The sequence below is a fragment of the Siniperca chuatsi genome, linkage group LG3 (genome assembly GCF_020085105.1).
Source record: "Siniperca chuatsi isolate FFG_IHB_CAS linkage group LG3, ASM2008510v1, whole genome shotgun sequence".
NCBI lineage: Eukaryota > Metazoa > Chordata > Actinopteri > Centrarchiformes > Sinipercidae > Siniperca > Siniperca chuatsi.
In genome coordinates this window covers 33,164,468-33,653,546 of record NC_058044.1, presented here as the reverse complement: position 1 = coordinate 33,653,546, position 489,079 = coordinate 33,164,468, and the positions used below count along the sequence as shown (strand labels likewise).

The following is a 489,079-nucleotide window of genomic DNA, read 5'->3' as shown; positions in this document are numbered from 1 at the left end:
TGTAACTTCTTTAATCATCCATCTATAAATGTGGTTTAAAGGATACACTGTAGCTGATTTAGTCCAAGAAGCGGTGCAAGGTTTAGCGTAAGTGCATAAACTACATGGGTTGTATCCAACAGGTGACTTAATGGGATTATTGGGGCCTCGGGGATCCTCTATTGTGCGTATCACCTAGTTGAGTTGTTCACCATTAGACAGTAGTGTGATAATAGAAATCTAAAATAGAAGTTTGATCTATGGAAAACCCTTAGCTATTGGTAAATTAATAGGGAGTCAAGGGGGATGCAGTTGCATGACCTATTTAGTAATCACAATAAGTGTGGTATCTATACTTAATTTATTACATTTAGTAATTAGATTCAATGGTTCCGATTTATTTTGGTTTAAGAAATTAAAGGGTTTGTAATCTTTTGAATGTAAATCACATGAAGGTTGATTATAAGTCATGAATAGTAATCAGGATTTGATATTGTTTTCAAATTTGTGTTTGATTTAGACTTTGTTATTAAGAGTTAGTGTTTTGACTACTGTAATCAAGAAGAATTAATCACTGAGAATGTTAATACTGTGAAGTTGAACTGGAATGATTCTGTCTTGTCTGTGGTGGCCAGTGCTATCCTGTATGCTGTTGCATGCTGGGGCAGCAGGTTGAGAGTAGCAGACGCTAACAGACTCAACAAACTGATCCGAAAGGCCAGTGACATTGTGGGGGTGGAGCTGGACTCTCTGGCAGTGGTGTCAGAGAGGAGGATGCTGGCCAAACTACATGCCATCTTGGACAGTGTCTCCCACTGTCCAAGATGACTTGATAAATTACAAAAGAAGTATGATGATCTGGAGGACACCGTCGATGAACAAGAGCAGTACTCTAGACGGAACTGTCTTCTTGTTTTTGGTGTATCATAAAACGATCGTGAAAACACTAATAAGGTTATTAGTGACATTTTTTAAAAATAATTTCAACATAGAGATGCAGTCCCCTGGAATTGACTGGAGCAAGTGCCTTTGACCAAAAGCCAACAGTAAGAAACCCAAACCAAGGGGAATTGTTGTCAAATTTGCTCAATACAACATCAGGGACAAGGTTTTCAAAGCAACGACAAGGCTCAAGGGATCCACACCAAAGATGCACATTCTGGAGAATCTAATGGCTAAGCAAGTAAAACTGCTTGATGACTTGAGTAAAAAACACAAGGATAAGCTTGCGGCCATTTGGATCTCTACCTGCTTACAAATGCAAACCAACGACATGTTATCAGTAAACTGTCTGACGCCAGTAAGTTGTGCTACTCCTAAAGTTTGGATCACTTGATTACATTTCTTTATATTTACTGCTTGTTGGCTTTGATTTTGATGTTATTTTTTTGGCCTTCTTTGTTTGCATTGGACATTGAATTTTTAATCTTTTTTCTTTCCATTTCTAAGCTTTCAGATGGTCGAGTCTTTAGATATGAGGTTTCTTAGGTCTTAAATCATTTTTACATCAGTTACTTGACACTATTCACATCACCATCACACTTTGTATGGGCTTTGATGATATAAGCTGTAATGGATATTCTTAACCTTGATGGTTACAAGTTATACAACAAAAATAGACTTGGCAGACCAGGTGGTGGACTGTGTCTATATGTAGATTCAGGACACTCCGGAAATATTTGCGATTACCTCATTATCGAAGATGGTCATTCAGATTCTCTATTCATTGCGATAAATGTAAACAATAGTAAAAAAAATAACCTAATTGTTGGAGCGAGTTATCGATCTCCAGACTCTGACATTGACACTCTCAAGATTAAACTGGATGAACTTTGATATTGCATTAATAAAAAATAATTGAAAAAAAATTGTAGGCTTAAGACTTTCCTCTTTGATAAAGCTCATAGTTAGGCCTGGCTTGTACTTTTCATTTATCATGCTAAAAAGATTGATCCATGTCCTAAAACAAAAGTTAGTTCTGAATGGAAAAACCTTGAAACAACTACGGTTATAGACTCAATCACAGGTTTTGGCTGACAGATTTTCGCATAAAGGTGCAGACACTGCATATAATGTTCTAATTGATGAATTAACTGATACCATTGATCGCACCATACCTGAAAAGATTATTAAATGTAGTGCTGCAGATCAGAAATTATAGCTTACTAGGGGTATTCTAAAATCCATAATCAAAAAGAACAAACTTTATAAGCACTATATCAACAATCCAAATGATGCAAATAAAAAATCATATACAAAATACAGAAATAAGCTCATACATGTAAGACGATGTAATCCCTCATTCGTCCAGGAGTGTTCTATAGTAGAAAAGGTTTCAGTCGTAGTCATCTGGACACTGTTTTCAGAATCAAGATGATTCCATCCGGAAGTCATTCTCAATTGTGAAAAAATGGGACGGGAACTAGAAATTTACTGATTACTGGGCCATCATCGAAACAATTAGGTCAGTTTCAGGTGAAACTAGCTAATCAACAGATACTCAGGTAGATTCCTTCCTGAGGGCAGGGCTTATGTAACATAGAGTAGCTTAAATTTCTAGTTCCCGTCCCATTTTTTCACAATTGAGAATGACTTCCAGATGGGAGCCGAAACGTCTTAATTCTGAAAACAGTGTCCAGATGACTACGACTGAAACCTCATACATGTAATACGAATGAGTATGTGAAGACACTACACCAAGCTTATTAAAGCTTCTCAGGTGAGAGAAGACATTATTTACACAAATTCTTTTTGACGCCAACTAAAAGAAATGAAGTCTCTAAAATCATTATGAATATAAAAAGCTTCCCTACAGCTGGCACAGATGAAAGCTGTAACAAAATTCTGGAAACTTTTATGAAAGAAATTGTGGAGACTCTTGTTTACTCTATCAATCTCTCTCTGCTTTGTCGGGTTGTGCCTAAAATGACAAAATTTGATAGAATTGTTCAAGTCTTTAAGTCTGGTGATAAAAATGACTACCGACCTATTTCTATATTGCCTACTCTACTCTCAAGTACTGGAGGAAATTGTGTTTATTGACTTTGAAATTCTTCTAAGCAAACTATAAAGTTATGGTGTCAGACGCACAATTTTATTTATATAGCGCCAATTCATAACAGAAGTTCTCATTGCACTTTTCCTATAGGGCAGGTCTAGACTGTACTCTTCATATTATTTACAGAGACCCAACAAATCCCACCACGAGCAAGCATTTGGTGACAGTGGCAAGAAAAAACTTCCTTTTAACAGGCAGAAACCTTGGACAGAACCAGACTCAATGGTGTCGTGTTATCAGTTATCAGGGCTGTCTCGTTCCAACCGCTAGAGGCTGCTAGAGTTCAGAACTGCAGTGTGTAGTCACTCGACGAAGAACTGCCTTGCCGATGGCGGAAGAGCTGGTCGGACACGGCCAGTTCTCCGGTAGCGAGACCGAACGCTTCCTGGAAGTGAGAAGAAAAGTTATCAAAGGAGTTAACAAGGGCAGATTGAGAGCTCCAGATGGCTTGAGCCCAGAGCAACGCTCTTCCAGAGAGGAGGGAGATGAGGAATGCAACTTTAGCTCGTGAATTTATGCGAGTGCATTTCGATGTACAGGGATACCTGGAGTAGAAAATCGCTACATTCAACCACCTCATCCAAACAGTTGGAGGGAAGGGCCATGGGACTGGCAGAGGCAGATTGTTGGTGTGGATCTGGAGATAGAGCTGCTCGAAGGGCGCTGACCAGCCCTTTGAAGGGATTTTCTGCCGAGCACTCCATCTCAGAGGTAAGTGCAGATACGATGGTTGATTTATTTGCAAAAACAGGCAATGGACACAGATGAAGCAAACAGCTGGTAAGTAAAAGAGATATTGGAATGTCTTTGTTAAAGTCTTATCTGATGAAGGAAGTCCATTTCTTTTCTGGAGTATGACGTGGAGCTGTAGAACCAGGAGACGGGGTTACACACAGGCTGAGGGGAATCCAGAGGACAGGTAGATATTCCGCGGGGAAGTGAGTCAGGATAAATCACTTGGTAGAGTCGAGACCAGACAGTGAGTGAACGGGAGGAGTGCTGCTTTATAGTGTTATCAGTAGTCTGGTGATTGGGATCTAATGATTGTGGGGGTGGAGACGGTGGTGTCTGTGTAGGCTCCCTGACAATACATTAATAATAATAATAATAATAATAATAATAATAATAATGACAGCTATATGAATAATAATGACAGTAATAGTAACAAAGCCAATAACAATTGTAGTAGCAGTTGCCGAGCAGGAACACAGGGGCAGCAAGTGGCCCACAACCACAGATCCAGTCTCTGCAGCTCCGGAGGTAGAAATACCTGTTGAAAGCGACAGAAGGAGAGAGGAGAGAAATGACAAAGCACAGAACTAGGGGAGAGAGAAGATGTCGAGTTAGTAACGTGTAGTAATGGGTTAAAAATGCATACAGATGGAGAGGGAGAGAAGGAGAGACGAAAGAGGTACATCATGGGAAGTCTTCCGGCAGTCTAGGCCTATAGCAGCATAACTAAGGGATGGTTCAGGGCTCACCTAAGCAAGCCCTTACTATAAGCTTTATCAAAGAGGAAAGTCTTAAGCCTACTCTTAAATGTGGAGACGGTGTCTGCCTCCCGAACCCAAATTGGGATGTGATTCCACAGGAAAGGAGCTTGATAACTGAAGGCTCTAGCTCCCATTCTACTTTTGGAGACTCTAGGAGCAACAAGTAACCCTGCATTCTGGGAGTGCAGTGTTCTAGTCGGGTAATATGCTATCATGAGCTTTTTAAGATATGATGGTGCCTGACCATTAAGAGCTTTGTAGGTGAGAAGAAGGATTTTAAATTCTATTCTGGATTTTACAGGGAGCCAGTGGAGAGAAGCTAATATTCGAGAAATATAATCTCTTTTCCTAGTTCTTGTCAGTACACGTGCCACAGCATTCTGGATCAACTGGAGAGTCTTAAGGGACTTATTTGGGCAGCCTGATAATAAGGAATTGCAATAGTTCAACCTAGAAGTAACAAATGCATGCACTAGTTTTTCAGCGTCATTTTGAGACAGGATGTGCCTGATTTTTCCAATGTTGTGTAGGTGATAGATAGATAGATAGATAGATAGATAGATAGATAGATTGATAGATTGATAGATTGATAGATTGATAGATAGATTGATTATTGGCAGATTATTTATTATTTTGCAGTGCCACTGTGGCTTACCAGCTAGTAGAAACTGTATATGTTTTATGCTGGTGGGCTGCTGTGCCATATTCTGTGTTGATATATTGCTGTTGTCAGATTATTTTTTATTTGTTATAAAGCCTTTCCAAATGGGATAAAAAAAATATCTGGCTCTTTAGCTGCTAAATGCTCCACTATATTCACCATCTGCTGTGCTCCAGTGGGTTTTAGAGCTTTTTCACTGAAAACAGCTGTTGGCTTTGGCTGAAAGCGACACTGATGAGAGAGGTGAGAGTCAACCAAAACAGTAAAGTTGTGAGCTGTTGATTCAAAACAATAAGCTACAAGATGCTAAAACACTCCACAGAGGTGAGGGGACGTTGATAATGGGTTATAATTCTCTATGGGTTTGCCACTACAATTCACACAGTCACTTAATCCATAGTTAATGGAAAAAATACTGATTAGCGCAGCTTTAGGAGTGGGCTAATGATTCTGCTTGTGCTGCTCTCTGATGGTTGCACTACAGCACTTCACTGTTTTTTTTTTTCTTTTCTTCTTTTGGTTGGCTGGGGCCTGGATTTGTATATGTGTGTTTTGGGATTTGCTGAAAAAGTATATACATGCCCACTAATAATCTGCTCAGGGACACCTGGTCACAGAGAGAGAAGCTTTTACATATTGTAAAAAATACAATTAAGCTGTTAAAGTTTTCATTAAACTCACTTAAGCAGGCTGTAAAAGCAAGGGTTTTTGGGACTTTTATCCCTCTTGGTCTTGCTCCCTCTCTCTCATACACTAACTTCTTTCTGTTTACAACTTGCCCAGACCTTGTGAAAATGTATCTGGGGTGGGGGACAGATGAAAGTATGACCTGAAAAGGTCATCCATGTTTTTATTTGGTGTTTTCCAAGTGTGTCCTCATACTTAAGCGTCCCGGACTTATGTGTATGTTGTTGCTTTTTTCCTCCATGTGTTTTGACAGTTCAAGCCCAAGAGGACTGAGATTGTCATTGATTTTAATTCCATTAACCACCCTGGAATGCTGAACAGCGCGACCAAGTGAAAATGCAAATGCTGAATGAGGTGGGGAAGCAAAGGAAGACTGACAAGATTTAAAGGGACTTTGATGCCTCTTTTCTGTATGTCTTCTTGCCCCCTGCTTTCTCCAAAGGAAAACTCAAGGATACCTCAACTTTGGTGTCTTTTGATATTTTGATTAACCGGATATTCAAGATAGTTTAATTTGACACTTTGCCCTTTGTGGCTGACAATGGCAGAAGGTTTTCAATGCTGCTTTCACAATTTTTTGTCTTTTAAAACTCCCTTTGGATTAAGGAATACACAAGGACTCTGAACACACTTTCTTGAGTGTTTGATTTTAAAATCTTTTGTGTTGTGAATCAGATCAGATGGCAGTCTGCACAGGGGAAAACCTGAAATCAGTTTTTTCCTCCTTCAAACAAGGTTCCAGACTAATATAGAGACACCTTGACATTGAGTTTATTTGACCTCACACATTCACAGTGGAAGCTGCCCAGTAAATCAGTCTTGTTATGTTGAATACTGGGAGCTGCTCTATGTTACTGTTGGGGTTGAGGTTTCAGGTACAAGCTGTGTGAACATTAATATTTTAGTACACTGTAAAGAATGGCTGGACTTTCTAATCAACCAACCCCTTTACAAATTTCACTTTTACTGAACATAATTTTTTTTTTAAATGTTGATCAGGGTTGCTCTGTATGTCACTCCCGTTCTTAATGTTTAATTTGCATTAAGTTGGCACAATATTTTTGTAATTAGGTTAATCCATCCTGTTTGCAAAAATAAGCCACTGTTAAAATGTAGCCTTATCTTTACACACTATGTATATGTTATTGTTTGCATATAAGGTTTTTAATATATTCCCTGCAGGGACATAGACATTACTTTTAATGACCATTTCACTATTGTGTTCTGAAAGGTGTTTCTGTCTTCAGTTGGTGAGACAAAGTTTCTGTAATTGGAAAGTGTTACTGTAAAATTGTTGCGTGTCAAGCAGGAAACACAAGGGTTTGGACCCAATTGCAGACACTGGAGGTAGGCTGGTACTGTTCAGTGATTTAATGAAGAATAAAAAGGCTTACAAGGATTACCAGGCAGGCAGTGGTCAGAACCAGGGAAGCAGTCCAAACGAGGCAAACAAGTCCAATGGGGTGCAGGCAAAATCCAAAAAAACAGGCAAGGTTCAAGAAAAGAAAGTAAAAGTCCATACAACACAGAGAAAACACTAGGAAACTGCCTGGAACGCTTGACATACAGACAAGGACAATCTGACAAAAAACAAAGGAAGCACACAGACTAAATACACTCAGGTGAGATGAGAAATCGAGACACAGTTTAAACTAATCAGGGCAGGGCAGATAATCAAAAAGCAAACAAAGACAGGAAGTAAAACTACCAACCACATGAGGGAAAAAAAGCATTTCAAAACAAAACAGGAAATAACCATACACAAACCCTAAAACCATGACAAAAATGTCTTTCAATTTTCAATTGTAGTCACACCTGCAAGTAGATTCTCTACTAGTTATCACTCAAAGCTGTTTTTATTTTAGATTTTTTTCATGGTACCAAAAGGCTTTTAAAATCATGTTCACCAACTTGTCTTCTAAGACTATCTGCCATTAAAGCTAAGGTAGGTAATGTATTTCAGAAGCATTTCTTATTATATTTGTTGAAATTCTCTTTACATTCCGACAGCAATCGATAACTCAAATGCTCTGGAGGGGGGGAATGGCAGGCAGGTAGACTTATTACATGCCTGTGACAGCCACAGACCAGATTTCTGTCTACCTACCTACCTGCCTACCTGTATACACTCTGCCCATACAGTCATTGGGCATGAAAATGTGTTTTGGGGGACGGGCTTTGAGGACAAGCCTGAAGGGAGGGGGTGGGATTTTTTCGGTTGGATACTTTCAAAATCCAGCTGTCTCTTGCTAATTTCTCCAACATTACCGTTAGGTAAAAATCCTTTTGCTGTCTAACAAGCTGTTATGACAAGCGTATGAAAGTTAATCATTTGTTCATGACATTTCTGTGTTTTGCCTATGTGTGTGCTTTCACATGGTGAGCAGGAAACACTTTTCAATTCTGTGTCTTCCTTTAACCATGTCAGCTGTCAGTGCAGTTGGAGTCAATAAACTTTAGGACAACATGAGCTAGTGTCCACTGTGTTCATTATTCTTGAAAAGGTGTTTTAGGATGTAATCAATCTAAGGGTCGCTACAATTCAAATGACCAATACATACAGTTTGTCATTTATACCAGACAGTGTAATAGGGCAGTAGGTCCTTTTTGTTTATTGATTGGTTAGTTACGTAGCTCTTAGAAACTGCTAAATTGATTTTAATGAAATTTGGTGGAAAGTTCAGCCACAGGCTAAAGAATATAAGAATATATATATATATATATATATATATATAGACTAAGACTAAGGTCTGCGTCAGGTGTTGGGGAACCAGGGCATCGAGACGACAAATGGGCTACTGGAACAAGACGGAAATGGGCGAGATGCGATAATAAGGCTCTGTTGGAATGCTACTACTCCAGTAACCCTAGTCAGAGGGGTTACATGCACAGGATGTGGGATGAATGGTTACTTCGAAACCCACAATCAAGGCTTACAGCGAAGCAACTAGTAGCTCAGTGTTCCAACATCCACAAGCGGCAACTGCTATCACAACTTGAGATTGACGAGGTACAACACAAATGCTACGGCAAGGGGGAGCCAGGACTACAGGTCAGAGGGGAGCAACCAGCAACTCCCCAACCAGAGATTGGGTACGGAGCCCCAAGAGAAATCACGCTGAACGAGGCAGCGACTGACCTGAAAGATAAGATCATGGCGAGAATGAAGGCAAGGCAACCCCGACGCCAACTACAACGGCTAAGTGAAGTACCATCCGAAAGTCTCCTAGAAGATGTGAATGCAGCATTGAGAGCGATCCCTACCACAACCATCACTGAAACCAATGAGCTGATATACGCCTCAGCAGCAGTGATCCTAGAGATGCTTGGCTACAAGAGCAACCATGGGAGCCATGAGAGACAATACCCACCATGGAAACGAAGGTTGGAGGCAAAAATCAAGAAGGCCCGGAGAGAAGTGAGCCAACTGACAGAGGCTGAGAGAGGTGCAATGAGAAAGCAAGTACCCAAGAAGTACAACCAGATGCCCATACCTGAAGCACTCGAAACTGCCAAACAAAGGCTCCAAGCCTTGGCCAGCCGCCTAAAGAGATACACGAGAGATAATGAAGCCAGAAGAATAAACCGGCTGTTCGCAACTCAACCTGCGAAAGTGTACGCTCAATGGCAGGGTAATAACAGCAGAGCAGACCCACCAAGGCTGGAAACGGAACAGTACTGGAAAAGTATATGGGAAAGGAGGCATCACACAACAGCGATGCACAGTGGCTGGCAGCCCTGAGAAAGGACCACAGCAACCTCCTGAACAGAATCCAGTCACCATCACAGCAGCAGACATCCAAGAAAGAGTCTCAGGTATGAAGAACTGGATAGCACCGGGCCCTGACAGGATCCACACCTACTGGCTAAAGAAGCTCACTGCACTCCATGAGCGCCTAGCAGCACAAATGAACCAGCTGCTAAGAGATGGGGCGCACCCTGAATGGCTTACCGAAGGCGCACAATCCTGATCCTGAAGGATCCCGCAAAGGGTACAGTCCCATCCAACTATCGGCCAATAACCTGTCTCTCCACAACATGGAAGCTCATGTCAGGCATCATCGCGGCTAAGATAAGTGGACACATGGATCAATACATGAGCAAAGCACAGAAGGGCATTGGCAGAGGAACCAGAGGAGCCAAACACCAACTCCTGGTTGACAGAACAGTCACCCAAGACTGCAGGGCCCGACACACCAACCTGTGCACTGCCTGGATTGATTACAAGAAAGCATATGACTCAATGCCGCACACATGGATCACTGAATGCTTAGAGATGTACAACATCAACAGGACTCTAAGGGACTTCATTGCGAACTCGATGAGGCTGTGGAAAACCACCCTTGAGGCCAATGGTAAGCCACTTGCACAAGTATCCATCAAATGTGGCATATACCAAGGAGATGCTCTGTCCCCACTGCTGTTCTGCATAGGTCTGAACCCCCTCAGCCAAATAATCAACAAGACTGGCTATGGATACCGACTCAGGAACGGGGCCACCATCAGTCACCTCCTCTACATGGATGACATCAAGCTATACGCTAAGAGCGAGCGGGACATCGACTCACTGATCCACACCACCAGGATCTACAGCTCTGACATTGGGATGTCATTCGGGCTTGAGAAGTGCAGTCGAATGGTGACAAAGAGAGGGAAGGTAGTCCACACAGAAGGGGTCTCACTCCCAGAAGGAACAATAGCAGACATTGAGGATGGTTACAAGTACCTTGGAATACCACAGGCAAATGGCAACCTCGAAGAGGCAACAAGGAAGACGGCAACGGCCAAATACCTCCAACGAGTAAGGCAAGTCCTAAGAAGTCAGCTCAATGGCAAGAACAAAGCCCAGGCAATAAACAGCTACGCCCTGCCAGTGATCAGATACCCTGCGGGAATAATAGGATGGCCAAAGGAGGAGATACAGACCACAGACATTAAGACGCGAAAGCTCCTCACCATGCATGGAGGGTTCCATCCCAAATCCAGCACCCTGAGACTGTACGCTAGCCGTAAGGAAGGCGGCCGTGGACTAGTAAGTGTGAGAGCCACTATCCAGGATGAAACATCCAAGATCCACAAGTACATCCAAGATAAGGCCCCAACAGATGACGTGCTCAGGGAATGTCTCAGGCAATGGGGAACAGAGGAAGACGTGCTGGAGGAAGGACCATCATGGGAGGACAAACCCCTACATGGGATGTACCACCAGAACATAACTGAAGTGGCTGATATCAAGAAGTCCTACCAATGGCTGGAGCGGGCTGGATTGAAGGACAGCACAGAGGCACTCATCATGGCTGCACAGGAGCAGGCCCTGAGCACCAGAGCAATAGAGGCCCAGATCTACCGCACCAGACAAGACCCAAGGTCTAGGCTGTGCAAAGAGGCCCCTGAGACAATCCAGCACATAACTGCAGGGTGTAAGATGCTGGCAGGAAAAGCATACATGGAGCGCCATAACCAAGTAGCTGGCATAGTGTACAGGAACATCTGCACTGAGTATGGACTGGAAACCCCGAGGTCAAAGTGGGAAACACCTCCAAAGGTGGTAGAGAATGACCGAGCCAAGATCCTGTGGGACTTCCAGATCCAGACTGACAGAATGGTAATGGCGAACCAGCCTGACATCGTGGTGGTTGACAAACAACAGAGGAAAGCCGTTGTGGTTGATGTGGCGATACCAAGCGATGGCAACATCAGGAAAAAGGAACATGAGAAACTAGAGAAGTACCAAGGGCTAAGAGAAGAGCTGGAGAAGGCCTGGAAGGTGAAGGCAACAGTGGTGCCCGTGGTCATTGGAGCACTCGGGGCAGTGACCCCCAAACTGGAGGAGTGGCTACAGCAGATCCCTGGAAGAACACCAGACATCTCGGTCCAGAAGAGCGCAGTACTGGGAACAGCAAAGATACTGCGCAGAACCCTCAAGCTCCCAGGCCTCTGGTAGAGGACCCGAGCTCGAAGGACGAGACCACCCGCGGAGAGTGAAAAGTTTTTTTTTATATGAGCAGAGTAATTGAGAAACTGGTTTACCTTTAACTATTAAACTTGATCCATTTCTCTCAAAGAAATTTCAACCTGGTTTCTGTGCTAAACATGGCACTAAAGGTGTGTTCAGTGAGTGCTAAGTGAATTTTAGAGATTGATATTGTATGTAAAGTCAATGCAAAGACACAAGTGGACACAAACAGATTTTGTCCTGGGTGACACGAATTCAGGTAAAGACATGTCAGTAACGAACTGGAGTTCCTACAAAGTTCTGAGATCAGTGAAAATCTGAGCTGTCACACAAACACACACACATAGTCAGTGCGTAAGTTGCCCCAAACAGCCAATGTACAGTAGAAGTAATCATCAAAGAACTACTTCAGTTAGAGTACTGAAAAAACAACTTGAGTAGCAAGTAAACAAGTAAAATTGGATTTCATTCACACAATTGGATTTCACATGGTTGTTTGCATTCATCTTCATCCTATATACACATTGAAGCAATTGAGTGGTCGGAAGACTAGAAAAGTGCTATACAAGTACTGTCCATTTACCATTACACCCTAAATGCATTCCCACCACCTCTAAATTTCTTTTCATGTTCAGTCTGAGCATACTTTAACACAGATACTTTAAAACAGGCCAGTACTGTTTTCTCCTACTTTCACAGTGCGAATGCAAATAGTTCAGCAAGTTTCCATAAAGGGTTAAACTCTGGATATTGACCTTTGTTGTAGGTTATTCACTCACTCCCCTGTTGTTCTCCATGCTGTATTTTTTAATAAAACACAAATTTCAGGTTTGTGTTTTTTCTATTCCATTTGTTCAACTATTCCATCTGGAAGCTGTTATTTGACATTCTGCTAGCAAGATATTCATAGGAACATTATGGGCCTATGGGCACAGATATTTCATTGTTTCTCCTATTGACTACCATGCATAGAGGAAAATCTCTCTCTCACACACACACACACACACACACACACACACACACACACACACACACATTCAACCGATGCACATGGGCTGAACACAAACACACAATGTCACACGTTGTATCCTATTTGCTATTTGACATTTTTGCCGACATGCCTACACATGCAGTAAATGCCTCCAGTAGCCCATTTCACTGTCAGATTATTTTCTGCTAATTTCTGTAGCTCCACCATTGGTCTGCACCAATATATTGGAATCATTATTCTGCACCCCAGAATAGAGACCCTGACATCACTTCCTTGCATGCTTGCTCAGGAGGTGTTTTTTAGTTGGATGTCTTCTACTTGATCTTAAAAAGATGTACTTTAATTTTGTTTTTATAAATATGTACAGTAGAGAACAACATGAGAGAAATATGATATTTGATAAATATATTTTAGAGCAGCCTTGGAAATGGCCTGTTTGACTTTAGGACCAGGCATTTTAGACTTTGTTGCAGAGGTGTGATGACAAACTTTGTTTTCAATTCAATTCAATTTTATTTATATAGCGCCAATTCATAACAGAAGTTATCGCATTGTACTTTTGCTATAAAGCAGCTCTAGACCGTACTCTTTACAATATTATTTATAGAGACAGAACGAGAGAGAGAATTTCTTTTTAGAATAATATTAATAAATGATAAACACACTAGTTTAGAACCAAATTAGTTGTAAAAAAGCTGGTGGTTTGAGATAACATCACCAACAATGTAATCTCTGCTTAACAGAAGTGAAATATAAAGGGCCAGGTGTGTTTTGGCTATTTTAAAAAGGTTGTTTTGAAATGACAAGGGATAGGAAGACAACATATAAAATTGATAATTGTTTTGATATTTGTTCCCTGGCAAGAACATTCCAGGGAACATTTTTTCCCAGAGACAAACATTTTGGTCCAACACCTGGTTTGGTGGCTGTTTATTCCTCCATGCTTGCACGGATCACTGAACAAAAGTTCACAGTGGGGGTAGTTGAGAGTTTGGTCATGTATGCCTTGGGGTGTGGAGTGTGCAGAAAGCCTGAAATCTGGCGTTGACACTTGCAAACCCCCACTGACACAATATGTTAATTTGTTGCAACGAGGCAGTAAAATATTACTATTGAACTAAGCTGCCACAAGCTTAGATTCCAGTTTCCTGCTGAAAACCACAGTCTGCTGAGACACATTAAGCACTTTCTGCATCGCTGGACTGGGCTGCACTTTGTGTAGTATCTGCCTCTCGCTCTTTGTTTAGTGGCCAAAATCAAACACAGGGAGTGGGTACAATCAAATCACATGCTATATTAGCCAAGGCACTGCAGAGAGAAGAACAGAACAGGAGTGACAAAGCACTCCTGTGGGGAAGAAGCAGTGGCAGACTGAGGGAAAGAAGGACGCACAGTGGACATGTGCAGTGTTCACATGTTGGTAATTTCTTTAAGACCAAAGTTGGTCAGATTCTCTTGCTTCCCTATAAAGGCTGATCTTGTAGAGTTTGTCAGTTTCATTTATCCATATTGTTCTCTTCCAAATAATTAATTTAGCTACTTAGCTAAAACTGAGGACTTGCTTAAAACCTTTCTGATTACTCTTGTTTGAGAAGTCCTCTGGTAAGCTACTCTGTGTTGAACACAGAGTAGCTTAAATTTCTGAGTTCTCAGACCATTTTCACAATTGAGAATGACTTCAGGATGGGAGCCAAAACGTCTTGATTCTGAAAACAGTGTCCAGATGACTACGACTGAAACCTTTTCTACAATGGCCAAGGTAGAAAAGTGCTATATAAGTGCAGTCCATTTACATTTTGTATGGTTGTATGTCATTATTATCTGAATACAGACTTGTCGTTGCTGGGTAGCAGTCAGATGACTGATGTACAAGGAGAAGTTAACTTGTTGGTTTGTAGACCTGAGATAGATCAAAATGTTGTCTGTTTGAGAAAAATGTTCTAGTTCATCAGACAGTGTGACAGGATTTTTGCTTCATAATTCGTCATGGGTTCAAGATAAAAAAATTTGGATATTTATGTTTGTTTTTTTTCAGACTGTAGTTAATTTTTTTTGACATCCTGTTAGGGGCCATTCAGATGTCGCGTCTAAAAAGGTGTGGAAAACGCCAGAAGTGCCGCTTTCATCCTTTTATCCAAGGAGCAACCGGTCACAAGCAGTCTGATGTTTTGACCATTTCACACAGAACAGTTGCGGTAATTTAGCAGTAAGTCTCACTAACTAAACTAATTTAACGAAGGAAAAAGTCAAAACGATAAACAAAAGAGATAGATATACAAAAAGATAAATGGATGCCCAACACCATAAATCACTCACAGTACCTTTACTGCTGGATTTGTCTGAATTTAAAAATGAAAAAAAACCTTGCCGTGCTTGGGTGCATCCCATCCTTCAAGTCCGAAAAAAATTCGGAGAATATCATCAACTGAACCAGGTTTCTCCACGCGTTGTTCCTTCTGTTTGTGTCAAAATAATACTAGCTTTACAGGTTGTACAGCTCCAGGTATCCCTGAATGAGTATAATCAGTCGCTCTTCCATCTTCAGTTGCTTGTTTGGCTGACCTTTCAACCGGATGTTGTGATGTATTTTTCCCATCTCGGTGCGTCGACGGCGTTACTTTCGCTTTTTTAACACCGTTGTTGTGCGTCTCCATTGAAAATAATACATTTCTCAAAAAATGCAACATCTGAATGGCCCCTTAAGCAGGAAAATATTACCAGTTCCTGTGATACATTGGGAAGCTACAGTAGAATGACTTTATATTCTGCTTACAATGGTTTTGCTTTTGATAGTCTGTACCACATGTGCGGACTATCATCTTGATGGTCCGTACTTTTGTTTTACTCATTCAGGGATTCAAACCAGCAACCATCTTGTTACAAGCACCCTGCTCTTACCCCAGGTTACTGTTGTTCTCAATGCAGTCGGAGAAACTATGAAAGAGAGGGTGAGATAGAACAAAGTTCTGCATAATGATCTAACATGAATCAGAGCCTGAATGAAAGAAAATCCTTGTTGACATAACCTAAATGAATAGTCAGTGTCATGTAGCTGAGATAAGGCTACTGCTGCCAGAGAGAAAGAGAGAGCACAAAAGTCTTAACCCGCTCTGTCAGTTTCATCCTGAATAAGTGTGTTGTAACAAAGTTTGTGCAAGAACGAGTGGAGGAAAAAGTAAAGTAAAAAGTGGAGTGAAAAGTACATTATTTCCCTCTGGAATATAAGTATAAAGTAGCATAAAATGGAAATATTAAAGTCAAGTACAAGCTGTACTGTTGTGCAGTACTTGAGTAAATGTATTTACTTCCCACCAGTAATGTGGGGGCATGTTCAGTGGAATCTGTTTTATCCAGTATCTAAGATGAAAAACTTAGCCCAGGAGTGGCAGGACTCCTGATCATAGACTATATGATAGACAGTAATGCTCATGGCACATGTTGAAAGATTTTATGAAAATAAAGACGTTTGAATTTAATTTGGTTTGATAACTCTTAATGTGTTAACAATATCACAAAGCTGCATGGAGTTATTGGGGCATTGTGGGACATTATGTTGTTCATCACACTATGACACCATGTTCATTTCTGCTAGCAGGTTTTCATACTGTTTGCCCTTGAGAGTGGAGAGAAATAGAATCACAGATGTACAACACAGTAAAAACAACTAAAGTTTCAAGGATTTTTATTCTTTACTGTAGAAACACTGTACATAAATTACTTTCTCTGAGACTAATATTGATGTTCGGATAAGTGGAATTTCTCAACCTTCAAAATAAAAAAGATAAACCAATAAAACATTGTCAACTCGTCTCAATTGTCTCTGAAAAAAAGATTGGTAGCATATGATGTTAACTCTCTGTATAAAGTTCCTGTTCTTTCCTTGAAAATGATTAAAGTTGCCTAACACCTTTGTAAACACACATACACACAAAGAAAACGCCTCTAAAAGAGTACAGAGACCCACAATCAATGAGAAAACATCCACATCGATTTTTGATCTATTACTGTTACTCATTAAAGTCACTGATGGCGATGCACTGTCCCTTTAAGGAGAAACGAGCAAAAATGAGGAGAGAAGCAACGATTAGTTACTACTCACAGCAACCCTGCCCCCCCAAGCCATGACATGTTTCTATTGCAAGCAATACTACTACCTTTGACCGATAAAAGCACAAGGTCTATGCATTATGAGTCACATTTTGCAGAAGTGAAGGACTCCTGGGCTGACAGGGGACCAGTGTTTTACAGGACTGGTGAGCCCACACGGTCCACAAAGAGTACATCCACATAGAATCAGAAACAGCTGTGGTCGCCCTGCTTCCTCACACACTGCTGTTGACTGTGGTCTGAAACTGTAAATTTTTATAGGAGGAGAGGTTTTACAACCAACCAAACAGATCATAGATATCAGTAAGAAAGAAACAAAAACAAAACTCAAAGTTTCCGGTTTTGTTTAGTTCAGATCATGGTCCATTTCGATGGTGGTGGTGTAGTAATAGTAGTAATAGTGGTATAGGTAATATAATGTAAACACTTTTTTGTTAATTTTTTAGATCCCCTTTTTGTCTGAAGCAAATACAAGTTTATATATAAAAACAAAACAAAAAATCAAAACAGAAAAATCTGTCTCTTTTTTTTCCTTCGTACAAATTGTAGTTCTTTTTTTGTGTCCTTCTCTCTTAGAGAGAGTCCACAACAGTTCCATTCAATGGCTTCAGCCATGGAAACAATAGATCCTATAGACGTGGCTCAGAGAGGTCTATAACCCAGACCACATCTGGACCCACACACAGGTATACCTGCAACATCTGTTAGGAATCCACAGACATTTGTTATATTGACAGCTCTGACAGTTTACAACTGTCTAAATGCTTGCAGGCTCATCTAGTTGTGATGGCTGTTGAAATGCTCAGTTGGCTATTTGAAGTCTCTACATCCCCCAGTTTCACAGCTACATGATTATAGCACTCGGTGGGGGGGGGTTGGGGCATGCATGAAGCCTGTTTGAAGGCAGACGACAGGGCAAAAAAAAGAAACAATAGAAAAAGAAAGAAAGAAAAGGCATAGGTCAAAAGACTGAACCTTTTTGCAGGCTCATGAAGACTTTTAAACCATCACAACTGTAGTTTCATAATTTATTGGGTCAGTTGCGTTGGTTACGTGATGGTTACATCATCAATTAGTCCATAAATCCTATTTTACCATCCTCAGAATAAAACTAATTTGCAAACATGGGGTCTCTTCAGTGGCTAGTTTTGAGTCTCAAGACAGTTCAGTCTGTGACATCCATTTTGTGTTAAAACTGAACTTTTTGTTAGTCTTTGACAGTCTCGGGGTAGAAATCAGACATTTGTTGATGCGTGTTACCTTCTCCCTATCTCACTCTGGCGTAGGAACTGGATGTTGTTAGCGCTGTCGGCTAGCTCAGGGTACTGCTCTATGGACAAGACGTAGTAGCCATCGTAACCCAAAACCTTCCCGCTGCTCAGCAGCTGCCTTTTCTCTCCCTCTGTCCACAGCCGAACTCCTTCCTCCCCGTCTCTCACCCGCTGCTGTTCGCGGGCCCAGGCGCTTGAGAGTGCCCTCTGCCTTGCGTTCTCCAGGATTCGCGCTTTCTCTTCGTCCAGCGTCGTCCCGTAACGCACGTGGAGTGCCAGAGCGCCGTACTGCAGCTCCACGTCAGCGAAGCGCCGCGTTCTCCCATTCATCACCGTTGTAGACTGGGATACTGTGACATTTACACCGTTTTCCAGTGATTTCCTGCCTGAGGTGAGCCGCAGTGCACTGAGGTCGTTCTCAGGCAAGCTGGTCTTGATGAAGTAATGCGTGTCTCGTCCTTCCACTGTATAATGTAGGTCTTCAAGGTAAAAGGCATTGTTTAAGACTGCAGCCACCTTGATGCAGTCCTCATTGGCAATGTTGAGAGCGTTGGTCACCACACGGCCTTGGATCACAGCGAGCATCACTCCCTTGCCAATCAAAGACTTGACAGTGGCGAACCACAGGCAGGGTTTGGCATGGTCTGAATGCTGCTGGCTGAGCTGGATTTCTGGCATGCGCTCAAAGGACAGGAAGGCCAAAGACTGACGAGTCACCGCCTGCTGGACACCTGAGATAGACTGTGGACAAGAGAAAGAGGAAGTAATGTTTGACTCTATGTACTGCTTGTAAGACATCATTAACATGTAATTAGTACATTACAAAAACACTGCATTAAAAGAACATTGCATGATAATACAGACAACATGGAAAAATGTATGGGTTGGTTACTTTGTCTGTCGTTTGGCATTAAGACTGAATCTGCAGATATTTTCAGAAAAAATTGTGACGCAGCCTTTGTGTTATTCTTCAATAAATTGCAACAGGGCAGGAAAAAATTTGCCAACAATCTGTGAGCTGCAGTTGCAGACCAGCAGCAGATATAGAGCTGCAGTTCTGACGACACATGAGTGAGCGGAAAGCAAGTGTGTACTATGTCTATGGGACACTTTCAGACTTTTTACGTTTCAGAGGTTGGTTTATGGTAAGTGGGCTAATCCATCTAATTTATATCAGTTTGATCACATTGTTTGTTTTGAGAAATTGAATACACTAATGTTGATAGATCAGTTTTTTTTCAAATATTATTAAGTTACTTTTTGTCAAGGGAGCTACTGTAGCTACAGTATATCACCTACTGTAGGGTAACCAACATTTTTTTACACCATGGACTATTTTTAAGGTAATTTTTGCAAAAATAGCCCAAAGAATTATCATTATATATAATTATTATACATTTCTTTTTGCCAAATCATATTGTTTCCTTGTGCCCTGATAACAAATGTTCTGTGGTCTGGTACTGGTCTGTGGCCTAGGGATTGAAAAGCACAGCCCTAACAAAACAGTAGCTAGGAAAAAGACTTATTCTTGAGTAGACACACTGAAGCACTTTACCATGTTGGCATGTAATCACTGGTCTTCTTATGTACTGTTGCTATATAACTATAAACTAACTGTAATGAAGTTTAAGGACTGGTTAGAATCATATTCAAAACGTAACATCTGAGTATGTTATTGTTATGTTATATATGTGTATTACATTTTGGTTGTCCTTCCCAGGGACTCGGGGAGAAAATTTGAAGTCTTGCTGTATCTTTGTATGATGTATCAGTTTACCATATGTCTAGAACAGCACTGCACTAGAGCACTGCACTAGAGCACTAACGAGATATTTATAAAAACAAACACAAAAAACAAAAATTACACATATATATGATCACAAGTGAACTATTTTTCATCTCAAGCAAAAGAGGAACTCAACTGCAACTTTTTTTGTGCCAATGCAGAGCGTATGAAGTGACTTTTTTCTCTCTCTGTATATGTTTGTGTGTGTGTGTGTATGTACTGTACATACACCCTTGTAGCTTCTAAATTTCCTGGTGAGAAAGGCCATTACCGCACTCAAACTGCACAAGTAAGTCCAGTACATTCACACTTCAAACAACACTGTCAGTCAGTCCAAGACTCTCTCGTTTCCTTCCTCATTTTGTCTGGTTTTCTCCCAATTCCTCTCTGAATCTGCCGCATCTATTTTTGTCTTTGCCCTCATGGTGATGTCTTTATTTCACTGAATTTCAGCCTCTCACTCTTTGTGCGCAAGTGTGAATTCCTGATAACTTGTCCACCAAACAAGTTTATAAATAGCCACAATAACTGAGTGAGTGTAAGAAAAGAGGAAAGAGCAGATAATGCAGCTTTAAGCCAAGAAATGCATGAATGATTGGTCTCACTGGATGACTCTTTTTTGTCTTCTCTCCTCATTTCCTTGCTCATTATTCTCACTCCATTTCATTCTAGAGTTTCCTCTTTCTCATCCATTTCCTGATTTTCTTTTCTCTATGAATGTCAGGTTATTTCTTGATTTCCTCGCCATTTCACTCTCTTTCGTGTTCTCACTGCTTCATGTTTGTAGTTTTCATCTTGATTTTCTGAATATATTGGTCCATGAATTTCTTCTCCATTTCATCTCTTTTTCTTCTTTACTGTGTTTTTATTTTGCATGTATAAAATCATCTTTTCTGTCCTAATGGTCATTTTATCATCTGTGTGTCTTGTTTTTCTCTTTCTGTTACAACACTCTGTATTATCATCAGTGTGTATTTATCGCATGTCTGTATTTTAAGTATCACCAAATATAAAAATGATAAATCAACTTTTAGCTATCACTGATGGATGTAGTTTTATTTTAATATAAAATTATACAAATGAATGAAATATCTGTAAAATATATGTGTAGCACTTTTTTTTACTAACAATTCATTATGTCCTACCCATTGTTGTGACTCAACTGACATTAAAATAGTTCAAATGTAATTCAAATAAGTAGTTTTATTACAGTCATGACCATTGATGTCACATCAGGTAACAACAAAGTACCTGCTGTCACATCACTGATTGGGGTGTGGCCAGAAGCACAACAATGCTTGAAGGCTTGTGCAGTGCAGCAGCATTTTCTGCTCCATGTGGTTAAATGTGGATTTGCCCATTAGTTATGATGACAGAGTACAGTCTACTGCTAATACAACAGGGTTGCTCTTAAGTTATCTATGATTCATTCAACCTTTCTATCTAAGAGTACTTAGGATACATACAGGCAGGTCATCCCACAGCTGGCTCTTTTTCATCTCCAGTGACGGCTGCGTCAGGTCAAACTTGGGAATAGGGAATCCTGGGATTGCGTTGTGGAGATGGAAGCCAAATGTGACCAACCAGATATTGACATCTACAGAAAAAGAGAGCAGTGGGTGTGGAAAAGGGATAGAGAAATATTTGCATCAGGAAATTTCAATATGGCAATAAATGCACTCAAAGAAAAAGCATGCAGGGCAATGTATGCATTAAAAACCAAGTTATTCAACAATAACCCCAATTAATCCCAATTACAATCTGGACAAAAATATTTGATAATGTCATTTTAAGAATAGCTTTATATGGAAGTGAGATCTGGGCCCCGCTCAGTAGATTGGAGCATGACTCATGGGACAAACACCCAATAGAGGCCCTCTACAATGAATTCTGTCAAAGAACTCTAAACGTTCAAAGGAAAACACCAAATAATGCCTGCCGAGCAGAACTGGGATGTTTCCCATTACTGTTAAACATACAAAAGACACACTTCCATTCAAAGCACCAAAACCCCAACAGCTGAACCCTGAAAACAGTCCCTCAGTCAGCTGATGATGAACTAACCAACCAGTCTCCCATCAGCACTGATTCAAAACAACACAACAGAATAAAACTTTTATTTTAAATTATGAATCAGTCAAAATATCTATATTTAGAACATTGGAGACATGAAACAAAAAGCCAAAGTAGACTAAGTTGTTATTAGACTCTAAACAGAGAATATAAATTGGCTAAGTATCGCCACTCTGTCAGAGATATGAAACAGAGACTGATCCTGACCAAATACAGGCTCAGTGACCACCAACTGGCAATAGAAACAGGAAGATACAGACAGACATGGCTGCCCAGAGAGGAGCGTGTATGTGGTCACTGCTCGACAGGGGAGGTAGAGACAGAGATGCGCTTCCTCCTCCACTGTGAGAAGTTCTCTTCAATAAGAGATTTCCACTATGGGGAAAAAGCCAGGAAAATGACACATTTCCTAATGTTAACCCCAGAAGAGAAACTCCTAGGTGAAAGGACAGCAGCTCCTCTGGTAGTTAAATATGTATCTGCCTGCCACAGCCTGAGGGATTCACAATCACTGTACGAACCCAAAAATTAGGGATTTGCATAGTATTCAGTAATTGTATTAAATTGTAGTATTGTACTGTAATGTACTGTATTTTATAGCAATCAAAGAATGGACTGCATCAGTATAATATAGAACCTGCATATGTCACACCTGTGTATTTAATATTTATATTTAATATATATGAATCTTCTGTAAACTACTTTGGCAACAACATGTTTTTGCTCATGCCAATAAAGCTATTTGTATTGAATTAAAAAATAAAATAAGTTAAAGAGTGAGTTCAAGCATGTTGCTCTGATGATTTGCACTCTATAGCCAGCTGAAGAAACTGTAATAATAAAGACAGTGGTTTTGAATATTTCTTATGCCTTCTTATAAATAATTCCACACAAATCACTTTTGTTCCCTTAATAAACATCAAATGCCTTACATTGTTGCAGCGCATTACTATTAAAAGTAATGTTGCAATTTCCACAGAAATTACATTTATTGTATTTATGTAAAATAAAAGTATTAACCACAACCATACTGCACATGTAATTATGCATTTTACGCCAACCAGCAATGATTGGTTTGGTTTTGATTTGATTTGGTTTGCCAGTGCGGAAGCGGGGAGCAACCCAGAGCCATGTAGATAGCTCCGTGAGCCGCCGTTGCTGTAAAAAAAAAAAGGTCCACTGGAGAGAATGTATATTATTGAACATTGTTAATATGCTTTGGCAACGTTGTATTGTATAAAGTCACGCCAATTAAGACACTTGACTTGAAATTGAACGGAGTTGACGCAATGCTCTCTTTACGTCTCTGGAACAACCGCAGCAATGGAGTAGGCTACAACAACTAGGAGTAAAACCTAAGAAGCATCCAAGAAAAGCCTCTGATGCTCCAGATAAACAAGAAAGCGATCAACGGTGAGGACACAGATAACCACTGGTGTAGCTTTAGCTTTTCTTTTTGGAGAGCACTGAGAGAAGGGACTGAAGGCAGACACAGATGTCACATTACTGCCCTTGGACAGGTTGGTAAAATATCTGGAGTAGGCTATGTAGCTTTTACATTTACTCTACCTAAATAATGGATTATTGTCTTGGAACTGTGGACATTTCTCTGTATTTTTGTAACTATTTCTGAACATGAGCCTGGGGCAAGCTCACTGTAGGCATACATCATAAGCATGCGTCAACAGTGTTTGTGTAATTACTCTCACTGCCAGAAGGGACAGACAAAAGTTCCGCACTCCAGCTTTAAGGGTATACTGTAAGGGCATTTGGTTTGGAACCCTTTAAAATTCATGCTTCAGGTTCTTCTGATGGACCACCAAGACCGAAAAGTACTATATACCTCCTCAGTTCTTTTGTTACTGCTATTGCTTTTTTACTGTAAATATTTTCTTGTTACCTGTGACATATTCTTTGACCTGATGAATCTTGCTGATGGGGTTGTTGCCTCGGAACATGTAGAGGTTGAAGGGCTGGGGATCTTTACCAACACGTGTCCATGTGCTGATGTCAGGAGTGGTCCACCTTCATAACAAACACACTCTGGTCAGATGTGACACTGACAAAGCTTGGACTGGCAAAGAGTGAGTAAGTGACAGACTGCCTACCTCCCAGCAGGGATGTCATAGTCTCTGTCTCCAAAATGCAGCAGTCGTGTCAGAGGATCATACAGGCCTCCATGGAAACCAATTACCAGCACAAAGTCTGGGTTGGAATCAAAGTAAATCTCGCCATATGCTGTGTACTGCACCTACACATGCAAACAGAGATTTAATTAATAGAATTGGAATAGATACACGAAACACACTCAAACGCTTTCTTCCTTTGCCCCACAAGAAAACACACACACACACACACACACACACATTCACACATATACCTGTTTAAGCAATAGTCCATTGTTGCTGAAGACAGCCAGTGGGGTCCCAGTGTTATCACATGCAATATAAAACTCCTCTCCACTGCTGATCTCCATAGCAAACACATGGCCCTGTGCAACAATAAACACTTCAATTATACACATTATGAATATAATAATACTAATGATTTTTATTATTGCTGTTGTATTCTATAACTCCACAACTGATAACAGGAGGGCTATAAATAATGATGTCACTATTATTATTAATTATTGGGAGACTTGCTGCTGCTGAATTACTAACCATGTTCATCACAATAAAAAAGTTCATGTCCGGCTGTCACCGTGTTACAGGTTCCCTAATTTGTGAAGCATTTAAAGTAGCAAAAGATTTTTGTAACAATATTTTTATGTGATAAAGTGGGGCTGCTACGGAGAAAACCATCCCCCTCCTCTCTAATTGAGATGCTGTACAATCACCATGTTTTCCCTATGGTCACTGGAGGAAAACCTGCTCCACACAGAAATCAAAAGTTGAGAGTGAAAACCAAAAGTGACTCATAAATAGCAGTCAGTGAGAGTTCTGTCTGAAAGCTAGACTCCTCCATGTTCAATGTTTTGCCTATCTCTAACTGGAGATACTGGAGAACATCTGAGTTTGGAAAACAAATCACATAATTTTACCTACTTTCCTTCTCAAATTTGACCAAATACAGTATGTTAGCAATGATATCACCATATTTAGAATTACTTTTCCATTGTACGTAGCTACCTGCAGATCATAGTAAAAGGACGTGATCTCAGAGCTGGAATGGTTATAGACGTGGGTGATCCTGGTGGGGTAGTTCAGGTCAGCGTAGAAGAACTGCAGGTGTTGGCCCAGACTGTTTCTGGATGCCACACGCCGACCCAAACCGTCGTAACGGTACTGGATGGTCCAGCTGGCCGCTTTACTGTAGACACGAACTAGAAGACCTGAATTACAGATTATAAAAAGGAATAATAAGGATGTGAAGAATGACAAGACAATAAATTAGATGTTAAAGCTACTATGGAATTATAGAATTGAAAAATTGCAGACTTTGGTGGCCCCCAGTAGTATAAAGTCAGTTTCATTGGGATTGTTGCCACCAAAATACTGAGTACAAAATACTAATTCCCACCTTTGGAGTTGTATTCAAATATCTCGGCTCCTCTCTGTCTCAGGAAACCGTCTTCATCCAGCCGGTACTGAACATCTCCCAGACGAGTAATTCTGTCTCTCAGATCGTAGCGTAGAGGGGTCAACCGACCACTGTTCCCAGGGTTCAGCAAATGCAGGTTCCCATTCAGGTCATAATTATACCTGGAGAAACCAGGAAATTATACTATTAATATTTGTCATCATCAAATGCTTTTTTTCAGTTTAATGTTATAATCCTACCTCCACATCATCTTCTCATTGAGGGAGACTGTTTGCAGCTGTCCATCAACGTCATACTCGTAAGCATATTTGGTTGTGTTGGCGAACGGACCAATCTTGATCTCACGCTTTGTGACTCGGCCCATGTTGTCGTACTGAATGGTGATCCAGTACATCAGGGACCTGAAGATTTCATACTGGATCTCCTTGATGCGGCCGTGCTGGTCGAAGTGTTTTGTGTAGGTCATCACTGCTGTGGAGATGATCTGAGACAGGGGGAGGACAAGGTCAGAAAATCAACAGTTTACTTCATACATTAACAAAAAGCCCTGCTGATCAGACTTCTACAGAGAGACTGGAGAGACTATACATGACTGACCAGACAAGACAGGGCATTAACACTAAACAATTGCCAATCAGGGAGATATTTTTGTCATGCTTTGTAGACACAAACACATTGACAACCAGGTGTATTCTAGTCACACAAAAAAGGTCAGGGCCTGTGTTTATCAAGCATCTCTCACTCCTAAGAATCAAACTGAAAGTTAAACTTGAACTAAAAACAGTTATTTGAGAAGCTTTCTATGCTCACTCTCAGTGAAGAGTAGAAGTTCTCATTTGAGAAATTTGAGGTAGACACTGTGGCAGTAAACCTGGTTATTTATCTATTACCTGAGTGCTGCAGAGGGAGATTACCTGCTGCTACTTCCAATTTGGTAAGTGCAATAAAATACAGTTTTGAATTTTAGTTTTCTTGCTTGTTTGTTATGGATAATACAGAAATCCCCTGGTTTTACCTAGTTACTTTTTTCCCTCCTTTTTTATTTTCTCATGGTTTGTGAAAATCAAGAAACAAGACTTGGAAGCGTTCTCAGAGCATATTAATACTGTGGACCCCAACATCAAGTTCACGCGTGAGGACGCTAAAGAGAACCGCTTGGCCTTTCTTGATTGTTCTACTCTCAGAGGAGAGGACGGAAAGCTCCAGATAGAAGTGTACAGGAAACCAACACATACGGATCAATACTTGCTCTTTGACTCACACCATCCACTACAGCACAAGCTGGGTGTAATCCGGACATTACAACACAGAGCCCAAGAAGTGCCCACCGGCTCAGAGGGTAAGAAGAAAGAGGAAAGGCATGTCCAGAATGCACTCTCAGCCTGTGGTTATCCTACTTGGGCTATCAACAAAGTTAAAAGAGCCAAAAAACAGGACAAAAATGTAACTGAACCAAGAAGGAACGGTGTCTCCATTCCTTATGTGTCTGGACTGTCTGAAAAACTACAAAGGATCTTTAGACAGCACGATGTTCCTGTCTTCTTTAAACCAGGCAACACTTTAAGACAGAAACTCGTTCACCCTAAGGACAAGTTACCCACACAGAAACAGAGCAATGTTGTCTACTCCATTCAGTGCAGTGAGGAAAACTGCAAAGAATGGTACATAGGTGAGACCAAACAGCCACTTCACAAAAGACTTTATCAGCACAGACGACACGCTAACTCAGGATTATAGAGCGCCGAGCATTTGCATTTAAAAGCTACAAACCACACATTTGAAGACAGCGAGGTGAAGATGCTAAGTAGAGAGAAGAGTTGGTTTGAACGGGGCGTCAAGGAAGCCATTTTTGTGAAAAAAGAAAACCCCTCTTTGAACAGAAATGGTGGTCTGAGATTGAATCTGCCCAAAGTCTATCAGAGTGTATTATCACCTTGGTCACGCCAATCACATGCTAATCAGGCACTTAACAGTGATGAAGTAGATGCAGCCAGAAAACAATAGGCCTGATTACTGATTACTGGGCCATCTTGGAAACTGTTAGGTCAGTTTCAGGTGAAACTAGCTATTAACAGATACTCAGGCAGACTCCTTCCTGAGGGCAGGGCTTATGCAACTCAGAGTAGCTTAAATTTCCAGTTCCCGTCCAATTTTTTCACAATTGAAAGATTGACTACGACTGAAACCTTTTCTACGATGGTTCAGTGTTCACATTCCATAACAAAAATTCACTCTTGCATTTGATTTATTGAGGTCTTTAACATATTTTGTTTGCAGAGTAACAATCTGAATGAAAACAATATATTTATTGGTTGCTGCTACAAGTAAAATTACTTGTAATTTGCAAAACATAATGCTATCAAATACTAGTGATGTTAGGTATCACTGTCTGTCCCTGTTGCTATGGCAACAGCTGCACATGTGGATTCAGCGGCTGGTTGCTCCTTCAAATTTGGTACATTTTTGTTTTAAGTTGTTAAATTATTTTGGGCTTTATTGCTGTAACATCACTGAATGATGTCTGATTGGATTTGTTTTAAAGGGCTAAGCCAAAATTGTTCAAATCGACTGGATCAGGAGATTGACTATGGCAACGGCTGCGCATGTAAGTTAGATATTGAGGCAAAATTAGCTCTGCTACATTTTTGTTTTTTATCTGTTATCTTATTTTTTGCTTAGAATTGCAGCTTATACGCATGACCTTTTTGGGTTTGGATTAAAGAGCAGCAGACCTTGAGACAATTCAACCAGACCAGACACCACGGCGGGTGCTGTGTGATCACCCTAGGAGGAGAGGAAGAGCCAGGATAGGAGCCAAGCTGGCCCAGTTTGGACTCAAGGCTGCTCCTGTAATGTCCGGTCTGGACAAAATGGGACTCAGGCTGGCCAAGCAATGGGAAATCTGAGACTGTTGTGCCCACATCTTTACAGAGAGCTGCTCCACCAACATCCCGGATCAAGCAACGTGCGGACTGTGTTCCGAGCTGAAGGAGCGCAAGACTCAGGATGGCAGGATGAGGAGAGGCTGTGTTTACATCGATTGTGCTTAGTGCTCAAGCGCAGTCAAAGTGGATGGCCTGATTAATATCAAATTATTACCTCTAACTTCTACGACTGATCCACCTTATCAAGATGTATGAAGTATTTTTTCTTCTTTATCCATCATTTAAGGACAATTCAAATCAATGCAGCCAATTGTGTCTCACCTGATTGATATCATAATAGATGACTCCAAACTTCCCAAACTGCTCCACCTTCCCAGATATATCATCAAATTGATAGAGATCGATTGGCAGTGGCGTCTCATTGATTACAGCCTGCATGCTGGTGACTCTGAAGCTGTTGTCGTAGGTGTAGTCAAAGCGTGCATTCACCATCCCGTCCTCGCTAAAGCGGAATATTTGCCGGTCAACCAGTGGGCCAATCTGGCGGTACCGGATGGAGCAGATGAAGCCTTCACTCTGCAGGTTGACGGTCTTAAGCACGCCAGCAGTCTCATCGTACGTGAAACTAACTCGTGTTGAGTCATAGAGGATCTCTGCCAGCTTGTTCTGATGAGACAAATATAACAGTGCAGGACGTTATTACAATAATGGACTTTGTAGAACGTCAAAGTCCCTTCATTCTCTACTCAATTACACAAAATATAATACATTTTTTAAAATTAATTATGTTAACTGCGTAAAAACATAAAATCATATACCTGTCTGCGATATTTGTACAGTATACGGCGGCCAGTGCCTAGATGGGCAACTCTGAGGAGCTGGAGAGAAAGAGAAAAAGCAGTGTAGATGAGCAGTTTAGTTTTATTATAATTAAAATGATGATCAGACTAATAGGTCGCTGATTAGACTTGAACAATATTCATTACACAAAAGATTCCCCATGGCTGTCCACAGTGTAAGCCAGCCTGTCAGAATTGACCATGGCTGGACTTGAGACGCAAAAAAAATATAGGGTTGCCTTACAGTCTTAAAACAATATACTGTAGATTAGAGGTGACAGAGAGACCTACATTGTCTGCTAAAAATGGGTAACACTTACATCAAGTATTTAGCAGTGTTTCTTGTGTGGTGTGAAAGCCGTTGTGTAAGAAAAAAGGAAATGATTGATGGAAGATATGAATTGCAGTCTTATTACACACACACACACACACCCACACACCTGTCCATCTTCAGAGTAGTCCACAGTAACAGAGGCGTTGCTCTCTGGGGGGGTGTAGATGTTCCTGTAGTATCCTATGGACCTGATGGTCTGCATGGTATGTCGAGCCACGCTGGGCATGGTGACCGCTGACAGACGGTCACCTGAGTCATAGTCAAAGATGTACTGGTGCTGGCTGTGCAGCAGCAAGACCATGGACTGGAAAATATGAAACATGCCATCAGAGCAGTAAAAGACCCAGAGTAGAGGCACAATGAGACACATTTACACAATGTTGTGGAACATCCTTTTTCACACCATTTTGGTTTTGCCAGATGGAGATAGAAATAAAAAAAATTTAAATAATATACATATTGACTAGTTGGGGGCAGGGAGGAGCCTCTCTCATATCAGGGAATCACTGTAGTGAGATGCAAATATATATATATTTATTTATATCATATGAGTTGTTAACTGAATGTTTGTATTAAACATGTACTTTTTTTGTGTGTAAGGACAAAATAAACATGGTGTTTATGTCATGAACCTTATGCTACATGTAATGACACTGTAGGACATGTTAAACCCACATTATAACACTGGCTCAATCATCAGCTGGCTTGGCTACCAGCTGACTGGAATCATCCAGTCAGCTGGTAGCCAATCATAAATACAATTAATAAGGTGTACACAGCAGCCTTTATTAACCTGACACGTCTCACTGACTAATCTGCTGATTTGCTTATGCCCTTCATGCAGCAAGGCGGAAAGAAAGGGTGTGGAGTTTGGGGTGGTGGATGGATGTGTAAGCTTATCAGATTTTAATGCAGATCTTAGTTTGCGTCCTGTTATAGACCTGCAATTAATGTTCGCCTTTTTATTGACTATAACCACAATCCTTCCCCAAGCGTTTTATTTGCCTAACCCTAACCATAAATTATTTGCCATAACCACGACCTTTCCCTAACATTAACCATAGTTGTTAGTTGCCATGTGCTCATATTGTAGAAAGCAAGAACTTGAAAAACATTGCCATTGGATTTTTAAAAAAATAATTGTTTTGCGAAACAATCCAATATTGATATTCTTCTCTGGCGATACAGTTGGTTTATTAAGGGGGTTGCTGCTCGAATTCTTTAAGAGCCCCTTCAAAAAGCAGAGCCTTTTCAACCAAATGTTATTGTATAAGCAATGCAATACATTTGACCTCCAACTAAACAGGTCAGAGAAGTGCTTAATACGTGATTCGATTTACCTGCTAAACTGGCTCATAGTGTGCTTTTTTGCATTTCTTTGCACATATGCTTTAAACTCTTTCACTGAATTAAACTGATCTGATTTTATGTATTACTGTGCATTAGTGTTTTTACCTTTGTGTTTATTTGACTATATAAGACCTTTTCTCCTTTGGGACAACAAAGATATTGAACTGTAGTTGATTACACTACTTACAGTAGTATCGGGGAAATACATGAACTTACCACCCACTCAACTGTGCTCACAGTGGAGCACTTTGGTAGCCAAATGGCTACAGCGCATGTCATATAACTACAACGTCACCGGTTCAACTCCATCTGGTGACCTTTGTTGCATGTCATGCCCCTCTCTCCTCCCCCATTTCCTGTGTGCCTCTTCACCACGCTCTGTCCAAAATGCCCAAATATATATATATATATATATATACATATATATATAAACTGTGCTCATGGTGTTCATCATAAATTATAGTATGTTATATCCATATAGATGCAGTCACAATGTTGTATGTGTGCCACTGTGCATGATGAATTCTGCTTTTTGACACTGTTTATACTGAAAATACTTAATGGAAGAGACTTCCAGTAAATATTTTCAGCAAGGAGAGAAAGTGACAGACAGAGAAAGGAAGTTAAGGGAAAGTTCAACTTTATGGACAAATTTTGAATAGGGATTTCCTGCCGGTGGGCACAAAGTCATCTCAATAGCTCCAATACCATATCGGATGTCCAATGGCAATGCAAAAGGATTGACATTGGATGGGGAGGTGTGTCCACTGGACACGACTAATAGGTGGCAATGTCGTTCCATGGGCGTGTCCACTTGACACCATTTGAACAGCACAGAACCCTTGTACTGTCCACTTGGCAGACTTTTTGTTCACTTCCCCCACTTCACCTGAAACGTCTAAAAATAGCCAAAGGTATTGTCAGCGTACAATGGCATCCATTAGCAATTACCCAGTCTGCCCAAAACTGCCAAATGTACAGTCCCCCCTCTGCTAAGGGCCTCATGCTAGCCCACTGACATTTTAGCCCTGCCACCCTCTCACCCAAACGATTCAGCCTTGTGAAAATAAAGCCAGTCGGAGACGCTTGGATTTTGGCAAAGTTTCTATTTATGGCTCTTGGAGGCTCGGAGGCCAAAAAAATCATGTTTCTCCAATTTACCTCAAACTTGGCACACTATGAGCTCTGCCCCCAGGGATGAAGACCATCAAAACTCAATGGTTTTGGAAATATGACCTCTCAAATGTTAATGTTAAGGCGGCCAGCAGCCAGATGACTGTTTTGTGAACTTTAGCCAATTAAGGCCAATTAAGGCCACATTTTCAGTTCTGCATTGAATTTTCACTCCAAAATTGCACAAACTGATCTCTGCAAGCTCCTGAATTGAGTGGTGTTGGTTACATGTTGCTACAGTGCCCCTGAAAGGAAATAGCTGTGGAGAGGAGATAGAAGACCGAGACTCAGGATTCTGGATTATATGGTTGATTTTTAGGATTTTAGCCTGTGTAAATTTCACATAATTTAAAGCTATTTTCACTGAGATATGATGCTGTCAATTTCAAATACTTTATAATGAGATTAACCCTTACTTTCAACCCTCATTCTTTCCCGCGGAGTGTACAAAATGTTGACCATGGGGGCCCCGGGTCGATAGGAGGAGTTTTTGATTTCACATTCTGCGATTGGGCTCATATTCTGACCATTTAGTCAGCCCAACAGAGGCCTTCTCTACCTGTAAAATATGGATCCAGTCAGATGACTTGAAAAAATACCTTGATGCGTATGACATATTTAATAAGAAACTAATAAGTCATATTTGGGCTCATTTGGCCAGGTTTTGCATGTTTTTAGGCATTGTCATACCGACTTACCCTAGCATGCCCTAAGCCCTTCAGTGAGGTATTTGAATTGGACAATTAAGGCCTACTTTTTGTTTTTTTGGAGAGAAGTTTATTTTTGCACTTTTTAAAATTCCAATCTGCCTGAACCTTTAGTCACTGAAAGCACATAGTTGAGGGATGAATATATCAGATTTTGGTGTTTTTAGACACCCGGGCCAAAGGGCCAAAATATTTGTTAAAATTGTAATTGCCATTGGAGGCCCGGGCCTGGAACTAAACTGTCACCCCCCCTCGTTTTACCCAAACGAAGGTCACTGGAGCTAAAACTCAGTACATTTTGAAAGAGCAGAAGATATGAGCATGTCCACTTGGCATTCCCTGGGCCCTGCAGTAAGGTATTTGATTTAGACAAACTTTGTCCACTTCAAATACCTTATGCAGGATTCAGGGTATTTCAAGTAGACAAGGGCTATATCTCCCATGTGCTACAGGTAAGGAGTCTGAAATGTAAGTATGTTGGTCCCTGGGGCTCCAGGAACCTGCTCTGTACTCAATACAGTTTTTCTTTTTCTTGGAATGCTTACTTATAGATTCCTCGGTCTGTTTTCCTTTTTTGGCCTTGATAACACACTTCACAATATGGACTTTTTAGAAAAACACTACCACTAAATTTCTCAACTCTTTTAAAGCATAACATACAACATATTTACGTATATAGATCATCAAAATGTCTAATATGACAAAATATGTGATTTATTTATAATTATCTACTTTTTCTACATCTCAATCAAACTTGTTAAACTTTGATATAAAATCACTCACTGAACCTTGGGAGAATTGTGTACAAAGGGGGATTAAGTAACTGAAAGACAAAAATGTCAGCAGCTGTCCAAGAAATATGAGTCATTTGTATTGATCATGTAGTAACCACCAACCAGCTGGGTGGTGAAGCTGATTCTTAAGATGCTAAGATGCAGTTTCTCTAATGTCCACTAGATGTTTGCTCCAAGAAAACTGCATACAAATTTGGAGACTGTCCTCAACAAAAAAAACAAAAACAAAACAAAAAAACCCCCAACAGCATGGTCATTTTTTCCCAACACTTAAATTGACCTATGTATATATTTTCCTGATACGCCACCTCTTTTGGTCATGCATATAATGACTGTTGTCTGTCAGAAACAAAGGCAGAAGTAGCATAACATTATTAAAGCACCACGAAAACTCTAAGGGAGGTGAATAGTAAGCATTTAAAGTGTCTCCTACCTATCGTCAGTGTTGGTTTCTTTCAACTATATCCACGATCTTTCCCCAATCTTAACAAAGTAGCTTTAGTTGCCCAAACCATAAACATAGCCGTGGCGTGGCATTTTTGTAAAGATAAATTGCTATGGCTTCAGAAGGCACTAACAAACAATGTTGTCTTGACAAATGACCTGTTTTGTTTATTTTGCCAATCATTATCACAGGACCAACGTTCCACACTTCAGTAAGCTTGATTCACTGAACGGTTGAAAGCTAGTAGACCTGTGAGCTGACACTACTTTGTCACAAATACTGATCCCAAGGTCAAGAACGAACTTCGATGCTCAAACCAAGTTTGACGTTTAGGTCATTGTTTCATTCAAGAGATATTATGGAGATATTAAGAGAACTAATATCTGAACGGTTGAAAGCTAGTGGACCTGTGAGCTGACACTACTTTGTCACAAATACTCATCCCAAGGTCAAGAACGAACTTTGATGCTCAAACCAAGTTTGACGTTTAGGTCATTGTTTCATTCAAGAGATATTATGGAGATATTAAGAGAACTGTGTTAAGAGGCATTTGCTTGATTGACAGTCTATTGAGGTGGTTTGTGCTTTGTTTGTCACTCCTCACTCCTCACAGACTTGTAACATTTCCTTCCCTTCTGCCTTTCTACAGATATACTGTATGAGCTGAGATCGTCTTCTATATACATACAGTATCTCTTACATTCTCTCCCTTTCTCTGCTGATGACACCCAAATCTGCATTCTCTTAACCTCCATTCAAGCTCATCAATTGTTAAAAATTGGCCATGTAAAAGGATGGGCAGCACTGACTGCAGCATTAGATGGCTGTAAAATTGTTACAATTTTAAATAAATATGTTAATGACATCACTATACTACCTTTCCCCAATCTTCTCCCTTTTTCTAGAGTTTGCCCATTTTTACACTACCAAACGAATTTGTATCACTGAGATTAGATTACTGTAAATTATTGTTCTCCTATCTAACACCCAGTGGCTGCAACTCTCTTAGACATTTTAGCCTCTTCACCTTTACAGACAGATCTGATTTGCAGTTGTTTATGAAGAAAATGCACTGTAGTTCCATGTTAGTACACCTCACACTCTTTTACTTTCCAAGGTGTCTGGAAGTGATAGAACATTTTCCTGTAGAACTTAATGTAACACTTTATTAGAGAAGCTAATCCAAATTGAAAACCCATTTATTCTCAGTAGTTGTTTTACTGAGAATATGACCAAAGCGCTGTACAAATTAAAGTCAATGACACAACACAACAATAGTGAGTAGAATGACATCAGCAGCAAAAAGACACATGAGTACTTTCACTGAAAGCAATAAGGCACGATAATGATAATAAATAGCAATGATAGAATACCAGGCAATATAAAAATGTGCACAAATGTAAAACAGAAACAGAATAAAACCTGTAAGATCAATTTATAAAAACAGTATTATAAAATACCTAAACCATGTAATGTAAAAAATCCGGGGAGAATCTGAAAATCAAAGAAGGTGCCTTTTTTGCCTTCCTCGAGAGTGAGAGCTAACCAGTGCTCTCCTGTTTTGTGTGCAGCGTGTTTGTTGACGATAAAAATGGCTGGAAATCTTAAGGATTGATGCACTAAAGGTAACTGATCCGCGGCCCACACTCCACAAAAGGCATCTCCTAGTAAATGACGTAGTAATCTGTCCAAATGATGATTGTTCATACTGTCTCAGTACTAGTCCACAAGCACCTGTCGTTTGGAATTGATCTCCAAAATAGACTCGTAACAAGCATAAACGTTGGAAACGCATGACAATGCGTTGGCATCTTCGCAGGCGTTGAGATTAAAAACGAACAAAGAGTAGCCCTGCTGAAATTCCTCCTGGTCAATGCTTAGAGATAAATCTTTCAGGTGTCTCCCTGTAGCGGTAAACATATTGTAAAACTCTCTGACTGATAACCCTTGATTAAATTGAGGTTGGAAAGCTTTGGCGGGCACCTGTCTCCCGTCCTGACACAGAGCCATGTATTCAACATTGTTGTGAATAAAATTGAAGGGTGACAGATCTCTTTTTCCTCTCTTTATTTTTAAATGGAAAGTGCTGGCAGCAGTGCCATGAGACAGAAGGCGTCATTAGCTCTAGTCAGCTAGATTCTCAAATCAGTTCAAGAGAAGCCTCTCGCAGAAAAAGCTCTTTAGATTCTGAGGTGAACCGAGCTCTGTGATTTAACCCCGTGTTTTGGCCATTATTTGGTACTATCAGAATCAGAAATACTTTATTGATCCCCGAAGGGAAACTGTTTGTTACAGCAGCTCACCTTTACATCAGTGCACACAGGAGAAAGTACTAGCAAAAAATATAATACAGTACACTATAAAAACACTATAAAAACAGGTCAGAAAATAAATTAAGTACCAGGTGGGTATAAGTATAAGATAAAATAAGTGTGAAGTACCAAGTGGGTTTACTGGTTGATGATGATAATACGGTATAATAATACAATGTAATAATGTAATAATATAAGTAATAAGTAGTGGTGCATGTACTGTCGAGTTAAGTGTGGCTTATTGAGATTATTAAGATATTGCACAGCAGTAATGGAGGTATATAATATCAATAACAATAAATAGGAAAAACTAACATAGGAAAACTAAATATTGCATGGGAGTAATACACAGAATATTGCGCAATTATTCAAGTATGGCAGAGATGTTAATGATCAATGTCCAGTTTAGCGACCTAGGGTCAAACAGACTAACACTTAGAGGGAGGAGTTAAAGAGTTTGATGGCCACAGGCAGGAAGGACTTCCTGTGGCGCTCTGTGGTGCTTTTTGGTGGGATGAGTCTTCCGCTGAAGGTGCTCCTTTGCTTGACCAGCACGTCATGGAGTGGGTGGGAGACACTGTCCAAGATGGCATGTAGTTTGGCCAGCATCCTCCTCTCTGACACCACCGCCAGAGAGTCCAGCTCCACCCCCACAATGTCACTGGCCTTACGGATCAGTTTGTTGAGTCTGTTGGCGTCCGCTACCTTCAACCTGCTGCCCCAGCATGCAACAGCATACAGAATAGCACTATAGAGTCCATATCACCGGCCGTGTCTTTGTAAAATAACCTGGCAGTGAACTGACTTTTTAACGTCTGAATAGTTGAGGAGGGTCTCTATCATTGCTCTGTAAGGGTGAGTTGCACTGGATTGTGAAATCAGCCTATCCCCCAGAAGAACATAGTGGTTAAAAAATGTAACCATAATTATTGATGAGACCCACTGCTGCGTCGGTGGCTAGGTTTGATCAGTCTGCGTTGGTAATTTTCACACCGAGATGTATCAAAGTATCGTTCAGATCCAAGTATTTTTCCCCATCTCCAGGGATAAAAAATTCGATAGGACCTCCGTCAGTAATGGCTGACAAAGGCAGGACTTTTGTGAAGAGCTTTTCATTGACAGTTGCGTCATGGGTGCTGAAAATAAATCCAACTCGCCCATAGTGCATTCGGCCGATTTGTGATGTAAGAGCCATATACCGTCGGATCCTTCTTGAGCCCCGTTGTCCGACTGACCACCTATTCTACTAACCGCGTGGCTTATCACCTCCGAGGCAATGTTTTTTACTACAGGCTTAGCAATGGCAAATCCTTTTTTCACCAAAGGCAATACAAAATGAAATATTTTAGAAAAAAATCAAACAGATTCCTCTCCTGTACCTAACAGGTGCCTCATAAAAACTAGGGAGAGAACCCCCTACTTGATTTTCATAATAACTCACAAAATGGTGAGGATCGAGCCTTTTTAGTCAAGGCCTGCATATCACAAAGGTCTGCGTGGAACTGATTTAGAGGTCGTGGTACAAACACTCTACGAGTCAATTTTCCCCCCATTTCATCCTGCATGGCTCTGCGTAGTGTCCAGTGTCCAGTGTTGGCTCAGGAGGCAGAGAAAATAACTGTAAAGATGAACACCTTGACAATGATGACATGGTCTGCTTACCATCACATACTACACCAAAGGAAAGGTCATGGTCCAAGGGAATGAAGAGAGTGAAGAAGAGTATGGCCCTGTTGGAGGTGGACTTCAAAGAGCTGACCCCCCCAGACAACACTGCAGCAGCTTAAAGAGGAGCTACAGCAGCTAAAGAGAGACATCCAGGCCTTGGCATCTGACCTCAGAGGAAGTCTAGAGGCACTCAAACAGGAGAACAGTGTGCTCTGTGCTCAGTTAGCCAAAGTGAAGGAGGATGCTGAGAATAGAGAAAGGAGTTACACCAGGTCCAAGTCCAACACCTGACAGACCAACTCTCATCAGTCCCCACAATGACAAGTACAGAGACACAGACTCTCCCTGCCAGTATCCCAAACCCCTGCTTTGTCTCTGTCCCACCCTCTCTGCTCTGCACCCAGCCCAACAGCACCCTGGCACCTGCTGATACATCCACACAGTAAGCTCTGCCCATCCCAGCTTCCCTCCACTCAGCCTGAAGAGCAAGTCCCACAAGTGTACACAAATAAGCTTTTTCCTGGTAAGAAAGTGCTATCTAAACACTGCAGTACCACAGGTCAGGCAATAAAGCTTTTGAAAAAGGAGACCCTCAAGGACCCTCAATGCCTGTTGATCCATACAGGAACAAATAACCTACACAGCCTCCATAAAGACACTGTTAAGGCAGTGAGGAAGATGGCGGAGCAGGCCAGTAGGGAGTTCCCTGACACCCGCATTGTGGTCTCCGCCCTGCTGCCTGGGACAGACATCCCTCCTCATGTCATACATGACATTAATATGGAGGTCAGAAGAGGATGTGCCACTTTACCTAACATCCACCTGGCCCTCCACCCAACCATTGGCACCTGGGACCTCTATGAAGGACTCCATCTACACAGAGAGCAGGTGAAGATATTTGCAAAGACCCTCAAAGACATAGCCCTGGGATGCAATGCCCCCACCTCCTCCTCTACTAGGAACTTTAGAGACCATCCCAGACCTCCTCCTCCCCATCACCACCCCAGGATCATCCCCCCCTCACTGTGAGGAGACAACAGTTCAGTCTGGACCTCCCACTCACCACGTGCCCACCACCTCACCACTTTGAAGCACAACCAGAGGAGGTTACCTTCCCCCTCCTTAGCCCCTGCTCACCAACAACCTTTACAGCATCATCAGCAGAGATATGCAGCAGCACCTGCCCCTTGTCCCCCACCCACTGCAGCAGAGCTACACTGCAGAAGCTGCCCCTGGTTCCTCTCCGCACCCACAGCAGCGGAGCTATGCTGCAGTTGTAGCCCCTGATACCTTGAGCTGGGAGTCATCAGGGAGATGCTGCACAGCCTGTGCACCGGCTTCTGTTCAGCTAAGACACATACTCAGAACACCTTCTCAATTGAGAAACAGCATGATAGTAATAGTAGTAGTCAGTACAATGGTAATATTAGTGAAAATAGTAAATGCTTCCATGTAATTCATATAAAATTATTATTCCGTGTTGTAAATGTATAGTTGTATTGTTGTAGATGTTTTCATATTTGTCTCACTACACAGGTTCATTTAGATCGTTTTGAATGTGTTCAGTTCATATAAGCTGCTGGAATATTCAGGGTCTCCACTCCTCAACTTTTGAGCTGAAGAGTGGAAACCCTTAATTCATGAAATCTATCAAAGATGTTGATGTAATTGTGTTAACAGAACCATGGTGTCATAATGATCTGCTCACTCACTGTCCTCCGGGATATAATCAAGTCATGGTGCCCTCTATAAAATTAAAAAACATACACAAGGGCAGAACATGGGGGGGTGGGGGAGGGTGTAAATCACAACATTTGGTTAAGATTAGATCAAATTAAACCTGATGTCATCGACCTACAGGGCAAAAACCATGTGTCTGGTCAGTCTCCCCTGTTTACCACACCAACCATCACCAACTGGAACAACATTTACTCTGAAATAAACCAAAGTGGCAGGGAGGTAGTGTATCTCTGTCAGGCCTTAGGCCTGTACATAGTTAAGGGTAGGTTCAGAGGGGAACCTTCATATACCCCTCAGCTCTTGGGTCTAGTGTAGTAGACGATCGTAGAAAAGGTTTCAGTCGTAGTCATCTGGACACTGTTTTCAGAATTAAGACGTTTCGGCTCCCATCCGGAAGTCATTCTCAATTGTGAAAAAATTGGACGGGAACTGGAAATTTAAGCTAATCTGAGTTACATAAGCCCTGCCCTCAGAAGGGAATCTGCCTGAGTATCTGTTAATAGCTAGTTTCACCTGAAACTGACCTAATAGTTTCAAGATGGCCCAGTGATCAGTAATCAGGCCTATTGTTCTCTGGCTGCATCTACTTCATCACGGTTAAGTGCCTGATTAGCATGTGATTGGCGTGACCAAGGTGATAATACACTCTGATAGACTTTGGGCAGATCTGATGAATGCCATATCAGTATATAACCAAAATCAATACCGACCTGAGATGGTGTAAAAAAAGCCATTGATAATATCAATATGATATTTCATAATATTCAAGGCAGCTATTTAAGCTAACCTTCAAAAACAAAAATGGAAGCCTGTTAAAAAGCAAAACGGCAAAAAATAGTTTGATCAAGAATGCAAGCGCATAATGAGGGTACATTTGTGTCTTTATTATGCAATCAAAAAATAATAGAAAATGTATTAATGAAAAACTAAAAGCTTTGCATTTGAAATGAAAAGCTTTGCATTTTGAAACAAAAAGCTTTGCTTGCTGTTAGCTGACTCTCGTGGGCGGGACCTACGCTGAAAGATGTTAGACACGTCCCTATTGGCCACCCTCGAACGGAGTGACAACTTGGCAACATCCACTGTTAGCAGACAACAGACGGAGTTCCAGGGAGATAACAGAGCGGGAGCAGACAGAAGACAGAAAATCAGTGCACATGTATGTTTACACATAATTTCCGTCTTAGTGATAGCAAGAATGTTATGTTTGAACTGGTGCACGTCGATTGCTTTTGTTTAACGATCTGTGATATTGTAATGGGTTAAAAAAATACATATTTTGTCAGCCTGTAGCTGCTAGCTTAGCTCAATAAGCTAGTTACTACCATCATGTGCCAAGGCTGCCTATTAGCCTGCATGATGTTGTGCATGTAGCTACTAGTTAACAGGACTATTTAGGTTCAACAATCTAACGTAAGTTAATTCTATATTTGTGGTGTGCAGTATTATTTTATCAGCCTGTAGCCAGCTTAACGTTAGTTAATGTTAGTCACTTACTCGTCTTAAGTGTCACGCTAGCTGAGCTGTCCGGGTTCCATCCACCTGTTTTTATGCGCATTTTGGATTTTAATAATAACGGCAGACTTGTGACCTGTCAGATCTGTGTGGAGCGATGAGGAGACTGTAACCTTCCTCACATTAATACATGAAACAAACAGAAATGTCACATTTCCATTGTGTTTTCCACATTGTTTTTTTCACCGTTTGAGGTTTGATTGGCGCTCACTCAATTATGTCATCTTGTTGCGTCATCTTATTCTGCAATGGTATCATGGCACCTGACTGGAGAATTGGCACCGTTTACTGCTTATCATGATGAATCAACTCCTAATAATCGCATTACTGTAATGGATGGAAACAAGCATTCATTCGCATTTTCTTTTGCCACTTTTTGGGCCACCAACCAAAATTAACTTTGGGGATATGCATTTATGGTTACTTAGCTTTCTAAGTATGAGAATGTGTAGTGACACGGTATTATTGATTTTACTGGTGAGAGATAAAATATTATTACTAGTATTGTCATGCAGTATTGTAGAGCTTGAGCATGACCAGAATCAATTTACATTTATTCTTTGCACTGTATGATCACATTACAATGTTATGCACCTTAATTTAAGCACATTATTATTATAAAAAAAGATCGATTACATTTCTTGCAGTCACATCAAGTTTTATGTCTTTACTGTAGATTGTTTTCCAAGCTGGCACACAGCCTATTCAGTTGAATGGATCGCCATTCACCTGTGCAGCAGGCAAAGTTCTATACATCCATCTTGTGGCCGTGCTGTTGCAGAGTGCCCATTACAGCATGATGCAGGTAAAAGCGGTACCACCAACTATGGCCTGCACAAGCACTGTGTCTGTGGTATCAGCCACAGACACAGGTAATGTTGTGCAACATTGTGTAAAACCCTATGACGATAGCTGATGATTTATTACAGCAAGACATTACTACTATCATGGCTAGCATTCTTGCTATCACTAAGATGGAAGTTATGTGTAAACATACCTGTGCACTGATTTTCTGTCTTCTCTCTGCTCCCGCTCCATCTTCTCCATGGAACTCCGTCTGTTGTCTGCTAACAGTGGATGTTGCCAAGCTGTCACGCTGTTTGAGGCTGGCCAATAGGGACGTGTCTAACATCTTTCAGCGCAGGTCCTGTCCACAAGAGTCAGCTAACAGCAAGCAAAGCTTTTCATTTCAAATGCAAAGCTTTCGGTCGGTTTCAAAAGCAAAACTTTTGTTTTTTTCATTAATATATTTTAAATCACAAGTTAATTTTACTTGCAATAAAACATTTTTTTGATTGCAGCGTCGATAGTGTTGCCATCAAATCTCTTTTTTGATTGCATAACAAAGACACAAACGTACCCTCAAAGACCTGAGAAAAATAGCAAATGAAAAACATCACCAACCAAACAACCCATCCTTACGCATTAGGTACAATGACATTTTAAACAAATATAAAACGTACAATTAGGAACAAAACACAAAATTATACCCACATGAAACTTGAAGATATTGAGAATGCCATTAATCAAAATCAATTCTGGGATATGTGGAACAACTTCAACACAAAGCAACCATAAGCACTACCCATCCAAAAATGGTGACATCTGGAGAGCACATTTTGAAAATATGTACAAAGACATACCAATAAATCAAATGAATTCAAATAAAATGTTTATAAAACAAAAACTCTGAACATTAGAAGAAACAAAGACAACCAAAGAAAGAATTGACCACACAGACAGTCTCTCCAGCCAAGGAAAGCTTGTGGTCCGGACAGCATAAACAATGAAATGCTCAAATGCAGCACCCCAGAGATACAGGGTGCAGTTTTGAAGTTGTTCAATATTGTATTACAGTCAGGATATTTTCTGGACATCTGGTACAAAGGGCTCATTTTCCCCATTCATAAGAGTGGGGATAAATCAGTCCCTGGTAACTACTATGGCATCTGTGTCAGCAGTTGTCTAGGTAAACTATGCTGTAGTATTCTAAATAAAAGAATACTAGATTTCCTCCATCTTGAGTAAAAATCAAATTGGCTTCCTCCCAAAACACAGCACCACAGACAATGTATATACCCTTCACACTTTCATTCTATTGTGGTATAGGGGGCAAAATGTATGATCTGGTTAAATCAATGTATTTGGTAAATACTGTAGGTGTGCTGTTGAAATTGAAGACAAACAAACCGAATTCTTCACCCAGAGAAGAGGTATTCGTCAGGGCTGCAATTTAAGCCTGACTTTATTTAATGTATATATAACTGAATTTGCTGTACAGTTGGATCAATGTGCTTCTCCTGGCCTTTCCCTCCTAGATAGAGAGGTGAAGTCTCTGTTTTACGTGGATGACCTTATTCTACTGTCTCCTACTGAACAAGGACTACAGCAACAGCTGGACATAGTAGAAAAATACTGTCAGAACTGGGCCCTGGCAGTAAATATGAAGAAAGCTAATGTCATGAGTTTTCAAAAACGTCCCAGATGCCAGGAGAACAAATACCAGTTTACCATAAATAAATAAAATGAGTTATACCTACCTTGGTATAACCATAACAGCATCAGGGAGTTTCTACATGGCTGTGAATGCACTAAAAGAAAAAGCTTGAAGAGCTCTAAATGCAATTCAGAGAACATTTTACAATTTCCAAATTCCAATTTGGCTTAAAATATTTGTTAGTGTCATCCAGCCCATTGCACTGTATGGTAGTGAAGTATGGGGTCCACTTAGTCATCATAGTTATACCCATTGGGACAAACATCCAACAGAATCTTTACGTGCAGAATTCTGCAGATACATTTTACACGTACACAGAAAAACACAAATAAATGCATGTAGAGCAGAATTAGGCAGATACCCACTCATAATTAACATTCAAAAGAGAGCGCTCACATTTTTTAATCACCTTAAATCCAACTGAAATCTCAGATTTCAAAGAGCTAAATGACCTCTCAAAACTAAAAATACTCTTAGGAGAAGGAGACAAGCCATATCTTGCTCCCCAATATGTATCAACATGCCACAACCCGAGGGACAATGAATGACCTAGACACACACACACACACACACACACACACACACACACATATTCATTAACAAAATGTTGCAGAGTTTATATATTTTCACTTATTTGTATTTTATTATTATTATTATTATTACTATCTTATCTTACTGATCTGTATATATTTCTTCTGTTTATGTGTATGTTTTTATTTCACACTTGCTTTGGCAATGTTAACGTACATCTGCTTCCCATGCCAATAAAGTCCCACTGAATTGAATTGACTACTGTAACTATGTACTTTAAACCTGCTTACTTACTCTCTTTTTCTTTCTTTTAATAGTCTGATCCTGTTATTTATTTATTTCTCTCTCCTTATGTCTCTCATACTCTATCACTCCTGTTCCCTTACTATCATGCTTGTCTCTCTTTATCCACAGTTGCTGTTATTTCTCTCTCTGTCTCTCCCTCTCTCTGTCTAACATGCTTTAACTAAGCTCCCGCCATCCCTTGGGTCTTGCTTCCACAGTAGTCCCTCTGTTTTTGCAGACTCCCTTAGATATCCCTCTCTGTCTCTCTGTATCATTCCTTTCTTTCACCATGCACAAACAAGGCCTGTTGCTGTTTAGTGTTGGGCTCTGTCTGTCTGCCCCTCTGTCTTCCCAAGCTAACAAACACAAAAAGTGTCTGATTTATCCCTCCTGTCTCCTCCTCCTTGTACTATTTGTTTGTTTTTTACACCCCAGCTCTTGTACTACAGGAACTCTCCTCTCTTGTACTCCTCAAGAGACAATGTGGGTTGTCTATTAAAGTCACTCGTTTTTTAGTATCTTTTTCTCTCTTTCCTCCTTCAGTCATCTCTCCTTTCCTCACATGTCTCCACTTCTCAATCACAGACAATGATAGCTGTCTTTCTGAGTGCATTTCTTTTTAGAGAGTTTTTACTGCTCTGCCCTCCTTTGGTTTAGTCCTTGTCTCCTCTCTTCTCCATAAGAAACCAAGTCAGTTATCTATTTTAAAGCCATCTCAGTGAAATATGTCTCTCTTTACCTCTTGGGAGCACTATGATCATTGGGAAAAAGTTTGACTCTGTTATAAATCCTGAATTGCCAGGTTTAAGTTAACAGGTGCTACTTTGCCTGTCCACATTTTCACTACCATTCAATGTCACTGTAAACCTGTAAATTAGAAAGTGCACTGAGATCTTATGGAATCTTCTTATAATCCACACAATCCACAACCTGTAAGTCCCAATCACATTGAAAAGAGTGAAAAGAGTCAAATTAGCATCAAAGCTACATAAACTATGACCTGACCCCCTGGAACTCAAAGTCTGATGTTTTTGACAATCATCACAGTACTCTTGGAAGGGAAGAAAAACACGTAATTTACTGCTTAAAATGAGAGGTATTCCTTTGCATGTCTATATCTTTTAACTGTTCTATGTCTCTTCTATCCTTTACCCCTCTTGTTTCCTCCTTAAGAGACAAGGGGGCTGTGTTTTCATTCCTTTTTAACTATTACAAGCCATTTTGCCTCCTCTCCTCTCTTCTCTCTAGGGGAAGTGGGCTGTCTGTTTGTAAGTACGATCTTTGTGGCTGGTTGTTTCCCTTGCTAACTTTGTGACAGTACATTTTACACTTGGGAAAAAGCTTCAATTAGTGTTGCTTATTTAGCTTGAGGAGAATTTATGGCAAACACAGTTACCTTGCTTTGTGTGCGGTAAAAACAGAGAACTGTGTGTGTGTGTGTGTGTGCTTTAGCATGTCATATATCTTTTTTTTCATCATGTTTCTTCAGAGTTGAGCAACATTTCTCACACAGTATTTCTCACAGTACTCCTTGTTAGAGTGTGTGTTTGTGAGTGTGTGAGCATGCATGTGTGCTATTTGGTTCTATTTGAGTATACTGATTACGGATTATTTTTTAAATAATATTGACAACTTTTTAGTCTCATCCTTCATAAAATACACAGTATATACATAAAAAATGACACTAACAATGTGATGATACAATGATGATACGTGCACACATTATCTCCTAATTAAAGCCTTTAATGTCTGTCAAACACAACCTTTTCAGATGTATATTGTTGATACTGTAGCTAGTGATGTGTGTATATATGGCTTTCATTGTGTCATCCTGTACCTTACAGGGCCAGATTTAGCCTGCTATATTAGAGTGGGCTGGTAGAAATAATAGGTGGGCAACTTGGGTGGTAGGTAGCTCAGAGGTTAGAGAAGCGGAGTAGTCCGAAAGTTGCCGGTTCGAATCCCTGGTGAGATGGCACAAAAATCTCGCAAAATGACAGTTGGCAACCAGAGAGTTGTCAGAGTCAAGATCAGATGCAAACTCCTGCCATTGTGTCCTAAGGCCTCTCCATCCTGTGGCTGTGTGTTTGGATGGGTTAAATGCAGAAGATTAATTTCTCACGGGGATTAATATATCCCGTATTCTATTCTAATCTATTCTATTCTAATCTATAGAGAGATGGTAGATAGGTAGAGAAGCAGCATTTCTGAGTTTGCTGCTACCCTATGCTTTAAGTGAGTGGAGGGCAGATTGATTAACCCTGTGTGTGTGCTTTTACTTGTTTTGCCTTGTGTGTGCATTCTGAGCCATCAGAGTTCATAGTTGTCATAGCAACACCCCTCCCCCTCTGCATGCTCCAAGATTCACTCTGTGCAGCTGACAGGTCTTCTTCAGAGCTCTGTATGTGTGCCTGAACCCGACGAGACAAAGGGGTGGGCAGTGGGTGACTTTGGAGGTGGGCTGTAGGCTGCCCACCCAATCAGAAGTTAGAAACAGTACTGGTACTTTCTGTGCTATCTTTCCATTGGCTGAACAAAAAATTTTTTTCCCCTTAACTTTTGATTGGGTGTCGCTGGTACCTTATCCAGGTAAGTGTAGCTCCATGTCTTTCCATCAGCGAAGACTCTGGAAATGATTCTTCCCTGACTGTCGTACTCCCACCTCTCTGTGGTTGGACCCCTCTGGAGGCCTGTCAACTGCCCCGTACTGGAAACACACACATACACACACACACAAATATAAGACTCTGTAGAAGGCTGATATCTGGTCCACATCAGGTTGTCATGTTCAAGCCATGTGTTTCCAGCTAAAATTTTGTTAAAGTGTCAGTGCCATTAACAACACTGTATGTCAGTGTATTAGTGCTACAGCCCAGTAGTTCCTTTTATAATGTTAAGGCAGTCTCACAGGCTGTTTTAAAGTCACATATTCCATACAGTCCCATAATATGTACAACCTTGACCTTGCATCGGGTGAACACCCATTGCAGTTTCAGGGCATTTTCAAACATATAGACTAGGGGTGTCCAAACTATGGACTGCGGCCCATGAGTTACTTTAAAATAAAATAAAAATATTTTGCCTGCTTGGTATAACACCAGGTGTCACTGTCATACACATTGTTTGCACGTTTTTTCTTTACCAAAGAGGGTTTGCCATTCCACAATGTTTCTAATATTTTGCCCCCTCAGGGTGGGCAAATTATTGGAAATACTTTTCAGTATAATGCACTCCAGTACAACACCACCACCCACTATGACATCAATAATAATCTTGAAGTAGAATTATCACTTTTCTGACAGTGTCATCACAGTGTGACAGTGTAAACGTAGAATTCATGGCAAGGCTTTTTGTATTGGATTGCATTAAATTGTGCAGATCTACCTAATAAAGTACCCATTGGGTATATCTCCAGTTTCCCCAAACGCCAACATTTCTGTGAAAATAGGGAAATATGTGACTTTGCTCACATCACTGATCACAGAATTTAACCAGCACTTTTAAGATTTCGCTCCCACTGAGAAGGACATTAACCTGTTTTCTAAGCCTTTCGATGTTGTGGAAGGAGTACAGGAGGACCTGCAGTTGGAGTTGAAGTCCTCACCAGTAGCTCCCACTGTCAGAGTTTTACAGTGGTTTGGAAAAGTCCAGATTTCCTCAGATGAGGCGCCATGCCAAAAGGTGCTCAGTTTATTTGGCTCTACAAAATGTGAGCAAACACTGAACACTGAAGAGAGGACTGTGGTCAAAGATGACTGACAGTCACCTCTGTGATGTACTTTGAGTCTCCACTACAAGATTTACACTTGATCTGACATCAATTCTTATACAAAATGTAATGTTAATCACATTTTTTAATTTGTTTTTTTAATTGGTCAGAAATTTGGTGCTGGACAAAACTTTCCTCCCCTCAAGTAATAACTAATGCAACCTACAAGTCAGGGTGTGGTTAAGTGTCTCCAAGTGTAGATTTTCAAAGTCATGCATACAGTAGAAAAACTGAGACGACCCCTTTTTTACTGAGACCTTGTTCGACTTTCCTTCAGTGCCCAATGCCAGTGGCCTAGTCTTTAATCTATACGTTACAGCTTCCTGTAGTTAAGTGAAGTAGATGGGGGACACCCTAAAATAATAAATACCCCAGAACAGAAGGGTTTACCTGGAGTATGTCAAGTTAACTGACAATAACTTGCTGCTGGGAACCCAGAGTGTCGGATGGCCTTGGGTGTCATAGATGATCTTCAGCAGGAACTTCCTGTGGTCATCATATATTTTCTCTGTTCGCAGCGTACGATCGTAATCCACAGACAGTAAGTTCCTACCATTCACCTGCAGGGGTGGAGATACACAAATAACCAATGAATAAAGAAACTCTTGTGATCATATAAATCTTTGACCAGCTGAAAGATGTTGCTTACAACAACTGCTTAGTAGCTGAAACTGATTGTATAACATGCAGCTATGCTGAATCCCTGCTATGATCCCTTCAAAGTCTGAACATGACTAAAAGTCTAAAGCCTGTTAAAGGCCCCATTATGCTGAAATGTTGATTTCACCCCACAATACAACAGCATTAGACAGATCAAACAACACTGTTTTATTCTTAGAGCGATGGCAGTAGAGGAAATAAAATTGTTAAGTTTGTCCTGAAGGTGGCACTAGGGCAAAGGTTATGAGATCATTAAAACCAAAGGGTTTATTTTCCTGGGAGCATGAATATGCTGTGCAAAATGGCAATCTGCCCATTATGTTACAAGATATTTTGTGTACATTTTGTCCTGAGTGTGGTGTTAGAGAAAAGAATTCAAAGAGTTGATCCTCAGTTCTTGCCCATTAGATTTTGATATTGTTTGTGTACAAGTGGAAATTAGTGCTGGAGCACAGTTCAAGAGATTACCAAAAACCAAAGGAATCATCCAGCAAATTTCATGACTATCTGCACAGACCCAATAATTTACTGCTCAACCTCGGCCACACTGCTTCGTTTTGAACTTGAGGACATATTTTGTCATCTTTGACCAAATTACTCAAATAGTTTGACATTAAAACACAGAATGACTTCTTATTATAAAGGCTCAAATCTTGCTCAGTCTGTTTTTTTCTGTTCTTTTGAATTATTGGTCCACAAACAAAAATGCAATAAGAATGCTTCATGATGAAGGATTAGCCACCTGGCTAAATAAACAGACAAACAATAAATAAGCCCAAGTGTTAAATTCTTGGCTGTTCAATTCAACATCTGCGCCTCAGCCAGTGAATTAAAACTTCTGATCCAATACCCATAAAACACTGTAGCATCACAGAGCCAGCAAGCCACTCTTTATTGCTATCTAAATGACATGCTGTTTGTTCAAACTCCAATTTACGAAGATAGATAACCCAACTTTAGTGCTAAACTCACCTTATGGATCCTTTAAGCAAGGGGAAATACTAAGAATTAGCTAATCAATTGTTTTACAGACCTGTTTCATTAAAGTGAGAGTCTTGCTGGAAAATGTTCAAGAGTCATTTTTTCTCATCTTTTAATTCAGCCAATCATTCATTTGTAAATTAACACCAGTTGAATGCAGAAAGGTGAATAAAGGGGGGCAGAGTAGAAGGATATTGCGACAGTGGCTAGTAGCCAGCTGGATGAAAAACAAGACCATCGGGATAACAGCCAAAAGCCATGCAGAGTGTGTGCCACACCATATCAGGGGAAACAAATCATTTTTGCAGATTGGCATGGCCTGTCATGTTCATGTGGATCCAAGCAAACCGTGACACCAAACAGGACTCTCTGATAGTCCTGCCTTCCTTTTGCATAGAATCACTCAACATGAACTGTAAGTACATGTACATACTACCTAGTATAGAGAGGCACTACTGTGAAAATTCCTGGTGTATATTTACAATTTCAGGTGTGGACATCAACCAAGTCTTAAGCCAATTTCAGCACATTCTGGGTTTTTCTCACTGTAGTCTGTTACTGGGTCCTTGTAGTTTGTATGTAAGAGCTGAGCCCCTGAATTATCTGTTGATTTTGTGCCATAGTTTGATTGACTATCTTTAATTGTTATAACAACACCTGTCTTTCACCCATTTCCTTTTTCTTTGCCCAAGTCGCATACTTTATGTCCTTCAGTTTCTGGCCCATTTTCAGCTTTGATTGTTTTTCTTATACTGTCCCCTTTCTACTATATCATGTGTGTGTGTACCTGCACTTCTATCTTTGTGAGAAGCAATTTAAGTAATTGACCATCAGAGTTATAACATTTTTGAAAAACAAGGTCACGTTGGCCAGCTTTCACAGTGTCTAATTTAGGGTTTAGGTCTATGGTTAAGGTTGGAAGTGAAATTATAAGGTACATGGATATTTGTGTGTATGGAGAGACAGTGATTTTTTTATTCAATAATTGAAATATTATTCAAAATATTTTATAATAATATCATTTTGACTGATTGCCTTGATCTGGTACACATAATCTACTGACCAGATAAGAAAAACACCTGTGTATCATGGTGTAGCATGGAATGGCCTCCCAAGAATGTTGAGTTGACCAAGATTCCACTGAATCCACTGTATGTCTATACATTATATTGACAAAAATACATCACACATACATGATAAACAAATATATCTAGAAATTAAAAATCCGATGACTAACTGTCCTACATGATTTATTTATCATCACTTAAAACTTGCCAGCATTGACATTCTATGTCTGACCGTAGATGTTTTCATTACTTCATCCAGCATGCTGCTTAAACATGCAGTTTCCCCATTAACTGGCATCTTGTGCACAATGCACATTCTTCAGTAGGATTAGCACACCATATAAACACAGTATGAAGATTTGGCATATAGTAGAAAGGCTGGAATAAAGTTCACTGCTGTTCATCCAGCCCCACAATCACCCTATTATCATTAACATCTTAAATTAGTATATTGTTGCTGCTGCAGGACAGCTGGACTGTTATTGTGTTAGTGAAGACAAATTCTCATACACGATTCACAAACGTGTAGCTGACATATACAGGATACATATTGTATTAATGCTCACCTTTGCACACCCATTTACAAAAACACATCTACCTGTAACTCATTATTGCTAGCTCACAATACAACACTCCCCATTAGCACTAGTGGACCACACATGCTGTTACATTCATTAGGGTTTACTGGACCATGCTGAGGATGGCACCACTGTGTGGATCAAACTCTCCAGAGGCCACATGACTGCAAAGTTTTCTCCTATTAGGCTGGGCTAGTTAGAGAGCACTTAATGTAATATTCAAGCACTACAGACAAATCCATGTCCCTTCCTTCTCTCGTAAGAGCTTGTAAGAACAACAGACACAAAGCCATAATAGACAGAAACAGAAAACCCTCTGTAACCCGCATTACAGTGCTCACAGAGGTGTGCAATGTGAGGAAACTCAGTACTCACAAACCACTGAGTTTATGAATGCTCACAAACTGGTTTGTGAGCATTGTTGCCTTATAGCAAGAATGTGCTGAATTTACATCTAATGGCCAGCTGGGGCCACTCTGTGTGCAGTGCACTTGTATGTTCTCCCATCTGTATGGGTTTCTTTTCCAACAGTCCAAAAGCATGCAGGTGAATTTAAAACTCTGAATAGCCATAAGTGTGAAAGTCTATACAGAATGTGCTAGTCCTGTGGTAGACTGGTCATTTGTCAAAAGTGTACCCCACCTTTTGCCCAACGTGTGTTGGGATAGGCTCTAGCCCCCTGTGACCCTGTGGGTATAGATCATGGATAATGGATAGATGGTATAAGAAGAAGAAGAAGAAGAATGTTTTCACATATTCAGATAATAATGTGTTATTAAATAATGTATGAATGTGAATAAAATAAACACTTAAAAATGTCCTTATATCATGTCCATTTATGAAATGTTTATATAGTGCTTATAAATGTGATGGGGGTGGGGGAAAGTAAAGTGTGTACAATCAATTTTACAATAAATGATTATTTAAACTGGTCTCTATCCATTGAAGTACATGGACTGAGCCAAACCCCAGGTCACTAGTCAGTGATGAGGCTTTGTATAGTTCTGTTTATGGAAAGCTTCAGCTGGAGAGCACTCACCCTGAGCTTTCTCCCAAAGACGATGACTTTTCCACGTGTCTGTTCCTTCCTGAACCTCCACTCCACCAAGTTTTGGCCATTCTCTCCCGGCAGTGTCATGTTGCGTCGGGCTACAGTTGGGTTAGCAGCACCTATAAATGGATATGAAAAAGACGTGAATACCAACAATATTTTATAGTGAAAAAGTCTAAACCAGAATATGCAAATCAAAAAAAAGCAGTGAATCAATATGTGCTGTTCACAAGCATGACATCTGCTGTGTGGGGAAATGTTAGTGGGGCCTGCTGAGTGCTTAGTTTATTTGACAATTTTATACTTTTGAGGCTGTCCCTGTAAATTAATTGAACTGTTGCATTTTTCAGATTGCATTGCAATATCCTGGGTGCCTTCCACACTACCTGTGGTGCTGCACACCTTTTTAGTGGATGGCACATCATCCTAATCATGCTAGTACTGTAATATGAGTGCCTCTCTTTTCTTTAAAGAGACAGTTCAAAAATACATATTTTTCCTGTTACCTGTAGTGTTATTTATCCATCTAGATTGTTTTGGTGTGAGTTGCCAAGTTTTGGAGATATCGGCCATAGAGATGTCTGCCTTTTTGGTATATAATGGAACTAGATGGGCCTCGGCTTATGGTGCTCAAAGTGCCAAAAATACATTTGAAAAACTCAACAGTAGTCTCTCTTTCCAGAAATCATGACCTGGTTACTCAAGATAATCCATAGACCTTGTTGTGAGCAGTTTCATGTAGGATCTATTTTCTTTCTACCAATAAAACTACATAAAACTGCTCACAACAAGGCCTGCACTATAGTACAATGCAATGATAATAAAATGTTGACATAAATAAAAGCAGGCATGTTTATTATGACAGATCACCAAGAGAATATATCAATTTCAAGTCTCTATAAGCTGATTTTTACACTGTACTGTGGTGAATGCAAAGAGAAAATAAAAAGAACATGACATATTTGCATCTTAAACACTACTGTGGTGCTTTGGAAAATGGTCAGCAACAAAGTACAGTATAAATGATTTGTAGTAGGGCTGCACAATTAATCGTAATATTATTATATTCTCCAGATGTAAGAAAACATGTTTGTTTGATACAGACCCCAACAAATGACACATCATGATTTTTGATCATGGAAAATTGTGATGCAAAAATGATCTGTCGTAATCACAATGTGGCTTTTTTACCATATCGTGCAGCCCTAATTTGCAGTAAATGCACTAAAATGTGAAAACACTGGTATAGCTTGCGAGATGATCAGATCAAAGGCATTAAAATGTGATATTTTGTGTTATTATTGTGATATTTTCTGATACAGTGAAAATCAGTTCCTAATGTGTCAAACTGTGATAAACACGGTATCGTTACAGCTGGACAAGCAGTGGCTTGTAGCGAGTGACTGAGTAGAACAACTGAAAACATGACATTGACACTGATACCCCACTATGATCCTTTTGACAAACAGGCCCATCAGATGGTGTTTACCTGCAGAAATTTGTGTTGGCATCTCAGAGAACAAGGCCTCTGACACAGCATGCGATATAAAAACTCTTTTACATGGAAATCTGGTACGCAGCATACTGAGCAATATATAACACTTAAGCACTCACCATGTAGATAGCTTACAGCTAATGCTTTACACATACTGCAGAGTGTAAATCAAGTAATTTAACAATAATAGATTCTACTATTCTGTAACAGAATCATTTGGACTTGAAACCTCTGATTAGTCCATATTATACATTCAGGGTAATTTGCTCAAAACTGCATACCTGCCAGTATATGGGGTTCTGTCTGGTAGTGTGTGTCCATCCCATTGGCATAGATGACCCTCAGTGAATGGTCATTACCCACCTGGTAGCTGTTACGAAGCTGGTCTATATGAGAGAAAGAGACAGACAATTGTCGAACCAACAATATTTCACATTGATTTTGTGTTTTCAATTTAAAGGCATACATTCAGAAACACTGTATTAATACTTAACTGAACTGAGGGTGAAGGACAGAAAAAAAGACAAAGAGAGGAGAGCATGAAAGTGCAAGAGAGGGAGGGAGATAAAGGGATAAATGTAAGGAGAGAAAACAGTACAATTAATTTCCGTGGGCAGTGTTTGAACCTGCTAATGGAGCACAGAGCAGGTATTAACATTCCCCAGCCTCTTTTAATTAGGTTCCCCTTGACCTCTTGCAGGACTAATGGCCGTGTGTCTGAGTGTGTGTGCGGGCGCGTGTGTGTGTGTGTGTAAGAGAGAGATAAAGGCTCTCCCGGCTATAGACATTTTTACTTCTTCCTCCTACCATCAGGTAAATGATCCCTCTATGACTGATTGTCTTTTTTAACAACTAATCAAAGTATTTCCTAACAAAACTTTTTCTGTCAACTTTTTTGCCAGAATTTGGGCACATTAAAAAGCTGATCCTTCACTCCCACGCACATCAATTTTCCAGCATAAAAAAAAGTTTTGTACAATATGTAATGAATAGGGGTCGACAGCACACACAGCTTATTAGAGCCAGTCCATGATAATGCATTGGCATTAACATTTACTGTATGTGTCCTTGTAGAGCATCATTGTCAAGCCCTGAATTACCAACATGTTCCCCACAAGAAATCAACAACAACATCAAAATGACATAATACAACAGCTATATTAGCTTTACCATTTCTTGTCTGCACCTACACCTAATATGATTTCACATTACCTAGACCACTCCACAGTGGCACACTGTGCAGTTTAGATGATAGTGAGGAGGCAAAACAATAAATAATGTACATGAATTGATGGAGAGGAATGCTACACTTGTCGATGGCTTTGAATAACTTATTCCATTCCAATCAATACTGCTCTGCTCTGAGGGAGAATCTACTCTGTTTTCCCTCACACTGGGCACATGTAGCTCGCTCTGAAACAAATCACTGCCGGCCACTCGAGGCCTCGCTTCAACTGGCTTATTAGTTCAGATTTAACAAGGTCATCAGTGCTAAGTTATTGTTTTCCCTCGCCGTTTAGGCTGAATGTTTGATATGAAGGATGACGGGGATGGTGGAACTAGCTTTTGTTTTTTCCTTTTGCAGTTGAACTCAATTCTAGAATTATCAGAAGGGGTGCAACTGTAACACAATGTGCTGGTGTGATTTACTTGTATGTCTGCCACAATCCACAGGATAACAAATCAGATGAAAGGAAATGCTTTTCAAAGTAAAAGTGAAGAGAATTGCATATGGCTTTTATTGTGAAGTAACCTCAGGATGTTTTAGGTGATAGTTACTGGCAGTAGCTTATGTTAGTTGGTGGTCTACATCTACATTTATGCATTTTAACCACATTTTAAACATTCATTCATTTTTCCAGTTGCACTTGTCAGGAAAGAGCTGCAGGCACTTATTGCAGTTTCGGCATATATCAAACCTTCAGTACACCGAAACAATGAAAACAAGGCCTTTTTGAATGCTGTTACAAGGATTATAAGAAAAGGATGGGTCAGTGTCATCACACACACCTATGAGAATGAGGCTGTAACACTGAGAAACAACAAGAGATAAGCTAATAGACAGCCCATTATATGCTCAAATGTCTTAGAAAAATAGAGGGGTAAGAATAACCAAAACAACAAAGTTGAAAACTATGACAAACCAAAAATATATTAAAATCCCTTTGAGTTCATTTTTTAATATACCGACCAGCTGTGTTGTCATGAAGGAAGCAAACAAGACCATCACTCAGAAAATGTGCATCAGACCATCTTGTATTTTACATTGTGTGTCACTGGGTTTTCTGCATGTTTGCTTTACAGCACAAAAAATGCCGAACTACGAGAAATTACAGCTTCACAAACACTACTTTTTTAGTCTCAAAATACAAACATTACAAGTTTCAGAAAGGTAGTATTTGTTGTAGGGCTATTACATTGTACAGATGTTCATGATACTGTGTCCGCAAGCAGCAATTCTGTGCTGCACACATCTTTCACAAAAGATATACATCTGTATATTACCAACAAGTCCTTAAGAGCACTCAGGTTTGGAAACTGAAAAGGACATGAATCAAAACTTCAGTTTTTTTTTAAATGTTGCAAAAATGTATCTTTTATTTTATTTTTTTCTGTTAGTAAGTAGTTAGTGGTTATGGATTAGAACAAAGGCACGTATTGCGAATGGAATTCACTTAAACCTTAACATACTCTATCAATACTCTTAACTGTGTGTCAGTACATACAGTGGTCCCATGGTGTATTCACCTGAGCCAGAGGCTTATATTGTGGTAAGCAATCTGAATAAAATATTTCACAATTTGGCTGTTGGTCAGAGAAATATAGATTTAATGATATGGAGTGTTTGCCCTGGTTAAGTGCAAGGACTGATGGTGGTACTGAAGATCATGGGCTACAAAGCTAAGAAATTTCTGGATTGCTAGGGTGAAGCTATTTTTATAATGGTGTTCTGGGAAGATTTTCCCCCAGAGTGCTTTGTTCAAGAGATTGGTCTCATTTTTTCAGCCATTGTCTCCTGACCCCACCAAACACACAGAAATGAAGTTGAAGTTTGTGACAATACAACTGCATGTCTGAATGTTCCATCAAATTTGTACTTTGTTTTCAAGACTAGTGTGTAACATTTACTAGCCTCAGCACTGTAACAACTGCTACTTTCTATCAGCTGTTTTCTCTGCTTTCTTTGTAGACTGTACGTTGTGTGAAACCTTGCATCTTCTTCAATGCTCCTCTAAAACAAGCTGGCAATGTTTTCCATTGAAAAAATGTTTGTGAAAAATGTTGAAAAGAGAACACACAGCCAGGGACAACATTGTTCAGTATGATACATATTACAAAAGCACTCGCAAAATAAATGGTGTCACAACACACACTCTCTTGCAAACTTTCTTCCTTACTCTGTCACACACACACACATTTGTGTAAGCACCTTACCCTGCACCAGAGTGTAGAAAGAGTCTATTGATGACAGGTTGGTTGTTATGGAAACATCCTCATCCCTCCCCGACGTCTCAATGTCCACAGCAACAGCCCCTGACGACATGTCGCTGTGGAGATTGGTCACCACGCCAGTGGGGAAGGTCACATTAGTCAGACGACCCTCGCTGTCATAGCTACAAGGAAATGCAGGGAGGAAGGAATAAAGGGACATTAGATGCCATTATTGTAATGTGCTTTATGGATACCTGTAAAAAATACCTGCATCTACATTGCGCACACACACACACACACACACACACACACACACACACACACACACACACACAGTCGTATTTCCATCACTTCAGAGGACATTACACTGACTTACATTCATTTCCTGGAGACTTACCCTAACCCTAACCACTACTTCCCTAACCCTGACCCTAACCCTGACCTTAACATAGACTTAACCTTACCCTAACCCTAAACTAAGTCTTCACCCTAATATTTACATTATCAAAAGACTAATCATTCAGTGTTCACTGATCCCACAAAAGGTTATGTCTTGACATAAACTTGTAAAAACAGTCAGTTCAGCTTGACACCTGTCAGATGTTGACCACTTTGAGCAGGTGCAGATCATATTAGGTGGTGCTTAGGTGATTAAGTGTTGGAAATGATCTACAATATACTTGTAGATGGCTTTTGAAATAAAAAAAATCTGTCTGTTCTCCATCCAGCAGCACATAGCAGACATGTAGATGTACTCAAATATATACACAGTAATGCAGCTCACTCATAGAAGGTAGTCCAGCCTATTTGGATGCTCTTGGTAGCCAGCAAGCCGCTGTTGCCATGGTAACTAAACAAGACAAGTTCCTGACCCTGAGCCGTGAGAGTCTTCAGACCTCCGTTAGTCCCGATGGTCAGCCAGATGACCTATACACATGCAAAAACCACAGGCAAACAGAGTTACATACATTCTGCCAGTACAGTCTTAATTCATGTCAGCCGTCACCTCAGACAGTAAACATCAGTATATGTTTGCTTTATTTTGATAAATATTCTGGGTGTTTTAGGGTCTTTCTTGAAACTTTTGTGAGAAGCAACACTGTATTCAAAATTATAATAAAAAAGAATTACTGGTATATTAGCTGGCTGAATGAAGTTTTTTTTTTTAATGTAGTTTGATAACCTGCATGTTTCCTTTCACACTCTGCCATGTACCATTAATTCACAATCCTTTAAGTCCTAGTCTCTCAATCAAAATCTTAATATGGCTAAAAATTTGATGAAAACACATGTTTTGGCGTTTAAAAATCAAAATTGGTGGAACTTCTTGTTAAAAAAAATGCCTGCATATGAAAGTTCATTTTGTCAAGTTAAGTTCAGGCAACTTGGCAAAAGACTTGCTCATCTCACCTGATTGTCAGGGGCGACCACACGTACAGGCATCCTGTTGGTATCTCTACGGATACGGAGGGTGTTCCCGCTGCTGTCTGTCACTGCAGTTACATCCTCCTCATTGCTGAGAGTGAAGGAATGGAGGGAGAAAAAAGACAAAGTGAAAATTAAAAAAAGTACAAAGTTTGAAAAGAAGGAGAAAAACAAAGTGTAGAAATAAAACGTTATAAATATTTGTTCATTCCCACACACCAACCTGTAGCTGAAGTTGTATTTATAGTCACCAGTGACCAGAGACATGGTGAACTGGTGAGTCCCATTCGCATCAAACACATAGAGCTCTTGAGAGGCTGGAGAAGCCACTTCATAAGAGCTGGGACCTGAAGCCAGAGAGCCTGAAGACACATGGACAAACAGATAGTCAGTCAGAAAGACTTGTGATTTCTTTATTACTTACTTTATTTTTTATTATTATTTACTTTCTTTTCATGATGACATGAACTCTGCCATCATGTGACAATTGCAACAGAAAGGATGACATACAATCATGGTAAAGTGGGCCTAAAAATACTTCTCTTTTTTTTTTAAACTATATTTTTAATTTCTAATATTTTGGCCTTCCCAAATACAGAATGAGGTGGGGAACAACATTAGTATGCACACTGTGTATGTGTGTGTACTGCATATACATACCAGTAGGGGGTTGGTTGTGGCGTATAGCTCGAATCCGGATATTTCCCAGATCAGCCATGTACAGTGTCCCATCCGGAGACACCACCAAAGAGGAAGGACAATTAAGCCTTGCGTCTTTAGCATAGCCGTCTCCTGTTTGATAGCAGTCACAGTTGGCATCGTTCTGAAAGACAGGGGGAGGTAGGGAGTGGGAGAGCAAGAAGTAGCAAACAAAGAAAAGAAGTGAGAGATAACAACAACGTTAAATGAATAATTCAACTTGGCATGTGTTATGGAGAGTACAGAACAGAGATGGACACAACCAAAAATTCATCAGGAAAAAAAACTTGTGTTGAGCATATACTACCTGTAGTCACTATAACATTATATTGTATTGGCTGTTTGACTGCTATACATTCTTTGCTGATGAACAAAACAGTTGTACAAGGGAATCAAGATATGAAATTGACATAGAAAATAAGGACATGGAGGACTGAAAATGGCACTCTTCAGTGTTAACTGTATATATGAAGTAGCTGTGGTGTAGTACCTTGCAGTCACAGTCAGATGGCGCTCCAGCTAGATGGGTAATTTCTCCATCAGTGGACACCTAGTGTGGTCATAGCCAGAAATAGACATTTTAAAACTAGGGAAACAGAAGTGAAAAACAAAAATCAAACTGCTCTTACACAGAAAAGAAAACGACACACTAAAGCATTCAGGTAATTATTTTGACTAATGTGCCTGCATCTGGGCTTCAAATCAGACCTGCGTCCTTTGTTACATGTCATTCACTTTTCTCTCCAAGCCTTAAAAACTGAAGGCAGCACTCTAAAAAATAAAACAAGATGAAATAAATAATACAGTGACACAAGCTGATGGCTTAAATCTGAGGGTGGGACAGGTACATCTCAACTCTGCCAATTAATGTATTGTCAACTAGAATCCTGATTTTTACATCACTATTACTGCTGACTTGGACAGACGTTCAAAGTTGTGCTGCCTTGTTGGGAAAATTGTTCATCTGATAATCAAGAAATTACTGTACATGAATGTGTCCTGAAGATTACCTGTCGAATACGGTGGATTTTCTTCTCATCCGTCTCTGCAATGTAGAGGACGCCGCTGTAGGACAAGGCAATGGCTGTAGCTCCCTCTAGCATGGTCTGGACCGCTCTCTTTCCCATAGTATATTCTATACCAGGCACCTGGCAGTGCATGGGACGACCTGATACAATACGAACCTGAATGCGCACACACACACACACATACATGGATGTTAAGAATTAAGAATGATTAAGTAACACTGTATTTTATATTTTGGCAAAGTGGGATGAAGATGAAATGCTTCATCTAATTTATTGCTATGGTTTTCTTATGTTACTCAAAAAAAAAGCCAATTTATTAAACAAATAAATCCAAAACACAGCACACATGTAGCAGGACATTTGTAAAACATGCACTGCTGTTAATGTGGGTATAGACAATACCTGTCTATTTTCAGTGATCTGCAGCACAACGTTGTTGTCCAGGACGTAGATGGAGTTATCCATGGGATTGATAGCTAGATCTGTGGGCCATTCTAAACGAACCTGGATATAGAAATGACAGAGGGGGATAGGAGAGAGAGTTTCACTTTACCTGCTGCTCTGACTCTGTAAAGTTTCATTAAACTATACTGTATTTTGCTGATAGTATTGATTCTAATACTGCTATACAGTGTCCTGGTTGAATCCTGTCAGGTGTTGGGGAACCAGAGCACCGAGATGAAAAATGGGCTACTGGAACAAGACGGAGATGGGCGAGATGCGATAACAAGGCTATGTTGGAATGCTACTACTCCAGTAACCCTAGTCAGAGGGGTTACATGCAAAGGATGTGGGATGAATGGTTACTTCGAAACCCCCAAAGGCGGCTCCCCAACCGGAGATTGGGTACAAAGCCCCAACAAGTGCAATCACTCTGAACGAGGCAGCAACTGACCTGAAAGATAAGATCATGGCGAGAATGAATGCAAGGCAACCCCGACGGCAATTACAACGCCTAAGTGAAGTACCATCAGAAAGTCTCTTAGAAGATGTGAATGCAGCATTGAGTGCGATCCCTACCACAACCATCACTGAAACCAATGAGCTGATATACACTTCAGCAGCAGTGATCCTCGAGATGCTTGGCTATAAGAGCAACCATGAGAAACAGTACCCACCATGGAAACAAAGGCTGGAGGCTAAAATCAAGGAGGCACGGAGAGAAGTGAGCCAACTGACAGAGGCTGAGAGAGGTGCAATGAAAAAACAAGTACCCAAGAGGTACGACTAGATGCCCATACCTGAAGCACTCAAAACTGCCAAACAAAGGCTCCAAGCCTTGGCCAGCCTCCTAAAGAGGTACACGAGAGAGAATTAAGCCAGAAGAATAAACTGGCTATTTGCAACTCAACCTGCGAAAGTGTACGCTCAATGGCAGGCTAATAATAGCAGAGCAGACCCACCAAGGCTGGAAACTGAACAGTACTGGAAAAGTATATGGGAGAGGGAGGCATCACACAACAGCAATGCACAGTGGCTGGTGGCTCTAAGAGAGGACCATAGCAACCTCCCTGAACAGAATCCAATTACCATCACAGTGGCAGTCATCCAAGAAAGAGTCTCAGGTATGAAAAACTGGATAGCACCGGGCCCTGACAGGATCCACACCTACTGGCTAAAGAAGCTCACTGCACTCCATGAGCGCCTAGCAGCACAAATGAACCAGCTGCTAAGGGATGGGACGCACCCTGAATGGCTTACCAAGGGGCGTACAATCCTGATCCTGAAGGATCATCCAACTATCGGCCAATAACCTGTCTCTCCACAACATGGAAGCTCATGTCAGGCATCATCGCGGCTAAGATAAGTGGGCACATGGATGAATACATGAACAAAGCACAGAAGGGCATCGGCAAAGAAACCAGAGGAGCCAAACACCAACTCCTGGTTGACAGAACAGTTGCCCAAGACTGCAGAACCCGACACACCAACCTGTGCACTGCCTGGATTGACTACAAGAAAGCATATGACTCAATGCCACACACATGGATCACTGAATGCCTGAAGATGTACAACATCAACAGGACTCTAATAGACTTCATTGCAAACTCGATGAGGCTGTGGAAAGCTACCCTTGAGGCCAATGGCTCTGTCCCCACTGCTGTTCTGCATAGGTCTGGACCCCCTCAGCCAAATATTCAACTAGACTGGCTATGGATACCGACTCAGGAATGGGGCCACCATCAGTCACCTCCTCTGACTGATGACATCAAGCTATATGCTAAGAGCGAGCGGGACATCGACTCACTGATCCACACCACCAGGATCTACAGCTCTGACATTGGGATGTCATTCGGGCTTGAGAAGTGTAGTCGAATGGTGACAAAAAGAGGGAAAGTAGTCCACACAGAAGGGGTCTCACTCCCAGAAGGAACAATAGCAGACACTGAGGATGGTTACAAGTACCTTGGAATACCACAGGCAAATGGCAACCTCGAAGAGGTAACAAGGAAAACAGCAACTGCCAAATACCTCCAACAAGTAAGGCAAGTCCTAAGAAGTCAGCTCAATGGCAAGAACAAGGCCCAGGCAATAAACAGCTATGCCCTGCCAGGGATCAGATACCCTGCGGGAATAATAAGGTGGCCAAAGGAAGAGATACAGACCACAGATGTTAAGACACTAAAGCTCCTCACCATGCATGGGGAGTTCCATCCTAAATCCAGCACCCTTAGACTGTACGTTAGCCATAAGGAAGGGGGCCGTGGACTAGTGAGTGTGAGAGCCACTATCCAGGATGAAACATCCAAGATCCACAAGTACATCCAAGATAAGGCCCCAACAGATGACGTGCTCAGTGAATGTCTCAGGCAATGGGTAACAGAGGAAGAGGTGCTGGAGGAGGGACCGTCATTGGAGGACAAACCCCTACATGGGATGTACCACCGGAACATAACTGAAGTGGCTGATATCAAGAAATCCTACCAATGGCTAGAGCGGGCCGGACTGAAGGACAATGCAGAGGCACTCATCATGGCTGCACAGGAGCAGGCCTAGAGCACCAGAGCAATAGAGGCCCAGATCTACCACACCAGACAAGACCCAAGGTGTAGGCTGTGCAAAGAGGCCCCTGAGACAATCCAGCACATAACTACAGGGTGTAAGATGCTGGCAGGGAAAGCATACATGGAGCGCCATAACCAAGTGGCTGGCATAGTGTACAGGAACATCTGCACAGAGTATGGATTGGAAACCACAAGTGGGAAACACCTCCAAAGGTGGTAGAGAAAGACCGAGCCAAGATCCTGTGGGACTTCCACATACAGACTGACAGAATGGTAATGGCGAAACAGCCAGACATCGTGGTGGTGGATAAACAGCAGAGGAAAGCCGTTGTGGTGGACGTGGCAATACCAAGTGATGGCAACATCAGGAAAAAGGAGCATGAGAAACTAGAGAAATACCAAGGGCTCAGAGAAGAGCTGGAGAAGGCTTGGAAGGTGAAGGCGACAGTGGTGCCCGTGGTCATTGGAGCAGTGACCCCCAAACTGGAGGAGTGGCTACAGTAGATCCCTGGAAGAACACCAGACATCTCAGTCCAGAAAAGTGCAGTACTAGGAACAGCAAAGATACTGCGCAGAACCCTCAAGCTCCCAGGCCTCTGGTAGAGAACCCGAGCTCGAAGGATGAGACCACCCGCGGAGGGTGAAGGACGAAGTTTTTATATATATATACAGTGGGTACGGAAAGTATTCAGACCCCTTTAAACTTTTCACTCTTTGTTTCATTGCAGCCATTTGCTAAAATCAAAAGTTAATTTTATTTCTCATTAATGTGCACTCAGCACCCCATCTTGACAGAAAAAAACAGAAATTTAGAAATTTATGCAAATCTATTAAAAAAGAAAAACTGAAATATCACATGGTCACAACTATTCAGACCCTTTGCTCAGTATTGAGTAGAAGCACCCTTTTGAGCTAGAACAGCCATGAGTCTTCTTGGGAATGATGCAACAAGTTTTTCACACTTGGATTTGGGGATCCTCTGCCATTCTTCCTTGCAGATCCTTTCCAGTTCCGTCAGGTTGGATAGTGAACGTTGGTGGACAGCCATTTTCAGGTCTCTCCAGAGATGCTCAATTGGGTTTAGGTCAGGGCTCTGGCTGGGCCAGTCAAGAATGATCACAGAGTTGTTCCGAAGCCACTCCTTTGTTATTTTAGCTGTGTGCTTAGGGTCACTGTCTTGTTGGAAGGTGAACCTTCGGCCCAATCTGAGGTCCTGAGCACTCTGGAAGAGGTTTTCTTCCGGGATATCTCTGTACTTGGCCGCATTCATCTTTCCTACAATTGCAACCAGTCATCCTGTCCCTGCAGCTGAAAAACACTCCCATAGCATGATGCTGTCACCACCATGTTTCACTGTTGTGATTATATTGGGCAGGTGATGAGCAGTGCCTGGTTTTCTCCACACATACCGCTTAGAATTAACGCCAAAAAGTTCAATCTTGGTCTCATCAGACCAGAGGATCTTATTTCTCATAGTCTGGGAGTCCTTCATGTGTTTTTTGGCAAACTCTATGCAGGCTTTCATATGTTTCGCACTGAGGAGAGGCTTCCGTCGGGCCACTCTGCCATAAAGCCCCGACGGGTGGAGGCCTGCAGTGATAGTTGACTTTCTGGAACTTTCTCCCATCTCCCTACTGCATCTCTGGAGCTTAGCCACAGTGATCTTTGGGTTCTTCTTTACCTCTCTCACCAAGGCTCTTCTCCCACGATTGCTCAGTTTGGCTGGACGGCCAGGTCTAGGAAGAGTTCTGGTCGTCCCAAACTTCTTCCATTTAAGGATTATGGAGGCCTCTGTGCTCTTAGGAACCTTGAGTGTTGCAGAAATTCTTTTGTAACCTTGGCCAGGTCCATGCCACAATTCTGTCTCTGAGCTCCTTGGGCAGTTCCTTCTATCTCATGATTCTCATTTGCATGCACTGTGAGCTGTAAGGTCTTATATAGACAGGTGTGTGCCTTTCCTAATCAAGTCCAATCAGTTTAATTAAACACAGCTGGACTCCAATGAAGGAGTAGAACCATCTCAAGGAGGATCAGAAGAAATGGACAGCATGTGAGTTAAATATGAGTGTCACAGCAAAGGGTCTGAATACTTATGACCATGTGATATTTCAGTTTTTCTTTTTGCAAAAATTTCAACGTTTTTTTCTGTCAAGATGGGGTGCTGAGTGTACATTAATGAGAAATAAAATGAACTTTTTTGATTTTAGCAAATGGCTACAATGAAACAAAGAGTGAAAAATTTAAAAGGGTCTGAATACTTTCCGTACCCACTGTATATACACTTCAGATGCAAAAGCCTCTAAGTGCTGTCTTAAAGTGAAATTACTGAACCTAAAGATATGAGCTTGAAAAAATGGTAATTTTAGAAGAAAATTTCAGATGGCACTTAGAGGCTTTTGCATCTGAAGTCTTCATATTAAATAAATAAATAAATATTACATTATAACACAACATGTAGTATTGTATAACATTACATATAGTATTTCCACTGTTGATTGCAATAATTTGTTTCAATGTGGATACTTTTGTCTTCCCAAAGGTAAACTAGCATATGAGATGGACGAGTCTCATCCAGACTGGGCTCCAACCCTGCACCTGGGTCACACTGAAGTCACAGCCACAGTGTCAGATCGGCATGGCCGCAGACAACATAGACACTGTTTGAGAGAATCTGAGGGAGGAGGCCAAAGTGAACAAAACAACATGAATGAAGATGAGAGAGATGGAATCCAAGAACAGAAGCTGCAGAAGAAGAGGAAGAGCATGGGGAAACTCTTGCATTCACTAAAAGCAGATGTCAATGGATACACGTAGAAAGGGTAATAGGTAGCTTGCGCAATAAGTACACACTATTACATAACACAGTACCAATTAGTTTGTTGCTTCCCTGTAAGGATGAAGAATTTACCCTTCTTGATAAGATTGTTAATGTTTGCTGTATAATAGTTAACATGTGTCCAAGTGTTGTTTTAAGGGCAGATGAAACCAAAAAATGTGCATGCTGAATGGTAAAAAGACCCCAGGAGAAATGTTTGTTTTCTATTTGGTGTGTGTGAATGTGCGGTACCCTCCTGAGATTGAACATGTTTGTATTTGTTGTGGGGGTGTGTGTACCTTCCTTAGAATGAACATGATATGCTATTTGTACATTAAATACTTCAGATGACAATTTGATAATTAAAAACATATATTTTAATAAAAAAATCTCCTGCAAAGTGCAATGTTTAGTTTCTTGTGCTTCTTGTGTTGAACTACTTTGAAACACTGAAACTAATACTCTGAGTCAAGTATAACACTTTAAAACACTTTAAAAACACTTAAAAAAAACCCCTTGTAACTGAGTAGGCCTAAGTGCAATTCTTTCATAAACAACAGCCACTTCTTTACCACTGGTCTTTTTCATTTAGAGGTCAGAGGAGGTAAATCGTCGGGGTCTTGACTACACTGTCTTGCAGGCACCTCATACGGATCTACATTTCCGATCTTTTCCAGGTACAGTTTTCTTGCGTCCGGTAGAAGTTTGTCTCTGTATAGTACATTTCGTTCTTTTAATTGACTTTTCAACATATTTTTACAGATATTTTCATGTTTTAAGTCTCGCCCGATGTGTTTACGATCTTGTTTACGTCCCACAACACACTGCGCAGTGATGTCGGTTGCCAAGCTCTATATTATACTGACTATAAAAATAGAACAACATGAATCTACGGAGAGAACTGTGAAACCTGAAAATGTGTGGGCTGCCAGTTCATTTGTTTCCACAAGTGAACTCAAGAGGTCACCTAGATAACTGCTAGAAGTCTAACTGAGCTAAATTCCACAGAGGAGGACACAGTCAGAGTTCATATAACTTCAACTCTGCAAGAAATTTGCTGTCCAAAGAACACAGACCACAACTCTCAACGCAGAGCAGGTGTCAAGTATTAGATCTTCAGGAAAAGGTCCATTTTCATTCTGAAGTCCATCTCGTTTATGTACATCACTCTGAAAACAAGGTGTAAAAACAAAAAGAGAATACTCTCCCTCTCTTTCTTACTCCTGCTTTTTTTGCCTCTGTATGATGAGTTTCTGAAATAAATTGAGGAAAAGTCAGTAAATGTCACCAGATCTAAATCCATTCCTTGTTAAGATTTAAAGGGCTCTATTTTTCTGAGCTCTATTTTTGTGAGGGTCAGAGGGTCAGAGCTACGGTGGCCCTGAGGGTCAAAACACAACGACAATTCACAAAATACAATAACATTTCACAAGACACAACAAAATTTCACAAAACATTTCACAAAACATAACGACATTTCACAAAACACAACATTTCACAAAACACTAACATTTCACAAGACACGACATTTCAGAAAACACAACTAAATTTCAGAAAACATTTCCCAAATAAAACATTTCACAAAACACGACATTTCACAAAACAAAACATTTCACAAACCCCAACAACATTTCACAGAACACGACGACATTTCACAAAACTCAACAACATTTCAGATTATGAAAAAGGAAGGACAACACTTCTTGTTTGTGATTGGACAGAACCCAAGTCCCTGGCAATAAGTTCAATGTCATTTCCTGTTTGTGTAGCCTAGCCTAGCCTACTACTCTCAGCAGCGTCCTGGCACAAATCTTAAACTGAGTTTGAAAGGATGGAAGAGGAGACTGAAATCATAAGAGAATATTTTAACAAAGGACATGATGTAGCCTAATTCTTGATATGCTTTCAACATATCATGACATTAAAATGTCTCATGGGACCGGGAAGCATGCTTGAAAGAATTAGGACAGAGGAGATGGGGCAGCTAGCCTACTCTTAAACATCAGAGCGTGGACCTGGCACAGACATATGTTTGGATACAGAATTGGCTGACTTTATAGCAGAAATATGGCCTCTGTGTTAAAAGGGAGACGGTAATGTGAATGTTTCGTCAACTGAACCCACGCAGAACTTTGTCGCGGACACGTTGTAGGGAGTAGACAGGTAAATGACAAATTAAAACCTGTGGCTCAAATGTGGACCAACAAACAACAACCCCGAAATAATAAAAAACAACTTCTATATCCAAACATCCCTGTTTCAGAAAGTGGGTTTAGTGAAAACTCTGAGTTTGTTAACCCTGAGATGAGGGAAACTCCTTTCCATTCCAGAAAGAGAGCTAACTTAACTGACTCTGTGAACCTGCACACTGGCAGGTTTACTTCAACAACATGACTGCTTTCATAATCAATCTGTCATCAATGTAACAACAGAGACAGTGATCTCTGGACATCATGGATTCATCCTCAGCTCTGAATAAAATCTATACATTGTCCTTTATAACACTGTGACTGTGTGGACATTTCAGTAAGGCAGCTGTCAGGTTGTTATCAGTTCCCCTGCACCGAAACATTTACATTACTGTAGTAATCACAGTAATCAAATCTGTATGAAGACACATAAGACACTGATCAATGAACAATCATTTGTCATGTTGTGATTGCTCGCACTGATGGAACATTCCTATCATAGTTAGCATATGATGTTGGAGATTATGTGAATGATTGTGGTGCAGCTGAAACAACTTTAAAAATTCTAAAACTGGACTAAAAGTTTAAATGGTGAGTTTTATAATATAGACTATAGGCTGCATGTAATCTTAATATGTATTGGCAGCATTTCAGTGATGTTGAAATATTTACACACATTAAAATATAGCCTGGTCATTAAATGCTGTTGAGCAAGATTTTGTTTTGTGAAATGTTGTGTTTTGTGAAACATCGTGTCTTCTGAAATGTTGTTGTGTTTTCAGAAATGTTGTTTTGTTTTGTGAAATGTTTTGTTTTGTGAAATGTCATTGTGTTTTTTGAAATGTCGTGTTTTGTAAAATGTTGTTGTTTTCTGAAATATCGTTGTGTTTTGTGAAATGGTAAATGGATTGTACCACCACTTAAAGCATTTCAGACTACATATCACATTCATCCCATTCATACACTGATGGCAGATGCCAACTGCTCATCAGAACAAAGAAACTAACTCACTTCACACTGATGGCAAATCGGGAGCAATTTGGGGTTCAGTGTCTTGCCCAAGGACACTTCAACATGTGGGTTGAGGGAAGCCAGGATCAAACCGCTGACCATCTGATTGGTAGACGACCCACTCTACCACCAAGCCACAGCTGCCCCTTGAAATGTCGTTGTATTTTGTGAAATGTTGTTGTGTTTTGACCCTCAGGGTCATCGTACAGAGCCACCTATCAAATGAATTGAATCTCAGCCACAAAGCATTATTTGTTTTAACTTTATTCTGTGTATTTTATAACCCTGTCTCCTATGAATCACATACGAGTGCAGCTAATTTGCAATAGCGATTTACGTTTACTAGAAACATTTAGTTCCAATGCAAGTGTGACATTGCTTTCCTAAACCTTTTCACTACGCTATAACAGTCACGGTGGATAGGTGGATGTAGAATATTTAGGTACCCTTGCATGTTACCTGTCTTATGTGCATGCTGGTATCACAGGTCAAAGGTCGTGCAGAGGTCAGGTCATTGCTGCCCAGAAGTGTGGAGATGATTCCATTACGATCCACTTTCCTGATCATAGTCCCGTCCACAAAGTAGATCAAACCGTTTCTATCAACTGCAATCCCTACATGGAACAGAAACAAAGAACACACACACAAATCAATATATTGTCATCCAGCTGATTATACATCAACTCCAGGATTCAAAGGAGAAAATGAAAGTAAACAAGCTAAAGTGTCCCTGTGGTTCACTGTCAGATTCTGCTCCCTATTGTTCCCTTCACAGGAGCAACACCGTAACCAAATGTGTCATCGCCTCCCAAGCTTATTTAATTTAAGGTGCTGTATGTTGGCTTGTGGGGATTCTGTGCCTCATGCACCAGTTTCTTTTTAGGGACACTGATTCTTCTCATTGTCAGAGTACTGCAGAGAGTGCATGGCTTTTAAAGGGCAGGGAAAGAGGTGATCTGACTGTTCATGACTAGACCTACTGATAATATATCACTAACCATCTTTCCAACTGCCAACACTGTTGTACTGTGTACCTCTAGCCACAAAACTAAACATCACATCGCTATGCATATGCATTGTGTGCCTTTACATTGTGAACCATTAATTTATGGTAACAATTTTTTTTTATTTGAAAAGACTAAATACTGAGTGGTAACCCTTACTATGGGATGGTAAAAGTAGGACCATGTCCTGTATAAACAGCTTTGAAAAATACACACTATACACTCAGGAAAAATGTGAACTAATACAGGTCATGTGAGCTCCTTCAAAGTTGAAGTAGGGAGTGACGTACTGATAATATGATGACATAAATTTAAATGAAATAGCATCACTTCTTCTTTAATACAGAACTTAATGTAAAGGCTAAAGACATTAAACAAAAATAAAAAAATTACCCACATGCCAATTAAATTCCATCTATGCTTTTCAGGAGTTGAGTTAAATGCATGCTGTATGCTGTGCTGTTTAGCCAATACCCCTACCGTACATGGCTCAGGAGGCATATAGATTAGATTAGATATCCTTAAAAATGTAAAATAAACTACAACATTGTGGCTACAACATCAAGGTTCATGCTTGTATAACCAATTATTCAGTATGTTTTGATACTGGGATATTGGCTTACTTAGAATATGTCAGACTTGAAGCAATGATGTTTATACTATACTATTTATGACACTGATAAATGCAAGGTAGCCTCTAATTTGCATACAATCTTTATTTAACCATGTTTATTGTCAGGGACATTATTATACTGTGTTGATCTCTGAGGTGCAATAACAACAGTCACAGTTGTGAGGGACCCAAATCATCACTGTGATAGCTGTCTTCGCTTGTTGCCAATTAGGCAGAAAATGCAAGAATCTGTGTGAATGGATGTGTGGAGCCGGTACAGTTTGGTGGATGGAGCAATTACAACACAGACAAAATCAGTCATAAGAAGTTAAATCCAATGTCTTTCAGCTAGCTCCTAGATCCTATACACCCCACCTCCCTATGCTTGTATCATTTGCCCAGTGTCGGGGACTTAAGCTCTACAAAATTCTTACAGGCCAAGATTTGAATTGGGAGTGAGTGTCAAACTTTGTGCCCTTGTGTGTGTGTGTGTCTGAACTATGTCTTGAGAATCCTCCTAAATGACTATGGTTATGAAATAGGTGTATGTGTGTGTTTGCGTATGCACCTTTAGGTCCCAGTAGCTGTGCCTCTGTAGCTTTTCTTCCATCTCCACATCGTGCTTCATCAAATGGAGGACATTGTTCACCTGTACCAGCCACTACTTCTCCATTACCTGAACACACACACACACACACACACACACACACACACACACACACACACACACACACACATCATGCTTTTATTGCAACAGTCCCTATCCTTTATCTGTGAGAACATTGCATTAAAGTTAACAATTGAAAAAATTGATTGCTTTCATTTCTACCAACATGGTGTTTAACTGGAAATAAAGTGCATGCTTACTGATGAGGTCACGTGCACCGCTGAGCATCTTGGGTCGGTAGATTCGTCGCGAGTTAGTGTCTGACACATACAGCTGCCCTGTTACTGGGTCGGTGGCTAGATAGTAACGGTGAGCAGGATTGTTGCTATGGAGGGTAGTGGCGCCAAAAGGGGTGGTAGGTAACAAACAAGACAGAAACAAAAAATAATTGGTTTAGTCATGGAAACACGAGGAGGCATATTAACTAACATTTAAGGAGACAAGTTGCGTCTTTAAAAATAAAGTGTATGGTTTTAACAATTTTACAAATGGGTTAAAAGCTTACAATGAAATCATCAACAACAGAGCAGATTTACAATTTGGTTCCAGTGTCATTATGATGGGGAAATGAAGGAGACATTCTAGAGCTGGTGATAACGAAGAAGTAATAAGTAAAAGGAAGGTTGATGAAGAGAAGCCAAGCAACCGGTGTTCATTTACTGCCACTACAGTACTGGGTGGTTGGTGTGAGTGTGTGTGTAGGACAGAGGGGGGATGAGAGGCAGACACAGTGTGAGAGTGTGTGTTGCTATTTCTATGTACATGTTTTCAATTATTTTCTCTAGAATGTGTAGGCGTGATATATGTAAGTGAAAATATAAGCAAGTGCCTTCATGTTGTGTGTGAGTACTGACTGTATGTTTGACTGTCTGTCAGTCTGAACAGAGCTACGTGGGTGCGATGGGCCATCATTTGTCTGTGACACACTCTTAATGATGCCAGCCACACTGTCATATAAAATCCATCACACACACACACGCACACACAGAGAGCAAGTGTCATATATTAGACCTCAACAGGTTTCTGGCCGTAAGTCTCAGTGGTTGGTGATCAGCAGATGATCACAGGCTGTTAAATTAAGACAGCTAAAAATAGACAGACTGTGTGTATGAGACAGAGACAGCATGCCCTTTTGTTTTCATTGAACTTTTATATAGGCAGAAAAATCCCATTAAGATTTAAACATTTTCAAGACTCAGGATAGGCAGCACCACAGACAAAATCCATGATATCAGATAGACTACACAACAGTGTACTGTAGAGTCTGGATATATGATTGCAGGCCTCCTACCGCTCTCATGTTCCTGCTCAACAACCACACTACAATTGTTATTATTAGTCTTATTACTATTACTATTATTACTATCATTATTATTACTATTATCGTTTAATTACTATTAATATTACCACTACTATTACATTATTATTATTTTAAAATCTTATGTGGAATTTGCATTGTGCTACTGTATGCTCTCTCTCTCTCTAAATCCAACACGGCTGTGGCAGATGGCCACCCACCCTGAGTCTGGTTCATGGTTATCCCACTTAAAAAGTTTTAAAAAACTCTGAAAAGGGACTGGAAGCACATCTACTCTTTGCCCCGTCCACCACCGCTGCTTGTTAGGTTGACCGGTGCCAGTGAGAGCATGGATGTTGATGAGAGAGCGCATCAAGATGGCTAGAGTTAGACGAAACATCAGAGAGATTCAACCATACATGTTTGAGCCTCAGTCAGACCCAGATGAGGAGTCTATTGTGCACCAAAATCAGCGAATAGCAGATGTACCAGAATGGTAAGTGTAGTGTGTCTTTTATTTGTTTATGTTGTTTGTTGTTAGAAGACAAACAACAAGAAAGACATTATGATGTCACAGAGAAGTTGACCTTTGACCTTTTAGGAAAAGAATTGCTGTATTCCATTAAACATTTGTGTGAAATTTTGTCATAATTACCACATCAAGTGTGGGAGAGCAACTTAAGAGTTATGGTCAAAAATGTGTTTGTCAAGGTCATTTTGAGGTCACAGTGACCTTGACCTTTGAGTCAAAAGTGTCACCAATTAATTTTCCAGTCAACTGTAAAATATGGTCATCAATTCTTGGGTTATTGCCAAAAACGTGTTTTGTGAGGTCACAGTGACCTTGACCTTTGACTACCAAATTCTACATGTTCTACAAATTCTACATGATGTTCTACATTTGGCACAAACGTCCACTTGAGTCCAAGTGGACGTTTGTGCCAAATTTGAAGAAATTCCCTCAAGGTGTTCCTGAGATATCGCATTCACGAGGATGGGACGGACATACATATGTACGTACGGACATACATATGTACGTACATACTGATGGACAGATGAACAACCTGAAAACATAATGCTTCGTCTACTGATGACTGGGTTGGTGGTTCGCTCCCCACCTACTCCTGTCCACATGTTGAAGTGTCCTTGGCCAAGACACTGAACCCCGGGTTGTTCCCCAGCCACATGGGATGCACAAGCCAGTGCATTCCTAATTGCTGGTCCCAAGCCCAGATAAATGGGGAGGGTTGTGTCAGGAAGGGCATCCGGTGCAAAAAAAAAAAAGCCTATGCCAGATCAAATATGCAGATCATCAAATCTCCATGCCGGGTTGGGCAGGCCCCAGTTTACCAGCGAGATGGAAACAGATGATCCGCTGTGGAGACCCCTACGGGGAGCAGGCGAAAGAAAAAGTAGATGTAGTGACAAACCCAGAAGATTATCACTGAACTGCTCTACACAGCCCCATATTTTAGCCTCTTTTAGCTCATTGTTTTTGTTTTCTGGCCAGAAACTCTCATCAACCTCATTTCCAGCCACAACCGGAAGCTTTTCAGGGAAAAATCTCTCATTAACCCACTGTACACTACCCACTCAGCACAAAACAGCAGACAGAGCTGGTGAAAACAGTACACCATTTAGTAACTAAAGAGTCAGCTATTTTTCTCAGGAGTTGGTGGAGATCAAAATAAAGCTAAAGAACAGTAGATATTTGACTTACATTCATTAGATGGCCAAAAACACAACACCAAATTATAATGTCGCTCTGTGTCTGCTGGATGTATAAATAGGCAAACTGTTTGCTAACATGTTCGCCACAAAAATGGCAGTGAGTGCGATAACAGGCACCAACGTGCATGCTGCCTGTTGCCGTAGCTCCATCTCATCGTCTTAAAGAGTTTCCCCTCAGGGATCAATAAAGTATTTCTGATTCTGATTTCTCATGTCAGTGTTGCCCAAAAAGAAAAAAAGAATCAATGTAACTTAATAAATGTAAAATTTTTTAATAAATGTAAAATTTTTATTAACTATAAGTATTAACTATGCAGAAAAGACCCTTCACTCCCTTACACTTGTATGTACTGTATTTTATATTATTGTTTTATTATTACTGATGCCTTAAGAAAGCCTTTAAATGTTGCTTTAAAAGTTGAACTACTTTGTATACTGGCAGGTATTGTATCTATAACAATGTACAACTCAGTATTTTTAAACTAACGATATCTTGTGTACAGTACAGTAGTGGAGTAGCAGTATAAAGTACAAATTGTACTTAAGCACAATACTTGTAAATGTATTTAGCTGACAACAGAAGAGTAGGTTTGATTCCGTATGAACACTTGTCAAGATTAGAGAGAGAAAGTAAATGGAGACAGTAGCAAACATTAGCAATTATTAGAGATACTTTTTCCCCAACCTTTTTCCACATTTCCAGATTTCATAAATGAGTAAAATGTGATTATGGAAGATCGATCATTTCTAGCCAAAACAACAAAAATAAGACCCAAATTATAATTAACCAGAATTATCCTTTAAGCTAATTTACTAACTGGTGTGAAGGCTGTCTGGTTGCACATCATCTGTTTGTCTGACCTATTTGATACTTTCCTCATCATGTAGGAAACATGATGCAATCTGCAGCTTTAAAGCTTTACTGGACTTCAGGAAGAAATTACATGCACAAAATTAGCTTGCTAACAGCCTCATCCAGCTCACTTTCATCCTGATGCGCTGTGACCTTGGGCTAAGGACTAAGTATACGCAGGTCTGAGAACAGCCCGAAATGAGTATCAGTGATTTTCTTTATTGAAAAGGAGAGGGGTGGAAGAAATGTGCAGACTAGAGTCTGGTGCGTATGCAGCATACATTTACAGTGGAATGAAAATAAGGTTAAAGGTTGAAAAGGATTAGTCACTCTTACCTATGTCTGAAATCTTTGTTTCTTTAATACAGTGCAAGCAAAGGAAAGAAAACAAGAGAAGAAACGAGTTAGTAGACAGATTGGTCTCTGATAGGTATTACGACAAAAATCACAAGAAGAAAAATTTAATGGAAAACGAAAAAGGAACCGTTAGAAGTTGCAGTGAAAATTCAGAATTTGAATCATGCTTCACAGAAGTCAATTGGAAAAAGATTTCAGATGGCTAGGAGTTTTTGAGAAATAACCACTCAAGAGTGTGCCAGAAGCATGTTTCTAAATTCAGATCAATAATCCAGATTTTTCTTGAAGTGTTCTTGTATCTTTAAGCACTTTGGCTAAAGAGTAAATACTTGACTGTTAAGCACTGTCGAGCACTGCTTCAAAGTCCTCCAAGACCAATGATGTAGAGTTTAACAGTTGAGTGCAGGAAGGAAAAATGCCTAGAAAAGCTGAAAGATGAATTCGGAGGCTAGGTTTTAATTAAAAACCAAGGACATTTTCTGATTTACTCAAATCCACCAACATTCATGCATTTACAATGACCCTGAGAAACCTGGATGAAATGGTTTTGGCAAAGCTTTACTGTAAAATGGAGTTCTCTGAGTGAGACCTTTATCTATGTGACACTAGTAGATGTATTCTCTGGATTAGATTCAAATCCCTGATTCAGCCAAAGCAGCAGCAGCAGCAGCAGCAGAGGCCACCCTCCCTCCCTTCCCCCCTCCCCTCTTACCTCAGCTCCATGACACTGGTAACATTCCCAGAGGGGAAGATCCTCCTGATGTAGTTGAAGTCTCCAACGAAGATGCTGCCATCTGCTCCACAGGCCAGAGCCAGGGGCGCCAGCAGCTTGTTGCCCTCCGCCTGCCCATTACAGCTGGGGCAGGAGATGCTGCGGCGACGTCCATTTCCTAGAAGAGGATGTTGAAATCCCTTTTAATCTGACTGCAACAGTTGATTTCTGCTCTTTCCACAAAACAGACTCACCAGTTGGGAGCTCATTCTATATATAATTTTTTCAGGCCAAGTTGTTGAACACTGTTTTGGGCCAAGCATTTAGTTGACAAAGTCAAGTCAAAGAAAGACTTAAAAATGTAGGACAGATGCACAGTCCACCATTGCAATGACCTAGAGTTCAATTCCCTATAGAGGCACTTATGGATGCCGTGAACCTCCAAAGGCATTACACCCAAAAAGGGAAGTTCAACACTGGCATGTAAAAAGACGTGGGCACTGACCAAATGTGTCAGACCAAAAGTAGGGTTAGTGCTGTCAAGGACTGCGGTGCATAGAGAAATGGACATTCCAAATATGTGTGTGTGTTTCTATCCAAAAAGTCTTAAATTCTGTCAAAATATGAAGTGAATAATTTCTTCTACAGATTGAGATTGCAGTCTTGGTGAGTACATGAAGAAACTACATCAAGGAACTACATTTAATGTGTGAGTTGCAAATATCAGATGTTTTTATTAGTAAACCAGAAACAAGAAAAACAGAACAATTGAACCAAACAAGAAAAAACCTGAAGGTTCATTCAAATGTACACAGTCTTATCTGTTTTTCACAAATGTTTCCTATAATTCATATAGTTTTGTGTGTGGGCAGCTGTGGCTTGGTGGTGGAGCGGGTCGTCAAACCCCAAATTGTTCCCGAGGGCTGTGCCATCAGTGTGTGAGTGTGTGTGTGACTGAGTTAGTTTCTTTGTTCTGATGAGCAGTTGGCACCTGCCATCAGTGTGTGAATGGGGTGAATGTGATATGTAGTGTGAAGTGCTTTGAGTGGTCAGAAGACTAGAAAGGCGCTATACAAATACAGTCCATTTAACATTTACCATTTTGTAGTTGCTAGAAAGCTACTAGCACATAGCTAGCATAATAGAAGGTATTATTTTCCTGGTCCCGTGAGATTCCTGTGGCTCTCAAACTTAAATCATTGGAGCAAGTCAAACAAAATTACTAACCATCCTGCAATGCAACACTGATCACAAATGTGCAGGTCTTAAAAGCTCAATCAAGTTGATAATATTTGAATATGTACTTACCCATAATGCTGCTGATGACAGGGGGCTGCTGGGAAATGAAAAGGTTCTCACCGTTGCCCTTGTACAGTATACCTGGTGGAGAAAAGATGTAAAGATGAAAGAAAGGAATATATATATATATATATATTATAAAGAGTACAGAGAGGCAGCAGAGAGAAAATACAGCCAGACTAATTGTACTTTGGATTAATGTCTGTGCAGTGATTGAGAGCATTGGTACGGTAGAGGTGAGACTTTACTAACACAGCCGTCATTCCAAAATGCACCAAAATACGGCATTTATATTGTCCTTTTATTAAAAATCAGATCTGGCCTTGTCATTGGGGTTCACAATGATGTGATATTATCTGCGCTTGTTGATTGGACTATAATTGCACATTTGAAAGTGAGGGTGTTGTGATGAGGGTGGTGGACGGTGGACGTGTGTCCATATCTGCCTTCATCTAAAGCATTTCTACAGTGAGTTCAGTTTATTGAAAAACATAAATGCTTAATGCTAAAAGTCTTACCTGACTCAACTTAGCTATAAGATTAATTTTTCACATGACAAATAAAAATGGAATGTCTAATATCATCTAATATCCAATTAATTGTGGATGGACATCAGCATTTGTGCAATTTCATGAAATGTTATGACACTGTGTTGCTCTTTTCACCATTAACAGTCTTTTTACTGCATAAATGAACTAAAAACAATGTTTAAAACAGCACCACATCTCCACCACCCAACCCTCATCCCCCAAGACTATGGAGGAGACTGTCACATGAAACCAAAAACTTGAAATGGCGGAATTCCCTCACTGCTTAATGGTGCTGATGACAAAAGTTATGTTTGTGTGTGCATGTGTATGTGTCCGTCCCTCTGGTGTTTTAGGCACCCTGGCACCAAGTAAGCCCAGCCAGTCCCTTTCAACACTAGACAGACTGTATGTATGTGTGAGCGCTGCATATACAGTATAAAGCATGCACATTTGTGGGTATGTCTGTGTTAAAAAATGATGGTTTCTCTCTCTTTCACCATGGGGGTCCCAGAGGATCATACAGCATGTAAGATTAAAAGGATGCTGCTACTGTTCCTGTGTGTGTGTTTCACTTTTGAGAAAGTAGTTTAATGACCATAAAACTATTACTATATTTAGATGAACATCACATAAAAGCTAAATGTGTATGTATTTATTTAATTTATCTTCTGTTGTACACAACTTCTGTTGTTAACAACTTAAACTAAGACTACTGTCAGCGCTATGCTGAGTGTTTTGGTGACATCTTTTGGTGATACCTGAAGTGACTGTTGTTCCCATCAGGTGTATTTTCCAGATTTAGTTAAAAATACAATATGTAATGTTGACTGGAGGACTTTTCACAGCATCTGGTCTGTCAGACCTTTATAAGAAGAGATATTCAGCTGCACAAATACAAACCCAAACAAGCCAACAGTGTGGTTATACATAGTATATCAATTGTACAGAAGATGTCCAGCAGTAGGGTATTCTGGTGAAATGTGCCTGCCTAGCTGGTCAATAGTGTCATCTGACATGACAGTCATAGTGAACATATAAATTCTAAAGACAACTCATCACCAGATATAGTTACACTCAAACAATTACATGGCTAAGAGACCTCAACCAGCTACAGCTAATGATGTAACAAGCTAACAAGCCAACAACACGGCACTTTTATTTGCCCAGTATATATATGTACTGCTACTACTACATATTGCTACACTGAATAATTAACTAATACATAATGATGCAAATAATTCATAAATTATAATTATTAAATAATTTAATTAATTTGTCAGTGTGTGTGTCTGAGATGAAAGCGAGAGAGAGAGAGAACCAAGAGAGAAGAGGCAACAAAACATGAGCTCCTACTTCAGCAATAATTTAATTGCTCTTAGATCATGTTTAGAGGAAAGATTTATATTAAATTAAACTTAAAGAATTTGGGAACTAAGTCTGCAAGTTTCAAGTAAATGTGGGAAACCAGTAAACTAAAATCAGTAAACAAAACTGCGGGAGAAGCTAGTTAGCTAGCAAGCTAACTGTTAACAGCACCAACTGTCAACTGTCAGCTACCAACTGCCATGGATTCTCAGACCTAGACCAGGACAAAACTACTCAAAAGGACAGCAAAAGGAGGAGGAAATCAACAACTAATATAAGAAAAGGAAAGAAACAAGAATAAGGATTACCTACAGAACACTTCTGAGGGGTAGGCACATTATAATTTAAAGAAAAACTGTACTTCTAGAAAAAACATAGCTAAACAGCTTAGCTCTGTATATAAAGAAAGTGGAGAACACAGCAAGATTTTCAGTTGGAAAAATGGACCAAAAACAACTATAACCAGATGGATGGAGTTTAGATAGTCTGGTGATCCACTACCCAGAGGACATGACCAGTGACGCAGGGAGAAAAAAATACAGAAACAAGCTGAGACACTCAGAGACACTCAGAGCAGACTTTAAAAAGGAAAGGTGACAGAGTAGTAATAACAGATCTGCTGTTCTTCACGTAGCACCCAAAAGCTTAGCATTCAACTCTCAACAAATCCATCCGACAGCTATATACAGATACTGTACCAAAATTCAACATCAATTTATACAACACAGGCACAATGATGGTTTAAGGGTCAGAGACAAAACTGGAAGAGTTTGAAAGAGACTTCAGCAGACTGAAAACTCTCACTGATTGGAAAAAGGCATCTGTGCCTTTAGCAACAGCACATACAGCTCCTTCAGACTCAAACACCCAACCTTCAGCTACCAATTACAATTCCATCAGATTCAGCCACCCAGGCTTCAGCTCCCAGCACTACTGCTCCAACTTCACAGCCTCCAGCACTCCTCCACTAGCCCGCTTCAATAGCCCTGGCCCCTCACAGTTCCAGGACACCAGTGTCAGTGCAGCACATTCAGGAGTGTCTGTCCCTCCTAGAAGTGGAGATAATAGAATTCAAAGAGAACAAGCTGTCGGAGTCTGACACAATTCAGCAGCTAAAAGATTAAATTAAACTAAAGAAACCAATACTGCTGTTGGCCAGTTGAAAGAAAATATTAATGTGCTTCATAGGACAAATGAAACTCTCTGACATGAACTATGTCAAATGAGAAAGGAGATGGAGCAGAGAGACACACTTCCTGTCAATCTGGAGGAGAAGCTGCTTAGGATGGAAGCAACAGAGCAGCACCTTCAAAGTCAGAATAGAGACGCAGGCTCACTGCCCCCAGCAGCCAGGCAGAATCACAGCCCAATCTCCCCAGTCCTCCACAGACTGGCCCCAGCAGCCAGGAAGCTCCACAGCCCTGTCTCCCCAGCTCCACAGCCCTGGCCCCAGCAGCCTGGAAGCTCCACAGCCCAGTCTCCCCAGCTCCACAGCCCTGGCCCCAGCAGCCAGGAAGCTCCACAGCCCTGTCTCCCCAGCTCCACAGCCCTGGCCCCAGCAGCCTGGAAGCTCCACAGCCCAGTCTCCCCAGTCCTCCACAGACTGCTATACATATACTGTGACCCTGACAACATCATCATCCACACTGGAACAAATGACCTGCACAAGGGAGAGATGGTGGCAGAGGCCATCATTAAGGTGGCTCAGACAGCACACAGGGGGTTTCCTAGGGCTAACATCACCATCTCCACACAGCTGCCACTGACTGACTTCCTTCCTTACACAGTGATCACCTCAGAGTGTGCAGCACTAAACAAGGTCAACATTGCCCATCACCCCACTCTCACATATGAGCACCTGTATGACCACGTCCACCTGGATCAGGACAATGTCTGGATGTATGCAGAGGACCTGAGATGGACAACAGCCGACAGAGAGCCTCCAGTCCCACACCCCACCACAGGACCACCACAGCCTAGCCATGGACAGCAACACACAACACACTGGCCAAGGGAGACGAGACTGCCATTTGCCAGCGGAGCCCAGCTTAGGAGAGCCAAGTCTACCAGAATCCAGCCTGCCAGAGCCCATCTGACCAAAGCCCAGCCAACAGGAGGGCTGCCGACCAGAGTTCAGCCAACCGGAGAACCAACTGACAGAGCAGGCCACCCCCTGAGATTCAGCCTACCTATGCACAGGTAGTGGCCAACCACTCAGACATCGGAGAGGTGAAGCAACTGCTACAACTCATCTTTAAGATTCTTGGATAGAAACAAAAACACAGGCTGTTGCCTGCTCCTTAGTTCCTGAGTGTATTCTGTACTTTCTGTATTTAATCATTTGAACATACTGTTTTACTTGCCATTATGTATGATCTACATTTGTAATTAATTATTAATGAAATCTCTGTCTATAAGTTCATGGAACATTCAGGGTCTGTGCTCTTCGGCTTTTGGACTGAAGAGCACAGACCCAGAATTCATCTCTAGCATTAAAAGTCAAGATATTGTTATATTATTAGAAACATGGTGTTGAGACGACACAGACACCCATTGTACCTCAAACTATAGAGAGATAATACTACCGTCACTCAAACAGAAATACATACGTCACAGAAGAGATTCAGGTGGGGTTATTGTGTGGTATAAGGAGGACTTATCTAAAAATAATTTAAAAAGCAACAACACACATCTGGCTTAACTTAAACAAAAATATTGCCAAATGTGATAATGATCTGTACATATGTGCGGCATACACACTCCCTCCCCCAAATTTTAGTGATGCAGAAACTGTTGTACATCTTCAGGCAGGGGTCTTCTGTCTGTTCCTGAGTCCAGGATGAAAACTAAGGGGGGACAGAGCTTTTGCCACCAGGGCCCCGAGGCTCTGGAACAACCTGCCCAAAGAAATTAGGTTTTCTGAGTCTGAGTCTTCTTTTAAGTCTCTTCTCAAAACGCATTTTTATCGGAAAGCATATCCTGAACTTACCTGAGCTATCTGTTTATTATTTTTATGTATTTTATTTATTTTATATTTTATCATTCACTGTGGTATTTTATTTCTATTTGTGAAGCACATTGTACTTTGTTTTGATAAGTGCTCTATAAACGACATCTGCAATTACAGCTGGATGCGTTTGGTTTTATTCTGTGTCAAGGCACAAATGTTTGACTTTTCCATTTAATACAGTAGGTTGCCTGATCTAAACCGGATTGCACCTGGTTGGCATTCCCTGAAGGACTTTGTACGGTGTGAAGCCATGAAGCGCCACACAGCACGGCTACAATCAATATGTTTTGGACCACCAAACTCCCCAGACAGGCCTGCAACAAACAAAGCCCCGTTGTAATGGAGGGCTAACATGAAATGATAAAATTTAAGCTCCAGTATCAGATTGTCAAACCAGTAGACATTAGTTCATTCATCAGTTCATTAAATCTGCAGCATCTGAAGGTAACAGGACTGATATTGTAAAGGAGTGACTGTGGTCAGGGAGGGGAGCTGGGCAGACACTGATTAGAATAAGCAGCTGCACCTGTGCCTGATTAGGACCGGGGAAGACGGACTACAAAGTGTTGAAAGGGAGAAAGTTGAGTGTGGACACGTTGTTCTGAGGAGAGGCCTCTTGGTGCGGACAGTAGTGATGCGCGGATTGGCTCTGATGTGATCCATAGCCGCATAAATCATTTACATGGATGGCTTTTTGCCTTATAAATTATGTTGAGCAGCACCAACTTTCCAAGTGATTTCTTTATTGTGTGTTCTATTGATGTATGAGTGTTTTCTTTAATGATTTACTTTGATTTACTACTAATGATTAGAGAGGCTGCTTTCAGTAATTTTAAATGTTTCCATGCGTGCAGCAAACATCGTGGGACATTTAAGCAGCAAAACTAAAAACTGTAGCTCTAAACTTGACAGAGGAAACAGAATTAAACTGTTAGCTTCTGAAATACATTTTTTAGACAGATTTGATGGAGCTCAGGATTTATTAGGAGGACGGCTGCTTTACTCCAAACATTTTCACTGTATGAACCTGGACTGTGTGTGTGACCTTTTGGATGTGTAGAAGAACACAGAACATTAATTAACTTATTAATTTACTTATACCAAACATACTTATCATCAACTGGTAAATCCACGTTGTACTTTACACTTATTTGAATTTTATACTTATACCCGCTTGGTACTTAATTTATCTGACCTGTATTATAGTGTATTATATTTTTTGCTTAGTACTTCTATTCCTGTGTGCACTGATGTGATAGTGAGCTGCTGTAACAAAAGAGTTTCCCCTCTGGGATCAATAAAGTATTTCTGATTCTGAACATTAGATCCTGAGCGAGCCTGTCAGCGTGTCGGGAGATTTAAATAATCAAAGACGTTATGCTGCTGTGCCTCATGCGTAAATGCACACAGCATCTCTCTTAATCGGGAAATGTATCACCCTATTTCACCCACCCACTATTAATCAGAATGTGCATTTTTATGACCCAGCCCACCAGATCCGCTGATTATCTGTGCATCACTAGCGGACAGCCAAGCTTAGGGCTGCTGGTGGTGAAGGTAGTTGGGCTGTAGGGCGAGGTTCCTGAGTTAGGCAAGGTTAGATTTGTTACTCAGGCTATTATTACTTCTGACTTTTTGTTTGCCATGTCTGTCTTTTGCTTCAACATCATCAAGCGATATAAGCGAATAAGTGTCTTGAATCTATCTATCATTTCTATTGTCTGCCTTGATTAGTTGTGTGAATAACATTCAGTTATCTTTAAACATGCTATATAATGTTTATCAAACATGACAAACAATGACCAAAGTTCGAATGATGTAAGTAATGACACTTCAAATCAAAGTTTGATAGAAATCAAATTGTTTTATCAGCACATACTTTATTTGATTGACTTTGAGTGAATTTGACACCTCACAAATTTTTACGTATTTAATAACTTTTTTTAGTAGCCTAAGACTGAAAAACCTATGCTTAAAAACACATTGAAAAAGAACACAGAAGAGTTCACCCTGGTAAGTAATATTGAGAGATTAATCAAGGAAACCTTAAAAATTGCTACTACTACTGAATCTAATAAAACATTGATGACTAAACGTTCAAAAACTATAGACTTCAGATCATTTATCATCAATAATGAACCTAACAAAGATTATTATTATTGATTTTTAGTGATGTCTGATAGATAAGTCTAAACTGTGTTGACAGGGTTAAAATATCATACCAGAAATGTCCATTATGAAATCAAGACTGTGTAACATGTTAGTAATTATTTCACCCCTCTTTCACTGCAGAGACAACGGGTATCACAACTGCATCTGAAACTTTAAACTTGATACAGCAAATTTAAACATTACATTTAGGTCTGACACTGTCCCATAGTGAAGGAGATGTGGAAATCACTTAATCACAAGTTTGCATATATAACGTATTCACTCAGCTGAGAATCTATATCGCTCAGAGAGAATATCGTCAGCAAAATAATTAACTTAATAAGAACTTTATGGCACAATTAAGTCAATGTATGTCAGTAATGTGGAATAAAAATTGGCAACAGAACTACAGAGCTCTTCACTCAAGGGAGAGGCGTCTTTCAGGACAGCTTGTCTCTGACTCTATTTTACATCTACATTTATGACCTAGCAGTACGGTTGGAGCAATCTGGAACCCCTAGCCTAACACTTAATAAGTTAAATTTCTGCTCTATGTGGATGACCTGGTGCTGCTGTCACCCACAGAACTGGGCAACAAATTCAAAATAATGATCTTCCAAAAGAAGCCTAGATCTCAGGAAACCAAATATCAATTCAAATTAGAGTGGGTCCACAATTTCGTCTGGTAGACGAGGTTGCTGGGAGTAGGCATAGGTGGCCGAAGGCCATGCCTGGCTTCAGTGATGTTGCTATAGGCCTACACCCTATATTATGATTACCTGGGGCTCAAAATCAGTGCTTCAGGTAACTCTGGTCTTTGGTCAGTGAATGCACAGAAACGAAAAGCATGTAGAGCATTTTATGCAATTAGAAGAAAATTTTACAAAATAGACATACCAATTAGAATTTGGACTAAAATATTTGACAGTGTAATCCAACCAATCGCCCTCTATGGTAGTGAAGTTTGGGGTCCACTTAGTCATCAGGACTATACTAGATGGGAAAAGCATCCCATAGAGACCCTGTGCACCAATGCATGCAGGGTAGAATTAGGCCGTAACCCATTGATTATTAACATTAAAAAAACACATTTTGGTTACATCTCAAATTGAACCCCAAAGACACACTGAGATTTTAGGCACTACAAACCCAAGAACTGAACCCCAAAAAGAGTCCCTTCTGTCATTTTTTTTCAATTACTGGTGTGATTATTGTCCAAATATTTGATCAATTTGCCAATAAAACCATTGAATTTAACTGAATTGCATTGAGCTCTCTCTCAATGCAATTTGGAGAGAGAGAGAGAGAGAGAGAGAGAGAGAGAGAGAGAGAGAGAGAGAGAGAGAGTGGTAAGCTCAGAGGAATTTCTTTGATCTGATAATGTTAGTGGAGATGAATAGATTATGACACACACCCATGTCTTTGCTGACACACGCATTCATTCACACATATCCACACAGTACCTATATGTGAGTTAAGTTATAAATGCACCTGAGATTGAAATGAAAAAGAGATGTATAAGCAGAAATATGGAAAGAACAGAGGATGAAAGAGGAGAGACAATGTGAGGTGAGAGGAGGAGGAAGATGAGTGATGATGAGATGAAAAGAGGAAGAGAGGGATGTACTCGTTCTTCAAAGTGAGACATCAAAAAGGAACCTCCTGTGGTGAGCTGAATTATTAATACTCTGCTCATCTTGGAAACCAACCAGCATTACTAGCTAACTAACTAGCTAACTAACTAACTAACTATCAATCTATAGTCTACTTTTTATATGGATGCATAGCAAACTAGGGATACACCCTACAGTGCAGTATAGAGAGGAATACCAGTAAAAGAGAATCTCAACCAAAAACAGTGCTTTCATTAAGATGCTACAAATACACTGAGAACTGAGTTGGGTTACACTTTACTTGGACAGATAGTTTATAGAGTATTTGTAACATTTCAACAGCTTATTAGTTGAGATTCAACAATTCAGCTGTTTCACAAATAAAAGGTAGACAATTGACATGTTATACTCTATAACCTGTAGGCGGACTATCCAAGTAAGGTATTATGATGAGTTGACACCTTCTGTGCTTCAATTTAGTATTCAGAAACCAATTGTGTAGTCCAGTACCCAGGGGGTATAATGGTTAATGTTTTAAAATGTTTTAAAATTCATAATAAAATCCAAAATTAACATAACCAACAACACACTACAACCTCCCAAGCTAAGTGATCATGAAAACTCTCTCAAAATTTTATAAACTTACAGTGGGTACGGAAAGTATTCAGACCCCAATTTTTCACTCTTTGTTTTATTGCAGCCATTTGCTAAAATCAAAAAAGTTCATTTTATTTCTCATTAATGTACACTCAGCACCCCATCTTGACAGAAAAAAACAGAAATGTAGAAATTTTTCCAAATTTATTAAAAAAGAAAAACTGAAATATCATATGGTCATAAGTATTAGGACCCTTTGCTCAGTATTGAGTAGAAGCACCCTTTTGAGCTAGTGCAGCCATGAGTCTTCTTGGGAATGATGCAACAAGTTTTTCCACATCTGGATTTGGGGATCCTCTGCCATTCTTCCTTGCAGATCCTTTCCAGTTCCGTCAGATTGGATGGTGAATGTTGGTGAACAGCCATTTTCAGGTCTCTCCAGAGATGCTCAATTGGGTTTAGGTCAGGGCTCTGGCTGGGCCAGTCAAGAATGGTCACAGAGTTGTTCCGAAGCCACTCCTTGTTATTTTAGCTGTGTGCTTAGGGTCACTGTCTTGTTGGAAGGTGAACCTTCAGCCCAATCTGAGGTCCTGAGCACTCTGGAAGAGGCTTTCTTCTCTGTACTTGGCCGCATTCATCTTTCCTTCAATTGCTACCAGTCTTCCTGTCCCTGCAGCTGAAAAACACCCCCATAGCATGATGCTGTCACCACCATGTGTCACTGTTGTGATTGTATTGGGCAGGTGATGAGCAGTGCCTGGTTTTCTCCACACATACCGCTTAGAATTAACGCCAAAAAGTTTAATCTTGGTCTCATCAGACCAGAGGATCTTATTTCTCATAGTCTGGGAGTCCTTCATGTGTTTTTTGGCAGACTCTATACAGGCTTTCATATGTCTCGCACTGAGGAGAGGCTTCCGTCGGGCCACTCTGCCATAAAGCCCCGACTGGTGGAGGACTGCAGTGATAGTTGACTTTCTGGAACTTTCTCCCATCTCCCTACTGCATCTCTGGAGCTCAGCCACAGTGATCTGTGGGGGTTTCTTCACAGGTTCTTCTTTACCTCTCTCACCAAGGCTCTTCTCCCACGATTGCTCAGTTTGGCTGGACGGCCAGGTCTAGGAAGAGTTCTGGTCGTCCCAAACTTCTTCCATTTAAGGATTATGGAGGCCTCTGTGCTCTTAGGAACCTTGTGCTGCAGAAATTCTGTTGTAATCTTGGCCAGGTCCGTGCCTTGCCACAATTCTGTCTCTGAGCTCCTTGGGCAGTTCCTTCGACCTCATGATTCTCATTTACTCTGACATGCACTGTGAGCTGTAAGGTCTGATATAGACAGGTGTGTGCCTTTCCTAATCAAGTCCAATCAGTTTAATTAAACACAGCTGGACTCCAATGAAGGAGAACCATCTCAAGGAGGATCAGAAGAAATGGACAGTATGTGAGTTAAATATGAGTGTCACAGCAAAGGGTCTGAATACTTATGACCATGTGATATTTCAGTTTTTCTTTTTTAATAACTTTGCAAAAATTTCTACATTTCAGTGGCTGCAATGAAACAAAGAGTGAACAATTTAAAGGGGTCTGAATACTTTCCATATCCACTGTATATCCATCTCAGAACACATTTCTGTAGAGAGATTAACAGCTCACAGAAAAAATACATCAGTCTTTAATGACACCTGGAATACATTTTTAATCTAAACTCAAAATATAATTCATCCAAAAAACAATGACTACATGACCACAGGTCCCAGCCATGATAACCACCTTCTAAATATCACAATACACCCAACCATGTGTACAGGCATATTTATTTTTTATTTTATTTTCTCCTTGTAGGCACGATACATCAATATTTATTTATTAGTATTATCACATTTGCTTGACTGCTTGTCTTGAAATTTTCTCCTGTCTGTCTTTCTATTCTATTTTTATTCAATTAACATAACTCATAAGCAATACATGTACCCATATATCCATTATTTTCATTATTATTATCATTAATGCCGTTGTTGTTGATGACACTTTTATTATTGTTGTTATTATTGATGGATTTATTTATTTTCATCAATATAAGTTTCTTTTTTAAAGGTCCACTATGTAACATTTAGGAGGAGCTATTGGCTGAAATGGAATATAATATTCATAAGTGTATTTTAATTATTGTATATTTGCCTGAAAAAAAGAATCATTGTGCTTTCATTACCTTAGAATAAGCCGTTTTTATTTAAAGAGGGAGCAGGTCCCCTTCCATGGAGGTCGCTGTGTTGTACCACCATGTTTCTACAGTAGCCCAAAATGGACAAACAATCACTGGCTCTCGATAGGGCCTTTCAGTTTTCCACAAGTTTCATGGCCACCGTAGTTTCTCCTACACGCTTGGAACTGGAGGATGATCCGAACGGTATTCAAATGGTTGCAAACTGCAATTTCAACAATAGATCCCACTAAATCCTTATGTGGAGATATAACATCACTTCCAGTTTCACTGCAACCTACAGGAAGTTGCACCTTTATAACTATATTCTATTATATTATTTTAATAACTTTAGATCATGAGGGTCAATAGATTCTGTGCAAAATTTTGTGCAGATCGGACTCATGGCGTAGAAGGATTTTGAAAAAGTAGGTTTTGCATATCTAAAAAAAATTATAGGCTCAAATGGGCATGGCCTATATCACGAGATGCAGCTCAATTCAGGGAACGCGGGCATGTAAGGTTTCGAATGTATGTACTATGTGGGAGTTACTGGCCAAAACGCATTTACCTTGATTATAGCGCCACCTGCTGGTGGATGTGTCATTTTTGGTGTCTGAGGTGAGTGCACCAGTCTATACCTCCCATGTACCACTTTTACCAATGGCAATTTCAATAGGGTTCCCATCACTACTTACTGGTCACCACAATGTGTTGCATTCGTGGTCCTAATAAACCAGGAAAAACTAAATAGGGTTCTACCCTATTGAACCCTTATAATAATACACTGACAAACTCAATAGTGGGTTTATTATTGATATTAATAAACTAATAATAATAACAATAATAATAATAATAAACTTTATTTCTATAGCACCTTTCAAAACCAGAGTTACAAGGTGCTTCACAAAGTACAATACCATACAACCAAATCATAGAGAAATAAACAAAATACTTAAAGAACTTCTCACATTCCTCTACAGAGGTGGCACAAACAGTAGCTGGGGCAGAGTTTACTAGACTGTTGACGGTATTGAAGAGAAATCTTGAGTTATGCTTTTTAGAGGCAAATAGATTGGAAAAGTAAGAGAGTCTCTCACTCTTTACCAGTGAATTGAATGAAGATAACTCCCTCATAGGTAATAGATGAACTTGAATTTTAGACTTTTTCCATGTACATTCAGCTCTTCTACATTCTCATTTTAGTTTTCTAATATTTTCACGCCTTGGGTTGAAGGGACAACATGACCTAGCTTTCATAGGAGCTATTTGGTCCAGAGTTCTCAAGCACATTGTATTAAACTGATTAACCATATCATTTACCGATTGTTGCACTGAGTAATACTATTATTATTACTATTTGAAACATGTGTGTACACTTGTTTGCTTACAACAGGGAGTAGCAGAAATGCAGTTTATATTAAATAAAACCATTTTATGATCTGAGAGGACGGCGTTCATGTCTAAACCCAGGGTGACAACTAAATCAAGAGTGGGGCCCCTTTCATGTGTATGAGATGATACTGACTAAGCTGTTTTAGATTCATATAAAGTAATAATATTAATATTATAATAATACAATTCAGATGTGAAACGATTATCAGGATTGTCAACATGAATATTAAAATCACCAACCAATAAAATGTGGTCATAACTACGAACAATAGAAGAAATCTAATCAGAAAATTCCGATAAAAAACTATATTTGGGTTTTGGAGGGTGATAGATAACAATACAGCAAACAGGGATATCAAGATTAATTTTGATGTGAGTGAAGGGTGCAACAGTCTTTGTCGTGGGCATTACACGTGTGATGTAAATAGTCAAATGTATGGAGGAAAGAACAGTGTGCTGCAAATTAGCAGCAAGCATGCGACTAAAAAGATGGTTAAAATAGTTTTTTGTCAGCTCGGACTACTGACAGGCATTGGTGCCAACGTGGACTATTACTTTCATAATTGTCAGGAATGAATCCAGGGGTCCTGGGAGTTTCACAATCTGCTCAAGCGCCAGGGAGGACGGTGCACAACAGATCCCGCAGCTCAGTCCCAAGGGGTGGTTCGGCGTAGAACACCTGGTCATCTGAGGAGGAGAATGGATCTGTTATACCCAGTGCCACAGAGCTGTTTCCCCGTTGGATAACAGTGGGAACAGGAGGTGGGTTAGCCACCAGTGCAGCCGTTGCCGCAGGAGTTGTCCCACCTGGAGCAGTGTCTGATTCCACAAGGGATCGAGCAGGGTGAGTTGTGTCATCAGCCGGTAGCATGGCAAAGTGATTTGAGAGGTTTATGGACGGAGGTGAAGCAGCTCGCGGTCTTCCCGTCTTGCCACGTCTGACTACCACCTCCGACCAGGTAACCTGTGAGCTGGGAGTGGAACAGGAGGAGGGCCAGGAATGTAATGATGGGTCCCAGAGGATGATAGCTGAAATAGCGAGAAGTTCATGACTGAGATTGTTTTGGACAGTATGGCTGCGGTGTCAATAAAATCAGATAGAAGAGTTTTTTCGCAGTTCACCTGAGAGCCATCGGATATCCTCCTTGATGTAAGTAATGTCTCTTTTTGCTTTTAGGCTGTCCTCGCAAGGCATAATAATAAAAAACCAGTTGATGTTCACATAAACCTCAGGGGAGGATTTTCTAGAGTGGAGGTTAGCCATTAGCTCCGCTAGCTCCGTTAGCCATGTTGTGGTGTCCACACGGCATCTGTCAGTGGCTCAAAACTCAAAAACCAAAAATGTGATATCTGGGAACAGTAGGAAAGTGATTTATCAGCTACAGTGGGCTGCGTTGTCGTCTCAGGGATATTTCCATTCATTAAACCCTATGTCTCATCCCGTGCTCTCCGCTCTCAGAATACTGGGTCCTATGTGTCAGAGTTGTGGAGAGTTGTCTTAAATATTAAAACAAAATATTCTGTTACCTAGGTTGGATCCTGGGTCAATTTCACATGGACATATGCCGCAGAAGTCTTAGAATACAATTGATGGGAAAACCAAATTTTATCAAGAAAAATTTGATTTCCCAACTTAGGAGTTGGGACCTTCACAGGGGTCGCAAGGTGGACCGGAGCAGGAAATCAGATAATCAAACTTCTGTTACATAAAATGAAGTTTATTATTTAGACTTTTCTCTGATCTATAAAAATTCTAATGAAATAGTTCAATAAGAAAAAAAAATCACTCTCTGACTGAACATATCAAAACTTAAAGACATGCACCCTGTCACAGAGGGTCACAACTAGATGTTGCTTTGTATTAAGGAGTCATACAACTCGAACACACATATCAAGGCAACCACTGCTGCCTGAACTAGTTAGGGCTGGAGGAGAAGACTGACTCAGATGAAGCTAAGGCTAAATTTGATAACAAATGGCATAGTGTCTGTCAGTTACTTTAGCAGGGTGAGAGAAGTTAACAAAAACTTTATCAGAGGGAGCAGGTGTACTGTTGAGTCTGTTACCTGCAGATTACTTGCTTTTTTGCATTTACTTGAGTCATTAAATATAAGGAAAGAGTTTTTGGATATTATTTTGCTTACTTTATTTAGTGTAATCATTCATAATATTTTTAAACTTCTTAAACTCAACTACGTACACTTAAATTTGGAATTTGTGTAATGACAATGGTCAGAAAAAAACACAAAAATGGAAAGTTGTTTAAAGTTCAAGTAATTTTTATTTGATTTGATGTCCTGGAAAAAAAGCAACACTTTCTCATGTTATCTGGAGCAAAGCACTAAGCTAAAGCACTCTGACAGTGGCTGATCTGCTTTACCAGGCAGCTTACACACTTACACTCCCCCACTCTCTCTCTGTACACACACTGATGTGTGAATACATAGACATGGGCTTCAAAAACTCAAAAGTACACTTGAATGGGAATCACACACACACATACACTGGAAAACATCCTCACAATGCATGCAAAAGGAAGCAGATCAACTCTGTCAACCCTTTGCCCCTGAAACCCCTCAACACACACACACACTCTCTCTTTCATCCAGTCTTATCTGAGTTGTTCAGCAGTGCTCATCGATCACACAACACCAGGTGTGTGTGTCCCTCTGTGTGTGTGTGTGTGTGTGTGTGCAAAGGTGTGGACAAGCCTCTGCACACACATCCGGTGTGTATCTTTTTTGCCCTCATTCTCTTTTCTTCTCTTCTTTCCTCTCATATATTTTTTGTTTTCCTAGTCTTATAAAATCCTGTTTATCTAATTTGGTTTCTGTCTTTGTTTTTATTTTTGTTATTATTTTTGTGCCTCTTTCCCAAAATAAATGTGGAACAATATCCACATTCTGGCAATACATGACATGGATTACTGATTCTTGGTGCAAAATCCACGCTAACTCTTAAGCACTGATCATTTTCATGGTTACACACAAAAAAGTTGAGTTTATTGAGATTTTAAAAGTCACTGTTGCTAAACAGAAAAGTCAGATTCAATGCTTAGTAATGGAAAGAATATTTTAATAATTATTTACCACATTGTCAGACTTTTGTTGTATTTTGTTGTTTATTTTATGCTGTTATGTTATTTCATAAAACGACAAAATATTAATTGTACTATTTCTTTTCATGAAATTCACCTTAAAACAAAAGATCCATGCTGAAGGATAAAAATGACTGTGTAATCCAATTCATTAGTTTATGTTGTTCAATAAGAATCACTAACATGAACAAGGATCAAAGCAAAAATCTAAATTTGTAGTACCATAAAAAACAAAACTCAATGCGTTTCCTCATTACAACTGGCTATATAAGAGGTACTGCTATCTATACCATTTTCTGAATCAAAAGAAATTATGAACGATGTTCTGACTCATCAACAGTCCTCCCCTATAGGGCTATGTAACATCCTCCATGGGAAGTTAATTGGTATATACAAGCTGAAAAGGAATACAGATTTTATTTAACATGACATTTGCAAAAAATTATGGCTTAGCAACATACAGAATTACTGTATAGTCCAAACCACAAGATTTAACATAGACTTTTTACAAGGAAGATAGACATGAATTTGTGTTTACATGTGTGATGCCTATGTACCATACTTAATATCGTTGACTTTTTAAGACAGTGTAGTCACTCATTCGTCCAGGAGTGTTCTATCGTAGAAAAGGTTTCAGTCTTGGAAACTATTAGGTCAGTTTCAGGTGAAAATAGCTATTAACAGATACTCAGGCAGACTCCTTCCTGAGGGCAGGGCTTATGTAACACAGAGTAGCTTAAATTTCTAGTTCCCGTCCCAGTTTTTCACAATTGAGAATGACTTCCAGATGGGAGCCGAAACATCTTGATTCTGAAAACAGTGTCCAGATGACTACGTCTGAAACCTTTTCTATGGTTGACTTTTTAAATTAAATCCAGAAAAACAATGTTTCTTAAAGAACGTTTGGTTACTATATGTAATGTTAACCAAAAAATTCTGAATGGGTGAATGATTCAGTAAATGAATGTTAATCATTAAGAATAGAACAAAATAATATAAGTTCATTTTAAATATAGAACCAGTTACATAGTAACGTATTTTTGATACTTTGGTTCATTTAGGACTCTTATGTAATCGAATATAATCTAATCTAGGAGGGAAATGCTGTACAATAGTTAATCCAATTAAATGTTAATGATCATGAAGTTTTGAAAGGGCTAAGAGCAAACATTCACATTATATACCTGTGAAATAAATTACTAAATCACAGAAAAAGCATGCATAAAAAGTGTCAATATTTTGTTTTGCTCATAGAAAGTGAAATCAGTTTTGTTTCACACACTTTTTCACACACTGGCCAGGGCTTAATTTGTGCCAGATCCAGCCAGAAAATGATCTGGACCCTCAAAGACTGACAACAGCACCTATGTTTTGTGACTATATTAACCAAGTAGTCACAGCTTCCTAAATTTGAGGACCTGTTGGGTTAAAATAGAGTTGAGAAGTCACAACTCTCCTGCTACTAAAGCAAACATCACAACAACAGCATATCTTGGCAAACTAGAAAGTATGTCCATGGGCAAGTACTTTAACATTACCTGACGCACAAATCATAGCTGGAATGGCTGGAATAGTATTGTGTGGCTCGGTTCAAGGCACTTTGTTTGTTTCCCATTCACAGAACCAGGGCTGTGTACCAACACACAGAACGGACAGCGATCTGGCCACGAGGAGACATTTGGTGAATTTGACAAAAAGACGTGTATTGGATTAGAATCGCATACCCCACCTTTAATTGGTTAGGAGGATAATGAGTAGTGTGACTGTGGTTAAGATGGCAATGTCCTGTGGGCATAATACTGTATGTGCGTCAGTGTTGTAGATCCAACAATATACTGCTCGTGTTCTCCACACAGCCACTGATTAAGATTGCTGTCTTAAAGTCTCATAGCACTCCCTTCTGGACCATCTGATTTACAAACATAATCCTGGACATACCTTCCAACTGCCTTACTGCCGTTTTTATCTACAGATTAATATGAAGACTAAACTCAAAGTTGAATATGAGACATTCAGTAAATAGAAAAGTAGCTGGTCTTCCCTATCTAAACATGAAAACGCAGAACAAGAAACAATGAAATCACTGAAGAGTGTCTCACTGCCAGACCATTAGAAGTCAACACTCAATGTACAGGCATGTTATTTCCAACACATTTCTAACACATCGTCCCATCCATATCATTAGTGGAGCTACAAGACAAACTACAAAGAAAATACTGCAGGAATGTTTGATGGTCTCACATACGAACACACACACACACACACACACACACACAGACAAGATTAATCTATGTCCATATCGTGTGTTTTAGTCTCAAAAGGACAAACACACATTGTGTGTTGGAGTACTGTCCCTTCAAGTCACAAAATCACACCCAAAGAGACCAGTATACATATATACAGAAAATAACAAATCACACCTGCATGTTAAATGCACACACACACACACACACACACACACACACACACTGAATCGAGTGACAAGGTGCTGAAAGCCCAAGAGTGCTGCAGGCAGAGAGGGATGAATAGCAATGTGATGGATGGGGTGACAGATAGAGGACAGCAAGGAAGGAGGGAGGAGGAGGAGGAGGGGTTATAAAGTCAAAGTGCCTTTGAGGCTGCAAAACGCATTTTTTAAATATGTATCTATTCTTATATGAACCGGTTTTTGAAAGATGGGCTATCTGAATGGAAATTAATCTCATTCATTCAGATATAGGCGAAATATATAGGTAATTCTGTAAACAGCACTGGAGTTTCAATAATGCATCTTTTACAAACTAGGCAATTATACATTATTATTATTATTATTATTACAAATCTGTATTTCAACAAGGAAAAGTCTGGAAATGCATGCAGCACATTCAGACCAATCAGTTAAACCAGTCCACCACTGCCTGCCACTGCAGGCAGCCCAGGGCAACCACACCCTTAATGGATATTTGCATAAATTATGAAAACAAACAAGTTTTCACTGTAATTTTGTTTCAGTTGGTCTTGTACTTTATATTCTTATTAAGTTTTTTTTTTTAAATATATTTTTTAATTTTGTGGATATCACCCTTAGATAACAAGGATATTTTTTAACCAAAAGTTTGAGTTTTTGTGCTTGTTCTTGTTAACAATAATAAAACTGAAACAAAAGACCTAAACTCTTCAAATCACAGCACAAACAAAGACAGTGGTGGCAGGATGCTGTGGTGACTGTTCCATTTTCAGTGCTGCTTCTTTTAAATTTTTAAAAAATATAATCTGATGTACCCTCCAAGCTGGAATGTATAATATTCTGTTGCATTATCTAAAATGAACAACTATAAATGCTACACATTTCTACTTGGACCATACTAACAATTCTTGAAATTTAGCTTGTTGTCACAGCTTTTTCTTAAATTCATCATTTATTTGGATGGCAGTACTATAATATATTGTTTCTAAATTACAAACTGGCATGCTACAAAATTAAGAAGAATTATTCAACAAGTGAAATCACATTTTTCTGTAGTTCATGATGAGAAAAAGCAGAAGAGAGACTTCTGATTAAAAATTCACCTAAAGAAAGATAGTAAAAACCGTAATAAACAAAGATATGATGACAATACACTACATGACTAAAACAAGCAAGCAAAGAGAGGAGAGATGACAGGAGAAGAGATAAGGAGGAGAGAGATGAAGCTCTGAAATTACTGTGTATGAGGTGAGAGAGAGAAAGGGAGGGAGATGAAAGGCTGGCAAAAATACCACTGGGCAGCTAGAACAAATCCAAGAGGCCAACAAGGACCCCCCCCCCTCTCTCGCTCTCACACACTGTAAACATTTCTAAATTCTTTTCCTCCGCTCAGTCTACCAAAGCCTACATGACAACAATCGCTTTGACAACTGCTGAGATTAACATACTTTTAAACTGCTATTAGCGTTGTCCTCTTATTCTTAGACATATAATTACCCACTTAGTGATGTGGGGAAGAGAGAGAGAGAGAGAGAGAGAGAGAGAGAGAGAGAGAGAGAGAGAGAGAGAGAGAGGAATATGTATTGTATTTTGAGCTTGTTCACATTTCAGTAGAAAATGAAACTCTTAACCTCAGCTATCATATATATAAAAAATGTCAAGAAATGTTGCATGCATTATTATGTTTCATTATCTTGCAGTGTGGACATTATGTGTGTATATGAAGATATAGCTGCAGTATGCAGGATATGTTATGGCACCTACCATTTTGTAGGTCCAGGATGTGATGTTTATCCAGCGTCCATCCTCCCATATTGGAAGCATCCAGCTCGTAGCCCTGTAAAATGGCCGTTCTCTTCTCCCACAGGATGAGGTCCAGGCAGGACTCGTATTCAAACCCCACTGACACTATTAGACACATACACACAGGGTAAGGACAGTCATTCAGCTCTTTCCTTTGGTTTGGTTTGAACATGAGAACAGTCAAATGGGAAAGTTTCTGTGATTCAAACCAAAGCAAACAGACAACAGGTTGAAAACATGGTGAACCACAGAGTTAATCTCCATTTGTCTGCTTTTATAATATCCACTGACTCCCGTTGCTGGTTTACTAAGGGCCTTCATTCTCTGGCCCAACACGCACATACACTTCGACTTTTTTCTTTGCACTGAGAAAGTACTTGTCAGGCCTGTCTGCCTCTCTTCATGAGGTACAACACTGTCACCTCATGGGTGGGACACTTGCTTAATCAACGTACACACACACACACACACACACACACACACACACACACACACACACTGCTGTGAGAGGCAGGAAAAGAAAGAGAAGCAAAGGTGCCACACAGAATGTGGGTTAGAAAATGCTACAACTACATTTTACAGTAATTTGTATTTACTTGGTACAGTAATTATGAAGTGATAGTACAAAAATGTATAACCTTTTAGCTGTGTAACAATGCCACGATAGGTGCATTGGTTACCAATTATTAACTGGGTAATTATGAGGCAATATAAAATATGAAAAATATCCACTAGCAAGTAATGAGCTGATTGAGGGGAATAGAGGTGTGTTCTGGTCTAAAATGGGCTTACGTTAAATCAAATGCTGATACAAGAAGATAATTAATTTCTTTAAACCTGCAATAACTTTTTTTTTTGGCCACCTGGGGGTAGCAGAAATAAGTTGTGAACACAACACTGACATCATCACCGTTTAAGTCTATTTGGCGAACTTGTTAGCCGCTTATTTAGCGTTCCAGCAGTTATGGAACCTCATTATCATCAATTTAGAGTTGTGTTTGTGTCCACCTGATGAATGTAAGTCTAATATTCACTCTCTTTTAGCTCTGTTTTTGCCTCTACCAACTCCTGAGGGAAATATCTGGCTCTTTTGTTGCTGAATGTTCCACTGTGTTCACCAGCTAGTTGCTAACTGTGTCTGTCTGATGTTTGGTGTTGAGCAGGTAGTGTACGACAGATTTTTAGAGCTTTTTCATTGAAAACAGTTGCCTGTTGCGGCTGAAAACGACACTATGAGACCGGTGAGAGTCAACCCCTTACCGCAAAGTTGCAAGCCAGACAGCTTAACGATGAGCTGAAACTCACTATAAAGCTCCCTAAAGCTGAGGGGAGCTGCAGATTCTGGTGATAATTCTCTGTATTTGATAGTGTCATGATAAAAAATATTGTTATCACTTTCAAGTTTGGATTTGACTCAACCTGAATAAATGTATTTGTTAAAGTTGAAACAATATGGGTCTGATGAATCAATGCTGATCAATCCTGATATCTATATGAATAAATACATTGTCTTCCCTTTATTTCTTTGTCTCTTTATTTCTCATATGCTCACAGAAATCCAGGGCTCATCTGACAGCGTAATTATTTGTCAGTGTCACCTAATGCGTTGCTATAATTGACGAGGTTTGTTTGAGTTAACTTGATATAATGTGTGCCGTGTTTGGCTTTTCATTGCCAAAGACTGCAGACAGCAGTTAAGCTTCCACGCCCCCCTTTGCATCGATCATCTATCCCGCTGTATCTGTTATTAATCACTGTCTTCATTCATACTGCTTACAGCATTTGCTGTTTTATTGTATTTTGCATCCCACATCAGAGCATTTCCACTACTTTGTTAACTAGCCTACACTCTGTTTTGCAGAAGAAGATATATGTTTTTGTGTCACAATTAAACCAGAAGGCATTCTAAATTAAACTTTCAAATGGAACTTATGTGTTTGAGTTTTTGACATTGGAAGTCAAGTACATGATATGCGTGGCACACTGCTGAGAACACTGTTGCTAGGCAAATGTCAACACGGTAACTATAAAACTTTGTCTACAAAAATTGTAAATGACTTGAAATTTCTACAATTCAAAATCATAATGAGGAATGAGAAAATAGTTGATAGTTACCTATCTTCAGCAAATTTTTGATGTGACGCGAATGCATGCTAATTAAAATGAAGACGCAGGTGAGCACCTCTACATTTGTATCTCAGCTCTGATTTTAACAGTTGCCAGACATGCACTCCAAATATTCTTGTGGTTACACTACCTTATTAAAACGTATGAGCACCAATTTCAGAAGTGTTACAAAATATAGCAGTAAATTGTCTTTATGTTCAACCCATTAAGTATGGCTACTATAAGTAATAACTCACTGAGGAGAATGTCTGCTGGACTTGTCCCTCATAAAAAGGTGTCAGAGGGGTTAGCATGCCCATTATGTCCAAGCCATTTCCCTGTCAAAGCCTTTCTGAAAAACCTATTTGAACTTAGCTTTAGCTGTCTGCAGCTTTATGTATGTTCAGGAGAAGTCAGCACTACAGGAAAATCCCTCCTTTCCACAGTTATTGTGCACAGTATGTTGTCAAACTTTGATAGTCAGTGCAGACCAGGAGTTATTTTGTGATGAATTGGTGCAAGTTAATTGTTGTATACATTTTATCTCCACCTGTGTCATATCCTTGTAAGTCTATAATTATTATTATTATTATTTCCAGTGATTTGAAGTGTCTTGTTACTTCCACCCCTGGGTTAGAACTTGTGATATACTGGCTTTTGACATGTATGCACAGACAGGCGCTGTGATGCAAGCAGCATCAATCATACACTTGCCTACAGACTGTTTGTGTTCCTGGAGGACTAAAAAGTACATCCACTAGGGGCAGATCAAGGCTGAACTATCCCTGGCCGACACCGCATTATCTTCCTTGAGAACTTTGCAAAATGTAAACATAATGCCAACACTTGAGGAGATCACTATAAGCAGAAAAAACATATGAGGTTACTTTTGTGTCTATTATGCAATCAAAGAGAAATGGTTTGAGAGCAAAACTACAGACATTGCAATTAAAAAATGCTTAATTGCAAGTAAAATCAATTTGTGATTAAAAATGTATTAAGGCAAATCCAAAAGTATTGTTTGCAAATCCTAAAGTTGTGTTTACGAATCCAAAAGTTTTGTTTGCGAATCCAAAAGTTTTGCTTGCTGTTGAGCTGAATCCCGTGGGTGGGACCTACTCTGAAAAATGCAAGACACTTCTCTATTGACCAGTCTCGATTGGAGTGACAGCTTGACAACATCCACTATTAGTAACCGAGAGAGAGTTTTGAAGTCTATGGAGAAGACAGAGCGGGAGCAGAGAAGACAATCATGCGCAGGTATGTTTACACATAACTTCCATCTTAGTAATAGCAGGAATGTTGTTTGAACTGGTGCACGTAGATTGCTTTTGTTTAACGATCTGTGATATTGTAAAAAATACATATATTTTGTCAGCCTGTAGCTGCTAGCTTAGCTCAATTAGCTAGTCACTTGCTCACTCACTCCAAGACAAAAGAGCTCATCATGGACTTCAGGAAGGAGAGAGGAGGCACACATGACTCCATCCACATTAACGGGATGGCTCTTGAGCGTGTCTCCAGCTTCAAGTTCCTGGGGACCCATATTTCAGAGAACCTGTCCTGGTCCACCAACACCTCAAAGTTTCATCTGGCCAATGGAATTACTCAAGCCTCGCTGAAGAAGTTAGTGTAACCAGAGATATTTTATTCTAACTACAACATCACAGATTCGACAGAAGCCGCTGGAAGCCAGACAACTTTGAAAGCAAAGCCTTTCTGAAAGAAGCCTGGACAACATCTGTGTTCAAACACAACAAAAAGGTTAGAATAAAAGAAACTGTGAATCCTGCATCTCCCAGAGAACTGTGCCAGCTAAGTCTTGACCCAGACCTTTACCGTCGACCCTGAGACAAGACCACCAGACTGGTCAGGAGACCTTATCAACTCAGTGATCAACTTCTTTCACGGAGTCACCTGGGATCGACCTGCTGGGCTCTTAAATCACGGAGCCTGAGTCACAACGCCGGAAAGCCAGCAAGAACGACTTGTCTCTGCCAGCACTCCAAAACAGTAGGCTAAACCACAGTTTTGCTGTGATAAAGAGTTGATGCCTTTTAGATAAGTTAATTGTCCAGCCAACTTTAAAAGCAAAGCCTTTTTGAAAGAAGCCTGGACAATGTCTGTTTTCCAACACAACAAGAAGGTTAGAACCAAAGAAACTTTGAATCCTGCATCTCCAAGAGAACTATGCCAGCAGGGTCTTGGTCAGGACCTTTGCCATCAGCCCTGAAACGAGACCGCCAGACCGGCCAGGAGACCTTATCAACTTGGTGATCAACTGCTTTCATTTAACGTTAGGTATCAGCAGATACCATTAGCAGCAGTTAGCAGTAAACGTTACTCTAGCAACAAGTAAACGTATCTGTCCATCAGGAAACTCCATAAATCACAGAGAGTTAAGGCAGAGGAGGGTGCCAGAGCCAAACCCGGCAAGAAAACCACCTGGTACTTAGCTACTGTATGATTCCCTTCACTTGTTGTCTTCTTATTGTCAAACTGCAAACTGGCCTCTGTCTTCTCTGAGGCTGTGTCCTGTTTTGCTGCTCTGTGAGATAACCACGCCCCCTTCATTTAATATAACAGATGGAAATAAATAAATAAACAAATGTGTGTCAACACCAGTAACCCTTTGTCTCCTATACTTGTCAGATATCTTACCTGTACATCTAGGAGCCTATAAGTGTAAATATTTATAAATTTAATGAATTCCAAGAGACATGTTTTAGGGTTTTAAGTATTTTAGTAAATTGATAATTATCGTTGGACCTGGTCTTGTTAAACAATGTAAAAACAAATATTAAAGCTACTATTTCAGGTCATGTTCTTGGCTACTTCTATATATACACATTTGTATAGTTACTGTATTATTGTATTTGTATTACTGCAGAACTACATAAAAGACAATTGTAAACAAAAGGGTAAAATGCACTAACTAAACGCTCTTGGCCTAATGAGCCTTAAGCTCAATGTAGGTATAAATCAACACATTACATCTAACATGAATTCATACTTTTTGTGTGTCTAAAGGCAGTGGTGGAAGAAGTACTCAAATCCTTTACTTAAGTAATAGTAGAAACACCAATCTAAAAATACTCCATTACAATTAAAAGCCCCAAATTCAAAATGTCACTTAAGTAAAAGTACAGAAGCATTATCAGCAAAATGTACTTAAAGTATCAAAAGTAAAAATACTCAGTATGCAGAATGGCACCTTTAAAAGTGTTATGTTATTATTGTCATAACAATTATAGAATATTATATTTTTGGTTTTTATCATTAACAAATACATGTAAGAATATTTTAATGTTGTAGTTCATCAATGTGGAGCCAATTTTAGATATTTTGTATACAACTGGGTAAATTAGTAGCACAGTACTGCATCATATCATATCAGCATATGTAAAAAAAGTACAATATTTGCCTCTGAAATGTAGTGAAGTAGAAGTAAAAAAAGTAGCACTAAATGGAAATACTCAAGTAAAGTGCTCACTCATCCATCCTCCTGCCTGTGACCCGGAAATCGATCTCAGCACGCCATGCTGAAGGACATCTCAATTCCTAAAATGTATCTCTAGGAGAAAGGAGGCTTGCTGGAGGAGCTATGAGCAAGGATACACTGGTGTGGTCTTTTTGGCACGTGTTGTACACAAGAGGTGTGACACACAGCTAGAATATACAAACCATGGTGGGAGCAGGACTCCACAAGTGATCCTTTTGTATTTATAAGTTGTATTAATGATTTAAGATGATCAAATGCACGATCAAACTTTCTGCCCTTCATCGTTTGAGTATTAAAAGTTAAAAGTAAATATATAAGTTGTCATGAATACTGTTATGCTCCTCTGACAGAGATCATAAAATAGCTCCAGCAGTCCAACAACAGCCTTCCACAATACTGTTGGTCACTGACCAGCTGCATCTTGATCAGTAGCTTTTTTATAAAGGGGAGATTCATTTACTGTCTTCAGCCATATTATTCTAGGAAGTTCAGTGATTAAAACCAGTGACCTTCTGGTCACAACACCACTTAACCTCCAGGCTTCTGGAATTCTTTCATATAAAAAAAACAACACAAAGCAAGTTCATTCTAAAATCATTAGGAAAAGCCACAGGTGTTTTTGCATTTCCATTCTGTGATGTAAAAGGAAAGCTGGTATACTCATCTATAGAACTCAGAGTCTCAGAGAGTGCACATTATTTAAAAGTACATGTTATTTTCTGTTTAGCTTTGCTATTAGCAGCAAACTCACCAACTGCCTCAGATAGTCCATAGACGCGTTGACCATAGGCGTCTGTCTTGTCCCAGATAAAGGTGTAGGAAAGGTTTGGTTGGGCAGGAAACCATTTATGGAAAAGGCGACCTACCACCGCCACCATCAGGTGAACCTAGAGAAACAGCACCAGACACAGACAGGCACAAAGTAAGTAGTAGTTCAGGTTATGGTTCTACTGATATGGGGCACTGATGCTGATTAGTTGACTGAAGCTGTTAGTGGTTGGCATTATGTACTGATATGCAGTATCATATTACAGTGGCTTTGAAGAAATCTAAATGATATTATGTCATATTGCATATCTCACCTTCATCAGGTTGAAAGGTATTGATGACTGTGTCATGGTGACTTTGAGGACCGGTTTATATCCCGCAGCTCTGGAGCTCAGGTAGATCAGCTTTAGATCACTGCCTGGTATTGAAGTCTCTTCCTGTAAAACCTCCATAGGGATACAATGACACAGAAAACACATCAGCACCTAACACTATTTCACTGTCCTGATTGGTATCTGAAGCATCTTATTTATAGGGAATGGACTGCTAATTGGCACACAGCTTCATTTGGCCGCTAGCAGTGTTTGCAGTGAGAATTCTCGGAAGAAAGAAAAACAAGCATGACCCCTATCAGGGCCCACGACGGTTGTGCATATTTAAGACCATGGCTTCTTTCCAACTTAATACTGTGAAATTACTGTGGCAGAGATGGGTGATGTGGTTATAACATTTTTAAGCATTGATGAAATGGCTTTACAAAATGATTTGTCTGATCAGAACAATAACTTACCACTCACCAGCTTTCAAGAGCCCCTACTCCTTTTTAACCACTTCTGAGATGAAATACAAGTAAAATTTAGTAAAAATGATCAGGCTCTCACAAAATTGCTTCTTTGCATTCCACAATACTGATTACACTAGCTTAATTTTATCTGTGCACAAAAGTATCCAGGACCAAATAAATGTGAATAAAAACTATTAAATTCACTTTGATACTAACTGCAATGCCTAGCAGCCTAATTTTGTATCCAACAAAATAATTAAGAATACACTATGAACAGTCACTATATTGTCCTGCCCTAAGTGGCATCACATACAAATAGATAGATAGATGCTTTTTAGTGACGTCACTGTATTCCAAGATCTCAGCAATTAACCTCTTGAGTACAATGTCATTATTACCAATAGAAATGATGGCTAAAACTACTGCGCAGTCCTGTGATGCCAAGGAAGTTGACTTTTTCCCCAGGTGCTCTAGTTTTCAACCACAAGCCCAAAGCCATTCAGATCCAGTGAATAAACAGCCTATAGTTCTGTGAATGCATTAGGGGTTTGTCTGCCTTAATGTTAGCCTTGTGATGGATTACACTACATGATTTCACAGGTAAGTTCTTCCTCTCTGGTTGAAGGTTTGCTTATTCTATGGATGGTTTGGCTGGAGTGAAAATACACACATTCAAAGTTCAAATAAAACAAAAAGACATTTTCATTTAAACTCCCATACTGGTTCGAGATAAATGTTCGAGATAAAGATCTCATAGATATCTCAACTCTTTACAAAAGGGCCAGAAGTTAAGAAGACAAGGAATAACTTTGATGAAGAGGCAGACTCCAAGAAAAAGGAGATTGGAAAGAAATATTTAAGAAAATAAAAAAAGCTACTCAGAGAAGGATCCATTTGGACTGTTCCAGTGTTATATTTTTTAACTGCACTATTGCCTTTTCATTAGCCAGGCATTTATTTCATTTCAGATCCATTACATCCCCTTTAAATCTGACCTTTTCACTGCCCTCATTTCTAATGGACACAGCTCCACTAAAAGCTAAGTAGCGGCTTTCCATTCGCTTGCTTTTGATCTGCACTTTTGACACACACACACACACACACACACACACACACACACACACAAATACTTACCTCACACACACATCACACGCTTTCCTTCGTGCACATGCTCTTTCCCTTCATCGCAGATAGACAGACACATATAGACACTTGTCAGACAAAAAACAATTACGGAGGGGTTATAAAAATATAAAAACACACATGGAGTTCGATCATCTGTTTAATTTCCTTTGTGGACTGGATGGACACACACACACACACACACACACACACACACACACACACACCTCTGCTTCTCTTTGTATTCCACTCTCTCAATGTCTCTTGCATGCACACAGCCAGTATACCTCTTTCTTCCTCTCTTTCCTTCCCTTTCTCTTACACATAACACACACATACACACACCACACAAAGATAACATGGTGTAATGTGTATGCAATTACAACATTCCTCCATGATGAGTCTCAGTTGCCTGCCAAGAGAAATGTGTTATTAGGCTTATAGGCAATCAGTGGCAGGACACAGGGTGGGGCTAGGTACGTGTGTGCATGCACACAGCACTAGTTTCCTATAAAAACAACCACTGCAGAGCCACAGTTCCTCAGCTGTGGTAACTACAGAGCCAAGAAATAGTAAGTGAACCCCTTGGAATTCCCTGCATTTCTGCATAATTTAGTCATAAAATGTGGTCTGATATTCTTCAAAGTCACAATAATGGACAAGCTACATCTGCCTGAAATAGTAACATAAAAACAATTGCATGTTTTGGTGTATTTATTGAATTATTTGCTTTAACATTCAAAGTCAGGCTGGAAAAAGAAAGTGGACCCTTGGTTTTAGTAACTAGTTAAACCTTGTTTAACTAACTAGAGAGTCTTAATGGACTTATTTGGGCAGCCTGATAATAAGGAATAAAAATAATCCAGCCTAGAAGTAACAAATGCATGGACTAGTTTTTCTGCATCTTTTTGAGACAGGATGTGCCTGATTTTGAAAAATGCAGTCCTTGAAGTTTGTTTTATGTGGGAGTTAAAGGACATATCATGATCAAAGATAACTCCAAGATTCCTTACGGTGGCGCTGGAGGCCAGGACAATACCATCTAGAGTAACTATATTTTAGATAATGAGTTTTGGAGGTGTTTGGGGCCAAGTACATTAACTTTTGTCTGAGTTTAACAACAGAATATTGCAGGTTGGGTATAATCTGCTTAACAATGAAGGTTTATGGAATGTTTCCAATTAATATTGCCTAAAGAAAGCATATAATAGTTGAATAGAATTGGTCCAAGCACAGAACCTTGTGGAACTCTGGCGTGCATGGAGGATTCATCGTTAATATGTACACACTGAGATCAATGTGATAGATAGGATTTAAACCACTTTAATGCGGTTCCTTTAATGCCAATTAAATGTTCCAGTCTCTGTAATAGGATGTGATGGTCAATGGACATTGTCAGATTTGAAGGTCATTTGTAATTTTCACCAGTGCTGTCTCTGTGCTATGATGCACTCTAAACCTTGACTGAAAATCCTCAAATAAACTATTGTTATTTAGAAAGTCACACAACTTATTGGCAACTGCTTTCTCAAGGATCTCAGAAAGAAAGGGAAGGTAAGATATAGGTCTATAGTTGGCTAAAACCCCTGGATCAAGAGTGGGCTTTTTAAGAAGCGGTTTAATTACAGCTACTTTAAAGGATTGTGGTACATAGCCTGTTAATAAAGACAGATTGATCATATCCAGTAAAGAAGTGCTAATTAAGTAGGTAGGTAAAGGTAAAACGTCTTTAAGCAGCCTAGTTGGAATGGGGTCGAAGAGACAGGTTGATGGTGAATAGATAAATTACTCGTCGAAGTCAGCTGAAGAAGGTTGACAGGAGCAAAGCAGCCAAAACACACATCAGGCTCTACAGCTGTTTCCAAGGTTCCTCTGTTTGAAGACAAGTCGGCACCAGTTAAAGGCAGACCTTGATGCATTTTTTCTCTAACAGTTAAAATTTTATCATAAAAAAGCTCATGAAGTCATTACTGCAGAGGGCTATAGGAATACATGGTTCAATAGAGCTATGATTCTCTGTCAGCCTGGCTACAGTGCTGAAAAGAAACCTGGGGTTTGTTTTTATTTTCCTCTACTAATGATGAGTAGTAAGCTGCTCTGGGATTACGGAGGGCCTTCCTATATGTTTTAAGACTATCTTGCCAGACTAAACGGGATTCTTCCAGGTTGTTGGAACGCCATTTCCTTTCAAGTTTTTGTGATGTTTGCTTTAATTTGCGGGTTTGGGGGTTATACCATGGAGTTAACCTTCTTTGTTTATTATCTTCTTTTTTAGAGGAGCGATAGAATCGAGTGTCGTTCGCAGTGAGCCTGCAGCACTATCAACTAGATAGGAGGTGCTGCGATTTGCATAAGAGTCCTCTGTTATATTGTGACATAACATTGAATTAAATGCAGATGGGATCGCTTCCTTGAATCTAGCCACAGCAATATCAGATAGACATCTAGGGTAAGAATTTTTGCCTAATGGTATGTAGTCCAGCAATAGCAATTCAAAAGTTATTAAATAATGGTATATATTATTCATATACTGTCATATACTGTATATATACAGTATATGACAATACTTTTGTAGTGTTGATAATCTTTATACAATCTTTATACAAATTTTCATCAATTTTGCATCTGAATTTTTAAAATCCAGATGAAAACAGGATTAAAAAAAATAGGGCTGCAAGTAATTATTATTTTCAGTAACTTTTAATCTGCTGATTATTTTCTCAATTAATTAATTTGTCTATATAATGTCAGAAAACTGTTTCCCAGAGTCCAAGTACATTTTCAACAACATTTTCAACAATCCAAAACCCAAATATATTGAGTATAGAATGATATAAAACAGAGAAAAGCAGAAAATACTCATATTTAAGAGGCAGGTAGAGCTTCAGTCTGCCTTTGACACTTTCCAGTTATCACTCCTTAATCACAGACTAGTTTTAAATGTACATGGTATTCTCCACCAGTGACTAACTATCCTGCCATTAAAACTTTAAATGGCACCCATATTACTCTTGCTGAATCCTAATAATACTAATAGCAGACTATAATTTAAGATTCATATTCAACATTTGACTCAAAAATTAAAAATCAAACTAGGCTTCCTGTAGAGAATTAAAGGATGTTTATCTTCTTCCAACAGTATAAGTATTGTGCAGCCAACCTTCATGTCTGTCCTTGACTATGGAGATATTCTGTATTGTTGTGCTGCCTAATCAACACTTCAGCAGTTAAATCCTGTGCATTACGTGTTATCACAATTTTGTACTCATCATTGTTCTCTGTATTACATGGTTGGATGGACTTCCTTACAGTCAAGAAGAAATAGCCATCTCATGTTATTCATTTATAAAGCTCTAGTGTTGAAGCTTCCAAACTACCTCACATCTCTTCTCTTATTTAAATCTAGTAACTACAGTACACAATCCAGTAACTACCTAACCTTAGATATCCCTCATGTACGCACGAATGTTGGTAGAACTGGTTTCAGATACTATGCACCTTTTAAATGGAATTAACTCCAAGCTGCCCTCAAACTAGAGTCTTACATTCCCCTTGGTGATTTTAAAGCTGTTTTATCTGATGAACTGTTTTTAATAATTTCTTGTTTATTGTGTAGTTGTGTTGTTTCTGTTTGCAGATTGTGTTTTTGTGAATGTTTCTTGTTCTCAGGGCTCTCTTGGAAAAGAGATATTGATTTCAATTAGATTGCCTGATTAAATAAAGATTAAATAAAATAAAATAATAATAAATCTTCACCATTTTTGCTTGAAAAGTGACTCAATCAACTGATTATCAAAATAGTTGCCAATTCATATTATATATATATTCATAATCAGCTGCTCATTTGCATTTTATCCCTATTTTTGTCTTAATTTTCTATTGTTTTAGTTTACTGTAAATTACTTTGAACTGTGTCTTCTTGCAGATGGAAACACATCAATCTTTGATGCGTAAGGACATAAAACTTAAATCAATTTGAACCAATTTGCTGTTTGCTGAAAATGATGAGCCTTAGATAAGAGGGATAAAACATAAAAAAACTGAGTCTACTGTATACTATAGGTGATTAATGAATAATAGATACTAGACTGCTACATAAGCTTCTGACTGAACTAAGTTGGCATTTAGATGGTGTCAGCATTGTGTTCTACTGAGAAGAATACTGTTTTGACTGGTAGGCACTTTTAATTTGAACCCTAGGCTTTTTGCTCATTTTTTCTCTCTTTTATTTAAAGGCTTTTAGAACTACATATATTGTTATTGTAAGAATAAGTTGGGCTACTTAGAAAATCCATCAATTTGCATGTGAGTTGTATTATACATGTGTTACAGTTTTGTTTACAATGCAGGTTTTCAACACAGAGCAAATATTTGTATATGAATGGCTACAGTGTCAGTGTTGCAGGAATGTAAGAACCATGTTGATGGGACATTCTGAGCCTTAGTAACGTCAAACAATATATCGATAATGCAACAGGAAAAAAGCCATTATTACTAAAAAACTGATTCTCAGACAACTTCTGGAGTTCCAAGCCATGTCTTTTTTCTCTGATTTCTAAGCAGATTTATGAAAAGTTATTGGCTATGGGCACAGTGTGTAAGTTACACTGAATCTAAAAGCATGTGTATCATGTCTGTGTGTTCAGATATGACTGAGTTATTAATCCTAAAAGAAAGAGGGTGTGGCAAGGGGTTAATGATGATGACAAAAATATTAATTGACCACAATGACAGAAATTGATCTAGTTACTAAAAGATCTCCTCTGTAGTATTTATTACCTGTGTTTCAGGTATGATGGGGCCATCCTCAGGTGAACTTTTGTAAAACGTAGACAGAGGAGAAGCAACAATGACAGGACTGGGTCTGATGAAACCACTCAGGTCACAGCTAGGGATGTCATTCTCCTCCTGAAACAGCCAGACATAACGTGAGCCAGTTAGTCTTTTCATTCACTGATGCAACAATTCATTAACTGTGAAACAATGAGTTCATTAGTCACTTAGTTGGCCAGTGAGTCAGTGTCAGTCAGATAAAGTCAAAAATGAAAGCTTCAAAATGGTGTCTAAAGTAACTGGAACATATAAAACTACAGTTCCTCTAAGCCAATCAATTTTGCTGACTGCCAGTTATCAGTCCACGACCCTGTCTAGACAGACAACAGTGACAGCGCTCACCTTCTTCATGATGAGTGTGTCCATCACATAGAATACGTTCCATGGCACCCACACAGTTCTATACTGAGTGAGGAATGGAGCACGTTCAAAACTCAATGTCAGGGATGCCCCACCGTTGGCCAGGAGATCGAACCTGCAGCACATAAACAACAAATCAAAAAATAAATATGTACTATAGGTGCTAGAAAACACCGGTCAACTGAAGAATAGTGTGAATATCGTTAAACTAAATTAAACTGTTTGCTTGATTAAAACTTTCCTGACTGAGTTGTGTTAACCCTAAAACTCTTAAAGCATGTAACAGAGGATTTGCCCTCAAGAACTGTAGTCAAGTCAATTTTATTTAGAAAGCTCAATATCAAAAATCCCAAATTTGCCTCAAAGGGCTTTACAATCTGTATAGCATATGACACCCTCTATCCTTAGAATCCACGATTTGGATAAGGGAAAACTCCCCCCCAAAAAACTTTTAACGCGGGAATTGTACAGTGAACTGGTTCTTAAATGCTGAACTGTGAAGTTGTAATTGCCATCCATCCATCAATTCGCTTCTGCTTATCTGGGGCCGGGTCGCGGTGGCAGCAGGCTAAGCAGGGCAGTCCCTCTCCCCAGCAACATTTTCAGCTACTCCTGGGGGATCCCAAGGAGTTCCCAGGACAGATGAGATATATTATCACTCCTGCGTGTTCTGGTTTATATATATATATATATATATATATATATATAAAGAAACTTTGTCCTTCACCCTCCGCGGGTGGTCTCATCCTTCGAGCTCGGGTTCTCTACCAGAGGCCTGGGAGCTTGAGGGTTGTGCGCAGTATCTTTGCTGTTCCTAGTACTGCACTTTTCTGGACCGAGATGTCTGGTGTTCTTCCAGGGATCTGCTGTAGCCACTCCTCCAGTTTGGGGGTCACTCCTCCAATGACCACGGGCACCACTGGTGCCTTCACCTTCCAAGTCTTCTCCAGCTCTTCTCTGAGCCCTTGGTATTTCTCTAGTTTCTCATGTTCCTTTTTCCTGATGTTGCCATCACTTGGTATTGCCACGTCAACCACAACGGCTTTCCTCTGCTGTTTGTCCACCACCACGATGTCTGGTTGGTTCGCCATTACCATTCTGTCAGTCTGAATCTGGAAGTCCCACAGGATCTTGGCTCGGTCGTTCTCTACCACCTTTGGAGGTGTTTCCCACTTTGACCTCAGGGTTTCCAGTCCATACTCCGTGCAGATGTTCCTGTACACTATGCCAGCTACTTGGTTATGGCGATCCATGTATGCTTTCCCTGCCAGCATCTTACACCCTGTAGTTATGTGCTGGATTGTCTCAGGGGCCTCTTTGCACAGCCTACAACTTGGGTCTTGTCTTGTGTGGTAGATCTGGGCCTCTATTGCTCTGGTGCTCAGGGCCTGCTCCTGTGCAGCCGTGATGAGTGCCTCTGTGCTGTCATTCAGTCCGGCCCGCTCTAGCCATTGGTAGGATGTCTTGATATCAGCCACTTCAGTTATGTAGGGGTTTGTCCTCCCATGATGGTCCCTCCTCCAGCACCTCTTCCTCTGTTCCCCATTGCCTGAGACATTCACTGAGCACGTCATCTGTTGGGGCCTTATCTTTGATGTACTTGTGGATCTTGGATGTTTCATCCTGGATAGTGGCTCTCACACTCACTAGTCCACGGCCGCCTTCCTTACAGGTAGCGTACAGTCTCAGGGTGCTGGATTTAGGATGGAACTCCCCATGCATGGTGAGGAGCTTTCGTGTCTTAACGTCTGTGGTCTGTATCTCTTCCTTTGGCCACCTTATTATTCCCGCAGGGTATCTGATCACTGGCAGGGCGTAGCTGTTTATTGCCAGGGACTTGTTCTTGCCATTGAGCTGACTGCCTTACTCGTTGAAGGTATTTGGCAGTTGCTATTTCTTGTTACCTCTTCAAGGTTGACATTTGCTTGCGGTATTCAAGGTATTTGTATCCATCCTCAATGTCTGCTATTTTTCCTTCTGGGAGTGAGACCCCTTCTGTGTGGACTACCTTACCTCTCTTCATCACCATTCGACTGCACTTCTCAAGCCCGAATGACATCCCAATGTCAGAGCTGTAGATCCTGGTGGTCAGTGAGTCGATGTCCCGCTCGCTCTTAGCATATAGCTTGATGTCATCCATGTAGAGGAGGTGACTGATGGTGGCCCCATTCCTGAGTCGGTATCCATAGCCAGTCTAGTTGAATATTTGGCTGAGGGGGTTCAGACCTATGCAGAACAGCAGTGGGGACAGAGCATCTCCTTGGTATATGCCACATTTGATGGATACTTGTGCAAGTGGTTTGCCATTGGCCTCAAGGGTGGTTTTCCACAGCCTCATTGTGTTTGCAAATGAAGTCTCTTGTCTCTGAAGTCCTGTTGATGTTGTACATCTCCAAGCATTCAGTGATCCATGTGTGTGGCATTGAGTTATATGCTTTCTTGTAATCAATCCAGGCAGTGCACAGGTTGGTGTGTCGGGTTCTGCAGTCTTGGGTGACTGTTCTGTCAACCAGGAGTTGGTGTTTGGCTCCTCTGGTTCCTTTGCCGATGCACTTCTGTACTTTGCTCATGTATTGATCCATGTGTCCACTTATCTTAGCCGTGATGATGCCTGACATGAGCTTCCATGTTGTGGAGAGACAGGTTATTGGCCGATAGTTGGATGATCCTTCAGGATCAGGATCGTACGCCCTTCAGTAAGCCATTCAGGGTGTGTCCCATCCCTTAGCAGCTTAGCAGCTTCATTTGTGCTGCTAGGCGCTCATGGAGTGCAGTGAGCTTCTTTAGCTAGTAGGTGTGGATCCTATCAGGGCCCGGTGCTGTCCAGTTTTTCATACCTGAGACTCTTTCTTGGATGTCTGCCACTGTGATGGTAACTGGATTCTGTTCAGGGAGGTTGCTGTGGTCCTCTCTCAGAGAAACCAGCCATTGTGCATCGCTGTTGTGTGATGCCTCCCTCTCCCATTTACTTTTCCAGTACTGTTCAGTTTCCAGCCTTGATGGGTCTGCTCTGCTGTTATTACCCTGCCATTGAGTGTACACTTTCGCAGGTTGGGTTGCGGACAAGGCTTGGAGCCTTTGTTTGGCAGTTTCGAATGTTTCAGTTATGGGCATCTAGTTGTACCTCTTGGGTACTTGTTTTTTCATTGCACCTCTCTCAGCCTCTGTCAATTGGCTCACTTCTCTCTGTGCCTCCTTGATTTTAGCCTCCAGCCTTTGTTTCCATGGTGGGTACTGTCAGTACCCTCTGACTAGGGTTACTGGAGTAGTAGCATTCCAACAGAGCCTTGTTATCGCATCTTGCCCATTTTTCATCACGGTGCTCTGGTTCCCCAGCACCTGACGCAGACCTTGTTTGGCCGGGTGACGTCTGAGCCGGCATCTCATCTCATTGCTGTGTATGTATATATATGTATATATATATTTATTTCTGAGATAACCTTTCAAGTGGAGATAAAATCTTCTGTTTCTAGACATCAACCTCTAAAAAATTAGGTATTTATGTATTCTGGAGCATTGGGTCATGATGAATTTATTTGTGTTTAATTTGGTATACCCATACAATGAAAAGGTTGATTATTTAAGAAAGGTCTTGCTACAAAATGTCTGTGAAATTCATCACAGTCAATAGACACTCTAATAAAGTTATAATTCGTAATTTTTCTCTTTATTTACAGGTTAATGGCATAGTCACTACATGTATGCCATCTATTGTTATTTTCAGGATAAGATAAGCTACTCAGAAATGTCATCAATTTCCATGTCAGTGGTAACATACATGCTCAAGGAGTGGAATGGATAGAGAAGAGTGTCAAGGTTTGCTCACACAGAAAACGAAGCAAATTTTTCGCAGGGTGATTACATACAGAGCCGCTGCTTGCCGACAGACAGCTGCTGAGTGCCGGGGAGTTCTGGAGGAGAGAGCCGGGGGCAGAGCCTGAGATTTTGGAGGAATAAACACCTGCAGTCATAGTGGATTCTGCTCTGAGTGGAGACATTTAATGACGGAGGAAAGCTCAGAGATTTTTTTTTAACTTTTGAGATTAAAAAGTGGATTTATCTTCACTCTCACTTCTCAACCTGTCTGCAGTAGCCATGGAGGTGCTGAACTCCACTTTCGTTATTGTAGCCATCTGTGGGCACCCAGAGCGCTATAATACTACTACACATTTATACAGAGTCCGAGACAAAAAAGGAGATTGCTTGGAGAAAAGTAAGCTAGGAAGTTGGAATGCCTGGTAAGTTCTAAAAAATATGTGTATGTTACTTGATTCCAGCTATCGGCTGCGCTTTACTATGAACCAAGTTAGCATAGCATAGCCCTGATCAATTCAATTTTATTTATATAGCGCCAATTCATAACAGAAGTTATTTCATTGCACTTTTCCTATAGAGCAGGTCTAGACCGTACTCAGTTTATTTTGGCTTCATACCGCTGTAGGAAAACAGATTACCAGCCAGGGTTGTGTACTTGTGTTACTCGCAAGAGTAAACACAATAATCCCGTGGTCAAACTTGAGCGAGTAAAGGTATTTTCACAGGGGGAATGACACTCCGCTTGCGTACTCACTTCGATCCGCAGGGTCACACTGCGCTCCTCATGTGAATAAGACATGCAGACTGGCCCACCTGAATTCTCTCCTCCTGGCTTTGCCGTGTAATCTGCTCGCAGCAGAAACACGCAGCAGAACCGAAGTCTCCTTATCTACCAAATCGCTGAGAAGGCCTATTAGATCTTTGCAACAAAATTTAGCACAAACGGCTGCCACACACAAAGCCTGCCAGCGAACTTCACATGCTAACAGGAACACGAAGCAAGTTAACGCCTAGCTGTTAACTCTGTATGGACAACCACAGACGGCGTGACCGGCTTCCTCCGATCTCTACAAGCGGACACTGCACAGCAAAAGACGCTTCCACAGCCGAACCACAATTCTTCCGAGCTTGGCTCATCTACAACAGGCTGACCACCAGCTAACAGCAGCACCAAGGCCACCAAGGTATATTTAGCTAAGCAAAGGACTGTTTAACTTTTGTACATGTGACGTTACTGATGTGTTTTTCTGAGGTTTTGTTGTTGTGACATGTTTATTGGTTCATTTGGTAGCCACACGCTAGGTTGATGTTAGTTTATGTTATGCTCCACACAGACTTTGCAGAGTCTTTGCATGCTAACTAACTCCTTTTAACTTGGCACCGTTATCCTAAACAGATCATACACATACACCTCTAGTTTGGCCCTTAAAGACAACCACACCTGGTGGAGAGAAACTTTAATGTTCCCGCTTCACATGATGCTTTGTATCTGACCACGTAGGTTCACGCTCGTGCACGCAAGACATACAGAGGCAGAACAAAGAAACATACACACATTCCTTTTGGCGTACACCCAGACCTGCACACACACACACACACACACACACACACACACACACACACACACACACACACACACACCCTTTGTTCTGTATTTTAGTATTTAGAGTTAGACTTCACTGTGTTTTTGCTTTGTTCTCTCTTCTATGTTGAACTCCATATCCTTCAACCTACTAGATATCAATGGCAATTTTGGTTAGTTTAATTTAATTATTAATCTGGGTTCCAAATTGATAGTTTATATGTATTTTACGAGACTCAATCAATTAACTGGCTAAGAAGAATGGTGCCCCCGAGGACTTTATTAAAGTTATTTATGATTATCTTTGATAATTCTGATAGCTATAATTAATTGATCACACCTACACAAGTGGGTGCCCCCTTTAACCATTGTAAATCCCAACAACTTTGTCATACAAACTATGTCCAGTGTTTATTTAGTCAATACACTGAAAGAGGTCCAGAATCCCTTATTCGGACACTGGCTTTACTTTACTTGTGGAACCAGAAGAACTGCACTGAAGGGGAGAAATCAGACAGTGACTGACCTGATATAAACAGTGCGTCAAAAAATACAGCAGCGCACAGCCGGTTTCATGTTTGTCTCATATTTCATATTTCAGTTAATGCCTGCTACAGATGTGCAATTGGGACACTGTGAGGTAGACATTTTGTCTAAACAGTGTAGAGTCCTGGCAGAGCCTTGGATACATAATCTCTCTTTCAGTTCTACATCAGGTGCACTGTTAGTACCTCTATGTTCCATCAATTCCAAGTTAATTTAGTGAATTGAGAAGGCATAACATCTATTTTAGGAAATAAAGGAATGGGCATGTGAAACAATTTTGGAAAAGGGTGCAAGGTACATAGAAAACAGAAGGTTTCAAATATTGTGTATAAATATAAATAAATACCCACATGCCATCCTTGCGTGTTACAGTGTATCCATGTTCAGGATAGTGGACAAACGTTACGTTGACTCCAATCAGAGGTGTTCCATCGGCTGTCAACACCTGACCTCGAATTATCGACACCAAGCTGGAGAGAGAGAAAGAGATGGTAGAGAAAGGTTATTTTTATTAAAGCTGCACTATGCAACATGTACAAGAAATTACCTTATATTTTACTGTAATAATTGAGCAAATTGAGCCATCAATGATTGAAAATACCCCCCTGGAGTCGCTGTGAAAAACCAGTGCTGGAAAACTATCTTGGGCCAGACATACAGTAATACACTCACACCCTTAAACAAAGAGAGACACCACAACATCTCTTATCATCACTATTACTCCTTGTGAGGGGATTTTCAGAGTGCAGTGAGGCATCACTTGAAACAACAACTGTGGTGGTGGCAACTGCTGAGCTGTGGGAGTGGTAGCACTATAATGGGACACTGATGTTATTACAGCACTCATAGCATGGCTGCACATCCTCATCACACTCATTTGCATAGTTTTACACCACAGCACTGCTTTAGGTAGCCACATTCAAGTGAACTTCATGTTGTCCATTGCATTACTCTTCCTCTTCTTCTCATTAATCATATGTTATATATATATATATATATATATATATATATATATATATATATATGAAAACTTTCTTTTTTGGTCAGTAACTTCTGAACCATTCTCCCTTGAAAGATTATACATATTTCAGTGGAGGTCACACCCATTTCTGACAGTTTTCTGTGATTTTGTTCTCAACCACCTCTTCTTGCTTGGGTTGTCTTTCCATGTAAAGGACATGTACGTGTGTGTGATAATGGCATCTTAAAAAGCTCTGTACAACAAATGTCATGGTTCATTAAGTCTGACAATAACATATTGATTTTTGCGTTTACCTCCATTAGGTAATCTAATGGTTCAAGGTGGTGTTGACATCAGTCCTGACTGTTGCTGTTTGTGTGCACACATTTTTTGTCGTTTATATAGACGGGTTTTCCATTTACCAACAAAATCAATGCGCAGGGGGGTATATACTGTAAATGGACATTGTCACTATTTAGAAGCTATCACTAGCTATCATGACACCTGGAATTCCAGTGAGAAACAGTGGCTATACTAGCAGTGATAACACTAACCCAGACTACACAAAATTAGCTCTTGCAGTTAGTGAGCCTATATCAAATTCCTGCAGTTTGACTACTGCACAAATTAAGAACACAGAAGCCCCCTCATTCTGGATATTATCTTCATAATGAAAGTATGTATGAACACCCTGCTATCTGTATATGCCAGATATGTTACATTAGTTTCATGTAAGTGAAGCTGCTTGTTCACACCGCAGTCATCTAATAAGAGGTTTTGTACTATGTCAATACAGGATTTAATAAGCAGTAGTAGAAAGTAACTAAGTACATTTACTCAAGTACTGTACTTAAGTACAATTCTGAGGTAATTGTACTTTACTTCAGTATTTAAATGTTATGCTACTTTATACTTGAACTCCACTACATTTCAGAGGGAAATATTGTTGCTGTTGCTGTAGTTAATAGTTACTTTGCAGATGAAGACTTTAAAAACCTACAATGAGCATATAAAATACAAGGTATTGTTATACAGTAAATTAAACCACCCAACAGTATATAAAATGCTATTATGCAACATGTTGCATAATTATGGAGCCCCCTAACAGTCATGGCGAGAATTTGTTTGAGGACTACTTTTGCATTCCCTCGCAATATGTTTTGCATTACCTCGCAATATTTTGCATTCCCTCGCAATATGTTTTGCGTTCCTTCGCAATAAATTTTGTGTTCTCAATACTTTTGCAATACCTCACAATACTTTTGCGTTAAGACGGTGTAGTCCCTCATTCGTCCAGGAGTGTTCTATCGTAGAAAAGGTTTCAGTCGTAGTCATCTGGACACTGTTTTCAGAATCAAGACGTTTCGGCTCCCATCCGGAAGTCATTCTCAATTGAGAATGACTTCCGGATGGGAGCCAAACGCCTTGATTCTGAAAACAGTGTCCAGATGACTACGACTGAAACCTTTTCTACGACTTTTACGTTACCTTGCAATACTTTTCTTCTCCCATTCCTTGGAAGAGCCCTATGTCTATTTGTAATGGAAGGTAGTGTGGAGATTCTGAAGTTAATGCATTTAGTATTGTAGTAGTAGTATTGTTTATGGACACCTCATCTTATATGATGTCAATTGCAAAGAAGTTAGAACATTATCAAATTTCTGGGTAGAAGCTGTATGTATAAGGAACATCAATTATTGTTCCACACTTATAGCAACAGGCCTTCTACCAAAACCTGTTTCAGCATTGAAGGTTACTTTAATTTATTTTGTGCAAAGAACAGAGGAGCCTGTGCAAAAACGCAAAAAGCTTTCCAACTTGCGTTCGTCTGCATTCCTAATGTATCTCTGCATGGTGGTTCAATGCTGTCTGCTCTTTCTGTGACAGAACCACAGACTCTTTTTGCAGCATTTGCATTTGCAGTGTACATACACTACTTGCCACTGGATATGTTTGTCTCCCTCTGCAAGCATGATGTGTGTAAAAGTTTGTCACAGCTCCAGGAGAAAAAAAGTATTTTCAAGTGTAAACGTGCCATTTTTTAAACACCCTTTCACCGCCCACACAAAAATGCGCACGCATACACACACACCTATTTTGAGGTCTAATAAAACATTTTTAATATAAGGTTGCAGGGCCATTCCATTATGGAAATAAAGGACATTTTTATTACAGGGTTGTGGCCCTCTGCTCTTATGAAACATTCAGGCTAGCATAAAAAAAATTGACAACAGCAGAAAAATGGCTCAACAGAATTGCCGTCATGTTTCATCCATGTCAGGAGCTCTGCCTTTCCCTCTCTATATTTTGCAGACTGCCACCCTCTCTTTCTCTCTTATCATATTTAATGAATGTTATGTCTGAGGTCAGTGTGGGCAAAAATGGCTTTTGGCAAGGAAAAATTGCAGACCTTAAGTCCATGTATTGTAATCTCTATCTCGCTCCAAATTTTTTGTTATATTCATCCAGACAGAAAGCAAACCTGCAACTGCTCATATTATGGCAAATAAAAGTAGAGTATGCTATGATCGGCAGGCAGAAGCATTATGAGTCAAGCAATCACTGCTATAGAAAGAAAAAATTAGAAAAAAGAAAAGACGCAAATTATCCATGATCCCACTATGATGAAAAACAACAGTGTTGTGTAGAACAGGAAGTCATTTTACCCATTCTTTAAAGAACTGTGCAGAAGCCCTGGTTAGGCGAGTTGAGTTTTTCCTCTCTATGTATATGGAAAGCCTTTCCATACAGCACATAACAGATGCCTGAAACTGTTCAAATCTGTTTCATCCCTCATACTTTATACTAAGGAGGATAAGTGGATTTGTTAACAACCTGACTGACCATTCGTGTTGCAGCCCTACTGATGTTGCTGTATGCCCAGAATTCAGCGGAAAAAAGACTTGATTACCTTTTATTGAACGGACTATCCCCAGTGATGACGTGAGTTGATTCAGGACCAACTAAGAAGTGAATGCGTTGGTAGAAAGACCTGGCAGCCTAAGGAAAATAAAAGGAAATAAATAGATTGACAGATGTTTCTTCCTGTCACCCGTCTCTGGTATCCTTTGCTACACTGAAAAGCGATGTGGATTTTTATCAAGAAATCACAGTTCAATTATTATTGAGACTTAATTTCTGATTGGAGGTACCTACCTGCTGAGGAGCCAATGACGATGGAGACTGGCTGAGCACTTCCCCTGGGTCAGGTGACCCTTTGCAGTATAGTTGGTTCTGACAGGAGGTCTGCAGACAGCAGTCTGGATCCATACAGTCAGCCAAGCCATCTGAAACACACGTAAGCTATTATATTCAGAAACCTGAGAAGTAAGGATTGGGACCTGAAATAGAAGGCTGAAGGATGTCAAATGGATGATGGAAAAGGTACAGGTGGATGAAGGGTGGATGGAAGGATAAAAATGGGAAAAGGATGAATAGATGGAGGGATGAGGAGGCAACTGAAGGATTAAGAAGCAATGAGGGATGGTAAAGGGATTAAGGATAATCAACAATGCAGGCATATAGTGACGACAGAGGAATGCACCACTAATAAAGATGGAGGGATGAAAAAGAGATAAAGATGGAGGATAATGGATGGGGAGGATGGCCACATATACCATGGATGGGCTTCTGAGATAGGAATGAATAAATAAAGGCACAAATGGAAAGAATGTAATGAAAAGAAATAAAAGGTGTGGAAAACTAAAGAATAAACATAAGAGAATGGACTGACATAGTAGTATAAAAGAGAAAAAGAGAAACTGAAAAGACAGTTCCCTTGTACTCTGGATTTACTGATGAAGGGAAAAAGTAAAAATGGATGAATGAAGGTAAAATGGAGCAATGTAGTAGAATTAGTATGTGAGCAGTATGTGTTTCTTGGGCGCTGCCAGGAAGAATAAAGTCGGAGTTAAAGAGGGAGGAAGAAAGATGGAGGGGTGCAATGATGAGAAGCAGGGATGGAATGAAGGAAAAGGAGAGATTAGGAAGGGAGGGATAAGTGAAGGACAGGGAGCAAGAGAGAAGGAGGAGTGGAGTGGAGAGACAGATGGAGACACTGAAGGATAGGATGAAGTATGTAAGGTAATAAAATACTGGCTGCCATTTGTCTCTGTTAGTTTATAAAAGCCAGTTGTACATCTGGTGAACAGGCACCAGGGACTGCCATTACACACACAAAATTGTGTTTCTATCACTTCAGAGGACATTACATTGACTTACATTCATTTCCTATAGACTTACCCTAACCCTAACCGCTACTTGCCACCAGCCACCTCACTAGATTTTAATGCAACAACTGGATGGACTGTGACTCCATTTGGTTAATGGAGGGAGTTTCCCTCCAAAAACTGAAGAAACCTCTCCTTCCTCTTTTTTTAAGAAAAAGTGTTGTGTCCCTCTCTGGTTTTAAAGCACAGCGAGTTTTATTTGATTTGTATATAACTTTTATTTTCTTTCAGAAAGGATCCTAGACTATTTTTATTCCTTTTAACATTCTTTTTTCCACCCCCCTCGTTTTATCTGCCAGCCTCCATGACCATCCATCCCTCTTGGAACCTAACCTTAACCTAACCTTAAACCAAGTCTTCAACCAAATTTTTGGGCTTTTTGCCTTTATTTGATAGGAAGAGCTGAAGAGACACAAGAAATGTGGGAGAGAGAGAGGATGACATGCAGCAGGCTGTATTTGAACCCAGGCCACTGTGATAAGAACTCAGCCTTGTACAAGGGGCATGCGCTCTACCAGGTGAGCTACTGGGGTACCCCTTCACCCTAAAATTTAATGATTTATATTATGGGGACTTGCATTTTGTCCCCAAAAGGAAGGCGAGTCCCCACATTGTGACTGTGTAAACAGATTTTATATCCCCACAACATGAGTGATACATGTCCACACACACACAAAGTAAGCTCTCCCTGACCCTTTTCTTTCTCATCTTCTGTCCTCTGCACCTTTCCAATTATCACACTGCTCTCATCAAACCCAAAGTCCTGGGTTTACAGTTTAACGCTGTATCTTAGAGTACTGTTATAGAGTGAAACTGCTGATAACTGATGTTTTGTGCTGTTAATAATTTTTTTTACTTTGACTACTTCCATGCCATTTTTCAATTCCAAGGTTTCAGTATTTCCCCTAACAATTTACGGCAGTTTTATTTATGTTTTGTGTTTGACACTCCGCTGTGTCAGAGCTTTACCTTTCTTTACAGCTTCTATTTAAAAACACTGCAGCTCATTTACCACACATGAAAGACCCAATCCCAACTGGTGTTGAGTAGTCTTTCCACTCTATTGCCACATCAAGGTTAATACAAAATGTTCTACATTACTTTGTTTGTACGTACTGTAAGTTAACACCCACTGCAGGTAGGCTACGCTGAACATAAATGATCTCACCAGGTAGCAGCAGAGTAGCCAGTTAATCATTTAGATTCATGCCCACATTTATACTGGATTTTTGAAGCCGATAACGATATCCATTTTTGAGAGTTCAAAAAATTTGATAATATATTGGCTGTTACTGTATGTGTTTTTTAATATATCAAACATTTTTGCTAAGGATCCCTTGAATTTGGATAACACTGGTATTTGAAATGGAGACAACTGAAAAGCCTCAAAAGGATTTCCATGTAACGTTTGGCTGTTTGTTCTTTTCATCTAAAATACTCTGATGTCTTTGCTTATACGTCTAGGTGCTTAAAGTAGATACACTCTTGCCTGCTATAACTTCTAACAAAGGCTACATAGCACACTTATGCTAATGCCTGTATTTTAGAGTCAAGTGAGACTGTGTGTTGGGTTGCCATGGGATGCAGAAAATGATGGTATAGAGCTTTAAATACTGCAGACCATAACAAGTTAACACTGCATGTTTCAAACCACATAATGAACCACACATGGATGAATAGGTGGGTCTCAAATATCTAGGACTTTCTACATTATGTGGATATAAAAATTGTTGTGCTAACATTTTAAACACATGATTTTCACATTAATCCTCTTTCTACAGCATGGCATACATTTTAAGACAGGACTTGTTCCTTAACACCCCAACCTGCTAATGGCTAAAGTTTTGCTAATTTCTCTCCCTGTACCATTTATCTGCACACTCCTACAGTGTATGTACACAACTATACCTCCTTCATTGTCCTTGCCATCAGTACAGAGTGTTTCCATAGCTACGTGACACCCGGCACCTCTCCATCCTGATTGGCAGATGCAGTGCCAGCCGCTGGCCTCCAGAGTGCATCGTCCGTTGTTGTTGCAGAGACCTGGACAACCCTCTGGGCACAGGGGACAAACACACAGTAAAGTTAGAGCAGTGTGAGTGAGTCGGATGGGGTCACGGCTGGCCATCAGGGTTATGAAATAGGCTTCAACCAATATACATTTTTGAAGGTAGGTGATGATAGTTTTGTATTGGAGCTCTGAAAGATGAGAGTAATCAATATTTTTACGTCAGGCATCAAAGTTCAATAAATTTCCCAAAGAGATCAAATTTTTATCTTAAGTAGGGTTCGTTTTTGATGACTTTTGGTAAAAAATAAAACATGGTCTACAATGACTGTGAAAGCAGCATTTCAGCAGCAGCATGGTACTGCTGTGCACTAGATAGCATTTCAACAGTGCTCAGCCTAATCACAATCACACATCACAATCGTAGCTACACACAAGTTGGAGGAAAACAGACGTGAAGCGCCAATTAGGATTGAAATTATGCGTATAAGAGGCGTGAGCTGTTACATTGCCTGTATAGACAGCTGTGCTGATTACAATTGAAGCATATCTGTTTTTGTATTTTATCCATTGTATCTGTTCCATTAAACACACGTCTGGTGTAGACAGGGTGTAAGGCACAAAAAACATAGGGAACTACTTCAAGCTGGTCAGCACTTGTATTTCTGGAAGATTTTAGCAATTGTAAGTACATATGCAGAAAATTCTGTGTGTATTAGTGAAGCAGTACCAGAAACAAATCTATTCTGAATGAAGCGATGACTATAATCCCACAGTAAATATCAGGAACAAAAAAGTAGTGTGTCCAGACAGAACGCAAATTGAATTTTAGAGGTGGAGCGACTGCATACAAAGTTACTAGAAAGATTCTGGGACTTCCTGGGACTTAGGGGATAAATGTCTTTATAAGCGTAGAGAGAAGACAGGAAAAGAGAGAGTGGAGGGAAATAACAGAAAGAACTGAAATTCTGAGGTCAGTCAAAGGAACACAAACACACAGAAACACTCCCACAGACACGGTCGGTGCGTCCGTTACTAGCTAGCTAATAGCTAACACATGTAAAGTTAGTATATTTGCCGTTTGGTGCGAATAACAGGGTCCAGCAGTCTCAAATCTGCTTCGCTTTCTGTCTGAACACATCTTGAGTTGAGAGACATCTGGACGCAGAATAGCTAACATTTTAGGTTTAAAAACAGCCGGTCTTTATTTTTGTGCAAATGTCTAACTTAAATTAGACTAGTCTAGGAGCAAAGCCTAACTCTTTTGACCAGTGTAACAGCTTAATTTCATTATCATCAGTAACATCATGTCTAACCAATACCTGCAACTGGTAATTTGTGAAACTGTGGCAGTGTGAATTTATACTGGCTATATGCATTCTTCATGAATTAAACAGCACTTATTTTAGGTCAGGTATGTGTGTGTTAAGATTAGAGGGATTTGGAAATAAACAGGCTTTATTTTCTGCTGTTAACAGCTAAACTTGAATTATCTTTCAGATAACCCTAACCCTGAATATACATTATTATGAACATCCTGGGGTTTACTGGAGAGTTTTACTGTCCCGGCAAGGAAATACTCAAGACTTGTTTTTGGCATTAAAGTTTTTAAATTTAAACACATTGCATGTTAGCACAAAATACTAACTGTCAGCAGCTTCAGTCCAAAAATACCTTCAAAAAGACTTCAAAGACCCATATTGGTTAAATCCTGATGTGTATAAAGGCATTTGGCCCTGTGTGATGAACTTTTCTCCAACAAATGGACTGACAGACTGAAAGACAGATCGATAGACAAATAAGACTGATCAGTACATTAACCCACATGTGAGAGACACAGACTGAGAGACAGACAGACAGTCAGCCTCCGGTGAAATGCACTGATGTTGTAGTTTCACATGAACCTGTAAAATTCCTTACAGCCAAAATGGCTATTGTGTGTTACATGGCTTCAATTGGAAATTAATTCAAAATGATATATATTTCTTATCTGTAAGCAAAGAATGAAGATGTTATTGTTGCATAATATGATGAAAAACAGGGCATACAAACAAACCAAAATAAATGTCAAAGTTGAAAGCAAAATATTCTGAGAATGTTAAAAAAGTTAACCTGTCCAAGTGAAGTCTAGCTGAATCTGAGGGAGCTGACAAAGACTGCAACTTCTCTACAAAATGACACTTTTTTTTCTTTAGAAATATGAATTCCTTTGGCTCCTTGTTCATCTAGTTAGTGAAAAAAACTAAATCGCAGGTTACAATCCATGTGAAAACACAACAAGTAGACAGATACATAGCGCACAAAGTATAGGGAGGACAGGGTGGTTTGGACTGCATGCCTCCGAAGGCTATACTTTATGCCCCTGTTTGGCATTCCTTGATCACAGAATAGACAGTGAGGCTGGCAATCTGATTAATAAACAGTGAGTATCAGAACCAAGCAAAGCCCAGCTGGAGAGATAGAACAAAGGCTGAATGTAAAGATGGAGGAAGAGGTGATAAGGTGGAGAAAGAGAAAGAAAAATAGAGAGAGACAGAAAAGTGAAGATAGACGAAAGACAGAGGGACAGCAGCTGGCTAAATTAATACATACATATATATCAGGCTTGTGGATGCAAGACAAAACAAGAGTCACACACCTTGGGTTTGTGTTTGTTTTTGTGTGTGCGTTCGTGCATTGCCATTTTGTGTGTATGTGCTTGCGTGCATCTTCATCTGTATCATCTGTGTTTTATGTGTGAGAATCAGAGACAGGGACAATAATAATGCAACCATAAAAATAAATACAAATAAAAAATTGATACTGCAGAAATAACAAAATAAGTATAACACAATAAGAAGAAAAACAGATACACTGGGTGTTTATAAAGACTGAATGGCAGAATGTGAGAAAAAAGGAAAAGACAGGAAAAATAAAATGAAATGGAATAAATCAGAATCAAAAAGAAGTTAAAGTTAACAAAGCAGAGTGTGAAGTGGTTGTATTTTGGGACAGTAAGGCCCTTATTAAGTCTTTGACATGAATTACCTTTATATCCTGAAAATAGGAGAGGGCACGAGGGAGAGAGGGAGGAAAATTAGGGAAAAAAGTAAATCGAAACAAAAAGCAGCACTGCCAAATATACTCTCTGTGATGGACAGACGGAAATGGCAGCCAAAGGAAGAGGGGGACAGGAAGAAAGAACTGGGATCACGAGAGTGCAATAACAGAGAGAGACAGCAGTAGAACCTCAGAGTAAAAATGAACAGTTCATTCAAATCTGTCTTCATTCACATTTAAATCACACAAGAGGACAAAAGGCAGCTGATAAAAAATTTAAATAATTTTTTTTCACAAATAATATTTTTATAAATGAATCAGAGAAAGATTCACAAACAATGTTTCCTCTAATCAAAGATTGTGATCTAGCACCTTTTCAATAAATACAAAAGCATTTTGATGAAAAACAATATAGTTGCAGTTAAATAGAAGTTGGAGAAAAGTGGGAAACAGTTGAATGATATAGTGTTAAGTGTAGTGCAAATTAGCATTTGAAGAAGTGGTTAGTAGAGGCAGGATAAAGCAGCAACCACCACAGCTGATGTTGAAGCTACACCTCGTGTTCTGCAGTGCCTCTAATGACCACTAGATGCTGACTCTGAGAAAAATGTATAAATGCGAATGGGGGTGTGTAGTTTTAAGATGTAAGCATTAACTAGCATTAAAGCGCAAAGGGCACTATTGAGTTGCATTGTTGGAAGTGTAGGATGCAGCATTTTTGGAGCTTGACCCAAATTAGAAGTCATCTTAAAATTCAGGATCGGGCTGCTACCGTTGAGGACACTGGGAATTTGGCGGGTTTAGCAATCTGGGGAGTGTTTACATTCTACAATTTACAACACTTGGTCTATATTTTATAGGCTGGTTCCACAAATTTTTAGACTCAATATACCCTACCAAAAGTTAATTCCTGGCAGTGTGCAGAACTCTTTGAAACAACATTTAAACCTTAGTGTGGGGAAAAAGAATTCTATGAAATCAAGTGAGTGTGAGGTTTCCTGGGTGGTGGATGGGTGTGTAGCGCACTTGAGCTTCATGCATGAGACTGGAGTTCACATCCTGTTATAGACCAACAATCAGTGTTTGCTTTTTTGTTGTTACCACTATCATTACATTATTATTATTTTAAAAACCTATGTGGAATTTGCATTGTCCCACTGTATGCTCTCTCTCTCTCTCTCTCTCTCTCTCTCTCTCTCTCTCTCTCTCTCTCTCTCTCTCTCTCTCTCTCTCTCTCAACCCAACACGGCAGCAGCAGCTGCTCGAGGTTTCTGCCTCTTAAAAGGAAGTTTTTCCTTGCCACTGTCGCCAAAGTTCTTGCTCTTGGTGTGAATTGTTGGATCTCCGTACATAATATTATAAAGAGTATAGTCTAGACCTGCTCTGTAGGAAGTGCAATAAGATATCTTCTGTTATGAATTGGCACTATATAAATACAATTGAATTGAATTTGGACTAATGACTTCAGTGTCTCTAAACTTCTGGCTGCGGCCCTCATCAGGATAACACCCTCTGCTGCATCAATTTTGACCATTCCTTTTTCAATTTGTCTCTCACAAGTCCCCACCTGGTACGGCAACATTATATCACTGGAGTACTCCTTCTAGTGGAGGTAGAGTAAGTTTGGGGACATGTTTAATTGACTAACATATCACAGTTTATCACGCTTAGCCGTGGTGGTTGCTGCTTGTGTCGTTTAACCTCTGCTTCAGTCTTCGTCCACTTTCCCAAAATTGTTTCCTTGTCCCAACAGCCGACAAAGATGTCAGCGAGGCTTAGAAAAGCCCTTCAGAAACTTATGAATGGACGTAATAAGAAAAACCAATTAAGAAGTAGTCTTTTTTTGCAATTACAGCTACAAATAACCTTTACCAACTAATATGACTGCAACTGTATTCATTAAATAATGTAAAAGAAGGCCACCTTATAATCCAAAATATGTTTTCATTAGCCCAATACTGCATTGCCTCTGATCAAGTATACCTGAGCTCCTTATATAGAATATTCCCATGCTGCACTGAAGGAGACTTCAAAATAGCTAAAATGATGTAATACATTTGCTTTGTAATTGTGCAAATATTTGCAATTATACAAATGTCCTGTCTAAAATAACGTATGACTGACATTTTTAGCATAAAAGGCGAGACAGATTACGGTTGCTTAAACCCATTCACACATGTAAGCGTACGATTGTGCATGAAGCCGTAACAGGGACAGGAGAGGATACAGCTTACAGGAAAACTAAGCCTAAAGCAGAGCCAGGATTTTATGGTCTTCATCAGAAACTTTCAATATTATATTTGTCTGTGCTTGTACTGAGCTTATCCGCTAAAAGTAAAAATATGTCTTGACTATCAGACTGTCCAAAGCCACTAAGAATGCAAAATATTATAATGTCAAACATACATGGGCCTTACACGGGAATAGGTAGAGCAATAACAATTACATATGTTTTTGGAGGACAATTTTTTTTTCTTTTGAAGATGATTTTTGCACTAGTTCTTTTTATGCTTAATTTTCCCTTTTTTGTGATCCAGCTTCAACATACTGTGCAGTATGGCAAGATCACTGCCCTGCTTACAGATGTTCACTACAGTGACACTAATGGCTGTACAGAAACCTTAAAATGTAAGACAACAATGTCAAACCAATTCATAATAAAAAAAGGATAAAACGACCAGAAATCTAAAGTTGGAGATAAACATAACTTAATACTTTAGGGGCACCAATGTTGACTATGACCTATATTTTTTGTAACCTTTGATGGAAAAGATGGTCAGGGTTTTTCAAGAAATGTTGGAGGCTTAAGTAGGCATTCAAGTTAATGACAAAGATACGACATTCAAAAATTAAAAAAGTGAAGCTACTTCTGAGGAACCAGTGAACAACATACAGAGATAAAGACATTAAAACTCAATCAAAGCCAGCTGTAAAGTTAAAAAAAAAAAAAACACTCCAGTTTTTAAATTGTATTTTATCTGAAAACATCAAAGGGTGCTACCTAACAGGCAAAGGAAAATAAAACCATTGTACATTTGGCTAAGGACAAAATTAAATTCCTGAAATTTTCAAAGCAACAGTCATGGTGCATGTTATCAGAAATGGCAATGATAGAGAGGATGAGAGGAAAAAACATAACATATTCCATATCTAAAATAAAATAAGTCTGAATAAATAAAATAACCTACCACTGAGGTAGCCACAGCTCCACAGTACATGAAGAGAAAAGCAAAGGATGAAGGTAGGAAGAGGAAAAGCTAGTGATGAGTAGAAGAAGAGAAAAGAGTACAGTACCTTTTACTCTAATGTCCGGGTTGTGAGCTTTAAGAAGGAAGGAAAAAGAAAGAAAGAAAAAAGATAGACGGAAAGAGAGCATTTAGTCCAGAAAAATTAGGCAGCAGAATATAAAATAAACCCATCCAGTATCACCATCAGTGAGGGCAGCCGAAAACAGAAGGACTGTGATTCAGCAGGCAAGAAAATGAAGAAAACAGAGACGTATAAACTAAATTAGACAAAAAAAAAGGTTCAGTCAAACAGAGAAAGGGAAAGAAAGACATACAGAAAAAGAGAATATCCGTATAATTCATCATCATATTCATCTGATACACCTCATTAACACTAGCACGGCCAGTGAATTTTCAGGGTCCAAGATTGGGTCGACTACAGTTAATATTTTGTAACCGTATTTTCTTGTTAAACAATGGATTGCACTGGCTTTAGGAAAAATCATAGCACATTATTTCAGCTGGGCTATCTCCATGCTGAAATATAAACATAGCCAATTAATGAACATGGAAACAACTCTACAGTGAGGTCACAGTTGACAAATGTGATGGTTAGAGATCTGAGGTCAGAAGAAGAAAATAGCAAGCCTGTATGAATCCTCTCCCCAGCCATACAATCCACCTAAACAAACAAGCTGTTTGTTGGCTAAGCACTCTACATGGATTTCTCCTCATCTTACCATTATTATGCTCTCGTCCTTCTCCATGTGTGTCAGTGTGTATGTCTAACTGACAATAACTGAAGCCAATTACAGCTCTTTCCCAGCAATACTGTAGCACTGAAATAACTTAAGTTTAGGGTATGGTGGTGAGCTGAAGATGCCACAAAGGGTCTGCTACTCAACTGTTTCGCTGTTCGACTATCACAACACATCAGGATGGTGTTTCTCAACTCGCCATGGATACTCACTTAAAAACACAATCCCATTGTCAGTACTGTAGATACGAAGCAAAATAAAGAAAGGTAGTGTTCCATCGAATGGGGTGTGTGTATGTGTGTGTGTGGTTGTGTGCATGCAAGTATTACTCATGTTGTGGGGACATAAATCACATTGTGGGGACTCGCCTTCCTTTTGGGGACAAAACGCAGGTCCCCATAACATAAATTATTACATTTTAGGGTGAAGACTTGGTTTAAGGTTAGGGTAAGGTTAGGTTGTGTTTGCCCTGTGATTGACCGGTGACCTGTCCAGGGTGACCCCCGCCTCTTACCCAATGTCAGCTGGGACTGGCTCCAGCCCCCCGTGACGCTCTATGGATAAGTGGTTATAGATAATGGATGTGAAAATTTAACCATTCGGTTATTCATTCTGTAAAAATCAACTTCTGATTAAGTAATTTTTGCTTGTAATTGAGTCCTTAAAGTTCCAGTGTGTAACATTTAGGAGGAGCTATTGGCAGAAATGGAATATAATATTCATAAGTATGTTTTCATTACTGTATAATCACCTGAAAATAAGTGTTTTCGTTACCTTAGAATAAGCCATTTTTATCTACATAGGGAGCAGGTCCCCTTCCACGGAAATCGTCATGTTCACGTTTTTTGGAAGTTTTGCGACCACCGTAGTGGTGGTAGTTTCTCCTACCGTTGATAGTGACAAACTCACAGAGAATTATCACCTGATGCTGCAGTTCTTCTCAGCTCTAAGGAGCGTTTTAGTGTCTTTCAGCCCATTGTTTTGGTTTTATAGTTACAACTTTACTGTTACTGTTCAGTCTCACTGCATTTAGCAGCTAAAGAGCCGGGTATTTCCCTCAGGAGTTGGTGAAGTCCAGAACAAAGCCAAGATGAGTGAATATTGGACTAACATTCAGCAGCTGGACAAAAACATGACCCTGATTGAATGTTAAAGTATTTTTTAGAATCAGATTTATTTTTCTCAATTCTAGTGCAGAAACCTAGATATAGGCACGAATTACTAGAAAAATCTCGAAACAAGTTGATTTATATTAGAAAAAGCTTGGAATATTCTATAGACAGAAATTACCTGATAAGATGGACCTTTTTGCAATGTTGGTAAGTGATACATTCTATTGGGCTAAGCCCAGGTAATAAAAAGGAGTTGATAGCATTTCTCAACGAGATGGCCAACCTTGAGTGATTCGAAAGGACAATTCTGGTTTTTACAACCTGGATCTCATATTCCATAGCAGCAATATCGTAGTTCTAGTTTTATTGAACGACAACACAAACATGGATATCCATATAATTAGCAGTAACATTTTTCTTTAATCTTACCAAGGCAGAAGCTATGAAGAAAAGAGAATATAATATATGGTATCTGTCATGGGTTCCATCAATTCCTATTACTGAAAAAGAGTTTGCCTACCCACCAACTCTAGAGCTTTTTTCGAGGTTTGATGAAGGCTGTGTAGTGGTGTGCTACTGTTTTATTGTGTTCCACTGGAAACTCTTGTAATTTCTCCACCTTGAAGGAAGTAAGTCATTAAGTAATGCCAGATTAGAGTTTAACTTTATCATCTTTTCAGTGCAACGTGGCTACCCAAAGTTGAAAATGGTTCAGAAATGATTTCCTCTCAGTGACTTAGCACAGAGCACATATATGATTTTCATCATGTTCATTTCACAAAATGCTGGGATACCAGTGACTAGTAGTAAAACACTTGTATGTGGAAGTATAAATTGCATGTACATGTTTGTGCATACTGAGTAACATCTTAGTCACAGTCTCACTTACCCGTCTCACACTTTTTCCTGTAGTGTGTGTGTGTGTGTGTGTGTGTGTGCGTATGTATGATTCACTCACCGATATTGCAATGTTCCCCTGTCCATCCTTGGTCACACTCACACTTCCCCTCCTTACACACGCCGTTCTTGCTGCACAGTGGGTGGCAGGCCTTCTGGTCACACAGAGTTCCTGTCCAGCCCTCCTCACACCGACACACGGCGCCATAACAAACACCATGGCTGCCACAGTCCACTTCACACACCTCTGTTCGAGAAAGAAAGAACAATATTAATACATATGCAAACACAGAAACACAATGGTAACTGCAATATCTTTTCTGCATTAATTGGTTTGTGGAACATCAATACTGTACTTTAGAAAGTATGGTTTAAGGCACTTAAAAAACATTACAAACATCACAAACAAATATGCATAATGTGAAATATGCATCATGACATAGCCAGGATTTGTCTGCACTGTCATATCATATAATGTGCACAACAAGCATGAAAACAACTAGCTGCACATTTCAACTTAGCCAATGGCACTGATGGGTCAAAAAAAGTCAAAGTACACCTCCCTTTCATGCTAAATCAAACATGTTTTCATGCTAAGAAGACATGGGAGAAGAAGGAAACTGAAGAAAGTATTGGAAAAAAAGAGAGCTTAGCATAGTCTGGACATTGCTTTAGTTTTAAAAAGCCTGATGTCAAGCAGAATACAAATATCTATGACTATGAAAGGAAGACTACTGTAGCCAGAACATTCTTTTATCACCACACAATGTGTGCAAGTATGAGGAATGTTTAAGAACAAGCTCCACCTCAAACACAGGTAGCTCTTGTGAGAAAAACCTCAATGCAGACATAATTGTCTGAGTTACTGATTGGTCACTGTCTTTATGATAATAAAACTCCGTGGTGAAAGGGCCTTTCACATACCATAACCATAACTGTGCTTATGTTTGTACAACTAATGGTACCTTCAGACAGCAGGTAATTACTGCTGTATTTGCTGTGCTACGAAGTTGGTGTTGGTGGCAGCAGGGCACAGCACAGCTTCTACTAGCTACATCCAATCCTACTACCATACATTAGAGGTTGCTGCTATCCACCTATTCTTATGCAATCATGTAACCAAACAGAGCAACTTAAAATAGAGGAAATGGTTAGCAATTTCACACATAAGTTTAGCTAATTAATATCATAAACATTTTTTATTGGCCCTGACAGGATAATCAAACTTCAAAGCTGATGTTGCCTCAAGACTGTTTTTGGTAAATCATTTGTTTACTGCTGGCGAAAAGGTGTAGATTTTAGGGAACTCCGATACCATGAAAATTAGATTCTGCATTGATTGTCTCTATGTGGACACTGTGGTTACCATGGTCATACGTTGAGCCATGGCAGCAAGTTGAAAAAAGTTCATCCATCATCAACTCAAATGATCACACCTCATCATGACTGACATCTTCCAGTTGTGTTTGAATTGGAAACAATGGAGGTAGCAAGCAGCAACCGCTCACTGTCACTGAAAATAAGTTTTACTTTGATTATTTCTGATACCAGAATGTTAAGAGGTGCTGGCTAATTAGCTGAGTGATGATCTAATTGGGAGCATCTGAAATCAACATACTGTTAGCACTCTGTGTGCCTTCATCACATCACTCTCAAATATGTATTAACAGTTATTAATTCAATAGTGTAAGATTATGTAATAGTTTAAGTTCATGCTACATTCAATATGCACTAAACTGAAGAGCTGAATAGAAAGCAGTACAGTAGAGCAGTCCTGGCTCAGACAGCACCGATTCTCTTCTAAACCATAATGACCCGTCCAGACAACTTGATGAAAAATAAATGAAAAAAAATCAATTAAGAGCCAAAGCTTTTCCCGCAAGCCTGCCCCTAATTCACCTGTATCTGTGTATGTGTACTGGACTGAACTCTTGATCCTGCACTGTTGTCTGTATGCGTTGTCTGTGCTTTATTGCGAATAGCAAAATAAAGAGTGGTTTGGAAAAAGCTTGATACAGAAGAATTACAAATCAATGTGTTTATTTAAATGTGAAGTGTGTGTGTGTGGATGTGTATCTTAAGCAATGTCTGCTTCTGAGTGCATGTATGTTTGTGAGAGAAAGACAGGAAAGAGAGAGAGCGATTAAATGCCACACTTGCTAAACTATGTATATCCGGGACTGAAGTGCCTCAGGGTGTATGTCTATGTATCTATGTATGTGGGTGTGTTGTTGTGTGTGTATTAGAATCTTTTTGACAGATCCTAAGAAAAGGTCAAGAACAAGCCAGAACAAAAAGTTATGTACTTGTGTGTATGTGTTTGTAATTAATTTCATTTGTATGCATATCTGTGCATGTGTGTGTTTCACAAAGAGACAGTAGCCTACTTATCGGATGTGTGTTTGATGGATTTGACAAGACAATGCTCAGTGTAACAGCCCAAGGCAACACAAATAGAAGTGAGAACACACACACACACTCTTTTCCTCTTGTCTTTGTTGTTCTCTGTTACTGGTCTGCATTCCTCCTCCAGTTTTTTCTATCTCACCTCTTTTTCTGCATCAGTGCTGTCATTTTTCTTGCTGTCTCTCTCTCTCTGTTTATTTCCCTCCTTTCTACAGCACCAGAAAAGAGACCGTCCTCACCAGAAAAAAGACAACATTGGTAGTTTGTTGAAATGCCAAAAAAAACCAACAAAAAAAACCTCATGTTTACAGCAACCTCATCTGGCCGTGTAAATTATGACTCATGTCTGTCAGGAGCCAAGATCTTCCAAGGGCCTGACATCCTAAGGCATCCAAAAGATTACACTACCAATTGACCTTATTGTATACAGAGACAAATTAACCTTAAATTAGCAGGCAAAGATACAAAAGTCCACAGTACAGGCAAGGTCCAAGGAACAAAGAATCAATACAATTAAACTCACAGTAAGAAATGCCGGGGATGCTGAACACGGGAACAAAGTACAACAAAAAATGAATATTACAGGGACAACAACCCGACAGCAAACAAAGGAAAAGACCTGGACTAAAGACACTAAGGTAGGTGAGACAGCAAGACACAGGTGCAATCAATCAAGGAGGGGCCAACAATCTAAACTGGAGGGAAAGCAAACAAGGACAGGAAGTAAAACCACAAGACACACAAGGGGAGGAGAACACTACAAAATAAAACCGGAAACAAGACAAAACCTCAAACAATGACAGTACAATGGTATCATACACTTTATGATGGTAAGAAACTCTCAAAGAACAAATAGAAAGTTAATTTTTGACTTGGAACTCTTTCAAAATGGTGTTTGCTTCTGTTAAGTATATTAACTTCTTTCAATTTTATCTACTTAAATCAGAATCTGAAAATGTATCTGTTCTACTGTTTCATGTTGTTGCATGTAGCAGTGGTGACCAGAGTTTATTTTTTTCCACAGAGAACTAAGAAAACTTTCCCTAACCTTCCTGAATTTACCAATCTACCTGCTCTCACAGGTAGTGCCTCACACAGACCCAGCACTGACCCTGTTAAGGGCCAATATATCACAGTCCAAGATCCTGCTCTGGAATCATGAAGGGTTGCCCATGCACTCAGCGAACAAAGAACACAGGAACGTATTTTGTGATGCAAAATGGAATGTATGCTAATTGATATGGTATGTTTGGTTAGCAATATAAGAAAAGTATGAAGCTTTGATCCAATATGATGATGCAGGAACAATAGAAACTGAACTAAGAGGAACTGTTTACACATATCCACTAATCTGGAAAAAAATACAGACTTTTTTTTAAATGATCAGAACCGAAGGGGTTGAACTATCAGAAGGCAACATTGCAGTTGTTCAGGACAGCTACAAATACCTTGGATCCTGCAGGCAAACAAAAACCATGACGAGGCAGCAAGGAAGTCAGCCACAGCCAAATACCTACACAGAGTAAGGCAGGTCCTGAAAAGTCAGCTGAATGAGAAGAACAAGATCTGAACCATCAACACATACACCCTGCCAATCATCAGATACCCTGCTGGTATAATAAACTGGCCAAAGGAGGAGATAGAGGCCACTGATAAAGACAAGGAAGCTCCTCACAATGCATGCACCCCAAATCCAGCACCCTGAGACTGTACACTAAGCGGAACGAGGGAAGCAGAGGACAAGTGAGTGTCAGAACCACTGTCCAGGATTAAAAGAAAGATCCAGTAGTACATCAGGAAGATGGCCCCCAATGATGTATGGTTAAGTGAATATCTCAGGCAGCAGAAACCCGAGAATGATGAGGAGGAGGATGAACCATCATGGAGAGACAAGCCCCTGCATGGCATGTACCACCGACAGATAGAACAAGTGGCTGATATCAAGAAATCCTACCAGTGGTTGGAAAAGGCTGGACTAAAGCGAAGCACTAATCATGGCAGCACAAGAACAGGCACTCAGTAAGATAAAGAGAGGCTGGGGTCTACCACACCAGAAAGGACCCCAGGTGCAGACTGTGTCCCTGAGACAGTTCAGCACATAACAGCAGTGGGTAAGATGCAGGCAGGAACAGTGCACAGGAGTGTGTACAGGAACATCTGCCATAAGTATGGGCTGGAAGTCCCAAGATCAAAATGGAAGACACCTTGTAAGGTAGTTGAGAATGACCAAGCTAAGATCCTGTGGGACCTCCAGATCCAAACTGACAAACTGGTGATGGCTAACCAAACAGACATCACGTTGATCGACAAACAGCGGAAGAAGGCAGTGGTGATAGATGTAGCAATCCCAAGCGACAGCAACATCAAGAAGAAGGAACACAAGCAGCTCGAAAAATACCAAGGGCTGAGAGAGGAGCTAGAAAAGACGTGAAAAGTAAAAGCAAAAGTGGTGCCAGTGGTAATCAGAACACTGGGGGCTGTGACCCCGAAACTGGGAGAGTGGCTCCAGCACATTCCAAGTACAACATCTGAAGTCTCTGTCCAGAAGAGTGTAGTCCTAGGAACAGCTAATATACAGCGCATAACCCTCAAACTCCCAGGCCTCTGGTAGAGGACCCGAGTTTAAGTAAAAGTAAAAATTCCCATTTGACAAACCTACTCAAGTAAAAGTATAAAACTTGGTCAATTAACTACTCAAAGTACAAGTTACTTTGTGTTTTAATATTTTTTTAGGGTGTGTGGGCCAGAAATCTTCACGAGTAATTTTATGCAAGTCTAAGTCTCTTTGAGCAAGAGTCCATGTCAAGTCTCAAGTCTTTGGGGCACAAGTCCAAGCCAGGTCTCAAGTCTTTGGTCAAGGGTCTGAGTCAAGGCTCATGTCTCTTTTTGGAAAAATAAGTGTTACATCTGCTGTGCATCAGGTTAGAAATAGCTACTGTGCAACATGGTTATTTCTAGGGAATGCACCATGCTTTGCATGTTGATTATCTCTAATTTAGCTATTTCTGTTAGTTATTATTTTTTTATCTACATGAAGGTATTGATAATATAACTTTAAAATATCATACTTGCTAGCTGCCTAACCTACCATTGTTGCCTGTATATGTTGTTGTCTTGATATGGACGTGTAAACAACCAAACCATTTGCTTTGATATGAAGGGCGTTGCATATGATTTGCCTTCTCCAATAGCACGGGCAACCAAAACAATATGATTATTCCTAAAGCATCTATGAACATAATCTTTACAACGTAAAGAATTATTGTGGCAATAACACGGGAGCAGCCCATTAGGGGTTACCATTAGTAGGGTAAGTCTATATATAGAAGGAGACCTGTGCATCACGTGTACAGGACTGTTTTATCCACCCATAATTGCTCTCTCCCTATGCTTCTCAAAGATTATTGTTTCCTGAGCAAATAACAACTGGTAGCCTACTGAGTGAAAGCCAAGATCAGTTTCACCATTCTAGTTAATTAATTCACCATCTGGCATCGCTATAAAACAAGTAACAACCAATGTGAATTAGAGAAAAGATATAGGCTAATTTCCATCAAAAGAAAGCCATGCTCTGCACAACGATTCTGTTAATATATCAGAATCCATCCAGTAATCATCTTAATTAAATGTTTACAGTGTGTAGCCTACATTTGTTCTGCATATATGCTTTTAATACGCCATTAATGGAAAGTGAAAGTATTTCTGCCGGCTTTTGAAAAGGCAATGCAGGCTGCTTTCCACCAGTGGCATACTGTGCAGTTACTGGATTTGAGTTACATTAGTAGAACAACCAAACCTTAAATTGAAGGTATTTGCCTGGTTTTCTCAATTTTTGCATTTGCTCTCCTGCATAACCGGGCACACACAGCTTGGATGACAGCTCATTTCGGTTAATGTTGCAAAATGCATAGTAGTTAACAGACTAGTTGTAATGAAGGTATAAATGGCAAATGTAGCAAATTTTAAAGTAGATTACTGGCCCAAAAAAGTACTCGAGTTAAAAGTAAAAGTACAGTTTTAAAAAGGAACGTGAATAGTTACCGTTCCTAAAAAAAAAACTACTTTTTTACAAATTTGGGTTACTTGTAACGAGTTACTACCCACCCCTGATAACACCGTGTGTGTGTGTGTCTGTTTCCGCACCTCCTTTAATCCCCCTCAGCGAGAAGATAAGAAAAGTACATTCATGTGATACCAACAACACTGGGTGACATGTAATGTTAATTTTATTTCACTTATTCATCTTCATGCATAGGGGAGGAATTGTGTATATATATATATATATATATATATACACACACATAAAATTGTTATAGTTTGAGGTTTTGTTATTTCCTGTTTTATTTTGTAGTGTGTTCCTTTCCTTGTGTGTCTTGTGATTTTACTTCCTGTCTTTGTTTGCTTTCCCTCCAGTTTTGATTGTTGGCCCCTCCTTGATTGTTTGCACCTGTGTCTCGTTGTCTCACCTCCCTTAGGGTATTTAGTCCAGGTCTTGTCCTTTGTTCATTGTTCGATCATTGTGTTCCTGTCGTATGTGTGTCGCCGTTATGTGCATTTTTTGTTCTACCTAGTTCCCGTGCCCAGTTCCCGTGCCCAGTTCCCGTGCCCAGTTCCCGTGCCCAGTTCCCGTGCCCAGTTCCAGTTCCCAGTTCCAGTTCCCAGTTCCCGTGCCCAGTTCCCGTGCCCAGTTCCCGGCATTTCTGTTTTGTTTAGCCTTGTTGGACTCTTTTCTTGGTTTCCACCACTGCCAGCCGGTAACCTATTACCTATTACTTGGACCTGTATCTGCCTACCTGCCTGTTATCTGTTTGTTGCCTGTCTGCCTACCGGTCTGTCTGCCTGTACCTGCCTGTAAGCTACTTCACCCCAATAAACACTGTAGCCATCCGGCTACTTCATCCTCATACAGCTTCCTGGTCGTCTGCATCAGATTTCGGGTAGAAGCAAGATTTTCGTCATTGCCTGGGCTGAGGGAGGCCAACCCTGAGTGGCTCATGGACTATCTCTATCCAGCTTGCAACTCCTCAGCCTGTTTACCAGCCAGACTGCCGAACCCGCTAGCAACCAGCCAGACTCCCGAGCCTGCTAGCAACCAGCCAGACTCGCTGCCTGCTAGCCCTTTATCAGTCAGGCTTGGTTACGTGGGCCTGCAATCTGCCTGTCCCGAACCGGTCCCAGTTCTGAACCCATACCTGGGTACCCGCCTGGCTCTTGGTGGTCCTCGCAGTCATCGGACTGCACCTCAGCCTGCCAGTCATCCGCCTGCACCCCAGCCCGCCAGTCATCCGCCTACACCCTCGCCTGCCAGTCATCAGCCTCCACCCCAGCCTGCTGGTCCTAGCATCTCAGCCTGCAAGCCAGGGGGTACCTCAGTCTGTTGCTGTCTTGGCACCTTTTGGGAAACCCCCCAGGAGTAAGCGTGGCTCCCACAGCAGCTCGCCTGCTCAGCTGCTCGCCTGCCCCGCTGCCCATCACCACAGCGCTGCGGCGGCCTCCAGTTCCTGCACCGCGGCGGCCATCACTCTCTGCTGGATCGCAGCAGCCCCCAGTCCCTTGGACACCCTGCTGGATCGCAGCAGCCCCCAGTCCCTTGGACACCCTGCTGGACCACAGCAGCCCCCAGTCCCTGGACACCCTGCTGGATCGCAGTCGCCTTCTTTCCTGGCTGGATCGCAGCAGCACCAACCCCTTGGACGCCCTGCTGGATCGCAGCAGCCCCCAGTCCCTGGACTCCCTGCTGGATCGCCGTCGCCTCCTTTCCCGACTGGATCGCAGCAGCACCAACCCCTTGGACGGCTTGCTGGAGAAGGTCGCCGACATCTGTTGCATAATAGCCAAACCTTATATGGATTCAGATGTGAATGTGATACAGCATTCTAGTGAGGCTGACAGACGAAGAAGAAGAACAAAATGAAGACTTTGGAGTGGCCTAGTCAAAGTCCTGACTTGAATCCTATTGAGATGCTGTGGCATGACCTTAAAAAGGCAGTTCATGCTCAAACCCTCCAATGTGGCTGAATTACAACAATTCTGCAAAGATGAGTGGGCCAAAATTCCTCCACAGCACTGTAAAAGACTCATTGCAAGTTATCGCAAATGCTTGATTGCAGTTGTTGCTGCTAAGGGTGGCCCAACCAGTTATTAGGTTTAAGGGGCAATCACTATTTTACACAGGGCAATGTAGGTTTGGATTTTGTTTTCCCTTAATAATAACAACCTTCATTTAAAAACTGCATTGTGTGTTTTCTTGTATTATCTTTGACTAATATTTAAATTTGTTTGATCTGAAACATTTAAGGACGGGGACAAACACTTTTTCACACCACTGTATGTGGTAAACATTTGAAAGAAAGTGCAACAAACAAAATAATTAGACTGGAGAGAGTTCAGTGGTGGGAGGTGTAAAGTTTTGCACAATTGGCATCTGTCACCGCCTCCATAATAAGAGACTTTAAGAATAGGAGAGCCCGATAATCGCTCTCTTCTCTGGCATCTAATCTTGTACCCTTTCTTTTTGCTCACTTGCTTATCTTTTACTTTCTTGCCCGGAACTCAGCTGGATCCCAGAGCCTACAGAGCATGCTGAAGGCTGGCATCCAGCCAACCCTGAAAGAAAGAAACCTGCTCCAGTCTGTGCAACATCTGTGTTCTAACACTATAAAAGTTAGAACTGTAACAAACTCTGAATTCAACAAACATCTGACACCACCGCTCTCACCACGTTTCACAACCCATGGCCGAGCTGCCCTGAGAAAGCCAGAGAGCTCCAGGGAGTGGTGGCCCACACGTGAATCAGCACAGAAAATCTGCTGTCCCCTCCCTTGCAGCACAACCTTTTCCCTTGCCATCTGAACCACTGGGTGAAACTTTACCTTTTCCTGTTATCAGCGGTTGATGTTATGAAGTGATTAAGAAGTGTTAAGTATTGAAACGATATTGAATTGTTTCAGATATTTCCCTTCTGCTTCCCAACAATCTCTCAGCCGCTGAATGGTGCCTTAAGTTAATTTCACATGTTAAAGTTTTTATCTCCTGTGTTCCCACAAGTTAGTCCACTTTGCCAAGATATCATTCACTGCTTTATTCACTGATTTTGCGGCCCCGTATTAATGTATTTACACTACATTGTCTGACTCCTTCCAGAGACGGCTCTCTTTTTTTTTTTTTTACAGCTACTACAAACCACAGCTACAGGGTATCTAACACACTGTAAGTTATTTCACTATAATACTTCTATTTTAGCTTCTCGTCATTGGCCAACGGTTACTTTAAGAATTGATTTAGAGATGTTTCTAATTTTTACTGAAGTCTTAATGTAGTTTAGCCCCTAGCTATGTCACTGACCTTGTACCTCCTCACAAGTTGAAGTGTGAGATCCTCAGGCAAGGTTCTCCTGGCCATTTCAAACTCCTGGCTAATTTCTAAAGATAAACATGTTTCTTCCATCAGCCTAGCTAAAACACTATCATCCTTTAAATCACAAGCTATCCCATCTTGTATGCCTGTTCCAAGGGACTTGCAGCTCTAACAATGTTATCTTAATTATGTTCTGCTCTGTAATTGCTTTTTTGTTTTAATTTTATGCTGAACATGCTCTTCTTCATCCTCTCTTAATGATTCTGTGATGCACATTATTAACTCTGTAAAGCTTTGTGCCATACTGTTTTTAAAATGCCATAAAAATAAAGTTCATTCTTTTCATAGATTCTGTAACAAATGAGAAATAAAGCAAACTGAAAGAAAATCTACACACTGACATATTGTTATACCACATGACATTAAACATGACGCATACCTAATGAGCAGTCAGGTCCAGTCCAGTTCTGGTCACAGGTACAAGTGCTGGTCTCTGTGTTGTAGGTGCCGTGACCTGAACACTGGTCTGGACACATGGCCTTGGCAATCTCACAGCTGGCTCCGCCCCAGCCTGGCTGACAGTGACACTCGCCATGAATGCACACTCCATGGGCCGAACAACTGGGGTCTATGCAGTCCACTGGAGACAGAATGATGAAGAGAGAGTTAACAATATACCAAATAGTGCATATAGCGCACACACACACACACACACACACACACAGATGTACACATGTACTGAAAATGACATGAGTCTTAATGAAGGTATTATTTATGACTGTTGTCATTAAGTGTCATTTGGTTAATTATGTCACTTTTAATGCAAAGTTGACATTGTATGAGATGTCCTTGTTGTGACAACTTGACATTAACCAAGACAAAAATGTAATGTGTCACGACAACTAGACATTAACCAAGACAACATAACCTGTCAATGTCTTTGTTATAACAAGTTGACATTAACCAAGAAAACATAACCATGCCATGTCATAAACATGCCATAGCAGGCCGAATTATCAAACTTTAAGAAACTATTTACCTTTATGTGTTAACATTATATTATACTGTCATGTGGTTGGTTTTGACATTGGGACCATTGTAATTGTGTCATGAATAATTCCCTTGACCTCATGTAAAGTGGAACCATTTGGACTTTTCATAACAATGTCATTAAATGTGGCAAGTTTGACGACAAAGTATAGTACCAAGGTGATTTACGGAGTTTCCTGAATGACCAACAGCTTTACTTGTTGCTAAAGTAACGTTAGCTAACCTAACCACATTGGTGCTGGTGGTTGAGGTGAGTTTCCCCTTTCACTGTGAAGCACTTTGGGTATCAAGATAAAGCGCTAATGTTATATAAATGTAACTAATCCTGTCGTGGTTTTAGGGTTTGTTTAGACATGTCCTGATTTATTTTGATATACACTCTTCTCCTCATGTGTTTTATAGTTTTACTTCCTGTCTATGTGTCATTTTCTCTCCACTTTTGATTATCTGCCCGCCCTGTTTAGTTTCACCTGTGCCTTATTATCTCCCCTCACCTGAGTGTATATAGTCTGTATGCTTCCCATTTTTTTGTCAGTTCGTCTTTGTCTTATGTCAAACGTCCCGACCTTTGTTTCCTGTGTTCTCCCAGTGTTTCTTGGATTATTTCTCTGTTTCTTTTGGACCTCGTCTGGATTTTGAATTCTAATTATGCCTTGCTCCCTTGGAATTGTTTGCCTTTGTTGGACTGCTTCCCTGGTTTTGACCACTGCCTGCCTGATATCTGTATAAGCCTTTTTTGTTCATCATTAAATCATTGAACCAGCCTGCCTCCATTGACTGCGTTTAGGGCCAAACCCTTGTTTCCCCCTGCTACCCTGTAAATACATAAAAAACCTTACATCCTTTTTTTTGTGGTAGCTAGTCAAAAATTTCTTAGGGGGATTACACTGGGGGAATTTGGACCACAGTATTTCTAAAATTCTTCTAACACCCTGTGTGTATCTATGCTTTGATGATTTCGAAAGAGATGGTCCATGATCTGATACAAAGACATCACAGATGAATTTGTAACAATATGATACACTGCGATTCAAAGCTGATATGATCTGATTCAGTTGTGACTTGATATTTATTCAGCATGTGATATTTTACTTATTAATGAACTACAGAAAAATGACGATTCATTAATATTTTTATTTCAATGCACTAAATTAGGAATGGCTAGAACATTTTGTCTGCCGCTACATCAGTAATAGTAAACATGGGGTGGACTCGGTCGAGACCAGAGCAATAGAGATACTAGATACCCTCCAGGCATATTTTACGACACACAGAAATACTCTGCTTTGAATAAAAATATGCGTCTGATATGTTTTTTTTCACAAAGAATTCAACTAACTAGTTAAAGATTCACAAAACTGCATACTCCTTCTCCTTCACAAGAAAATCCAGAATTTGTAAATATTGTTTCAAAAGTTTCACTACCCATAGTCCATCCCCAGTGTATGTGTACTGGTGGTTTAAAGTTTCCACATCACACTTATGTAAGTTGAATATTTGACCACAATTGGCTTCCAAACTAGTTGTGATGTCACAAAATCATGCTTGTAGGTACATGTGTTAAAATAAGGTGCGCATAGAGAAACTTAACTCATTCTGTAAATGAAAGTGAAAACAGCCTTTTAGTGTCACATACACATACATACTCTGCACATACACATAGTGAAGCTCAAACATCCAAGTAAAGAATGTAAAGTGAATAAACAAAACACATTTTTGAGAGGCGGGGGACTTTAATAGCTGAGACCGGGGGTAGAGACCGAGACAAGTCTAAGATGAAATAAACAAAAACATGTTGAGACCGAGACTGTACTCTAGTTGTACTGTAAACAACATTGGTATATTTTCACCTATACATGGTTGATATCGCAAAAATGTTAGCAAACAGTTGCTTATTTATACATCCAGCAGACACAAAGCAACATTAGTTTTCATTTGGACTAGTGTTTCTTTTCAATACTCAATATGTAGACCTCTCCTTCTAGGTCTGTTTTGGTCTCCACAAACTATGTGAGTATATAGCTTGTATATAGTATATATGTGTTCAGACTCGCTTCACCAGCTCATTGCTAACTTTGTCTGTATGCTGTTTGGTGCGGTGCAGGTTGCATACAGTGGGTTTATCAGAGCTTTTTCACTGAAAACAGAAGCCTGCTGTGGCTAAAAACAAGGTTGATGAGAGTGATGACTGAACCAAGTTGCGTACCATAACACCAAAGAAAAAAATAGTGATTAGTGGAGCTTAAACAAAGAGCATCAGATAAAAAACAAGAACAGGACTAGGACAAGGTTGTTGATTGGACACAAACAAATACACAGTTCATTACACAGGGGTTTAGGTGCAAGTAATAGAAAAAGAATTGAGGAAATAGAAAAAGAAATTGCATTCAATTATGTCTGCTTCCTGAGATTTGTAACAATCCCATTTCATCCAGTATTTTTCACCCTTGTCTTTCTGTAGCCAAAAGGTCATCTTTTCCATGGCACGATGGATGAGAGAGCTGAAGTAAAGGAGTAGCTGGTGGACTAAGTCAAACACCTAGCAACCCAAATCGTGGACCACCAAACCAGAGCTATAAAACTAGTGAATACTGAACATAATGCAAAATGTATTTTAGGTTATATTTTTTGCCTCTCTCAATACTCACATGGAATGGCTTTCACTATTTGTTTCTTATAGATTCCTGCGCTGACAAATTAACATTATATTCAATTTGTGTAAAATATTGTGGACTGCTGCAGGCTTGCAGGTGAGGATAAACACGTGAGTTGAATTGATCCAATGTTAGTTTTATTGCAGGGTTTGAACATTGATGATGATGCTGACTGTTGACTGGTTTTATCTGAATAAAGAGAACAACACGTATGTCATGTGATGTTTCTGTTTCAGGAGAAAATGTCATGGGTAGCAATAAATGTGCGCTAAATCCATTATTTATGTTGACATTTAATTATGTAGTGACGTCTTTACCAAATTTCAGCATCTCAATCATGGAAAATTATGCCGAGCAGTGTCAAAATGTCCCGGAGCAAGGGAGCTAACTACTGCTAATAACATAATATGTAACTAATGTACCTTTTTGTGTCTTGTTCTTGGAAGAAATTACTCTTACCTTCCTCACAATTATCGCCCTTATAACCAGTATTGCAGATGCAGGCGCCCATAATGCATATGCCGTGTCCTCCACAGTGGATGTCGATGCACTGGTTGGCTGGCACATCACACTCAGTGCCTTTCCACCCGCTGTAGCACTGGCAGCGACCACGGGAGTACTGGCCATTACCACTGCACAGCACTGGACAGGCAGCTAGACCAGACACATGCAGGAAGATGGATCAGTTAGACAAACTGGCTTTAAAGACTGATTAAGTTAGACACTTGAACCCACAATGTTCCCCTTCAGCTCCCAAATTTTCATATAGTTAACAGTGTCTGCACCGTGCAAACAACAAATTAGTCATAAAAAAGGCCAAATTTGGGGCACATGATACTGTACAAATGCACTGCACTGCACATACCTTCAATTGTCCTGTGGCCATTGCCAGACTTCTTTAGCTGTAAGTTTTACTACATCACAAACGTGCCTGACAAGTGGAATAAGAAAAGGAGAGGAAGCCCTACTCTGGCTCATCCAAACAACCACCTGGTTTAAAAACAGTTTGTTAGGAGATGGCACTAACCTACCAAGACTGAGCTCACTCATCACTGCCACAGTTTGGATTAGGGTTCAGCTTCTACAAGGAGATAATATTGTCCTTTAATTACTCAGATATTGTACAGCCAATGTGGTGTGCCTTCAGTGTGATGGATAAGATTTAGTTTGGTGGATTACAGCTTGTCAATACTGCATGGGAACACCTTAAGATGAACTGATTCTGATGTGTATGGCCTGGTAAAGGCAAGAATTGTTACATGTTGGGGAGGGAACACTGACTACCAGTCATTTCCTGAAATAAAGATGGTCAGTTATGAATATATTGAATATCGGTACGAAAACAGAAAATCAATATTAACCGGAAAAAACAATGGTGTTATGATTAAACCAAATTTGGAGTGATGTGCCATCTCCCAACAAACTGTTTTTAAACCAGGTGCTGCCTGTTGCCGCTGCTCTGTCTTGTCGTCTTATTTTTCCAACTTTTAGTTTTCCTTTTTCTGAAAAAAACCCCCCAAAACATTGACGTGATAGTGAGCAGCTATAACGAAAGAGTTTCCCCTCGGGGATCAATAAAGTATTTCTGATTCTGAGTCTGATGAAGTGATGAAGCTGGCAACACAGTCAGAAGAGAACTGGTGTTTCTCTAATGGCCAATAAATTCTTGGACCAAGACACTGGGACAGTGGTAAAATGCCTCAACTTCTCTTCAAATTAAATGTTTTATTGATAACATTTTTATGTAGACGACTATTTGAAAAAAACAATATATCCCCAGAGCTTTTGATTGTAAATTAATCATTACAAGTCCAAAATGAATGTTTTGTTTATCTATGGTATAGCAACCTGTTCTCATTCTCAGGTGGTCAAATACTGACGTTTTGTCATGCCCCTTTGGTGTCTGTATGAGATGCACAGGGCTTTCAATAATTACTTCAATATAAAACCATCCGCGGCAATATTCGACACTCAGAGGATCCATTCATTCCAATTTTTACCTGATCGTGGCGCTATAAGACGCTGTGAGCATCAGCTCGGTCGGTCAGGAGAACCGAGAACTAGCCTCATTGTTAATTCCCATGTTAAGGTTTTCTTTCAATGATATCCTCAACATTTCTCAACACAAAAACATGAAGGTGTCCTTGATAATTCAACAATATTAGTAAGTTAATGTTATGGCCATCAGTTTAAATTATTTCTTCTTCGATTCTGAGTAATAAAGTTTTTTTTGTCAGTTTTGGATAGTGGAAGGCTAGGCTACATTACCCATGATCCTTAGGAATCCAGCTTACCGCTTACCCTGAAGTCTGGTGGAAAATGTTTAAATTACTTAATAAAGTACTTATTGCACAATGAATTTGCAGTCATAATCAGCCAGACATAGTGTGCCACACAGGTTTTTAAACTTTTTTGATATCATGCGGAAGCTGTAAACTCCTGTTTTGGCTAAAATATCTTAAATAAACCAATGTTTTTACTTTTTGTTAAGAAACAATGCAAGTTTCTTAACAGAGATCCTGGCATTTGGATTCAGGTTACAGCCGACCGGCAGCAATTTGAAGTTTGAGTCGAATGTGCTGAGTCCACCCACAACAGGCCTTCATGCAAGTATCAGCATCCATAGCAATCACCATAGCAACGATCTGAGACCTGAAAGAATCTTCGCAATAACTAACAAAACTAAGGATCATATACATTCACTGAACAAAGATTATGAAAATAAAATGCACATTTCTTGCTAGAAATGTATCAAAATGCATTTTAATGCAGAATCTTAAAGTATAGCATTTTCCACTGAGAATAAAAGGAATGTCTGCCATTTTTTTTGCTTTCACAAAAGAAACTTGGCAGTCACGTGACGTGGACGCAGGCCAATAGAAAATAATAGGACAAAAAAAAAAAATTTCTCAGAAACAAAGGAGAAATAATTAAATTAATTAAATTAATTATACATATTGTATTGTTGAATTAACAAGGACACCTATGTGTTTTTGGGTTGAGAAACGTTGAGGATATCATTGAAAGAAAACCTAAGCCTTAAGAAAACCTTAACATAGGAATGGGGTCATCAGTTCTCAAATGGGACTGGTGCTCAGTGTCTTATAGCACCGTGGTCAGGTTATTGAAGTGAATGGACAGCCAAACTGTTGCTCTAAGAGTCTAATATTGCTGCAGATGGGTTTACATTGGGGTTAATTTAAAGCCCAGTGCATCTCATATAGACAATAAAGGGTGCCTTGTGCATCTGTATGAGACACCGAGGTGCATGACAAAACGTCACTATTTGACGACCTGGGAACAAGCAGCAAACTTCGGGGCTGAAAAGTGAAGACAGTGGGGAAGTGCCTTAAACCTGCATTCTTTCTATTGACCAGCTGGAGGCGAGTCTACTGGTTAGAAGAACAAGTCCTAAGTTCTCGCTTGATTTATTACCTCAGTAAACGGCTTTCTAATAAGTTTATTGTGTCAATCGCTAGTTTCAAGTCTTCTTCAATACAGCATGATGTTCATTTTGTAAATTATGGCCACATTTAGAGTAAAACAGCATGGTATGCTTTAGGGCGTGGCTACCTTGTGATTGACAAGTCGCTACCATGGCGACTTATCAATCAGGATAGAGGCATAGCAATGCAAATCCATGGCACTTAGTACATTTAAACAGCTGTGAACTTGTTTTGGTTGTTATTGTGTTTTCGTCTTAGAACTTACTTTGACCCATTCACAGTGTGTTTTCAATTCATGAAAGTTAACTGTAACATTTTGGTCGCCTAAAATGTCTTGTCCAGCTAAAAATGTCTTGATAACTTAACGTATGCTATGCCCCCCAGCTCCACCCCCTCATCCAAATATGGTCACTTCCAGTCACTGGTTGCAAAAAAACAAGAGGGCGACGGCCAAAATGCCAATGTCGAGGCTTCAAAACAGTAGTCCACAAACCAATGGGTGATGTCACAGTGACTACGTCCACATCTTTTATACAGTCTATGCCTGGGAATGAGAATGGATTGGGTATAGTTGCCAGCTAGTGTGGAAAAAATGGACACTGACGTCCGGGTCAGTGGCGGACTGGTCCACTTATGAAAAGACGGTCGCTCTTCTTTAAGAGAGATCCAAATATATTACCATTGTGGCATGTTGAAGGTAAATTAAAGTTCAGAACTCTACTGACTAACGTGACTGTTATTGAGGGTGTTATCTCTTATAACACTCTAACGTTAGCCTTAATATGAGGCTATAATGTGGCTAGCTAGCCATGTAGCCAGCTGCGTTGAGCTCAACAGCTACGGTACTCATGTTAATATAAAAATCTGAAAATAATGACATGATCATACAGTCGTCCTTTCTCCCTGTAGACATTGTTGCTGTGTGACACTCACCTGTTTTTTATAGTCCGCTATGAGATTTGTTTTCAGCAAGAAAACAAACAACAAGACTAATGTTAGGTCAACACTACGTGCTAGCTAACGTCAACTTTTACTGTAGCTGTCTGTCTAACGTCAAGCACAGTGGGTTTTAATAGCATCACTACAACGTACTGTACTCTTAGATTGGATTAAAATGCAAATATTTACCTAATGTCTTATAGTGTAAGGATGATTGAAATGTCCTTGTACGGTAAGTGTTGCAATATAGGACCCCTATAAAAATTAAATGATGGGGGAAAAAGTGTTATTTTCATTTTTTGGCTGCCGGGCCAGTGAAAATATAGAAGGGGCCAGTAAAACTCTGATCTACTGGCCAAGTGGGGAAAAAATTTTATGTTGGACACTGAGTGGACACTTTGATGACAAGCTAAACATTACCTAAAGCTAGCTAGCCATATCCTAAGAATACCATAGATAACGTTACGTGAAACACCAATGCACAAAGTAACCTAAATCTATAGCTAATGTATAGCTATATGTTGCAAAATGAATTCATTACTCTATCACAAAATAGTCATCACTTGACATGACTGAGTCAGAGATATGTTTTGGCATGGCTTTGCTTGATTGATGTACCTGGAGTGAAAACAGTTTTAGGTTATGCAAAATAGCTGAACACACACAGGTAATCCCATTGCAAAAGGATTTTTAAGGTAAAAGGTCAGTGTATTCCTTACACATACAAGTGTGCAGGTCACACTCACTGCTTGGATAACAACCTCCCAACAATTACTGCCTCTCTATGGGAAGAAGAGAGAGAGTATTTGTGTGTGTGTGTGTGTGTGTGTGTGCGTGTTTACCTCGAGAGCAGTCAGGCCCCAGAAATCCTGGGAAACAGTGGCATATTCCTGAGAGACAATCTCCGTTGCCATGACAATTCTGAGGACACTCCATAATCGACTCTGATTAAGAGTGCGAGAGAAAGAGAGAGAGGTGGTTTAAGATTCATTATGAGAAAGAGATGCACATCCTCCTACAATGTAAAACATTCAAAGAAAAAAGGAACATTTCTTTTACAAGTTCAACTCTGTAATCTCAGATTTCAAACAGCTAAATTACCTCTCAAAATTAAAAATACTCCTAGGAGATCGAGACAGGGCATATATTGCTGCCCAATATGTATCAACATGCCACAACCTGAGGGACAGTTAATGACCAAGACACACACACAGACATTCATTAATAAAAATAAAAAAAAGTTCATATAGTTTTCACTTATTTGTATTTATATTTTTTAACTGCAAGTCTACAATTATTATTATTATTATTATTATTATTATTATTATTATTATTTTATCTTATTTATCTGTATATATTTTAATAGCACATTTCTTCTGTTTATGTATATGTTTTTATTTCACACCTGCTTTGGCAATGTTAACGTGTTTCCCATGCCAATAAAGCCCCCAATGAATTTAATTAATTGGGTAGGCTGGATATCCAACTGAATATCTTAAGAAATAACACACATATACATACACACAACACTGGGAGACCAGTCCTCTGTGGTTGCCGTAGTTACAGCTAGTCAGTCCAATCAACACACTCCAACATAAAATTACCCTGCTGCCTTTCTCTCGCTCTCTCTTTCTGTCTTTCTATCACACACTATTGTTGGCTCTCTGCCGTAGCTAACCATACCACGCGTACCGCACGCACGCACACACACACCTCTCAGGCAGAACAAAAATGTCCAATTTTTAACAATAAATAAATACTATACTATACTACTATGCCTTACAATGTACATACTGGTGTTGGAGGAAAACATTATTTGTCATTTATTGAAAATCACATCTGGTTTGGTGAGTGTGTTCATCCTCTGATATGATGGGGTTCCTCCCAACTAAGGATATCAGATATATTTGCAGGTTATTTGAACCACAAGTCATAATGTCATGATGTTTGGCACACAAATTAATTGGGTGTGCCTTTACTTGGGTCTCTAAAAGCTAAAGGATTGTCCTCAAAATAACCACATTTTTCACCTATCTGTTCAAAAGGTTCAACTGATTCAACAAAGATTTCTGCCCAGCCATTTGTGCTTTGTACTGTTCGCCATTATAAAAACATGTAATTTTTAATTGAATTCCTGTAATGACAAGTTGGTATCATTCAGGTTTAACTGGTGGGGTCACATTAAGTAGGTTATGTTGTATGGATTGTGTGTACTTAAGTGCACTTACACACATTTACATGCACTTATAGTAACTCACGTGTCTCACCTATGATAATGGTATTGTAAGAGACTTGTTCTGTGTTGCGTCCATCGTTGTAAAATGCCAGATGCCAGATTCCTGTGTCCAAGTACTGGATAAAGCCAGCCTCATGCACGTTCACCGAGCGTGTGTGTCGGGCTCCTCCGACCGACTCTTCCTCGTGGGCACCAGCTGGGTGTGCATGTCCTGCGTCTGTATCTCTGAGCGCTCGTTTGTCTTTGGAAATGAGGCGACTACCGTCCAGTAGCTCCACAAAGTCGTACTGGAAGACAAAAGTCGAACAGTCCATCCATCTTAACAACTAGCCAGATTTCCATTAAGTTTGCTATGATTATTCACGAACCCCCAGAGGAATATGGATTTTGGCAATCCTCTGAACTTTTATCTATCACCACTGTCAACTCATAAAACCCTTTGGTCCATGACAAGGTATCTCAATCACTAATGGTTGGATTTATATGAAATTTGCTCTAGATATTTATGGTCTTCAAAGTTTAATTCCTGATGTTATTGATAGTTTGCTTCTGTTTCAGTAACGTCGGAATGTTCTAATCACAAACTTAGATGTGGTTATTAGCTTACGCTACTGTAACACACACACACACACAAAATGCCCAGACATTGCGTTACTTTTTATTCAGCAAAAAGAATAGTTAAACAAGGGCAACAAGACTGAATATCCACACTAAAAGAAATAATGGGAACTTAGATGGATTAGGTTGTGACAAGGACACATACACACAACCATGTCTATTATCTGTGCTAACATTGAGCTGTGATAGGGGTGGCATTGTATGAAGCTGTCTTTTACAGATAAGTGGATTAGTCCCTTGATAGAAGACACGATTCACCACACAGAAATGTAAGTGTAGTCATTAAAGGAATAGTTTAGGCTTGTAAGAAGCTTATCTGATTCATTATGAACTAAGAATCCATAAAGCACTTGACCTAGACACACTTGCAAAGGTGCAAAAGGGATTTGGGGTTTTGACATTTTGGGAGGCAGAATTTTTTCAGCACTTTTGGCATTTGTTAAAAGTAGAAAGACCAGAGGATTCTGGATGGTTGAGGACAGGCTTTCTTAAACGTTATGTCAGAGATCTCAAAACAGTGGCGGCCACTGATCCGATGTGAATATTTCATTCTAGCGACACAGATGAATGACACTAGCTTCTGCTGAAGTTTGAGCGGGTTAAATCCCATCTTCAACACGTGTTTTTTAATCAAGCAGTAGACTCAGGTGCTGCCCTAGCTTCTGTGAACAACTGTGCCCATATCTTTGCCATATCATATTGTTCTTTGTTTCATACGGCATCTTTTACTAGTATCATGACCCACGACAGTTTTACCGTGGCATCTATTTCACGCTTAACTGTCCTGCTGGTGGATTCCTCTCTGATTTGTTTTCTTCCATTTGTCTTTTGCAGATAAGGTTCTGTTGTAAGTTGATGGTGATTGAAACCCCATTCAGACATGGCTTCATCTATCTGTTAAAGTGATGGTATTAATCTGACAGCATTGAGTTCAGACTTGTGCTGTGTTGAAAGTGATATGGAAATGTTACTAGGTCAGACCGAATAAAATTGCTGTTGTGACATGACTCGGGCAGACTTTTTCTGACATGAGACCACCATGTTAAATTGTTTTATGTTCTCTGCCATCAGATTAATGTCAGAATCAGAATCAGAAATACTTTATTGATCCCCGAGGGGAAACTCTTTTGTTACAGCAGCTCACTATCACGTCAGTGCACACAGGAATAGAAGTACTAAGCAAAAAAATATAATACACTATAATACAAGTCAGAAAATAAATTAAGTACCAAGTGGGTATAAGTATAAAATAAAATAAGTGTAAAGTGCAAAGTGGGTTTACCAATTGATGATAATAATATGGTATAAAGTAATAGTGCATGAACTGCCAAGTTAAGAGTAGCTTATTTATAATGAGACGGAGGATATTGCACAGCAGTAATAGAGGTATGAATAAATATCAATATATTGCACAATTATCTCAAGTATTGCAGAGATGTAATGATCAATGTCCAGTTTAATGACTTAGGGTCATACAGACTTCACTTAGAGCTACGGCAACAGGCAACATGCACATTGCCGCAATGTAAAGGGTGCATGTCTGAAAGGGCCTTTAGGCTAGATATACTAGGTTTGGTAAACATTTAGTCTCTATAAACTCCCTTGTGAAATGCTTGAGCTGTAAAAATAAATTAACATTTAATTGTATGTGCATGCACATGCATGTGTTTGTGAAACCAACCTGTGTATGTGAGGGCGGTAGGCCTTTGCGTCCATACACCCCAACAAGAGCATCTTTCTGGACGGAGATGTTGAATTTCAAGAACTGCGGTTGGTCAATATATAGCTGGGATCTCCAAAATACACCTTGGATAAAGAACACAAACAAATGAAAATTATCATACAGTTGAATCAACATCTCTCTAAAACAGTTCCAACAAAAACGAAACATTATAACCTTCACGAAGGTAGGATTTATTGCAGGACTGTTGTGTTAGACTGCATTAGTTTTAGCTAGGTGCACCTAATAAATTGGCAACTAAGTGTATTATGCTTTGGTGAGTATGTTTTGTTGTGTGAGAAATTTTACACTTTCTGCACAGAGTGGCAAAGTGATATGGTATGGTAGGCTTGCATGTGTGCATGTGTGTGTGAAACTAACCAGGTGGGACATCTTGTATGGCTCGTCTCCCCACATCCACCTCTCCTGTGTCTATAGTGTTGTTCTCTAGAAGAAACATTTTACCTGCAGAGAGATAATCAGATAAAACATGGAGTTCAGAAATGTAAATAATTTAGTTTCTTCTTTTCATCCATGTAATAGCACTTCTGCAATGGTCAAAATATCATTAAATATAAAGGAGGTGTTGGCAGTACATTTAGCTCTATTCAAGTGCTGAAATCTGCAGATGAAAGACTGATCTTGAATGCAGACATTGTTTTTCTGCCCTTCAATATGTATTTATGTTTAAAGAAAAATATATACTGGCACACAGGATCTGATCACCCAGTTTCCACATAGGGTCAAGTTTAAAAAAAAAGTTTTTATTATTACATTTACTGAGTATCTAAATTAAGACCTTTTTTGTGTTTTTTTGTAATGAAAACAACAAAACTGGCATTGGTGGACCCTTGGTGGGCTATTAACCTAAACACCACAGAGACATTTTGGCTTGATGGAAATGCATAATATTCAAACTGTATTTACCATTCTTACTGATTTATCTGCTTTTATCATGGCTAACTTGGACATCAATCGCTACATCAGCTGGCTTATCAGTCTGAGCTGTAACTCTTCAACATGTTGTCATGCAACATGTCTTATGAAAAGGTTACTAACCCATGGGTTTGCATGGGTTTTATTCCTCACTTCAGATGATAAGTTTAGTTAATATTAGGCTACTAAAACAATTTGTTTCAAGTTAAGGTAATGTTCTGGTCATGGTAAATTAGAAAATGTTACTCACTCACTCATGTTATTTCAGTTGGGAACTGAACCTTTGTTGCTGTAACTAAATGTAAATAGATCTGCATTTATTTTTTTGTTTTCTATCCAGTGTGTGTACTATAGAGCTGGAATGGTTTCACTGCTGTCCAAAGTTTGTAATTTCATAGGCCTTTCCTGTTCATAACATTACACTTTAACAACTTAAGTCATGACATCTGGGCCGTAAACCAACACTGACTCAGATGTGTGTGTGTGTGTGTGTGTGTGTGTGTGTGTCGTCTGACTTAGGCTACCTTCGGGGACACATTTCAGACTAAAGAATGGTTAATTGGGTATGGCTTGTCCAATTAGGGGACAAAAGCTGTGTCCCCCAATTGGGAAATTGGGGGACACAGGTTAGGGCAAGAAAAAAAGGTTAGGGCAAGGCAAGCTACCATCAGATTTTTTGACCAGAGTCCTTTTACTCTTTTTTTAGTGTCATTCATATTTTGAGAAAGCTGACCTGCTTTTAGTTCATATGGCCCCATATGAGTCTTCTTGCGTTGGTCTGGAGCCACTGATAGTTCATTGTCATGGAAGCCTCTTAAAAGCTTTGTCAGTGTAAGGGAATCATTTAGTTTTTCACTTTCCATTTCTACATTTTCAAGCGAAGATTCAAAATCATTACAACTTCCAGTAAACATCCTTCTCTAACATTTAGTGTGCCACCACTCATCTTACTCTCTTTCAGTTTAATCCAACTCTGTTGATTTGTGTTTCTGAAGAGAAGAGATGAGCTGAGAAAGGTAGAAATGAGAGAGCAAGAAAGGAAGAAAAAGCGACAGACAATGAGGAAATGATGGAGACAATAAACAGAAAGAATGACAGGTAGACAAAATGGGGACAGAGAATAACGGAAGAATACATTTTGATTTATGTGTGTGTGTGTGTGTGTGCTTTAATAAAGACTTGATTGGCATGATGAGGTCAGCTTCAACCAGTCTTTATTAAGGTACAACAACATTGTTTTTCCAACATCTATTTTTATCTGGTAACATTGCTCATTATGGTTTACATTACAGTGCTGCTAATCTATTAATCTCCTCTCAAAAAACAAACCAAAAAAAAAAAAAACAGCACATGCTGTGCGATACAGATGTGCAAATGTACATATGTTTGCACATATGTAAACACAGGGAATATGTAGTTCCCAGTGGACCAGTGAATCCAGTTTTGCTAGATGATAATTTTCCACAGAGAACAACAATTCCTACAAAAATGCATCTAGAAACATTTTTAGGTTCCAGCGAGAATGGGAGGATGGGAGGTTTTGTATTAAACAAGTAAAGTTGACAGTGTTGTTAGGCTGGGAATTGTAAATGGAAACAAACAATATCATACTTACATAAATACATTTTTATAGAAAACAAAATATACTGTTAAATAACATCAAGTGTACCAAATCTGGTGGTATAGCTTGCATCCTAACCATTACAACACAACACTCCAAATTGTGTCTTGGAAATCACAGTTGACAGTGACAGTGACAGTTTGGTGTCCTGTGTGCTGTCCATAGAGCTGGCTCAGTCTGAGGTGTGTGTCTTGGCTTTTAGCTCTGCTCTGTTTTGTGCTTAGTTGGTAGTTTCTGGGTCTTTCACAAATCTCAGTAAAATATACTGTGCCATGTCTCCCTCTATATGTATACTGCATCATTTCTGTAGTATTAAACTGTATAATATACTGTATGAGTTGTTTTTTTTTTTACTGTTACAGCACTACTAGTGTACCTGTTCATTGTGTAAAAGTCAGTCACTGTGGCCTTGATAGGTCACCCTGACACAGTACTTTCCACTCTGATGATGAAACGATAGAAACACCAATAAAACTGAATCAGCTGCATACCACCGTATATACAAAAACTGTTTTTCTACTTTGAACAAGATGACCAATTGGATAACCAAACTGGACACATCCAGTCATTGTTAATGTGAGTGGCAAAAGGTAAACTCAAACCTAAAATGTATAATGGAAAAACACGTATATGTTACTTTTCACTATTCCTCTTGATCTGAGAAAGATCAACAGAAGCTCATATCTCAGTAAAACAAACAAGTCTTCATCTGTCAGAAACTCTCTAACCTGTGATACTCTGCAAAGACTGACAGATGGTAATATCAGGTACACTGAAGGCTATACTGTGAAATGATGTGCTCATACAGTATATAGTGGAAGATCCATTCAGTACAAACATATCTGCAAAATTCATTGGCACAGAACATTTTGCGATTACTGTATGTTGTCTGATATGTAGATTAAAAAAACATGATCTGAGTAGCATTATGTTTCCTCACAAAGGACTGTGCAATATATACAGTATGTGTATAGGTATATATGTATGTAAATAACTGTACATATTGTTTTATTTATTTAATTTTATTCTACTTTAAATTTAAATATTTATTTCTATCTGTGTACCATGAAGGGGCTACAACTTACATTTCATTGTGCAACCCTGTGCTGTAAAATGACAAATAAATAACCTTGATTCCTTGGTGTGTAAAATTTCAATACTAGAGCAGACTGAGGTTTCCTTCAGGCACCTAGAATGACGACTATGTTTCTGTTTAAAACTAAATGGCTTTCTCCAAACTGCATCACAAACATTTCTGGTCTAAGTAGAGAAACTTTAATTGGAGCAAACACCTTTTTGCCAACTTTTCTCATATTATTGGTTGCCTTTCTGTCAGAAGAAAGTATAACAATGTGTTGGGAACTCACCATTGTCTGTGGACACCATAAAGGTGTTGGGAGTTGTATCTCTTCCACCTCCATTTTCAAATGCTCCATATCCATCACTCTCCTGAAGCTGCCAGTTTAGACCAAACAGGTGCATAGCTGGAGAGAGGAGGAGGGAAAGGAGGATGGAAGAGGAAATAAGGACAGCAAAACAGGGACACGGAGGTTAATACAGTGTGCAAAATGAAAAGGAGGTAGAAAGGAAGGTAATGTAAATAGAGGAAAGGAATGGTGAACAACAAAAATAATGGAAGGCAGATACGGAAAATATGGAAAAAGTGGAGAAAGAGAAAGAAGACAGAAAGGGAGGAAAATAAGATAAGAAATTATGGGGGGATAAAGAGGAAATACAAAGGAAAGATTAAGTGATAAAAGAGTAAAACAGAAAAAAATTGACTTTTGAAGACCTCTAGTCTAAAGCCCTGCTAACAAACCTAGAGGCTGCAATATAACGACATACTGACAATTTTGCTAAAAGTTTGTCCTGAGGGTGGCGCTAAAGGAAAGACTACAGAGAAATTAAACATTAAAAGGGTTTCAAAATCATTAATTAAATGGGAGCATGTATGTGCTCATGAATGTGGTCTGAAAATGTTAGAATAATAACTTTATTTATATAGAACCTTTCAAAACAAAGTTACAAAATGTTATACAATAAAAACAAATAATAAAAGTAAATGACATCCAAAACATAAGATATAAAACAAGATAAAATAATTACAACAATACCATCAGTTAAGAAAAGGCCATACAATAAAAGTTTTAAGTTTCAAGAAAAGATTTAAATGACGATACTGAGTGTGCCACCTGGGATCCCCATGCAGGGAGTTCCACAGCTGAGGGGCTCGAACAGCAAAGGCACGGTCACCTTTAGTGACAAGTCGAGATTTTGGATCCATTTGTAGGGCCCTGCTGGAGGATCTCAAGCAGTGATCAAGCTCATAGAGAGTTAGCAGATCACAGATACAGGCGGGAGCCTGACCATTAAAGCCTTTAAAAACGAGCAGCAAGGATTGGTGTAATGTGGTCACTTCTCTTAAAACGTGTCAAAAGCCTGGCAGCATTTTATATAAGTTGCAGTCTTTGGATATTTTGCCTGCTGATACCAGAATAAAGTCCATTGCAATAGTCAAGTTTGGAAGAGATAAAAGCACAAAAGAGAGGAGGAGGCATCCCTAAGCATAACAGAGAAGGACCCTTTCGCTGAATAGGGGATAACCAATCCAGAGCCACATCACTGATGCCAACATGATGGCAATCACTGATTAAGACATTGTGGTTTACTGTGTCAAAAGGCTGAGCTGAGGTCAAGCAGAATTAAAATGGAGTACAGGCCTGCATCTGCGGCAGGCACTAAGTCATTGCTGACCTTGACCAAAGCAGTCAGTGCTGTGTAGAGAGTGAAAACCAGACTTAAATTTTCCAAAAATGTTATTGTTATTCATAAAAGAAATGAATTGAGTGTTGACAATTTTTTTCTAAAGTCTTGGATAAAACTGATAATTTTGAAAGTGCAACAGTGCATTCCAGGGTTGACAGAGAGATTTCACTTAAGTGGGTTAATGTTGAATGTGGGCCATAAAAAAGATCTGGCCATAAAATTTTGATATGGTCACACTTTTGTGACACATTTTAGGATAGATTCTTATTGTATAGCCTATCTTTAGATCCTCTAGCATATATAATTTAGGAATTATGCCTTAATTTCCATTTGTATAACTTCAGCATCAAAATATTCTCCACAAACGGAAAAGTAATTTACAAAATGTACAAAAACAGCTGTAAGGAAGTCCATGTAAACTGCAATGTATCCAGAATTTTCTCAATATTTGATTAACTTTGAGTAAGAAATGGTGAAAAATAGTGAAAAAAAAACTTTCACATTGGGAAAAATAGTGTGTGTATTGCAAAATTTAATTCATTGTTATAATACCAACATGTTTTGTTCCTTTTTATTACATCACACCCTAATACCACCTTACATTGTCACTTACAGTACAATAATTTTAAACAAAACTGAACAATTTACAGTTAATTTGTGATAGGTTAACTTCTTTGACAAGTTGACTTAGGACTGCTGGATCGCCACACAGTTAACAGTTTATACAGCGGGACACAGGGAACAAATTAAATTCTGCTTTGGGCCCCAGAGGGGCTTAAGCTCACCAATGCAATTCACAGAACTTATTAATATAAGGTGGGTTTCACTCCACCTGTTTTTATATGCATTTTCAGTAGAGTGGACATGCTGTGCATGCACATGACGCACATGAAGCATGTGACTTAAACATCCACTGAAGCCTCGGCTTCACTGAAGAGATGAAAAACAGCAGCAGTCAAAAACATCAGATTTGTGTGGAGTGATGAGGAGATTGTAACGTTCCTCAAATTAATACATAAAACAAACAAATGATATATTTCCATCACGTTTTCTACATTGTTTTTCACTGTTTGAGGTTTGACTGACCTCATTTAATCACATCATCTTGTTGCGCTTTCATCTTCTGCAATGGTTTAATGGCACCCGACTGGTGTCACCAGCTGTTTATCTCGACAAACCAACTTGTAATAATCGCAAAACGGTAGTGGATGTAAACGCGCATTAATTCACATTTTCTTTTGCCAAATTTTAGCTAGCTACTGTAACAGTACTTTTCACAGAGCTTTCTAAATTGAGGCCTGTTATCATGTGCCAATATTTAATGTCCTTAAATTAGATAATTTTCACGCCAGCCAAAACAAACAAACAAAACAGAGGATCAGTGTTTGTTTCTCTAATAAGTTTGGGAGCCTTCACAAAGCACACAGACTACAATGTGACACTAAAATAAAACAAACCCCCAATTACTTTACATTTGAGAGAAGTTAGATATTCAATATGTGAAGAAGCCCATGTCCCATGACATTGCTATAAAGATCAAAAGCTGTAACCTGTTTGAGTTGGTTGAAAATGGAAGGACACAAGAGGAGTCTGGACTGGACTCCTCACACAGCAGATATTGGAGATAGTCGTGTCAAGGACCAATAACTGATTCAACTTGGGAACATTTACCAAGATAAACCCCTGCTGTGGACCCCTGCCCAACACACACACTTAAACACACTGATTCTGCACACACATACATGCCTCTCTGCCTCATTAAGAGCTGTGCTATGCTAGCCCGTTACCCACAACCTCTCTTGGTGAGGACAAGAGCAAAGGGTCATGGGAGAGTGCTGGCTAATCGGAGCCTGCATGTGTGTGTGCGTGTATGTCTGTGTGTGTGTCTGTGTGATGAAGTAAGTGGAATATTGGCCATGGTAACAGTCATACAAGACTGGTTCTCTCTTACAAAACCTTTTTAGGAAATTTGGGAATTAACAGAACATTTCAGAGAAATTTAGTTGTGGATTTAAGGAAGGTAAAAAAGTCTAGAGTTAGAAAACTTTAAAACTATATACGATTCTTGTTACATGGAGGTAATATGGTATCAACTATACATCCATCCATTATTGCGCTAAGGTGGACAGTTAGTGTAAATTGATTCAAATTGCCTGTTGTCAGGTTGCTATCAATTCCCCAATAATTCCTCTTCTTTATAAATATTAATTGGTTTGTGAATTTGAAGCTGTGATGAGGAGTCAGCGCTGGAATATTTTGAAAAAATCCCTGTAGCAGGACAACTACTTGGATCGATAAAAGACAAACTATCCTACTGTGTTCAAAGCAAGACTGGAATCAACAACCTAGCATGCACCAACTATAGCTCAGGTAACGTGTTGAGATCAAAGGTGGAAATACTGCTGTCACCATACAGCAGAATGTTGATGGCCTTTACTGTGTCCGTTCAGAAGAGTAAACTGATCCCAGTTGAGTCCTGATAATCAACACACAGTGAGAGGGACTACAGCTGCCTTATTAACCACTTTAAGGGAAGGAAATGTGTTAAGAACATAAGATGTTGTTTACAGATGAGGCAGAGGAAACTCTTTTACTTCTTTTTGTGTTTTAGTTATAGTACTATATTTGCAGGTGAAACTGTTGAAAATGACTGAGAATGCATAGCAACTATAAATGCTGACAGAAGAAATGCTACCATCACATAATATAAAGCCCCAACACAACCATGTGTATGTGTTTTTTCACTTATGTTGCCTGATTGAAATCCATCTCAGGAATGTGTGAGGGTGTACAGACTGTGCTTAATAGACCTTTGTCAAAGCAACCATTTTGACCTGACCTAGCAGGAAAAGCACAAGTGTAAGTCATCGCTTGCTCCATCTCATTTACTGCAAGTGGCTAAGTCCAATGAGGAAGCATGCATACTAGCAGGGAACACCTAAATGGCTTGCAGCCACCATCAATGATATTGGTTATACCAGTGCTTTTCCTGCTATGACAAGTCAAAATGTTTGTTGTGAAAAAGATCTATTGACATCTCTCTCACTCTGTATTGTGTGTATTTTGTTGCACCTGTTAAAATGGGGCAACTTCCACCTTTATCATTCTGATTTGTTATGTGGAAAGTGAAAAGTTATTCCAGCCATATTGGATGATTCTGCACCTCACAATTGATGTCCACTGCCAATGCTGAATGCCAATGCAGGAAGTGTTGTGCCCTTTATGTATTGAAGCTGAAACTTAGGTAGTGGAGGTTGGCGTGGTCGATGGCTATGTGGTACGTCTGGAGTTTGCTTCGAGTCATAGAACTGCAACTAATGTTTGTCTTTTTATTACCTGTACCACTGATCTTTTTCTAAATGTAAATAAGTGATTTAACCTCACCCATACCCAAAGTGATTTGTTGCTTAACCCTTACATACTGTTTGGGTCAAATTTGACCCGTTTTGACATTTGAACCCACCTAAACACCCAAAATGCCATTCATTTTGCCTAAAATTTGATGACTTTTCCTAAAGTGACCTAAAATGCGCAAAACTTAAAATATTTTAGAATGTTATACTTTTGTGCAGGTACTACAAATTTTTGTACATTGAGGCTGTTCTGGGTCAGATCTGAAATTACATTGAAATGGATTTTAGATCCACCAGTGTGGGTCAAATCAAGGAAAATCTAGGAAACTGGTGTGTGGAGGTGACATGGGTAGCTGTCAGCTGTAGAGGGAGAGGTGGGGGAGTGGCTCAGGTGAGCAGCATCTGGGAGAGATAATTGTCACAGCTGAAGCTGGTTGATTAATTATGCTCTCCCTAAATACACATTAGCATGCTGGACCTGGAAGACACACACCCGAGCCACGACAGCCAGCCAGGGAGGCTGGTCTTTCTGTGCACAGACATTGGTCTTTGAAGTGTCACGGGGGAACAGTGAAATAGTAAAACAGCATAGGCATGATCATATATGGTGCACATAAGGAACAGAGGTCATAGGGTGCCTTGACACCGTCGCGAGATCTGCACCTGCAAGCACAAGCACCTGCAATGTTACAAAATAACCTCAAAATAAACAATTTGAAACCCATCAATTCCCAGCTTACCAACAGAGATCAAAATAGGGGTTGGGGGTGTACCTGAGCTACCATTGAGCTTCTGTGATCCGACATTAATTGGCGAAGCCAGTACAGGAGAGATAAAAACTCTAGCCTGGGAGACCGCCTCTATATCAGACTGTGGCCACAACAAATTAAAAGGTAAGCGTAACTTTTTTCTTTATGCAAATTCTAAGTGTGTCTGAATGCAGCGGTCTGCCCAGGTGAGAGAAATCAGACTGTCTCTTCTCTAAAGAACCTAGTTTAAGAAAAAAGTATTAATGAAGACATAAATATGAAAAAGAATGAAAGAATTGTTAAAACTCTGAAAACACTCACTAAAACAACTAAAATCGCTGGCTTGATGAGAGTTTAATGCAAGTCTATGTTTAATGTGTGTCTAAATGTGTGTCCAGTGTTGTATCTAAATGTGTGTCTAGTTTTATATGTGAAGCTATACACCAGAGAGTGGAAAGAATGGATGAAATATTGCTAAGCATGCTGGCTTGTTTGTCTTGTATTTGCTGGAGCACTGGTCTGACTGTCTCTCCATGCTGCAGGGCAGACCAAGCCGTAAATCAGAGATGTGAGGAGTGAAGCCAGCAGAAAAAACCTGTGCTGATATTGCTCATCTTGTGTTCGTTGGAGTGATAATTTAGTGGGCTTCAGTGTAGAGCTGTCAGTAGAGTAGTGTAGAGCTGAAGTGAGTGGAGATACCTGTGGCCCTAAGATAAGAAGCAGTGTGGCTGTGTGCACAAGAAAGAGACAGAGAGTGTGTTGAAGGAAAAAAGGAGAGGTGTATCGAGTTAAAGCTTGAGTAATTGTCAAGAGAGTTTGTAAGTTTGTCATAAGTATTGGGCGATTAATTATAAGTGAACGTGATTAAAAACCAGCAAAAGTGATTGTGGATACTGTTTTTCGTCTCTGTAGAGTTCCATCTGTAGGCTGGGGCACTCCAGTTAAGGAAAAGTCTGAACAGGCAAGGTGCTGATTTATGATAAGCGATTGTGGATACCGTCTTCCATCTCTGTAGCGTTAAAGCTGTGGGCTGGAGTGGTCTAGTTAAGGAAGAGTCTGAACAGGCAAGGCTGATTTATGAAGTTGTCGCGAGCATCACAGAGAGTGACAAGATAAGAAGTTGCTTGTGTCGCTGAGGTAGTGACAAGGTTTTTGCATGCGCAGTGGAGTAGCCTTTGGGGAAGCGGCTCTGGCCAGAAGAAGTGTAAATAGATGTCTAACGTCTAAATGTGTGATGTGTGTGAATGCTGAATAAAGTGAGAGCTATGAAAATATGGAAGTTTTTATTGGACTTTATTATTTGTAACCCACAGAAGACAATCCACAAATTTCACTATCCACAAACGTGTAATTTTAAATTTGTGTTGTGTAAAGTCATATCCACAAAAATACAGAGCAATTTGCAAATATACATAACTTAATCTGTAAAAATGTATTTTACATAAAATTATATAGGTTTAACAAATGTAAATAGTTTCACTCCAAAAAATACATGTTAAGTGATATATAAGCATTTGTGGATTATTTCATTACATGTGAAACGGGTATTGCACATTTGTGCATTGCTTCCTGTCAGCTTGCGGGCCACTTGACATTTGTAACTTCCCTCCTATTTATTTGTGGAATTTTGTCCAATTTGTACTGCAGCAGATCTGTAAAAAGGATTCTGTATATTGAGGTGCAGTTACCATAGCTACACTAGCAGGTGGCGAGATACCCTCACATGAGTTGATGGAACTACAGTCTGTAAGCTACTGGAAGAAGGCTGAACAAGAGTCATCGTACAACAGGAGAAAACAAGCTGGCTTCTACCAGACAACCACAGACAAGGTGGAGCATCTTTATTTAACCCAAAGGTCTTGATTCAGGTTCATCATTGTCATCTCCAGGTGTGTGTGCTGAGCTGTGCTGTGCTTGCTTACTTACTGGCGTTACCTACAGTTTGCTAACGTTAATGTTAGCTAGCTATGGCAGTGGTGTACAGGCTCGCTCACCAGTTCATTTTGTTCAGGGCCCTGTTTCAGAAGGCGGGTTTAGTGAAAACTCTGAGGGAAAATTTGGGGTTTTCAGTTCCAGAAAGAGAGGTCACTTAAACTCTGGATCAGCTACCATGGTAACTGACTCTGTGAACCTAGCCTGCTCGCTGGCAGGTTTTCTTCAACCCTGAGTTTCTCTCTGTCTCCTCCCTCTTATAAAGCCAGACATGCTGTTTCATTTACTCATTCATTCAGTCATCGAAGCGCTATCGAAGCACATTAGTTAGCTGAGGTTTACTGTCAGAATATAAATCCTGGTTGGATGTTACTTTGTTACTCAGGACTATCTGAAGTTACCACTTTTATGCGCTGTCAGTCATTTCTTTGAACAGTGTTTTTGCCCTTATGTACAAATATTAAACAGCATCAAGTCAGCTCAGAATAAACCCTCTGCATGTCCTTCTGTTTTTAAAACACTGTGACTCTGTGCACACAAGATAGCTGTCAGTTTGTTAGAGCAGTTCCACTAAAATGTTTATTGCACATAATGAGTAATCTCAGTTTAAATGGTAAATAAATAAAGTGACAGTAATTTAAAAGTGAAATGCTTTATAAGCCATGATGTCTTTGGTGTGTTTCTACTACATGATTATGGGAATGATGCGACTTATCGATTTTCTCAGAGATATCGCTGACGCTTTCATCCCTTTCTTTCACTCCATCTTATCAGCAGCACCTTGGCCACATCTCTCCTGTCCTGTTACCATCACTTTAAGCCACCATCAACACTGCATTCTACCGCTGCTGGACGATGCTGGACTCTTCTCTGATTTTCATCTCCATCTAAACTTTTCTGTACAAGTATATAGTTTACTTTTGAACAGTTTATCACAATGTATTTCTCTTACATTTATATTTAAATAAATACAAGCCTACTTTTGAAAATTGTGTCTTCTAGTAAACAGTAAACTATATTTTTGTTAAACATCTGTGGGTTACAAATAATAGAGTCCAATAAAAACTTCCATATGTAAATAATAAATTGGAGGTGCATGTATGAAGATCTTAAAACTGTGTGCAAACCAAACTGTACATTTTTTTTGCATGAAAAAAAGAGACTTAAAAGATCAAAATTGTTGCCAATTAATTCTGTCAATACACTAATCGATCGATTAAATCAGTTGTTTCAGCTGTACTTGTATAAACTATTGAGTAGTTTAATTGATAACAAAATGTATGCTGCATAAAACAAATGTTTTGTGTATATTAATCTTAATTTGTGAAGTAATTAGCAACTGGAGCTGTCACATAGATGTAGTGGAGTAGAAGTAGAAAGTGGCATGAAAAGAAAATACTCAAGTATTTGTATACTGTATATAAGTGCCTCAAATTTGTACGTAAGCACAGTACTTGAGTAAATGTACTTAGTTTCTGTCCACCACTGAGCAGTAGAGAGAGAGACACAGAGTGAAAACACACTTTTATTTGGAACAAACCTATTATTTTAAAGAGGGCATAGAGCATTGGCATGATAACAGGAAATTAATCAGAAGCATTGGCAAATCACTGAAATAGTTAATTTGTCACTATTACAGGAGGGATTTCTTGACGTACTGTGGAAAGAAATAATACGTGGTTTGTGAGCTGCAGCAGCATTGCCATGAGTGCTGGAGCAGCCATGTAGGATACTAGTGCCATAGCTACAATCCCATTGAGTCCAGTATTTGGACTGTCAGCAGGGTTTGGGATAGTAGGGTGAAACTGGAGGACAGCAAATCCATGACTGCATTTCATATTTGTCCCCAAAAGAGTTAAGTGGGAGACAGGCAAAATGGATTGCATCGTTAAGGCCCCAGCAGACAGTTAGGCTAGAATTTTAGTTTACTAGAGCAAGGAAATATAAATGAGGTCTTACTGCTGGTAAAATACTTGTTTTATAAAAACTAGATGAACAGACGAAGAGCCAGAGGTCGCTAGATCATTAGCTTGCTGTGTAAGACAAGGCTTTATGGGGGCAAAAATGTCAAAGGGAGGTAGTGCAGCTGACAACAACCAGATGATAAAAAGCAGATTCAAAACTGCATGAAAAAGTGTCATGAACGAACATAAGGAAAACTACGATGGCCAAGAGAAGGCACCTTTTAAGGAGCCTGCTGTGATGAAGTGGAGGCCAACATTAAACTTTATAAGGTAAAAGACACAAGCAATGCACGGGAAGGCAAGCGTGCCAGAGAGAGAGAAGTGTTAGAATGGTTTAGACAGGCAGCATGTAGATACATTCACACACACCACATATGCAGGCACTGATGAGAGAAAAGAATGTGAAAGACAAAGGAAAGAAAGAGTTAAAAGAACAAGAGCAACAACCCACTGCCCCTCCGTGGCCAGTTTGGTCACCACTATACTCTCCTAGTAAGAAACTGATCAAAGTAGGACACTTTCCAATGGTAAAGTTAGGAGATAAAGGTGAGGAACATGAGATAGAGGGTGAGCTATCAAGGAAAGTTCACAGTGACACTGTGAGGAAGGAGTGTAAATCGACAAATTGGAAACAGAGGAGGAGCTGAAGAGGAGAGCAGTGAAGCAGAGGTCATAGAGGAGGAGAATGATGAGTTAAGTGTACACACAGTGGGAGGCACATCTGATGAGGAGGAGGAGCGTTCCGAGGGAGAGTACACCCCAAAAACAAGCAGACGCCACCTAACCAGCACTATAAGCTCAAGAGTGATTTCGGGTAAAGACACAACCACTAGGAATGAAAGGAAATAGTATCAACTGATAGCTGGAAGAGGCAACTGCCAGGCAGTGAAGACAGAATGAACTACAAGTCAAAGGAGAAAAGTGGAAAGGCACATAGCAAGGAACTACAAATGAAAAATAAACAGAAACTAACAAGAAAGGAAGATGAAAACAACTAACAGACCTCAATGAAAGAGCAAATAAGTCGATCACTGCATTGGAAGAGAGTACAGCCGAAGGCCCTGGGTCATTAAAGCCTTGCTCATGCACATGACCAGAAAACATACAACTGAAGAAATCTTCCAAGCAGAACAACTACAGTTGGTGGTGACAGGAAACATGACTGATCACGTGGGCTTTGGAGGACACCGCACCATGGTATGGGCCGAACTAAAAAAGCGATATCTGGAAAAAATTGATCCCTCCAAGTTGGATGGAGAAACACTGAAAGACAGTGAGTGCCCATTCAAGTTTCGGCATGCCTTTCAGTGGAAATGGAGAAACGAAACAGGAAATGCCAGGAACGTTAACAACACCACAAAAAGCCTGTTCAAAGTGATGGTGAAAAAAGCCATGTCACCTGTCTGGACGACATTGTGGGACTCATGAAGATGGAGTGGCCTCTGTTCTCTGAGCAAATAGTGCATCATGTGCAGAACTGGAGAAAAGAGAAATAGAGGGAGGAAGACGCAAACAAACATCTAGCCAACAAACTGACCCAACGGCAGCTGAATGAGCTAACCAAACAAAAGAAGGACAAGGCTAAGACTCAGGCCCCAGTGGTGGTAGCAGCTCAAGCCCAGACGCAACCAACAGTGACACCTCAGACTTCAGTCCAACCCCAGGCTCCGGCCCTGACACAGGCCCCACGAGGGCCAGAACAGACAGCACCTGTTAACTCAGCCACTGCATCGCTGCCACCAATCCACGTCCATGTTAATTAGCCTGGTGGTGCAGGTGGTAATTATCACCCTAGAGGACAAAGAGGTGGTCTGCCTCGACATGGAGGATGAAGAGATACATGCACAGCAACTTAGGTGCTCTCAGTCCAACCCACAGCTAAATCAAGCTCAAGCTGAAGATAATGTATGTTGGGGATGTGACCACCCAGGTCACCACCGGAGAGATTGCCCAACAAATCCACAGCAATAGGGGAGCCTGAGGGGAGATTAATTACACCAGTTGTCTTGTCACACCCACAAGATAAGCTCACCATAGCAGTGAAATACCATTGAGTCTGGTTCTACTCGAGGTATCTGCCTCTTAAAAAGAAGTTTTTCCTTGCCACTGTCACCAAGTGCTTGCTCATGGTGGGATTTGTTGGGTCTCTGTAAATAATATTATAAAGAGTACGGTCTAGACCTGCTCTATAGGAAAAGTGCAATGAGATAACTTCTATTATGAATTGGCGCTATATAAAAATAAATAAAACTGAATTGAACAATACAACATCATTCGTGCATTGGAAAAGCCAGGTCAGAACTCCCCCTCGCCAGCTCATCAGTCAAGACTGTATACATCTCTGGGAAAATACAAGTGATACCCCTAACACAGCCAGTCTCGATGGTAATTGAAGGAAAAACTATTGTCACACCTTTGTTGTATTCAGAAAGCACCCCCCTATCTACTAGGAAGAGACATTTTGTGCCCCCTAAAGGCCAATATTATGTGCACACAACATGGCCTCTACATAGACTTTCCTGACAACTCATTTGCAGGAATGATACCAGTACAGACACAACAGGAAACCACTAACAAAGTCCAACCTTCAGTATACTGGCTTCAATTGATGCCAAAATCAAGATTGCTCCAGGAATGGCAAACATGGAAGCCATGGGTGCAAACCCAGGTGGAGGAAGCCATCAAGCCCTAATTACTGATTCACTGCACACTCATGTATGACGAACAGCAAGAGGACAAAGACTATGACACATGCTGGGAGGAGCTGGTGAACAGAAGATTGTATTACATGATTAGCCGTGATATGTACATAGGACCACAAGGAGCAGCTGCAGCTGTAACACTCCCAACTGAGTTACAGCACAACTCCACCCCGCATGTCACATTACTAGTGGCAAAAGGACATGTACAAGTCTCATGAACTTGGCCCAATGGTGAAAGCAGCATTGCAAGTACAAGAATGGAAGCCAACCAACAACAAGTACATTCACACCTCCTCAGACAAACAGTACCTTTGAATATCATTAAGGGCATGTGATGAGGGAAAGGCAGAAAAAGTCTTTGTAAACCCAAGAGCACCCACACAGATGCCATTACCGTCAGAACATGAAATTCTGCTAAATCAAGTGCCATAACAGGTGTGGTCAAGAAATAAGACAGATGTAGGAGAGTTAAATCATAACAACCCACATGCATTAAGCTAAAACCTGGAGCTAGGTTGCCATACCAAAGCAATACCCACTAAAGCAGCACACTCTGGAAGGAATCAGACCCACAGTAGTGGGCCTGATAAAAGCAGGGGGTTCTAAAAAAACAAAGAGCCCCTGCAACACCCCTATCTTTCCAATTAAGAAGCCACACTCTAATGATTATCGATTGGTGCATGATCTAAGGGCTGTTAACGCCATTGTAGATGCTGAGACGCACATTATCCCAGACCCACACATTTTGCTCTCCAATATTCCACCCAACACACGATGGTACATAGTGACTGACTTATGTTCAGCTTTCTTTAGTGTACCAGTACATCCAGACTCACAACACCTATTTGCTTTTGCTTATCAAGGATGTCAGTAGATTTACCGACAATTACCGCAGGGTTACGTTGAAAGCACAATAATCTTTAACAGGGTGTTGGCACAAGATCTGCAACACCTAGACGTCCCGAGAATGGTAATTCACTATGTGGATAACCTGCTGATTTGTAGTCCGACAAAAGGACAATGTGAAAAAGACTCTATTACAGTATTAACAGCGCTAACAGAAGGAAGACACAAAGTCAGCACGGACAAGTTACAGTTTTGTCAAACAGAAGTGGAGAATTTAGGGAGAAAATTGTGTGGAGACAAAGGGTTAATAGCACAAGTAGAGGCTATAGCTAAGGCTCCAAAGCCACTAACAGTGGAACAAATCCTGTCTTTTCTGGGGGTAGCGGGTGTAGTGGCAATTTCTGCGGAATAAAGAAACACTCAAGGCAATCACTTGTCTTTCTGTAGGTTTACTTCAAGCGTCTGCAGACGGACTCACAGCAGCAAAACATACATCAGTATAATCTGCCCTGAGGGAAAGGAGCATCAGTTATTTATCCAGTCTTCAGGGTCAGGCTCCTCAACCTTGGGAGAAGAGTGTCCCTGAAGCCTGGACATAACAGTCACTAGGATGTTTTGTAGTTCCATCTCATCATTATGTACTGTTCTCATCACGCAGTCCAAACAATCATACACATCATACAAAGACTGACGTCAAACACTTATGTATGGCATCTGTATGTTATTATGTCTGAGAGTTTGTTCTTGCCATTACACAGGATTCAGACGTCTGTGGGTTTGTGACTATGCCCTTAAGGCAGCACCTTTGTAAGCCCTGATATGGGCAGCAGGGCAGACAAATAACTTAGCTCAATTGCAGTGGATAGAGGAGGCAGAAGGAGCCTTTGAGGCTTGGACACTTGGTAACTCAGACTACACCAAGCCATTTAACTTATATGTCACAGAACCTTGCTTTCAGGGATTGGCAGCAGCAGTTTGTGATTCCAGCTATAATTTACTGTAAAATTTGCCCGACATATTAGCCTACACATCACCTATATCACATCCTGGAAAACAGTGGTGAGGGAGGGAGAGAGGGAGGAATAAGGCCTAGAGAAAGGAAAACCCTGGCTGTCTGGTTATCTGATGGGCTCATACCACAGAGTGAAAACCAACGCATGAAGCAACAAGAGTACAAGAACGGCTGATACAAAGAGAGCCAGAGAGGGGAGAAAGCTGGACAAGACTGAAAGAGATAAGGTTGGATTAACAGTGGACAAATCAGGGGAAGCAGAAAAAAGTCTCATTTGTCATCCTGTGTCTGGGCCAAACTAACCCTTCAGACTAATGTGTGTGCATAAATTCACAGCACTGATTTTGAAATTTGTGTGTGAATGAGAGAGAGACAGACAAACAGAGAAAAAGTGTGGTCTTACCTATGCAGTAACAGAGCAGGACAGAGAGCAGTACAGAGAGTCCTACTGCACTGAGGGCTGTACACCTGAGAAAAAAACAAAAACAAAAAGATTGTTGTGATGCTCTCACGTCTCCAATAACCTTCACATTACAAAGAAACATCTTCTAGATGTATTGTTACAGCAGTGATGTTGCTAGGTACGTGTCCTGTGTCTCTGACATGTTAAAATCTGAAAGGTCGCAGTAAACTCACTGTTGATGCGTCGAGACATTTTTCCCCCGTGATAATGCAAAAGTACATTGTGCACAACAAATTCGTGTTGAAATCTTACTTTTTGAAACGTTCGGCTTTCATTCCCACAGTCTTCTCCCACTAAAATAGCGCAGCAAAACAACACTAAAGAAAAGTAATTAGCCTAAAACCAGAGATCTCTGAACTACGGTGTGGAGCAGCAGATCTGGCGAGGTAAAACATTGCTTGAGAATGACATATCAAATCCTAGTAATGTATCAATTGTTTGGTTGCTGACTGGCTTTGAAAATCAGATTCCAACAATACGTTACAAAGGTTGTTCATGTGCCCCACTGTATAACACCTTCTGCCATTGCATTTGAGCAATGTTAGCTTCCTTCTACTAGCAAGCAAAAAAAGATGGATGAACATATTCTCAGTTTGAATAACGTCAGCCCTCTCTTGAAGTTGGGTCTACTAAAATTAACAGTATAAGCTGTACTTCAAATCAGTTGTCCACCAGAAGCTGTAAAAGTAGACGGTAGGGGCAAGCGATGGAGACACAAAACGAAGTGGGAACTTTAATGTCCGATTTTATATGTCCAGCCCGCATTAGAATAAAAGGATGAGTGGCCATCTAAAGGCTGTTACCAATACCATTATATTTTTGTTGGACTGAAGCTGTCAACAGCTGAGACTTAGTTGCAATCTTCAACATCTTAAAGAAACAATCCACATTTTTCACATTGCTTAAAACTGCTACTCTAAATCAAACTACTTCCATTTAGTTTAACTGAAATAGTCTCAAAACAGCATTTTGATCCTAAATACTAAATCCCCACTCTCCAGGATGTTTGATTAACTTACTTAAATACCGGTTTCCTGCTATTTTGTACTTTCCAGAACCCTGGTAGTATGAATACGTTTTCCTTCTCACTAAATTACCGCAAGTGTCATTTTTCTGAAAGTATAAAAGTGTGAAAGTTCGAAAAGCACTAGATCGAGGCTAGGATGATGTTAAATCTATGTTCTGCAATGACGTGTCATGCAGTACACTTCAAAATGTCTCCTGGCTTCTTGAAATTGAAGGAAGAGATATAGGGGAGGAGGGATGGGAGGAGGAAGTATGAATGATAAGAGAAATGAGTGAAGAAAGAAAGGGTAAAGGAAAGAAAAGAAAGCTGTGTGGAAAACGGAGCCATAGACCGGAAGGACATACTTAACACTAGAAGTGCCAGAATTCCAAACTTACTAGAACTGCCGTAAACGGTCATTTTGACCACTAGATTCCAAACTCTATAATCTCTAATGATAAATTATCCAAATGGGAGATTAATGCATTTATTGTCTTATGATATCTTTTAAAAAACAAATAACACCAAAATATACATTTAAAAAAGTTTAATTATACATTTATAAATATTCATATCATCGCATATAGTAAACCGTAATATTCCATGAGCTATATTCACACCAGTGTCACTGACTCCCGCTTTGCCTTCAGCCCATCGATGATGCCCACACTTGTGTGCACGGAGCTCAGCAAACATACATTATTCCTCGGCTTTCCCTGGTAGATGGTGAACGTCGCATCTACACATTTAACACCTTTTGTGCTGAACAGCTCCACTTGCTCTTTTGCGGAGGGGGGCAACTCACGCTTAGTTTTCCCCAGGGTGCCAACCAGGCTGGTCTTCTTGGCCTGTAAGGCGGTGGCCAGTTTCAGAGAAGTGAAGAAATTATCTGGTAATATTTCTTCACTTACCCAGGAATGGCTCCCCCAGTTTCAGCTCCACACTCTCTCCCATGAGCTGACCTCTGCTCCACGTCTCCTCTTTTCCCAGAAACGGAGCATCACCTTCAGCATGTATTTTGAATTGACATCCGCAGCCAGCCAAAATTGTCAGGTCATGAGCTGTCACCACAGTGCTGATGTGCCTCATCCACAGTGCAGTCCCTGACGTGTTTCAGCATGCAATCGTCAAACACACACAAGAAGGCCGTGAGCCGTGTGTGCTGTGGTGCCAGCACAATAGAACAATAGAATAGCGCAAAAGTCACTGTGGTCAATATGACCGTGTATGGCCGAAATAGGTAAAAATGATCATATTTTCTTTGCCTTTTGTTTAATTTATATAAAACCTATTGTAAATAAAAATACAAATACTTTTAGGAAAAGTCAGGTACCAGCAAGATTGTATTTTTTTTATTCAACAAAGTTATTGCATATCTAAATTTCAAAACGGTCAAAATGACCATCGTGGACGTTCTAGTGTTAAAAGTAAAGATATATCTAAATGTCATCTGCAAAGGAGTGCATGTAAATGTTGAACAAAGAATACTGAGTATGCGTATGTTGTTCAGTACACCATTTACAGTATTCTGATAATGTACGAAGCCAGGTGAATATACTGAATTCTGTTTCTTTTTTCCCATTGAGCATAAATAGCATGGATTTCACAATATTGTCAAAGCATCAATAATTATCAGCTTTAAATTTTATCCTTATCACATTCAGGGCTATCACTTTAACTGTGTGTGTTTGTGTTAGAAGATGATATGAATTTCCTCTGTCTGTACTCCATTTGAAAGAACAGAGAGACACCACGGATCTCTAAGAAATGCTTATCTGCTGACAAGCTTCTGGAAAGTTTATTCAAATTACAAACAATATCAATAGCCTGGGGAAAGACCTATTTTGTCTGGTTGGTAATATAGCGATTTTGTGAACAAAACAGCCAAAGAAGAGCCTCCTGTTTAGTTTATTACATTGTAATAACAAGTAACAAGTATGTTTTTTTACTTAATTCAACTAGTTGGCTTTTAGTGGCTTCTAGCTATTAGTAGTGCGCATGCGCCAACGTGTATTCTGCCTGTTGCCGTAGCTCGTCTCGTCGTCTTACTTAACTTTTAGCTTTCCTTTTTCTTCCAAACTTGACTAACTTGTGTGTAAGAATAAATTTAAACTACGCTCTTTACGAAAATGAGAGTAGAAAGTGTTTTGGTACATTTTTTCGCCTTGGAACTTCTTCTCCTGCTACTCGGTCGGGGCACCGCTGCAGATCAGCTATTTGGCTGCATTGTTTACACCAGGGAACAGCTGATCGCGCTGAAGCCGAGTGGCATGGCGCCCAGGACAACCGATGTCCCCACTGAGATCTGGAGGAGGACACACTGAGGATGCAGAGGTGGAACGGAGCGGCGAGGGAAGAGAGAGGGGTGCAGACAAAAGAGACTTAAGAACAAGAGATTTAAGCCGTGTCTGGACGAGCTAACGGCGTTAACCCGGAGTCAGACGGAGTTCCGTGAGTGTAGTTTGATGTGCTTCTCAGAGACATGGCTACACCAGGATATCCTGGATCATAACGTTTCCATCGACGGCTTTCAGACTGTTCGGGCCGACAGGGATCACACCGGGAGCGGTAAGCGGAAAGGCGGCGGGCTTGCTGTTCTGGTCAACAACAGATGGTTGAATCCTGATCAAGTTACTATCAAGCAGAGTATTTGTAGCCCGGACATGTGCCTCTGGTTAAAAGGCAGCCTGCGACCACAAGGACAGTGAGGAGATGGTCAGAGGAGGCCTATGGGACACTGCAAGAATGTTTTGAAGTGACAAACTGGGATGTACTCTGTGAGCCTCATGGAGAGGACATTGACGGGCATACTGAGTGCATTATTGGCTACATTAACTTCTGTGTGGACTGCAATGTTCCAACTAAGGGATTAATAGGGAGGAGGTGAGGGCAATCCAGGCCGACCTGAAGGTGAAAATCAGGGAGGCACAGGAGGAAGTACAGGAGGAAGCTGGAGCGGAAACTCCAGCAGAACAACATGAGAGAGGTCTGGAGGCTAACAGCCCTCTTCACACTAATGACTCTCCCCCTCCCCCACCTGTAACCTCTGCTGTGTGCCTGACTGCTGACCAGGTGAGAGGACAGCTGATGAAACTCCACTCAAACAAGGCTGCAGGCCCCGATGGCGTTAGCCCCGGGGTGCTAAAAGCCTGTGCCCCCCAGCTATGTGGAGTCCTTCAACATGTCTTCAACCTGAGCCTGAGTCTTCAAAGTTCAGTGGAAGACATCTTGCCTCGTTCCTGTGCCGAAGACGCCGCGTCCCAGTGGACTACAGACCGGTGGCACTGACCTCCCACATAATGAAGACCCTGGAGAGACAGGTGCTGGAAACGCTGCGGCCCATGGTCAGAGCCCTCCTGGACCCCCTTCAGTTCGCCTAAGACCCCCGGCTGGGAGTTGAGGACGCCATCATCTTCCTGCTGAACCGCATCCACACCCACCTGGACAAGCTGGCAACCACGGTGAGGATCATGTTTTTTGACTTCTCCAGTGCTTTTAATACCATCCAGCCAGCCCTGCTGGGTGAGAAGCTGGCAGCGATGCAGGTGGAAGCCCCCCTCGTGTCCTGGATTGTTGACTACCTGACTGGCAGACCGCAGCATGTGCGCCTGCAGCACTGTGTGTCGGACAGCGTGGTCAGCAACATGGGGACCCCTCAGGGGACTGTCCTCTTTCCTCTTCACCATCTACACCACAGACTTCAGCTACCACACAGAGTCCTGCCACCTTCAGAAGGTTTCTGATGACCTTGCTGGGGTGGGATACATCAGCGGTGGTGATGAGACTGAGTACAGGGCTGTGGTGGCTAACTTTGTCTCATGGTGTGAGCAGAACCATCTGCAGCTCAATGCGACAAAGTCTAAGGAGCTGGTTGTAGACCTACGAAGGACAAAGGCACCAGTGACCACGGTTTCCATCCAGGGGGTCAGTGTGGACATTGTAGAGGATTACAAGTACCTGGGAGTACACATGGACAATAAACTGGACTGGGCTAAGAACCAGAGCCGCCTCTATTTTCTGAGGAGGCTGAGGTCCTTCAACATCTGCCGGACAATGCTGAAAATGTTTTATGAGTCTGTGGTGGCCAGTGAGTCTGTGGTGGCCAGTGGGTCATATCCTGTATGCTGTTGCATACAGGATATGACCCTAAGTCATTACACTGGACATTGATAATTACACCACTGCAATACTCGACATAATTGTGCAATATTCTGTGTTAATACTCCTGTGCAATATGCTCTTTTCAGTTTAAAATTCCCTATTTATTGATATTTATTCATACCTCTACTACAGCTGTGCAATATCCACCATCTCATAATCATCTTAATAGCTACACTTAACTTGACAGTTCATGCACTATTACTTACTACTTGTATTATTATACCGTACATACTTATCATCAACTGGTAAATCCACTTTGTACTTTACACTTATTTTAATTTTATACTTATACCCGCTTGGTATTTAATTTATCTGACCTGTATTAGAGTGTATTATATTTTTTGCTTAGTACTTCTATTCCTGTGTGCACTGATGTTATAGTGAGCTGGTGTAACAAAAGAGTTTCCCTTCGGGGATCAATAAAGTATTTCTGATTCTGATTTGTGCAATTTTTTGCAAGCAACAGACAATGACTCCCAAATAGCACCCGATCTCTCAGCTACAAATTGGTTCTTGTATGAACCTGGTTAGTATTTTACTGATGGCAAAAATCAAGCAGTCTACAACAAGACTTTGCTTTCTTCCTGCTCCCATCTTACCTCCATGAGCAGTACTTGGAGGATTTCTTGAACTTGAAGGCAGAGCGGGACAGGGTATTCCTCGGCAACGGCCTGGTGGGCGGGGAATACACTGAGCCTGTTGCCATAGTGTAGCCAGGAGTTGCTGTGGAGAAGAGGGGCGTGGTGCCTGTACCTGTCTTAAAGAGGAAGTGCCTGGAGGGCGAGAGAAGAAAGAGAGAGAGAGAGAACTGAGTTGTGGTGCATTAGTATGGGACACTGGCTTTGTTTACAAACACAGAAAATTAACTGCAGTACACAATTGTCACATACTCTCTGAGTCTGAGTCTGTTAATTTGGCAACTTATGCCCTGAACTAACCTGCGGTATGGCATGTTAACTAGGTCTGAGTTTTTAGACTCAGTTTTGTTCTTTGTAACATCTCAGGTGCATGTTTCAGTCTTAGTTAGCTCTACAGTAATCTGGTTTTTCCATAGGCCCGGGTGGGTCAGCTTTAACTGTACCAAGCCAAGCCATGATGATATACGTTTCCACTACTGCCTCACAGCAGTGGATAGCAGCACCAAGCTGTGCTGCTGTGGTCCTGCTTGGTAGCAGGGCCAACAATGGGCAACCTGTGATGGTCTCCTCCTCTTAGCCGTGTCCTCAGAGGCTTAACTCATGTGTGTCTGTGCTGGAGACCAGAGAGAAAGCTCTGTTTTTAAAGCTATGTTCGGAGTTTAGATTCACTTCTGTGTTCCTGTTTGTACTTTCGAATATCAGCCTTATTTTACTGTTTACTGATCACTTTCAGCTGTATTAGAGCTGTACTAAGCTACTGCTTCACATTAAAAGATTTCCACTAGTGAACTAGCAGGATGCTTTTATTGTGAACTTATAGGAAAGGGAATGTGTTAGTGGAGCTTCATTATCGGTGCTATTCTTCAATAAAAACAGGTCTAATCAACATGCATATTCTGCGCTATTTGTTCAGGGAGGAATAGTACAAACCGAAAGCCAAACAGTTCTTTTTTATTCCCAAAAAGGCTGTCTGTGGAATTTCCATGGGAAAATCACATACATGTATGGCTGCAGTAATTACGAAGGTCACAATGTCTAATTAATGCCAGAACCCTGGCTAACGAGCAACTGTAATTACAATCAGACTGCTCTCTAACAAGGCTGTTTGATTAACAATTAGAACCAATTATAACAAGGGCCCTTCAATTAATAGCTGTCTTTAGGCAAGCTGTGAAGAGAGAGATAGAAGAAGACAGAAAAATAGAGCAGGAGTTAAAGGAGGAGAGACAAATAAATAGAAAAAGAGTTTAAACAAGTACAGAGATATTCAACATCTACATAAATTAAAAAGATGAATAAGTGCAATATTTCTGGATGTACTTCTTTGACTTTGTTAGATATAGTGTAGAATATTGCCTTTGGTAGCTAATAGAAAACATGTTTTTTAGTCTACCAATTTATCAATCTGACATGAGAATTTGGGAGATTATTTATTTCATACAACACTGTAACAAGTATAATGTGATTATCACCAGTTAAAGGTCAGAGAAAACCCATTAGTTTTCACTTTAAGTGCAGTGCTGTAAAGTAAAGTAAAATACTTCAGTGGTTCTCAGTCTTGCTCCTCAGGGCCCACAGCCCTGCTGCTTCCTATCTGCCAGTTAATGCCATTTACCTGATGTCCCTGGTGTAAGTCAGTCACTGACTGGATGGTCAGAGTTAACAACTAGCAGGACTCTGGGAGTCTATTCACCTGGCATTAACATGCATCACAGGTGATCAGAATACAATCATACAGTGTTTGACCACAACTACAGGTGTAAATGCACCCAAGAGGTTCTATGGTTGGATTGTGTTTCAATCCATCACACCACAGGGATGCACTGTGACCACACTGTAAATAAATGTAAATACAAACGCTTTTACAAGCAGCAACTCTCACACAGATGCCGACACACCAACCTGTGCACTGCCTGGATTGATTACAAGAAAGCATATGACTCAATGCCACACACATGGATCACTGAATGCTTGGAGATGTACAACATCAACAGGACTCTAAGAGACTTCATTGCAAACTCGATGAGGCTGTGGAAAACCACCCTTGAGGCCAATAGCAAACCACTTGCACAAGTATCCATCAAATGTGGCAGATGTTCTGTCCCCACTGCTGTTCTGCATAGGTCTGAACCCCCTCAGCCAAATAATCAACAAGACTGGCTATGGATACCGACTCAGAAATGGGGCCACCATCAGTCACCTCCTCTGACTGATGACATCAAGCTATATGCTAAGAGCGAGCGGGACATCAACTCACTGATCCACACCACCAGGATCTACAGCTCTGACATTGGGATGTCATTCGGGCTTGAGAAATGTAGTCAAATGGTGACAAAGAGAGGGAAGGTAGTCCACACAGAAGGGGTCTCACTCCCAGAAGGAACAATAGCAGACATTGAGGATGGTTACAAGTACCTTGGAATATCACAGGCAAATGGCAACCTCGAAGAGGTAACAAGGAAAACAGCAACTGCCAAATACCTCCAACGAGTAAGGCAAGTCCTAAGAAGTCAGCTCAATGGCAAGAACAAGGCCCCGGCAATAAACAGCTACGCCCTACCAGTGATCAGATACCCTGCAGGAATAATAAAGTGGCCGAAGGAAGAGATACAGACCACAGACGTTAAGACACGAAAGCTCCTCACCATGCATGGAGGGTTCCATCCCAAATCCAGCACCCTGAGACTGTACGCTAGCCGTAAGGAAGGCGGCCGTGGACTAGTGAGTGTGAGAGCCACTATCCAGGATGAAACATCCAAGATCCACAAGTACATCAAAGATAAGGCCCCAACAGATGACGTGCTCAGTGAATGTCTCAGGCAATGGGGAACAGAGGAAGAGGTGCTGGAGGAGGGACCATCATGGGAGGACAAACCCCTACACGGGATGTACCACCGGAACATAACTGAAGTGGCTGATATCAAGAAATCCTACCAATGGCTAGAGCAGGCCGGACTGAAGGACAGCACAGAGGCACTCATCACGGCTGCACAGGAGCAGGCCCTAAGCACCAGAGCAACAGAGGCCCAGATCTATCACACCAGACAAGACCCAAGATGATTAAAATTAAAAGACCCACACAAACCTATAAAAATAAGTGCTTCTGATTTGTGTCTAGTGAATGGCCATGAACAGTGAGTTTACAGTGTAATATTATTAAATAAATAATAAAATAAAATAATATTTATCTGGCTCATTGAAATAATCATCACACGCCTTATTTGTTTCTTCATATTTTTGTATTCTTGTTTCTACTACAGAGGAGTAATGGATGTGTGAAAAGTATTAAATACATTCTGAGATATTTCTGGGACAAATTTTTATTTCATTTATTTATTTAATGCAAAAATCTTACAATATGCAGGTAGCATCTGTATCTACTCCCCAAATTTCATAGAGACTTCTTGAAAATCTCTTTTAAACTCCATGACATTCAAGAAACTCCACAGTGATATCAATCTGCAGTTTTTCTCCTTTACATTTCTCTTAAATTGTTATTTTTAAAGGGTCTTTAAGGCAGAAACATCTCCAACAGAATCCTACATGGCAAGTGAGTGGTTTCCTCAAGTCCAGCAGGAATAAGGTAAAATTGCCATGGTAATGTTGTTACTAGCAACTGTTATTTCTATTGGTGTTTTATATTGAGTGGTCATTAAAATGTCTGGAAAACTGCAGATGAAGAAGCCAAACTGAACTGAAGAGGAGAAATGTGTGCTTTTAGATGAATCTGCCAAAAGAAAACAGATATTCTAAAATAAATATGATCCAGAAGTATCATCCTGTCTGAAGCAAACAATGCGGTGGCAGGAAATAACAGGTTGTTATTTTCTTGTCAAGGATATTTGTGCAACAGAATTTTTTTCTTTTTTTGTCTTAAGAATAAAAACTCAAGGACATGAGTTTAGTTAAATTTATGCCTTACATTTTTGTCGTTAATTTTTGAATTAATAATTAGCATTGCTCTTAGTTTTCTCAGAGCAAGGGTCACTATTGTCACATACTATGTTCACCATATATCTTCATTTTAGCACCCAAATGTGAAGCTGTGTGTGTGTGTGTGTGTGTGTGTGTGTGTGTGTGTGTGTGTGTGTGTGTGTGTGTGTGTGAGAGTGAGAGAGAGAGAGAGATTGACATCAACGCCTGCTCAATCCAGTGACCAATTTTGTCGGGTGTCCCTTGACATAACAGGTGCATCCACATGAATCTGTGAGCGTGTGTGTCTGAGCAAGTGTCTGTGATTGTCCAAGGGTACAAGATGTGTTTTTGAGAGAGTGTGTGTGTGTGTGTCAATGAAGGGAGCACCACCTCTAAATGAGGACATTTACACTCTCCTGTCACATCTCACCCCATTCTCTCCTCCTTTCATCTCCTAGGTACCCAATAAATGCTCATAACACACCTTTTTACTTTCTCTATTTACAGTTTTATGTTCTGTCACTCACAATATCAGCTGTAGCTACAAATAGAACTTTCAATACAACGTGCAGATGAAACTGAATAAAATCTGTCAGTGTTTCACATTTTAGCCAAAAAAGACATTTATTTGATATTTTCTTCTGAGGTACTGTCTATCAGTTTAGGTATATAATTTACATAAAACATCTAGGCTGTAGTGATCAATCCCTTTTCCCTGGAAAGATGTGGTAAACACATTTTGTATTTATTGTCTTTAGAATAACAGCAAGTAATTTTTAATGTATTTCACTTTCCAAATATCTGTATTTTTCTCTATGCTCACTAGAAAGCATCACCCTATCATGTTAATGGATTTGTGGTATGTGGAGTGGGGAGTATTGTATCTGTGTAATAGACTGGAAGTAAGACATTAACTGATGTCCTTCCATCACCACATAGTTGATAATATTATAGTTAGTTGATAATATTTCATAGAATGTTGTATATCATATGCAGAAGATACAAGTCAAATTGGACAGAAGATAGATACTGATTCCGTATATATCTGTAATCTTTTATCTTTTGTTCTGTCTCATTATGGAAACATTGTGGTACATCTAAAGTAAGCAACAATTTGACAATGTGCTTGCAGCACCTCTTCTGAGCATGGTTATTCACAGCATGGCACAGGTACTCAGCCTCATGAAGAGCCGCCATTAGTTACCATGGTGATCTAGTTGGCGACAGAGTGAGCTACCATTCTCAGACCAAAAAGGATTGGGTTAAACCTATCCTCAGCTAACTAACTCAGTAATGCTTTTTTCACAGTGATTGACTGACACAGGTTTGAATTTTTAGGCCAAATTGCTGATGGAACTTGACTGAGAAGAGGCATGATATGTGAATAAAAAGTAGATGATTTTGAAAGCACTCTGGAACTGACCTATCACTGGTCAGTGAGCAGCAATAGACCATCATCTGTCTGGCTGTCACCTTGAAAAAGACGATTCAAAGCTGACATGAACTTCATGCTTATGAAAATGCTCTGCTACCAAGGGTATTTAAAATTCCTGTGGTCTAAATTAGATTAGATCTCTGCTAATTTCTACATTGTATGGTCTTTATGAACGTGGTCAGGAAGGGTTCTAGGGTCAGTGGAAATCCGGGGCTTAGCCCTGAAATCTTTGAATGAGTCTGGGGTCATGCTTTGATCGATACATATCGCAATATCAATAAGTGCTATAGAAAATTATTACTACTTTTTAAAATTATTATTATTATTATTATTGTTTCAAACACAGTTAACTGTCAAAAAAATGATTTTACCTCCTTTAACATATTATGAAACAAATTAAAGCATAGCCATATTTTAAACAATGTATAAGACTCATCCCTCAACTCATCCCTGCCTGATAATCTAATTAATAACCTAATTAAACAGTTATTATCAGTTATTTGGGATCTGGGGGAGGGAGCTAGACAGGCAGTCAGCAGGTTGGACTTGAGAACTGTGGCTGGCGGTGACTTCAATACTACAAGGTAGGACAAGGCAGCATCTGTTACATCGATCAACTTTGAGACATTTTAATGTCCAGGACTTGCTCTCTAACATAGTGTTTATATTTTATAATCAGTCTGCACGTTCATGTAGACACTTACACACACAAGCTTTTACAACTTAATTCTGAGTAAATGTACATGTCCCACGTTGTGTTCACTTTACTTGCTTCATTTCGGCAGTGTTGGGAGCGTGCCAAACGCACTTTTGATCATTGTGAATACATTACCATAAATTATAGGTGGGTGCGTTAGAGGCTGTGATAATCATGGCCAATCAATCCTGTAGAGAGTTTTCCTGAAAGAAAAGTATTGTTGTCTTTTACATGCAGAGCTTCAAACATGTATACAGCAGTTCAAATATACTGCCAAGTGCAAATGATGACTCTTTTTAGTTGAATTCACTTTTCTGGACATGTTGAAAATCTGATGGTCGCCAAGTTTTCTGTGCGTAATAGTGCAGGATTTTATCACTTATATCACCATAGTTCCTTAATAAAATGTTTTTTCCCCTTTTAAATTAATTTAAAAGTTTAATTCAGTTAGATTTGATTGTTTCACTTACAATTAATAATCAATAAATAAATAATTGCTCACAATCTGGGAACGAAATTGTTGCCTCTTTAATCTTCATATTGCGACATAAATGTGATTGTGGTAAAGATCCACAAATAAATTGGGATTTTAAAAATAACACTGCACTGCTATAAAACTGAACCCGACCGTTCTCTATCACATCATTTTGCATCATGTTGGCGCACGGCAAGTCACTAAGATACCAAATTTACTCAGGCGAGGAAATAACCTCAGTGCACCGTAGCAGACGCCAAAATAGAGCCCCAAGATTCCGTTTCAACAAAATAAAAAAACATTGGATTTACAGGATATAATCCACCAGTGCCAGGAGTAGAAATCTGTGTAAATTCAGCATAAATGTGCTATTTCTTAGTTGGATTTGAAATATTTTGAGTGTAGAAATATGCTATTTTCTGCACCATTATTTTGCCTTGGCCAGTTATATTAAGCAGCTCCTCTAAACTTTTAGCTGAGGTGAAGGCAGGCAGTCATGTTAGGATATTTAAGTAAAAAACCATATACTGTATATGTTTATCCTTCAAATTTACCATATTTTTCATACTTGAACCACAATAGAATATGCATCCACAAGCACTTGAATATAAACTGATAAACTGTTAAAATAATTTTTATCAGAGATTATTTAAAAAGGTATGATGATATTTCCACAGCGAAGGAAGCCTCCAGCAGAGGATGTTTGATTTGCCATGCAGGGAGCGCCTCCAGGTCACACATTTATTTTTCAGCTCAGCCCTGCGAGCTTCTCACCCCATCTCTTGAAGGCCTTGCAAGTTGTTTCATTTCCAAGTCTGTTTGAATGTGTGCATTTGTGTGTATGTGTGTGTGTGTGTGTGTGTGTGTGTGTGTGTGTGTGTGTGAGAGAGAGAGAGAGAGAGAGAGAGAGAGAGAGATGTACTATTTCTTACACACACTTTCATACATACAACACTCACATAGGGTCTGTCTTTTCAGTGCGGGTGGGCTCAGCTTTGAAAGATATTGCTCTGAACTCTGTGTGTACACGTGTGTGTCTATTGGCCACACAGCCCAAATGTTGGGAGTTACAAAGGCAGCCATTTCTCCATTTATCAATCTGTCACTCTCATTTTCTCTCTCTGTGAAAGACATTATTGAGAGTGAGACAAAAAGGAAGAAGGAGTGAAAGAGGGAGTGGGCAACAAATTGTCTGGTGAACAGAGGGACAAGGTTAAAGTTGCACCCATAAATTGTGTACGTGTGTGTGTATGTGTGAACAGCTTGGGGGCAAAAGGCCTTTATACAGTTGCTAACGTGATGTTACAACTCTGCTGGAGAGAACAGTGATTTTCCGAATATCAGAGAACTGCGTGGGGTATTTGTGTTCAACAAAGACAGAAAGAGAGAGCTACAAATCGTTTAGTGAATAAGGATTCAAGGCTCAAATGATCCAATAAACCCCGTGTCACAGTTGAAAAGAAAAATGCACCGACCTCGGGATGATCTCTAGTGCTTTGAAAGGACAACTGCAATTAGAATTCTAAGGGTCTACTAAAAGGTAAAAGGCTTCAACAACGTTTCATTTTGTGTGCATTTGGATTCATAGTCTGCCTAAGAGATCAGAAAATGAGCAATAATTGATACAAGTCTTCAGTGGTTGGTTGAATTTGTTATCTTTGTGTGTGATTTGTTGTGGACAGATTGAAGTAACATGGCCTCTAATGAGTTATATTATGTCTACTAATAACCACACCCCTCAATCTCATGCCCCTCTGATCCCTTTTGCCAGCCATGTTTTAGATGTTGAAATTTTGTACCTTGAAGACACTGAGAGGTCTATCAGTTGCTTGCATTGAAGAACATAGATCAACTTTCATTTGAATCTTTATAGCGAGCAGTAGAGCCACATGGGGTTAGCTTCTGTTTTACATAGATTATTTTGGTAGTTAATGCCTTCTTTGTTACAAGTACAAACAAATTCACAAACAGTATAATTCATTTAATATAATTTTCTTCACATCTTTACATTTCTTTACACAGTCTTGCAGCAAAGTTAGGCAGTGACAGACAAGGGATAGATTCATAGAATAATTTATTGGTGGATGCATTCTAGCTTAGAGAAACAGATCCAAAGGACAATGATGTCAGCTCAGATCTAATGAATATTAATGAGTGTGGGTTACACACCCTCTCTGTCTGCAACTGCAGAACATAGTTCAGTACACTAATTGGTGGTTACTGTGTCATGTCATGTTACACTCTTACTTAACATTTGGTAGTCATTTGACTTAACAAAAAAAACGATTTGTGACATCTCTGGTAAAAGATCTTTCTGAATGCACTTTTCCAGACCTTTAAAGTAATAAAACAACTGTTTCACATATTCTTCTACTGGAATCCTTCATAGTACAAAAACATTTGGGGTGTCAGTCCATTTCACTTTCTCACACAGTCAAGTTCAAATCAATGCCCCTTCCTTTAAATCTTTTATCCAGCTAAGGTCTCTTATGAATAAATAATAGGGTAACCAGTACTTCCATTTCCTTTAAATATTATATATAATTTATATATAATTTGGGGAATGACACCTCAGGGCTTGAAGGAGCAGTGTGTAGGATTTAGTGGCATCTAGCAGTGAAATTGCAGATTGCAACCATTTGAATACTGCTTGCCTCACCCTCTCATTCCAAGCATGTAGGAGGAACTACGGTGGCCACGAAACTCACAAAAAACGCGAAAGGCCCTATCTCTAGCCATTGTTTGGTTTATCCGTTCTAGGCTGCTATAGAAACATGGTGACCTCCGTGGAAGGGGACCAGCTCCCTCTATAGATAAAAAGGGCTTACTCTAAGGTAATGAAAACACAACTATTCTTATTTTCAGGGGATTATACACTCACATTTTGTTTATACAAAACATACTTATAAATAAAAAACTGCAATGAGATAACTTCTGTTATGAATTGGCACTATATAAATAAATTGAACTGAATATCCCTCTACAGTAATGTATTTGAACAAATCTGAAATAATTTTATTTACCTTTAAAATTAGAATAAACCAATATGCACTTTTTCATGACATGACTAAGTAGAGTTTCATGCAACAAAATGATTTTTGTCTGAATGGAGAAGACTGGTCAGGATTGGCCTTATTGCTTATCTTATCTCATTATTAAAACTTAACAGCATTCACTATACAATTTATTGACAGAACTAACACCCACATAAAATGAGTCAATCAAGCCAAAAAAAATTGACAGCAACAGAGACAAATTTAAAACAAGGGATAGCATGCTTTCATGTTATGTATTTTTTTAAAAATAATGTTAAAATCTATTACATTTTTGTTTGACTGGCTATGGATGTTTTCAGAATCAGAATCAGAAATACTTTATTGATCCCCGAAGGGAAACTCTTTGTTACAGCAGCTCGCCTTCACGTCAGTGCACACAGGAGAAAGTACTAGCAAAAACTTTAATACAATACACTATAAAAACAGGTCAGAAAATAAATTAAGTACCAGGTGGGTATAAGTATAAAATAAAATATGTGTGAAGTACCAAGTGGGTTTACCGGTTGATGATGATAATACAGTATAATAATACAATGTAATAATATAAGTAATAAGTAGTGGTGAATGTACTGTCGAGTTAAGTGTAGCTTATTGAGATTATTAAGATATTGCACAGCAGTAATGGAGGTATGAATAATATCAATATCAATAAATAGGAAAAACTAAAATAGGAAAAACTAAATATTGCACAGAGGTAATACACAGAATATTGCACAAATGTTCAAGTATGGCAGAGATGTAATGATCAATGTCCAGTTTAATGACCTAGGGTCATACAGACTAATACTTAGAGGGAGGAGTATAAGAGTTTGATGGCCACAGGCAGGAATGACTTCCTGTGGTGCTCTGTGGTGCATTTTGGTGGGATGAGTCTTCTGCTGAAGGCACTCCTTTGCTTAACCAGCACGTCATGGAGTGGGTGGGAGACACTGTCCAAGATGGCATGTAGTTTGGCCAGCATCCTCCTCTCTGACACCACCGCCAGAGAGTCCAGCTCCACCCCCACAATGTCACTGGCCTTACGGATCAGTTTGTTGACTCTGTTGGTATCCGCTACCCTTAACCTGCTGCCCCAGCATGCAACAGCATACAGGATAGCACCGGCCACCACAGACTCATAAAACATCTTCAGCATTGTCCGGCAGATGTTGAAGGACCTCAGCCTCCTCAGAAAATAGAGGCGGCTCTGGCCCTTCCTGTAAACAGCTTGAGTGTTCTTAGCCCAGTCCAGTTTATTGTCGATGTTTACACCCAGGTACTTGTACTCCTCTACAATGTCCACACTGACCCCCTGGATGGAAACCGGGGTCACTGGTGCCTTTGCCCTTCGTAGGTCTCCAACCAGCTCCTTAGACTTTGTCGCATTGAGCTGCAGATGGTTCTGCTCACACCATGAGACAAAGTTACCCACCACAGCCCTGTACTCAGTTTCATCACTACCGCTGATACAACCCACCACAGCAGAGTCATCAGAAAACTTCTGAAGGTGGCAGGACTCTGTGTGGTAACTGAAGTCTGTGGCGTAGATGGTGAAGAGGAAGGGAGAGAGGACAGTCCCCTGAGGGGTCCCCGTGTTGCTGACCACGCTGTCCGACACACAGTGCTGCAGACGCACATGCTGTGGTCTGCCAGTCAGGTCGTCAACAATCCAGGACACAAGGGGGGCATCAACCTGCATCGCTGCCAGCTTCTCACCCAGCAGTGTTGGCCAGATGGTGTTAAAAGCACTGGAGAAGTCAAAAAACATGATCCTCACCGAGCTTGCTGGCTTGTCCAGGTGGGTGTAGATGCAGTTCAGCAGGAAGATGATGGTGTCCTCAACTCTCAGCCGGGGCTGGAAGGCGAACTGAAGGGGGTCTAAGAGGGGTCTGACCATGGGCCCCAGCTGTTCCAGCACTAGTCTCTCCAGGGTCTTCATTATGTGGGAGGTCAGTGCCACCGGTCTGTAGTCCTTGGAGCCACTGCGACGCAGCATCTTAAGCACAGGAACGAGGCAAGATGTCTTCCACAGAACAGGGACCCTTTGAAGACTCAGGCTCAGGTTGAAGACATGTTGAAGGACTCCACATAGCTGGGGGGCACAGGCTTTTAGCACCCCGGGACTAACTCCATCGGGGCCTGCAGCCTTGTTTGAGTGGAGTTTCATCAGCTGTCCTCTCACCTGGTCAGCAGTCAGGCACACAGCAGAGGTTACAGGTGGGGGGAGGAGTCATCAGTGTGAAGAGGGCTGTTAGCCTGATGGGGAGCGGAGAGCAGAGTACTCAGAGGAGCTTGAGGGCCGACAGCAGCTGAGTTAGAGGGGGGATGAGCAGGAGCCGGTGTGTCGAATCTGTTAAAGAACAGATTAAGTTCGTTGGCCCTGTCCAAGCTGCCTTCAACTCCTCTGCTGCCAGTCGGTCTGAAGCCAGTGATGCTCTTCATGCCGCTCCAGACCTCTCTCATGTTGTTCTGCTGGAGTTTCCGCTCCAGCTTCCTCCTGTACTTTTCCTTGGCCTCCATGATTTTCACCTTTAGGTCGGCCTGGATTGCCCTCACCTCCTCCCTATTACCATCAGTAAAGGCCCTGCTCTTGGCATTCAGGATGTCCTTGATGTCCTTTGTTACCCACGGTTTGTTATTTGGATAACAATGGAGCTGTATGCGTCCTTAATGTTGGCATACAGCAGGTCCAGTGTCCTCTCCTCTCTAGTAGGACAACTCACATACTGGTTGAAATTAGTCAGTGTTGTTGAAACACTGACATGGTTGAAGTCACCCGAGATTAATATGAGTGCACTCGGGTGTTAAGTCTGGAGTTGTGCTATGGCGGTGTGAATGCCGTTGCATGCCGATGCCGGGTTAGCAGAGGGGGGGATGTAAACAGCCACAACAATGGCATGTGAAAATTCACGTGGCATATAATATGGCCAGAGTCCCACAGCTAACAGTTCAATTTCCGGGCTACAAATACTCAGTTTGATAGTAACGTGACCAGGGTTACACCATCTGTTGATAACTAGAACAGCAAGCCCGCTGCCTTTCCGCTTACCGCTCCCGGTGTGATCCCTGTCGGCCCGTACAGTCTGAAAGCCGTCGATGGAAACGTTATGATCCAGGATATCCTGGTGTAGCCATGTCTCTGAGAAGCACATCAAACTACACTCACGGAACTCCGTCTGACTCCGGGCAAACGCCGTTAGCTCGTCCATTTTATTCGCCAGCGATCCCACATTGCCCATTACGAGAAAAGGCAGACACGGCTTAAATATCTTGTTCTTAAGTCTCTTTTGTTTGCACCCCTCTCTCTTCCCTCGCCTCTTCGTTCCACCTCTGCATCCTCGGTGTGTCCTCCTCCAGATCTCAGTGGGGACATCAGTTGTCCTGGGCACCATGCCGCTCGGCTTCAGCGCGATCAGCTGTTCCCTAGTGTAAACAATGCGGCCAAACAGCTGATCTGCAGCAGTGCCCCGACCGAGTAGCAGGAGAAGAAGTTCCACGGCGGAAAAATGTACCAAAACACTTTCTACCCTCATTTTCGTAAAGAGTGTAGTTTAAATTATACTTACACACAAGTTACTCAAGTTTGGAAGAAAAAGGAAAGTTAAAAGTTGGAAAAAGTAAGATGACGAGATGGAGCTACGGCAACAGGCAGCATGCGGGCTGGCGCACTAAGTGTTTTTTGACAGTATATTGCAGACTGTAGTAACAACTCTTTGTTTCCAGTTTGGGTAAAAGTACCTGTACGTTGCTAAACCTTAATTTGTTTGAGATTAGACATAAAATTAACTTTCATCTTTGTCTAGTTAGGGTGGAGGGTAATTCAAGATGTAGAGGTTAAGTATGCCGCTTGAGGACACTTGTGTTGGTGTTGCAGAAACGTAAAATTAAAGTCCTCACATTAAGGAAAGCCCCACTAACATCACTCCATCACGACTGTCCCCATATACAGTAATGCTGACACTGGTGACTACAGCTACAACTATGGCTCTTCAGTGTCAAGTTAAGGCCTAGTGTAGAACTTAATGAATAAAAATGGCATATACAGATGAAAAGTAAGATAAAGTCAGTTTACCTTGTTTCCAGAGGCACATTGCTACCCAGCACCCAGCTGTCTTGCAGCGGGACGCTCTCAGGGGGCGTGGTCTGCAGCTCGGCGGGTGATTGGCCAGCCACAGGGGCCGGGCTTCCAGTGGGAGGGGTTAGCTGCCGCGTCGAATTCAGGGATTGTCCAGCGTGGTGAGTGGAGCCCAGGGATTGGTTTAGAGCTGTTATCGAGGGCTGCTGGCGGTGAGGGGGAGGTACCGGAGGCAGGGTGGAGCCGTGGTGATTGGATGGTTGCTCTGTCAACAACAGAGGAAAAACATGGTTGGTGGGATGCTTGTCTTTGTAATATATTTACTACACTTCAACTTGTCAAATTCTCATAGATTGACAAAACTGGTTGATTTTACAACTTTGACTTTATTTTGGCTTTCATATTGTATTACCAATGGACTGGCTGAACGAAATTGATAATAGGAAAAAGCAAGGGCTCATTTATGTATTAACAGAAGTTTAGGAGAAAAGAGATTTAGGGATGTTTTGAGGTTTCATTGGATTTTAATAAACAAAAATCTTGGCTTTCATTTTGTACAGAATACACTTATCCTGTTCAGGGTTGCGGGGGGAAAGAATATTGTAAAAAGAAAATGATTTAATTTTGAAACACAAACAGGAACAGATTCTTCACTTGCCAGCTAAGTTCGTATCCAAGCCAGCCTCTCACGTTGCAAGGTTTGCAGTAAAAAAAAAGCAGTTTGTGGGGTTTGGAAGAGTTGTATTTTGGAGTTTTTTGGTTGGAGTTTTGTTGTAGAGCTGTCATTGGTAACTAAGCTGTTTTAGCATTTGTTTCAATTTGCAGGGGGAGGTTGGGTTTTGTCCTTAAGGTCCTGGGGAAACTTATCTCTCTCCCCACTGCTACTTAGTGTCCCCTCATTTCATGAATAGACATCTGCATATAACAGGAAAAATTCCATTGTATTCCTCTTCAGATCACATTTCATCAACCAATCAAATACAGTGTCTCATCTGTAAAAAAACATACTTGTCCGCACCTCAACCAGAGAGAGAGATAAATGTGTGATAGACTATCACAGCCTTCTACTGTTCATCAAACTAAATATGAAGTCCTGCAGTAATAGGCAGAAATCTAACAATGGTGCCTGTAGCAGTTCAACCTGTTGAGACGATACCTTTATTAAAGTCAGAAAACCCCTTTAAATATATCAGCCCTGAGGCTACAGATGGACATATTGAAGACGTTGAGGAAGATAAATGGCAGAACTTTACACTTTATAAAGGTAGTGGCGATAAAATTCAATGCAAAATTAAAAAATGTTTGGACATTCACAGTGTACGTGTCATATTTTCTATGTGTGTGTCCTAAGGCAATTTATGGCTCAAAATGTGAAATGATTATGTTATGTTTGAGTGGTTGTTCTAAAAGTGAATAAATGTCTATTAACTGACTGCAAACTGTTGCTGTTTTTCTCTAAATTCCAGGTAAATTTGAATTAACAATGGCAAAGTTCACACATGTCATCACCTAGTCCTTTCCTTTCCTATATTCCAGTGAAGCCCTGAGACGCCATTCCCCAGAGCAAACAACCACTAGCAGGGTCACGTGTTTAATATCATGTATTTCTTATCACTGTCAATGTCAAATGAGATTTAAATCAAATGTAACATGGTGATGAAGAAATTCAATGAAAATCATGTAATTAATCTATCTGCTGACAAACACTCTTTGAATATTGCTGTCCTTGAAACTGCAACCAGGTTCAAATGTTTTGTTCATTTTAAACATCATCTAAGACAAATGTAAAAAGAAAAGCTTGTAGCTGTCAAATTCAGCATTCACTGACATGAATGTTAACCACTATGGAAATTTCACTGCAGTGTATGGGCCAGTCAAGGCTGGTGAGAACTGTAACTCAACACTATGCTCAGCTCAGCCAGGCTGAATACTGATCAGAATCAGCTTTACTGGCCAGGTATGTGTACAAATACAAGGAGTTTGAGTCAGTTTTTTCTTTGCTCTAAATGTATGTACTTACACAGAAATAGACATAACAGCTAAGAACAAGGAACAAACAAATAAAGGTAAAATAATAGACATGACTATTAAGCACAAGTATGTGAAAAAATAGGTGTATACACAAACCTATTTTTTTTGTCATTGATTGGCCTTCACAAAACCCAGCTTTGTTTTTGTAAAAATATTTGCTTAAAGTTGACCTGGCTTTAACTTTTTCCTGCTGTTTTTTCCCAGTGCTTTTGGCTCCCTTTCTGTCCTCAGGGTGCTCTGAAGGAAATGAATGGCAATGCTGGTATTTGATTTGCATAAAGAGCATCATGTCTCCATTTCCCAGCCCTGCTGTTATTCATTCTCCACTGCCCTCACTGGAGAAAATAGAAAGCAAAGAGAGCAGGAGCACATATCCCTTCTTTGTTTTTTTTTTGGTTGTGGAGGAAGTGCTTACTGTTTTGCTGGCTTAGTAAGTGCTCCACTTATGCAAACCTTCAAGGCTAAATGCTGAATGCCACACACACACACACACACACACACACACACACACACACACACACACACACACACACACACACACACACACACACACACACACACAAAAGTCGGGATTTCTGGATGAATGTTCGGGCATCAATAACAAATGTAAATCACCTAAACACCTTTTATTTGCTCAGATGCTGAAAAGCAACACACACATAGTTCAGAGGACATTACATTGACTTACAATAATTTCCTGGAGATTATGCCTAACCCTAACCCTTATCTAAATCTAACCTTAAACCAAGTCTTAAGCCTAAAATTTAATCATTTATGTTATGGGGACTTGCCTTTTGTCCCCAAAAGGAAGGTGAGTTCCCATAATGTAAATGTGTTAACAGATTTATGTCCCCACAACATGAGTAATACACACATACTCTCTCTCTACTGTTTGCCTAATAAAAAACCTCAAGGCGGGGAGATTTATCACTCTAGCTGATAGACAAAAAGCTGTCTTAGTGCAGCTTGCTCTGTTTGGACCAATTCTATTAACCTGATAAATACTTCCTTTAGGCAATATTGTTAGGAAACACTCCATAAACTTTCATTATTATGTGGATGATACCCAATTATATCTATCGACCAAGCCAGATGAAACCAATCAGTTTGCTAAACTTCAAGCGTGCCTTAAGGACATAAAAACCTGGATGACCTGCAATTTTCAAAAGTTATTGTACGTGGCCCTAAACACCTCAGAAACTCATTATCTAAAGTTATAGTTACACTATATGGCATTACCCTGGCCTCCAACACCACTGTAAGGCACCTCAGAGTTATCTTTGATCAGGATATGTCCTTTAACTCCCACATAAAACAAGAACTGCCTTTTTTCACCTATGTAACATTGCAAAAATCAGGCACATCCTATCTCAAAATGATGCAGAAAAACTAGTCCATGCATTTGTTACTTCTAGGTTGGATTATTACAATTCATTATTATCACGCTGTCCAAATAAGTCGGGCAAAGAGCTCCCTTGTGCCTTTTTTCCCAGAAGGCCATATTTTTTTGCTACTTGAACTTATTTTTAGAGGCCTTTACTAAACTCTGAAATAATGTATAATTATTATGTTATATTGTCAAATAAACACTCAATTTGCGGCACAAAGATTTGTTTTATTTGAAAAAATAAAAAGTGAGAACAGCAACAAGAACAACAACAAAAAAAATGAGCATTCAAGGGCACTTTTGGCCCAAACGCTGTTAATTTCTGACTTGGCCTCTGTCTTGCCGCTGCCACACTTTATCTTTTCCCCTGTCTGCTGTAGAGAAAATAGACAAATTGTTGAGAATTATTACATTTTGACGGAACATTTCTATTTTAACCAGCGCAGCTTTTTTAGCTTTTTCAGTACTGATTTAGCGGCCCGCGAGTCGAGTCAGTGAGTGAGGTACACACACAGGGAGAGTAGAGACGTGTCAGAGAAATAAAATCACATGATCTAGAAAGAGAAAAGTAGACAGCAAAAACAGAGCTTTTAATCAAGTATGGACAGACTCTTACATTCTCAATCTTCCCACAGGCAGTTCAAAACCAGTATGTCTCATATGTTCCATGATCGTGGCAATTATTAAAAGCAGCAATGTGAAGCGCTACTGCGAGACAATGCACAGAGTATCTTTTGAGCAGGTAAACAAGGGGAAGGATTTTGGTCATTTTGCTAACAAGGGGGATGGCATTCCCCCTCAAACTGCCTACTGCTTAAGACTGTCCAGTTGATCCATAATGCTGCGGCACGTTTACTGACAAGAACTAGGAATAGAACTGGTTCCCTGTAAAATCCAGAATAGAAAAATCCTTCTCCTCACCTACAAAGCTCTTAATGGTCAGGCACCATCATATCTTAAAGAGCTCATAGTTCCCAATTACCCCACTAGAACACTGAGCTCCCAGAATGCAGGGTTACGTCTGGTTCGTAGAGTAGAATGGGAGCCAGAGCTTTCAGTTATCAAGCTCCTCTCCTGTGGAATCAGATCCTAGTTTGGGTTCGGAAGGCAGCCACCATCTCCACATTTAAGAGTAGGCTTAAGACTTTCCTCTTTGATAAAGCTTATAGTTATGGCTTACTGTATGCTTGCTCTCTCTCTCTCAATTCAATTCAAAGGCTTTATTGGCATGAAAGTTTTGAAAAACAATTTTGCCAAAGCATCCAAGTACAAATTGATCAAATATTTGGACAATACACAAACCAGTAATAAAAAAATATAAAAAAAACAGCAATATTGAAAAAACACATACAAAAAAATAGTAATATTAGAAAAAATACACAAAAACTGTAATATTAGCAAGAAGTCAACAAAGTTAAAATACAGTATATAACATCAAAACTATATATGCAACCAAAATGTATTTGTATATGTAACTGTGTGTCTTTTTTGGGCTCAAAACTAACCTCTCAATTACATTTCAACATCATCTATAGTGTGTGAGTAGGTGAAAGAGTGTGTGTGTGTGTGTGTGTGTGTGTGTGTGTGTGTGTGTGTGTGTGATAGGCTATGACAAGATAATAATTTGTCATATTCAGTGATGTTGTGTTAACTATGTGTCCCTCAGTTTGTGACATGCAGTCACATATTGTGCAGCTAAGTTAGCTCCACGTCCCTCTCCTAATATAATCTGTTGCTTTTTAATGTCATCTAGTATTCCACTCTGATTTTATATTTGTCACATTTTAAGAGGAAGTACCTCAGTCTCTACCTCAGCTGTCGTGCAGTGAGCACATACTCTTTCCTCTGTTGGTAGCCAGGACTTCTTGTGCCGTCCTTTCTCTATGGCTAGACTGTGGTCACTGAGTCTGTATTTGTTCAGGATCTGTCTCTACTTTGGATCTCTGACAGTAAATAGATACTCACCCAGTTTATATTCATGGTTTAGGGCCAGATAGCAATTAAGTTTGTATTGAGTCTCAGGACCAGCTGACAGAAGGGACTCTTTTTGGGGTTTAGTTATTGGGTTTGTAGTGCCTGAAATCTCAGTGTGTCTTTGGGTCTCAATTTGAGATGTAACCAAAATTGAAGTGTTCTTTTTTTAATGTTAATAATCAATGGGTTATGGCCTAATTCTGACTGCATGCACTGGTTGGTGTTTTTCTTTGGATGTTTAATATGGACCTACAGAATTCTGCATGCAGGGCCTCTATGGGATGCTTGTCCGATCTAGTGTAGTCCTGATGACTAAGTAGACCCCAAATATCACTACCATAGAGGGCGATTGGTTGGATTACAGTGTCAAAACATTCTAATTGGTATGTCAATTTTGTAAATTTTTCTTCTAATTGCACAAAATGCTCTACATGCTTTTTGTTTCAGTGCATTCACTGCCAGACCAAAGTTACATGATGCACTGAGTTTAAGCCCCCAGGTAATCATAATATAGGGTGTGCATTCAATTCAATTCAATTAAATTTTATTTATATAGCACCAATTCATAACTGAAGTTATCTCATTGCACTTTTCCTATAGAGTACTCTTTATAATATTATTTACAGAGACAAATCCCACCATGAGCAAGCATTTGGCGACAGTGGCAAGAAAAAACTTCCTTTTAACAGGCAGAAACCTTGGACAGAACCAGACTCAATGATGGGCCATCACCTGCCATGTTAGGTTTTGAGAGAGAAAGAGAGAGAGAGGTTTGGAGAGAGAGAGAGCGCGAGAGAGAGAAAGTGAGGGAGAGGTTTAGAGAGAGAGAGAGAGAGAGAGAGAGAGAGAGGTTTTGGGGAAGAAGCACAATACAAATACCACCTAGAATTTTTAATAGTAGTAATAGTAATAATGTAATGGTAGTGGTAACATTAATATTAATAAATTAATAAGAATAGGAATGACTGGCTCTGGGATTTGGGATTTGTTGGGTCTCTGTTAATAATATTATAAAGAATACGGTCTAGACCTGCTCTATGGGAAAATTGCAATGAGATAACTTCTGTTATGAATTGGCGCTATATAAGTAAAATTGAATTGAATTGAATTGAATTAACAACAACTGTAGTAGCGGTTGTCGAGCAGGAACACAGGGGCAGCAAGTGGCCCACAACCACAGATCCAGTCTCTGCAGCTCCTGAGGCAGAAATACATGCTGAAAGCAACAGAAGGAGAGAGGAGAGAAACGAGAAATCCCAGATCTAGATAGGTGTTTTTCTAATTTGAACTGATATTTGGTTTCCTGAGATCTGGGCTTCTTAAGGAAGATCATTATTTTGGATTTATTAAAGTTGACTGTCAGGGCCCAGTTCAGAATCAGAATCAGAAATACTTTATTGAGCCCCGAAGGGAAACTCTTTGTTACAGCAGCTCGCCTTCACGTCAGTGCACACAGGAGAAAGTACTAGCAAAAAATATAATACAATACACTATAAAACAGGTCAGAGTACCAGGTGGGTATAAGTATAAGATAAAATAAGTGTGAGGTACCAGGTGGGTTTACCGGTTGATGATGATAATACAGTATAATAATACAATGTAATAATATAAGTAATAAGTAGTGGCGCATGTACTGTCGAGTTAAGCGTAGCTTATTGAGATTATTAAGATATTGCACAACAGTAATGGAGGTATATAATATCAATATCCATAAATAGGAAAAACTAACACAGGAACACTAAATATTGCACGGGAGTAATACACAGAATATTGCACAAATGTTCAAGTATGGCAGAGATGTAATGATCAATGTCCAGTTTAGTGACCTAGGGTCATACAGACTAACACTTAGAGGGAGGAGTTAAACAGTTTGATGGCCACAGGCAGGAATGACTTCCTGTGGCGCTCTGTGGTGCTTTTTGGTGGGATGAGTCTTCTGCTGAAGGTGCTAATATGCTTGACCAGCATGTCATGGAGTGGGTGGGAGACATTGTCCAAGATGGCGTGTAGTTTGGCCAGCATCCTCCTCTCTGACACCACCGCCAGAGAGTCCAGCTCCACCCCCACAATGTCACTGGCCTTACGGATCAGTTTGTTGAGTCTGTTGGCGTCTGCTACCCTCAACCTGCTGCCCCAGCATGCAACAGCATACAGGATAGCACCGGCCACCACAGACTCATAAAACATCTTCAGCATTGTCCGGCAGATGTTGAAGGACCTCAGCCTCCTCAGAAAATAGAGGCGGCTCTGGTTCTTAGCCCAGTCCAGTTTATTGTCCATGTGTACTCCCAGGTACTTGTAATCCTCCACAATGTCCACACTGACCCCCTGGATGGAAACCGGGGTCACTGGTGCCTTGGCCCTCCGTAGATCCACAACCAGCTCCTTAGACTTTGTCGCATTGAGCTGCAGATGGTTCTACTCACACCATGAGACAAAGTTACCCACCACAGCCCTGTACTCAGACTCCTCACCACCGCTAATACATCCCACCACAGCAGAGTCATCAGAAAACTTCTGAAGGTGGCAGGACTCTGTGTGGTAACTGAAGTCTGTGGTGTAGATGGTGAAGAGCTGTCCAACACACTGTGCTGCAGACGCACATGCTGTGGTCTGCCAGTCAGGTCGTCAATAATCCAGGACACAAGGGGGGCATCCACCTGCATCGCTGCCAGCTTCTCACCCAGCAGTGTTGGCCGGATGGTGTTGAAAGCACTGGAGAAGTCAAAAAACATGATCCTCACCGTGCTTGCCGGCTTGTCCAGGTGGGTCTGGATGCGGTTAAGTGGGAAGATGATGGCGTCCTGAACTCCCAGTTGGGGCTGGTAGGCGAACTGAAGGGGGTCCAGGAGGGGTCTGAACATGGGTCGCAGCTGTTCCAGCACCAGTCTCTCCAGTGTCTTCATTATGTGGGAGGTCAGTGCCACTGGTCTGTTGTCCTTGGAGCCACTGGCACTGGTACATGGCTTACAATTTCTTATTGATAATATGTGCAGATACATATTATCATATTATTTTTAAGATATTATTGTCATCTCCATGGTGATGGCGGCCTGTGCAGATGTGGCGGTTGTAGCTCCTTCAAACTTTGCAAGCACTCATTATCTATGACAGAAATGTGCAGCGGACCCTGGAATGTTCACTGACGATGGCATCTTCCAACCACCGAGCCAGATTCCAGCCAGACCAAGTGCAACCACCCCAGGAAGAGAGCCAGAATAAGAGCTAAGCTAACCCAGTTTGGACAGTCGTCAAATCTCGGCTTTTTATCCATCCCCCACTCCACTTGAAAGACGAAAGGTGATCACACCTTTGCTGTTTTGGCTCCAACCCTCTGAAATCATCTTCCCCAATCGATCAGATTTGTTGACTCTTTGGAATGTTTTAAATGCCTTCTAAAAACCCAAACCTTATAGGCAAGCCTTTTTATGAATCTCCATCCTGGTCATATGTTTTGGTTCATTTCAGTTTTTGTTTTGTACTGTGATATTGTATTTTTTCTTTATGTATTTACTCTTTTTTTGTTGTGTGTGTGTGTGTGTGTGTGTGAAGCACTATGTAACAGTGGTGTGAAAAAGTGTTTGACCCCTTCCTGATTTCTTATTTTTTTGCATGTTTGTAACACTTAAATGTTTCAGATCATCAAACAAATTTAAATTAAGGGAAAACAAAATCCAAACCTACATGGCCTTGTGTGAAAAAGTGATTGCCCCCTAAACCTAATAATTGGTTGGGCCACCCTTAGCAGCAACAACTGCAATCAAGCATTTACGATAACTTGCAGTGAGTCTTTTACAGCGCTGTGGAGGAATTTTGGATCATTGTCCTGCTGCAGAACCCAAGTTCGCATCAGCTTGAGGTCACAAACAGATGACATTTTCCTTCAGGAGTTTTTGGTAGACAGCAGAATTCATGGTTCCATTTATCACAGCAGTCTTCCAGGTCCTGAAGCAGCAAAACAGCCTCAGACCATCACACTACCGCCACCATATTTTACTGTTGGTATGATGTTCTTTTTCTGAAATGCAGTGTTACTTTTACACCAGATGTAATGGGACACACACCTTCCAAAAAGTTCAACTTTTGTCTCGTCAGTCCACAAAGTATTTTCCCAAAATTCTTGGGGATCCTCAAGATGTTTTCTGGCAAAAATGAGACGAGCCTTAATGTTCTTTTTGCTCAGTAGTGGTTTTTGTCTTGGAACTCTGCCATGCAGGCCATTTTTGCCCAGTCTCTTTCTTATGATGGAGTCATGAACACTGACCTTAACGGAGGCAAGTGAGGCCTGCAGTTCTGTGGATGACGTTGTCGGGTCTTTTGTGACCTCTTGGATGTGTCGTTGCTGCGCTCTTGGTGTAATTTTGGTCGGCCGGCCACTCCTGGGAAGGTTCACCACTGTTCCATGTTTTCGTCATTTGTGGATAATGGCTCTCACTGTGGCTCACTGGAGTCCCAAAGCTTTAGTGGCTTAGTAGCTTCGCTACCTTTTTGTTTGGGATAACGTCAGCTTCCATCGTGCTGCTCTGGTTCTTGACTGGTTTACCAATAACCCAAGGTTTTCCATCATCTTTCGGCCTGCATACTCTCTACCTTTCTAAACCTGATAGAGAAGTTTTTTTTCCCGGCATGGCTGTGGAACGTGTATAACCGAGAACCTCACATCCGTCTTCACCTCCTCCAGGCCATGGAAGAAGCCTGCTTAGACATTAAGTTGATGCATTCCAGGGGTGGATCAGGCATGCAAGAGGATTTTACCGCTGCTTGGCTAGGGCCAATATAGCCTGTGTATATGGGGTGAATGTAATATGTAGTTGAAGTGCTTTGAGTTGTCAGAAAAGACTAGAAAGGCGCTATATAAATACAGTCTATTTACTATTCACGTCTGAGGGCAAAGTTTGGTTTTTCAGCAAGATTGAATGGTTTTGAGTGGAGAGGTTCATTTTGACCAGAAAATAGGGAGTTTGGGGAATTGGGAATACAAACATCAGTCCTATATATTGGCAAACTAATATAAGACAGGACAAAGTGTAAGTTAGTTGAGTTCAAATCAATTTCGCCATGTTCTAAAACACCAACACCACTAACACCAGAGAGGAAACAGTCCATTGCTAAATCCTCCTTGGGCTGCAAATCTCAAAATAAGGAGGACAATCTATTACATCTCAGTGAAGAGAAGAAGAGGGCAACAGACCCTAAGAAGGATAGATATAGGTATGCAAATCAACGAAGAGACCAAAGAGATTGTGGTGTAAAAAGAGTTTCATTTTCTCCACACAGTGTATTATTAAATACTGATGGGCTACAACTTACAGTACACAGGGAATCAGCATTTACCATGAGCTGTCTCACCATGTGTACTCACCATGTGTACTACAAAGATGGAAAGTGGCCTCTACAAGTAGGGTACTTGCCGAATGAATAAATAATCTGATAGTAAGAATGCAAAGTTCCAAATTTGAAAAATAGATCAGGAATTAATTAAATGTTTCCTGACATTTGTCCATTGTGCTGATGCTAGTATAAACATGGCCAGATGCAGTTTGACACAGTTAAGGACCCTTTGCAACCCAGTATGTTAAGTTAAGAGGACAGTTTTCATTTATCATCTAGCAAATACAGTATGTCATACATTTAACAGGACAAAATATTGTAGGATATAGATTTGTGATACCCGTGCTTCTAAAATTAAATTGAAAAACCTTTCTTAACATGTATTTGTGAATACAAATGTTTTCTTTTATCAATTAAATTACAAAACTTTGCCTTATTTTAAAATTTAAACGTTGCTTCTTGATAACAATTATGACACACAAACACACACAGACACACACACACACACACAAAGACAGAGGCCTGTTACTTCCACAAAGATGAATCTTGAACAATATCCATTACTAGAAGGTCAAATTAGCTTTTTCAAAATAATTAAAAAAAACATGCACAATCAGTGTTGTGAAGAGGCTGCACCCCTCTGCGTCAGCTCCCAAAACAAATCACAAAGTGGAGAAAAATAATGGACCCAACTACTTTACCACTCCAATTTCCTAATTATGAAACACAAGTATGTGTCAGGCATCTCATTTATTAAAACATGAGGTTTAAATGGTGATTAGTTTGAAGGCCATGTACTTTCCTCACTGTTAATTCCCATGTTAAGGTTTTCTTTCAATGATTTCCTCACCATTTCTCCACACAAAAACACGAAAGTGTCATGATAATTCAACAATACGATAGGTTAATGTTACGGCTATCAGTCTGAATGATTTCTCCTTCAATTCTGAAAAATAAAGTTTTTTTGTCGTATTCTTTTCTATTGGCCTGCGTCCACGTCAGAGCAACAGTTAAATAAGAATATAAGAAATCAGCAGTCATTGGTACACGACATTAGAAGCTTAGCATTAAAATCTGTGCAGATTTAAATAGGAACAGGTTCATGTTTCAGTGTCAAGTGCACAATAATACCTATAACAAGCTAGAATTAACGTGTGTTGCTTTAGCAAATTATTATTACTATACTATACTATTTTTAAAACTTCAAAATAGAAAGAGTAGGTTAGTCTAGGGTTAGCACTATTGGAATTGGATCACGGAATAGCAGTTTTAAATACTATGGACTGACAAATCACAGTTTAAACCTATTTATTCTAACCACTGAGTAGACTGCAGAGGGCCCAAAGAAAGACGGGTTCCCAAAATATTTAGAGCCCAATTGCAAGCACAGTTGTGGTTCAGAAATGATCGGGGTCACTTGCGCTTTTCTGGACTGGAAAATTTTTTTAAATCAAAGAGTATTTGGGGGAAAAATGGTTACAACAGTATTCTCCCCGGTCATGCAACACTCTGGGGACATCGACTAAATGGAAGTTTTAATTATTTAATTATTCTAAAACTCTTTCAAATGTAAAAAAATACATTTGGTGTCAAATTAAAATAGCCATTATTGAAGGAAAGAAGAAAAACACCAAAATAACAGGTGATTTCAAACTTTTGAACGGTTGTGTGTGTGTATATATATACAAACACACTACCGTTCAACAATTAGATATTTAAAATCTGATTACACAAATGTGTTAACCATCCTGGAAAAAGTAAAAGACTCATCGACATAGTGAAAGAGGTCCGTAGAAGAGTTAGGACTCATTCTCACTCCCCTCTCCTCTGGACTCCCAGCAGGAGAGGGGAGTGAGGCAGGCCTCTATCCCCAGCCACAGGTTGACTTTGTGGGGCATATAGGTGGTGAGTATCCCTCTCTGTCTCTCTTTTTTTGTTTTTTTTCTCTATTCTTTTCTCTGGTGTGTGTTGTTTTGAAGGTGGGATAGCTCCATCGGGACAGGCTTAGTGTTACATGGCAAAAAAGATCTAACCATGTCTCTGTTATTTTACTTTACAGATGTTTTTAGCCAGTGCCAAATTACAGAGAGAGCAGGCTGTATGTTTACTGTTTTAGGAGGTAAAACACCTGTGCAAGAGGTTAACAGTTTCGTACCACAAATAAAAATATTCTAGCACTGAGACAAAAATGTCTGTAATGTCTAAAAACGTGAATTCTTATGAACAGTTCATAATTACCTAAAAACCCAGAGTGACAGAAAGTAAAGGTAAAAAAGAAGGGTAAAAAAGTTAACATCACAGTGCTTTTCTGTGCATTGTGCACAGAGCACATACTAATTCACACACACTGACATATTGTCAAGTAATTAATATGCTCAATAAAAATGTTTTAGTAAAAGGCAAGCTGAAAGTACAGACATAGCAGATACGTTCTGTTGAGCACTATTTATAGTTAGGTCTAGAAGTAGGTAAGAAGACATCCATTCATTCAAAATGAGGTGCCATGAATTCTGTCTGACTGACTGACCTTTCTGAGAGGATTCTTCTTCTGAAAAACACCACTCAGACTCCTCTTTTTCATGAGTCCTAACGCACTATACCAGCAAAACATTACGTTGCTTTTACAACTGCTGGCTGCATCAAACACAAGTTACTTTTGCTTCTTCTAAATTTGCACACCTAAATCTACTGTTTGTTGACAAGACTTTATAGGTGACAATGGCAACCTTGTCTCCTAAAAACATACTGCATTAGCATGTTTATAGGAAACATAATGTTGCTTGGATTATGCTATTACAATTAACACAACGATGAAACATTAATATTTAATGTAATCGCCAAGGTCAAAATGTTCACTGTCAGTGTAATTTGTTTTCTCAAATATGGTGTTGTGTCTAAATGTCACAAGCTCTGCACCATCCAGACAATAATATAATTTCTTGAAGAAGCATCTTTCCATTTGTTAAGCTGTTGTCATGCTTCACTGTGATTGGCTCGACTATTACTGTTTCTATGAGACCAGTAATGACTGGCTGAGCGTGTATTTCCTAATCACCACACCCTCTGATCTATATTACAATTGTCGCTGCTGCACCTACATGAACCAACATAGCAGCCGTGCTTGAAGACGCCAACGTAGTCTGTGCGCTCAAGACCTACTACTTTACCACTTGTCATTAGGTTTGCGCGATTAAAATAGGGCCCTAAATGTCTTAGTGGCATCATATGCAGGACACAAAACCCCAGCCTCTGGTGTCAAAGTCCTATGCTTTGTATGCTCAATCATCCATTCCAACTTCCTTGAGCTCCTAATGGATTAAGACTGGCCTTCATAGTCGATTCCCTGGCAGCCTATAGCCCCCAGGTCCTCTGTTGTTGCTGGCCTATTGGTCACTCACAACCACATCAGGAAGACAGTGTGACACAGCGTTCATTAACTATGCTTCAAAAGTCTGGAACACTCTCTGTGAAGATATTAAGAAAGCAGGAACTGTGGATATGACTGCTTAAAACAACCATTTTATTCCACTTGTGGTTACTTAGCACTGCAGTATATGTTGTTATTGCATAATATGTTTATAATTTATCTTTTTTTCTGTATTTTGATTGTATTTTTGTACTGTTTGTCTCATCTGTTTGTCTCATCTTTCTGAGCTACATTTTATGTATGAAAGGTACCTTCGAACTGAAATATATTATTATTACAAACAACACATGGGAATTGTAACATGGCCTTGAAAAGTGGCAAGAAAACAAGGGATTGGACTACGAAGGAAACTCCCTGAGAGCTGAGACGCTTTAATACCTTTACTGTAAACTGGATAAACTGCAAAACCTGAATTGATTAAGTAAAGGTACCATGTGTGTATCTAGCACAAGGACACCAGCTCTGATCCTCAGCTAAGATTTTCAACTGGCACTCAGGTCATCTGCAGATGAGCTAAAACACAGATGTTCTCTCCAGACCAGGCTAGAAATATCAAACTATGTATGAGAATGGTAATGAACAGAAATGAATGCTGAGGCTGAGCCGAAAAATCACTGACATTGGTTGCTCCAGACTGGTTTAAAATGAACAAATGGCTGAGGTAATAACAAATTGATACATTAGAGTAACGGTTAATGTTAGGAATGAAAAGCTGATGGTGAAGATTAGGGTTTGGGGTAAGGGGCTAGAGAAACAATGCAGTAAATATATTGTAATACAAGCGTGTGTGTATTATGTTAGTGCCCCCCCCGTAACTCCTGTTCTTTAATTCCTGTGCTGTAAAATTGGTGTTTTCATGGCTGCTGCACAATCACCTTTTAAAGAGAAGAGAGATGAGAGAAGTGGGGAAAGAGGGAGGGGAAGGACAAGTGAAGACCTGGAGAAAGAAACAAAAAGTGACATGTGAAGGTATGAAGAGAAAGGAGAGAGGAAGAGAAAGCATGAAATGAAAACATAATGGGATACAGCAAAGAAGGGTAATGAAAGTGTGTGAGAGGGAAATGGTAGCAAGCCACAGTGTTTCTACAACAACAGGTTGGCCAAAACTGAACTAAAACTGTTTTCTGAGACCATTTTAATGGCAGTGTTAGCATCACAGCAATCCTCTTAGACACAAGCAGCCCTTGGAAGGGATTTCACTACGTGTAATTAAAAGAGTCTAAGCTACACTAGTCTACATTTTATTTTTATTTTTTAAGTTGGGCCACATAGTATATTCAAAATATTTACCTAAATTAATTTCTGGTGATATTATAGACAGTGACTCAGAACTGAAACAGAGTTTGATATGAGATTTTGTGAACCACGACCTCCTCGCAAATACTATACTATAAATGAGGGGTTAACACAAGAAAGGAAAGTGACCTCACATGGACAACAAGAGAAGACATTACTCTTCTTTCTATCCAGAAAACACTGTTCTGGAAGCTGAACATGTTGATCTTGCAATATTTTATGATCTTTTAATTTCACAAAAAGGTTCCAAAAAAGTTGAAATACAACTGATATTGATACTGATGAAATAATGAGTCTTGATATTCAGCAGATCCTGTCGAGTGGGTGGGGCCCCAAAAACAAATCAAATTTCAATGCAGTTTGTAGCCTATAATGACTATTCACAGGGATAAGAAAAATAGCACAGAGGTTACTGTTTGTAGGCAATTACACAATTCAATTCAATTCAGTTCAATTGGGCTTTATTGGCATGGGAAACATTCGTTAATACTGCCAAAGCGTGTGTAAAATAAAAACATACATAAACAGAAAGTGTGCTTTTAAGATATATACAGATAAGTAAGATAATAATAATAAAAAAATTGTAGATTTGCAGTTAGAATACGTAAGTGAAAACTACATAAACACTGCAACATTTTTTTATGAATGTGTGTGTGTGTGTGTCTAGGTTATTCACTGTCCCTCAGGTTGTGGCATGTTGATAAATATTGGGCAGCAGGATCTGCCCTGTCTCCTTCTCCTAGGAGTATTTTTAATTTTGAGAGGTCATTTAGCTCTTTGAAATCTGAGATTACAGAGTTGAACTTGTTAAAGTAAACGTTCCTTATTTCACTCACTTACACTCTGTCCTTTCAGGAATGAAATTCAATAGTGTCTCCTCTACATCAATGTGAGAAGGAATCCTTCTAAAGACAGCTGGACCAATAACAGCTGAACCTGTTGTGATAACGTTCTCAACACAATCCTAAAACAGCTACCTCTCTGTTATTTACTAAATCCTACCCAGCTTCTTTAAAGTAATACATGACAAAAGCATGTATGTTTCTCAACTCTATCAATGATTAACAGAGAATGTCTGATGTTGCCTTGAATATTGTCCATATATCCAATAATATCCATATCTAATGAACCATGAGGCCCACACACAAAAAAGCAGAAAATCAGGATTATCTCTTTGTATGCCAACTAGTTTTGTCTGTCTGTCATTTCCCATTCTAACCAAGTAGTGGTGATGAGCAAAGGAGGTGAATGAATGAGACCGGCTGAGCTTAGATGCCAGTATATCCAGAGTAGGCTCTCTTCAGATAGACTGAAATGCAGTTTTTCAGTTTGATTCCAAAACCATTTATTGCGAAATTAGAATTTACAGAGAGTAATGTATCAGCTGACTTTTGGTCTGTTATACTTTTTAAATGTTTTTGCATTGTCTTGTAAAACCTGTAGTGTTATGGTGTTATTTAGTGTTTCCGTAGTCTAGCTGCTTCTCATGCTGGTCAGTTTCAAAGGACACAGACACAGTTTTCTTTATTTAATATAATAAAGAAGATTATAACATGTTCCCCTGTGAAGTGAAGTGAATATTAACTTAATTCTGCTGTTAGGAATGGGTTGGCTTCAAAGGAATTTCTATTTCCATCAACTAGTTTCTGTCACACCAGCAATTTTGAACTCTAAGAATTTATCAAATTTAATGAGCTAATTTGATGTATATTATGTAAATAATATAAGTAACTAATGACTGACTAGTCATTAACTTACAAGTGACTAGCTGTTAGTGAAGAAAAAGTAGTTTCTTTCTGAAATGTAGCTGAGTAACATTAAAAAGCCCCCCAAAATGGACATAATGAAGTAAAATAAAACTATTCTACAATAATACATCATAAATCCCATGTAAATATGAATTGTTATGTTTCAGGTCTGTTTTCAGTTATGTAATTTGGAATTGGAGTATATTTTCAACTGTACAATAAAATAGGCTTTTTGTTTTCTTTGTTCTTTTTTGCTCAAAATTCTTTTCTGATTTTGTAGAGTGGTAGTACAATTGACCAGTGACAATTTTACTCTCCTTGGTGGTGCATTCACTTTTATGTTGTTGTGGAATTGTTATATTGGATTAAAAATGGTTTTCGTGCTTGGCAACTAAAACAAAAAAAGTCTGACATCCGAGTGTCTTTGAATGCACCAACAGGAAGAGTTTTCAAAATGGCCCTTAATTGGTTGATTTGAATCTTATCAGGTGCTTCATTGCTGTGGTAATGTGGCTAACTAAGACTTGTGACAATAAAGCTCATTTGGTTGAGAATTGAGAAGCAAAGAGAGGGAATGGACTTACTGATGATAGGGAAAGCAATAGTGATGGTAACAAAGAGATAAAGCATTAGATAGGAGAAGGTATCAATATCTGTTCTTTCCCTCTCCGAACATTGATATGGACAAAACACAGGAGAAAAAATCCTCTTCTCCACTTCCCCATATTTTCTTTCTCTTCCTCCATATGTCTATTTTTCCCATCACCTCCCTTCCACTCCCGCCATCCTCTTCATCTGACCTCCTCTCTTACTTTCCTATTCTCTCTTCCACTCAGTTATTTAGTATAGGCAGCTGCGGCCTTTCCAGTGCCTCTCATCAGTCCTCCACATTTCTCATTTCTCTCTCCTTATTGTAGCACCAGTGCACTGACCCCTCATCCACCCTCCCTTCCCTCTCTGTGTCTCTTGCCCTCATTCTCTCATTCATTTTCTCCTGCCAAGTCAGCTCTCGGTGCCCCTCCACCCCCACCCCCCTTCTACTCTTTCGCTCTGGCCAAGTCGTTAATATGGAAGACTGTGTTCCTCTAAGCCACTGGGTCTTCCTTTGCTTTTTCTATTTTACTCTTTCATCTGTTTTCTATCCTTTTTTGTCCTCACAGCCACCAAGATTTTTTTTTACCTATGTCCTCTTTGTTTTCATATTTCGATCAAATTCACTTTTTTGGTCTTCCAACAATCTCTCAAAATCAAATTTGCTTTATTGGGTTGAGTTGTCAGATGAAACATATTGCCACAGTATTAAAATACAAGTGAATCTCAATAACAACCACACTAAAAGTACCAAGCCATTTCAGGCCACAAGGTTCAGTATATGAAAATTGCTGAAGGGAGCGCACATACTAACAATTTGTTAGCGCTTTGCCAGCAGAAGGGCATGGTACAATGACCTCACCAGAAAAAACAGTATATCAGTTGTGTCTTAAAACAACAATACTGACAGTTCTCTACAGAAAAGTGAAAACATTGGTAATTTGATGACACAATAGATGATTACAATCACTAGAAAAGGAAAAAGTATTGTGAAGTTGTACTGCCAAAGAAAGTATTTGAGGAGGTTAAGGTGGATGGCTGGGTGCACAAATCACCTGACTTTGACATAGGAGACTCCAGTCAGCTTTATTTATTTCAGCCTTCCCCTAACCTTAACCAAGTATAGTTGCAGTTGTCTAAACTTAACCATACCATAACCATAGAGGTGGCAGAGAAATGCTCTTATGAAATATATATTTTGTAAGGTTCATAATGGTAATTCTAGAAGGCAATAAAGAATATTGTTATATTATGATACACTGTATATAATATTGATTGGACTTGTTGGCACACCACCAAAAGAAAAAGAAGACTGCATTTAAAACTATCACATTCAATTTGTGAAAAACAAACCATTCCCTTTGTACGATTACACTCAGTTCTGCTTTCAATAATTGAGTCAAGGATTTTCGTTTCAAGAGCAACACACAGTATCAAGCAGCTTAAATTGTGCTGACAACAAGGTCCTTACTTGCTTGCTTGTCTCCTCATCAATTACAAACTTGTTTGTAATTGCTCTGCTTCCATTAGATGTGTGGTGGCAGGTTTGTTTTGACCTATTTTATTCATAGCAGTGAGTCTGTCTTTTTCCATACAGACCCTGGGCACAGAGAATTGTTGGTCAATATGCAGGCTGACTGACAGGGGTAGTGCTGAAATTGATTCTTCTGAACAAATACACAAATACATTTAAAAGATGTGAAAATAACATCATTATACACTGGCCATGGTTCAATTTACTCTGGTTGAGATATGACATTTTTAACTGGCACATGCAGTGTCAAGATGGTTAAGGTTACAAAGCATGTTTCATACTCCAAAGTGAACCAAGTGTATACATACGTAAGGTCTCTGCTTATTCAACAGTCTGTTATTATAACCAATCCACACAGCAGAAGCAAAGCTAACGTTACAACGGAGTGAGTTATTTATATATGGATATGATGTATAAAAGCACTTTGAAACGACGAAAGAAGGTGCATTGAAAAATACATCAAGAATGCAAGAGGGGCATTAATAAGAGGGACATTATCTCCATTTCTATTTGTTTGGTTAGTATTAATCATTCAGCATCCCTATCTTGAAACATTATGCTGCAGCAGATGTTAGTATCATTTTGGACACGTTTTGTGATAAGGACACCAAAACATTCCTTCGATTGCCCTTTTTTTTGCAGCATTGGTTACTTATTGAGAGCATAAAACTCTCATTTTAAAAAATCATATTAGTTTGCTCATATTATACAATTTCGGTGCATTCACAGATGTACTTGATAATAATTTAGCCCTGCAAATATCTGAAAGTAGTGCTAAGCTGAAAAACAGCAGAGCAATGAGACCATAGTACCAAGGAAGAGGACAAATCAAAAACAACAATGAAGAACTTTAACTCATACATAAAATATAAGATGGGTTAAACTCTGATGTAGGATTATGATGATGATGATGATGATGATGAACAATTTAACTATTCCTCAGAAAACTGATGCCCTCTTCTAAACAGCCTGCCTCTGACTCATAAACAAGCTCTTGGAGAATTCAAAGATAAACTTCCCCCAAACATCCTGTCTTACTTTCGGGTCATAAAACAACCCCCGCCAGAACTCAGAGAGGGCGCCAATAAAAGTGACAGTGAGTCAATTTACGACCCTCACTAATCCCCCATTGGGAAGATATCTGGACTTCATCAATAAAGGGAACAAGGAACAATAGAAACCAACTTTGCAATTCAGAGTCAAGTGGTACTATGGACATCACATACAGTATTCAGTACATAGTATTGGAGTGCAAATGATGCAGTATATGTATAAATAAATAGGTCAGAAATAAATTAAGTATCATGTCTTATCTTATACTTATACCGACATGATACTTAATTTATTTCTGACCTGTTTTATAGTGTTTATAGTGTATCATATCGTTTTCTAGTACTTTCTCCTGTGTGCACTGACGTAAAGACGAGCTACTGTAACAAAGAGTTTCCCTACGGGGATCAATAAAGTATTTCTGATTCTGATTCTGTACTATGGACATCACATACAGTATTCAGTACATAGTATTGGAGTGCAAATTATGCAGTATATGTATAAATAAATAGTCTGGTAGTGCAAATCAACACGTGGTACATGTAGCAAAAACAATATAGCAGCATTTAAGTTAAGGTATATGAGGGAACAGTGGAATCAGCGGGGGGCAGAGTTCAGTAGGAAGACAGCTCTGGGAAAAAAGCTGTTTCTCAGTCTACTGATCCTTGTCCGGAGTCACCTGAGGCGCCTGCCGGAAGGCAGGGGAGAGAACAGTCTCTGGGCGGGGTGAGAGGAGTCCTTAAGAATGCTGCGGGCTCAACGCAGACAGCGTTTCCTCTGGATGTCCTCAGTGGCTGGAAGTGGAGTCCCTGTGATGCGCTGGGCAGTTTCCACCCGCTCCAGTGCCTTGCGCTCTGCAGCAGAGCAGTTCCCATACCAGACTGTGACACAGTTGGTTAGGATGCTCTCTACTGTGCATATGTATTAACACATGTAACACGATGATTTTCCTGGGTTACCAGTCTATATTACTCATAAGGATGATATCCTGTCATTTATATAATATATGTTTAGTGTCTTTCAGCAAATGATGAGAGTTGTAACATGGAAGCATTAAATTGGTAACAAACAATTGATTCTTTAGGAAGAAATTAGTACAGGAAAATAATTAAGACAGAACAGATCTGGGGTTGGAGTGAAGTGTCGTGCCCATGACATCACATCGCTGCCCCCTGGACAGAAGACTACTAAAACTGAGAAAGCCCAAAATAGTCTAGTCTTCTCTTCTCTTCTCTTCAATGCGCTCTTCTCTTCAATACTTTGCAGACCCTTAACAAAGTTCTGTGACTCGCCCAGACGGCAGCCTGCGGGCCACCTGTCTGGAGCCCAGCTCTCTTGCCCTCTGCCCTTTCCTGCACGTCTCCTGTGGCTCTGCAGTCCACGCTTCTCTTCAGACCCCAGGTTAGCCTAGGAGAGTCAACTGAAGTTAGAAATGAACAAACTGTGAGTTTATCAAACTCTGAAAGCCATCGTGGCTACAGAACACCCAGGAAAGTGGGTGCGTAAGATGCAATCCACCTTCTGAGAGAGACCGATTCAGGCCGAGTCGCACCGCAGGACTGACAATGGCCGAAGGAGCCCGAGCTCTTGGGAGCTCCACAAGAGGAATCACTGGTTGAACTGCGCATGGGCACATCCAAACATGCAGAGCAGCCAACACAGGAGAATCGACAGTGCCTCCCTTACAGCACAACTTGTCCCCTGGCTATCTGAACCACCAGGTGAAAACATTACTTTTCCTGTGTTATATTTGGGTTGATGCTATTAGGCTACTAACAAGAAATTTACCGTGAGGTCCGGAATAGAATCTCCCTTGAATATAATCATGATATGGAATCATAAAATATTTTACAAGTGCTTCCCAAAGCTTCTCTCAGTTGCTGAACGCCGCATAAAGGGTGTTATTCACTTATCTGATTACACTGGTCCTCTATCATTTATCAATTATTCATCGATGTATTTATAACATTAATGGCTGTATTTATCCATTCCTTCGTGTCACTTTCTGATTTCAGGTTAATTCCCTCACAAAGCTAATTTGTGCATTATCTCTTGACTGATCAAGAGAAACGGCTTAGTGTCTGAGCTAAATTTTAACTACATGTTAAATGGTGGAGAATGTTAATTAAATTGCTGCTGCTTTGTATTCACTAGACCCTACATCCACTGCTGTAAGCGACATCCACTGCCACTAAATGGCGCAGAATACAGAATGCAGGCAGAAACATAGATTTCCTACACTGACAAAAGGGTTGTAGTATATTATTTCAAAATGTTCCTCCATCTGTGTCTCATTTCATAGTCAAGACACTAGTGCACTGGCTGTCACACACACACACACACACACACACACGTTTGTTTCAGTATCCCCAGGGGACAGTCACTGACATAATGCTTTCCCTAGCCCCTTACCCTAACCTTAACCATCACATCTGAATGCCTAACCTTAACCTAATTGTGACCTGTACCCTAAAACTAAGTCTTAACCCTCAAAAAGCAGTTTCTGCCCATGGGGACCTCAATTTTTGCACAGAACATGAAATACACACACACACACACACACACTTTCTCTTCACCCTCTATCATCTACCTCTCTTCCACTCTATCTCTTTGTCTACCTCTCTCTCCGCCTCCCTGTCTCTTTGTATGGAGTCTGCTACAACATTTTGATTTACTTAAGTGACTCCATTCTGCAATCAGCCTGAGACATGAGCTGTGTGTGTGTGTGTGGCCTTTTTCCAAGTGTGTGTGTTGGAGGCTTAAATCCCAGCCACCAGCCACTAGCCTGTGGATCATTAGCCTGATCAATGATTGACTCTCTTCTCTTCTAATTTTCTTTCAAATCTCTTTTTTGCTGTTTGTCCCCACTCTTCTCCATTTCATTGATTCATTCTCATGTCAAGAAGGATACTTTCTTTCTTCCTTCTCTCCATCCCTTCCTCCCACCGCAATCATTGATTAGGTCTGGTGTTGAGAAAAAATATGTTTTTTCCTCTCTCTCTCTCTCTCTCTCTCTCTCTCTCTCTCTCTCTCTCTCTCTCTCTCCCTCTCGCTCTCCTTCCTGTCTTTCATTAAATGACTCATTGATTAGTTCTGGTGTTGAGGAGAATTGCCTACTTGGTCCCAAAGTAAAAAGCACTAAGTGTTATTCATGTTTCTCTATCCTCCTAGGTCTGACCTCCCTTTTGTTTTCAGTATAGACATTGTCAATAAGCCTTGGCGCCATCCCATCGTTTGCAAAGCAAAATGTCTTTTTTCTATTGCCTTTTCCGCTCCGAGCTGATAGCTTTGGCGTCTCTGAGGCATCTAAAGACTGGATGGTGGAGGGTTTTTGGCATCTTTTCATTCTCAAGGGAAAAAGACAAACTGTATGTGTTGAGAAGTGGCGAGCTATTACACGTTGTCGTTGTTCACTTGTCTTAAAACAAATACCACTGCTGGGTTAAAACAATTCATGGAGCTAATGGTTTATTGGAAAAGAGATCTGGTGCAGTTTGTTACTTACTTACTGTATTTATTATAGAATAAATCAATACTACATTGTGTCTCTATAGTAAACATCAACATGAACTGATAAGATCAGAAATTGTCTTATATTTAATGTCCTGTCTTTGAATGGACAATTTTGATGTGATTGCTAATTATTGTTTGTAAGGCTTCTCCACACTGTGAAGATGGTCAGTCTAAGAGTAACACTCAATGCTTTTCATTTTGAATTTTTTTGCAGTTTGAAACTTAAATTTATTAATACACAACATATGGCTAAGACAGTTTGTCTCAAGCAGTAATATGAGGATTTATTTGCAGCTGAAATGTAAAATTGGCAGAATTGGGAGTTGGAAAAGTCAAATAGAAAAATAGATGTCATTAAAAAGCATAACATTTTAATTTTAATTGTTTCTGTAGCTCAAAGCATGCAGAACTACTAGTTGACCATAAAACATACAGAAGAAGAAGAATAAATTGTAAAGCATTGCTGAAAATGCAGAAATGTGAAATGAATTGCCAGAACTGGAAGATGAACTGCAATACCTAAAGAACCTAAGAGCTGAAATACATTGCTACTGTAGCATGATCAACCCCGATCCTGATGAAAACTTTTAATCTTTATTAATGGAAAGAATTATACTTTTTTCTGAAAGCTGGCTTCAGAAGCCTTCTCCAGCAACCTCCTCTGTCCCATGACCGTTGCCAGATTCAGGTCACTAATAGAAGGCTGAATGACAATTTCTCAATTTACGTTGGCCTGCAAAAACTCACAAGCATAAACAACCTAAGCTAGGCTAGTAAATTACAACTTCCATTCCCTGATCGTTTTAAGGAACATCTCATGATCGCTGGTCTGTATCAAGTTAAAACCAGGATCTGAAACATTAAGACTAAAGGAATAAAGAAAATGACTTGGCCATGCAGAATGAAATGTATTAATCAATGTGTTATGTTGAGTAACAATATAAGAGAGATGGGGAGACGGTGTGAAATAGACTCAAAGACTTATCTCTTAAAGAAAGAAACTTAAATTGCTGATATCAGATTAAAGAAGTGGTTACATCCAGTTGCAGCACCAGAGTCCTAACGAGGACCGTAACGAACTTTAAACAGTCAACATCTGGCAGACACTAACACCGCGTTGCCATCACAACCGAACTTCATCAGCCTGCTTATGGAGGAAGAGATCCGACTCAGGCCAGAGTCGTCGTGGGACTGACAGCACAGCCTGAAACATGGAAATCAGAGGAGTTTCACCCGGAAACAATCGCCACCGAGTGCCACAGAGAAATGGCACTGTTTCTCCTCTCCTCTTCCCTTCAGGGCAATGCCTGCACTGCTCAGCCAAAACTCAGGTGAAACAAGAAATATGTTTCTGTGGCATTGGGGTTTGATGCTCTAGCTCAATAGGAACAATTAGAAAACACAGATAAAATTAGCATCTTCCATCAATATACGTATGATAGCTAAATGACGTTAAGTGATTAATAATTCCTAAAAATAATCTCCATTGACTTTCCAATATTTCTCAGTTGTTGAACTCAGGTGCTACAGTTTATTTAATTGGTAACTATTAAAGTTGGCCACATAGTGGTTTCCTGTGTTTACACAAGTTAATACCGCTAACCAAACAATCATTCACTGCATCCTTTGTGTGAAATGGTCATTCATTCACCTATTAATTATTCATCGCTGTGTCCATATCATTCATTCATGGTTGCATTTATCTGTTGATTTGTGTGTCTACTAGTATAGTTGTTTGTGTAGTCTAGTAATTATTGTCCTGCGTGTGCAGTTAAAGTAGTAGTTAAATAAACATTTATAAAACATTGTTTATTGTGTGTTTGTATGTATGATGAAAGTTTAATGCATTTAAACCATTAATATGCTACACTAGAAAAGCAGGATGCTTAAGTTTAATATTGTCACTAGTTTCCACTTCTATTGTAAGAAATTGTTCAGAAAAGCTATAAATGGTAAAATAAAGTTGAATAGAAGCATAAATGTCCTTAAAGAGCAAGTTTTAACATTTGAATGGTTTATGTAGCTTAAAATATGCAGAAGTAGTAGTCGACCGCAGTAACCATCTGGGGCTTTGATTTTGAAAATTCAGCCTTGTCTGTGGCCGCCCAGTAAGCTCCTGTTACCATCTGGGGGCTTTTATTTTGAAAATCCAGCCTTGTCCACGGCCACCAGTAAGCTCCTGTTACCATCTGAGGCATTTATTTATAAAACCCAGCCTTGTCTGTGGCCACCCAGTAATCTCCTGGTACCATCTGGGTGCTTTTATTTTAAAAATCAGACTTCCACCAGAGCGCCCATTGTGAGTTCCGGATACCTGGCTAGGACTCAGTATGTGTGTGTGTCCCCATAATGATAGAAAGACTAATTTGTGTGTGTGTGTGTGTGTGTGTGTGTGTGTGGTGTGTTATTGTAATGCCAGAGCAGCCTACAACTCATTAACAGAGGAAAAAAAGAACAACCCAAGGTGTCTTTTCGGCACTGTACCCAGGCTGACAGAGTGTCACAGCTCTATTGAACCATGTATTCCTATAGCCCTCAGTAGTAACAACTTCATCAGCTTCTTTAAAGATAAAATTTTAATTATTAGAGACAAAATTCATCATGGCCTGCCTTCAACCGGTAACAATTTATCTTCAAACACAGGAACCTTAGAAACAGCTGTAAAACCTGATATATATTTAGACTGCTTTTCTCCCATCGACCTTCACAACTAACTTCAACGATTTCTTCATCTAAGTCATCAACCTGTCTAGTACAACCAATCCCAAATAGGCTGCTTAAAGACATTTTACCCTTAGTTAGCACTTCTTTACGGGATATGATCAATCTGTCTTTATTAACAGGTTATGTACCACAGTCCTTTAAATTACCTGTAATTAAACCTCTTGTTAAAAAGTCCACTCTTGATCCAGGGGTTTTAGCTATAACTATAGACCTATATCTAACCTTCGCTTTCTCTCTAAGATTCTTGAGAAAGCAGTCGCCAATCAGTTGTGTGACTTTCTACATAGCAATAGATTATTTGAGGATTTTTGAGGAGACAGCACAGGTGAAAATTACAAGTGACCTTCTAATTGCATCAGATGAGTCCTCCAAGCACACCAAAGTTTGTCACGGAGTTCCGCAAGGTTCTGTGGTTCACGCTACCTCTGAACAATCAACCCAATACACACCCATTGTAAACTCAGAAAAGGACTGAAAATGTCATGAATTTTGAACTGCGATTGTGTAAAAAGTATGAAAACGATGAAAAGGTTGAACATAGAGTGGAAATGCTGAATCAGCATTCATACTAATAAAGATTACAATAACAATAGTGTGAATTCAGGCACACTAATTATAACTCCCTTTGAGTGCACATGCGCCATAATTTAAACTACGCTCTTTACGAAAATTAGAGTAGAAAGTGTTTTTTTTTTTTTTCTCCTACTGCTCAATCAGGGCAACGCTGCAGAACAGCTGTAGAGTATCTGTAGCCCGGACATTGAACTGTTAGCTGTGGGACTCCGGCATGAAGAGCATCACTGGCTTCAGAGTGACTGGCAGCAGAGGAGCTGAAGGCTGCTTGGACAGGGCCAACGAACTTAATCTGTTTTTTAACAGATTTGACATACCGGTTCCTGCTCATCCCCCCTCTAACTAATCTGCTGTCTGCCCTCAGACTCCTCTGAGTCCTCTGCTCTGCCCTCCTCCATCTTCCTGGGAGAGTCCGACTCCCCCCTCAACCGGCTCTCAGGCTAACAGCCCTCTCAAGATTGACGACTCCCCCGCCTGCAACCTCTGCTGTGTGCCTGACTGCTGACCAGGTGAGAGGACAGCTGGTGAAACTTAAACAAGGCTGCAGGCTCTCATGGCTGCTAAAAGCCTGTGACCCCCAACTATGTGGAGTCCTTCACCATGTCTTCAACCTGAGCCTGAGTCTTCAAAGGGTCCCTGTTCTGTGGAAGACATCTTGCCTTGTTCCTGTGCCGAAGATGTCGCATCCCAGTGGCTCCAAGGACTACAGACCGGTGGCACTGACCTCCCACATAATGAAGACCCTGGAGAGACTAGTGCTGGAACAGCTGGGGCCCATGGTCAGACCCCTCTTAGACCCCCTTCAGTTCGCCTACCAGCCCCGGCTGAGAGTTGAGGACACCATCATCTTCCTGCTGAACTGCATCTACACCCACCTGGACAAGCCAGCAAGCTCGGTGAGGATCATGTTTTTTGACTTCTCCAGTGCTTTCAATACCATCTGGCCAACACTGCTGGGTGAGAAGCTGGCAGCGATGCAGGTGGAAGCCCCCCTTGTGTCCTGGATTGTTGACGACCTGACTGGCAGACCACAGCATGTGCGTCTGCAGCACTGTGTGTCGGACAGCGTGGTCAGCAACACGGGGACCCCTCAGGGGACTGTCCTCTCTCCCTTCCTCTTCACCATCTACGCCACAGACTTCAGTTACCACACAGAGTCCTGCCACCTTCAGAAGTTTTCTGATGACTCTGCTGTGGTGGGTTGTATCAGCGGTAGTGATGAAACTGAGTACAGGGCTGTGGTGGGTAACTTTGTCTCATGGTGTGAGCAGAACCATCTGCAGCTCAATGCGACAAAGTCTAAGGAGCTGGTTGGAGACCTACGAAGGGCAAAGGCACCAGTGACCCCAGTTTCCATCCAGGGGGTTAGTGTGGACATTGTAGAGGAGTACAAGTACCTGGGTGTAAACATCGACAATAAACTGGACTGGGCCAAGAACACTCAAGCTCTTTACAGGAAGGGCCCGAGCCACCTCTATTTTCTGAGGAGGCTGAGGTCCTTCAACATCTGCCGGACAATGCTGAGGATGTTTTATGAGACTGTGGTGGCCAGTGCTATCCTGTATAACAGACTGAACAAACTGATCGGTAAAGGCCAGTGACATTGTGGGGGTGGAGCTGGACTCTCTGGCGGTGGTGTCAGAGAGGAGGATGCTGGCCAAACGACATGCCATCTTGGACAGTGTCTCCCACCCACTCCATGACGTGCTGGTCAAACAAAGGAGCACCTTCAGCAGAAGACTCATCCCCCCAAAATGCACCACAGAGCGCCAGAGGAAGTAATTCCTGCCTGTGGCCATCAAACTCTTTAACTCCTCCCTCTAAGTGTCAGTCTATATGACCTTAAGTCACTAAACTGGACATTGGACAATTAACATCACTGCAATACTTGAAATAATTGTGCAATATTCTCTGATTAATACTACTTTGCAATATACTCTGTTTTCAGTTTAAAATTTCCTAATTATTGATATTTATTCATACTTCTATTACGGCTGTGCAATATCCACCGTCTCATAATCATCTTAATAAGCTACACATAAGTATGTACGGTATAATAATACAATGTAATAATAAAAGTAAGAAGTAATAGTGCAATAATGAGTCAAGTCAAGTTATCAACCTATCAACCTCTAAATCCACTTGGTACTTACACTTATTTTAGCTTTTATACTTATATCCACTTTGTACTTAATTTATCTTACCTGTATTATAGTGTATTATATTTTGATTTGCTTAATACTTCTATCCCTGTGTGCACTGATGTGATAGTGAGCAGCTGTAACAAAAGAGTTTCCCCTCGAGGATCAATAAAGTATTTCTAAATCTGATTCTGATAATAAGCCACAGTAAATCAGAATAGAGCATGTGACCTCGACCTTACTCGTATAGTTTTTAGGATCATGAAAGTACTAGTTTTGTATCAGAATTTTTGTTCCAAAAAGAGACATCAATAATAAGATGAATAACCATTATCATTCTGAGAGATTGACATGCATTACAAGGATGGTTTGAAAACTGATTTTCAAGCAAGACAAGGGGTCAAAATTCTCTGCTACACCCAAAGTGAATACATTTTTTTGTCCCTCAGACCAACACAGTGGTGCTGTTGACTATAAGGAGAATGCAAGAGGAAGCCTTAGCCTGAGGCAGCAGTATGAATAAAATAATACAGTGTCTGTGTCCTACCATGTGTTAACTTTGAGGAAGAAAAAAAGAAAAGGCTCACTCATTCAGCCTGCTACTGTAAACAAAGAAAACAAAATTGTGCATGTGTGTGAGTGCATGTGTATGTGTGTGAATGAGAGAGAGGGACCTAAACATCCTAGCTCAGACTCTTCTGTTGTCAGGCAACATTTGGCTTCCCATTGCATGGAGACGTACATAGATATACTATGTCATACTATGCTCTTAGAGTCTTAATGACTTAGTGCTTAATTTAAACAACAGCAAACACTTTTCTTCCACACCATCCACAGTATATCAGCATATCTTTCTTTTACACTCTTAAAGGGATATGGCAGTTTCAGCACAAGCTTTGATATGCAAGCATACAAATCTATCAGCTCCAGTTTATGATTATTAAAAGACATCACAACCCACTTAAACATATATTTTGATTAAATAAATTAATACATAATACATATTCCAAAATGCACTGTCCAACAATAGTAGATTGGTTTAATGAAATTTTACTCTGTGCAGATGACATCCATATTTAGTGAATGCATTCTATTCAGCTATCATTTTGGGGATATTTCCATGTGTAATGATGCGTTGTTGAGGTAAATAAAGCCACTATTGCGAACAGCTGGAGTAAAGCAATGGTGTATTTAAGCTCTATGGTAATTACATTAACTGCACACATATTGAGTAAAGTGGCTCGAGCTGCTGTTGCTATTACGCCAAATAAAATGCTGTTTATAAGACAATAACATCAGGTGACTGCGCATCAAAACTGGATTGCTGCCTGCTGCTGTCACACATTGCTGGTTGTAGAGAAGCTTGTGATCATACCTGCCCACATTTTTTCCAGTTTTCTGGATTTCTACTGCAGTCCATCTACTGCGTCCACCAGTATGTAAGTATGTTTTTCTCCAAATCTTTAGTTAAAGTTGGAAGTAGTTATGAATTTATGAACAGGAGGTGCATTTTTAACATAACAATTAAATTGGACATTGTTATTCTACATTATGTGTATCATCAAATGTATCCTTGCATGTATTTGTGTGTTTGGGAATAAAATTTTATAATGTGCCAACATCAGAAGGACACATGGGGTCAGTACAGCAGGTGCAGGGATTCCCTATTTTAAAAATTGAGCCACTACCCCTCAAAACTTGCACATCCCTGCTAACAACTTCATATTATACTGTAATTCTGTTAATACAGTAGTATAAATCCATGAAGCGATTGATTGCAATTATCATTTATCAAGATTAGGAGGACAAAATTCAAGTTCATTAAGTTATTTAATTAAAAAATGCAAAAATGAATTTGAATATCAACATCATTGCGGCAGCTACTATGTTAATAATGATAGACCTATTATACTATTCCTATTGTGGTTTAAAATGTGTTGCTTCAGCCAACCAGTCAGAAAAGAAACAAACACATGACGCTGCTGCACACCCAACAATCCAGTGTTTTTGGATGAGGATATGGACTGATGGGAAAGCATAATCCTGGAGTCACGAAGAATGGAGAAAGAATTTCAAATGTGCCTTTAATCTTTTATGGAAGTATGTGATCTACTTTATCTTTTTTTCCTGGGCAGGCTTGGTTGCTTAGACATGCTTCCTCATTTCAAACACCACTACTCCACTTATTTTATGTGATTTTTAGGGTCAGTCTGCACCTGCACCAATGCCACACATGGTTCTGCCTTCCACCATCAGCCACTGACCTGGTCGGAGCAGGCAAGCGGCACAAGGAAATCCTGGTCATTCTTGACATCAAAATTACACTGTGCTGTTTGTTCCTGACTTTCAAGTGTTTCTTCTCTCTGCTGTCAGTGTAGTCACGTTCACAGAAACCTCACCAAAATACCAAACAGGACACAGACAAGGCACAATAATGTGAACCTGATGCAACATTGCCAAACTACTACATTTACTATGCACGAAAAATATAGCTTATGGGGTCAAACAAAATGTTTCAGCACAATTTCGCTTGGTAAACTATGTCGTCTGTCAGCCATAAATGTTGCATGTATATCAGTCACAATAGTTTGTATGAATGGGCCTGGTGTGGAATATATTTTTGGCTTTTATGTTCTGTGGCTTCTATCCTGAAACCCATGTAGTACAGTGAGGCAGACTTTTTCCCATGTAGTACAGTGAGGCAGACTTTCAGGAATTACCTTTATGGACTGAAAAAAGTGAGAAGTGAAAGTGAAAAGAAAAATATGTGTTCTGAGGGAAGATGTGTTCTGTTTTTTCCCTGCTCAGCTTCTTCATCCTGTAAACAAGGAGTCTTTACAGTATGTGCAAGACAATATAAGCTAGAGGCCTCTCGTTTACTTTGCTTCAGTGCTTGACTTCCCACAAAATCACTGGTGCAAAGAAAAGAGAACTGGAGGAAAAGATACAGAGCGATATGAGAGAATAAAAAAAAGCATGGCTAAAGAGTGCAGGAAGTGGTGAGAGTGATATTTCAGATGTTTGGCTGAACATTGGTTGGTTAGGTCAGGCTGGAATCACTTTGGGAAAAGAGGACCACACATATATCCACACACATGCCTTTTAGCCATTTCAAGACCCTTTTTCAGAGCTGTTTCTGATTATGTTTAGATGGCAATGTACATAATGTCTGTCCGTCTCTCTATTTCCATCACTATGCAGCTATTTTTCTTTTTCTCACTCTCCTTCTTTCCAAATCTCCTCCCTCTTTATTTCTCCCTTTTATGCCGCCTTTCCTGATGTAGTCTGACTCTAATTGTGGTTGTCTTAGTTCCTTTCTTCAAACCATCAAAGTCTGTTTTCTATCAAATTCCTAACTATAAGAAGACTGATCCAGGGTCATTGGCCAGCCAACATGACTCAACATCTGGTGCTTGTCAACCTCCACAGGCAAACAGGTCTCAGATCAGCACTCTGATTTGAACCAAACTCTGCCCCTGTGGCCCCAGTGGTCCAAACAGCCAGACTAGGGTTTCATCCTCAACTTGTAGCCTAACATTTGCCATGTGGAGAGCCACCAGAAGCAGGCCTGATGGCAACCAGAGCAGATCCTGAATATGCCAAATTCTAGTCAAATAAGCTCTTATTGTGATAAAAAAAAATGGCAGCTGTCTAACCTTGGTGTGTCCACTGTTGAAATGAGAATGAAAAATATTGTGTGCACACTGAATTAATATAGAGTTAGTTTGCTAGTAAAGCTGTCATAGAAGAATGAAAATCTATATATTCCATGGATTTGCCTTATACAAAATTTTCTGTTTAGATCATTCCTGACCAAAACAAAGTAGCTTGTTTTGACTAGTGTAACTGATCTGAATTATATGAGTTTTAGCTAAACTCCACTACCACAAAATATTGATCTAGCCAACGTTTCCACAGGGTCATGTTTGTGAACTTTTCAGTAGGATTTATGCTAGTCTTTCCACAATGTCCGTCCAGCATTTCTTTCTTTCCATGTCCCAACTTAGTTTCCATCATGATCCACTTAACAGCCCGATATACTGGCAAAACATTTGTCTGTCCAAACCAACTCAGACATACAACCACTAAAACACGAACACATTCAAAACAGTGCTTTTATCATATGAAGACCCACTAGATGCAAAGGCCGCATCTGATGAAGACCAAGCTTAACCCACATCCTACCGACTGGGGTACCTGCAGACCCCAGAGGTAGACTTTTTGTCATATCTCACAGGTGCTTTATTCTATCATTCCAAATTTTCATGACTGTGTCAACCAATTTATTCCTAAGGACTTCATATCATTGTTTTCTGTGTCTGTTTTAATTAGTGCTTTTCAAAAAATACCAATGCATTGGGGTCCTGGGGGACCCTAGTCAAAAGCACCCGAGTCCATCTATGCAGTTGTAATAGATGGAACTATTTAATGAGTTCATGTTTATCATGGGTCCTTTAAAGTATCACACACTATCAGGGGGTAGGAGGCACTCTGTCAGTCATTTTGAAGGAGATAGACACAGAGGCAGCAGACAGATTTCCTCATGTACTCTGTCTGCCTGCCTCCATGCTAATAAATACAATCACAGCCAAACCTTTTGCTAAATAGTAATTAGTAAAATTAATTGAAATATTCTCAAAATGAATGATGACTTGTTGAATCACACTGGCTGAGAAGAATCTCACATTAAAAAGAACTAAAAGGAATAAAAACAATGTCAGGTAAACTTCGAGAACAACTAACAATGCCTTAAAGTGCAAGGGTGGCTGTAATAGATCCCTGATTATGGCTACTGCAGCCAAAATATATCAACAACAGCTGTTTTGAATTACAGAAGATTGCTTTCAAAAAGTCCCGCTTTCAAAATGCCTCACATACGTTTTCCAGTCCCACTTTCTGTGAAAACTGTGTTAGATACTGAAAATCAAAAAAGAAAATAGCAGTCACAGTTATTTTTACCTCTTTTACTTCACAGATTGCTGACCTTCCCTTGGACTCCCAAACCTAATTGGTCTCTTTTGTGTTAATATCTGTCAGTTGCTCTCTAAGAGTAGATAAAGTTTTAGGGTTTTGTATGATAAGACACAGAAGCAGACATGAAAGAAAGGGAATATTGGTAAGCAAACAAGGCTGGGAGAAACAGACAGAGATGGAGAAAGTGGTTCGACTCCCACCAAGGCTGGCTGATCTATTGAGGACAACCATTGGCAGCACACTGGAATTCATCAGAAGTTCAAGCTTGCCAAGTGTCATGAGCGATCTCAACATTTATCATAAGTAAGTAACACGAAAAACAGCTACAGCTCATACGCTGGAGTCTGCAATATACAACAGTCAGAAAGGAACTCAATTCAACTCAACTCAATCAATTACTGACCTACTCAGTTAAAGATCATCTGCCTTCTTTTACTACCTGCCATTTGAGAAGAAAATATGGCAAAATATGAGCAGGTATCTCAATATTCAGAGCATGTGAACACGCTGCTAAGCATCTCCTGCAGCAGCTGGATGTTTAGATTGAGACATAAAAGTTCCTAAGAGGGGGGAGGAAGTGCAGAAGAGTGTGATTTTCAAAAAAAATTAATTGCTCTGATCTGCTAGACATGACAGTCAAATCTAAAACACAGATGGATAATAATATCCAGTGGAAATATCCAGTCTTTTGCAAAGAACTAGGTTTTGATTGACGGGGGTTTTGCAGACAAAACCCTGTTTTTCTATTTTTTGGGGGGTAAAGCTGTTGAAAGATTATATTCTGTGCCAATGTACATTATATTTAAATTTGACAATAAAAATGTATTCCCATATGAATGTCACAGAGCACAGTTTTAATAAAAGGGAAATATCAACCTAATAAATCAGTCAAATTCCAGTTCAGATTACAAAAAGAAATGAGATAGATTCTAAAAACGTTGCTAATAAAGCAAAGTCCCTTTACCATGTGTTACAGGTAAGTACAATCGAGCTGCATACTCTTCTTCCCCTTCTTCCTCCTCCTCTTCCTCTGAGTCTGGCTCAGCCACATCGCCTAACAACAGGTTGCCATGTGGATTGGCTGATTGTGGATGTGATTGGTCAATGACAGATGATGGACAGGAGGGGGAGGGCATTGGAGAACCTATGAAAGAACACAACCAAAAAGAAAAAAAAAGAGTGATGAATTTGAAGAATGAATAAAAGTAGCAACAACAACAGCAACCAAAATCTTAAAAAAAGAAATGACTGAACAATGAAGTATGGTCATGTCTGCTGATGGTATAATTAAATAATAAAAAAGTGGCATGAGACTGATAAAGTTACAGCAACTGAAGGACAATTCCTGGGTTGGATTTGCCAAAAATAGTCTGATAGACACCTTTGACACTCCGAGCTGTTGCCATAAACCTGCACAAACACTATTCATTCAGGACTCTGCTGTGTCCTCCTCTTCAGCTTTTCGGCTGCTGTGCCTTGAGGAAGTCCTGCAGTCTTTCCCGTACCCATCCTCCCTGTGCCTTCACATCCCTCTCCCGTCTTCCCCTCTTCACTCTACACCACTACAAATCCTACAGTTTTCAAGGACAGAATTTGATTAAATTCTACATTGCATCGTCACTACCACTGATTTGTGATTGAAAGAGAACTTGGTCAAAGTTGTTGAATTGTGTAAGGTGTCAGTCTGTGCATCAGGCAGAGTTGGCTATATGTTGTACCTGGCTGAGACCAGACTCACAAGCAGAGTGTGCAAAATCAATTGTGTATTGATGCGGTAACCTTGGCATTTAGTGACTTGCTGAATGCTAAATGGCCCCGCTCTCTGTTCGTGCATGTGCGTATTTGTGTTTGCATGTGTGTTTTACCCAGACAGATAACTCTGTCCAGCCTTGCATTCCAAACAAATGTGTTGGCATAAAAGATGTGTAATTAGTTGTTGAAAAGCAAAGGAATAAAAAAATTAAAATACATTACATTAACAGCACTTGGCCGGTGACTGGCTTAACAGATAAAAATGTGATGTCTCTTTCTAAATCTCTTGATCTCACATTTGTGAGCAAGCAGGGAGAAAATGAAATACAAAAATCAATGTTACGTCATTTGCAGGAAAATAATTGCAATCTTGTTTGGCTGAGCATTTATATAGATGCTGATGCTGACATCAGCTATCTGCTTGTTATTTTTTAAATAACAAAATGGTTTCCACAGTAGTCATCTGGTCAAGCACATCACACACACTATATCTATTGATTTCAGAGCATGAGTAGAGAAATACACACACTTAAGAAATTTCAAACACACAGCCAGTCTTGTCCCTTTCCAGCCATCTACTGTATATCCTATCCTGACATTCATTTGGGGATTTGCAGTTTCAGGCTAAAACTACAGTACAGCAGCTCGATGCAAACAGATCCATGAGCCATGGCATGAGTCTCTGTTTAATTATTTACTAGAATGCCCTTTGGCTTGTTTCTTTCACTGAGATAGAATATCACATGGATGTAGCATTTTCTATTAAATACCCAACCCCCACCATCTCCCCTAGAGTGAATGTTGTGGATGGGGAAAAAAGAGAAAAAGCCCAGTGGCTTTTTCTGGGAAAACAGTAACAACATAGGATGAATGCATCATGTGGGCAATATTAAACAACAGATATGATCCACTGGTTTGATTTCATAATTTGTGCAGAATTTATAAGCACTGCACTGCACATTGTCTATGGGAATCCCTTCAACTAGAGTGATCGTCCTGAGATAAGTTTTCAAACAGGCATGCCTGAATTTGTTTTGTCATTAACATTATCAAAATGCTTTAATTCCTTGGACAGTTTTATTATTCAGTGATAGTCAAAAGACTGCTTTGAGAGGTTTTTTTCACCCTGACAAGAATAAATTTACATCATTATGTTACACGGCTAAATTTAATATTTGAAATGTTAAAACTTTCACTCATGCCTGTGAAATATCAATAAGCAGCAGCAGGAAATCAGCATCTGCAATCCAAAAAACTATTATCTGCACAAACTGTTAGATGTTTAAAATCATGTAAGAAAAGTATTCATAATAATATGTTCCTCGTTCAACAATGACAGCTTTTTAGCCCTAAGCACATTCATTCATAATGAAGATGATTTTTTTTTAAAAAACAGGTCACACATATAGTATATAGTTTCCTTTTTAAATAACTCCCTCATTTCCTAGTGCAGCAAGGCACTTTAGTTTTCAGCAAGCGTTCCTCAATTAGGAGTGTTTGGGACTATTTTATGCAGCTGATTAATCCACATATGTGTGCTCTAGAGTGTATTTGGGGCAGCAGGACGTTGTATGTGGGGATTGACTCAAAATAAACTACAGTGAACATGTCACCCAGTACAACATGTTTTTAATAGTTTTTGGACAACAATGGAGCTCTATGGCACAGAGAATAAGATATATCAGCCTTTAGATACACGCACACAGTACTTGTTAGTAGGATCAGTTTACTGTTGGCATTTGCTGACAAGAAAAGAAAGAATATAATATACTGTAGATATCACCAGACATACTTTATTTAACAAGGAACAAAAAAACACATTGGTGTCATGATTGGAGGCCATTTTTCTTTTACACATTACCAATGAATTGGTTTAAGCTCACCAAGACAGGACTGAAAGACTGAATATGTTCTTATTGTTTGTAATATAGTGAATGGACATGTATGAGGTTTCCGAAATGATTGGTACAAGGTGTATGTATTCTATGCACATAAGATTGTTACCAATCTACTCATTGAAACTAGAAGCAGATTACATTAACGAGCTTATTAGCCTTGAAGTAAATTGATTACTGTATGCTATAGTCCAAAACAAAACAAAACAAAAAGCATCTGCCAGTAGTTCCCACACTGAGGAGCCACATATGTAGTTTTTCAAGGTCTCAGCCAGGGTAAAGTCTCTACTTGCTCGAAGAAAAGAGAAATTGGGATTTTGTCTTCACATAATACATGAAACAAGTGATGCAGTGTGTATGTCTGCGTGTGTGTGTGTGTCAGAGAGCAGGTAATAAAACCATCATTTGCTGGTTTGTTCCTACAGAAAGTGTGGTGTTTATTGTGCGAAAGGATTTGGTTTCAGATCCAAGTCTAGTCTACTATCAGTATTCCAAATCAGCCAATACTGCCTGAAGGACACACACACACACACACACACACACACACACACACACAGGCAACACAAACACTGGTGCACATACACATGCATAAGGATGCATAACCACAGTACAGACAGACACGCACGCACGCACGCACGCACGCACGCTGTTGCTCTAACCTGAAAATAGGGCAACCCCCTTTTTTAAGCTTGTTTTAAGCTTTCACACTGCCATCTATCAATCTGATTGTAAAAGACGTATACCTCTATGTTGATCGCACAGTTTCAACATGGACAGCACTTTGAGGAAAAATTTTTGAAACCAAAAGTGAAAACCACAATATTCAAACTTCAAATATAAACTCTTTCAACTCAGATTATTATGAGTTGATATTGTGTACATCATGTAAAGTAAAAATTTAAAAGTAGATTTTGCAAATTCAAGTCATTGGAAATTTAATATACTTCACTGTATCATCCAAAACCAAGTTTTGATTGCACTCATATCTCATATTTCCATGAATGAATACCACAGAATGTCTGGATTTACATAATAAAATTGGTTCGTGTGATAGCATAATATATGGCAATATTGCGCGACGTGATGCAAACGTGACAAGCTGTGTTGTTTGGAAGCCGCCAGAGCCCTCACACAACGGTAACAATACCGAGTTTAGATGCTACAGTGTCACATGACAGGGGTCATAGGACCGCCCCATCACTGTGTTCCGCAGATGCATGCCTATCAAAAAGTAATAAACATTTGGATGATATGGCGGTTTAATTTAGTCTAACTTTAGGGATTATGGGCTATTTGTATATATGCAGCCACAATAGCATAAATATAATGTTTTGTTTTCCTCCAGAAGGGCAGCTAAGCCAAAGAGGGAAAATGGGCTATAGCTCGGGCAACTTTAGCCCATACATACATATGCACAAGAACAAACAAAACAGGGACCCACACGGGAAAACATTGCTCCACAGCGCTGCTAGTGGTTAAAAACCCCACAGGGTACCTTTAAGGCGCTGACCATGAATTGCAATGTCCCTGGTTTGCATCCAGCCGGGGAACTTTGTTGAATGTCATTTCCCATCTAACTCCCCTCTTTTTTGTGTCATCTCCCTCTACTATCAGCTATCCAATAAAGATTTAAATTGCTGGGACAGCGATAGGCTGCTATTCATTGTGAATGGGACCTGGGGTTGCAGCCCAACTCAGCTCAGCACAACACACCCACAGAGCTACAGCTTCATGAGAGGCCAGAGACTGCCTACTACTGTATGTGTGAACACAGCGTTAGCCTGTGATTAGCATACTGGGAAAGATTTCCATCTCTGCTACTCTGAAAATCTTTTCTCTCCATCTACAACAAAAGCATAACCTTATCATAAAAGGTATTTATTGTTTCACCCCCACGCTTTCCCCAAATCCACCAGCATTGTTCTGGAGTTTGGGAAAAATCTCTGGGTCGACATTCTCTGTTTTTGCCTGCTCTGTTAATCTCCATATCAAAGACGCCCTGGTAGAACGCATTATTACAGACAGAGCGAGGGAGGGAGAGAGAGAGAGAGAGGGGGAGAGACTGAAATATTGCTTTTAGGCCTTTAAAAAAATCCCAGACTTTACCTACTTTAACTCTACCTCATGGAACTCTGCATGTATATATGTGTGTGTGTTGTAGTAAATGGGTCACAGGCAGATGTTGTGGTTGTCAAAAGGTCTGACACAGCTGTCCAGTTTGCTCCGTGGGGACACGGTGTTAAGCTCAGCTATGATTGTCTGGGAGCTTGTTGTTCTGGATCAAGACAATATCCTTTAAAGGCTCTGATCAATGGAGTAAAAATAGCTTTGCAATGAAATACTCAGTCTATCAAATGGTTCCGTGCCTCCTGGCATCTCCCCACAGTACCTGAGGGAACGAGGTAATGCTGCATTCACATCATGAGGGAATAACTGGCAGAACAACTTGGCACTTCAAAGACTTGGAAGTGTTCTAGTGTCTGAAATGAAGCAACCAAGACTCCAGAAATGAAGTGTTTAGGAGGCTTTGTTGCTCCTGATCTGCTTTTTTTTAAAAACTCAGCACACATTAATGTAATTATGATACATTTTCAGTTCATTTTGAAAGGCAAGAAAAACACTGGAATGTCTTTTAAGAGTTGCAATCACAAATTAATAACTTAATAATAAATTATTAGAAATTAATTATTTGAAATTAATTTGGTGATCAGTCTTTCAATAAACCCCAAAGTTAAATGAAACCTGGGGTGTATAGTACAGTATTTTCACATAGGAATTTGCTGCCTGCAGCTTTACACTAGGAGGTACTGTATATTTCCCTCCCTATCTCTCCCTATCTCTTCTCTACTTCAAGTTTATGGGAAGAATAAACTTCATACAAACACACAGAAAGAAAAATCTCTAATAGAACAGACTCAAGAGCACTACACAGAATCCTGGCAAATGCTAACTTCATTCAATTCTGTACCTCAATTACTGTAATCAATGTTGAAGAAAGGGCTTTATTCAAACCATGGAGAAAAAACAACCAAGCAAACATATCAAGCTGCAAGCAGTGCAACAGGCACATTCTGTTGTGTGACTTATTACTAATTAATTTTCCCTTATGTGGCTTGTTTGTAATTATCTTTCTAAATTTTTGCTTCTGTGGATTACAAGTTAAATATAGTCTTGAAAACAAAACATATATATTTTTGGGATTAGACGGTGGCTCAAGAGGCCCCTTGAGTACTTTAGCAACTGACTGGTTTATTTAGCCTCAATGGAAAATCTGCAGAGCTGTTTATTCTAGTAACCTTGTCACGCAAAACAAGTGCAACCTTAGATCTCCCCCAGATGTTGAAGAGAGAGCATGTGTATGTGTGCATGTGTATCTGTATGTTTTGAACACCTGGCTCCTTCAGTGCCTCCTCATTCTTCATCCCTGCTTGGCTTGGTTTTGGCAGACAAACACACACACACACCTACATACACACAGATCCGTTTTCTGTAGTGTCCTGAGGTAGCTCCCTCTGTACTCTCTCTCACTGTTTTCTTGGCCTCTCTCTGCAGTTTTTTTTCCTACTTGTTATCTTTCTTCCTATTTTCCTGTGAACTCTCTTCCACACTGGTCACCCCCAGCTGTGCAGCACAGTAAGTGTGTTCTACTTTGCTTTGTAAAGTTTCACTGAATCAGTAACAGCAAAATTTATATTTTAATGCAAATCATCACAAGTTAAAGTAACTAAATCTTGACAGTAATTGCTTTTTAAACTTGACCAAAGAAGCAGAAGAAGAATTAATTTATAGTTATGATGCAATATACTACAACCACTTACAGTATTAATTCAAGATTCAACACTTGAGTATTGAGTAAGTCAATCACAGCCCTTAAATGAGTGACTGTTGTTGGACTTCTTCTCAATCATCTAAAGACAGTATAGATGTACATCAGCCAGCAGTGCAAACTGATTGTCACTTGGCACTTAGGACATTCAAATGATGAACTGAATTAATAAAGTTTAAAATATAAAGTATGCATTGGACTGTTGTTATCAACCATTGTCAGTTGAAATAAACTGGCATGACTGACAATGGTTTCTTTATGTTTATGTCAAATTTTGGTTGTTGGCATTTAATTTTGTTGTTGGAATAAATGACATTTAATTTAAAAGGCGATTATATCAAAGATTTATCAAATACAATCAGTTTGATATTTGGTAGTTTTTCTTAATTGCAGCTTTAATGCAAATCACACAGACACATACACATATGAATTAACACACAAACAGGGTACATACTACATAGCAGTTAAATGGCCACCCAGCAGTTATTGGTATTCTGTTGGTTAATGTAATTTCCCAGTACAGAGGAAAAGAAGAAAACAGCATTTCTGTTGTTGTGATCATAGTTAGTGTAACAAAGATTATGTCTAGGAGGCTGCAATCACAAGACAGAATATCTTCAGATGTAATGCTTGTCTCAAATGGTTTGCTTATGTTTACATACTCAATACCTTCTGTTGCATAGTACAGTACATATCAGGTCTACTGAGTCATATGTCTGATTGGGCCAATTTTCCCAGACTCCTTATATTCACTTTTACCAGAAATAGTTCTACAGGTGTGGACCATTGCAAAGCACATTGTTGTGTTGCACAGTGATTCCCAACCAGAAATCTGCCACTGCAATAGAGAAAGAGAAGTACCCCCTGGGTTCTCTCCGGCAGTTGCTAGGAGGCACGTGGAAAGATTGTAGAGTAGCTCAGCTAATTTAAAAAAAAAAGGAAAAAAAGAAAGAAATTATGATCTGGTAAAAATTAATATGTCCACATATTTGTGTTTAGGCAGAAACCACAGTAACCAATTACTAGCTACAAATAACACCTCCAACCAACCTGAGTCAGTTGTAACAACTGAACACCATGTGCTGTGATTGAGAGTGAATGAAAACTAGTTGCAAGCAAGCAGAGAAGTTGAAATAGACAGCTAAAAGTAATTTACAATATTAAATAACATAAAGTGTAACATCAGTTTAGATGAACACATTTGTAACATGACGAGTAGTGTCAAATGCAGTGCAGTGAGATCAGTAAACTGCACCTGTTGCTGTTAGCAGCCATTTGGACTGACTTATTTTGACGTGTAACTGTAAGGTTTTAATTCTTAAGATTTCACTCTTACCGCCGACGATACCCGGGGTTAATGGTGGTAACAGTAAGTGTATCTTACTAATAACATTCCACAGCTATATTCAAAATCACACATATCGATAACTGGGGGCAGTAAACATGACTTGAGCAGGTACTCAGTCAGAAATGATACAGAACAAGAGTAACTGGTATATCTGTTTACAGAAAAGTAAAAAAAAAAAAGAGACTACTACTGTGAAAGGTGGACTTCACCAGTAATAAAGAAAATTACTAGAGGCAATAACAAAATTTAAATGCATTGATTGGCTATTGCTGAAAAAAGCTCACCATAAATTGTATAAAAATGTTTTTTAAATATAATGACAATTTAAGGATTATAACTTAAAGTTAACAGCAGAAATAGCATAATGTATGATATATGAATCTGCAGTGTCTCAATCAGTGATGGGAAACCCCTTTTGTGATTTAGGCTGATCTGATGGCTGCAATTTAACATAGAAAATGTGGCCTGGAGCTACTTTACAAAATCAGAGGGTTCTTTGAGTCATTAGTTATATATAGAACCACTAACCCAACTGAAGAATCTATTTGTGGGTCCTCAGTACATGCAGGACCTCTCATAGCATGGAAAGGGAAGTCAGACTCTCTTCAGTATGTCTTCATTCTCCAAAAGATAATAAATAAAGTTTAACTTGAGTTTTTGAGGGGGAGACCAACTCTGTCATGTTAACCAACATCATCTAGGATTGGGAGGATGTATATGTGTGCATGTTCACTGTCCTGCTAAATAGGCAATGTCCAAGTGTATGTGTGTGTGTGTGTGTGTGTGTGTGTGTGTGTGTGTGTGTGTGTGTGTGTGTGTGTGTGTGTGTGTGTGTGTGTGTGTGTGTGTGTGTAGCAAACCATAAACAAGGCATCAAGCCAGACCATCACATACGTGCTAATTAGATGATGGCTGCATATTCCTTCACCCTCTCTATACAATTGCTGGGACTACAGATGAATTCATTAATTTGGGTGATTATTAACTGCATTCTCTTTTGTCCCACAATCCTGAGAGCCACTGAACGCAGGTCTGGCCAGTCTGACCTGTGACCCGGATGTCACCAGGTCAATAAAAGGGTCAGCGATGCATTGTTCTACCTCGCTTTCTCCTGGAATCCTTCACAGCAGCGGACGGCTGTGGTCAGCCCCCTCTCAGTGTGGGCTGCTCACCAGCAGACACCCACCTGAACTCCTGGCTTCGGCATGTGATCTGGTCGGAACAGAAACATGTAGCTGAACCGAAGTCTCCTGATCTACCAGAGTGCTGCGAAGGCCTCTTACATCTCTGCAACCAAGTTTAGCGCAAGCGGCTGCCACACACAAAGCCTGCAAGCTAACTTCACATGCTAACAGGAGCGCGAGCAAGTTAACGCCTAGCTGTTAACTCTGTAAGGACAACCACAGACGGAGCGACTGGCTTCACTCCGATCTCTATAAGCAGACGCTGCACAAAAAAAGAAGATTCCACAGTGGAACCATAATTCTTCCCAGCTTGGCTCGTCTACAACAGACTGACCGCTAGCTAACAGCAGCACCAAAGCCACCTCTCTTTCCCTCCCACGGACGGGTAATGTAACAACTGGGCATAGCATAGAGTAACCGTGTACTTGGCTAAGCACAGGACTGTTTAGTTAATGATGTACATGTACTAATGTGTTTTCCTGAGGTTTGTTGTTGTAACGTGTTTATCTGTTAATTTGGTAGCCACATGCTAAGTTGATATTATTTATGTTATGCTCCACATAGGTAGTGTTTGCATGCTAACTCCTTTTTAACTTGGCACTGTTATCCTAAACAGATCATACACATACACCTCTAATTTGACTTAAACACAACCACACACACGGCGGAGAGAAACTTTAAAGCTCCTGCTTCAGATGTTCCTTTGTTTCTGACCATGTGGGTTCATGCTCGTGCACGCAAGGCAGAACAAAAGAAACACACACACATTCCTTTTGGCACACACCCAGACCTGCGTGCACTCTCTCACACGCCCTGTGTTCTGTAGTTTAGTATTAGACTTCACATTGTGTTTTTGTCTTTGTTTATCTTTTTAAATAAATGCTTGTGTATAATTATGCTGGTTTCTTTTATGTTGCACAAGAGTGAGTAATTTGCCAACCTCTGCTATGTTGAACTCCATATCCGTCACCCTACTAGCTATCAATGGTAATTTTGGTTACAGTTATTAATTTAATTATTAATCTGAGTTCCAAATTGATAGCCACAACACAATGCACAATCCTTTTTTTGGGCTTTTTGCCTATGTTTGATAGGAACAGCTTAAGAGAGACAGGAAATGTGGGAGAGAGAGGGGGATGACATGCAGCAAAGGGCCACAGGTTGGATTCGAACCCGGGCGGCTGCGGTAAGAACTTAGCCTTGTACATGAGGGGCACCCTGGTAGCTCACCTGGTAGAGTGCATGCCTACACACACACACACTGATGACTATAATTTTGGTTCAGTGACAAGGAAAAAAAAAAAGACAAAGAGTAAAACTGTGGAAAGACTCTTTGCCCTTCTTTCTTTCTTGCCAGATGATTTTGTTTTATTATTGTCCCACCTTAAAAATCTTGTGGAGACAGATGGATAGGGTGAAAATAAAGAACAAGAAAGAGAGACTAAAAAGAGACTTAAGTGGGCTAGAGTTGGTACTCGCCAGTGTGTCTCTTTCACTCTCCCTCCTTCATTATCTCTGTCTTTCTCTTTTATGAGTCTGTCAGATCATGTCAAACTTTTGCTCTAGTGGGCTATAAGCTAGTGTTAAGCCACTATGTCCCCTGGGCACAGTTAAATAACAATCATGATGATGGAGAGACACATGCTAAAACCATCTAGTCACAGTCCTTGACTTGTATGTGAGTGTAGAGGAGAAACTGATTGTGAAAAATTAAAGAGAAACTTCCACCACATAAACTCAACCACTATTTTGACACTTTTATTGTCAGTCTGATTTGATTGCAAGTTTGTTTTGATTTCTGCGCTGCTCTGATTGGTATAACACTGACCAACAAAATCATGTCAGAGAGAAGCGCCAGAATGGCTAAACAAAAAGTGCTGACTGTGATTCATTGGATCTGGCAACCAGGCTAATCCAGGCTGTGGTGTTTTGCATAACAGGTGTTACATTGCCAGTGTGAATAGGAAAGGAAATGTAGAGCAATCACAATATTTCCATGACATACTCAGGTGTATAATCAACCACACACACACATGCAAAGATGAGCATGTAAACACACCCACACACAAGGAGTGCCCTGTCCCCTGACATCAGTTTTTTTCTGCTAATGTGTCCTTTGGAGGAATAATTTGTTCGTGCGTGTGTGGTATAAATTAGGTCTATCCATAGAGGACACCACAACAGAGAGCAATACATTACCCTCTCTTTCAACAGCCACAGTCTGTCTGCCTCCTCAGAGAGCACAAAGCAGCCAGCTAACCAAATCTCCTAGTCTCTCAAAGACAAAGGTAGGAAGTGGAAAATGGTGAGATCAACATTGTTGATGTGCATCGCTTCATGTACTAATTGTTGAGCTCCTCTATTCATTTTTGTCAAGATGTCCTTAAAGAACAAATCTCTCCAGCACTTAAGAAAAATACAGGAGTATTTCAGTTGATAACTGCCCATATAGATGCTGTTTTATTATTAGGATATAGAGTGGTGAAACAGGAGGAGTTACTTTGGGCATCCAGGGTTCCAGAAGTAAAAGTCCTGTTCATTTTCTGCATAGACAATGTTAGATGACAGTTGGAGTACTCCCAAGGCTTAGATGGACATTTAACTCTCTTGGTTTAATCATCAATACAAAAACATGGGCAACTGTGTTCGAACATATCTGGATATCTGAGATATAAAGTCAAAGGTACAAGATTGTGTACATAAAAATGTAAATTTATAAGTCAACTACAACTCCTACGGGGCATTTTGGTAAGAAACATCCATTCAAAGAAAAGGAAGCTAAAGTTTACATTTTGTAGAAACCTGAAAATAGACTTTCACTTCAGAATCTGGGTCAATTTTGGGTGAATTTGGCATTTAGGGTGCTGTGTTTTGCTACAGCTCGGATTCGGGCCTCTGATTGGCTTCTTCACCATGGCAATGGCAGCTGAGGCTCATGGTTATCATAGTATTGACATCTATCAGCTATCTGAAATATCAAACTGGCAGAAAAAAACATGATTTCTCAAAAATAAAGTTGAAATAATTAAAATGCATGGCCATAACATAAAACTGTAGTATCATTAAATTATTCAGGTCTCTTGTTGAGGAACATTGAGAATATCATCAAAAGAAAACTTTGAAATGGTAATTTACAGTGGGGAAAAATACTACCAGGAACTCCCGCTTTACAACTCTTTCCAGTTCAGCTACAATGGAGTTTTACAACAGCACATTTTTTAGCTATCCAAAATGTACATGTTAAACAACAGTTATTAGCATCAAATACCTCAAAATGAAAGAATGAGAACTTCCTAGAGCTGCAATTTTGCATTGATGTTCAGGATTCACACACACAGAGATCCAACACAGGAGAGGAGGAGCTATCAATTACTTGCCTGACAGCAGACTAGAATGTGTCACGACAGGAGTAACGGGCATGATTAAGGGCCACAATCACAAACATTCCCCATGTTCACAGAGTAGTTGGCTCTACTTTAAGGCCTAGAGCAGTCCACTTTTGAGTCCTAAAATCCAAAAGTTAGTTGGCTTTCAAGCCATAAATTTCCTGGCTGAAACGTAATCGGAATGCCCGATTGAGCCAGAAGCACTACAGCCAGGGACTGAATCCAAGTCCCTGTGGTGTTAGGCAATTTTTACTTCTTCTACACTGCCGGGGCACCCTTCAAAACCCAGATGAGCTTAGGTTTCATGTTTTCTTCTGTGACATAAATAAAACCAATACACATCCCATTTGTACCTTTTGGAACTTTTCTTTGCCCTGATGCAAAATGGTGCTATAAATGGGTTTTGGTGTCAGTTGGTTTGTCGTAACATCTCTTGCCGTTACACTGCTTTAAAGCCTCTTAGCTCTATTGTATCCTCACCTTTTTTTGGCCAATTGAAATTCAATATTTTGTTTCTAATTATAGTTCATTTAGAGGCTTTGACTGTTTTTGGAGCAAGATGACCCTCTCTGGTAGTTTATTTTTAATAGATATTGATGCATTTAATATTTTATCACATTTACACTTTAAAACATACTCAAGCAGTATTGTGGAGTGCTAAAGATATTCATTTAACAACTGTAAGCCAACTGAACTGGAGTATTTGTGGACTCCTTTTCACCCACTTCTGACTATAAGCACAACATCATGCCGTTGTAAGAAAGTGCTTACTGAAATGATAGTAGACGAGGTGTCCATATAGTTACTTTCTGCACAAACTATAAGAATTACAGAGTTCTTTAATTCCAAATCTGAAAAATCCTCCACTCACACTTTTGCATTTCATGTTTGTGGCCTGTCTTTCTTTAAGTAAGTCTCAATAAAAGTGTTACATCCACTTATTTTTTCCGTCAATTTCTTTTCTTTTCAACAGAATAGATTGAGCCTGTATCCATTAATATGTACAGTGTGAGCAGCCAACTGGGCCTGAGGCAACAGAGAGGCCAGAAGATGGCTGCTTCATGTTGCACACAGAGGAGTAAAGTGTCTGTGTGTATGCACTTTTGTGCACAGCTAGCCATGCTTTTGTGCATGTGTGTATAAACTGCTACAAAAAGGAGCAGTCACTGTCACACAATAGTGTCTGCTGAAAACCCTACCTCATTGACAAAGCAGGTCACACAGACACACACACACACACAGACACTTCCTCAGTGTGGCTGGAGTGACTGCTCTGCTTTTGCCTTAAGGCTGACAGTGACCTCCAAGTTGAGTCTCTCTGTGTGTGTGTGTGTGCGTGTGTGTGTGCGTGTGTGTGTGTGTGTGTGTGTGTGTGTGTGTGTGTGTGTGTGGAATCCAAGAAATTATAGTGTAAAGTGTATGCAGATAGCACTATTAAAACAACACTGTTTGCGAGAGACACCTGTTCACTGTCCATGGATCTGACGTAGGAAACGGAATGAGTCATTTGCATGACGTGAACAAGGGAGACAAGAGACGTTCTGTATGTCTCTGTTTCATTTGTCATTTTGGCTCGGCTGTGTTTTGAGCATGTAGTATGTTCACAAAGAAAAAATGCTATACGAAAAAAACAGACAAAAAATGTTAATATATAGAATTATTGCATCTTTCAATTTATTTAAATGTTTTTCATAAAAATCGTGTGTGGAAAATTTGTGCAGTATTACATATCAGAATCAGAAATACTTTATAGATCCCCGAGGGGAAACTTTTGTTACAGCAGCTCACTATCACGTCAGTGCACACAGGGATAGAAGTTCTAAGCAAATCAGAATATAATACACTATAATACAGGTAAGATAAATTAAGTACAAAGTGGATATAAGTATAAAATTAAAATAAGTGTAAAGTACAAAGTGGATTTACTGGTTGATGATAAGTATGTACGATATAATAATACAATGTAATAATACAAGTACTAAATAATACAGCATGAACTGTCGAGTTAAGATTAGCTTATTAAGATTATTATGAGACAGTGAATATGGCACAGCAGTAATAAAAGTATGAATAAATATCAATAAATGAACTGAAAAGAGTATATTGCACAGCAGTATTAACACAGAATATTGCACAATTATTTCAAGTATTGCAGTGATGAACCCCGGTCAGATCAGCAAGGTTAGTAGTTTTAAAGTCATACACAGAGGGCCTTCAAAATGCCAACATGCACACTAAAATTGCTTTGAATGATCTGACCATTGTTTTGTAATGCAACATACAATGGAGCACTAAATAAAAGAAAAAAGTCAAAAGGTGGTGTGATGACTGTAGCAACTACTCTGAGAAGAAACAAATAAATGGTAAATGGACTGTACTTGTATAGTGCCTTTCTAGTCTTCTGACCACTCAAAGTGCTTCACACACTACATATCGCATTCATCCCATTCATACACTGATGGCAGAACTGCTCATCAGTACAAAGAAACTAATTAATCATTCACACACACTCACACACCGAAGGCGCAGCCCTTGGGAGCAATTTGGGGTTCAGTGTCTTGCCCAAGGACACTTTGACATGTGGGCTGAGTGAAGCTGGAATCGAACCGCCGACTTTCCGACTGGTGGACAACCCGCTCTACCACTAAGCAACATCCGCCTAAATATCTGCAAATACACATTTTACTGGCTATTAATGATTTTTGAAATTTGATTTTTGAAATTTTCGAAAACCTTACATGCATGTGTTCCCTAAATTGAGCTGCATCACGTGATATAAGTCATGCCCATTTCTGCCTATAATTTTTTTCCACAATATTGCGGAATATGCAAAACCTACTTTTTGAGACTCCTCCTAGGCTGTGAGTCCGATCGACACGAACCTTTGCACATAGAATCTATGGACCCTCATGATCGAAAGCTATTAAAAGAATTTTGATGCGCAAGTTATAAAGGAACAACTTCCTGTAGGTTGCAGTAAAACAGTAAGTCATGTCATATCTCCACATAGGTTTGTCCAATTAACACGAAACCGTGGCCAGTCCTTTCCCATGCCCCATTGATGATCTGTGCAAAGTTTGGCGCCAAGCGATTACTAGGTGGCGCGTTTACATCTCGTAATCAGCTGCATGGATTTGCACGACATTCAGTTTGCATGATCTAGGGTCATGACTCAGTTGATACAGAAAATTTGGTAATGATTGACTAAAGTGAGCAGTGAGTGGTTTATTACAACATGTACATTTCTAGACATTTCACATTCCAAACTTTAAAAAAAAAAAAATCACAAAAAATTACCATTACGTCCTACAGAGCTGAATTTTTTCAGCACATCCACTGATGTGTGACAAAAGTTTGCTTCACTGCAACCAATGGTCAATTCAGAAGTCCATCACTCTATATTTTTCAAACTATGAAAAAATCTATATATAATCAATATATCGCCACATAGGCCTTTCCGATTAACATGATTAACAGCCTCTTGGACCACTAAAGTCCGCCTAACTAGATTTTCCGTCATTCTGAATTTTTTGAAAAATACATTTTTGACACCTAAACCGTAAAACCGATTATTGCCAAATTTTTGGTGGACCATCATTGGACGAAGCTTATCAAAAGTTGTATAAAGCTTGTTGATATCTTATTCAGTTTTCAAGATATTGACCAATGAACGTCAAATGGGGCGTGGCTCAATACATAAATAGACCAAAGTCAACAACCATTGGGTCAATCATCATAAAACTTACAGGACATGTCCACATACTTACCTGAAACATACCCTGAAGGTATCATTCAAATCAGCAGCTAGGGGGCACTACAAATGCAAAAAATGGGCGTGGGATAACACAAATCGGACTATAAATCAGAAATTACTTGTCCAATCATCCCAAAACTTCCAGAATATGTCCACATGAGAACCTGAAACATACTGTGAAAGTTTCCTTCAAATCTACTGCTAGGGGGCGCTACAAATGCAAAAATTGTGTGAGGCATAACACAAATCAGACTATGAATCAGAAATTGTTTTGTTAAAATGCAAAAAATTGAGATTTCACAGCTTTTTTAAATCTAGGCCACATTTGACCAGATCCAGATAAAAAGCTTTAAACATCTAATGGTCTGTGTTGGCTTGAACCCCGGAATAGCTGCTTGCAGCTATATTTATTATTATTTGTTGTCTGTCGCAAACGCTCCAATTGCTGTGAGCTAGAATTTGCTAGAAACACGAAACTTGGCTCAATAACTGGAAATGATGTGTATGTGCTTCCAAAGAAATATGAGCCCAATCGGCCACATGCTGGCGCTGTAATTAAGGCCCAAAAATGCAATTTTGAACAGGCCACGCCTATCACACCGTAATTCCGAATGACTTGAAATTTCTCTCACAAGTCCAGCTCAATGTGCTCTACAAAAAAGCCTCCTGCACCACTACAGTCTGCCTAACTAGATTTTCTGCCATTTAGAATTTTTGGCGGATCATCATTGGATGAAGCTTATCACAAGTTGTAAGATGTTGACCAATGAACTTCAAAAGAGGCATGGCTCAGCACATAAATAGACCGAAGTCAACAACCGTTGGGCCAATCATCACAAAAGATACAGGATATGTCCACATAAGGACCTGAAACATACCATGAAAGTTTCATTCAAATTAACCGCTAGGGGGTGCTACAAATGCAAAAAATGTGTGTGGCATAACACGAATCAGACTATGAATCAGAAATTGATTGTTTTCTTAATTTTATTTATTTATTTTAAAATTCAAAAAAGGGAGATTTCACTGCTTTTTTCACATCTAGGCCACATTTGACCAGGTCTAGATCAAAAGCTTTAAACTTTAAACAGACTAAACGGTCTGTGTTGGCTTGAACCTCGGAATTGCTGCTTGCGGCTAAATTTGGCTTTTAAACTTTGGTACATTCAGCACTTTTAAGCCAAGATCAAAAGTAATCAAGCCTTAACGTTTATTGTCTATATTCTGTGCAATTTTCTTTACTCATTTTCTTGTGTTAACTCACATCATACAGTACCTGGACAAAATCAGCAATTTGTCAAATGGAAACATGTCTTGGACTGTTTCACCATGTTCCTTGTGGCAGGACTTCCACTAAAATGTTCTGTGTTTGTGATGTTTCAGTAATGATCAATCAAGCTCATTGTCAAATCACAGTCTTGGAAAACACTAATTGACTCTCAAGGGTATGTTTTATCTTTTATTTTCTTAATAGACTATATCTTCATTATACAAGTTTGTTTGTATGTTATGATATCTCCTATGTCGTACAGATTCAGCAGATCAGCCTGAATGTGAATAATGTTTTTTTCATGCTTTTACTGTACACAAAACAATGATGGTGGGGTAGGTGGATTATAAATAAATAAAATGCAGCATTGGAGTGAGACTTTGTGCTACATTAGTGTTTTTCCCAACTTCTGTTGTGTCAAGTTGGTCTGGTCACTGACCAAAATGAAATTAAATGAAATCCATCTCTCATCTGTCAGTGAAATTATTAATCTCTCAATGTCTGTGTATGTGTGTCCAGCACACATTATTTCATTATTTCAGTTTCCTGTCTTCTTTCCTTACCACAGTGTGTTTGTGTGTACATAATATATACAGTACATTAAGTGATTGTGTGTGTGTAGAGCTGCATTGTATGGATGTGTTTGGGACTGCTCCTTTTTGTAGCAGGTTACACACGCATGCACAAAAGCATGGCTGATTGTGCACATACATTCTCTCTCTCACACACACACACACACACACACACACACACAGACACAAGTTTGCTTGTGTGTGTAGAACAGATGGTACTATGTGGATCACCATTTGAAATAATCGTCTATATTTTACTAACTCATAATTATCCTGATTGGAGCTGCATGCTGCCTGAATAACTGCGACATGTGACACATGCCATTCAGTCTGTGGTTATTATAGTGTTGAATAGACACTGTGCTCACAACCGACTTCCACTCTTTTCTGTTTATGATCACCAACATTTCACTTGCGTTAACTCTGTGTTATGTAAATCTAAAAAATGGGTCTAAATCGAAAGTATGATTCCTTTAAACAAAAACTGGAATCTAAAGGTATGGTAATGGTCAGAATACATGCATATGTGTACTTCCATGTAACTAGTCGCTGTGATGTCATACATATCTGAAATAACAACCTATTATCATCACAGTTACACAGCATTGATGCTGAACTACTGTATTCTGCATAATAAATACTCTCTTTATTCACTGAATTTACTCAGCTGTTGAAAATGAAACCCAGATTATTGTAATTATATTGGACACACAGTTATAACACAGATTACACATCTGAACAGATGCATGTTAGGTATTAACCCAACAAGAGAAATAATTAGTGGATGGTATAGAGAGCTAAATGGATAGACGGGGTCATGGGTTCCAGTCCCTGGTTTACTACATGAACACTGCCAAAGTTAGGATTTCGAGCTGTTACATCCAACAGTGTGTATGTGTGTGTGTGTTTGTCCGCATGCATGTTAATGAGGACAAGATGAGATGAGTGAATCCATACATAGCTATATCTCGCTTCTCTCTCTCTCTCTTTTCCCCCTTCATCCCCTCTTCCCCTCCCTCTCTTTGCTTCATACCCATTCTGTTTTGCCTTTACTCCTGCTTTGTCTGATATTCTCTCACTCTCTCTCTCTATGATCGGAAAACTGCAGCACAGCACTGGAGGAAACCTGTGGAAAGTGATTTATTACAGTCACTCACTCACACACTCACACACACACAGGATGATTTATTGCTGTGCAGGTAGACAGTAGTTCAAGGGTAAGAGATTAGTCTAACACACGCTGAACTCCAAATTATCATTACACATTTAGATAGAGGACGTAGTCTCTCTCTCACACACACACACCACACCACTGTTTCACTGCAAAAATTCTAGGTACATTAAATATGTTCATACAACAAACATTTTGAAACACAAAGCAAAGGGGGCTGAGAACTCAGAACTGGAACGATAAGGCATTTTTAAAAAGCCCCTTTTTTAAACTTGAGCTGCTAGCTGTGAATATTTGACAATTTTTTCATTTAAAATAAAATAAAAACATTTATATACATCACAATATCGTTACTATCGTTACATTCGTTACGTTTGTACTAATATCAATATGACTGGACGGTAACTCTAATTACATCAGGAATGAACTATAACTATATATATATATAAAAACTAATGACTTGGTAAAACCATTTATTCTGTGTAATTTCCCTTTTATGGAATATGCAAATAAGCAAACAGTAAAAACATACAATATCAAATACATAAATACATATAATAATAATTGTTGAGGGTCCTTTGGTGGCTGTTTGGTCCTAACCAGCCACTTGGTTCACTTCTGCCTCTGGCTGATTATGCTTTATTATCAGCAGCCAATGGCTTTAATTTCAAAATATCTAGAATATCTAGTATCAACCTTAGAAAACCCAGATTGGTCAAACAACCCAAACATCTGCAGAGTGACTGAAAAAGGCTGACATATAGGCCAGATAGCCCAACCAAATGCATACTCTTCCCTGGAGCTACATAATCCATCAGCTCTACAGAGATGCATTCATAATTATGCTCTGAAAAGGTGCACGGACACACAGAGCCTTTTATAAGATGATTTTAATGCTTTGATTTTTCTATCTAATTCTACTTGTGTCAAGATCGATTGAACCAACAGAATATGAAGTGATGGGGTCATGTAGGCAGTTACTACCGCACCATGTACCTATCTGCAACACAGACACAAGTGCATATGCACACACACACCAGCTTAGGTTGTGTGTATGATAGAAGTGAATAGATGCAATGCACACTGCAAACAAGTGCACTTCTCTCTCAAAAAGTAGTCTTGAGGGCTGAATATAAGACTCGATGAAATGTGGAGCTATGATTTAAATCATGCTTTTCTTCATGTTTGTGTGTATGCTGCAGCAGTGCACTCTTGTTTGTGTGTGTTTGTCAGACAAAGAGAATGCTCCTCATCCAGACAAATGGGTCAGCAGTTAAAATGCCAACGCTGACCCTGCTGTCACTTCACATGGAAGTCTACTGCCAGACGTGTGGTGTGTGTGTGTGCGCGTGTGAAGCAGTGTGTACCATCCACTGCTCTATTTCTACCCTCCGAGTGGTGTGAGTGTGTGTGAGGTTAAGGAGTAAGACAAAATATATATATATATATATGTATGTACACACACACATACACATATGAATATATACATATAGAAGAACAAAGCAGTTGACTGAACAGATCATTTCAGTGTATTAGCATTTTAATAGAACAATAAGGCTTTGCTGCTCCCCGTATCTGTTTCTCTTTCTTTTTCTTTACCTTCTGTTTTAGAGATATGTCACTTCAAACGCAGTGATATCGCTTTCTCTTTGGGCTTTTCTATGTTTTCTTTCTCTTTTGGAAGTATGTAATTGTCAAAACACAGAGATTTCTGCATTACTGCCTGAGACGTCACTCCAAACAAAAGGATTTCTGCTATTCTCTTTAACTTTCTCTTGTTTCTCCAATCTTTCCCCCCTCTGCAACTTTCTCTTTTATTCCTGCTCTCACAAAAATGTCACCCCCTAACAAAGCAAAGACTCTCTCATCCTGTTAGCTTAACTAGTATTTTTCTCTCTGTGTGCTTTGTGCATATGAGCTTTGCGTATATGATCTCTAACATTTTTTCAGTTACCTCTCACCCTCTGCCTCTAGCTATTATCTTAACTTATCCCTCCTTCTATCCCTATTCATTTAAAATCAAATCTGTTTTATAAGAATGAGAGTAAAGAGAGTTCATGTTGCCAATGGGGGTGGGGGTGTCAGGGAACCTACCTATTCTCCTTATCCCTCACTTTTTCTCACAGCCATCATGTCTCCTTGTCTCTGTCTGACTCCCCTTCTCCTCCCTTTTCTGTGAACTGTGTTCACTGAGGCTTGCATCTGTACAGACATGCTCATTCAGCTTCCATTTCAGACCATGACGAGGAGAAACAGTGATGACTGACATAAAAAAAAGAAATGTTTAATCCTTGGGGTCATTTTTCCTTAGACCTACAATGAGTGAGATTATACATCATCATTTTTATCCCCCTATTCCCCACACTTGACACTTGGTATAGATGACTTGGAATTTATAATTGCCAGAATTCAACCAGTCATAAAACACAGTTTATTACTAATAGATTTATTACATTAAATGGCCTGACTCCTCTGAGCTACTTCTGATGGTTGGATAAAGGCATCAGGAATTGAGCCAACAGAGCATCAGTCTGGTTCTTGACAGGTCCACTGCAGGCAATCAAACAGGTGAAAACATGGCAACAGCATTAAATGATCATGACACTCCTTCAAGACTCTTCCAATTATGAGCAACTTGGCTTACAGAGCTGACAGACAACTGACATAATCTTTGCAGAAATGCTGCTATAAAGCTGTCAAATACCCTCGCAGAATCTTTCTCTGTGACACAGCCTGATGTTCTTTCTTATTTGTTGTGAAGTGTTAAATCTTCTTTAGATATTTTATGTAGCATCGGAACTGACATGAAAATCCGGCTATCGTAACAACACTACCCTGCCGACCCTGTAATTTAAAGCTCCATTAAGCAATATTGTTGATGTTGACACTGAATAAAATGATTCATCAAATAACTCAACAAATTAGTCTGCAGCTCTATGCAGCTTTCACCTAATTGTTGGGTTTGCCAGTCTGTAAGGTTGAGTCCTGACAGCTTGCACTGATGCGCTCGGATATACTCTGGGCAGAAACTCCCAGGACATGAGCTCAGACAAGCTAATTGGACACTATACATCCACCATGAAATGACAAAGAACAGAAGTAAATGAGTGATGAAGAATTTCAGATATCTGCCAAGCCAAAGAGAGACAGATATTGTGGGTGGGAAAGAAGACTACAGTGTAATGCCTATATTGGTGTATTCTTGCTGCATGTGTTAGTAGCCAATCTGTGTTCTACAAAACCCTTATTTACTACTAACAAATGTGTTATTGAGTTAACATAGTTGCTGCCTTGATTATGTTCACTGGCAATTTTTTTCCAGCCCAAGAGGTGTGACAACTGCACAGAAGTTGTAAGAAGGTCACAGCGGTGGTCTCTCAGTGAAAGGTTGGGCATACAAAGCAAAAGGACTTTGACATCAGAGACAGGGGTTTATGTCCTGTGTCCCATGTCTGGTTAGGTTTAGGCTACTAAAACACTTTGGTTAAGGTTAGGGAAAGACTGTGGTTTTGGTTAAATATTGAAAAAGTCAACATGTCCTGTCTCATGCTTGACTGTTCAATATTTAAGGACCACAATCTTTCCCTAACCTCAACCTCAAGTGCTTTGAGTTGCCTAAACCGAACCATAAAAATGTTAAGCATGCTTTAGTTGCAAGGAGTGGAATATTGTAGGGAAACAAATTAAATATGACAGTAAAGGTTTTGCTGAGACTTTAAATATGAACATTGTGTGTTGGCTGTGAAAGGTTTGCAGATATTTTCTATATTAGTGCTCATTATGTCCTCATTATGTAGGTGTTGAAAATGTTAATGCAAATTTGTTATATGTGAATTAACCAATTTTTAACCTATAAGAATTTGATAAGCCGGTCACAGCTACTTCTTTATCATAGACAGGGAGACTCCAAAACTATTATTGTTATTATTATTTTAATGTTATTTTCTAAGTCTCACCAGGCATTGAGACCGAAAACAGCATGGGGCAAGGGGCTGCATTGGTTGTGTTTCAGGTACCAGTGAGACGACCACGTGTCGGCACCCCCTATTGTGACAAAGCAGTTGTGAATGAAGGGGCTGTGTTTTTTCATTCAGTGTTGTTGTCGTCTGTCTGAAAACAGCCTCAGTCTGATTTCTGCCCTCCCATCTAAAAATCTGTACAGTGTTTTCTATTTGATGGTTTCTTTTTTTATTACTAAGATGAGATGTTTCTGCACAACACTACCGTGACCGCCAGCCTTAAAGCATCAGCAGCAAAACAATGAAGACAAGCTGACATTTCAACCCTCCATTTATGGCCTCTATTTCAGCCTTTAATCGCTGTTTTGCCTTTGTCACCTCTTTCTGAGCTCTGGAAGTACCTTCAATTCTCTTTTTCTCTTTCCAATAAACTGTCTCTCTTTCTGTATTCTGTCTTCTTCTCCTCTTTCTTCACAACATCCATCACATACATATACTCTCTTGCGGACACACACACACACACACACACACAGCTACACACTGACAACTTCATACTTGGAAGCACAAGCACAAACACTAGCCCCTTTTACACAGCCTGTTCAAGGCGGGAATGTTGCACCGTTATTCCGACTCGCCGTTCTGTATAAAACATCCGGAGACAGAATGGCAGGGCATTGTCGTTCCGCCATTGAGCTGGCACTGGAGGTAGTAACAGAGCCGAATTGATGGGTATATGGGGGAGCCGGCAGGACGGCACACACACTAGATGCTGACACTGTTGTGTTACATGTCACACCTCTCTTGCTCCCTGAACAGTGTAAAAAAGACGAACGGCAGCTCTTCTTTTCGCCAGTATTGTGGGATCGCTGTGTAAAAAGGGCTACAGATTGTTCATTAAAGACACCCACAATCTCTCACTCACACCTATATAGAAAAAAAGAGGGGAAGAAATAAAGAGATAAATATTCTATAGCAAATAGATGACATCAGACAGGCTGGAAGTGTACTGACGGTGATTTTTCTGTTTTCTCTCTTGTCATATCTCATTCTCTTGATTCTTGGTTTCTGTCTCTTGTGACAGAAAATGTTTTTAGAGCCATTTTTCTTCTCACTGGTCACATTAGGGGACATTGCTTTAACATTATTGGTATGAATGTTAATGCATCTGGGGCATAATCATGAGAGAAAGAAAAGGTTTTGTTTCACAATTTGATTTAATACTATCCAGGTTACTGTTGATAATGTTACAAAGCATTCAGTTTTGTATCAACATGAGCAGAGAGCAATGTCAACACTGCAAACATGTCACATGCCAGTCACATCATTTAAAGAAAAAAATAGCTGTTGCTATGATAGCTTCTCTTATCTGCTATCTCAGTTTTTTTAATCAGCGGGAGCAATTCCTCATTCAGTGAAAGGCAACAGTCTAAAAGGTGTTTGCTTGGTCATGCGGTTGTACCCGAACTTAATTTGAATTTAAGAGGGTTTTTTTTTTTAGAATTGCACGTGGTGCAACGTATCCTCATACAACGGTTCGTACAACATCTTACGAAAAGTTATCCACCATTTTTAGTGCATAATCCTACGAACGTCCAGCAACTAGCAACAGGCGTACCAGACCTTTGTCATCATGGTAACAATAAACACGTGGTTGACAATGTGAAACGGTCACAGTTTGGTTAGGTTTAGGCAACAAAACTACTTGATTAGGTTTAGGAAAAGATCACAGTTACAGTTAAATTATGTAAGTTACGTTAGTAACTCACAGTAACTCACATTAAGTCACTTGACGTAAACACGTAAGTCACGTGATTTACTTCACGTGACTTAACTTAGGTAGGTTACGTAACTTACGTGCGTAACTTAAAATAAGTAAGCGTAACTTAAAGTAAGTCAACGTTGACTTTTGGTTTTACACAAGACACAAACCCCAGTCTCCCAGGTGAAAATCCTGTGTTTGACCCAATTATCTACCCCACCTCTCTATATGGACTTTGACGCTCTTTATACTTCCCCATTTGACTTCCTCCTTTGGTCCCGTTATAATTACTGAGGCCACTAGAGGTCGCTGCCTAATGATAAATGTAACTGCCTCGTGGCTCTCGATTACGTGGGTTATATACGAATTATAGTGCATTACTGTGCAAACCTGTGTGCCTGTGTGGTGTCCTGTATAGGGTCTCAGTTGAAGGTGAATCTGTTTCAAGAACATTATGGCCCAAGCGTGACATTGAAGAATGGTGCCATTCTGCATCTTGTACAAAAAAGTTGAAAAAATATTAAGTATCCACCCCCCCTTTCTTGGGGGGGTGGATACATCAGACAAAGGACTTTCACTCAGGAGACCGCTGTTCGTTTCCTATGTGAAACCAATAGTCAGACTTCTTTTTAACTTACATAACTTAACTTAAGTAACTAACAGTTATTTTAACCCAAACCATGATTTTTTTCTTTTCCCTAAACCTAACCAAGTAGTTCTGGTGCCTAAACCTAACCAAACTGTGACCGTTAACTACGTGTTTTATTTTCACCATCTAACCAGACATTGCATATTTATTATTGCTAACTTGACCACGCAGCCCTGCACGTGCAAAACTGATGCTAGAGGGGTACGTAGAGCTCCATAGTTTGAAGCATAGGATCACTGACCAAGCTGCCATATTTGACAAGTTGGGAGTGAGAATGTGTTGGTCTTTGAGTGTCAAGAAATATGTCAAACTTGATTATTTCATTTCTGTGTCACTGTTATTATACTTACAACAACCGTCTTATACCTTGTGCTGCCAACAATACACATTCAAACAACCACATTCTTCTGCTGTCAGGCACTGCCTTGGTCAAGGACAGTTGGACAGCAGTTGGTCATAAAGCAGCAATCTCCCCCTCCAAAAAAAAAAAAAAAAAATATTTTGGTTTATAAACACACCACTTTGCTCCTTTACTATGCAGAATGTATTCACCACAGCAATATGAAGCAATATGATGACTACAATACACACACACATTCAAAAATGTGCACACATGCAGCCACACGCAACCATAGAGTGTACCTGAGTGAGACCTTGCTGTGATTTAGGTCACTAATCCGTTTCCACGGTGATGGCCTGCCTTCACATCAGAGCACTGGGCTTTGTTGTCCATTCATTGGAAAATCCACAAGCACATCTCGCTTTTCTCATTTGCTATCTTCCAACAATTATTTTCTAGTTCTCTCTCTCGCTTTCTCTCTCTCCACTCGTTTTTTCTGTTCTTAGAGTATGTCTTTGTGCCTCTCTGCTTATCTGTTATAATTTAATTCGATTGTGTGTGGGGATTTGTGTGTGTGTGTGTGTGTGTGTGTATGTGTGTGTGTGTGTGTGTGTATTTAACAGAAGCCAAGCTGTTTACAAGTATATGGAAAGATGTTGTGGAGTATCTAGTAAACATGGCATGATTGTACAAGCAGGCACACAAACACAGAGACACTCCAGTTAAAATGGTTCAGAGAGAGTCATTTTGAGTTTGCAAAATGCAAAATATATGACCAGATGTGTCTTTATGTGTGGAGTATGCATGTTATCCTCGTGCTCTGCTGAACTGAAAACCACTTAACTGCCTTTAAAGGACCAGTGTGTAATATTTAGGGGGCTTTATATGCAGAATAAGGCGATAATATTCATAAGTATGTTTTCATAAGTGAATAACCCCTTTATAGCTACAGAGGGAGCAGGTTCCCTTCCACGGAGGCCATCATGTTGCACTGCCATGTCTCTACAATAGCCCAGAATGGACAAACAAAACACTGGCTCTAGATAGGGCTGTTTCGCGGCCACTGCAGTTTCTCCTACAAGCTTGGAAGGGGAGGGTGAGGCAAGCGGAATTCAAATGGTTGCAAACTGCAATTTCACCACTAGATGCCACTAAATCCTACACACTGCTCCTTTGAATGAAACTTTGAATGCATATTGGATCTTAAACTGGTGACCTGTGTGAGGTGTCTCCCTATAACAGGTGTTTCTTTCTAACACCCAGGTTGCTCAGTCTGCCTATTCTGTGTAAATAAAGGTAACATTTAAAACCAATCAAAAAATCACTACTGCAGACCATGAAAAGTTAATCTCTTCTAATTCTGGGCCATTCGATTTTTTAGCTTTCTCAGCCCATGACCCAAATGCATAATCTATAGTCTTACTCTTGGACCCTGGCTCATTAAAAGTGATTAAAACTTCTGGCACATGGGGATGCAGCAGAAACAGACTCAGTTGAGCTGCAGTTCACATTTTCAAGACTACAGGCTTTTTCAGATGCTTCCACTTTGTATTTGTATTTTAACATTTGTCTGTATTGTGACATGAATGTCTGATGGATATTAAAGCGCATGATTCAACTCATGCACAACCTTGCATGCAAATACTACAGCTATCTTTAAAAAATTGTTATGCACTACATCACACTTAATAAATTAACACACATTCCTAAACTACAAAATATGGAAATTTTATGACATGCATATGTAAAAAAAAAAAAGCTTTTCACTTACGACTGCCTCTTTAGTTTTCTTAACGTCACATCTTTCAATTTCACTGAGACACATCATTTTATTAATCAGTTGATCAAACTAATTAATAGGTGCTGTCGTGCTGCTATGGTTTCACACCTTGTCACAGTGCTGTTGCCCTCAAAGTGCGAGAAATCATTAGTTTTAAAACTACTGGGCAAATGATGTCAGATATGCAAAAAAAGGTCAAAACTTTGTTTCTTAAACTGTTCTAAACATGTTAGAAGTTAAAGTTCTGTACCTTTACTCTGCGACTTCACAGGAAACATCAAGCTCACTCAACAAGTAATCAGCAACTACTGAAGCATTACATTCAAAATCAGACAGTCATCATGCTTTTAAAAGAAATTGGAGAACGGGTTGAATGTGCTCATAAGATGACACTACACATCTATAAAATGAATGTAAAAACATATACAGTGTGTCTATCAATTATGGAGCATTGAGCCCAATTTAATTAATCAGTTTAATTCAGCTAGAATTCCCCCTGTTCGATCCTTTTTTCCCAGCAGACCTTGCAACAGTAGGAAGTGGATGTTTAGTCTCGATTGAGGCATTATGCACACAGACATACAAACATTTCCACATTTGTGGAAGTGAGGGATAAAATGCAGCATTTTTAACTGAAGTGGTTCTCTAGAAATCTAATGGTGTGCACCTCCTTGCCAGACAACATAACAAAATGAGATAAGTAGCCTGAATTCAGTTATGAATATTGAGTTGTTTAATGACGAGCTGTAACTCTGTGGGGCAATTAGCCTGAAGGCAGAGAGCCAGGTTCTGGGTGACACATGGGGGATTTATGACTGTAAGTGCAGAAACCAACATTTAAGAGTACACCTAAGGCAGCTGCAGCGATTAAGGAGCCCCAGTGCAATGGGAATACAGTAGTTGCACTCATTCACAATGTTTTCTTTTCTATCAAATTCTGGTGAGCCAACTACCTCTTCTGAGAATATTAAAAAGCCTCTATCTAATGGCAGAAAGGTTAAAAACAGGTCAACAAGTCAATTATGCCCTCTGATGAAGGCTGCCACAAAAAATCTTTTTCAGTCAGTTGTACTTAACATCGTAATTTGTCTGGACATGTAAGCGGATATCCGGATAACGGATATGCAGATAAACGGATATACAGATAAATAAATAAAAAACTAATAAAAAGCTAATCTTAAGGGTTCCGAGATTGATAAAAAGCTAAATCGTCGTGAGACGATAGCCGATGGGTTCAGAAATTGCATTTCGGCCAATGCATTTCGCCTCTTTTGCTCTGCACACGGACTGTTTACCTGCATGCACACCAAAGCCCACTCAAACGTCATTGGTCAGTACTACTCAGACTACAAACGGAAACCAAAACGCTTCGGATACCAAAATCTTTTCCTTTGCCTACAGATTCTGCATTCATATGTTATAGAGATTAGCTGTGTAGTGACACAGGCCAAAACTAGAAGGCCAGTGATGACAAGTCGACATGTTTGTGCCATGTGTACACATCTGCATGTGTGTGTGAGTGTGTGGAGAGTGGTAAAGAGAGAGGAGAAAGCGATCGATGTTATTCAGTGATTAGTCCAGTGCCTGTTGTTGTTAGCTATCCTCTGTCTCTATCCACTAGAGAAAATGTAATTATATCTTAAGACTACAGTTAAGCCATACCCACTCTTCTAACATACTGAGGTAAACAGCAAGTAAATGCAGGGTGAATATTTTTTGTAACAGGAAAACCAGGAGGATAAAGAAAATATGCATACTCAAAACAAATTTCTGATTTTATTAATGCTATTGTTTTCTTTCTTTTGTCTTGCTGCCCATTTTTCCTCTTGGCCACACCTGTCTATCACATTACATGCCACACTCTTGCAGTTACACCCAATTTCACATCAGCATGAACTGTGAAGAACGAAATTGAAGTGGGTCTTTGCTTTAAGAGAAAATATAAAAATTTGTTACTAGCTTCTGTTTAGTAAAACATTTAAAAGTAAAATATACATCTTTTGCATGATTAAAGTATCACAAGGGTAATTCTTCACCCAACAAGGTCGGTGTATGTGTGAGTTTAGGTTTTGACAAATTCAACTCAACCTACATTATACTGATTCATGAACCATGAATACATTTCCATGAAGAGTCAATATGCTATTTGCTACATTTCCTATCTTACTTAATTTGACAACTTTAGGTATAAATTGCTTTGAAGAGAACAATTTCACACACAGTACACATGACACAATATTATGTCTCAGTAAAAGCAAGCTAACAGCTGCCTAGCCAGAACATTCCCTGCAATGAGAGTAAAATGATGGCAGATATTGATAGCACTTGAGAACATACATGCAGCGATGAAAGCTATGTTACAAATGTAGCCAACACAGCCTGTGTTTATATCAAATATGAGTATGAGTATTCTCAAAATAAGAACTACAAAAGAGCACATATTTTGGCATGTGAATGCATTTATAAAGAACGTTATCACCTGGAAAGAAATGAAAAGCAATTTGCACTGAGACAGATTACCACAAAATCAACGGTGCACAAATTAAAGAAGCTGGCATGACATGAATGAAGCACTTTGCAACATCTACGATGAGACTTTGGCAGTTAAGAAACCACTTGATGGATTTAAAGTCTGTGCTTGACTGCTGTCAGAGTTGTGAATTTTCTCAAGGCAGGATAAATGATTTAACAACTGTTGTGCTTAGCTCTGAAAGTGCACTTGCCACAAGTAGCTTCTTCTGCACAGTGAGGTAATGTGGATATAAGGGACAGAAGTGTTTACAAGACTCTTTGAACTACACTCTCAGGTAGAGGTGTTTTTGCATGAGCAACATGCCTTGGCACATCTTTTTGATGTTGCAGTATGCTGGCAAAATTAGATCACTTTTGAATGTTATGAATATGAAACTACAAAGGCTCTCATTGATAGTTTTTGACATGTCTAGCCAAATAAATTAAATGCAGAAAAAGCTGCAGCTTTCTCTTAAGAAAATCAAGGTGGGGCTCTGCTTTTGCGGGATTGTTGAGTGCACATGAGATCATCTATGGTGCTGCTGCTCAAGATATGATTATACTGAACCCTGTTTTACTGAAAGCGGTCCAAAACTCTGTATATATATAATATTCTCTGCAAGTAGCTTCACTGAAGAATCCAGTGTAATCATGAATGCATGATACTTTGTCTGCCACAGAGCATGCGTTTTAATTGTTTCCCATATTTGAATGTGCAACACAATTCACTTCACTAATCAGTTAACTATGACCTTTTAAGAATCAAACAAACAAATGTCTAGTCTAGCTATTTAGCTATCAGGACACTTTTTACTTTGAAATATCCTGATGATAAGGAAATAGAAGAAGTGTTGCCAGTACCGTAAATAAGATTGGACAAATGAGACCTGACACATATGTGAGGAGGCCCTTACATGATACATGGACTGTGATTTAAAAATGGTAATATTCCTACAGCGAAGGCACTATTCCATAATTCTTCTAAAATATTGACACAATAGAAGAAGTGTTACGAAGTGTTGGTTATACGAACACTATGTTTGATCAAAAACACTTTTACTGTAGCTATTTCAAGTAGTGCCTTGTAAGTGCTCTTGCTATTTGCAACTATGTAGCTGTGAGAGCAAGGTTTCTCAGAGAACAGAATACCAGAGTAGGTTGGTCTTCAAAGTAGCAAAGGTTTGCAATGAAAGAATATCCCATTTGCTAAGACTATCAAAACCCACTACTGTATGTATGTGTGCATTTGCAGGTGAGGAAATAATAATAATAATAATACTTCCAAAGCATTGTTCCATTTCATTTTGTTCAGAAATGTGAGCTCTATGGGTATGTGTGAGATGGGTATGTGTGTGTCAGGCTTGCGTCATCGTGTGCACAGCTGCATCAACCTCCTTACTCTCTCTCACTTGTACTCAAGCAAACACTCGCTATGCACATATGTGGTTGTTTATTAGCCTAAAACAAGGAGACAAGCTTTTACTGCACTTCTGAGCTGTGCCTTAGAATGATCTGTTCTGACTGACCCCGATAAATTGTGCAGCCATACTGCTGCTAGGTAAAAGATGCATCAAATTGTAAATGCATGTTAGGCTGTGGAGAGAATTAATTAAAATTAAATACAGTTTGCAAGAGAAAAATAATGGTTTATGTATGTATGTACACACACCTTAGAATTCACCATAGCAGTGTTTATTTGGCCCCCCCAAAAAATAAATTAAAGAATCCAGCATTGCAGCTAGATAGGCATTGCCGATGGATTCAATCCATTGTCAATTCTCAATGAAATTGACAATTAGCCCTAGCCTAGTGTGTGTCAGTGGCTTGCTGGTGGTGCTCAAATGCTTTAATGTAACATCAGGTGGCGTTCAGTCCAAAACAGTCAACGAGCCTTTGTCCTAGATCAAAGCCAAGGTTAGCAGTTATATTCACAAAAGCAAGACACTAGCATGGGTTCCATTCCCTTTGTGGCTAAAAGGGCAGAGCAAGACATTTTGCAAAGTATAGCCCAGAGCTAGGTCCCGAAATAACCCTCCACAGTCAGGCTGAGTGTTCCCAGGAGTGAAGAGTCCAGTTGGCTCAGGGTTGTGTAGATGTGGGCTAGCTGCGTACACTAGCCCACAGCTACTTACAATGTGGAAAGATCTAGAGAAAGAATGGAAAGACTGAGAAAGCGATGAGCTTACAATGAAGCCAATTTAGCCTGGAACCAAAGCACAAATAAACATGTTGCTGCATTCAAATGTGTGTACACTTGGTTCGTATTCTTTATTTACTGAATGTATGAAAATGTTGAAATTGAGACATTTTCCCATGAAGCAACAAAACTAATCATTCAACATATGTCTGATGTCTGAAGAATTTGTTTTGACCACAAGCCTGTGCACTCTGCGCAAGTCATAGCCTCAGCAGTGATTAAAATCCAACGCGGTACCCTGCATTTCAGGTCAACTCTTTAGTTTGGTCTGAGTTTTGATAATTTTTTATTCCAGTGGAATGTGTGCAAAAAGACACTGTCATACATGCCCCATTTTCAGCATTTTGCCATTAAGTGGTCATGAGTGAATATGAAGCCATTACCACAATGGCAGTAAATTAGTTACAGCATTTTGACGGCTCAAGACGTAGTAAAATTGGTGCCAAGTTCCCTACTGGCATACTTTGCTGTACATTATGCTGTGACGCTCTGATACTTTCTGCAGCAGTACATATTGGTAGTGATATGTGAATGCTCACATTGCATGAAAATGATGTTAAGTTGTTGCTTGTGTGAACAACAGAAGCTCCTACCTTCACTGGGATAGTTTCTGTATATATTGTATTTAATGGATGTAATGTGTGAGATGTAGATGAAATGTGTGCATAAACTGAGACTAAAGAGCTTCTAGAGCTGCCATTTTGCATTAGAGTTCAATCATCAAATACATCACAGAGAGGGCAAAGTATAGCAATTTCTCCTCAAGCCTCAACAGAGCAGGAGGCAATGCAACGCCCACATAGTATACATTTTATGCTACTTTTTTCTCAAGTCGAAAATCTCTTGCACTGCAATCGCTATTACTTACCCCACCTACACATGAAACTCATATGTAACACCTTCAATGCTTCTTATCTAAGGGTTGTCAAAAGGCATTCTACTAAATTCTAGAAATCTGAAAGTAGACAAGGTAGACAAAATAGCTCCTAGAATGAACAACCAAGTGATAAGATCTAACAATGGTGGAATTTTGTTTTTAGATAGTAGCTGTGGCAGTGAAGCTTTAAATCCAGCAGCAGTAACCAGCCACACATTAAATCAAATCAAAATAATCTCTATCTAAATGCCTCCCTCCCCTCCTGCCCCTCTGCCCCCATACATTGTGACATTTCCTCAGGTTGTCAGACATAATAGTTCTTGATCCAACCAGAAAACTAATCAGTGAAAAGACAGACAGAGAGAGAAATTAATGTAAAAAAGAGAAAGAGATGAGATAGAAAATATAATGGGAGAGTAATATTGAATGATGTCAAGGCAAAAAGCAAACACACGCTTGCACAGATAGACATGCACTCACAAACAGATACACACTTATTCACATACAGCCTATAACGCACAGATATATTCTTCCACACATAGGTTGTGTATATGAAAGGTGCTGATGAAGGTACACTGATAAAAGATAAAGACACAGACACACACACACACACACACACACACAGACAAAATGAAAAAACAAAAAACAGATTTGATTAGAATCTCTCATCATCTCTTTTCACACTCAAACCAGTAGGCAGTGAGTGGTGTATGTGTTTTGGTGTGTGTGTGACATGTAAAAAAGTGCCATCATGTGTCTGTTTGTTCAGCTATCGCCATGAAAATCCGTTTTAAGGTGAAAGAACCCCAACACCACATTAACAAAACCACACACACACACACACACGCACACACACACACACACACACACACACACTTCCTTTAGGTTGACCCCATGGCCTGTTGGGATGGCGACCTTGCCTTGCCCCAGACACAACCAAACAAAAGAGATGGAGAGAGGGAGGAGGAGGGGTAAAGAAGATGGAGGGAGTGGTAGGAAGCGAGAGAGGGGGTAACCACAAAGAGGACAGGGGGTTAAGTGTGTGTGTGTTCTCGTAGCCTTTTGTATGCAGTTGCTTCAGCAGATTTACATCTCTTTTGTTTATATCAATAGATTAAATTCTTTTGAAACAGACTCACTCAGGTTATCACTGTCTCTGATACCCTTTCACTTGGTTTGGAGTGATTTCTCAATTTTGATGAACTCTGACATTATTACAAACATTGCACAATGATAAATAAAACATCATTTCTTTCTTTTTGTTCCTGTAGCTGAAGCTGTGAAGTGGCGTGTTAAGCCCTTTTCATTGTAGTTCTATTCATTCAAAATATATTTTAATGAACAATACAAATTAGCTGATCAGTTGTCAGTTGCTTGATATGTTTGGTTTCATCATAAAACAAGGAGGAGGAATGGCTGCTTAACAGTGGAGATAAAACACATCACTGCAGTCCAACAACAATAGACATAGAAACAGACACACACACACACACACACACACACACACACACACACAGGCAAGCAGCAGGCACAGGTAACCACACATTCTGTCTCGCTCATCACCCCCACCCCCCTCCACACACACACACACACACACACACACACACACACACACACATCACTGCCTTCAGGTGCTCATGGTTCATTTTCCCATCACATCGTCTGTCTTCATTTCCCAAAGCAGCAAGATAAGACCTGAAAGGAGCCTGCTAGTGATACAAGGGCCCTGTGTGCGTGTGTGACTGTGTGTAGTGTATAATTTACTCAATATTTCGTAGTACTGTGCTACTCAATAGTCTAACAATTGTTTTCCCCAATCTGCTACTATTTTTCATTATTCTCTGTAATTTATGTACTATTAGTATTACTAATATTAACTTCACAGATTGAAGTGTTTTTAATATCTAGTTTTGGACACCAGTGCTGTTTAGTTTGCTCATCATTCACACAAAATGTTACACAATGATTTTGACTTTAGATCTGAAGTTATATTTCAGGGTGTAACTGAAATGAAACACAGTGAGTAGCTAATCGTGTGAGGCAAACACTGACATTAATGATTGAAATAGAATAGTACCTGAGTGGTGATAATTTTCTTTCATTTTTTTTTTTACTTGATGACGGCCAATTATGAGATTAATCTTAGATTCACTCACATCATTTTCAAAAAGACACATCTCATTCCGACATTTGTCTGCTTCTCTTGTTCTTCCTCAGCAGCATTTTGTCCTGAGGTGCCTTATGATGGCTACAACAGCACTGTCATAATGTGATGCAGATCTTGCAGTTGCAGCTGACAATAATCCAGTGATAAAATAATCACATTGTTTTTGTTAATTTCATTCCTATCATAATCGTAATTTTGCTTTGGCAACACATGTCAAATGTCATGCCAATAAAGCCTATTGAACTGAATTGAAATTGAGTGCAGCTCTTTGGATAAAGGCTTTATTATCACTGACATGGTAAGCTTTTATCTAAGGTGGCACACGATTTATATTGTGGAGGTCACACTGGAAATCTCTATGCAAAAGGAATCCGGTGTACTATTCAAGGAAAAAGGGGATTAAAGAGTGAAAAAATGAAGGAAATAGGAAGAGAAGTTGAGTAAGGAGGAAGAGGAGAGAGAGAAAGAGAGAGACAGAGGACGAGGGACAACAGAGAGCGAGAAAGAGGATCAAGAAGTGTGTTTGCAAACCATCTGGACTCAGTCTCCGATAAGAAACACTTAGTCAGCAAGAACCTCATCACTCAGCCCCTGCTCCCCCTCTTTTTTTTTTCTCTCGTGTAAACTAGTCTGAATCTTCCGGCTCTCTGCTGTAATTCCTTTTTTTTTAATCTCCCTTCACTGATATCATGTTGTTCTTCAGGAAGTGATAAAGTGGAAATGAGTCGAAGCATGATAAGACTTAATGTGGGAAAAGTGGGGGAAGAGAAAGGTAAGAAGATGTTGTATGGAGCAAAGAAAGTGACTTTAAATTTTGGCATCGAAAATAAAATTTGGCATTAAAACAAGTATTGGCACTGAAAAAAGTTTAGAATTTTTTTTTTTATTCTGATGTGTTTTATATGTGTGTGTGTGTGATTATACTTGTTTCAGTGCTACAACTTTTTCCAATACAAGTGCTTCAATGCCAATGTTTACTTTCAGTTCAGGTTTTGTTTTCAAAGCCAAATTTTATTTTTGATGTCAAAATTTAAAGCCACTGTCCTTGCTCCATACTCTTGCGGCTCAGACAGAGCAAGCATTGTAATTTAGTAAACAAAGAAAAGCCCTGGAGAGAAACTCAGCAGGGTGAAGAAGAAACACAAAAGGCCGCTGTTTCCCTTATTAAAGTCACATACTGTCTATAGAGGGTAGTATATTCTTCAATTCAGTGGCCAACTCATTCATTACACATTCACTAAACTCATTACTTGTATTATGAAGTACTACAAACAGATTGTAGGTAATTAGAACAAATATGAGATTTAATTTAAATTAATAATTGAGCAGGCTGTGCTCATGCTTATGGTTTTATTATTATGAAGTAGCCTACAAAAAATCAGAATTTTTTTTTTGGTGAAAACGACTCAGGGTCTTGAGGGTTTAATGAAAACTCACTCAATATTTTCAGTCGTTTTTTCGTTATTTTTTATTATGCACGTCATTTAGCCATTTTCAGTTAGGCCGTGTACAATTTCCAAGTCATCAAATTTTATCCTGAGTAAGAATATCCACAGCGGAGGACGGTCACCGCTTTAACAGCCCGCTCTTTCCTTAGGCCGTATCCAGACCAAATCAGGTGTTACAGGGTTGTACGGCGTTGTGTGGGGTGTGGATGTGTTTATCTGTGCTTTAGAATGTAACCACTGTGAACAAATCTGAAAATAATGTTTTATTTCTCTGATTCACAGGCTTTCTCGCGCTCCCTCTGCTCATTCACTCTCTAGGTCGCTCACACACACACACACACTCACGCACGGAGCACAGCCCTCGGGAGCAAACTGGGGTTTAGTATCTTGCCCAAGGACACTTCGTCATGTGGGCTGGGGGAAGCCGGGCTCAAACCGCCGACCTTCCAATTAGTGGACGACCCGCTCATACGATTAAATAAATATTAATTAATTTAAAAAATTTATCTATATATCGATAAGAAAAATAATCATTATGCGCAGTCCTAGTTACAAACCAGTTTTTCTGTTATTACATCTGTTTTATTTGTTAATTTTCCACTATGCTTTAATGTAACTATTTTGAGTAGATGTTACATTATATTTCCCAGAAAAAAAGCACTGTACTACTAAGGTCAAATGATGATACATTTACTGTGTATATTTCGGACCAAATGTTAAATGCATACTGAAATCTTTCTGCAGAGGCCTGAATATTTCTCTTAACTGATAACAATGTTAAGCAATAGTAGCAGTGGTCACTTCAGTCTGTATGTGTAAAATACTTAAGATGACATTCCTGCGTTATGGTCCTGACATGCTGCATCTTCCAGAATATGATTTATAATAATGTGGATGGGTTGACTGCTTCTTTTGATTTGTCTTCTCTACTGAAATGAGAAGCAGAATGTTTATTTTTTCCAGTTTGTCCTTTTGAATTACTTATGAGAAGGGATGGAGCTGTGCTCTCTCACGGGGAGCTGTCTGAAAAACATACACGTATAGTACATAGACATAGACATGCGCAAACACTTTCAAAGATGTATGAGGTACGTCACACACCAATATAAATTTCCACACACACTCTTTCACATAGCAGCCCATAGGCAAACATATGCCTCACAATATAAAAACATTACTGCTACACCCTTATGATGAATGGATCATAAATATCCTTGTATGTAATGAAAAATAATAAAACAAGGAAAAATATGGTCAAAATAATATAAATGAGCAAGACCTTTATGCCGCCGTGAGTGAGTGTTGTGTGTGAACTATTTTAAATCCTTGTGTCTGTTCAAGTATGCATAGCTAAAAAAAATTGTTATAAAGTATATCACTGTGTGTGTGTATACTGGTCCACGGCATTTTAGGAATAATTGGAACTGTTATTTTCTTAGTTATAGCCCCCATCTAGAGTAATGCAGTCCATCAGGAAAATTACTACAGACGCACACACAGACATGCATAACTATACTTACAAGGGCAAGCCACTGACTCACATTCATTCCTTAACTCCTATTTCAAAGTGATGTCCTTCCTCTAATGGCTTTCATCATCTGTGTAGCTTTGAAACATAAATACACACACACACAGGCTCCTATATCGCAGACACCCAATCTATCTCACACATCACTCTCAAAGGCCTTGTTGCTAGGAGATAGTGCGAGAGAGCAACAGAGAGACATAGAGCGAGATATGGGGGTAGGACAGTAAAGTTCCTTTAAAGCGGGATGAATCTCTCAAGACAATATCTTTACACTCTCTTTCACACAAACACAACACTGGCTGGGACAAATGTGTGGGTTCCTGCAGCCCACGCATGGTTGCTCATGTGAATGTGTACATATCCGTGCAGCAACATGAATGCCAGTGTGTGTGTGTGTGAGAGAGTGTGTGTGTTCCTCCAATTGCAGCAGTGGTGGGTTCCAGCAGGTCATATAATGGTTGGCTGGTCACATTGTCTGCCTCAGTGGTCAGTCCTTCACACACACACTGTCCCCTGTAATCTGCAAATACATCTATTATAATCTGATAAAGCTGAAGAGAAAAAAAACCTAATCTGAAACACTGACCAAAACATCTTGTCTATAGGGTGGAACACAAACGCACTTTCACTGCCTTCGCATTGTTGTCCTTCTAAGAACAACAAACATGTAGTAAACAGCAAATTCCATGATAAATCAAATCAAAAGTAACACTTTACATGCATATAAGGATACACAATATTGATATTTTTCCTGATATACAATAACTGATAATGGCCAGCCGGTACTGATAAGTATAGTCAAATTGCAGTACCACTGATGGTCTATTTTCCATTAGTGGTTATATATGACACTGTAAATGTGATGCAATTGTAGAAAACATGGGTAATTTGTTGTGGCTTTAAAATTCTTAAACATTTTTGTTTATGCATTTCTTTCTCCAGAAGGTGAATCCTTGACATATCAAATATACCCAATTGATCCCAATACTGAAATGTTTAAGCAGTTACTAGAAAATGGTAACATATCACATTAATCCCTCAGTGTTTTGAAGCATCATAAGCAAAGCCACTGCCAATTTAAAGCAAGCTGCTCAGTTCAGTCTATTACTAAAAAATAAAGATTAAAAAATTAGTAATTGCTTTTTTGTTTTCACAGTATAATTAGAAAATGTTACGTAGTTACCATAATAGCAAGTCATTAACTATACAGTATTCAAATCCCTTTCCCTATTGCTTTTTCTATCAAGCTGTGACTATAATAATTATGAACTCATACTAGTTCTATAATGTGTGAATGAGGCCTTATGTCGTATAAGCAAGTAAGATGCTCCATAATCATGAAGTTAAAAACTTCCTTAATGTGCTGCTATATACTAACTTAACCAAATTATACTTTTTTCGTTGTTATTTTCATTATTGTAACCACCAGTGGAATGTAGCAGCTGTCTGTGCTGGTTGACTGCCTGCATTATCTCTCACAGTGGTTGGTCTGAAACTCACAGTCCTCCTAATCCACTAAAACATTCCAGAGAAGCCGAAAAAAGTTCAAATATGTGCACAAAAAAAAAAAAAACATCTTGACAAACATGTCAAATGTATCCAGTAAAATATAATTAGTCACATGCACAAGGACGTTTGACAAAAACTAATAACATGGGGCTCTGTCAGTTCCTTACAATTATTCTAAGCCATACACATAACAAATAACACTATAACTATAACAAATCATCGTCTTTTTAAATCTCACACTGATATTACACACAGCATCTGTTATCAGCAACCACTGTTATACTCAGAAAATATAATTTATTCTACAACAACGTAACATCTTCACAACATCTGCACCTGCCTTGTGCTTTCTGCTCAGAAACATTTTAGCAACCCATGTAGTACAAAGCACAGGATATACATATGTGAGCAAATAGGAGCAAAATCGTCTATGATTTCGATATGAAAAGGATATATAATTTTATAGCCCCTTTATTCTCGCTCTGACGTCTTATCATTCCTAATAGGTCTGCTGGAATCTTAATAAGTTACACATGTTTTTCTCTCTACCACTGTCTCTGCCCTCCCTTCTTTATGATCTGTCTATCCAAAGCAGTTTTTAAGCATGTTACCTCTCACAGTGACAGTTTAATTCCTTTAATCCTTCACCTACTTCCTCTTTTGCTTCGTTACTGTCGTTACTGACGTGCTAGTTTTTAGGAGCGTCTCTAAATTTATGTTTCTAATTGAAAAAGTAACAGTGTGTGTGTGTGGAGGGGGAGGAGGGTAAGAGGAGACGACTGAAAGAGAGAGAAAGAGAGCTCACACACACAGAATAGCAATGGAATGCAAATCTCTGTGTCTGGAAGCGATTAGGCAAAAAGCTAAAGCCTGTCTTCTCTCTCTGTGTCTGAGCAGCAGCACACAGTCCAGTCACCTTACCACACACACACACACACACACACACACACACACACCCCAACACGCCTTTCAAAACACACGATGGTAAAAGCATAAACATTAAATTGTCAGAAAGCCAAATCAGATGGGGTGATGCTTTCCTGAGTTTACCCATCTTTTACTGGGTGACAAGGTGACAGACCGCAAGGTATAAATGTGTTTCATTTAATTGTAGAGGGATGTATACTCTTTGTATCCTTCTTTGATTTACATAATAGAACTCAGAGTATTTGCATGAATGTTTATAGTATACATTAAAAGTATACATCATAGTATGTAGTGTCAGCTTAAAGTTAAACAAGAATATATAAAATAAGAAAAAATGAAAACTTTTCTGAAACTATAATTGATTAAAGTGCTTGCGTCTTGTCCATCATCATAGTTCACAGTCCATTCTATCTGCAGGATAGATTTGACCTTTCAAGGCTGATACAAAACTTGCTGGTGTAAATTCTCAAATTCTAAACTATGGCCATCCTGAATATCACAAGTATCACAAACTGATGTAAGTTGTTATAGGGCCTTTTAAAGAACATATGTCATTCATTAATCCATACTGATAGCTATCGATCTTATCTTGATCACTGACTGGACAGGATTTTTTAACCTTCCTCTTTCTTTACCACTGCATCACAAACTATGACAGAAGAACTAACAGAAAGGCTGTATTTCACCATCAGACACATAACATTTCTACTCTGGATGAGGAGGAAAAATTAAAAATATAGATTTAACACTGGTCACAATGAGACATCTAGGGGCTGAAATGGTTTTTGGTCACTTTGCCAACAACTACCACTGACAGCAGCTTGTCCTGAATGTTTCTCATTATGTCCTCCACATTGATTGGTACCCTAACTAAGGCAATATTCCCCATCTCCATTCCCTTTGAATATTGCCCCTATGTAATCAAAACCAGACCTTGAAGCTAATGCTTACTATCTGATTAACCACTGAAATATTTATACATGCGTGTGTCAATGTGTGTGTGTGTCATAAGAGGATTGTAGCACAGGGATAAAAGACAGTAGTCATAAATTGATTGGCAGCATTAGCTACCTACTAAAGAAGAAGCTGACAGTGATTTGATGAATCAGAACTGATATACTGAATGACTGGTTGGCGTGTGGACTAGTGAATGAGTGCAAAAAAAAGACTAACCTGCCGCTTGATTTAGCCTTATAGTCTTTGGTTTGGAAAGTGTGACCACAGCCAAGACTAAAGAGAATAAAGGAGAAAAGGCCACAAATAATAAGAGAAAGATGAGAATGAAAAAAGAAAGAAAATGATAGAATAGAAGGTCAAATATAAGATAAAATACACAGTGCTTGTCTCAGTAAAGAAGGCTTTTCCCTTTCCCTCCCTCTCCTTGTTGCTCTCTCTTGCCACTTTCTCACCAAATCGAACTATGAGGCCCCAGTCTGGCATTATTTTAACACACACACTGATTGACTGTGTTCTTTTTTGGAATGAGTTTACTTTCAGTCAGTGAATTCTCACAATGAGAGGCAAATGACTGGAGACCCTGCAGAAAGACACTGACACACCACACAGTCTTACTCACACCGCAACATTGTGTAGCTTTAAGAAAAGAAAAGAAAAAAACTGAATTCTGATCTCTACCTTGTCTGTGTGAGTAGTCCAGTTTCGTCCAGCTTAAAGGGTTAATGCCCCCAAAAAACACATAGGATCCTTTCAAGCAGGCATGAAGAGTCGCGCTGCTGCTGAGGGAAAAATAATATTCCTTTCGTTTCTTCCCTCACTTTTTTCTTCTCTTTTCTTTGTAAAAGGTGTAAAAAGCACAAGTCCTTTTTCTGAGGGTTGTCTGACTTCTCTCTTTCTCTATCTGTGGGACTGCCTCAGTCTTTTCTCTCACTTCTTGTTTTTATCCAGCCTCTGCGCTCCAAGTGAGGGATGAAGAATGAAAAACATTGGAGAAAAAAAAGCTCCTACTTTCTTTCCACTGGTTCCTTTCTTTTTTCTTTTCTCTGTCAGTAAAAGAAAATGCAGACTTGTCTTCCTTTATTCTCTATTCCGATTCCTTTATTCTCTGCCTGCCGTGTGATGTGAATGAGTGCGGTCTCCTCGCCTGCTTCTGGCACCTCTGCTGTGTGTGTGCCCGTCTGCCTCGGTCCCTCTCTCTCTCCCTCTTTGCTTCTGTAAATTTGAAGCTCTCTTGCTGGGTGAGCGAGGAGGGAGGCGGAGCCATGACGACAGAGGGAGCGGAGGGAAGAGTCGGATTGGCTGACACAGAGGGGGGTGAGTGACATAGGAGAAAAAGAGTGCGAGGGGGAAAGAAGCGGAGGGAGGGGCTGCATTTTTGCTGTCTGTATTTGAAGCCTGGAGGTGAAGATGTGTGGAGAGAGGAGGAGAGGCACTCCCTCTCTTTTTCTCTCTCTCTCTCTCACACACACACACACACATATAAACACACTCCCCTTCTCTCTCTGCATTCTTTTGCTCTGATCTCCCCGATTTCCCGACCACATATGTATTCATAGCACATAAACTATAACACTCTCAGCTGCTCACACGTGATCTCTCTCTTTCTGTCTCACTCTCACACACTCACACACATACGCACACACACCTCACGTGTGTGGGTGTGCGCAGTTTTTGAGGCAGCTGTATAAACCAAAGGTACTGAGAGAAAAAGAGGGGAGCAGAGGGACTTAGATTAGATAAACACAGAAGCAGGCATAGCCAGGCATAAATGTGTTATACAAGGACACACACACATGCATGTGCATTGATAGATACACACACTCGGAGGTCCACAATTTTTGTCAGATTATTCTGGAAATGTGTTTGCATTTGTTCATGTATTTGTTGTGCCGTTTTTCTAATTGTAAGTTTGACAATTAGATTTAAATGAATAAAAAGTAATTAATCTAAAATAACAAATGCAGTTAAATGTTCTACTTAGTGTTTGTGTGAATGTGTGGGTGTGTTTAAAGAATGACAAAGAGTGTGATGAGTACAAATAGCAAAGAAAAGCTGTATGTGTTTTGTGTAAGGGTCTTTGTGTTCCTGACAGTGCCTGTTGCTGTATTTCTGAGTGTGTGTGTATGTAGAAAATGCAAATACTTTTTACATGAACTTCTTAGCAGAATAATCTCAATTATATTTTATTCTCTTAGTGATGTTTTTATTATTCACTGTAGATTTTTTAAATGCATTGTAATAATGTGTTTTTAACACCACAATAAAAATGTTACAGCTGAATAACTAATGTTAAATCTGGCATATTAAAAACAGTTTTAAAATAATTGGTGTTATATATTTCTTCCTTTGGGTATTTCCTTTTACTTTGGCTGAGTATTTTTTTCTATATTATTCTAAACAGTATTTTTTTTAATCAAAGTGTAAGTGTAGAAGATGTGTAAATTTAACAGAAGCTTAAAGCAGCACATAAATTATTAAGTATAAATGGAACTAAAAAAATAAATACATTTTTGGAGTAAATGCATCTATAAGACAACAAAACAGTATAGAGAGCAGCCTGTCCAGTTCAATTCATTTGGTTCATTCAATATTGTGATCTTCATTTGGAATATATTCAAACTATATTAATGATAATATATAACACAACCTTTATAATACGTAAACCACACTCCTTAGAATTTACTCACCCACTTTTTTTTTCCTTCACAGACACACACACAAAGTTTGTGCATGGCTTTTAGTCCTTCTAGTAATACCTATGTAACATGCCTGAGGATATTGCGTGGAAGAAAATTAATTCATTCCAGCCTTTCACTGTGTTATCTTGCACACACAAACATGAACAAGTGCCTCTAACATTTTATAGAACTCTTAAATGTTCAATTTTCCTGTTCTCCAAAAAGAGAATCGACAGAACAACATGAGCTCAGTTTGGATGACTTTACTGCACAAGAGACTCAAGAGACGGAGTATAATGCCACCAGAGGATAAGAGGATGATCGCACCGAGAACATCAATACAGACACATCAGCTTCAACAACAATAAGGCAAGCCGTGTTAAGGTTCGATGAGTGCGGGGTTCTATGGACCAACTGTGACATTGACAAGCACTATGACTCCATGTCTTTCACCAAAAAGTTAAGAATATCAAATATTTTTAGGAGTGGGTAACAAAAGAGAAAAGATGCAAAGCATGTCATAAGTGAAGAGCACATACATTTTCCAGGCGATATATATTATGTAGTCTATAAAAGCAGAACAATGCAGAGGGAAACATACGGGGAAATTCGTGCAGTCTTAAGGTAGCAGTGGGTACAGTCCAACATTTGCATCAAGATGCCTACTGCAAAGTCCACTGCAGCGTTGCTTCCTCTTTGTGCACCAGTTTTTTTCTATAGAAACATTTCTACTGTTAGGATTCCTGTAGTTTAAGTGAATCCAGGTTGGATGGTGTGACACAATCTACATTTCAATAATGAGGTGGCCAACCTTGTTCACAATACCAATGGAACAAGTCATTTTTGCTGCAGTTGTGGATGTTATGACTTTATGATCTTTAGACTCATACATAGAAATAAGGTTATAAATCAGTTAAGTGTTCCCTTACAGTAAAAAAGTGTCTATGCCTGAAACCTGTGTGGCCATTTCCCTTGGCATAGGTTGACTGACAACTGAAAATGGCTGCTGCTAGGAGACGCGTTGTCAATTTCTGTTGTGTGCTACTGATTTGAGAAATCATACACTTGATGCAATTTTTTTCCTTTGTTCAACAAATCCACATAGTTAGCCGTTAACCATTAGTGAGATCAGCCATTTGCCCTTCTACAACATTTGGGAATACCCATCTTGCTGTAAAATAGAAGAGGGGATCTAGCTATCTTTCTTTCATTGGTCCAAATGTGGTGATGGCAAATCAGACTGTCAAAGCTCACAGAAACAAAGTGCTGAGGTCACAAATAGGGCTAAGCAATGGCTAACAAATTCAGAACCCTAGTTGGTTAACTGTCTGTTAGGCTGTTGGAACTTAAGTGACATAACACACTGCTCACACAGATATTGCACCAAGTGCCTGTCACAGTTGGTGCCAAAAGTTAATGACCCCTGTGGAACAATAATGTAGGTAATGACAATTTTGACCAAATAATTACACAAATCGAAACATGCAAATAAAGAGTACACTCATGCAAATCAAAAATCACCAGATCAAACAAGGACTTGATGATTTTTAATAGGGGACAAAGAAAAAGGAAAAAGAAAGCATGAGATGAAAGTGTAACAAGAAGGAAAAATACATAGAGAAGATACAAGGAAAAAAGGGCAGCAGAAATGCATTTTTCATATTGCATATTTCCTGTCATACAATTAAGCCAGTCCATTGTTATTAGCCATTTGATTCTGACATATAAAGCTAAATGATGCAAAGAACTAATTTAGTCATGACAGGCACAATCGTACACACAGCCTAAATATTTTATTAATCTATACATCGTCATCACACACACACAAGCTAATGATATAATGATCATCTCCCATATAGGTTAATGGAGTATTGATTTTGGCATAGAGGCCACTGGCATGGAGATGAAGATAGTTATCCTTAATGCTGCTGCTTTTATTACATATTTCCCTGGTATATACAAATGCTATGTATGTATGTATGTATGTATGTATGTATGTGTCTATGTATCTATGTATGTGTCTATGTATATATGTATGTATTTATGTATCTATGTATGTATGTGTCTATGTATGTATGTATGTATGTATGTATGTATATATGTATGTATGTATCTATCCCTCTATCTATCTATCAATCTGTCTTTCTATATTGTAAATGCTTCAATGTGTCTTTCCAGGGGTCCCGCTCAGGGTCCTCTGATTTTAAATCAATAAAGAACAGCACACTTGCCAGTATAAACCATGCTGCTACAGCTATTTTGAAATGGGGAAAGCACTCTGAAACAAATATGGCTTTACAATTAACAGTAACGTGAAGATGAGCAAGAAACTAAAAGAAAGGCTTACTTTTAAAAGTAACTTTTCCTCACCACTGCACCAATGATATTGGAAGGACAGGTCTTGACATGTCTATGAGGATGAAGGGGTCAGTTAAAGCAGTGCTTGTTGAATGGTCCAACAGTGTCTGAAGCCCCCTCCCCCCATACCTTTCTGATGTCAGAATTATTGGTTATGTCCGGCAACTTTTCGAAACCAACAACCTGACAATCACATCCACTTTACACAGCAATTGGCAAGATGTGCAGAGATATGATAGTAGGCAGGGTTTGAACTTTTCTCTCAAGCTCTCTTTTTTATTATTCACTCAACTACTTCTGTTGCCTTTTGTGTTTACAGCCAAGTGCAACACCATGAATGATTGTACAGAGAGACTGTGCATGCCATTATCCCCATTTGAATGTTACCACATCTCACCCCTCTCTCTGCCGGCTTTTACACTCCACCTTTGAGTGTGGTCATTAGGAAAAGCCCTAAACACTTTAGCTTTGACTGACGGTCATACAACACGTCGTACAAACTTATTTGATTTCAAGCATACTCTGGCCTGTAGTCTTACTGTTTGCACTGATATGATAGAAGGTAACAAACATTGTCCAGAAAAGAAGCCAGTGTCTCTGGCATGCCTAAAACCGAATCATTAATTATATATTGTGGTCAAAAGGACATGATGTTATCTTTCTACTTGATAAAGAAGTTTGCAAGAGTAGATCGCTCAAAAAATAGAAGATTATACCACTGAACTTCCAGTGTAAGGCTGTGCTTCATAGGACAGGCTATATCCTAAAAGGCGTGGGGACCTAGTGCACCTGCACACACTGTATCGCTGTATCACATTTACACTTAATTTCCAGCTGTTAATGTAGATACTAAATACTCCTCTAACTTAAAGCCCCAATGTCACTGATCCATATGCATTTCCAGTTTCATATACTTCTATGGAAGCGTATAGGGGACTATATTAAAATGATAATGTAAACTTGAAAATGAAAATGTAATTCTACAATAGTATAAATTTCCACATATGTGTTATTTGATTAAAAAAGAAAATGAAAATGCAATAATCCAATTTGCATTTTAATTTCCACATATGTATGTGTGTTCTATGACCATATTAAAATGAAAATGGAAAAGCTGTTTGACATTTAATTTTCAAAGTTGTAACCCGCTGTACAGTGGACAATATTCAAATGTTAATTCAAATTTGAAAATTAAAATGCAATATAAACAATTTAAACAGATTTTCCATTTATGCAAGCAATATTTAAGTCAAAATGAAAATGACATTTTCTAACAATTTGAAAATGATAATGAAAACTGCATTTTACATTTCATTTTCAAAGACTTAACCTACAGTTCAGTGGACAATATTCAAATGCAATAAGCGAAACCCGCTCCCCCAGTCTATTGCTTTCACATTTACATGTCACCATGCTCTTTTAGGGTCAACATGAAAATGAAAATGCAATCTGTCAGTCCTCCCATGAAGGGGGTTCTTCAGCTAGCCCCCTCAGCACCCCTAATTCCCGCATCCATGGTAATCAGTGAGGCCCGGTCCCCAGAAACACTCCTGTGTCTATTGTTGTTTTTTTTTTGAGGGAATGAAACATTTCAAATAACTATTATTACAAAGTCAAACAAAGTCATGTCAGCATAACTGACAAGTTATAAATGCACTAGGTTTCATAATACATTTGGCAACTTATTTACTCACAGTCCTCATACAAACACTTTTCAAAATCTTTGACCATCTTGTGCTAATTCTTGTCTCATTTGTGGTCTGATAAACAGTCAGTTCATCAAATTCAGCACCCCATATTGCTAGTTTCACCAAAATCAGTGAATAAAGTCATAAAGTTGTGTTTGTGTACAGTAATCAGTGAGGCCTAGGACAGTTTTCATTTTCAAATTGTTAGAAAATTTCATTTTGACTTAAATTTTGCTTGCCTAAATGGAAAATCAGGTTACATTGTTTATATTGCATTTTCAAAGTTGAATTAACATTTGAATATTGTCCATTTTACAATGAGGTACAACATTAAATGTCTAACAGCTTTTCCATTTTCATTTTAATATGGTCATAGAATGCCCATACAAGTATGTGGAAATGAAAATTTGATTATTGTGTTTTCATTTTAATTTTTACTCAAATAACACATACATATGTGGAAAATTATAATGCTATTGTGGAATTACATTTTCATTTCCAAGTTTACATTCTAATTTTAATATAGTCCCCTATACGCTTCCATACTTTCCAACAGCACTGGATTGCTATAGTACTCATTACTAATACTGTTACTTCACTAATGTTGGCAAACAACTGCTCAACAACAGCCAGAGTCAGAGCTTGAATATTATGAATGTGTCTGTGGATCAAGAAATACTAGATATGCAAAATGCTTTGCTCTCTTAACAGGTTTAATGGTGGGGTATGTGATTCTAATCCAATACATCGAATATCTTCTCATGGACCGTTAGCTGTCCGTTCTGTGTGCGCACTGAAAAAAACACTGGTGTTTGTACACAGTCCTGGCTCTGTAAATGTGAAACAAACAAAGTGGCTCGGACCAAGCCACACAACACTATTCCAGCCATTCCAGCCACAATGTGTGTGTCAGGTAACGTTAAATTACTTGCCCATGGACATTCAGCTTACTTTCTGGTTTGCCCAGATCTGCTGCTGTTGTGATGTTAGCTATAGTAGCAGGAGAGTTGTGAGCGTCGCTGTCTGGAGCTGCTGTGCTGGCTGGGAAACTGTCTTGTCCTCTCTGGCTGTTAGCTTTGCAGCAGCAACTGTAGGTACAGTTTGCTAACCCACAACCTAGCTAAGCTAACTGACAACCTAGCCAACATTAGTTATATTACTTGCTGTGTCGTTGTTCACTCGATATCATGGTATTTGTCATGGTGTCCAGAATCGCATACGCCACCTTTAACCCGAGATGTTTTGACATAAGCTTCTTGTCATTTACCATTCAATATATGAAGGTCACATCAGTTGAAAAGTCTAGTGCTTATGCAGATTACCTAAAATTAAAAATTGTTTCTTGTCACATCCATTTCTTAGCTGGGAATTTGTCATTTTTTTCTCCATCATGTAATAACGTACTGTATGTTTGACTTTAAATTTGATTTTCCGCTTCAGAGTCCCTGTCTCAAAAGGAAGAATCTTTCAAGAAGAAGGGATTACATTTGAAAGTCATACCTTTCTGAATGTTATCACACATTTACTGTAATATAAACTTCAGTGAAAAAAACATTGTCTTCCATTTACCTATTTTATATCCCAATTCCACGTAGAAAGAGAATGATGGAGAAAGAGGTTTGGACTCACTGGACAGTTTTTTTTTTCTTTTTCTCAAGCTCCATCCTTCCCGCAGTGAGGCTTTTCTAACACCAGTGTATTTGCTGGTGCCCCCCACTGACACACACAATATAGACTCTTTAGGCCCTCAGAGTGTGTGTGGTGTGTGTGTGATCAATAGAGGGGGAGGTGTGTGTGTGTGTGTGTGTGTATGTTTCAGAGCAAGTTCAGCTGTTCCCGCCATTTAAACACCCCATGTGTGTACAAGTGTGTGTGATACGGGTCCCTGAGCTCTTTCATTTCATTGTATGGGACCCCTGCTGGGCAAGTTCACAACCTTAGAGAGAGAGAAGGCGAGAGAGAGATGGCAATGAAAGACAAGTGTGAGGGGAAAACGGGGGAGAGGGAGACAGAGAGAGAAAGACAAAGAGAGTGGACAGAAACAGAGAGAGACAGAGTGGCTTAAACAAGCCAACTGGTGAATTAAAGAAGGAAAAAAGCAATGAGGCGAGAATTCTAAACCAGCAGAAAGGAGAGGAAATTTCTTAATCCTTCATTCAGTATGTGGGGATTTCAGTCGATGGTGAGATAACGTAGCATAACTTCCTCTCACTTTGGTAGTGTATGTGTGTATGTGTGTGTGTGTGAGCCACTATGAGTTCGGACATTTCAGGCTCCTGGCCAGACAACAAAATAACAGTAATCATCTTGACCAGTGCACCCCGTAGCTGTGTGTGTGAACTAGAGAGAGCAGCTTACAAATGTGTGTGTGTGTATATGTGTGTATGTGTGCGCATATTAGCCTGTCAACCTCTGTGCAGCCCATTCTAAATAACAGTGATTACTAAGATCATATGGGGGTGGACTAAACCATTTAGAATAAATGATGGCAACCTGCTGTTTTACTCACCTGTGGTTTAAGCACAATGTACTATAACAAACAAACACACACACACACACACACACACCAAACAGCATGCACAAACCCACACAGATTACTACCTTTTCGGAGTCACATGATGAAAATATGCAAAATTCATGGCCACATAAAGATGTATTGATTGGTCGCACATGTGCAACCTTGTCAAATGGCTCCAAGCTGATAAATAACTAGGTGATAAAAAGAACACACACTTACCCTCGTCTCTGTGGAAAAGACTCATTGGGTGTATGTGAAAGAGATCCTTGAATGTCACTCTCAGCCAGCATAGCATAATCACATATGTGTGTGTGTTCGTGCGCGTGTTTGTGTGTGTATATCATACACATTTACAGGCTAGTCTATGAAGTAAAGTGTGGTATCAATAAACAGTGATAAAGCAGTTCAGAGTAAGACATTTCTAATTCTTTCTAATGCAACTGTTGTGTCCTGTGTCAATGTTTTGTGTGTGTGTGTGTGTGTGTGTGTGTGTGTAAAACAAATGAGTTCACATGAAATACAGCAGAGAATTATGATAAAGGGAGAGAACAGGAACATTCAGAATTATGGAGGGCAAAGAAAGACAGAAAAAGAGAGAGACAGAAAGAAAGTAGATAAACATAGCACTTGGACTTATAATAAAATAAGTCCAAGTGCTCTTGGATGTTTTTGAATGACTTTATTTTATAAAGCACAAAATATGTGAAAAAAAAATCCTTTTTATCATACTTTTTTTTTTGCTTTGTTTGCTTTGTATATGTATAGTATGTACAGGTGTGCCACATCTCAACCTAATTGCAAAAAAAGTGCCCTCAATCATCATCAATATTTTTGGTATACAGTGTAACTTCACCTACTGTAGGCTATAATAGTCTCTCATATATATCTTCTGACTGTCACGTCCCACTTTCATATTAGTCATGGACCACTTTGCTGTAGAAAGTTATGTTAAACCATTCCCTCTTTATTTGTGTCATGGTGCATCGCTGCTCTGCTGACACATTGTTGACAGCTCTACTAATAATAATTTCTAATTATTTTGGGTCTTCTAACACCACTACTGACACTGCTAAATGTTTCTAAATGTTTTTATCTGCTGATTTCTGACAGCAGGACCTCAAACTCTGATGTGAAATTCTTCTTTTAACTCTTGGTAACATTTTTTGTGGATGAAACTGCCCACAATTGGAGTGGAACAGTTTGCCTCATATGACAAGGGGCATTGAATATGGTAATGATGAAATCTCACAAAAGTGAAGCTCCTCATGAACAGGTGACATTCATCAGGCAGCAATTTATGACGAAGTTTGTGCAGTTAAGAGAGTTTGGTGAATACAATGTGGAACACAGAGCAAACCTCACAGAAAAAAGTAAGAGAGATTTATGATAAGAACACAAAAATGTTCCTGCATGAGGCCCAGTGCCTTTGGCTGGAGAAAAAAAAGGTTTGAAGACTAATACTGATCCTAACATTTTGTTGATTTTACATATTTATATTATCTACTTTTATTCTTCTCAGGTCCAAAACCCAAGGTTGAGAAAGAATATTGTGATACATTCTCATGTCCTTGCCATAGCAAAGCTGGTCACAATAATCTCAGTTAAACCCTTCCTAGAGGTCAAACTAGTTACTTTGATCAGACCTGAACTGTAATGTAACCACTTGATGAGAAGAACAGACTGAAACTATTTCAGGTTATTTAAAACAATCATTGAAAATGCATTTCCAGAAATTAAAACAAAGTTTCCTTCTTTCTCTCTTTTATTTTCTGGCTCATAAACAGAGAGCCTGTAAAGCTGTTACCAGAAGCTGTAGAGTGTGTGTGTTTTGTGTGTTAGGAGAGAGTGTGGGGTTATAAACAAATAAAAGGTTTCAATTAGAGACCTTAATACTCCAGGATCAGCTTTGTGTGTGCATGTGTGTATGAGAGCATGACATGACTGAATCCAGCTGGTAATGATATTTGCTGGTTTGCCTTTTCTATAGAGGGCAGTCCCCCCATCTCACAGAAAGCACACACACACACACACACACACACACAGCCTTGTGGCACTAAACTTGTAGGGTCCCACATTTTGGCCCCACAAAGCTTGCCCCCACACACACACACACAGGATGTGACTCCATGTTCCCCTGGAGTCAGATTTGGCTTGCTTCATATAACACAATACAAAGAGGGCGCTGTTCATCCAGCTCAGATGAGATTTCAGGGATTGTGAAAGAAGTGTAAAGCTGATAAAAAAACCACTACCAACATATTTTTTTCTCTTCAGGGATGAAGATGAGACAGGAAACAAAAAATTGCGAGTCTAAGAGCCTTGGCAGGAGATAACTAAAAATATTTGTCTTCACAATACTACTACAGAATAGAACATTAAATTGCTAAACTCAAAAGGGTTCATCCTCTGGGGAACATGAATGCGTAAAGGAAATTTCCTGGTAATCATCCCATTAGATTTTGATATTTGTTGAATACAAGTGGAATACATTTTGGCGTAATGATAGCACTAAAGGAAAGACTGGGAATTATCCTCTGGGGACCATGAAAATCTGCATGTGCTGATTAGGTGGAAATTTAGACCTGACAGAGCCACTAGAAGGAAAGTTATGAGTTTGTCACAAAACCATGAATATCCATACCAAATTGAATTGTTGTCTTGTCAGTAGTTGTTGAGATATCCTGCTCTCTATCAAAGAGTTGAATGGGCAGATGGACGGACAGACTGTATACTGCTATCTTTGGGCTGATCCCAAAAAAAAGTGGTGGGCAAATATAAGCAAGCACTTTGTTCTTTCTTTTTTCCTTTTCATGTCTGACTATATGTCCTTATCCTCCAATCCTTTCTTCATGCCAGCTTCATTCCACCTGTTGTTCCTGTGCATGCCATCTCTCATTCTGCATGCGTATATCTTAACTTCCTTCTATTACCTTCTATCCTTAACCTCCCTTTCTTTCCAAGTCCTGTGTTTGTGTCTGTGTGTCTGTGAGAGAGAAAGAGAGAGAGAGATGCACAATGGCAGGTAGTAAATGCAGTAATACTGTTACCTTATATCTATTATACACTAACATACAGGGGCATGGCCCATATTAAGTTACAATGTAGAAGAAGGCTGAACAAGCATAAACGGATTACAAATACCTTGAGTGTGCAATATAAAGGAGATAAGACCTGAGAGAGTGGGGTGGTGGTGGAGAGAGGGGGCCGAGAGAGGGAGACAGAGAGAAAGAGGAAGAGTAATAGAATGTGGATGACTCATTCATAAGAAATGTTTCACCTTCCTTTCACACAAGCTTTTGACTTTCTTCTCTCCTTCCTGTTCTTATCTCACTGCTCTCCTTTGTTCTCTCCTTTTAGATAATGTGATTAGTTAAAAGCCTCCATCTGCTTATCACACTGATGGAGTTGGAAGCAGAGAGGGCTGCACATGCATGCCCCTATGCATGTGTGTGAGTGTGTTTGGCAACCTTCTGTTGCTCAAACCACTAACCTGTCTTCTCTCTCTCTCTCTCTGACACACACACACACATAAACACATGGTTCTATTTTAGTATAGAGGCAGGTTTGTAAATGTGTAAAAGAGTCCTTATCTCTCAAGCAGTTCTGACAAATCTACCGTAACAACATTTTATATTAATAACATATGTTAATAAGTCATGAGGACATGAAATGTATAATGGACTTTGAGTGTTGCTTTTGATTTAGCTTTTAAATGGTTTGTTGACTGGTTGCACTTGTTTGAAGCGTGCTAAATCTTTCTATAATGGTGGTTAGTTGATTCACAGAGCAGGGTAATTACTTTAGTTTGTCTTGTTTAACCAGTCAGAGATTGACTTCCTCATTTGGTTACTGGCTGTTTATTGCTTCCTAGCCAATACCTCACTATCATCTGGGGATGATAGTGAGGTATTGATCAATATCTATGACTCAGTAATTACTTTGTGTTTAAATAAGAGTCATGCAAAATTTGGTCACCCTGTAACTGCCCCTTAGAAATTGAAGACCCTTCTTCCTATTCAATATCACCCTGCAATTCATATCACAGTTTTGCAAGTTGCTCACACTATAAGTCATGACTGACCTTCTGTCACTGCGTTGCCACCTTGTTGTATTAAACACTCAAAGCAGACAGAACAGCACAAACTGTGTGATATAGACTCAGCACATTGCTAAGGTAAAAGGTAAACACCATGCTGTCTGACTGTATTGCATTAAGGATTTCCATTGTCATCTTTAGCCATAGCGGAGCTAAATTCCATAGCTCGCTAATCACAAGAACACACTATGTTTTTCTGTACAAATGTATTCATGTTTATTTGTGTCATGTTGTTGTATGTAAATGTATCTTTGTTCTGGAGGCTCACATAATGCATACTCTGTGGAAACAAATTTCCCGTTTGGGGACAATAAAATCTATCCATCTATCTATCCATCTATCCATCTATCTATCTGTCTTCATGAATTCATCATTGTTTTGTGTGCATAGCTCAATTTTGAAAATAAAAAGTTTTTCAAAATAAATCAAGCTAAAATCAAGCTTCAATGTTGCACTGGTATCTACCATGGCAAATCATTAATTCAATTTGAAAGTGATCTCGCAATGGAACTAATCAGGTGTGTTTGGCAAAAGCAGCTTTGTCCAGCTGTGGTCACATATAAAAGTGATGCACAATGAGCACCTTAAAATTATTACACTAAGATTTGTTTTTTGCTTTTCATGATTCCTTTAACATACAGCACTATTAACTGAGATGGACTCTGGTAGGGTTTGAAGCATAGTGGAGTGGAGTAGAGAGTCAAAGCATATTAATCACATACTCTCACTGCACTCTGGGTCTTCTTCAGTCCACTCCTCACTTGTATGAGAGATTACTTGCTCTTTATCTGTGCCATAACACAGTAACATTTTCATTCTTTGCTCACTTGATTATGTTTAGACTTGATCATGTTTAGCTAGGTTATAACGAGAAAGACTAAGGGCCAGGTTGTGCTTAAAAAAAACTGCATGAAGTGGGAGTGAATGTCAGATTGACGGTTTTCGGAAAAGCTCCCCCTGTTCCAATATCGGAAAAGTGTGGGGGGCGGTGGTTGCCGAAGCTGTTCATCCAACCAACAAACAGTTCTGACGGAGTATACCGGCGCCTTAAAGGTCCAGTGTGTAGTAGAAACTATGGTGGCCGTGAAACTCTCGAAAAACGCGAACAGCCCTATCTTGAGCCAGTGTTTTGTTGAAACATGGCAGTGCAACATGGCTTTTTTAATTAAAAGTCCAAATTGTAAATTAAAAGATAAAATTATAAATATATTATTATTTTATTCCACTACTAGGAATAATCAGGCCATAAATAAACTTAGAAAGAAAAACAAATTGAAAAATTTTAAATGTAAAATGATAATTTGAAAAGTGACAATGAAAAAAGCGAAACTTAAAATGCAAAAGCTTAAATCGAAATGCTCAAACTGAAAGCTTAAATTTTAAAGTTGGGATTATTGGGATTTGTTGGGTCTATGTAATTAATATTATAAAGAGTACGGTCTAGACCTGCTCTATAGGAAAAGCGCAATGAGATAACTTCTGTTATGAATTGGCGCTTTATAAATATAATTGAACTGAATTGAATTGAAGATGAAACTGAAAAGGGCAATGGAAATAAGAAAAAGTCAACATAAAATATGAAACTCAAAACGGGAAATGGAAAAGCTTAACTGGAATTATGAAATTAAGAAAAACAAATACAATTTGTTTTTGCATTTGCACTTATCATTTTCCATTTTCAATTTTATCTTTTCCATTTGGCATTTGACCTTTGACATTTTAAATTTCATCTTTTCCATTTTCCATTAGGTGTTTGCCATTTCGTATTTGACATTTGGCTTTTCAAGCTGTATTTAAATGAGGAGGTGTGGCCCAAAGGCTGGAGGGAGGGTTTGAAACGCCTGGGGCGCAGAGGCTCCTTACGGACAGCATTTTGGAGCTCTGACTGCTAAAGAGCACACTGCAATGAAAATGGAGAAAATGTAGCAAGTAGAGTAAGCAGGGTCAGAAGGAGGACTATTATATAGAAAGCATTGACTTCAATTTGATGAAAGTGCTCTAACATTTCAGTCCATATGGCCTCACACACAAAGTCACCACCGCAATTACCTATTGGTCTGATGGCGAGAAAGCACGTTAGGTGGCTAATGTTAGCCACCTAACCTGTATATAAAAAAACTTTGTCCTTCACCCTCCGCAGGTGGTCTCATCCTTCGAGCTCGGGTCCTCTACCAGAGGCCTGGGAGCTTGAGGGTTCTGCGCAGTATCTTTGCTGTTCCTAGTACTGCACTCTTCTGGACCGAGATGTCTGGTGTTCTTCCAGGGATCTGCTGTAGCCACTCCTCCAGTTTGGGGGTCACTGCCCCGAGTGCTCCGATGACCACGGGCACCACTGTTGCCTTCACTTTCCAGGCCTTCTCCAGCTCTTCTCTGAGCCCTTGGTCTTTCTCTAGTTTCTCATGTTCCTTTTTCCTGATGTTGCCATCACTTGGTATTGCCACGTCAACCACAACGGCTTTCCTCTGCTGTTTGTCCACCACCACGATGTCTGGTGGTGGTACGCCATTACCATTCTGTCAGTCTGAATCTGGAAGTCCCACAGGATCTTGCCTTGGTCATTCTCTACCACCTTTGGGGGTGTTTCCCACTTTGACCTTGGGGTTTCCAGTCCATACGCTGTGCAGATGTTCCTGTACACTATGCCAGCCACTTGGTTATGGCGCTCCATGTCTTACACCCTGCAGTTATGTGCTGGATTGTCTCAGAGGCCTCTTTGCACAGCCTACACCTTGGGTCTTGTCTGGTGTGGTAGATCTGGGCCTCTATTGCTCTGGTGCTCAGGGCCTGCTCCTGTGCTCCTGTACGTCTTCCTCTGTTCCCCATTGCCTGAGACATTCACTGAGCACATCATCTGTTGGGGCCTTATCTTTGATGTACTTGTGGATCTTGGATGTTTCATCCTGGATAGTGGCTCTCACACTCACTAGTCCACGGCCGCCGTCCTTACGGCTAGCGTACAGTCTTAGGGTGCTGGATTTGAGATGGAACCCTCCATGCATGGTGAGGAGCTTTCGCGTCTTAACATCTGTGGTCTGTATCTCTTCCTTTGGCCACCTTATTATTCCTGCAGGGTATCTGATCACTGGGAGGGCGTAGCTGTTTATTGCCTGGGACTTGTTCTTGCCATTGAGCTGACTTCTTAGGACTTGCCTTACTTGTTGGAGGTATTTGGCAGTTGCTGTTTTCCTTGTTAACTCATCGAAGTTGCCATTTGCCTGTGGTATTCCAAGGTACTTGTAACCATCCTCAATGTCTGCTATTGTTCCTTCTGGGAGTGAGACCCCTTCTGTGTGGACTACCTTCCCTCTCTTTGTCACCATTCGACTACATTTCTCAAGCCCGAATGACAAGACAGTGATGGTAACTGGATTCTGTTCAGGGAGGTTGCTGTGGTTCTCTCTCAGAGCCACCAGCCACTGTGCATCGCTGTTGTGTGATGCCTCCCTCTCCCATATACTTTTCCAGTACTGTTCAGTTTCCAGCCTTGGTGCGTCTGTTCTGCTGTTAATACCCTGCCATTGAGTTGCGAACAGCCGGTTTATTCTTCTGGCTTCATTATCTCTCGTGTACCTCTTTGGTACTGGTTGGCATCTGGTTGTACCTCTTGGTACAACAACCAGTACTTGTTTTTTCATTGCACCTCTCAGTTGGCTCACTTCTCTCCGTGCCTCCTTGATTTTAGCCTCCAGCCTTCGTTTCCATGGTGGGTATTGTTTCTCATGGTTACTGTTATAGCCAAGCATCTCAAGGATCACTGCTGCTGAAGTGTATATCAGCTCATTGGTTTCAGTGATGGTTGTGGTAGGGAGACTTTCTGATGGTAATTCACTTAGCCATTGTAATTGTCGTCGGGGTTGCCTTGCATTCATTCTCGCCATGATCTTATCTTTCAGATCATTTGCTGCCTCGTTCAGCATGGTTGCACTTGGGGCTATGTACCCAATCTCTGGTTGGGGAGCCGCCGTTGGCTCCCCTCTGACCTGTTGTCTTGGCTCCCCAATGCCGTAGCATTTGTGTTGTAGCTCGTCAATCTCAAGTTGTGATAGCAGTTGCCGCTTGTGGATGTTGGAAAACTGAGCTACTAGTTGCTTCGCTGTAAGCCTTGATTGTGGGTTTCGAAGTAACCATTCATCCCACATCCTTTGCCTGTAACCCCTCTGACTAGGGTTACTTGAGTAGTAGCATTCCAACAGAGCCTTGTTATCGCATCTCGCCTATCTCCGTCTTGTTCCAGTAGCCCATTTTTCCTCTCGGTGCTCTGGGTCCCCAACATTGCTCATTGCCCGCCTCAAGGGGGATTTGAATTTGAATGAAGACTTTGGAGTGGCCTAGTCAAAGTCCTGACCTGAATCCTATTGAGATGCTGTGGCATGACCTTAAAAAGGCAGTTCATGCTCGAAAACCCTCCAGTGTGGCTGAATTACAAAATTCCTCTACAGCGCTGTAAAAGACTCATTGCAAGTTATCGCAAATGTTTTATTGCAGTTGTTGCTGCTAAGGGTGGCCCAACCAGTTATTAGGTTTAGGGGGCAATCACTATTTCACACAGGGCCATGTAGGTTTGGATTTTGTTTTCCCTTAATAATAACAACCTTCATTTAAAAACTGCATTTTGTGTTTACTTGTGTTATCTTTGACTAATATTTAAATTAGTTTGATGATCTGAAACATTTAAGTGTGACAAACATGCAAAAAAATAAGAAATCGTGAAGGGGGGAAACACTTTTGCACACCACTTTTGTGTATATTATATATATAGGTTATATATATATATATGTGTGTGTGTGTGTAAACCTACTTGGCAATAAAGCTGATTCTGATTCTCATTGAATGGGCTATGTAAAGCTGACCTAAGAAAAAACAAACAAACAAAAAGCTTAATTTTATAAATTGGAGCTAAACCAGCTTATAATACAGCAACAAAAGAGGTTACAGACAAGGGATCAACTATAATAGATAACTCTTGACTTCAGCTATCATGTGAGCATAGTCAACAACTAGGGGTACCTTCAAATAAGATAAGATAAATTTAATTGATCCCACACCGGGGAAATTTGCTTGTTAAGATTCAACACGTACAGGAAAATATAATAACACAGGATAACAGGAAACAAATATGGTTACAATTTATTTTCACACATTTAACAATTAGATATTTAAAATCTGATTACACAAATGTGTTTACCATCCCCTTAAACTTCCCAGTGTACTCAGTATTTACAAATACCAAACCTTTGAAAAACCCTAATACTTCCTAAAAACTACAATACCCTAGAGGCCCACCATGCAGCTTGATACAAATCAGTAATGCAGTTTAGCGTTTTTTTCAGTGTGCTGCAGTAGTGCTGTTAATAAGGACATGACAAGATATATATACTAGATATATAGTAGATATTAGTCTATAGTAGGTATTACATATCTACTATTATTATACTATTATACTAAATACTATTATATTGTTACGGACAGACAGGCAGGAGACACCGATATGGAGATAGACGGTTCTTTTCTTTGTGCTGGTATGGAAATGGGTAAGTCTGCTGGAGGGAAGACTTGCTGACGTGGGGAACGCTGGAGAGGGTGATCGCTGGAGATGGGTATCGCTGGAGAGGGAGATCGCTGGATAAGGGAAGTTGGTAATATGCAGGGGAGCAGGTGTGCTTCATTAGCAGACGGTGGTTACACTTCATAAAGATGATCTATGTTAAGAAAAAGTTAAGATCTTGAGCTCAGTGAGGAAAATACTTCCGGGCGGCGGGTCCTCGGTTCTCCAATGGGACTGATGCTCACAGGGTCTTGTAGCGTCACGGTCAGGTTAATATTGGAGTGAATAGACGGCCTCGAAATGGAGCATCTAATATTGCTGCAGGTGGTTTTACATTGGAGTTAATTGAAAGCCCGGTGCGTCTCATACAGACAATAAAGGGTACCTTGTGTGTCTGGATGAGATGCCAAGGGGCGTGACATAACGTTGTTATTTGACGACCTGGGAATGAGAACGGGTGGTCTGTCCACACTGTGATAGTGCACGCCGGCACAAATGACGTCATGTCCAGGCAGTCCATTAAGCTGCATGATGAACTTGAGTCTCTAGCCTCCACAGTTGAAAGCCTGGGGAGGAGGTGTGTCCTGACTTCTTCAATCCCTGTCAACCTTGCTGCCTCCCCTCATGCCTCCTTGGCCGGTCCTATTCCATCTCCATCTCACATCCCTGTAGTGTTTGGGTTGTTGAATGTTAGATCACTGGCAAATAAATAATTTTTCTGCAATGATTTCATTGTATCTAAGCAGTTAGATTTCCTTCTGCTTACTGAGACGTGGTTAAATCCAGGTGACTGTGTTGCGCTGAATGAAGCTTGTTGTCCTGGTTTTAATTATTTTCAGCAGCCTAGGCTTTCAGGTCAGGGAGGTGGACTGGCTATGATTCACAGAGAGACTTTAAAATGTTCCCTGTATTCGCTTGGAAATTTCTCCTCATTTGAATCACTTGTTTTCATGATTAATGGCAAGACCCCACTACTTTGTGTTTTAATCTACAGACCCCCAAAATCAAACTCTGGTTTTACTCAGGAATTCTCTGATCTTTAGCTTTTATAATGCCTCATTTTGACAGAGACTTGATTTTAGGTGATTTTAACATACATGTATGCTGCCCCTCTGGTTCCTCTTTACTATGGATTTTATAGACATTGTACATTATTTTAATCTTATTCAGTCAGTTAAGGGTTCCACTCACTTAAAGGGACACACTCTGGTCATTGTTCTGTCCTCTGCATTTAGCCTTAAAAGTGTTGATCTCTGTGAGGCCAGCTTATGTGTGTCTGACCACAAAGCCACTATTTTTAAGTCCCTCCTCCCAACTCCTGCTCCCTGCTGACAGATTCCATAAGGCCTTCACCACTACATCTATACATTGCAATAAACAAAAACCGAATATGTCTACAGAAGAATTACTAAACAACTTCAACGCAACTTGTGTAGTCGACTCCATTGCACCTGTAAAAATCCAGAAAGTCAAAGCAACTCACAGCACACTATGGATAAATAACAATACCAGAGAAATAAAGAGGAAATGTAGACAAGCAGAGCGTAAATGGAAAAAGGACCGTCTGATAGTTCTTTTAAACTTATATAAAACTATCTATTTATCAGAAATCAGTCAAAGAAGCCAGGTCCTCCTATTTCTCTGACATCATTACAACATAACCCCAATGTTTTGTTCAAAACCATTGAATCCGTAATTAACCCTCCTCCTATCCAACTAACTGTAGCCATCCAACTAACTGTAGCCATCGTTGGGGTTGGGAGGAGGATTAAAGCCCTCATCGAGTCCTTCAGTTTCTATGCCTGCCAGATTTCTTGAAGAGGTTTTAACAATGTTGGTCCCACTATTTTATCGATTGTAAATAGCTCTCTGTCCACTTTACGTTATTTGCTTCTACTTTGGCAGATCCGCTGCTGAAATTAGAAAGATATGACGGCTCATTTGGCTGCCAACAGCCACAGGTTTTTGTTAACTACTATTACATTAATTCAGTTATGATTATGTAGAGTTACTCATTTGCTCTGCTGTCTTTAAAATAATCTGTTAATTTGTTGAGGCAGCAAAATTACACTTCTAATTTTAGGATAGTAAAATGTTAAAATAAGTGTTATTCAATAAACTAATACAGCAAATGGAAGCTAAGCACTAATCTATACCTCAGCGCTCTGTCAGGTATGTTTCATAGTACAAGTAGCATGTCGTATAGCATCATAAGAGCATGTAACAGCATTTTGATCCAATATGAAAACTACAGAACCACAGTAACAGTATTACCTGTGATATTGTGGAAGTTGGAAAATAAGAGATGAGCAGCTTCTCTTTCTGACTACACCTTTTTTTGCTGTTATACACACAAACATAACAACATGGTGGTGATACAAATTACGCTTAAAAACAAGCTGGCTCTGCTGTTGCCATGGCTACCCACAGATGCCTTGAAGTGTGCAAATCAACATCAAAGCTTTTGGATTTTAAATTTCACTTTTTTCATTGTCATTTTACATTTTCAAATGATCATTTTACATTTGCTTTTTCAATTTCCTTTTTAAGTTCAATTATGACCTGATTAATTTTAGTAGTGTAATAAAATAATCTTTTTGAATTGTATTTCTTTTAATTTACTATTTGGACTTTTTGAATTATGACCAAAAATATCCTCCATACATGGCGACCTCCATGGAAGGGGACATGCTCCCTCTGTAAATAAAAAGGGCTTATTCTAAGGTAATGAAAACACAACAATTCTTATTTTTAGGTGATTATACACTAATTAAAACATACTTATATTATATTATACTAATATTATATTCCATTGCTGCCAATAGCTCCTCCTAAATGTTACACAATGGACAGATTCAGTCTGAGATGTCATTAACTGAAATTCAGCTAGTCACAGCATAGCAAATGGTTACATAGTTACATTTGGCGGAAAAGGCTCTGCTCTTTGAGGGAGCTCTCAAAGACTCTGAGCAGCAACAAGGGTGTGACGGTCGCACCTGCAGCCACATAGCTGATTTGAATGTCAGTAACCTGCCTGCACTCACACATCTTAGTTTTCTCTATTTACACTTTGTAGTTAATTTTGTCTTCATTTAGTTTACTTTAACCTTATTTACATTTCTCAGCGACTGGTCTTAAAGCCTAGCCAAATAAAACCAAAGCTATTTAACAGCACTTTTGGAAGAACAGTGGAGTGTAATAGACTGGTGGCAACTTGCAACACAGTCATGTCAGAAAGTTCTCTGATTATTGCTTGTACTTGTGTGATTTGGCAGAGATGTCTGATGTTTGTTTGGGAAACATTGGTTATTAGTGAACTAGCCAACCTGGAAATTGTACATTTCTGGGATAAAGCTGTCTCCTAGGAAAGAAGCCTGGTCAAATCCTGTCACTATGAAGACTCAAAATCAAGGACATTTAAGGCTCAGCCATTTGAGAAGATGTCCAGTCTTTATATTAATCCCCCTTCAAGGTAAAAACATGCGCCTATGAATGCAGGTAAACAAAATATGTATTTTCTTGTTAAATTGACAATGCTCTCCTTCAGCCATAAATGACCTTTCATATGTTGTCATTTAGTAACCAGTCCTTTATGACACTAGACACACAGTGTTTGTGTATGACCATCCCTTGCAGAAATCTGTTAGTGGAACAATGATGAAGGTGGAAAAGAAGGGAAACTTCTGACATTACAAGCAGATTAAACATAACTTGGACACATACAGAAAGAATCAGAGTTAGCATATTTCCACATTATTGGCTATGGGCTGCTACTGACATTATTCAACTGTCAGTATTAATTAAAGATGTCTTCATTTTTTTGTCTAAACGTATTTACTTGTGTACATGATGCGGTTCTGTATATTACAGTAAAGCTATACAGAAGAGAATCAGTGAAAGAAAGGGAACAGTACAGTCATTTTAAGCTGGCTAGTGTGAGAGACAGCCAGAATGGCCTACCCACTCAACAGGCCTGCACACACACACACACACACACACACACACACACACACACACACACACACATTCAGCCTTTGTTAGTGTCATAATCACATTTAGTAGAAGCCATATGACACTAGAAATAGCTGCCAAGGACAAACAAGGCGATGTTGGAGAGTGTGAGTTTGTATGCGACTAAGAGAGATGAAAATAAGGAGAAAACAAGTCTGTGTGTGTATGAGTATGTGAAGTTTCTTAGTCAAATCAACCATATGCTGGGGTCAGCCGCACTATCACTAGCTTTCCAGACACTTTTGGTAAGGCTAGCATGTGTGTGAGGCTAGCACCTGTCCCTCCTATACAATAAACACTTTATTTTCCAACTCCCTCTGCAGTGTATTTAATTATCTCTGTTAGCACAGGCACAATTGATGCACCGCCATGGTACTGTAATTGCTGACGAATCACATTGCTCCAAGTGACAGAATTCCTTCATTGTGATGATGGGGGATTGAATCTTAGTAGTCACCAGGGATGCACCTACTGTAAGGCCATATCAGCACAAAATAAAACATTGTCTTAGACAGTTTTTCATTCTCTTGCTAGTCCTACTGTATCTTTAATGATGCAGTACACATTAAATATAAAGAAAGTACAGTGAGAATAAGGGACTATTACAACATAAATAAAGAGCATCAAAGGAAATTTGCCCAACTTTGTGTAAAAGCAGCATCTGTAAGGAGGAGGCAGTGAAAGAGGAAAAATAGGGCACAGTGGCACTCTTCTAATGATGTAAAGAATAGAAAGGACAAAGAGAGAGAAGGAAGGAGTGAATGAGGGATTCAGCGAGAGGGGCAGATAAAAAGAGAGTGGGCTAGTGTTAATGTCCTAATGATGTAGTGGCTGTCAGAGCATTTGCTTCAGAGGGCAAATGATCCTGTAAGAACAGCACTGCTATTGATCCAGCTATTACACAGCACCACATACTAATGATTTTGTGTGTGTGTGTGTGTGTGTGTGTGTGAGTGAGAGAGACAGAGAGAGAGAGAGAGAGAGAGGGGAGATGGACTAACAATGTATAACTAAAACAGGTAGTTATTGTGTGTGTGTGTGTGTAATTCTGACATGACACTTCATCAATAATCCCATTACAGTGTGACTGATATGAAACCCAATCTGAACCTGAGCTGCTTGATATCCTATTTCACTTCTCACCTTGAATACTTTCAGTACCTCCCAATCCACACACACATACACGTGCAAACATCCAATACAAAATATCTTTTCACTTGTCAGAAATCACCAAGCTGTAATGCATATTCACAGGAAGAAAGCATCATACTTTTACCCTTCACCAAACTTCTATGATTTCTGATTCAATGGCCTTATTGTTACATTATCACACAAAAGCAAAACCTTTGAACACAAGACCCACATTGAAAAAAAGAAAAAAAACTCTAAACCATTAACATGTATTAAAATAAAACTTTTTTCCATTATCAATTTATCTGCCAATAATTGTTTTGATTAATCAGTTATTTGTTTAGTCTGTAAAATGCGTAAAATACATAAAATGGTGTACAATATTGGTGTCATTTCCCAGAGCCAAAGGTGATGTCTTCAAATTGCTTGTTATGTTCTACCAACAGTCCAAAACTCAGAGATATTCATTTTACGAGACAAAGGAGTAGCTTGATCTAAGGAATGTTTGGCATATTTGCTTGAGAAATGACTTAAAAAATATCAATTGATAATCAAAATAGTTGCCGATTAATCTTCTGTCGAATGACTAATCGATCAATCAACTTATCCTTTCAGCTCTAGTTTCATCAAAACTTGACAGTCAAGATCTTTGAGTGCCACTATACAACTAACAATAACACAAATGATGTGCTGCATTTCATATGTAAGTGAGTAAATAACTTTATTTATGTAGCACTTTTCAAGAGCAGAGACATCACAAAATGCTTCACAAAAGAAATAAGGCAACCAACATACATACAATAGAAACCATAAAATAGAAATAAACAGAACAATTGCACAAAGGCAAGTCTAAACAAATGGGTCTTGAGCTGCTTTTTAAAGGTGTCCACAGTGTCAACAGATCTTAAGTTCCAAAGTTTAGGAGAATTATGCTGCTATAGGCCTAAGAGACGCACCTCTCTCCTCTCTCCTCTTCTCCCTCTCCGTCTGTGTGCATTCTTATCCCATTAATACATGTTACTAACTCGACATCTTCTTTCTCCCGTAGTTTTGTGCGTTCTTATCTCTCTCCTCTCTCCTTATGTTGCTTTCAGCAGGTATTTCTGCATCTGGAGCTGCAGAGTTTGGATCTATGATTGTGGGCCTCCTACCGCTCCCATGTTCCTGCTCAACAACCATGCTACAATTATTATTATTAGTATTATTACTATTATTATCATTATTATTCCTATTATTATTATTCCTATTATTGTTTTATTAATATTACCACTACCATTGCATTATTATTATTTTAAAATCCTATGTGGAATTTGTATTGTGCACTGTATTCTTCTCTCTCTCTCTCTTGCTCTCTCTCTCTCTCTCTCTCTCAATTCAATTACATTCTTCCAATTTAATTGGGCTCTATTGGCATGGGAAACAGATGTTAACATTGCCAAAGCATGTAATTAATATATATTCTCTCTCTCCCCCTCTCTCTCTCTCTACCCAACACGGCAGCAGTAGATGGCCACCCACCCTGAGTCTGGTTCTGCTTGAGGTTTCTGCCTCTTAAAAGGAAGTTTTTCCTTGCCACTGTTGCCAAACTGCTTGCTCTTGGTGGGAGCTTTTGGGTCTCTGTTAATAATATTATAAAAAAGGACAGTCCCCTTTAGTTTTAAGCCTAGATCAAGGAACAACCAACAAACCCTGATCAGAGGACCTTAGAGACCTGCTGGAAATGTAGGACTGTAATAGATCTCGGTGTCTTATATCCCAGTTGTTGTATATCCCATTTCAAACCAGACTTAGTTTTCTCTGGACAGGGCACTTTTGGATTTCACTCTTAATTTTCAATCTTTCATTTCTAGTGTGGAGAGACTATACTTTAATGTGAGAAAACAGAGTGAAAGTTTCCCAGTGAGGATGGGATGCCTTTTTAGGACAGAAATCCTGATATGTTCTATCGTTGCTGAAAAGCATGGCAACATTTAAATTCCAAATATTTCGAGTTCAGCATGCTCTCTGCATACAAGAGATAAAGTAAAGTAGTTTGGGCAAAACACAGAGAAAAACTAAAGTTACTGTAAAGCTAAACTGAGTTACTGTATGAGGTTTCTACAGAGCTGCAGTGAAAGCCTTGCCTGTCACCACAAGTAAAAAGGCCATCATCTATCAGGTCCCAGGACTCTGTGAAACCAGGAAACCCTGCTGTAGAATTTATTAGGCTGAAAACTCCCTGTATCTTCTCTCTCTCTATTCCTCTCTCACTCCTTCTCCCTCTGCACTTCTGGTAATGGATTCTGCCTAAATGGGTTCTGAGAAACACAAGTGAACAGAGGAAGAAGAGAGGAGAAGAGAGGAGGTGAGGTAAGGGTAGGAAAATGGAAGATGTGTTGCTTGTGTCCTTGTAGCATCTGATAGATTAATGACTATTAGTATTGTAATAACCCACAAAACTCTCAAGATTAGTTTGAATTGATTGATTCTTTGCATTTTCCCCTGAAAGTGTTGTACAGTAGATTTCCAGGGGTGTAAAATAATCAAATCATAATAGTATACAGCACATCAGTCTGCCTATTCTTACTTTATTACATTGGACAAGTTCAAACAATATTATTACAATGCTATTATTAAAATGTCTAAATTGATGACACAGTATACTTTTTGTCCTGAAAATGAGAGACGTGAAGAAGGGAGGATGAAAAGAGCGAAAATGAGGGGAAAAGGGAGTGAGAGAGCAATGCTGTATGGTTAATGATTTAATGTTAGCCACTTGATGGAATGAAGCGTCTTCTCCATGTTAGCGGCGCCAAAGTTAAACCCTCTAGTCAGTTAGTCTGTTATTCATTGATTTCTCTGGTCAGCACTAGATTGCTATTGAATATGACTGGCACCAAGGCTGTGTGTGAGTGTATGAGAGGAGCGTGCATCATGTGAACTCAAGTACATTTCATTTGCTAGTGGAAAACTTTTGACACGTGACCTCTCTCCACTGGCACACACACATATGCACACACAATCAACTAGTTCTTGGAAGAGCGTGAAAGATGAGCCTGAAATACATCTGTAGTTAGTAACTGCAGTCTTTGTGTAACAAACATACTCACTGCTACTCTCCACACCTTCTTGCTGTGAAAACAAGAGAGATTATACCTTATTTATTCCTTAAGGCTGTTTTGTATTAAACTTACAGCACCAGCTGTCCAAAAACAATCAAGAATCATGTATCAACACTACAGTGTGGATGTCTTCAAATTAATCTTGGTGAATGTGCATGTATAATTTCTCTATACTTACATATGTACCTTGGTTATTGCAGTGATCTGTCTTCTCCAGCAGTCACATCTGTTCTCTCTTCCTCTACCCTGACGTGTGTATGTGTGCATTTGTACATGTTTGTGTGTGTGCTGTACTGAATAACTATCTAATATATGAAGTTCTTTTGCAAGAGCATGAGTAAATATGTTGTGAGTGTGTCATTTGAAATGACCAATATATTTGTCTTTTACATGGCTGTATACATGGAGCTAAAACTATCATTCTCCAAGTTCAGCTCATGGAGCCTGAATGACCATTTCTAATACAATTAACGACATAGGGATGAGAATATTTAATTGCCACACTGTAGATCAAATTATGCCACTTATACAGCCTCACAGAGTGCATCAGCTGTGACCATTGTTCATCCCTTTTAAGAGATGTGATGATTTCTAAAGATCCTGCCAACTTGTGTCCAGTGATTGGCTTAATAATAACAGTACTTAGATAATCACTCTATCCTCTCTCTTACAGTGCAGAGGCCACTATTCCCCACTTAGAAATGATAAAAGTAGTGAAATCAAAAGGTTTGAGACATAGATTGAGATACTGAATAGGAGAAAGGGAGAGACAGAGAGACAGTAAGAGTGGACACAGCTAGCCATGGAGACACCGTGAGAAATATGGCTGATTTATTTTCTCATAAATAATCCAACAATATCTCCAGATTTCACAAAGCTCGTTATTTATGTTGTTTCAGGGTGAGTATGTAATTCAGCAGTAAAATGAGAGTGTTGCACTTTCAGAGAAACTGACAATAATCGTGACTGGAGAATAAGTAGAAGTTAGATATTCTGTTCTTCTGTCAATTAAATCCCGAAAAGTCTCTGTAGGCTGTAAGACAGGAACGTGAGTCCCATCTCATGTGCAGCCTTTAACTTGTACAACTATGGTGCATGTTTTAAAAGTAGCACAAAAAGTAGGCAGGGTTTGCATTGCAAAATGTGATTTCTTTTTAAAAAAGCGCATGTCTGTATATATCAACATTAGGAGATAAGTCAATTTCAGATCAACCAAAGGTCTAAAACATCAAATCACAAGGTTTAAGATTATGTTGAGGTTGAGCTTTGTAGTACTTGTTGGATAAATTTGGGTATCTGAACCAATCCCCTTTTGGATTTTGGGTCATTTTTGCATGAGATCCCTGACTGTAATTTGCAACTGATTGCAAAGAGAAGGCATGTGTGTGTGTGTGTGTGTGTCTGTATATCACCTAAGGTTATAGTGTTAAGCAGCTTAGAGATAGAAATGGATTAAGTGTTTTGTTGACACAATAAAGTAATCTGGTTAGCAAAGACGAGATACACCCGTCTTCCTCTCTATCTGCCATCTGCTTCCATCTCTCCTATTCAATCTTTACTTTTTGTTCTTTGTTGTTCTTTGTTCCCTAATTCCATCACATTGTCTTTCTCACTCAGTTTATCCTTTTTACCTTGTTCCCCTTACACACCATAAACACACACACCTGCCACATTTAAACTTAAATAGATTGGGCAGGGGTGGTCAGCGAATATATTTTAAGCTCCTTACTATGGCACAAAACTAGACATCTGTCTAGCTTTGCTCCAATGGCTGATATTTTCTCTTGGTGAGATTTTACATTTTTGTCTGTGCCTGTGTGTGTGTCCACTGGGGAGCCAGGCAGACATCCCTGCATTATTTTTTCTCCTGAGAGGAAATATTAGACCAGAGAGCCTTTTCCCTTTCCCAGTTCTGCATTTTTTTCTCGACTTTCCCTGCTTCTCTTTTGAATTAGTATATATCTATTGAACTGCTTTGCGTTTTCTTCTCCTCCTCTCAGATTTCTTTTGCTTTCTTCTCCCTTTCTACTTTCCCTCACTGTTATATATTATTTCTCTCGCTACCCCTTGCAACAAAGCCGTTAATAGAATCACAGAAGTTAGTTTACGTCGCCATGCATACTCAAACACACTCAATTTCTGCTGTGCACCAGGGTCAATATCAAGGGACGGAGCAATAATAGGTGTCTCAATGGAGGCGATGCATCGTCTGCCATTTACAATACAATAACAAAACTATCAGCTAGCTCCATTCAGAGGGTGAAGAGCAGCTCAATAGAAGAGGTGAAGGTGAGGTGGCTGCTGAGTAGTGTCTCACCACATATGTTTACTCTCAAAGTAGCCTCTCAACAAAACTCAATACCAGATTGAATATAGAAAAGCAAAGGATGAAGGTCAATTCAACAGGTTTATGTTGTTGGGTCTGAGTTTATTTTGCAAATGTAAATCTATAGGGTTCAGTAGGTACGGCTGTTTGGATGCTGACACAGTACTCAAGCCTGGACAAGATCAAGTACAAACTGTTCTTTATGTTACAGGCTTGCCTAAATGCATTCACACTATCAACCCTTTTTGACTAAATTTTCTCAGGAATTAAGAAGCTCCATGAACTAAACTCAGAAATGACATCAGGATTTAATTGGCACATTTGTGCTTGAATTTCCCCTGGATCTGAAGAAATGTTAAGATTTCGCCTTTGTTTTAGATGGGATTTTTGCACATCACAAGACAACACTGAGTCACCATGTTGTTCTTTTTAGTTTACTGTTGCACAACCATGTAATGTTTGAATGAATGTTGGAAAGGAGATGTGCAGAGGAGTAAAGACACATTAATGCCAGAAAAAATAAATGCCTGTCTCCAAAGCAGGGACAATCTGCTGAGTGTTGTCTGGCAATTTCTTGTTACTCGATATGCAAGCCCATTTAAACAATTTTCAAATTAAGTTTCAGTTCTCTTTCTCATTCATCTCTCTTTAGCCAACTTACTTTGCTCTTTTTAGACCAGTTTTCTACAGAACATATTTCACATCAATAACATAACAAAAAATCCTCATCTCAAGTCCTAACTCTCATACTTGAGCATTAGGACTGCTGGAGTCTGAATTAATGTTGTACATGTGTTGTAGTCTCAGGGCTTGTGTTTAACCAATCAATGATATTCAGCCCTACAAACTTCACCCCAATAGTTCCTGGGTCATCTGAGAACACTATCCTGAGGAAGGGAACAGGGAATTTTTGGAGATTCATGAAACTAAAGCCCAGGAACTACATCTGGAATCAGATCCTTGCAGCCAAACGTTCCTGGATTCCTGGAAAGGTTTTTGCAGTGGAAAAGGGCCATGATATCTTTGTTTTGCAATTCTATTCTGACTGACTGTCCTCATGTAGATGTGGCATGTTCTGGCCTCCAGTTACAAAGTGTTAAACATTGGCTTTAGTGTTTTGTGGTAGTATTACCTTTCATAACATTCATGATTTAGCCATTAACTGAGGTCCGCTCATGTCAACACAAATTTCACACAACACTTCAGCAGAATTTCTTTGTAACACTACTATGTAAACAGTATTTTTGTCCAATAATGATCCAACAATTTCTTACTTTGAGAATGCACACACAGCAAGGTGAAGACCAGTATGAGCTTCAATGCAAGCCCTTAACACATCAAAATAAAACACATCACACAACTCTGCTTCAGCACACCATGCTTTATCCACCAGACATTTTCGGTTATGATGCTTTCATCAGGGTTAATCGCCATCCCAACAGTGACCCAGCCACCACTATCATGGGACACAAAAAGTATATTACCAGTGATTAAAATGGTCCAAAGCCACAACTGACCATGTGTTAGCATTTGAACCACTTCATCTCCACACTACACACACACACACACACACACACACACAAATGAGAGCTACATACACACACACACACACACACACACACACACACAGGCACAGCTGCATTATAAAGAGTCAATTAGCCTTTGAAAACTTGACGACTACTCACTTTTAGAGATGGGAAGTGTTTCCTCCAGAGCACTGACATCCACAGCATAATGCCATTTAATAAAAACATTATCAAACTTAATAAAGGAAATACAATGATTCAGCACTTTATCTCACTGGTAATTACAACATCACATCTCTTAATAAAATCCCACTGTGTGTGTGTGTGTGTTTGTCTAGCTTAATGAAAATACTGTGAATTTCTGATTGTGTGTGTGTGTGTGTGTGTCTGTGTGTGAAATCAAAAACAAGGCTGTTATTAAGTGTGAAATCCACACCTGTTAGGGAAAACTACCTTGAGGATAATACATCACATGTACACACACACACACACACACACAAACACATTTACACAAAAATGCATAAACAGGCACACAAAGAACTACTTTACAAAGATATGTGCACATATGTAATTTTGTGCATACATGTATGATCACAAGTGCACACTGACCCAGAAACACACATATGTGCACAGGAAGGACAAAAAAGAAATGACTGCTCAGCTAAATTGTGATCATTAATTAAATTAATTAGCAGGACATTCTTTTGTGTTTTGCTGTCCCCAACTACTGTACCAGCCTCCTTCCAAAATTCCCACCACCAGAAAGGACATTGAGTGAGGGTGTACAAATATAGTAAATATCAATGTGAGAGATCTACATTTGTTTTCTTTTTTCTCCCCCTTTTGGCTGTTTAATTTATTTTACTGATTTAAATAAATGCTTCATTGCTTCATTGGTAAGAATGCTTTATTATTTTTAAGACCAAATGGTAAATGGAGTGCATATATTGCTTTTCTACCTTAAGAGACAAAGCACTTTACATTTTGCCTCTCAGTCACCCATTCACACACACACTCATGCACCGAAGGTGGCAGAGCTGCCATGCCAGGTGCTGGCCTGCCCATCAGGAGCAACTTGGGGTTAGGCCTGTCACAATTATTACATGATCGCCTGATTGTGATTACTTGAGCTGACCGCAATCATTTTGCATAATTGTTGAATTCCACAATCAAGAGAAATTTCGCAGTCCAATATTATTTATTATTATTTACATGTTGATATTTAGTCATATTTGCTTCTATTCTTAATATATTATGTTTAATCCAGGCCTGCTCTGAATAATTACTGTATTTGTTTGTTACCTGTAATGCAAACTAAAGAAACAGATGTCCCTTCAGGACCGATTGCCAACACTTAACGACACTTTAGGGCAGTGAGTAGCTGCAGGTGCAGAGTGGAGCTGCAGTTTTCCCACCATGTTGTGGACTTTTGGATATACAGAGATAAACGGCGGCGTTTTCTGTCCAAATATATTTTTCTTTTAAAGTTTATTTTTGTATGAGGGAAAGAGGATTAATAAACCATTTTGCTTTAATCTACAGGAGGAGTCGATGTGAGCTATGAGGATATAACATAAGAAACACGTGTAGTTTTGGATAACACGATTGATTGAAGATTGATTTTCATCAGCAGGGTTGAGGCAAATAAACAGTTTACCTGAGCACAAGATTCCATTTTCAGAAAAAAAAACATGGAATAAAAGAGCTTGGCTATCTAGACCTTACTGCTATTGGGTAGGCTATTTTGTTTCAGCTCATATGGTGATATGTTTTGCTTTCTGAAGCAAGATGACAGAGAGGTGCCAATAACGGGTCGCTTTATTTATAGTGGAGAGTCTCCCCTACGGCTGCGGCAGTGCGTTTGACAGCTCTGGGGAAAGTTATGCCGGAGATCAGTTATAGACAGTCCTTTGCTGCTTAATTTCAGTATGTTTAAACCCAGTTCAGACTTTTTGTGTAATTTAATCGGACCAAACGGCAGATCTGTCAAGTGTAAAACCGTTTGAGATATTGTGAAAGTTTTGTCGAATTTGATCATTTCCATCTTGTTTTTCTAATTAGACAATTTGCATAAAAATGCTTGGATGGAAACATGGGTTTGTATTTACCTGTTGCATATTAACTTTTGAAGACAAAATCAAGTGTCCTTCTACATTATTAACTATCTAAAACTACTTTTTCGTTACATTAGATAGGCCTGCACAACAGTTTCAGAACAAGCTATTTAAAATAAATCTGTGCAGCAGAGCTAGAGGTGAAACATTGTTTCAGAACTGAAACAACTACTTGAAGATCAACTGACACTCCTTTGCCAACTACTGCATAATTTTCATGAGCAGCAATTGAAATGAATGGATTCAGGCCTAGTTGCAAACCCAAACACATCAGCACCTCTGTGGCATAAAACAGTAGAAGACAATTAAATCATTAATTGCAATTATTTTTGTGATAATTAGGTAATGCTTTATTTGAAGGTGGGTTCATAAGACTGACATGATACTGTCATAACCATGACATGAGTTTTTATGAAGGCTTATGAAGTGTCATTCGGTCAATTATGTCACTTTTAATGCAAAATTGACGTTGTTTGAGATGTCTTTTTTATGACAACTTGACATTAATCAAGACAAAAGTGGGAATTATTCATGACACTGTTATAGAAGCATTTGGCAGTGTAATAAAACTTACTGACATCTTTATGACAAGTTCAAATGGTTCCACGTTACTTGAGGTCAAGGTAATTATTCATGACACAATTATAATGGTCTCATGACAGCCAATGTCAAAACCAACCACATATGACAGTATAATGTAAAGTTACCACATAAAGCTAAATAGTTTCTTTAAGCCAGATAATTAGGCCTGCTGTGAAATGTTTATGGTTATGTTTTCTTGATTAATGTCAAGTTGTCATAACAAAGACATCTCAAACAATGTCAACTTTGCATTAAAAGTGACATAACTGACTGAATGACACTTAATGACAACAGTCATAAACTTTCATAAAAGACTTCTTCATGTTCATGACAGGTGTCATGTCATGGATATGACGGTGTCATGTCAGTCTTATTAACCCACCTTAAAATAAAGTGTTACCGATAATTAATCGTCAACTAAAACTTCATGATTGTGACAGCCCAACTTGGAGTTCAGTGTCTTGCTCAAGGACACTGTAATATGTGGACATGAGGAGCCAGTGAGCGAACCGCCAACCCTGCCATTAGTGGATGACCTGCTCTACCTCCTTAGCCACAGCCGCCTCAAATAGAAAGGAATAGAAAAAAGAGAAAAGAAAAATAAATTACTGATAATAGTACGTTTCTGGCTAAAGAGCTGCTGGCACTGGCACATACTGCATTGTATTGCTTTGACCAACACTGAAATCATCAAAGCAAGTTGTGTATAATCAGAACATGCAGTACATCTATGGACTTTGTGTTACTTTTTTGTTTCCTCTCACACAATTGTATAATTGTTGAAATGTTTCCTCATTAAAAAAAAAAAACACACTGACATTAACTACCACTATTATAGCTACTGTAGACATTACTGTAACTACCACTACTGTAGTTAATGTCTTTAGACAACACTGAGATGACAAAATTCAGCAAGGGCAGAACAAAACAGTCAACAAAACACCCTCTTTCCCTCTCACACACACACACCACAAGCACCACCAGCAAAGTCACAGCAGAACATGAAAGTTGCACATGGCTGATTTTCCTTTTTATATATATCTTGTCATTTTCTTGATCAAGAATTGAATCTCAGTATTAAAATGTGATTCCAGACAACATATTTTCCTTAGAACTTAGTTGAATCTTATCAGTGTCAAGACAGGCCATGGGAGTGTCTGAGGCATCAACTACAAGTGTGTAGAATCAGAGAGAAACTTGCAAATAAAGTTGAGATGCAGCTGGACATTAGAGCTGGCTGGACACGTGTGTACCTATCCTATCAAAAATTAGCATAATTCACAATCATATATGCACACTTTTGAAAGACCACGATCAAGACTGAAAAGTTAGAAATCAATCAGAATGAGTAAATATAGAAGAGTGTTTCTGTGTGTGATTGAGCAGAAGTTGGCAGTCATTAGTAGACAAAAATTAATCATGGACCACGCCTCTAAATTTAATAAATACAAACAGTTAAAAACAACATCTATTAGGTGAGGGTTTGGACAAAGAGAGGGAAAGAAAACCAAGTAGAGAGAAAAAAGCTGAGATGATGTCCTACCATTGTCGCTGTCTGACTTGTTCTCATGCTCGGTGTCGGTAAGAGTTAGCACTGAGTTGGAGCGGCTGGACAGGCAGGAACTCCTCCCGGATGATTTACCCAGACCACCGCGGCCCCACAGCCGCATGGCGCGCTCTGGTGACATCACAGCCTGACTATCGGCATCGAGGTCCTGGGTGGTACCAACTGAGAAACCGCGGTGAGGGAGGCCCATCTCGGAGCAGAACGCCAGGCCACGGCGCGACGGCGGCTCGCAGACTCCCAACTGACGAAGACTGAAATGTTGACCTGAAAGATGGAGAATTTGAAATTGTTTTGAAATTTGAATATGTTATTATACATAGTGGTGACTCTGTAAAAGTACATGTTTCAGTTCAAATTATTGTTAATTACAATAGATAGTAGGAATTGCATGTTGTTGTATATTCATGTTTTATACCAACTTCATAATAAGTTAAAAATCAGACATTTAATAGATATCTACCTTTACATTTTCATTAAAATATGACACTTAAAGGCCTGACAAAAAAACTCACTTGGACTCCCCCTTTAATGAAAAATAGTTTACACACATGAAATCACCTTCAGCTTTGTAAAAATAGTAAGGTCCAAGCTGAAGAACTATCATAGTTTCAATTGATTCTACATTGTTCAATTATTTTTTTTTTTTAAATCACTGTTATGTTCATGTTCTCTTCTCATCTCATAACTCATTTATATATAACATAGTTCATTGTCTGGCTCTAAATTAAGTGGTTAGAAATGCCCATCACAATTTCCCAGAAGCCAAGGTGACATCTTCAACTTGCTTGTTTTGTCTGACCAACAATCATAAACCAAAGATATTCAACATACAGTGTTATAAAACAAACACAAAAATGTAAATCCTCACATTTGTGAAGCTGCAACCAGATAATATTTGGCTTAATTAATTTTCTGTTGATCGACTAACTGATTAATTGACTAACTGTGTCAAATATTAATGACCCCATAAAATAGCCTAACCACAGATACACCCGGTCTTGCATTTGAGTGTGTGTGAGTATGTAGCAAAGAAGTGTGCCAAGTGGGAGAGAAGGATCTCAGGTAAGAAAGGAAAACACACACTGACAGCAGCTGCAACCTGTACAGAGAGCCTGACTCTTGCAGTATAGAATCACTCTGTCTCCATGAAGAAAAGCCTTGGCTCAGTGTGAAGAGTCAAACCTGACCCAGGTTATGAGACTGTGAAAAACTATGGCAATGCTGTCAGGCAGGACAATGATTAAAAAGAAAATCATTAAATAGAACAAAATCTAAAATACATTATTATTTCTTTAAGACAATACTAAAAGACAAAAAGGCAATTATAGCCATAGAAAATAAAAGCAGAAACCCAGTAGACAAACCAGACAGAGAAGGTGAATACTTATTGACTAGATCCCTTAAATCTCATTTAGTCATTACAAGAGAAGAGGCAGATTACAAGAGCTTTAAGCTATGAAACTATGAAGGTGGTGCAACTCACATTAGGATGTACATCTTTAATATTTAATAATTTGTACAAAATGCACACAGATTCCATTTGCACAGTATATAAATTATATAACATATTCAATAAATAAATCTTACTGTAGACAAAAAAAAAAGTGTGAATGATCAAGGCTAAAACAAATATAAAACCAAGACAGTGATGCAAAAAAAAAAAAAGAATATGTTATATCTTCAAAAGGTCAGCATTTTCATAACTAAGAGAGGCACAGCCACCTTGGACTATTGGACTATTGAAGGTTTCCGAGGAACCAGTAATCAACCAGCCAACTCAATGTCATACCCTCAGCTATGGGAGGACCTCCACTATTCAAAGATTAGTGTCATGATGAGACTCTGGCTGATTAATGACATAGAATTAATCTATACAACACTGGTTATTAATTGAGAGACCTTAATCTAAACAGACATTTTCATCTATTTCCACAAAAATATGCATTCATGAACATTATTACTATTCTCCTGGGTGTAACTGGGAAGTTTCATGTGTAAACACATAAATGAAAAATAAAATGAAAATGAAATGAGAAGCAAAAACAACAATGACATAGAACATAACTGTTTCACATCAATTGTTTGTGCAGTAAAATATTTATATTATATTATATATTTATTATATTTTTGTAAATACAGTATATTGTCAATGATATTGTTTACCATATTGTGATTATGAATGTAATGTAATAGAGTGCAATAATGCTGTGATGATTTTAAATAAGTAATAATAAATATTGCAAATGCAAGTCATGAGTTGAAAACAGAAAACAGCTGCAATAAGGTAAGACTGAAATTGGCAGATATATCTATAATACAAATCTTTTACTTGTTAGCATTATATACTCATAACATAATGAGGGTTGTTTAATGGATTAACTCTTTCACATCAACTGGAAATGGGCTGAAATCAGGTACAAATAACACATGTGATAATCCTTTAAAATTTAAATGAAAAGAAGACCAATAAATCATCTGCAAAATCTCAGTGTGAGCCTCTTCATCTTTAATCAGCAAATGAAAAGGGAAATTATAAAAGCTTTCTGTAATTAATGGCACAACAAGAGATAACGAGTGCTGCCGTTCAATTAAAAGTTATATTAATTTTAAATGAGCTCCTATTAAGCCAGCAGTGAAAACGAAGGCGATAAGATGATTGAGTAATTATGATTTTTTCACTTCTCAAATATTGACGCTGTATTAATTGGAGCTGGAGAACAATGGATGCACTCTGTGATTAAGCATTTTTTCCTTTTAATGTGCTATTTTTTTAAACCATTTTCTCTTTCCCAATACTTGAAGTGTCACTTTCAATGGTTCATTATAGCCATCATCAGACATACTTTCTATTTAACATACCATTGACATCTCTTTCCACTCCCTTATCTAACCTGTATCCATCCATATTTAGACCATTAATGTGTTAATTAGGATTGAATTACATTAGTTGCGTAATTTACGTAACATACTTATTTTAAGCCAAACCACGATCTTTTCCTAAGCCTAACCAAGTAGTTTTTTTTTTGCCTAAACCTAACCAAACTGTGACCATTTCACAATGTTAACCACACGTTTAACATCAAGTGACTTAAGTCATGTAATTGACGTAACGTATGCTTGCAGCTCGTCCTCACTTTACAGGCCGTCCTCAACGGCCACCAGTAGGGGCACTAATTTAGGAATCGCTCCTGTGGGTCGTATTAGAGGGTAAGAACAAATGACCTATGTGGTTGTATGGGTTGGAAGGCTTGGAGTTACATTAATACAGGATTGGTCAGCATTAAAAGCATGTGTCAATGAATGACATGAAAATCACACATTAAAGAAATGCCAAAAGAAAGAAATCCATATTTGGAAAGTCATCTGGGACAAAACAATTCACAACCATTCAGAACTGAGCATTATAAACATGATAAATTTACAGTTAAAAAAAAAACTCAGAGAAGCAATCAACAAGACATTTCAAGGGGTACCAACAGAACACCTACTTAGTTTAAAATACACAATTTTGAGTATTGTTGCCTTAAGTGCGCACAGATAACAGAGGAGCCAAGGGCAGCATACGTATCTGTGCATCTGTGTGTGTGTGGACTCTCACCTTGTCTGTTATAATCATCCTGTTCACGGTGAACCATGTCCTTGTGTCCCTTGGTCGTCCCGTACAATAATCTGTCAACAACCAAAGACAAAAGTCGTCAGTTGTGTTACTATCATAAAGGATAGCCCTTCAGAATAAATCCAGTGAAACTCATTGCACACCTTTGTTTTGTCCTTTTGTTGGGTTCACAGGTACCAAAATCAATTTAAAGTACCATTAGGGATCAGACAGGATAGGGTGTGTTTTGTTGTCAAAAAATACAGTAAAAACAATGCCAAGGCTGATCACTGCCAGTAGTGTTTGTTTCTACAGAGGGTGTAACTGTTCAATAACTGTACACCTCATCGAGTATTGCCCTGCTTGTATACAATAGAATACTTAATTAAAAATGATTAATTAATAGAAAAAGTAACAGAAACTCAATTATGACACCGGTCACTTGCTCATAGTAATGTGGGATGCACTGTGGTAGAGTGATGGGTGTTGGGAGCATCTTGAAACTCCAGTGAGTGGGAAGATTTGGCACAAAACAGTGTAGAGGCCACAAAGTGAAATTAGAGTGAGTTACAGTAAGCAATCTGAGAAGATGGCCAAGAAACAATTGATCATTGCTATTAATCAGGAACACTATTGTGTCAGGAGAATTCGTCCGATAGTCGAACCTCGGATTCAGGAGGAGCAGAGTGGTTTTCGTCCCGGTCGTGGAACACTGGACCAGCTCTATACTCTCCATCGGGTGCTCGAGGGTTCATGGGAGTTTGCCCAACCAGTCCACATGTGCTTTGTGGATCTGGAGAAGGCATTCGACCGTGTGCCCCGGGGCGCTTTGTGGGGAGTGCTCTGGGAGTATGGGGTCCGGGGCCCTTTGCTAAGGGCTGTCCGGTCCCTGTATAACCGGAGCAGGAGCTGTGTTCGCATTGCCGGCAGTAAGTCAGACCTGTTCCCGGTGCATGTTGGACTCCGCCAGGGCTGCCCTTTGTCACCGGTTCTGTTCATAATTTATATGGACAGAATTTCTAGGCGCAGTCAGGGGCCGGAGGGTGTCCGGTTTGGGAACCACAGGATCTCATCTCTGCTGTTTGCAGATGATGTCGTTCTGATGGCTTCTTCAAACCAGGACCTGCAGCATGCACTGGGACGGTTTGCAGCCGAGTGTGAAGCAGCTGGGATGAGAATCAGCTCTTCCAAATCTGAGGCCATGGTTCTTGACCGGAAAAAGGTGGTTTGCTCTCTTCGGGTAGGTGGGGAGTCCTTGCCTCAAGTGGAGGAGTTCAAGTATCTCGGGTCTTGTTCACGAGTGAGGGACGGATGGAGCGTGAGATTGACAGGCGGATCGGTACAGCGTCTGCAGTGATGCGGGCGCTGTATCGGACCGTTGTGGTGAAGAAGGAGCTGAGTCGAAAGACAAAGCTCTCGATTTACCGGTCAATCTACGCTCCTGCCCTCACCTATGGTCATGAGCTCTGGGTAGTGACCGAAAGGACAAGATCGCGGATACAAGCGGCCGAAATGGGCTTCCTCCGCCGAGTGGCTGGGCGCTCCCTTAGAGATAGGGTGAGGAGCTCAGTCACACGGGGAGCTCGAGTAGAGCCGCTGCTCCTCCACGTCGAGAGGAGCCAGCTGAGGTGGCTAGGGCATCTGATCCGGATGCCTCCTGGACGCCTCCCTCGGAAGGTGTTCTGGGCATGTCCCACCGGGAGGCGGCCCCGGGGAAGACCCAGGACACGCTGGAGGGACTATGTCTCTCGGCTGGCCTGGGAACGCCTCGGGATCCCCCCGGAGGAGCTGGAGGAAGTGTCTGGAGCGAAGGAAGTCTGGGAGTCCCTGCTTAGACTGCTGCCCCCGCGACCCGGCCCCGGATAAGCGGAAGAAAATGGATGGATGGATGGACTATTGTGTCAGACATATTATAGTCATTGTGTGGTAATAGGAAAAATAATACTGATTACACCATAAATATCAATAAAAAAAGAATATATGCTGCAGGAAAGTGGAAAATTCCTGGTCAATCATGGCTTAAAAGCTTAATAGCTAAAAAATAGGAGGAGCAAGAAATTAAGTGGGACATTAAGTCCAGCTGTGTTTGGAAAAGTAAACAGAATGCATCTTGTTCTTTTAACAGTCTGCTGGATTGTTCACTTTCTTCTCTTTCTTAAACATAACAACCTGGGTCACATTTATAGTCAGTACCATCTGCTTTTATGTCATTTGCATACATACTGAACAGTTAACTAGCAAACAACAAAAATTACATGCTCTAGTCAAATGGGTGCCTAGCACACAAACATAAAACCACAATGAAGGAAGCAAAACATTTGTGGTCTGACATTACATGGATATAGTCAGATGGTATTGGTTTGAAATAAACACATTCAAAACTATTATTAGATATTTTTTCAAGAACACATGGAAGTAGCATACACAATCATTTTGCACTATTTTGCCTCTGCTATTCTGACGTATAACGCATGTGCTCAGCACTGATTTTCATTTCCCGGGGTGCCAGAAGCCACACCCAGCAAGAAAACCACCTCGGTACTGTATTCCCGGTCAAAATAGCCACCAGTATAATGTAATGTTAACACATAGGCTAATTAGTTTCTTTAAGTTTGATAATTAGGCCTGCTATGTCATGTTTATGACAGGTTATGTTTTCTTGGTAGTGTCAAATTGCCTTAACAAAGACATTGACAGGTTATGTTGTCTTGATTAATGTCAAGTTGTCATGACAAGGACATTTTTGTCATAACAAAGACATTTTTGTCTTGGTTAATGTCAAGTTGTCATTACAAACACTTTTTTATCTTGGTTAATGTCAAGTTGTCATAACAAAGACATCTCAAACAATGTAAACTTTGCATTAAATGTGACATAATTGACCAAATGACACTTAGTGGCAACAGTCATAAACCTTCAGAAAGACTCCTTCATGTTCATGACAGGTGCCATGTCATGGTAATGACGATGTCATGTCAGTCTTATGCACACCCCTTCAAATAAATTGTTACCATACATGATTAATTCCTACCGTACCTTAGGCAACTAACCTACTGACTAACCTAAAACTGTCAATCAATATGACATGTTTGATCTAGTAATAATTACTTCAATCCTCTCAAGTTCCTCTCTGAAATTATCAGCAAAGATGTGACTGTACCAAACCTATTGTAGATCAAATAATATTTGTAAATATATGTCTACTCAAGACAATGTAATTTGTAGACACATTTTGGTGCTTTACACAATACACACTATGACACAGATCTTATATTATCCATTGTGTTAGACAAAATGGAACATTGTAATGTGTATAACCCCACATCTAACCTGGTCTGGTCTTGGTGCTGGTCGAATGCCTTGAGTGTTTCACTGGAGGAGTAGGACTTCTGAGTGGGTACCCGGAGTCCCTGGGAGCCAACAGCACAGTCTTCACTGTCCCCTGATGAACCTAGCAGATACACATACATGAACAGACAAACACATATGTGGGCACAAAATCATTCACAGACATTCACAGACAAAAACCTAAAAGCCCTTAAAATACATTGTTTAGATCCTGTTGTGGCTGAAATTTCCATTTCTGTTTAAATTATATTCATAGATTATATTCATAGTCATAAGACCTCAGAGTTTGCAGTACAATATGTTAATTTGATCTCTTTTTTTCCACTGGTGTGATCTCACGATCCTCAAATGTCCCAAGTTAAAGTCAGACCTCAGATTTCAGTAAGGTAGATAAATACATGAAGGTGAGACAGTGCCAGTGGAGTCTGCTGGGAGAACAGTCAGGTTATCTTTTACCCCCTAAACTTACATAATGGTCCTGACAAAATAGGTGTGTCAATTCTAAACACATAGTGTGTGTACTGTAAGCCCATTTTACAGCAATCACTGGAGAAGCACACCACTACTACAGCAAGGAAAACATCATGTATCATTACACCTTTAAAAAAAACAACATATCCTAAAGAGTTCAGTGACTTTGGACCTGTGGCCCTAAGTTCCATCTTAATGGAGTCTTTATGGAGAATCATCTCTCAGTAACTCTCTTGGTCAGTGCAGGAAAAGCTGCAGACACTGACTACCTGCAGATGTGGAGCCCTACAGAAACAGATCAGCTCCATGCCTCTGCTTGTACTATAAACCATCAACTGTGTGGCCAGTGCCTGTCACAACCACATCATCCAAATGCCTGACAAGAAGGAATTGAGCAATGATCAGGAGGAGCTGCAAATTTATTTGGAAAATGCCACCACAATATTTTTGGAGCTACCCAAGATATCAATACAGCTTCAGTCATTATTCACACCCAACACAAATATGATTTGTGTCTATGAGGGCAGGTAAATGGTCCTCTGACGTGTGGACATAATTTATAGCAGCAGAACACTTGTTAAGGAGACAGTTTCACTGGCTGCAAGCAGGATGATTCTTGCCTTCTTCATCTGGTCTGCAACACAAACTATTCTGGTGTCCGAAATGCAGTGAAGCCCTGAAAGCCAATATTCTGGTGAGTTGGTGATCAGCTCCATAGTTGTAGGTTGCTCTATGGAGGACTGTTTTCTCAACAGCTGGACTGAGAACAGCCTCAGACCAGCTGGAAAAATCACCCAGGACCTTTCTCATGTCAACTTTTTTGGCCCTTTAACTTTGCTAACACATCAGTTGACCCCCACTGCCACTTGACACAGACACACATGCTTGACGATGACTGTCACTGTAATGCATCTTTACAGCATTACCTGCATGATGCTTACAGTATGTCTCTCCTAATGAATGTGTTTTTATTGATTTTTAAACAATCTTCTGTCTTATTTTCGTAGTTTTGGTTACCATTTCTATCAGTTCTGATAACAGTTTACTCACCAAACTCATTAATTCAGATGTAGCAAGAACCGTGTAAAAAAAAAAGAAAGAAGAAAAGCCAGTAGTTTAGGGCAGATTATCTGAACACTTTATTTCAAGGTAAAACCAAAAATGAGTGCACTCAAAATGTTGGTAATAATGGCAAGTACAGTAGAAAGTTGAAACAGGAAGGTGGTCTGTAAACTGTGATGGATGTTTACAGTGGACAGTTGCGGTAATGATTTTGGCTTTGATGATAGCAATGATGGCCAAAACTGAATAAGACCCATGGTTGTATGAATTTTTGAATTTTCTTTTACTATGCAGCAGTGCTATGAATCCTAAACTGGTCATGATTTCATTGGCTGTGAAAAGTTTGTAAATGCATACTGGTTTGTAGGTATATGGATAATATATTGGTCTTTAATTAATAATGTGATCATCTCTAATCAGTGTGGTCCACCTCTGATATCATTAAAATGATGCACTTTGATAAACACTTTGTTTGTCAATAGGAGGCTCTTATGATAATAGCAGCAGCAGTCAACACATTGTACATTAACTACTGGAAGGTTTAATATAAAATTTATATTTAAGAACATACAGTATATCTGTTAATCAGCGCTGGGCTACCGGGCATTTTCCCAGTGGGCCGACGCACCTTGGGGCCGACATTATTTTAATTTTTGGTTCATTTTCTATAATGACACTAGGCTCACCCAATCACATCTCTTACTGCCCCCCCCCCTCTGTCCTCTCTGTTTCTTGTGTCAGATGCTGTGGCTCAGAGCCAAACATCTGTGGAGAAAGGAGGGTGTCATTGTCAGTTGCCAAGATGGATGAGCAAAAACGAAAGAAGCAAGGTGCGGAAAAGCTGCGGGCCAAAATAATTATGGATCTAGATGCAGATGCCGCCAAATGTGCAAAAATCACAGATATGTTTAATGCAGGGTCTGCAGCAGTTGCTTCAACATCTACAGCGACCACAAGGATGGTGTACTGGTGGGTGGGGTTCGACCGATTGTGGGGGGTTGGTCTGGGCCAAAAACGCCAGGGCCGAATTCTCCCTAAATTTAAGGCCAGCAAAGGATCTTTGAATGCAAACAGGATGACTAACTCACTGACTGACTCAACTAATAAATGAACGAAGGCACAAATAAGTGAGCAAATAAATTAATGAATATATGAATGATTGAGCTAACTGAGCTATCTCACCAGTGTACGGTCCCTCCTTGTCCTTGCGGCTCTTGGAGAGTGAGCAGTATGGACGTCGCTCTTTCACTTCCATAATGCTTCTGCTTGTGCTGCTGACAAACATACAGGCATGCTGCTGTTCAGCTGCATAGACAGAAAGACAGACAGACAGAGAGAGAGAGAAAGAAAGACACAGAGAGATATAAGATGAAGACACAGAGAGAGAGAGCCAGACAGAGAGTGACGGGTTGTTGGACTCCACCTGCAAACACACAGACACAAAAAGGGGTAGTCAATGACAAAGTCAAAGAATGAGTGATGTAACAACAAGGCCTCATCCTACAGTGACTGTTACATTTTAAAGTAGATGTGACTGTATGTTAATTAACAAGAACAACAGTGTATACATTGTGCTCCTGTGGAGCACACAATGATTGATTGAAAAATCACCATCTTGATTCAAAAATTCAAAATTCAAAAATCACCATCTACAGAGTGTTTATCGTGTGTATTTTTGTGTGATCTGCACTAAAACTCATGAGCAGCAACACGCTCAGTTGTTTTGTTCACTCTTATTGGTTAACATGGATATTGGTTAACAGGGATACCAAAGACACACATTCTGTGAGCTGCACACATCCAGTTTGTTGACGTGCTACGATAAGCGTATTGTCCCATTTCCGGTTGCAAGTGCTTCTGTGTTACTGGTTGCTTATTTTTGCTGCTTAAGCTCAACTCAGTTACTTTTGTTAGATTCTTCATTACAGCTGCTAATTATCTGCTTTACATATAAAATTACACTAGGTCTGCTTAAGCACTTTCCCTGCTGAAAGTCGCTACAGCTCTTTCCTTCCTGTAGCGACTTTCAGCAGTTCTCCTACCTACTGTACTTTAGCTTAGCAGTTAGCGATGGTTTCGCTCTATCCCTCTCACTCTCCTGCTCTCTCTTGCTCAGTGTGTCAAATGTTTAGCTATTCCTCTGCCTCCTTTAGTGATAATGGTAGTGTATATGTAATAAATGTAGTTTATTTGCTGTGTTGGAGGCGAGGCTTAGTGAATTGGAAACGTGGCTGTGCACCATGGAAACTCAATCGTTAGCTGCTGTAGTTAGCCAGCCCCCAGTAGCCGGTGCAGACCGACCAGAGGTAGTTCCTGTTAGCTCTCCCAGGGAGGCTGGGTGACTATCCGAGGAAAGCATAGCCCTAGACAGAAGCCCAGGGTTCACCACCAACCAGTTCAACTGATTATTGGCAGTAGAGGGTGACACAGGAGTGGATTTTCACTCATGTCCCATCACAATACCACAAAAATACTCCTGTCCCGTTTTGATCCCATGACAAAGTAAAAAAAAAACCTGTCCCGTCCCAATCCCAGAAGAATGACTCCCTTCTCTTCCCATTACCGTTAAAAAAAAAAATCAGAAAATAGCGTTTTTTCATATTAGAACTATATATAAAAACGGACCTATGACTCCCGGTGCTGCCCGCTCCTGTTGATTTTTTTTCCTGTCCTGTCCCAGTCCAGTGATGAATAGTGAAATTGACTGTGCGTCACGGGATTCCTGTGACACACAGGATTCCTGAAAAAATGTCAGCCTATAATTGGCAGCTCTATTTTGAGAAATGTGAAGTTAGCAACACCAGCGACCATGGTCAAATGTATTTCTGGGGCCTGAGTGGGCGACACTGAATCCTATTTAATACTGCTGGCTAAGGATAAGCGTAACTATAGTAAGACTGTTATTCACATCGGCGGTAATGACTCCCGATTATGCCAATCAGAGTCCACCAAAATTTATGTTGAGTCTGTGTATGCAAAGACAAAATCGGAATCCATAGTTTTCTCTGGGCACCTGCCAAATCTGACCAGTGATTACATGTTTAGCCACATGTCATCATTCCACCACTGGCTGTCGTGGTGGTGTCCTGCAAATGATGATGATAATAATAATAATAATAATAATAATAATAATCATCTTTATTTATAGAGCACTTTTCGAAATTCATGTTATAAAGTGTTTCACAAAGGCAGCAAAACAAAACACCAAAGTCATAAAACCATCTGGTTTTAAAAGAAAACAGATAAAAAAGAAAAACATTTTTAAGTAAGTAAAAGACAGTAGAAAGAAAATTAAAACTCAAGTGAAATCTGGAAAAGGCTCTCTGATAAAAGTACGTTTTACGAAGCGACTAAGAAGAGATCACTGACTCAAGCTGACCTGATGTCCTCGGGCAAGCTGTTTCAGAGCCTCGGGGCCCTGACTGCAAACACTCTGTCCCCTTTAGTTTTTAGTCGGGTCTCTGGAAGAGACAAAAGACCTCTGTCCGAGGATCTCAAAGTATGTGCCACCGCGTACGGTACAATGAGGTCAGAGATATAGCAGGGACAGAGGCCATTAAGTGCCTTAAAAGTAATCAGTAAAATCTTAAAATCTATTCTAAAACATACTGGGAACCAGTGTAACAAGGCTAAAACAGGAGTTATGTGATCATGTTTCTTGGTTCTGAGTTCTGTACAGTCTGGAGTCAATCAATAGATTTTTACGTTTAGGCAAGTAAAAAAGGCTATTGCAGTAATCCAGGCGTGATGAGATGAATGTGTGTAAAATGTCTTTAAAATTACGTTAGATCGTATTTTTAATATATTTCTAAGAAGATAAAAACATGATTGCACAAGCTTTATGGTGTGCTGCTCAAAACTTAAATTAAATTATCAAACTAGATGTCAAGATTCCTTGCAACAGGCTTGATCCAACAGGGTTGCAACAGGGAACCAGCAGATGGCAGAATTGATTTTGCCATGTGCTGGGACCCAGTGACAAGGATCTCTGTTTTGCTTGAGTTCAGCTCAAGGAAATTTTTTTGACATCCAGTTTTTGACATCACAGAAGCAGTTGTTAAGTGAACTCAGCATTCCAGGGTCTGTGGATCTAATGGGCAGGTACATCTGCGTATCATCAGCATAAAAATGAAAAAAGACACTATGTCTATGAATAATGTGCCCATTTATAAAGAAAATAAAATTGGTCCCAAAACAACCCCTGAGGCACACCGTATTTAACAGAAGAAAATGAAGGGACATAGTTGTTTACAGAGACACAGAACATCCTATTCAACAGGTAAGATGAAAACCATTCTAAGGCTGTACCAGATATCCCCACCTAGTGCCCTCCCACTTATTCTGTTATCTAACAGGATGCTGTGGCCCAATTCGTTAGTAATGAAAAAGAACCTGTAAGAGTATTGATACTGATATTACTCTTTCTAATAAACCTTGCATTGGGTTAGTCACTCATTTCATTCAACTCGAAGTGGCGATGAGGTCTTAAAATGTATAGAAAGGGTCTTTAAAAAGGTCTTAAAAAGATATTAAATTTAACTTTTCAACTCTATTCCTGTGTGCACTGACGTGATAGTGAGCTGGATCAATAAGGATCAATAAAGTATTTCTGATTCTTTCTGATTCAAAACTATATGAAACAGCGCTTGGAGGAGATGGCTTTGTACGCCAGTGGGTGGAGCTAGTGAGCGAGATGTAGAATGTCAGTGGCAGTGAGGAAGAGTTCCAGTGGTGTGTCCAGGTGTGCTGCAGGAATGATTTGTTATGTGCGTATGGCAGTGGAGATAGCATGAACAATGTTTTCAGCTAGGGCATGGGTGCCCTGTCGACTGGGGTGAATGCCATCTCTGTTAAAAATAATGCACGATTCTGTGGTGGGATGTATCAGCAGTGGTGATGAGACTGAGTACAGGGCTGTGGTGGGGAACTTTGTCTCATGCTATGAGCAGAACCATCTGCAGCTCAATGCAACAAAATCTAAGGAGCTGGTTGTAGACCTAACAGGGCCAAGGCACCAGTGACCACAGTTTCCATCCACGGGGTCAGTGTGGACATTGTTGAGCCGCCTCTATTTTCTGAGGAGGCTGAGGTCCTTCAACATCTGCCAGACAATGCTGAGGATGTTTTATGAGTCTGTGGTGGCCAGTGCTATCCTGTATGCTGTTGCATGCTGGGGCAGCAGGCTGAGGGTAGCGGACGCTAACAGACTCAACAAACCAGTAAGGCCTGTGACATTATGGGGGTGGAGCTGGACTCTTTGTCGGTGGTGTCAGAGAGGAGAATGCTGGCCAAACTACATGCTATCTTGGACAGTGTCTCCCACTCACTCCAAACAACAAAGGAGTATCTTCAGTTCAGTGACTCATCCCCCCGAAAAGCACCACAGAGCGCCACAGGAAGTCTTTCCTGCCTGTGGCCATAAAACTCTTTAATTCTTTAATTTATTGGTCAACTGGAGGGCCTGAGATGGAAGCGGACAACAGGGGAGCTTCCCACCATGTTTACCCTCACGAGCAACAGTCCATGGCTCCTTAACCAGGGCCTTGGACTTAGCTCCCAGCTGGGTCAAGTTGTCTGCTGCTGGGGCAGCGGCGACACCCAGACATGGGAGAGTCGAGTCCAGTTCTCTGGTGGGTGTGGTGGTGACAACAGGGCCCATGGGGATCAAAAAGTCTCTTCATCTTTAATCTGGTACAGGCTGGATATTCTCCCTTCCAGCTCAGGGATTTTCTGGGTCAGGCAGCTGTTGCATCCGGATGGTGAGTTGAGTGGAGGCATGACTTATTGAGTCAGGTGGTGGTCGCTGGGGAAAAAGAAACAGCTATGGCCAGTAAAAGTAGTCGTGACAGATGTAAATGCTACTGTCTTTGGTGTAGTATGTAGGCAGTGACACAGGTAACGGATTGATAAAACCAACAGGATATGAATGTGTAGCGTAAAAATATGGCTTAAAACTCGATAAAAATGTCCATTTTTGACAGAGCTTCTGACTTGATGGGCGGCTTTCATATCTAGAAATCTGACAGAGTTTATTAGTGGACCAAAATGACAACCCAGAGTTTGAGACCAGGAGGCACAGTTGGAGTCCTACACGCTTCTCTGAGCTTCCAGAGCAGTTACCAACCCAAAACAGTCATTTTACCAACCCCAAAAAATGACTGTTGACCAGGTGAGAGGACAGCTGATGAAACTCCACTCAAATAAGGCTGCAGGCCCAGTTGGCGTTAGCCCCGGGGTGCTAAAAGCCTGTGCCTCCCAGCTATGTGGAGTCCTTCAACATGTCTTCAACCTTACCCTGAGTCTCCAAAGGGTCGCTGTTCTGTGGAAGACATCTTGCCCCATTCCTGTGCCGAAGACGACGCGTCCCAGTGGCTCCAAGGACTACAGACAGGTGGCACTGACTGTCAGACCCCCCCTGGACCCCCTTCAGTTCGCCTACTAGCCCCGGCTGGGAGTTGAGGATGCCATCATCTTCCTGCTTAACCGCATCCACACCCACCTGGACAAGCCGGCAAGCACGGTGAGGATCATGTTCTTTGACTTCTCCAGTGCTTTCAACACCATCTGGCCAGCCCTGTTGGGTGAGAAGCTGGCAGCGATGCAGGTGGAAGCCCCCCTTGTGTCCTGGATTGTGGACTACCTGACTGGCAGACCACAGCACGTGCGCCTGCAGCACTGTGTGTCAGACAGCGTGGTCAGCAACACTGGGGCCCCTCAGGGGACTGTCCTCTCTCCCTTCCTCTTCACCATCTACACCACGGACTTCAGCTACCACACAGAGTCCTGCCACCTTCAGAAGTTTTCTGATGACTCTGCTGTGGTGGGATGTATTAGCGGTGGTGATGAGTCTGAGTACAGGGCTGTGGTGGCTAACTTTGTCTCATGGTGTGAGCAGAACCATCTGCAGCTCAATGCGACAAAGTCTAAGGAGCTGGTTGTGGTTCAAGGAGGGCCAAGGCACCAGAGACCCTGGTTTCCATCCAGGGGGTCAGTGTGGATATTGTGGAGGATTACAAGTACCTGGGAGTACACTTAGACAATAAACTGGACTGGGCCAAGAACACTCAAGCTCTTTACAGGAAGGGCCAGAGAATATATGTTGAAGAATATGAATAAGAATATGTTAGCCTAAAAGAATCCACTCTGCCCAGTCATATTAATACGCACATTCCTTGAGGAACCAGCCTAGGAGGTGGAGTTGCAGCCATCTTGACTCAAGCCTATTAATCAACCCTAAACTAAATTATAACTCATTTGAAAGCCTTGTTCTTAACTTGGAAAACACTACAGCCAATTATATTTGTTATAGTGTACCACACTCCTGGTCCTTATTCTGAATTTTTATCTGAATTCTGATATGAGTTTTTATCAAGTTAAGTCCTTTAAACAGATAAAGTAATTATTGTAGGTGATTTTAATATTCATTTGGACATTGATAATGATTAGTAAGTACTGCGTTTTTCTCATTATTAGATGCGATTGGCTTCTGTCAGAGTGTTCATAAACCCACTCACTGTTTTCAACACACCCTCGACTTTATTCTGGCATATGGCATTGAAATTCACATATTATAATATTTAACAGTCTTTCCACAGAATCCTTTTTTATCGGACCACTATTTAATAACTTTTGAACACCTATTACTACACGCCATTAGGCAAAAAATCCTACAATAGATGTCTATCTGACAGTGCTGTAGCTAACGTTAAGGAAGGGATTGCATAAGTATTTACTTCAATGCCATGTCTCACTATAACTGAGGACTCCCATGCTAACTTCAGTCCTTCCCATATTGATCAAATTGTTGATAGTGCTGCAGGCTCACTGTGAATGACACTCAACTCTATTGCCCCTCTAAAAAAGAAGATAATAAATCAAAGAAGGTTAGATCCATGGTATAACCCCCAAACCCGCAAATTAAAGCAAACATCACAAAAACATGCAAGGAAATGGCATTCCACTATTCTGAAGGATCTCGTTTAGTCTGGCAAGACAGTCTAAAAATGAGAAGGCCCTCTCTAATGCCAGAGCAGCCTGTTACTCATCATTAATAGAGGCAAATAAGAAACAACCCCAGGTTTCTTTTCAGCACTGTAGCCAGGCTGACAGAGTCATAGCTCTATTGAGCCATGTATCCCTATAGCCCTCAGTAGTAATGACTTAATTAGCTTCTTTAATGATAAAATTCTTAGTATTAGAAACAAAATTCATCGCTTCCTGCCCTCAACGGTAGCAATTTATCTTCAAACACAGGAACCGAAACAGCTGTAAAACCTGATATATATTTAGACTTCTTTTCTCCCATCGAGCTTCACCAACTAACTTCAACGATTTCTTCATCAAAGCCATCAACCTGTCTCTAGAAAAACTAGTCCACGCATTTGTTACTTCTAGGCTGGAATATTGCAATTCATTATTATGGCTCTCCAGTTGATCCAGAATGCTGTGGCCCGTGTACTGACAACTAAAACCAAGAATAGAATTTAAAATCCTTCTCACCTACAACCTCTCACCCTTAATAGTAAGGCACCATCATATCTTAAAGAGCTCATAGTACTGTATTACCCCACTAGAACACTGCACTCCCAGAATGCAAGGTTACTTGTGGTTCCTAGAGTCTCCAAAAGTAGAATGGGAACCAGAGCCTTCAGCTATCAAGCGCCTCTCCTGTGGAAAAGATTGGTTACAGGAGGCACATTAGAGAGTAGGCTTAAGACTTTCCTCTTTGATAAAGCTTATAGTTAGGGCTGGCTCAGGTGAGCCTTGAACCATCCCTTAGTTATGCTGCTATAGGCCTAGATTGCTGGGAGACTTCCCATGATGCACTGAGCTCCTCTCTCATCCCATTAAAGTATGTTAAAAACTTGACATCTCTCTCCGGTAGTTTTGTGCTTTCTTGTCTCTCCCCTCTCTTCTTCTGTCGCTTTTTGCAGGTATTCTTGTCTCCAGAGCTGTAGAGTCTGAATCTATGATTCCAGGCCTCCTCCTGCCTCCATGTTTCTGCTCGACAACCACTACTACAGTTATTAGGGTCCGAGCGCCGACAGGCAATATTATTATTGTTATTAATATTATTTTTTTTATGATTCCATTTTTCCGAATGAATCACATTTTTGAGGGTTTAAAGGTGCTCGAAAAGCTGTGAAACTTTGCAGGAACAGGAATATCAGGACTGGTGAAAATGTGGATATTTTATGGGTTTCGAAAATGGGAGGGGGAAAATGGCTTTATAGCGCCCCCTTGAAATTTTCACATTTTTCAGCCCCTCCTTGCGGATTCACCCACATGTACGAAATTTGGCAGGCACATGTAAAATGGCAAGACGAACAACAAAGTCTATTGAAGCCATACCCTAAACTAAAAGGAAGTTTTCACTTTTTGGCCAATTTTTGGCATTTACAGGCTACTTTAACAACATCCTCCTAGAGAATTAATCGGATTTTTGTAGAGCAATCTAAAGACCTTCACGGTGAAAAGTTGCTCAAGGTTTGAGTTTTCGTTGAACAGTGTGGCCGTTATGGGGAGGCAAGTTTCGATGTTTCGCCATGAAACAGGGAGTGGTTTGTAACACGACTGTACATGGTCTAGTCTCAACCAAACTTCATATGTATGATAAGGGTTCTGCCCTGAACACAACTATATGACAATATTCAGTTATTGTCACAGTGTCACCTTCTGGCAACAGGAAAAGGCATGTTTTATGCATTGATTTACTCCAGCCAACAGGTTGAGTACATTCACTTCAAATGTTGTCAGAAATGGACTTAAGACCTTCATGATGCTTCATTGTAAAGATTGTGAGTTTTCGGCAAATGGCCTTCGCATGGGGTTGTGGCAAATTTTGATGCTTCAGCATGACACAGAAAGCTGTTGTAACTTCACCTTACATTATCCCAGCTGCCCCAAATCTCACTTGCTGGATAGGAGTCCAGGACTAAACACATCTACATTCCCTAACTGAGTCATAATCATAGCGCCACCTATTGACAACAGGAAGTCACCGTTCAAAAATGAACCTCCTCCTTGTAGTTTTATGTACATGTACGAATTTTTTATTTTTGCCGATTTATAGGGGTCATATCTTAACAAATTCGTCCTAGACCGTTAATCTGATCAACTTCAAACTTAGAAATCATAAATAAAAGAGGTTGCTGATGAGAAGTTATCAAAAGATTGAGTTTTTGTCAAATGATGTGGCTGGTAAGGGGCGGCGAATTTCGATGTTTCGCCATGACACAGGAAGTTGTTTTAACTGTGTACATGGTCCAAACTGCCCCAAACTTCACGTTTGATAATAGACCTGCCCTGAGGACATCTACAAGCCAATATTCAGTCATAGTCATAGCGGCACCTATGTGGCAATAGGAAATTACAGGCCCTATATATAGGTTAACCAGATCAAGCTCAGATTTGTTCAGCAAAGTCTCAAGACCTTCGTGATGATTAATTGTGAACATTGTGAGTTTCCATCAAACACTGTGGTGATGTTTTATTCACCATGAAACAGGAAGTTGTTGTAACTTGAGTGTACATTGCCCCAAATTTCACATTTGATAAGAGTCCTGGCCTCTACATGCTAATTAGGAGTTATAGTCATTGCGCCACCTACTGGTAAAAGGAAGTTACTGTCCCTATACTCGTACAAACCAATCTTAGCTGATTAACCAGATCCACCTCATATTTTAAGACTGTGATGATGCTCAACAGTGAAGATTGTGAGTTTTCAACAAACACTGTTGCCGTGGCGATGCATTATTTGCCATGAAACAGGAAGTGGTTGTAACTTTACTGTACATGGTCGCATCTGAACTAAACTTCACATGTATGATAAGAGTCCTCCCCTGAACACATCTATATGACAATATTTAGTTATTGTCATAGCACCACCTACTGGCAACAGGAAGTCTTCTGTGACAACCATCGAATTTACATCGAATTTACATGGTGTGGTCTACACATTATATCCAGCGTGTGTGTTCTCTAGTGGACACAGAAACTACAATTTAAACAGGAAGTTGCTGTAACTTCAGTTTACACCATCCAATTTGCCTCACATTTGATAAGAGTCCCACCCTGATCACATCTACAGGCCAATAATGATGTAAAGTCATAGTGCCACCTAGTGGCAACAGAAAGTAAGCCTTCCATGGCAAAGATGATCCAATTTGCAAGAAATTTTTGTGGCGTGGTCTATGCATGATATCCTTCAACATGCTGCATAAAGTTTGTTGTCTACTGACAACACAGGAAATGACATTTAACTCTTACGTGCAGTGACCAAAACACATCACAATTCAGGGCCATGTCCAACAGCTGCACCCACCTGTAGCCTAGATTCTGTTCCAGGTTTCTGCCTTTTAAAAGGAAGTTTTTCCCTACCTCCGTCCCTAAGTGCTTGCTCATGGTGGGAATTGTTGGTTCTCTGTAAATAATAATATAAAGAGTACGGTCTAAACCTGCTCTATCTGAAAAGTTCAATGAGATAACTTCTATTATGAATTTGTGCTATATAAATAAAATTTCATTGAATTGAACTGAATTGTTAATAAAAAGGTTCACACAAATAGGGACAAAGATACAGAATGGCAAATTCATATTTTCAAGTTAGGTTGGATAGACATTGATCTGCAGGTTTGTTTAATCAGACATCAGACATTCACATGTCATGGTGTCTGTCTCTGTTCATGTGGTTCAGTAATGCTTCTCCTGTAAAGTGATTGTTCATTCATACATTTAATGTAGTTTCCCAGTCTTCTGAATAGCAAACCCACCTCAAAGATTTTCATTAGTATGGAGGTCACAAAGCTACCTTCATGCCCTTTAGTGTAAACCACATGTACCTGCATGCATAGCTGCTTCTACATCTGTTTCTATTCATCACAGCATGCTAGAACACTTAACTGTTAATTACTCTCCACAAGATGTCAGGTTGTCACTGTCACTTGCCTCAGGGGAACTCTCCTCTGCAGTGCTGTTTCAAAACTCCAAAACTGAGGAAACAAGTCAACGACTTACATACAGTGCTCCCCAGGAATGCTCTATCCAGGAAGGCATTGTGATCATACATATTTTCTTTGCACAAACCAAAGCAGTAGAGCAAGTGATGCTGTATGTACAATGCTGATGAGGTAAAAGTGTCACAACATGAAGTACAGATCAGAAAGGCTTGGTAGTTTTATATAGTAGGGCTGTAATAATACAGGAATCTCATGGTTGTGTGCAATACTTGACCAAGCTTGAGGGGTAACAAACTGTCAGTGTTATTTATTCCTCCTAATTAAATGTGCAAAAACTTACTTTCATATAGATGTAGGTCAAATGCAGAAAATAATCTTTGTTAGAATAAAAACATCCCTATATTTTACAAACGCATCCTTATCTAGAAGTAACTAAATGGAAAATTTTAAAATGCATAGCTGAGAATGAACTCATTAAGATAGAGAGCTAATTTGGTTGGACTAAAAGTCTTCAAAAGTTTTGTTTGTTGTCCTCAAATCAAATTGACTTCACTGTATAAAATCTAGCCTAAGAAATAGACATGTATTTTTCCTTTTTCAAGTGGCAGTTGAGAACTCTGATAGTTCATAAAGTTAATGCATGTAACTTAACTGTGCCATATGGCATTTAAAGTATGTAAACAAAAAAAAGTGAGTGGATACAAGCGGCACATTCCTCTTCCCATATATAACATTCTGCAATCACTCCACTCTCTGCTGGTACTTGATCCCTCCCTGCTTATGCTAACAAAAAATCCAGCACTCTATATAGGAAATATGGTGAACTGCCCTTTAGTTGCATTATACAACACAAAGCAGTTCATAGAGGTAGCATGAATGCACAAACAGCCAATGAAAATTGGTTAAAAGAGGCAAACAGATGCATGTCTCAGTTAAGCAATTGATTTTTTTTTTTAAATGGTAAATGGACTGTACTTGTATAGCGCCTTTCTAGTCTTCTGACCACTCAAAGTGCTTCACTCTACATATCACATTCACCCCATTCATACACTGATGGCAGGTGCCAACTGCTCATCAGTACAAAGAAACAAAGAAACTAACACACTTACACACCGAATGCACAGCCCTTGGGAGAAATTTGGGGTTCAGTATCTTGCCCAAGGACACTTTGACATGTGGGCTGGGGGAAGCTGGGATCGAACCCGCTCTACCTCCAAGCCACACCCGCCATAATTTTATCAAGCAAAATGTCAAACATTATCATACTTTTTTGAGGATTTGCTGTTTTTCTTTATTTCAGTCCATGACATTAGCCTGACAAGAAGAATCTATAAGTTAGCTTTAAATTACCATAGCATAGCCTTCACGCAGAATTACTGATTGTCGGTTTATGAATGGCACAGTTTCCAGGCCTGCTGGTTCTTATGTTGCTCTTCATGCTGAGTTATAAGTAATGAGGTAGAATTGATCCTGCGATGGGAGAATAAGCTGATGGGATGGATGCACAGGCTCTCAGCAGTTCTTTGAGTCATGTCTGCCTCTTTGGATTCATCTAGAGTCAGCAGCTGCTGTCAGCGGGGGGTTTTACAGGAAGAGCTTAACACGAGCTTTGGTACGAAGGACAGTATATCACCTGTTAGCAGCTCAAATACAAAAACATCAGTGTTGGCCTTCAAATATGACATGCTCTAATTTTTGAGAGATAGATGAACAGAAAAGAGAAAGAGGGCTAGAGAAAGTTAGAACTAGAATTGCATTTTGTGTGACCACACAGAAACCCAAAACATTTCAGAGAAAAAAGACCCATATTCAATATTGAATACTAAATTCAGACACAGACAAGAAAGGTAAAAAAAAAATGGCTTGAGTGAGAAGAGTTAGTTTTCAAGAAGAGATATAAAGAGAAGTTGTGCAAGGCTGAGAGAAAGGGGGAAGCAGAGACAACCAGTAGTGGGCAGACAGTTTTATAAACCGTCAACTTAATCTGAGACATTGAGCCTTAAATCCCCTACCTTCTGGACCTGTATACATGTGTGTATGGGTGTGTTATTAATGTGTATGTTTGTTTGTGTGGTTGTGTCATGATGCACTTTACTGTGCTGACTACTTGGTTTGTGCATTCTTTTCTATCCTGTTAATCAGAATTAATCTCATTTTGTATATCATATTTTTAAGTACAGCAGGACAAGACCTGTTCTGGAGTTCTAGTGACCCAAATCATTCATTTACCATACCTGCTTATTTCTTTTCAGAGTAATGTGCCTGTGCTAGCGTACATAGGAGTTGAAGCCTGGACATCAGTCTCCACTTAACCTGACCTACATGCCTTTGGACTGTGGGAGGATTACCAGGAGCACCAGGAGGAAGCCTGCGCAAACATAAAAAGAACATGGAAAGCATAAAGAAATGCTCACCATGGAGCCACTATGGTGCCAAGTGCTAATGAGATACATGATATTCATATATTAACTGCTGATCTATGTGCCATGCCGTGAGCAAAGGCCGTGTTGGCAGGGGGCCCCTGAATCATTCAGAGGAACAGGAGGTGCTGTATATATTTATTCTCTCAGAGCATTTTGTTTCTTCTAACAAACCAAACCTGAACAGAAAAGTACTCTATTACATTAACATGTTAATGTTAATGTAATAGAGTAGAATGTTGATTGGAATGTTGATTGGAGTTTTGTTCCATGCCTATAATAACAATGACAGTATCTGGTCCATTTACACAGTGGGATTTTCTTTAAAAAATAATTTTTAATTAGAAAAACATAAAAAAGCATAAACCTCATAAATCTCAAAATGTTTTTAACTGATCTTCTGACAAAAAGTGCCAAAAAAATGTAGTCGACCTTTACTAAGTCTGTAACATTATTTGCTAACTCATCCTGCAACTGCTTCTGCATAATGATTTCTCTTATGTAAACTCCTTGAAGAAACATTTGGTTGCTTCATTGATGTATAAATAAATACATACAATGTTGGTTCACATCTTAAATAACTACATTAAATGAAACCAGCATTACTAGAAACCCAGTGAAATAAAACAAAAAGATGGAGACACTGGTGGTGTAGCAAAAGAGTTTCCCCTCGGGGATCAATAAAGTATTTCTGATTCTGAAGAGTTTTACTGTCAATCAGCTACAGTAGGTATTGAGTTTGCATTGGAATTAAATAGATAATAACATTATTAACATTATTAACCTAAACTGATTTTCCTCTGTTTTCACTGTTATTTACAGGGTTATAGATTTTGTAATGTAAAAAAACATGTATTGATAGTGTAAAACAGCAGCAACAAAACAAAGGAAAAGTTCATGGATTCCAGCAATATGTTTGTATTGTATGTTCTGCTATGGCTGAGTTGTGACTCTAAGAATTGCATCAATCTGTTCTGTTTCAAATGGTTAAACAGAGGAATTTTGTAATTAAAGCTCTGACAAAGCACAGCAAAGTGAATGAATAAGAAACAGCGCTGCTCTTATCAGTTAGATGAATATAAAGAACAGGAAGTTAATTAGTCGACCTTGTAAGGCAGAGCTTGATTTAAAGCTGAAAAAATCCCACTTTGACCCTACTTGTTAACAGGACCTAAAAAGCACAGTTTCTATTATTTTATGTTTGTTTTGTTCACAGCACAGCTGCTGTTCTGGCTGTATACCATACCTATGCAGAAGAACCAAGTTGGATATTGATTTCCAGATTTGGAAACGGTATCCAGTTTGTTCATTGGCCAGTGTCACAAGTCCAAAACACAAACCAGAGAAATCTACATGTGCATTACATAAAACTGCCCAAGGATGAAGATTATGCTTGTCTGTGTGTGTTTGTGTTTCTGACTGACCTGTCTTTGTTTATATTTAACTGTGTATGTTCTGAGATAAGTGTGTTAATGAACATTTCAGTGTCTGTGTCTTTATGAGTAACTGACTGTGAGAATTCTGTGTATGTTTGTGGACACGCATGTCTACACAAAGGAGCTAGAGCTTGAGGAGGCATTTTTCTAACAGTTTACAACAGAAGAGCTATATGCTATATGCTCTGAAATTGGAAAGTCACAAACAGACAGATGTCTTTAACAGCAAAGAAAAGCTCACATTCTCTCCATAAATTACCTCTGTATCTCAAATTCTGTAATGAATGGACAGAAAATACACACAATGTATTAAATCAATTTAAGAATAAATAAATTAAAATTGTATTTCTTTGATAGTATGAAGGTTTATACGATAATAATTTGCTGGTGTCATTGTCCCTGATCACCTTGCTTCTGCCTGGAAAACCCATGATTTTACATAGAACACAGCTCAGCTCATAAAATATGACACACCTGTGTACATGCTGCGACAAACAGTAACACTAATAACCCTATAATAAAACTCTGAAAGGGGCAATTCTGCACAGCACATACTTTTCTTTTTGACACTTTAAGTACATTCTATTGATAACAGTTTTGTATTTTTAGTAAAATGTTGAATGCAGGGCTTTTACTAATGGAATATTTCTGCATACAGTACCATAAACAACAGATCCACATCTCGCCATAAAAGCTCCTGGCCTTGTATATTGGCCTCAGCACCTGTTGACTGAATCTGAATCATGGATGAATTAGACGTGATTTGAACACAGTAAGATATTGAAACACAGGTGCATAGCAACTTCCTGATATCCCCAAGGAAGTGTTCATTCACTCCCAACAGGTGAGGCAGCCGCTGTGTGCCTCTGACTCTTGTTGGAATAAAACGACTCAGACAAGTGCTGTAAATTATTCAGTATCTTCTCTCTGTTGAGGAGGCTCTTGCGGAGTGCTCAAATTGAGTAGCTTTGAAGGGGAAATTGTTGTTTTAGATAGCGTCTCAGTTTTTCTAATCAATAAGCAATGTAATCTGTGCTCAATATGCTGAGCCTCTTTTGTCACAGCCTGGACACAACAGCTGTCTCATTTCTGCCAAGACCTCAACTCCACCTGAAACACACAAGCTGCTGGTTGACTCTTTCACTGTTCATTCTTCTCCTTCTGGCTAGTTTACAAAACAGTACATTGTGTTAGTAATGCTCGCTGCTGATAGGATGTCGGCTGGGTTATAGTGTGTGAATTCTGCAGGTCATGCCTACTGCTGTCGCTTTTGAGGATAGAAGTTAAAGTTACACTTACAGCAACAACTACAACTACCTAATATTAACTGATATTAGGTAATTACTAATATTACTAATATCTGATTTCTCTGGATATGTACTTGAGTTGGGGTTCACAAAATGTATGCCTTGTCAAAATGTATTTGGGTTTAGCTTTTAATATTAAATACAAGTGAATAAAGGTAACAAAAAAGATGAATTTGTTATCTTTTGTTGGCTGAAATAGTAGAAACCAAGGGCATAACATTGGTTTGAAAAGTGTGTGTGTGGGGTGGGGGATTTTCTGCATTTCTGCTTTTATCATATTCCCTGCTACTTAAAAGCAACACATTATGATTAAGATGGCTATCATGCTAGTTTAATAATTCTGCCATAAAAATGGTAAATATACATCAGAAAAACCCGTCTTACTCTCTGCATGTTTAACCCATAACCTTACTGAACATCACATGATATAGTATTCAATTAGGGATATAAGCTATATTTTGAAGAATAGGACTGGCAGATCGATGGCACATTATTTATGGCACTATCAACAGATAATGTTCCATTTGCAACTTTGATCACATCATATAAGAAATGTATCAAAATATGAAATACATATATATTGTAAGAAGTCACACACTGTCAGTAGTTTTTTCAAGATCACTGTGTCTAAAACGCTTATTATAAGGAATACATTATGATTATACCTTCTCACTGTAACTCTAAATACATGCATTTTAACTTTATTTTAAAAAATATATAAAAATAGGGAAAGGAGAGAGAAAGATGAAAATAAAGGTTCAAAACAAAAGACAGGTTTCATGGAAGGGGATGGAGAGGAGGCAAAATGAAGGAGAATGGTGAGAGGCTACATGAAGGACAGATGGGACAAAGAAAGTAAACAGACCGAGAAAGAGTGATTAAGAGCAGGAAAATGACGGAAAACTACAGATCAAGGGCCAATTTTCTTTTCAATAGATGAAATGTACGTTACAAATAAAGTTAATGCAAATGCATATTTTTCAATAAAAATCTAAGAAAACATTTGACACAAAGCAGTTAGTTGAAAAGTAATGGTAATGGTATTTTCACTGCTGAGATGAGGGAGGAGGTGAAAAGAGAGAGAAGATGATTAGAATGAAAGGGAGCAAAGGGAGCAGGGGAGGAGAGGAAAGAAAGATAAGTGAAAGCAATGATCAGTTTTCTGTTGTTTTTTTGTTAATAAATGAATTAACAGAGCTTGATCAGGTACTTCATCAATAATTAAATTGTTAATTAAAAACACTGTGCTTCAATGAACAATGAAGGAAAGCTAATAGGGATTAAAGAACCAGTTCAGGATTCCTCTTTATTCAAGTATATCAATTAACCTTTAACTGCTGTCAGTGGAAAACCTCATTGCTTTCGATTATTGACTGGTCATTTTTTAATTGCATATTTTTTTCATTTTTTCAAGTAATATTCCATTAGTCTCAAAACAATATAACACATTCATATGCTCCTGCAAAATTATTTCAAAGACACAACCCTATCCTTATTACTGTCAATGGATTGTCTATACTAAATAATGTATACACACCACCTCCCTGTACATTTCCCTCTGCCTCTCGCCATTGTTTACTATGAAGTAGGACAAAAAAGCCATAAAAATGATCTTATAAATCTAACGAAACTGTTATTCACTCTGGAAAAACTACTGTAGAGTACATACACATGATTGATAGCAACACTTATGTAAGTAAACTCTCAGTGGTACATTTGGAGAAAAAGAGGTTTCTGGGGAACATTAAAAGTAGATTTAATTCTATTGAATACAGTGAAGCTGAATAGGTGATAAATGCAAACCAGCAGAAGAAAATAACATGTGCATCAACTCTACCCAGAGTAGTGATGGAAATTACGAATCTTTAAAGGGAGCCAGATTTTATGGCTCCGTTCCCCTTTTTTAAGGGGGCGGGGGTTGCCAGGTCTAGGCCAAACACGTCATTTACTCGATGTTTACTCAATGTTTCTATTAATAACCTCGCATTAATACAGCACAGAAATATGGTTCAGATTTTGGCGGAATCTGTAGACTCTCCGCTTCTCAGTCATTACTCTCGCGAGATCGTATGTGACTCACACAGCGAGCTAGGAGGAAGAGAATAGAGCTCTCGTCTGTCTCTCATCATACGTAATTGGTGGGTTCATGTCCCTGTCTGCATTGGCTGAAACAAACCAATGGACACTCAGGAAATCACTTAGGACCCACCCGTCACCTTACACTGCAGAAAAACACTGCAGTTTTCAATGAGTTGACATGGAGAGGATAGAGAAGGTCTGAGAAAAAACACACATAAGAAAAGAAGACAAGGAGAGAAAATGGCGAAGAAGTACACAGTTAGCGAAGTTTTAGCAGTAATTTTGGAGAGCAGTGATGAGAATGAGGGAGGAGTTTCAGAGCCTGAAGGGTTTGATTCTGAAGATGAAGAGGAATACCAAAATAATAGGGATCCATTTGAAGATGGGTAAGTGTATTTATTTTACAAAAACCTTGGTTGCAATATCACAGTAATAGTGCACTTCATGCTAAGCTAAATCATCTTGGCAGAAAAAAAGTTACGTAAGTCAAACTTTGACAAAATTGACTGTCCATTACTAAAGGTTTACTCTGTATAAGTTATTTCTTTCTGTAAAAGTGAGGTTCACTTTTAAATAGTATATATCAGAGGTTTTCAAAGTCTGAGACGCTGGGCCTCTCCTCAGAAAAAGAAAAAGGCGTCCCCTCACCCCCATTTATTTTACTTGCTTAGTTTTGCGCAATTCTTGGATCATGATTATGTTATATGATACCACAGACACTCAACAACTTCATTACTTCAGACTACACCAAATACATAAAAAATGTCTGTCCTATGTATGCATGTAGTAGTTTCTGACACTGGGTAGTGGGAAAAACAGTCAAATTCCCCAAAACTAATGTACTGTATCTCTGACCTATCTCTTTATCCAAATCACACACATGTAGGCTAATCTATGTGATCTCCTTTTGAAAGCTAATGTAATAACTAATGTAATATTTTTTCACTTCCATTCACACTTTGAAAACATGCTTTGGCCATTGACTAATTTATCATACTGTTCTGTACAGATGAGACTTTGTCTTTCATAGAATTGTATTTATTTATGTTTGTGATTTTGTACTGAATGTGAAAGGATTCACCGCTGCCAGGGCCCAATGAACCACAGGCAGCATCACCTGCCACCAAGTCACCACCAACCCGTCCACCACAGCCGTCATCACCAGCCCGGCCTGCCAAGATGTCCCGTGCCCCCCGAGCACAAGCACCTCCCCCACAGCCACCAGCTTCCCATGTACCAGCGCCCCACCTACACAGCAGCCAGCTCCACTGTCTTGGAAGTCAGAGACCTGGACACTGCTCCCCCTGTCTCCATGTTTAACCAGAGCGGACACCAGGGCCACAGCTCAGTTCCACCTCCACATATAAACCCCTCGACCTGTTCAAACTTTTTTTTCCTGTTCAAACAGTACAAACACTGTGTCACCACACAAACAAGCAGGCTGCTAAACAAATAGCACAGGAAAAAATTACAAATGGACAGACTTGAATACAGGGGATTTTTACAAGTACATTGGGCAGCTTCTGTCCATGGCAGAATCATCTTTTTTCTTTGCCTCTTCCATCACAGATATAGAGTAAAATCTTGGAACCTTCATCTTAGCGACCCTGATGAGGATGCCCATAATGACAAAGGGCACATAACAAACTCTTCCGACTAAAACCCCTGATGGACACCATCAAGAATGCGTGCAAGACATTTTATCATCCTCACACAGACGTGGTTGTGGATGAAAGAATGGTCGCCTCAAAGGCTAAAACTGGGATGACAGGGATTCAAGCTGTTTGTCTTGGCTTTGGTTAGCTCTTGGTTTGAAAAAGAACTTGAACGTGAAACATGAAAACATGCACATTATGTAAATATTGTAAATAGTGTGTTATATCAGTGTGGATTTCTATATATATATATAAGAAAAAAACAGTTGTAATCATAATTTTTCATTTGCACACATCCCATGAAGCTTGATAGGTTGTATGAAGTCATTATTCCGTCCCATTTTATCTCAGTCCCTCTAACATTTAGAAAGTAGAGTCACAGACAACACTTGTACTCAAAAAACGATATTACAAAATGTCATTTTAGACATTTATTATGCATTTATCTACTATTTTATTCATATATTCCACTACGTTTGTGAACCTAAGACTTTGGTAAACCCATTTCAAGCACCAAAACAATGTGTCCATATGAGTATGTTTTCACAAGAGATTTGAAGAATTTTAAAAATCGGACTTCATCTTTTCATGTTTAGGGCAAAATGATCTCTTTACACAATGCTCTAGAACAAGTGGTGCCTCATTATACAGAGAGCTGAGGTTTTTCTGCACATTTTGATATAAAAACACAAGTATCATGTTCTGTTAAGTGCCTTTAAAAGGTGAATTCATAAGATATGTACAATTGAGAAGATGCCCTCAGACCCCAGAGGGTTAATGAAGCTCTAGCAAACGTTCAGTGAGGAAGACTATACTTCTGCATGCTTAGGTTGTAGTTAATTCTCATACCATCCGGCCAGTCACTACTCTCACGCATGCTCACTCAAATTTCATGCTGTCATTATCTGGGGCTGACAAATCGGGATATCAGCTGTTCCATCAGCTGGTCTCATCTATCCAATAGCACAGCAACACACCTTCATTGTTAACCTATCATCTTATTACCATCAGTTTAAATATGATTGTCTCTCTGCCTTCAGTACTTTCATGCAACTGTTATCGCCTCTCCATCTCCACTGCCCAGTCTTCACAGATCTATCAGCTCATCATTCCATCAACCTCAATCAGCCTCAGCAGAAGTCATCAGCCACCACTGTGAAGGACTAATGACTACACAAACACTAACTAATAAGTACTAGACACACAAATAAAAGGATAAATGTAACCATGAATGAATAAATGATATGAACACAGCGATGAATAATCAATAAATTAATGAATGACCATTTGACACCAGATGATGCAGTAAATGCTTATTTTGGCAAGCGGTCTTAACTAGTTTAAACACGGGAAACCACTATGTGGACACATTTTAATAGTTACCAGTGAAATAAACTAGGCCCTGTTCAGCAACTGACAAGTTTTGGAAAGTCAAGGGAGATTATTACTAGGAATTATTAAATCACCTGAAGTAATTTAGCTCATACCTATGTTGATGTGAGATCCTAATTTCGATCTACGTTTCCTAATTGTTCTTATTAAGCTAAAGCATCAAATCCCACATCACAGGAAAAGTATCTGTTGTTTTAGCTGAGTAGGTCAGGCGTTGCCCTGGAGGGAAGAGGAGAGGAGAAGAAGTGCCATTTCTCTGAGGCACTCGGTGGGCGATCGGTCCTGGATGAAACTCCGGAGCTCCATGTTTCCGAATGCGGTGTCGGTCCCGCGGGGTGACTTCGGCTTCTTCTGCTCCTTCTGGATCCTTCCTTCTATAATCAAGCTGATGACGTTCGGTTGTGGTGGCCACGTGGTGTGAGCGTCTGTTCTGAGGTAGAAAAGGTTTCAGTCGTAGTCATCTGGACACTGTTTTCAGAATCAAGACGTTTCGGCTCCCATCTGGAAGTCATTCTCAATTGTGACAAAATGGGACGGGAACTAGAAATTTAAGCTACTCTGTGTTACATAAGCCCTGCCCTCAGGAAGGAATCTGCCTGAGTATCTGTTAATAGATAGTTTCACCTGAAACTGACCTAATAGTTTCCAAGATGGCCCAGTAATCAGTAATCAGGCCTATTGTTTTCTGGCTGCATCTACTTCATCACTGTTAAGTACCTGATTAGCATGTGATTGGCGTGACCAAGGTGATAATAAACTCTGATAGACATTGGGCAGATTAAATCTCAGACCACCATTTCTGTTCAAAGAGGGGTTCTCTTTTTTCACAAAAATGGCTTCCTTGACGCCCCGTTTAAACCAACTCTTCTCTCTACTTAGAATCTTCACCTCGCTGTCTTCAAATGTGTGGTTTGTAGCTTTTAGATGCAAATGCACGGCGCTCGGTAATCCTGAGTTAGCGTCTGTGCTGATAAAGTCTTTTGTGAAGTGGCTGTTTGGTCTCGCCTATGTACCGTTCTTTTTCAGTTTTCCTCACTGCACTGAATGGAGTAGACAACATTGCTCTGTTTCTGTGTGGGTAACTTGTCCTTAGGGTGAACGAGTTTCTGTCTTAAAGTGTTGCCTGGTTTAAAGAAAACAGGAACATCGTGCTGTCTAAAGATCCTTTGTAGTTTTTCAGACAGTCCAGATACATAAGGAATATGTCTGTTCTGAGTTTAAAGTTTGTTACGGTCCTCGTTAGGACTCGGGTGCTGCAGCAGACTGAAGCAGGCTTCCTTAACCTGGTAGCAGCTATTTTGGAGCGCTAATAGAGTGTCTTAAGAGTTAAGCATTTGAGTCTCTTTCGCTCCATCTCTAGCTTCTATTTCTTCTTCTTTCCACCACAAGATGTGCACAAGGCCAGGCTAAGCAGGACACAAAGGATGCGGAAGCGTTACAAAGCATTTGGGGCTGTTTTGGGCTGTTCAGGCAGACTCACGCTCAGCAGCCATAGTTTTGGCATCTAGTCTATTTTTTTGCATGCCGTGCTATCACATGAACCAATCTTAGCTAGCTAGCTGGCTAACATATAGGCAGCAGGCTACATGCAGGATAACTCCTCAGTTCTGACCATTACATTAAGTGTGCATTCTAATCTGTAGAGATACGGGGATCTGATGGTTTTGACTGTAGAATCATGATAGATTAGATCTTGTTTACAGTCAGTATGAAGCTACATGTCATGTGCGTACCAGACCTTACGCCACATTAGCATGTCTTGGCAGTACAAATGCCCAAGCTTCTTTTTATCTTGTGACATGAGTTGGTAGATATGTTCTTGAATCTTGAACATGCTTCATTTTACGTTGTGATGGATTTTCAATCAACAAGCAGATGTAGCTGATAGAAGTTGTTTTGTTTTAATTTGATAACTTGTAAGGTTCAAATTTGTTAAAAATGTATGCTTTTTGATGTAATGTGCTTACAGTAAGCTACAATGCCTTCCAAAAGGAGGAGATGAAAACTAAGAGAAAGTGCTGATGGATGCAGCTAAGGGGAGCACGATGCTGCAGTGCTGCATTAAGACTTCCACCAGGCCAGCAGTTGAAGCATTACGGCGGGAACAAAAAGGACGCGGAAGTGCCCCAAGGTGCACCGTGCTTCCTTTGGGTGCCCATGTTAACCAATTGGGCTGTTCAGACAGAGCGCGCCACAGCGTGGAGCTACGTGGTCGGCTCGCGCTCAGCAGCAATAGTTTTATTTTTCCAGGTTAGAGTAACAGCCATTCAAGATGTCTGAGCACGTCCGTGTTGCACCACGTGGCTGATGTGTAAAACAGGGTTTCTTCTTTCCTAATCTTTGTCGTGTTTCGACCCCAGAAGTGGATCAGGCTCCTTTACCAGGCTTCTTTCTTTCAAGGCATTTGTCAATATGTTCTGTGTGCCTTCGGTTCCTCTGTTGAGGTCTTCATGAGAAGATTTTGAAGTGCAGAGGAGAAGTGAGCAGTCAAGATGCCTCCTCTTGTTTTGTAATCTTCTGTAAAAAGGGGCGGGGTGTTGTATGCTGCTTGGGCTTAGAATTTGCTGTGTCTCTGAAATATTCTGAATACTATTATGTTTGGGGGATTTAGATTTTAGAAGGTAATATTTTGATGTGCCGTCGAAGTCAGGTGACGTAGTATAAACAGCGAGAAAATTCCTCTGCAATCGTTTCCCAATGTTAAACACATGTTTATTATTGTTACCATGACGACGAAGGTCACCTGACTTTGTCCTTTCCGGCGTCACACGTGGCCTCCCCGTGGATCCGACTGGGCAGAGTCGGAGATGTGACTGACGGCACTCTGGACGGAGACGAGGCGAGCTGTCTCCGTGCTGGCAAGCGTAGTGGGGAGGCAGAACCGACCAGGCGGAAGATCATTGGAGCCGGGCGTGTGGTGTGTTTGACCGGCAGTGTCCGGAGGCAGAGACCAGCTGGATGGCGAGAGTGGCGTGGTAGTTGAGGTCCAGATGATTGGAAGAGCAGACTGAGGCAATGGTCACCGGTAGAGCGAGAGTGGATGTATGGAGGACGATCTGGCGCCGGAAGCATGGATGAGCCCAGTAGATAAACTGCTGCAATTGATGATGATGGAGAACAGGTGTGCCGGTAATCAACTGCAGCTGGGAGATCGGGGAGCCAGCCTGAACACAGACACACATCCACACAGACAATAACAGACAGGGGACAGCCAGAACACAGGAGGAGAAACAGGTACACTGAAACATGCAAAGATCGGAGGGGCTCTGTGGCCCACAATGACAGTCCCTGCACTGCAGCCTTTGTAACTGCTACTCTAGACCTGGGGAGAGCAGCAGACAGATGTGTTAACTCTGTCACACATGATGTCACCCACCCCGGCTTTTCACCTGCCAGTGCTGAGTTTCACCAGAACGACAAAGTGCGTGGGTGGTTCACACTGTTGCCCGAGATCACTACTGCCCCTGTGCAGGTGCAACCACGGCCAATTGTGCTAGTAAGAACACACTATTCAAGGCAGATGTACCGCTACCAGGATTTGATTAATTTAGTCATTACAATTGTTAGTGGTACCTTGCATTCATCAGCAAAGGATAGAAAACATGACAAGACAGCATACTCCAAGGCTGAGCTTATACAAAATGACCCTCTAACACATTGTGAGTGTTTAAAACATAAAGTGGGAGACAGTTCTCTCCCTTTTTGTTCAGAGCAGAACAAGTGGCACTGCCATGACCATGTTAGTTATGTTAAGAGAAAAACACTTGACTCTCTAGTTCCTATCTCTTCCCTTGAACTACAATCAGAAACGTTGGAAGAACTGGGTTTAAAGACACTACTAAATTTCAAGGAGATTCTTTATGAGAATTATCACATATATCAATTATATTTTAGTATTTTTCACTGGTTTTTCAAACAATGTCCACAAAGTCAACTCAGGTCATAATTAATTATATAATACAATTTATACACAGGGAAGCTCAATGTGCTTTGTGCAACACAAAAGAGCGTCTTACATTCATCTGTTCAGACCAGTTCATGTAAAAGCGTGCAGTCCTCATGTTTTATACAATCATGGTGTGCGCCAAAGGAGATTTATCTGAGAAGGGTCAATATTGACTGATAATGTGTCCAACAATTTATTTGATTTATTGGAAATTTATGTGTGTGTGTATGCGCAAGAGGATGGGTATTATTAGGCCCAGAAAACAAGATAATAATAATAAAACTTTATTCATAGAGCACTTATCAAAACAAAGTACAAAGTGCTTCACAGAGAGATAAAATAAAATACCACAGTGAATGATAAGCTCGAGGCGCATTCCAGACGCTGAAGGATGACTTTTGCACTGCTCCCATTCTCATTCATCCAACCCTGAAATCCCGTTCATCATCGAAGTGGACGCCTCCACCACTGGTGTGGGAGCAGTGCTGTCCCAATGACACGGAGAACCTCCTCAACTCCACCCTTGTGCTTACTTCTCCAAGAAGCTTTCCCCAGTGGAGCGGAATTACGACATCAGCAATAGAGAACTGCTGGCTATCAAGTTGTCGCTGGAAGAGTGGAGGCACTGGCTGGAGGGAGCAAACCTCTCTTTTACCATCATTACTGACCATAAGAACCTGGAATACCTCCGCTCAACCAAGAGACTAAACCCTCGCCAAGCCCACTGGGCTCTGTTATTCACTCGCTTTCAATTCACCATCACCTATTGACCCGGACAGAAGAATGTAAAGGCCGACTCACTCTCACAAATCCATGCCCCTGAAGAACCTTCTACACCTGAGCCCATCCTCCCTCCAGCCATACTCGTCAGCGCCATCTAATGGGACCTGGATGATCAGATACGTGTCGCCACAGTTTCCGAACCTGCTCCGCTGGGAGACCCAGAGGGTAAAATTTATGTACCCACCACCTTACGGAAAGACCTTCTGGGCTCACTGCATACTTCCCCGGGCTCTGGACACCCAGGCAGCCAGCGAACTCTCTCGCTCCTTCAGGCTCGTTACTGGTGGCCCAGTATGGTCCGAGATGTCTCCCAATACGTCCACGGATGCTCAGTCTGTGCCATCTCCAGGACTCCACGTCACCTTTCCACTAGTTCCACTACCCATCCCACGTCGTCCATGGTCCCACGTCGGAGTCGACTTTGTCACTGACCTACCGAAACCTGATGGATTTACTTGTATCCTCATAGCGGTAGATAGATTCCCCAAGTCTTGCAACCGAATTCCTCTTTGAGGACTGCCTACCGCTACGGAGACCGCAGAAGCTCTCTTCCACCAGTTGTTTTGCAACTTTGGGATCCCAGAGGAAATCGTCTCTGACCGTGGGCCACAGTTCACTTCACGCATTTGGACTGCCTTCTTCAAGCTCCTCAACGTCTCTGTCAACCTCTCATCCGGTTATCACCCTCAGACTAATGGCCAGACTGAGCGGAAAATACAAGAGATAGGGAGGTATCTCCGAACCTACTGTCATGACAACCCGACTAGTTGGAACCGCTTCCTCCCATGGGCCGAGTATGCACAGAATTCACTCAAACAGACCACCACAGGCCTCACCCCGTTCCAGTGCGTACTCGGGTGCCAACCACCATTATTTCCCTGGATGGAGGAACCCTCGGATGTTCCAGCTGTAGACCACTGGTTTCGAGTGAGCGAGAGAGTGTGGGACTCAGCCCATATACATCTACAGCATGCTGTGCAGAGACATAAACATTTTGCAGATGCCCGTCGATCCCCTAACCCCGTCTATCATCCGGGAAATTGTGTCTGGCTGTCTACACGGGATCTGCATCTCCGCCAGCCCTGCCGAAATCTGAGTCCCCGCTACGTAGGTCCCTTCACCATTGAGAGGCAGATTAATGAAGTCATCTACTATCACCAACTCCCCCCAAGGTACCGCATTCACCCATCTTTCCATGCATCACTCCTTAAACCTGTGTCTCCCTATTCCACAGCAACAGATGAGCCGGCAATACCTCCTCCTCCCGAAGTCATCGAAGAGCCCCTGATCAACAGAGTGGCCAAGATCCTGGACTGCCGGCGATGGGGCGGCCGTCTCGAGTACCTGATTGACTGGGAAGGATACGGTCCCGAGGAAAGGTCCTGGAATCATCGGAACGATGTGTTGGATCCTGCTCTCCTGGCCGAATTTCACCAAGCCCATCCGGACTGTCCAGCACCCAGAGGCCATGGTCGACCCCGTCACTGTCGGAGGGCGTCAGGAGCCGCCCCTGAAGGAGGGGGTACTGTCAGGGAGCCTACACAATCACCACCGTCTCTACCCACCACAGTCATTAGGTCCCAATCACCTGACTACTGATTACACTCACCAGTCAGCAATCACCCACCAGCACTATAAAGCAGCACTCCTTCCGTTCACTCACTGTCTGGTCTCAACCCTACCATGTTGATATACCTGACTCACTTACCCGTCGATGATTTACCTGTCCATTGGATTCCCCTCAGCCCTTGCTTGCAATCGTCTCCAGACTCTTCAGCTCTGCGCCATACTCCGGGAAAAGAAAAGGACTTCCATATTCAGATAAGGCTTTAACAAAGACATTCCATTATCCCGTTCCCTTACCTGCATTCTGCTTCATCTGTGTTGGTCGCCTGCTGTTGTCAATAAACCCGCCATCGTATCTGCACTTACCTCTGTGTCCTGTGTTTACCTGCTGACAACCGCATTAACAAAGCAGATATTCCTTACTATGGAATCTCAAACTATCAGTATAGTTGGGGGGGATGAGAGGAGATAACTGCCCTCCAAGTAATTCACATTCAAACACTACTCACCACTTTCTACAGTATGCTGACTTCAACACCCACACACACAGTGCAGTTTTGACTGTTTGCCATCAATCGAAAGCTTAACTTTGTTATTTTTCTTCTTCTGACTTATGTTTGTCAAACAAGAAATAATCCACTGGACCTGTTACTGTAGAAAACTCTTCACTGCTTATCCAACTGGCTTTGTCAATTCTGATGTCAGGTATCAAATCTGATGCTGCTCATTCTGCATTCTAATGCTTGACATGCACAAACTGCGTCCTAGAGTTGTGCCAATGCAACTGACATCAATCAAGGACAGTGGCGATTCACTGTCACACAATATTTACTGTATACTGTTTTCACAGCCATGTCTTCCTAATTTTTTATTCATTTTCTTCAAATTAGTGAAACACCCCTCTGCAATGCAACAGCTGGTAAATGTCAGTTAAGACTGTATTGTTCTGCTATGGAAAAGACAATATTGTCAAATCTACCAGATAGAGATTATAGAGATGGTAAGTATCAAACCGTTTGTCATGCCACTGCCACTGTGGCTCAACATGTGTGGCCATGCACGCAAAGAGAAGGTGCCATTTTTACTCTCTCTGCTTGTTAAGCACTCAGTACTTTTGTATGTCCTGTGTAAATAAAAATCTAACAAAGAAAAAAAAGATTGTTCTTCACAACAAAAATAATGACATTTTCAGAGCTTTTTGTTAGCAGATCAGTTTGAAATATTGCAGAGAGGAATGGTCAAAGAAGAAACAGCCACAGTGAGCTAGTTAGATGAAAGACTGCAGGCTACAGGCTCTTACTGCAGTTTGTGTGAACCACCAAATCTCCAATACATAATAAAAGTAAACAATGCCATTTAATGTGTCACTCTGTCAATATAAAAAGCCATTTATGACATGTGCACATCACAAACTGAATTTACCGTGTATGCTCACCACATGGCCTGTCAAAATAGTCAGCTACAGAGCAGCTTGAGCAGACTTTGCAATCAAATGTAGTAAACAAAACAGAATATGCAAAAACAAAAGTTATGACCTTTGAACATTCCCTTACCTCTCCCTTTCCATTTCATCCTCCCTTTTCCCTCTTTTGCTCTGCTGTTTGTCTCATTCCTCTTCCTCATTATTTCTCTCATTCCTTCATGTTCATGTGACTCTCTCTATCCTATCTGTCTTTTCATTTACAGTGTCTCTCTCTCTCTCTCTCTCTCTCTGTCCCACGTTATCTGACCTGAGTTTCAATGAGTTCACAAGTGCAAATCTGCTGGGATAATCTCTCCTCTCTCTCTCTCTCTCTCTCTCTCTCTCTCTCTCTCTCTCTCTCTCTCTCTCTCTCCCCCCTCTCTCTCTCTCTCTCTCTCTCTCTCTCTCTCCCCATTTCCTACCTTTCCCTTTCTCCCACCTAATCTCCCTCTCCCCTCTCAGATTAAAAAAGAGAGGGGGATGAAAAAAAGAAAGACAGTTGCAGGGATGGAGTTGTCTGTGAGAGAAAAACACACTCACATGGAGATTTGAAGTGAATAAATGGACAGAGAAGTGATAGATGGATAAGCAAGCACAGAAGACCAGAAAGTAACAATATAAAGAGGTAGTAAAGAAAGGAGAGAAGTAAAGAGAAAGTGTTAAAATGACTCAACTGTGCGGAAAAGTGTGAGGAGGGGGTGCCTTGGCAAGGTAGGAGTGATTTCACCATCCTCTTTTTTTTGCTACAGAAACAACACTACAGTATGTATTTGTGAGTGGGGGGTCAGGGTGAGAACAGGGCGAGCCAGAAGCAACACCCCTGTAAGAGGTTGGGGGTTCAGTGTCCATTTCAAGGACAAACCAACACAGATAGACACATCGCAGGGATTTCACATATATTGATGGCTGTTAGCAGGCAGGTCAATTACAGGTTCTAAAGGTACCTAAAATTCACATTCAAGACCAATTTAAAAACCCTAGTTCAACAAAAACAAAATGGCAATTTCTGAGTGGGGACAGCTGGCTGATGTTTTGAAATAATAAATATAGCAGTAATAAAATACAGCAAAATAAAAGGTTAGGAAAAAAATTGTTTAGGGACCAATATACGTGCAACTTGTGCAGACTACAATACATTGTTACAAAATACCATTGCCAGCCCCATTTACATATTTTATTTGACCATCCAAATTTAATGGCACGAAAAATCTGTACCTGTATAATACCTCTACGATTTTGCAAATTAAATGTTAAAGCCCCTATGTATAGATTTTTTATGCAATGAGAAAATATTTTAAATCATTTTGATGACATACTGTACGTTGCAGTGGAAACTGCTTTCAGCCCATTCATCTCAGTACCACAAGGAGTCGCCACAGGCAGAATTATTAAAATCCAACACATATAGGCTTTAAATGGAAAGAAGACAAAATAAGACATGAATAAAAAAAGAAGCCATTGAAGCTTCTTCTCCACTGAAGAGATAAAAAATGGCAGCAGACAAAAACATCAGATCTGTGTGGAACGATGAGGAGAATGTAACATTTCTATAATTGATACATGAAACAAACAGAAATGCCATATTTCCATCATGTTTTACACATAGAATTGCATTTAATTTGCATTTCTTTGGCCGATTATCTGGAAATTTTGTTAAAACTTGCTAACCCTACATTTGGATGGAAACTTGACTAAAGATGCTCCAGTCATGTAAGCAAAAAAACAAATTTTTTCGGCAAATATTGAGGGTATTAAGAAAATCTTTACTAAATACAGATAACCCACTGGATCAGAGCACTGTCAGTAGCTGATTGATTTGCGATGCGGGAATCAAGACAACAGTACCTCTTTTTCACAACCGTCGAACAGAAGGAGAGATCCGACTCGAGACTTTGTCGGCAAATTAACAACACCATGTCTCTGTTCATGGTTTGTACACACACAATATTTTGAAATATGTGGACTGGGGTGTTGTCGTTCTCTGCTGCGATAATATACATAGATGAACTCCTAGTGCAGTTAACCCATGCACAGCACCAGTATTTCAATTTTGGATGGGCCAAAGTCATTTTGACTGGGTCTTTTAATTACAGAAGTTAATACTGTTTGCCTTCCTTTGACGGTTTCCAACTAGTCATGATATCATGCTGTGGAAAGTGACTAGCGCGTCTGGTTGATTATGACACTTAAAAAAAAAAAAATCTTAAACATTTTGAATGCCGAGATAGCTTACTTACCCATGACAGTTTGTATTTATTACAAACAGCACATGCAGGTATATTGCTCAAATCGTGGGAAAATGAAACATAGTATCCTATTTATTATGTTTATTTTTTGCTGTGGATAGTGTAGACCAGTACATCAATTCATTTAGAACACTGACATTTTAATTATATTTAAGGAAATACCATCTTGTTTGTGCACTGTGCTATCAATTCATAAGCTTGTCTCAACAGAAATGATCTATGCTTTCAAGGCAATATAGAGACAATCAAGTCTGGCAGGAATTTTCAGCTCTACCGCCCATCTTGCCTACATTGTTTTCTAGGTTCTTCTAGTCTCAATAGCAAATGCATTTGCAGCTATGAAATTAGACAGTGACTGCATCTGCATTCTAAACTGATGATACACGCATTCTACACAGCTGGAAACTGACGTGTTACTATAGCCAACATAGAACGCTGGGCAAAAACCTAAATAAAAACCAAATCCTTTAATTACAGGTGACATATTTAGGTGAGATCCACTCACAACGCTGCGCCTGAGTTAACCCACATGAACAGACAGATTTCAAGATTTAACATGGAGTGCAGAGAACACACACACACACACACACACACACACACACACACTGCAATGCTTGTATTGAAAATAAAACAAGTTAAATTAATAATTAATGCCTATGTGAGGTTTTTTATTGAGTAGAACAAAATTGTGTTGTCTTATCCATATACACATGCAGTTATTCAATACAAAAATATTTTTCATGTAATATCACCCATATTAGGGCACAGGGCACTGCACAAGAACCTGAAAATCTTGCCCAATGTTTTCTAAGCCAATTTTCAATGCTGTGTTTATTTCTGATATACTTTTCTGATTTCCCATGGGCCCCCCCCGACTGGTTCTTGGTCCCCCCCTGTGCCACCTCATTTAAAAAATCCTGGAATTGCCCCTGCCGAGGTGGCTGGTGGTTACAGTACCTAACACATAAACAGATACCCTGAGAAGTTGGTGAGGAATTGAGGGAGGGGTGAAGGTCTAGTGTAGGCAGGGAGGGAGGGAAGGTTGACTCTTGTTAACAATGAGTCCATTGATTCCAAGTCCCCAGCCTCTTCTCAATCCTTCATTCTCTTCTTTGTCCCCTAACTTCCATCTCTCTTTTCTTTCTTGTCTTTGTCTTTTCCTCTCCCTCTCTCTGCCCCTCTCCTTTTAATTTCTTTAGTGTTTTATGTCCCAGACACTTCAGATGATACTGGATAGATTTTAATTTTTTTTTTTAAATATAAAATTTCTCCATCACTTTCAATCCTCAGCCCAGTTTACTATTTTGTTCCCTCTTTTTCGCCTGTGATCAGCCCACCTCCTCCTTCCTGTTCAGGTAGCAGCTTTCAACTGGCAACAACACAAAGGACCAGTTGTACATTGCCTGTGCCTTTCTGTGTCAGTGTGTTTCTCATGTGTCAAGAGATGCATTTGTGGCATGCATGTTTTTCTACATCCCGATACCACAGCTTGTATGTTGGAGAGGAGGGGCAGCTTGGGGAGGGAAAAGAGGAGTGAAATGAAAGATGAGGAGATGGCTTAGGCTGTACACTTATCCATTGTGAAATAAAAAAAAAAAAACATTAAATCATGTGATTAAAAAGAAAACAATGTAACTACTCTAACACATAGGGAGCACTTCAATTTTACTATATCTATAGATGCCATATGGGTAATGGGTAATATCACAATAATGGCATGAAAGTGCCTGAAAAAGTTAAACAGGATTTCTCAAAATGACAGCTGAACAATTGCTTGACCGAACAAGTTTACACCTTTTGGAAAGGACAAAAATCAGCTTATTGTCCACTATCAGATTTTTACCAAAAACATCATCTGATTCCTGCAGTTCTCTACATATCATTGGAATATCCACCTGATTCATAAATGGGATATTGTGAGAAGATTTTAGAATCCTGTAAACTTTGTTAGAAGGAGAGAGACAAATGCTACACAGGTTTACCATCATCTGGTGGTGGTAACTGGAGTACAGCACACACAATGAACAAAATGGGCCAAAATTACAGTATTACAGAAAGGTTCATCACTGAGAAAGAGGATACTGAAAATCAGAAAACAGAATATATAAAAGAGGCAGGGCAAGACAAAGGCACCAGAGCATAGTGATTGGTAAAATAAATAAATAAAATCAGCACAGGATGCTCTAGTAGTCTAACACTATTTTTTACAGTATGTTCTTGTACAGCTTGACATTGTAAACAAGCAAATGAATATCACTAGAAAACATTTTGAAGAAGAAACAATTAAGAATAATTCCTCAGTCAACACATATAGTGTGTCTCAATAAAACAACCTGCCTTAGCTACATATTCCTGCCTGGGACGCTGCTGTCCAAAAGTGTTTTAGTACGGAGACGTGTGTAGATTTCTTAGAATATTTTTAGTGGTGAAAGAGGACATGTGGTGGTTATGACTTGTGACAGTGGTTTAACGCAGGAGGTAAACATAGTAAGCCACAATGCTGTCTTAGCACAACCAAATAGAGCACTCCACAACTGTCTTATTTGGTCATTTAGTTGGAACATTTGTTGAATAATAATAATAAATGTAAGAAGAGTGTGGTATTTCTAATAGCTTTATTTCTAAAACAGATGTTTATTTGTATTGATTTGTAACACTGAGGATATAATTTCCCTGTATGTGTTGAATATTCTTGTGAAGCTGATTTTGATTTCAGTTCAGTTGTGGCCCTCTCAAAGCCATGCAAGTAGCAAGCCTCTCCAGCCTAACCAGTCAGTGCTACAGTCCATCACTTTCTCAGGATAAAAATAAAATGGGGGGAAAATTCCCCTAAAAAGAAAATGAAAAATGATGGGTCACTTGATGTGTCCCATTTTATTTCTTGCCATCGCTGTCATTTTTGCTGATGCTAAAGGAGTCCTGCCCTGCTGACTAGTACAGAGTTTATACTGAAACACCCTGTGGGGTCTAAAGAAGACAGACAACGCTTTTAAAGGCTTAAGTGATAATGTTCTTCTACTTGGATTCTCTCAGTTGCAGGTCTGCTGATCTGGCTCCAAATTGTAAGAACAGCCATTTTTACCATGGTTGGGCAATATGACAAATGTTTCCTATTGACCACCATCACCACCCTCAGCTGTTCAGCAGGGGTGTATGTGACCACTTTAGTTTCACGTTCCCCACTGCATGTTGCGTCTGCATTATACAACTGGATAGTAAAGTCTTTAAAGAGAACATATACCCACTCTGTTGAAAAGCAACAGTGTAACGCTGCAGGTGATTTGTTTACTGCTGTGTGAGATATTGTGCAGACACACGGTATTAGTGAATGAAGGATTGTATTGCTGGCTCCTTTGCAACAACTGATAGCACAAATTGTGCACCAATTGCACCAAATTTGATTCTTTAATGCCCTTGAACTGGCATTTAAATTTGCCAAAATGTCAGCCAATTCAGATGTATTTGTCCTATCCCTACTATTTACAAATAATACTCAAACAGATCAGCTGTGGTGTATGAAATTACTGTCAATGAATCCTCCCATCCACTCCAAACAGCTTGGTTTTCTTGTCCTGATCACAACACAATGTATGTAACCTGGTCATGATTTCTGGAAAGAGACACTGCTGTTGAGGTTTGGCTAATGTGAAGGTATGGTTAAAGTAAGGCAATTGAAACGTTATGGTTTAGGAAAAGGTTGAGGTTTCGGTAACAAAAAAAAAAAAAGGTCAGTGACAGAGCACAAACTCTGGCTTCTGCATGAAGGTCGAATTTTTGACACACAAACCCACCAACCCAAGCTCAGTCCACTCCCTTACTTTCTGCCTCACTACATAAAAGGCACCACACTGTCTGTATTGGCACTAAACAATGGCATTGGACAGAAATAGTGATGTATAGGATTGTTCAATATGGGCGTAATTCCTAGGAATTCTGGGCTGAAAACACATACACACAGATCACTAGTAGCGAGTTTGTCTACCTCTGACAGGTGTGGGAAGAGTGTAACTTGTTGCCAATCTCCTTGGACATGTGATTGGATGACATGGGTGTGGTTCAGCTGTTATTTGATATAGTGACAGTGTTGCTTGTCACCAGCTTGACTGACTGACACTGACAAAATGAGAATGCTTGCACATTTTGGCTGGTGTCAATATTAAAAGACAAACTGGTTTGTTTCTTATTGAGAGATCATCAATTATTAATGAGTAACAGAAAAAAGACAGGGAAGCTTCATGGCTATTCTATAGATTCTTGGGTTTCAGGCCAAAAATAAACTTGAATAATTTTATCTACTTATCTGTTTGAAATCCCCATTACTTTTCTGTAATGCAATCCCTGTGTGTGTGTGTGCATGTGTGAATATTCTATTATTACCATAAAGCATATCCCTTCCAGGCTAAAATGGATAATTTGCATATGTGGAAGAATCCCCAGTGACCTAGGTGAAATACCTAGCTAATCTGTGATACAAAATACCTTTAGAGAAACATTAACTGGCTTTTAACAAATTGGATATTGGGAATCGAGCTACTGTATATGGAATTTAAATTTGATCACTTTGGCAACTCTGAATATCCTACTGCTAGTATTTCATGACAGCTGTCACAAAAGACATACAAAGGATCTATACATCTTTTTTATAATAGAGGAAATGAAGGACTAATAGTCTTCCTCTACAGGAAATCATTGGACTAATTTTGCATTTCTTTTCATTTACAGGATTTCATGGACACAAAGCTACCTTGAGTAAGAATACAGCAACTTTTTATTAGATTAAACTTAAATATTTTAGGATTTCTGGTGTTAAAAACTCACTTTTTGGCCCCTACTCTAACTTGGAATGAAGACTCCGCGTCTATTGAGGTTTCAGTGAATTTTATGACAGAATGTAAAAGCAATTCACTGAGAGCAGGTCATTGACATAAGTCCAGAGAATTATTAGTGCTTTTAGCATCATAGAGTATTATTGAAAGAATCCCATTTAGACTTCTCAGAAATGTAATCTTTATGTATAAACTGACCCATTTTATGAACAAAGATTTTTGAAATTCCCACATTTTTGACTGTATGCCCCCAAATATTAAACCATGAATGGACACAAGAGAAAGTCACTGTGATACGAGAGCCTTGTTGATGGTACATTCTGTCTCTCTGTCCCAGGAAAAAGGCACATTTCAGTCTCTGTGTTAGTCTTCAGTCAAGACCATAATTTGGCCAATTCTAATTCATGGTCAAATTGTAAAAAAAAAAAAAAAAAAAAATAATCAACAGTTTTTCACTGTGTGCTATTTTCACTATGTGCTCTACAATTTGTTTTGATATTCACTGTACTGGCATAAATCAAACTGAATATTGTAAATTTTATCTCCTTTATATTGCTGCAAGTCCATGTTTAGCCTATTATAGCAATGTTTACCTTGCTCTGTGTGTGTGCTGCTATTATCCTTAAATCACGTGGAACTCATGTGTTAATGTAAATGTCTGCATATTTTAGTAAGTAAAAGTGTTCATGCATTAATTACTTTAATTTAAATTTAATTAATTATTTACTATACTTCATTTGAGATTATGAGCATCATATCATTCCAGCACTACAGGTTATGATTATATTAGTTTATACAAATAAACATTGTCAGCTCCTCCAGCTGCAACGCTGGTGGGCCATATTGCCCACAGAATGATGGTCATGCATATGCCTGTGCAAAACCAAGGATTGTTATGACCCTGGGTCATATTTGTTTTTATGTTGATTTGACAGATCTCTCCCCCTCTCCTTTTTCTTACAGTAGAGTGAGTTCATGTGTGTGTAAGGGTGATGAGCAAAAGATGATGCCCCATGATTGGTCCGTTTTAAAGAGTTGCTGCCTCCAGATTGGATTAGTTATTCCATTTATACCCTAGTTGACAACAACCTGCTCCCCCTCTGCCACTTCCAATAATTTAAGCCAGGATTTAGTTGTGTGTATTGCATCTAGAGTGTCTGTAATTAGAGTAGCAGTTTTATGACTCTGAACAGGAAAATTTGCATAGACTTGTGTTAGTAATTTTGACTGAGTTGTGTTAGTTTCTGAAAAGTAGTTTGTCGTAAATATTCCACTGTAAATATGGAGCACTAGTAGTAGCAGTATGGTAGTGGTGGAGTGAGAAGCCCTTTTTTGTTGTTGGTGTGAATACTGGAAGCATTTACAACCTGTTATTCTCAATCTTTATTTAGTGTGCCTGATGTGCTCTACTTCTAATCCACCAGATTTATTAGTGTGAATGCTGATCCAGCAGCATTCACACAATTGTTCTTGTAATCTTTGTTATTATTCTTGCCTTTTTCTACCTTTTAAAGACTTCATTTAAACTTTAAACGGGTTACAAGACTTTGAACTATTAAACTTGTATTCAGCTTTTTGAAATCTTGTACAGTTTTTGAAAAGCTCCTCTCCTGTGGAATCAGGTCCCAGTTTGGGTTCGGGAGGCAGACACCATCTCCACATTTAAGAGTAGGCTTAAGACTTTCCTCTTTGATAAAGCTTATAGTTAGGGCTGGCTTGGGTGAGTCCTGAACCATCCCTTAATTATGCTGCTATAGGCCTAGACTGCCGGGAGACTTCCCATGATGCACCTCTTTCTTGTTTCCTCCTCTCCCTCTCCATCTGTATGCATTTTTATCCCATTACTGCATGTTACTAACTCGACATCTTCTCTCTCCCGTAGTTTTGTGCTTTCTCGTTTCTCTCCTCTCTCCTTCTGTTGCTTTCAGCAGCTACCTCCAGAGCTGCAGAGACTGGATCTGTAGTTGTGGCCCACCTGCTGCCCCCGTGTTCCTGCTCGACAACTGCTACTACAGTTGTTGTTGTTATTTGCTTTGTTACTATTATTGTCATTCTTATAGATTCTCTCTCTCTCCCTCTCTTTCAAAATCTAACACGGCAGCGGCGGCCCACCACTGAGTCTGGTTCTGCTCAAGGTTTCTGCCTGTTAAAAGGAAGTTTTTTCTTGACACTGTCACTGTTGCCAAGTGCTTGCTCATGGTGGGATTTGTTGGGTCTCTGTAAATAATATTATGAAGAGTATGGTCTAGACCTGCTCTATAGGAAAAGTGCAATGAGATAACTTCTGTTGTGAATTGGCGCTACATAAATAAATTGAACAGTTTTGGTTTTATGCTTTTTTCAGTCCTTTTCTGAGTTCATAATGGGTGTGTATTGTGTTGTTTAGAGTGTGTCACATGACCCGTGATGACACCCACTGATCTCTTTCTGCTGTTCTGCTTTTTCAAAATTTTCTGACATCAACCCTTGTAACTTCCACAACTTTCACTTCTCATGCACAGTTTCTACATCGAAACGTAGACAAACTTGTCCTGGTTCAGATCATGTAACTATTTAAGCTATAGGACTTTAATTTATGAATTTTCTGCAACAAAGCACAAAGAGAACCCTTCAACTGTCTCATTAACTCTAATTATAGATATGCTCTGTAACTCTTGAGCAAGAGTGGCTTGAACAAGGGTGGGATTTCAAAATAAGTAATCCATTTCAGATTTCTGCATTTTCAGCATACTTCTTCCATATGTTTTTCGGTTGACTACTACTTCTGCATATTTTATGCTACAGAAACCATTCAAATGTTGCTCTTTAAGGACATTTATGCATCTACTCAACTTTTTTCTACCTTTTACCCATTTAAAAATGTATTCAACTTCCAATTCTGACAATTCATTTCACATTTCTACATTTTCAGCAATGCTTTGCAATTCTTCTTCTGTATGTTTTTCAGGCGACTACTACTTCTGCATACTTTGAGCTACAGAAACAATTAAAATGTTGAAATGTTATGGTCTTAAAGGACAATTATGCTTCTCTTCAACTTTTTCAACTCCAAATTCTAGCAGTTTTACATTTCAGCTTCCAGGTTTTTGAGCAGTGCAGTGCAATACATTTGAGCTTTCAGATTTTTCAGGCAAATTCATTTTAGATTTCTACATTTTCAGCAATGCTTTGTGATTTGTTTCAGCTGTCAGCATTCACACGCATTTTCAGTGGGAAATGCATTTTTACTAGTTTTTAAATTTAACCTTCATCCTCCGTATGGATTTCCGTCCAGCTACTCGTCTTGCACCATTGCCAACACTTGCAAAAAATAAATCAAAATGTGTGGATTAATCGGGAATGGTGTGCTATAACTGTTCTTAGCAATTTGCCTTACAGTTTTTGTGAAAATCGCAAAAAACTGCAATAAATTGCCACATACACAATAATGGGAATCGTCGTGAACAGAGCTCAAACATAGCCCTTTTTGGGGCCATATCACTTCACCAAACTTTAACAAAGGAAAATGATTAACAATAATTGGATGTTCTATGGGCTGTAGAACATGTACTTATTGTTCAGTACTCATTAATAGGGACATTTTCAATAAATCTGGTCATGTTATATAACATTTGAAAGGAGAGAGTCTCTAGATTTGATCATAACAGGCCGTTCTAGGATCACAGCTGTGCAGCAAGAGCTAACATAGTTTTTGACTTTGCAAGTTTCTGAAGAAGACATTGTTTGTGTCCGGTTTACCGTTTGAAACGCTTCACAATGGATTACTCTCTCTGTGATATTTAGACTCTTTGGAACGAATCAAGCCCTCCACCATGATTCTGCCATCCGTACTGGCTAAACAGCGTGTCAGTGAAGCAAACCAGTGCTTCATTGGCTGTTGGTAAAACACGCTAGTCAATTGTGCGTCTTCGTCATACACATTGAGCCAATAGCAGACAATCAGTATTCTGACTGACAAGTCTTTCAGCCAATGAAATTCTGATTCTAATGATGTATAGCATGTTAGGTTTCAGTGAGAGGGCCTGTTTCACTGTGTCAGCATAAACAGGTAAGAGTTTTCAATTGTGCACAGCTTTAGCATGTTACGGACGAAATATAGCACTTTTACGCTGGCAAAAATGCCTAAAGCAAAACAAATATGCAGTATACCGTGGAAGAAGTCTTGGAACTTATTACCAGAGAAAGTGATGTGTCTGAGGACATACCTGACTTGATCACTTGATGCTGTGCTATATCGGTGAGTATCTAAATACATTTTCAAAAATGTATTATATTATTATTCTATGTGTTTTATGAATAAGGAGAAGACTTGATTTTCCATACTAAAAGTGGCATGTGAATTTGTGGGATATGTTTGTTATAAGTTATAAAGCTGATTATACATATAGCATAGCTTGGTACTTACCTTCATTACACCAATTTATATAATTCAATAATATGATTTATATAGTACTATAAACTATTTTTTCTGCCAGCCATTGTATTCCTTTGTATTGTTGTTATGTTATGAATACACACCTAATCCACTTCTCCTCCTTTTGCTCTGGTATATGGCACCAGAACTGAGACCAAGCAACATTGCCTTGAGCATGGTAAGCTACCATTCCGTAATGTTACTACAAGTGACTTCATCCATCCACTCACCTCACGAGTATGGACTCCATCTCGCCATCCCCATCGGATGATGATTATTCGGACAAAATCAGGAAGATCAAAGTTTCCATCAACCCTCGGCATGCCAGCAAACCCAGCAAGAGAGGCCGAAAACGTCTCTGTGCCTTCACTCACTTAAATCCCTAAAGATGAAGGAATTCAGACAATAAAACAAACTTTTCAATGATCACCCTCGAATTCCAACTCCCTGGACTGTCCAAGTCGTGCCAAACTCCATCTTCGGCTCAACCATCTCGCCAACTGGAAGGGATCACCTTCTTCTATGAAACAACTGACTCACCCACACGACATCCATTCGTACACTGACGGCCCTCCTTCTGTCGGTTTTGAGGGTTTCTACTATGGAATATGATGCATAGCAGAAAGACCCCCGGAGCTTGCAAGAGAATGTCAGGTCGCTTCCTATGCTCTCTTCGAAATCTACCCCATAATAGCCGCAGCTATTCCATTGGGCCATGAATGGTCTCGAGTTTGAATGCAGCCCGCAGCCCTTTGCTGCATGTCATCCCCCTCTCTCTCAAGTCAATCTTCAATCTTGTCTCAAGTAACTTGAGGACTTGGAGGTCCATCATGCCCGGGTGCTATGGCGAATTCCCCACCAAAGCTTCCCCACAATGCTGCAGCAAACCAAAGAAGTACAAGCGAGCTTCAAGCTTCGCACACAAATCATTTTTCTTTTTGTTAATAAATCGTTTAAATGCATCTTGTTGATGGTGTGGTCCTTGCTAGTGAAATCAGTTTACATTTTATGCTTTTTTAAGACCGTTTCAGATTTTATAATGGGTGTGTATGGGATGGAATGTTTGGAGTGGGTGACATCATCTTTAATGATGATTCTGAATCGATTCACAACTTCCAAAAACGATTCCAAAAACGATTTTTAAAAACAATTTTTTCCGTCTAAGTATAGTTTCAATTTTCTCCTCGCTGCTGGCAATGTTGACTTGCCGCACGCTCTTTCCGGCTTCCATAAAACCACTTATGCTGGTCACTGCCTAAGTTACATTCTTATTTGTTGCAAGAAATAAATATGCAAGACGCTTCATCTGCAATACATCATTATTCTATCATAATGATGGTTAAAAAGTGGGACATGTCAAGAATAACGACACCCTACTACACCCTACACCCTACTAATGAAATAGGATGGTTAATAACTGCACAACTCTATAATTTCTATGATATAATATGAAACTAAAAATATTTCTGCTCTAATCGGCTCTCAGACAGGAGCTCATAAAGATTTGTTCGCGACCAACACATCACTAAAAGGCAATTCTGCTCTCATCCTTTGAGGTAGGTAACATTAACTATTTGTCTCTCCCTACTGCTAACTCTTTAACAGTAAAACACACTGGTAAAGTGGTTTAAAATGACATTAAATTGGCTTGATAACTGATATGGAGTTTACACATTATAGGAAATACAATCTCTATGTAGCATTACTATTCCTATTGTGTTAGCTAACATTAGCAATGATACTAATGGCTGCATAGTCGCTAATGCTGACTTTAGCTATGTTAACTGACAACATTTTTTGATCACTAAATAAGAAATGTTGTCTTGTTCACTCTCTGACTCAGTTACATCATTGTAAAGCTGGAAAATGTAAAAAGCAAACTGTTGTTAACAGCAACCTGCTAGATACAGCTTATCCTCATAATAAGAATATGTTTTAAAGGCCTGATTCCATTGCTCCAATGCTTGTGTCTGTCTTATTTTTTCACTAGCAGTTTTAGCTGTTAGCCAGCATTAAGCCAGGTAAGGTAAATATAACGGTCTTTCTGCTATACATATTAATTATATACCTAGCATTCTTTGCAACTGACATTTGTAAGTTGATAGCTGTATTCTATCAAGATTTTTGGTTATGTGTGAACATTTACTTATGTGGTGTGTGTGTGTGTGTGTGTGTGTGTGTGTGTGTGTGTGTTTTCACTCTTAGACAAAGAGAAGATCCAGAAGCTTGGTGAGTAAAGGAAAATCTGAACTGAAACTGACAACAGAGTACATCACTTGACTGTGGATAACTGTTTAGCTCCCTTAAAGTTACATGCCGTAGCCTACAAGGCAACCTTGCAGTTCATAAGTTTTAAAGGATAGTTTTTTTCACAAGTCCCTTGTGTTCATACTGGCCAAGGAGATCCCTTCCTAATTAGATTTCAGTGTAAGTGAGGTGGGACAAAAGCAGCCCTCATTCTCTGCAAATAATGAATCCCAAAGTTTAGTCAAAGCTAATATGAGTGTTCAGTAGTCTGAGTTAGACAAATCAAGTGGGCACTTTCCAAAGTTATTTTAAGTCATAAATCATTTTAGTATGAAATTCCATCTTTCCAGGTGACCTAGGGTTTAAAGCACCTGCCATGACTCTTATAGATATGTATTTGCCTCATATTTTAAAGTAGATATTGATTATGTTTATTTTGTTATTTTGTTTATTTTGTTTTCCGTATGATCTTCAGATCCAATCGAATTTCAGAAAAAACAAATTGTAAACAGGAAGTGATATGTTACTTGTAAACTCTCTCATTAGCTGCAGTTACACATTAAATATTTTTTCAACCTGATTGAAATCATTCTGATTAGAGATTCCAACTCAACTGTTTACATGGATGTTAAATAATCAGAAATCAGAATCAGAAATACTTTATTGACCCCCGAGATGAAACTCTTTCGTTACAGCTGCAATCACGTCAATGCACACTTGAGAATAAAGGGAATAGAAGTACTAAGCAAATCAAAATATAATACGCTATAATACAAGAACAAAGTAGATATAAGTATAAAGCTAAAATAAGTGTAAGTACCAAAGTGGATTTAGAGATTGATAAGTATGTACGGTATAATACAATGTAATAATATAAGTAATAGGTAATAGTGCAATAATGTGTACTGCCAAGTTAAGTGTAGCTTATTAAGGTGATTATGAGATGGTGGATATTGCACAGCAGTAATAGAATTATGAATAAATATCATTAAATAGGGAATTTTAAACTGAAAAGAGTATATTGCACAGGAGTATTAAACAAAGACTATTGCACAAGTATTTCAAGTATTGCAGTGTTAATGATCCAATGTCCAGTTTGGTGACTTAGGGTCATATAGACTAATACTTAGAGGGAGGAGTTCAAATTTGGGGGGAGTCTTTCACTGAAGGTACTCCTTTGTTTGACCAGCACATCATAGAGTGAGTGGAAGATATTGTCCAAGATGGCATGTAGTTTGGTCAGCATCCTCCTCTATGACACCACCGACAGAGTCCAGCTCCACCCCCACAATGTCACTAGCCTTAAGGATCAGTTTGTTGAGCCTGTTAGTGTCTGCTACCCTCAACCTGCTGCCCCAGCATGCAACAGCATACAGGATAGCACTGGCCACCACAAACTCATTAAACATCCTCAGCATTGTCCGGCAGATGTTGAAGGACCTCAGCCTCCTCAGAAAATAGAGGCGGCTCTGGCCCGTCTTGTAAAGCGCTTGAGTGTTCTTAGCCCAGTCCAGTTTACTGTCCATGTGTACTCCCAGGTACTTGTATTCCTCTACAATATCCACACTGATCCCCTGGATGGAAATGGGGGTCACTGGTGCCTTGGCCCTTTGTAAGTCTACAACCAGCTCCTTAGACTTTGTTGCATTGAGCTGCAGATGGTTCTGCTCACACTATGAGACAAAATTCCCCACCACAGCCTTGTACTTAGTCTCATCACCACCGCTGATACATCCCACCACAGCAGAGTCGTCAGAAAACTTCTGAAGGTGGCAGGACTATGTGTGGTAGCTGAAGTCTGTGGTGTAGATGGTGAAGAAGAAGGGAGAGAGGACAGCCCCTGAGGGGCCCCCGTGTTGCTGGCCATGCTGTCATGCTGAGAGTAGGACTCTCCCATGAAGATGGAGGAGGGCGGAGCAGTGGACTCAGAGGAGTCTGAGGGCAGACAGCAGCTGAGGTAGAGGGGGGATGAACAGGAGCCGGTTTGTTGAATCTGTTAAAGAACAGATTAAGTTTGTTGGCCCTGTCCAAGCTGCCTTCAACTCCTCTGCTGCCACTTGGTCTGAAGCCAGTGATGCTCTTCATGCCGCTCTAGACTTCTCTCATGCTGTTTTGCTGGAGTTTCCATTCCAGCAGAGAGTGTACTCCTGTACTTCTCCTTGGCCTCCCTGATCTATACCTTCAGGTCAGCCTGGATTGCCCTCACCTCCTCCCTATTACCATTGGTAAAGGCAGTCCTCTTGGCATTCAGGATGTCTTTGATGTCCTTTGTTACCCACGGTTTGTTATTTGGATATCAATGGACTACCTTAGTTGGGACATTGCAGTCCACACAGAAGTTAATGTAGCCAGTAATGCACTCAGTAAGCCCGTCAATGTCCTCTCTATGAGACTCACAGAGTGCATCCCAGTTTGTCACCTCAAAACATCCCTGAAGTTCTCATAGACCTCCTCTGACCATCTCTTCACTGTCCTTGTGGCACATCGCAGGGTTTGAGATGAACCCGGTTGTGGTCTGACCTACCAGGGGGGAATGCTGTATGCATCCTTAACGTTAGCTTACAGTAGGTCCAGTGTCCTCTCCTCTCTAGTAGGACAACTCACAACTGGGTGAAATTAGTCAGTGTTGTTGAATCACTGACATGGTTGAAGTCACCCGAGATTAATATGAGTGCACTCGGGTGTTGAGTCTGGAGTTGTGCTATGGCGTTGCACGTCACAACAATGGTATGTGATAATTCACGTGGCAAATAATATGGCCAGAGTCCCACAGCTAACTGTTCAATGTCCAGATACTCTGCTTGATAGTAATGTGACCAGGGTTATACCATCTGTTGTTGACAAGCACAGCAAGCCCGCCGCCTTTCTGCTTACTGCTCCCAGTGTGATCCCTGTCGGCCTGAACAGTCTGAAAGCCGTCGATTGAAACTTTATGGTCTGGGATATCCTGGTGTAGCCATGTCTCTGAGAAGCACATCAAACTGCACTCACGGAACTCTGTCTGACTCCGGGCTAATGCTGTTAGCTCGTCCATTTCATTTGCCAGTGATCTCAAGTTGTGTAACCCAACTTTTATTTTTGTAGGACATGAAATGAGCAAGTTATTAATTCAGGGAGTAAACCTCTTGTTTACCAGGTGACTCCATTGCCAGCTACTGACCAACAGACAGAAGTGTCTGCAACCATTGCCATGTTGAATCTGTACAATATTGTAACTATTATACTGTTTTATGTGGAATTTGCATTGTGCTACTGTGTTCTCTCTCTCTCTCTCTCTCTCTCTCTCTCTCTCTGTTTCTGCCTCTTAAAAGGAAGTTTTTCCTTGCCACTGTCGGCAAGTGCATGCTCATGATGGGAATTGTTGGATCTCTGTAAATAATATTATAAAGAGTACGGTCTAGACCTGCTCTATAGGAAAAGTGCAATGAGATAACTTCTGTTATTAATTGGTGCTAAATCAAATTTAATTGAATTGAATGTAAAGCTAACTGTATTGCTTATATTTACTGATATTTTGCACGTAAAAACTTAAATTAAATTCACTAGAGTCAGAAAAACATGAAGTGCTGTATTAAAAGTTTCAAACAAAAGAATAGAGTTTTCAGCATGAAAGCCTTCCTCCACACCCAAAACTCCTCCTCCTTTGGCAAGCTGACAGAACCAGATTCACTGACATATCAGCTCCAGGCTAGTCCTCACGTTTGAGCTCAACGGTTGTGAAATTTATTTCTTTAAGTTTTCTTTTCCTCGCCTACAATCTTTTCACAATTTAACCCTTTTCCCAGAAAGTTTTTTTAATGCCTCAGTATTAAACTGAAGAGTTATTTCTTTTGAATATTATATTTTTGTAATGTTACCACCAAGCCTTGCGATTGTTACAACACTATTTCTTTTTTTTTAAGTTACTCGAGCCTAGCTGAAGAAGTTAGTGTAGCCAGAAATATTTTATTCACAACATGACAGACTCGAGAGAAGCTGCCTCGAGTCGCTGGATGCCAGGCAACTTTGAAAGCAAAGCCTTTCTGAAAGAAGCCTAGACAATGTTAGAACTTAAGAAGCTGAATCCTGCATCTCCCAGAGAACTGACACTGCCAGCAGCGTCTTGGCCTGTGACCTTTGCCATCAGCCCTGAAACGAGCTCATCATCTTAATGATAAACTGCTTTCACAGAGTCACCTGGGAGTGACCAGTTGGGCTCCTAAATCATGGAGTCTCAGTCACCGGCAGACACGCCGGCACCTTCTGCTGCACAGCGGATTCAACCCTGCACACCACCTGGGAAAGCCACCGGAAATGCTCATCTTTGCCAGCACTTCAAAACAGTAGGCTAAACCATGGTTTTGCTGTGATAAAGAGTTGATGTTGAATAAGATAAATTAATTCCCCTTTAGATAAGTTACCTGCCCTAGTGTTACCGTAGCGTCTCATCGCTTTGTCAAATCACATACCTCACCTCAATATTGCCAAAATCAGGTTTATTTCATCACTTAATATCTCTATTTCATTCATTGTTTTTGTTTATTTTCTTTATCATATACCTTATTAATCCTTCATTTATTCAGTTAGTAGGCATTTAGCTATAAATAAATATCCCCATTTAATCAGTAAGCAGTTGTCTGTGTGTTTTCTTTGAAGCAGAAGACAAGGTCAATCTTTCGAAAATAATTCAATCCTTCTTAAGAGATTGATCAATTGGAGTTTTTATTTTTTCGGTCTTGTTTACCGGGTGGTGCCTCAACGAGCGTATTAAAGTTTAATTATTTGATTAAAGTAGTTGATTCTCCTAAAATTTCTAGTTGGGTGTGAATGCTGAAAGCACAAATGTTCTTCTACAAAACAAATCTTTATTATTATTATTATTATCGTTCCACCCACTTTTCTGCAACTTAACTACTTCCACATTTTTCAACATAGAAACTTAATTCAAACACATCAAAATGTAGGAAAACAGGGAGATTTCTAACCTGCTCTCATTCCCACATTTTTGACACTACACACACAAATCTCATACAGCCTCTTCAGCTTGTTCTCCTCTCTCTTACAGTATTTTTACTTAGGTGATGAGAGTTACGGTCGTTGAGCTAAAGGCAGTACTTTGAGAGGTGCACCTCAGCTAAAATGTCTATGAAATGAACTCTCTAAGTCGGGAGTCACACACAGCAGATACCATCACCATGGCAACCTTGGATCTCAGAGGAGACACAGCTGGTTCAGATGACCTAACTAGTACAGTTTCACACACACAAACATATGCATACGCACACACACAAACAGCACTCAAACATCCTCTCACTTTTTCAAGTCTCATCTGCTCATTGATACTATCAGATAGAAACTCCATATAAATCTTAAATTGTTCCACATATTTTAATGTAGTATAAGGCTTAGTAAAGTTTTAAATCTTATTCATACTAATTCAACCCTTTCCCATGTTTAAGTATGCATAGTCTTTCATCTACTGTAAACTTAAGTCAGCAATGCAGTTTAGCTCCTAACTTATATTTTGCATCCTTCAGCCCATACCCACTTTCTCAACTATTCATTCCTTCCTACACTTTTTCATGCATTTTCAACTCTAATTTATTCATACTTCCTGTGAACAACTCCATTCAAACCTCATAATGTTCCACATTATTGGTGCTAATCAACTTTTAAAGCCAGCAATTCGTTTTTATAAACAGACCAGAATGTTCCACATCTTTCATACATTATTGGTAATGTTCAACTTTTAAAGCTAGCAATTCAGTTTAGCGTCGTAACTTAAAATATTCCACATCTTTCATCCCTTATCAGTATTATTCAACATTTAAAGCCAGAAAGCCAGTTTAACGTCAGCCTTTCAACATCCAGCATTCACACCCATAATTTCTTCAGAAATTGCTTCTCTAGCTATTATTATTTGTCCGCCGCTTGTTTTACAACTTAACTACTTATACATTTTTCAATGAAGAAACTTCATTCTAACATCAAAATATTCAGCTCAATTAGGAATTGTGAGCGACTTTTCATATTAATACCTTTCATACTTTCAGAAATTAATGTTTTCCGGGAAATTTTCCTCATTCAAATGAATGGACGGAATGTTCAAAATTGTCACATTTTCACATTTTTTCAAGCATTTTCAAGTCTTATCTACTCATTCATGCTTTCAGCTAGAAATGTTCCATATCAGCCATATCATTCTGGATATTATTCAACTTTCAAATTCCATTAAAACGTTTTAAAATATTCAATTATATTTAAAGTTTCATTACAGTGGAAGTCAATTAGAAAAACTTTCAAACCCACCTCCTCCTTAAACCTCCTCCCACTCATTCGTACATTCACGTAGAAACTCCATTGAAGCTTTAAAACTTTCATCAGACGTGATTTCTTAGATGAATTTGAAAAACTTTTCTTTCATACTTTTCAAACAATCGCAGTTCAAGTTTCATGGAATGTTCAGCCCTTCTCAGATTTTTCCATAAGTGTGGGATGGAATGTTCAGAGTCAGAGAGGAGGACATACCAGTCAAGAGTGGAAAGAAGCTTTAAAATCTTCTTAAAAAATTCCCACAATTTTCACTCTTCATACATAATTTCTTCAAAACATAGGGGAAATTGTGGTCTTTCATACGATGTAACTATGGAAGCAAACGGACATACACATTTGGCACTGTGAGCCTACAAGTGACGAAAGTGCCAAGCAACTGCCGCATAGACACTTTTTCAAGCATTTTTCAACTCATATCTACTCATTCATACCTTCAGCTAGAAACACCATTCAGACCTCTAAATATTTCACATCTTTCATACATTCTTGGTATTATTCAACTTTTAAATCCTACTCATAATTATTAGATCCTTTCCCCACTTTTCCAACTCTTCATTCTCTTTCAGCTGCTTCTTCATACAAAATAAAGCCAGCAATGTAGTTTAGTATCAGCTTTTCAATATCCAGCATTCACACAGCCTTCTCCTGTTTTTGGGTTTAGGAGTTTAGGTTTTAGGTTATTTAAATGTTTTGTTTTTTTTGGTTTGGTATTAGTGACCTTTTGCTTGTTGTTTTAGGCAATGCTTATCTCTGAGGTTTATAATAAACTTCCAGTGTTCTGCATCAACACTATTAAGATCATTACTTGACATTTAAGTGATCTCTATTTATGGAATCTTTTAGTTAATCAAGGTTATTTTGCCATAACTAAAGGGGTAAACACTTCAGAGGCAAAGAGAAACAATTAAGAAAATCTGATGGTTTTGGGAAGGATTTGAAATAGTCATTGCATTTAACTGTTGAATCACATTTGGCTTGGAAAATGTGTCTTTCCCATGCAAGTAGTACATCAACCACTGAAGTGTGTACTGCTTAAAAGCTTACAAAGACTAGAAAGTAAGGATAGTAAGACTTGCATTACTCGAGAATGCCATAAAAGCAAATTTTATTGGAGCAAAATAGTGCAGAATTTGAACAATATATAATTATATATGTGTTGTGAAAACATATCTGAAATAGTCAACATAAGCAACATGAAAATGGTAGATAGTTATTCACTAGGCTCCTCAGTGGAGCCACAGAAAGAAAAATAAATTGGGAGTGCGATGGAGAGAGGCAGCAACTGGAAGTGACAGGTTAAACTGAAAAAACAGACTAGACTAGGGAAAGGAAGATAGATAAAGCCTGGAAGATTCTCGTTTAGTCTGGCAAGACTTAAAACATATAGGAAGGCCCTCCGTAATGCCAGAGCAGCTTACTACTCATTAATAGAAGAAAATAAAAACTGGCTGTAGCCAGGCTAACAGAGAGTCATAGCTCAATTGAACCATGTATTCCTATAGCCCTCAGTAGTAACGACTTCATGAGTTTCTTTATTAATAAAATTTTAGCTTTTAGATAAATAATTCATCACGTTCTGCCATTAACCGGTACCGATTTATCTTCAAACACAGGAACCTTAGAAACAACTGTAAAACCTGATATATAATTTGACTGCTTTGCTCCTATCAACCTTCTTCAACTTTTGAGACGATTAATTCATCTAAGCCATCAACCTCTCTCTTAGACCCCATTACAACTAGGCTGCTTAAAGACGTTTTACCCTTAGTTAGAACTTTGTTACTGGATATGATCAATCTGTCTTTATTAACAGGCTATGAACCTTCCCTTTTTCTCTAAGATCCTTGAGAAAGCAGTCGCCAATCAGTGGTGTGACTTTATACATAACAATAGTTTATTTGAGGATTTTCAGTCAGGATTTAGAGTGCATCCTAGCACAGAGACAGCACTGGTGAAAATTACAAATGACCTTTTAACTGCATCAGACAATGGACTTGTCTCTGTACTTGTCTTGTTAGATCTTAGTGCTGCGTTCGACACCACTGACCACCACATCCTATTACAGAGACTGGAACATGTAATTGGCATTACAGGAACCGCACTAAGCTGGTTTAAATCCTATCTATCAGATCGATCTCAGTTTGTACGTGTTAACGGTGAGTCCTCCATGCATGCCAAAGTTAGTCACAGTGTTCCACAAGGTTCTGTGCTTGGACCGATTCTATTCACCTTATATATGCTACCTCTAGGCAATATTATTAGGAAACATTCCATAAACTTTCATTGTTATGCGGATGATACCCAATTATATCTATCGATCAAGCCAGATGAAACTAACCAGTTAGCTAAACTTCAAGCATGCCTTAAGGACATAAAAACCTGGATGACCTACAATTTTCTGATGTTAAATTCTGACAAAACTGAAGTTATTGTACTTGGCCCCAAACACCTCCGAGACACATTATCTAAAGATATAGTTACTGTAGATGGCATTGCCCTGGTCTCCAACAGCACCGTAAGGAACCTCGGAGTTATCTTTGATCAGGATTTATCCTCATGAAACAACTCCCACATGAAACAAACTTCAAGGATTGCCTTCTTTCACCTACGCAACATTGTAAAAATTAGGCTTATCCTGTCTCAAAATTATGCCGAAAAACTAGCGCATGCATTTGTTACTTCTAGGTTGGACTATTGCAATTCCTTATTATCAGGCTGTCCGAATAAGTCCCTTATTCTGTACTGACAAGAACTAGGAAAAGAGATCATATTTCTCCTATATTAACTTCTCTGCACTGGCTCCCTGTAAAATCCAGAATATAATTTAAAATCCTTCTCCTCACCTACAAAGCTCTTAATGGTCAGGCACCATCATATCTTAAAGAGCCCATAATACCTTTTTTCTCGACTAGAACACTGCGCTCCCAGAATGCAGGGTTACTTGTGGCTCCTAGAGTCTCCAAAAGTAGAATGGGAGCTAGAGCCTTCAGTTATCAAGCTCCTCTCCTCTGGAATCAGATCCCAGTTTGGGTTGAGAGGCAGATACCATCTCCACATTTAAGAGTAGGCTTAAGACTTTCCTCTTTGATAAAGCTTATAATTAGGGCTGGCTTGGGTGAGCCCTGAACCATCCCTTAGTTATGCTGCTCAAGGCCTAGACTGCCGGGAGACTTCCCATGATGCACCTCTTTCCTCTCTCCCTCTCCATCTGTATGCATTTGTATCCCATTACTGCATGTTACTAACTTGATATCTTCTCTCTCCCGTAGTTCTGTGCTTTCTCGTTTCTCTCCTCTTCTGTCGATTTCAGCAGGTATTTCTACCTGCAGAGACTGGATCTGTGGTTGTGGGCCACTTGCTGCCCCTGTGTTCCTGCTTGACAACTGCTATTACAGTTGTTGTTATTGGCTCTGTTACTATTATTGTCATTATTATTCCTATAGCTATTAATATATATAGTTATTCCTATTATTATTAATTATTATAATATTATTATTATATTAATGTTACCACTACCATTACATTATTACTATACTAAAAATTCTAGGTGGTATTTGCATTGTGCCCCCTCCCCCCAAAACCTCTCTCTCTTTTTCTCTCTCTCTATCTCAAAACCTAACACGGCATCACCACCACCATTGAGTCTGATTCTGTCCAAGGTTTCTGCCTCTTAAAGGAAGTTTTTCTTGCCACTGTCGCCAAATGCTTGCTCATGGTGGGATATGTTGGGTCTCTGTAAGTAATATTATAAAGAGTACGGTCTAGACCTGCTCTATAGGAAAAGTGCAATGAGATAACTTCTGTTATGAATTGGTGCTATATAAATAAAATTGTAGCATACAGAGCATACAGACATTTAGACACATGCTCTTTTGAGCTTTGTTTTTTATTTTAATGAGCTCACAGTATAAAAACATTGTTTATTGTCTAAAATGGTGAGAGGCCATGGTGAGAGATGGAAGGTGACCCTTATCCATTTATCTGCTAGAGACTCAAAGTCATTTGGAGCCTGGAGGGTGGGAATTTCAGGCCTTGCCAACTCCAATCTAATTTAGTTGGTAAAACTAGAAGTGGCAAGTGCCACTCTGACACATGTACACATGTAGAGAAATGATTCATGACACTGGGACCAAGCCAAACCATATAAATGTACTATACAGTGACAAAAATGCATGTCCAAGATTGGAACTGCACACAAAGTGTGCACACCTTCAGTTGCAGCTGCTGACACCAGAATTAAATGGAGAAAACTCTAAATTCAGCTGGGAGAATTAATCTTTCATTATATAATTACTTAGTCTATATACCTAAATGAGTAGCTCAATAGTTTCACCTCGTCATATCCAGCATATCACCTATTTTCCTTCCTGCAGCTGTGCAAATGATTCTGAGGCACAAATCACTTATGTGCTAGTTCCTGATTTTAGTTATTAGTTATTTTTGTTTTTGGATTATTATTAATGTTTTCATTTGTCTATTGTATTATTTATTAGAAATAAACTATTTTTATGCCGCCTGACCTGCTTTAAACAAGATGTCGGCAGGGGCGACTGCCTACTGTATGAGGAATTTGTAATAAAATTAGAAATTACATTTATATACTACTAATTTGCACAAATTTGTACTCATTTGGAGATGTAATGCTCCCCAGTTTACATTTTCTATTAACATAATGAGGAAATTGGAGAGAAAAATGTTGATACTGAACATATTAGCAAACTGTCCACAGACAACATATTGTATTTGTTTTACTCCAAAATATCCACTCTTGAAATACAATATCCACTTGTAACAGCAATTTTTTATGGTTATGTTATGTCATTCACAGTACTTGGTTAACACTAGAACTGCCAATGGGTATTTTTCCAATTGTATGTAACTTTGTTTCAATAAAATATTAAAAAAGTTCTTTAGTCTTTGACTTTTCCTTAAAGTGTTTTATGTAGCACCCCCTATTGTTAAAAATTGTCAAGATAAAGCCAGATTTGAAAAATTGGCATTTGCACCAGCCGGTAAAACTTACTCATGTAAATTCACTTTCATTAGCCAATATAGAAAGGCTATATAAATTGGTAACTTTGGTTACATGATCATCAAAACTAATGCTGCAGTGGATAGCCTATTTAATTTTTTCAAACCGCCTGCAGTCCTACCCTATGGCTTGAAATTATTGTGATAGCTATAAAACATAGACCAATAGGCCTAATATTATCAAATGTAGCCTATAAATATCTATTAGTCTAAAGTAGTTTTTGCCTCTGACACAGGTGTGTTTTGCGGTCCCTTCAAGAGAGGTGTGTTGCTCCCTCTTTATGTGTTTTTTGACCTGCGGAGACTATATACAGTAGTTTCCGACGGCAGTGTGGCCTATTGTTTAGCAAAAGTGATCATTATACATTTTTTCATTGGGTAAAACTGAGAAACAAACAAGCAGGAAGAACCACCTTAGATTATTATTATATCATCATCATCATCATCATGATTATGTAGTCTTATTAAAACACTGCAATAGTCAATTGTTTCTTCTAAATTATATGTTGCATTTAAATCAGACTATGTTTAGAATATAACTAAAACATCTACAACAGCAATGAGTGGATGGCACCAAAAGAGACCCCACGTGTGGACGTGCTCTTCACAGATGCAGAAGAGCGCAGGAGAATGACCTGCTCAGTGAAGGCGCAGTGCAAACAGAATTAAACATTCTGTAAATGCCTAAAGTGCTGGGATGCTGTTTGTAGGAAATGCACAGACAAGGTGCTGAATGTTGGCGCAAAGTGTTTGAGCAACGTGTAATATAAATAATCACAAAATCAGTACATTCTAATAGCGGGTGAATTTTACCTGTTGGCGGTTTTAGGTATACAGCGATCCCTGGCAGTTCCAGTGTTAAAGCCAGAATGAGTAGGATTTGTCGGTTGCGGTTTGTAAACACAACATTTAAAGTTGTCCCTGTACACTACTAGCTATTATTTTTGGAACATTACATTTGTTGTAATAGAAAAGACGATACTTTAGCAAGCTAACTATGCTAACCGCAGACACTAATTGTCCAACAGGAAACAGGCCAACTCTTCATCCCCATCCTCTCCTTCAGTGCTCAGCGGGTGAAAGCCAACACCAGATTCACTCTCGTTTTGAGAGTGAATGGAGTTTTCTGACCTGAAACAGTACGATCTGACCAAAAAGACATCAAATCTATCATGGAGGAATTTAAGGAGATGACCTCCATTAATGAGAGATTGTGTTTATCCATTGAATGATGAGCCTCATCATTTCCCCAAGTGCGACAAAAAGATTGCCACCAGGGAACACCAGTTGTAGTCATATCGTACAGATCCCTGGTTAAGTGGGACTATCACTTGCAATGTTCTGGTAGGCTAGATTCCGCAACTACCGTGACGTGATCCGCTCTGTCCATCCCGAGAGAAGGCAAGAACGATTCCTATTTTGGCATTGACTGGCGATCTGAATCCTAAATACGGAAGGATCATTGTGTAGCCTATCAGTTGGCCTATCCCAAATCATTCTCCAGCAACCGTTTTCTCTATATTCCCAATCAAACTCTTCTTCTTCATTCAGTCACTGCTGACAGTGGGCATATTAGATCACAGGTAATTCCCATATTCATTGCATTCTGCTAATCGCTTCATACTCATTGAATTCTGCTTTGCTCTTATTCACGGTTCTGCTATTGCTCTATTCATTACTGCTAATTACTACACATCATTGCATTCTGCTATTTGCTAATAGAAGCAAGAAGGCTGTCTGTGCTGGTGCTGAGAGGCAACAGAAGTAGTTTGTCAGCTACTTCAAGGCTTTTTCTTGCAGCAAAAAAAAAGGCAGTCAAGGAAGAAAGAAAGACAGGATTTGGCAGAGGAACTCAAACAATTCACCAGAGGAAAATCTACCTGATGAGGGTGTGGAAGGCATCTTGGGACTGAAATATTTAATAGACATCAAAGAATTCTGCATGGAAACTTCCGGGAACTTCGGAGCGTTGAAGAAGGAAATAAACAAATTAAGAGAAGGCATCTGAGAATATGAGAATAAGAATGGATGCAGCAGAATTAAGAATTGCGGAAAATGAGGACCGTGAAATTGATATGACCAAAGTGCTTATCCACAGTCTGTGCCTACAGAAACAACTGGAAGCAAAATATCAGTATCTCAAAAGCCGTGCCCGAAGGAAGAATCTAAGAATTTATTTAGTAACTGAAAAATGTGAGGGAAATAACATAGTTGAGTTTGTGGAAAACCTAATACTAGAGAAACTGGATGTTAACTGTGAAATTCACATTGATAGCGCACACCGGGCAACTGGGCTACACACTGGGCAAAACGAACATCCCAGGTAAAAGTCTGCTTCCAAAACTACAACATGAGGCAAAGGGTGCTATAAGCCGCCTGGGTAAAGAGAGACATTCAGGTGAATGACAGCAGGATATATTTTGATGAAGACTTCACTACTCAAGTGTTTAAGGAGCGTGCAAAATACAGACAAGTAAGAAAACAACTTCAGGAAAGAAAGATCAAGTCACGAATACATTTTCCTGCAAGATTGAAATTATTTGTGAAGGATGGAAAAATCAAGGTGTTTGACAACCCCCAAGCCGCGGCAGAAGGTCTAAGTGAGTCTTTTCAAGATTTGACAACAGGGAGCATAAAATATATGATTTTGACTATGATGTCGATCCATAGAGTCATGTGTTTAATCATATCAATGACACGTATATATTATACTGATGACCAATTTAATAAAAATGTTGAACTGGATAACACATTTTTGTTAATACATTTCAACTGTAGAAGTCTTTATGCAAAAGATCAATGAATATTTGAAGACATTTAAAAGTAAATTCAAATTGATAGCCTTATCTGAGACATAGTTAAATCAAGAGAAAGGTATTGATTTCCATATTGAGGGTTATGAGTTACATTATATCAATGGAACCAACAAGAGGGAGGGAGTGTGGCCCTGAATGTGGACTTGAAATGTAAACCAATTGAATAATGATAACTGTAATTGATGATTTAATGGGATGCATAACTATGGAAAGTGAAACAGAAAGGACAGGGCTATACCCATTGACCACCAAAGCCCAGTAGAATAGCCTTGATGTGTGCAACATTAATTGACAATATTTTTAGAAATGTCATGCCGTTTATTTGCAATATATGATTGTCAAATAAAGAGAAAGAAGGAGGATATTTTAATAGATATGTAAGGTTAAGAACTGATTAAGCAATAAACAAGTTCATGAATGACCTCTTAAAAGAAGAGTGGAATGGAGTTTATGTAGTTGAGGTAAATGCTGCATATGAGATATTTCTAAACAGCTACCTATAACTGTATGATAAACACCAAAAACACCATGTAAACATAAATGTAATTATAATATAAAGCCTTGGATAACAAAGGGCTTGCAAAGTGCAGGCAAAAAGAAAAACAAACTTTATAGAGACTTCATACAATTTAGAACAGAGCTGAAAAGCAATACAAGGTTTATCAAAATAAATAATTTATTATTATTATTATTATTATTATTATTATTATTATGCGATAAGCCAAGAAAGAATATTATAATAACATGTTAAAAGAAAATAAAAATGATATAAAGGTACTTGTAATAGGAAATATGTGACCACAGGTCTGCCCATTCATATCATTAATAACAATAATGTTTTAAAAAAGACATGAATGAAGTGGTAAATTAATGTAATTCCTCTTTTGTAAATATTGGGCCTAATCTTGCAAATTATATTAAAAAACACAAGGATTGGCAATTAGAGGGTGGCTGGAATGGGGGAAGTAAAGTGTTGCAGTCTATGTTTCATGCAGGTATTTTTCCAGACAGAATGAAAATAAAGGTTATTCCACTTTTTATGGGATAGATTTAATGGGAGATAAACACAGCTTTATTAACTACAGACCAGTGTCATTGCTTTCACAATTTCCCAGAGTGCTTGAAAAACTGTTTGTACAAAAGTTTGATTATTTTATTGAAAACAAATTGTTGAGTGCGAGTCAGTGTGGCTTTCGGACTAATAGATCTACAGCTTTAGCATTAATCGGAATAATGAAAGAAGTTACAACAACAATACAAAGTAAGAAATACACAATAGAGGTATATAATGATTTAAAAAAATCGTCATACTATAGATCATACCATTTTCATTTCTAAATTACATAAATATGGTGTGAGAGGAGTAGTTCTAAACTGGTTGAGCAACCATTTAGATAACAGACAACAATTCATACAGTTTGCTGGTAATACATCTGTGTGTATGAAGATTGAATGTGCCACAAGGCTCAGTTTTGGGGCCTAAACATTTTATTTTGTAAATCAATGATATAAGTGAAGTGTCAAAGATATTGCAGTTTGTGTTGTTTGCAGATGACACAATTTTTTAAGTTCAGGAGATGAACTAAAAGCTTTAGGAGAAAGCATTGTAAATGAAATGGTTAAACTTAAAAGATGGTTTGATGAAAATAAGTTTAAGAACAAAACTAAGTTTATATTTTTGCTAATCAAAAAAGGATGAAAAGTTTTGGAGCTTATATTGGAGCTTATATTGAAAGAGTGTTTGATTTTAGATTTTTGGATGTGGTAATGGATGACAAAATGACATGGAAAACCCATATCACATGTAAAAACAGGAATATAAGAACGTACATGAGCACACGTACATGAGCAACATAAAGCCATTTTTTATATTACAGAAAAGAGCTGTAAGAATTATTCATGAAGTAGATTCAAGAGAAAATACCAACAGATGACAAACTTAAAGATTTAGTTGAATTACAGACATTATTAGTATTACCAGAAAATTTACAAAAGTTGTTTTTAGTTCAGAGGATGAGGACCATAGAAGGAAATGTCATTTTAAGCATCAGTATGCATGTACTAATTTGAAGCAGATGTGTACTTCAGTGGTTGGTGTCAAACTGTGGAATGCTTTACAGAATGATTTAAAGGGTTGTATAAATATCTTTCAGCTCAAGAAAATGTATAAAGGAAGAATAATTAGACTATATGAAGTTCTCAGGTGATGTCTTTCCTTAGTTGATGGTGAATTATTGTATTGGTTGTTATAAATATATTGTGGGTAAATAGTCATTGCCCACAATGCCAATCTGTCAGAATTTATACAAATCATTTTACATTCTTAGTACTGCCAAAAGGGTGTAGCACTTGGCAATGAGCATTTTAAAAAGACTTCTGCTAGAAATGTAGGTTAACAACACCTGAAACCATAGTGACTTTGTCACCTGAGTGATTTTCAGCAGAAATAAAAACATACAGTATCATACATCATAAAAAATACAAAAATAACATAATAATTCGTAATCCCACATTTACCATTGTGGAAATACAAGAAAAATGCCTGATAATCATTGAATGCTGAGCAACCCCCCTCATCCCCTCTGACACACACACGCACACAGACACACACACACACACACACACTGCTGTCAGAGTCCTTCAGCGGAAACAGATTTTCCTCAAGAGCTGCCTTCCAAAAACACTTGACAAGAACACAAATTAGCAATCCATTCCTTTACTTGTTAATTTTTTCCCTTTTTTTACTGCTTGTTTTCTATTGATCGCAATCACTTGCCTGCACATGTTCAAATTACAGAGCGGGTTTTGTCTCTTTTTTTTCGCCAACTGTGAGAAGAATAGTCTAATCAACGCGAATCGGTGCTAATCTTCTCACTGTTTAAGGGGAGATTTAGAGAGAGAAGCAGAAAGAACAATTTCAACAAAACTGAAACAGGATAGATAGCGAATATATATTGAATAGGGAATAACTGAGAGGCAGATAGATAATGCTAAGCAGTGATCCAGTGAGAAACACAAAAGACACAGATGGAGAGACAGTGAGAAGGTTTTAGTGGAACCTACCAACTTGTTGAGTGATCTAGCAGTTGAATGGCACTGGTCTGCAGCCAAGTCGTGTCATTCCCTTCTGTGCTTCCAAAACTAAGGACAGAAAGACAAGGAAATGTATAAAATCAGAAACAGTAGCTTACCAGGCCTGACTGCAAGCATCAACCCTAAAACCACATTAACGGTCTTCCTGTATGCTTGTCTGTGTGCTTTGAATGACAGAGCAAATTGTTACTTTTCTGCATTCAGAGAGCAACATTTCATGTGAACCAAATCTTATTACTAAAAGTTAAGAGCAGACCAGACTTTTAAGGAAACACATTGTATGGTCTGGTCAGTGAGATACACCTCTGACACAGTATGATGGAGATTCTCCCTCAACTACAACTGATCATGTGTGTGTGTATATTATATATATTTGTTTTTGGCCTACCTTGATAATTATAATAAATTATAAAAAATGTATTTTCCCTCTATATACAGTGATGTTATTAGCACAGGTGTAGCAATAGACAAAGGGGCTATCATCACCATGATAAGATAAACATAAATAAATAATAGTAACACTTAGGGCTTTATCACAAGTCTTTTTACCTACATAATAAATTAAATGGTGACACTGGCGACCCATATGAGCATTATGACCCATCAGTTGAATGAAGACACACCAAACTATTTTGTTAAAGTTAGGGAAAGATCACCTTCATAGTTAAAAGAAACCAATGTAGACTATTTTTATAAAAAAAATAATTTAGTTTGCAAGAACACTAAATAAACACTGAGTAGAACACATGATCATCCTGGAGTTGAATTTGCTTGCTCAAGGCAAACTCAATAAAACATGGCCTGTGTTTTGAAAAATCTTTGAACCAATTTTCTTTGTCCCATTTCCTGATGAACAGATCAAAGAGTTGTTTTTCTAATCTTATTTGTTTCAACTCAAACAATTTGTCTGATCACTTCTGATAAAAATATATCAAGAAGCATTATGGGTGGAGGACAAGGAAATGTCAATAAAAAAAAAAAGGAAAGGAGGCTGAAATGTGTCCAGAGAAAAACTATTCCTGAATTCAGAAGTGGTCTGTGTCCAGTTTCCTTTTCGTAAGGTCACTAATAAATGTGTATGAATATTTAATTTTTTCATGAATTTCTATAATGTTTGAGTGTGAGAGCATTTCTATGTCTAGAGGAGTCTATGTCAAGGTTAAATACATGAGTAGATGGACATTGTGTCCACCTCTAAACTTTGACGTGGCCTAAGATTAATCATGTATCTCCACAGCATAAAGCGACCATTTTAGCACAATGATTAGTGTAATGCTGCACAGACCAACACGAGAAACAGGGTGTGGCTGGCAGATAGAGAAAGACACAGGAGATAAAGATATAGATCAGAGAGAGAGAGAGAGAGAGAGAGAGAGAGAGAGAGAGAGAGAGAGAGAGAGAGATAAAGCAACTAATATTTTTATAGTGATAAAATACTAACTCACAGCGGCAAAATGCTTGCATGTAGGAAAACACACATCACACACATTGGAGAGGTCCAACTCTTAGATTTGACATTGAGCTAATCAGATTTGAGGGAGGAAAGTGTTTGATAAACAAATTGCTGTCTCTTCACCCCCAGCCACTTCTATATTTCTCCCCCACTCTCTCACTAATCAGTAGAAGAGCTTTTAGAGTGCAGAGAGGGATTCATATTTACTCACTTATTCATGTCAACAGCCAAATCTACTCCATGATGATAAATAAACAACTATTTACCTCCTAACCACTCTTCACATGGGAAAGCCAACTCTTTCACAAAAGCCACAGAGCGTATTAGCAGCAGGGCACCATCAGCCAATTGAAAGGGATTGTGAAATAAATGCTGAATATTGTTAATATGCAAGTAACAACACATGCATGTTAGTAGGGTTCAAGAGTCTTTTGATATGAAACTGATGGATATTTCTGTATTAAAGATTACAGAAAAAAAGTTTGTGTCAAATGAGGATCTGAGACTGCAATGAAACCAAGCAGCTAGACCATGATCAATATAAGTAACAAATGATCAACAACTTAAGTCCCTGAACATATGAACATGTAAATATGCTGGTCATTATTTATTTGAAAAAGACCTGAAGTTTGATAAACCAGTCATCAGACTAGACCTAGTGTAGGCCTGCGACACTTCCTACATGGCTCGAGTTGAACGCAGTCACATTAACAAAGAGGCACAGTTAAAAACAAATGTTGTAGAGAGAGACACACATCAGGTGGGCTTGTTTTTAAAAATGTATTTACACTGCATATTTTTCCCCCTGGCACTGCCAGGCAAAAGACGAGAAAAAAACCCTCAGAAAAAGAATTTTTAACTTAGATTGCCAACTGCTTACAAGATGAAAATCCAGCAAAAAACTTACATACAGCATGTGAGCAAATCAAACTAGGAGGATAAAGAGTCATTCATCTACACTCATCAACACTCTTTTTTTGGGTATCATTATTTTGCAATTCACTGCTGTCATCATAAAACTCTACTGCAATATACAGCAACATATAGATGTTCATGTCTGAAGGGGGCTTTAAAGACTGTCCCAGCATCCACTGTGGCAAAAGGCAGTGACACACACAAGCAAATGCATTCACACTCACATACCTACAGAGTTTCCAGTTCACCATGAGCTGACTGTCTTTGGTCTGTTATATATCTTATCTTGAGTCACAATTAATCACAGTACTTCACATAAGCATACAAACATGTAGTGCGTCAAATATCAGTCAAATATCAAGATGAAGATCAAGATATCAAGATATACTTTAATTTACCTCATGGGGAAATTTGTTTGGAGTATGCACCAATTGACATTTACCATTAATACAATAAAATAATAATAATAATAGAGATTTAATGATAATGAAAATGATAGGAGGAGAGAAGGTTCAAAGAGCATTTGGTTGGCACTGCAGTGTTTGCAGTGATAAATAAGACACGTCAGCCTGTCACCTCTCAAGCTCTTTAACATATGACACCTGCATCACCTTACAGCTCGCCTACACTGCAGCCAAAATATAAGTCCATCTGTCTATCAATTGAGCTAACATACTGGCATACATTATTACTCAACTATCTGACAGCAGTTCAGTGCTGTCAAGCAAGTCAAGCTTTCCAGTCTATATACAGTTTATATTGTTCCAATATATATAGTTAATCCTTTCCAATATATATACTTAATCCCACTTAAGGGAAATATTAATGCTACCGCATACAATGATATTTTAGAATAAAGTCTTTCCAAATTTGTAGAAACAGTGTTGTTTGTTTCAACATGGAAATGCCCCCATGCACAAAGCCAGGTCTATAAAAAAATTGTTCTCCCAGTTTGGTGTGGAAGAACTGGACTGGCCTGTAACCATATCTAACATATTTTGGATGAACTGGAATGCTGACTGCAAGCCAGCTGCTTATCGCCCAACATCAGTGGCTGACCTCACTAATGTTCTTGTGGCTGAATGGAGAAAATCCCTGCTGTCAGGTTCCAATATTTGGTGGAAAGCCTGAAACCCGGAGAGTGGAAGCTGTCATAGCAGTAGTTTAACGCCCATGATTTTGGAATGACAACATTCATATACAGCTGTAATGTCCACATACCAATGATACATACTGATGAACCATTGCTGCTCTCGACTACTATATACTATAGCTAGCTACTGTATATACTGTATACCTTGGTATAATGTCAGGGTGGTGTTAACATAAAGAAAACCTCATGTGACATTTGTTGATTTATTTTGACTTCAATAAAAATCAAATCAAAAACTCAACACTCAAAACTAGTCCAATTTAATTTTTTGTGGATTAACACTAGAACGGCCACGACAGTCATTTTGACTGTTTTGAAATTTATATGTGCAATAACTTTGTTGAATAAAAAAATACAATCCTGCTGGTACGTGACTTTTCCTAAAAGTGTCTGTATTTTTACAATAGGTTTCATATAAATTACACAAAAGGCAAAGAAAATATGATCATTTTGACCTATTTTAGCCATACATAGTCATATTGACTGCACAGAATTTCACGTTATTCTATTGTTCGCGCGGTTTGTTATACAAATAGGAACTATTGTCAAAGAAACGTTGCTAGCATTCTCGAGTGCTTTTAGCATATGCTAATTTGCTTACAAATACAAATTATTAGACTCAATTGGCTATCAGTACAATAATTTAAGAAATTGAATAATTGCCTAGGTTGGAGTTCATAAGGAGCCTTTAGAAAATGTCTGAAATGAATGAAAGAATGAAGAGAAAGATGACTGATGCCATGGCATTGGAGATGCTTCAGAACTTGGACAGCGATGACTCTAATGCAGGGGATCTATTGGAGGTGGAAAATGACAGCAACCTTTCCTGGGTGCAAGAAAACACTTCATCCTCATCAGAGAGTGATTCAGAGTCCATACCGAGGAAAAAGAGGCGGCTACTTTCATCGGAGACTAGGTGTCCAGATGTTCCGTTCACGGCTGACGTTCCAGGTGAGCTTGGCTGCCCTGTGCTCCGCTACGCACCGCAATCTTGTCTTGTGCTACCCTGCGCCAGTTATAGCCTGGGCATTTCGCTAGTTATTATTATTGTCATTATGCTATTATTATTAGGTTATTGTTGTTGTCCTAGGCCTTCCCAAACCAGGCCAAGAAGACCAGCCTGGTTGGCACCCTGGAGAAAACGAAGCGTGAGTTGCCCCCCTCTGCAAAAGAGCAAGCAGAGCTGTTCAGCACAAAGGTGCTAAAATGTGCAGATGCGACGCTCACCATCTACCAGGGAAAGCCGAGGAAGAATGTGTGCATTCTGACCCCCGTGCACACAAGCGTGGGCATTACCGATGGGCCGAAGGCTGTTTTCTATAACATCCTCGATCCGGACTGAAATGAATGCCCACATCCTCTTCAAGGAGTGCACCAGCAGCAAGATAGCTCGGAGGAAGTTCATGCAGCAACTGGCAGAGGAGCTGAAAGCGGAGTTCATGGAGGGAAAGGGGGCAGCATGGCAGTTGGCACAAGGTCCCAGTTAGAAGCAGAAGCAACCACCGCAGCAGACACCAAAACGGAGGCAGTGCTAGGTTTGGAGAAGCTGCAAACAAAATAAAACACACGACACCTGCTGCAAATGCCACAAACCCGTGTGTGGAAATTGTGCACAGAGAACAGAGGTCACTTGCATTGACTGTGAAGCTTAAATAGCCAAGCACGCTATTGATGTAATTAGTTAATATAAAATTAGTAGCCTAATTGTTTTATGGTTCTATACTTCGTTCCTGGCTCTTTTTTTAACGTTAGATTTTTTCGATTCCAGCTTTTCCGATTATTTTCTGTGTTATGAATGTGTTATAAATGTTAAAGTAATTTTTTCAGAATCAAATAGATCCTTTTAATTGTTATTATATTGCTCTGAGTTATGCTGAATAAATACGGAAAAATACCGGTGTGAATTTAGCTTACGGTTTACTATATGCGATGATGTGAATATTGATAAATGTATAATTAAACTTTTTTAAATTTACATTTTGGTGTTATTTGTTTTTTTTTATTTATCCTAACACATCAAATGCATTAATCTCCCATTTAGGTATTTATCACTAGAGAATACAGAGTTTGGAATCTAGCGGCCAAAATGACCGCATACGGCAATTCTAGTAGTTGTGGAATTCTGGCACTTCTAGTGTTAATAGAGTGTAAAGTAGCATGCATTTCTGTTTCCCCATTCCACAAGTATGACATTGTGTGAAGATTTATCCTTTTATCACTTGTTATTTAGCATCAACGTTCAAATAGTTCATTTTGGAAAAAAACTCAAACACAACTTACCCAAATTCAAGTGTACATGTACAACCAACTATACAACCAAGACAATGTCTGTGTGTCAGTTTCGTAGAAAAGGTTTCAGTCGTAGTCATCTGGACACTGTTTTCAGAATCAAGACGTTTCGGCTCCCATCCGGAAGTCATTCTCAATTGTGAAAAAATGGGACGGGAACTGGAAATTTAAGCTACTCTGAGTTACATAAGCCCTGCCCTCAGGAGGGAATCTGCCTGAGTATCTGTTAATAGCTAGTTTCACCTGAAACTGACCTAATAGTTTCCAAGATGGCCCAGTAATCAGTAATCAGGCCTATTGTTCTCTGGCTGCATCTACTTCATCACTGTTAAGTGCCTGATTAGCATGTGATAGGCGTGACCAAGGTGTTAATACACTGTGATAGACTTTGGGCATATTTAATGTGCCCATCCGTCCATTTTTTTCACAATTGAGAATGACTTCCGGATGGGAGCCGAAACGTCTTGATTCTGAAAACAGTGTCCAGATGACTACGACTGAAACCTTTTCTACGATAGAACACTCCTGGACGAATGAGGGACTACACCGTCCTGTGTGTCAGTTTATTCAATTGTTGTTTACTCAATTGTTTGAATGTTTATTTACATCTCTCTGTCAGTAAATCCATTCATCTGTTTATCTGTGTATCTCTCTTACCTAGACATTTTTTTCACTCTGCCAAGAATGGAGGATAACATTCTGTTCGTAGGAGGGCTGGCTGAACCGCGCTGTTCCTTTTCCATATTTATGACTGAGAGGTGTGCAAGGAATTGCTTTCACACCACCACCCACTTAATGTCTTCCTCTTCCTCTTCATCTTCCAACTATCTATCTATCTATCTGTCCATCCTTCTATAGTACCTGTTGATTAGTCAGTTTTTCCACTATGAAACAATTCACTGTCATACAGCAATTTCAAACAGCATCCCACCTTGTTCTTCCATTTCTTTCATAACCTGACAGTTCAGTTTTTATCTACAATCTAGCATCCACAGCAATCCATCCAAGTGAAATTTTCCCTTCTGTGTGCATTACATCAATTTGTCTTTATCTCCATGGCTGATACTCAGTGAGTCGTAAAGCAGTCTGTAAGGAAGGAAATATGTGTGCTCAGTGTCCCAGTGTACTAGACGCTAAAAACATGCAACTCTTTGAAAGCTGATACAACCTCCAGTAAAGTCACATCAGTAGCAATGGTCATTTGTTCAAACACTTAAAATGACTTATGCTTGTGACATGCAACCTCTTGCTGCTGTGACAATAATTACTCTCCTCTAAGTAGCAATGATGGAAACAGTGTGACATTTTTATAATGTGTGGAGTGGTGGATCGTTGCATCAACAAAGTGTGTGACACAGGAGCCCACAATTCATGTCCTGTCTTGTACAAATGGATATCTGTTTCTTTTAACCATAACAGTGATATCTTAATGTTAACCACGATCACAATCTTCCTTAGTTTTGGTTGCCTAAAGTTAATCAGAACATGCTCATATAAGTTGGTCAAATGGGTTGGTTTTGTAATACACTGACTAGTGAACTATTTTGTTTTTAATATGAGGACTTGTTGAAAAGTATCTAACTTACTGTACTTTCAATTCCATTCAGCTTCATAGCAGTTTTACAGTACTTACAATGTGCCCAAAGTAATTTAATTTTGAATACTGTGTTTTAAATGTGATATCTATACCTGATGGAAACATAATGTTAAAACATTGCAGCACTACAGTGTACAGTAAGTGGGCACCATTCTCTGTAATTGTTTTTGCCTTTTTGCCTGATAAAATACTGACATATGCACTGTGTTGTAGCTTAAATGTGATAGGGACTTTAAGATGTACTGTATATGAACATCTCGGTTAGAATGTTGCTTTATTCTAGAGAACAATTGATGATCTGGGATATTTTATATGCATATAAACATGGTTATTAAAAAGTTTGGTTTTCGCTCTTGATTGGCTTGAGGGTTAATGACCAATCAAAGGAGAAGGAAAACAAACAAGAACACACCCTACACATAATCAAAGCGAGTGATGGCTATGAAAAGCAAAACACACTCTTTACATAATAAGATGGCAAGATGAAACACATTGTCTTCTCAATCAAATACAACAGACAAACAGTAAAGTTATAATTATGCCATTTAACCCTTTGATGACTATCGTCTCTTGTATGAGATATCAGCTCACTAGCCTTTGCTGCATTCAGACTCACACAGTACATGAGATTCAAGAGCGCCAAGAAAATGGTAAATAATGCATCAAGTCAGGGGAGGATTGGGACTGCACCAGCTGCCCTGGAGGCTACAGAATTTCCTTTGAAAAAATATGCCTATAATGTGAGCATGTAAGATACAGAAGCTTATGATACAGAAAGAGAGAAAGCGATAATGTTGGGTAATTGTTGGATAAATAAAATCTGACATTGTCAAAAAATAAGAAAAGTTAGTACACTTTCTCTTATCATTGCAAAGCACACCACTTATTAAAAATGGGTAGGGGTGGTGTACTCGCAAAAAAAAAAAGCCCATGTTTGTGGTAAGATTGGGGTTGGGGGGGTCATGGGTGAAATGGAGTCTAAAATGATGGCTTTACAGTATGTCTGCATTTGAAAATGGTGGGCGTCTGAAGTTATGCCTGAGTTGGCAAGTTCATTCGACCAGAATGACAGTAATGAATATAGGGACAAGGAACCAGCAGCTGAGCATAGGCTGCAGACTAGAGCATATCTCTGGAGGCCATAATTAAGACCAGATGAATCTAGAAATATAGACAAGTCAAGTGGCAATGTGCTCAATGAGCTGTAAATCCAGAAAAGCCATTAAAGGTTCCCTGTTAAGTTTTTGACCACAATTAACACTATGGAGCGATATTTTTATGGGGACACACGCACAAGCATGCAGGTGACGCAATAAACATTCCAACTAATGGTTTCACACTATTCCAGTGATGCAACAGCTTTGCAAATGCTTAATGAGGAAGGAAAGGCATTCAACAGAACGCAATTTGGTGAGTAACACTGAATGTAAACAGAAACTGTTTTTTTACAGGAAAACTCCATGGGGCACCTTTAAGTATCAGGAAAGCCATCAAGTGTTCCAGGATGGTCAGGAAGCTGAATGGAAATGAGAAGACCTGGAGCTGGAGCTTCACAAAATCCTTGATGAGTTACAATCTAATACGACAGATATTGAAGAGCGAGTTTAATGTAAGCCACACAGGAAAGTCGTTCGTTGGAGATCATACCAAGGTTTTTGGCAAATGTGTAACAATGGTCGATGTACATTGAGTGATGACACAGATGACACGATTTTGTAGGTAAGATCATCTCAGTCCTTTCTAGACTGAGGCTGTTGAGTGTTGAGAATACATACACAGGAAAATGTATGATTGGCATTTTACTCATACCAATAGTGAAACAAAGCTGTTGCGGCAGGAAAAGTACAAATATTCAAAATAGGTAAAATAAAAGCAACGTAGCAAAACTTGTGTAAACTATGCTACTACTGACATGTTCAAGGAGAAATCGAGGCAAAACACTAAAACAACCAAACAGCTGTTCCAAAAACAGCTATTTTGTTGGCAATTTAACTTGCCTGCATGTTGATAATGTCATGTCACATCAACATATCTCCAATGCAGTACTTTGAAGTTTGATTGCAGAATATTTTTTCAGTTATCTGGTGTACTTGGTACCAGAACACCTTAGGCCAAAGATTGATGATTGATTTTGTGGTCGTATCATCAGATCTGTGCACCCAGGTGAAGAGAGGGGCAGAGGCAGAGTTTTAAGACTCAGGGGAAGACTCACCCATACCCCTGACAGAGGTCTCTATTTCTGCAGCTTAATGTTCTGCTTGTTCAATGGGTGTTTGATAAATTGCTTGTACTGTCTCCCTTACTAATGGATTTTGTTGCACTATATTTTACTCAATTTGACCACGCCAATGCTCATTATCCATAAGTTTGTTTTATTCTCTCCACTGTGGCCACTGTGGCCTCTCTGCTCTGAAGTCACTCTGCTGCTTGTTCACTTTGTCTCTACTTTCAAATTTTTTGTGTGTGACTGTGTCTGGTCAGTGGAGGACTACATGGAAGTTATGAGTATTTCCGTCTCTCCAAATTCCTCTTCCTCTGTCTCTCTGTTTGTCTCTCAGTCTTCTTCAAAGTGACATCTCCTCGTGTAAAATAGATTGATAATAGACGGGTGATTGTAACAAACTATAAAAAAAAAAACCTATGCTGTAATTGTTGAGCAATAATTTTGGACTTGATTTGAAACGGTTGGTGTGTACACGTGTGTGCGCACGTGTGCGTGCATGCATACTCGACACACATTGAAAGCATTAAGTAAGGGATAATGCCCACGGAGGCAACCGTCTGATGTGTCTAGCCTCCCTGTCGTCCATTAACTCTAATGATTATGGACACCTCGAAGGGCATTATCCCGCTTATACCATTGTTTTGCAATCAAAATCTAAAGTGTTTCACAAGTTATAACTCAGTTTCCCTGGTAACACCTGAGGGTTTGACTAATACCTGGACCAATCATCATCATCCCATAAGGTTCTTATGCAATGGAAATGCTGTTCACTACTCAAGTAAATAGGACTAACCTTAGTCTGCTCAGCTCATAGAATCACTTTCGGGGACATTACAATGACTTTCATTCCCTGGAGACTTACCCTAACCCTAACCTTAACCTAAACATAACCCTACCCTAACCTTAAACCAAGTCTTCACCCTAAAATTTAATGATTTAGGTTAACCCCATAAAGAAGGCGAGTCCCCACAATGTCCCTGTGTAAAGAGATATATGTCACCACAACATTAGTAATACCACCCACACACACACACATACAGTAAGCATACACATATCTACACACATGTATGCATATTCCAAAATCCATGCACCAACTCACATACACTCAATCTCTGTGGAGAGAGAGGTGACTGTGTAATGGCGTCAAAGCAACGGTTGCGGATGACCTCACATGATCCTTGAGGTTGTCATGGCAGCATCAGCCTTGTTCCCACAACGCCACCACACTGTTCTATTACTGATCAACATAATTTATTTATTAAACCTTCACTTTACATGCTTGCTGTTTGTGTGAGAGAGCTTTTGTCTCTCAAAAAACAGCAATTATGTGGATATTTTTGCAAAGATTGTGCGTACTTGTGTGTGTCTATTACATGTGTAAGGCTGTGTACCTGCATGCAAAAGCTTGCAGCTATTTAAAAAGCTGAAACCAGGCTATGATTCCTGTGGGATGGATTCATAGAGAGGTAAATAGATAGGTAAGGAGGGAGGGAGGTGAGTAGTGGAATTAAATTATTTCTATCTTTGTAATTTATGCACTCTGGAGCCTGATAGGGACACTTTACTCTGGGCAATAAGATTAAGAGTTGAGAAGTTAAGACCTTAACAAGTGATCAGTGCTGGAAGGTTTGCAGGTAGGAATCCATGTGAGTCAAGCTGGTTGTTTAGCTTTGATAACGATAGATATTTTGATAAAGCGACATTTACTCTAAAATACAGGTTGTTCACATAGTTTTATCAGACATCCTTGCTCAAAGGCTTTTCCACCATGACAAGAATATAGCTTTGGGAGAAACCATGTTTTCACTTTATTTGAAAATACAGGGTAAACATTTTGATTCAGGGGAAACATTTTGACAATGTTCCACTGGTTCTGTCATAGTACAAATACATTACTGTAGATATTACAGGCCTGGAATTAAGTAAGTTTTAGGGCAAGGCCACTTTGTCCTTTGATAAGTACAAATTTATTGGGGCATTGTGGCCAAAATGTAGGGCACCAAGGCCAAAACCAATGGTGCAGTAACAATCAGTGATAATTACATTGTATGAAGACAAAACAGGATACAATTAGGAGTCATTGTATTGAAACACAGCATTGCGTTCATTTAAACTGTACACTTAATGTTTGACTTTTCCACAAAATGCAGTCTGATAGACTTTTTAAAATCTGAACAATTCATTATAATAATTGCTGTTGTTATATTTTAATGATAAAATAAAGTCTATAAATAGGCTAAGGATGATCAAAATTAATCTGAACAAGTTTCAACACCCATGCAGCTATTAGCATTTGAGTCTGAGATCCTATGATATCGAATGGTTGTCCGTCCTTGTCTGTGTCTGTGTTCGCCCTGCGACGAGTTGGCCACTGTCCAGGGTGTGCCCTGCCTAAGGCCCGAAGTCACTGGGATAGGCTCCAGTCACCCGCGACCCCCTAACGGGGACCAAGCGGTAGAAAATGGATGGATGGATGGATCCTATGATATCAGACTCAAATGCTGTGCTTAGCTGTGCAATTTAGTGGGAGAAGACCGTGGGACAGTCTTGTTGTGCTGTTTGTACTATCACATAACATTTATTGTTAGCTAATGTTAGCTGTTAATGTTTATTGTTTATGTTAACACAGCTATATCTGAGGGAGGGGATAAATCTCAGGCTACTGTGTGTGTAAAGGACTTTATACCATTATACCTGAGATATTATATGCTGTGCATGTGTGTGTGAAGTGAGTCTGTGTGCGATAACCTTGTGTGTGTGAGCTCCCTGTCACTATCTTAGGCTGCACTCTGAAGGAAAGCATCTGGTTTCAGCATCTGAGCACACACACACAGATTGGACGTGTGTTTGATAGTCAGTGAGCAGACACCAAGAAGGTTATCTGTGATCAGAGCCTGCAGTTACCAGCACACATGCACACATACACGCACACAATACAGAGACAAGCACAGACAAAGACAGGAGTGCACTTTTACGGATTAAGTCTCTATTATCTATGTAATGATACACATATAGTGTCCCACAAAGTTCAATTATATTGGTAATAAAGGTTTGTAATTTGATGATACATGGGTCTGATATTGATCTTTTATTAAAACAAAATCTGGTCCAGGGCTCCATACTATAACATTTCATTGTCACAGAATGATAAAAACACAATGTTTGAGAGTACATAAACTGCTTTAAGACTGCGAGGGACTATAATGAGCTGTGCTTTGACTTAGCGCTTATTGACTGTTAAGTGTTCATTTATTTGTGGGACTTTAACTGAACTTTTATTAGAAGACCGCAGGCTCTTTTGTTCTGTAAACAAAGGAGAGCCATTGAACTCAGTCTCCCACAATCCTCCAGGTATTCACACATAGGAAGGAATAGAAATACTAAGCAAATCAAAATATAATACACTATAATACAGGTAAGATAAATTAAGTACAAAGTGGATATAAGTATAAAAGCTAAAATAAGTGTAAGTACCAAAGTGGATTTACAGGTTGATAAGTATGTACGGTATAATACAATGTAATAATATAAGTAATAAGTAATAGTGCAATAATGAGTACAGTCAAGTTAAGTGTAGCTTATTAAGATGATTATGTCCACATGGCCAGCTAACAAGGAGGACTCCAAAGCAACCTTCTTTCCCTCCATGAACTGGTAACGTAACTGGGCATTACATAGCTTCACATAGCTTAACAGTGTACTTGGCAATGCACAGTGTTACTTTTTTGAATGTATATGTATTTATTTGGTTCATTGAGTTTTATTGTTGTGATGTGTTTTCACTGTTGATGTTAGTGATGTTTCACACAGACACAGGGTCTTGCATGCAACTAACTATCTTCGTTTCTAACCTGGCACCCTTTATCCTACATAGTTCACACGTACATTTCAATTTGGCCCTTTAACAGAGCCACACTCTTTAACATACATGGCCTTGCCACCATTTTGAATTTGCTTTCTTTTGTCTGATGCCATTTTGGACCCAAGCAGCCACTTTGCATCACACACACACCTTTTGTTCTTTAGCTTAGTCAATTTAGAGTTATACTTCATACTGTGTGTTATGCTTCGTTTATCTTTCAATAAATGCTTGTGTATACATATGCTGGTTTCTTTGATGGTGCACAAGAGTGAATCATTTGCCAACCTCTTCTATGTTGAACTCCAAATCTTTCAACCTACTAGCTATTAATAGTCACTTTGGTTATAGTTATTAATTTAATTATCACTCAGCGTTCCAAATTTAGTTTAATTGATTCAGTCTCATAAAACTTAACTTTCCCTTGTTTAAGGGTGGTGTCCCCTGAGGACTTTATTCATTAAAGTTATTATTTATGATTATCTTTGATATTTCTGATGATTCCAAATTTAATTGATTGCACCTACACAATTTGGTGCCCCTTTAACCATTGTTAATCCCAACATAAGATGATGATGTAAGATTTAAGTGGCTGTTTGATATAAGCAGTATCTAAGGACAGTGGGGATTTTATGAATTTGGTTAAGTTTGATTGGACAGAAATTTTGTCACTATCATGATGCTGACAGCTTCCAACACTCACCTCCTCATTCCTTCAATCTTCAACACCTTCCTTCAGTCCTCATCTGGTTGTCAGTTGAGGTTAGTTGGCAGTGGGCAGTTGGCATTGTGGATGCCAAATATTTTCATACAGAATTAAATTCACTGCTAATGTAAAAAGTTTATTTTACATTTGGACAGGTCCATTCTGACACATTATGAAAACTTCACAATGTGTCAGGATGACTGTGGGATGTGTCTGTAAAGTCAATTATCATATGAAGCAGCATTACAGTGGATGCATAATTTTATATTAGAAAATGTGTTTGTTTCCTTTTTTGTAGTAATATTAGAAATCTACAATATGGGATTCTGATTTAGAAGCTAAACTATATAATTAGACACGTGTAGCCTTTTGTCTAAGCTGTAAGCATATAGCTGATATTATCTTGTGATAATGTTTCTGCATAAAATAGTGTATATCAAGTGTAAAGTCAGGCTTCTTTCTCTCAGTTTGTTCAGTATAGCCCAAGGGAAGCTAATAAAAATGTGGTTACACAGATATTTGACAGCATTCAGGGAGAACGTAAGCTTAATGTTGGCATCCAGCATCCATTTGCATTCACTCTTTTATTTCATTTGCTTGGTGCATTTTAAACAAAATAATTCCAAAATGTCATTTTTTTTAATAGATCATTAAATTGAAAATATTTCAACTGTAGCTATGGTAGGAATAATCTGATTGGTTATAAACACATTTACATTACATAGGGCATTTTTTCTCTATAACATTTCAATACACGTTTTAAGGTTTTAGATTTATATTAGCATAGTTTTTATATTTCACTGAGTTTCTATCCACCCAAAATGTAGCTTTTAGCTTTGGCATTTAAGCTTATCACTTTCAAGAGAGAGCATGTGATCCATTGCCAGCTGGGTTGTGGAAATACTTTTTTATCTGGTTATTGAAATGCAGTGGGAAAAGAATTCAACCGTTTTGATGGTGTCCAAACTCATCATTGGTTTGGTTCATGTGAAGTGCTATACTATGTAAAAAAAAGGAAAAAAACTATCTTAGAATTGAAAAATGTTTGTCAGCAATTATAAAGAACTGTATACAGTATGTCTGTGTGACTTGCTCTCTCTGCACCAACTCCCCTCTACTCAGTGTGTCTTTGGGGCATTAACTCTGTCTTAAAAGCGTGGGTTGTGTCATTGAACACTTCTTAGCTTGGCTTTGATGAGGAAACACCTGACTTCAACACATGACTTTCTGTCACCTCTGCAAGACTCTCTGCTCCTTTGTCCGTCTGCAACTGCCTTTGACTCCCTTAGCCTCTTTTTCTTCCATGTGAATCTCATTACACACTGCACTGTACTGTATCTCTCCATCTGTCATACTGTCCCCATGGCCTTCTTTTGGTCTTATTTGATTTTTCTCTTGTTATCTTTCATTCTGTCTATCCATGTGAACCACAGTGTAATGATTCAAGGATACAAACAATATGTAGTGAAATGTGGCATGCTCCACCGATTTGGCATTGCACTCCTATAACGCTGTCGGGCTAACGATCGACAGAGTATTGCTACCACCATGACAAAACAATATTTGCTCAGTTTCTCATTATTTAAAACTTTCTTGTATTAACAAGATTCTTTTCACATTTAAATTTTATCTAGATTACTAGAAATCAAATTATTTAATATTTACAAGAAACTTCCGTGTTATAACAACATATCACTTTATCCTGTTAATAAACTTATTATCTCACAAAATCAAGGTATCATGTGTTTTTATGTATTAGTGTATTAGGCTATGACTGTGGGTAGATTTCATATTGTTCTGTTAGCCTTGCATAATTATTATGTCTGGATTTGATGTCAGATCAGTGATGGTCAGGAACCAGGCTGTGACTCGGTACCAATCCGTGCAGTGGTGGCTACTGGACTTCATACATTATCTGACAAGACTGGACATAGCCTACCTTCAGACCTTCTGCCACCTCCTGACCGAACACAAGCCCAGATGGCTTGACATTTATGACGTGACTCAAAACTGGTCCATGCAGTGGTGGCTTAATAATATTATTAATAATATTAAATATTATTAAAAAATACATTATAAATTACCTGTAGGTGAGAATGTGAGTGTGATTGTCTGTCTGTCTGTATGTATCTATGTGTTAGCCCTGTGAAAAGACTGGTGACCAGTCCAGTACCCCGCCTGTCACTCTCTGCAAGCTGGGATGAGACTCATCTGCCCGTGCATACAGAGGACAGAGTTCACCTTCCTGATGGCCTGGGGAAATAAGCTTTTTCTTAGTTTCTCTGGGTTGGACTACAATTGCCACTAACAACCACAGTATGACCCTCACTGTCTAACAGTGCCACAACTTCACTGCCCACTGCTTAGATTGTGAGCTCTTAGCACTCCATTGTTAATGAATAAGAATTTCTTTGTTTATTGTTTTTTGTTTACACAGTCCTCTTTCTGAACACAGCCTCATGTGATAAAACAATAGCGAAACTGTAGGGTTAAAGACGAAGACACGTAGAGGCAGAAGTGGAAGGTAATAATACATTACTGTATTTTGTTCATGTCCTTGCACTTCTTTTAGCATAATCTACTGAAGTAGAATTCTTTTAAGTTTTGTACTCAACTACTGTACTTTTAGAAAGGCAAAAATTACAGAGCAGCCTTCAGTTTTGATGTTCAATCAAAAGGATATTCATTTAATGTATTCTTTGAAACTTTTTCATTAGGAGAATCACAAGACGCTCATAAGATTACTTTTGACAACATCACTAAGCTACAGAGGGAGAGGGTGGGCGTGGGCTGTCCTTGGCTGAAAAATTCCTAGTTGCCTGATTTTCTTTCTACTTATCTGTTGGTTCAATCGAAAATTCAGTCAAATTGTTTCTCCAGTTTTATGGTCAGGGTTGAAGGGGAAATAAAAGACAGACTAAAAGAGTGAGAAAGAAAGACACAATCAAAGGTGATGAGATTGAAGATGTTAATCTCTAATGACAAATTACAACCCTGACACACAGCTTGCAAGTCAGCACACTGCTTTGAAGCTCTATGTGATTTAGGAAGTGCGTTTAGGTGCGTGTGACAGGGCCTGAGACTAATTAGTTCATGATAACACAAGACTCGAGTGAAGTATTTGGCCCACCATATAAAAAAAACTACCTGCAAAGAGTCATTTTTAACAGTTAACACATTTAATACAACATAGATATATCTTCCTCCTCATACAGGAGAATTTCATCTAGAGTGTTAAAACGTACTATATGAATGACATAATTTTATGTAGTACTAACATAAAGCAAATACATGTAGGAGGACTTTTACTACCTCTCCTACTGTATACTCACTGTGCACATGGCTGGTGCAGCTTTACAGTGTATAATATGTGTATAATATTAATTGTGTATATGTGTGGATGTGCAGATGAATGAATGTGTATCTGTGTGTGTAATATGCGCAACAATGACAACCTTGCAGGTAGTTCAGGTCTTTTATTATACTTGCTCAACTGTCCTAAAAATTATGATTTTTCAATCATGTTTTAGAATTCCTGCATTTTGCAATGAAAAAAAAAATCGATTACAATCACGAATCAGTCCCAATATTGAAAAAAAAAAAATTGATTTGTTTTCTGCCATATTGCCCAGTCCTAACCAAACATAAACCTGGCAAAATAAGTTAATTCAAAATCTACACTGAAAGCTGCTTAGCTTACAGCTTTTTGCACTAAATGCCAAATTAATCGAGGTTTTAGTTTCAGTTAAATGAGCAGGTAGGAGGCAGGTTAAGTGAGAACTTTCTGTCTTTTAACTAAATGTTAAAAACTGAAGAATAATTACAACTAATTCTAACATAATTTTTTAAAATGTTTATGGTACTTACATAATATTTAATAGACCAATTGCAACAAATTGGCTTAATATTCGATCAGAAGTCGAATTTTAAAAAACATCCAACTTGACCTTAGCAAAAATGTTATCAATTGGAGCTAAATTGGGCCTATATATTTTTTAATCGGTTTCTCAAACAGAGCAACAAAGATTACATCAATTGTGAATACACGTTCATCTTACTAATTAAACTGCAGTCACACACTGTTTTCTTACACCGCATTTATTTTCAGGGTGGCCAGCCCCGACAGTCTCTCCTGTGCCATGGTGCTTCTCAGATATGTTTTAATTTGTTTCACTTTTGAGCATGGACACAGGGGTACTGAGCAGGATGCAGCACCCCCTAAAACCAGGCATTGGAAAAAAAGGGTGATGCAGACAGCAGAGAGAGAGAGAGAGAGAGAGAGAGAGCTCATGTGGACGAGCGAGAGAGAGGGAGCGTACGAATATGGACAGAAGTTTTGACGTGATATAAAAGCGTTCTTTGATCATCACCAATACATAAAAACACAACCACACACACTCCCATGCTCTGTCATTGAGACAGTCTACTGTTCTCTCACTCTCACACTCAAACCAACCAAAGTCATCTGGGAGCAACCAAACTATTACACATGCTAATTTTTAAAGGGTTTTCATTCAATTACACAAAACCAAACACACAGGCACACATATGGTTCATATTTATTTTGCATTATGGATATTCACAAATAATAAGTTTGGACTGTGACATGCACTATGTAAATGTAAATGGACTGTACTTGTGTAGCACCTTTCTAGTCTTTCCGACTACTCAAAGCACTTCACACGACATATCACATTTACCCCAATCACACACACTCATACACTGATGGCAGGTGCTAACTGCTCATTAGTTCAAAGAACTAACTAACCATTCACACACACTTACACAACGAAGCCACAGCCCTCGGGAGTAATTTGGGGTTCAATGTCTTGCCCAAAGAAATTGTCTTTAACGTCCCAACAGACGGTTTCTCCATTAAGTATAATGGAAAGCAAAAGCATATTATATATATATATATATATATATATATATATATATATATATATATATATATATATATATATATATATATATATTTTTTTATTTATTTATTTTTTATTTTTTCATTTCTAAGCTGCTGGACTGGTTTCACTAACCAAGGCAATCAGGAACCATTATCATCAACCACATCAAAACTGTCTTGTGCTGTGTTTGTGCATGCTTGTGTGTGTGTGTTGAAAAGAAATACTAGTAGGGAGTCACGTGACACGGTTGGTGAGGATGGCTGCCTAGGCAAGTGCTCCGATTAGCATTGTTTAATTTATCCTGCAATTATAGTCTATTATAGTCTATTATAGTCTTTTTAGAAAATGGATGGAGATTTAACTTGTCCCTTTTGCATGAGTTTAAGGAGGCATTGAGAAATCAGATTGTTTCTTATTTGGAGCAAAATTTCAAAGAAAGAGACATCTGAAAATTAAATTTAACATCAATGGAGTGCTAACATAGCTCAAATATGAAGGTCACTGTATTTTTTTGAGTTCTCTCTTTTTACTTCCATTACTTCTTGATACATATAAGGAAGCATTTGAAGGAGGCGAGCTACCCCCTATGTCACAAGATCTGCATGAATGTAGGAGCCAATTTACCCTACCCTGCTGGATGATTAGGTTTTGTCTAAGATTTTGGCTAATAGGTTGGACAGAGTAATTACTTCTCTGATACATGAGGAACAGGTGGGTTTTATTCATACCGATATTCTGCGAATAATATTAGACGTTTTGTCAATATTTTGTGGGCAGTTTCAAACTTAGATTTACCTATTGCTGCTCTCTCACTTGATGCAGAGAAAGCTTTTGATAGGGTAGAGTGGGGAAGTTTGTTTAGGACTTTTTTGGATTCAGGGAGACATTCATTAAATGGATACGTCTACTGTATAATCAGCCTGAAGCAGCAGTACATACCAATATATCCTCCTGTTTTAAGTTAGGGAGGGGGACACGCCAGGGGTCACCACTCATTCCTTTATTATTTTATTTGGCACTAGAACCACTGGCACGTGCGTTTAGGTGTAATGAAGATTTTCATGTGGTGTCATATAATGGCTCTGTTCATAAACTTATGTTATATGCAGAGGACATTCTTTTGTTTGTTTCAGAACCTCTAACATCAGTACCCTCACTAAACTAAACCCAACAGATTCTTTTTCAAAGTTTTCAGGATATAATCTGAGGCACTTCCTATAACCCAATTTTGTCCAACCACACTCTTTCAGGCTGGCAGTTTTTGATAGCCTAAGCAGGGTGTTCAATATCATGGTATTATTTTCCTGCCAAATATGGATGATATTGTGAAAGCAAATTTTGACCCCCTAATTCAAAAATGTACAACTGATGTAAACAGGTGGTCTTCACTTGAACATAAACATTCTCAAAATGAAGTGTCCCAAAACTGCTCCATGCTCCATTCTACTGGAGGTCCCCTGTAAGTACTTTAAGATATTTGATGGAATCTGTAAAAAATCTATTTGGAATGGTAAGCATCCGCATATGAATATAGAAGAGCAAGTATGAAGTCACATTGAGATTAAAATCACTTTTACAAGTGAGACCTAGCCAAGACAGGGTTAAATAGCAGCATTCAACACATAACAGGAACAACATCAAATTACAACAGCAACAATAGGTACGACAGAAAATACAGTACATAACACAATGCATTAACAAGGCAGCAATATTTAGTCAGATGTTAGTTAATTAATTGAAGCAACTGCAGCTAGCAGTGACCACATCCATTATTCTAAGTTTAAAATCATTAAAAGAGATAAGGGTCTTAAGTTTGAGCTTGGCCTGTAGATTGTTCCAGGACCAAGGGCCTTAGTAGAACAGGCTTGTTTTGCCAGTGTCTGAATCTGAATGGCTCTCTGAATCTAGGGAAGTTATAGCAGCCAGTCCAACAGGGAAGTTTAGGGCTCCTAAAACTTCTGTTTTATTACTATGCGTTTAGTCTGAGACACCTTGCACACTGTGCATTGCCTCCAGAGAGAGCTCCTTCCTCTCATACACTGCTTGTCCACTAAATCTTCTAAACATATTAAAGCTCATCCAATTATATCACTTATTCAGGGCGTATGGAAATAATTGCAGGGATGATGAAGTTGAAACATTATTTAAATAAAGCTTCTAGTATCTGGTTGAATCCAAAGCTTTGCATTAATAAACTTTTTTTGTGGAAGGAATGGTTTGACATGGGAATCCTTACACTAGGAAATTTGTATTGTGAGGATACACTTTCAAATAATTTGATAACCTATTGTTACAATATTGTTTATTTTAGATCTCAGCCAGGTCTCCAGGCCCAACAACCAGCCGAGGTGTTAGGAAAAATGTTGAAGGTTTTTGGCAAAGGACATGAGCCATCTAAATATTATAAAATGTTATTATCCAATGGTGGAAACAAAAATGTGGCAGCTCTGAGAGGTGTTTGGAAAAAGATTTGGGTGTATCGTTTGAAAATGATAAATGGGATCAAATCTGTGGCAATTCTGTCGAGGGATTTTAGGGTAAGACTTATACAGTTTAAAATTTGTTACTATTGGACCCCGAGTAATTTACATAGACTACATAGATATGCTGTATAATTCTGCGACTTGTTGTAAATGTAGGAGGGGTGAGGGCACTCTTATACATGCACTGTGGTTATGCCCCAACATCCAAAACATTTGGATGAAGATTCACAGCTATATTATCGATGTTATCGGTTCATGTTTTGCCTTCTGTCTTATGTTTTTGGAGACAGTGGGGTTCTGTCGGCGCTCCCTTGATATATGGAGAAATGGACCTAGACAGCAATAATGATAGGGCAGAAAGGTATTCTCAAGAACTGGAAATCAACTGGAACACCTACTTTTTTCACGATTGGGTAACGATTGCTTCATTTACACGCTATTCAGTTTTGCTAGCTACCGTTCTTTAGCTTAGCAGCTAGCAATGGCTTCTCTCTCTCCCTCTCACTGTCCTGTTCTCTCTTGCTCGGTGTGTCAAATGTTTAGCTATTCCTCTGCCTCCTTTAGTGATAATGGTACATGTAATAAATGTAGTTTATTTATAGCATTGGAGGCGAGGCTTAGTGAATTGGTTCCGCACCATGGGAACTCAGTCATTAGCTGCTGTAGTTAGCCAGCCCCCAGTAGCCGGTGCGGACTGACCAGGGGTAGCTCCAGTTAGCCGTCCCCCGGCAGCTCCTGAGGGAAACCATGGAGGCTAGGTGACTGTCTGAAGGAAGCATAGCCTTAAGCAGAAGCCCACGGTTCATCACCAACCTGTTCATGTTTCCAACGTTCTCCCCACTCAGCGACACACCCATTGAGAAACCAACTAACTTCAGACAGCTCCATTTTGAGAAACGTGAAGTTAGCGACACCAGCAACTATAGTCAATGTATTCCTGGGGCCAGAGCAGGCGACGTTGAATCCTATTTAAAACTGCTGGCTAAGGATAAGCATAAATACAGTAAGATTGTTATTCACAATGGGGGTAACGACTTCCGATTACGCCAATCGGAGGTCACTCAAGTTAATGTTGAGTCGGTGTGTACATATGCAAAGACAATGTCGGACTCCGTAGTATTCTCTGGGCCCCTGCCAAACCTGACAAGCGATGACATGTTTAGCCGCATGTCTACAGTCCACTGCTGGCTGTCGAGGTGGTGTCCAGCAAACAATGTGGTCTTTGTAGATAATTGGCGGACTTTCTGGGGAAGACCTGGTCTGATTAGGAGAGACAGCATTCATTCTTTGGATTGAGCAGCTCTCATGTCTAGAAATCTGGCTGAGTTTATTAGTGGACTGAAACCATGACAACTTAGAGTTGCAGTCATACATGGTTCTCTATGGTTCCAGAGCAGTTACCCACCCAAAATTCCTTAATGAAGGTGTCTGCCCCCCGACCACTTAAATTAATAAAATCAAAAGTTAACAGAAGACTAGAAATATTGTGCAATATTCTCTGTTTAATACTCCTGTGCAATATACTGTTTTCAGTTTAATATTCCGTGTTTATTGATATTTATTAATACTTGTGTAATATGTGCAATATCCACCATCTAATAATCCGGTTAATCTGCTTCACTTGACTTGACAGTACTCATTATTGCACTATTACTTATTACTTATATTACATTGTATTATACTGTACTATCAAGCTGTAAATCCACTTTTGTACTTCACACTTATTTTAGCTTTATACTTTATATCCACTTTTGTACTTAATTTATCTTAGCTGTATTATAGTGTATTATATTTTGATTTGGACATCACTTATTTCTTACTAGAAATAATTGCCTCGTGGCGGACTTATTTTATTATTATTATTATTTCTATTAGTACTTCTATTCCTGTGTGCATTGACGTGATAGTGAGCAGCTGTAACGAAAGAGTTTCCCCTCAGGGATCAATAAAGTATTTCTGATTCTGATTCTGATATCCATAAACTTTGAAAAACGAAATACATACAGCAGTAAAGACATAAAAGAGAAATGTTCTCCAAATCCAGAAAAGCTGAAAAAAATCTAAACTTAACCAAGAATGGAAACACAGACAACAGAGGAAAGTTCAGTCATTCATTCTTTGTCTAACAGTTCCTATCACTGAATGTGCACACATATAGAATGTGCATATTTTGATCAATGCACACATGTACTGTTATATGCTGCTGCTATAATAATATAGCAGTTGAGTTTCCATGGTAACAGCCATCCTACTCCTATGTGCTATGCTCCTTTTACTGCAATCATATCTTGATTGCAATAAAAACATTGTTTCCCTTGTGTTTAAGTTTGCTTGGGGAAAAAATGTCTGAAAAAGAAAGCAGAAGAACTAGACAAAGTTGGGTAACTGGTGAGAAGAAGCTTGTGTAGTTGAACATGCCAAACTAAAGAAGAAGACAAATTCATTTATTACAAAGTTAATTGTGATCAGAAAGGATGAGGGATCAGGGAGTATGAAACAAAAACATAAACAATTATACATAGGAAAAGTCAAAAAATATTAATTAAAAGACAAGAATAAGCAGCTAAAAATACAATAACATAACTGAGAAACAAAAAACAAAATTAACTCTCAATTAACTCACATAGCGTCCTTGAAGGCTGGCTATTGGCTATCCCTATTATTAAAAGTCAATTTCAGAAGTATTTTTTTCCCCATTCACCCATTGTCTTTACCTGCTGATTCCTGTTTAGTTTCATCATTAAGTCTGCCCTAAAAATATCAAATTATTTATTTTTCCCTTATTAAATTATCCCCTTATTTTTTTCCATCACCAAGATTGCAACAACAATGGGCTCAACATGTAATTATTTATTAATGGAAATGAGGGGTGCAAATCTACAAATATACATGGTGAAAATGTAACTGAGGACATAAAGTTGCTCTTTGATTGAAATGTGTAATATTTGTTAATTATTGTATTAAATCTTCCACAAATTCTATAAGCATTAACCAGACTTTTGTCACTTTCTAAGCTAACATATGGAATATATTCTTTTCCATAGCACAAGACAGTTAAAAGCCTGTTGTTTTAGATTTGCCATTTCTTATGGAATTCTTCTTCTTGTTTTTTTAAATCTATCTCTGAAACCCTCCATTTCACCTTTCTCTGTTTATTCTTTCCCTCACTCCATCTGTCACTATCTAACATTAATTCTTTACCTCTGCCTCACTCGCTATCTCTCTGTAAGATTGATTTTAGAGTCTCCCTTTCTCTGTGTGTGTCAGAATAAGGGCATCTGTGGCTGTGAACAAACACCGTCTCCCATTAGCTGTGTGCTAACACAGAAATAACTCTGTAGTGTGTGTGTGTGTGTGTGTCTGTCTGTCTGTCTGTCTGTCTGTCTGTCTGTCTCTGTCTGTCTGTCTGTCTGTCTGTTACTCCTGTCTCAGTTGTGAGAGCTAACAAGTCAGCAAGATGGAGAGCATGGAAGAGACAGAAAGAGTGGCTGTTAATAGGAAACAAACATGTTAAGGAAATAATGGAAAAATCTGTGTCCCATTTGCTCTTCACAATCCTCATAAAAGGAAAGGAATATAACACTTGAGTCTATATAACTACACAATGTGTAGTTGATGCCATTATTCCTTATATAGAGATTGTAATTATGTGCAATGCTTCAGCTAGAAAACAGCAGAAAAATGCACGGTGAAATTTTCACCCTTAGTCATGTTGGACAAAGATGTTTTTAAAAAATCTGTGAGTAAGCCTTAGATGCTCAAACTGGTCTTAACAGGCAGGATTTGATCCTTCAAAACGTTACACAGCCAATCAATTATATCTGCAGCAATAAACAATGGAAATAATGAATCTGTAATCAACGTCAACAATAAAAGCAAAAGAAAGACCCAGTCACGTCCTGCCCATTTCTGAAACCTTCTGCACTCACTTCACTACTGTATTTAGAAAATTACCACGCAACAATAACACATCCAATCAATGCAATTAGCCTCCTAATTAGCAATTAAGTATACAATTACATAAACAATACGCTAACAAGTACTCGCTAATAACTAGCTGGATTCTCATCAACGGGAGGGCTTTCAACAAGAGGGCTTTGATTGCTGTAGTCTTTGAGTCTTTGCCGTGGTAGGCTTTTGTTGTGTTGAATGGAATGAACAACAGTATAGATCTATATGAATTCAAACACAATCAAGTTCAAGAATACCACCAAGGACACAAACAAATGACAAATGAACACCTGACAGTAATTCTGCAATGTAATGTTTAATCTATACTCTCAATGTCAAGTATGAAGATATGGTCAAAATGTCGACAACTTTAAAGTGAGGGCATTTCCAGCACGACACGGTGAGTGTTAAGACTCATTGGACAGGTAAAGTAGATAATGTGCTGTGCAAGCAAAGATACACACATACTCGCACATATGCCATAAAAAAAGATAACAAGGTAGAAATATATATTGCACATTTCTCATTTATCCAAGGAAAGAAAAATACTAAGATCTAACAACCAGTCACAAATAAAATATTTTTTTGTCAGAGTAAAAAGATGATTTATTAAATTCAACTCATCCTGAATAAACACCAGAAAAAACACAAGTGAACCACGAAAAACCATTCAATATGTGAATTGGCCACAAAGCAGCAGTGTACCAGTGTTTCCTCAGATGAATCATGTCTTTCTGCAGGATGAACTGACTCTTAGCTGTGCATTCATCCAGTTACTCAAGACAGAAAGAAGGTAATAGTTACAGGAAAGCATCAAATGAGAGTCTTGTATCTGTGTTGTTGTTTATGTTTTATTGTTGTTTCTGTCACTGTTTTTATGGTCTTATTTTTAATAATTTTACTCTTGTGAAGCACTTTGTGACCTTGTTCTGTGAAAGGTGCTTATTATGCTTATGCGTACTTGTCAGAAGAACACAGTGAAGTATACAGTAGTTTTTTCTTGCCTCATGGATAAAGTAAATGTCTAACATACTGTATCATCTGTATCATATAATAATAATAATAATAATAATAATAATAATAATAATGCAACTTCATTTATAGAGCACTTATCAAAACAAAGTACAAAGTGCTTCACAAAGAGAGAAATAAAATACCACAGTGAATTATAAAATACATAAAAACAATAAAATAAACAGACAGCTCAGGTAAAATCAGGATATGCTTTCCGATAAAAATGTGTTTTGAGAAGAGACTTAAAAGAAGACACTGGCAACCTAATTTCTTCGGGCAGGTTATAGTCTGGAGCAAGGCCATGGAGAGCCTTAAAAGTAATCAATATCATCTTAAAATCAATCCAAAAACAAACAGGGAGCCAATGTAAAGAGGTTAAAACAGGTGTGATGTGATCAAACCTCTTGGTCCTGGTTAACAGCCTAGCAGCTGAGTTTTGTACAGTCTGCAGTCGTTTCAGAGTTTTTTGATTAAGACAAGTGAACAGCCTGTTACAGTAATCAAGCGTGAGGAGATAAAAGGATGCACAACAGTTTCTGCATCACTAAGATTTAAAATAGATCGGATTTTTGCAATATTTCTGAGGTGATAAAAACATGATTGGACAAGCTTAGTGATATGTTGCTCAAAACATAAATTGCTATGAAACAGGACACCAAGATTTCTTGCAACAGGCTTGATATGTTGTGACAGGTTACCAGTAGATGGCAGTATTTGTTTAGTGATGTGTTGGGGCCCAATAACAAGGATTTCAGTTTTATTTGAGTTGAGCTGAAGAAAATTTATCGACACCCAATTTTTTATGTCAGACAGGCAGTCCTGCAGAGAACTCAGCGTACAACTGTGGGTCATCCACATAACAATGAAAAGAAATATCATGTCTGCGGATGACATCACCTATTGGACAAATAAGATGAGAACCAGTCTAGTGCAGTCCAGTCTAAGAATGCCATGCATGATCAATTGTGTCAAAGGCAGCACTTAAGTCCAGCAGCACAATAATTGAGCACATGCCTGCGTCTGCATTCATTGAAAAGGTCATTAGTGACTTTGAGAAGGGCTGTCTCAGTGCTGTGGTGCTGACGAAAGCCAGATTGGAACTTTTCAAAAGGTACTATTGTTCCACAGCAGCAAGAAGCTGCTTAGATACAAGCTTTTCAAGAATCTTTGAAATAAAAGGCAGTTTGGAGATTGGACGATAGTTGTCAAGGAGGGTCCAGTCCAGGTTTTTTTAGGACTGGCTGGACACAAGCAGTTTTAAAGAAATCTGGGATGCAGCCAGTTAGTGAAAGGGGCGCAATACAATCCATAACTTCCAATAAAAACCTAGCTGGGATTTTGTCCAGAGGGCTGGAGGATATTCTCATAAGAGACATGATGTCTGCAAGTTCAGGCAGAGTAATAGCAGAAAAATCGCTCAAAGAATCCCTGAGCGGGTGATCCACATCTAAAAAGGCAGAATTAGGGGTGATACCAGATCTTATTAACTCCACCTTTCCAGCAAAGTGCAGTACTTTTCACAATCAGCAGGAGCACAAGAAGAGGCTGGATTAACTAACTGATCCACAGTCTTAAATAGGAATCTGGGGTTGTGCTGATAGGCAGAAATAAGTGCAGATAAATTACATGTTCTTGCATCTTTCACCATCCTATTATAAAGGAGTAATAATGCTTTCATGGCCACAAAGTGGACCTGGAGACCAGATTTCTTTCATCTGCGTTCTACTCTTCTGCATTTCCTGCTACAGCTTCGAATACTGGTATTTAACCATGGCTGTTTTCTAGTCCTTGAGTTTGGTCTATTTTTCAGAGGACTATGAGATCTAAGGTTGAAGAACACAGGTAGTTAAAAGAATCAACCAACTCGTTGGTGTTGGAGGAATCGGGAAACACACTGCCAGGAGAATTGAACAGTGTACAGAATTGTGAGGCACTATGCTCATTAAGGATGCGTGTGTGTTTAGAGTGGGATAAGACAGTACTAGCTGCCTGTAAGTCACAGTTAAAAACAATGCATAGGTGATCAGATACAAACATGTCCCTGATTTCCACAGATGGAGTTTTCAGGCCCAGACTAAACACTAGGTCTAAGATGTGGCAATGGAATTGAGTTTGGCCAGACACATGTTGTTGAAAGTTACAAGAGTTAGTGATATTTAAAAAATCAGGAGAAAGAGCATTAGAACAGTCATCAACATGAATATTAAAATCACCACAAAGAACAATTCTATCATTATTTAAAACAAGACTGGATAAAAACTTCCAACAAGAAGGAGCCAGCTGGTTTAGGGGGGCGGTAAATAATAGCAAATATAACCGGGAGCAGGCCACCAAGTTTAAACATGAGCACTTCAAAGGAGGAAAAAATCATTTCAAGCTATGAGGTTACACTTAAAATGCTTCCTATAGACAGTAACAAGGCCACCACCACAACCACAATCCCTAGGGCGACTAAAGCAGTCATAATCAGGAGGGCAAAATTCAACCAGCTGACTGTGATCACCAGGATGTAACCAGGATTCTGTTAAAAACATGAAATCTAAATCAGTAGAAGAGATAAAATCATTTAAAATAAATGTTTTGTTCGAGAGGGATCTTACCTTTGAGAAGAGCCATCTTATAACGTCTATGCTGGGTCAGAGCTGAATTTGAGACTGGAGGTAGGGTTCTGGCCTGGAACTTTATTAAATTATTATTATTGCTGTGTCAGCTGTGTCTGTTTCGTATTAAGGAGCTATGCAAAATTACCACAGGAATTTTAAAAGTCCCTCTACCTTCAGCTCCCGGTATGATGATATGATCATTAAACTTTTAAACAGGAGCTATTCATATGTGCATGGTTTGGTGAAAATAGCAAAGAACATGTGTGCTTTGTGTCATGATGTTCTAGACCAGGTGTGAGTCTATGAACAGAGTAAGCTCAAATCCTGCTAATCTTGGACACCAAAGTGGCAATCATTATTGCTGACAAATTCCATATTGCATCAAAAAAGCCATACAAAATTATAAAAAATGTCAGCTGAAGACTGATCTATATTTGGATTTTCTGAAAGTGTGTGAATATGTATGTATATATTTCAGGATCAGAAATACTTTATTGGTCCCAGAGGGAAAACTCTTTTGTTACAGCAGCTCACTATCACGTCAGTGCACACAGGAATAGAGTACTAAAAAAAAGTACTAAGCAAAAAATATAATAAAACTATAATATAGGTCAGAACATAAATTAAGTACCAAGTGGGTATAAGTATAAAATTAAAATAAGTGTAAAGTACAAAGTGGATTTACCGGTTGATGATAAGTATGTACATAATTGTTGTATAATAATATAATATTGTATAATAATACAATGTAATAATACAAGTAGTAAGTAATAGTGCATGAACTGTCAATTTAAGTGTAGCCCATTAAGACGGTGTAGTCCCTCATTCGTCCAGGAGTGTTCCATCGCAGTAAAGGTTTCAGTCGTAGTCATCTGGACACTGTTTTCAGAATCAAGACGTACGTTAAACAGAAATGGTGGTCTGAGATTCAACTTGCCAATAATCTACCACAGTGTATTATCACCATGGTCAAGGCAATCATATGCTAATCAGGTACTTAACAGTGATAAAGGAGGTGCAGCCAGAAAACAATAAGCCTGATTACTGGGCCATCATGAAAACAAAAGAAGGTCAGTTTCAGGTGAAACTAGGCAGGGCAAACAGCAGACACTCAGGAAGACTCCTCCCTGAGGGCAGGGCTTAAGCAACACAGATTAGCTTAAATTTCTGAGTTCTCAGACCATTTCCACAATTGAGAATGACTTCCGGATGGGAGCCGAAACGTCTTGATTCTGAAAACAGTGTCCAGATGACTACGACTGAAACCTTTTCTACGATGTAACCTATTAAGATTATAATGAGACGGTGGATATTGCACAGTAGTAATAGAAGTATGAATAAATATCAATATCAATCAAATACAATATGCAGGGAAAACATAAAATGGGTAAAGACTGCTTTTATCTCAACTCGTTTACAAGTGGGAGTGTCACTGAGTGTGTATTACACTTAATGAGCAGATAAAACCATTAACCACTGAAATCAAGGTATCTGCACACTTTTTGAAATGAAATTTAAAATTTCATGACTTTCTATGATTTCAACAAAAAAAGTATACCCTTTCAGTAGCAGAATAATGCACATTAGGGCTCTGCAATATGTTTTTTATTCAATCACAATATTATTTTTCTAATATTGATAGGTATCTCAATTCAACAAACCTATGAACAATCACATATAAAATAATAAAAAATATTTAATACAATGAACTGTGTTCCACTTTTTTAAACAATTATGTTAGCTTTTAATTGCAATTTACAATAGAAATTTGGGGGTTGACTTAATTTGCCATTTACTTGTGGTTGGTTCATGGTTTTTCCCTGTGCCCAGTTACAGTACAATCCAGTGCATCTGCAGAGCAGCTGCACCACACTCAACTCTTAACAGCTACACTGGTCTCATGTTTTACCTGTAAGACTCACATTTTGACAGCTCTGTCAGCTTAAGAGTCAATCAGACAGAAGGCAGTAGAGGAGGTTGTACCAGCATCTGGTTCAAAAGTAAGTTAACTAACATTTAGCACCAGAGCTGAGAGTGTTGGAACAGTGAACAGAAATGAGCCGCACTGTTCTGGGTCAGTGTGCGTAGCGTTGCTCTGCTCTCTTTACATCCCCTTCTCTGTTTCCATTACAGTTAGTTTTGTAGTTAGGTAATTCTGAGACAACCTGCTATGCTGTTATCCTATTACTCTGTGTAATGATAAAGCAAAAAAAAAAAAAAAAAAAAAGCGACAAATTGTGCGTCGGCTCAGGGGCTTCTTGACTGCTGATTCGAATCATCATGACAGCCCTAATCAAAACAAAAATATCTAGGCATCATGTGAAAATGAAGGCCTTTCAAAATTTAAAATAACCCCTTTAAAGACATTTTATGGCCTTAAAATTTTAAAATCAAATTTAAGACTTAAGACTTTTTAAGGATCCACAGATACCCTGTTAAGTATATTAACATATATTTCTTAAACAAAAAAATATTGTCTGCTTTGATGAGAAACATTAGAAAAGTTGACTTTCTCTACTCACTGCTTTGATGTGCAATAGTGTAACATTTTGACTTTCTCTAGATGGATACATTACACACACACTACTATGACTTTATCAGTTAAAGGATGACAAGGTCATTTCACATCAAAACTCTGGCTTTCTTATTTACAGGAAATGAAACTACTAAATGACTAATCCTGTTTTCACAGAGTAGTAAGACACTGAAGTTCCAGTAAGTATGATCTCAGAAACAATCAACCACTGACCCTCTCGCGGTTGTCTCAATTGTGACATTTTTAGCTTCACAACAAGTCTTGTTTGTGGGGCTATTGAATTGGACTGCATTACTTTGAACAGGTGCTCATTTTATTGTGTCGACACCCTGTAGTTTCCACAGGTACTTATATACAGACATAAATACGCTTTGTAGAGAACAAATAAAAAGCAAAGGGAGAAATGAAATCATGGTATATCTGCTGTCAGGATGTAACAAATTTTTCATCTGGCCGTGGCAGTGGTTTACTTCCATGCTCTGATTTTACCAGCTAGTCTGGAGATTTGAACCAGTGTGGGTGTGTGACAGAGACAGAGAGAGAAAGCTAGTTCTTAAAAGGTTCCAGCACAGAGGAAGCAAACCTTAAATGTAGCGGTCTGTTTGTCTCCATCTGTGTGTGTTTGTGCATTTGTGTGATTTATCAGTTTTATAGCCTAATAGCTTAGATGTTGCACCAGTGAAGAACCAAATCATCCTTGAAAAAACAAAAAAATATTTTTCTACTGAGTCACAGCCACACACAAACACACCAAACACGTGCAAACAAACACAGACACACACAAGGTCACTGGTTCCAATCTCTGGACCAGCTTGTACAATCTGAGCATGGAAGTGAATGAGTGTTGGCTTTCCCTTCCACAAACAAGTGTCCCAGAACAAGAAATGGTTGAGATCATTCTCATCACCCTTCACGTCTATTAGAAAAAGACTGGAACAAAGCATCAAGGGTAGCCACAGAGCAGTGTGTGTCCGTGCATTAGAGAAAGTACATGTGAAAAATGAATGAGGGCACAGTGATTAACGCCTAACAAGAGGATTCTTCATTTTTTCTCCTGTATTTCCTGGAGATTTTATTGGTCTTTATGGTCGCACAGGAAGAACCTCCCTCCAGTTAAAGCCACTTGAGGGGGTAACGGTCAACCTTTAGAATTCGATCAAAATCTGAAATGTACTGTAAGAAAATAGCTTAAAGTAAAAGATATAGTTGACTACTTGGCTGTCTATTTTATGGTTTATGCTGTTGTGTAATAAAGAACAAGGAAAAATGTCTATAAAACCTTGAAATACCTCTTAAGGGTTTTTTTACACTCATCTTTCTTGCTTTTAAAACTTTTTTTAAAAGGCCTTGAGGTGTCTTTGTTTCAGCCTTTCCATGTCAAGTATTATTTCACTGCAAAAATTTCAATAGTTCAGTGATAATCAGTGCTCGAAGTGGGCCGGTGCTCACCGGTACGCAGTACTGGCACTTTTACATTTTACTCTTTGGTGTCCCGTGACTTTTTCTTGTGCACCGAGAAACCGAGGCGAAATGTGAGCTTAGCGGCTTAAGTTTGGTGTCTGGTCTATTTTTTCCGAGTGCTGCGAGTGAATCTAGGAAGTAAACACACTGATAATCTACTATAAAAGTGATATTATATATGATATAAATGATCTGATTCTGAAAAATAATATCCCATGCTTGCCAACCCCCCCATCCACTATATTTATTAGAAATAGTATCACTGCTGTTTGTTAGTGTTTTCTAAATTACGTACTGATTCCACATATTTGTCAGTTGAGAGAGAGACACACACGTGTCTGCCTCTCCCCACAGATCATCACACAAGGCGAACCTTTTATCTTCATTGTTGCAGAAGAATCAACGTGCTGCAGAAACACATAAAAAGTTATAAATGCATGAGTTTATTATACTGATCAGTTCTACGTGTGAAAATAGAAAAGGAGCAGAGGAGCAAAATCGCTTCATAACCAGTGCGGAGAAATGTGCTCCTGGTGTGAACAGCCAGGCTATTGCTCGCTCGAGAATTGACCTATCTGTGCTTTGTGGTGCTTCCGCCTCTGGTGTGTCCCTGCCAATAATCACTTTGATTCCAGTGAACCACAGAGAAAGCCATTATCTCCAGATGGAGAAAACTTGGAACAATCTTCTCAGAAGTAGCTGACCTAAAAAAATTCCTCAAGCACATTGACAACTCATCAGCGCACACCTGATACGTACGTGGTTTGTTCACATGACAACAGACATGCATATTTAACGGATTCAGTGAGGACAGAGCGTGTCCAATGTTACGCGATGCAACGCAGTAGTCGGATGCTTAGGACACGGTGTTACTCGCATCAGAAAAGGCCAGGATCCATGATTCCACCTTAAGATAGAGACAAAGCATAAATCGTCTCCATGTGAGAAGAACATCATACCAACAGTAGACCTTAGTGGTGGCAGTGTAATGGTGTGGGGATGCTTTGCTGCTTCTGGACTTGGGACACTTGCCATAATTGATAGACCCATCAATTTTTATCTCTACCAGAAAATCCTTCAATATATTTTGTGTACCCAGCTTCGACATCTGTGTCTGGCTTGCAGTCTATGCTGAAAAATAGCGATACCACGAAGCGCCCTTTGGTTTGTGTTCATTTGTTTGAGAGAGAGAGAGACAGACAACTGTGGTCGAGCGACATAGAGAGTGAATAAGGAGAGGGAGCACCAGTAGAAGAAAGTCGGTGAATCAGAGAAATAAAATGTTATTTTCTGATTGTTTCACAATGATTACGTTCTAAAGCACAAATAAACACGCCTGCACGACCTCGCTGTCGTCATGATGCAGCAGTTACTTAGTGATATTGAAGAAACTGCTGAGCAGTAAAAGCTATGTAAAGAGTGCTACAGAAAATCAAAATTACAGTAATTGCATTGAATTTATGTAGATCTGATGATCAGACATAAATGAGTATTAAGATATCTATTTATGTCAAATAGAAATGAGCATTATGCTGCTCACACAGCCTGTCCCACATTGCGTGCACCTCATCAGAATGCATAACGTGAGGTTCTTCATGTCAGACCATCACAGCTTGAGGATGGGTGTGCTCATTTGGCCATTTGCTAAAGCTTCTTATAATCTTATCATGTCTGCCTACTGACAGTGTTTCTGCTTGTCTGACAAAAATGCAAACACAGTAATCACTGCATAAACCATGATAATACACAACAATGAAGCACCAGGTAAAACATTGAGAATTTCTCATTAGGTCTGTTTAGTGGCAACCATTAATATCAATATGTAAGCTTGCCATGATTAGAGATCAAAACCTCTGCAAATGTTATATTAACACTATTGCTGGCCATATTCAAACACATTCTTTATTTTTTTATATGTTGTTTCAGTGTTGTTATATGTTACATATTGTTCCTCTATGTCTCACAAGACTGTTCAACAGGTAAAGGTCACTGTTTTAGTGAGAAAAAAAATTCCCCAATCAATAAGGACCATGCCAACCTGATGTCACAAACAATGTGACTTTTTCTGGTTAAAAAGGTATGATTTATGTTTATGATTTATAGCTTTTTGTATGAAAAAGAAGTCAGGTTATTCTCTGATATACTGAACTGAATGGCGCAAATTGTGTAGACTTGGCGAGGGCAGTAGAACAGTAAAGATGGCAAAACAATGACCTTCGGTCTACACTAATTTTAGACAAACTAACAACACTTTACCTTTGCCCTAAACCCTAACCCCAAAAAGCTGAAGTAAAATATGATACAAAAAAAATTGGTTTCCATAATTGTTTTTTATTTTTTATATAAAACCACAAATTTCAGTGAGATCGTATTGCTTGTGGTTACACCATGTGCTTGAGTCTGCATACGTGTGTATGTAAGTGCCTGTGTGTTTGTTGTCCAGCGTAAAATGCCAACGTACCCACTTGGGACTTTAGTGGAAGAGAAGAGTAGATTGAACAAACAGAAAAACTGTTGAGGTGGACATTATTCACTGTGTGTGTGTGTGTGTGTGTGTGTGTGTGTGTGTGTGTGTGTGTGTGTAACTCCTAGCAGACGGTGCTGTTTTAAATTGCTGTGGGACTTTTTAGTGTTTTGGCCAGACAACATATATCATGATGGTTTTTATACCCAAAGAGCTGAGAGGAAGACAAAAAGGAGGAGGCACATTACATTTTTCAGTTCAACAAATGTGAAAAAAAAGCCTCCTGTCTTTGATATTGCTTTACTTATCTCTAAACCCTCATTCAAACAACACAAAAAGATCAAAATAGAAAAGAATATTGAGTTGGGAAAAAATATTTTGCAAATGTCCTTCACAAAGTTAACATTTTAGCTTTGTTCATATTGTTGCAACATTTATTATTAGGGGCTTGCTAGATCTGTTCTGATTTGTCATTATAATTTTATTTATATAGTGCCAAGTCATAACAGAAATTATCTCATTGCACTTTTCCTATAGAACAGGTTTAGACCGTACTCTTTATAATAATATCAATACTATCTACATAGATTATCTATGTAGGTCATAACTATTTCCTCTAAGTAGATGCAAAGGTGGGCAGTGATGGCATGTATGACAATGCAGATGTGGAAGAATTAATTACTGAGAGATTGTCAGTTATCATTATCAAGCAAACAATAACTAGAAGAAATAACATCTCATGTTAGGGTAATATATCTATCCTATTATTTATTACTTCTAAAGACAGTGTCCTCATGTATGTCAATCAGTTTGATATTATAATGCACACTCTAAATTCACATTAGAAAGTACACCTTTGGGCACAGACAAATTCATTCTCCACTAATCAATTTGGAAATACACAGAGTGACTAAGTTGGTGTATTTATAATTGTTTAATGCGTGCAATTGCCATGCATGTATTCATTAGCCATTTTGCTAGATTTACATTATAAGGACATACCTCCACACAAGTTCTGAAATAATGGCTACTGCACTGCACAAAATGCAAATAAAACCAACACAAAATGTTTATGAAATTTTTCAGACAGCCTCCTCCTTTCTTGTGTGACACTGTGTGTCATGGGCAGTCGTGATAAGCTGCAGCTTTTAGCTGGCTGACAAAGTAAAGCATGAATGAAATGAAAATTGAATAATGTGCTCCAGCTCTGTGTGTTGGGTGTTTGTGGCTTAATACGCTGCTTCCTGGGAGTTCCACTAACTTCCCGTGCAACAAATACAATCTAATACGGTCAAAAGAGTCAATTGTCCTCTGGACCGAGTGGGCTGTGAGCGCACACACAAGCATGCACACACATGTATAAGCACACTGGCCTATTTGGCAACTGTAGCTCTTTGCCAGTCCTTGCAGCAGACATAGCGTGTGTGTGTGTGTGTGTGTGTGTGTGTGTGTGTGTGTGTGTGTGTGTGTGTGTGTGTGTGTGTGTGTGTGTGTGTGTGTGTGTGCAGTCATAAATCATGACCTGTGCTGGCAGGTGTGATGCAGGGGGTAGTCTTCAGTGTCAGTGAAGCATCAGTGTCGTTCAGGACTGTACAGAAGTACACAGCACTTACAAAAAACAAGCAAACATGTTGGTGAGAAATGCACTAAAAGAGTCTGGGCAAGCTAGGGCTGGGTGTATAATTAAACATTTATTTTTTCCAATGATATACTAAAAAGAGACAACACTTTCTCAAGGTTAAAAATGCAGAATTTTGTCCAGTGACTTCATCTGGTCACTAGACTGAAACTAGAGGTTAGTCATATGTAGTGCAGCAGTGGCAGACACTGACTGACAGCATTTGATTTAGTTCTCTTCGTGTTTCACTGCCTATTTTCTGCAATACTGATATTTTACTTATAAGGTCAGTAATTGCTGTGTTATTTTTTTACAGAATAGGGAGGTAAGAGAAACATTAGTCTTGCTGAGCTCCTATTCTTTTCTTGCATGTACAAAGCATTTGGTGAAAAAGAGCATTTTTTGCCAAGTTGAGGCATTTGTAGCAGTTATCTAAAATACCCATGATCCAAAGGACAAATAAGCTCTCCGTAAATGGGAACTAATGCACTGGGCATAAGCTACATTTTTTGTGTTACTGCCTTGCCCATCTATACATGTTTTCTGTGTCTATTTTTTCGTGCCAACACCTAATAAAATTTTCGCTCTTTCTGTCACCGCCAAAACACATTACACACACACACACACACAGACATTGAAAGGATATAAAGATAACAGACAAAAATAAACACAGAACTTGACATCTTTACAGGGCTAATGATGTTACTCTCCACCAGATGTGTGTCTGTTTTAATGGACAGAAATATTCAGAGAGGCTGACGTCTCTCTAACTGACAGTGCATTGCATAGTATTCATCATTGACTTATCCAATATAGTCAAGGAGATACTTTTCTTGCTGTTTCTGCATTGTTAAAGGGAATAACAAAAACCAAAGGCAGCAAGCTACAGTCTTTGTCAGACTTAAGAACTCATGTTGAAGTCAATTAAATGTGGCAAAAAAAAAAACAACCCACATGAAGCCCAACTGTGTTAGAACGTCTACTGTATATGCCCAGCACATTTTGTTGTTTCATAAAATGGGATTAGCAAGCATAGCCACCCAAACCTGACCCTTCTTTAATACTGAGTATCCTCAAATACCATGCCTGATACAAAAATGTATTTTGTTTAGTATATTTCTATACATTTCCCTAAATACTGTAATTCAGCAGCACAGTTCAGTTTTAACCTAACATAAGCCTACAACAATTAGTGAGGCAATTTAAGATATTTCTGTCAGCTAAATAGTTATATATTATGGAATATACAGTAGAAGCATCACAGTTCACTTTAATAGTTTCCTATAATCTTTTGATATCTCATGATATATGTACAGAGAGGAATGTCAGTCTGTAAATACTGTGGCAGAATGGTTTGAACAGGATGGACAGCTTCTCTTAATCTCCAACATGAACAACAATAAGTTAAATTGTAGTTTTGTAGCTACAGCAGGATATTAGAGTGTTGCTGAAATACTGTAGATTCATACCATTCTGTTTTTTAAACCATAAGTATTTCTGATTGCATCACTTATTGACACTCACTGTCAGTGAGTATCATCAATTGAATTTGCTAGCTGCTGTTGTGTTTTACTCAACAGCCAGTTGCAATGCATCAAAAACCAGTTCAGTGGAAATAGGTTGGGTTTTTTTCAGCTGTTAATGATACATTAAAATATGTCTTGTTTGGCCCTTAACCTGATTCTACAGATTGGCTCAGGAATCCCTGTAACAGTTAGATCCACTACTGTATATTATTGTTTAACAGCACTACTAGCACAACAGCCACATTAAAAGCTTGAATGAACAACTCTTTTTCAAGGAATCTGTATTAAGATATCACATCCTCCTGGGACACTACCAGGAGCTACCACTGGGCTGGTTGGTGAAGCTACCAGGCGCTCATTGAAATAAATGGATGGTAACTTGCTGTTTCCCAGTCTGAAAGGGCCTGTGGTCATAGTCAGGGTGCGTGTGCGTGTGTGCATGCGTACATGCTTGAACAATAACTTTTAGTAACAGATTTATATTTTATAGACCTTTAACAATAATGCTCCACTATGCTCTATTGCACAGACAACATTACTGAGGTATTACTAATATAATAATGCAAAAACATGACATAATTAACTTGTTTGTCTTTGACAGACGCAATCTGTCATTTTGTTGCAATTCGCCAAGCAGGAAAACAGGGAATACAAGGGAACAAGACCCAAATGCAGACACTGGAGGCAGAGCAGGTGCAAATCAATGATTTAATAGAGAACACAAGGCTTACATGGGTAGTCAGGCTGGTAGAGAAAAAAACAAAACAAAACAGGAGAGCAGTCCGAACAGGCAAATGAGTCCAAGAGGGAGCAGACAAAATCCAAAACACACACACAATAAATCCAAGAACAAACATGGGGAACAAAGGCTGGGATGCTTGACACCAGGTACAAAGATGATCTGACACAGAACAAAGGAAGAACGCAGACTAAATACACTTAGGTAGGTGAGACAATGAGACACAAGTGAAACAGTAGCAAAACTACGAGACACATGTGGGAGGGAGAATATGAAACATGAAACTGAGGAAAACCAAGACTAAGAGTTAGACATTTAAAATCACTTTCACACCTGTAATTCTGTTCATATGGTCCGACAAAGGAAAAAAAACAGATAGATACATGCTTGCCAAGAGGTTAAACACAACGTCACATGGACTGACAGGTGACTCATCGATTGGACAGTTTTGGGGACAGTCATCTTGCACATGGACCCATGCGGTAAATTTCTGAAGCCCAACAGCAGGTCACGCAGCACTTACTGAACCTATGTGTTTTATTTTTCTCTTATGTCACAAAGAGCTCACAAAGAAATAACTGATCATGAGCATTAATAGTCGAGACTGTAACTGGACTTCATATGTTGTAAGTAATGACAGACAAGTAAAAACAGGACAAAAAAGAGGCATCTTCTACTGTAATATTACTGGTAGATAATGTCTGGTTGCTACTTTTCACTCACTTTTTAATGAGGATTGCTTCCTTGACAATTCACTTTCAAAAAATTGATTTAATAGTCGTTTAACTCAGTAGCATAGCCAGAAACTAAACTTTGGCTGTGCCTCAAGAAAACTGGATGTGCAGGGAGGAAAAGCAACAATTATGACTACAAGACATATGTTTCCTTCAGTGATGAACATAATTAGACTCAGTTCCAAACATTTGTGTTATTCTTTTAAGATGTTTAAGATGTTCTCTATCGCTTCACAATAGCTATAACCTGTTGCTCTGGCTGACAAACATTGTCATCAAGTTGTATATATATATATATATATATATATATATATATATATATATATATGGAAATGTGTCTATTCTATCCCTTGTCCTCTTTATGTCTTCCTTGTAAAACACTGTTATTGCTCGTTTTGTATAGTGCTATGTAAATAGCCTTTTATTTTTTTTCATATATATATATGGCCACCTCGATCTTGTGAGATCATCCTTGGCCACGTGTGCATTACGTCAGAGCATGTCGAGATTGTGCAAGAATCACCAGTGATCGATTCTGCGCAGGCCTGGCTCATCTCGAACGAGCCTATTGAATTGAGAGAGAGAAATTGGAGGCTATTTTTCATGCTTCCCCAAGCACCTATCGGACCCACCACCATTGGGCACTGTGATGGAATCGATCGGAAGCCATTGCGCAGTGAATTCATTTAATGATATTTTATGTTTTACTGTATTCTAGGGTTGTAGTACATGCAAGACGTGTTTTGTGTTTATTGTCAAGAGATGTTTTCCCTTTTGTTGTATGTGTAGTTTGATATGTGCTCACTCATCCTCCTTGTGAAGTGTGACCTGTTTGAATAACCACCAATTTCGATGTGTTCTGAGCAGACGTAGGTGCAGTGTCTGCTGTTCAGGCACAATAAACTCCTGGCTATTGAGCAAACATATTTACCATGACATCCGGGTGTGCCAGCCGTCATTCTGGGTGGCACCGGCACATCCGCGCCTATGTGACTGGTTTGACATTTGAACTAAAATAGCATATCTACTATCAAAGAACCCTGTGGTTGATCGCGTTGCTTTCACACCACAAATGAACCGCACTCTGTTTAGAAGTGGACTGAGACGCATTATTTCAAACGTCACCACAAGCGGTGTGACCGAAACAGAAAGAGAGGAAAGAGAGGTAGCACAAGACCTAAGCTAACCCAGGTCGGACCAAGGCTATTCCACTACCCAGTATACTCCTGGCTAATGTCCGGTCACTAGAAAATAAAATGAATAAGACTCAGGCTAACTCAACAACGGGAAATCAGAAACTGCAATCAATGGTTCTTGGTGCTCAAACACAGACAGACATTGTTCCCCAGATGTAGAATTTTTATTGTTAAGATGTCAAAAATATTGTTTTTGTTGCCGCTGTTTACATTATTCAGATGTGAATTTAAAAAAACGCACTTCAGGAACTATATGAGGTCATCAGCAGTTCAGTTCGGATGGTGATTTTATTGTAGCTGGTAATTCTAATCTCAGAATTGTTTTACCTAAATTCCACAAGCATGTCCACATCCCCACCAGGGGAACAAATACACTGGACCATGTCTACATGAACATTTCTGGCAGCTACAAAGCCCTCCCTCGCCCCCATTTTTGTTAATCAGACCATATTTCCTTGCTTCTCCTGCCTACTTATACCCAGCTAATAAAAAGGGTCAAACCATTAGTAAAAACAGTTGAAGTGTGGACAGATGAAGCTACAGCAGCTCTACAGGACTGTTTTGAGTGTACAGACTGGCATATGTTCAGAGATGCCGCAACATCATACATTAGCAAATGTCTTGATTATGTGTTGATCACAAAGACAATAAAATCATTCCCCAACCAGAAAGCCTGGATGAATAGAGAGGTGAGGGCTCAACAGGAGCTGTGGTGGAGCAGGTGAATAGTTTTAGGTTGCTGGAAATCAGCATCACATGGTCCTCTCACATCTCCACCCTGGTCAGAAAAGCTCAGAAACGGATGTATTTCTTAAGGAAACATTAGAAGGCAAAATTCCAGTGCCAAGTTCTTATTAACTTTTACAGAGGAGCAATAGAAAGCATCCTGACTGGAAACATCACAAACTGGCAGGGGATGTGCACAGCCCAGGACCGGAGGGCTCTGCAGCGGGTGATTAAAACTTCTTGGAAGAAGATCATTGGTATTAACCTACCGAGCATCAGTGATATTGGTGAGGTGAGGTGCCTGTGCAGAGCCCAAAGGAAACTAAAAGACAATAACCACCCCAACCACAGCCTGTTCACCCTGCTGCCATCTGGCAAGAGACACAGAAGTATCCGCTGTCTTACCACCAGACTACAGAGCAGCTTCTTCCCTCAGGCTGTGAGAATACTAAATTCATCCTCAGCACTCCACCATGTAAAATAGTTTTAATTTCTATGACTTATTATTTCTGTCTTAATATTTATTCACTGATCTACTTTTTTTTTTGAGTAGCATAAAGGGAACTACAAAACAAAATCTCATTATACAATGAGATGTGTTGATCAGTAAATCTATCTTGTATCTTGAAAATTGTCAGTCACTTTATTTCTGTTCTGAAAGGCCGAATCTGTGCTTTCCCTTATCATGCCTCAATGTTTTTCTACACTAACAAGAGTGGGAAAGCAATAGAGAGAGACACAGAGGCGTTGATGGTTGTGTCTGCGTGTGTGTGTGCGCGTATGCATCTCATTGTACATTAGAGCTCGACCAATAAATCAGCCAATATTAGCTCAGAATCAGAATAAATCAGAAGCTCATTGACGATTTATCAGTGTCAGCATATCAGCCGATAAATGACAAGTACAGAAATGCCAAAGATGTTTCGAAACAGTGTCTATAGACCAGAGAGTAATGACAAGTATTTTTCAACTGTAAATTGTCCTGCAATCCATTACATTTCGTCATCACAATTGTTTAAAATAAAATAAAATTTATCAAAAATGTTAATGTAATGGCTTGTGTAAAGCAAATTAATATATTTTTTAAACTCTTAAAAATCAATATCGGTATCTGCCTCAAAAATCCTGTTGGCCGGGCTATACTGTACGCTATACTTGGCGTGTGTGTGTGTGTGTATATATATATATATATATATATATATATATATATATATAAAAATAAAAAAGACTCATCCCCCCCAAAATACACCACAGAGTTTCATTCCTGCCTGTGGCCATCAAACTCTTTAACTCCTCCCTCTAAGTGTCAGTCTATATGACCCTAAGTCATTAAACTGGACATTGGACCATTAACAACACTGCAATACTTGAAATGATTGTGCAATATTCTCTGTTTAGTAATGCTGTGCAATATACTCTTTTCAGTTTAAAATTCCCTATTTATTGATATTTATTCATACTTCTAATACTGCTGTGCAATATCCACTGTCTCATAATCATCTTAATAAGCTACACTTAACTTTACAGTACTCATTATTGCACTATTACTTATTACTTATATTATTACATTGTATTATTATACCGTACATACTTATCATCAACCAGTAAATCCACTTTGTACTTTACACTTATTTTAATTTTATACTTATATCCACTTTGTACTTAATTTATTTACCTGTATTATAGTGTATTATATTCTGATTTGCTTAGTACTTCTCTTCCTGTGTGCACTGACGTGACAGTGAGCTGCTGTAACAAAAGAGTTTCCCCTCTGGGATCAATAAAGTATTTCTGATTCTGAGTTTTTATATATATATATATAAAATTTTATTGAGCATTGATATAAGAGGTGATTAAATAAAAATGTCATTATGATTAATTTTCATTGCAAAAAACTAACAAAATGAGAAGTATTTAATTTATAATATTGTTCTTCAGCATGGAAAATCCACCAAAACTCACCATGCCCTTCCATCCAGGATAAGAACAACAATACTATTAATGCTAATATTAATTCAGTATTCCACAGACAACTCATAATGTATTTCCCAGCCCTTTCTGCCAAACACACACACATTCCCAGCTGCATCAAGTATAATGGCATTCTACTATTTTCTAAGACATTTTACTACTAATACCAGAGTGATTACAGCCTGAAGACAGAAAACCCACTTTGAAAATAATCTGCACTACGTACAAAAGGAAAATACTTAATTGAAGACGAGACAATGTTCAAAAGTAAAATAATAATACAGAGGAAGAATGATTCACTGAATAAAATAATTTAAAAGGAGTTTACGCCACACCTTTGACACAATTGAGACTAATGAGATGTAGGCTTATGTTTGATAAATAATAAAATTAGAGTTGCAATGTGGCCTGTACAGAGAAGTATGAAACATTAAATTGGCAATGGACAAATTGACCATTTAAATGTTAAATATTTATTTTGTGGCATCTGTCCGAGTGCATATTTTTTGCATGGACATAACCTGCTAGCATCTGCTGTAATCTATTGCCAAATTTCAGTGAAACTGACAAAAATTATATTTGTTTACATCTGTTATATATCCGTGTCTGCAAGAATCTGTGTAGACTGTCATGTGCAACTCAAAATGCATAACCACGCGGACCATACACGGTGACCAACATGTGTGAACATGTCTGTGTATGCGGACACTCAATGTAGTATAAACAGAACCGCATGCATCCACCGTCCGTGTCCGTTGTTGGACTATATTCATACCTTAATACTGCTCCCATATGTTCAGGATTGGTCTGAACAATATGAGAAGCTCAACTAAATGGTCTCTTTCACTTTCTCAACACATTTCACACTTGTTGCAACTCTTACACAATATTTCACTAATCATTGTTATCATCAACAATGTTCATCTTAAAGAAAAATATACCTGTTTGCCACAGAAGGATTTGGGATGTGACAGAAAGGTTTAAGGAGCACCACACCTCTGGAAAAAAGCAGAAAAAGAGTAGGAGGGAATTGCACCCCTCTCATACAAAACACCCACATAGGATGTACTCTACTGAACACATCAACCTGCGTTTCGCCCATTCTAAGGATACTGCTGTCACAGGTTACTCAGTAGGTTTTACTGTTCACAGAAACCCAAGTGTGTACCTGTAGTTCCATATAAAAATATTTTCAAGCAGGCTCCATGAGGAGTATTCAGTAAGAAAATGCAACTGGGGGCCTTGATCGATCACATCACAGATATAATTCACAAGTTCACAACGTATAGACAGTAGCTGATTTGTGTGGCTTGAATGGCTGCCTATGCATATTATGCTTCACTAGGTGTGCAAGTGAAAACAAAAATAGACTCGGACCATACAAAAAATGCAGAGGGTTGAATATTGACTGGCATTTCCTTGAGTTGGTGTGGATTGATACATAGAAGCATATTTATTCCATGTGACAGTTTAGTGACAAATCTAAAGATGCCTTTTAAAATGCACAGACCAGATGGCCATATATTTTATTTTGGGAGTCATTGGCAAACCACATATTCTGTTGTTTAGATATGAGGACTTGTTGAAAATAAAAAGCATTGTGAACTGCCTTTAAAAGTCAATTAAACTGAGGTTTCAGTTTACTTTCTTTCTTGTAAACTCATTTTTGCAGTTTGAGAGCTCTCTCTTCAACAGACTACTAGAGGACCAAAAGTCCTCTGGGGCAAAGAAAATGTGCAGCAGTGTGTTCTGTTTATGTTCCATACAGTATTTCTTCACACCACGTTATCTTTATCTTTCATGTTATATAAAAGTATCCCTCACTTATATACCCCCATAAGTATCTTGAGTTATTCTAATTCTAATCTAAGTCCCACCCATTACAGAATGAAGTCAAAAAGGAAATGGAATGTCTTAATACCATTCATTCCTGCCAGCCACCCATGTTGCTCCTATCCTGTGTACTTCAGTTTTGCAAAGTCTACCATTTCTACTGTTATCTAAGTTCATATTTTCATTTGCACTCCCTAAAATTGCGCTACAGTATTTCTAGTTTCCACTCAGACAATTACAAAGCTATCTGTCCTTACTGACAGAGGGTCCTATTTCTGTAGAGGATCAGCACAAGCAGCGCTCCAACCATTTGGTTTTTTCCTGACCTTGAAATTTGCTTTGCCTGTGTGTGTGGTATGTTGGTGCCCAGCTCAGTGCACACGGTGCACAGGTAGGAGGAGAGGTGCAAACTGGTGGGAGGTTCATTCAAATGAGGAAGTGCAAAGTGAGTTGTTGGTATTTTGGTTGAAACTGTGTCTTAGACTTTGCGCTAAGAATAGACGTCTCAGAACTAAATTAAAACATACATAAACTATTTTCATCAAACAGCCTCCAACCAGTACATGCATTTAAATCAGCATCAAAAATGATTTTTTTTTAATGTGGTTAAAGCAGGAAGGCCAGTAAATCAGTCTGCATTTATCTATAAATTAATATACATGTGGCAGTATTTTAGGTGGATCTAAATTCCAGACATCCCGGAAAGGTATTTTATTCTCTAAAGGGTAGTGTTGGAGGAAAGCGTATACTTTCTGTAAAATATGTTTATGTGATGTCATGTATAACCTCCCTTCCCTTCCAATAATGAATTAAATAGGGCATGATGTTTGCAGACTTGAATACTGCCAAGCACTATGTGGAAGAACAAAGGTCGCTAAGAAAAAGGTAACCCTAGAAACAGTTTTAACAAATGAATTAACCTTTGACACAGTAATGCTGGATGTCACATCAAAAAAGGCCAATGCAGAAGTGAGTAGCATCCATATCAAGCTATAGCACCTCACCAGTTTATCATCCAGTCATTCACTGCCGACTACTAGCTATACGGAGCTACCGCTGTTAAACTAACTCAACTTGCATTACTAACAGTACGTTTGCAAATAAGATGCAAACTGCTGCAGTCAGACTGTAATTGACCTGCCTCTCCTGCCATCTGGAACTTCTACAAGGGATTGTCATCCATTTTCCCACACCACCAACAATTGAAAACAAAAGCCTTATCAGCCCATCCAAATGGCACAGAATATTAGTCTGATAATACAGCATCATTTGCCAATAAGCTAGGTAGCTTACACAAAAACAGGTTACCCAACACATCCTGCCAGTAGTGCTGTCTGTCAGCCACAATCTGTCTAGAAATTGGTCCCCTCCACAACTGTTGAGCAGGTTGAGTGTATCCCCCTCTCCTGAGTCTGTTAATAAAGTTAATGCCCTCTAGTTAGCTCCCAGTCCACCAGGATTTGCTGATGTCACACTATCAACAAAAGCATTTTACAGCAGAAATTATTTCCTGGAGAAAGATGCCAAATGTTCTGTAAAAGACACTTGAAAGGCTTCAATTAAAACCAAAAATGATAGGAGAGTAAAACCAAACATGGATTTGAACATTTTCAACAAATCATTACAGCAACTGCCTTTTTTCTTGTTGTTAGAGGCATCAGATTCACTGCAATATGGATTGCTAATAATTCATAAACTTCACTGATAAAGCAGAGAATTACACTGAGTTACTTCAAATAATTACCAAAAACTTAAGTTTCAGTTCCACATCTCTCCGTCCATCCATATACATTCTCCCTCTCTCTAGCCCACACGTGTGCTTTCTATTTCTCTTTCTTTTTCCATTTCTCTCACTCTATTGTTATGAGTACCATTTATACGTCTGCATCACTAAATTAATTTCCAAAGCTGGGCAGCGTCAAACCCTTGTCTAACCCTGGGTGAAGTAGATCCATTCAGATAGACCGTAGATGTGTGTGCCAGTCTGAACAGGGTATTAAGCAGTAGAGCACAAGCCACCTATTGTTTCACCTTAACAATGGCTAAAAAATAAGCAAGTTCTAGTGAAATAGCTAACGTTACTACCGGTATAACCATCAGCCAATGTCCCCGCTGTCCCTAAGTAAATGACTCTACTGTTAAAACATCCATGCAGGAGAAGTAGTGTAGTGTGTCACCTTTTACTGAATTTCATTTAAACTAAAGTGGATCTGAGGGGACTCGCTATCAGCTCTGAACATGTGGTGCATCATAATCGTCAAAGAATAAAATTTTGTTTTATTTGAGTGGAGATGGAGCCTGTTGACTGTGAAATGCAAGGAAAAATAACATGTAATGCTACTTTTCTCAAGTTAACTGGAGGAGTATCATGTTACTGCCAGTGTTCGTGCTCTCTCTCTATTTGGGTCTGCTCAGGTCGACCACATTATGGATCTGGACTTTTAGACCGTGTCTCTTAAAAGGTTACATTGGTAACATTTTTATCTATATTAATATTAAAAAAAAAAATCCACAGAGCTTTTAGAAAGGTGAGGAATAAAAGTATCGCTTTACCTAAAAAAAAAAAAATAATTATGATTGTGAATTAATCATTTTAAAAATTTTGACTGGTCCAAAATGAATGTTTTGTTTATCTCTGTGTGAGATTGGTTCCTGCTTCTAACAAGGCTTGTGAGCCAATAGTATTACGACGTTGGTAGCATGTGGTATAGTTGTAAGTTAGTGTGGAAAAAATGGACACTGATGTTAGCACATATTAGCTAACCTAGCTTAATCGTCCAAACAACAGTAACAACTTGATTGATCAGTCACTGGTCTGTCCGGGCCGGTAGCGGACTGGTCTGCTTATGAAAAGACGATTGCTCTTCTTTCAGAACAGAGTGATGTGGGATCCCAATGTATTACCAATGTGTCATGTCGAAGGTAAATTAAAATTCAGAACTACTGTAGATCTGCTCATTACTGTTTAGACCCAAAACGTTATTGAGGGTGTCATCTCATATAGCAATGTAACGTTAGCCTTATTATATGAGACTTTGCTGAGGTACTTGTAGCTAGCTAGCCATGTAGCCAGCTGCGTTGAGATCAACAGTTACGGTACTCATGTTAATATAAAAATCTGAAAATACTGACATGATCATACAGTCGTCCTTTCTCCCTGTAGCCATTGTTGCTGTGTGGCAAGAAAACACTTTGACTAATGCTAAGTCAGCACTAACTTACGCGCTAGCGTAACTAGCTAAAGTCAACTTTTACTGTAGCTGTCTGGCTAATGTTGTGCTGTGGGTTTTAATAGCATCCATACAATGTACTGTACTGTACTCTTTGACTGGATTAAAATGTAAATATTTACCTAATGTCTTATAGTGTAAGGATGATTGAAATGTCATTTTACGATAAGTGTTACAATATGGGCCCCTATAATTATTAAATGATGGGGGAAAAAGGGTTTCCTAAAGCTAGCTAGCCATATCCTAAGATTACCATAGATAATGTTACATGAAACACCATAGCACAAAGTAAAAATTAATTCATTACTCTATCATGAAAGATTCATCACTTGATATGACTGAGTCTGAGTCTCACTCTACTCGACCATGAAATATGCAGGTTGTGCAAGGAACTGGCAACCACGGGAATGGAATGGATGGGGGTAGGGGGAGTGCGTCATCTAGTGGCTGGATGTTATCAGTGTTATCAATAGCACCTTTAATATGATGATGGGTATATGATGATGATGATGATGATGATGATGATGATGATGATGATGATGATGATGATGATGATGATAGAACTATCAAATTAAACAACACTTTTAGGCTGCAAAATAAAGTGCACTGACATGTCAGCGTATACACTGTAGTGAAAAAAAACATTACGCCATCCACTGGTGTGAGCCGCACTACAGAGCCCTTATGTCCAGACCAACAATAAATAAATTTTCTACAGACAGACATTACAGCCTGTGTATACAACTGATCATCAATTAGAAATATAGGGGAGACCAGGGATGGTTGTAACACTTTTTGTCTCAGCACCGATAACTCGCAGAATTTTTGTGTTAGAGCTCTCAAATTTTGGCAACAAGTACCCTTATTTGTCTTCTACAAATAGCAATGTTTCCAACTCCAGCTATATCACAGAATTAATTAATTAATTAATGTCAAATATATGGAGTTCCACTGTTACAACCTGTTGTAACACAACCTGGGGTAACTTGTAACAATAAAAGTGAATAATAAAAAATTGAGACCACACCACCAAATATGCATTTAGAGAAAGTTATTGCGCATGTGTCAACACTTCACTGTCTTCCTGTGGTTCGCCAAGAACAACAAGAACTCACCACTGACTTTTAAATCACTTTAAGAATGACTGTACAATAATGAGCTGTTGCTGATACTTTGCTTCATTTATGTTTAGATAAAAGTATTGTTGTTGACACAAATCTGTTCTGGTCAAATAGGCTAAATTATATTATTATACTATTATACTTTATGTAATTCATCCGGTACGGTTATCAGACTTAATTTCAGCACCATGCACTGCTCTGAAAGCCAGATGCCTCTCGGCACATTTGTGCAGTTACTGTATGATGTTATTGGGATTTATATGCCTTGCATTTACATTTGTAGCTATAATTAAAAAAATATATAAAAATATATAAAAAATCATGTAAATGTTTTGAACAGTTCAGGCAATTAAACAAAAATTGCAGACAGTAAATAAAAAGATATGGACACCACAGCAACAAGCAATATTAGGCTACATAAATTAAATAACCTGCCACCTTAAAAGCAGAATAAAGCATCACCAAGGTAGACAACACAGATATATATAGACAATATAATCTTGACAGCAGCTACAGCCCACAAACACACACATTAAAGCAAAAAGAGAGCCTGCACAGCACACACACAAAGCTACGCTGCTAGGCAAAACAGTGGTCGTTGATGTTGCTGCGCAGTAAGTTACAACCATCAGTTAATTTGTTGAAGTAGTGTCTAAATGTCAGTCTTGTGCACTGCTAAGTCCTCCTCAATCTGCTCTAGGTTCAGCTTCTCTGTTTGTTCATTCTAAATGCATAATATTACCAGTCCACTCAGCCTCTCTTGTTCCACTGGGCTTCTCAAAGTTTTCAAACACTTTTGAGCTGAACGAGCTCTCTGCAGTCACAACTGTGACAGGAATTGTCAAAACAGCAGAAAGGTACTACTACCTTCAGTGAGGAGGCCTAAGTAAATGTAGAAGCCACTGCTGGAGGATCCATCATGAGCATTTTAGTCAGACCCAGCATGCACCTGTTGGTCACGCAACATCATGGGTGTGTTTGATTTGTGTCACTTAGCATGCTCGCTGGGTGGTGCATTAAATCAGTGATCAATTAAGGTAGATGCAACCTTTTTTACCTAGGTAATGCTAATCTTAACCATAACCCATAATTTCATCCTTAATTCTATTTTATTGTTGTGCATTGTTTTTGCTGCTCATTACTGCTGTGACTCCTCCCCTAGCAGCACCTGCCACTTGATCAATGAATGTATACATGTAGAATGTATCTTTAACAGAATAGGTGCAGATTGGCACCTCTCTGGACATGGAGCTCTGCCCTCCTGTGGCCACAGACACACCAGTAGCTTCTTTACTGCTGCAGCTGCTGATTTGGCTCATTTCTTTTGTTCCATTCTCACACAGTTTATCATGAATTTATCCTGTGACTTTTGTACTTACTCTGTCTGTAACAGATGCAACTAGCACAGTGCAATACTTGAAATAAAAAATAAAGTAAGTACAAGTAAATTTTTTAAAGTAAGTATTTTAAGTACACAAAAAATTACTTACAGTTACAGTAACGAAAGTAAATATAATTCGTTACTTCCACCTCTGCAAAATGGTAGGCATAGGCGTGCACCTTGCATGTAGTTGGGCTTTCTTCTTCAGCAAGTTCACCTCACACCCCCCAGGGATTTACTAATATACTCTATTTTTCTGTATAATTTTAAATGTTTTAATAGCCACCCTTTGGACTGCTTTTCCTGTCCTATCAAAAGAAAATATTGCTCAAGGTAGAAGGCCTGCAGTGTGTTTTTAAAGATCCCCTCCATTTTATTTGGTTTTTCCACAAAAGAAATTTGATTACCTTGTTAAAAATTACATCTATTCCTTCTCCCTCATTAAAAATCCAGATGTATGAATATGCAATATGATTTAAAGTCTTAAGGTGGTATTGACTGCACAACCTACAGGTAAATGGATTTTTAGCATTTATTATTATTATTTTTTTTACAATTTGTTAATAATTTCCCCATTGACACACACACACACACCGCAGCAATTATATAAATGAATGAGGAAATAACATTTCATAATAATAAGTTTAGTTTTAATAATTTCTGAAATCATTTCACAGATTTGTTCTATTTATATATTTTACACAATTTATGCATATGATTATTGATTTCAAAATGTCTTTTCTCACTTCAATTTGACAGTGTTTTATTAGGGGGTGAACTCTCTTCACAATTAACAGGAAGAATTATTTTTACTGGAATGAGCTCTACAGTCAAGGACAGAGGTGACACCACAGTGTGGCTGATGTTCAGATTAAAGAGGCAGGGGCAAAGCAAGAGATGAGACTAACAAAGGATGAAAGCAAAATGTGAGTGGAGAGGTTTGCACATGAAAATGTATGTTCATGCTGGTCCATGCTATCTATCACTTTCCATGTTCCCTTGTGCACTTGAGTCAGTGAGCTGAGGGCATGGTGCAAACCCATGGAATGGAAAATTTCACACACACACACACACACACACACACACACAGTACAGTACATACACATACTAGTGTTTAAGCCTGGCTGAGCACCAATGAGCCTGCTTTTAATGTAACCAACCAGCCAGCAAGTGGCACACAACCAATGTGCTAAAACACACTGCATTTCACTCTGTGTGTGTGTGTGTGTGTGTGTGTGTAGAAATGCTAATGTAACCAGTAAGCCAGCCAGCAAGAGACCCACACTTTCAGTGCAGGATGGCAATGACCTTTTATCACAGTTTGGTTGTATGTTTCTTTGCTGGATGGCTGTGGCTGGTTACATTAAAAGGCACTGCCATTGTGTGTTTGTGTGTATACATGTACATATCCACAAGCACAAATAGCTCCAGACTGTTATTAGTGACCGTAGAGTGTGTTTCTTAACTTAAAAGGTCCAGTGTGTGGACATAGGAGGAGCTATTGGCAGAAATGGAATATAATATTTATAAGTATGTTTTCATTAGTGTGTGAAAATTAGAATTGTGTTTTCATTACCTTAGAATAACCCGTTTTTATTTACATAGGGAGCGGATTCCCTTCCACGGAGGTCGCCATGTTGCACCACCATGTTTCTACAGTAGCCCAGAACGGACAAACCAAACACTGGCTCTAGGTAGGGCCGTTTGCGTTTTTGTGGAAGACAATAAAGTTTTTCTGATTCTGACAACTTTAAAAGGTCACAATATTAAATTATTCAAAATAAAATTGATCATTTTGATTTCATTAGTCTTCATCAATGAAAATCAGATTTTAAAAAAAAATCTGATTTTCACCCATTTTAATAGTAAAAGTAAAAATAAGTTCACATAATTTACAATAAAAGCTGAAAATAGACAGCTCTAATTAGAAATACATGATCAATGATAATTTTTTACATCCATATTGCAAATGCAATCACACTGCTAAAAAACATTTGTGTGACAAATACAGATAGAGATGATCAATATTGATGACAGATAACCTTATGATATCACAGTCTCTGACATATATGGTCTATGCTCTAAAATGTCCAGGAGACAATTAATTTTGTGAGGATAGCATTACTACAAAAGCAGAAAAGGCCCATTGTCTTCCTTATTTTTTTTTCAGAATGGGCCACAATAAAACTTCAGCTACTAGATGAGACGATCAAACTGCATGCTTCATGAGCCACTTCAAAAATGTTCTGAACTCTCCACTTTTCATTCTCCTTCTCATTAGGAAAAATACCATATTTTTTGCTATGCTAACGTCAAAAAAGTCTGAATAGTTATGCATAGAAAAGATTCTGATTTTTAGCATTTCCTCTTTCTTCAGCTACGCTTCTGCATTGGTGTGAAGAGAGGCACAGCCACACACACACACATTTAAAAAGACTGATGACAAGACAGATTTTAATTAGATTTTGTGTATTTTGTGTGTATTGCTTGTGTATAATAAATTCAAACTTTTGTTGTTTCTGGGGGAGCTCAGGTCTCTTTTGCGGGAGCTAGGCCCCCGTGACTCCCTGTAATTCAAACAATAATTTTAATTAACTTACACATAAGTTATATTAATAATTTTACAGTGTGTAACTGGGGAAAATGGGATTGTTGGGAAATTGATCAATGCTAATCTTTATGCTGGACACTCTCTGGTTGCTAGGGAGTGTCATCACAGCACAGTCAGTGTAACACAGTCAAATGACTGAAGGAAGTGGTCTCTCAGTGGCTTACACTAAACCAATATCTGATGCTCAATATCCCCAGTGTAATTTAGCCTTTAGGCTGCAAAGGCATCAATAAGCTAAACATATTCCTGTTGTATTCCTGTAATGTCATTTCTAGGCTGCATGGCATTTAATCCAAAAATCAGGTGATTAAGATGTTTCTATTGATTTATTGGACATGCTAATTAATCATTAGCAGGAAGGCCCCACTCATAATGCTGCCTATATTTATCAAAAATATATCAGTAGTACTAGCAGTATTATGAGTAAATTATATCAAAATCATATCAATATCAGTTTCCTTCATAGCTTATTTTAGATAAGTGAAAATTCTGTAAATATTGTTTGCTCATTTAATGGTAAATGGACTGTACTTGTATAGCGCCTTTCTAGTCTTCCGACCACTCAAAGCGCTTCACATCACATTTACCCCATTCACACACATTCATACACTGATGGCAGGTGCCAACTGCTCATCAGTCCAAAGAAACTAACTCATTCACACACACACTCACACACCAAAAGGACAGCCCTCGGGAGAAATTTGGGGTTCAGTATCTTGCTCAAGGACACTTCGACATGTGGGCTGGGGGAAGCCAGAATCGAACCACCGACCAGCCGCGTGTGTATGTTCTGCCATGGTGGGTCTTGTACAGGAAATTTTAAATTATAAGATAGAATTATGCATTTGGTGCAATTCTAAGTTGTTGTTGTCTTGCTCCCTTATCACTCAATGTGTGTTAAAAGAGTTGACTCATGTTATTGGGGTAATCTACAGCACTAAGGATGGCGGCAGGAATTTCCCTGAGGAGAGGTGCCACGTGAAAGTCAGCAAGGGCACATTAAAATGACTAATGCAAGGAGGTGTAGATCTCCTAAAAAAGGGAATCAAAGAAAGACTGTCTTACATCGCAGTCAAGAGTCTTGCGAAAGCTGCAAGTTGAAAGCAGATTTCTAAAAAATAAATATTTTGTTTATATAAATGAGTTATGACACTTGGAAAACTAGAACAGTTTGTTGTTAGCTTCAGAAGAAGGTTTAAGTGATTTACTGCTCTGGGGATCCCAGTGTCCCCAGCGCAACCCAACTATATACAGTGAAATAAATAAGCATTGTACATATATTCAAATCAGTTCATGTGAAAGTATTGTGGAAACTGTTGATAGACATGATTTTTCACCACAGTCTGCTGTCACTATGCAGCATAATGTATATTCTATTATTCACATTAGGACCTTTTGAGTTTTTTATATACTTCAAACTCAGGCATAGCTTTCACAATGCCAGCTGCTATACAAAGACCTCAATATGCAGCCACTAACCATCTTTATCTCTGCATCCTTGCAATACCCTGAGAATGATGTCCCCACGTGTTCACTGTTTGACAATATATCACATATTCTGTGTTGTGTGTGTGCAGTTTCCCAATGGCCATTAGAGAGACACGCTGGGACAGTAAGCCAGGGCATAAAGACAAAAAGCAAAAAATTTGATTTTACTTAGAGCCAAAGCAAGAGAGAACAAAATGTTGATTGTGTCACAAAGCCACTGGGGGGAGGTCGGAGGTTGTAGTAGGTACAGGTGGTTACAGCAGGGAAGGGATTAAATCTGTCGGCTGCTCGAGTTCCATATCCCCAGTAGTGACCCATTTAAAGTTGTGTCTAATGGAATGACTACCTTTAATTAGCTTTAACACACTATGCATTCTACAATTTAAAAAACTAGAAGATAAATAAAGTTTAAAAGATAAATGCAGTCGGTACACAATGAATACACATCTACTGGATGTACTGCTTTCACACACAAACACAAACTTGGGTTTTGCAAACTTTACAGGAAAATGTATTGTACTTCCATTCATTTATACAATGTGCTGAATGCAACTGTGTTATGAAATTAATGCCAATTAACAGCAAATAGTCACGTATTACAAATATGGCATAATGCTACTGGGATTGTTATTGAAGCAAGCAGCAAATACTACATGCCTCAGGTGACCTGAACATTATAAGGTAAAACAGTTTTTATTTTATTTATTTTTTAACTGTGTTGCCTTGTACTCTGGAGGCTACAGATACACAAGCCCATGACAGATGAATATTGGTGCAGTTGGAACAGCCTGGGAATATAGGTCCAAGAATAGGTCTACAACAAGTGGTATGGCCTAGCTGCAGGCTACATCATGGAAAAACTAAATACAAAATGTATTTTGTCAAATAAAATATGTCCCGCACACAGCTAGCCGTGAGTGATTTTTAGGTCTAAATTAACAATATGGTCAATACTCTACAGTTAAAGGTCCAGTGTGTAGATTTTTGTGGCATCTAATGGTGAAATTGCAGTTTGTAACCATTTGAATACCGCTCGCATCACCCTCCCCTTCTAAGCCTGTAGGAGAAACTGTGGTAGCCGCGAAACTTGCGGAAAACGTGAACGGCCCTATCTAGACCCGCTCCCTATGTAGATAAAAATGGTTTATTCTAAAGTAATGAAAATACAGTGATTCTTATTTTCAGGTGATCACACACTAATGAAAACATACTTATAAATATGATATTCCATTTCTGCCAATAGCTCCTCCTAAATGTTACACACTGGACCTTTAAAGCTAAAGTAAGCCATTTAACTTAATTGCAATTTTAACACTCAGCTGTCAAAACTGAGGAATTATCTACCAAATCATAAAATAGATGCATGGCTGCAGTGAGTGCCTGACAGATCTGGTGCAGCATCCCTAACAAAACTCTGACTAACTAAAACATTTAGTTTCTACCGGATTTCCAGTGAAAATTTAGGTTTAGTTAGACACAGACACACACACACACACACAAGCTCCGCTGTTGGACAAAGGGTCCATTTATGAAGCTCCAGGTAGCTTTCATCAGCTGGATCTTCAGTCTGAGCACTCCCTGGATAATACACACGCACACACACACACAATGTCGATAAATCTTCAGTTTGAGGGCTCTCATGGTAATTATTGAAAATATACACACACAGTAGAAACAGCCCACAAGGTACATATGCACACAAAAATACACACAGCATACTTTTAAGTCCGTACAAAAGCATACACAAGCACATACACACACAGTCACTTAGTTGATATGAACAGCGTGACATGCATGGTAACACACACATACAATATCTCGCAAAATACACAAAAGCATATCACTCTAGCCCAGTATTATCATCCAGTGACAAGTGTGTGTATCTTTGTGTGTGTGTGTGTAGGTTGTAGGTTGTTGCTGTCTCTTGCTGGTTGACTGGCTGCGTTAACATATTCATAGACACACACACGTGCACACGTACATACACATAGAGTACACTGTGTCAAATTTTTTTCAGTATGGTAGAATATGCATAACTTAAACTAATGCAAATTTAATCAACTCATTATGACTCATGTATCCATGCACAGACACACACATGCATACACATAAAAAGACAGACACATTCAATTAAAACATACTGATACTAAAACTTCCCTGTCATCTTAATGCAACTAAATTCACACATTTATATACACTTTTATATCAGATTAAGTCTCATGGTGTCTAATCTGCCATTATCATGATAATATTGTGCATTTAAATATTTACATATTGAGCCAAAAGTGTACATCCAGTTTGCTGATTTCTTTAAATACTGAGTAGGTTTCCCACATGCAGGAATCCTTTAATTGCCCTTGGGCCAAGCCAAACCACTGTCAACACATTGCAGTGTTGCACTTCAGTATAAAAAGTGTATGTCCACAGACAATATCTGTCTCTGCTGCCAGAATAACATTAAGGCATTTTGGACCTGATAAAGCTTAAATTGTTGGATCGCCAGTGAACATAGCAAAATTACAGAAAGATCAGATGTAGATGATCTTTTGCACTCGGAGAATACTTGTAATGTGTTCAGTCCGAAGGTCCTGTAATCATGTGTGGGATGCATACTGGGAAAAGTCTCTCTCTTGTTGGTTTTACCGGTTTGCTTTTGTGTTTTGATTTTGCAGTTTTTACGATTATCTGGTGATCAACAAGAAACCCAGCATTTACTATATTAGAATATGTAAAAAAAAAATAAATAAATAAATATGGAACCTATTTTTACAGAGGAGTGTCCAGGTTTATAAAAAGTGTATATAGTCGGAAAGATGCACAAAAAAAAAGAAACTTGATTGCGGTGAAAAGAAGCTGCTTAGAACGGTTTCAAAATAGTTGTTCTTATGTTGAGTGAGGGGCCTGAGACATCTGTGAAACGAACGGCGGGTGTACAGTACACTTCCACAGTGCTACAGGTACCACTAAATATCCTTTTAACTAAAAATGGCTTAACTTGACTCTACAGGGTGCGCCCATTGTTGTGAAGAGGCTGTAGTTTAGATATGACAGAGACTTTCACTGAAGAACTGTACCATAAGCTCTGAAAATTGTATCAGTTTGCAGTAATGCAGCCTCAAAAAAGGAAAAGACAATACATACAAGTCTGTATCATACACACATCCATACATATAACCAAAATTCCATATACACATACACACATTTTAGATAAAGTATGCAAAAGTGATATGGATCACGGATCAGTGATAACGGATTATTTTACTCAAGGTCACAGTTAACACACCTTTACCCTACTGACAGCCACACTAGTGTTGTACAGCAACTGCAGAGGGTCCAATTTCTGAACAAGAATGCTGCAATTTTGCTGCAATTTCCGTAAAGCTACAGTTCATGCAAGCTTTTCCATGAAATTTAACTTGTATCTTGTATCTACTTATCCCAAAGCATAATAATTGAATGGGACAGAGATATTGGTAGTACCTGTCATAGAGTTCAGTGAAGAGACCAAAGATAGATAGATAGATAGATAGATAGATAGATAGATAGATAGATAGATAGATAGATAAGAGACACTTCACTGGAATATGAGGTCAAAGTAGTGGGTAACAAATAAAGTGACAAATAGAGAAAAATACAAAATAGAGTGCACATTTGTAAAAACTACAGAGTACAAAAAAACCTGTTGTACATTTTAAATGATGGCAATTACAGATATAACAGGAACTTCATGGGTTAATTGGCCAAAAAGTGCCGATAGAAATGCAAGAGGCAGGGAAAATATGAAGTACGCGGAGAGAGAAAGCCACTCAGTGTCTACCTTGCCGGTTTGCCCTTACAATATTTCATACCAGTCTAACAAAAGATAGCACTTTATTCATCATTTATTTATTCATTGATTCGGAAACTGCTGTGCAGCAGTTGCAGTACAAAGTAAGAAAGAGTGCAAATAGAAAATACTGATAAGGTAAAAATCCAAAATATACACAATTCCAAAAATATAAACAGGTTAACGGTAAGGATCATTCTTGATGCGTTGCATATAGATATGTATGAGAAGTGGCATTTAGCTATGTATGTACAATATCAAATCTGACGTACAGGTAAGTGTATATGGTTAGAAATGTTCATGATTATGTTCATGATACTAGATGTAGTGTCCTATTATTGCACATTGTGTCCCATTATGTCTGGTAAACCAGCGAGTTGTAATGATTGTAATCCTGGAGAGATAGTAATCCAGAAAGAAAGAGAGAGATTAAACGAACAGAGCAGAACTGCCTTTACCTTTCACACACACACACACACACACACACACACAATGTCCCCACACTCACAAAATGAGACAAGCTTCTAACAGGATTTATTCTTCAATATGTATCGCATGCAGTGGGTAAGTTCACAAATGCAGGCACTCCTCTTTCAAAGTGGGGTCTTATTTGTAATCAAAATCAAAACGGAGGTTAAACTGTTACAACTGTACTAATCTGTCATGTCATATGCCAGTGGTTTTTCAAAGTATGTGCAGGAACACTTAGAGGAACTATTTTATTTCAGTGTTATTTAATTCACAATAAATTGCCCCAATTACAGACTGCAGGCGAATGACAGTCATAGTAATAGGTTTCACTGTCACCTCTATTAAAGTATCTCTCCAGTTCTAAAATTCATTAATAAAATCACCAGTGAATGTCTTCACTGAATTGGACTTAATCAAACTGAGATTAGGTATAATAAAGTGTGTTTTAAATTTGGGAGATGTGTATATGAAACATTTGAGAAAGCACTTGTCAATACCCACATTCAAATAACATTTTCCCCCACTTGTAATCTGTTTGATATGCATACATATATTGCATATTTTCATAATTTTCAAGACTAAATAAATCAACTTGAGTTGTCTTTTTTTGTTGAGCCCACTCCAAGGCCCTCTCCTCTTATCTGACCTTTAAATTCCCCTCCCTATACACTAAAATAACAAAGCTACAGTGTGAAATCAATCACCTTTATTCGCCTACGAGTTTATGAGCTCTCAGTTTCGGTCTCTGCAATTTGCGACTAGATTTTGTCAATAAAACACGTTATGAACTGTATATCTATCCACAAACCAAATCTCAAGCGTAAAGAACGCCATGTTCTCCATTCAAAAAACAGTAAATTTAATTTACTTTGGTTTAACGGCAACGGTAACGTGCATAGTGAATTAAGATTCAAGACATTTTCTACATTGTCAGCAACCAGGTCACCATTCGGCATATAATTTGCTTAGAAGCGCAAAGCCTTTTTAAATAAAATCAACTTTCATAACAGGTTCTCACTGCTGGCTCGTCCGCTCATCTAGTTGTACAAGACGGTCGGGATAACAAGCGAACCAATTAGAAAAGTTACAATTGTATTACACAAGTGGTGTTTGCTTGTTTTCATTGCTGCCGAATTGAACAGCAGCTGGGGATATTTTAATGCTCTCAAAACATGCTTTATGTGACCATACGCCCTACGTCTCAACAATGACCTGCCATTTTAAACGGAGAGAATGGCATCTGTCTTGGGTACGTTAACCTCGGAATGCTCGTACGTATTAGGTTATGCTATTGAAATAAACAAAGCGTAGTTCATTTTAGCCTATGTGCCTTCTTACTCCCCCTTTTTTTTTTTGCTCCTGTTTAGTGTTTGTCAGGGCTGCCCTACCTGTTCGTCCCAGTGCGGGGGATCCTCCTCTCCCAGTTTACGACCACCGTCGAATAGCCGGTTGTTTTCTTCCTCTTTCTTTCCACAAAAAAAAAACAAACAAAAAAACTTCTTCCACTTGTTTAGCTTGTCGACTTAAATCTTAATTGTAAAAAATGACAAAAAACAAAACAAGGAAAAGCGCATTCAGAACAACATATTTGCCGAACGGTTCTTTTCACTACTTTGCTCACGTTTCGATTCTATTCAAAAACAGAAAAAAGTGTTTTTCTTTCTTTTTCCTAGGAGTGTGTTATTTTAAATTGCATGTTTCATAAAAAACAACGCTGCGCGTAGACCAACCCAGAGAAGCTCGAGGATACTATGTCCAAGACAGCACGGCGCGCGCGGCTGTCAGAACTACGCACACGTGAAATGAATTATGTGTAGTCTATGAAGACAGATGAGATGGTCGATTTTCCTAAACTCTACAGCGGGGAAACAACAATTAAACTAACACGAAGTTAATTAAACCTGGATGTTTCTTTCGTCCTTTTCTTTTCGAAAAGAAGTCGTTCAGGTGGTGAAACACCTTTCCCCCTTTGCTCTCTGCTCTTTACTCGCGCTGTCCCAGCCGCCCCGCGCAGGCGGCAGCTACAGTAAAAACAGTCTCTGCAGCACAGAAAATGGAAAAGGGAGAGAGAGAGCGCGCTCCGATAAAACGGAGAAACAAGACTGGCCTCTGTTATTGCTGCCCTCTGCAAGTGTGAGCCGGCGAGAGCTCATCTCATCCCGGTAAAAGATGATGATACGCCAAGCGAGGCAGAAACGGAATGCTGGGGATCCCCTGCTGCGTCCAATCCTGACGTGTCTACTGGCGTGCGCGTGTGCGCAAGTGACTATGCATGTGTGAGTGTGTGCAGCCCTGCTTGAAAGATCGGTACAGGGTGGTGGTGGGTCAGCCTTGACTTTGAACTGTATGCCCTGACTGACAGGTGACGACTAGAGCGAGGCAGCACGAGTTGCGTACATAGAAAGACACCCCGCGAATTAGGTGTTTTTTTCCGCTTTCAGTCTGACAGTCTACACACAAGAAAAAAAATAAGATTGCATACAACTGATATGTAAGGACGAGGCTGACCATGCAGCCACACTAGTTCATATAATTGAAACGTAAGGGCAAGCGGAATAGACATTCAAATGAGTTTGTCAGTTATACTAATAATATATGGTCGTTTTGCCATATTATGTACTTTGTGTACATAGGTCTACACACATCTCTTTCTCTCTCTCTCTCTCTCTCTCTCTCTCTCACACACACACACACACACACACACACACACATATATATATATATATATATATATATATATATATATATATATATATATATATATATATATATAAACACAAATATCACACATTTGGAGGAGAGACTGTTGCTCCTGGAGCAGTTTGGTGGTCACTGCCTTGCCAAGGCCAAGTCAACAACCTTGGAAGGGATTGTGAACCTGCTGACAGTACATGCATATTCATTGTTCTGAAAAGAAATCAAACCACTTTCTGGTCAATCAGAACATAACTGGAAAGTGAAGTGATTGCTAACGTTTCTGTACCGTAAGCAAATTCTTATGGTCGAGCATGTGGTTCATACAATTCATTTATGTTCTGATTTAGTTATAAGTTTAGATGTGAATAGTCTCTGAGAAAAGCACTATGTTGCATAATACATACTAAACACATCGATTGGGAATAATTGTTGTAGCGGCTTCCTTCCTTGCAGCCGCGGTGAGGGGCAGAGGTGGGTCCTGGGTTCGAACATTTGTGACGCGCTTGAAGTCTGTAGCCTACTTTACAAATGTTCTGAGATCCAACATGCGTTTTGTAGGTTTATTGCACATGAGCCATCAAAGCACGGCAGACAGAGGATGGACATGAAAACCAGATGCATAAAACAGGTAACGTAGATGGACAAAAACAGGAAAATCACGCCGTCAACAAAGATTACAACCTGGCCTCAGGTAAGTGCGCACCTTTACAGACATACGTGCACGCGCACCTGCTCCCGTGAGCTCCGCCCCCTCAGCACCAGACCAACCCACACCCATGCAGCAAACATACAGTGCACCCATGTTCTGTCTCCTACAATTGTAATAGAACTTGTCACCTTAAAGCAACAACTTGGAAGTGACCATACAATACTCCTATGAGGCTGTTAAGATATTATTATTGCAATTTCCACTGACTTTGGTTACTTCTCAGAATTATTTTCATCCTTTATAGACTTACACAGCACATTGTGATATACTGGAGAGACTGTTTTTGACCAAAATAAAACACTGTAATGTCATCCACAAACCACAAATCCAGTAAGTAACTATGCCCTGTCACAGTTTGTTTAGAGCTATCTGAATGTAAGGGTGAACAAATGAAGTGAACATTATGTACTAAATGAAGGTGAGCATTATCATTTTTACATATTATTTTCAATTTCTAAGCCATGGTGGACAGTGTACAAGTAAAACAATATATTTACTCTTTCAGTGATTTTGAAATTAATGTCATTGCCAGTTGACACAGTCATACTCTGAGTTACTAATTCAGCCTAAATGCATAAAAAAGGTTTACTTGCCTAAAGAAAGTTGGCTGTGTCATTGTGGAAGTATTTTGTTTTTACCAGAGAAAGGGAATACTGCTACACTGACACAGTGCACTGTTCTAAAATTGAACTGAATTGAAAATTTTATTCTAGAGATAAAAGAGAATGTGACAGACTCTTTTCTTAAAAGACATATAATTTAGTCACGTATTAAATTACTGCTTCAGAATGCAGAAGAGTATTGGGATTTGTTGGGTCTCTGTTAATTATATTATAAAGAGTACGGTCTAGACTTGCTCTGTAGGAAAAGTGCAATGAGATAAATTCTGTTATGAATTGGCGATATATAAATAAAATTGAATTGTAACTACATTAACCTATTAACTGATCAGTGGGGAACAAGTTGTGTATGATATTTTTTGAGTAATCGGCAAACATAGTGTAATAGTGTATATGTCTGTCTCAGTTGGAGTTTGTAGAGGATACCAAACCTTAACATTCTGGAATGATCAGGACACTGGTGTGTAATTTATAGTCTATTCGGTTGTTAATTTTGTGCCGAATAAAAGACGAACAAGAAAGCTTTCACAGTGTGTTGCCTTCAATGAATGGCTGGGGTACTCAAGTATTGCTTTCTACCTGCATTTAGCATTGAGATCAATATGCTTCTGAAATGTATTCACAAGAATCTGTTTTAAAGTGTGTTATGACCGGCTTGTTGGCCATAACGAAGGGAGGCGCATGCAAGATATTGGCCACACAAAAGATATTTATTAAAGAAAACAATGGGAAATAAATCAACGAGGTGCAGAAGACAGTTAGAGGTGTATGAATGTGCGTTTGTTCGTTACCAGTGTAATGCATGTGATCAGTGCAAACAAAACCAAAAAGTACAAGGCCTGGTGCATTATGGAGAGAACACATTGGCATCTGGGCAGACAGGCTTATATGGTATGTAAATGGAGCTGGGGCCGTCACAGCCTAACTGAGATTCCAGAAAAAAATTGTTCCAAAGCAGGCTAATTAATTGGACAAAAGACAATATATATATTTGTAAAAAGAAATGTAGCCTGTAATATTAGTTGATATCGGTCAAACTATAACATTTGTACCAAAGTCCATATTCTATTACTCCCCATACAACTTTTGGATTGGAAATGTACTGAAATGTAATAAAATTTAAATCTTAATAATGTCAAATGACCAGGGGTGGAACTTTAACATAGTAACATAATATTGTTTGACAGCATAACAAGTAATTCTTCTCACATTCTTCCTCTACTTCAATACTATGTGAGTGACCAGGAAATTATAAAATGTTTTACTTTGTAATACAATCCAATACAACAGTCCTGTAATAAATACTGTCTGAAATTTTTACTGTCAGAAGTCTTTCAACTCTGTATTAATTGTTCAAGAAACTCTTCAGTGACAGTGGACTTGATCATGTGATGTGCATCAGTGTATCCCCTCCCCTTCATGCGCATCTTTTGTGGCTGAAGCTAATTGGTGAGCAAGTTAGTGCTGGAGAGAAAACAGGAGGTAAATGCAGCAAATAAAGTGAGTATTTTCTTTGCCTTGGATTACCTGTGTGTGTGAATGAAAACAAAGCAAGTGCATATCTTATCTGCCCTTGTGTTCACGCGTATAATTATACATGTATGACCTGATGGTTAAGCTAAGTACCCTCCAGGCAGCTCATTAAGTTGTCCAAAATTAATGTTATGTTTGTTGAATCAAGAGGTTTAGTTGCTTTACAGTTCATGTACATTGTAACAAAAGCCTTAACTGAAATGTTAGAGACATTTGTACTTTCTCCAGCTAAATGAGAAATTGTTTGCACAGCAATTTTAGCAGTTTTATAGAGCAGAGTTATCTGATGTTATTTCCAGATCATTTATGTGATTGTTAGATGTGATTTCAGTTCAGTGTTGTTACATCTCATGTGCGCATACGCCAACATGCATGCTGCCTGTTGCCGTAGCTCCATCTCGTCGTCTTACTTTTTCCAACTTTTAGCTTTCCTTTTTCTTCCAAACTTGAGTAACTTGTGTGTAACGTTCTTTACGAAAATGCGAGTAGAAAGTGTTTTACTACTTTTTTCCGCCGTGGAACTTTTTCTCCTGCTACTCGGTCAGGGCACTGCTGCAGATCAGCTGTTTGGCCGCATTGTTTACACCAGGGAACAGCTGATTGCGCTGAAGCCGAGCGGCATGGCGCCTAGGACAACCAATGTCCCCACTGAGATCTGGAGGAGGACACACCGAGGATGCAGAGGTGGAACGAAGCGGCGAGGGAAGAGAGAGGGGTGCAGACAAAAGAGACTTAAGAACAAGAGATTTAAGCCATGTCTACCTTCTCTTGTCATGGGCAACGTGAGATCACTGGCGAATAAAATGACGGCGTTAGCCCAGAGTCAGACGGAGTTCTGTGTATGTAGTTTGATGTGCTTCTCAGAGACATGGCTACACCAGGATATCCCGGATCATAATGTTTCCATTGACGGCTTTCAGACTGGGCCGACAGGGATCACACTGGGAGCGGTAAGCAGAAAGGCAGCATGCTTGCTGTTCTGGTCAACAACAGATGGTGTGACCCTGGTCACGTTACTATCAAGCAGAGTATCTGTAGCCCGGACATTGAACTGTCAGCTGTGGGACTCCGGCCATATTATATGCCATATGAATTCTCACAAGCCATTGTTGTGACTGTTTACATCCCCCCCTCTGCTAACCCGGCATCGGCGTGCAACGCCATTCACACCGCCATAGCACAACTCCAGACTCAACACCCGAGTGCACTCATATTAATCTTGGGTGACTTCAACTGTGTCAGTGTTTCAACAACACTGACTAATTTCACCCAGTATGTGAGTTGTCCTACTAGAGAGGAGAGGACACTGGACCTGCTGTATGCTAACATTAAGGACGCATACAGCCGAGGAGTTGAAGGCCGCTTGGACAGGGCCAATGAACTTAATCTGTTCTTTAACAGATTCAACACACCGGCTCCTGCTCATCCCCCCTCTTACTCAGCTGCTGTCGGCCCTCAACCTCCTCTGAGTCCACTGCTCCCCCCTCCTCCATCTTCCTGGGAGAGTCCTACTCCCCCCTCAACTGGCTCTCAGGCTAACGGCCCTCTTCACACTGATGACTCCCCCCCTCCCCCACCTGTAACCTCTGCTGTGTGCCTGACTACTGAACAGGTGAGAGGACAGCTGATGAAACTCCACTCAAACAAGGCTGCAGGCCCCGATAGAGTTAGTCCTGGGGTGCTAAAAGCCTGTGCCCCCCAGCTATGTGGAGTCCTTCAACATGTCTTCAACCTGAGCATGAGTTTTCAAAGGGTCCCTGTTCTGTGGAAGACATCTTGCCTCGTTCCTGTGCCGAAGATGCCGCGTCCCAGTGGCTCCAAGGACTACAGACAGGTGGCACTGACCTCCCACATAATGAAGACCCGGGAGAGACTGGTGCTGGAACAGCTGCCCATGGTCAGACCCCTCCCCCCTCCTGGACCCCCTTCAGTTCGCCTACCAGCCCCAGCTGGGAGTTGAGGATGCCATCATCTTCCTGCTGAACCGCATCCACACCCACCTGGACAAGCCGGTAAGCACGGTGAGGATCATGTTTTTTAACTTCTCCAGTGCTTTCAACACCATCCGGCCAGCCCTGCTGGGTGAGAAGCTGGCAGCGATGCAGGTGGATGCACCCCTTGTGTCCTGGATTGTTGACTACCTGACTGGCAGACCACAGCACGTGCGTCTGCAGCACTGTGTGCCCTGCCACCTTCAGAAGTTTTCTGATGACTCTGCTGTGGTGGGATGTATCAGCGGTGGTGATGTGACTGAGTACAGGGCTGTGGTGGGGAACTTTGTCTCATGGTGTGAGCAGAACCATCTGCAGCTCAGTGCGACAAAGTCTAAGGAGCTGGTTGTAGACCTATGAAGGACCAAGGCACCAGTGACTGCGGTTTCCATCCAGGGGGTCAGTGTGGACATTGTAGAGGATTACAAGTAGCAGGGAGTATACATGGACAATAAACTGGACTGGGCTAAGAACACTCAAGCTCTTTACAGGAATGGCCAGAGCTGCCTCTATTTTCTGAGGAGGCTGAGGTCCTTCAACATCTGCCGGACAATGCTGAAGATGTTTTATGAGTCTGTGGTGGCCAGTGCTATCCTGTATGCTGTTGCATGCTGGGGCAGCAGGCTGAGGGTAGCGGACACTAACAGACTCAACAAACTGATCCGTAAGGCCTGTGACATTGTGGGGGTGGAGCTGGACTCTCTGGCAGTGGTGTCAGAGAGGAGGATGCTGGCCAAACTACATGCCATCTTGGACAGTGTCTCCCACCCACTCCATGATGTGCTGGTCAAACAAAGGAGCACCTTCAGCAGAAGACTCATCCCCCCAAAATGCATAACAGAGTGCCACAGGAAGTCATTCCTGCCTGTGGCCATCAAACTCTTTAACTCCTCCCTCTAAGTGTTAGTCTATATGACTCTAAGTCATTAAACTGGACATTGATCATTAACATCACTACAATACTTGACATAATTGTGCAATATTCTGTGTTAATTCTGCTGTGCAATATACTCTTTTCAATTTAAAATTCCCTATTTATTGATATTTATTCATACTTCTATTACTGCTGTGCAATATCCACTGTCTCATTATAATCTTAATAAGCTACACTTAACTTGGCAGTTAGCAGTTGGCAGAGCACAGCCTGAGAAGATGGATTTGTGGGATGGTTCCTAAAAGTACGCAACACATTTGACTGAATGAGGCGTATGACTTGACAGCGCATCTGCAAAAACAGAGTGCCAAAATTCTACAAAAACAAGAGCACGAGAGATGTGTCGTTGGCCGACTTCGATTATGCACCAATGTGTCTGACTGGCCCAGGTGAGGGGGCTGCCGGCCCACTGCGGTTGGGTATTACATCTGTTAGCCTCTCTCTCCTAGCCAATTACTTTTGGTCCAGTTCATTCTAACTTTACCTGGGCCGCGCCCCTTTCCCATCTCTGTTAAGTGGTGACCTTTGGATAAATAGTTGAGTGGAGCAAGAAGGAGAAATAAAAAGAGAAAAATAAAGGTGGTGCTGAGAAGCTGAGAGAGAAGAGGTTGAAGTCCCTTGAGTGTGATGCAGCCAAATGTTTTAAAATAACAAATAATTCATTTGGTGCCATTACCAGTCAATTATCTCAGCCTAGTGAGCCCGAAGGCAATGGCAGCAGAGAGGAGATAGGGCAGAGGGAGCAGAGAGAGCAGCCCAGTGAGCCCAGTTCAACTGTTAGTCAAGTTTGTGCAGCTGTTTGGGTTTGGCTAGAGGGAAAATTTAACTGCTGTATTGTCCAATTGGAATTAATATTATACTAGTGGTATATAGTATGCTATTATATGAATATACTAACATTAAATAATTAATATATTAATACTATACTAACATTATACTATCATATTAACATTTTATTAAAGTTGTTATAAATATTGTAGCCTTTCATCATCAACAAAGACCAGTGAACATCATCTAGATGAAATTGAGGCACGTTAAAAGATCGCCACATTCTTCCTGGCCAAGCAAGAGCTGGCATTTTGTGACAGTGATGAAACCACTAGGTCTTGCAATTGTGGTAACTACGTACATGTGAGGGTAGAGACAGGTAAGTAGTCATAAATCATCAGTTTTGCACTCTGTGATTCCTTGGGAGATAAAGAAAGCTTTTTTTTAGGATTCAGTGAGCAGTGACCATCGACACAGTTGCAAAGTGACTTACATTGCATATGCAATGGGAGAAATTTGGGGTTCAGTTGCTCAACTGTCACTTGCTCGACACGTGGACAGAAGGAGCTCCAGGATCTAACTTCCAAACTTGTGATTACTGGCCGACAAAAGGAAGAACAAAATGAAGTGCTGCTTGGCTCTGAGGTGCCATGTGGTGAAGCAGGTAGGCAAATAAACAAGAGCAAATGCCTTGTAAAAATGTACCTCTATTTTGTCAAAATATTAGGAAGTGCAGTACAAAGGAAAAAGTGGGCAAGGCACACTGTCTGAAGTGTAAATATAAGAAGCCTTTATTAAATGGCTTGGAGCAAGACAAAGAAATATGACCAGCATGTATCAACACTTATCTTCAATAAGGTCATAACTGCAGCTAAGACTTCTTGCACCTGTGTAACATCTGGTTTATAAATAGTACACTTCCACTTTGGTCATGTACCAGACTGTGTGGACAGGCACAGATGGCAAAGACATATGATGGGATGTCAATAATAGCCTCTGAACTGAATGGTGTGAAAGCCAAGATAAGAGTGTTAGCTCACAGGACATTCATATGCACAAAAATACATGTCATCTTTTCAACACTATATGTACTAAAAACTGAAGACTGCGGATTCAACCATCATTTTCTGGCATTCTTTTTTGTTCTCAACAAATCCCATTAAAACAATGTCCTAATCCGTCGCTCAATACTACCCTAACCTCTCTGTGGCTCTCAGCCCCAAGCCTATCTGTTCCTACTGTAGATGTAAATCTTCAAAAACAGTTCACAAATGTATATAGTTTAATTTAAAAAAAAAACACAAAAGCGCAGATATTTCCTAAAACAGATGGGCACAGTAGTTTTTAGCAAATATTGGTGAAAAAGTAGTAAATAGTGTATTTGTAGTGGATTATTTTCAACAGCAGATTAATACACATTTGGTGCTCTTATACGCTAGGGGTGTAACGGTACACAAAATGTATATATGTACCTCGATTTTAGGGTTACGGTAACAAACAAAAAAACATTTGTCATTTATTTTGAATAATGTAAACATTCAACAGTGGCTCATTGGCCATAATTCTTACTGTAACAGTCAAGGCACTGGCATATAACACAAATGTCAGTAATGCTCTATCATAAGACTCTGACCTGTTGATAATTTCCTGAACAGCTGCAGCTTGTGCTCATTTATACAGGAAGGTACAATGGACTGACTAAAATGTACACGTGAAGACACATTGGGCTCAAGCACTTTGACCTTATGTTTAAATCCTGCATTCTCATGCATATCTGCAGCAATAAACACTCCCATATCAGTTATTGCTTTTGCACGTTGTGAATCTGCAGTGAAAGGCTTCCTGAACGATGTGGGGAGAAACTTGCCTTCCAGTTTGTTTTTGTCTTGTTCTGCTAATCAACACATTCGGATGATGCTGTTATAAATCTCATGTTTGAAGTGTTTCCACAGTCAGACCAGTTGAACAATGTCCGCATACAGTTTGACACTAATCGTTGCCCATTTTTGCTGTAACAAACCACGAAACGAACACATGAGCTTGACTAACCTGGCTAAGCAGGCTAAGCCAACTAGCATGCTACAGCTGATAGACAGCAACTGGTGCACCGCCAAAACTTTCCAGGTAAAACTCGCACTCCAGAACTTTTGTTCCGCACGTGGAATAGAAAACATAAATACTACATTATTTTGACAAGTTGGGGGTCGCGACAAGGAAGAACCGCAACTCGAGATCGTGGACATTTATATCGCAGATTCGGTCTCACTGTCAGAACCGTTACACCCTTTGTATATGTAGGATTGAGTCAAAATAAACTACAGTGTGTGTGTTCATGGTAATGAAGGAACATGTAACACGGTGCAACGGTGTGGTTCACTGGTGTGTTTTTAATAGTTTTTGGACAACACTGGCCGCTCTATGGCACAGAGGAATATATATCAGGCTTTGGATACACACAATACTTGTTAAAAGGATACATTAATTGTTGGTTTTGATTTTTGCATGAGATTTGTTGACAATGAGAAAAATAAAGAATATCACCCGCCTTATCTTTTAAGCTTAAAGAGTTTCCCCTCAGGGATCAATAAAGTATTTCTGATTCTGATTCTTAACTTTTTCCAAAATAATTAGCCAAACTTTAACTGAAACTAACCTCAAATACAAAATACGGAAATATTAACCAAGAATTTCAGAATGACACTTCACTTTTAAAGGATGTTTCAAAATTTTTCAAGTTTGTCAAAAAGCAATAGTCAGGTGCCCATATGAATATTGAGGTTTTTCTTGATGTAATCATTCCTCCTGTTCATACTGACCATTAAAAGATCCCTTCCTAATGCACCTTGAGTGTAAGTGGCAAAATAATGTATTCAAAAGTTTATCTGAAGCTACTATGAGTTAGCCACATCAAGTGTGTATCTTCCAAGTTACAGTCTTTTTAGCATGAAATTCCCTCTTTGTATTACTCTCCCTCCACTCCTCAACATGTCTGGTCAAACCCAACTTCTGGAAGAGACACCCGGAAACAAGATGGATCAGCTCTTTAAAGCTTATGAAGCATAAAAATATACTCTTGTTTTATCCATATGATGTTTCAGGCCATGAGGGAAAAGTCTGACGACCTGGGGCCTGTTTCACAAAAGCATTTTGCATTTTCTGCTTACTGATTGCAAATGCTGGCAGGATCATATTTCACAAATGATTGTCACCTTTAAATTGTTGATAAAAAGTCCTACAGGGCTCTTCCTTGCGTGAGTCGCAAGTACTGTACAGCATTTGTTTAGTGTAACGTGGCAAAATTAAGGTGAGAGGAAATAATCTCATGTTGCAAATCACAGCATTTATTTAGCAAATTAGGTGTAACAGGCCCCAGGATGGTAAAACACTAGTAGTAGGTGGTATCAGACGTAGGGCCTTCAATAGGTATTCATGTGTACTTCTTTAAGGCCCTAATGCCATTTTTTTTAGTATGTTTTTTTTTTCTTTTCCAGGTTCTTCATATTAAATTGATGGCCTTTGGCCTCAGATGTGACCACATCATTTGTTTTCTTGGACAGCCTTTGTCCTGTCTACATCAATGGAGCTGAGGTGGAGCAGGTAAACAATTTTAGGTTCCTGGGAATCAGCATCACAGAGAACCTGTCATGGACATCACACATCTCCACCTTGATAGAGAACTCAGAAACGGTTGTATTTTTTAAGGAAACTTAAGTAGACAAAATGGCGTGCCAAGTTCTTGTTAACTTTTACAGAGGACCAATAGAAAGCATCCTGACTGGAAACATTACAACCTGGCATGGGATGTGCACGGCCTAGGACATGAGGGCTCTGCAGCGGGTGATAAAAACTGCCCTGAACATCATCGGTACCAATTTACTGTGCATCAGTGATATCGGTGAGTCGTGGTGTCTGCGCAGAGCCCAAAGGATACTAAATGACAGTACCCACCCCAGCCACAGCCTGTTCTCCCTGCTGCTGTCTGGCAAGTGATACAGAAGTATCAACTGCCGTACCACCAGACTACAGAGCAGCTTCTTTCCTCAGGCTGTGAGACTCCACCTCATCCTCCGCACTCCACCATCAATAAATTACATGGAACTTTTTGTTGTGCTGGTCTTGGACATTACCAATTCAAGTCAATTCCATTCAGTTCAACTGGGCTTTATTGGCATGTCAAACAGATGTTAACATTGCCAAAGCATGTGTTAAATAAAAACATACATAAACAGAATCATTGTAATATTAAAATATATACAGATAAGTAAGGGGATAATAATAATAATAATAATAATAATAATAATAATAAATTGTAGACATGCAGTTGACATACAAATGCAAAAAGTTAAAACTAAACACTGCCAACATTTCTGGCATTTTTTTGAGTGTGTGTGTACATATAAATGTAAATATATATAGGAGTTTTCATGAACATCAGTGTTCTGAAGAGTCCCCTTTTCAAGGAAGAAATGGTTTACATTACATGTCTAAACACAGATGGATGGACCTTTTTGTTCTTTTGTTTCTTTCTTTCTTAGGTAGAAACTCGATCAGGTAGAAACTTGATGTGTGTGACAGCAATTGCCTATATGTCTGTCTGTATAGAAGATACACACAGAAACACAGTGTTAGGTTCAAGTGGTTAGGTGACTTGAAAGAACGTTCCACACACAGGAAAATGGACACACATACAGCTATGAAAATACGTTTGAAACCACTCAGGAATGTCCCAGTGTCAGGGCAGTTTCCCATGTACCCATGTACATAAACACACATACACACACCATGCACAAATTCCCATTCACAGATCTGTTTACTAATGACTACGCCTTAAGTGCTAGATGAACTTGACTGGACTTGCCTTAAGGGGGGCTTAAATGTGTTTTCTTAGCTGAATGTGTGTAAATTGATCTTTTTCAGACACTGAGGTCACTGTGGCTTTCTTTCTTTGTTTTTTATACCACATGTAATGTGTGCAATCCTTCCTATCCTGTCCATTTTGTTCCTGATGCACTTTGGGAGTGTATTGCCATGTAGGTTTCTGCAGATAGGGACAATTGCAATTTCTGTGCATTCACATTTTGGGCAAAATAATCACCACATCACTAAAAGTCCATTCATTTCCTATAAGCGTAATGAGGAGAGAGACTCATCCAATACCCTGTTGGTCAACAAGTTTGTCTCTTGAAGTGTCTTTTGATGTTCTTGGTTCTGAAAATTGCCTTAGCAATATTGATTATGTGTAAGGTACTGTGAGGCATACCACATATACAGCTATTTATATTGTATGCTCTCCATTGATTTCAGCTCAGGTGTATGTATCAGGTATTCGTGGATATGAAAGGTATCTGTTTGCTGTGGTTAAGGCTGGTGCCATGTATTTTATAGGTAATTAATACCAACAAATTCCAAAGAAGGGTTGTTACTGTCACATTTGCAAAATGAAAAGAAAAATAATTAACAGTTAATCAAATTCAGGGAGTGCCCACATGCGACACTGAGGGTCAGTCACACTCATACCTGACTGGGAAGTGAAACTAGAAAGTTTGGGTTTGCAAGACATAAGGTGTGACTGCTTTGTAAGCATTTACCCAAAAACTAGACATAACACACCTAGAACACCTAGACTTAGAATTTGGAAAATGTGCCAGCTGGTTAAGTGTGATACCTACTGCTTTACTTACCTATGGATGTAAATGCATGAATTTGCATTGCATTTTATGGGGACATATAATGGCCAAAAAACATTTTTTACAGAAAGTCTAAGCTAGCAGGAGTGGATATTTAACGGAAACATCTAGTCAAGAGAGTAACATTTTGGAAAATGTTGCCATTTTATCATGGGGGTTAGGGTTGCAGGAGATGAATCAATCCTGTCACCAAACCAGACTATAGATATTGAACGATTCTGCAAACTCTGGATTAGTTTTAATTATTTTGTTTTGTTTGTTATTGTCACTTTCTACAATATCTGTGCATGGCAACTATGGTATGGTTAAGGTTAACAAAAGAGTGTGGTTCTGTTTAATAAAGCTGTGAATGTAAAATGTAGGTCCGTGACTGGACACAGACTCCAGACTCCTGCATGAAAGTCAGATGTGCTACCTGTCCACCACCCAGTCCTCCACACCCTTACTTTTTGCCTCATACACAAAGGTGGTTGTGTCTAGATGGTAACCCTGGATTTGCGGAAACTTTCATGAGATTTAGGTTTAGGCAATATAACTACTTGATTAGGTTTAGGCAACACAACGACTTTGTTAGGTTTAGGCAACAAAACTACTTGGTTAGGATTAGGAATGCACACAATGAAGAAACAACGTGTACAAATCTTGCAAGATTTTCTCAAATCCAGGGTTACCATTTAGACACGACCCACAAAGGGTATACTACTTCCTGCATTGGCACTAAATGTTGGCATCGGACGTAAATCATCATCAATACAGGGCTGAGGGGGATTCACGTTGTGTTACTCCAGTGGGAAAATTACAGAAATTCTGATGGGGATTGTAAAATATTGTTTCCAGATTTTTCTATACATGTTAGAACGTTAATATTCTAGACTGTAAATTGTGTCTTAAATAGCTCAATGTCTTGAATGGTGGGAGAGGAGTGGGGAGTGTCTGCTGAGTCTGTCTCATTATTTATGTAATTGATTAGTGGCAGAGATACAAAGTCCTATTGATCAGTGAATGGTGTCAGTTTTCAGTGGTTGAGATTAGTGTGTAATGTGTTGGAGAGGTAATCAATTATTTGTAAAAGAAGAGGTTCACATAGGTGGAACTGGAATATCAATTGCACCTCTCGATGAGTTCATTTTCAACAGCACTTGAACCTGAACCTTTACTGTCTTAGCCTTCCTTATTTAAAATGGGTTAGTGTAAAACTTGACATGTTTAAGAAAACTTGAACACTAACACTAACGACCCCTTTGGACCCCTTTAAGTGTTTTTGCTATTCTTAGAGCCTTTCTATGAGGGGGCAAAAAATGTTATGTCTTACCAAATTCAATAGTTCCTCAAGTTCATCTTCTGGCAAGGATGCATGTGCTCAGAAAATGTCAAGGGATCACCACAATCAGGAGGATTTATCCTCCGAAGACTATGAACACACAGAGAAAATGCCATGAAACACCAAAATTAGACTTGACCGACTTTACCTGAGGGATGTCCAAAATGGAAAGGCTTCATCCTCTGGGCAGAATTAATGTGATCAATACATTTAATGGCAATCTCTCCATTTGATTTAGATTTTTTTGTGTAGAAATTTGGCCTGAAGGGGATGCTAAAGGTAAGGTCAGAGGGTCAAGATCATTTGAAATCATTCATGAATATTCATACTAAATTTGATATGCTTGCACATCTGCTTGCTCAAATGCTCTTTTGCATCTTGCTGTGGCCTGAGGTCTTGCTTCTAACAGGGACAAAAAGGGCTAGACAAACAAAAAAAGAAAGAAAATAGCGAATTTGAAATTCAACAAAAGAAATAAATCACAGCCAGTTAAATTATTAGAGCCATGAAACAGCCAAGGAAACACAGCAAAGGAGTCTTGTTTCTATGTTGACAGTGGCTTTGGGAGGAAGGCTGGAAGGGCAAAAAAAAAAAATCAAACAATATGAAAAAAAGAAGCATCGGTAAACACCATTTACATGAAATATGACCAATATCCAGCAGTCAGTTTTTGCCTTTCGGGGCACAGTGTGTGTGTGTCTGGGGAGAAAACTATCCAAGCTGGGGGATCAACACTAAGTCCTGCTGACTGGGCACTTTTACATGGAAAATAAAAGGGAATGGGAGGCTGTAAAATAGAGCCATTTACACAGACACACACACACGCCCATATGCACATATGTCGACGTACACACAGATTATTGTTCTCCAAGGCAGTTCATCTCCTCTATCACCAGCTTCATGTTATCAGGTGCACTGGTTTCTGTCATCATTATGGCAGCTGTACTGTTTCTTCACATGCTGCACTACTACATCAATATCTATAAAACTCTGTGTTAAAACAGAAAAAGTGGCTCCAACTCTGCCCAAACAGAAGCAAGAAAATCACTCTTTAAGTCATTGACATGGCAACTTCAATAGCATTCTGTAATAATGTCAGTGTACACACTGTTAGCTGCTCTGGCTACGCTAAAACAAGAGCAAGACATTGCAGCAGCAGTAGCAGAGGCTGAAGCTCTTGAATCCAGCAAATTGTCCCCTGTGACTGTGTTATTTCGATAAACTATATCATAAGATTATTATTACTCATGCAGTAATATAAAAGTAGGATTTTGCTGTTATAGTTTGTTGAGATGGAACTAATTATTTGTATAAAATGGACAGTCTTAGATGCAATCCCACTAGGCTGCTTAAAGAAGTTTTACCCTTAGCACTTCTTTACTGGATATAATCAATCTGTCTTTACTAAAAGGTTATGTACCATCTGCTCTATAGGAAAAGTGCAATGAGATAACTTCTGTTATGAATTGGCGCTATATAAATAAAACTGAATTGAATTGAAGCAAGAGCGTTCATACAGAGAGATTTCTACGTGGACAACTGAAGCCATCAGCCTACTCAAAGCAGCACAAGGTGTGCTTGCTATGTCACCTCTGCACCTGCGACCCATGGAAAAAGACATTCCTGAGGAAACATGTTACAAGCTTGTCAACACACTATCAGATGTGGAAGAATTCTTTGCCCCACCTCTCACACAAGACTCATCGATTCAAAAGGTTCTCGACAGAAGGTTCTCTTATCAGAGCCACAGCCACTCTGATACACACTGCAGAGACCTACAAGCAGAAAATGGAATATAAAGCTTGGCATTAATGTCCTCAAACAGTTGACAACCTGTCAAAAGCGAAGCATGTCATCATTGGATGTGTCTAAAGCGAAGTATACCAGACCGAAAAATAAAGCAAGGGTTGGACATTCCGAAAAGCAGTTCCCTAAGGAAGCTAGATCCTGTCCTTGATTATGAATGACTCCTGTTGGCTTCACCCCTCCACTCTCTCTGAAGCAGAGAAGCATCCTCTCATCGATCCTTGTCACAGTTTTACCACCACTCTACTCATAAACTACTACGACAAGAGAGTGAAGCACCAAGGGAGAGTTTTGACAGAGGCAGCTATCCACTCAGGTGGCATCTGGATTGTCGGGGCCGAAAGATGCATTGCAAGACATCTGCACAAATATGTAAAAAAAGGACAGAGGCAAGACAACCAAACAGAAGATAGCTAATCTCCCTTTGGATCGCCTCAGAACAGAGCCCCCCTTTGCCAATATTGGCATCAATGTATTTGGCCTCTGGACCATCTTTACCTGGCACATCTGTGGAGGCGCTGTCAACATGGGCAGTGATTTTCACCTGCCTCAATGTGTGTGCCTTACACAACAAGCTCATTGAGGCCATGGACAGATCAAGGTTAAGAAATTCTCTACACCGCTTCTTTGCTATCCATTCTCGCAAAGCTGATTCACTCTGACTGTGGCGCTAATTTCAGGGAATTAGCCAAAAATACTCCTGCAAGACGACAAGTAGCCCAATGTTTCCAAGTTCCTTAGCGAGGAAGGATGTACATGGATCTTTAATCCACCTCACTCCTCTCATATTAGAGAAGTGTGGGAGAGGATGATTGGAGTTTCCAGAAGGATTCTGGATTCCATCCTGTCAAAGATTCAACCTTCCCATCTTACCCACAAGGTTCTGTCTACCCTCATGGCAGAGGTATCTGCCGTAATCAATGCCAGCCATCTCAACTTGGCTAAAACCTTCTGGTAGAGGTAGAAGAGAGAATATTTCTCTACTCTCCAGAGTCATTCCAAGTGGCAGAAGAGCCATCCCAACATCAAGGAAGGGGACTTAGGTAGTCACCGAGATTCTCAGTTAAAGAAAAAACAGTGGCCTATGGCTTTGGTCACTAAAGTATTCCCAGACAGTGATAGTAAGGTCAGGAAGCTTGATCTTAAGGTCACCAAAGGAGGGACACTCATGTCGGTTATTAAATACATTATTCCAGGACTAGTTTAAGGTTCCTCCTCTAACCAGGACTTTATCCCACAGAAAGTGGGACAGGTAAAGTATAGGGATTTTATTGATATTCTCTCTACAGATAAGTATGGTAGGTAAATAAATTATGTGTTGGGTTCATCTACTATAGGAATTGTCCCAGCAAATAAGTGTAGCAGGTCAGTATAAAGGCACTATTAGGTTTTGTTTTATATCAGAAATGTTGACTCTGATGCACCTAAATGTCTTTTTTGAGGGAAAAAGGAAGTAAAATAGATGGATGAATAAAATTAGTGTTTATGTGGTAATTAAGACCCCATCAATTCAAATGTAGACTATATATTGACCATTAAGGCTTACTATTACTAAATCTAAGACATTTTAAGACTTTTTAAAGAACTGCAAGAAGATTATTCAGCGACATGTTTTCATGTTTTCACAATTGAGAATGACTTCCGGATGGGAGCCGAAACGTCTTGATTCTGAAAACAGTGTCCAGATGACTACGACTGAAACCTTTTCTACGATAGAACACTCCTGGACGAATGAGGGACTACACCGTCTTGTTTCACAAAGTGTTGTAAACTTAGACATTTTCGTGAAGGATAGCAGTACAAGTCCCAGTCAAGTTATTCATAAAACTTGTTACATCCAGTAACTACTATGTCTCACATGCAAACCAACCATCCTCTCTACTAACCCGGCACCATTACCCCACATGAATCACACATACTCCAATTTGGCCCTAACATAGCCCCACACACTGAGAGGAAACGGAAAGCTCCTGATTCACATACTTTCTTGCACAAGAGTGAATGCTGCCAACCTCTACTATTCAGAACTCCAAAACCCTTCAACCTATACTAGCTATTAATGGTAATTTTGGTTGTAGTTATTAATTTAATTATTAAACAGAATTCGAAATTGATAGTATAGTATATTTGATGAGACTGAATTAATTAATCATTTTCCCCTCTTTAAGGGTGGTGCCCCAAGGTGAATTTAATAAAAGTTAAATTCTATCATTTAATATATATATTGATTATTTCTTATAGCCTGAAGTGAGTGTAGTCACTCTATCTTTTTGTACCAATTAATGTGTTAATGCTATATAATTTTGGTGGCTCTTTGAGACTTGAGCCTAATTATCGATACATATTTTGGTATCATTTAAGCCATTTTTTTAATATCTCAATTTAATGCCAAATAGGAAATTAGGATATTGTAAATATTTGTATGACTGTATATTGTAACTTCAGATAATGTCAATAATAAAAGACCATGCTGAGACTGATTGTGGTTTGTGTAAATGGTTTGTCCTGCTCTGTCCTGGGGTTTATGTACATCTTTGGAGTGTACAAACTTTCTCACTGAGTGACAAGGGGAAGCTTACAAGCTTTTATTTCCCAAAGCCAACTTTATTTGATCTCTGCGTCCATGTTCACCTTTTGGTAAGTCCTGCAGATTGATGGTGTATTGATTTATATAGTTGTTTGCCATAGGGCCCTAGTGGTGTGTGGGCTTTGGTGCACATGAATGATGTTGTTTATGATCTGGTTTGTTTATAAAGAAACAGAGTAGTTGTGTATATGTGTGAAAACATTTTTTAGCATTTAGGTTAAAACAAAGCTCAATTCAATTGACAGCGACTGTACTTAAGATGTCTAGGGTAGATATAACCACTGTTTCAATGGCATTTTAATGTTTATATTTCAGCATTTAGCAGGTTTAATGAAATACCTGCCACATATCGGCAATCGTATAAATATAGACTACAGTATAATGAGCCAATGCTATGCATGGAATAAAATGGCCAAATGAGAAACAATTTGTAAAGCTGAGCAATGGTTTGCATCAACACTGACTCAACTTTTAGATAGCTAAGCCTTCTAAGACAAATACACTCTTGCATATTGTCTGTGAACTAAAGCCCTGCATAAGAAGAAGTTCAACATTGCATGTACAAAAAGTTAACAATACATTCATTAACATAAGTTGGTTCAGTGCTGAAACCCTTTAGAAAAATAGTATTTCGGTCACAGATCTGGGTGTGGTATGCTAGTAGCGGATAATGTAGCCTTGAGCTGCTAGCCTCAAGCAGAGATGAGGAGCAGGCTGCAGAGCTAGGTGTGGTAAGCCCACCTCTTTCTAACTACACTTACACATTTTTTTTCATTTTCAAACATGTAGTCTTCACCCCCAATGGCAAGGCACACACAAGGCGATATACAACTTTTTTCACATGTGCAGTAATACTCCCGAAGACCTATAAACAGACTTTCATGTGTGAAATTGGCGCACTTCCAATATGAGACATACAGTATTCTTTCTTACCACTTTCCAAAATGAAGAAACTTCTAGGGGTGGCTGTGGCTTGGCGGTAGAGCAGGTCGCCCGCTAATCGGAAGATCGGCGGTTTGATCCCCAGCTTACATGTCAAAGTGTCCTTGGGCAAGATAGTGAACAAGATACTGATGCTTTCTGATGAGCAGTTGGCACTTTGCCATCAGTGTATGAGTAAGTATTATTCTCAGCTTTTACTTTTACTGCTTCATAATTCTATTCCTCCAACCGGAGGAAAGCTGTTGTATTCCTTACAATGTGGGTGTGAAAGTGTCCATGACCTTTAAGAAATTATGCAAGAGGTGAACTTAAATTATTGTTTTCTTTTTTATTTACAAGAATCTTAATTTTTCTGTTTAAAATTAAGGTCTTCCATAGCACATGGGGTCCAGGTACTCATCCAGTACAGTATATTAAATATTCACCCAATCTCAGACTGTATAATTAAAAATGATCTTTCTGTCTGTCAGTCACAGTCTAAACAAGAAAAATAATTAGGATATTATAGAAATCTGTCTTACACAAAACCACAAAGCCACTTATAAAGATGCTAACACTACACTGAGACAGCACAATGAAAGCTACAGGATTATGGTGATGACTGACTAAAACTTGCTGAGTTATGAACACAGCTTTCCACACATCCCCAGCTTCACTTTTGTGCTTTGCAATTACACTCAACAACATGTGGATATTTGTCAGCACATGCTGCTCTTTGGCACATCTGTACTTTTTTTGTGATCTGACAGCTGTTTTGCGGTATTTTGCCCTTCTGCAGTAGTATATGTATAACAAGTTATTTTGTGTAAGTATCAGAAGAGCGGGAAATCCATCTGCTCCCCCCTCATCCCCCTCAAATTGCCTACTGGTCATCGGCCTGATCACTGGCGATGATGAGACGTCCTGAGAAGAGGTCAGAGCCCTGACATCTTCGTGCCAGGACAACAACCTCCATCTCAACGTCAGCAAAACAAAGGAGCTGATTGTGGACTACAGGAAGCGACAGAGAGAAGGACACGCCTCCCATCACCTTCAAAGGGACTACAATGGAGAGAGTCAGCAGCTTCAGGTTCCTCAGGGTTGACATCAGCAAGGACCTGACCTGGATTCACCACACCACACCAACACCATCACAAAAAAGCAAGACAACAGCTCTTCTTCCTCCACAGGCTACGGAGGCTCAACATGAACTCCAGGATACTCTGCAATGTCTACAAGTGCACGATTGAGAGTATCCTGACTGGCTACATCACTGTCTGGTATGGCAGTTGTACCGCCCTCAACCGTAAGGCTCTACAGAGGGTGGTGAAAACTGCACAGCACATTGTAATGTGGTCGCTTCTCTTAGTATGTGTTAAAAGCCTGGCAGCAGCTTTTTGTATCAGCTGCAATATTTGGATGTTTCGCCAAAGGACAATTCTGAATCAAAAATAACACCTAGGTTGTGGGCCTCTTTTCGAATTTTTAGATTAGATAAGGCACCCAGACTAGAGGAGAAATTATTAATGCTGCTAGTACTGGGGCCAAAGGTGGTAGTTATAATTACCTCTGATTTGGAGACGTTCAATTGCAGAACATTTTTGGACATCTAATTTTTTCGACGAGGCAGACAGGATGCATCCATGGTACTAGGCTTTATCGGGACATACAGTTGGGTGTCATCCGCGTAGCAGTGGAAATTAGTGTCATGACTACACATGTAAATGGGAAACATGATGGGACCCAAGATAGATCCTTGGGGGACCCCACAAAATAGAGGAGCACGAGATATTTAAATTATTTTAAGTGAATTTACATTTTCTGTAAATTGTTAAGTAAACATTTACATCATCTCACTTACTATACTGTGGTGAAGTCAGTCAATTTGGTGTCAGGGAAAGATTGTGGTTATGGCTATCTAACAACATTGTTTGTCAGTGCTTCCAAATTCAATACAGCCATTACGGAAATGATTAAAAAATGTGGATGTTTTCTGATCTGCCACCTCTACAGTTATAGATTTGGTTAGGTTTAGGCACAAAAACTCCTTGGTTAAGATTGTTGCAAGATAGTGGTCATGGTTAAAAGAAACCAATGTTCACTCTGGGAAACAGAAATCGACACATGCTTTTTCCTGACCTCCTTAGTGGTTTTGTGGCACTTTACCAGTGTCACACCACTTCTGCCTGTAACGTCTGTTATTGAATGACAAGTTGTAATTCACACAACAATTAGAGGTCCTTGTTACTAATACAAACCAAATGCCATATTCTACATCTACTGTTTTTGAGCTTTCAGTGTCAACATTTTTAAAAATTAATATCAACATTATCCACCCATGGCAACTATAGTATGGTAAAGGTTAGGGAAAGATTGTAGTGAAAGACATGCTACCCGCCCATGCGACAGACAGTCCTCACAAGAAAAACTAAACTAAAAACATGTTAGCATAGTACTCTGGTCATTTGGGACCAAAACTGAGATATACATAGATTGTCACCCAGTGTTGGGAAAATATACCAGTCATGCTGGGAGCCACTACAAACAAGCCCATGACCCATTTTGTGGCCCTGACCCATCAATAGAGGTCTGCAGCAATGAGGACAGTGAGAAAATGATATAATTGCCTTGAATATTTAAGTGGAATAGAGGGCTATCCTCTGTGTGATAATTGAATCCCAAGCCAAGCCATTTGATGGTTGCAGTATTTGAAGAATCACAGGAGGGGGCTGCTTGAAAATCCCCTACTGTTTATCCCCTACTCTTTAAACTTTCTCAGCCTGGGAGAGAAATGGAATAAATTTTGCTCCCATGGACTCAAGCTCATTAGGACGCTCTCTTGTTATGGTAGGACCCACCAAAAACAGGGACCATGACCCACTTTTGGGGTCTTCACTCATAATATGAAGAAATATCTCACTTTGACAAAAAATCTAACTTATAGTACTGCACTCAGAGTACATCTATTGGCTGTAAATTTTTCTACTCCTACTTTTAAAGTATTTGATGCTGGTGCAGGGACTTCTTACTCCTTCTTGATCAACCTTTTCAAACATGCAAAGATTGCTTTAAAGGGGGTGCCCCAGTAGCTCACTTAGTAGAGCATGCACCATGTATTAAGGCTGAGTCCAGCCTGAGCCCTTTGCTGCAAGTCATCCCCCCTCTCTCCCCTGCCTTTCCTGTCTCTCTCTACTGTCACTGTAAAATATCTTTTTTTTTTTTTTTTTTAAGAGTGCTTTAAAGGAGCTACATGTAAGAACTGGCCACTTGTTGAATTCATACTCCAAACAAACTGGGAGCAGCATATCACCAGAATGTTGGGTTGTCCAACCTTATTGTGGAAATGCACAGACTCTCCCATAGGTCTTTCTTTCTTTCAACAAACAGCTAAATTGGCAAACATATTAACACTGTCAGTAACATTGTACAATTAGCTACCTTTATAAGACATTGCTAAATAGCCAACGTTACCATTAACAGCTATTTAGTTACCAGTAAAAACGTTACGTAAAAACTGTTATTTCTTCACATTCTGTTGATAATTTTAGTTCAATTTTGAATGTTTTAAACTAAAATGCTTACATATAGCTTCTTTAAAGACTTTCTAGAATTAAACAGATAGTGTAAATATATTATTGCAACTAATCCATATTAATTACTAGGTATTAGAAAGATGATTTTTAAAGAATGAAATAAGTAGCATCACTACTGATCACTGCCCATGTTGGTGGGTGACTGCTGTGAGCTCCTGTAAGCAAAGTCCAACTGAAAACTAAGTATAATATATAAATGAAGTTAACCATAACTCAATGGGGAGGGTGTAATACTGTAGAGTTGGCACTCTGAGCTCACCAAAGGAAGTTCCTAACAATGTTTTGTTGTAATGGCAACAAAGTAAACTTTACTAAATGTACTGTATTGTTTTATCTATTATTCTTGTTGGAATGTTGGGTGGGATATTTGCTGGGAATCATCATGCTAAATTTAAAAAATCCCTTAAAACTGTAATAGAATCACTTTAATTTTGTATAAAGTCAAAGATGTGAAATAATAATGCTGGTAAGGGTGAAAACATGTGTGTGTCACTCCACAATAGGTTTACATTGTTAAGCATAATAACCATACCAATAACACTAATACTTTTGGAAAGGTGATACATTCACCATCTTTAAATGTCAAAGTACAAACACATCTTTAACAGTATTAAGGAATGCTGATTTGTTATATTTATAGCTCGTGTTAGAGGGTCTTATGTCAGCATACTGTAGGAAAACATTTATTGGGATAAAATCAGGTGAACCTTTCTACTCTGCCCTCCTCAGTGCTCCTTTCGAGCTAAGTAAATCACAGAGCAATTTGCATTGAAATTTGCAGGTGGCACATTAGATTCGAATGAGTAGCTATGGGATTGGCAGTTAACTGTGTCTGATTTATTAGAAACAGTAGTGGCACTGTGTGGCAATGTGTGGTTTGCGTATGGGCTAATGCAGACTTTCTGCATTGTTCTGTATCTGTGTGATTGGCCATGTGTCTGTACTACCTACACTACATGTGTGATTATGCAAGTGTAAGTCCATGTTGTATAAATATTGTGTCTTTCTGACTAACCATACATAAGTATGGTTAGTCAGAAAGACACTGGTCTGGCCTTAGTCTGGCCCTCATGGACAAGAGTGTCCATGAGGGCCAGTATGTGTGTGAGTGAGTGCATTAGTGTGTATATTTGCAGACTACTTCTATTCAATTCAATTTCAATTCAGTTTTATTTATATAATGCCAGTTCATAACATACTGTAAGTTATCTCACTGCACTTTTCATATAGCGCAAGTCTAGACCTTACTCTTTATAACATTATTTACAGAGACCTAATAATTCCCACCATGAGCAAGCACTTGGCGACAGTGGCAAGGAAAAACTTCCTTTTAAGAGGCAGAAACCTCGAGCAGAACCAGACTCAGGGTGGGCGGCCATTTGCCCCTGCCAGTTGCGTAGTGACTTCTGTGATCAGGTAGGAGGTGGAAGAATTCTGACATATGACGCAGGGAAGGGAACATTGAGAATGACAAGCCAGACTGTATTGTGACTGCTGGGTCCTTGGGGTCCTTCAGGAAAGGCCATGTCTCCAACACGCTGATGTGATTTCCATAGCTATTGGACCAGTCATAATATTTGAGACACTTTTGGGACCAATTCTTTGATTTAAAGCACAGTTTGAGAAAGAGAGAGACAGACAGGGAAGAAGACGGCTTCTCTGTGTGTGATCAGACTGAGAACAAGAGATAGGAACACAGATCTTGGCAAAAAAAAAAGAAAGAAGTTGATCTGATCTTTTTCCGTCAATTCCAACTTTCAGACATATTTCACAAGACCTCTGAACCATATACATGATAATATCCCTCCAATATCATGCTTATCCACATCTATTTACATCAGCTCTATGCAATTTCTACCGAGTGGCAGATTAATTTGACCATGAGTTTAACTTTCTTAGCAAGTTGTGTCTTTAAAACAGAAGCCAATGATGCATTCCTGACAGCACATTTGACTGTGGATGGCTCAAATAATAAGAGTGTTAAAGATCTGACTCATATAGATAGCTATAATGTAAAGGAACTGTATTACATGTTTGAGTGAGGAAGAGTTAAAAGAGGCAGAGATGGAGCAATAGAGTGTTTGGGTCTGCCTGGGTGGTTCTAGTAATGATTAGTTTAAACACAGCATTATTGTAAGACAGCTTCTCATTCTGTAAGAGACAGAGACTGTGAGTGAGATATACAGACTGATGTTTAATGACGTGTGCCTGAGCTGCTCATCTGATTTCATCCAATGTGTTAGTTTGAATTTTACATTCTCCAGAAAACCAGAAATGATCAGCAGAAAATATTTCAAGGCAGTCAGTCTCATTGAGTGTGTTCACAAAGTAGCACTATGATCAGGTTTTTTGGAGTATCCTGGTTATGTTTTTGCACATTTAATGTTCTGGTTTCAAAAACCTGGTAAAGCCCTTCTCCTGGTTTTGAAAAACCATAAATGCTAGCTAGAGTAGAAACCAGGATACTGTGGCATGTAAACAGCTCATCACTGTCTGCCAGTGTACTTAGGTGCAACTCATGTGGTAGTTGTGGTTGGGGTTGGATATCATTTATCGAATATGTGTCAAATATTGAATCTGCTTATCAAATCCAAATCCTCTCAGATCCCTCATCGATTTAGGTTAACAACATTTGTAAGTAACTAAATTTATAACTCAAAGAATAAGTTGAGATCTGTACAGATTTCTTATAAATAAACAAAAGTTTCAAGGATCTTTTATTGGTCATTATAGAATAGGATTGCACATTGAAATGCAGTCGTAGCCCCCTCCATGCTACACACACAGAAAATGTATAAACAGATATTCAGATATTTAAATTTTAATATAATATAAACAATAAAATAAAACAAAATATATGAAAGGAAGAAAGGCAAAGGAAAAGTATATTCTATATATATTTATAAGGAATGTATACAGTTGTATACATGTGTATGTAAATACAAAAAAAAAACATGCAACATCAGTGTAATATGAGTGTTTTAAATTTTGGTGCAAATAGGAGTGTTACGAACAGAGAGGCAGGAGACACCGATATGGAAACAGATGGTGATTTATTGGATTACAGCTCATTGGACATGTTGGTAACAGAGTATTAATGGAATGATTACAGGAATACAGATACAGTCCCTTGTCTTACGGTCCTGCAGATAGTGGATGGGTAGATGGCCGATGACCAGAGGAACACATGAGGGAGGTGGGTAAGCTCACAACCGGACGATGAAGCACGGCGACTGGGGAAACATGCTAGAGTGGAATATAGAAGTTGTGGAGATTCCCATGCAGAATCCTTCATAGAACAAGACCAGACAACTGGCTGAGGTGAGTGGTGTGCTATTATCCTAGTAGTAATGAGGTGCTGATGGGGAGCAGGTGTGTGTATTTAGTGTTCAGGTGATAGAGTCCGCTGAGACTGGCTGACGGTGGAACCTGGTGTGTCTGTGACAAGGAGTCTCACAGCCTGAGGAAAGAAGCTGCTGTGTAGTCTGGTGGTATGGCAGTGGATACTTCTGTATTGCTTGCAAGACGACAGCAGGGTGAACAGGCTGTGGTTGGGGTGGGTATTAGCTTTTAGTATCCTTTGGGCTCTACGCAGGCACCTTACCTCACCAACATCACTGATGGTTGGTAGATGGGTATCATTGATATTCTGGGCGGTTTTAATCACCCACTGCAGAGCCCTCCTGTATGGGCCGTGGCCATCCTATGCCAGTTTTTAATCTTTCCAGTCATGATGCTTTCTATTACTCCTCTGTAAAAGTTGACAAGAACTTGGCACGGAATTTTGCCTTCTTAAGTTTCCTTAAGAAATACATTTGCTTCTGAGCTTTCTTTACCAGGGTGGAGATGTGTGATGTTTATGACAGGTTCTCTGTGATGCTGATTCCCAGGAACCTAAAACTGTTTACCTGTTCCACCTCAGCTCCACTGATGTAGACAGGGGTGAGTGTCTTTGCCTCCTTTTTCCTAAAATCAATGATCAGCTCCTTGGTTTTGCGGACGTTCAGCAGTAAGTTATTCTCTGTGCACCACCCTGCAAGATTGAAGTCTCATCAATGTTTGAAATCCGGCCGATGATCATGGTGTCAGCTGCCAACTTCACAACAGAGTTCTTGTAGTCATGGGTGTACAATGTGAACAAGAGTGGGCTGAGCAAACAGCCCCGGGGGGCTCCAGTGTTCAACACTAGAGCTGAGGAGGTGTGACCGCCATTCCGAACTGTCTGGCATCTGTTTTTGAGGAAGTCCAATATCCATCCAAGTGTGGTACTCAAGCCCAGAGTGCTAAGTTTGCTAATCATTATGTTTACATTATTATTATTATTAGTCTTAGTACTATGAGTATCATTATTATTCCTATCATTATTATTACTATTATTAATATGTTAATATATGTTAATATTAATATTATCAACGGCATATGGCTGCCCCCCCTGAGTCTGGTTCTGCTCTAGGTTTCTGCCTCTTAAAAGGAAGTTTTTCCTTGCAACTGTCGCCAAGTGCTCTCTCATGGTGGGAATTGTTCGGTCTCTATAAATAATATTATAGAGTACCGTATAGACCTGTTCTGTAGGAAAAGTGCAATGAGATAAATTCTGTTATGAATTGGCACTATATACATAAAGCTGAATTTAACTGAATTGAATCTAAAACTAAAAAACGTCTGTCACACAAACAAAGACACATGATATTGTACATAGTTTTGGGAGTCATTGTAAGCTCTTGTGTTACAATGTCAAAAAAATCATGACCTGAATTCGAAACTTTGGTGCAATTTTGATAATTAAAGGAATAAATGAAAGGATTTTTCTTCCATTTAACACCACAATTAACTTCTCTTAGCGGTGCGCTGTTGCCTTCTCTTTTCGGAGGAACAGAGTTTATAGTTGTTAGTAGCTATATTGTGAAGACTTGCAATTTAAACCAATCCCCGCGCTTTTACTTTATGTAAGTGCTTACAAGCTCTCAGACAAATGACAGGAGCTGCAATTTCCACAAATCATTCAAATTTCCCTGCAATACACATTATAATCAAAGCACTCGTCAACAAGCAATTCACCATAACACTTAGAATTTTGACTTTGTGTTTGAAAAATTAATAAAAAATGACATTGATGCCACTGTGTTTCATAATTTTTACACGGTGGCATCAAAGTTGGAATTTGACCTGCACAAATATATATGTCATACATATTAAAATATTACAGGTCATTTAGAGCTACAAAGCCCATCAGCTTGGTTTGTTGATCAACAATGTCTTTAAAATCTGACACTTTACACATCAAAAAAAGAGGGAGGGAAAAAGAGGTCAATCCTATGAGATAGCACTTAGATTAAGGGATGAAGAGGAATGTTTCATATAGCTGTAATGTCACAGGATGTCTTAGCTACCTAGGGGGTATCTCTGAAACATATTTTCAATTTGCAGCATGACTTATTCTTTTAATGCCACTTTATGTTATATTCCCCAAGACAAAAAAATAATAACCATAATTAAAACAACACATCTGTTGAAAACAGCAAAAACTAAATTAACTGAATAAAATAAATAATAAATAATACAATACAGTATATGACCACATTTGTTACAGTGTCACAGCAAATTTAGCATGGATTAAACAGATTTCACAGAACTGCTGTACTGCCATCAGTGCCAGTGCACTGGTGAGAGGGACTGGGGTCTTGATGAGGCACTCGCTGTGGAGAGCGAGCCCTATGAGGTATGAGGTGTCGCACAAACTTGTGGGTTTTGTAGGAGTGGCTTAATGCAGAAGGTTTTGCATTGTATGCTCAATTGTTGCCTACTGCAGCTTTAACTGACTCACCACAAAGAAAAAGAAAAACTTTTATTTTATTTTATTTATTTATGTTTTTTACAGGTTTTTGTCATTATTGTGGCCGAAACTGAATTTGGAGAGGCAGGCTCTGCAGTGCTACCTGCAAGCTTTATATATACAGTGGTTGATTTTAGGTATCACAGGTTTGGGCTGGTTCCGTTCAGGCTGAAGGTAAGAAATGGCTTGCTGAGATTTTGAATTGGTGGAGCTTGTTGGGGGTGATACACAGTCTGGATGTAAGTGTTGCCTGAGAAGACAACTTCAGAGGATAGAAAGGCTTTAATAAATTTGTAAGGAAGTTGGAGTCTGGAGGTCTGGTTTGATATGACCTGGGCTTCAGGCAGGAGTTCTTAACTGCATTGTTTGTATGAAAAAGGCAACTTTGGTAAAACCATTCTTTAGATTTGACAGTTTATGTAAATATTTCACAGACTGGACAGAATTGCAATCTTCTGCAAATGATGTACAAATGTTTGTGATTGAAAAATCATCAATTCACAAGAGTTTGATCATTTCATCGAAAAAGATTCAAGTTCCACTCTAAGCAATGTTGAATTAGATTGACACTGTAACAGCAGAACCACAAGAAAGTAGCAGAAGGTCAAAGCAAGGGTTTGACATTTACACTGCAGGGTATCCACTCATTCTCCCTCTTCATCTTTCTTATAGCAATACAGACCTTGTGAAAGTTGTGGCCCTTTTCCAGCAGATAATTATCTTTTAATTGCTGTTCTCTTTGTCTTTTTTCAACATTGGCCTTTTTCTTCTTTTTTCCCACTTTGTTAAATCTCTCTGTAACAAAAGGTCAGAGTGCAGCAAGTGTCATACTGCTGATGCATGCGTGCGTGTGCAAGTTAGATGGACAGATCTATAATCATGCAGCTCATGCTCTTTGTGCTAGTTATTTGCCATGGTAACTGGTAGTCAAATGGAATGTCAAGCAGTCAGACAAAAGCCAGAAGAAAAGAATGGAGAAAGATGAAGGGAATGAAGAGGATGGACAAAGAGGAAAGACCAGAACAGCTGATAAATCTTGCCCTGTAAGGGTCAAGGGAGTACTCTTTTCTCTGCTCTCTCTTTCTTGATATATAGAATCATTGTGGAACTGGAAGAGAGAGAGAAACAGAGATTTTGTGAGGGAGTGTGTACTTATTTGTGTGTGTTTCAGATTTGTCTGTAACACTACAAGTAAAGCTATGCATCTTTGTGTGTGCGATTGTGTGAGCATCTCTCTCTCTAGGTCTAGCGTCCTCTCGCTCAGCGGGGGGTCTCGACGCCGTGCCTCACTCCCTATCCATAATCCTTTTCTCCCCAGGTGCTTCACTCTCCCACAACTTGCCCACACGCTGAGATGAAGTTATCACACTATGCACACTACCATTGCTTGTCCACCCCTGTGTGTATGTGTGTGTGTGTGTGTCAGTGTGTGGTGGTGTTTATTTTTCCAAAACCTCACCCATTATTACTTGCTCTCCTCTTTCTGTGCAAAGGTTCTGCAGTCGGACACGCCTGTTTACTGCATAATAAGGCAAAGCTGCTACAAACACCTTTCTATTCACCGAAACTAATAGGAAATGAGAGTCTATGAATACTTTCTCTCTATGCTTCAAATAGGGTTTGTGTTAAAGTGTTCATCCTCTGGGGAACATTGTGTTCAGTAAATTCCATGTAAATCCACCTATTAGATGATCATTCTTGTATTAACTGGGCTTCCTTTAAATTTTGGTCTGATGTGGCCAAAGTGAGGTCATCAAGATTTTTAGGATTTATCCTCTGGGGACCATGAATATCCATAACAGATTCAATGGCAATCTAGCTGTAGTTGCTAACACATCTTGCTGTGAACCAAAATTTTGGACAGACAGAGAGATCAACTGACCATTAGATCATCAGACCATTGGACTGCCTATCAGTGTAGTTCTAAGCCCCTGTCACTACATGACAATGGAACTTTTTAATGTGGATAAGAGAAATGGAAAAAATCAAAGGTAAGATGTAAAGAAAGGTAGAATGGACACACATTCTTCACAAGTTCAGTTCTTCAGAGGATTGCCAGCAAGAAAGAAAGTAAGCAAGTCAGGCAGAAAGAAAGCGGGAGGAAACAAACACACCTAAGGAAACAAAGATAAGAATAGAATTCATGAGAGGAACTCTGTGGAGATTTGCTGTGAATGCCAAATGTCACCTCTGCATCTCCAAAGCTTTGGTTTGTCCTAGTTTGGTTTGAGATGCAAAATACAGCACTTAAAAGCTGCACCAGGCTCATTTTTATGTGAAAAAACAACCTTCTTCTAAGACTGAACCACAAAGTAGGGATGCAACAGTGAAGAGCGGCCCATCCCGACTAATTGAGATGCCACAGATTAATTCTGTTTCCTCAAACTCTGGTGGGCAATTTCAAAGAGACATGTCATAACTTCAAATATAACCCCAAAAGTGTCTACTAAACTGCAGTGAGTACATGCTCGATCCAAACAAAGTTGGACTCACTAACATCAGATCATATTGGCTCTCTTGGCCCTTTGGGCCTCTTTCATATAAATCATCACAAACACACCAGGTATGTAGTGCTTGTACCGACCTAATCTTACAGGATTCCTGGGTATTGGTGTTCACAACGTTTTCATATGCTAGCTTTCACTATGATTTGGACCGGCCAATATATGACATTGCCAAGACCAGCATCTCCTCTCTCCTTCTGTCGCTTTCAGCAGGTATTTCTGCCTCTGGAGCTGCAGAGTCTGGATCTATGATTGCAAGGCACCTTATGTTCCTGCTTGACAACCACTACTACAATTATTATTATTAGTCTTATTACTATTATTATCATTATTATTACTACTATTATTTTATTAATATTACCACTACCATTATTTTTTTTATTATTTTAAAATTCTATGTGGAATTTGCATTGTGCTACTGTATGCTCTCTTACTTCCTGCTCTCTCTCTCTCTCTCTCTCTCTCTCTCTCTCAACCCAACCGGCAGTGGCAGATGGCCACCCACCCTGAGTCTGGTTCTGCTTTAGGTTTCTGCCTCTTAAAAGGAAGTTTTTCCTCGCCACTGTCGCCAAGTGCTTGCTCATGGTGGGAATTGTTGGGTCTCTAAATAATGTTATAACATGTACAGTCTAGTTACAAGTGCAATTAGATAACTTCTGTTGTGAACTGGCGCTATATGAATAAATTAAAATAAAATTTTATTTAATTAAAGTTCAGCAGGAAATCAGCACCCAAAGCAGGACATTAAATTCTCTCACGAGAGAACGATAACCAATCTCAGCACACTTGGTTATCAGTTGCAGTAATTCAATTTATACTGTATTTGTATTTTATTAATTTGTTATGATATGACTCTCCAAACACTGACTAGACAGTCAAACAACAGCCCAACAGTACATTGCAACAGGGCTGGGGCCATACAGTGTACTGCATCAAATGTTAAGTGGTACCCACATTGGCCACGTTGCAGCGCACTGCATCAATTGATGCCCAATGCACACACAGGACACATCATACAGATAAAGTAATCAAGGTATAGTAGCCTGAAGGTGCCAATCTGGATAGCGAATGTGATAAAATTGCTGCTTTTCCGGATTGTTGACGTCCGTCGACCCTGCTATAGTGACATGTCAGTACAGTACAATAAGTACAATGGCGTTAAACTGTAATAGCACACATCAAGATGCCACCAGTGTCTGGGCTTACATTTACAACAATTAGCGAGGGTGCTTTGACACTTCTTGTATGCCGCCATTGTGTGTTGCCCTTTAGTTAGCCTCACATGTTAAAGCATGAGCTAGGAAAGCACTTTCTCAGAGGTAATGTGTACTATTTAACATAGGTTGGCTGAATAGCTGCTTGGTTAGTTAGATTTAGCAGTTTGGATGGCCTAAAAATGTATTGGTAAATGTCATGATCTGTTTTTAAGATGGGGTAAGGATAGGGCTGCTTAATTTGATACCAGTGACTATGTGAGTGCAGGTTGTACTTTAACTCCTCCCACCAACATACAGTAGACACAGTTGATACATATCTACACTGTCAGAGCTGCCTTGGATTGAAAATAAATTAATGAATATAATACAGCAGTTTTGCTGTTATTTTGCAGGTACTTTAATGTATTTTGTTCATTGTGGTTATGGAGGGGAGCTGTCCAAAATCCTATCCAAAGCTTCCCACCACAGTACAAAACACAAGTCAGTCATATTGGAGTCAGCATTTACTGTATTGGTAAACTTCAACATTGGCTTTAACATCCAGACATCTTACCTACCATAACTGCCTACCATAGATGACGATGTGAAATAGAAGCTGTTTCATGTGTAGCCCACATTTGATGCTTTTTGGACAAGGCAGGAAAGGAAACAAGTAGAGAAAAAGAAACCTAGGTCAGGATAGAAGGCACATAGAGAGTTCTTCACACCTGAGAGTTTCAGAGTCTGTATAACAGGTGCCAAATGTCAGCAGCTCCATCTCCACAAGGCTGCTGTTGGCCTAGTTTGTCTTGAGATGCAGCTGTATGCTCCATCATAGACATGGCAAATAAGCACCAGAGGGGGTTCTGACACACACACACACACACACACACACACACACACATACATACACATCACCCCGGTTCTGATGTCACTACACTGGCCTCCAATTAAATTTAGGACTCAGATCCTCTTCCTCATTTATAAGGAAGTTGTACCTCGTTCAAGACTTAAAACACGAGGGGACTGTGCGTTTGCTGGGTCCCAGGTTGTGGAACAGTCTCCCCCTGAGAGTCAGGTCAGCAAACTCTTTTTGGTGTTTTAAGTCACAGCTGAAGACCCATCTGTTTTCTAAGTGTTTTTGTGCTTGAGCCATGTACACTATTTAGTTTTGTCTGTGTTCTTTTCTTTTAACCTTTTATCCTGTTGTAAAGGACTTGTAACCTAGGTTTTGAAAGGTGCTATATAAATAAAATTTTTCTTACTGTAGTTACTTACATACAGACACACACACACACAGACATACAGTATATATATACGTTCCCCAAGAACAGGTGCTGTGCACACCTATGGTAGACCTGTGTGGGCACAAGCTTTTCCAGGATACACAAGGCAATGTAATGTACGTACACAAACAGACACACGCAAGCATACATACAGTATGTACAGTGTGATGCCGTACCCAGAGTGAATGGTGAAAAATAGGACAGAGTGGAGCCACACCACCCTTGGTTGTTGGTGGGGATGACTGTCAAAAACCTCTATTCTCTCTCTTGCTTTCTGTCTCACTTCTTATCTTTTTATCTAGATTACACACACCTTTTAGAAACTGCTCTTTCAACATGAAGAACTCAAGTTGATCATTTGGGATACACAGCAAAAAAACGTAAACATTTATATAAAGCAAACTTTTGCATTTTTCTTCTCCTTGTGTAAGTTAAAAGTTACATAGGCTTAAATACATTTTAACTAAAAGATTAGTTTAGTACTGTTTAAGTGATATAATTTGCTTATGTCAAGAACTATGAAAGAAATGACCAATGTTTTCAGTATAGATATTTTCTATTTTAAGGTAGACGGTGTAGTCCCTCATTCGTCCAGGAGTGTTCTATCATAGAAAAGGTTTCAGTCGTAGTCATCTGGACACTGTTTTCAGAATCAAGACGTTTCGGCTCCCATCCGGAAGTCATTCTCAATTGTGAAAAAATGGGACGGGAATTAGAAATTTAAGCTACTCTGTGTTACATAAGCCCTGCCCTCAGGAAGGAATCTGCCTGAGAGTTAATAACTAGTTTCACCTGAAACTGACCTAATAGTTTCCAAGATGGCAATGCTATTTTAAGGTAGATAAGTACAAGTAAAATATGTACATATAAAAACTATACAAAAACAACATCAGTCACAAATGTAAGCATGTTATTTATGATAGCTTACACAGGATCGTCTTAGGCAATGAGAACCCTAAATCAATGACTGTTATGTGTTATCACTGTGGTTTGTATTATTATGTGCATGTGCAAGATGTAGAATTTATTTATGTGTGTATGTAGAAGTATCTGAATACTTTTACGTGTATGCTTGTCATGCAGGTGTATTTGTGAACACGTGGGCACAAGCACTACGTTTCCATCTGTGTAGGCATGTGCAGTGTGTGCTGTGTTAGAATTAGTGGATTTCTGCACGTGTGTGACGTAATTGCATTTGCCATTGACCTGCTTGTTAGGCAGCAGCAGAATTACATTAATGTTCTGACAACCTTTGTGCCCGTTTCCTGTGCATTTCAGAGGAGTTATCTCAGACGATGTTCATATCATATAGTAATAGTCAGGTCTGCATGTTGCTGGAAATGTTATCATTTAATGCATGCATGCGGAGGAATGGTAAATGGTAAAAAAATAGGTACTTTAAATTGGCCAAAGGCTCCACAACCGACTGGAGTACCGAGTACTGAGTTAAAAAAGATTTGGACCACTGAAAGGGTTTTTTCACTTTTGTAGCCCCCCATTGTGTTATAGAATATTAGCATTGTGGGAAAACTGTGCCCATTATCACCCTAATCACATACTGAACAATTGAAATATGCTTTTTGTTTTTAAATAGTCTTTGTCATTGTTGTGCGTGAAAATTCTGCATGCTTAGAAAACCGTTAGGTTAAGTACGTAGTATGTAAGTGGGAAACAGTTTAAGACTGTCTACTCAAATATCACTGTATTTGTATTTGCATGTATGTCCTGGTGTTTATTTCATTGTCCAGCTTTTAGTTTCAGTGTTTTTGGTGCAGTAAGTGTAAATTCATGACTAAGGTTTCTCCTATAGTTTGTTGACCTTCAACTGACAACTGTCAACTATTTGGCCAAATAATGGTATCTAGTTGGTGGCACTATTTAATGTTTGGTACACTGACCAGTCAGTGGGTCACTTGCTGGAAATATAATTATGGTAAATTTACGATATTATTGAACACTGATAATATTATATTTAAAATACAGTAATATCAGTGAACTGAAATTCTTGTTTGTACTTTTACTTCAAACAAACATTAATTTAAGTTGCTCTCAGTTTGCTTTCATCTTTGTACTTTTTTTTAAGCAAAATTGTTTAGCTATGTATTTTCAGACAGATTTACAACCAAGAATAATTTGTTCTACAAAAGCCGTTTTCTCTGTATGTATTGTTTCCCTATTCTATGTGTATTTTATTATTTTTTTAAATTACAAATATAGTTGATTTACAAAGTAAATGCATTTTATTGGCTTTTAATTACTCACATATAAACAACTCACCCACATAAAAGTAAATGAACTTAAAAAGCTTATAGCATTCCAACATAACAACTACACACTTGCATGCACTATAACTGTTTTTAACAACATCTTCTCGAATGATTGGCCTCTTATTTTATCTACCACAGGGAGCCAGACCTATAATCTCTCACCGTCAAGTGTGATCGCTTGTCAGAAGTGTGAGGCGTTTTCCACTGTTCCCTGCTCTGCCATGTTAACCAGCATGCCCCCGCCTGTTTAACATAACTGTCAGTCCAGTCAGCTGAAACCAAATGTAGTTCATATGAACACCAAAACCGAGCCATTCACCATAATCTGTTTATGGACTTTACGTAGCATGTGGCTATGTAAAACCCTCCATTATAACTGGGTTAGCTATTCAAACTGCCATAACACTGATTGGCTGACCTCCTCTGCAGGCAGCATTTTAATTGGTTACTCAACTAGTGTCGTTTCCAAGGAGGTCATGTGTTGTTTTATGAGCTCCTAAAAGACAAACCCATGTCGAAATGTTTTCATCCAAAGCAATAGGGCTTTTCCATAGCAACATTCGACAGCCAATGAACAAGCATATGTGGATGAGGGTACATTCCTGTGTACTGACATCACTTCCTGTTATAAGCAGAACGCTCAGAAGGTGAATTAAGCATGGCCATTGTAGCACGCAATCAAATCCTAACAAGTCTTGCAGACTACCAATCTTGCAACAGCAGCTGCAGCAAAAATATTTGTGGTGTAACTGATGTTTTAACAGAAGTCATGATAAAAGGCCAAATGTTTTCAGTAATCGTAAGAAAATCAAGCAAAAAGTGATGCTTTCAAAGTAAAGTGTAATTAGACTGGATTACACTTAAGTATAGTATCAAGAAGTATAGATACAAGTCAAACCTGCAGATGACTGTAACTGTCACAATTATCCACTTTCATTTCCTCATCACGGTGATGTTGTACCTTTGACACTAAACTCTGACTGTGAACTCTTAAGTCAGCAGTCGTTTCAGACTTAATTGAAGACCAAAGAATTCCACATTGTTTGAATATGAAATAATAATATGTATTGGTAAAACAAGATTCAAAGCTCACAAAATTGTAAATCTTACCGTAATATTATGACTTTGAGAAGTCAGCCAGTGTCTTTGTCCGAGATTATTGTTGTCTAATAGGTTGAAAAGAAATATTCTTTGCTCTGTCCTAGCATGGTGAAGCCAAAACCAAACACCAACACCTGGAGGATAGAGAAAAGGGTGGATAGAGAAATCAGAATCAGAAATACTTTATTGATCCCCGAGGGGAAACTCTTTTGCTACAGCTGCTCTCTATCACGTCAGTGCACACAGGAATAGAAGTACTAAGCAAAAAATATAATACACTATAATATAGGTCAGAACATAAATTAAGTACCAAGTGGGTATAAGTATAAAATAAAACAAGTGTGAAGTACAAAGTGGGTCTACCGGTTGATGATAATAATACGGTATGAGGTAATAGTGCATGAACTGTCACCAAATATATTCAATCAAATTTTAGCTGAAGGATCAGAAAAGGACAGCATTTACAAAATCATGACCCCCTAAAACAATCAGAGACATAGTGACAGGCAGCATGTTTGTGATTATTAAAAGCCAAGAGAAAGTGAAATATACTTAAAACATGAAGTTTCCTTCCTTTCTTATCAATAAGTAAATCACATTCTCTAGGTGCAAAAACCTAACTGGATTGGTCTAATTTATATAGGTCTTCACCTATCCTGACAGTGAAATTGCTTAGAAAAATAATTTCTTTGGAAACTGAGGAATGAAGATGGACTGAAGAGGAATAAGAAAAGCTTTACATCCACAGGTTATGAAAGGATGAGTGGGTCAACAAAGCGCAGATAACGAAGTCTGAGGCAAGGTAGGCTGAAAGCAGTGCTTCATTCTGCCGTCTTCTCTTCGTGTGCTTTGTCATGTCTATTGTGCCTCGGCCTTCATGAGCCATCATGTTTCCAAGCCCTTACAAAATGAACGGTCATGGGAAACTCAGTAGGCAGCGCACAGACTCCACAGGGAAACCCAGCTCTGCTAGACCCCCCATGGACGAGCAGTGTCTCTCTGTCTGATTCTGTTCCATGGCAGAGCGTCGTACCCAGAGCAGCCAGTTCATGTAACCTGAAAAACTTGGTACTGCTAAGGTAGTACACAGATTATAATGAGCATGTTAATAATATTGTCTTATGTCTGATCCCCCACAACTCGTCTTTCTGTGTAATACTACTCCATACCACTGTCCTATGTTTTCTTTTGTAGCCATTTTGTGCCAACAAATTCATCTTGAAGCAGTGTTTTCTTGGGGCCATCAATTCCGTGCCATACATACAGTACAGTATCCTGTAGAAACCACCAATATTCTTGTCATATAATTTTTGTATAAATAATAATGATATTTCTGTGAGATCAGGCAGAATAAATATTGTTCACTTCAGCTATCAGATGAGCCTCAGGATTCCTTCTGTATCTGGTATCCTACTAGACTGATTTCTCTGACTTCCTAATTACTTTTTTTCCTAATTACTACCATTTTTGAAGGACAGAAAAATGTAAGTTTTTTATCTAACATTACAATTCTTTGTTTGATATGAAACATAAATTAATGTGTTCAGTGAGAACAAAGAGATCAGAAGCTAACCAACTCGCTGGTGTTTTGACAGTTCTAATTAACTCTGAATATGAATGTCCAAGTCTTTGCTTTGAACTGTGAAGATGTTCTGATGGTTATTACCATCTCATATGAAGGCAGCATCGCAGTGTCATGTCACATGACATAGTCCTGAAACATGTTATGTCAGTGGTAAAGCTAGATTCACTTTTTTCAGTGTAATCAATCCACCTTAGGAGTTAAACTCTTTGACCCTTTACACAGCCAGCCAGTGTCTCTCTGACAAATGTCATTTCATGCCAGAGCCTCTCTGCAGTCAGCCATTTTGTGTCACAGACACATCCCAGTTGAGCAGCTCTTCTCTGGTCTAGTATTATTCCATGGCCTCCGCTCACTCTGCAGGGGGCACATTGTGTCCTAATCACTGAATGAAGTTCGAGGCATTGACCCCCTATGGCCTTTAAATGTCCCTCTGTCCAACCCTATTCCATGCCGTCTTGTCTCCCACTAGGTGGCCATTTTGCATCAAATGGAGGAGAAGCAGCTGAAGCCTCTAGCGTCATTGTCATTTACAATATTGCTTATTTCATTCTGCTATAGCGCCAAGCTATTCACAGCAAGGCAATTCACATTCGAGTGTCCACCTGTGGAACTTGAATAGGATTAGTATCTTGCTGTATACTGCTGAGTTGTTGTTTTTTCCTCGTACAGTTATTCCAAAACAAAATAGTAAATGCAAGTCAAAGTTTTGTTACAAATTTGTACAAATGTGTTGGCTATACAGTATGTAAAGACGTGGATATGTATTTCCCTGCATCCAGTGTATGTTGACTGTAGACAGGTGTGTAATCGCCCTGGGGGACAGGGGTCATGTCGCCCCAATATATAAAATATGGAAATTTGTCCCCCCCAATATTTGTGATTGACCAGCCATGTTATCAGATCCCTCCTAAAGCTAAAAACAATGTTTAAAGCGACTCCAAAATGCACTGCATGCTAGCTATGCTTCTCCTGCTTCATGTCAACCAACAACAGTGAACACAACAACTGCTTAATTTCCCATAAATTCACAACTCTACATTTGTTTCATCGGTTATAAAGATTTCTTGTTATAGAATTATTCAACAAATCAATAATTTAAACCTCATTATAATTATCTATTTATTCACAGCTAATCTTAGTTCCCATGGCTGAATTTCAGTCTTGCTTTACTTGCATTTTGTCTACTACTTCACTTCACTACACTTCAAGAAAAAAAAAGCCAAACAGAGGCGCAGGGCTAGTGGGCAATAACAGTGTAAGTGCAACTTTTCAAACATCATAGCAGAAAGTGCAAATTTATTTTTATCTGTTACTTTTTATTCTTGACAGCTGAAGCTATCATCTCAAGAATGAAAGATAAAACTCTTTAAGAGGGTGACTTTGCAACTGGCTTTGAGAGTACCTGTTTCTCTAAGATAACATACAGATGACATTATTCTTCCAATATCATACTGGCCTGTTCCACAATGCTTAGCAACCACTTTCTTTTCTGTTCATTTCAAGAGAGCACTGATTCAGTAAAAGACCAGTAAAAATATTAGAGTAAATGAACCTGTATACCTAAAAAACATCCTTTCGTCACAGGAAGTTGAGATTTCTGTAAAAGTAAGGCTCTTACAGGTTGACTTGAAATGTTGGCATGAAAAGTGATTCATTTGCCATCAGTAATAATTCCTTGGTACTTGTAAATGTCCACTGTGTCAGTCCTCAAACCTTTGATTGTTGGAAGAGGGGATAATGTTGCCCCTCTTCAAAAATCAATGATCACATCCTTGGTTTTACTGGTGTTTATATTTTAGTCATGATGCTGACACCTATTAGTAAACTCATCCCGAACAGCTCCATGGTCCTGTCCTGATGTACACTCAGAACACTTGTATCATCAGCATTCTTCAGGATGTGCCTGCCTCTCTGCAATCATTACTACAGTAAATAATCTAAAAGGGAGTGGAACACGCAACCCTTACGAGAGCCAGTGGGGCAAGTACAAGTATCAGACAAAACACTATCTACTCAGATACTGGGACCAAAGAGTGGCCATGTCCCAATTGTAATCGAGTTGGGTAAGGTCCAGTTGTATTACCTCAGCCATTGGTGGTGCATCGTGCTGCTGCTAGTGGTGGGTCTGTTCAGGTCAACCGCATTTTGGATCGGGTCTTATCATTCCCAGCTCAGACTCTTACTGTCCTCAAATCCCTTTCAGGGTTTGAGTTTTCTGTTGGTCTGTTTTGGGTAAAATTTTGTTAATATTTTCTGAACATGCAAGTTGGGCAATGGGAGAAGAAAAACTATATGGTTAAGAGAGGGTAGGTAAAGTATCTAAATTCTTAATTTAAGTAAAGGTATTAACTTCACAATGAAATGTAGAAAAAAGTCCTGTATTCAAAAGATTTAAAGCCAGGGTAGGTAATGTAATTCAGAGGCATTTTTTGTTATAATTGTTGAAATTCTCTTGATACCAATACTCAATACTGTTGGAAGAAAACAATGCAGTACCTGTGGCTGTTGCAAGTCTGTAATAAGCCCAGCCAGCCATTTCATTCTGCCCAAATGAAATGATTGGCTGAGCTACCTGCCTGCCGACCCACGTACCTGCGCGCACTCTGTGGTGCACTCATTGCACATGAAAATTTGTTTTGGGGGAGTGGCTTTCAAGGGAGGCCTGAAGGGAGGGGGTGGGATTTTTTTCGGTTGGATATTTTCAAAATCTAGCTGTCTCTTGCTAGTGTCTCCAGTTTTACCTACCCTAGCTTTAATCTAGAGGTATTCATAGGTGACTCGTGTAATGGCTCCACACTGCTGATGCTGTAAATTTTAAAAGTGAAAAAATAAGGAATAAAAAAGACACAATGCCTACACTCGTATTCTTATATTGAATGAGAAAGGTTTGTGTCTGTTCCCCCTTATGGAGATCCAAGGCAGTACCAATCAAATAATGATGAAACAAGCACTACAAATCAAGAGCAAATAAAGTAAAAAAAAATACAGACTTTAGGTGATGACTTTTCCTTATTGACATTTTCTTTGAAGCAATGCATCTCTAAATGCTGACTGCATTTAGTTATAGCATCTAAATGCTACAACATCTTACAATGCGTCATATTGTATGTGCTCATATCTTTGTGTGATAAATTGTGGAGTAAAAAGGTACAATATTTCCTTCTGAACTATTAGCATATGGATGTAGTAAATAGACAGAGAAGGAGGGATGAATAAAAAAAGAGAGGATGGATGGAGAGATGAAAACAGGTGAGATGAGGTGAGGAGATACCATCCCCATACACATAGGAGTGCAGTAAAGCGTGTGTTCAGTGTGTTTGTGATTCTGAGACCACCTGCAAGGACAGACAGGGCCAAGGGTGGTATGTTGGTGGAGGTGGTTGTGGTGTGCACGTGTACACACAGACCCCCTGCCAGTACAGAAGGGGCTGAGGCAGGCTCTGTGCTTGTTGATAAGCAATAGCAACACTGCTCCTGACAGGGAAGTTGTGTTTCCAAAAGAAAAACACACTGCTAATTTGTGTGTGCTATGCTTGGACCCAGAGTCTATACCAGCAGGGAACCACAAATACCTAGAGACTGGGCTCAGATTCATATATTGAGCCCAAACTGTACTTTTATTGCTGTTTCTTATATGGTGCAATGTCATTCTGTAATTTCTGAATTATGAGCAAAAAAAAGTTTCATCTGGTTCACACTGTTCATATTCTTTAAGTTCCATGGTGTAAGCAGTCATTAAAGGAATCCATACTCTTAGGTGTTAGTGATCTAAGGTGCAGCAAAGTGCTCATGAGGAAACATGTCACACAAAACAGCTACTGTGATTTGCTTGTGCCACCAATAATATACGGAGCCAAGCAGGTATCGAGGGTAATATTTTTGGTAATTTGAGTGCCTGAATTATTCATTTGAGTTTAACTAATTTCCATTAAAGATGTTGCTGATGATACAGTATTTATCAACAGATAATTTTCCTAAAAAATCCCTGTTGACTGTGTTAAATTTATAAATCTGCTTGTTTCAAAATGGGATCTGTCAGTAACGACTTAGCCCAGGCTTATTATTTTGCAGTGACAACACTTAATTCATTGTCTTTCTCATGACAGTTCTCCGAGGACAAATTTAAACTCATTGACTCTTAATATAGTAGAATTTGTGTGAGCCTGTTTACTATTTTGAAATATATATGATACTATGTGGTATAACAAATCAGCTTTTCTTCACTGCAAGGACTCTCTAAAACCTTCATGTATTGTTGCTTAAATTATTTTCAGTCATTGTGTACCTTTGGCAAACAGTCTCTTGAATTAATTTAATAAGTGAAATATAATTTTAGCCCAAAATGCTACTTTTGATTGGCCTTGATACCCTACAAATCCATCGTAGGTCTTGACAAACATGTCCATCTTTACAAGGCATTTGCTCTTATAGTTGATCTTAACTGTTTAATTAGGGAAATATCTAGTGTAATAGTCTGCCTTTGAGGTGAACAAATTGTAATTTTTCCAGTGCAGTTCTGATTGCACTCTATTTCCCTGAAGCTTTTACTACAGAGTTTAAAAAGTTATATTAGGAAATAAAACAGCCTACAGGCAAGTAAAGTTATTATCACTTGAGAGACACACAAAATGCTGATCTTCCCTCTAAAAGTCAGCTCTCCAATTGCAGATTGTGGTCACACAATATGGATTTGGGCTTTAATGCAAAGAGCCAAAATGTTGTGTTCACATATGTGTATAAATACATGTTCAGTCCTCAGTATACAGCTATATTAGTGCAGAGTTAAAATTGGTATCACTTGAACATACAGACGTCTAAATCAATTCAACATGTGAGAAAAATATATGGCAGTTTCTGACAGCCTATAGTATCAGGACATTCTTGACATACTGTTGCAATACTGTTGATGACTTGAGTAAAAACTATAAAACTACAAAAACGTTTTTGGTAGATGCAGAAATGAAAATGGTGGCAGTCATGTACAACCATAAAATCCTTCATAAACTGCAGCAGCACACATCCCTGTGGTCTGGTTTATGTTGGACAAACTAAAAGAGCTTTAAAGAGTCGCATATCTGAAAAAAAACTGTAATACGCACACAAAACATGGATTATCCTATTGCTCAGCAATATGCACAGACTAACCGTGTCTCTGCAGCATCTTTAAAGTTCTGGGGAATAGAAAAAAATTCACCCTCTCCAAGAGGTGGAGACATTATCAACTCACTGCTCTGCAGAGAGGCATATTGGATTCACACATTGAAGCCCTTTGGCCTAAATGAAGAACTGAATTTGTCATGTTTCCTCTAATTTCTTGTACTTGATGGATGCAGCACTTGTACTTTCTGTAATTTTTATCTCTGTAACCTTAAGATGTGTCTGTGTTCTTTTGTCTCTGACGTGGCGTTAATGCATGGGGTGTGGCACTTGGACATTGATTATGACAACTCCCACCCTAGGATTCATTATCCAATAGAAACTCCTGTTCAACCAATCATCAGTCAATTGTACACCTGTTCTTTGTTTTTGTCCATTTTAACTCTGATAAAGACAGTAGTGTTGAAATGTTAGTCTGTTTGCACAATTAAAGGCTGCAAATCAATCAGTGTGCTCTAGTCTCTGTTTTTCCCTTGGATCCGATCATCAGGATTTTGCCTTGTGCAATAAGAAGGATTTACTGTACTGTCACACAGTCAGACTGTGCATTATCTGTATTTACAGTAATATAGAATATTCAATAAATGAAATGCAGAAGGAGTCCTTACTAAGTATTGGTATGATTTAAGTTTGTGGAAAAGAGCACGGGATTCTGTATTTTGATAATAATTAGTTATTGTTTGACAACAATATTGTATAATGACCGTTTCATCTTCAAGTGCAACAATGATGAATATTTTAAATGTTTTGATTCTGTGATAAATGATGTAATAGCTCACTTGACACATTATTATCATTTTGCGTGCTATAAGAGATTCTGTTGCAGTCTTTTAAACGTTCTATTGTGGTTTAGGCCTAATCTATTAATGTGTTAAGATAATCAGGCATTATTCTATATTTTTCTTATTATCAACAAATTACATGAAAAGACCAAAGCCAACAATGTGTAAGTCTATCTCTCTATACTTTCTGACTTCCCTACTCTGTCTGTGGAACTCAGCCCCAAGCATATAAACTCCTTCCGAAGATGAAATTCTTAAAAAAAACACCTCACAAATATATAGTTTAACTATATATGAAAAGGCTCAGTAATGTCCTTATTCCATCATAATTTGTTTTCGTCCATATCCATAAAAAATACTCTTTTCTAAAGTAGCTGTAATGTCTGCTGTCTAAAAATTTCTACAGTGTTCAGTCCTCTTTGTCCTATTGTTATTGCAGACATGTCTGAACTAACCATGGCACTAACCATGGACTTGCTTCTTCTTTTGAGCTTTAACATTTTACCCGTGATGGACTGGGGCTTATAGGAAATAATGCTTGTAAAAGTGCACTAAAAACAGATGTATTGAATAAACAATAATATTAAATTGGTTTTTAAAAACACAGTGGTAGAAAAATTAATAGGGAGTGAAAGACAGACCCAAAGAGACTGAATAATATTGAAGTCATGACACACTCCCACTCCCTTGTAAACTAAACTAAACCAAACCGACATCCCCATATTTAACCTTCTTCACATACCCGACAAATAAACTGATATATTAGCTACTAGCTGTTCCCTCTCTACTCATTAGGGATTTGGGGCTAATTCATGTTAGCATGCCCTACGACATTTGTTTGCTCTGGCTTGAGACATGCCGATGGGAGGGCAAAGTTCTGCTCACAAAGGGTGTGAATTCATAAACACACACACACATCATATAACTGGATGTACGATAACTGTGGAGGCAAAATGGATGTTTACGTGCATCTAGTTCTACATACTGATTGTTATCAGACAATCCTTATCATTAACTGTCCTACTTAGTCAACAGTTCATAACACGTCATAAAACTGCTGTCAAGAACAATCCAAAATAAGAGCATTGTCTTTCACCAAACCTCCTAGTCTCCTAGAAATTACGTTTGTATATTACTAAATTGTTTTCATGGTGACAATGTAATTGCTGCCAGGATTATGTTCAGAGTTTCTTTTAGTGAATGAAACAGTACATTTATGTACCGCGCTGGAGTCGCAAGGAGGTGGTTGGGGTGGATGGTGGGCATACCAAGTGCAGGACTATGACACCAGAATCGTGTCCAGTCTCCTGTGGTTAGGTTTCGGCAACACAAGCACTTTAGTTGAGGTCAGGGAAAGATTGTGATTCGGTTAAATGTCAGTAACATAAAGAAAAAAAAGTTCAATAATGCTGTAGTCTGCTACAAGTGTGTTGCAAGATTACCTATTTTGGCTTAAAACAAACGAAATACGTTGTCAGTGAACATTTTACTGATACATTCAGTATCAACATTTTTGTGACTTGCCAGGAACGTTAATTCACAACATTTCCTCATTATGTTAATTGAAAATGTAATAGATATACTATGGATCAGTGTAATTTAAACAAATCCCTCCTTGACTATATTATGCTTTTCTTGGGCAAACATGAGATGGGACAGAGGAATTGGAAAGTGAGAGGACTGGAAATTGGAATGGAATAAAAGAGCGAAGAAAGAAAGAAAGAAAAGAAGCAAGAAAATAAAGAAAGAAAAGTGTGAGGGAAAGACAAATAAATCAGGAGAAAAGGAAAGCAGAGCAGATTGAAACAAATGGAGCAGAATGCGGGCTGAGAGTCTCTAATTCTCCTATGTCTCTGTCTCACACACACCTGGTAGCAATTGAAAAGTAACCTTATTACCTACCTACCCCTCTCTCTCTCTCTCTCTCTCTCTCTCTCTCTCTCTCTCTCTCTCATACACACACACACACACAGTCACACAACTAGACACACAGCCTATTAGCCAGGATAACAAGGCCTATTTATGACCAACATCACACTTACTCCATTTTACTTTAATAGCTAGATATATTCCACAGCAAATTGGTCATGTCACAGGTACACACACACAGACACACAGGGTAATACAACTGTAAGTAGCAGCACATATACATACGGCCACACACCTACACAAATATGAAACTTGTGATTTAAAGCACAAACAAATGCACAGCTGCACACAAACACACACATAGAGTTAGGGATGTGATAGGGGTAAATTAGGGGGGAGGGAAGACACGTGTATGTGTCAGTGTTACTTGATTTGTTAAAAGTACATTTCTTTCAATAAAATAAGATGACCTAATTTGTAAAAAAGACATTGCATAGATTATTTTGAAAGGTACATAAAGCAAAAGTCACAAGAAATAAAAGTCAAACAAGATAAAATAAAACATTGACTAACTATTAACAGCTTCCAGGAGTGTCAATGTAAGACCTTTTCAAAATAAATAGTTAAAAACATAGTTTCACTTTGGAAACACGTTGAAACCAGTACAATTTACCAAGGTTAAATCTGCTTGCTGAATAAAATATTGTAAAACCCCACATGGAATCAGTACATTCTAAATTAAACAACATTTTCTTATCTAGTAAAGAGGGCTTTTCTAGGATGTGGCAAATCTCAGTATTTGTTGTGAATTTATTATTTTGTGGTCTGAAGTTTTAACAGAGAAAAGTCGATTCATATTTACATTAATATTTCCCCAGAGTAACCGGTGACTATGAAAAAAAAAATTAAAGAGCCACCCTTCTGTTCTAGTGTCGAGTAGAAGGTAGGTATTCGATATATTCTCACAGCAGATCAAAGTTCGATTCACACAAATGAACAAATCACATATTTTCTTGCTTACCCCTAGTGGTATGTAGCCGTGTAGATAGTTTAAGTTCTATGTGCTGAAGCTTGGAGATATTGGGCTCTGACATAGCTGCCTCCACTCCAATATAATAGAGGTGAATGGAATTTTGTTTGTGTTGCTCAAACAATGTAGAAATAGTTGTGAAAAACTCAAAAGCAATTTGTCATTTCAGAAACAAAGTTTTGGTTACTGTGGATAATACACAAACCTCACTGTTAACAGCATTCACTGGAACTGCTTTCCATAGTCCCTCTGCTTTAATAGTCCCTCTGAAGACATACTGCTGTTAATTTGAAATGTAATTTTTAAATGACAAATGAAACACAAATGAAATTCCACTAGCCTGAATGGAGATGTTTTAGACCAGAATATTTCAAAAACCCAGAAAATAAAATTTATATATCTGCAAGACTACATTACAATACAGGTAAGTAATACAATTTCATTGGTTTTTACTTTATTTTGTTTTTATTTATTTGTAATTTGGGTGAACTGTCAATTTAATGTGGTTTATTTATCCTATGAATGGTTCACATTATTTTTATATTGCATCATATTGTAGTGAGAACAGGGGGATGAATGTCTCCCCACAGAGCAGCACCGTTTACAACCCGGTGGAATTCCATGGAGGGAGGTTTGAATAAACTCTGCCCAGACCTCTGGATCTGTGAAGTGACTTCTTCCCCTCTTAAACAGTAACGGTGTCAATTTGAATACTTGCCAGACAAGACCAGAACTTTCAACCCGGAGAAAAGACATGTCTTGTCATGCTAATGGAGCAACAGCAAAATTTAAAGACAATAAATTGACTCTAGATTAGTTTAACTAAATGAGGAGAGACTAAAAAACATCTTCTCCACCATAATCTGTCTCACACGTCACACACATGCAAACACACTCTTTCTTCTCTCTCCTTCTCTTCTCTTCTCTTCTCTTCTCTTCTCTGAGATAAGGTTTGCCAGACATCTATCATAAAGTTGAAAGTACATTCCTAAGTGAAATAACTGTGATATCCTTGCTTTGTAACCCAAGTCTGAATTAATGTGAATTAGCTATATGATCAGTCAGTAACCCAGCTAACATCAGTCGGCACGTTTCCTTGATATGTTCCCCAACTTTTATTTTTGTTTAGCTTTTTAATGCCTCAGTATTTGATTTCTTTTGACTTTTGTATTTTAGTGACTTTACCACTAAGCCTCGTGATTTTTACAAGGCTATTCCTTTCTTTTTTTTAAGTTACTCAAGCCTGTCTAAAAAAGTCAATATAGCCAGAGATAAGTTATTCGACAAGTGGGGACATCGACGGCCAGGAGACATCATCAGCTCAGTGACCAACTGCTGTCATGGAGTCACACTGCCAGCAACTTGCACAGCGGATTCAACCCTGCAAACCATGCCGGAAAGCCAGAGGAAATGCGTCATCTTTGCCAGTGCTTCAAAACAGTCTGCTGAACCACGGTTTTGCTGTGATAAAGAGTTGATGTCAAATAAAATATATTAATCATATAAGTCTGGTTGTAGCTGAGGTCAGACAAGGAACAGGCAACATCAAGGGTAAGTGTGATAGGCTTGAAATCAGCATCTAATGGCCTCCTGAAAATCCATACTGCGTTTTACATATGCTTCTAACAGGTCAAACCTTACCACTGAGCAGCATATGTACACCTATCTTCACTCAAGGCTAAGGTAGGTCTCTGAGAACACTGATAGCAAAGGCTACTGGCTGCCAGATCAAGGAAGGGATGGCATGGAATGTTCCATTGACAAGACTCATCAAATCACAAACACATGTGTGGACCAGGTGCAGACACAAAAAGCATGGTGCATGCAGAGTTTTATTTATTTGTTACTTTGCATTCATATGGTGTTTTTAATATACCGCAAACACCTTGGCCAGCAGTAAGCATTTAACCGCGCTCAGGGAATAACCTTTAATTGTAAAAAATCAATCACCTGAAAGGGCAGTTTTACTTTTAAATGTTAGACGTTGTTAATATATAATGAACAAAAATCTACATTAAAATTTTGTTGACTGTAAAGTGAATGGCTGGTCAAACTAGATCAAGATCACCTTTTAGCTCTGATTAAAACAAAATATAAACGTAATATAAGGTATAAAAGAATTTAACTTGTGTTAAATTCACCTCCGGGCACAACTCTTAAAGAAGAGAAAATCGATAGCCAATTAATTAATTTAGTCTCATAAAATATACTAAACTATCAATTTGGAACTTTCACATGACTGTGATATACCATAGAGCCCTGATACACACATACACAACACACACCGAAGGGAAAGTAAATTAAGGCTGTGTTTTACAATTCGTTTGTATAGGCTCCATGAGTAGTTATCAAGTTTATGTCCCTTATAGAAATCTGTTTAGCACATTTAAATTGTTAGCCCAGCCTACTTTTATTGCATGGCTCCAGTATTTATCATCTGTTTTGTTTAAATACCAAGCCAAACATAAACAGTCATAAATCTTCCATGAAGAACACAACATATACGTCCCAGGGGACTCAATGTTTCAAGTCCCCATAGAGCACCCGTTCACAGTGCCTGCCTGTAAATGGCAAATTCCTCTTTGTCCCATTTTAACAACTATGCTCAGGTCTTGCTTTCATTTCAAGGCCAAGGGAATTTTGTTTTTTTAGTTTTAAAACGAGTAAGTTAGACACACAGCCTATGCCTCCTCACATAAGCACACAAGCATTTTTTTCATTTACACACATACACAAATTTACACTTACAAACAAGTGCAAAGGCATGCACATCTACACGCAAACATGGTCAGTGACCATACAGGCAATTTGAAGGTTTTTAGCCAAGCCACTGTTAAAAATGATTAGGCACTTGTCGAGGGTGAGGTGATTGCCAGTGAAGGGCTTTCCAGTGGTTAAGGGGTGCTCAAGGTCACAGTGCTTTCATCCTCTAATGCAGTCTGAAGAGGTCATCCAACAAAATGGCACCCTTTATCC

General features: G+C 39.4%; 2 protein-coding genes across 13 annotated transcripts; both read right to left on the bottom strand.

Annotated features, from left to right (window-relative positions):
* Window positions 1-16,490: 16,490 nt before the first annotated feature.
* Window positions 16,491-438,639, bottom strand: LOC122870684 (teneurin-3). 12 transcript variants are annotated; one of them, XM_044185050.1, is made up of 58 exons: window positions 437,715-438,639; window positions 376,214-376,291; window positions 316,438-316,678; window positions 313,705-313,825; window positions 310,378-310,448; window positions 306,756-307,043; window positions 229,737-229,916; window positions 194,476-194,743; window positions 180,808-180,981; window positions 174,982-175,046; window positions 160,622-160,738; window positions 157,079-157,162; window positions 156,659-156,783; window positions 154,391-154,646; window positions 152,966-153,067; window positions 148,198-148,392; window positions 144,474-144,674; window positions 134,334-134,519; window positions 131,573-131,599; window positions 128,267-128,275; window positions 125,140-125,286; window positions 122,159-122,289; window positions 121,914-122,002; window positions 118,392-118,511; window positions 112,080-112,212; window positions 111,684-111,812; window positions 105,313-105,444; window positions 104,982-105,117; window positions 98,584-98,727; window positions 78,428-78,499; window positions 77,120-77,297; window positions 76,387-76,407; window positions 72,370-72,494; window positions 72,071-72,178; window positions 70,345-70,499; window positions 61,268-61,369; window positions 60,848-61,021; window positions 60,328-60,387; window positions 59,799-59,961; window positions 59,362-59,500; window positions 59,124-59,229; window positions 58,498-58,640; window positions 57,717-57,895; window positions 54,563-54,667; window positions 52,775-52,905; window positions 48,840-49,009; window positions 47,261-47,387; window positions 29,770-29,967; window positions 29,309-29,368; window positions 28,812-29,156; window positions 25,845-26,089; window positions 25,585-25,766; window positions 25,194-25,396; window positions 24,443-24,553; window positions 24,171-24,313; window positions 23,963-24,087; window positions 21,456-21,586; window positions 16,491-18,944 (listed from the first exon to the last, which is right to left on the bottom strand). In XM_044185050.1, exons 3-58 carry the CDS (start codon window positions 316,538-316,540, stop codon window positions 18,189-18,191), a joined length of 8,490 nt encoding a protein of 2,829 aa, XP_044040985.1. In that variant the 5' UTR covers window positions 316,541-316,678; window positions 376,214-376,291; window positions 437,715-438,639; the 3' UTR covers window positions 16,491-18,188. The 12 variants fall into 12 exon arrangements, with proteins under 12 accessions (XP_044040985.1, XP_044040992.1, XP_044040997.1 ...); XM_044185057.1 differs by having other exon boundaries at window positions 316,438-316,560; XM_044185062.1 differs by lacking the exon at window positions 128,267-128,275.
* Window positions 334,592-345,580, bottom strand: LOC122870737. Its single transcript, XM_044185150.1, has 3 exons — window positions 345,350-345,580; window positions 340,245-340,665; window positions 334,592-337,931 (listed from the first exon to the last, which is right to left on the bottom strand). Exons 1-3 carry the CDS (start codon window positions 345,429-345,431, stop codon window positions 337,709-337,711), a joined length of 726 nt encoding a protein of 241 aa, XP_044041085.1. The 5' UTR covers window positions 345,432-345,580; the 3' UTR covers window positions 334,592-337,708.
* Window positions 438,640-489,079: the final 50,440 nt, after the last annotated feature.

What these genes read in the sequence shown, in the direction of transcription:
- LOC122870737 (XM_044185150.1), bottom strand. Translation starts at nt 345,431, where the DNA reads ATGAGAGAAATAATGAGGAAGAGGAATGAGACAAACAGCAGAGCAAAA. An exon ending in GATGAAATGGAAAGGGAGAG is followed by an intron (nt 340,666 to 345,349) that starts GTAAGGGAATGT and finishes GTCTGTGTTCAG; the next exon opens with GCTGGCTCCCCGATCTCCCA. An exon ending in GCCGGAAAGGACAAAGTCAG is followed by an intron (nt 337,932 to 340,244) that starts GTGACCTTCGTC and finishes TTTCTACCTCAG; the next exon opens with AACAGACGCTCACACCACGT.
- LOC122870684 (XM_044185050.1), bottom strand. Translation starts at nt 316,540, where the DNA reads ATGTTTGTCAGCAGCACAAGCAGAAGCATTATGGAAGTGAAAGAGCGA. An exon ending in AGAACCCCATATACTGGCAG is followed by an intron (nt 52,906 to 54,562) that starts GTATGCAGTTTT and finishes ATCCATTTATAG; the next exon opens with GTGCTGCTAACCCAACTGTA. An exon ending in AATGAGAAGATGATGTGGAG is followed by an intron (nt 25,767 to 25,844) that starts GTAGGATTATAA and finishes TGGTTTCTCCAG; the next exon opens with GTATAATTATGACCTGAATG.